This window comes from Amblyraja radiata, chromosome 1 (assembly GCF_010909765.2).
Source record: "Amblyraja radiata isolate CabotCenter1 chromosome 1, sAmbRad1.1.pri, whole genome shotgun sequence".
Lineage (NCBI taxonomy): Eukaryota > Metazoa > Chordata > Chondrichthyes > Rajiformes > Rajidae > Amblyraja > Amblyraja radiata.
The window spans coordinates 101,549,493-102,126,208 of record NC_045956.1 but is presented as its reverse complement, the minus strand read 5'-3'; the positions used below and the strand labels follow the sequence as shown (position 1 = coordinate 102,126,208).

At 42.1% G+C, this 576,716-nt stretch overlaps 3 protein-coding genes and 1 non-coding gene across 18 annotated transcripts in view; 2 read left to right on the top strand and 2 right to left on the bottom strand.

Annotated features, from left to right (window-relative positions):
* Positions 1–7,132, bottom strand: part of uchl1 (ubiquitin C-terminal hydrolase L1) — a 20,201-nt gene extending 13,069 nt beyond the window's left edge. Inside the window, exons 1-3 of the mRNA XM_033027721.1 lie at positions 6,923–7,132; positions 6,803–6,814; positions 6,332–6,460 (exon numbers count right to left, since the gene is read on the bottom strand). Of these exons, the coding sequence (XP_032883612.1) occupies positions 6,332–6,460; positions 6,803–6,814; positions 6,923–6,955 (174 nt within the window). The 5' untranslated portion in view covers positions 6,956–7,132. The remainder of the gene's footprint in view (positions 1–6,331; positions 6,461–6,802; positions 6,815–6,922) is intronic.
* Positions 7,133–30,373: 23,241 nt separating this feature from the next.
* Positions 30,374–30,533, top strand: LOC116983703. The gene has a single exon (XR_004414789.1). It is a non-coding gene; the product is annotated as a U1 spliceosomal RNA (small nuclear RNA).
* Positions 30,534–107,345: 76,812 nt separating this feature from the next.
* apbb2 (amyloid beta precursor protein binding family B member 2) lies at positions 107,346–408,251 on the top strand. Of its 13 annotated transcripts, none has more exons than XM_033027647.1 (16): positions 107,346–107,529; positions 197,871–197,973; positions 224,032–224,826; positions 285,729–285,931; positions 289,049–289,108; positions 291,101–291,186; positions 291,300–291,360; positions 313,732–313,878; positions 318,552–318,679; positions 387,688–387,693; positions 394,889–395,003; positions 395,501–395,588; positions 397,371–397,451; positions 399,266–399,381; positions 400,194–400,376; positions 405,748–408,251. In XM_033027647.1, the coding sequence occupies exons 2-16, from the start codon at positions 197,928–197,930 to the stop codon at positions 405,913–405,915; spliced, it is 2,283 nt and encodes a 760-aa protein (XP_032883538.1). In that variant the 5' UTR covers positions 107,346–107,529; positions 197,871–197,927; the 3' UTR covers positions 405,916–408,251. The 13 variants fall into 13 exon arrangements, with proteins under 13 accessions (XP_032883538.1, XP_032883475.1, XP_032883464.1 ...); XM_033027584.1 differs by having other exon boundaries at positions 107,347–107,521; positions 397,368–397,451; XM_033027573.1 differs by having other exon boundaries at positions 107,347–107,529; positions 397,368–397,451.
* A 7,666-nt stretch (positions 408,252–415,917) lies between these two features.
* On the bottom strand, positions 415,918–512,428 carry nsun7 (NOP2/Sun RNA methyltransferase family member 7). 3 transcript variants are annotated; one of them, XM_033027692.1, is made up of 14 exons: positions 512,267–512,412; positions 505,276–505,467; positions 497,913–498,255; positions 484,313–484,371; positions 468,918–469,048; positions 466,177–466,329; positions 465,084–465,267; positions 464,726–464,936; positions 458,422–458,565; positions 452,278–452,379; positions 444,182–444,299; positions 442,637–442,760; positions 419,979–420,573; positions 415,918–416,232 (listed from the first exon to the last, which is right to left on the bottom strand). In XM_033027692.1, exons 3-14 carry the CDS (start codon positions 498,196–498,198, stop codon positions 416,153–416,155), a joined length of 2,187 nt encoding a protein of 728 aa, XP_032883583.1. In that variant the 5' UTR covers positions 498,199–498,255; positions 505,276–505,467; positions 512,267–512,412; the 3' UTR covers positions 415,918–416,152. The 3 variants fall into 3 exon arrangements, with proteins under 3 accessions (XP_032883583.1, XP_032883592.1, XP_032883599.1); XM_033027701.1 differs by lacking the exons at positions 505,276–505,467; positions 512,267–512,412 and adding an exon at positions 505,064–505,094; XM_033027708.1 differs by lacking the exon at positions 415,918–416,232 and having other exon boundaries at positions 416,360–420,573; positions 512,267–512,428.
* Between the last annotated feature and the right edge of the window lie 64,288 nt (positions 512,429–576,716).

Genomic DNA, 576,716 nt, shown 5'->3' with positions numbered 1-576,716 from the left:
TAGACTAACTGGTCTGTAATTCCCCGTTTTCTCTCTCCCCCCTTTTTAAAAAGTGGGGTTACATTAGCTACCCTCCAATCCTCAGGAACTATTCCAGAATCTAAAGAACTTTGAAAAATTATGACTTATGCATCCACTATTTCTGAGACTACTTCTTTAAGCACTCTGGAATGCAGTCTATCTGGCCCTGGGGATTTATCGGCCATTAATCCATTCAATTTACCTAACACCACTTCCCGACTAACCTGGATTTCACTCAGTTCCTACATCTCATTTGACCCCCGGTCCCCTGCTATTTCCGGCAGATTATTTATGTCTTCCTTAGTGAAGACAGAACCAAAGTAGTTATTCAATTGGTCTGCCATGTCCTTGTTCCCCATGATCAATTCACCTGTTTCTGACTGCAAGGGACCTACATTTGTTTTAACTAATCTTTTTCTCTTCACATATCTAGAAAAGCTTTTGCAGTCAGTTTTTATGTTCCCTGCCAGTTTTCTTTCATAATCTGTTTTCCCTTTCCTAATTAAGCCCTTTGTCCTCCTCTGCTGGGCTCTGAATTTCTCCCAGTCCTCTGGTAGGCTGCTTTTTCTGGCTAATTTGTACGCTTCATCTTTTGTTTTGATACTATCCCTGATTTCCCTTGTTATCCACGGATGCACTACGTTCCCTGATTTATTCTTTTGCCAAACTGGGATGAACAATTGTTGTAGTTCATCCATGCAGTCTTTAAATGTCCATTGCATATCCACCGTCAACCCTTTAAGAATCAATTGCCAGTCTATCTTGGCCAATTCACGTCTCATACCCTCAAAGTTACCTTTTTTTAAGTTCAGAACCCTTGTTTCTGAATTAACTATGTCACTCTCCATCCTAATGAAGAACTCAACCATATTATGGTCACTCTTGCCCAAGGGGCCATGCACAACAAGACTGCTAACTAACCCTTGCTCATTACTCAGTATCCAGTCTAGAATAGCCTGCTCTCTCGTTGGTTCCTCTACATGTTGGTTTAGAAAACTATCCTGCATACATTCCAAGAAATCCTCTTCCTCAGTACCCCTGCCAATTTGATTCACCCAATCAATATATAGATTGAAGTCACCCATTATAACTGTTTTACCTTTGTTGCACGCATTTCTAATTTCCCGTTTGATGCCATCCCCAACTCCACTACTACTGTTAGGTGGCCTATACACAACTCCACTAGCGTTTTCTGCCCCTTTGTGTTTCGCAGCTCTACCCATATCGATTCCACATCCTCCAAGCTAATGTCCTTCCTTTCTATTGCGTTAATCTCCTCTCTAACAAGCAACGCTACCCCACCTCCTTTTCCTTTCTGTCTATCCCTCCTGAATATTGAATATCCCTGGATGTTCAGCTCCCAGCCTTGATCACCCTGGAGCCATGTCTCCGTGATCCCAACTATATCATAGTCATTTTAATAGCTATCTGCACATTCAACTCATCCACCTTATTACGAATGCTCCCTGCATTGAGACAAAGCGTTCAGGCTTGTTTTTACAACACTTATCAATTATACAATTATGTTGAAAAGTGGCCCTTTTTGATTTTTGCCCTGGATTTGTCTGCCTGCCACTTTTACTTTTCACCTTGCTACCTATTGCTTCTACCCTCATTTTACACCCCCGTCTCAAGTTTAAGCGAATTTATTGTCATGTGTCCCTGATAGGACAATGAAATTCGTGCTTTGCTTCAGCACAACAGAACATAGTAGGTATTGACTACAAAACAGATCAGTGTGCCCATATACCATTATATAAATATATACACACATGAATAAATAAACTGATAAAGTGCAAATAACAGATAATGGGCTATTAATGTTGAGTTTTGTCCGAGCCAAGTTTAATAGCCTGATGGCTGTGGGGAAGTAGCTATTCCTGAACCTGGTCGTTGCAGTCTTCAGGCTCCTGTACTTTCTACCTGAAGGTAGTAGGGAGAGGAGTGTGTGGCCAGGATGGGTCCATTATGTGGGGTCCTTGATGATACTGCCAGCCTTTGAGGCAGCGACTGCGATAGATCTCTGCTCATGCTCCCATCCCCCTGCCACATTAGTTTAAATCCTCCCCGACAGTACTAAAACACTCCCCCAAGGACATTGGTTCCATTCCAGCCCAGGTGCAGTCCTGTTTGTACTGGTCCCACCTTCCGCTGAACTGGTTCCAATGCCCTAGAAATTTGAATCCCTCCCCCTTGCACCATTTTTCAAGCCATGTATTCATCTGAAATATCTTCCTATTTCTACTCTGACTAGCACGTGGCATTGGTAGTAATCCAGAGATTATTACCTTTGAGGTCCTACTTTTAAGTTTATCTCCTAGCTCCCTAAATTCACCTTGTAGGACCTCATCCTGTTTATTACCTATATCGTTGGTGCCAATGTGCACGACAACTGGCTGTTCACCCTCCCCCTCCAGAATGTTCTGCAGCCGTACAGACATCCCTGACCCTTGCACCAGGGAGGCAACATACCATCCTGGAGTCTCGTTTGTGGCCGCAGAAACGCCCATCTATTCCCCTTACAATTGAATCCCCTATTACTATAGCCCTTCCACTCTTTTTCCTCCCCTCCTGTGCCGCAGAGCCACCCACGATGCCATGAACCAGGCTGCTGCTGCCTTCCACTGTTGAGCCACCTCCCCCAACAGTATCCAAAATGGTATATCTGTTTAGGAGGGAGATGACCACAGGGGACTCCTGCACTACCTGCCTACTGCTGCGCTGGCTAGTGGCCACCCGTTACCTTTCTGTCCGCTTAACTTTTACCTGCGGTGTGGCCAACTCACTGCACGTGCTATTCACGACTTTCTCAGCATCGTGGATGCTCCAGTATGAACACAACTGCAGCTCCAACCACTCAATGCGGTCTGTCAGGAGCTGCAGCTGGACAGACGTCCTGCAAACGTAGTCACCAGGGACACCAACCATATCCCTGATCTCCCACATATTGCAGGATGAGCAATGAGCAGGATGCAGGATGAGCAATCCACGGGGCCGATCTCAACTGACATGGCTTACTCCCAAATTAAATCAACTCACTCCCACTATAAAAATCTTAATCCTTTAAACTGTACCTTTACTAAAAAGCACTGCACCCTTAAATAAAAGTACGAACAGAAAGCAGAAATACAAACCAGGGGTTATTCCCAATCAGCTGCTTCTTCTAGTCCGCTTCCACCAATCAGCAGCTTCCTCCAGACCACTTCTTTTGAAGTGTGATGGAACGTTGCAGAGTGGGCACCAACCGCTCCTGGGCCTCTGTGAGAACAAAGCCCCGCGCTCGGTTTTTAAACCTACCGCCCGGATTCTGCAGCAGCTGCTCCAACCGCTTCTGGGCCTCTGTGAGAACAAAGCCCCACGCTCGAATTATAAACCTTCCCCCTGGAGGCTGCACCAGCCGCTCCAGGGCCTCTGTGAGAACAAAGCCCCACGCTCGGTTTTTAAACCTACCGCCCGGACACTGCACCAGCCACTCCAGGGCCTATGTGAGAACAAAGCCCCAGCTCGAATTATAAACCTTCCGCCCGGACACTGCACCAGCCACTCCAGGGCCTATGTGAGAACAAAGCCCCACGCTCGGTTTTTAAACCTTCCGCCCGCATGCTGCACCAGCCGCTCCAAGGCCTCTTTAGACATACCTAGAGTGATCTGTTCAGTGTCGGAGTCCAATTTTATTTTAAGTGCTTTAGAAATTTTTCTTTTTTAATTCCTCTCCAGAAATTACGTGACTTTATACAAGAGGCAAAATAATGTGTTATAGTTGCTTCCTGCAGGAGGCATTTATCGCAAATAGGAGAAACCTTTGGGAAGATCTTATTCAGTTTTAACTTTGAATAATTGAGTCTGTGCAGCATTTTAAATTGTATTAGCGAATGCCTAACGTTAAGAGAACAGTTGTGTATGTATAGAAGGCTTTCCTCCCATCTGTCTTTTAAAATTGTTAGGCCGAGTTCATCTTCCCAAGCTCTTCTAATAACTTCTGACGATGGGGTTTGTATATTTAAAAGGGTATTATAAAGATATGATATTAACTTGTTTGGATCCTAGTGTGTCTGGAACCATATATTGATAGTCTTGGGTATATGATTTCAGATAGTCTCGTATTTGAAGATATCTAAAGTATTGGCTACCTTTCAGATGATATTTCAATTGTAATTCTTGAAATGAGAGAAGAGTTCCCATCTCATAAAGATCTCCCAGTTTTTTAAATTCCAAGTGCTTCCCAGTGTGTGACCGTCTTGTCTAAGATAGACGGCTTGAACGAGGGGTTATTGGCAATTGGTGAGAGAAGAGATAAATTTCTCAGTTTAAGGGTTGACTTCACTTGTTTCCAGATTCGTAGGGTACCATGGATAATCGGATTTTTCTCATAGTGTTTTCTTCAAATTTATTGGAGAGAGAAGAATTGTGCCTATATTAAAATGAGAACAATCTTCTCTCTCCATTATTAACCATTTTACCTGTTGGCATGTGTTGTCCATCCAATAGATTACGGTTTCGATATTCGTTGCCCAGTAATAGTATAAAAAATTGGGGAGAGCCAATCCGCCAATTTCTTTGGGTTCGCATAGATGTCGTTTATGGATTCTGTGTGTTTTATAATCCCAAATAAAGTTTGTGATCAGAGAATCGAGTTTTTTTTTGTTTTGTTTTTTTAATATATAATCGGTATTGATTGAAATAAGTACAGGATTTGTGGAAGGAAGATCATCTTTTATGGCATTTATTCTGCCTATGAGAGACATCGGAAGCGTTTTCCAAAATTGAATAAGGGCATTTAGTTTGGTAATTAATGGAAGAAAGTTTACTTGAAATAGAGAAGTGTATTTTCTAGTTACATGAACTCCAAGATATTTAAATTTTTCTGTAGCAATTCTAAAAGGGAATTTTAGAAGGTGTGTCGGATCTTGAGGCTTTATTGACATAATTTCACTTTTGTTCCAGTTTATTCTATATCCTGAAAAGGAACCGAATTCCTCTATAAGATTTAGTATGTGTCTATACAGAGATTCCCCGGAGTGTCAGCACCATGAATAGATTAAATCTTGCAAATTACAATGACAGGTTCATTGTACATCGCTCATCATTGGCTTCAACCTTTTAAACGTATATTTGCCTATTTAGTTTTTGTAATGAAAACAACAAAATACATAGTTTATAATCAAATATTACATAATCAATGAAAAACAAAATTGTTGCTCATCTTAGGGAAGATTAGAAGGCAAAGTTAAAACTATTGAAGATCACTAATTGCTCGCGCAACATGACTTGAAACTTTGCTATCCACAAAATCAAGTCAAGATAATAAAATACAAATTCTTGTTACATATTCCTACTTGCAGCAAATCTGATTAGGCCACAAATAATATTGCTCCGTCAGCAACCTTTACCCAGTTCACTCACAAGTTCATCAGAGGATGGAGGATAAAGCAGATTTTTGTTATTACCTCCCTGGTTCCAAGTCTAGTTTATTTTTTAATTTGTTAAGACAATTATTCCAATAGATTGATTAGTAATCAGGAGTTTTACATTGTGGGCATATTAGACAGCCTCCTGGTCAGACCATTACACACAAAAAAATCACTTAATTTATTGTTTAGTCATTGCTCAAGAGGCAAGTCAACAAATGAAAATTAAAATGATCAATTGTTTGCACAAGGTCAGAAAGGATCATCATTGTTGCTGTGACATGGGCACCATCTGAAGATACACTGACAAGTGTGGATAGGATCAAGTATTTGTACCATCTGTGTTATAAGAAGTCAATAATGTGAAGGCAGTTAGGATTGGATTTCATTGTAACAGAAAAAATCTCTACTTCAGAGAGACATTTTAATATTCTAGGAGCTTCACAACTTCCCACCAATAAAGCCTATATTAAAATACAAAAAACAGTTTGCCATCTACACCAGCATTTAGTCTAGAAATGTGGATACTAGTGTCAAGAATATTTGTCATAGGTATGGATATAAAATAATAAAATTCTTATTTGCAACAGGAATAAAATTCTTAATTGTAGCAGCCCCCAAAACAGACCTATAAACGCAATGCATACAAATATATAAAGTTCAATTAATAACCACAACTCTAGTGCAATAAAAACGACGCCAGATTAAAACAAAGGATATTTTGCTTTGATAATCAACAGTTTAGAAAATTCAAGAATTATGCAGTGTTAATTTATACACTCAATTTAACGGAGACAAAGCAAAAAATCTGCTTTAGTCAGTATTGTTAAATGCACGAATGATTTAATACAATACCCGGGATGAACGCGATTGCAGACGGAGCTGTCTGGAAAACACCATACCTGTTGACTCAAGGGAAACAGCAACATCAGCGCACACACTGGCGATGGTACCATGGATAGGGATTCGTTTTCTAGACCCAAAACATCTACGAACTTCCAGCTCGAAGCCACACCCAGACGAGAGAGGCACTATGCAGAAGGCAAGATTATTTTAAAACAAAGCTCTTAAAATGTTTTGTGGCATAGATCAAAATGGATGTTTTATTTAAACTAGATCAACAATTCTCAAGTTATGGAGCGTTATGGTGATGCATTAATAATAATCCGTAATTTACTCCTTATGACCACACCCCACGTCCATTTAATATTTAATTTAGATAAACGCTCGTAAGTGAACAGTGAAAGAAAATAAGTGAACTAATTTGGTTTTAGAGACAAACTCAAAATAAGCTTTAATTTGCTTGTTAAAGAGACCAGCTGAAGACATTTGTAGATCAAGTGAGGGCGTTGAGTAAGGTGTTGCGCACTTACTTTGTTCAAGGTCTGGAAAGAAAGAGGGGGTAAAAAAGAAAAAGTCACGATGGTTATAATTTCTGCAGCAACAAAGCAGTAAAACTGTGTTCTGTTGCACGTCTGGCGATAATTGCTCACCTCAGGGTTGATTTCCATTGCTTTCCACTCCATTGTTGTAGGGGGTCGGGACAGACGCTCACCAGACGCAGCTCACAGTAGGTATATGTAGAGGAACTGTGTGCCCAGACAGCACACTGGGCGGGGCTTTAATACCCACCCTGCTGGAGTCAACCCACTGCGGAATAGGGGCGTGCAGGAGGGAGAGAATGGGACATCAGATCAGATCACATCATTTGTGTTCATCAAGGTACCGCTAGGCACCTGCGCTCACTTCGAGAGCACGGGTGAACGATCACCATCGGCGGAAAGTTTCCACTCGCTTTTCCGCTCCCTCATTGCCCACCCGGCCCAGTCCGGCCCGGCCCGGCGCGCCGTTATAGCACAGTCCAAGTCTCCTGATCTGCCTGGACCAGACAGTCAATCAGCCCACAAAACAGAAGGGTTTCCGTCTATCGCCCAGAAGTTTCCGACAAGTGAAGCCGCGGTGACCTGCATCGGCTAAGTGTACTGACACGACGCAATGCGCATTTTACTGTACGGATGCAACTGATAACTGTGCGCTGCTGACCACGGGGTGTGTAAATCAGTGGCACCCACTGTCTTGTTAAAACCATCGAAAGAGTGGTCGGATCCAAAATGCCCCAGTCACCGAAGTGTTGTTCAAATGATTAGAACCATGCTGATGTTTTTAATTCCAATAACTGAATGCCTTTAATACGCGATGTACATGTTTTATAAGTGACATTAAATCACGAAATATGAGGGCAACATGAAATTACCAACCATCAGTTTAGCAAAATCATAGATGCAGTTTGGAAACGATTAAGGAAAAATTAGGGGACATTTAAAGATTGTGATGTATCTGTGTGAGCCTGGGAATTGTATATGAAATCAAGTGTGATCATATGCACAGAAAAATCCTTGGCTCCTATCTTTTGACTGCATTTACTGTTATGAGTTCTCAGAGTGGACATTTACATCTGTTCATAGCTATTGGGCAGCAGTATATTTAATGTAGTTACACCAGATCCATAACTATGTCTTCTTACACATAAAACAAATTCATATCCCATTGTGGACACACAATGCTGGAGTAACTCAGCAAGACAGGCAGCATCTCTGGAGAGAAGGAATGGGCGACGTGTAGGGACAGGTTTTGGTGGAAAACACAAATGTAAAAGCTACAATTCAATCGTATAAAAATGTCTTAATCTTAATCACAATTTAATCTTGATTTTTAGCATTAGAACTTTCCACCAATTTTTGAAATACAGCAAATCTATCTTTAAATATTATTGGCATTTCTTGGCACGCACTTATTTCCAAGAAAAGTTACTGACCTTGACTTTGCTGTTATTTTGTAGTGATGGAGAAGAATTTGATCCATAGATTATTCAATGGTGCATGAATAATTACATGCTCTTTGGAAAAATGATCAAAAAATGCTCAGATTTCAAAGTATTACATTTAGTGCCATAGATCTGATACTTGAATATTCATCTCCAGTACAATGTAAACATTAGATACACAAGGAAATGCAGATGTTGGAATCTTGACCAAAACTTTCATAGATAGGATAGACAGTCATAACAGGATGGAAATATCAAAGACTAGAAGGTATAGCTTTAAGATGCGAGAGGCAAAGTTTAAAGGTGATGTACAGGACAACAATTTTTTTTTTACACAGAGAGTGGTAAGTACCAGGAATGGAGGTGGAGGCAGATACAATATTGGCATTTAAGAGACTTTTAGATGGGCTCATGGATATGTAAAAACAGAGGAATATGGATTATGCGCAGCAGGCATTTAAGAGTTGTCGTTGGCATCAGGTTCAACACTGACATTTTTTTGTCCGTTTTTGTGCTGCACTGTTCTCGTCCTGTGCTGGAGGAGCTTGGCAAATCAGGGAGCATCTGTGGAGGGAATGAATGGACAACATTTTGGGTCAGGACCATTCTTCAGCTAAATACAAAGTGTTAGAGGAACCCAGCAGATCAGGTAGCATCTGTGGAGAGGATAGACAGACTTTTCGGGTCAGGCTCCTTCTTCAGACTGCGTCCCAACCCAAAATGCTGCCTGGCCATTTTCCTCCACAGATGTTGCCTGATCTGAATTCCTCTAGTTTTTTGTGTTCTGCTGAATGTAAACATGACATCAGAACAAATTACTAGATGGGCCAAATGCAGGCAAATTGGACTAGCTTAAATGGGGCATCTTGATCGACATGGACAAGTTGAGCCAAAGGGCCTTTTTCATAGAAACAGAAAATAGGTGCAGGAGTAGGCCATTCGGCCCTTCGAGCCTGCACCGCCATTCAATATGATCATGGCTGATCATCCAACTCAGTATCCTGTACCTGCCTTCTCTCCATATCCCCTGATCCCTTTAGCCACAAGGGCCACATCTAACTCCCTCTTAAATATAGCCAATGAACTGGCCTCAACTACCTTCTGCGGGAGAGAATTCCAGAGATTCACCACTCTCTGTGTGAAAAATGTTTTCCTCATCTCGGTCCTAAAAGATTTCCCCTTTATCCTTAAACTGTGACCCCTTGTTCTGGACTTCCCCAACATCGGGAACAATCTTCCTGCATCTAGCCTGTCCAACCCCTTAAGAATTTTGTAAGTTTCTATAAGATCCCCCCTCAATCTTCTAAATTCTAGCGAGTACAAACCGAGTCTATCCAGTCTTTCATCATATGAAAGTCCTGACATCCCAGGAATCAGTCTGGTGAACCTTCTCTGTACTCCCTCTATGGCAAGAATGTCTTTCCTCAGATTAGGAGACCAAAACTGTACGCAATACTCCAGGTGTGGTCTCACCAAGACCCTGTACAACTGCCGTAGAACCTCCCTGCTCCTATACTCAAATCCTTTTGTTATGAATGCTAACATACCATTCGCCTTCTTCACTGCCTGCTGCACCTGCATGCCTACTTTTAATGACTGGTGTACCATGACACCCAGGTCTCGTTGCATCTCCCCCTTTCCTAATCGGCCACCATTCAGATAATCTACTTTCCTGTTTTTGCCACCAAAGTGGATAACCTCACATTTATCCACATTATACTGCATCTGCCATGCATTTGCCCACTCACCCAGCCTATCCAAGTCACCTTGCAGCCTCCTAGCATCCTCCTCACAGCTAACACTGCCCCCCAGCTTCGTGTCATCCGCAAACTTGGAGATGTTGCATTCAATTCCCTCATCCAAATCATTAATATATATCGTAAATAGCTGGGGTCCCAGAACTGAGCCTTGCGGTACCCCACTAGTCACTGCCTGCCATTGTGAAAAGGACCCGTTTACTCCTACTCTTTGCTTCCTGTCTGCCAGCCAGTTTTCTATCCACATCAATACTGAACCCCCAATACCATGTGCTTTAAGTTTGTATACTAATCTCTTATGTGGGACCTTGTCGAAAGCCTTCTGAAAGTCCAGATATAACACATCCACTGGTTCTCCCTTATCCACTCTACTAGTTTTCATTACTGTATGACTCTATGACTAACTACTGAATGCCAGATAACACTATCATCCATTTTAACAATTATCAGAACTGATATGGATCACAATTAACAACAATTAAATGTGAAATTTAATAACAGAGGGAAAATAAAGATTACATTTGGTGTAATGATGGATTCTGCTCCAACTTTGTTTCTGTAAGGATATTCCATGCTCTTCCTAATAGAAAGGCGAGGGGGGAAACCAAGGAATTATACACCACTTAGCTTAATGTCTATTTTAGGAAAATTTCAAAGTTTAAAATAAATAAAGTAGAGGAACTGAACAAACAAAAAACATTCATTTAATCTTCCCCTTTGTACTTCAGTTTGACCTGGTTGTATTTGTACGGTGTATCTGATCTTTTCTTCTTGGTTTCTTGGTTTTTTGGTCCTCCAAAATATTCCAAATGGAATTTAAACTGGAGGTGGTGAAGGGAGGGCTTAAGCCAGATGACCAAATGATCAAATTATGATTTTAATGGAATGGAAAGGGAGGGCTTAAGCCAGATGACCAAATGATGACCAAATGAATGAAAAATCCCACTACTCACTCTCATCATGGGGCAAAGATTCTCAATGATGGTACTACAGTGGTGTTAATCATTGCAGTAGGACAGAACTGAGCAAAAGGTGGACCAAACATAAAAACACAGCATGCCAGTGAGGGGAATCTGGTCCAAAATGAAATTTCATTGTCTATTCTCATTCACTCAAAGGGAACTTTTAGCTAAAATCTCAATTTGTCCAATAGTGTAAACTAAATAAAACTGCACAGCCTGCATTAAAAAAAAAGCTTTTTGGATCTGTTTGGATCGCATGCAAAACAAAGCTTTTCATTTTATCTTGGTGCTCTTGACAATAATAAACCTAACCCGAAGAAGACTCACATGTATTTGTGAAGGGTGAAATATGCTTGGTAAACATTCTTGAATATCTTGAAAAGTTAACTTTAATGTGGTTTATCCATACATTTATATGGATTTGAAAAACTCTCCCATAAGTGACCTATCTAAGTTGACTTTTTTTTAAACTGAAGGCAAATTATCATACTAGCTAGAAAATTACATAAGCCGCAGAGAGCCCATAGTTGATACAGTAGGTAGATTCTTTAAAATGACAGACAAGCTGTGTCTGCAAAAAATATGAGTATGTTTGCAGCTACTCACTGCATTTTGCATTTATGGAATTGATGGAATGTAAACTTGCATATCCATATTTGACAATGATACACAGATAGGTAGGCAGTGCAAACAGTGTCTGTGCAGGCCATAAGACATAGGAGCAGAGTTAGGCCATTTGGCTGATCTATTTTTCCCTTTCAACCCTATTCTCCTGCCTTCTCCCGTAACTTTTGACACCAATCAAGTACTGAATTTCCAATGGATATTAATATGGGGAATTCAGAGGTCAAGCATTTTGGACTTGTAAAGGATAGGATAGATAGAGTTTTAAATGATGGAAATAAGAGGGGTGCAGAAAGCCATGGCTGGTTCACATGCACATTATTGAAATGATAAGACAGGTACTAAAAATTGAAAAGCAAAATCTGCAGATGCTAGGAAAGTGACATTAAAACATAAATGGCTGGAAGTATCTACAATCTAATGAGAGTGAAAGAAAGAAAATGTTCCAGGTGAATAAACTTCAAAAAGGACAATCTTTGTTTCTCTCTTCATTGATGCTGTCAGACCTGTTAAGCATTTCCAGCATTCTGTTTGTACTTCAGGTACAGAAAATCATCAAACTGTTAATGAAGTGCTGGCCCTTACATCCGGCCAGCAAGGGAAGAAAAGTTACACTGCAGATATGCAAGATGCTAGTTAGATCTGGAGTGCACAGTTCAGACTAAACATTTTTGTAGACAATGCAGCATAGATACCTTTATGCTTAAGGCTTGGATAATGCTTAAGGTTATAATACTTGGCATTTAGGATAAGGGATGATTTGATTGTAGTTTTGAAAATACGATAAAAAAATCTTCAATCCAAATACCTGATATTAAAAACCATCTACACTCAGAATGTTCCTGGGAATCCCGACAAAATGAACTCTCTTTTGGTCAGCATTTTGAAGATATGGCAATTGTGTTTCTGCTTTATGGTGCACAGGAAACATCCCAATAATGTGAAAAGTGTGGCACATTTACAATAATGCATTGTTGAAATTCCACAGCTAAGGAGAGTCAGTGTAAAACCAGAGCAAACATTTTGGTGTTAATACATCAACAAAGTGTAATATCAAGAGGCAACTAGAAAAGTGGTTAATGTTCTATACCAAGAATGATTAAAGTGGGGTTATAAGCATACTCAATGTTAAAACAGTTGGCTTTTATACTTTATGAGTTGTGAAAATAATGTATAATATTTCTGGACCACATGTGTGTGAAAATGTCAAACAGATCCATCAAGAAATTCAAATTAGTAGGCCGTGTGAGTTTACAACTAGATTGATGCAAGAGTTTCTCTTATTACCATATCATATTTACTTAAGAGATGGAAGGAGGCTACTTAGGCCATTGAGTCTACCAGGCCACAGAGCAATTCCATTCCCTCTTTTCACCTTTTCTTTCCACATTTCAGCAATTCCACTGGCCAACTACACTTAAGGCAATTTACAATGACCAATTAATTTAACAACCTGAATGTCCTAGGATAGACACAAAATGCTGGAGTAACTCAGCGGGCCAGGCAGCATCTCTGGAGAGAAGGAATGGGTGACGATTTGGGTCGAAAATCATCGGGACTTCTCTTTCTTCAATCCGGGACATTGCGTGCAAACATTGCCCTTCCAAGGCCAACAGCATTATAAAATACCCCACACATCTCCATCATGGACTGTTCACTCTGCTACCCTCGGGCAAAAGGTATCGCAGTATAAGGAGCAGAACGGCTAGGTTTTGCAACAGCATCTTCCCCCGAGCCATCAGACTCGTGAATTCCATATAATGTGCCGCCACTATTACCTATTTTATCTATTTTTATCTTTTTATCTATTTTATCTTTTTATCCATTTTATCCTTTTGTTGTTTTATGTTGCACGGTGAGCCAGATGCAACGAAATTTCGTTCAGACTTGCATTTGTTGGTGTATTTTTGAATGACAACAAAGTCTTTGATTGATTGATTGATTGAGACTCTTCTTCAGACTGATGGAGAGGGAATACATAGATAAGGAAGTGTAAGGTGTGAAAATAGGACAAAGGGAATGTAGATCAAGGAAAATGTAGAATAGATCATTGTTAGCTGGGAGAAGATAACAAGCAGTCTGAGACAGTAAGATTGGTCGTAGAACTGGGAAGGATGGCAAGAGAGAGAAAACAAGGGTTACTTGAAGTTAGAGAAGTCAATGTTCATACCACTGTGGTGTAAGCTGCCCAAGCGAAATATGAACCTACCTGATCTCTCGGTTGCTGAACACTTTAACTCCCCCTCCCATTCACACACTAGCCTTTCTGTCCTGGGCCTCCTCTATTGTCAGAGTGAGGCCCAGTGCAAATTGGAGAAACAGCACCTCATATTTCACTTGGCCAGCTTACACCCCTAACATCAGTCTGAAGAAGGGTCTCGACCCGAAACACACCCAATCCTTCTCTCCAGAGATGCTGTCTGTCCCGCTGTGTTACTCCAGCATTTTGTGTCTATCCGATTTAAATCAGCATCTGTAGTTCCTTCCTACACATGTCCTTGGGATATGGGAGGAAACCAAAACATCTTAAGGCAATCAACATGATCACATTGAGAACGTACAAAATCTATACAGACAACAGGAAGCAGGGGAAATGGCTGCTTAGGGCATCAGGATTGATTGAGGTCCTTTGGAGTTTTGATGCATCTGCTCTGCTACAGTAGCTGCACCATTGTTCTATTCCTTAAATCAATGGAGTGAGATTATCTGCAATGAGGTCAATATGAACTATGGTGATTTGTTTATACATTTGTGAGAGATGAAAGCCTACCTCTTGAGCAAATTGCCTACCTCTCATCCACTGTTGCTATCTCAGGTATCTGCTTGTTGAAAGAGAAGAACAGGCAATGTCTAGCTTAAGGAGAGCTAAGGATGATGCGACTGCCCATATGTGTGCATACACGGAAGGCACAAACAGATATAAATTGATGACATTGGCCCTTCACCAACCTACCTTGCTGCACAACGACCCAACCATCAAGCTCAACAACATTACCCATGTCAATATGGATCACTTCCCAAATAGTGTCGTAGAGTTGTACAGTAGAAAAAGGCCCTTTGACCCACCACATGTGTCCTAATCTCACTTGCCTGCATTAATTTCATATCTCTCCATATATCACTCATTTAAGTACCTGTCAAGATGATTCTTAAATGTTGTTCATGCACCTGCCTCCACCACCTCCTCTAACTGCTCATTCCAGATAGCAACTACTCTTTGTGTGAATGATTTACCCCTCAACTCCCATTTAAACATTTTCCCGCTCACCTTAAACCTGGTTGTAGATACTATGAGAAACAGGTTCTGGATCCATGAGAAATCAGACTCTGCCTATCTACCCTATCAATGCCCATCATAATTTTATATACCTCTATCATGTTATATCTCAGTCTCCTTCACCAGGGAAAACAGAGCTAGCATATTCAAACTCTCTTGATAACTGAAGCTATCCAATCTATCTAGGTAGCATCCAAATTAATATTTCATGGACCCTTTCTATCTTAAACATATTCTTCTTGTAGTGTGTTGATCAGAAGTGCGTACAATAGTCCAAGTGTAACATGTTGTCACAACTTTTATAATCAATGGACCGATGCATGTGAACATGCCTTACACCTTCCACACTGTCCTATCTAAGTGTGTTCCCATACTCCAAAGTGTCTCTCTTCAACAACACTCTATGGACTCTGCCATTCACTGTGTGTGACTTACCCGTCTTTATCTTCTCAAAATGCATCAGAGCACTTATCCGAGTTAAATTCCATCTGCCCAATTTCCTCGTTCATCTATATCCTGTGTAACCTTGGTCAACCTTAATTCCTGTCCATTATACCATCAATTTTGATGTTGGCTACGGACCGATTACTGATGCCACCTATATTCTAATCCAAATCATGAATAAATATGACAACCAACACCAATCCCTGCAGCACACCACTGCTTCTGGAACCTGTCAATGAGAGGTGACATTGATGATCAAACTCATTACAGCTCCCCTTTCTCCCTGCCCCACTACACAGCAGGCCAGCCTTAGACCAACAGTAGAAAAAATATATGTAGATTAAGATCTCAAATCGAACATCAAGTCCACGGTGCATTGAGCAGCCACCTTTCATGACTCATCTAGTCATCAAAGACATGTATGATTTACAGCAGGAATCTTGAAATGGAGCGGCTGGTTATACAAGTTCCTTTAAACTCGTTGGTCAATATCCCCAGCATTGAGGTACCCATTGTGCTCAACTAACATCAGGGGAGTGGGAGGAGGGGGGTAGGTCACACTGTCCACAAATAAGGGTCCAAAATCAAGCATCCTGCTGTAAGCTTCATAATTTAAGGCAATTTTCAGGAAGCCACAAACACACTTCACAAATGTTTTCAAACCCTCTTTGCAAAAATGTAACTTGTCAACTGATGGAAAGCTCAAGAAGTAGTGACGTATTTAAAGGGACTCTGAGCAGTTACAGTTTTTTCACTCAACACTGTATGGAGACCAAACACATATAGCCACAGGGACATCCAATCAACCCATCCAGCCATTGAGCTCCAGCTATCTCATCTGTGAAAAAGCCTTAAAATCTCACTTTGGTTCATTAATTGCTTCAGAACCTAAAAGATGGAAGCAAGTCATTTTTCACCCTGAGGGACTAATTGCGAACAAGAAGCAGAAGAAGAAAGGAGCAGGAAGAAGGGTCTCGACCTGAAATGTCAACCATTCTTTCCATTGTAGAATTTCCAAACAGTCAATGTCTTAGGGTCACCAAAATGTAACTGACCTGCAAAATAAATACTGTGGCTACCAGAGCAGAACAGATAATTGGTATTCTGCACAGCAAGCTTTCCTCCTGACTTCACAAACAAAGCCCTTATCACTTTCAGAAAATCATGAGTCAGGAGAATGATGACATATTCTCTCACTTGACTGGAAAAATGCAGCATCCACAACTCAAAATTATTCAATGTTGTCCAGGATAAATTAACTCCCATCCTGCAGTTTCATAATAAATAAAAATGAGAAATACATATATTAATTGGTTGGCTGCTGGCATGGTAACTCAGCATGCCAAAAATTAGCTAAAAACATCCATGTCTAACAGCGTTTTTATTTAAATGAATCATTGGGTTTTCAATTGCTCAACATAATTTTCCCATTAATATAAACAAAACAAAAAGATTCTTACATTTTTCCATCCTGTTGTGGGGATAAGCTTTAGGATATAAAGGCCAGTTTATCTCAATGTGATTTTTGTGATATTCAAAATTTCAGAAAATTAACACGTCGTGCATTGCTTTTTGTAGGAGAGTCATAAATTTAATTACAATTGTTGGCCAGTATGATTATTAGTGAAGAACAGAATATCCAACATGGGGTTTGTCAGCTTCCTCCCTTAGTACAACAACCACAATGTATTCTGCTCAGCTCAACCTTGATGATGCTGTCTCTTAGACAGCACTGGTCTCATCAGGCTGTGCGGGAAGTCACATGACCTGCCAGCATTGCTTGCTTACCCGATATGTTCCCAAAAACATCTGATTTGTTCATTTCAGAGGCAATGACTGACACCCAAATTCCTTTCATTACCAAGGAATATGGGAATAAAAATGTACCAGGACAAAGGAAGATGCCAATTCATATAATAAATTTGAGATCCTTGAAACAATATTGCAAAACAGATTCAGGAATTTTATTAGTCTAATTATCAAAAGCTAATACAGGCTGGTAGATCCAATGAATATGGACTGCCTATATCAAGTATGTAGAGAATCTGTCAGAATGGTATTTAAGTATAATATCTGGAGATTAAAATCCTAATAGGCATCACTGCACAATCAATCCAAGAAACAAAAATCACATGGCCACGTTAATCAGATAACATCTTCGAGGGCATTAGAACCACTTTTGATATTTTAAGCTTTGGGGCTAAATAGTTACATTAACTATGTGTTTTTTCTTCCCTTCCCGATTTTAGCAAGTTTATAAATTTGCTATAAGAAAGCTTACCATTATTAAGGGTGTGAGCAATACTAAAAATAATGCTATTTTCACAAAAAATAATCTTAATTCTTTAAGAACACAAACTTGTAGAATTGATGTTACAGGACATTATTATTGATTTATGTAAGAACGATTAGCTTACATTCCACCGTTCATCATTTATTATCCAAGGAAACCATTAGAGACCTTAGCACTCACAGTGTGTTACAAAATGGCTGTGTACTGCAGTGACTCAGCGAAGATTTTAGTTCAATTAAAATCTTTATCTCTGCACAGCTCTGAACAAAGATAAGTAAGATAATGGCTTATGGTACAATTGTTAACCCTATGATCACTGATGTAGCATTTAATTAATATAAGTAAATTAAAATAAGGTTCATTTTGTTCATTTTCCTGAAATATGTTGTGATTAAAGAAACATTATATTGTAACTGTGCAGTATTAAAAATTATGCACTTGCAAGATATTCCCCTCTTAGATATATCAACATGCAGGAAATTGAATAATATATCTGATTAATTGATTGAAGATATGTGTAGAGATCTAATTTGCTTAATCTTGTCTTCACCAACCTACCTGTTGCAAATGCTCTGTCCACGACAGCACTGTGATCAGATAACTGTCGTGTGGGAACAACGTCCACCTTTCACATGGCAATATTTCTGAATCTGAAGGACACAGAACAGAATGTGAACAAAACTGCTCAAAATTGGCCATAGTGGATCAGCAGCAGCAATGCACATCACCACCATCTGTAACCTGATGGTCTGACATACCCTGCACTCCATCATCCCAGGGAACCAAACCTGGTTTAAAGGGTTAATTAGGAATCATCAAGGCTGCACAATGCTTAACTGAAGATAATGTGCCACTCTAGGGAACTGCAACTACATCAAGGCTAAACAGCAAAAAAATATAAAAAATGGCACAACCTGCTAAGACAGTGATCCCGCAATAAACATCAAATCAAACTACAAATCAGAAAAAAGCTGCAGATGTTGGAAATCTAAAATGTGGTTGTAATGTATTCATGCATATTCATGAATATGTTAATGCATTGGTGTTGTATATAAGCAGGGAATGTTGGGTAATAAAACTCTCTCGTGATCCAGGCAACCTGTGTGTAAGTTGTTATTCATTCTGCCGTCCGGAATATAACAAAATTGGCGACGAGGATGGGATACAGTTTGTGAACTTATCCTTTAAATACATTGCATGACTGTTTTTGCAACATGCACTATTGTTTAACAGTTAAAACAGTAAATTACGCAGTTGTTTGCGAGCTGGGCACGATAGGCCGCAGATCCTTCTATGCAGGGGACTGTAGTTTAAAACAGCAGCTGTACAAATCGGCGAGAGTTTGTCAGGCTATCTCTATGTTGTGTCTACGTGGCAAGATGTCGTCCTTGGGATTGTGTAACATTTTGGACTGAATTTTTTTTGTCAAGTTCCTTAAGCTGTATAGCCTTTGTACAGCTTGTTTTAGGTGAATTGTTACACCAGAACAGACAGGAAATCGGGGTTTTTGAACGGACTTAAAACAAAAGAGAACAACACGATGGCAATGTCCATGGGCTACATCAGAAACCTTGGCACTTTTGACAAGAGTAGAGTTCAGCTCCTATATGGAGAGAGCAAACATGTTTCTCACGGCAAACAATATATTGGAGATTAGTGGTGAAGGAGAGATAGTGACTGAAACAAATAAAGCGGTTTGTGAACGCATGAAAGCAATTCAGCTCATGGAGATCGGCCCTGAAGGGTACTGCACACTCGTGAATCTCCTTGCGCCCATAAAGGCAAAAGACGTGCCATTCAATGACATTATGAAGAAGTTGGAGGAGCACTTCAACCCAAAGCCTCTGGAAATTGCAGAAAGCTATAAATTTGGCACTAGAAACCAGAAGCAGAATGAGACAATCAATGAGTACATTGTTGCCTTGAAAAACTTAAGTTTGCGCTGTAACTTTGGAACCTTTCTCGGAGCACTCTAAGCGACAGATTTGTTTGTGGTCCAGTGGATGAACGATTTCAGTCCAAACTCATGAACACTCCAGATCTTGCATTCGAGAAAGCATGCAAGATTGCTACCACAATGGAGATGGCATCAAAGAATGCTCGTGAGTTTCATCCACCACGGCCGTTTACAGTCACAAGTCAGTGCCTATGGCCAAACCAAGAGGCGCTAAACCAAAACCAAAAGTATGGCGGGGAGCCGAGTTCAGCCAGTTGTTATCGTTGCAATGGTAATCACTCATCCCAATTTTGTCAGTTCAAAATGGCCAAGTGCTATAACTGCCAGAAGAAAGGCCACATCGCCTCAGCATGTCGGGCCAAGCTTAAAACAGGAAACCAACAATCTGCGGAAATTTAGCAACAACACCAGAGAGGAGTTCACAACTAGAAGATGAACCCAAATGGAAATGAACTTGGGTTGTACACCATTTATACAACCAACATCGATAAGCCTACAACCAGTCAAGGCAAGAACTTTCAAACGAAACTATTGATTAATGAACAGATAATCGATATGTGTTTTGACACGGCAGCAGATTGTTCGGTCATGAGTAAAGACCTGTACGAAACAAAGTTCCCACAGATACCATTGTTTGAGAGTAAGGTCAAGCTGAGACCCTACTCGGACGAAGTTTTGGAGACATGTGGACAAATGAACAGTAAAGTTCAGCATAATGATCAGTCAGTAACACTGCCCATCATAGTGGCCAGCTACAGATATAAACCAACCCTCCTTGGAAAGGATTGGCTGAGTAGAATAGAGTTAGACTGGAAGAACATTTGCAGCGTCAATTTGTCCAAATCATGTCTTGAAAACGTCATAAGTAAACATGCAAACATTTTTGCTGACAGATACACGGGAATAACAGGGTACTCTGCACACATTCGACTTAAGCAAGATGTGAGACCTGTGTATTGTCGACCAAGACCTGTACCATATGCACTAAAGCAACAAGTGGAGGTAGAACTCGACAGGTTAGAGCGTAATGGAGTACTCGTGAAGACAGGCCAGAGTAACTGGGCAACGCCAATTGTGGCCGTACCCAAGGCTGACAAAACTGTTCGACTATGTGGTGACTACAAAGTCACAATCAACCAAGCCGTTGATGACGAACAATATCCGTTACCAACCTCGCAAGATCTGTACGCAGAACTTAGCGGTGCAAGGGTCTTCACTAAACTGGATTATCTCACGCTTACGCCCAACTCAATGTCGACAAGGAAAGTCAGCAGTGCTTAAAGCACACGGCATTGGGGGTTCAGTATTGATGTGGATAGAGAACTGGCTGGCAAACAGGAAGCAAAGAGTAGGAGTAAACGGGTCCTTTTCACAATGGCAGGCAGTGACTAGTGGGGTACCGCAAGGCTCAGTGCTGGGACCCCAGCTATTTACAATATATATTAATGATCTGGATGAGGGAATTGAAGGCAATATCTCCAAGTTTGCGGATGACACTAAGCTGGGGGGCAGTGTTAGCTGTGAGGAGGATGCTAGGAGACTGCAAGGTGACTTGGATAGGCTGGGTGAGTGGGCAAATGTTTGGCAGATGCAGTATAATGTGGATAAATGTGAGGTTATCCATTTTGGTGGCAAAAACAGGAAAGCAGACTATTATCTAAATGGTGGCTGACTAGGAAAAGGGGAGATGCAGCGAGACCTGGGTGTCATGGTACACCGGTCATTGAAAGTGGGCATGCAGGTGCAGCAGGCAGTGAAGAAAGCGAATGGTATGTTAGCTTTCATAGCAAAAGGATTTGAGTATAGGAGCAGGGAGGTTCTACTGCAGTTGTACAGGGTCTTGGTGAGACCACACCTGGAGTATTGCGTACAGTTTTGGTCTCCAAATCTGAGGAAGGACATTATTGCCATAGAGGGAGTGCAGAGAAGGTTCACCAGACTGATTCCTGGGATGTCAGGACTGTCTTATGAAGAAAGACTGGATAGACTTGGTTTATACTCTCTAGAATTTAGGAGATTGAGAGGGGATCTTATAGAAACTTACAAAATTCTTAAGGGGTTGGACAGGCTAGATGCAGGAAGATTGCTCCCGATGTTGGGGAATTCCAGGACAAGGGGTCACAGCTTAAGGATAAGGGGGAAATCCTTTAAAACCGAGACGAGAAGAACTTTTTTCACACAGAGAGTGGTGAATCTCTGGAACTCTCTGCCACAGAGGGTAGTCGAGGCCAGTTAATTGGCTAAATTTAAGAGGGAGTTAGATGTGGCCCTTGTGGCTAAGGGGATCAGAGGGTATGGAGAGAAGGCAGGTACGGGATACTGAGTTGGATGATCAGCCATGATCATATTGAATGGCGGTGCAGGCTCGAAGGGCCGAATGGCCTACTCCTGCACCTAATTTCTATGTTTCTATGTTTCTATGTTGACTATCAACACACATAAGGGCTTGTATTCATATACAAAGCTGCCCATTGTGTGAAATCCTCTCCAAAGATTTTCCAGTCTGTCATGGACTAAATGTTACAAGGCATTCCACACTGTGTGTGCAACCAGGATGACCTACTGATATTCACAGAGGGCATGATAGAACATCTGGAAATCCTCGAGCAAGTTCTCACACGACTGAACTGCCACAATGTCAAACTGCGACAAAGTAAATGTGCATTTGCGCAGTCAGAGGTGGTCTACCATGGACTCAAAGTAGATGACAACGGACTTCGCCCTGTGAAGGTGAAAGTTGAAGCAATAGTGAATGCTCCAAAACCCAACAATATGTCAGAGCTGCGAGCATTCCTTGGGATGGTGCAGTTCTCTGCACGATTCCTTCCAGACTAAGCAACTGTGCTAAGGCCACTACATCATCTGCTACAAAAAGATGTGGAATGGACGTGGGGAAAGGAACGGCAACGTGCATATGACATCTGCAAGGAAAACTTGACAAGTGACAAATTCCTTGTTCACTACGATACGACACACGAGATGAAACTTGCTTGTGATGTTTCAAGTTATGGTGTAGGTGCAGTGATCTCCCACATAATGAATGGCAGACAGGAATAACCTATTGCTTTTGCATCCCGCACCCTATCACAGAGTGAACGTAATTATGCGCAGATAGAAAAGGAAGCACTCAGCATCGTGTTCGGAATCAAGAAATTCAATCAGTTTCTTCTCGGCAGACCATTCACCCTAGTGACTGATCACAAGCCACTACTAGTGATACTTGGTCCCAAGTCAGCTATACCTTCCATGGCGGCACCAAGGATGCAGCGCTGGGCAATTCTGCTGTCCCAGTATGACTACAAGGTGGAGTACAGAAGCTCCAAGTGCAACGCAGTTGCAGATGCGTAATCCTGGTTGCCCCATGAGAACTCTGACGTGGGAAGTGAGAACTCAATCTACACACTGCAAGTTGTAGATGAAGACTTTTCAGTGACTGCCACAGATAATGCAGCAGAAACAGAGAAAGACATTGTGCTGAAGCGGGTCTATGAACATACATTGAATGGTTGGACTGAAATCTATAATGGATTGAACACAGTTCTGAACTCAGAGCTGAAGCCTTTCCATAATCGACGCCATGAATTATCATGTGAGCAGGGATGCATTGTGGGGTTACAGAGTGATTGTCTTTGAGAAACAAAATTATGAATGAATTTCATGCCGAACATCCTGGCATAGTAAGCATGAAGTCAATTGCCAGATGTTTTGTGTATTGTCCTGGTATTGACAGTAATATCGAATCACTGGTGAGCAAATGTAGTGTCTGCCAAAATTGCTGGAGTAAACCACCAATAACACCACTGCAACCCTGGTCATGGCCAAGTAGACCTTTTCAGAGAGTTCATGTAGAATTTTGTGAAAAGGGTAATGATCACTTTCTGGTGCTGGTAGATAGTCATTCCAAATGGATTGAGGTTAAACATATGGGGTCAAGCACTACTACTGAGGGTACCATAGATGAGTTGAGATCAATTTTTGCATGCCATGGTTTACCGGAAGAACTTGTTTCTGATAACGGGCCTCAGTTTCGTTCAGAACGGTTCAAAGAGTTCATGCAGCAGAATGGTGTAAAACACACACTTGTTCCCCCATACCATCCAGCCTCCAACGGGATGGCGGAAAGGTCTGTTAGAATTGTCAAAGATGCTCTCAAGAAACAGGTTTTGCAGGGTAGTTCAAAGCTAAGCATGAAACATCGTTTGGCTAGTTTCTTGTTGAAGTACAGAACCACACAGCACACAACACGGGTTACTCACCTGCAGAACTGTTGATGAAGAGAAGGCTAAGAATACGCCTAAGTCTAGTTCAACCCAACCCAATTTGGCCTTGAGAGTTGAGCAAAAACAGTTGTCAAAAACGCTATTTTGACTCCCACAAAAAAGGAGAGGTACTTCAAGCCAGTTGAGCAGGTTCGTGTTCTCAGTCCTCCCAACAAGTCCAGCCGAGACAAATGGGATGTTGGGAAAATAGTGGAAGTGTGTGGAACAAAAAGATACATAGTTGAAGTTGGAGATAGGATCAAAAGTGTTCATGTTGATTCCAGCCAAAGTAGAACCAAAAACTGAGCATGAAGTCCTAATCCCTGAGTTTTCACCTGAAAGTGAGTTGGAAGAGACCACTGTGATTGAAACACAAAGTTCAGTTAGTACAGACAAAGAAACAGATTCCTCTGGTCAAAGTCAGGGTACTAAAACAGAGCCAAACAAGCCAACAGTTGAGTCAACACCCAAACCTGTTACACCTATTACTGTTTGATGATCAGGTAGGATCCGTAAACCAGTAGTCAGATTAGATTTGTAAGATAAGTAACTCACTGTATAGGTAAAATGAAAATGTGTAGAAATGTAAAATAAATATAGTACTTTTATCATTTCAGATTTCATGAATACTGGTTTAAATCAAGTATTTCAACAACAAAATTGTAACTACTTAGATTTAATACTTAAAAAAAGGAGAGCAGTGTGTATTCATGCATATTAATGTATATGTTAATGAGGGTGTTGTATATAAGCAGGGAATGTTGGGTAATAAAACTCTCTCGTGATCTAGGCAACCTGCGTGTAAGTTGCTATTCATTCTGCCATCCGGAATATAACAGTGGTTTCTCTACCCACAGAGTAGTCGAACCTGGTGAATAATACCAGCATTTCTTTTTTTTCATATTAGACAAAAATTCTTCCATATCATGAATGGCTGGATGATGGAATTGATGGCTTTTTGGCCAAGTTTGTGCATGATACAAAGTTAAGTGGAGAGGCAGGTTGTGCGGATGAAGCAGGGAGTTTGCAGACGGACTTGGTTGGGAGAGTGGGCAAACAAGTGGTAAATGGAATACAGAGTAGCAAAGTGTATGGTCATGCATTGTAATTATCATTGCCACACAGAATGGCAAGTGGGAACATGGACCTGCTGCCTTTGCATTTCTTGTGATGGAGGTCATAGTTTCAGGACGAGTTGTCGGTGTTGAACTCTCATGCATTTTGCAGATGACAGGCACTGCCGTAATGGGGTGCCAATGGAGATGTGAATTAATTTTTGGTTAAGTTCATGTTCATGCTATATAGAAGCAGAATCAGGTCATTTGACTGATCGAGTCTGCTCCATCATTGGCTGATCTAATTTTCCCTCTCCACCCCATTCTTCTGCCTTCTACCTGTAATCTTTGATGCCCTCACTAATCAATAACCTATTAATTTTTTCAAAACCTATTGACTTTTAGAACATTTTCTATTTATATTACAGATATCCAGCTGCCATATTATTTGGCTTTTGCAATATTTAATCTGTTTTACATTGAAAATCTCAATGTCTCCATTTTTATGTGGAGACAGTATGTGGACAAATGTTGTCCTACTTCCAATGTAATAATTGTGTCCTCTATTCTGCTTTCCTCCACCAAAGGAAATAGTTTCTGTGCAACTGTCATATTTATTTAACTTAGATTAACTTAGATTTTAAATGTAGTATCCAGCTGGGGAATGAACCAGTATTCTGCATTTATCACTTGAGCGTTTGATGGCACTGGGCCTATACTCGCTGGAGTTTAGAAGGATGAGGGGGTACCTCATTGAAACTTATCAAATAGTGAAAGGCTTGGATAGGGTGGATGTGGAGTGGATGTTTCCACTAGTGGGAGAGTCTAGGACCAGAGGTCATAGCCTCAGAATTAAAGGTCATTCCTTGAGGAAGATGAGAATTAATTTCTTTAGTCAGAGGGTGGAGAATCTGTGGAATTCTTTGCCACAGAAAGCTGTGGTGGGCGTAATGGATATTTTTAAGGTAAAGATGGATAGATTCTTGATTAATATGGGTGTCAGGTGTTATGGGGGAGAATGCATGGATAAGATAGGATGGAGAGTTTGTTTTTTATGTGTACGTATGTGTGCATGAGTGAGTAAACATAGAAACAAAGAAACATAGACAATAGGTGCAGGAATAGACCATTCGGCCCTTCGAGCCAGCACCGCCATTCAATATGATCATGGCTGATCATCCAAAATCAGATACAAAATCATATATATATATATAATGTGTATGTGTGAGTATGTGTATATACATTCTGTTGTGCTGCTGCAAATGAGAATTTAATTGTTCTATCTGGGCACATAAAAATAAAACACTCTTGACTTGACTCTTGACTCCAGATCAGCCATGATTGGCGGAGTAGACTTGATGGGCTGAATGGCCTAATTCTGCTCCGATTACTTATGACAGATGGGGAGTTTGGTGTGGGCAAAATGAATGATGACGGAGAGCGACTGCTTGAGCTGTGTACTTACCATGACCTGTGCATCGACAACTCGTACTTCAAGACAAAGCCCCAACACAAGGTTTCATGGAGCCACCCACGCTCAAAGCATTGGCATCAACTAGATCTGATCCGAGTCAGACGTGCCGCCATCAAGAACGTTCTCCACACACGCTCCTACCACAGTGCGGACTGTGACACAGACAACTCCTTGGTGTGTTACAAGATCAGGCTGCAACCAAAGAGGTTTTACCGTACCAAGGGGCTGGGGAACCCCCGCATCATGCAACAGTTTGCAGAGGCTTTTGAGAGAGAACTTGGCACCTCGTGTCCTGGAGACTCTGCAACTGAGAGCTAGCTTTGGGAAGAAGACCTCGAAGGCACATGACTGGTTTGAGGACAAGTCGACTGAGATGACTCCCATCATCAAAGCCAAGCGTGCTGCCCTAGCCGAGTATAAGCGGTCAGCTAACGAGAAGAACCTGCAGATCCTCAGGGCTGCCAGGTGCATGGTTCAGCAGACTGCCAGGCATTGTGCCAATGACTACTGGGCACAGCTTAGTTAGGACATCCAGACGGCCGCCATAACAGAGAACATCAGGGGAATGTACAATGGCATTAAGAAGGCACTAGGACCAGTCCAGAGCAAGACAGCTCCCCTCAAATCCTCCACTGGGGAAGTAATCACAGACGAATGCCAGCAGATGGAGAGATGGGTGGAACACTACTCCGACCTCTACTCGAGAGAGAACATTGTGTCCCCCTCAACCCTTAATGCCATCGAGTGCCTGCCGACCATGGATGAGTTAGACAGGGAGCCGACGGTAGAATAATTCAGCAAGGCCATTGACAGCCTGGCCTCAGGCAAGGCCCCGGGCAGCGACGGGATTCACCCTGACCTGATCAAGCATTGCAAGCCAACCTTACTGCTTCCTTTGTATGGTCCTCTGCCAGTGCTGGCAAGAAGGAGCTGTACCGCAGGATATGAGGGATGCCACGATTATTACCCTCTACAAGAACAAGGGCGAGAGAAGCGACTGCAACAACTACAGAGGCATCTCCCTCCTCAAGGTCTTTGCTCGAGTCATCTCGATCCGCCTGCAGAAGCTGGCGGAACTTGTCTACCCAGAGTCACAGTGCGGTTTCCGAGCTGGAAGGTCAACAGTGGACATGGTCTTCTCCCTTTGCCAGCTCCAGGAGAAGTGCAGAGAACAACGGATGCCCCTTTATGTTGCTTTCATTGACCTCACCAAGGCGTTCGACCTCGTCAGCAGACTTGGCCTATTTCAGGCTCTGCCAAAGATCGGCTGCCCACCAAAACTGCAGAGCATGATAGAATCCTTCCACATCAACACGAAGGGGACAGCGCAGTTCAATGGCCGCTTCTCTGAGCCTTTTGACATCCACAGTGGCGTCAAACAAGGCTGTGCCCTCGCTCCCACACTCTTTGGGATTTTCTTCGCTCTGCTCCTGAAACATGCCTTCGTCACTGCAACAGAGGGGATCTACCTGCGTACTAGATCAGATGGCAGGCTCTTCAACCTCACCCGCCTCAGAGCAAAGACAAATGTACGTGAAGCTCTCATCAGAGACATGTTGTTTGCCGACGACGCAGCAGTTGTGCCCCACACCCAGCAGGAACTACAGTCACTGATGGACCACTTCTATCGGGCATGCAAGGACTTCGAGCTGACCATCAGCCTGAAGAAGATGAATGTCTTGGGGCAGGATACAGAGGCGCCGCCTGTCATCACCGTTGATGACTACAAACTCGATGCCGTCCATCAGTTCACGTACCTCGGCTCCACCATCACCAACAATCTCTCCTTGGACACAGAGATTGATAAGAGGATCAGGAAGGCAGCTACAACTCTCGCTCGCCTCACAACTCAAGTGTGGACCAACCCAAAGCTGATGGTGAAGACAAAGATAGCAGTCCACAACACTTGTGTCATCAGCACACTGCTGTATGGCAGTGAGACATGGACTACATATGCCAGACAGGAGAAAAGACTCAACACCTTCCACCTTAGAAGCATCCGCCGTATCTTGGGCATATCCTGGCAAGACAGAGTGTCCAACGCCGAGATCCTGTCTCCCTCTGCCCTTCCCAGTATGTACACTCTACCCAGGCAGCACAGACTGCGGTGGCTGGGCCATGTCCACTGCATGGAGGATGGCCGTATTCCAAAAGACATCCTCTATGGAGAGCTGACATCTGGGAGGAGAACCATCGGCCGCCCCCAGCTCAGCTACGTTACAAGGATGTTTGCAAGAGAGATATGAAGGCGCTCGACATCGATGTGGAGTCCTGGGAGAGCCTTGCAGCTGACCGCACGAGGTGGAGAGGTACCCTGAACCAACATCTCAAAACGGGGAAGAGAAACTGTTGAACGCAACGGCAGACAAGCGGGCACGCAGACAGGAGCGCTGGAACTTCAACAAACCACAGACCACACACAAATGTGACCTTTGCGACAGAGACTGGTCTCTTCAGCCACAAGCTACACTGCTCCAGCCGAGGCGTGTAGCAAGTGGCCAATAACAAGGATGCATCATCCATGGTCACTCATGACTGAGGGGGGCCTACGACTTATGACCTTATGTCCTTATGATCTTATGACTTCCTTTTTGTGCTCCATTTTACAATAAAGGTTAGTATTTAATTTCCTTTTTTAATTACTTCCCATACATTTGTGCCAGCATCAGCTTCAATGGATAAATTAATTTCCTTTCATATAAAATTTGCTTCAGCTCCCCTGCTTCCGCAATTAGTGCTTAACATGAGTTTCCCCAAATATTAATTAATCTTGGAAATCTGACAGCCGATTTTTTTACAAAGGATACTCAGTTCAGATTTGGTTTAGCTAGAATCATAGTCATAGAGTGATACAGTGTGGAAACAGGCCCTTCGGCCCAACTTGCCCATACTGGCCAACATGTCCCAATGATACTAGTCCCTCCTGCCTACGCTTGATCCATATCCCTCCAAATCTGGCCTATCCATATATCTGTGTAAGAAAGAACTGCAGATGCTGGTTTAAATCGAAGGTAGATGCAAAGTGCTGGAGTAACTCAGCGGGACAGACAGCATTTCTGGAAAAAAGGAATGGGTGACGTTTCGGATCTGAAGAAGGGTTTCGAACCGAAACGTCACCCATTCCTCCCGCCAGAGATGCTGCCTGTCTCGCTGAGTTACTCCAGCATTTTGTGCCTACCTATCCATATATCTGGCTAACTGTTTCTTAAACATTGGGATAGTCCCAGCCTCAACTACCTCCTCTGGCAGCTTGTTCCATACACCCACCAACCTTTGTGGGAAGAAGTTACCCCTCAGATTCCTATTAAATCTTTTCCCCTTCACCTTGAACCTACGTCCTCTGGTCCTCGATTCCCCGACTCTGGGCAAGAGATTCTGTGCATCTACCTCTCATGATTTTATACACCTCTATAAGATCACCCCTCATCCTCCTGCACTCCAAGGAATAGAAACCAAGCCTACTCAAACCTCTCCGGTTTGCTCAGACCCTCTAGTCTTGGCAACATCCTCATAAAGATATTTTATTGTTCTGCTGAATTTTGACTAAATGTTGAAAATATGATTTTAAACTCATGCAGCTATCTTTATGGTTCACTAGAAAAGTGGGACCCAACGGGAGGGCTTCACACGGGAGGGCTGGTCCCCCAACGCAATATTCCACCTCTCCACCAATTCCATTATTGTTGGCCAGTGGGGCGGAGGCTTTCTGGAGCGCTAGCATGGGTGTTGTGCGCCGAAAGGACTGGTTTCCAGAAGGCTAGTATGGACATTGTGGACACACACATACACACACACACGCACGCACACACACACACACACACACACACACACACACACACACACACACACACACACACACACACACACTTGTCCACATTTGGCCCATATCTCTCTAAACATTTTCTATCCATGTAACTTTCCAAATGTCTTTCAAATGTTGTTATAGTTTCTGCTTTATCTGCATTCTTTGGCAGGTCTTTCTATACACCCACCATGATGTGTGAGATAAAGTTGCCCCTTACTTACCTGGCAGGGTAGAATTGGTGGTCACGCTGGCCGCTCTCCCAGGATGAGACTATCCCATTGCACTTCAGCTGTGCTGATGCCTGTGATGTCCTCAAATGCAAGCTACTCGACTGCAGAATTTGTGGTAGTGGAGGACTGCGTTCGCACTTGAGGATGGCACAGTGGCACAGTAGTTGCTGCCTCATAGAGCCAGAGACCTCGGTTCGATCCTGACTATGGGTGCTGCCTGTATGGAGTTTGTACGCCTCCATGTGTCTGTGTGGGTTTTCTCCGGGTGCTCTGGTTTCCTGTCACAGTCCAAAGACATACAGGTTTATAGATTGTTCAAGAAGGAACTGCAGATGCTGGAAAATCGAAGGTACACAAAAATGCTGGAGAAACTCAGCGGGTGCAGCAGCATCTATGGAGCGAAGGAGATAGGTAACGTTTCGGCCCGAAACTTTACCTATCTCCTTCGCTCCATAGATGCTGCTACACCCGCTGAGTTTCTCCAGCATTTTTGTGTACCTTCAGGTTTATAGATTAATTGGCTTCAGTAAAAATTGTAAATTGTCCCTGGTGTGTAGGATAGAACTAGTGTACGGGGTGATCGCCGGTCAGCGTGGACTTGGTGGACTGAAGCCTGTTTCCGCACTGTATCTCTGAAATCTAAAGTCTCAGATTCCCATTAAATCTTTCCCCTCTCACCTTAAAATGGAACTGGAAGTTAAAAGACATTGCCCCTAAAGTCTGGCTTAAGGTAATAATGCCCCCGTCCCACTTAGGAAACCTGAACGGAAACCTCTGGAGACTCTGCGCCCCACCCAAGGTTTCCGTGCAGTTCCCGGAGGTTGCAGGTGGTTGCCAGAGATTGCAGGTAGTGGAAGCAGGTAGGGAGACTGACAAAAACCTCCGGGAACCGCACGGAAACCTTGGGTGGGGCGCAAAGTCTCCAAAGGTTTCCGTTCAGGTTTCCTAAGTGGGACAGGGGCACAAGGGTAATCTGCAGTCATACTTTTTTCTCAGCTTTAAATTCACTGTTTGATCCAAATTTTTACATGTAGAATATGTGTTGCAATGTATCATGGATGGCATCAAGTGCACATTTATGCTGACTGTACATGAGTTCTTGGATTTGATCCAGCTCTGCAGAACCAAGCGACTGATTAGAAAATATAGACACTGACAAGCTGGAAACTGGAAGCTATCCTTTTATACCAGTTCTGCAGAATGTTGCTTCCAGTCAGCTTGCAGAGGGAACAAATAATGGTTTAATTATGACTCTGGCAGCTAGTCTGCTTCACAGAGCCTCCCCTTGCATGCTAATGAATATATTATTGATCACATCACTGTAACATGATTTTGCATGAAAATATTAAGGCGAACAATAATATAGTTCTAGTACGCTATGTTAAAAAAGACTGAAAAATAAACTGGATCAAGTCACAGGGAAATTTAATGGATAAATTTCAATTATCGCAAGTAGGAAAAGTGGTTTCATGATAAACACAAAATGCTGGAGTTTCATGGATACATGTAATTTCATGTATTGTAGTAAAAATGTGTTGCGTGATTTTTTAATTCCCACAATATAAATTAGTTTAATTTTTCATGATTATAATTCATCTTCAGTTGGATATCAGACACTGTGGGATACTGGTGACAACAGTTGGAGGACATAAGAGTTTTAAGCAAGGATATTTATTCTAACTTCAAAAATAAAGAACTCCCTATATGCAATATTTATTTCATAAAATATATGCATGCCCAGGCATCGCAGTGTATACACCACATATACCTGTGTATATACTGCTGTGTATATACCACACACAAAGTACACAAGAGCGCAGCTAGTAAGCTGCTGTCTCATCACACTAAAAACCCAGGTTCAATCCTGACCTAAGATCTGTCTGTATGGAGTTTGCATGTTTCCCATGACCCTATAGATTCCCCCAATTCTCTAATCTCACAGATTGGTGTCAATTTGCCACTGTAAACTTCCCTTGATGTGTTAATATAGAACTTAGAACATAGGTTTAGATTTAGCTTAATTATTGTCAGATGCACCGTGTAGACACTTTCCGACTTATGTAATAGGCACCTTACATAAACTCATTCCTATATAAACAATTCACAATAGATGGTTCCGTTTCCTGAATGACCTGGGTTATTGCAACCGGAGGATGGCATGGGCTTCCCATCACCCAGGCACGCTGCTCTTCCAGTTTCAGCCACTGTTGGTGCGACACCGGGAAAGCGAACAAGAATGAGGGAGGAGGTGGAGAACATCCACCTTTCTTCACCAGCTGGATCATGCTCGGGTTGATGCGGCTGTTGTTGCGGCTCACTTTGGGGCCCTGGTTCCCAGTGCTTTCTTCAGGCCGCCCCCACTGACAGGGCATGCCCGGCCACCATGGGACTCCCTCCCCTCTCACCAACGGCCGCTTCTTCCTGTTGGCCGTCGTTGTGTTCACTCTGCACTCCACCTTCCATTGCTGCCTCCTCCTCCTCCTTCTCCTACCTGGAGTCGCCGAACTGTTCCAAGGTGGAAGGAGGAGGAGGTAGCAGTGAAGGGGGGAGTGGACAAGGCGACGGCCAACAGGAAGAATTGGAAGCTGGTGAGAGGGGAGGGAGCCCCATGGTGACCATGTCCTGTCAGGGGCTGTGGCCTGAATACAGTGCTGCCGGCTGGGGGCTATCTTGTGAGCCACAACAACGCTGCATCAACCGGCAGCTGGTGAAGATGGGCTCGCTGGGGCAGACCAGTGTCATCGGCACCCTGTTTTAAGGTGAAACAACACAAAGTGCCGGAGTAACTCAGCGGGTTAGGCAGAATCTCTGGAGAACATGGATAAGTGTCATTTCAGGTCGGGACACTTCTTCAGACAGATTCAGTCTGAAGAAGGGGGTTGACCCGAAACATCACCTATCCATTCTCCATAGAGCGGTCACAGTGGCACAGCGGTAGAGTTGCTGCCTTACAGCGAATGCAGCGTCGGAGACCCGGCTTCAATCCCAAGCATGGGTGCTGTCTGTACGGAGTTTGTGCATTCTCCCCGTGACCTGCATGGGTTTTTCGGTTTCCTCCCACACTCCAAAGACGCACGGGTTTGTTGGTTAATTGGCTTGGTAAATGTAAAAATTGTCCCTAGTGGGTGTAGGATAGTGTTAATATGCGGGGATCGCTGGTCGACACGGGCCCGGTGGGCAAAAGGGCCTGTTTCCGCGCTGTATCTCTCAACGAAACTAAAATCTAAACTAAGATGCTACCTACCTGCTAAGTTACTCCAGCACTTTGTGTCACCTTGTTCATTACCCAGCATCTACAGATATTTGTTTCCGTGATTCCGACTTGCGTAAAATCTGAATTGCATAAAGTGTTTGCAGAATGTAACCCTCATGTACATTGAGGAGTGTCTGAACAGTGAAAAGCTTTATTTTGCATGTTATCCAAGCAGTTCTTCAGAAAGGTTGCCTGACCTATTGGGTTACTCCAGCACATTGTGTCTTCTTTTGTAAACCAGCATCTGCATTTCCTAATTTCTACCATATGCTTTCCATGGCGCATCAGTAGAGGTTTGTAAGAGTTATTGGAGAAATGCCTAATTTCCACAATCTGATTAGGAAGTAGACATTGGTGTGACATTCCCCCTCAGGAATGTTGGCCTTCCTGGCTGTTGTATCAATGTGGTTGGTCCACGACAGATCATTGGTAATATTTTTGCCTTAGAACTTGAAGCTCCCATGTATTTCCAGTGTAGTTTATTTAGTTTAGAGATACAGCGCGAAACAGGCCCTTCGGCTCATCGGGTCTGCGCCGACCAGCAATCTCCACACATTAACACTATCCTACACCCATTAGGGACAATTTTTATATTTACCAAACCAATTAACCTACAAACCTGTACGTCTTCGGAGTGTGGGATGAAACCGAAGATCTCGGAGCAAACCCACGCAGATCACAGGAAAGAACGTACAAACTCTGTACAGACAGTACCCGTAGTCAGGATCGAACCTGGGTCTCCGGCGCTGCATTCGCTGTAAGGCAGCAACTCTACCGCTGCTCCACCATGACCGTTCTGCACCATTGATGCTGATTGGGGCATGTATTCCACCATGCTTCCTGAGGTGAATAATTAGCTCCTTCGTCTTGCTGACACTGAGGGAGAGATTGTTGTCCTAACACAATGTTACAATGTTCTCTATCTCCTTCCCAAACTCTGTCTCGTCATTGTTCGAGATCCGGCCCACCACAGTGGTGTCATCTGAAAACGTGTATCAGAAAACTTGTAGATGGAGTTAAGCCAAATTTGAGAATAGTGCAACTCCAGAATAGGCCCTTCGCACAACAGCATCTGTGCTGAACATGATGTCAATACCAACTCTTATCTGACTGCACATAATCCATATCTTTAATTCCCTGTATATCCATGTGCCTATCCTAAAGTCTCTTAAATGCCACCTTCTTATCAGCTTCCACCACCACCACTGGAAGCACATTCCAGGTACTCACCACTCTTTGTGTAAAAAAACTTGCACTGCACATCTCCTTCAAATCTTGCTCCTCACACATTAAAGCAATGGCCTCTGGTATTTGAAATTTCCATCCTGGGAAAAGGGATCTAACTGTAGCTGTAACTGTAGCTACTCTAGCTGTGTCTCTCGTAACGTATACTTCTATCAGGTCTACCCTAAATCTTCAGCATTCCAGCAAAAACTATCCAAGTCTGTTCAATCTCACCTTATAACTCATGCCTACTAATCTAAGCATCATTCTGGTAAACATGCTCTGCACCCTTTCCAAACCTTCCACATCCTTCTGCATTGGGGCAACCTGAACTGCAAACAATACTTCAAATGCAGCCTAACCAAAGCCCTATAAAGCTGCATCATGAATACCTGACCAGTCAATGCCCCAATAAATGAAGGCAAGCATACCATATGGCTTCTTCGCTGCTCTATCTACTTGTGTTTAACTTTCAGGGAGTTATGGACTTGGACCCTAAAATCCCTCTCTATACATCAATGCTGTTCAGGGTCTTGCCATTATTTGAGGATTTTTCCTTTACATTTGACCTCCCATATAACCATATAACAATTACTCCCAAAGTGCATCACCTCACAATTGATCAGGTTGAACTCCAACTGCCATTTCAGTACCTTTATCCACTTAATGCACTCCAAAAGCCCCAACACCTCCAATTTCTTAATCTCAAACTGCCCTTGCATATTAGTATTCTCCACACCGATCTCACTGTCCCCCATATCCTTCTCCTTGTTGAAAACAGATGCAAAGTACTCTTTTAGTTCATCACCTACATCCCCTTACTCAAATTAACAAATTAACTCTTTTATCCTTGAGTGGTCTGACCTTGTTACCTTCTCGTTTTTAATATGTATAAAAATCCTTGGGATTTTCTTTAATCCGACTCACCTCGACCCGAAACGTCACCCATTCCTTCTCTCCAGAGATGCTGCCTGCCCCACTGAGTTATTCCAGCATTTTATGTCTACCTTCGATCACCAAAGCTAATCCTGGCCCCTTTTGGCCCGTCTATTGCTTGCTTAAGTTATTTTCTCTTTGCTTTTATATTCGTTAAAGACCCTGTCTGATTTCATCATCTTAATCCTTGCATATGCTTCCGTTTTCTTCTTGACCAAATTCACAACCTCTCTGGCCATCCAAGGTTCCGTTATTTTGCCATCATTATCCTTCCTTGTTACTGGAATATGCCGGTCCAGAATGTTGTTGGCGACTGGTAGAATCTGGGGAGTTGATGGGAAAGAGGGGAGATTAGTTTATTAGGGAATTTTGTGGTGAATGGTGTTGCTCTGCAGACTGAGTGGGCCAAAATGCTTTTCCGTTATATAGGAAGGAACTATGGGAACAAAACACTGCATTCCCTTATTTGGAGTCTGTTGACCGACATCCTTAGTTGGTTTCCTCTCTTCAATTGTGTAATTGTCTCTGATGTTGTACTGGTACTGGAACTGAGGAATTCACAGCCTCTTGACTTGCCTCATCTCTATTCTGAGATTCTGTGGTTATATCTTCATTGACTTCAGACACAGATTTGACATCTCACATTGCTTATGCATCAACAGGTCTATCCCATTGAACGAGAAGTTCTCGATGTACTTCAATGAAAAACTGGAAACAATCCTTAATACAGGCATGACGCATCAGTGAACAAATCATGATATTTCTCACAAACTCCAATGTGTAAGTTGATCATTTATATCAATAAGCTAAATATTGTTGTAATATTGAGATCTCTTGCTCCTAAAATCTTGGGCTCTTTCTCACCCCCAAATTAAATCACTCCACTATTGGTAGCCTGATATAGGAGTAGATAGGATATATTGCCCTGAGAGACCATTTGCCTCAAAGTGTCTCTGCAGGTGTTCATTGCTCCACGTGAAACTCATTCCATCGTTTCTTATCTAATCAGTGTTACCCTTTATCCCAGTCTCTCTCAGCTTCATGCATTTCCTTCTCCTGCAAATGCCAAGTGTCTTATTTCGGGAATTTCCTCCCCAAACTTCTCCATTTCTTTACCCTTCAAAACATCCTCTTTGAACAAGCTTTTGGTCACCTGTGCAAATATCCCCGAGCCCTTTGGCTCAAAGATACATTTTGTGAACCCAACCGTTCATATTTTTGAATCTATTTCCTCTTCATATTAGTCAGAACAGATACCAAGGTTTTATGGGAAAATGCTGGCAGATTTTATAGAATTCCCCGCTTATACAGTGCTAAACTTGGGATTCCTATGCAAAACTGTTGATGCCTTGATATTGCTGGTTGCTCAGTCATAAAGACAAACAGCACAAAATTAGACCCATCAAGACCCCACCAACCTTCAAATACCATACTTTACACTAATCCTACTTTATTCTTTCTCCCTGCAGTCTCATCAATCCCTTCCCAGACTCTATCTCTTACCCACACACTAGTTACAATTAACCTAACAACTTGTGCATTTTGGGGGGATTTGGAAGGAAAACAGGAGTTTGATTCGGAATTGCGGTGCTGTCTGTGTGGAGTTCACACATTCTCGCTATACCTGTCACAGGGAGAATGTGTAAATCCACAGAGACAGCGCTGCATTTCAGGTTGGAATTCCTGTCATTGGAGCTGTGAGGATGCAGTTCTACCACTGGAGCCATCATCGAGCATTATCTGGCTGCACCCTGATGTTGGACTGATGGAATCCACTGAACTGGCACAAGGATTTTGAAATCCTTAGCATTTACATTGGGGAATCAACCTGAAGAATCTTTGGTAGTTTGGACCCAACATATTCATTTGAATGAAAGTCTATGGGGGCAAAAGTTGCAAATAATTGTGATAATTTTCACTTTGTGGAGACAGTGCATGGCATGAGTCACTTGATGCGTTAGTGATTTTTGTGTTACTGTGGCTCTCTGCTGGGGAGCTGCAGGATTAGCAGAGAACAGTCATAAATTGAGAGATGACTCGGTGTCAGCCCGTTATGCAAGTTCAGCTTTATCGGGCTCTCATCTAACAGATAACCATATAACCATATAACCATATAACAATTACAGCACGGAAACAGGCCATCTCGGCCCTACAAGTCCGTGCCGAACAATTATTTTCCCTTACTAGCACACATATCTGGTGACTCAATACTTAAGCAAAATGATAAACTAAAAGTTAATGCAGGTGACGTTAGAGTGGAGTTCTTAACATGCCACATCTGATTCTTCTCCTTACAATTGGAATGGAATGACTAATCTTTTTATATTAAACAAGTTAATAGCAAAAGCAAATAAAGATGTTCCCAAACCGGAAACCCTGGATGAACAAGGAGGTTCAGGATCTGCTAAGGGCACGCAACAATGCCTTTAAATCCAGGAACACTTCTGCCTACAGTGCGGCCAGGTCGAACCTGAACAAAGGCATAAAAAAGGCCAAAGACATCCACAGGCAAACGGTGAAGACCACTTCAATACCGCGGACACCAGAAGCATGTGGCAGGGTGTCAGGGACATCACTGACTACAAGAGCAGCCCCGCCTGCCCCCACGGTGATATCACACTGGCCAACGAGCTAAACACCTTCTTTGCCCGCTTCGAAACTGGCAACACCACCAGGAGTGGAATAACCCCGGCCATGGCGGAGGGACAGGCCTTAACACTGAGCACTCAGGAGGTACAGTGCGCTCTGCGTAGGATCAATCCATGCAAGGCTGCAGGCCCGGATGGAGTCCAGGGAAGGGTACTAAAGGACTGTGCTGTACAGCTGGCGGAGGTATTCACGAGAATCTTCAATCTGTCTCTATCTCTGGCAATGGTCCCCAAGTGCCTGAAAACAGCCACCATAGTGCCGGTGCCGAAAAAGTCTAAAGTCACCAACCTGAACGACTACCGCCCGGTTGCCTTAACTCCAATACTAATGAAGTGCTTCGAAAGGCTGGTCCTCTCCCACATCAAATCCAGCATCCCTGCCTCATTGGACTCTCATCAATTTGCATACAGGGCAAATAGATCAACAGAGGATGCCATCTCTCTGGCTCTTCACACTGTCCTGACTCACCTGGATAGACAGGGCACGTACGTGAGGATGCTCTTCATTGACTATAGCTCTGCATTCAATACGGTCATCCCCACCAAGCTCACCACCAAACTCCACCAGCTAGGCCTCAGCTCACCGATATGCGATTGAATCCTGAACTTTCTGACGAAGCGACCGCAGGCAGTGAGACTGGGCCCGCACCTGTCCTCCACTATCACCCTGAGCACCGGCACACCACAGGGCTGTGTACTAAGCCCCATGCTCTACTCCCTCTTCACTCACGACTGTGTTCCTGCATTCGACACCAACACCATCGTGAAGTTTGCAGACGACACAACAGTGATTGGGCTGATCACCAACGGTGATGAAACAAAATACAGAGCGGAGGTGCAGAACCTGGCGGACTGGTGCGCACGTAACAACTTGTCACTAAACACCTCCAAGACCAAGGAGCTGATTATTGACTTCAGGAGGTCCCATAATGGAGAATACGCCCCAATCTCCATTTACGGGGAAAGTGTGGAGAGAGTGTCCAGCTTTAAGTTTCTGGGCACTCACATTTCTGAGGACCTCACATGGTCCACCAACACCGCTGCGCTGGTCAAGAAGGCACAGCAACGACTGTTCTTCCTGAGGACATTAAAAAAGACTGGTCTGCCCCAACAGCTGCTGACAACATTCTACCACTGAACCACAGAGAGCATATTAACGTATGGCATCTCTGTGTGGTATCTCAGCTGCACGGAGGCGGAGAGGAGAGCTCTTCAGCGCGTCGTCCACAGAGCGCAGAGGATCATTGGGACACAGCTACCAGCCTTGGAGGGCATCTACCACACACGGTGCTTCAGGAAGGCCATCAGCATCCATAAAGACTCCTCACACCCTTGTAACGGACTGTTCGAACTACTTCCCTCCGGCAGACGTTACAAGGCCTTCTACGCCCGAACCTCCAGACTCAGAAACAGCTTTATTCCCAGAGCTATAGCGGCTCTGAACCGGCCCTGCTGAGTGCCCCCCATCCCCCCTGGACTGTCTCCCTCGGATGGTCACGTCACACAGCTTATTTATTTATTTTACTCTTCTTTTACATCGGTTGGAAGCTGCATACTAAATCTCGTTGCACTGAAGTGCAATGACAATAAAATATATTATTATTATTATTATTAAAATCTGGTAAAATAGAGAACATGTTAAAAATTAATAGAACAAGATCACCAACAATCATTTCCATTTTACATATTACTCTCACAAGACTCCCAGAATCCCATGGAAAGACAGCAGTAGTGTGTGAGCCTGTGTGAGCATGCTATAGCCATACCAGCCAACACGTACATCTGCACCTCGGCCTGCACTTTGCTGACATTCGTACTTCCAGCAGGGGTCACCAAAGAACAAATTAAAACTTCATCTGCACAATCCAGGAAACAGCAAAGACAAAGAGCTGGAAACATTTGCTGGCAATTAACATCGTTAATTTTGCATATTAACCTGCTTATTGTATGTGGGGATGCTGCTTGTCTGCACCTTCTTTCTGCATGTTCTACTTACATTTGAATGGAATGGTAAATCTGACTTTAATTGTAAAACCTATTAATTTGAAAGTAAATTAGTGGGCATTTAGTTTAAAGATACAGGGTGGAAGCAGGCCTTTCAGCCCACCGAGTCCGCACCGACCAGCGATCGCCGTACACCTGCACTATCCTACACACACTAGGGACAATTTACATTTACCAAGCCAATTAATTTACAATTAATTTTAAATTAATGTAAAATCAATTTAATATTCTGCTTGGGGAGCCTGCATCCTGGGGGCATGAACATTGAATTCTCCCAATTTTGTTAGCCCTTGCTGTCTCCTCCCCTTCCTCAGCCCTCGGGCTGTCTCCTCCCATCACTCAGCCGTCGGGCTCCTCCTCCTCCTCCTCCTTTTTCCTTTCTTCTCCCCTCCCCCACCCCCCATTAGTCTGAAGAAGGGTTTCGGCCCGAAACGTTGCCTAATTCCTGCTGCACCCGCTGAGTTTCTCCAGCATTTTTGTGTACCTTCAATTAATTTACAAACCTGTTTATCTTTGGAGTGTGGGAGGAAACCAAAGATCTTGGAGAAAACCTCGTGGTCACTGGGAGACCGTACAAAATCTGTACAGACAGCACCCATAGACGGGATCGAACCCGGGTCTCTGGCGCTGTAAGTGCTGTAACCTGTAAGGCAGCAACTCTACTGCTGCGCCACCATACCGCCCTAGTTGAGTTGAGTTTATTGTCATATGTACAAGTATGGTGAGGTACAGGTACAATTTAAATCATGCTTGCAAAAGCATCACGGGTACATAGACTCATAACACATAGAAACATAAATTGTATATTGATTTTAAATGAATTCACATAAAATCTGCAAGTCATTAAAAGAGAAAGACATTAGTGTAAAACACAACAAGAAAAACAAATCCATCGTAGTGCAAGACAACAAATCCACAAATCTAAACAAATCCATCGTAGTGCAAGAGGAGGGTGCCCCTCCCATTGGTACGGAACATTTGCATTTTGCAGCTTGAAATTGTGCAATATGGTGCATACTGTAGCGAGTCTTATAACTTACACTTGAATGCAATATATATGTTTTAAATTGGATTGGAGCGTTTTTGAAAGGGGGGAGGCTGTGCGATCACTGATCACTGGCCTTTCTTAGTTTTGCAATAGAGAGTGGTGATTGCCTGGAACACGCTGCCAGGAGGCAGGTGTGATGGCAGCATTTGAGGCTTTTAGATAGGCACATGGATATGTAGGAAATGGAGAGATGTGGATCAATGGCAAGCAGGTGAGTTGAGGTGAGATTAGTTTATCTTGGCATCATGTTTGGCACAGATATTGTGTTCCTGTGCTGCATTTTTCTATGTTCGATATCTGGATGTTGGGAGATCAGTCGGTGGAAGTGGCATCTGCAGTTCAGTGGGTGTCAGATGTCATTATCTGGAGGAGGGATTGGGAGAATCGGTGAAGGAAGATGTTTTAATTAAGGTAAGTAGAAGGACCTACCTGAGCCAAGTTCCCATCTTCAGGGAAGAAGGACCTGCTAAATCGTGCTTTTGCTATTGAGAACTGATTATTCTGAAGATGCTCAATATCAGGCGCATCTCAAAAATCGAGTTAAATAATTTCTACGACAATGCTCTAGAGGAGATGCTCCAGAGCCAATGCTCTAGAGGAGGAGCATTGTGCAGGGGAACGGTGTTACGGTGTCCAATTTGTGGCTAGACATGCCCAGTCGTATTTGTGGAATGGAGTGCTTCAATCCCAAGATCATTATAAATGCTCTCCCCTCTGGAAAAAATACATTTTTTATATGCATAGTGTTGGGAAACACAGTCCTGCCCAAACCTGAGAACTGTTTCTTCAAATAAACTGGATAGTTAGGGCAAAGGACCCCACTTACTTTTTGGGGGGGAAATAGCATTTGTATCTGTGCCAAGACTGGGATGAAATACGTGTTTCATATAAGGACCTAGTTCATTCTATTTTTTTCAATTCACTTCATGCAGCTTTTCTTAACCATTATTCTGCATTCATGTGGTTATTTGTCAGTTTGATTAGCTAAATAACTTCTTAAAAAGTTATTGGGAAAAGAGTAGGAATGAACTGCAGATACTGGTTTAAACCGAAGATAGACACAAAATGCTGGAGTAACTCAGCAGGACAGGCGGCATCTCTGAAGAGGAGGAATGGGTGACGTTTCCGGTCGAGACCCTTCTTCAGACTGATATCAGGAGAGAGGGAGGTTTATTAGGAAAAGGGATTTAACTTTGGATAAAAAAGGTTTTATTGGATTTTGGCCAAAAGTAGCAAATGGGATTAGATCATGTAGGCAACTTCGTTGGCATGGACAATTGGGCAGATGGGCCTGTTTCTATGCTGTATAACTATCGTGATGGTTTTCCTGAATTTCACTGGTGCCACACAGAGAAAATTATGTCCCATAATCATAAACTGTTGCCCTATTTTTTATAGTGACAACGTTTTGAAGGGAGAGGTCCTGACCAGTAACCCAGAAATGCAGGTTGGCCCTAATACCACAGTGTTGTTAATGATAGGCCATGTCTGATGTTATTCATACATGGATCTCCTGTCAAACTAATAGTTTAGTTTAATTTATTATTGTCATGTGCACTGAGGTACAGTGAAATGTTTATTTGTTGCTTTTTGCAAATATTGACTCCTTGGAACATGAAGCTTTCAACCATCTCTTCAACACTATCAATGTATACTGGGGTATGTATACCACTTGCTTCCTGAAGTTGATCACAATCTCCATTATCTTGATGACATTGGGAGAAAGGTTGTTGTCTTGGCACCAGGTTACGAGGTTCTCAATCTCCTTCCTGTACTCCGTCTCGTCATTATTTGATATCCGTCCCAAAGTCGAGGGTCCAGTTGCAGAGGTGAGGGCTGACTCTTAAGTTCCATGAGTTTGGAGATGAGCTTGGATGGAATAATAGAAGCATGGAGAAACTCCAGTATATTCTTAACTTCAGTGTTGTAAAGTGCAGACATTCAAAGTCCTCTATTCTCTCACTGGAATAGTAGCCCAGCTAGCAGGCTTGGCTGCTTATCCAGCAACCAAGAAGCAGGTGGGTCGATGGGATCGTATCTGCCAAGGGGACTTCCTTTTACCAATCATTGCTCATACCTGCAGGAGAAGCCAAGAGATTCCATGGAATATCAGAGATTGGGAGGGAGCAGGGTGGTCAAGGTTGGTAAAATCTATGGGATGGGACAAGGTCAGATAAATTATGGAAGTGTGCAGGTTGGTTAATAGCTGAGCTTCTTACTGGCAATGTTTACTTCTCAGCAATTTTTGAGGTTTCAATCAATCAATCAATCAGTTTTATTCGTCACATTACACATAAAATGCAAGTGAAATTAATTTGCCAGCAACGGTACAATGAAAAAGAACACACATAAAACACAACAACAAAAAAATTTAACACAAACATCCACCACAGCATTCATCACTGTGGTGGAAGGCACAAAATGTGGCCAGTCCTCCTCCATTTTCCCCCGTGGTCGGGACCTCAACCCTCCGCAGCCGCCGCTGCGGGCGTCCAGATGAGTAGACGGAAGTGGCGGTGGCGGCGATACAGCTGCGGCTCGCCTGCAGTCTGTCTGTTTTTATGTCGTTTTTTTTTGTCTAGTTTAGTAATTTTTTTGGTTATTAGGTGGTGTTATGTGTGTGGGGGGAGGGTGAAACTGAGCTTTCTGTCTCTCGGGGGAATGCGACTTTTTGTCGTATCCCCCTTCTCTTCCCCCGTCTGCGCTGAGGCCTAATGGCGGAGCTGGCGGCCTCCAACCTGCGACCGACCTCGAGGGTCCGGAGGTAGAGCCAGCCAGGACTCACCAACGCGAGGCTGGCCGTCTTCGAGCTGTGGCGACGTCCGGGTAGCAGCACGACTCGGCGCTCCGGTGAGGGCGAACGGTGCGGGGCTGAGACACTCCTGTGCGGCCGGCACGGCTACCGGCTGGAAGGCGCTCCCGTGTGAGCAGCCCGGTGCGGGGCTGAGACGCTGCCGTGAGGGCGGACCGGCTACCGGCTGGAAGGTGCTTCCGTGGGGGCAGCCCGGTGCGGGGCTGAGACGCTGCCTTGTGGGCGGCCCGGTGCGGAGCGGAGACGGTGCTACGGCGGCTGAGGCGGCGGCGACCTGGATCCTGGGCTCGGCCGCGGGCCGGTGGAGGACAATGTCGGGAGCTCGCAGGTCACAGGCTGGTGCCTGTTTTCCGGAGCACCCGTTGCAACAGCTGCGGGCAGCTTCGACAACCCCCCGGGCCGCCATCGCCCGGTGGGGTATCGCCTCGGCGCAGAGGGAGAAGAGGAGGGAAGAGACAGTAACTCTAAGACTTTTGCCTCCATCACAGTGAGGAGGTGTTTGGTGAACTCACTGTGGTGGATGTTAATTTGTGTTTATTGTGTTTTGTTATTATTACATGTATGGCTGCAGGCAACAGCATTTCGTTCAGACCGAAAGGTCTGAATGACAAATAAAGGATTCAATAGACAAGGTAAAAAGTCCAGGTAAGTCTGGAATCGGTGCCTCCCCACTGGAGACCGCGGCTTCAGGTTGGTGTAGGCCACAGGCTGGTGGTCAAAGATTTAAAGTTCCCGCCGCGCCACAGCCAGAAGCACCACAGAGCCGGCGGTCGAAGCTCCCCTCCAGGGATCCCCGGCGAGGAACCCCGCTCCTGATGGAAGTCCACTCTGCGCCCCCGGTAGAAGTAGGCCGCAGGCCGGCGGTCAGAGCTCTTCTCCTCCTGGGTCTCTAACAAGGGATCCCATGCCCAGGACGCCGCGCCGGCTGGAGCTATGCAGACCCCGACTTCAGGCTGCCGCGGGCCAGCGAACGGAGCGCTCTCCTCCGGCGAGCCCCGGCGAGGGCTCGCCCGCTCCGCGACCAGAGTCCACGCTGCGCCCGCAGCTGAAGCCCCGGGCACGTCTCTGGGAAAGGCCGCACCGATCCTCGATGTTAGGCCACGGGGGAGGCGACCTGGAAAAAGTTGCCTCTCCGTGGAGGAGGCGACCGAAGCGGTTTCCCCCTTACCCCCCCACACCACCCCCCACATAAGACACACAAAGAAACATCAAAAACAAACATTTAAACACACTAAAAAAAAAAAAGTTGAAAAAACTAACGTGCTGCGGGCAGGGCTGACGGCTTGCAGTGCCCCCCACCGACCAATTTAAAATTACACTTGCAAGTTCATAGCCCCCATAACTACTAGCTACATTGCATCGATGAGTACATTCCTATCTTCTGCATGCTACAACACTGAACACTGGGTGGCACGGTCTAGTTGCTGCCTTACAGCACTTACAGCACCAGAGACCCGGGTTTGATCCATGTACGGAGTTTGTACGTTCGCCCCGTGACCGCATGGGTTTTCTCAGAAATCTTCAGTGCTCCCATGCTCCAAAGACGTACTGGTTTGTAGGTTAATTGGCTTGGTGTAAATGTAAATTGTCCCTAGTATGTGTAGGCTAGTGTTAATGTGCGGTGATCACTGGTTGGTTTGGACTCGGTGGGCCAAAGGGTCGACTTCCACGCTGTATCTCTAAACTAAACCTAACTTAAGAATGCACTGAAGCTCCTCCATTCTATCGCTGGACTCAGCAGTGAGTACAGTTGTGCAGTGGAGCAGAGCTGAGGAATTGGATTCCTTCATATCGAACCTCCAAACCTGCACCAGTCACAGTTAGCATGTGCAGTATGGCCATGTTCAACAGAATGGGATTTCTAAATGCAGGTTTGTGGTTTGTTTTTCTTTTATCTAATTCATCTTATTGTCTTTAATTTCCATAACCTAAGCATGTTACTTTTTTAAATATTGCAGATTAATATTAACCTTGTTAACTTTCTTAAGTCTATTTCAATTGCCTATAAATATCAATTATCAACGATAGAAGTAGCTCAAAAGACATCACAATTTGTCAAAAGACAATTAGGTTGGTTGTGGTGCAGAGGCTCAGGAGCTGCTGTCTGAGGTCGAGTCACCGCTAATGGACGGCAGCACTTTGCAGGTCAGTTGCAGCAGCAAGTCCATGAGATTGATTGGACTTGTAAAAATGTAAAATATTAGTGTAGCTGTGGGAATAGCACAGGGAAAAAGTGCAAGAGGTGTATTGGTTCCAACAGGATCTGGCTGCCTGTGACCTACTGTGACCTTCAGTGTCAGGTTTGGTTTTCATTAAGCTTCTACTCTCTCCCACAAGATATTTTACTTTGCTAAATATTCTTCCATAAGGTTGAAGTTGTTTTTGTCGGTGAATATATTTTTGCGGCTGCATAAATCATACAGCTTAGAAGTGCTGCCTGCATTTGTGGTCGGGATGCACGGATTTTTCACGAGATTTAATTTACAGATGTTTCTACTATTTTCTATAATGTTAATGCTAAAGAAGAAAATCAACAACATTGCCTACCACTCCTTCTTTCCCATTGTTTACAATTTGTCTTCACATTTTTGAAATGACTATGATTGGGATTCATTGCATGTACATGTGCCTCTGCTTCAACTATGCTATTTAAAATAATTTCCAGATGTTACATGGATCCATTTCTTCATTGTAATGTAATAAATACAGACTTCCTAGTGCTTTCAAGGAACAGTACTTCCACCAATCTACTCCCAATAGGAAGCTGTGGGTAAAGAATATTTAGGTAAAACCTAATGAGCAGATGAGCAGTTCTTTAACACCCATTCCCATTCATTGCAAATTTATGCTGGGACCACAAGACTATTGAATTTATCCCTTGCTATAATAAGGGCAAGCAAAAAATCTCAGGATGTAATAATAATAATAATAATAATAATAATAATAAATACTTTATTGATCCCCTCAGGGAAATTCAGATGTCCAGAAGCTCCCAACCAACAAACCCACAGATTCAAAACGAACGCAGACAGAAAATACATAGAATACAATGTGGACACTACCTGAGAGCAATAAATACTTAAAAAGACCAATAATTAACAGTTAAAAATTAGTAATTGCAAAATGCATCCCCCTACAGCCTAGCGGTCCGAATTATAAAATCTAATGGCTGCAGGGGTGAAGGATCTCCTGAACCGCTCCGTTCTACAGGGCAGGGAGAGGAGCCGGTTGTTGTTCCGAGTGCTCTTTTGACTCTCCAGAATTATATGGAGGGGATGCCCGGGGTTTTTCAGGATGACCTGCACCTTGTGCCTCATACGCCTCTCAAGCACCTCCATCCCAGAGTCTACTCTCCCCTCCAGCACTGAGCTAGCTCGATTAACCAGTTTGACCAGCTTCCTATTGTTTTTTGCACTAATGCTGTTGCCCCAGCAGACAACAGCGTAGAAAATAACGCTTGCAACCACTGTGTTGTAAAACATGTGCAGCATATCCTTACACACATTGAAGGATTTGAGCCTTCTGAGGAAAAAGAGTCTGCTCTGGCCTTTTTTGTAGAGGGAGTCAGAGTTGACAGACCAGTCCAGTTTGTTGTCAAGGTGCACTCCAAGGTATTTATATGTCTGCACCACCTCAATGTCAGCCCCTGCAGCGTTGACCGGCTGAAGGGGGAGCTTGGACCTGCCAAAGTTAACCACCATCTCTTTAGTCTTTGTTGTGTTCAGGGTGAGACAGTTCTCTTCACTCCAGGCACAAAAGGCACTGGTCAAGTTCCTGTATTCCTCCTCCTGCCCGTTCCTTACACATGCCACAATCGCTGTATCATCTGAGTATTTCTGTACGTGGCATGTGTCAGACTTATAGTTAAAGTCTGCTGTATACAGGGTGAAGAGGAACGGGGCCAGAACCGTTCCCTGTGGGGCTCCAACATTGCACACCACTGTGCCAGACACACTGTCCCCCAGCTTGACAAACTGTGGTCGACCCGTCAGGTAGTCGTGTATCCAGGAGATAAATGTGGAATCCACCCCCATCTTCTTAAGCTTGTCATTCAGAATCAGGGGTTGGATGGTGTTGAACGCACTTGAAAATCTTTCAGCTTTCAGCTGACATTTGTAAACTAATATGTGGAATTATTAGGATAGGAACTGATTTGTAATTTGAGTGGCCTTGTAACTAAATACCTAGGGAATAATAACATTTGGAACCGTTATGAATATGAAACCGTGATCAGGACTAGTCCTCTCTCAAATTCATCTATATAATTTTAAAATTTTGGCAAAAAAGTTGACCATTTTAGTCTGGATTCCAGGATGGTTTCTTTTTTTGTAATGTGTGTTTGAGCTGTTCCGTACTATTCCATTATTTCCAAAATATTGTAATTTTTAAAAAAACAGCTTGGTACTTAGATAAAATAAAATTGCTGTATGGCTGGATTGTACAATGACAAAACAGAAAAAAGTTATACATGAAGGGGGTAAACTGGTGGGAGAAAGGAGTCTGGGGAGATGGTGTTGAAGATGTTTTTGGTTGCAGTGAAGGTACAGGGAAGGTTAGATTAATCTGGGAGATATTGCATGAGAGCTACATTTATTACAATACAATACAATCAGTTATATTCGTCACATTGCACATAAAGTGCAAGTGAAATGAATTTGCCAGCAGCGGTACAATGATAAAGAACACACAATACACAATAAAAAATTAACACTAACATCCGCCACAGCATTCATCACTGTGGTGGAAGGCACAAAATGTGGCCAGTCCTCCTCCATTTCCCCCCGTGGTCGGGAACTCAACCCTCCGCAGCCGGCGCTGTGGGCGTCCAGATGTACAGACAAGGTAAGTCCAGATAAGTCCTGAATCGGTGCTTCCCCACCGGAGACTGCGGCTTCAGGATGGTGTAGGCCGCAGGCCGGCGGTCGAAGATTTAAAGTCCCCGCCGCACCGCAGCCAGAAGCACCGCGGACCGCACAGCCGGCGGTCAGAGCTCCCCTCCAGGGGTGATGGTAAGTCCACGCCGGGCCCGCAGTAGAAGTTGGCTGCGGGCCGGCGGTGGTGGCTTCTTCTTCTCCCCGGGTCCCCCACGAGGGATCCCGGGCTGCAGACGCCGCGCCAGCTGGAGCTTCAGGCTGCCGGCTGTCGGCTGTGTGCAATCATAAAGATGCAAATAGAGTGGAAAGGCTAGGGTAGCAGGAAACTGCGGTGAGGATTATGGAGAATGAGGGGTCCAATGTATAATAAATGTGACAGGCAGTAAAATTCCTATACGCGTTTTGGGAGGAGTCCAAGGTTAAGGAAGAGCAAAATTGAGAGTTTAGAAGACTGGGAGAAGAGGTAGGAAAAGCCAGCCAAAAAAAATGAAGCAGAGGCCAATACTGAGCCCATGATATCATCTGTGCCCAAGATGAGGTGCTCCATACCACCGATGTCCTAATTCATTAGGTAATGGTGGTTCCCCTCTTCCTTGGGTCTCCTTGATATCCCATAGCTCCGCTATTGCTCTCCCTCCCCCAAGACGTTGCAGGGACAGAGTCCCCCTAGTCCTCACCTTCCACTCCATCAGCCTTCGCATACAGCACATAATCCTCCAACATTTTCGCCACCTCCAACGCGATCCCACCACTAGCCACATCTTCCCATCCTCATCCCTTTCCACTTTCCGCAGAGACCGTTCGCTCCGCAATTCCCTGGTCAGCTTGTCCCTTCCCACCCAAACCACCCCCTCCCCAGGTATTTTCACCTGCAACCACAGGAGATGCAACACCTGTCCCTATACCTCCCACCTCGACTGTCCAAGGACCCCGACAGTCTTTTCAGGTGAGGCAAAGGACTACTGTATATCGGCGAGACCAAGCACAAGCTCAGCGATCGTTTCGCTGAACACCTCCGCTCAGTCCGCATAAACTTATCCGATCTCCTGGTTGCTAAACACATTAACTCCCCCTCCCATTCCCACACTGACCTTTCTGTCCTGGGCCTCCTCCATTGTCAGAGTGTGGCCCAGTACAAATTGGAGGAGCAGCATCTCATATTTCGCTTGGGCAGCTTACACCCCAGCGGTATGAACATTGACTTCTCTAACTTCAATTAACGCTTGCTTTCCCTCTCCATCCTTCGTCCTTCCCAATCCTCTGACCAGTCTTGCCGTCTCCAACTACATTTTATCTCTGTTTGCTTTGTTGTTACCTCCTCCCAGCCAACAATGATCTATTCTATATTTTTCCTTGATCTCCATTCGATTGTACTATTTTCACACCTAACACTTCCTTATCTATGTATCTCCCTCTTCCTTGACATCAGTCTGAAGAAGGGTTCCGACCCGAAACGTCACCCATTCCTTCTCTCCAGAGATGCTGCCTGGCCCGCTGAGTTACTCCAGCATTTTGTGTCTATCCTGATATTCAACCTGTTTTTCTTTCACTTTGATTCAGCTGGAGACCTTTGTGAATGGGAGGGAGGAGGTGAATTGCCTGAAATGAAGGATGCTTTTTTTAAATTCGGTATTGGCCTGGGAAAAAATGTAAACAGTTAATTTATACCACTGCGAAAAGGTATGATGGTGACAGGAGGGTGATAACTAAGTAAGCAATTTTTTGCAACTTTACATAGGTCTATTGAAGGGGAGTATTATAGACATGCGGATATAATGAAAAGTTTGACCAAAGGATTGTGACCAAGAATCATGGTCACAAAGAATAAAGTTTGTTCGAAGCTTCGGTAATCATCCTATGTTGCTATCCTGGGTTGTTGACTTCATTGGAGAACCTAGTGTCAAGATGAGGTCATATTATTGAAATAATTCAGCTGTGTGGTCACTGGAAATGAGTGCGAGTTACACTCCTGGCAGGCATTGCAGAGGAACCCAGTGTGGTCAGCTGAGATATTTTGGAAAGAGATGGTTTACTGTTGCTGCCGGAAGCCTTCAGAAGTATTCCAGGTTGAGACTCAGATCCGGAGATTCACTTGAGCATCAGAATCCAGGCCATCGGACACTCCAAAGTTAGTAAGATGCCATGTGATACTACCCTACTGATCCTTTCAACTTTTATGGTACCTACAAAACCACTCATGTTCAAATTTTCAATCAATACAGCTTGGAGTCAGCTGGTTTTGTACCACATGTGTTCTGGCCCTGCTAGCAAAGATCCTATAGCGGAGCTTGCTAGTCCAAGTGTCACTTTTTTTGTTTAGTTTTATTATTGTTACGTGTACAGTGAAAAGCTTTTACTTGCATGCTATCCAGCCAAAGAAAATAGACAATAGGTGCAGGAGTAGGCCATTCGGTCCTTTGAGCCAGCACCGCCAATCACTGTGATCATGGCTGATCATCCACAATCAGTACCCCGTTCCTGCCTTCTCCCCATATCCCTTGACTCCGCTATCTTTAAGAGCTCTGCTAACTCTCTCTTGAAAGCATCCAGAGAATTGGCCTCCGCTGCCTTCTTGCGAAGAGAATTCCACAGATTCACAACTCTCTAGGTGAAAAAGTTTATCCTCATCTCCGTTCTAAATGGCCTACCCCTAATTCTTAAATTGTGGCCCCTGGTTCTGGACTTCCCCAACATCGGAAACATGTTTCCTGCCTCCAACGTGTCCAATCCCTTAATAATCTGATATGTTTCAATAAGATCCCCTCTCATCCTAAATTCCAGTGTATACAAGCCCAATCGCTCCATTCTTTCAACATATGACAGTCCCGCCATCCCGGGAATTAACCTCATGAACATACGCTGCATTCCTCAATCGCAAGAATGTCCTTCCTCAAATTTGGAGACCAAAACTGCACACAATACTCCAGGTGTGGTCTCACTAGGGTCCTGTACAACTGTAGAAGGACCTTTTTGCTCCTATACTCAACTCCTCTTGTTATGAAGGCCAACATGCCTTTAGCTTTCTTCACTGCCTGCTGTACCTTCATGCTAACTTTCAGTCACTGATGAACAAGGACATCCAGATCCCGTTGTACTTCCCCTTTTCCTAGAATGGCACCATTCAGATAATAATCTGCCTTCCTGGATAACCTCACATTTATCCACATTAAACTGCATCTGTCATGCATCTGTCCACTCACCCAACCTGTCCAAGTCACCCTGCATCCTCATAGCATCCTCCTCACAGTTCACACTGCCACCCAGCTTTGTGTCATCTGCAAATTTGCTAATGTTACTCTTAATCCCTTCATCTAAATCATTAATGTATATTGTAAATAGCTGCGGTCCCAGCACCGAGCCTTGCGGTACCCCACTAGTCACTGCCTGCCATTCTGAAAGGGACCCGTTAATCCCTACTCTTTGTTTCCTGTCTGCTAACCAATTTTCTATCCATGTCAATACCTTACCCCCAATACCATGTGCTCTAATTTTGCCCACTAATCTCCTATGTGGGACCTCATCAAAGGCTTTCTGAAAGTCCAGGTACACTACATCCATTGGCTCTCCCTTGTCCATTTTCCTAGTTACATCCTCAAAAAATTCCAGAAGATTAGTCAAGCATGATTTCCCCTTCGTAAATCCATGCTGACTCGGACCGATCCTGTTACTGCTATCCAAATATGCCGCAATTTCATCTTTTATAATTGACTCCAGCATCGCCCCACCACTGATATGAGGCTAACTGGTCTATAATTCCCTGTTTTCTCTCTCTCTCTTTCTTAAAAAGTGGGATAACATTACCTACCCTCCAATCCACAGGAACTGATCCTGAATCTATAGAACATTGAAAAATGCGTCCATGATTTCTAAAGCCACTTCCTTCAGTACCCTGGGATGCAGACCATTAGGCCCTTGGGATTTATTAGCCTTCAGTCCCATCAGTCTGCCCAACACTATTTCCTGCCTAATGTGAATTTCCTTCACTTTCTCCATCACCCGAGGTCCTCTGGCCACTGGCACATCTAGGAGATTGTTTGTGTGTTCCTTAGTGAAGACAGATCCAAAGCACCTGTTCAACTCGTCTGCCAATTCCTTGTTCCCCATAATAAATTCACCTGTTTCTGTGTGCTGTGTATGTGCCATCATCCATAAACAGCACCATGGCAATATATTTGTATGGAGGAGTTACAAAGGACAAAGGACAAAGGACATTTATTGTCACTTACACCAATTGGTGCAGTGAAATTTGAGTCACAATGCAACACACAAATAAGATAAACACAACACTATAGAATTTAACATTAAACATAAAAAAAACATCCCCCACAGCGGAATCAACGTTTCCCACTGTAAGGGAAGGCGACAAAGTTCAGTCCTCTTCCTCTTGTTCACCCGTGATCGGGGCCTATTGAAGCCTCCGCAGTCGCCACTACAGCGGCCCGATGTTTCAGGCCCTCTCGCCGGGATGATGGAACTCCGGCATCGGAAGAACACTCTCAGCGGCTTGGAGTTCCGAATCGGCCGCTTCCTACCGGAGACCGCGGCTCCCGAAGTCCACAGGCTGAGCTGGGCGGAGCTCCAACACTGGCGACCTCGGCAAAAGATCCCAGGGCTCCGCGATGTTAAAGTCAGCGCCGCCCGCGGCTGGAAGCTCCGCAGACCACACCTCCACGATGTTAGAGTCGGCATTCCCAGCACTCCGGAGCTCCAACATGGCGACCCCGGTAAGGTATCGCCTGCTCCGCAATGGTACTTCAGTGCTGTGCCGCTGCTGAAGCTGAAGCTCTGGCCGGTCTCCGGCAGGAAAGGCCGCGCCAATCCAGATGGTAGGCTGCGAGGAGGGGGCGAAGATGCGGCTCAGAGGAAAGACGCATCCTCGACCAGGTAGCCACCGTGAAAAACAGTTTCCCCCTTCCCCCCCATCCCCCACATAAAAAGACCAAAAGACCTCCAAACACAAAACGTTTTGACAAACTAGGAATAAAAAAGGATGAAAGGACGAACAGCTGCAGGCGAGGCTGCCACACTCGATGGCGCCATCAATCGAGTGACGCCACCAATCTAATGACTTCCAGAGTGATTGATAATCACACAAGGTGATAAGTTCCTCACTTTTTGTTGAAGCCAGAACATACACCTCCTGTAGCTGAAGCACCAGCAATGGCTTTGCAACAAAGGAAATGGCAAAGATTGTTGCTTGGGCCCCAACTATTCATGTTTATTTGAGGTCCCCACTCACTAGTCTGCTACAGCAGGGAAGAAACTGTACGTGAATCTTGTGGTATGTGCTTTCAAGCTTTTCTATCTTGTGCCCAATTGGAGAGGGAATCTGGTCCATAAAAATGTTGGCTGCATTCCCAAAGCTGCAAGTGTAGATGGAGTTGATATGGTGGGGCAAGGGGGGGGGGGGGGGGGGGAGAGGGTGCTCTGTGTGATAGCCTGGGCTACAGTATATCCACAATGGTTGGGGCATAGAACATAAAAGTTGGGATGTCATGTTGCAACTTTACAAAACTCTGGTTCGATTGCTTTTAGATAACTGTGCGTAGTTCCAATCACCACATGATGGAAAAGATGTGATTAAATTGGAGAGAGGGCAGAGGAGATTTGCCACGTTGATGGCTGGTGGGTTTTAGTTCAGTGGAGAGATTTGATAGGCAGGCCACGTTATCCCTAGAACAGGAGAGAGTGGGTTTAAGACACGAGGGAGAGGTTTTAAAGGGGATCAGTGAGGAACGTTTTTCACAGAGAGAGATTGATATTTTGTGCATGCTGCCAGATAAGGTGCAAGCGGCAGATACCTCCCTACATTTAACAGGCATTTGGACAGGTTCTTAATAGGAGGGTATGGAGAGATGTGTTCCTGATGAAGGCAATTGGGTTTTGTGTAGATGGGCGAGAACCAGGAGTTGCCATCTCACAGAAGGACTGAGATGAGGAGTAATTTTTTTAACTCATATAACCATATAACAATTACAGCACGGAAACAGGCCATCTCGGCCCTTCTAGTCCGTGCCGAACACTTACTCTCCCCTAGTCCCATCTACCTGCACTCAGACCATAACCCTCCATTCCTTTCCCGTCCATATACCTATCCAATTTATTTTTAAATGATAAAATCGAACCTGCCTCCACCACTTCCACTGGAAGCTCATTCCACACAGCTACCACTCTCTGAGTAAAGAAGTTCCCCCTCATGTTACCCCTAAACTTCTGTCCCTTAATTCTCAAGTCATGTCCTCTTGTTTGAATCTTCCCTACTCTCAATGGGAAAAGCTTATCCACGTCAACTCTGTCTATCCCTCTCATCATTTTAAAGACCTCTATCAAGTCCCCCCTTAACCTTCTGCGCTCCAAAGAATAAAGACCTAATTTGTTCAACCTTTCATGCTGACATTAGTAAAACTTTGGAATCATCTACACTGGACGTTCGTGTTGGCTCAACCTTTCAGTTCATTAAAAACAGAGATTTAAAAATATCTGAGTATTAAGGGAATCGGGGATATGGGATAGTATCAAAAAATGCCATTAATAGAAGAAATAGGAACACGAGCAGGTCATTTGGCCGTCGAGCTTGCTCCGCATTCCCTGGTGGACTGCAATAACTCTGGGAAGTAGTGAGTGAGACCCACTGGATCACCCTCGTGTCCACGTGGAGTCCAGTAACAGAGTGTGATTGGGTTGGTATTCCCTCGCACAGTGCTGAGGTGATCTATATCTCTTAAGGCCCCACACAGAAGATTAGTGGGCAAAATTAAAGTACATGGTATTGGGGGTAGAGTGCTGACATGGATAGAAAATTGGTTGGCATGCAGGAAACAAAGAGTAGGAATTAACGTGTCCCTTTCAGAATGGTAAACAGCAATTAGTGGGGTGCTGCAAGGACCGTAGCTATTTACAAGATATATCAATGATTTAGATGAAGGACATTAGATGAAGGAAGATTGCAACCTTCACGTGGTCCGCCCTGTTTCGACGAATGCAATCAACCCGGCGTGCACAATCAAATAAGATCAAATAGAACAAGTTGTCCTACAACTTTAGGCTGTGCACGCCATACGCAAGAAGAAGAAGTTTAGCAAATTTGCAGATGACACAAAGCTGGGTGGCAGCGTGAACTGCAAAGAGGACGCTTGGAGGTTGCAGGGTGACTTGGGCAGGTTGAGTGAGTGGGCACCACTCAATCTGGTGTTCTATCCCTCCTTTACGCTGACTCGTCTCCCCCAGTGATTCAACCAACCACAGCGCTGTCATTGTTGAATTTATAGATGGTATTGAAGCTGTGCTTAGCCACAGAGTCATGGTTGTAGAGAGAGTAGAGCAGGGAGCTGGGCACACATCCTGGAAGTGTTTCCGATCAATGAGGAGGAACTGGTGTTACCAATTTGCACTGACTGAGGTTGCCAATGAGGAAGCCAAAGTACCAGTTGAAAAGGGAGAAATTAATGGGCTAATTAGAGACAGCCAGCAAATCAAAGTTAACAAATTGATCGCTGTTTATGTTGATATATAACGGAAGTGGAGTTGTTGTAAAGTATGTGACATATAGATTGCCTTCATTTGGGCATTACACAAAAATATTTCTGGCAGACAATGTAAGAGAAAATATATTGTGACTTGGGCAGGTTGAGTGAGTGGGTCAGTGGAGGGAAAATAAAAGTTTCAAACATAGAAAATAGGTGCAGGAGCAGGCCATTCAGCCCTTCGAGCCAGCACCGCCATGCAATATGATCATGGCTGATCATCCAAAATCAATACCCCTTTTCGTTTTTTTCCCCATATCCCTCGATTCCCTTAGCCCTAAGAGCTAAATCTAACTCTCTCTTGAAAACATCCAATGAATTGGCCTCCACTTACCTGTGTGGCAGAGAATTCCACAGATTCACAACACTCTGGGTGAAAACGATTTTCCCCCATCTCAGTCGTAAATGGCCCACCACTTATTCTTAAACTGTGACCCCTGTTCTGGACTCGCCCAACATCGGGAATTTTTTTCCTGCATCTATCCTGTCCAATCCTCTAAGAATGTTATATGTTTCTATAAGATCCCCTCTCATCTTTCTAAATTCCAGCGAATACAAGCCCAGTCAACCCATTTTTATGGTGGGAAAGATGCTGGAGTCAATTATTAAAGAGGTAATAACTGCGCATTTCGATAGCAGTAAAAGGATTAGTCCAAGTCAGCATGGATTTATGAAGGGGAAATCCTGTTTGACTAATCTTCTGGAATTTTTTGAGGATGTGACAAGTAAAATGGATGAAGGAGAGCCAGTGGATGTAGTGTATCTGGACTTTCAGAAAGCCTTTGATAAGGTCCCACACTGGAGATTAGTGGGCATAATTAGAGCACATGGGGGTAGGTTATTTACATGGATTTATGAATTGGTTGGTAGACAGGAAACAAAGAGTAGGATTAAACGGGTCCCTGTCAGAATGGCAGGCAGTGGCGAGTGCATTGCCGCAAGGCACGGTGCTGGGGCCGCAACTATTTACAATATATAGTAATGATTTTGATGATGGGATTAAAAGTAACACTACCAAATTTGCAGATGACACAAAGCTGGGTGACAGTGTGAACTGCGAAGAGAATGCTATGAGGATGCAGGGTGCCTTGGATAGGTTAAGTGAATGGGCAGATGCATGGCAGATGCAGTGTAATGTAGATAAATGTGAGTTATTCCACTTTGGTGACAAGAACAAGAAGGCAGATTATTATCCGAATGGTGTCAGATTAAGAAAAGGTGAAGTGCAACAAGACCTGGGTGTCCTTGTGTAAATACGCAGTTCTAAAATTTACCCCCCTAATCTAGTTCAGTAAAGAGTACTCAAGCACTGGACCAACTAAATTTTACTTTTAGAATAAACAGCATATTCCCCTATACGATACCTAAACCACCGTGAGTTCGATCCTTGTCTCTGCCTGGCCAAGCCCTTCAGCCTCGTGCAAGCAGACACACCCCAAAAGGTCATGCAGTCCCAAGCGTCCCTCCAGAAGATCGACATCGATCTAAGATGCGGCGACCTTTTATAGGTCCACGAACCTTGAAGGGCCGAACTACATAGGGGTGGTCTCTTTACAGCCCTATCAAACATTTTAATTACATCAATAAATTGTTGACAGTTCCCCAAACCAATTACAGAGTCTCCCATACAATGTTTCTTGGAGAAGCCTCTGGAAAGAAGCTAACTAACTGAATAATGCAACATTTACCCTGGAACTCAAAACAATCCTGCCAGGGCTTAACACTTTGGCCAATCAACAATCAGCAGGGTACCTGTCTTGCAACATTATTTACATTATTTACAATTATTTTGCAGCAATTCAATCAAACTCATGCATTTACAATACTTTGTAGGTTTTCTGCAAGAATCTCATTCATACTGACAATTGAAGAGATGCTTATACATTTCTTATCTGAAACACTGATCTGGGACCTGGACTTCCTGGCACCAGCTAGTAGCTTTTGGCTTCTTCTGCAGAATTGACCATCAGGCCTTGTGAATGCATGGATTCTGTACTTTATTTTGGCCCTCTTTTGGCTCTATTTTGGCCCGGATTTACACTTGTACACCCGTCACTGAAAGTAAGCATGCAGGTACCACTGAAAGTAAGCATGCAGGTACAGCAGGCAGTGAAGAAAGCTAATGGCATGTTGGCCTTCATAACGAGAGGATTTGAGTATAGGAGCAAAGAGCTCGTTCTACAGTTGTACATGGCCCTGGTGAGACCACACCTGGAGTATTATCTTGAGTTTTGGTGTCCTAATTTGAGGAAGGACATTCTTGCAATTGAGGGAGTGCAGCGTAGGTTGACGAGCAGTGATCGAAATGGGGGGTACGCAGGGGGACAGCGTTCCCCTAGTTTTCAGTTTCCATCCTGTGCGTGAATTTGCAGCTTTATCCTGCACTACTTAATCCAAGGGCGAGCAGACGAGCGGACAGACGGACGATAGCAATGATCATAGAGCGGAATAGATGACATTTCGGGTCGAGACCCTTCTTCAGACTGAGTCAGGGGAAAGAGGAACAAGAGATATAGACGGTACTAAGGACAAGCCAATATGCCGAGTGGCGGCGCTGCCCTAGCAGCTGCGGCTCGCCTGCAGTCCGTTTGTCTTTTCGTTTTTGGTTTTCTTTTTGTCCCGTGTTATTGTTTATTTTGGTTTATTTTAGTTGTGTATGTATCGGGGGGGGGGGGGGGGGGGGGGGAGAAGAAACGTGTTTTAGTCTCTTCCTTTGGGGGGATGCGACCTTTTCTTGTCGTATCCCCCGTCTCCGTCTCCATCTGCGCTGAGGCCTAATGGCGGAGCTGGCGGCCTCCAACTGGGACCGACCTCGAGGCTCTGGAGGCAGAGCCAGCCAGGACTTACCAACGTGAGGCTGGCCAACTTCGGGGCTGTGATGGTGTTGCGGCGGCGGCGACCCAACTTCGGAGCCTCGGCCGAGGGCCCAGTGGACGACATCATCGGTAGCTCGCAGGTCCCAGGTTGGTGACCTGTTTTTCTGGAGCTCCCGCAACAACAGCTTCGTCCGCTGGACTGGAGGGTGGCAGCTTCGGCAGCTTCGACCGCCCCGGGCCACGGAGTTTGTGCCGGCCCGTTTGCGGAGCTTGGATTCAGCCGCAGGACTTGCTTATCATCACCCGGCGGGGTCACAACATCGGAAGCCTGGAACGCCTCAACGCAGAGGGAGAACAAGGAAGGAAGAGACAAGGACTTTAAGATTTTTGCCTCAGTGAGGAGGTGCCTGGAGGAGGTGCCTGGTGTTTATTGTGTGTTTTGGTATTTTATTCTATGTTATGACTGCAAGGCACAAAATTTCATTCAGACTGAAAAGTCTGAATGACAATAAAGGAAACTTGATACTTGATACCACCCGTTTCCCTTTCCCTGTCAGTCTCGGCTCAGGTAGATATACCCTGGGTGGAGGGGGGAGAGAGGGGTGGAGGGGGAAGAAAGGGATCGACGGGAAGGGGGTGTGAGGGGGAATGGAGAAGGGGAAGGTGGGTTTGTGCGTTCTCCCAGTGACCTGGGTGGGTTTTCTTTGAGATGTTTTGTTTCCTCGCACACTCCAAGGACGTACAGGTTTGTAGGTTAATTGGCTTGGCATAAATGTAAATTGTCCCTAGTGTATGTAGGATAGTGTTAGTGTTAGTGTGTGGCGATCGTTGGTTGGTGTGGACTCGGTGGGCCGAAGGGCCTGTTTCCATGCTGTGTCTCTGAACTAGACAATGCCTTTCACACAGGTGGAACCAACCCGTCACTGTCATGCATTACTTGTCTCAAACAATTCAGAGCTATACCACATGAGATGTGCCCATACCAAAGAACACCAGAAACATCTGCACTTCCTTGAATTCCATGTAATTTGTGGTTAGCAGTAATTATGGAGAATGAGTTTGGTCAGTAAAAAATGATATTTTTAAGACAGAGATAGATACTGTAGATCCTTGATTAGTATGGATGTCAGGGGTTATGGGGAGAAGGCAGGAGAATGGGGCTAGGAGAGAGAGAGATAGATCAGCCATGATTGAATGATGTAGACTTGATGGGCGAATGGCCTGATACTACTATGATCACTTATGTCCTTATAATAAACCTCTAAATGTGCCAACTCTAACCTGTGTTATTGCACCTTCTCTATGTTGGATAGAATTCCTCATTCTCATTTTTAAGCTCTCGATGTTGTTCAGGGGAAATCTTTACAACAAATGACAGAACAATTTTTAAATACCAGTTAATATCAACACTGGTAAACATCTGTTTTTTCAGAGACTTTCAACTTTTAGTGGTTTTAGCAGTCTTGGCAATTACAGTTTCGCTGAACACATTCGCTCAGTCCACCTTGGCCTACGTGATCTCTTGTTTGCCAAACACATTAACTCACCTTCCCATTCCAACACTGACCTTTCTGTCCTAGGCCTCCTCCATTGTCAAAGTGAGGCCAAACTCAAATTGGAGGAACAACACCTCACAGTTTGTTTGGGCAGCTTACAACCCAATGGTATGAATATTGATTTCTCTAACTTCAAGTAACCCTTGCATCCCCTCTCCACTCCTCCCCCACCCTAGTCGGCGTACTAGTTTCACTGTCGTCCTGTTGTTTCACTGTCTGTATAATTTGTTATCAACTAGCCGAGAACCAACAATTGTGGGCTCCACCTTCCCTTGATCATCGTTACTTTTTGAATATCTTTCATTCATTCATATATAATCTCTATATATCACCACCTATATCTCTCGTTTCCTTTTCCCTTGACTCAGTATGAAGAAGGGTCTCGACCCAAAACGTCACCTATTCCTTTTCTCCAGAGATGCTGCCTGACCCGCTGAGTCACTCCACCTTTTTGTGTCTATCTTTGGTTTAAACCAGCAACTGCAGTTCCTTCCTACACAACTACTGTATATTATGCACTGTTTCTTTTCACTCAGCCTTGTTTTACTTGTGTTTGCTTGATTGTAACTAGGTACAACATATCCTATGTGAGTGGGCACGCAAACATAAGCTGTTCACTGTACCTCAGTACACATGACAATAATAAACCTAAACTTGAGAAATAAATGTGGTTGGGCAAGAGCAGGCTGAAACAATGGTGGCTGTGCTTGGGGATTTTGGGCTGGGAATGGAAGCGAACTGTATCGAGCTGTGACAACAAAAGGTTGGAAGCTGTGGAGTTAAGTGTTTTAATGTCATCTGTACCAAAGTGGAACAATGAAATTCTTAGTTTCAGCAGAACAATAAGTTTGTAAACACAGTATTCAATATATAATATAACCAAACAAAAGAAGTTCAATACATTTAAAAAAAAACAATATATGCAGTCATGACCCATGGTCATGATAATGGAGGTGAATTCTCTCGAGAGGTAAAAGGGACGGCATTTCACCGTCAGGTCGGTTCCAGGTGCGGAGAGCAGGAGTTGGACAGGAATGCTATCATAAAGAGTATACCATGAGGCAGGTGCCACCGTCTCTCTCTTTCCCTAATGCCTCCATTCGGTCCATGCAATGAATGGAGAAACCTTCTTACTGGAGAGCCGAGTTTGGGGAGCTGGGGGTGTGGGAAGATCTCTTGAGGAAATTAGATTCAGGACTATCTGGGATACCATGGCCTGGGGTTTGGTGGTGGAGTCATGATCCAAAGGGAGGTATGAAGAGGAAAATGTGAACTAATGTCTATAAAATAGAATTTGGTTCACCAGACCACAACAGCGCCGCTGGTGTCAGCAGGTTTGACGATGATATCGATTGTTGTTCTGAATGAACAGTGTGTTGCAAGTTCAGATTGGTTCAGATTTGAGCACAAGAGGGGAGTGAAAAAGTCAAGACAGTCAATGTCACATCAGCAGTTAACAATGAGTGGATCAAGAATACTGAAGATAGATGAAAGATTCACATATTAGTACATGCCACTATAAAATCTGAAAATATACAAATGGTAACCCCTCAACTAACACACTGATAAAATAGAAAAATAAGCAAATTTGTGTGAATTATAAATAATTCCAAAAGGACAGAATATTAAAGATAAAGAGAAAAACATAAAACTTGATAGCACCAAGAGCAAACACTTCTGGAGAAACTTTGAAAGTCAATAGTGTTTTATTGTCATATGTCCCAGACAGAACAATGGAATTCTTACTTTGAAAGCTAAGCGTAGATTTATTCCCTGACAATTTACAGTTAGCCTACATTGGCTCTAGGAACAGAAATACCACACTTCATGCTCTCTAATCATGACCAATGACTTCCTCTGCCACAATTGTCATTTTGTTGTTATTCCAGTGTTAATTCTAAGCACAGGCCTAAAGGCCTTCACTACAAGAAAGGTTTGTAATGCTCCACCAGTTCATTTACAAATTATCCATGAATCATTATTTTCTGCAAAAGATAGCATCAAAACATATTGCAATCAAATTATATTTTACAAATATCCTGCTTTCAACAACCTGCTTTCACACTCCAGGAATTCTCAACAAAAGATTACAAATTCTTTCTCTGGCACATTTCCCAACATGCCTCCATGATATCAGCTAGAATCATTTAAAGAATCCATGACTTTAAAATGCTTTGCAGTTGCTGTTTTTCCACAATGGATGAGCTTTGAATTGACATGGGAATTCATTACTGGTTCCCTGTTAAAATTAGTCCCAATTAGCTGCCTGTGGAAAGTAATATATTTAGATACAAAACAGAGGCAGAGAGGAATATAGAGGGATATAGAGATAAATGACTAAAAGTCAATTGAAATGAAGCAACAGTAAAGGCATCATGATGAAAGGCACCCTGACAGAAACAGAGCCTAAAATGCAAATCCAGATGGAGAAACGGAGACTGAGCTGAGAAAGGAGAATTACAGGATAAACGGCGAAATATTAACTTTGCAATAGACTTTACACTTATCTCCTGTGATTAGCATTTCCACATGCATCTGTTTTAATATTTTATTTTATTTTATTCTGTTCAAGAGGCTTTGTTTCAACTGAGGCGGGACATTTGACAAACAGGTATTTCATTGTCTGAGGACCAGATGGAGTAGAGAAGGTACAGAACTGTCTTCAAAAGTCAAGGTGAGAGTTGGTGAGCAGCCATCTTAAGAGAGAAGATATTTTGAAAAATGGCGTGAGAGAGGAGAGAAAGCTGTTAAAATAGAAAATAGGCTTTGTTTCAAGTGAAGGAGGGACATTCAGAAAGCAGGCATTTGATTGGCTACTGATGAGACGGCAGCCAATAAAAGTCTGAAGAAGGGTCTTGACCCGAAACATCACCTGTTCCTTCTCTCCAGAGATGCTGCCTGTCCTGCTGAAGTACTCCAGCATTTTGTGTCTATCTTTGATTTAAACCAGCATCCGCAGTTCTTTCTCACTCAAAAGGAAGGGAGTGTTTAATGGCGCAGCCCATTGGGGAGGACTGTGTTGGGGAAAGTGCAGCACTGAGGCTTTGACTCCAGAGCCTTAGGTGAGAGAGCTGAAAAAATGGTAATAGCCGGTTAAAGTATGGTCTGGTATTCTGGGCAATTCTTCCTAGGTTTCTGGTGTTGTAGAGATGGTAGGTGGGATAGTGGAATGCAGGATGTTGGAAGCCAGGGAGATTTTTGATGCCCTGACAACGACACCTACAGTACGTTTGTTCAGCTGCAGCTCCTTAAGGACCGTGTTAAGGAACATGAGCTGGGTCCGCGGTGTTAGGCCTGGCTCTGAGGGACAGTGGGGGAAGCAAATTGTGTGACAGGCATAGCGATTGGAGACTCATTAGTTGAGGGCACAGACAGGAGATTCTGTGACACCAAACCAGACTCCAGGATGGTGTTTTGTCTCCCTAGTGGCAGGTTCAGGATGTCTCCAAGCAGTTGCACAGGGGAGGATGAGCAGCCAGTTGCACAGGGGAGGATGAGCAGCCAATGACATAGGTAGGAAAATGGATGAGGTGCAGTGAGGTGAATATAGAGAGTTTAGCAGAAGAATAAAAAGCAGGATCACTAGGGTAGTAATCTTTGGATTATGCCCGGTGCCACATACTGGTGAGGGTAGGATATTGTAAATTCAGTCATAAAGTAAAGGGAAGGGCATGCAAGGAAACGGAATCTTTGGGGAAAAAACTCAGCCGTTAAGGAAAATAAAGAAGGGAGGAAAGAACTTTAGAAGGGCCAAAAGGGATTTGGCGAGTTGGATTAAAGAAAATCCCAAAGCTTGTTATATCTATTGTGACATTGGGGATGACGTTGTGTTGACAATGACTACACCAACACTTGCAATAGAGTGAATTCACATGATATGTTTACTTATAGTGAAGGACAAGAGTCTCTGCCCCCACTCCCCTCTCTGCCCCCCCCTCTCTGCCTCTCCCTTTCCTGCCCCCCCCCCCCCCTCCCTGTCCTGCCCCCTCTCCCCCCCTCTCCAGAATTGTGCAGACAGGGAGGGTGGTTGAGGCAGATATGATAGTGGCATTTAAAAGACTTTTGGATTGGCATATGGATATGGAGGGATATGGGTTATGTGCAAGTTGATAAGTGATGGTTTTGGCATCATGTTCGTCACAGACATTGTGCGTAAAAGGACTATTCGTTCACTTTACTGATCTATGTTCTATTGATGTAGTGAAACAAGAGCTTCTAAAGAGGTGCTGAATGTAGAACACTCAACAGTACAGCACAGGAACAGACACTTTGACGGACAATGTCCCTGCTCAACATGATGTCAGGCTAAACTAATCTCCTCTGTCTTCACGGAATCCTTCATGCTATGCACATTCATGTGCCTACCTAAAATCCTCTTAAATGCTACTATCTTAAGGGCCTGTCCCACTGTACAAGGTCATTCACGAGTTCTGTGGAATTCTCTGCCTCAGAGGGCAGTGGAGGCAGGTTCTCTGGATGCTTTCAAGAGAGAGCTAGATAGGGCTCTTTAAAAATAGCGGAGTCAGGGGATATGGGGAGAAGGCAGGAACGGGGTACTGATTGGGGATGATCAGCCATGATCACATTAAATGGCAGTGCTGGCTCGAAGGGTCGAGTGGCCTACTCCTGCACCTATTGTCTATTCTCCCGAGTTTCCCCTGATTCGAACTCGCAGAATTACGGTAGTAGCCGCTTGTAGGTACTAGGGGCTCTTGAATTACCTCGTACAGTGGGACAGGCCCTTTATCTGTCACCACCCGCATTCGCAGCATTATGTTCCAGGCACTCACCACGTCTGTGGAAAATAAAAATCAGCCGTGCACATATTCTTTAATTTTTTCTTTTCTCAGAAATTATGTCTTCTGACCTTTGACATTTCCCCCTGGCAAAAAGGTCCTGGCTGCCTATTCTATCTATGCCTCTCATACTTTTATATACTTCTATCAGGTAACCTCCCATCGTCCAGTGCTCCAGAGAAAACAATCCAAGTTTTTTTAACCTCTTCTTAAAGCTATTACCCTCTAATCCAGGCAGAGTTCTGGTAAACCTCTTCTACACCCTCTCCAAAGCCACCACATCATTCCTGTTGGTACACAAAAATGCTGGAGAAACTCAGCGGGTGCAGCACCATCTATGGAGCGAAGGAAATAGGCCTTCCCTTCGCTCCATAGATGGTGCTGCACCCGCTGAGTTTCTCCAGCATTTTTGTGTACCTTTGATTTTCCAGCATCTGCAGTTCCTTCTTAAACACATCCTTCCTGTTGATGGGGCAATTAGAACTGTACATGATACTCCAAATATATTTACTTCTTTGATACCCACTGATGTTACAATTGCTAAACGATTGTACATTGAAAATAAACACAAACTCTCAAACAACTATTCTCTTAATTAAAATATTCACTCCACCTTAACAGGGTTGTGTACGTATTTGCAGAGTATGATGTTTCTGTAAAATCCTTGAAATATACAAATAAAGCATTTTCTCTGTTAAAAGTAGAAACTGCGTAAACGGCAAATCTTTAATATCTATGCTTCAGTGATGAGGATAACCTTTTAGGGCAACAGTTGTCAGTGTGATGTGCGGAGGATCCACTATGAAGCATTAATAGCTCTGAGACAACTCTTATAGTCAGCACACTTCAATTTACAGATTGACTTGATAGTTCTCACTCACAATGATAGAGGAATGTTTTACCTCTGGGACAACAGAATGCTATCTTATTAAAATGTGCATAATGCAGTGCGTTTTCTTGGATTTTTTTTAGGCCTTGACCATTCACAGATCTTCTTGCATCACGCATGATATCAAGGTAGGAGGACACTGGACAGACTTTTAACAGGCTTTAAAATATATATGGCTGATATAATATCAGATATGTCATTCTTTGAGAATTGTTCTGCGTATAATCATGCTTAAGGTACAATGTCAGGGAGCGTCTGCCTCTGGGGCGAGACTGCCTGACTCTGCAAGCAGGCACAGAGTAGAAAAAGCTGCCTGGCTCTCTGGAACTACTTCTGTTTAATAAGGCTATATGTTCATTTAAATAGCCAGTTGTCCTTCAGTATCTTAGTGAATGAATGGGAGAAAGATACTGGGAGTCAGAAGTTAATGAATCTATGAAATTTGGACAATGTATCTGAATAAGAACATGAGTCGTCAGGTTTGATCCCTCCCACTAAGGATAACATGTGGACACATGCCAAGAGACAAAAAGCTGCACGATTCAATTGAGATAACGCACCTGAGCTGTCAGATTTCAAGGCAGGTATGCTGAACAACGATGGAGTCAATCAAGGCAAGTGTTCTATGAAGGAGACACCCAAAACATTGTCTGTCTATTCCCTCCACAGATGCTGCCTGACCTGCTGAGTTCCTCCAGCACTTTGCTTTTTTTACTCATGAGCTTTCTATGCTTTAAACTAAGGTGACATTGGCAGATAATTCAGAGCAGATTAAAATTAAGAAGTCATTGTGTCTATTTGGAGGCAATTTGAAAGAAAGCCACACATTATTAGGCCTTCTAAAGATGCTGGAGAATACACTAGATTTGTTATAAGAACATTGTAAACCACGTAGAAATGTCACGGTTATCTATAAGTTGGCCACACGGAAAAATGAACAGGGAGAATCATTTGATACTTTATTAATGCAGCTAGGCTTGGTAGCAGATAATTGCAGTTTTGTACATTTGAAGGTCTCATTTGTCAGAAATTAGATTACATATAAATCTAGGAGTTCAAACTGGGGGACCAGCTACTATATGTGACAGTTAACAGTAGAAAAATGCACATGGGAAGCTGTGGAGCCATCCAAATACAGGCTAGGAACATACAGTGGACAATGGATTGACACAAGTGACTACAAAGGCTGGAATCAGGAGCAACAAATGACCTGCTGGATGAACTCAGCGGGTCAAGCAACATCTGTGGATGAGAAAGAAATTGTCGATGTTTCGGGTTGAAACCTGCATCAGGATATTGACAGAAGTTATAAGTTCCAGGAGCAGAACAAGTCTATTCGGCCCATCAAGTCTACTCCACCATTCAATCATGGCTGATCTATCTTTCTCTCTCAACCCCATTTTCCTGCCTTTGCCTCATAACCCCTGACACCCTTACTAATCAACCATATGTCAATCTCCGCCATAAAAATATCCAATGACTTGGCCTCCACAGTCGTCTGTGGCAATAAATTCCACAGATTCACCACCCTCTGACTAAAAAAATTCCATGTAGCAAACCACCAACAAAAGACAAAAGGGGGAATGTTGACCAAAGTAGACTTGGGCATTTAAGCCTTATGGATGGCAACATGAGTAGCTGAAAAAGAAATATTCTAAATGTGCGAAAAGATGTGGACTGGGTGAAATGGAAAATTATTTCTGTCAATGGAGCATAATGAAAAGGACATTGAAATGTAGTAGATAAGATGAACTGGTTGGTAGGTAGACAAGATGGTTAGTAAGTATGCGATTGACACCAAGATTGCTGTGGTTTCAGATTGTGAGAAAGGCTGTCAAAGTATACAGCGGGATAGAGATCAGCTACAGAAATGGGTGGAGAAATGGCAGGTCAGAGCTTAGTCAGAGCAAGTGTGAGGCGTTGCACTTTGTGTGGTCAAATGTAAGGGGAAAACATAGAGTTAAGGGCATGACCCTTACCAGCATAGATGTACAGAGAGGTCTCGGGGTCCAAGACCATAACTCCCTAAAAGTTGCAACACAAGTAGATAGAATGGTAAAGTAAGCATATGGTATGCTTGATCTCATAAGTTGTGGCATTCAATATAAGAATCACATTTTCTTGATACAGTTTTATAAGACTTTGGCTAGGTCACATTTGTAGTATTGTGTGCAGTTTTGTTCACGCAATTACAAGGATGTGAAGGCTTTGGAAAGGGTGTGGGGGGGGTGGGGGGGGGGTGGTCTACAATGCCTGGATTAAGAGGTTTTAGCTACAGGGAGTCATTGGGCAAACTTGGATTTCTTTCCTTGGAACACCAGAGGCTGTGGGAAGGCCTGATAGAAGTATATACAATCATGAGAGGCATAGATAGGGTGGACACAGAACCTTTTTCCGAGGATAGAAATATGAAATACTCTGACTTCCGGTGGCGCTATGGAGTGCTAAGAGGCGCGCCATTTAGCTCCGCTCCAAAAAACGCATAAAAACATCCGAAAATAAAAAATGGACTGAAGAAAAACACTTACCGGCAGATGCCCGTCGCCGCGTAAGTGACGTCATCAGAAATCGACTCGATGGCGACTTGATACCGGTATTTTAGATGAAAAAACGAGTCCACAAAAGGGACCTTCCCACTCCAACTCCGAGAAGACCTAGAACTCGTGGGCAAACTCCACAAGAGGAAGGTGAGGAAATGTTACAAGAATCTGAGGAAGAAAGACTTATTTCTACCATGGAACAAGAGCTAGAGCAAGAGCAAGCTCTAAGAAAGGCTATGGTAAAAGACATTAAAGACAGACACAAAACTTGATGAGCAACTTAATGCTGTGAAAACAGAAATATGTGGAAAAATTGATACTCTACAAGTTCGAATCGAGGAGGTGAATTCCTCCTTTAAAGGAGAAATTAAAAGGGGTGAAGCAGATATCAGCAGCAAGCTAGAACCCATCATTCTCACTTCAAGAAAACAAAACAACGCCATCAGAGAACTGGAAGCTGCAACTACTGACATCTCTCAGACAACTCAAAGACTGAAGAAGGAACTCGACCGTGTCTCTGCACAATTGGCCAAAATGACCGAAAAATGTCTAGATCTCGAAGGCCGTTCTAAACGCCAAAATCTAAGGATTGTTGGGGTGAAGGAGTGAAAGGAAGATGGAAAAGACACTCGGGACTGCTGCTGACTTACTCCAACAGGTACTTAATCTGGCTGAGAGACCCAAACTCAACCGGACACATCGAGCCCAGAGAGTCCGACCGAGACCTGGAGCTCCACCAAGCCAATTTATCTTGAAGCTACACCACGCCTCAGTTCTTGAAGACATCATGAAGAAAGTTGCAAGCACAAGATATCTGATTTTTGAAGGAGACAACATAAGAATTTCCAGAGATTATCCAGCAGAGGTCGTCAAGAAAAGAGCACTCTTTACCAAGTCGAGAGTTATCCTCAGAGACATACTAAATTTAAGATATGGACTAATGTAACCAGCCAAACTAAGGGTCACATACAGAGAGTTCGAACGTTTCTTCACCGACCCAGAAGAAGCATTTAAGTATGTTCAAGATATAGCAAAGGACAAGTAGATAAGTAACACTTTGCATAGCTCTGGTATGAAAATACATTGAGCTGACTTTACCATATTACAAGCAGGGCTATGCTTTATTTACCCTGAACTTACACTGCTTGTTATATTGTGTGTTTAAATCACTCCTATATGCATTTATAACTGGGACATAAAAGTGATAGTGGTTTTTTAAAGGGTTTATAAGTTTACTAGACTAAGTGGGACCCGTTGGGTCCCAGCATCACACAGGAGGGCTGGGCATCCAACGCAATATTCCACCTCTCCACCAATTCTGATATTGGTGGCCAGTTGGGGGGAGGCTGGCTTTCTGGAGCGCTAGTATGGGTGTTGTGGGCTGAAGGGACTGGTTTCCAGAGGACTAGTATGCAAATTGTGCGCCAAATGGATTCTTGGGCTGGCTTCTCAGTCAATCAAGCATGTTGGGCTGGCAACTCACTCACGGCTGGTGGGCTGGTAGTTGACTCACGGCTAATCCTTGAAATTCTATTTCAAGCAGGGTATAAGGCCACCAAATTCAAGTGCAGTTTCTTACCACTTCTAGCAGGGTGCAAGGCCACCAAATTCAAGTGCAGTTTCATACCATTTGAAGTAGGGTGCAAAGCCACTAAAGACAGCGAGTCGTGACCTCTCCCTCCTCCATCTTGCAGAGACTGAGCCACACCCACATTTCCGGGTTTTATAACCCCCCCCCCCCCCCCCCCCCCCCCCCCCCACTGGAAAAGGTGTGGCTTTCATGGAGTGATTGACAGGAGAGAGATTCTCAACATTTAAAAAATAACATAACACTTTTATTTTTCATTCATGGGAAGAATTCTCTGCATCTGCTCAGCGGAGGGGGACTGAGTAAGATAGCCAAAAATCACAGCCGTAAGTGGTAGCGTTTTATCTAAAATCAATATACAGTGCAAACAGGAAGTAAGTGCATTTACAGTAGTGCCTTTTACCTTCAAGCCAAAGCACCCAAGCCACCATTTGCAGTAAGTAGTGTATTTCAACTCGATGCCACCATTTGCAGTAAGTGGTGCCTTTCAACTTCAAATCACACCCGCCACACCCAAGCCACGATTAGCAGTAAGAGGTGCCTTACAACTTCAAGTCAAAGCTCCCAAGCCAACATTTGCAGTAAGTAGTGCCTTTCAACTTCAAGCCAAAGCAACCAAGCCACCATTTGCAGTAATAGTGCCTTTCAACTTCAAACCAAAGCTCCCAAGCCACCACTTGCAGTAAGTAGTGCCTTTCAACTTCATGCCAAAGCACCCCAGCCACCATTTGCAGTAAGTAGTGCCTTTCAACTTCAAGCTACAATTTGCAGTAAGTAGTGCCTTTCAACTTCAAGCCAATGCACCCACGCCCCCATTTGCAGTAAGTAATGCATTTTAACTTCAAGCCATTGCACCCAAGCCACCATCTGCAGTAAGTAGTGCCTTTCAACTTCAAGCCACACCCAAGCCATACCCAAGCCACCATTTGCAGTAAGTAGTGCCTTTCAACTTCAAGCCACACCCAAGCCACCATTTGCAGTAAGTAGTGCCTTTCAACTTCAAGCCAAAGCAACCAAGCCATCATTCGCAGTAATAGTGCCTTTCAACTTCAAGCCAAAGCTCCCAAGCCTCCATTTGCAGTAAGTAGTGCCTTTCAACTTCATGCCACCATTAGCAATAAGTGGTGTCTTTCAACTTCAAGCCACACCCAAGCCATAATTTGCAGGAAGTAGTGCCTTTCAACTTCAAAGCTCCCAAGCCATAATTTGCAGGAAGTAGTGCCTTTCAACTTCAAAGCTCCCAAGCTACCATTTGCAGTAAGTAGTGCCTTTCAACTTCATGCCACCATTTGCAGTAAGTAATGCCTTTCAACTTCAAGCCATTGCACCCAAGCCACCATTTGCAGTAAGTACTGCCTTTCAACTGCAAGCCAAAGCACCCAAGCCACCATTTGCAGTAAGTAGTGCCTTTCAACTTCAAGTCAAAGCTCCTAAGGCACCATTTGCAGTAATAGTGCCTTTCAACTTCAAGTCAAAGCTCCCAAGCCACCATTTGCAGTAAGTAGTGCCTTTCAACTTCAAGCCAATGCACCCACGCCCCCTATTTGCAGTAAGTAGTGCCTTTCAACTTCAAGCCACACCCAAGCCATCATTTGCAGTAAGTAGTGCCTTTCAACTTCAAGCCACACCCAAGCCATCATTTGCAGTAAGTAGTGCCTTTCAACTTCAAGCTCCTAAGGCACCATTTGCATGGAAGTTTTTTTGGCCTTCCATCACAGCAATGTGATGGATGTTTATGTAAATTATGTTGTGTCTTGGGTCTATTTGTTTGTAATGTATGGCTGCAGAAACGACATTTCGTTTGGACCTCAAGGGGTCCAAATGACAATAAATTGAATTGTATTGTATTGTATTGTATTGTATTGTAATAGAGCCTTTCAACTTCAAGCCAAAGCAACCAATCCACCATTTGCAGTAAGTAGTGCCTTTAAACTTCATGCCACCATTTGCAGTAAGTGGTGTCTTTCAACTTCAAGCCACACCGAAGCCACCATTTGCAGTAGGTAGTGCCTTTCAACTTCAAGCCAAAGCAACCAAGCCACCATTTGCAGTAAGTAGTGCCTTTCAACTTCAAGCCAAAGCAACCAAGCCACCATTTGCAGTAAGTAGTGCCTTTCAACTTCATGCCACCATTTGCAGTAAGTAATGCCTTTCAACTTCATGCCACCATTTGCAGTAAGTAGTGCCTTTCAATTTCAAGACACGCCCAAGCCAAGCCAACCAGGGGAGGGGGGGGGGGGGGGGAGGGGGAGGGGGGGGGGGGCGCTTTCTGGAGCGCTAGTATGAACCATTTTGGAACCAATAGAGACACGTTTTGCAAGCTTTGGAACCAATAGACATTTTTTTGCAAGCTTTAGAACCAATAGACATTTTTTTGCAAGCTTTAGAACCAATAGACATTTTTTTGCAAGCTTTAGAACCAATAGACATATTTTTGCAAGCTTTAGAACCAATAGACATATTTTTGCAAGCTTTAGAACCAATAGACATGTTTATGCGTTCAAGAAGGAACTGCAGATGCTGGAAGATCGAAGGTACACAAAAATGCTGGAGTAACTGAGCGGGTGCAGCAGCATCTATGGAGCGAAGGAAATAGGCGACGTTTCGGGCCGAAACCCTTCTTCAGACTGATGGGGGGTGGGGGGGAGAAGGAAGGAAAAAGGGAGGACGAGGAGCCCGAGGGCGGGGGGATCGGTGGAGACAGCTCGAGGGTTAAGGAAGGGGAGGAGACAGCAAGGGCTAGCAAAACTATGAGAATTCAACGTTCATGCCATCCGGACGCAAGCAACCCAGGCGGAATATGAGGTGCTGTTCCTCCAATTTCCGGTGTTGCTCACTCTGGCAATGGAGGAGACCCAGGACAGAGAGGTCGGATTGGGAATGGGAGGGGGAGTATAAGTGCTGAGCCACCGGGAGTTCAGGTAGGTTATTGCGGACTGAGCGGAGGTGTTCGGCAAAACGATCGCCCAACCTCCGCTTAGTCTCCCCGATGTAAATCAGCTGACATCTAGAGCAGCGGATGCAGTAGATGAGGTTGGAGGAGATACAGGTGAACCTTTGTCGCACCTGGAACGACTGCTTGGATCCTTGAATGGAGTCGAGGGGGGAGGTGAAGGGACAGGTGTTGCATTTCTTGCGATTGCAACGGAAAGTGCCCGTGGAGGGGGTGGTACGGGAGGGAAGGGAAGAATTGACAAGGGAGTTGCGGAGGGAGCGGTCTTTGCGGAAGGCAGACATAGGGGGAGATGGGAAGATGTGGCGAGTGGTGGGGTCACGTTAGAGGTGGCGGAAATGGCGGAGGATTATTTGTTGTATTTGCCGGCTGGTGGGGTGAAAGGTGAGGACTCGGGGGACTCTGCCTTGTTGCGAGTGTGGGGATGGGGAGAGAGAGCAGTGTTGCGGGGTATGGATGAGACCCTGGTGCGAGCCTCATCTATGGTGGCGGAGGGGAATCCCCGTTCCCTGAAGAACAAGGACATTTCCGATGCCCTGGTGTGGAACGTCTCATCCTGGGAGCAGATGCGGCGTATGCGGAGGAATTGGGAGTAGGGGATGGAGTCTTTACAGGGGGCAGGGTGGGAAGACGTGTAGTCCAGATAGCCATGTGAGTCAGTTGGTTTGTAGTGTATGTCTGTCAGAAGTCTGTCCCCTGCGATGTAGATGGTGAGGTCAAGGAATGGTAGGGAAGTGTCGGAAATGGTCCAGGTGTATTGGAGTGCCAGATGGAAGTTGGTGGTGAAGTGGATGAAGTCAGTCAGTTGTGTGTGGGTGCAGGAGGTGGCCCCAAAGCAGTCGTCAATGTCATATTTATGCAAGCTTTAGAACCAATATGGACATTTTTTGCAAGCTTTCGAACCAATAGACATTTTATTTGCAAGCTTTAGAACCAATAGATTTTTTTGGCAAGTTTTAGAACCAATAGACATTTTTTGCAAGCTTTAGAACCAATAGACATTTTTTGCAAGCTTTAGAACCAATAGACATTTTTTGCAAGCTTTAGAACCAATAGAGACACCTTTTGCAAGCTTTAGAACCAATAGACATTTTTTGCAAGCTTTAGAACCAATAGACTTTTTTTGCAAGCTTTAGAACCAATAGACATTTATTTGCAAGCTTTAGAACCAATAGACATTTTTTGCAAGCTTTAGAACCAATAGACATTTTTTGCAAGCTATAGAACCAATAGAGACACTTTTTACAAGCTTTAGAACCAATAGACATTTTTTTGCAAGCTTTAGAACCAATAGACATTTTTTGCAAGCTTTAGAACCAATAGAGACGTTTTTGCAAGCTTTAGAACCAATAGACACATTCTGCAAGCATTTTAAAACCACTAAGGGCACTTACATTTGAGTAGACATGTGTTCAGTGTTATTCACAGCTCAGAGAAACGTGACCCTCTGCCTTCCTCCATCTTGAAGAGACTGTGTGGCACACCACTTCCTGGTTTTATAGTCCCTACCCCCTGCCGCCAGCGGGGGCAGCAGAGAGAAGGAGGAATTTTGTAAAAACATTAATATCTCTGTCATTTTTAATCGACGGGAAAAATCCTCGGCACACATGTGGTGGAGGGGGGCTCTGAGCAAGGTGGCCAAAAATGACGGCCGTAGGTGGCGGCGTTCTCTCGGAAATCGCAGCACAGATGGCCAAAACCGGTCAAGAACAGACTTTTAGTAATATATACGAGACTAAATGGGACCCGTTGGGTCCCAGCATCACACAGGAGGGTTGGTCATCCAACGCAATATTCCACCTCTCCACCAATTCTAATATTGGTGGCCAGTTGGGGGGGGCTTTCTGGAGCGCTAGTATGGGTGTTGTGGGCTGAAGGGACTGGTTTCCAGAGGGCTAGTATGCAAATTGCGCGCCAAATGGATTCTTGGGCTGGCGTCTCAGACAATCAAGCCTGTTGTGCTGGCAGCTCACTCACAGCTGGTGGGCTGGTAGTTGACTCACGGCTAATCCTTGAAATTCTATTTCATGCAGGGTATAAGGCCACCAAATTCAAGTGCAGTTTCTTACCACTTCTAGCAGGGTGCAAGGCCACCAAATTCAACTGCAGTTTCATACCATTTGAAGTAGGGTGCAAAGCCACTAAAGACAGCGAGTCGTGACCTCTCCCTCCTCCATCTTGCAGCGACTGAGCCACACCCACATTTCCGGGTTTTATACCCCCCCCTCGGAAAAGGTGTGGCTTTCATAGAGTGATTGACAGGAGAGAGATTCTAAACATTTAAAAAAAAACTAATAACACTTTTATTTTTCATTGATGGGAAGAATTCTCTGCACCTGCTCAGCGGAGGGGGACTGAGTAAGATGGCCAAAAATCACAGCCATAAGTGGTAGCGTTTTATCTAAAATCAATATACAGTGCAAACAGGAAGTAAGTGCATTTACAGTAGTGCCTTTCAACTTCAAGCCAAAGCAACCAAGCCACCATTTGCAGTAAGTAGTGCCTTTCAACTTCAAGCCAAAGCAACCAAGCCACCATTTGCAGTAAGTAGTGCCTTTCAACTTCATGCCACCATTTGCAGTAAGTGGTGTCTTTCAACTTCAAGCCACACCCAAGCTACCATTTGCAGTAAGTAGTGCCTTTCAACTTCAAGCCAAAGCTCCCAAGCCACCATTTGCAGTACGTAGTGCCTTTCAACTTCAAGCCAAAGCAACCAAGCCACCATTCGCAGTAAGTAGTGCCTTTCAACTTCATGCCACCATTTGCAGTAAGTGGTGTCTTTCAACTTCAAGCCAAAGCACCCACAGCACACCCAAGCCATCATTTGCAGTAAGTGGTCTTTCAACTTCAAGCCACACCCAAGCCACCATTTGCAGTACGCAGTGCCTTTCAACTTCAAGCCAAAGCAACCAAGCCACCATTTGCAGTAATAGTGCCTTTCAACTTCAAGCCAAAGCAACCAAGCCACCATTTGCAATAATAGTGCCTTTCAACTTCAAGCCAAAGCAACCAAGCCACCATTCGCAGTAAGTAGTGCCTTTCAACTTCAAGTCAAAGCTCCCAAGCCACCATTTGCAGTAAGTAGTGCCTTTCAACTTCATGCCACCATTTGCAGTAAGTGGTGTCTTTCAACTTCAAGCCAAAGCACCCACAGCACACCCAAGCCATCATTTGCAGTAAGTGGTCTTTCAACTTCAAGCCACACCCAAGCCACACCCAAGCCACCATTTGCAGTACGTAGTGCCTTTCAACTTCAAGCCAAAGCAACCAAGCCACCATTTGCAGTAATAGTGCCTTTCAACTTCAAGCCAAAGCAACCAAGCCACCATTTGCAATAATAGTGCCTTTCAACTTCAAACCAAAGCTCCCAAGCCACCATTTGCAGTAAGTAGCGCTTTCAACTTAAAGCCAAAGCACCCAAGCCACCATTTGCAGTAAGTAGTGCCTTTCAACTTCAAGCCACAATTTGCAGTAAGTAGTGCCTTTCAACTTCAAGCCAATGCACCCAAGCCCCCATTTGCAGTAAGTAATGCATTTTAACTTCAAGCCATTGCACCCGCCACCATCTGCAGTAAGTAGTGCCTTTCAACTTCAAGCCACACGCAAGCCATCATTTTCAGTAAGTAGTGCCTTTCAGCTTCAAGCCAAAGCAACCAATCCACCATTTGCAGTAAGTAGTGCCTTTCAACTTCATGCCACCATTTGCAGTAAGTGGCGTCTTTCAACTTCAAGCCACACCCAAGCCATCATTTGCAGTGTGGTGCCTTTCAACTTCAAAGCTCCCAAGCCACCATTTGCAGTAAGTGGTGTCTTTCAACTTCAAGCCACACCCAAGCCACACCCAAGCCACCATTTGCAGTAAGTAGTGTCTTCAAACTTCATGCCACCATTTGCAGTAAGTGGTGTCTTTCAACTTCAAGCCACACCCATGCCACACCCAAGCCACCATTTGCAGTAAGTAGTGCCTTTCAACTTCATGCCAAAGCAACCAAGCCACCATTTGCAGTAATAGTGCCTTTCAACTTCAAGCCGAAGCAACCAAGCCACCATTTGCAGTAATAGTGCCTTTCAACTTCAAACCAAAGCTCCCAAGCCACCATTTGCAGTAAGTAGTGCCTTTCAACTTCAAGCCAAAGCAACCAAGCCACCATTTGCAGTAATAGTGCCTTTCAACTTCAAACCAAAGCTCCCAAGCCACCACTTGCAGTAAGTAGTGCCTTTCAACTTCATGCCAAAGCACTCCAGCCACCATTTGCAGTAAGTAGTGCCTTTCAACTTCAAGCCACAATTTGCAGTAAGTAGTGCCTTTCAACTTCAAGCCAATGCACCCACGCCCCCCATTTGCAGCAAGTAGTGCCTTTCAACTTCAAGCTACACCAAGCCATCATTTGCAGGAAGTAGTGTCCTTCAACTTCATGTCAAAGCTCCCAAGCCACCATTTGCAGTAAGTAGTGCCTTTCAACTTCAAGCCAAAGCAACCAATCCACCATTTGCAGTAAGTAGTGCCTTTCAACTTCAAGCCAAAGCAACCAAGCCACCATTTGCAGTAATAGTGCTTTTCAACTTCAAGCCACCATTTGACATTTTTTTTGCAAGCTTTAGAACCAATAGTCATTTTTTTGCAAGCTTTAGAACCAATAGTCATTTTTTCAAGCTTTAGAACCAATAGAGACACTTTTTGCAAGCTTTAGAACCAATAGACATATTTTTGCAAGCTTAGAACCAATAGAGACATTTTTTCTGCAAGCTTTAGAACCAATAGAGACATTTTTTGCAAGCTTTAGAACCAATAAACATTTTTTTTGCAAGCTTTAGAACCAATAGACATTTTTTTGCAAGCTTTAGAATCAATAGACATTTTTTTTGCAAGCTTTTGAACCAATAGACATTTTTTTACAAGCTTTAGAACCAATAGAGACACATTTTGCAAGCTTTAGAACCAATAGACATTTTTTGCAAGCTTTAGAACCAATAGACATTTTTTTGAAAGCTTTAGAACCAATAGACATTTTTTGCAAGCTTTAGAACCAATAAACATTTTTTGCAAGCTTTAGAACCAATAGACATTTTTTTGCAAGCTTTAGAACAAATAGACATCTTTATTGCAAGCTTTAGAACCAATAGACATTTTTTTGCAAGCTTTAGAACCAATAGAGACACATTTTGCAAGCTTTAGAACCAATAGACATTTTTTTGCAAGCTTTAGAACCAACAGACATTTTTTTGCAAGCTTTAGAACCAATAGAGAAACTTTTTGCAAGCTTTAGAACCAATAGAGAAACTTTTTGCAAGCTTTAGAACCAATAGACATTTTTGAAAGCTTTAGAACCAATAGACACATTCTGCAAGCATTTTAGAACCACTAAGGGCAATTACATTTGAGTAGACATGTGTTCAGTGTTATTCACAGCTCAGAGAAACGTGACCCTCTGTCTTCCTCCATCTTGAAGAGACTGTGTGGCACACCACTTCCTGGTTTTATAGTCCCTCCCCCCTGCCGCCAGCGGAGGCAGCAGAGAGAATGGGGAATTTTGTAAAAACATTAATATCTCTGTCATTTTTAATCGACTGGAAAAATCCTCGGCACACATGCGGCGGAGGGGGGGTTCTGAGCAAGTTGGCCAAAAATGACGGCCGTAGGTGGCGGCGCTCTCTCGGAAATCGCAGCACAGATGGCCAAAACCGGTCAAGAACAGACTTTTAGTAATATTGATAGATAGAAGATAATGGGTTGTAAAAAATGTTTAAAAATGTTCGTATAAGATGCAGGGCTGCCAACATTGGGTGAGAGTTGGGAGTGAGAATTTGCGAGAGTCCAAGCCCGAGGGAGCATAGCGATTGGGGGGGGGGGGTTATCCCGCCGCTGGTACTGCTCCAATCCCTCCCGCAGCCCCTGCTCTCCAACACCCACAGACCATGCAGTTTATCCGAGTTTTTAAATTTTCGTTGATCACAGAGTGTGAGAAATTTCTGATCAGCGTGAGGGCGTGAGAGTTTGCTTGAGGGCGTGATTCTCACACTCAAAGCGTGAGAGTTGGTAGCCCTGAAGATGGCCGACAATGTATGGGAATAACGAAGGAGGGAAGGGAGGATACGGGGGAGAGACCCAGAGAGAGAGATTAATCTCTCTCTGTACAACCCAGCTGCGAAAACAACTTGAAATTCATAATAATTTATTTAACATACTAAAACATTAATAGAAAAAATCAGATGTATTAAGCCGTCTCTTTTAATTTAACACTTAATATCTAACCACGAGACTTACTAAATCTAGGTTACGGTTAAAGAGTCTGTTTATATCCAGAAGGTGGTTTAAAATTATCCGATAGAAAGGTCTAGACTTCCTGACAGTCGGCAGGACAGAGCGAGAGGGAATATGCTAGATAAGTGGGGGAGGAGGGCTGAGGTAATAAAGATTTAGGGGGTAGAGGATGGAAGAGCGAGATGGGGAGAATTCCAGAATGTTATTGGAAGGGGGATTAGTGTGAATTAGTCAGGAAACCAGGGAAAGCTAGGTAGTCAAGTAGAGAAGAGAGAAAGTGGGATGCCCAGGGAGAGGGCGGGGGTCAATCGAGAAAGAGAGGTTACGCAAGTGTAGACAGGCATTGGGTATGTTGTAGCAAGATTAGATTAGGTTAGATTAAATTAGAATAGAATCCTTTATTGTCATTCAGACCTTTCGGTCTGAACGAAATTATGTTGCCTGCAGTCATACACAGAACCAATAAAAACAAAACATACAATAAACACAAATTAAACATCCACCACAGTGAGTTCACCAAGCACATCCTCACTGTGATGGAGGCAAAGTTAGTCTCCGTCTCTTCCCTCCTTGTTCTCCCTCTGCGCTGAGGCGATCGATCCAGGCCGGAGATGCCGCCCTCCAGTCCAGCGGACCTCCGTGGTGATGTCGCCGCCGCCGAAAGCCAGAACGCCGTCTCCGCTCCGAGACGGCCCGCCACAGCATCAGCTCCGAGGAAGATGCGAGGAAGGTTAGAAATGGTATTAGAATGATTGGGGAAGTCGCTGGGGTGTTGATGGGTGTTAGAGAAGGAAGGAGAGAGAGATCTCGCTCTGTCTGCTGAACTGCTCGAGGTACTAATAAACTCCTTTAAGTTTACCGATTTTTAACCGCCTATGTATTTAACATATTAATCTCAGTAAGCAAGTTAATATGTTTTATATACCAATCTAACCATTAAATATCCACTTAGTATGTATTGTATAAAAAGGTATCTAATTCTCTCAGATGAAATTATTTACTGATCGTCCTCGCTTTTTTCTTTGCTTTACTATATGTCGCTCAGTCCCTTTTTTTTAGTATTACTCTGCAAGAGGCGGAGCTAACTGAAACTAACATCTACGGAAGTTTACAAGAAATATCCCACCAGGGGGTGGGTCACACGCACAGTATTCCTATATGCTGTGATTTCTGATGGCTGTTTTTTATTATTTAGCTTATTTGTCACACTCTCTATCTATTCTTTTTAAGGCACTTTTTCTTGGGAGATACCTGCAGGGCTTTGGAATTGGCCACCCACCCAGCAACCAAAAGTCTTATTTTAAATATTGTGTTACTCCATCTGAAACAAGGGAATCCATGTAAGCTTTAATGCAAATTGATCCTTTGAAGAAAATTAGAGGAATTACATTTTGTAGTTGGAACATTAGGGGCGTGAATGAGCCAATTAAAAGGGGTAGGTTTTAGCCCATTTAAAATCAATTAATGCTGATATAATATTTTTACAGGAAACGCATCTTAAGGATGGAGCTCATAACAGGCTGAAGGATAACTGGATTGGCCAAATATATAATTCTACTTTTCTTTCTAAAGCTAGAGGTACTGCAATCATAATTCGTAAAGGCATACCATTCAAACACTAAGCTACTATAGCCGATAAGGAGAGTAGGTACATCATAGTATCTGGGGAGTTATACTCAACACCACTTACTATGGTGAATATTTACGCCCCCAACTTTGACAACCCAAAATTTTTAAATAAAATAATTAATATAATCTCAGATTCCACCGAGCAAAATCTGATAATTGGAGGAGACTTCAATTGTGTTCTGGACCAATATCTGGATAAATCCTCACAACAAAGGAGATATAATACAAAATCAAAATCTAGCGAACTCCTAAACACATATATAAAAAATACAAATATAACCGATGTATGGAGGATTGTGAATCCATCCGGAAGAGAATATTCTTTTTATTCAGCCGTGCACAAAACGTATACATGTATTGATTACTTTCTGGTGGACACAAAACTAATACCTTTTACAACAAATCCCAAATATCATAATAATATTATTTCCGATCATTGCCCTCTAACTTTCTCCTTAACAATTAGAAGGAATGCACAATAAAAAAATGTTCTGGAGATTTAATCCTCAAATATTAACTGACCCAGCTTGCTGTGAATATCTGAAGCAACAGATGGAATTGTTTTATGAGATAAATGACACACCAGGTATTTCGGCCTCGTTATTAAGGGAATCTTTTAAGGCCTTTATTAGAAGTTCTATTATCTCATATCAAGCATATCAAAATAAAAAGAACAGGACGGAACAATTGGAATTAGAAGAACAGATTAGACAGCTTGATTCAGAAAATGCTATTGATCCTTCTATTGACAAACACCATAAGATAGCAGTATTAAAATTCAAGTTAACTCTTGCAGAGAGAATTTGATTTATCAGGTTATTTCAAATTACTAAGCAAAAAAACGTTGGATTTGGTGACAAACCGCACAAACATCTGGCACGCCAGTAGAGAAAAATGGAAAAATATCATACTATTCAAAAAATTAGATCAGAAAAAGGTGAGCTGCTTACACTCCCTAAAGATATTAATGAAAGATTTTTACAATTCTATCAACATTTATACACATATAAAACTTCAGTAGAAACGATAAAAATTAAAAACTTCCTTGACAATTGCAATCTTCTGTCACTCAACACGGTGGAACGTGAAGAATTAGGAGCGTAGATCACAATAAAAGACATTGAAGAGAATATTAAATCACTGAATAATGGTAAAACGCCAGGCCCAGATGGGTTTAGTAATGAATTATATAAAAACCTTCATGAATTAATCTTTCCTCGCTTACAAGCCCTTTATATACACGCATTTAAAGAACAGACGTTGCCACAAACTTTAGCCGAATCAACTGATACCCAAAAAATATAAAGATCCCGCTGAGCCAGGATCATATAGAGCAATAGCTCTGCTAAATACAGACCAGAAAATATTAGCTAAAACCCTGGCAAGAAGACTAAGTAAATATGTTAATAAATTAATACACCCTGATCAAACTGGGTTTATACCCAGTTCAATAAATGTACTCACGTAGAATGATAAAAGAAGACTTATCAATCATTTCATTAAACACAGAAAAAGCATTTGACTAAGTAGAATGGAAATATCTTTTTACAGTATTGCAAAAATTTCAACTAGGAGAAAATTTTATTTCATGGATAAAGTTGTTATATAACAAGCCAACTGCCAGAATACTGACTAATCAAACACTCTCACCTAAATTTTAATTATCCAGGGGCAATAGACAAGGGTGTGCATTATCACCTCTGTTATTTGCCCTTGCGATCAAACCCTTAGCTGAAAGTATAAGAGTACATCGGAACATTCATGGTTATAATACTAAATATTCTAATAATAAGGTATCGCTGTATGCAGATAACATACTATTATTTTTTTTTTAAATATTTTATTTTATTGGAAGTAAGTACAATCATATGGCACCAAAGTGCCTAATATATATTTTCATAATACATTTTATGTACAGCTTCTTATTTTTTTTTGTTATAATAAAGAAGAATAAGAATAAGAAAAAGAAATTAGATAGTAAAGGATAGAAAGACATGAGATATATAGTGTGTGAAGAAGAAGAAAAAAGAAGAATGAATGAAGAAAGTTGAAGAAAAGAAAATAGGAAAAAGAGAATAAGACATAAAGAAAAGAAGTAAGGAGATCATTCTTTATAATCTTGACCATCCCTCATCCAGTCCTGAAACAGTTAGCTTTTACAATTGTGTTGCACCATATGATTCCAAAAAGACGACAAATGGAGACCAACTCGTTATGAATTGGTCTGATTTATCCATTAGGAGGAATCGCATTTCCTCAAGATGTGCGGTGTCCAACATGCTTGCGATCCACATTTTAAGCGTTGGTATTGATGTATTTTTCCAAAATTTAAGTATTAATTTTTTTGCTATTATTAAACCATAATTAAAAAATATATGTTGAGATGTGTTCAATTTATTCCCATCTTCCATTACTCCAAATATAATCATTTCAGTATTAGATTCCATTCTTATCTTAAATAATTTTGTAAATATTTCAAAAATATCACTCCAAAATTTATAAAGTTTTATGCAAGAAACAAAAGAGTGTGTTATAGTTGCGTTTTGGGATAAACATTTATCACAAATGGGGGATATATTTGGATAGAATTTGTTCAATCTTGTTTTTGAATAATATAATCTATGTAAAATTTTAACTTGAATTAGATTATGTCTTACATTAATCGAACATTTGTGAATATATATCAAGTACTTTTCCCATGTAACCTTCGTAATTTTTATCATTAATTCCCGTTCCCACTCTTCTCTAAGTACCTCTGTCGATGGTAGGTCTATATTTAAAATACTATTATATAAATATGATATTAATTTTTGTGAGTCAGCTTTAATATTAATTGCTTCTTCCAATAAGTCAGTTATTTTTTGATATCCTTGTATGTATTTTTTCATGAAATCGCAAATCTGAAGATATTTAAAATATTGGTTGTTTTTCAATTTAAATTTTAATTGTAATTGTTGGAATGATAGTAGGTTTCCCATTTCATACATATCCCCGATCCTTTTAATTCCGAAACTTTCCCTTTGGTTATATGTTTTATCAATAAGAGATGGTTTAAATAAAGGGTTATTCGCTATTGGCATTAACAATGATAAATTTCTTAATTTTAAAGATAATTTTATTTGTTTCCAAATTCTTATTGTATCATGTATAATTGGGTTCTTCTTATATACTATTACATATTACCAACTCCCAATTTAGTATTTCAAACATACTAAATTTTATAGAAGAATTCGGTTCCTTTTCAGGGTATAGAATAAACTGGAACAAGAGTGAAATTATGTCGATAAAACCTCAAGACCCAACACATATTCTAAAATTTCCCTTTAGAATTGCTACGGAAAAATTTAAATATCTTGGAGTTTACACAACTAGAAAATACCCTTCTTTATTTCAATCAAATTTTCCACCATTAATCACCAAATTAAATGCCCTTATTCAATTTTGGAAAATACTTCTGATCTCCCCTATAGGTAGAATAAATGCCATAAAGATGATCTTCCTTCCACAAATCCTGTACCTATTTCAATCAATACCGATTTTTCTCCCTAAAAACTTTTAAAAAAAATAGATTCTGCGAATACAAACTTTATCTAGGATTACAACACTCACAGAATTTATAAATGACATTTATGTAAACCTAAAGAAATTGGTGGACTGGCTTTCCCTAATTTTGTTTAGTATTACTGGGCAATGAACATTAAAAATTTAATCTATTGGATGGACGATACATGCCAACAGGTAAACTGGCTAATAATGGCGAGGGATGATATAGACACGATTCTTCTCTCTCCAATAAATCTGAAGAAATCAGCATATGAGAAAAATCCGATAATCCTTAGCACCTTACGAATCTGGAAACAGGTGAAATGAACCCTTAAATTGAGAAATTTATCTCTCCTCTTACCAATCGCCAATAATCCCTCGTTTAAACCGTCTACTTTAGACATGGCATTTATACAATGGGAAAGCTTAGGAATTAAAAAGCTGGGAGACCTTTATGAGATGGGGACTCTCCTCTCATTTCAAGAATTACTGTCGAAATATCATTTGAAAGGTAGCCAATATTTTAGATATCTTCAAATACGAGACTAGGTGAAATCACACACACAAGACTGTCAATATATGGTTCCAGACATACTAGACAAATGCATGAATAGAAAGTCGGATTCAAATAAGTTAATATCGTACCTTTATAACACCCTTTTAAATATACAAACTCCATCGTCGGAAATAATTAGGCGAGTTTGGGAAGATGAACTGGGTCTAACAATTTTAAAAGATAGTTGGGAGGAAAGCCTATATATACACACAACTGTTCTCTTAATGTTAGACACTCGCTAATACAATTTAAAATACTGCATAGAGTTTATTACTCAAAGTCTAAATTGAATAAGTTCTTCCCAAATGTCTCCCCTATTTGTGATAAATGTCTCCTCCAAGAAGCAACCACGACTGATTGGCTCTAGCCCAAGTGGGAGGAGAGAAGTGAAAACAGTTAAAGTAAAGCCCAAGGACAGGCAGACTTGACTCAGAACTGCTGTAGCTTTTGGGAGCAACAACAGCAGCAGGAGTTTAGCAAGAGATACGACTGATTGGCTCTAGCCCAAGTGGGAGGAGAGAAGTGAGTCAGTGCTGGGAAAACAGTTGAAAACTGAGGAATTTGGTTTGTAAATTGGTAAATCAGGCAATTTATCAGTCAATTTAAGCAAGACTGCTCTTAGCGAGCGGCAGTGAGTGAGCGGCCTTGTGAGGGAAGTGCCCTGTGAGAAAAGTGTGAGTCTTTGGCTCGAGAGTCTTTGGCGAGGAGACGAAAGAAGGAAATGTCAGGCAAGCTGATTCAGTGCGATGCTTGCAGTATGTGGGAGGTCAAGGACACCGCTGGTGCCTCTGGCTGCTACAAATGCGAGAAGTGCATCCAGGTAGAGCTCCTGAAGGGCCATGTTGGGGAACTGGAGAAGCAAGTGGATGACCTCCGGTTCGTCCGAGAAACGGAGTCGTTCCTCGACAAGTCCTACAGTACGATTGTTACACCAAAGGTACTGGAAGAGAGAAGGTGGGAGACAGTGAGAACGGGAGGGAAGCATGGAATGCCAACGTCCCCGGGTGTTGTACCGCTTGTGAACAGGTTCACCCACTTAGAAGCTGTCGGGACAGAAGAGGTGTTTACACTGGGCGGCGGACTGGCTTGTGATGCGAATAGGGCTGTTGAGCCAAAACCAAAAAGGCCTAAGGCAGGCAACGCCATTGTAGTGGGAGACTCCATTGTGAGAGGTACGGACAGGGGTTTCTGCGGCAACAGACGGGATGCGAGGATGGTGTGCTGCCTTCCTGGTGCCAGGATCCAGGATGTCACGGACAGAGTGCAGAAAATCCTCAAGGGCGAAGGTGAACATCCGGAAGTGGTAGTGCATGTCGGCACCAACGATGTCGGAAAGAAGGGGATGAATATTCTGCAGCGTGACTTTAGAGAGCTCGGAAAAAAGCTGAAAAGCAGGACCTCCAGGGTTGTTACCTCCGGTTTGCTTCCAGTTCCTCGTGCTGGCGAGAGCAGGAACAGGGAGATACGTGTCCTGAACGTGTGGCTGAGGAACTGGTGCACGGGGCAGGGATTTAGATTCTTAGATCACTGGGATCTGTTTTGGGGTAAGGGGGAACTGTACAAAAGGGACGGATTGCATCTTAACAGGTGTGGGACCAGCATTCTGGCAGGCAGGTTTGCCACTGCTACACGGGTGGTTTTAAACTGAATAAGGGGGGTGGGGTGTCGAATGGGATAGTGGAGGATGGAGTTAAAGGGAAAGGGTTTCTTAAATGTGTGAGCGTAGAGACAGAGGGGTGTAAAATGAGGGTAGAAGCAATAGGTAGCAAGGTGAAAAGTAAAAGTGGCAGGACGGAAAATCCAGGGCAAAAATCAAAAAGGGCCACTTTACAACATAATTGTATAAGGGGTAAGAGTGTTGTAAAAACAAGCCTGAAGGCTTTGTGTCTCAATGCAAGGAGCATTCGTAATAAGGTGGATGAGTTGAATGTGCAATTATAGTTGGGATCACGGAGACATGGCTCCAGGGTGACCAAGGCTGGGAGCTGAACATCCAGGGATATTCAATATTCAGGAGGGATAGAGAGAAAGGAAAAGGAGGTGGGGTAGCATTGCTGATTAGAGAGGAGATTAACGCAGTGGAAAGGAAGGACATTAGTTTGGAGGATGTGGAATCGATATGGGTAGAGCTGCGAAACACTAAGGGGCAGAAAACGCTGGTGGGTGTTGTGTACAGGCCACCTAACAGTAGTAGTGAAGTTGGAGATGGTATCAAACAGGAAATTAGAAATGCGTGCGACAAAGGCAAAACAGTTATAATGGGTGACTTCAATCTACATATAGATTGGGTGAATCAAATTGGCAGGGGTGCTGAGGAAGAGGATTTTTTGGAATGTATGCGGGATAGTTATCTAAATCAACATGTAGAGGAACCAACGAGAGAGCAGGCTATTTTAGACTGGGTATTGAGTAATGAGGAAGGGTTAGTTAGCAGTCTTGTTGTACGTGCCCCCTTGGGCAAGAGTGACCATAATATGGTTGAGTTCTTCATTAGGACGGAGAGTGACATTGTTAATTCAGAAACAATGGTTCTGAACTTAAAGAAAGGTAACTTTGAGGGTATGAGACGTGAATTGGCCAAGATTGACTGGCAATTAATTCTAAAAGGGTTGACGGTGGATATGCAATGGAAGACATTTAAAGACTGCATGGATGAACTACAAAAATTGTTCGTCCCAGTTTGGCAAAAGAATAAATCAGGGAAGGTAGTGCATCCGTGGATAACAAGGGAAATCAGGGATAGTATCAAAGCGAAGGATGATGCGTACAAATTAGCCAGAAAAAGCAGCATACCGGAGGACTGGGAGAAATTCAGAGACCAGCAGAGGAGGACAAAGGGCTTAATTAGGAAAGGAAAAATAGATTATGAAAGAAAACTGGCAGGGAACATAAAAACTGACTGCAAAAGTTTTTATAGATATGTGAAAAGAAAGAGATTAGTTAAAACAAATGTAGGTCCCTTGCAGTCAGAAACAGGTGAGTTGATCATGGGGAACAAGGATATGGCGGACCAATTGAATAACTACTTTGGTTCCGTCTTCATTAAGGAAGACATAAATAATCTGCCGGAAATAGCAGGGGACCGTGGGTCAAAGCAGTTGGAGGAATTGAGCGAAATCCAGGTTAGCCGGGAAGTGGTGTTGGGTAAATTGAATGGATTAAAGGCCGATAAATCCCCAGGGCCAGATAGGCTGCATCCCAGAGTACTTAAGGAAGTAGCTCCAGAAATATTGGATGCATTAGTAATAATCTTTCAAAACTCTTTAGATTCTGGAGTAGTTCCTGAGGATTGGCGGGTAGCAAACGTAACCCCACTTTTTAAGAAGGGAGGGAGAGAGAAAACGGGGAATTACAGACCAGTTAGTCTAACATTGGTAGTGGGGAAACTGCTAGAGTCAGTTATTAAAGATGGGATAGCAGCACATTTGGAAAGTGGTGAAATCATTGGACAAAGTCAGCATGGATTTACAAAAGGTAAATCATGTCTGACGAATCTTATAGAATTTTTCAAGGATGTAACTAGTAGCATGGATAGGGGAGAACCAGTGGATGTGGTGTATCTGGACTTCCAGAAGGCTTTCGACAAGGTCCCACATAAGAGATTAGTATACAAACTTAAAGCACATGGCATTGGGGGTTCAGTATTGATGTGGATAGAGAACTGGCTGGCAAACAGGAAGCAAAGAGTAGGAGTAAACGGGTCCTTTTCACAATGGCAGGCAATGACTAGTGGGGTACCGCAAGGCTCAGTGCTGGGACCCCAGCTATTTACAATATATATTAATGATCTGGATGAGGGAATTGAAGGCAATATCTCCAAGTTTGCGGATGACACTAAGCTGGGGGGCAGTGTTAGCTGTGGGGAGGATGCTAGGAGACTGCAAGGTGACTTGGATAGGCTGGGTGAGTGGGCAAATGTTTGGCAGATGCAGTATAATGTGGATAAATGTGAGGTTATCCATTTTGGTGGTAAAAACAGGAAAGCAGACTATTATCTAAATGGTGGCCGACTAGGAAAAGGGGAGATGCAGCGAGACCTGGGTGTCATGGTACACCAGTCATTGAAAGTGGGCATGCAGGTGCAGCAGGCAGTGAAGAAAGCGAATGGTATGTTAGCTTTCATAGCAAAAGGATTTGAGTATAGGAGCAGGGAGGTTCTACTGCAGTTGTACAGGGTCTTGGTGAGACCACACCTGGAGTATTGCGTACAGTTTTGGTCTCCAAATCTGAGGAAGGACATTATTGCCATAGAGGGAGTGCAGAGAAGGTTCACCAGACTGATTCCTGGGATGTCAGGACTGTCTTATGAAGAAAGACTGGATAGACTTGGTTTATACTCTCTAGAATTTAGGAGATTGAGAGGGGATCTTATAGAAACTTACAAAATTCTTAAGGGGTTGGACAGGCTAGATGCAGGAAGATTGCTCCCGATGTTGGGGAAGTCCAGGACAAGGGGTCACAGCTTAAGGATAAGGGGGAAATCCTTTAAAACCGAGATGAGAAGAACTTTTTTCACACAGAGAGTGGTGAATCTCAGGAACTCTCTGCCACAGAGGGTAGTCGAGGCCAGTTCATTGGCTATATTTAAGAGGGAGTTAGATGTGGCCCTTGTGGCTAAGGGGATCAGAGGGTATGGAGAGAAGGCAGGTACGGGATACTGAGTTGGATGATCAGCCATGATCATATTGAATGGCGGTGCAGGCTCGAAGGGCCGAATGGCCTACTCCTGCACCTAATTTCTATGTTTCTATGTTTCTATAAACCATTCCTTTGTTTCATGTACAAAATTACACAACTTCAGGAGGAGAATTTTTGATATTTTTTCTAAAATACTTCAATTAAAATTGGACCCCGACATAGAATTGATCACACTAGGTACGTCAGAAGCCTGTTCTGAGCTAACATTATTTCAAAGACGTTTCCTTAACTATGGCCTGATAACGGTGAAAAAATTAATATTTAAATTTTGGAAACAGACAACAGTCCCTACAGTGAAGATGTGGATTACAAACATGTCCGAGACACTACATTTGGAAAATATTAGGCTTGTCTTGGCAGAAAAACCAGATCAATTTTTCAAGACATGGACACCCTTTACCGAATTCTTACAAGGATAGTATGGCGCAACACAAATTTGTATTTAAATCCGATTCTGGGCTGGGTGAGGTGGGCGGGGGGAGGACAAGGGGCAGGTATATCTTCACTTTCCTTTTTTCTTTTTTTTCTTTTTTTTCTTTTATCTCTACTTACTTTTCGGCCACACAACTTTGGTAGTCTAGGGGTCTTTTCTATCTGCTTTTTCGAGCTATCTTTTACTTCTCACTTTCTCCCTCTCTTGTTCTCTCTTTCTTCTCTTCTTTCATTTTCAGGTTACAAGGTTAAAAATGAAGCTGTACAATAATTGTATAATTTTAGATGCCGAATGTTTTATCTTTGTGCAATTGCTTCTAATAAAAAATTTTTTTGTCTTTAAATAAATAAATAAATAAAAAATACTCGAGGGCATAACTCTGAGGTGAGGGCGGCAAGATTTGAAGGAAATGTGGGGGTATGTTTTTTACACAGTGTGGTGAGTGCCTGGAATGCGCTGCTGATTGAGATGGCTGAGGCAGACACAATAGTGACATTTAAGAGACTTTTGGATAGACATATGATATGCAGGGAAGGGAGGGATGTCTATTACGTGCAGGCAGACATTGTCTTGGCATCATGTTCGGCACAGCCATTGTGGGCCGAAGGGCCTTTTCTTGTGCTGTACTGTTCAATGTTCTAACTGGTTAGGAATGGGCAGCAATCATTTCAGCAGTGTAAAATTTAAAAAATGATGGAAGAATCCAGTTGTCTAAAAGAAGACAGCCATACTAGTGCCACACCTGCTAAATACCGACCTTCACAAATGGTTAGAAGCACTGTGAGCATGAAGCCTCCAACAGAGGCTTTTTTTACGGAGCTCCCGCGGCAACAGCTGCGTCCGCTGGACTGGAGGGCAGCATCTTCGGCAGCTTCGACCACCCCGGGCCGCGGAGCTTGAACCGGCCCGTTCGCGGAGCTCGGTTGAGCCACGGGACTGACTTACCATCGCCTGCCGGGGTAACAACATCGGAGGCCTGGATCGCCTCAGCGCAGAGGGAGAATAAGGAGGGAAGAGACAGAGACTTTAAGACTTTTGCCTCCATCACAGTGAGGAGGTGTCTGGTGAACTCACTGTGGTGGATGTTAATTTGCGTTTATTGTGTGTTTTGTTGTTTATTATTATATGTATGACTGCAGGCAACGAAATTTCGTTCAGACCGAAAGATCTGAATGACAAATAAAGGAATCTAATCTAATCTAATCTAACCAATACTGAATACAACAAAAAGCATAGGTTACTCATTATTGTTTAGTTTATTGTCATGTGTACTGAGGTAGAGTGAAAACCTTTTGTTGTGTGCTAATCAGTCAAGGATACTACACCCCAAATGATACATAGCAAAAGGGGATAACCCATACCAAAGGTCAAGGAGCCATCTTAGGGAGACTTTGAAGATGTGACGGTGTTGGCGAATGCACCACAAAACCAACAGAAAGAGAACACCAGCTCAGCGGCAAGCCCAATGTGAACAGAAACCATGTAAATTTTATAACATGTAATATTGAATGTGTATCCTGTAAAGAATTTCACCACTGTTCAGGAATGTCTCTAGATGGTAGGCACGTAGCAGATAATGTGTATCTATCTCTCTGTAAACTCTCTTGCTTAATACAAATATATAGTTACTTTGAAATAACCAGGGATCCTCCAGTACCTTGGTGAATGAATAAAAGAAAGATACAGAGTGGTCTCATGGTATCTTTGGATGTTAGCATCTAAATTATGAATGTCTTTTTTTTGCTTCATGTTGTGGAACTGTTTTGCAAATGTTCATACCATTTTATTTATTAATAAACTTTTCTGCAGCACTGAGAAAGAAAATGACCTCTTCAACACAAATTAAATGTTCTACTACATTTGTAAATATTACCTTCTAGATCGCTATTCATGCACCTTGCAGTCATGTCTGGAACACTCGTGTTTAGTAAAGATGAATGAAATAAAAATCAATGGGCTCAGCAAGTAAATTCTATTTAATATCCTCATTCATGGGATCAACATGTATATTTTTGTCCACAAAATGTGTCAGTGTAAATGTTTGAGTAACATGTCTGAATCTTTATTTAGATTCAGTAAGGAAGAGGAAGCAACTGTATTAGTTTTCAGGGGCAACCAAGGCATTCATTTCCGTCAGCAAAATAAGGTAGGAAAATATAGTGCTGCCAGAATAAATAGCTTAACTTAAAAGCTAACTTCAGCAAATGACTTAATTAAAGTGTGCAACAAAATCTGCAGCAATGCAGATATAGGTACAAGTATGATACTCAATTGGTGTACTTTTTGAATATATGTTCACAAAATCTTTAGTGATAGGCTCCCAATAGTCTCTTCATACTTATTGATGTAAAACCAATAATTGCAGAATCTATGAAGATTAAAATGAGAAGCAGCAGCAGGTCACCCTGCCCTCTGAGTACTTGCCTCAGGGCAAGAACATCTAATCACTTGAGTATGCTTTCCCGTCTGAGTCCCTATCACATCTAAAAATCTATCCGTCTCAGTTCGTAGTATAATCAAATAATTGAGTAATATCTTCTGAGAAAGAATACCAAAACATTTACTATATTCTGTAAAGATATTTGCCTTGTCTTTTCTTAATGACTATTGAAGGATTTTAGATTTCCCCTCCTCTATCACTCTGTGTCCTGTGTCTCAATGCGATCTTCAAAGCTCAACGAATGTAGACCAGTCACATCAATCTCTCCTCCTGGAGCTTCATTCCAGAGATGTTCCAACTACGCTCCGTTGTTTCCAAGCCAAGTATATTGTTTCTTAGGTACAGAAACCAAAATGCACACAAATGAATATTCCATGTGTATTCTCACCAGAACACTTGTACAAGAGGTCTTCGCCTCCTCTAATCTCATCTCCTGCAATTGGTGCTCCCAATGTGACCTCCTTTACATCTATGTGACCAAATGTAGACTAGGTGACCATTTCGCTGAACACTTGCACTCGGTCCGCTAAGGCCTGCTGAATCACCTGGTTTCTAACCATTTCTACTCCCCTTCCCCCACCCCACTTTCCCCCACCCTCTCTTCCTTGTGCCCTACCTGGATGCACATTTATTTATATGTATTTATTTATACCTAAATGGATGCACATTTATTTATTAATGATCCTACACAGCCTCTCCCCATGTCCCTTTTCACCCATATCCCTTCCTCTGGTTTCATGCTTCACACCACTTCTCTCCTTATCTTCCTGTCATCTCTTCCCTTAGTCTGCCCATCTGCCAAGTGGTTCAGTAGATTGAATCGGTGGGAGATTCATCTACATTCACTGAAGGGTATTTTTCACATTTTATTACAGATTCTCTAGATATTAGGAGTAAATGGAAACGTTTTTTAAATGAACTTCATACCGATCTGTTCCTTTAATATTATTATAGTATAATTTCCATCAATGATGGCTGTACCTTGAGTTGCTGAGGTCTAATTCTGAAATTCCCTTCCTGTATTTCTGCCTTATACCCTCTGTGGCATCAGTCATGATGCCAGATCAGCAATGACTACACTGGCACTTATAGTCGGGTAAACCCACACAATAGGCTTTATTTCCAATGACAAACAAAAGTGTCAGGAAGATCCCAGTTAGCACAAGGGCACAGTCCCTTGTCATCAGTGGGAGGCACAGGTAAACTTGGATTCATCCCGGGGAGCTTCCTCTCTCTTCCTGGCTGGAACTCCTGGGTTTATTAAGGGTAGGACTAACAAGGATCAGATTAATTGGTCCAATAACCATTAATTGGACCCAGCTTTAGCTTGTTTGCCTGTGGCATCAGCTTACTCCAGAGAGCTGGTATTTTCCAGCAGCCAGTCCTTGTTTGTGATGCTGACCATAGGCTTCCTCCGACCTGCCTGTCGCTGATGGGGGATCAGAGCGGCCCGAAGGGAGAACATGTCATCACATCTCATTTGTTGAATCATAGAGCACAGAAACAACCTCTTCGGCCAAACAGGTTTATGCTGACCATTGAATACAAATTCACACCAATCCTATTTTTTAACACTTGCCTCATGACCTTCTATGCCTTGGTGATTGAAGTGCTCATCGACATACTTGCTAAATGTCATGAGAGTCCCTGCCCCCACCACCTCCTCAAGCAGTGTATTCCAGATTCCAACTACCTCTTCCATAACCTTCCTACTCATATATTCTATCCCCCCCATTAGTGAAAGCAAATATTCCGTTGGCCTTATTAACCACCTGCAGTGCTGCCTTCATGCATCCACAGATATGTGTACCACAATCTTCTTTTTCTTCAGTATTCCCAAGGGTACCACCATTCATTGTGTATGTCCTAGATTTGCTAGTCCTCACAATATGTATTATCTCATGCTTATCAGGATTAAATTCCATGTGGTATTGCCCTTACAATTTTACCAATTCATCAATGTCATTCGAAGTACAAAGACTATCCACCGCTTTCTTCCTTTAAACCTACTTTAGACTTCACATTAGACATTAGAGATACAGCGTGGAAACACGCCGCGTCTGTGCCAACCAGCGATCACCCCGTACATTAACACTATCCTACACTCTTAGGACAATTTAGCAACTTACCGAAGCCAATTAACTGACAAACCTGTACTATTTGGAGTGTTGGAGGAAACCGGAGAACCCGGAGAAAACCAATGCAGTCACTGGAAGAACATACAAACTCCATGCAGACAGCACCCGTAGTCATGACCGAACACGGTTCTCTGGCACTGTAAGGCAGCAACTCTACTGCTGTGCCACTGTTCCGCACTACTCATGTAACCATCAATTGCCAAATTATTCCTTTAACTTGTAGCAATTTCTGTATAATATCAGTACGGTGAAGAATTTTAGCATGTTTCACTACATTAAAACAATTGAAGAAATGCATGTTGTTGGAACAAACATGGATCTAATCAACTGCTCAACAATTTCTTCATTTCTGTGAACACCTGAATGTAAATAGACATGTGTTGCCAGGGTAGGGAAGACAGTCTGTGGCATCACCAATTTTAAATAACAAAATCTAAAAAATGAATTGTGCATTGGTTTCCTAATACAGCTCATTGTAGTTGCCTTTAATGTCCTGCTTGCAGAGCACAGATTATCAAAGGTAGATAAAAATGCTGGAGAAACTCAGCGGGTGAGGCAGCATCTATGGAGTAAAGGAATAGGTGACGTTTCGGGTCGAGACCCTTCTTCAGACTGATGTGGGGGTGGGGGAGGAAAAAAGGAAGAGGCGGAGACAGTAGCCTGTGGGAGAGCTGGGATGGGGACGGGAAAGAGGGAGAAAGCAAGAACAACCTGAAATTGGAGAAGTCAATGTTCATACCGCTGGGGTGTAAACTGCCCAAGCGAAATATGAGGTGTTGCTCTTCCAATTTACGTTGGGACTCACTGGCCATGGAGGAGGCCCAGGACAGAGAGGTCGGATTCGGAATGGGAGGGGGAGTTGAAGTGCTGAGCCATCGGGAGATCAGCTTGGTTATTGCGAACTGAGCAAAGGTGTTGGGCGAAGCGATCGCCAAGCCTACGCTTGGTCTCACCGATGTAGAGCAGCTGACACCTAGAGCAGCGGATGCAATAGATGAGGTTGGAGGAGGTGCAGGTGAACCTCTGCCACACCTGGAAAGACTGCTTAGGTCCTTGGATGGAGTCAAGGGATGAGGTAAAGCGACAAGTGTAGCATTTCCTGCGGTTGCAAGGGAAAGTACCAGGAGAGAGGGTGGTTTGGGTGGGAAGGGACGAATTGACGAGGGTGTTGTGGAGGGAGCAGTCTCTGCGTAAAGCCGAAAGGGGAGGAGATGGGAAGATGTGGCCAGTGGTGGGATCCCGTTGAAGGTGGCGAAAATGTCGGAGGATTATCTGTTGTATGTGGTGGCTGGTAGGGTGGAAGGTGAGGACAAGGGGGACTCTGCACTTGTTGCGAGTCAGGGAATGGGGAGTGAGAGCAGAGTTACAGGGTATAGAAGAGACCCTGGTGAGAGCCTCATCTATAGTCGAAAAGGGGAACCCCGTTCCCTAAAGAATGAGGACATCTCCGATGGCCTGGTTTGGAACACCTCATCCTGGGTGCAGATGCGGCGTAGACAGAGGAATTGGGAGTAGGGGATGGAGTCCTTACAGGAAGCAGGGTGTGAAGAAGTGTAGTCCAGAGAGCCATGGGAGTCAGTGGGTTTATAGTAGATGTCGATCAGTAGTCTGTTACCTGCGATGGAGATAGTGAGGTCCAGAAACGGTAGGGAAATGTCGGAAATGGTCCAGGTAAATTTGAGTGCCGGATGGAAGTTAGTGGTGAAATGGATGATGTCAGTGAGTTCTGTATGGGTGCAGGAGGTAGCACCAATGCAGTCGTCGATGTAGCGGAGGTAGAGTTTGGGGATAGGGCCACGGTACGACTTGAACAAGGATTGTTCAACGTACCCTACAAAGAGGCAGGCATAGCTGGGGCCCATGCGCGTGCCCATAGCTACGCCTTGGATTTGGAGGAAATGGGAGGGGTCAAACAAAAGGTTGTTGACGGTAAGGACCAACTCGACTAGGCAGATTATGAATATGAATGCGCAAAGTATAAGGAATCAAGTGGACGAGCTTGAGGCTCAGTTAGAAACTGGCAAGTATGATGTTGTGGGAATTACTGAGGCATGGCTGCAAGAGGGTCAGAGCTGGGAACTGAATATTCAAGGGTATACCTCCTATCGAAAAGACAGACAGGTGGGCAGAGGGGGTGGGGTTGCCCTGTTGGTGAGGAATTAAATTCAGTCCCTTGCAAGGGGTGACATTGAAACAGGAGATGTTGAGTCAGTATGGATAGAACCAAGGAATTGGAAGGGTAAAAAGACCCTAATGGGACTAATCTACAGGCCCCCAAACAGTAGCCTGGACATAGGGCGCAAGTTGAATCAGGAGTTAAAATTAGCATATAGTAAAAGTAATGCTGTGGTTGTTATGGGAGATTTCAACATGCAGGTAGACTGGGAAAATCAGGTTGGTACTGGACCCCAAGAAAGGGAGTTTGTGGTGTGCCTTTGTGATGCTTGTATTGGAGCCTACCAGGGAGAAGGCAATTTTGGATTTAGTGTTATGTAGTGAACCGGATTTGATAAAGGACCTCGAGGTTAATAAGCCATTAGGAGGCAGTGACCATAACATGGTCAGGTTTAATCTACAATTGGAGAGGGAGAAGGGTAGATCGGAGGTGTCAGTGTTACAGTTGAACAAAGGGGACTATGGGACCATGAGGGAGGAGCTGGCCAAAGTTGACTGGAAAGATACACTAGCAGGGATGACAGTGGAACAAAAATGGCAGGTGTTTCTAGGAATAATACATAAGGTGCAGGATAAAGGGACGACCATGGCTGGCAAGGGGCGTCAGGGACAGTATAAAAATTAAAGCGAATTAGTACAACGTGGCAAAGATGAGCGGGAAGCAAGAGGATTGGGTAATGTTTAAAGAACAACAGAAGATAACCAAAAAGACAATACGAGGAGAAAAGGTGAGGTACGAAGGTAAGCTAGCCAAGAATATAAAGCAGGATAGTAAAAGCATATATAGGTATGTAAAGAGGAAAAAATTAGTTAAGACCAAAGTTGGACCCTTGAAGACCGAAAAAGGTGAATTTATTATGGGAAACATGGAAATGGCAGATGAGTTGAACAGGTACTGTATTCTGTATTCACTAAGGAAGACACAAACAATCTTCCTGATATAGTAGTGGCCAGAGGATCTGGGGTGACAGAGGAACTGAAGGAAATCCACATTAGGCAGGAAATTATGTTGGATAGACTGATGGAACTGAAGGCTGATAAATCCCCAGAGCCTGCATCGCAGGGTACTTAAGAAAGTGGCTCTAGGAATCGTGGATGCATTGGTGATAATTTCCCAATGTTCTTTAGACTCAGGATCAGTTCCTGGGGATTGAAGGGTAGCTAATGTTATCCCATTTTTTAAGAAAGGCGGGGAGAGAGAAAACTGGGAATTATAGACCAGTGAGCCTGACATCGGTTGTGGGGAAGATGCTGGAGTCAATTATAAAAGTGAGATAGCCGAACATTTGGATCGGTCAGAGTCAGCATGGATTTACGAAGGGGAAATCATGCTTGACTAATCTTTTTTGAAGATGTAACTAGGAAAATGGACAAGGGAGAGCCAGTGGATGTAGTGTACCTGGACTTTCAGAAAGCATTTGATCAGCTCCCACATAGTCATTTAGTGGGCAAAATTAGGGCACATGGTATTGGGGGTAGAGTGCTGACATGGATAGAAAAGTGGTTGGCAGACAGGAAACAAAGAGTAGGGATTTACGGGTCCCTTTCAGAATGGCAGGCAGTGCTAGTGGGGTACCGCAAGGCTCGATGCTGGGACCGCAGCTACTTACAATATACATCAATGATTTGGATGAAGGGATTCGAAGTAACATTAGCAAATTTGCAGATGATACAGAGCTGGGTTGCAGTGTGAACTGTGTGGAGGATGCTATGAGAGTGCAGGGTGACGGGCAGGTTGGGGGAGTGGGCAGATGCATGGCAGATTAAGTTTAATGCGGATAAATGTGACTTTATCGACTTTGGTAGCAAAAACAGGAAGGCAGATTACTATCTAAATGGCGTCATTTTGGGAAAAGGGTAAGTACAACGGTATCTGGGGGTCCTTGTACATTAGTCTATGAAAGTAAGCATGCAGGTACACCAAGCAGTGTAGAAAGCGAATGGCATGTTGGCCTTTATAACAAGAGGAATCGAATATAGGAGCAAATAGGTCCTTCTGCAGTTGTACAGAGCCCTAGTGAGACCACACCTAGAGTATTGTGTGCAGTTTTGGTCCCCTAATTTGAGGAAGGACATTCTTGCTATTGAGTGAGTGCAGCGTAGATTTACAAGGTTGTACACTCTGAAGTTTAGAAGGATGAGAGGGGATCTCATTGAAACATATGATTGTTAAGGGCTTGGACCCGCTAGTGGCAGGAAACACGTTCCCGATGTTGGGGGAGTCCAGAACCAGGGGCCACAGTTTAAGAATAGGAGTAAGCCATTTAGAACGGAGATGAGGAAACACTTTTTCTCAGAGAGTGGTGAGTCTGTGGAAGAGAGCTAGATAGGGCTGTTAAAAATAGCGGAGTCAGGGGATATGGGGAGAAGGCAGGAACGGGGTACTGATTGGGGATGATCAGCCATGATCACATTGAATGGCGTGCTGTCTCGAAGGGCCGAATGGCCTACTCCTGCACCTATTGTCTATTATCAGGATCAGCAAACAAGCCAGAAGGAATGGTTTTATTTGCCAGTTTTAAATTTTGTTGATTTCTCAACTGTGATTTTCTGCTGTTTTATGAATAAAATTTTATCAGGCATATTTATAGCACAGCTGCAACATAGCTATTTTAGTTTAGATCTTGTGAATAGCTGCTGAACTTATTAGATCCACCTGGTGAAAAACAACACTGTATTCTGGTGACTGGTGCAGCATTACAATGAGGGAGAGGGAAGGCAAGAAGAGGCAAGTCCTTTCTACAGACTCTTGCCTCAAGATTGTTCCAATTTAAGTGATGGGTCTGAGTGATGCAGCTTGTAGGTTATAGCATCACAACATTCTGTATGGTTCAATGATTCTATATTGTCACGTATGCACAGCAATGATATTCTTTTGCACAACCCACAAATGCACAGTTGCCATTTATGAGGCAGTTTACAAAAAAAGTCCACAGTCCGGTGCACATGCTGGAAGTACTGGAGCACCCCCGATCCAGGCAAGCCCCAGGCTGCTGCAGGCCCACGACCCAATGTCCCTCTCCTCGCCCAACCTCCTCTGTGTCCTGGGGGCGCCTCCTGCTGCTGACCTTGAAGGCGCTGGAGGTATTTCCCCGGTCCCTCTCCTACTGGCCGACTCCACATGTCTGTCGTCGTCCTCCTCGACTCTCTGGGGCTTCCGAGCTTCCCCCTGTGGGCAGCAGCCCGCCAGGCCCTTCTTCGCAGTGGTGAACCAGGCCTGCCATCGCACATGGCCGAGGGCAGCCCTCCGGGACTTCATTCTCATCCGCCGGGTCTACCCTCGTTCTCAGTGGGCCACTACTTGTTCGTGGCGACTGCCGGGTCCGTTCTCAGCAGTGAACCTAAATTTGCTTGGACCTACTCACCACCAGCCTTTACATTTTGAAGATACATTTGTTAACAACTGACATAAATTACTCTGCCATTCATAAATCTGCAAATGAGACAATTAAAATCCCTTCTAGTCCCTGCATGACAGCTATTAGGTTATTCCAACAATCACACTTCTCTGATTAGATTGGTTCTGTTCCTTTTCAAGATACTTTACTTATTTTAAAACTTCGCTCCAGAGACCGAGGAAGTTTAAGATAGCCTCAATTTCATAGACAAAGAATTTGGCCATATAATGAAGGTCATCTTTAGAACAAATATTTGTCCTAGCATCAATTCCTGTCGGATGTGAATCATTCATAAGTAGTGTTCAAAGGGCAGGAGAATCTCCTTGTATCCTGACCTTATGAGACTGCAATAACAAATTAATGACATTGATGTTTGTGAATGCTTGCTATGTACAAATTGGCTGCTGCAATTTCCAACATGGTGAGAAAATGACTAAACTCAGAAATAAATATCTAGCTTGCTGGATGAAGAATTACAGTCAGTGAAAAAAGAACTCAATTATATTTTAATTGGCCAGTGCAAAGCTAAGCCAATTTGCAACAAACTGTTTGAACTCTTGGAAATCGTGCAAGTAGTGAAAATGTGGATACTCGGAATTCCATTGAATCTTATTGTGCAAACTCTTTTCAAAAATGATTTGGTTTTTCATTTCTTATAATATTTTAACACAGTAAATTCACCTACTTCATTGCAAAGACGTGCACAATTGAAAGATTTAGAAATTAAAATATATTTTTAAGATTAAACCATTATTTATGTCATAGAGCAAACCACATAGGTTGATGATGCTTAAATTAAGGTAAATAAAAATAGCAAGTCAGAAATGCAACATTATACATTTAATGCATTTGATACATTTATCTGCATTTGAAAATGTGGGGTGGGGATTAAAGGTTTGGTTGTAAACCGCCCCAGTGCAGACAAACAATGCTGTCGCCCACTATAGCCATTGACTGTTACACGTGCTTCTGTCTGCATTATATATTACTGGAAAGATTCTCGAACCTTTGTAATATTTGTCTTAATAAAACCTGTCAGAAGCAATGAAAATTTAATGAAAAGATTGAAGAAATCCTTTATACCTCCTAATTAAAACATTAATGGAAATACTAAGGCATGACCATCAATATTACCAGTGGGACTATGAATCTAGTGAAGAATTAGATTGTGCAATATGTCCCAAGTTAAGAAGGGAAAAATATGTTACTATCAGCATTAACGTTCTCAGCATCCAGTGGAAAAGCCTAGTCCCTGGTGTAATTTTCTATATAATTATACTCCAGCGACAATATATAATGAAGACAGAAGTACATGTAATAGTTATTTAGTGGCCATTGTAGATAACTGCGGTATTTGCCTGTGAAGGGAAAGATTATAACTAAAGCTCCACCCTCCCCATAGACATGTGTGGAGAGGGGGCAGGGAAGACATCATATAATGCAGGATTTCATCTTCTGAATTTACGCATGCTAAGGTTACCCACCCAAAGCAGTGGAGCCCTATTATATGAAATCAGTACCACTATATTATTTTCAGGGTTGGACACTGTACCCATTGGAAAGTTTTCTATAAATACTGGCATTTCTCTCATTAGAGCAATTGCCACATATGTACAGTATTAATTTATAAATGATTACATTGGAGTTATTTCTCTGCAATGAAGTAGGTAATTACATTATATAAAAATATTACCATTTTAAGGAATGAACATAGAATATATATCATTTGTAAGTAAACGTATAAATATAAGATTTGAGAGCAAGAATAGGCCTCTCGGCCCCTAGAGGCTGCTCTGTCATTCAATAATATTATTGCTGGTCTGATTTTAGCCTCAGCTCTGTATTTCTACCTACCCCAATAATTTTCCATGTCTTGACTTTTCAAGAATCTATCCACCTCAACCTTAAAAATACTCAAAGACTCTCTCCCACCACCCTTTGAGGAAGAGGAATCCAAAGACACGCAATCCTCAGAGAGTAGGTTATGCTTATTTTTAAACAGCAAACCTCGTCTTGATTCTTGCCCAGAAGCAAACATCTTCTGCACATTCATCACATCAAAGTCTCCCAGAATCTGGTATGTTACAATCAGTTTGACACAGGAGCAAAACATCTCACATGTTATAGCCTATACCTCGCACAAGAATAATGGTTGGAAATTATTATTGGTTTGGAGGTGATAGGAAATGTTGTCAGTTATCAGTAGCTCTGGATTATGTAAATATGATAAATATGGGAAAATCAGACAGATGAGAATACCCATTTCAATTATTAGAAGATATTTTATATGAATTCCTTTAAATTCATTCACTTTATCCTGCTTTATTTTCTGGAACGATATACTGCATATTAGATGACATTTCGGGTTGAGACCCTTTTTCGAGACCCAAAACGTCACCATAGATGCTGCTTCGCCCGCTGAGTTTCCCCAGCATTTTTATCTACCTTTGATTTTTCCAGCATCTGCAGTTCTTTCTTAAACCTACTGCATATTAGCTATCTCTCAGTGTTTTTTCATTATTGCTCTTCTAAAAATAAGTACACTTTTAACTGTCAATGCAAACAATCATCTCCGATTCTAAAATGTTTGGTCTGCAATGTCATTCAGTGGTTTTTCCTTGAACAGATACAAATCTATTCGCAACCAGGAAGATCTCAAGACCCTCAGGTTCTTCCATGAACATAGACCCAATCAGATATCCCCCACCAACACTCTCCTCTGCCTGACAAAACTTATCAAGTTCAAGTTCAAGTGAGTTTATTCTCATGTGTCCCTGATAGGACAATGACATTTTTGCTTTGCTTCAGCACACAGAACATAGTAGGCATTTACTACAAAACAGATCAGTGTGTCCATATACCATAATATATATATATACACACATGAATAAATAAACTGATAAAGTGCAAATATTGGGACGACAGATGGCACAATGGGCTAAGTGTTCGGCTGGCAACCGGAAGGTAGCCGGTTCGAATCCCGCTTGGAGTGCATACTGTCGTTGTGTCCTTGGGCAAGACACTTCACCCACCTTTGCCTGTGTGTGAATGTGTGTGAGTGATTGGTGGTGGTCGGAGGGGCCGTAGGCGCAGAATGGCAGCCACGCTTCCGTCAGTCTGCCCCAGGGCAGCTGTGGCTACAGAAGTAGCTTACCACCACCGAGTGTGACTGAGGAGTGAATGAATAATGCGATGTAAAGCATCTTGAGTATTAGAAAGGCGCTATATAAATCCCATCCATTATTATTATTATTATTATTAAATAACAGATAATGGGTTATTAATAATCAGAGTTTTGGCCGAGCCAGGTTTAATAGCCTGATGGCTGTGGGGAAGTAGCTATTCCTGAACCTGGTTGTTGCAGTCTTCAGGCTCCTGTACATTCTGCCTGAAGGTAGCAGGGAGATGAGTGTGTGGCCAGGATGGTGTGGGTCTTTGATGATACTGCCAGCCTTTTTGAGGCAGCGACTGCAATAAATCCCCTCGATGGAAGGAAGGTCAGAGCCGATGATGGACTGGGCAGTGTTTACTACTTTTTGTAGTCTTTTTCTCTCCAGCGTGCTCAAGTTGCAACCGGTCAGCATGCTCTCTACTGTGCACCTGTAGAAGTTAGAGAGAGTCCTCCTTGACAAACCGACTCTCCGTAATCTTCTCAGGAAGTAGAGGCGCTGATGAGCTTTCTTGATAATTGCATTAGTGTTCTCGGACCAGGAAAGATCTTCAGAGATGTGCACGCCCAGGATTTTGAAGCTCTTGACCCTTTCAACCATCGACCCGTTGATATAAATGGGGCTGTGGGTCCCCCTCATACTCCTTCCAAAGTCCACAATCAGTTCCTTGATTTTGCTGGTGTTGAGGGCCAGGTTATTGCGCTGGCACCATATGGACAGTTGCTCGGTCTCGCTTCTATACTCTGACTCATCCCCATCAGTGATACGTCCCACAACAGTGGTGTCGTCAGCGAACTTGATGATGGAGTTCGCACTGTGACTTGCTACGCAGTCATGAGTATAGAGTGAGTACAGCAGGGGGCTGAGCACGCAGCCTTGAGGTGCTCCCGTGCTGATTGTTATCGAGGCTGACACATTTCCACCAATACGAACAGACTGTGGTCTGTGAATGAGGAAGTCGAGAATCCAATTGCAGAGGGATGCGCAGAGACCCAGTTCTGCGAGTTTGGTAACCAGCTTGGAGGGGATGATTGTGTTAAATGCCGAGCTGTAATCGATGAATAACAGCCTGACATATGAGTTTTTGTTGTCCAAGTGGTCCAGAGCAGAGTGGAGGGCCAGCGAGAGGGGGGTAGAGAGGGGGAGGAGAGGGGGGGGGGGGGGGGGGGGGGAGAGGAGAGAGGGCCGGGGGAGGGGAGAGGGGGGAGAGGAGGGGCACAGAGGAAAGGGGGTAGAGGAAGGGGGTGTAGAGGGAGGGGGGAGGAAGAGGAGATTGGGGGAGGAGGGGGGGAAGAGGAGGGGGGGAAGAGGACGGTGGGGGAAGAGGAGGGGGGGGGGGGGTGTGGAAGGGGGGCGGGGGGGGTTAGAGGACGGGGAGGAGGGGTGCGGGAACACAACGCACAGATCCATTGTGACGACATCAGAGAAAGACTGGGTTTTTATAACCATATAACCCAGAAAGACTGGGTTTTTTTCAAAGTTATTTCAGATTTGTGAACATTTTCATTAATAACTCGAGAAATAAAGCATAAATTTTTCAGATAAGGCGATTTCGGACTCCACGGGATAAATCTCTAATATGTAATATTAGTTATGTAATATGTAAAAATTTTACCGTTGGCCCGTCGTTTTTTCGAGAAGATGCGATTATACACAAACAAATAAATACAAACACACACATCCAAGATCAGAGTTTTAAAATTATAGAGATGCAAAACTGTCCTTGTTCCAAACGTACACAGGCACCATCCCCAACTCCTTCTCTGGTACATCAAATCACTAATATAATTTATGCCTCTATCCTGGTACTAGTGCAGCTCCAATCAAATGTTATGTTATCTTCTTTGTTACTGTCACAAGGATCACCAGATCTCTTCATCCATCTTGACTTGTTGCAGCCTTTGACACCTTCTCTCAACTACTCTCTCATCCACTGTTCGCCATCTTTTGCAGTCAAACATCGTTGAATTTTATTTATTTAATTGTAGTCAGATAATCAAGGGCTTCTCTTCCTATCCCTGCCCTGTCACCTCCAGTTTCCAACCCAAACCACAACTTTCCCCAAACAAGACTATCTATAGCTTCCTCCCCTTAATCATCTGCATTTATCGCTTTGCAGCAGGATCCAAAAACACAACATACTAGTTTCACTTTGGCTTCAACTCTTTCAGTTTGCTTCACTATCTTTATTTGTAAAATTGCTTGTCTGACATTGTCAGTGGGTGCGCAGTGGTTCAGGTAGGAGCCTAGCCAATCCATTGCAGACAGTTTGGAAGTCTGCTGTCATAATTGATCCTGAGATGAACGTTTGGCTATTAATAATTTCACATGATGAAATTGTATTTCATTTCTTCCATTATATTAGTCCCGCATATCCATCTTCCTCATATAATTTAATTCGGTTTGATCTTCTGTTATACTCTGCACATGCATTCACATTATTACAAGTCTGCTCTGGTAGCTAATCAGTTATGGGATCACACAACACGAATACTGTACATCTATTTTCAAAATTATAATTAGTCTGCTAATAGTTAATAAGTAATGGTTATATGATTTCACAAGATGAATAAGGCCCTAATGTAACCATGCTCCCGTTCCAAATGAACATTCTGCTCCAATTCTGTCTATCATCTTTTTTGCCATTCCAATGTTTAATTATGTCTCCAACTCTCTTGTCTTTTAATGCAATACTGCTTCTAGTCAGGCACTGCGTTTTCCAATTCAAAAAGAAAATTGCTAACTTCCCCATCATTCACACACTCTAAGAAAGGTCTTAATTTAAAAACAAGTATGTTCATGATAAGACGTATTATGTAGAAATACAACTCGAATAAGAAATAAGAAAAGTAAAATTAATTTTGTGTAAGGGGCGAGGTTACAAATCGCCGCACCACTGCACAGTTGCGAATGTTTCAATGGAAGTACACGCCGGTAACTTCCATTTGGAACAAACTCTCCGCCGGCTCAGAACTGAACTCCCGCGGGCATCTATTTCCCACAAGCTTCTCGCTGTTATTCCCCAAGGAATTCTTTCCCACTGTTTACGCATTCCCTGGGAAGAGGGTCACTTCCGCCGGATTGCGCATTGCTTTGGGAGAAGAGGGGCGGGGAATCTCTTCCGGGATTGCGGTGCTTTTTGGAACCTGGAGCCGGGACGCAGAGCGCGGAATGTGAAGAATCTTGTGCTGGCAGCGGCTGAAGGTTCGGCGCCCGGACGGTGCAGGCGGTGAGTGAGTGAGTGAGTGGGTGAGTGGGAGCCGGGCGCTGCTCGGGCAGTGGGGGCAGGGGGAAGGTGCAGAGAGAGAGGGAGAGGGTCGCCGTCTCTCTGTCACCATCAAGGGGGCAACGGGGACGGGGATTGCGGCAGCTAACCTGAGGCAAACTGTAATTGCAGTGCCTTGTCGACAGATTGCTTTCGAGGTGACAGAAGCGGATTCTGAGTGAGTGGGTGAGAAATAACCGCGACGGGTTTTATTTGTCTCTTGTAAACCAGAAGCTCTGAAGATGCGGCGAGTAGCGGTCGCGGAGACATTCTTGAGTCAATGCTGCTTTAAAAAAGAAACAAATGTAATGTTAGGGTTATTGCTGGTTACGGTGTAATGGTGTCGATTGCCATTCAGCAGCGCTGCACTGCTTCAACAAAAAAACAATTTATTTCCCCAAGCACTGCTATGATTAGACGCGCTTTAAGATGAAAATCGATACCGGACGGTTGAGAGGTGGATGGGGTACTGGAGGAACAGTTATGGTGAAGCCGGGGACAAGGGGAGCGTGGCGGGCGGGTACAGAGAGTCTGTCACAGGGAGATGGATGAATAGCGGGACTGATGAAAACACAAGCAGAGCTGGGTAAAGGCGACGCGGCGCCTTTACCACTGAGAATTACAACACGTCCGTGAAATGTGGCTGTAAACTGGCGTCTGGTGCCTTGCAGAGGTCGTAATGTTACAGACGGGGCAAATTTCATTAAAGCTAATCGTTGCTGGAGCCTGGGGCAGCCGCAGGATCAGCGGGAAATTGCCAGCTCCATTTCCAGGCGAGGGCGAGGTAGTCTGCAGTTGTGTTTCACGCGTAGTCGACTAAGGATAGTGGTAGGTGTTGTTACATCGGTGCTTTTTTTGATGTGGGCAAATCGTGATGGGTTCATATTGATACGTAGTTGTGGAAAAGAAGGATCGGAGCAGATTCAATGCATTAATCGTTTTGGAGCAATGTTTTCAGAAATGATGGGAAGCCAATAGCCTGAATGTTTACATTTCTGCCGTGTGCAGTGACCGCCGCAGGAGAGCCGAGCCACCAGCTCTTGCCTGTTTTTCTGGGTTCCATCTCACTGTTTTCTTGCAATCTGTTCTGTTCCCCATCTGCTGCAACCTGATGATTTATGTCTGCACCTTTTTGGTGCATCGTCCTACGGGATCGATGGTCTTAAATTACATTCCAAATAACGGATCATCTGCCTCCAGGTCTGTTAATTGGCTATCCCATCCCACCCCGAGAAAGCAGGTAGTGATTGCCGCTATTCAATTTCACGTTTGCCTGGTGGTGTCGTACATTTCTGTTTAGTAACAGTGCTTTTGATCTGAATCAGTTGAATTTGTACTTGATATATCCACAGTGAAGCCACATATATCCATTCTCCCCTTTGCAAACCCTGTTTTTACAGGTTTATTGATTTGGTAGATAAATGGTTAAAATGAAATATTGGTGTTAGCTTATAATGGAAACAGCACCGAGCGCTTAAAAAAACATTTTTCCTCATTCTCTTACAGCAGGCCTTTTAACGTAGGCTGTTTTAAGATGACGCGAGAATACTCTCCATCATTTTTAACTGGAGTGGGTTAATTTTCATATTATTGTAGATGGTAGTAGCGTGAGTGTACTTTGTGGTATAGGTGTACTAAAAAACAAGTATAAGAAATGTTTCTAGAGGATTTTAACTTCAACAAATCAAATCCGAACAGATTTAATTTCATTCAACAGAAGGTGATTTAAAAAAAATGTAAAAATATAAATTCTACAGCAAGTAATTGGAGAAAATTCTAATTTTCTAATTTTGACTACTGTGTTTTTAGAATCCAGGTGTAATGAATCTGCATATAATTACATTAATGTTTGAAACAATTCTTGTAGTTTATTTTTGGCGAAGATTCTGACAAAGGCAACGTGGGACTAATTTGCTTCTACAGCATTTTGTATAATTTCCCTAACAACAAAGGTTTATTGCTTTTGTTTGTTCCTACCAGAGAACACCAGACTCCGGTAGCTGACTTACTCAGAACTGTCAGTGCAAAAATATTCAAACATTTAAGTCACAAATCATATGTGCATGTCAGAAATCAAGATCTCCTTACTGTGATCTGCCCTGATTGTGAAATACTGTAACTGTTTTGCTGTTTCTCTGGGTTACACATCTATATCTTTCATGTATCCCCTTCTTGCAGGGTTTGGAATTGCAAGTTAAAGAACACAGTCATTATCTGGATGTGTATTTAAGTGTCTCCTGCAATATAAATTGAACTAATTTGATCATAATTTGCTTCTGTTTCCCTTCTTCTGTAATTGGTGGGTGGTTGGAGGTTTGACACACCCTCCTGATCTTTGTAAATCCTTTGTGCTTTAAAAATGGCAGTACTGTTTGTTTATTGTCACATCCACCATTTCATAAAAGGAAATAATTTTTTTAATGTACATCTGTAAATGCTATGGTATCAGCTTCAGAGGGAATAAAGACATTTTGATAGCATTTCAACATCAATTTTATTGTTTTGTTAATGAAGATTACATCTGTTTTTGACTGCAGAGTGTAAATTGTAATTGCAGTAATGATGTGGAAATTGGCAAAACAAAGAAGTGTTTGTGGCCATGCCAGTAAAATAAACAATGTGGCCTGCTTTGAAATTGCAGTAATATCAGAAGGCTGAATCACAAGCACTTTTAATCATACCCATTTTCCCCTTTATTTCTTTCTTATGAGTCATTAAGAACATTTATCGTAGCATGTTACAAATTTAATTACGAATTACATTTTGAGAATTGAAATTCTATTGTATTTGGCAAAGATTATCAGAATGTATATTTGAAGCCTCTTTTTTCCTTTTTTTGCATCAATCCTCATCACAGCAAAATGAATGGAATGTAGCATTGGCTAAACAGACTTGTTCATTTGCTGATATTTGGGGAACCAAAATTAGAAACCTTATACATTGACTTTTTATTTTGTATAGTTTTAGTTTTAACCACCATAAATGATTGAATATACTGTATCAGTTAAGAGGTTGGGCATCGGGTACAACTAACATTTGCATATGTAGATCAGTAAATCACAGGCATAGACACTAGATTGTGTTTTTGCAGGTAGGCACAAAATGCTGGTATAACTCAGCAGGAAAGGCAGCATCTCTGGAGAGAAGGAATGGGTGACGTTTCGGGTCGAGACCCTTCTTAGAGACTGATGTCAGGGGAGTGACATCTCTGCCTCAGAGGACGGTGGAGGCAGGTTCTCTGGATGCTTTCAAGAGAGAGCCAGATAGGGCTCTTAAAAATCGCAGAGTCGGGATATGGGGAGAAGGCAGGAACGGGGTACTGATTGGGGATGATCAGCCATGATCACATTGAATGGCGGTGCTGGCTCGAAGGGCCGAATGGCCAACTCCTGCACCTATTGTCTATTGAGTGGGTGGGACCAGGATAGAATGTAGTCAGAGACAGTAAGATGTGGGAGAACTGGGAGAGGGAGGGGATGGAGAGAGAGGGAAAGCTGCTTTCCCTCTCTCTCCATCTCCTCCCCTTCCCAGTTAGCTTTCCCCCTCTCTCTCCATCCCCTTCCCCATCCCAGTTCCCCCACCAGTCTTACTGTCTCCGACTACATTCTATCTCTGTTCCGCCCACTCCCCTGTCATCAATCTGAAGAAGGGTCTCGACCCGAAACTTCACGCATTCTTTCTCCCCAGTGATGCTGCTTGTCCCGCTGAGTTACTCCAGCATTTTGTGTCCACCTTCGATTTAAACCAGGGTTGTTGATTTTGCAACCCAGTCGATTCTAATTGTTCTTGAGAGTCAGGTTTGTGGGATACTGCTGCTAAAATTGGTAATGAGACATTGGCAATAAATCTCCTAATTTATATTACATCAATGTAAGAATTGAAATGTGGGATATTTAGTCAGATATTGGCTAACTAATACACATTTTCACTGTGTGTGTGTGTCCATTCCAGATTATCAAAACTTTAGGGATTTTCTAATAGCACTTTAGAATGCAAGGCACAACTACTGTGTTTCTTTACCTCAGGATAACAATATATTCTGTTATCTATTTCACACCAAGTACTGTAGCTTCAAGAGGAGCCATCTTGGGGAACGGCTGCTAACCAGCAGCCTTCGTTTAATTCATTTTTTTTCCAGTTTTTAGTTAGTTTTGTTCGTCGTTTTTTCGGAGAAATGGACTTCTTATTGTGGGGGGAAGGAGGTAAACTTACTTCTAGGTCCCTACCTGGTCGGTGAGGCAGCTTTTTCTCTGGGCTGCCTGTCGACCCGTCCTCGTGGCCTACCAGCGGGCTTGGAGCGCCGTTTCCTGGTGGGACCGCCCAGCACCTCAGCTTCGGTGGCGGCACAGCGCTGGAGCGCCATCGCGGAGCGGAGCGGGCGATGCCTTGCCTGGGTCGCCGCGCTGGATCGACGCGCTGGAGCTCCGGTGAGCTGGACCGCCGAGAGCAACACCTCCGGGCTGCGGGTCTGCGGAGCGGAGCGGGCGGCGCCGACATTAACATCGGGAGCCTGGGAGCTCCAACTCGGTGCGTCCTTGTCGGCTTCGGAAGCCGACAATCCCCTGCTAGGAAGCGGCCGTTCCAGGTGGCCCAGCCGCTGTGAGGAATCTCCCGACGCCGGGGCAAGACTACCCGGCTAGAACGGCCAGGAACATCGGGCCTCTGTTGAGGCAACAGCGGTGGCCTTAATAGGCCTGACTTTTGGGAGAACTGGGGTTGGGGACTGGACTTTTGTGCCTTCCCCCACAGTGGTAACCACTGTGGGGGGATGATTTTTCTGTGTGTAAGGTACTTTGTTAGTCTGTGTCCAAGATGGCTGTCGGAAGAGAGAGTGGACGCTGGCGCGCTTTAGCTGCCGCTGCTCTCTCTTCACATTGTGTTTTTTTTGATTTTTTGATTTTGTGTCTTTGGAGCGATTTCTATCTTTAATTTGTGTATTGATGATGTCCTTATTATTTATTTTTCTCCGACTATATGTTTTTTTCTCTCTTCTGTTTAATCTTTGTAAGGTGACCTTGAGATTTGAAAGGCGCCTGAAAATAAAATTTATTATTATTATTATTTAAAATTTGCTAAGGTAGAAGGTGAATCTTCATATTGGTAGTCCTCACCATTGTTTCATTTGAAGAGTGCAGTGGTTTCTTTGTTTAAAACGCTATTTTAAGATCATGATTCAGTTCAATTTAAAATTTATTGAACACTGTGTACAGGGCACTGTTTGCTGGTGAATCTGATTTATCAAAGATTATTTTGACCTTTTTGCAAACATAGGAATAACTGCCCGATCCATTACCTATTTTATATGTTGGATTCTTCTCTATTAGTGTGAGATTTAACACTTTGAATCCTTCACGTGTCTTGAACATATTTGATATTTTTCAACTGATTTGCATCAAAATACCCAAAGATTGGGATCTGGCCTGTAAAGGATTTTGTATATTTTCATTCACGGACACATTGCCAACAACATTGAGGATTCGTGACTAGTAATTCCAGATGAAAATGATTTGTGAGTATATTAAACTGTGGAAGGGGGTAATGAAATCTGAGACTGCTGCTAGTAAAGGTCTCGGCTTCATTATGGCAGGATGACCTCCCTTGTCTGATGCCTTTAGCGATAGTGATTGAAAGCTATGCAGACAGAAGGTGCCTCAAGGATTTGCCGTAACATGCTCCAACTTACATTGTTATGCAGGGTTCTGGGCAAAATTGTTAACTGCTGGCAATTCGATGGTGGCTACAGTATCTATGGCTGTGAGATGCAAGTCATGCAAAACATTCAGTATTTGTGCCTCTTCAGACCAAAGATTGATAGTTCACTTGAAGTTTATTTGTTGATTTCAATGCAGAGCATAATATAAATTTGTGGCTATATGAAGCCATTTTCCCCTTAAAGTATGGGATAATGCCACACAGTTAAACAGAATGTTCTAGAACGCATTCTTATGTACATTCTTTCTACCAGCAGTTGCAGTTTGAGATTTAGATTCCATTCAATGGTGGGAAGGTGGTTACCCAAAGAATCACAAATACTTTGGTATATGCTAAACTTTTACATACGAAGAAGGATTAGGTTGCGCTCTAGTTTCATGGCTTTTACTTAAAATAAATCCCAGCTCACCCATGCTTTTATCATCTTCAGACATGACGACCCTGGAAAACCCTTCACCCTCTGTGAACCAAATCATCCAGGATTCACTTTACCTAGATTCTATTCCACAATCAATCTTGCACACCCAATAGCCTTCAACATTGCTTTCAATAGTTCCCTTGGCCAAAATGTAAAACTTTCATCCTATGCTAAAATCACTTTATGACCTTATCCATATTCATATCTGTAACCTCAACCTGCTTAAAAACCCATCCCTATCTCTCCAAACTCTGTTCCTCTGGTTCACTGTTTTGATTGCACATTGCTGTGTGCAGTGACGTCATGAATTTAAAAGGTAGACAAAAATGCTGGAGAAACTCAGCGGGTGAGGCAGCATCTATGGAGTGAAGGAAATAAGCAACATTTCGGGTCTAGACCCTTCTTCAGACTCATGAATTTAAAAAGTATCTTACCAGGGTCGGGTAAGATAACCAGTTGATAACCAGATAACCAAATTCTGATTGTCAAATGACGCCTGGCAGGGACTGGACACAGATAAAGCACACTATAACAGCTGTACTGGCCAGCCTGATAGATTACTGTGGTGCTAATCAACTTAACCAACACAGATGACACTCTACCTCCAATGCAATCATAATGCAAATAAAAGCACAATGTCAACTTATGAGCACCCAGCTCATTCATTGCAAAAGAAGTTTACCTCAGAGGTAGCAGACTGAATGTTGGGCTATCAGTAGTGCAGTACTCCATACCGACTGTCAAAATTGTTTCAACCGAGAATATGGTGCTCGAGTTTTGGACTTGAATTTGTCCCCTAACTCAGTGCTGCCATCTGAAGTCCAACTGGCAAAGGCATGGAATATGGGTTTAGAAACAGATGCATTGAAATCAGGGTAGCACTGGGTAATGTTTTATGGGGGTGCAAATAGGTAGTCTGTGCTAAATATAAGTGGAAGCTCAGGGTCAGTAAGTTATTATGGTTTAGAAAGCAATATTTCAGACAGTGGGCAGCATTCATGGGAGGAATGGTATTGAACTTGTTGTCCTCTGATTCAGAGACTAGACTACTGTAAACTGAGCTATACAGCTGCCAAATACATGGAAGATGGTTTCAGAAGCAGACGGATTGAAAACAGGGTTTCAGGGTTTCATCAAGCTTTGAACTTGGCTCTCAAATAGCCTTCCAGCTCTTTTTCTCCAGACAGATGTGGAGGCCAAGTCATTGGATATTTTTAAGGCGGAGATTGACAGATTCTTGATTAGTGCGGGTGTCAGCGGTTATGGGGAGAAGGCAGGAGAATTGGGTTGTGAGGGAAGATAGATCAGTCATGATTGAATGGTGGAGTAGACTTTTTTTATTTTTTTATTTATTTAAAAAAAATTTTTTATTAGAAGTACAGTAAATTACAGTAATACACATCACATATTTCTTATTACATTTGTTGTACCACTTCGTTTTTCGAGGTTTAAAAAAGGTAGAAATAAAAGAAGTAAGGAAAGTGAGCAAGAATCGTGAAGGTGCAGGAAAGTGTTGGGAAAAGAAAGCCCCTTAGGGAAGAAGTTAGAGAAGGAAGTAAAGAAAGGAAATAAGACCCTAGAAAGAAAAGAAAAAAAAGGAAAAACAATCGCTCTATTGTAACACAAAACTCCGCAAAAAAGGATATACCAACCGTGTTTTAAATTTTTTTATTTTATACCCCCCGTTACCAGATCCTGGTACCATTTGTATTTTAAATTACTATTGCACCTTATGCTTGTAATAGTTCCATAAATGCAGACCACGTCTTTTGGAAGTGGTCTGCTTTGCCTGCTAGGAGGAGTTTCATCTCTTCCAAGTGTAGTGTTTCGAACATGTTTGAAATCCACATTTTTATTGTTGGTATTGGAGCATTTTTCCAAAATTTGAGTATAAGCTTTTTCCCCATTATTAGCCCGTAATTAAGTAAGTTCTTTTGAAACACGTTTAATTCAGGGTTACCTTCCGATATTCCAAAAATGATCCATTCTGCTTTTGGTACAAGTTTTGTTTTAAATAATTTTGTGAAGATTTCAAATATTTCGTTCCAGAATTTTTGGATTTTTATACAAAATACAAAAGAGTGCGCTATGGTAGCTTCTTGTGACTGACATTTATCACAAATGGATGAGACAGTGGGGAAAAGTTTATTTATTTTAGTTTTTGAATAATATAGTCTATGTAATGTTTTATATTGAATTAGAGTATGTCGTACGTTGATCGAGCATTTATGCACATATAGTAAGTGTTTATCCCAGCTCTCTTTTGAAATTTTTATAGCTAGTTCTTGTTCCCAGTCTCTTCTAATACCACCGGTTGTAGGTATTTCTATATTTAAAATAATGTTGTATAAGTATGATATTAGATTTGCCGATTCAGCCTTTGTCTTCATGGCTTCATCCAGTAAGTCTGGGGGCATGTTATGATAGTCTTTTGTGTATTTTTTCAGATAGTCACGGATTTGAAGATATTTAAAATATTGATTATTTTTCAAATTATATTTGTTGTAATTGTTGAAATGATAATAATTTTCCTAATTCATACAAGTCTCCGAGCGTTTTGATTCCCATTCTTTCCCATTGTGTAAATGATTTATCTATAATTGAAGGTTTAAACGACGGGTTATTGACTATTGGCATTAAAAGAGATAGATTTCTTAATTTAGATTCTGTTTTATTTGTTTCCAAGTTCTAATTGTGCTATGTATCATTGGATTTTTATTATAATTTTTGTTATTCAGATTCATTGGTGTGAGGAGAGTCGCTCCTGTATTACATGGAGAGCAGTCCTCTCTCTCCATTACAATCCAGTCCACCTGCTGGGCAGAGTTGTCCAGCAAGTGAATCATATTTTTAATATTTACTGTTCAATTATAGTACATAAAGTTAGGGAGCGCTAGACCACCCATCTCTTTTGGTTTACTAAGGTGTGCTCTTTGTATTCTGTGGGATTTATAATCCCATATAAAATTTGTAATGTCTGAGTCTAGTTTTTTGAAAAACTTTTTTGGAAGATATATTGGAATTGATTGAAATAAATATAGGATTTGTGGTAAAAAGATCATTTTTATAGCATTTATTCGACCTATTAAAGACATCGGGAGCGTTAGTCCATTATGTTAAGCAGACGTCTCAGGTTATTAAATGAATGTCTCTTAGGTATAAATCCCGTTTGATCCTCATTTATTAATTTACTAACATATTGACTTAGTCTTCTAGCTAGTGTTTTCGCTAATATTTTTTGATCCGTATTTAACAAAGCAATAGCTCTATATGAGCCTGGTTCTTCTATATATTTATCTTTTTTAAGTATTAATGTGATCGTTGATTCTGCTAGTGTTTCAGGTAAGATTTGTTCTTTAAAATTAATTATTTAAGATTAGTGCGGGTGTCAGGGGTTATGGGGAGAAGGCAGGAGAATTGGGTTGTGAGGGAAGATAGATCAGTCATGATTGAATGGTGGAGTAGACTTGATGGGCCAAATTACCTAATTCTGCTCCTAGAATTTATAAACTATGAACTCCCAGAAGGCTCTTTTTAAAACCCTCTTCTTTGAATTATCATTTAAACAAATGTGTTATCTTACTTCTATTGATACGACGTGCCTCACTCAAGAAGTGATAAAGTTGATTGAGACTAGGGCAATGGATGTGGCCCTGCACTTTGGTAAAGCATTTGATAATGCCCCTTGTGGTAGTTTCCAAGATTAAGTTGCATGCGACTCATGGTGAATTGATAAATTGGATGCAAAATTGGCTTGGTCATAGAAGACTGGGTAGAAGTGGAGTGGTATTTCTTTCACAAAACAGTGAACCAGAGGAACAGAGTTTGGAGAGTGCCAGTGATGTTTCTCAAGGATCGGTGCTGGAACCTTTTTTGTGATATGTTGAAATGATCTGGATTAAAATGTCTGATTATGTTTACAGACAACATGAAAATTGGTTAATGAAGAAGTTTGGAGTATTGGTTAATGAAGAAGTTTGTCAAATGATGCAGCCGGATATAAATTGGTTGTAAATTTGGATGGAAAAATGGTAGATGACTTTTAATCTGGACAAATGTCACGTGTTATATTTTGGGAGATCAAATGCAAGAGGAAAGTATAAAGTACAGTAAATGGTGGGATCCTTAGCAGCTTTGATGTACAGAAAGATGTATGGATGCAAGTCTATTGTTCCCTGAAAGTGGCACTACAAGAGTAGTGGGATTTTTTAAAAAGCCATCGGCATGGTTGTCTTCATCAGGCAGGCCATTGAGATTAAAATGTTGTGAACTCATGTTGTAGCCTTATAAACTTTGGCTTGGCTACATTTGGACTTCTGGTCACCACACTGCATGAATCATGTAGGACCCTTGTAGAAGAGTTTCACAAGGATGTTGCCTGGATTTGGAGAGTATGAGCTATAACAAGAGGTTGGATTTCTTTTCTCTGGAGCTTTGGAGGCATGACCTCCTGGGTGTGTATAAAATTATGGGATATGTTGGTAGAATCTTTTATTGAAAGGTGGAAATGTCTGGGCATAGGTTCAAAGTGAGAAGGGGAAAGTTTATAGAAGATATGTGAGACACATTTATTTTCGCGCAGAGGCTGGTAGGTATCTGGCAGTGAGGGAACAGAGGCATACAGACAATGGGATTCATTAGATTGGATCATTTTTGAATGTTAGCTTCTCAAGCTTCTGTAAAGACTTTGGAATGTTTTGCCATGTTAAAGGTGTTGTATAAATACAGCTTTTGTTCATGTGCTGTTCATTGTGATCCCAAGGGCAGCCTTTGATAAAGTGCATCCAATATCAAACCAAGTGATAGTCAAACCAAGTTGAACTACGATCTTAAAATTGTTAATGAGTTTAAAGGCAAAAAGCCATTTGCTTGTCATGGTCTCTCCACTGTTCTTTCACTATAGTGATATCATTAACTCCAGGGTAATTGGAAATGTTGGTTTGGGTTTCATTGGAATTGCATCATGTTTTTTGACATTGCTATAGTTAACTAAATATTTGGTCTGTTGGGTTGACCCTGCAGAAGAAATAGCTTTTTGTTTAAATCCCTTTCTTTCTCACGCATTTACTTTTCTCATTTTCTTCGCACAGAGCTCGACGCTCTCTCAAGAGTCAACTTGGTAATTAGTTTCTAATGGTGGTTCTTCTGTCCCTCAGGATCAAAGATGTCTTGCTTCCACCCTGGTTTTGCAGATTTCTGAAAGCTAACAAGGTCAATCTGGGAACTGTGGACTCTTCCACAGGTGAGGCACAGGGTGGTTGAAGGGTGGGCATGAACGAACTACAGATGCTGGTTTACACCAAGATAGACACAAAATGCTGTAGTAACTCAGCAGGACAGGCATCATCTCTGGAGAGAAGGAATAGGTGACATTTCGGGTTGAGATCCTTCATCAGGTTGAAGGGTGGGTTGTTTCTGAGATGGTGCAAAACAGCGTGTAAATATAGGAGGCAATTTGTGTATACATCCTTGCAAATAAGAATAGGGACAAATAACCTGTTAATAACAGAAGGTAGATACAATTGCTGGAGAAACTCAGCGGGAGAGGCAGCATCTATGGAGGGAAGGAAATAGGTGACGTTTCGGGTAGAGACCCTTCTTCAGACTGATGTGAGGGTGGGTGGGGGGCAGGAAGAAGAAAGGAAGAGGCAGAGACAGTGGGCTGAGGGAGAGCTGGGAAGGGGAGGAGAAAGCAGGGACTACCTGAAATTGGACGTCAATGTTCATATTGGGTGTGTAAACTGCCCAAGCGATATATGAGGTGCTGCTCCTCCAATTTACAGTGGGCCCCACTCTGGCCATTGAGGAGGCCCATGACAGATAGGTCGGATTCGGAATGGGAGGGGGAGTTGAAGTGCTGAGCCACCGGGAGATCAGTTGGTTATTGCGAACTGTGCGGAGGTGTTGGGCGAAGTGATTGCCAAGCCTGTGCTTGGTCTCACCGATGTAGAGCAGCTGACACCTAGAGCAGTGGATGCAATAGATGAGGTTGGAGGAGGTGCAGGTGAACCTCTGCCTCACCTGGAAAGACTACTTGTGTCCTTGGATGGAGTCAAGGGGGGAGGTAAAGTGACAACTGTAGCATTTCCTGCAGTTGCAAGGGGAAGTACCAGTAGAGGGGGTGGTTTGGGTGGGAAGGGACAAATTGACCAGGGAGTTATGGAGGGAGTGGTCTCTGCGGAAAGCAGATAGGGAAGGAGATGGGAAGATGTGGCCAGTGGTGGGATCTCGTTGGAGGTGGCGAAAATGTCGGAGGATTATTTGTCGTATGTGACTGCTGGCAGGGTGGAAGGTGAGGACAAGGGGGACTCTGCCCTTACGAATGGGGGGATGGGGAGTGAGAGCAAAGTCACGGAGTATAGAGGAGACCCTGATGAGAGCCTCATCTACAGTAGAAGAGGGGAACCTCTGTTCCCTGAAGAATGAGGACATCTCCAATGCACTGGTTTGGAACACCTCATCCTGGGTGCAGATGCGGCGTAGATGGAGGAATTAGGAGTAGGGGATGGAGTCCTTACAGGAAGCAGGATGGGAAGGAATATAGTCCAGACAGCCATGGGAGTCAGTGGGTTTATAGTAGATGTCGGTCAGTAGTATCACCTGCGATGGAGATAGTGAGGTCTAGAAATGGTAGGGAAATGTCGGAAATGGTCCAGGTGTATTTGAGTGCCGGATGGAAGTTAGTGGTGAAATGGATGAAGTCAGTGAGTTGTGTATAGGTGCAGGAGGTAGCACCAATGCAGTCGTCGATGTAGCGGAGGTAGAGTTTGGGGATAGGGCCATGGTACACCTATGATAGAAGGTGATTCATGTTTGAGGAAAAGGGAAAGCACGTTACAGGCACAGCTATGAATAGCGGATCATTGAAACAGATGTATTGCGAGCCTTTAATAGGAAGCTCAGAGGAAGGAAGTGTAATCAGGTGATAAAATAGGATACAATGGAAAACAAATATAAAAGGTCATCTGGTCTTGCACTCTGATTAGAGTTGCTGTGATTCATTATTAATTGTATTGAAGAGTGATTGGGAATAGTGTGTGATTTGGGGAATCAAACTGCAGAACACAAAACAACCTGTCGACAATTTATTTATCCAATGATTTACTTTTGTTTTAACCAATCACACTGCCTATATTTAATCCACTAGTTATAAATGTTGACATTAATTTACTTGTGTGTATTCTTGATGGAAGATGCTGCCACCTTGAGACAGTGGTTCATGTGGATGCTTTCAATGGAGGGGAGGGCTGTATCCATGATGGACCAGGCTGAGTCCACACTCTGTGTAGCCTCTTGTGCTTTACAATTGTCATACCTGGCCATGATGTAACCAGTCAGATACTTCTACAGTATATCTGCAAAGTTGTTTAAAGTATTTGAAGACTACTCATTAAACCTGTAGGAAAGTTATGGGGCTCGTACTGCCTTTGTGATTGTATTTATATGCTACACTTAGAAAAGGTCATCTGCAATGATAATGCCCAGGAGTTTGAAGCTGATAACATTTTCCTCCACCGACACCAATAAAAATAGGCGCGTGGTCCTACGACTTCCCCTTTCTGAAGATTATGGTCCGATATTTTGTTGTTGAGAGGTCGTCTATCTCTCTCATTTACATTAACTTATCACCACTGGTGGTTTAGCAAACCGCAGTAGTGTCACAGGTGAATTTATAGATGGTGTTGGAGCTGTGCTTAGCGACACTATTGCAGGTGTACTGAGAGTAGAGCAGGGGGCCAAGCATGAGAGTAGAGCAGGGGGCTAAGCATGAGAGTAGAGCAGGGGGCTAAGCATGAGAGTAGAGCAGGGGGCTAAGCATGAGAGTAGAGTAGGGGGCCAAGCATGAGAGTAGAGCAGGGGGCCAAGCATGAGAGTAGAGCAGGGGGCCAAGCATGAGAGTAGAGCAGGGGGCCAAGCATGAGAGTAGAGTAGGGGGCTAAGCATGCAGCCTGAGGTGCACCTGTGATAGACAATAGGCGCAGGAGTAGGCCATTCGGCCCTTCGAGCCAGCACCACCATTCAATGTGATCATGGCTGATCATCTCCAATCAGTACTCCGTTCCTGCCTTCTCCCCATATCCCCTGACTCTGCTATTTTTAAGAGCCCTATCTAGCCCTCTCTTGAAAGCATCCAGAGAACCTGCCTCCACCGCCCTCTGAGGCAGAGAATTCCACAGACTCACCACTCTCTGTGAGGAAAAAGTGTTTCCTCGTCTCCGTTCTAAATGACTTACTCCTTATTCTTAAACTTTGGCCCCTGGTTCTGCACTCCCCCAACATCGGGAACATGTTTCCTGCCTCTAGCGTGTCCAAACCCTTAACAATCTTGTTGATTGATGTCTGCTGATGAGGATGTCAAGAATCCATTTGCAAAGGGGACCACAGAGGCCTAGGTCTTGGAGCTTGGTGATGAATTTGGAGGGGATAGTGTTGAATGTTGCGATGTAGTCGATGAAAAGCAGCCTGATATGTGTGTTTTATCCGTCTTGTTTTTTTTATTTGACATATCTCGATTAAAGATGCATAGTTTACCCGAACTAACATTTTTTGCTCCAACATCCAAAAGGATGGCTAAAATCCAATAGAGTAGCTGCAATTTTAATTTAATCATAACCTGCTGAACTCTGATTGTGGACTGCCATGCAAATTTCTTTCAAAACCTTGCACATCTAAGGTGCTTATATCACACAGAATCCAAGACTAAGAAATTCTGTCTGCCAGACTGAAAGAATTATACTCTGATGAAATTTGCAAGTTTTCTTTTGCCCAGATATTTTGCAGTAATGCTGCGTATTAGAGACCAACTATGATATTCATATCAGTCTGAAGAAGAGTCTCGACCTGAAACGTCACCTGTTCCTTCGCTCCATAGATGCTGCCTCACCCGCTGAGTTTCTCCAGCATTTTTGTCTACCTTTGTTTTTTCCAGTATCTGTAGTTCTTTCTTAAAAAACTGTGATATTATGTGCTTTCAGCATCTTAAAACAGCAGCTTTTATTTCCATACACGTCAAAATCCCAGTTATCCTCACAATATAGTCATTTAGGTTTTTTTCTACAAATTGTCATTTGACAATGTCATCAAGAGACCAAACTTCCATCTTTGCATCTATCCTGCCTCATTACCTCCTCTCTATTTGTTGGATTTGCTTTATTTCTTGGATAACTCAATCTCCAGCTAAACATTGAGAAGGCTAAAGTTAAGAGCTTTTGTCCCTGACGCTTCTTGTTTTGACTAACACTTTCACCCTTCTGGTCAAGAACCTAGGCTGAACCAAACTGTCCGTTCATCAGTCTGATATTTGACCTTTTTTTCCCCCTTATAAATGCCTATGTTTGGCATCCCTACCTCAGGTCACCTCGTGTTGAATCCCTTCATGTCTTTGACTTGTCCAAAGCCAAACCCTTCAATACATTCCTGGCTGACTGTCAATTTAAGTTTCTTCAGGAAAGATAGAAACATAGAAAATAGGTGCAGGAGTAGACCACTCGCCCCTTTGAGCCAACACCACCATTCAATATGATCATGGCTGATCATCCCAAATCAGTACCTCATTCCTGCTTTTCCCCCATATCCCTTGATTCCATTAGCCCTAAGAGCTAAATCTAACTCTTGAAAACAATCAGTGAAAACATCCAGTGATTGAACTTTTATGGCCCACTGTTTTATATCCATGACACTACTCTTCCTGACTTGGTGTCTCAAATGTTAAGTTGTAGATTTTTATTTAGTCCGTATATGGTTTCATCACTTCTCAACTCTGGCACTAGAAAAGCCATCTACCTTGAGCAAACTACTTTCTTTTATTCTTATTGCTTGTATATTCTTCCATTATTGACAGAACTTTCAGCTGCCTAAAACACACTCTGTCTGGACCTTCCTCTTTTAATCCAATTTCTATTAAACTCCAATTTCCTATCTATTTATGACTTCCATTTAAATCTGATTTTTGACCAATCTGTTAGCCGACCCACTTAGTAGTTATTTATTTTGGATTTATGCCCACCATTTCTTATTTGTGTGATGAACTTTAATGTTTTTCTCCATATTAAGGTGTTGTAGACATTGTTCTTTATTCCAGTGTATTGTTTGCTTGATTCTTTTTTAGAAGTCCCATGGGTTCAAGGATTATTCCTTTCCACAAAATGAAAGCAGTACATGTGGGATTTATTTTGTGGCTGTAGCTTATGAACTACTACACAGACGTGACAGAGTACAGTCTTGGTGGCATGACAAGGTGGTCCAAGTCAGCTGGAGACGAGACTGCTCATACTAACATTACTGTTACATGAGTATATTAATCTCACTTATGCTTGTCATTACACAGGTTACCCACTTGCCCAGGAATTAGCTGATCAAGATGCTTGATGCAAGCTGAGGCAGCCTTGTTGTGTCTTTAGAGATTTTGCACAGGAAGGAACCTGGAATGGACTTTCCGTTCTGAATAGATTGTGTTGTTAAAATGGTTTTGCCAATTGTTTTGAATCAAGGAGCTAACATTTTTAAATCTTTAATCTACTGAGAAGTATTGTGATCCTGTTGTTTTTTTTAATCTCTCACTTTCCCCCTCGCTACTGCTGCCAATGGAAAACTAATTTTGCAATCACCTCATGCTCAGCAAGGCAGCTTTTCCCAGGAGGAGGAATTATGAAGACGAGCACATCTGAGAACAGATCAGGCTTTTTCTTTGCATGCAAGCTAAATTTGTGCTGAAATCTGTGACTACAGTGATGAGCAAAAGCTTGCACTGCAACATCAGGCTTTTTAAACAATCTCTATATAATTAGGGTTACTGGGTTGTTCCTGTATTGAAATTAAGGTCCACTGTTCTGCTGTATTTTGCTATTGTCTTTTATTTCTAATACCACTGTTTTTGTTCCTCCATACCAAAATAGCCAACAACTATATTTTGCATTTGTTCCTGATTTTCTCCCATATAATTAACTTATGGTGAAATATATTCAACTTAAATATTTGTTGTGTATGTATGCATTTTTTAGTATTGCAGTTTTGATGTGTAATATCAAGTATTGTGATTACACTAATATGGGCAGTACAAAAAATAAAGATGAAAAAAAAGATAAAGTACCAGTGTAACTGAATGGGATCTCCGGAGAACATGGATAGATGGTGTTTCACGTTTGGACCCTTCAGACCGACTGACTGATGAAGAGCAGTGGACTGGTGGGAAGAAAGTTGGAAGAGAAGAGGGGGCAGGGCAGAGCAGAGCCTGGTGAGTGATAGATGGATGCAGGTAAGCAGGGGTTTTCATAGGCAGTTGATTGGACATAGGCCGGAAATGAAAAGAGAAACAAGTGTGAGATAAGGAAAGAAGAGATGCGAATTATGAAGCCAGAGGTAGGAATACAGGTGTAAGGGAAAAATGGGTGCAAATCCAGGTGGGGCACAGGGAAGAGAGGAGGAAGGGAAAATAAATGGTGGGTTGTTTGCAGGTTAGTTACCTAAAATTGTAGAATTCAAAGTTCATACCATTAGGTTGAAAGCTACCCAATATGAGCTGCTGTTTCTCTAGTTTGTGTGTGGCCACCCCCATCTGTATCCACCTATCACATACCTTGCTCTGTCCTGCCACCACCTCTCTTCCAACTTTCTCCCCTATGCAATTGGTCGGAAGAAGGGTCCTGACCCAAAACGTGGTTTATTCATGTTCTCCAGAGATGCTGCCTGACCCGCTGAGTTATTCCAGCACTTTAGTGCTTTTTGCTAATCTTAAGAGCTAATGGGAAGCTATTCAACATATGGTGACCACATTCCAGGCTAAGGTCACCTGACTCTCCATATGGGAGCTGCATTATGTAGGCAACACTGCTTGCAGAATTGCACATTACAATAATGGCTGAAACCTGTTGTCTAATTCCCTTATTTAGTTCCATTGATTTCAATGGAGCAGAATTTTCTGATGCAGAGTACAAAATAAAGCCAGTTCTATCTACTGACTGTAGATTTCTATGTTCAGCTCCTCAATCACCATTTTATGTAAGGCTTTCACTTCCAGTAGCATTCCAATGATGGAAGAATGTATTATTGGAAAATGAAATGAAAAATGATACATGAGAGATATTACCCAGAAGATTGAAAATGTTGGAAATGGAATACTTAAAGTGATGTGACCTATTTCTCTCCGTAATGCAAGGGAATGTTAATACTAACGTACAAGACAGATTGTGACTAAATATTTTTTTTCAAAATCTAACTTGCCTCCACAAAGCAGATTATCCTTGTGCTGATAATTTCCGGGAGAACAAACATTTATTGTGTAGTGAATCATGTTTGTCTTTTGTTGGAATGAGTCAGTGCTGTCGCTTTTTGTTGTAAATATTTTAATTAGTATTTGATGCTTGCTTTTTCCCTGTCTACACTGTGTCATGGAAGTAATCCAATATCTTGGTTTTTATTTGTCATTGAAAAGTCAAAAGTGTTTGTCATCTGGACTGGGATCAGACCAGTAAAATTCTTACTCGCTGCAGCTATATGCCCCTGTCCCACTTAGGAAACCTGAACGGAAACCTCTGGAGACTTTGCGCCCCACCCAAGGTTTCCGTGCGGTTCCCGGAGGTTGCCGGAGGTTGCAGATAGTGGAAGCAGGTAGGGAGACTGACAAAAACCTCCGGGAACGGCACGGAAACCTTGGGTGGGGCGCAAAGTCTCCAGATGTTTCCGTTCAGGTTTCTTAAGAGGGACGGGGCATAACGGTCACATTAAATGCGACAACACAACAAATACATATACAAAAAAATACCAGTTTTTCCAGGTAAACCAGACCAGGACAGGGCAAGTCAAAGTATGTAGTGCAACCTCAGTAGAGCGAGATCCATAGTAGATCTGTGTTGAGGTTTGGTTATGGCTCGATTGTAGATAGAGTTGTGCAGGATAGTTCAAGAGTCTGATGGGAAGATGCTGTTCTTGAACCTAGAAGGAATGGTTTCTGTACCACCTTCCTAATGGCTGCAGCAAAATGACAGCATGCTAGGGTGGTGTAGGTCTTTGATATTCGATCCCGTCAATGGTACGGCAGTCACTCCTTGTGCTGGATTGGGCAACATTCACCAATGTCTGCAGCCTCCGTTGTTCTTGAGTGTTGGAATTACTGCAACCAGTGGGTTTGCTCTCACATACATCTATAGAAGTTCGCTAGTGTATTTGGTGGCTGCGAAATCTCTTCAAAGTTTTATGAAAGTAGATGCGTGGTGAGCTTTCTTGAAATTCTGCATCAAAGTGTTGGGCCCTTGACTGATCTTTCAGAGATATGTAGGCCGAGGATCTTGATGCTATTGGCTGTCTCCACTGCTGTCCTGCCATGTCATCCATTGGTACCCTAGATACCCTAACACCTCACCCCACTTCCCATGGGCCAACTTTTCTTCCCTAACTTGGTTGCACTCAACCTTTCTTAACAGATAACATAATTTGCAGATTTTTGTATCCACTTATCCCCTCCCTCCCAATTCACTCTACCTCCCTGCTGCCCAATTCTCCTCCCACTGGGTCGCCTCCCACCACTGTTCCTCCTGCCCTCCCGACCTCCTTATTTTGGTTCCCTGACTCACCTTCCTTTTCTATCAGGTTTCATCTTCTGCAGCCCTTTGTTGATTCCACCTATCACCTGCAGCTCTCCATGCAGAGTCCTCCACCCTTTCTTCCCCCACCTGACTCCATCGGCCAATAAACCCCTCCTCAGCTGGATCCTATTATCACTTGCCAGCTCTTGCCACACCCTTCACTGTCATCTCTTTAAACTGGCTATTTCCCCCCTGCTCTCTCAGTCCAGATAACGAATCTCAACCATGAAACGTTTCCCTGCATAGATAGTCTGCTGAGTTCCTGCAGCAGTTTGTTTTGTTGATGTAATTTTATGCTTGATTATTGGAACCAGATTTTTGTAAAATTGGTCCTCTAAATAATTTTTGTTACAACAAAACTGTAGAACATGGAAATAATTGAGCTACAGAACATCTAATGTATGTATCTGTCACATTACTTGTCGAAAAATTATCTCTATGAATTATGACTGGGCCAGTGGATGTTTGAATTTATTTAAAAATGTCTGATTGGAAGATTTCAGTCACTGCAATGTTGTGCAATTTGCATAATATCAAGATACAACTGCATGTAATTTGGATATAATTACTAGAGGAGTATATTGCAGACATTTGGTAGATATAATCAAGGTTTTAAGTTTCCTTTCATTACTTTGGGTTTTTTTGCAGCGTTGATGATGCAGAATTGCTGAGAAACTAAGAAATGACTTCTGCTTTCCTTAGCCAATGTACAACCCAAAATATCACAAACAGGTTGCTCTATCTTTGGAGAATTAATGAAATTAGTTGTTGTTTTTCTAACTAGAGAACAAAGCATACCTCCTTGGTTGTAAGGTATTTAGAATGACTGAAGGCTCTGAAAGATGCTATGTAATTTTAATTTAGAGATAGAGTGCGGAAACAGGCCTTTCGGCACCCGAGTCCACACCACCCAGCGATTCCCCCACTAATACTATCCTACACACACTAGGGACAATTACAATAACCTACATACCTGTACGTCTTTGGAGTATGGGAGGAAACCGAAGATCTCGGAGAATACCCACGCGGTCACGGGGAGAACATACACACTCTGTACAGACAACACCCATAGTCGGGATCGAACCCGAGTCTCCGACGCTGTAAGGCAGCAACTCTACCGTGCTGCCCTTGCAAGTCATTTTCCTTTTCAGATATGTCAGAAACTAATGTTAAAATATCTGTCCATAATGTTAAAGTTGCTTTAATTTTGATTCTGATGGGGCAGTCACTGAAGCACGGTTTCCTTGTTTTTGTGCCTTATTGTATCTTGTGGAAGGATCACAACACCAGCAGCATGTTAACATTTGTCTTGCTGCTTGGCTAGTTAAATAATTTCCTTGCTCGCGCCACCACCCCTCCCCACCAATCCTTAGAATATTTTCACTGGAAGCCTCTTGCATAATGTGCTGGATTCCTGTGAAGAAGTATGAAGGTAATCCAAGGCGTTAATTCCTGCCCAAATGTCTACAATGATACAAACATTTATATGTTTAAGAAAGAATTGCAGCTGCTGGAAAAATTGACAGTAGACAAAAATGCTGGAGAAACTCAGTGGGTGAGGCAGCATCTATGGAGAGAAGGAACAGGCGACATTTTGGGTCGAGACCCTTCTCTCGACCTTCTACCTAAAATTTATATGTAGTATTTTTAATAATAAAAAGCGCCAGTTTGGCTATAACATTAAATTTTATTCATTGAGTCCGGGATTCGCACTAGGAATTTCTTCATCCCTCCCCCTCCCAAATGTTAAACAGTTTTCTTCAATTGAGTCCTTTTTCAGTGATTAAAGTGAAAGTTGATCTACTTCTTGCTTAACGAGAACCATATGTGTGTTGTCGGGCTGTATTCTCTGCACAGAGAAGTGTACAATCTTTTGCTTTTCCTTTTGTTCGAAGAGCCTCCTAAGGTCTGTAGGTAAGTACATAATGATCGCGGGGGGGGGTGAAAAAAAGGTATATTTGGACTCCATTTATTTAATGTTCATAGAGTGAGCAGACAACATAAGATTGTTAAAGGCTTGGACACGCTAGAGGCAGGAAACCTGTTCCCGATGTTGGGGGAGTCCAGAACCAGGGGCCACAGTTTAAGAATAAGGAGTAAGCCATTTAGAATGGAGACGAGGAAACACCTTTTCTCACAGAGAGTGGTGAGTCTGTGGAATTCTCTGCCTCAGAGGGCGATGGAGGCAGGTTCTCTGGATGCTTTCAAGAGTTAGATAGGGCTCTTAAAAATAGCGGAGTCAGGGATATGGGGAGAAGGCAGGAACGGGGTACATTGGGGATGATCAGCCATGATCACATTGAATAGCGGTGCTGGCTCGAAGGGCCAAACGGCCTACTCCTGCACCTATTGTCTATTGTCATAAGAAGGTCCAGTATCACAGAACGTTTGTGAAAACTACATTGCCTTTTGTGGAAACAAGTTAGTGCTAATTTCATGAAAATGTTGATTAAAATCTATTGTAGACAAAAATGCTGGAAAAACTCAGCGGGTGAAGAAGGGTTTCGACCCAAAACGTTGCCTATTTCCTTCGCTCCATAGTTGCAGCCTCACCCGCTGAGTTTCTCCAGTAGTTTTGTCTCCTTAAAATCTATTGACTGCGTTCTAAAAGTATTGCGCACCCATTGCACAACAGCAGTGGTAGTGAAAAGACAAGTAGGCTGGCTGGAAAAATTGCCAGAATAATTCCTGACAGAAATAGAAAACTGTAGCAGTTCAATCAACTTTGTTTTGCTCATGATTCTAGCATCATAACAAAGCTCATGATTCTAGCATCTGCAGTTTCATGTGTTTCCGTTTACTGCACCACTGTTAAATCATTCAAAGTAAGTCTACTTTGAAGAAGTTCTATTCCTCTCACTGACAGGAGTTCTGTGAGACCCTCTCTCACTACTCCTCTGTGATTCCTGCTCTCCATTTGTGTTTTAATCCCTTCTCACCTGTATCCACCAATCACTTGCCAGGCTTTACTTTGCCCCCAGCTCTTTTTCAGCTTTCCCCCTGCACTACAATCAGTCTGAATAAGAGGCTGACCTGAAAATCCGCACATGCCTATCCTCCAGAGATGATGCCTGACCTGCTGAGTTACATCAGCACTTTGTGCTTTGCTCAAGGATCAAGGTGATTGACTTGAACCTCTAATTTCTTAATCCACAATTATTTGCAATCAGTTAATATGTCTACAAGTTGAGCTGACATAGGAATTGAATATCGAAGCTGAAGTTTGAAACAAAGCCTATAGATAAGAATTGAAATGAATGTCTTTTTTGTTTGATATATATCTGATAACAATAGAATTTGTTACCATTTCTGACAGAATTGGTTTAAAATTGTAACTTGAAGCATCTGTCACTTCTTGGATCTTTGTACATTACCCATCTGGACAGTGTTTTGTTGAATTCCATGTTATTAGCATTCTCCTTGCCCACTTTTCTGGTTCAGTGGCTACTTTGATCCCTTTGTGAAGTGCCTGTTTATATTGTTGCTCCTTCGCGATGGCAAGGTAATAATTTCCATGACAAAACAGACCTTTTTCTGAAAAGAAAAGAATGAATGATGATCATGGTAATGTTGGTAGCTATACTTATGTGATCTAGTTGCTAATTTACAACCATTTATATTTTGGCAGTCGCAAGAACGACAACTAAGTTTTGTAACTTATTTTATTCTGAAAATTGCTTCTTAGCTCACAGGTTCTTACAACACGTCTGGCCACAACGGTGGTCAACACTCAACTGCCGCGCGAAAGTGAAACCGCGTGAAAAAACAGCACCCCCTCCCGAGTCGCGTGACCGTGGCTTCCGAATGCCGGGTTCGATACCTGAGTGAAAGATAGTTTTGCCGAACACCTCCGCTCGGTCCGCATTAACCAACCTGACCTCCCGGTGGCTCAGCACTTCAACTCCCCCTCCCATTCTGTATCCGACCTCTCTGTCCTGGGCCTCCTCCATGGCCAGAGTGAGCAACACCGGAAATTGGAGGAACAGCACCTCATATTCCGCTTGGGGAGTCTGCACCCTGGTGGCATGAACATTGAATTCTCACAATTCTGTTAGCCCTTGCTGTCTCCTCCCCTTCCTAGCTCTCCCTCAGCCCTCGGGCTCCTCCTCCTCCTTTTTCCTTTCTTCTCCCTGCCTCCCCCCACCCCCCATCAGTCTGAAGAAGGGTTTTGGCCCGAAACGTTGCCTATTTCCTTCGCTCCATAGATGCTGCTGCACCCGCTGAGTTTCTCCAGCATTTTTGTGTACCTTCGATTTTCCAGCATCTGCAGTTCCTTCTTAAAAACTGTGCCTCAACGTGGGCGAACCACACCTGAAGTTGATCCGGCCAAAACTAGAGTAGTTTGACACCCAGTGAGCCCTGCCTCGTGTTGGCCGATTCTGCGGGAATGTAGTCTTCCTGCATGATCTTGCTTGTCTAACAACGGCTAGACAGGTCGGGGTCACCAATTTGGCAGTCGCAAGAACGACAACTAAGTTTGGTAACTTATTTTATTCTGAAAATAGCTTCTTAGCTCACAGGTTTTTACAACACGTCTGGCCACAACGGTGGTCAGCACTCAACTGCCGCGCGAAAGCGAAACCGCGCGAAAAAATAGCACCCCCTCCCGAGTCACGTGACCCCGGCTTCCGAACGCCGGGTTCGATACCTGCGTGTGCCAGCAGGCGCCGCTACAATGTATCCATTGTTTGAGATCTAATTTGCCATGAAATATATCTGATTCAACTCACTAATACTGACCTCCTTAATGAATATCCTTTTCCAAACAAACAAGATTCCACTTCAGTCAGATTGGAAACGTTTATTTTATGTGAAGAATTTGCTTGGTTGTTAATATGGAAATGTTGTGGAATGTGTAAAGTAATCTAAATTGCCTGCAGAATATTATTCAACAATTAATACATGTTTTCTCATTGTAGAACAATGCCAAAGCTTGACTCTGTATTGAGGATATTGTCAAACCTTGTCAAAAGAAATTTTAGAACTATTACCGCCTTGTGGATTTCAAAACAAGCCATGGCTAACCATAGAGTTACATCTGTTACTCTTTTTACAGCAACGTGTATTAAAGTAAAATACTATGGAGAAATAAGGGAAATAATTGTCTCAATTTCTTGACCAACTAAGTCTGCAGTAGATGACGGAGATTTACCTCCTTGGTTTTTTTTCCAACGAAGATCATCCAAAGCATTTCCGTTTTCATGTGTAAGCCAATAACACTCAGTCGAATGAAGACATGATTTCTAGTGAACCCTCAACCACCTCAATGATCAGATTGCCTGTATCTATATCATCTATATCATTTGTCACCCATGCCAATAATTTGGATGAGAATGTACAAGGCACGATGAGCAAGTTTGCAGATGTCACTAAAGTGGGTGGTATTGTAGATAGTGAAGATGGTTGTCAAAAATTGCATGGTCTTGATGGGTTGGGCAGGTGGGCTGAGGAATGGTTGATGGAATTTACTGCAGAGAAATGTGAGGTGTTTCATTTTGGGAAGTCTTAACAAGGGCAGGATCTACACAGTGAATAGTAGGGCTCTGGAGAGTGTTGTGGAGCAGAGGGATCTTGAAGTGCCAGTACATAGTTCCTTGAAAGTGGCATCACAGGTAGATAGGGAGGTCAAAAAGGCTTTAGTCTTCATCAGTCAGAATGGTCTTCATCAGTCAGAATATTGAGTACAGAAGTTGGGAGGCCATGTTACAGTTATATAAGACATTGGTGAGGTCACATTTAGAATATTCTGGGCACCATGTTGTAGGAAAGATATTGTCAAGCTGGAAAAGGTGCAGAGAAGATTTATGAGGATGTTGCCAGGGCTCAAAGTCCTGAGCTATAGGGAAAGGTTGAGCAGGCTAGGACTTTATTCCTTGCAGTGCAGGAGGATGAGGGGTGATAATAGAGATGTACAAAATCATGAGAGGAATGGATAAGGTAAATGCACAGAGTCTTTTGCCCATAGTTGGTGAATTAACAACTAGAGAATATTGGTTTAAAGTGAGGGAAGAAAGATTTAACAGGAAACTGAGGGGTAACTTTTTTACACTAAGGGTGGTGGGTGTATGGAATTTGCCGGAGGAGGTAGTTGAAGCAGGTACTATGCAATGTTTAAGAAACATTTAAACAGGTAGATTGATAGGATAGTGTTAGAGGGATATCGGCCAAACGCGGGCAGATGAGACGAGTGTAGATGGGGAATGTTGGTCGGCGTGGCCAAGTTGGGCTGAAGGGCCTGTTTCCACGCTGAATGACTCTGTAATCCAGTACCAGATGGGTAAATTTATCTCCCAAATGTTTGGAAGACTGAAGCCATTGTCTACGACCTGCACCACAAGCTGCTCCCTGGACACTGACTGTCTCAATGATTTTGGCAACAATCTGAAACTGAAGTGAATTGATCAAACTTAGGTGTCAAAATTGACCCAGTGATGAGCTTTGAATCATATCTGCTGCACCACAAAGGGAATATATTTTTGCCCTTGTTTTTGCTATTGTCTCATCACATCTGAAGTCCTCATCTGTGCCATATTTCTTTGTGTCTACAACTGTAAACATTCATTCCCTCATAGATGCCGTATGTATCATCTATAAAATGAACTGCAGCTACTTGGAAACTCTGGTTTCCTCCAAGCTCCACCATCAAGAAGGCTGAAGGCAGTGGGTGAATGGGACACAGCAATCTGCAGAGTTACTACAGGGTTGCACTTTCTTTGCAAATTTGCGTCTACCACAGCAAAAATAATGTTATCCAAATACATTTGGAGTTCCTTGACGGGCTGTTGAACATTAGCTGTTAATCATTTCAAGGAAGGAAAAGGCATTCGGCAAATAGAATTTCAGAAAGCCATTTAATGCTGCAAAGCCAAGAAAATTCATTGTTGAACTGAGTGATGTCAAAGCAAATGTATTACAATCACATCTTAGCGTATACAATTTTTGGAGAGTAATGGCTATAGTTGATTGCCAGATTTTGTTACAGGCAGGTTTTTTGTTTTCGTTTCTGCTGATATGTTAGATCTGAACAATTATGATGAAAAGTGACTAAATATAGGTCTTTTGTAAACCGTATTCAGTACATTTTGCAATGATTCGTCCTTTTAAGGAAATGGCTTGCGTCTTCTGTGCTGATTTGCTCCATGACAAGGAATTGTGATTGTATAACTAAGGGAATGAAAACTTGGAGCTAAAACAATAATCTGCTGGTGAAACTGAGCGGGTCAGGCAGCATCTGTGGAGAGAGATGGACAGTTGATGTTTCAGGTCTGGATCCATCATCCGTTCACTTCTCTCCACAGATGCTGCTGGGGCCACCGAGTTCCTCCAACATATCATTTGTTGCTCCAGATTCCAGCCTCTGACATCTTGTCCCTTCACTTTCAGCTAGAAATTAATTTACTCTTCTCGTCAAGTGTTACATGACGTCTTTTCCAGAATGAAAAACAATAAGGACTATTTTCGTTCCTGGTAATTAGACTAAGCATTACCTGGCATGAGCCACCCTTGGACTTCTGCATCAGGGTCTCATGGTAAGAATTTGTTCAATTTAGAGACATAGGCTGAATACAGGCCTTTGGCCCAGCAGGCCCAGGTGGACCATTGATCACCCATTTACACTAATTCTGTGTTATCCCACTTTCGCATCCTCGCCCTACATGTTAGGGGCAATTTGCAGATGCCAGTTAACGTACAAACTCACATGAAAGAAAACTGGGGGCACCCGGATGAAACCCATAGAAGAACATCCAAACTCCACACAGACAACTCCCAGCCAGGATTGAACCTGGACCTCTGGGGTTGTGGGGCAACAGCTCCACTAGCTGTGCCACTGGGCTGTATAATTTATTTCTCATGTTTCCCATGCAATTATGTTTGGAGCAGTGATGGGGAACTTGGATTGTAATGGCCTGGCTTTGGGCGCTCCCAAGACATTCCGTCAAACTGAAATCGAACTGTTGAACTTCAACTTATGGTGCAGCCTAATTGAAATTGTCCACACTAGATGTCTGTGACCTTTCAATTTACCCTCTTCCTCCACCCCCACTTTGAACTCCAGCAAGCACCTGACCTACCAACCCCAAACTCAGCACATATTTTACTACACGCAGGCACTTGTGGAGAGAAGGTTGGGTCCCCCCGGACGAGACCTGTTTTCAGCAGAGTCAAAATTGCAATGGTGATCAGTGCCTTGCTGTTGCTCACACAGGGCTCGAAATTAACGGTTGCCCGGGTGCCAATGTCCACTCAAAGTGCCGCCGGGCAACCTAAACGGCGAGTCATTTTGCCCGGCTTGGCAACTTGGTTTATACCGAAGATAGACACAAAAAACTGGAGTAACTCCGCGGGTCCGGCAGCATCTCTGGAGAAAAGGAACGTGACGTTTTATGTCGGCGACGGTTGTGGGAAAGATGCTAAGTGTGGCTTGACGGAGGGTCGGAGCTAAAGACGGGCAGCAGCGGCGACGACAGCGGCGACTCCATCTCCTCCTCCCGCACCCCGCCCCGCCCGGCCTGTTAGCGGCAGCTGCTGCCACTCCGCCAACGGCGCTTTCAAAACAGACCCTTGGAGGAGGGAGGTGTCGGTCAGAGGCGGAAGTAGAGTGGGGGGGGGGGGGGGGTGATTGGAGGAGGGAGACGAGCCAAAACACTCTCGACAGACCTGCACCACAGCCAGGATCGATCCCGGTCTCCGGCGCTGCAATCGCTGCCGAACCGCCACTGGACCATCCCCGTCCCCGCCCGAGAGCCCCCTCACCCCCCGGGAGTGGCCAGAGGCGTCGGGAGTCAGACGGGCGCGGCGCCCCCAGGCCCACAGCCAGCGCAAAACCCAGCTCCCTCTGCCTGTCCCGCCAGGTTAACCAGCAGCCATGTGTGGATTGAGACAGGGCTGTAGGTGAGACAGGAAGAGTTGGTCTTCATTTAGCGCTGGATTGAGCTGAAATTACCGTTCACAGAAGCCTCGCGCGTGTATGTGAGTGTGCGCATACGTGCACGGCCGCCAAGATATTCTGTCCGCGGTCCCCTCCATATTTTGGTTGCGATTTATGTGCCTGACATGTGTTGTCCGAGGAGCGCTGGCCTTCCTTCCCACCTCCTCTGCCCCTTCCTCTCCCTCTCTCTCTCTCCCCCATACGCCCCCCCCCCCCACTCCCCTTATTATTATTATTGCTTTATTTATATAGCACATTTTAAGTCAACTTGCATTGACACCAAAGTGCTTTACATAAATTAAATAATAAATATAGAAAGGTTAAAAATAAATAAAGAAAGAAAATGGACACAACACATTATAGAATTCAACACAAGCATCCCCCCACAACAGAATCAAAAATTTCCACTGTGCGGAAAGGCAACAGAAAGTTAAGTCCTCTTCCTCTGAAACACCCGAGGTCGGGGCCCATTTGTGGCCTTGCAGCCAGTCCGATGATTTTCAGGGCCCTCTTGCCGTGAAGATGGAACTCTGGCGTCGGGTGAAACAATTCCTCAAGCGGCTTGGAAAGTCTGGAGCGGCTGCCTCCTCCCCGGAGACCGGAGACCGGGGCACTCGTAGACTTCAGGCCGCGCCGGTTGGAGCTCCAACCCCGGCGAACTCGATCCCTGGCTCCGCGGCGCTCCAAATCCAGCGTGCCCGCGGCCGGACGCCCGCAGCCCCAGCTCCGCGATGTTTGGATCGACGGCCACAGCGCTCCGGAGCTTACCGCACGGCGACCCGGCAAGGCATCGCCCGCTCCGTGGCTCTGCTCCGTGAAGGTGTCCTTGCGCTGCGCCGCTGCCGAAGCTGTAGTCCCGACCGGTCCCGACAGGAAACGCCGCTCCATTCTCGATGGTAGGCCGTGAGGACGGGGCGAAGAGGCAGCTCGGTGGGATGCTGTCTCTCCGACCAGGTAGGGGACTAAGAATTAAAGTTCCCCCTTCCCCACCCCCACCCACCACATAAAAGACCTCCACTAACATTTTGGACAGGACTTAAAATAAAAAAAAGTGAAGAGACGGACTGCGGGCAGGCTGCCATACACAGACGGCGCCCACTCCCGCACATCCGCCCTAATATTATCCTGAGACCCCTCCTCTCCATCCAGCACTGATCCTCATTCCTGTCTCTATTCAGTCCTCACTGACATCCCCTGTGCTCCCCACTCCCCCCCCCCCATCTATTCATCCTGCACTGATCTCCCTAGCCACCTCGCATTGATTCTCCTGCCACTCCCCATCAATCCTACACTGGTCCCCCAATTCATCCTGTACTGACCCCCTTCCCATCCATCCTGCACTGCTCCCCCATCCATCCTGCACAGATCCCCCCCATTCAACCCCACTGACATCCCCTGCACTCTCCCCTCATAATTTTACCTACTCCAACCAACACTCACTAATTCCCCTGCCTCAATCCATCCAATCCACACCGATTCGTACACCCCTCCCCCCCCCCCCCCCCCCCCCCCCCCCTCCCGACCCTATTGTGCTGGAAATGTCTTCAGAGCTAACATTGACTATGTTTGATAACGGAATGCAATCAAATATGTTTTAATTCCCAATGTTATTATTTGTTTTAATCCATAAAGATGGATTAATTAAATTTTGAACACATGAAACATTAAAACCGCAGTGTTCGATTGTCACTGACATGTTATATTACAGAATTCATTTTAATGGCAAATCACTGCTGTTAATATGGAGTATCAGTACTGTAGTCATTTAATGAGCAACATTCACAACTATACGTTAGATTTATCCAGGATTTACTTCTTCAGTCAGTCATATACATCACAAATTTGGTCAGGAGATATTTCAGTTGAAATTTTAACGTTAATTCTGAAGTGGGAATGATGGAAAAAGCATTTATCAACAATTTTTATTTAAAATGGCGCTTATAAACTGGGTATCTTCATTGCCACATACATCTAATCTGAATGTCTGGTAATGTGGCGTCTTGACACCTTTAAATATATTACCAAACATTTGCTGCATTTATGTCCTTTGGCCATCTCTTGTTAATTAGTGTAATGTTTAACCTGGCAAATGGGCATAATCAGTTTTGTCAGCTATTATCATAAAATGCCTTTAGAAAATTCCTTGCAACCTGTATATTTTGTTGTGGATAAATTATGTGGGAAGCGAGAGTGTTTCTGTACCAATAGCAATAACGACCCATGCTATGGCCATGTCATGATAATGTTCGGTCCTTCAAAGAAAACATGCTTGTAGTGTGCATGGTTAAGCATATATGTTATCAAGGTCCAGGATTTATTGACACAGGTTGATCATACGCTGAATAATCCAACCACATTTTTGTTTGGAAGTGGAAAGAAATAATAAAAATTGCATTAATTGCAATGTGTAAAAAGAGTTGAGATACCGTATTATAATGTTGCTGCATGTCATTGTGGTATATATCATGTCTGGATTGGTGAATATGTTAGTTTGTGACTTTATTTGAAGCAGAAATAATATGTGAATGCATAATTCCGACTGGTAACTACGCACTTCGTCCGAGCACGCGTTATGCGAGCCATCTTAAATGAACACCTAAAATGTCATTTGGCAACTTAAAAACCTGCCAAGGTTGCCCGGCTGGCAACGGGGGGAAAAAGTTAAGCGAGAGCCCTGTCACATCTAGTCACTCTTAAGTTGAACTGAAATTTCTTCCTTGTACGGCTTTAAAATGTTACCTTTGGCCCAAATTTGCAAGGAGGACTTTCGGATGAAGACTTTCAGCCTTCTCATGTTTCACTAGCTTATTACTTTTTTCCTTCCCAATCCAGTCCCTTCCCACTTAAACCTGACACACTTTGGATATCCTTTGCCACTTCAACAGATTGTAATCTCCCGACCCAGAGAAAAAGTCCAACGTCCACAATGAGATAGGTTGGAAGGTCGGGACTCCATCCTAGTTTATGGGAGGGCCATTGAGTAATCTGATAACTGTAGGGAAGAAGCAGTTCCTGAATCTGGTGGTACTTGCCTTCAAACTTTTGTATCTTCTGCCGAATGGGAGCGGGTAAGAGAGAATGACCAGTGCATGAAAGGTCCTGAGCTGCATTCCTGAGGCAGCATGAGATGTAGATGGAATCTGTGGTTGGGAGGCTGGTCCATGTGATGGACTAGGCTGCATCCACAACTCTGTGCTATCTTGCTGTCGTGGGGAGAGCTATTTCCAAACCGAGCTGTGATGCAATCTGACGTATGCTTTCTATGGCGCATCTGTGGAAGCTGGTAAAAGTTATTGGGAACATGCCAAGCTTCCTTTCTCTCCTGACTAACTGTATATTTGTATAAACTATATAATCAAATTGTATATTTTGAGGGGGTTTTCATTTTGCAAACATTTTGTAATGGCTTCTTCTGGGGAAGGGGGCATGTGGTAATTCTATCAAATATTTGGCAAAGTCTTTGGCCATTTACAAAATCAGATAGTGACAGGGACTTCAAGATTTTCTTTTAAACCATGTTGCCTGCTGTGAGCTTCCAATGATAAAAATAAAGTGTTGTTTTTACACATCAACAATGAACTTTAAGCATATTTAGCCCAACGGAAACAAGCAGAAGACTATCATTGGGCCCTTTGAGAATCTCCTGTCTGCCACCCTTTCGAATGAGTCTCCTATCACCACAGGCTGCACTACCGTGATGGGGCTCAGAGTCTAGTCCCACAGGCTGCTTCTGCTGCTCCCCCGAGGGATTACTTCCTCCACCCCCCTCCCCACCCACAAAAAAACTATCCAAAAGGATGTTTGGAGGGAAATGGTTACAGGGGGTTCCTGCACTCTCTGCCTCATTCCTTTGTTGGTGGTCACCTGTCTACCTTGGATGTGACTACCTCAATGTAACTCCTATCTGGAACACTCTTATTCTCCGGAAAAATTGTGGTCGTCCAGCTGCAGATTCACTTCCCTCAGTCAGTCAGGAGCTGCAGCTGGACATACTTCTATAGCAGTAGTCCTCAAGGGCAATGGACATTTCCCTGATTTCCCACATCCTACAGGTGTTTTTGCCAGTGCCCTACCTTCTATCATTACTGCACTATGACCAAGAAAGAGATAAACAATAGACAATAGGTGCAGGAGTAGGCCATTCGGCTCTTTGAGCCAGCACCACCATTCAATGTGATCATGGCTGATCATCCCCAATCAGTACCTTGTTCCTGCCTTCTCCCCATATCCCCTGACCATGTTATATTTAAGAGCCCTATCTGATTCTCTCTTTAAAGCATCCAGAGAACTGGCCTCCACCGCCCTCTGAGGCAGAGAATTCCATAGACTCTCAACTCTCTGTGCGAAAGAGTGTTTCCTCATCTCCGTTCTAAATGGCTTACCCCTTACTCTTTAAACTGTGACCCCTGGTTCTGGACTCCCCCAACATCGGGAGCATGTTTCCTTTTTTTATGTTTTTTATTTTTATTTATTGGAAGCAGTGTACAAAAGTATAAGCCACAGCATATGACATAATACAGTTATTGTACAGCTTCAATTTTATTTTTTAGCTAAAGATGAGAAGAGAGAAAAAGCAAGAGAGAAAGTGAATGTGCAAGAATAGAACCCCTGGACTACCAAATTGGTGAAGCCGAAGAGTGAGTAAGTAAAAGAAATAAGAAAAGCGTAGAGAAATAAAAAGACAAAAACAGAAAGAAAAACAAAAAGTGATGATATACCTGCTTCGTATCTCTCCCCACCCATCACCCAACCCGTAATTCGATTTAATTCCAAAATTGTGTTGCACCATACTATCCTTGTAACGAATCAATGAATGGTGCCCATGTCTTCGAAAATTGCTCTGGTTTTTCTGCTAAGACAAGTCTCATATTTTCAAGATGTAGCATCTCAGACATGTTTGTTATCCCCATTTTAAGAGTAGGGGCAGATGTATTTTTCCAGAATTTAAGTATTAGTTTTTTCGCCATTATCAGGCCATAATTGAGGAAACGTTTTTGAAATATTGATAGCTCAGAGCAGGCTTCTGACGTTCCTAGAATAATCAGTTCCGTGTCGGGGTCCAGTTTTGTTTTTAATGTTTTTGAGAAAATTTCAAAAATTCCTTTCCAAAAGTTATGTAATTTTATGCAAGAGGCGAAGGAATGTGTTATAGTTGCTTCTTGAAGGAGATATTTGTCATAAATAGGAGATACATTTGGAAAGATCTTATTCAGTTTAATCTTTGAATAGTAGATTCTGTGCAGTATTTTAAATTGAATTAAAGTATGTCTAACATTAATCGAATAACTGTGTATATATAAAAGATTTTCTTCCCGTCTGTCTTTTGGAATTTTTAGGCCTATTTCCTCTTCCCAGTTACTTCTAATTGCTTCTGACGATGGGATTTCTATATTTAGCAGGGTGTTATACAAATATGATGTTAAGTTGTTCTATTCACACATTCGTCTAGTATATCTGGCAGCAGAGTTTGGTAGTCATGGGTTTTCAAATAATCTCGAATTTGAAGATATCTGAAATATTGATTACCTTCCAGGTGGTATTTTGACTAATTCCTGAAATGAGAGAAAGGTTCCCATCTCGTAGAGATCTCCACGTTTTTTAATTCCTAGTCTTTCCCAATAAATAAACGTTTTATCTATAACAGATGGCTTGAACAAAGGGTTATTAGCTATTGGTGAGAGAAGAGATAAATTTCTTAGTTTAAAAGTGGATTTTACTTGTCTCCAGATTCGTAGAGTGCTGTGAATAATCGGATTTTATCATATAGTGTGTTCTTCAACTTTGTTGGGGAGAGAAGAATCGCGTCTATATTAAAAGGCGAGCAATCCTCTCTCTCCATTATTAACCAATCTACCTGTTGGCATGCGTTATCCAGCCAGTAAATTAAATTTTTAATATTCGTTGCCCAATAATAGTATAAGAAATTGGGGAGAGCCAATCCGCCTGTTTCTTTGGGTTTATATAGATGTCGTTTATGAATTCTATGTGTTTTATAATCCCAGATAAAGTTTGTAATCAGAGCATCAAGATTTTTGAAAACAATTTTAGGTAGGTATATTGATTGAAATAAATAGACAATTGGTGGGAGGAAGATCATCTTTAAAGCATTTATTCTGCCTATTAGGGACATTGGAAGTGTTTTCCAAAATTGAATAAGGGCATTTAGTTTGGTAATTAAGGGAGGAAAGTTTGCTTGAAATAGAGAAGTGTATTTTCTAGTTACATGAACTCCAAGATATTTAAATTTTTCCGTAGAAATTCTAAAAGGAAATTTTAGGGGGTGTGTCGGATCTTGAGGCTTTATTGACATAATTTCACTTTTGTTCCAGTTTATTCTATATCCTGAAAAGGAACCGAATTCCTCTATAAGATTTAATATACTTGGAATGCTAACTTGGGAATTGGTGATATATAATAATACATCATCTGCATATAATGATATTTTATTATTGGAGTATTTAGTATTATAGCCGTGAATGTTCGGATGTACTCTTATACTTTCCGCTAGAGGTTCAATCGCAAGGGCAAATAACGGGTGATAATGCACATCCCTGACTATTGCCCCTGGATAACTGAAATTTAGGAGAGAGTATATGGTTAGTCAGTACTCTGGCAGTCGGCTTATCATATAACAATTTTATCCATGAAATAAAATTTTCTCCCATCTGAAATTTTTGCAGTACAGGTACACAACCTTTTATCCGAAAGCCTTGGGACCAGACACTTCTCGGATTTCGGAATTTTTTGGATTTCGGAATGGAAGATTTTTAGCATAGATTAGGTAGGTAGCGCGGGCGGCTTGAAAAGTCTGGAGCGGCTGTATTCCTCCCCGGAGACTGGGGAATCATTGTAAATCATTGCTTAAATGTTAGTCAGTTAGTTTGGAGGTATTTTATGTGGTGGGGGGGGGGGGTGAAGGGGGAAACTTTAATTCTTAGTCCCCTACCTGGTCGGAAAGGCGGGGAGCGGGCAATGCCTTACCAGGTCGCCGTGCAGTAAGCTCCAGAGCGCTGTGGCCGCCGACTCCCAACATCACGGAGCTGGGGCTGTGGGCGTCCGGTCGCGGGCGGCGCTGGATTTGGAGCGCCGCGCAGCCAGGGGTAGAGTTGCCAGGGTCGGAGCGCCAACCGGCGCTGCCCGCGGCCGGACGCCCGCAGCCCCAGCTCCGCGATGTTGGAAGTCGGCTGCCACAGCGCTGGGATACCAGCGGGGAGCGGGCAATGCCTTTGCCGGTCGCCGTGCGGTAATTTATTTCTTTAATTGAAATCTGTGCTCCTAATCCCTCTTGTTCCAGCGGATTAACTGTTGGAAGTTTACAGTTATCAAGAACGTTTGTAATTTTTCTGCTTTCGGTTGATGTTTTGGATGTGTATAAGTTTTGATAAAATTGGGCAAATCTTTTGGAAGCGTTAACAATTCACCTTTATCTGATTTGATTTTTAGGATAGTATGGTCCTTTTCAACTTTTCTCAACTTGCGTGCTAAACGTTTGTGTGGTTTGTTGCCGAATTCAAAATTTTCCTGTTTTGTATATTGAAATAATCCAATAACTCTTGCAGATAGAATTTTGTTTAGCTTAAATTTTAATAATGCTATCTTGTTGTTTATCTATAGTCAGATCTATCGCGTTTTCTAAATCAAGTTGTCTGATCTGTTCTTCTAATTGCAATTGTACCGTCCTATTCTTTTTATTTTGATATGCTTGATATGAAATGATAGAACCTCCAATAAAAGCCTTAAAAGATTCCCATAATCGTGAGGGCGAGATACCTGGGGTATCATTGGTCACAAAAAAGAATTCCATCCGTTGTTTTAAGTATTTACAACAAACCTCCAGAACGATTTTTTATTAAACTTTCCTTCTAGTTTTAAGGAGAAGGTTAGCGGCGAATGATCAGAAATAGTACTATTATGGTATTTAGGATTAATTGTGAAGGGTATTAATTTAATGTCCACTAGAAAGTAGTCAATATGATGTAGGGAACATGTTTCCTGCCTCTAGCGTGTCCAAACCCTTAATAATCTTATATGTTTCAATAAGATTCCCTCTCATCCTTCTAAATTCCAAAGTATACAAGCCCAGCCGCTCCATTCTCTCTGCATGACAGTCCCGCCATCCCGGGAATTAACCTTGTGAAACTACTCTGCACTCTCTCAATAGCAAGAATGTCCTTCCTCAAATATAGAGACCAAAACTGCACACAATACTCTGGTGTGGTCTCACTCGGGCCCTGTACAACTGCAGAAGGACCTCTTTGGTCCTATACTCAACTCCTCTTGTTATGAAGGGCAACATGCCATTCGTTTTCTTTACTACCTGTTGTGCCTGCATGCTTACTTTAATTGACTGATGAACAAGGACCCCCAGATCCCATTGTACTTCCTCTTTTCTCAGCTTGACAGCATTTAGATAATAATCTTCCTGTTTTTGCTACCAAAGTGGATAACCTCACATTTATCCACATTAAACTGCATTTGCCATGCATCTGCCCACTCACCCAACCTGTCCAAGTCAACCTGCATTCTCATAGCATCCTTCTCACAGTTCACACTGCCACTCAACTTTGTGTCATCTGCAAATTTGCTAATGTTACTTTGAATCCCTTCATCTAAATCATTAATATATATTGTAAATAGCTGCGGTCCCAGCACCGAGCCTTGCGGTACCCCACTAGTCACTGCCTGCCATTCTGAAAGGGACCCGTTAATCCCTACTCTTTGTTTCCTGTCTGTCAACCACTTCTCTATCCATGTCAGCACTCTACCCCCCCCCCCCCCCCCCCCCCCCCCCCCCCAATACCATGTGCCCTAATTTTGCCCACTAATCTCTTACATGGTACTGATTTTGGATGATGAGCCATGATCATATTGAATGGCGGTGCTGGCTCGGGGCCAAATGGCCTACTCCTGCACCTATTTTCTATGTTGACAGGCGTGTCATGAAAGAAAACATGTAAATATGCTGGCTTAGTATGTGAGTTAACCCAATGGATAATATAAAGCAGATTGGAACACAATACAGTACAGGAACAGGCTCTTTGGCTCTAAATATCTGTGCCAAGCGTGAAGTGAAATTAAACTAACCTTCTCTGCCTGCTCGATATCCAGATTCCCCCCCACCCCATTCCCTGCATATCCATGTGCTTATTTAAAAGTCTCTTAAATGCCCCTATCGTAATCTGAATCTTGCTCAAATGTTCAACGCTAACATTTTTTATAAGATAGTGGATTCAAATTATCAACTTCAAATTATTGCCATTAATTAACATAAAGCTGTTCATCAGGTGAACATTTCATGTTGAGCAGATTTCAAACAGAATATCTGTTTTCACCTGAGATCTTTGTGCAAATGGTCTATAAAAGGATGTTGAGAATAGGGTGAGCGCAAGATTGCTCTGGTTTTTCCTGTTTGAAGAAGTAAAAGAAAACGTTAGCTAACTTTCAAGTCAAATGAAGAAAAAGTTCAAGCACGTCTGTCATTTATCCTGATGACATGGTATTTTCTTGAAAATTTACACCATTTATCCTTTTTTGGTTTTTTCCCCAGACAAAATTCATAGGAAAGAAAAGCATGCTTTAAATGTGATGTAGGGGTGACCTTGCAGGGCCTCATTCCCATGAGAGAATAGTATGATTGGTTGCTGATGTGGGAGAATTGTCTAATCTCAAAATTATGTCCATTCTATACTCTTTGGCATCGTTCCACAGCAACTAATCTTTCATCTGTTAGAAACTTTCAGCGGCTAGAATTCTCCATCAATCAAGCTAGGTTTGATTAGATTTTATTTCACAGTTAAGGTTTCAATAGAAGATAAAAAAATATAGGTCTTACCCCCCCCACCACATCTTACAAGCACCCGACTTGCACACAACCCGTACATACACCAAGCATTTGGGAGATCGGCAGTATGGTTTTGCCGGCTGCTGCTTTTTGGATGGGGTAATAATAGGAATCCACACCCCCGCCCCCCCCCCCCCCCAATACTTGCTTAATAGCAAATTTGAACTCTTTCTTAAGCTGAAGTTTCTATCTCATAAGTTGCTTTCACTCCACCTTCTGAGCAATCACCTTCAAAAATCAAAGGAAATAAATCTGTACTGAACTATCTTTGAAACCAATATATCAATCAGTATTGTAGGAAATTAAAAAAAATTTTTACTTGAAAACTTGATGGCTGGTGCCCTGTGCCCAACAGAAAAACATCAAGATCAATTTGAAACACTCTTCAAAAGGAACCATTGATAGAAATGTATGCTCTTTGATATGAGAGTGGTTTAATGGGCGAAGGCAGTTTCCAGTGCAATCCTTTTAAAGCAGCTTTGAAGATTATGAAAACTTGGTGCAAGTTGAATCAGGAGTTAAAATTGGCATGTCGCAAAGGTAATGCTACGGTTGTTATGGGAGATTTGAACATGCAGGTAGACTGGGAAAATCAGATTGGTACTGGACCCCAAGAAAGGGAGTTTGTAGAATGCCTCTGAGGTGGATTCTTAGAGCAGCTTGTAATGGAGCCGACCAGGGAGAAGGCAATTCTGGATTTAGTGTTGTCCAATGAACCAGATTTGATAAAGAGAACTAGAGGTAAAGGAACCGCTTGGAGGTAATGAACTGGATTTGTAATGAACTGGATTTGATAAGGGAACACGAGGTAAAGCAACCATGAGGAGGTAATGACCATAATATGATAAGTTTTAAACTACAGTTTCAGAGGGAGAAGGGGAAATGGGAAGAGTCAGTATTACTGTTGAGCAAAGGGGACGATGTTGGCATGAGGGAGGAGCTGGCCAAAGTTGACTGGAAAGATAACCTAGCAGGGATGACAGTGGAACAACAATGGCAGGTATTTCTGGGAATAATGCAGAAGGTGCAGGATCAGCAAAGAGGAAGAAAGATTCTAAGAGGAGTAAGAGGCGACTGGCTGATAAGGGAAGTCAAGGACAGTTTAAAAGAGAAGAAGTATAACATAGCAAAGATGAGTGGGAAGCCAGAGGTTTGGGAAGCTTTCAACAGAAGATAACTAAAAAGGGAATACTGGGAGAAAACATGAGGTACAAAAGTAAGCTAGCCAAGAATATAAAGGAGGATAGTAAAAGCTTCTTTAGGTATGTGAAGAGGACAAAAATAGTTAAGACCAAAGTTGGACCCTTGAAGACCGAAACAGGTGAATTTATTATGGGGAACAAGAAAATGGCAGACTGATTGAACCGGTACATTGGATCTGTCTTCACTAACAATCTCCCAATGTACAAGAGGCCAGAGGACCTAGATGATGGAGCAACTGAAGGAAATTCACATTAGGCAGGAAATGGTGTTGGGTAGACTGATGGGACTGAAGACTGATAAATCCCCAGAGCTTGATGGGCTGCATCCCAAGGTACTTAAGGAAGTAGCTCTAGAAATCATGGACGCATTGGTGATCATTTTCCAATGTTCTATAGGTTCAGAATCAAAGTTGAGGAAGGTACCATAGTCCAGCCAGCCTCCCCGCCGATCTTCCCAGATGTTCACCCGCGGTCGAGGTCTCCCGAGCACCCGCTGTCGCCGCCACGGGCGGCCCGATGCTCAGGCCCTCACGCCGGGATGATGGAACACCGACGCCGAACCCTGACGGAAAGCATGGGATTATAGACCAGTTAGCCTGGTGGGGAAGATGCTGGAGTCAATCATAAAAGATGAAATAGCCGCACATTTGGATAGCAGTAACAGGATCGGTCCGAGTCAGCATGGATTTACGAAGGGGAAACCATGCTTGACAAGGGAGAGCCAATGGATGCAGTGTACCTGGACTTTCAGAAAGCCTTTGATAAGATCCCACAGGAGATTAGTGGGCAAAATTGGAGCACATGGTATTGGTGGTAGGGTACTGACATGGATAGAAAATTAGCAGACATGAAACAAAGAGTAGGGATTTACGGGTTCCTTTCAGAATGACAGGCAGTAACTAGTGGGGTACCGCAAGGCTTGGTTCTGCGACTGCAGCTATTTACAATATACAATAATGATTTAGATGAAGGGATTATAAGTAACATTAGCAAATTTGCACAAACAGGAAGGCAGATTATTATCTGAATAATGTCAAGTTAGGAAAAGGGGGGTACAACGAGATCTGGGTGTCCTTGTTCATCAGTCACTGAAAGTAAAGCAGGCAGTGCAAAAAGCTAATGACATGTTGGCTTTCATAACAAGAGGAGTTGAGTATAGGAGCAAAGAGGTCCTTTTGCAGTTGTACAGGGCCCTAGTGAGACCACACCTGGAGTATTGTGTGCAGTTTTGATCTCCAAATTTGAGGAAGGACATTCTTGCTATTGAGGGAGTGCAGAGTAGGTTCACCAGGTTAATTCCCGGGATGGAGGGACTGTCATATGTTGATTGAATGGAGCAACTGGGCTTGTATACACTGGAATTTAGAAGGATGAGAGGGTATCTTATTGAAACATTTAAGAGGATTGGACACGGTATTATTGAAACATTAAGGGATTGGACACGGTAGAGGCAGGAAACATTTCCCCCATGTTGGGGGAATCCAGAACAGAGGCCACAGTTTAAGAATAAGAGATGGGCCATTTAGAACGAAGACGAGGAAAAACGTTTTCACCAAGATTTGTGTATCTGTGGAATTCTCTGCCTCAGAAGGAGACCAATTCTCTGGATTTCAAGAGAGAGTTAGATAGGGCTCTTAAAGATTGCAGAGTCAATGGATATGGGGAGAAGGCAGGAACAGGGTACTGATTGTGGATGTTCAGCCATGATCACAGTGAATGCTGGCTTGCAGGGCCGAATGGCCTCCTGCATCTATTGTCTATATATAGACTTGGAATATTAAAAACATATTATTCTTTTCAAAGGTTTTGATTTATGCTTGCAAATTATGTTTCATGCAAAGTGGTCAGTAAATCTACAATTGACCATCTCACTGCACGGGTGGTGGTGTCTGGAGCATCAATTATAATACAGTGAATTGAAAGAAATACAACTAAATGAATGTTTCATTTGGAGTATTCAGGATTTTGAATGGTGGGAAGAAAGTATGGTTGTATGGGAAGCTGCTGAGGGATTGTCATTTAATAATTCCTAAACTGTTGTTTCTTAACTTCCCTCTGATATATCTCAGTAAACCACTTAATTTTGAAGAAATTATGGAGTGACAAAAGCAAGCCATGCCAGTGACTTCTAATGCTTGTGAAATAATAAAATGTGTTGGGGTGATGAAAGGGTGCTATCAATAACATTTGAAGATTTGAACCCAGGTGTTATGGAGGGAGTGATCTCTTTAGAAAGATGGAAGGGGAGAGGAGAAGAGTTGGCACATTGTGGTGGCATCACGCTGGATACGATGGATCTATTGACTGCAAGTTAATGGATAGAAGGGGAACAAATTGATATTGTGGAAAAGAGCAGGTGGGAAGAAAGCATTCCCTACAGACGGGGCATATATAATGCAATGTTTGTCAGGCTGCTAGTCATCTTCAAAATCCTTATAGCACTTGCATCTATCATAAACTGTACTGTCAGCACTTATTGATTTGATACCTTAAGGTAAAATAATGGGATTGATTCCCGTGGTAATTCGTATGTCACTGCAGCTTAATTGGTACACGTGACAATAAAAGACCTTTGAAACCTTCGAAGTAAACATGAGACTTCAGTGTGGGAATACTTCATAAATTGCAAGCAGTATGGATTCCCAAATGACATCCTTGTCAAGTTATGGTAGTACTGGTTCATGATGTGATCTAATGGAATACCAAATAACAGGAGTTTAAGAAGGAACTGCAGATGCTGGAAAATTGAAGGTACACAAAAATGCTGGAGAAACTCAGCGGGTGCAGCAGCAGCTATGGAGCGAAGGAAATAGGCAACGTTTCGGGCCGAAACCCTTCTTCAGACGGATCAGTCTTACCAACTAACAGGAAATTAATTAAGGTTTAATCAAAAAGCAGGTTTTTTTCAGAAAGGGGTGAAGAAGGGGAACGGTGCCCCAGTTTTAAATAGGTGGGTGTTTTGGACAATAGAATTTGGGTGCAGGAAGGACGAGACTGGATTAGTCTATTAATCGGGTGTCAGTATGCTTGAAACATGGCAGTGTCATCCTGCGCAAGAGACCTGGGCTCGATTCTGACTACAGTTGTAGTCTGTATGGAGATTTTTCTGGGTGCTGCAGTTTCCTCCCACATTTCAAAGACATGCAGGTTTGTAGGTTAATTGGTTTCTGTCAATTATCTCTAGTGTCATAGAGTGACACAGTGTGGAAACAGGCCCTTTGGCCCAACTTGCCCACATTGGCCAAAAATGTTCCAGCTACACTAGTCCCACTTGCCTGCGCTTGGTCCATATCCCTCTAAACCTGTCCCATCCATCTACCTGTCTAACTGTCCCTTAAACGATGGAATAGTCCCAGCCTCAACTACCTCCTCTGGCAGCTTGTTCCATACACACACCACCCTTTGTGTGAAAAACTTACTCCCTGGATTCCTATTAAATCTTTTCCTCTTCACCTTGAACCTATGTCCTCTGGTCCTCGATTCTCCTACTCTGGGCAAGAGACTCTGCATCTACCCGATCTATTCCTCTCATGATTTTGTACACTTCTAAGATCTCCCCTCATCCTCCTGCGCTCCATAGAATAGAGACGCAGCCTACTCAACATCTTCTTATAGCTCACACCCTCTAGTCCTGGCAACATCCTCGTAAATCTTTTTTGAACCGTTTCAAGCTTCACAATATCTTTCCTATATCACGGTGCCCAGAACTGAAAACAATATTCTAAATGCGGTCTCACCAACGACTTATACAACTTATGACCTCCCAACTTCTATACTCAATACTCTGACTGATGAAGGCCAAAATGCCAAAAGCCTTTTTGACCACCTTATCTATCTGCGACTCGACCTTCAAGGAACCATGCACCTGTACTCCTAGATCCCTCTGCTCCACAACACCACCCAGAGGCCTACCATTTACTGTGTAGGTCCTGCCCTTGTTCAACGTCCCAAAATGCAGCACCTCGCGCTTCTCTGTATTAAATTCCATTAACCATTCCTCCGCCCACCTGGCCAATCGATCCAGATCCTACTGCAATCTTTCACAACTATCTTCACTATCTGCAAAACCACTCACTTTTATATCATCAGCAATTGCTAATCTTGCCCTGTATGTTTTCATCCAAATCATTGATGTAAATGACAAACATTAATGGGCCCAGCACTGAACCCTGAGACACACCACTTGTCACAGGCCTCCAGTCTGAGAAGCAACCTTCCACCATCACCCTCTGCTTCCTTCCATGGATCCAATTTGTTATCTATTCAGCTATCTCTCCTTGAAACCCATGCCATCTTATCTTCCAGAGCAGCCTACCTGGCGGAACCGTCAAATGTCTTACTGAAATCCATGTACACATCTACAGCTCTGCCCTCATCGATCTTTTTGGTCACATCTTCAAAACAATCAATCAGATTTGTGAGAAGCGAGTGTATAGCATTTGAAACTGGGATAATATAGAACTAGTATACGGGAGATCAATGCTCAGGGTGGACTCGGTGGGCCGATGAGTCTCTTTCCATGCTGTAACTATAAACTAAACTAAATTTCAAGTTTAGAGATCACAAGGACACGTGCCAACAATTTCAAAATTGCAAGAGCTGAATTGGAGTGACTAAGGGCACTGTCGCTGAAGTAAAAACAAATAATCCTGGTATTGGTGTCTTGGAGTAAAGCATATTGGTATTTTTTCAGAAGTCAAGTCAAGTCATTTTTATTTCTATAACACATTTAAAACAACTCTCGTTGACCAAAATGCTTTACATCATTGCAGGTACTAACGTGCTACATACAATGGTACATAGATCTAACCAGACATACATAAATACATACATACAGCGCTCTCTCAGAGGACCAGAAGACCTAACAGTCTAATTTCACCATTGGGGAAAAATAAAAGCAGGTAGAATTTAACGTTGGGTTGCTGTAGATTGGAAAGGAATTATTACTCGTCAAAGACGACACTGAGGATGTGAATGATTCACACGCTCAATGTGGTTGGAAGCTTTTACTCTGCTTGTGGTACACCCTGATTGCTTTGGTTTAGTTTGCTCAGAAAGCTTGAAACATGGTATGATTTATTGACCTTTGCATGCTGGTGTTTCTATAGTGTTGATCTGGATTTTCATCTGCCTTGCACATATTTGGCATTTGATTAATGAGCATTAATCAAGGTTGTAAAACCCATTGTCACTTTAATAACAGTCTCCTCAGCTTTTCAAATTGCAATTTCCCAACAAAGGGTGAAATATCCATCTGGCTGCCTGGTAAATATCGAGCTGACATGATCAATAACATTTATTATTAAGTGTAATCCAATTGACCAATTACTAGTTTGCAATTAGCAATAATGGTAAATGTATTGGACAACGCTATGGTAATATATGCATGATTTGACAGCTACAGTGCCCTCCATAATGTTTGGGACAAAGACCCATCATTTATTTATTTGCCTCTGTACACCACAATTTGAGATTTGTCATAGAAAAAAATCACATGTGGTTAAAGTGCACATTGTCAGATTTTATTAAAGGGTATTTTTATACATTTTGGTTTCACCATGTAGAAATTACAGCTGTGTTTATACATAGTACCCCCCCATTTCTGAGCACCATAATGTTTGGGACACATGGCTTCACAGACGTTTGTAATTGCTCAGGTGTGTTTAAATGCTGCCTTAATGCAGGTTTAAGAGAGCTCTCAGTACATTGTCTTTCTTCCAGTCTTTCCATCACCTTTGGAAAATGTTATTGCTGATTATCAACATGAGGACATCAACATGAGGACCAAAGTTGTGCCAATGAAAGTCAAAGAAGCCATTATGATTCTGAGAAACAAGATAAAACTGTTAGAGACATCAGCCAACCCTTAGGCTCAACGAAATCAACTGTTTGGAACATCATTAAGAAGAAAGAGAGCACTGGTGAGCTTACTAATCGCAAAGGGACTGGCAGGCCAAGGAAGACCTCCACAGCTGATGACAGAAGAATTCTCTTTATAATAAAGAAAAATCCCCAAACACATGTCCGACAGATCAGAAACATTCTTCAGGAGTCAGGTGTGGATTTGTCAATGACCACTGTCCACAGAAAAGTATAAAGTTTCCTTTATTGTCATTCAACTTGTTAGTTTGAACGAAATTACATACCTTGCAGTCATGACAGAGAATAAAATAACAGAACACACAATGAACACAGTTTAACATCCACCACAGTAAGTCTGCCAGGCACTTCCTCACTGTGATGGAAGGCAAAAGTCTTAAAGTCCTTGTCTCTTCCTTCCTTTTTCTCCCTCTGCGTTGAGGCGATCCAGGCTTTCGATGTTGTGCCCCCCGCTGGGTGATGGTAAGTCCCGCGGCCAAATCCGAGCTCCGCGAATGGGCCGATTCAAACTCCGCGGCCCGGGGCGGCCAAAGCTGCCACCCTCCGGTCCAGCGGACGACGCTGTTGTTGCGGGAGCTTCGGAGAATCGGTCACCAACCTAGGACCTGCGAGCTCCCGATGTTGTCATCCACTGGGCCTGCGGCCGAAGCCTTCGAGGCTCCGAAGTCGGGCCGCCGTTGCAGCGCCACAATAGCTCCGAAGTCGGCCAGCTTCGCGAAGGTGAGTCCTGGCTCCGCCTTCGGAGCCCGAGGTCGGCCCCAGTTGGAGGCCGCCAGCTTCGAGATTAGGCCTCAGCGCAGACTGAGACGGAGATGAGGATACGACAAAGAAAAGGTTGCATCCCCCGAAGGAAGAGACTAAAACAAGTTTCCCCCACCCCGCACACATACACAACTAAAAATAAACTAAAACATACGTCCAACAAGCCAAAAGAAAACAAAAAAGAGAAAAAAGACAGACAGACTGCAAGATGCAAACCACTGATTAGCTGCAAAAATAGGATGGCCAGGTTACAGTTTGCCAAGAAGTACTTAAATGAGCAACCACAGTTCTGGAGAAAGGTCTTGTGGACAGATGAGAAGAAGATGAACTTATATCAGAGTGATGGCAAGAGCAAAGTATGAAGGAGAGAAGGAACTGCCCAAGATCCAAAGCATACCACCTCATCTGAGAAACACAGTGGTGGGGGTATTATGGACTGGGCATGTATGGCTGCTGAAGGTACTGGCTCACTTATCTTCTTTGATGAAACAATTGTTGATGGTAGTAGCATAATGAATTCTGAAGTGTATAGACAAATCCTATCTGCTCAAGTTCAAACAAATGTCTCAAATCATTGGCCGGTGGTTCATTCTACAGCAAGATAATGATCCCAAACATAATGCTAAAGCAATAAAGGAGTTTTTCAAAGCTTAAAAAATGGTTAATTCTTGAGGGGCCAAGTCAATCACCCGATCTGAACCCAATTGAGCATGCCTTTTATATGCTGAAGAGAAAACTGAAGGGGACTAGCCCCCAAAACAAGCATAAGCTAAAGATGGCTGCAATACAGGCCTGGCTGAGCATCACCAGAGAAGACACCCAGCAACTGGTGATGTCCACGAATCGCAGACTTCAAGCAGTCATTGCATGCAAATGATATGCAACAAAATACTAAACATGACTACTTTCATTTACATGACATTGCCGTGTCCCAAACATCATGGTGCCCTGAAATGGGGGGACTATGTATAAATACTGCTGTAATTTCTACATGGTGAAACCAAAATGTATAAAAATACCCTTTATTAAAATCTGCGAATGTGCACTCTATCCACATGTTTCTTTCTATTACAAATCTCAAATTGTGGAGTACAGGGGCAAATAAATAAATGATGGGTCTTTGTCCCACACATTATGGAGGGCACTGTACTATGTGGTAACTACTTGGGCATGTATTTTGCAGCTCTTTTGTTTAGAATCTGTCCAACGTCCATTCATTACCTTCTTCAAAAATCAATGTTGCGTTTATATGAATGTAACAACTCCAACTCTACCATGATATTGGAAAATCATTTTTTTTTGGATTGGTATAGAAAATGCCTATGTTTTTAAATTCGTTCATTCTCAGCAAAGAGCTGCTTTTTTTCAGGATTATTTTACACATTCTTCACTTTACAGGAATGCAGACTTTTTTACAATAGAATTTGCATTCCTCTCCTTGACCGTGCAATTTACCTTCTGCTTCAGGGTGTTATTTAATGGCTGTAGGTCCATTCCAAAAATACTTGCCATTCCAAGTGGCACAGGATGAAGCCTGCCCAGAATTGTTTAGGAAAGGCCCTTAATATCACTAACTCTTTGGAATGATGATGGAAGTATTCACAGCGCCCTGGTGTAGAACCAATCATTGTCTTTGGAAATAAGTTACTTCAATTAGATTAAAATTCCAATTGGATTGTGTTGCCCAATTGTGAACAAATTATAATCTTAAGCAATATTATTTTGTCAACTTTCTTTCTATCATTTCATCAATCAGAGTGTTGCTGTAATTGGATTTATGTAATCTAATACCATCACTGTAATCATGGTATTTCAATGTTTGCCATTGAATTTCAAAATCACATATTAGGAACATGCTGTGAGTTAAACAGTGAATTAAATCTTTTGATGTGGAAATAAGGCCTTTTTTATTTGAGTGGGTAGAAAATGTGTTTACCTTTTCAACAAATTACTGTTTTTATCGATTTACCTAATAGGCTGACATCGCCATTTCTATTTTAGTAGTACAGTTTTACTATTCTTTGCGGAGACTTTAGTTGAGGGAGAAGAGTTAGGGAGATTACCTCCATTATTTGGCCGTTCTTTGTGAATTTGCAGGTTAAAATGGAAACATTGCATCAATGTGGGAGCTAAAGTATTTCTCTTTTGCTATCTGCATAAGTCGCTGGATATTGTTTGGGGAAAGGAAACCCTATTGAATTTTTTTTCCCTGTAGGCCAACCCCAATTTATATTCTCCCTTCTCTGGTTTTTAACTTCTGATTGGAACTTAAAGTTGTAATTATGGTGAAAGATTATTTAAATCCAAGTTTCATTAAATACTCTTGCTACTTGCTAGAGAGGGACTTGATTACAAAAAGCAATATATCTATTTCACTGATATCACATTTCCTTCCTATTCTCCTGAAATATGCAAATATTTCTTGGCCTACACTAATTTGGCACTGCTCAAAAACAAAAACAAAAACTGTAAAGGCTGGAAATCTAAAATGAAGCCAGAACCTATCAGCTCAACAGGTCTGGCAGCATCTATGAGAACTTTCTGTCCACATCTACTCCCTGAGCTGCGAAGAACCACTTAGAAACATAGAAACATAGAAATTAGGTGCAGCAGTAGGCCATTCGGCCCTTCGAGCCTGCACCGCCATTCAATATGATCATGTCTGATCATCCAACTCAGTATCCCGTACCTGCCTTCTCTCCATACCCTCTGATCCCCTTAGCCACAAGGGCCACATCTAACTCCCTCTTAAATATAGCCAATGAACTGGCCTCGACCACCCTCTGTGGCAGAGAGTTCCAGAGATTCACCACTCTCTGTGTGAAAAAAGTTCTTCTCATCTCGGTTTTAAAGGATTTCCCCCTTATCCTTAAGCTGTGACCCCTTGTCCTGGACTTCCCCAACATCGGGAGCAATCTTCCTGAATCTAGCCTGTCCAACCCCTTAAGAATTTTGTAAGTTTCTATAAGATCCCCTCTCAATCTCCTAAATTCTAGAGAGTATAAACCAAGTCTATCCAGTCTTTCTTCATAAGACAGTCCTGACATCCCAGGAATCAGTCTGGTGAACCTTCTCTGCACTCCCTCTATGGCAATAATGTCCTTCCTCAGATTTGGAGACCAAAACTGTACGCAATACTCCAGGTGTGGTCTCACCAAGACCCTGTACAACTGCAGTAGAACCTCCCTGCTCCTATACTCAAATCCTTTTGCTATGAAAGCTAACATACCATTCGCTTTCTTCACTGCCTGCTGCACCTGCATGCCCACTTTCAATGACTGGTGTACCATGACACCCAGGTCTCGCTGCATCTCCCCTTTTCCTAGTCGGCCACCATTTAGATAATAGTCTGCTTTCCTGTTTTGCCACCAAAATGGATAACCTCACATTTATCCACATTAAACTGCATCTGCCAAACATTTGCCCACTCACCCAGCCTATCCAAGTCACCTTGCAGTCTCCTAGCATCCTCCTCACAGCTAACACTGCCCCCCAGCTTAGTGTCATCCGCAAACTTGGAGTTATTGCCTTCAATTCCCTCATCCAGATCATTAATATATATTGTAAATAGCTGGAGTCCCAGCACTGAGCCTTGCGGTACCCCACTAGTCACTGCCTGCCATTGTGAAAAGGACCCGTTTACTCCTACTCTTTGCTTCCTGTTTGCCAGCCAGTTCTCTATCCACATCAATACTGAACCCCCAATGCCGTGTGCTTTAAGTTTGTATACTAATCTCTTATGTGGGACCTTGTCGAAAGCCTTCTGGAAGTCCAGATACACCACATCCACTGGTTCTCCCCTATCCACGCTACTAGTTACATCCTCGAAAAATTCTATAAGATTCGTCAGACATGATTTACCTTTTGTAAATCCATGCTGACTTTGTCCAATGATTTCACCACTTGTCTTAACTAGTTATATTTCTAATCTGGCAGAATTTGACACATTAAGTTTGTATGACATTCTGAATTGAAATAACCTTTGGTTATTCAATGACATGTTTTTTTCTTGATTATTTATTAAAATAATTAATTTGTGCATTTTTCATTACTTTTATCCATTTATTACTAAAGTGAAAATATCCCTCACTATTACACAAAGATAACACAGTGACCTTTAGTCATGTTGACTTCGGCAATTATCAGTAGGATTATATGGTCCTTGCGTGACTTATTTGGAGGTAAGTGAATTATAGAGACGTTTTTGGAGTCATCTATTGTTTTAAAAGTTTTTGAATCATAATCGAGGATGGTACCAAACATATGGTTTGTACTTGTAGTTAATTAACAGTTCAGTTCATTGGTGTGAATCAGACCTAGAAGCCCAATTCATTTTGTTATTAATGGCACTGGAGCTTTGTAAGATTCTCCATTTGTACCGTTTGAACATGGAAATTGGCTTTTAACAGATTTCTGAAATGGCTGTGGGTTGACAATTACTGCTGACCTTGATCAAACATTTCCTGAGTCAAAGGTTTGTGGATTCAAGCTGCCTTCCAAGATTTAGCTCCTCATTCAATACATTACTGAGGAATAGCCACACAATCAAAGGTGCCTTTTTTCTACATTAGGCAAAGGTCATTTTGAAAAAGTTACTTTTATACCAATCAAACGGGTTCGCTTCTTAATAAACAGACAACTCACAATACGGTTGGTAGACCGGTTCAAAACTTTACTTATTATTGGCCGATGGAAGTGGCAAGGAAACCCCAGTCAAGTGAGCAATACAGACACTTGGCTGTCCTCAGTCCACTTCCCTGAACAACAGAATTACATGGTATTATATAGTGTTTTTTTGTCACCTTAGTACATTCCACAAACATTAGTCATGGTCAGAGGTACAGAGAATACACGTTACTACAGGATGCGTCACATCAAGGGCATCTTGTCATATGGTACAAGGACTTTACATATCAAAGGCATCGGACATTTGGTACAAGATACTTGCATATCAAAGTCATCAGTCACTGCATCCGTCAAAGGCATCGGACATTATCTCAATACCCCTTACTGGGATTAATCTGGGCTTCCTCTTTCGTCAAATGGTAGACAAATTTTATAGTCATCCATTATCTCAATACACAGCAACCTGAGGCAAACCTAGACTTGCTTTTCTGTATTAATCTACTGGAGAAAAGCCTGATTTGAGACTAAATATAAGTTGTAAGCTGGCCCAGGAATCCATTTAATATTTTCTTATATTTTTAACATAATTCAGCCTTATCAATTTAGTTTAGTTTTAGTTTAGAGATACAGCGTGGAAACAGGCCCTTCAGGCCACCATGTCCGCACCAACCAGTGATCACCACTCACTAACACTATTCTACACATACATTTTACCAAGCCAATTAACTTGTAAACCTGTACGTCTTTGGAGTGTGAAAGGAAACCAGAGCTTCCCGGAGAAAACCCACGCAGGTCACGGGAAGAACTTACAAACTCCATACAGACAGCAACTGTAGTAAGGATTGAACCAGGGTCTTTAGTTGATGCACTTAAGGACGCAATAGGAAGTCAATGTGTGTTGGATATCGAGGATATGGAATGTGCTATGAAAATGCACTATTCTGAGCATATATTTTACCACTCCTGATTTCAACTTCCAATAATGGGATTATAGTGAAAATTGAGTTTGAAAGCTGATGCAAACTTGCTTTTTATACCATAAAGGTGACTGAGTGGTGGCCTTTTGTGGTGTGTAGACCTGGATCTCACTTAATAACAGCTAATATGATTTTGGAGCACAGCACTCAGCAACTGCACCTTATTTATGAGCCACATGAATAACGGTGAAATGTTCCATTTAACTCCAGGCTAGCATTCATGTACTGAACCATGCAATTTTAGTGCTTTATTACTATATGGACTGATAACAATTGCTGGGCTTAACTGTATGCTCTCTGAAAATTTCAGATGCCTCATGTCAGAGAAAGAGTACAGAAAGTGCTGTAATTTTCCATTCAGAGATCGTCCTCATGTGTAATTTCAGCTAAGCATCATTACTGCTATGTACATTACTGCTATGTATATTTCCTGACCCCAATATTACTCTGCCATGAAATATTTGACAGTAAAAATGTTCCACTCTGTTGCAGCAACTCAGAATTATTCATTTCATTTTATTATCAAGTGTGGACACACAGTTGCGCTGTCGTGAATGAACACTCGTTCTATTTTGCTTTTGTAATAATTAGGGGTGAGTGTGTATTTGATAAACTTACCTACATTTTCTCCATATATAGTTTAGCATGTCAGTCTAAAGGATAGCTAAACCAAACAATGAGGTAGGCCTGGGTACACAAAATTGCTGGGGAAACTCAGCGGGTGCAGCAGCATCTATGGAGCGAAGGAAATAGGCGACGTTTCAGGCCGAAACGTCGCCTATTTCCTTCGCTCCATAGATGCTGCTGCACCCGCTGAGTTTCCCCAGCAATTTTGTGTACCTTCGATATTCCAGCATCTGCAGTTCCCTTTTGAACAATGAGGTAGGCCTAGTCTTTGACTGCACCCTGAAACCCAGACTGGGTTGAGTTGTATGACTGCCACATTGGCACCGTTTTTTCTGCTGCTGCTCAATGTGCTGCTCAGATGATTCTTGTTTTCTGTAGAATGAAGAACTTCCAGTCAGCAGTAAACAATGTTTATTTTTAGGCCCAAAGCTCTAGTGAATTGTGTTGCATGTCACATTGCCTCCAGAATATGGTAACTTGTTTTGTTCCTTGATTGCATAGTGTATTTATTTTGTTCATCTAATTACTTGGGAATCTTTTATTAGAGACCCAGTACACAATTCCTTATATCTGCTTGAGGTGCTTTTGATGTTAGAATGATGGAGTACAAGAATGTCGTTATATAGGTTGGGTTTCACTCCTGCATATATTAAAGCTGAAAAGAAGCTCTCTGTTAATGTAGCTCACTACAATTCAGACTTTTTGTAATCATTAAAGGAACATAATTTTAAATGGGCAATGAATTATTTTGCAACAAATCATACAGGAAGACCATTGCAGGCACTTGGGAATATAATTTAGTCGCTTCTGTGGAATGGCAAGAGGTTGCTAAGAGATTGAAGAGTAAATGTTATGTACTTAAAACATTTTTCATTAAGTTGTATTTTTCTAATAAGCTACTGGCAAAATGCTGAATAAATCAGCACCAGATATTTGAATGTGCAGGCCATCGCCACATTGAACATGCAATACAATTTAGTATGGCTGATGAGAGTAGGATTGGAAGCAGATAATTCAAAAGAATCATCTTTCTATCAGTAACGCAAATATAATGAGCTTGCTAAGTAAGAACTGGCACTTTATGTAGATAGATTTTCTTTTTCCTTCCTTCGCTCTCCGCTCACCAGTGAAGCTTTCGAGATCGAGGTAATATAAGCTGCCTCTTTGCTTTTGAGTAAACATTACCTTCTACTGACATTAGGAATAGAAAAAAAAAATTCTCATATCCTCTTATAACATAGGAGGTCATTCAGTTTATAAAGCTTATGTTGACTCTTGGAGCAATCCAATCAATTCCATTTATTCAAACCAGCATCTGCAGTTCTTTCCTACACAATCCATTTATTTCCTAAGTATTCCCTCTGCAATGCTCACTCTGATTCTCCTACCACCTTCACTCACACCAGTGATAATCAACCTATCAATCAGCAATAAATTGGGACGATCTCCAGGGAGTCATAGGATGAACCGACACACTTCACAAAGGCATCAGCAAAGGTCACGATGGAATCTAGATTGCAGAGGTTATGTTACGGCAGGACTACCTGCTGCATTACTGTGGCAACCTTTAAAAGGTTAGTTATAATATGCATTATTCATTGTTAAAATATTAAATGATTTGAAAAACTATCTTGTGTCTACAAATAATTTCTGGGAAGCATCAAGTTATTTAGTTGTCTCCTAGCTGTCGTAAAATATGAAAAATACAACAACATTGATTTTTTGATTGCATTTCAAATTCTTTCATACCATTCATAAATTATATTTTAGTCCTCGGCTTGCCAGGCTACACTAAGGCAATTAGACTTTTAAATAAATATTAACATGTGCAATGACTTAAATGGCTTCAACATAAATGTAGACATTGTTTAGTTAGTTTGTAGATGATAGGAAGATTGGGGGCCACAGACTGTGAGGAAGGCTGTCAAGGTATACAGCGGGATATAGATCGGCTACAGAAATAGGTGGAGAAATGGCATGGATTTTAATCCAAGCAAATGTGAAGGGTTGCTCTTTAAGAGACCTGACATAAGGGGAGAATATAGTATTAATGGCATGGCCCTTTACAGCATTGATGTACAGAGGGATCTTGCGGTCCAAGTCCATAACTTCCTGAACGTGGCAAGTGATAAAGAAGGCATATGGTGTGCCGTGGTAGGTCGCGGGAATTGAGTGCAGGGGTTATGACGCAGCTTTATAGGACTTTGGTTAGGCTGCATTTGGAGTACTGTGTCATGATCTAGTTGCCCCATTGTAGGAACAATTGGGAGGCTCTTGAAATGGTGCAGAGGAGTTTTACCAGAATAATGCCTGGATTAGAGGATATTAGCTACAAGGAGAGGTTGAACAGACTTGAAACATAGAAACAGAGAAAATAGGTGCAGGAGGAGGCCATTCATGTTGATCATGGCTGATCGTCCCCAATCAATAACCCGTGCCTGCCTGCTCCCCATATCCCTTGATTCCACTAGCCCCTAGAGCTCTATATAACTCTCTCTTAAATCCATCCAGTTATTTGGCCTCCACTGCCCTCTGTGGCAGGGAATTCCATAAATTCACAACTCTCTGGGTGAAAAAGTTTTTCCAGGTCAGTCTTAAATGGCCTCCCCTTTATTCTAACACTGTGGCCCCTGGTTCTGGACTCGCCCAACATTGGGAACATTTTTCCTGCATCTAGCTTGTCCAGTCCTTTTATAATTTTATATGTTTCTATAAGATCTCCCTCATCCTTCTAAACTCCAGTGAATACAAGCCTAATCTTTTCAATCTTTCCTCATATGACAGTCCCGCCATCCCAGGGATCAATCTTGTGCACCTATGCAGCACTGCCTCAATCACAGGATGTCCTTCCTCAAATTAGGAGACCAAAACTGTACGTAATACTCCAGATGTGGTCTTACCAGAGCCCTATACAACTGCAGAAGAATCTCTCTACTCCTATACTGAAATCCTCTTGTTATGAAGGCCAACATTCCATTAGCTTTCTTCACTGCCTGCTGTACCTGCACACCAACTGTCAATGACCGGTGTACAAGGACACCCAGGTCTCGCTGTACCTCCCCCTTACCTAACCTAACCCCATTGAGATAATAATCTACCCTCTTGTTTTTGCCACCAAAGTGGATAACCTCACATTTATCTATATTATATTGCATCTGCCATGCATCTGCCCACTCACTCAACCTGTCCAGGTCACCCTGCAACCTCCTAACATCCTCTTCACAGTTCACACTGCCACCCAGCTTTGTGTCATCCGCAAACTTGCTAGTGTTGCTCCTAATTCCCTCTTCCAAATAATGAAAACTTGGATTGGTTTCTCTGAAATGCTAGAGGTTGTGGGGAGACCTGATTAAATTATGAGAGGCATTGATAATGTAGACAGCCAAAGCCTTTTTCCCAGGATGGAAAATCAAATACTAGAAGGCATAGATTAAGGTAAGAGAGGCAAAGTTTAAAGGACATGTGTGCACCATTTTATACAGAGAGTGGCGAGTGCCTGGAATGCGTTTCTGGGGCATTGGTTGAGGCAGATACAATAATGTATTTTACCTATGCCAAAGAGACTTGGGATAGGCATATGGATATGCAGGGAATGGTGAGAAAAGTGCAGGTAGATAAGGGATCATGTTGAGCACAGACTTTACTGGCCAAAGGGTCTGTTCTCGTGCTGCACCATTCGATGTTTTAGGTGAAGTGCTAGAATTCTACAAAAGTAACAAACTATAACAGTTTTCTTCTACCCCTCTTGAAAATGTTGATGCTGGATTCTGATTCTTTAGAAATCGTTGGAGACCCCAAGCCATCAAGCTGCTGCCAAGTAACCTGCATTAACAGTGGGGACTCGGCAGAAATCTCTCACCATGAAAAGCATTAAGGGCCTGTCCCACTTACGCGATTTTGTTCGGCGACTTGCTGGCACCCGTCATAGTCACAGCAGGTCGCGGGGTGACACCTGTATGGTTGTGAGTAGTTGCCCAATGAGTCGTACCTTTTTCTGGTCGCCGCCGGATTTTCAACATGTTGAACATTTTCGGCAACCTGCTGCGACTGACGGAGGCCATCAAGTCGCCACAAAATTTGCGTACGTGGGACTGGCTCTTTACATTTTAACTTGATTCATAGAAACATAGAAAATAGGTGCAGGAGTAGGCCATTCAGCCCTTCGAGCCTGCACGGCCATTCAATATGATCATGGCTGATCATCCAACTCAATATACTGTACCTGCCTCCTCTCCATAACCCCTGATCCCTTTAGCCACAAAGGCCACATCTAACTCCCTCATATATATAGCTAATGAACTGGCCTCAACTACCTTCTGTGGCAGAGAATTCCAGAGATTCATCACTCTCTGTGTGAAAAATGTTTTTCTCATCTCGGTCCTAAAAGATTTCCCCCTTATCCTTAAACTGTGACCCCTTGTTCTGGACTTCCCCAACATCGAGAACAATCTTCCTGCATCTAGCCTGTCCAACCCCTTAAGAATTGTGTAAGTTTCTATAAGATCCCCCCTCAATCTTGATCAACATCCAGTCTTTCTTCATATGAAAGTCCTGACATCCCAGGAATCAGTCTGGTGAACCTTCTCTGTACTCCCTCTATGGCAAGAATGTCTTTCCTCAGATTAGGAGACCAAAACTGTATGCAATACTCCAGGTGTGGTCTCACCAAGACCCTGTACAACTGCAGTAGAATTTCCCTGCTCCTATACTCAAATCCTTGTGCTATGAATGCTAACATACCATTCGCTTTCTTCACTGCCTGCTGCACCTGCATGCCTACTTTCAATGACTGGTGTACCATGACACCCAGGTCTCGTTGCATCTCCCCTTTTCCTAATCGGCCACCATTCAGATAATAGTCTACTTTCCTGTTTTTGCCACCAAAGTGGATAACCTCACATTTATCCACATCATACTGCATCTGCCATGCATTTACCCACTCACCCAACCTATCCAAGTCACCTTGCAGCCTCCTAGCATCCTCCTCACAGCTAACACTGCCCCCCAGCTTCGTGTCATCCGCAAACTTGGAGATGTTGCATTCAATTCCCTCGTCCAAATCATTAATATATATTGTAAATAGCTGGGGTCCCAGCACTGAGCCTTGCGGTACCCCACTAGTCACTGCCTGCCATTGTGAAAAGGACCCGTTTACTCCTACTCTTTGCTTCCTGTCTGCCAGCCAGTTCTCTATCCACATCAATACTGAACCCCCAATACCATGTGCTTTAAGTTTGTATACTAATCTCTTATGTGGGACTTATGTGGATATTCATCTCTAATGTGCATGTTCTACCAGCAATCATTAACAATGATGTTTAAGATTATTAATTTTAATAATTAAAAATGTTCACCCTTCAGTATCTGTGTACATTCCAAGTAGCAAATTAATCTCCTGGTTTAGAGCCTATTTATAAACTGCTTTATATTCCCACATTTATAAATTAATTTGAAGCACTCTTGTGTTTAATCTCCTGTCCGTCAGTAATCTGATGACCAACTCGTAAATAATGGAGGTAAATTGAGATTCTTTGGAATTTAAGGTTGTCTCCAAGATGATGGAAATTCAGAAGCAATTCTACTTTCAGTGACAGATTTGGTGTTCCAATAGTAAATGAGGCTGATTTGCAGTGCTCAAGGGGATTGCTTGCATTTGATCTTTTAGCCCTATTGCAAATGAAACCTCCATTTTCAATAGGTAAATGGGTTAACTAACCCCAATTTGAAAATGCTATTTGTACATCTAGACTTCTTGTGAAGTAGATTTTGGGAACTTTTAAATGGGATTTACCTTTCTTGCATGTCTGATAGCCTATGGTAAAAATTAAATTGGGCTCAGTGTGAAGTATGATTGGATATTTGTTGTAGTCGAAAAATTGATGCTGGAACAGTGCAAAAAAAATGTATGGTGTTATTCACATTCGATCGATTCTTTTGATTTTTTTATTAAGGAGAAGTTAATCTGACACTCATTTCTGATTCAAATATTCAAAAGATAACATGACAAATCTCAAGTATGAAAGCCAGGAGGAAGAAATGGATTGTTAGCATGTTGTTTGTATTATGGATTGTTTTGTACCATGTGTCCTCTGAGAATCCAAATAAATGTGTTTCATTTTTGATGTTTTTTTGTATTACCTCAGTAAAGTTCTTCTGCAAGACTCTTTTGAAAGCCACACTCTTAACAATGATTTTGGGAGAGGGTGTGTGTTGGGTCGGGAGAATGGGGTGTGTGGGGGAGGAGGGGGCTGTGGGGGAGGTGTGGGGGAGGGGAGGGGTGGTGTGGGGGAGGGGGTGCTGAGGAAGGGGGGGGGGAATGGGGGGAGGGTAAGGGTGTTTGAGGGGGGGAGGGGCCGGGGGGGGGGGGGGTGTGTTTGGGGGGGGGTGGGTGTTTCTCCCCGTCTCGCTCCCCAGCGACCACCTCCCGTTCTCCACACACCAGCACCTCCCGCTCCAACAGCGGCTTTCCCAGCCCAACAGCAGTCTTCCCGACACTCATCTCAGCGGCTTCCCCAACTCCACTCTTGTGGGCTCACTCAGCACGCTTGTGAAACTCAATCACGCGCAGCTCACGGACTCGACCCCACCTCAAATTTAAAAACAATGCAAACCGGAAGAGGACAAGATGAGAGTTTTAGTAATAGTATAGATAGAAAATAACAGGATTAGTGTGTAGATTATTAAAGCAAATTAATCATACATGTTTTGGGGATAATTGTTATTAGGCGCAAGCTATTATACATGACAACAATCTCAATCTGTACGTTTTATTGTAGGTTGTGATTTCATGAAGTGGGAATATTTGATGTACTTACTTGATGCCGCACTTTTGGAAGAAGAAACACAACGTTGAATATGCACTTTAACCTTGTTCACTTGTCCCTCAATTTCCTTCTCTGTGTCAGAGTATCACCAAGCAGCTAGTTACTGAAAAATTCTGTCACCTTGGAGAAAATCACCAGCATACTTTTATGGCGGTTGGATGTACGTTTGGCATCCTTGAAAGGAGCAGAGGAACCAATCTCTCAATGGGCGAGAACCATGGAATCATACAGGCATTTTGGCCCACCTCGTCCATGCTGACTGAGACACTTTTCTATATGAATCCTATTTGTCTGCATTTACCCAAATCCCTCTCTTTCCTATCTAAGCACCTGTTCAAATGCTCTTTAGGCCGCCTCTCGCAGCTCATTCCAGTTATTCAATACCCTTTGTGTGGGAAAACATGCCTCTCAGTTTTCCTTTAGATTTCTCCCTCTCACCTTAAACCTGTGCCTTCTAATTCTAGAACCCTATGCCAGAGAAAAATATTTTGACTTTGTCCCTCTACCTATGTCCATCATAATTCTATAAACCTGTAGAAGGTCGTCCCTCGGCTTCCAAGCAGGAATAAAGCCAGCCCATCCAACCTCTTCTTATAAGTATAACCCTCCGTTCCAGACGACAACCTGGTGAATCTTTCTACACCTTCTCTATTGCTACGCTATGTAGTTACATTGGTACACAGTCAGCATTTCCATACTCGTTGGCTTGGTTTGATGACTTCAGAGTCTCAGTAGATATTACGCTGTGGACTCCTTTTGTTTTGAAGGTCGGTTCTGGTTTGAACTGAATGGTTGCTTCCTCTATTCCACGATTCCTGAAAGATATCTTGTGCCTGGTGATCTCTAAAAAATCATCATTCATCAATTAATCTTCATCAATTTCCTCAGAAAAAAAAATCATTAGATTATGAAGGCTCATCTCCCATGCACAAAACCATGCTGGCTCCTTCAAATCAATCCTTGTGAATCTAAGTGAGCATAAATCCTCATCCATTCTTCTTGAATCTTTCCCATTGACTTCCCGACCACTGTTGTCAGGCTCAACGGATTGTAGGACCCAGGCATTTTGAATAATAAGACAACATTAGCTAACCTCCAATCTTCAGGCACTTTGCCTGTGGCTATCGAAGATGCAAAAAATGTTTGTCAGAACCCGAGTAATCTTCTCCTTTGCTTCTTTTACCATCCTCATACAGACCTTGTCAGACCCTGAAGAATTATCCATTCCAATGTGTTCCAATTTTTCTAACACTTGTTTCTGATAAACGGACATGCTCCAGAATATCGGTATATCCCTGCCTTAACTCTCCAACCTCCAGGTCCATTATTCTCATGAAAACCAATGAGAATTAATCATTTAGGACCTTTTCATATCCCATCAAAATAAAAGCAAAAAATACTGTGCTGGAAATTTTCAGCCGATTGGCCCGCACATATAGAAAGAGAAACAGTAAATAGTTGGTTCCAAGACTATCAGAATGTTCTCTGCTTTATACTCATTTCTGTAATTTTGCTCATGTAACTGGGTAATTTAATTGACTGCACGTCTCGTTAACTTTGAAAATAATAATACATTTTTAATGGTAGCATTTCGATGTGGCATCTTGTGATATGATCTACTTTCCACTTTGTTATGATCGATTTGTTATGTAACAGGAGACTTGAACTTTATCTGACCATGTATCTGCTATTGATCTCGAATGTTATTGCATGATTGTTCACCGTCATTGGAATTTTACTTCTGACTGTGCGGGAGGAAAATTAAAGCTGTTCTCTGATTTATTTGTAGATAATGCCATGCATTAGAGCAGGGAATTTGCCAGAGAGTGCGCAAGTGCAATGCGTTTGGTTTAGTTCATCTGAAAGCCTGGATTACATCTTAAAAACGTTTGCAAAGAGGGCATCACGTACATTTGTGTAGTTTTCATCCAATTCCTGTTTTAGATAAACCACTTCAGTATGCAATGTGATCTTGTGATTTTTGGCTACCAGTCTATTAAATTGCAATGCTTGCAAATGCCTCACCACATGCAGCCTATAAATACGAATGAACGTTTAATTTGATTTATTATTATTGTCATGTACTGAGATACAATGAAAAGCTTTGTTTACGTCCAGTCCGATTGAACTGTACATGAGTACAATCAACCCATACATAGTACAACTGGTAGGGGAAAATAGAGTGTAGAATACAATATTAGCTTTACAGGTACAGCTAGAATGTAGATAACAAAATAGTGCAGGGACAACAATAAATTAGGCTGGGAGATCAGAACTACACCCTCAGTTTAGACACAAAATGCTGGAGTAACTCAGCAGGACAAGCAGCATCTCTGGAGAAGGGATAAAGGAGAATGGATAAGGAAAAGCCAGTAGATGTGGTGTATCTGGACTTTCAAAAACCCTTTGACAAGGTCCCACACAAGAGATTAGTGTGCAAAATTATAGCACTTGGTATTGGAGGTAGAGTATTGACATAGATAGAGAACTGGTTGGCAAACAGGAAGAAAAGAGTAGGAATTAACTGGTCCTTTTCAGTGAGGCAGTGTCGTGGGGTGCCGCAAGGCTTGGTGCTAGGACCCCAGTTATCTATCTATATTACTAAAAGTCTGTTCTTGACCGGTTTTGGCCATCTGTGCTGCGATTTCCGAGAGAACGCCGCCACCTACGGCCGTCATTTTTGGCCACCTCGCTCAGAGCCCCCCTCCGCCGGATGTGTGCCGAGGATTTTTCCAGCCAATGAAAAATGACAGAGATATTAATGCTTTTACAAAATTCCCCATTCTCTCTGCTGCCCCCGCTGGCGGCAGGGGGGATGGACTATAAAACCATGAAGTGGTGTGCCTTAATTAGTCTGCAAGCTGGAGGAAGGCAGAGGGTCACGTTTCTCTGAGCTGTGAATAACACTGAACACATGTCCACACAACTGTGAGTAAGTACCCTTAATGTGGTTTGAAAATGAAAATATGGTTAAAGTAAAAAAGCACTGCCTGCAAATGGTTGTTTGGGGGGTTTGGGTTGAAATAAAAAGGCACTCTCTCTCCCCCCCTCTCCTCTCCTCTCCTCTCCTCCCTCTCCTCTCCTCTCCCCCCCCTCTCCTCTCCCCCCCAACCCCTCTCCCCCCCCCTCTCCTCTCCCCCTCCCTCTCCTCTCCCCCCCCTCTCCTCTCCCCCCTCATCTCCCCTCCCCCCCTCCCCTCTCCTCTCCCCCTTCTCCTCTCCTCTCCCCACTCTCCTCTCCCCTCTTCCCCCCCTCCTCTCCTCTCCACTCCCCCCCTCTCTCTCTCCCCTCTTTTTCTCCCCCTCCTCCCCTCCACCCCCTCCCCACCATCCCTCCCCTAAACCCCCCTCCCCTCCACACACACCTACCCCCTTCCCTCCACCCCCCCTCCCGCTCCCTGCTACCCACCTCTCCCCCTCCCCTCACCTCACCCCCCTCTCAGCACACCCCTCACCCCCCCCTCCTCTCTCTCTCTCCTCTCCCTCTCCCCCTCTCCTCTCCCCCTCTCCTCTCCTCTTTCCCCCCCTTCCTCTTTCCCCCCTCTCCTCAACCCCCTGTCCTCTCCCCCCCCTCTCCTCCCCCCCTCTCCTCTCCCCGCCCTCTCTCTTTCTCCCCTCTTTTTCTCCCACTCCTCCCCTCCATCCCCTCCCCCACTGTCCCTCCCCTAAACCCCCCTCCCCTCCACACACCCCTACCCCCTTCCCTCCACCTCTCCCCCTCCCCTAAACCCCCCTCCCCTCACCTCTCCCCTCCTCTCTCCCCCTCACTCTCACCCTCTCACTCTCCTCCCCTCCACCCCCACCTTTCCCCTCTCACTCATCCTCCCTCTTCTCCTCCTCGCCACCCCCTTTCCCTCTTGCCCCTCTCTCTGTGTCTCTGCCCCTTCTCTCTCTGCCCACCTCTCTAGATGTGACTGCAAGTTGGGGGCTATGCGTCAGTAGATAGGGTGGTTATGGGGTAAAAGAAGCAAATTAATAATATTAATATAATATCAAGGGGGTAATTAGCGTGAGTGCGAGGGGGGGGATAGTTAGTGTGTGTGACGCTGCATGCCGCCTCCCCCCCCACAACCGCACGTTGGGGGAACAGACCCAACGGTTCTGCACTTGGTCCAGTTTATAATATATACTAGACTAAGTGGGACCCGTTGGGTCCCAGCATCACACAGGAGGGCTAGTCATCCAACGCAATATTCCACCTCTCCAGCAATTCTAATATTGGCGGCCAGTTGGGGGGGGGGGGCTTTCTGGAGCGCTAGTATGGGTGTTGTGGGCTGAAGGGACTGGTTTCCAGAGGGCTAGTATGCAAATTGTGCGCCAAATGGATTCTTGGGCTGGCTTCTCAGTCAATCAAGCCTGTTGCGCTGGCAACTCACTCACGGCTGGTGGGCTGATAGTTGACTCACGGCTAATCCTTGAAATTCTATTTCAAGCAGGGTATAAGGCCACCAAATACAAGTGCAGTTTCTTATCACTTCTAGCAGGGTGCAAGGCAAGTGCATTTACAGTAGTGCCTTTTAACTTCAAGCCAAAGCACCCAAGCCACCATTTGCAGTAAGTAGTGTATTTCAACTTCATGCCACCATTTGCAGTAAGTAGTGCCTTTCAATTTCAAGACACACCCAAGCCAAGCAGGGGAGGGGAGGGGGGCGCTTTCTGGAGCGCTAGTATGAACCATTTTAGAACCAATAGAGACACTTTTTGCAAGCTTTGGAACCAATAGACATTGTTTGCAAGCTTTAGAACCAAAATACATTTTTTTACAAGCTTTAGAACCAATAGTCATTTTTTTTGCAAGCTTTAGAACCAATAGACACTTTTTGCAAACTTTAGAACCAATGGACATTTTTTTGCAAGCTTTAGAACCAATAGACATTTTTTTGCAAGCTTTAGAACCAATAGACATTTTTTTGCAAGCTTTAGAACCAATAGACACTTTTTGCAAGCTTTAGAACCAATGGACATTTTTTTGCAAGCTTTAGAACCAATAGACATTTTTTTGCAAGCTTTAGAACCAATAGACATTTTTTTGCAAGCTTTAGAACCAATAGACATTTTTTTGCAAGCTTTAGAACCAATAGACATTTTTTTGCAAGCTTTAGAACCAATAGACATTTTTTTGCAAGCTTTAGAACCAATAGACATTTTTTGCAAGCTTTAGAACCAATAGACATTTTTTTGCAAGCTTTAGAACCAATAGACATTTTTTGCAAGCTATAGAACCAATAGAGACACTTTTTGCAAGCTTTAGAACCAATAGACATTTTTTGCAAGCTTTAGAACCAATAGACATTTTTTGCAAGCTATAGAACCAATAGAGACACTTTTTGCAAGCTTTAGAACCAATAGACATTTTTTTGCAAGCTTTAGAACCAATAGACATTTTTTTGCAAGCTTTAGAACCAATAGACATTTTTTGCAAGCTTTAGAACCAATAGACATTTTTTGCAAGCTTTAGAACCAATAGACATTTTTTGCAAGCTTTAGAACCAATAGACATTTTTTGCAAGCTATAGAACCAATAGAGACACTTTTTGCAAGCTTTAGAACCAATAGACATTTTTTGCAAGCTTTAGAACCAATAGACATTTTTTGCAAGCTATAGAACCAATAGAGACACTTTTTGCAAGCTTTAGAACCAATAGAGACTGTTTTTGCAAGCTTTAGAACCAATAGACATTTTTTTGCAAGCTTTAGAACCAATAGAGCCACTTTTTGCAAGCTTTAGAATCAATAGACACATTCTGCAAGCATTATAGAACCACTAAGGGCACTTACATTTGAGTAGACATGTGTTCAGTGTTATTCACAGCTCAGAGAAACGTGACCCTCTGCCTTCCTCCATCTTGAAGAGACTGTGTGGCACACCACTTCCTGGTTTTATAGTCCCTCCCCACTGCCGCCAGCGGGGGCAGCAGAGAGAAGGGGGAATTTTGTAAAAACATTAATATCTCTGTCTGAGGAAAAATCCTCAGCACACATGTGGTGGAGGGGGGCTCTGAGCAAGGTGGCCAAAAATGACGGCCGTAGGTGGCGGCGTTCTCTCGGAAATCGCAGCACAGATGGCCAAAACCGGTCAAGAACAGACTTTTAGTAATATAGATTAACAATTTAGACATCAGTCACTGAAAGTAAGGATGCAGGTACAGCAGGCAGTGAAGAAAGCTAATGGCATGTTGGCCTTCATTGCGAGTGGATTTGAGTTTGGAGCAAGGAGGTCCTACTGCAGTTGTACAGGGCCCTGGTGAGACCACACCTGGAGTTTTGTGTGCAATTTTGGTCTTCTAACTTGAGGAAGAACATTATTGTTATTAAGGGAGTGCAGCGTAGGTTCACCAGGTTAATTCCTGAGATGGCGGGACTGACATATGATGAAAGAATAGGTCGTCTGGGCTTGTATTCACTGGAATTTAGAAGGATGAGAGGAGATCTTATAGAAACACATAAAATTCTTAATGGATTGGACAGGCTACATGCAGGAAAATTGTTCCCAGTTCACCCAGAGAGTTGTGAATCTGAGGAGGCAATTCACTGGATATTTTCAAGAGAGAGTTAGATTTAGCTCTAAGGGCTAAAGGAATCTAGAGATATGGGGGGAAAAGCAGGAATGGGATATTGATTTTAGATGATCAGCCATGATCATATTGAATGGCAGTGCTGGATCTGAGGGCCAAATGGCCTACTCTTGCACCTATTTTTCTGTTTCTATGGATAGATAGAAGGAATGGGTGACATTTTGGGTCGAGACCATTCTTCAGACTGAGTCAGCGGAGAGGGAGAAACAGAGATAAGGAAGGGTAAGGTGTAAAAATGAGTCATCAAAAGCAAATAAAGATCAAGGTAAATGTAGAATAGATAATTGTTAGCTCGGGGAAGGTGACAATGAAGCATACAGAGATAAAATTTAATCGGGGGGGGGGGGGGGGGGGGGGGGGGGGGGGGGACCGTCAGCTTTTCAGGGTTCTGTTCTGTAGTCTTATACCAGCAGGGCTTATCCTGAATCTGGTGGTAGGTGCTTTCAAACTTTTGGATCTTCTGTGTGATGGAAGAGGGGAGAGGGGAGAGGAAGATATGACTGTGCCTTTGATTATGTCAGTTACTTTTCCGATGCAATGTGAAGTGTAAAAGGAGCCAAATGGAAGAGATAGTTGAGGCAGGTACTATAACAACATTTAAAAGCCATTTGGACAGTCACATAGATGGGAAAGGTTTAGAGGGATATGGGCAAAACGCGGGCAGGTGGGACTAGTGTAGATGAGGCATCTTCGTTGGCATGGGCAGGTTGCGGTGAAGGTTGTGTTTCCGTGCTGCATGACTCTGTTTATGAAGGGTGGGTGGGTGGAAAGGGGGCTGGTTTATGTGATGGCCTGGGCTGCATCTGCACAAAATAATTCCTTGTGGTCTTGAGCAGAGCTGTTGTAAACAAGGCTGGGCAACTGGGGAATTTGCGAGCTGCTGTGGGCTCCAGATATCTTCTGCCATGTGGGAGTCATAGAATGTTACAGTGTGGAAACAGGTCCTTCGGCCCAACTCGCCCACATCGGTCAACAATACCAAAATAATTATTTCTTGTATCCTTCTCAGTCTTATGATTGTACCTGCAGACTGCGAATTAGTTCAAAACTCGATATCAAGCGTTCAATGCTTGAGACTTATTCCCTGCTTTGCTCTTTATATTACATTGTTTTTTAAATGTTTTTTTTAGGGCAGTTTATAACTTGGTGTGATTGTGTTATCCACAAACTCAAGCTTCAGTGATGGCTTTCCCTCATCTTGCCAGTATAACATCCTGATGCTTCTAAAAAGAATAGGACCCTTGCTGTACACAGTCGTTCCTACTTTTGTATGAAATGTACTCGGATTGTTGTCCTAACTTGTTTTACTTGCCTGTCAATTCTTTTGTTTTTCTTGCATCATGTGATAAGTGTAGAGGGTGTGACAGAATTGTACCATTTCTGGAAACTTATTACTGTCTTAACACAGTGAACTTATGGATGTATTCACAATCAGACTGGAAGCATTGCGGGTAGGTGAGTGTTTAAAAAAAAAAAAAAAAAAATTCAAATGATTTTTGTTTTTAGTATTCTTCCATCTCTTTCTAAGTGGAGCTAATCTATGCCAGTACTTAATCGCAATCTTGAGCTTTTTTACTCCGAAAAGTAATGAATCCTTTTCAATATCATAATCTGTAATTGCACAATGCATCAGTTTGTAACCACAGTAAAAAAAATGAAAGTATAAAATAAGAGAGCAGCTGCTGACCCCTGGGAATTGACCTTTTTGGGCCTCGTTCAGCATGTCTGGCGCTCATTCATGGTCATACTTCATTGTGTATCCATGTTGAACATCTGCAAAGCTGCAAGATAAAATGTGGTGGTTGGATAATGCCTTTTGTTTATAGACAAATGTTAATCCAAACCTCTCTTCAAACTTCTTTATAGTCAGCCCAATTTAAGTGGGGGTTTTTTTAACCCAAAAAAAACTTCTGCGTACTGATGATGGCAGGGTCACTAGCATGGGAAAATGGAGCCGGTTATTAGGGAGCTGAAATAACATAGTTCTGTGATGGGGATCATTCAGCAATTTTATTAGTTTTGTTTAGTTTGGAGTTGCAACATGGAAACGGGCCCTTCGGCCCACTGAGTCCGCACCAACCACGATCACCCATGCACCTAATTAAGCATTTTAGCGGGATGCATCACAGCTTACTTTGCAAAGAGCCTCATCCATGACCACAAAAATTGCAGCGAATTGACTCCATCCATTGACGCCATCTATACCTCATGCTGCCTCGGCAAGGCCAGCAGCATAATCAAGGACGAGTCATGCCCTGGCCACTCCCTCTTCTCCCCTCTTCCATCGGACGAAAGGTAAAGAAATGTGAAAACGCACACCTACCTATTCAGGGACAGTTTCTTCCCAGCTGTCATCAGGCAATGGAACCATCCTACCGCAACTGGAGAGCAGTCCTGAACTGTTATCTACCTCATTGGTGACCCTTGAAGGACTATCTTTGATTGGACTATACTGTCTTTATCTTGCACCAAACGCTATTCCCTTATTTGCCTGTACCCTGTGAATGTCCCGCTTGTAATCATGTATTGTCTTTCCGCAGAATGGTTAGCATGCAACAAAAGCTTTTCACTGTACCTTGGTACATACACTAAAACCAAACTAGTTCTATCCTACGTACTTGTTCAATTTACAGAAGCCAATTAACCTACAAACCTGCACGTCTTTGGGGTGTGGGAGAAAACCAGAACACACGGAAAAAACCCACGCGGTCACAGGGAGAACGTACAAACTGCGTTCAGGCAGCACCCGTAGTCAGGATCGAACCCTGATCTCTGGCGCTGTAAGGCAGCAACTCTATCGCTGTGCCACCCCATTATTTTTTTATTTTTTTTTAACATTGCTGTAATCAACTATATTTTTTTCCTGCCCTAAATAAAATATAATGTATCTTCATACTGGAAAACAGTACATTAGCATTTTGGAGCACTTGGTCAAGTGGTCATTCCTACAGATTTTCCTTCTGCTAATTGTCCCATTTGCCCAATTGAATGGTTTAACTTCCTGGGGTATTAACAAGTATGAATCTAGGAAAGTTAGGCAGCATGTGCAGTGGAGATTGAGTTAACCTTTATGCATTGTGTGCCAGTGTGCAGAGTTTAGTAACAAAATTGTCATCTCAGTATCAGGAAGGCATGGGTTTAAATCCTCAAAAATGCAGATGTAACCCGGAGTGACAATTCAGTATAGTCCGGAAGGAATGCTGTGTTTGGGATGAGGCAAGGGTACACTTTATCCACATTTTCTAACGGAGCCAATAGTTAAGCTTAGCCAATATCAACTAGTATATATACACAGCTAAGACTGCCTAACGTTAGTCTCGTAATCAAGCCTATCATTTCCTAGTCTGTGACTCAATATCCACAGCAGGCAACATCTGCACGAGTCAGTATTGTTTTTGCATTCGATTGGAAAGTTTTGCAACATTGCTGATAAATGTACTTTAATAAGTAAAGTATGCATTCATAGGAACTTTAATAATTGATCAAACATTAGCTCTAAAGGCAAAATTTCTAATTGTACTCAGAAATTTGCAGAAATAAGAGATAATGGATTGTTCAGTCAATCATGCCAGCGCCTTTCCGTGGAGTCTACAAGACACTAGGAACTACTAACTTTGCATAAGACATTCCTGTGATGATATTAATTCTTTGCTATTGCCATTATTCTGTGTCCATTGAATTCATTAATTTCAGATTCATGAATCATCTTTTCTGGTATTTGCGTTTCATATCCCATTTTCCGGCAACAAAATATTTTTTCTGCTTCTATTTACACCTTCTCAAGACTTTGAGTATTCCTGAAATATAACGTGCTTTTCAAGTTACAGTAAGGATTTTATATATATTTGAAGACCCATTTGTGATCAGAATTTAATCCAGCATTTATTTTATCCTACTGATGAAGTAATTGGATTCAACTAGGATGCTTACTGCAATATCAATCAACCAGCCTTCTGTCATGATCCTACCACAAGACCAGTACTGGGAAATATAAATGGCTATAACTGCAATGGATGATGAAGTTGTTACCTTAAAGGCTATTCACTAAAGTAGTCAATCCATCTCTGGTTCATTCATGTCAAGAAGAATATCTGGGATAGCCATGAATTTCTTAAACAACTGTACAGGTTTGTTCAAGTAAGTGCCTGCATCTATTATTGATGTGGGCTTTAAAATCTATTACTTGACATAAATTCCATGCTATTGAGTGTGATGTATTTTCTGTCCACTCATATTTGAACTAAAAATGGCCTGTCTAGACTTGTCCTCTATATTTTGTGACATTTCTTGAAGCTGATTTGCTAAACTGATTTGCTCTCCTTAATTCCGTATAGCTACAATTTCTCTCTTAGCATGGCTGCTCTACATGTCCAATTAGCATACGTTCCCTTTTCAAGTGATACAAACTCGTATGGATTAGGTAGTCAACAGCTTTATCCATGCACTTTTGGACTTCCTGTGATCTTCCCAAATACGATCAGTGTGGCAAGACTGATCCTGGAGTGCAAGATGACTTGCCATATTTGCTCCATTGCAAATTGCCGTCTTAAACACTTTCCTTGTCTCCTCCATTGACTCATCGCTGACATCAAAAGAGAAGAGATTTGGGAATTTCTTTGCCATTGAAATTGTCAGCTATTCTTCCGATTCCATCTGTCCCAAGATAGGCACAAAAAGCTGGAGTTGCTCAGCGGGTCAGACAGCATCTCTGGAGAAAAGGAATAGGTTACGTTTCGGGTCGAGACACTTCTTCAGGAAAGGAATAAGGTCCTTCCTTCCTACTCCATTCTTTCCCATCTGTCCATTTGCATCTTTCTCTACTTTCAACCCTCTTGCCTTTCTTTGAATTCATCTTGATCATGTGGATTACTTGTTGCTCCTTTGACCTTATTCCCCAGAAATAACTACCCCATTCCCTGTCTCCCACATTTGCTGATATTGATTAATCTTGTGCAGAAACGAGGAACAGCAGATGCTAGTTTACAAAAAAAGGCACACAGTGCTGGTGGTAACTAACTCAGCAGGTAATCCACGGAGTCACTTCCAGCACTTTGTGTCATTCTTTTGTTCAATCTCCTGTCTGGGGGAATGTTCATCCTCCAAATTTGCATTATTTCCTGCCTCAAAAACAGATGCGATTCCTCAAGCCTGTGACCGCTTTTTCTCTACAATTTTGGATTGTAGCATCCCTTGCCAAGATCAATCTTTCCTGCAGCTACTTATTTGAATCAATCATGTGACAGTTTTAAAATATTATCATTATGGTCATTGCTGAACTCCAGTACGATTTATTCTATCCCTTCCTTACCCTCTTTGTCTTGTACACATCAACTGGTTAAGCAGTGAGTCCATTTTAAAATTCTCAATCTTGATTTAGTATCCATCCATGATTTCAGTGTTCTAGCCCTTGTAATATTCTGAGATATTTAGGTCTTTTTGTTTTGGATTCATGATCGTCCTGAATGTAATCATTATTAATAGATATTCCTCCAGCTGGGCCCAGCGATAGAGTTGTTGCCCTACAGCGCTTGCTGCGGCGGAGACCCGGGTTCGATCCCGACTACGGGTGCTGTCCGTACGGAGTTTGTACGTTCTCCCTGTGACCCCGGTTTTCTCCGAGATCTTCGGTTTCCTCTCATGCTCCAAAGACATATAGTAGGTTGGCTACGGTTTGTAGACTTGGTATAAGTGTAAATTGCCCCTAGTGTGTGTGTAGGCTTGCGTTAATGTGTGGGGATCGCTAGTCGGTGCGGACTCGGTGGGCCGAAGGACCAGTATTCCTAAACTAAACTAAACTGGAATTTCCTGCCTGCACATCCGTGTTGGATTCCCTTTCTTTTTTAGGCCGCCTTTTAAAACTCCTCTGACGAAGGTTTTGATCATTCACACTAATTTATTTTTTGGTGTAATTATAAATGTTGTTTTTGATAACACTGCAATTAAATTATTTCATATTTAAGTGTGCATAAATATAAATCACTGTTGGAGAAGGAGAACAAGGTTTAGATGAGTTTCAGTTTCAGTGATGGCCAACATTGATCTTTTGGGAATGTAGCTGATCTATACTTACCTGATCTCCTGGTTGCTAAACAGTTTAAACCCCCCTCCCATTTCTATACTGACCTTTCAGTCATGGGCCTCTTCCACTGTCAGAGTGAGACCTAGCGCAAATTGGAGGAACTGCACCTCATATTTCGCTTGGGCAGCTTAAACCCCAGCGGAGGTAGACAAAAGTACTGGAGAAACTCAGTCCTTCAGACTGAAGAAGGGTTTCGGCCCGAAACATTGCCTATTTCCTTCGCTCCATAGATGCTGCTGCACCCGCTGAGTTTCTCCAGCACTTTTGTCTACCTTTGATTTTCCAGCATCTGCAGTTCCTTCTTAAACCCCAGCGGTATGAATATTGACTTCTCTAACTTCAAGTAACCCTTGGTTTCTCTCTCTTTCTCCATCCTTCCTAGTTCTCAAACCAGTCTGACTCTCCCCCTGAATAAATAACAGACAATGATGCATTCCACATTTTCATTGTACTGCATCTCCTTTAATGCCTCGTTCTCACACCTTTCCCTTCCTTATCTCTGTGTCTGGATCTGGATGTATTACATTGAAAAGCTCTAGGTAGAGCATCACTCAGTACTGGATAATTTTATCCTGGATACATTTTTTAAACATTTTTATCAAGCCATTTAACCTACAAACCTGTACGCCTTTGGAGTATGGGAGGAAACCGAAGATCTTGGAGAAAACCCTCGCAGATCACGGAGAGAACGTACAAGCTCCATACAGACAGCACCCGTAGTCGAGATCGAACCCGGGTCTCTGCCGCTGCATTTTGCTGTAAGGCAGCAACTCTACCGCTGCGCCACCGTGACCGCACGGTCTCCCTCTCCCCTGACTCAGTCTGAAGAAGGGTCGACCCAAAATGTCACCCATTCCTTCTATCCAGAAATGCTGCCTGTCCCGCTGATTTACTCCAGCATTTTGTGTCTGTCATCAGTGTAAGCCAGCATCTGCAGATCCTTCCTACACACTTCTAAATTATTCTGTGGATTTGTTTTTCGTATTTTTTTTTTAATAATATTTTTATTAGAAGTAGACATATTATAAAGTATAGTTACATATTATAGTAAAAAGACTTTTCATATACATCAGTCATACATTATTAAAATTTTCAATTATCAATTACTTCTGCTTCTAGTGTTTTTATTTTTTATAGAAAGAGAGAGAAAGAGAGGGTAGAAAGTTACAAATTTAAAAAAACAGAAAAACAGAGGAGGTGGAATGGGTTACCTGTAATACGTCAATGGAGATAGGTTCGTAGATTATAAAGTATAGCTTTTCATCTGATCCTGAGTTCAAGTTTCAGCTGGGTCCTCGTGCTGTGCCAATCTATCCCTTCAGATAGTTAATGAATGGAGCCCAGATTTTATCGAAAATATCTTGTTTGTCCATTAAGACAAGTCTAATTCTTTCTAAGTATAGGGTCTCCGACATTTCCGTAATCCACATATTAATTGTGGGGGTTGTAGGGCCTTTCCAAAATTTTAATATTAATTTTTTCCCGATTAGTATACTGTAGTCGAGGAAATTTCTTTGGTTTGTTGTGAGTGTTAAACTTTGTTCTGATATTCCAAGTATTATTAATTTTGTGTTTGGGTCCAGTTTTGTATTAATAACTTCTGAAGTTATTTCAAAAATATCAGTCCAGAAATGTTTAAGTTTTATACAGTTTGCAAACGTATGTGTTAAATTAGCCTCTAGATGTAGACATTTATCACAAATAGGAGAGATTTGTGGGAAGATTCTATTTAGTTTTATTTTAGAGTAGTGTAGTCTATGTAAGACCTTGAATTGTATTAAAGTATGTCTGGCATTTAATGAACATTGATGTATTTGTTGTAAACTTTCGTCCCACATATCTTTCGTATTTTAGATGAAATACAAATCTGCCTCTGTTTTCAATTGGTTTATACAAAACCTAATAGCTGGCCCATGCCTGCTTAAAATGGAAAAGCATTGTGGTGGCTTTAAGATCATTGGCCATGTATTGGGAGCTCCCTGCCTGTCCTCTTTACTCACATGTGTCTCACATTGGCCTCATCAGCTACCTCGTAACCCATAGAATCAGACTAGAGGTGATTCATCCTTGAACCTGAGGGGCTGCCAAAGAAGAGAGGAAGTAGATTATGTGGGATTCTAACATCTGCTAAAAACACTCAACTCTGCCAATTTTGAGTTTCTACTCTACGAGAATACTGCTAATGTGCCAATCAGACTCACATCAAGAAACCCTTTTTGATTTTATGTGCTTCAATTTATATGAGGCATCAAAATGGATCAAGATTAATCCATAGATGTTTAAAAGTAGTATTTGGTCGAGTTCTGTAAAAGGCTTTTGGTCATTTTGCTATAATAAAAACATTAAATAGGTGTAAACTGTTAATGGATGCATGGGATGAGGAATACTCTGCTTTGATCCTACTGATGAATAATTTTGATTAGTTAATGGGATATGGTTTGGGTGGAAACTAAAATGAGGATTAATGTTTTAAATTATTTTCTTAACTGAATTTAAACATGGAGATGTATGGGCTTAACCAGTGAGAGAAGAGAAAGCAAGCTGAATGGGTATAAGGTCATAAATTGTAGGATAAGAATTAGGCCATTTGACCCATCGAGTCGACTCTGCCATTCAATTGTGGCTGATCTAACTTTCCCTCTCAACCTCATTCTCCTGCTTTTCCGCATAATGTCACCGTTACTAATCAAGAATCTGTCAATCTCCACTTTAAAAAATACTCAATTACTTGGCTTCCACAGAAGTTTCTGACCATTAGTTCAACAGATTATTCACCTTCTAGAAACATACAATCATAGAAAATAGGTGCATGCGGAGGTCATTCGGCCCTTCGAGCCAGCACCGCCATTCATTGTGATCATGACTGATCGTCCCCAATCAATAACCCATGCCTGCCTTCTCCCCATATCCATTGATTCCATTAGCCCCTAGAGCTCTATCTAACTCTCTCTTAAATCCATCCAGTGATTTGGCCTCCACTACCCTCTGTGGTAATGAATTCCACAAATTCACAACTCTCTGGGTGAAAACATTTTTTCTCACCTCAGTCTTAAATGGCCTCCCCTTTATTCTAAGACTATGGCCTCTGGTTCTGGACTCGCCCAACATTGGGAACATTTTTCCCCCCTCATGCTTCTAAACTCCAGTGAATACAAGCCTAGTCTTTTCAATCTTTCCCCATATGACAGTCCCGCCATCCCAGGGATCAATCTTGTGAACATACGCTGCACTGCCTCAATCACAAGGATGTCCTTCCTCAAATTAGGAGACCAAAACTGTACACAATACTCCAGATGCCCAATACAACTGCAGAAGCCAACTTTCAGTAACCGGTGTACAAGGACGCCCAGGTCTCGCTGTACCTCCCCCTTACCTAACATGACCCCATTGAGATAATAATCTGCCCCCTTGTTTTTGCCGCCAAAGTGTATAACCTCACATTTATCTATATTATATTGCATTCCCTCTTATAATAATACTATATTAATTCCCTCTTCCAAATCATTAATATATATGGTAAACCGTTGCGGCCCCAACACCGAGCCTTGCGGCACTCCACTCGCCACTGCCTGTCATTCGGAAAAGGACCCGTTCACTCCTACTCTTTGCTTCCTGTCTGCCAACCAATTTTCTATCCACGTCAACACCCTACCCCCAATACCATGTGCTCTAATTTTAGTCACCAGTCTCCCGTGCAGGACCTTATCAAAGGCTTTCTGAAAGTCTAGATACACTACATCCACTGGCTCCCCTTCATCCATTTTACTTGTCACATCCTCAAAAAATTCCAGAAGATTAGTCAAGCATGATTTTCCTTTCATAACTCCATGCTGACTTGGACTAATCCTTTTACTGCTATCCAAATGCCCCATTATTACCTCTTTAATAATTGACTCCAGCATCTTTCCCAGCACCGAAGTCAGGCTAACTGGCCTGTAATTCCTCGTTTTCTCTCTCGCTCCTTTCTTGAAAAGTGGGATAAAATTAGCTATCCTCCAATCCACAGGAACTGATCCTGAATCTATTGAACATTGGAAAATGATCACCAATGCGTCCACTATTTCTAGAGCCACCTCCTTGACGACCCCTGGGATGCAGACCATCAGGCCCAGGGGATTCATCATCCTTCAGTCCCATTAGCCTACCCAATACTATTTCTCGCCTAATGATAATTTCTTTCAGTTCCTCGACCCCCTTAGATCCTCTGTCCTCCAGTACTCTGGGAAATTGTTTGTGTCATCCTTAGTGAAGACAGATCCGAAGTACCTGTTCAACCTTTCTGTCATTTCCTTGTTCCCCATAATAATTTCACACTTGTCTGCCTTCAAGGGACCCACATTTGACTTTGCTGTTCTTTTTCCCTTAACATATCTAAAGAAGCTGTTACTGTTCTTCTTTATATTCCTGGCCAGCTTCCCTTCATACTTCATCTTTTCAGCCCGTATTGCCCGTTTTGTTTCCTTCTGTTGTCCAATGAAAGTTTCCCAATCCTCTGGCTTCCGGCTACTCTTTGCTGTGTTATACATATTTTCTTTTAGTTTTATTCTATCCCTATCTTTTCTTGTCAGCCACGGTTGCCTCCGACTCCCCTTAGAATCTTTGTTCCTTTTTGGAATGAAATGATCCTGCGTTTTCTGGATTATGCCCAGAAATTCCTGCCATTGCTGTTCCACCGTCATTCCTGCTAGGATCCCTTTCCAGTCTACCTTGGCCAGCTCCCCTCTCATGCCTTCATAGTCCCCTTTGTTCAACTGCATCACTGACACTTCGGATTTAACCTTCTCCTTCTCAAATTGCAGATTAAAACTAATCATATTATGATCACTACCTCCAAGCGGTTCCTTTACCTCGAGTTCTCTTATCAAATCTGGTTCATTGGATAACACTAAATCCAGAATTGCCTTTTCTCTGGTCGGCTCCATTACAAGCTGCTCTAAGAATCCATCTTGGAGGCATTCTACAAACTCTCTTTCTTGGGGTCCTGAACCTACTTGATTTTCCCAGTCTACCTGCATATTGAAATCCCTCATCACCACAGTGGCATTACTTTTGTTACATGCCAGTTTTAACTCCTGCTGCAACTTACACCCTACATCCGGGCTACTATTTGGGGGTCTGTAGATAACACCAATTAGTGTCTTCTTGCCTTTACAATTCCTCAACTCAATCCACAGTGACTCTACCTCATCAGTCCCTATGCCTTCCCTCGCAAGGGTCTGAACTCCATCCCGCACCAGCAGAGCTACCCCCCTCCTCTGCCTACCTGCCTGTCCTTTCTATAGGATGCATAACATTGAATATTGAGTTCCCAGGCCCGATCCTCCTGCAGCCACGTCTCAGTAATCCCCACAATGTCATATCTACCAACCTCTAACTGAGCCTCAAGCTCATCTATTTTACTTCTTATACTTTGCGCATTCATATACAATACTTTTAATTCTTTACGCATCTCACCTTTCAAATCGATCCCTATTACATTTGACCATACACACCTATCCCTTTGTGAGTTTTCTTTCCTGTTACTTCCTTTCCCTTTAACTCCGTCCTTGACTATCCCATTTGACACCCTTTCTTGTCTGAGACTCTCCCACTCGTGGAAACAACCTCTCCACATGCATTCCATCTAGGCCTTTCACTATTCGGTGTTTCAATGAGGTCCCCTTCATCTACATTTTCACCAAAGAGCACAAATTTGATTACAATCAAATATGGACATTACAAGTTCTGGATATTGTTGATTGGATGTTCTTTCTTAATTAGTAGAGACCTAATAAAAATAAGAGATTTGCTACAAATCCAAGTAAATTCTAACAAAAAATAGAAACAAGGAACTGCAGATGCTGCTTTACACAAAAGGACACAAATGCTGGAGTAACTCAGCAGGTCAGGCAACATCTCTGGTGAACATGAATCTGATAAAATTGGTGATTATAATAATAATAATAATAATAATAATAATAATAATAATAATGGATGGGATTTATATAGCGCCTTTCTAGAATACTCAAGGCGCTTTACATCGCATTATTCATACATTCCTCAGTCACACTCGGTGGTGGTAAGCTACTTCTGTAGCCACAGCTGCCCTGGGACAGACTGACGGAAGTGTGGCTGCTAATCTGCGCCTACGGCCCCTCCGACCACCACCAATCACTCACACACATTCATACACAGGCAAAGGTGGGTGAAGTGTCTTTCCCAAGGACACAACGACAGTATGCACTCCAAGCGGGATTCGAACCGGCTACCTTCCGGTCGCCAGCCGAACACTTAGCCCATTGTGCTATCTGCAATTTGAATCCTGCCACATCAACCGTGGAGAGCAAACTGCCTATGAGCTCCTTGCTTTTAGTTTGGAACACCAAGTGTAGATTGGTTTATGCATGAAAGCCAATCATAGTAGAATAGCATCACTAACCCCACCCTACTGTATGGTTCATACTAACACCCACTTCCTACACTAGTCAGTCTTGGAAGCGGTCATGATGTTCTAACAACCAACGACCTGCTGTACCGTTATAATATTACTGATTAAAGATGATCTTTAACTTCAGATTGTGGATTTTGCTTATTTACACCAAGTAAAAGGAAATCCTGAGGAAAACCAAGCCTTGCCTTCCTGTGTGAGTTTATCTGCCCTCGTGTTTCTGCTCCACTTCACATCAGAAAAACATTATAACTTTCATCATTATTTTCACCACACAATAATAGGTTGGTTGCCAATTCAACCCACTGAGAATCACATGTGTCTTCAGGAATGTAATTCTCTTTTGCTGAAGGATATACTATTTGCCAGCTGCTAGGGTCTTTTGTTTGCTTAGTAAATTTCTTGATTACATTGTTACAATGGCGATATGAAGTATTGGATGACAAAGACCAGAACAGGATGCACTTTGTAGTTCTAGATCAACATCAAGCAGAAAAGATGCTGTCTCTTCCAAATGTATCTCAGTGTCATTTTCTTCTCTCCATCTTTTATCCCTTGGCTCTCTGACTGGCACATGACAATATTTCCATTCCTTCTCTCCAGAGATGTTGCCTGACCCGCTGAGTTACTCCAGGATTTTGTGTCTGTCTAATATTCTGATGTTGCTAGGTTCAGTGCTTGGCTTCATCTATTCTTACAAATCATTGATATGGATGAGTCATTCAGTCCAGCTGAAGGTCTCGACCAGAAACATTGACTGCTCATTTCCCTCCACAGATGCTGCCTGACCTGCTGAATTTTTCCACCAGTTAGCTTTTTACTCCAAACTCCTTAGCTGCAGTCTCTTGTGTTGGCGGAATCCAGGCATAGTTTTTTGAATTGTGTGTTCTCTATAATACAAGTCGGTCTTGCATTTATCTGTATCCACCTCAGATGCAGTTGCAGAAGAGGTACACATGGGAAGAATCTGGCTTTAGGCGTTGCAGTTCAATCAGTCCTTTGTTCCAGTCCAAGCCTCTCAGCCCTGCAAATTCTTTCCTTTCGTATGTTTAACTAGCTTCCTTTTCACTGCAGACGGCTGCATGCCAACTTTCCAAGGCACGCCATGTGCGCCTCAAGTTGTCCATAGCCTTTAAAGATCATTTTACAGATTCAAAAACAAAATCGTAATGCAAAATATTGCTTTGCTCTGTGGTTAAGATTTCTGGTCTATTGTATATGAACATTGGGGAATGCTGACAGTTCTGATGTTCAGAGAGTTCAAGCATAATTGGATTATTTTTTGATTGTTTTTTTATTCCATTTTGAGGTGAAAGAATTATTAATTACAATATTTCCTTTATGGCCTCTAACATATGCAGGACTTTTAGTTTAGTTTAGAGATACAGCGCGGAAACGGGCCTTTCGGGCTCCCACCGAGCCCATGCCGACCAGCGATCCTTGCACATTAACACTATCCTACTCCCACTAGGAGTAAATTTTTACATTTACCAAGCCAAATAACCTACAAACCTGTATATCTTTTGGAGTATGGGAGAAAACCCATGCAGGTCACGGGGAGAACGTACAAACTCTGTACATACAGCACCCATAGCCGGGATCGAACCCGGGTCTCCGGCGCTACATTCGCTGTAAGGCAGCAACTTTACCGCTGCGCCACCGTGACTTGTCTATTTTATTGGAGATTTTTTCCCCAGTGGATATTCACTTTGACATTCTTCATGCGATTTTCACTCCATGCATCAATAAATGTCATTGGGGCATAAAAATCCAGAGTCAGCAGAGTGCACTAGGATTTCAACATTTCTTGCTCTGCCTGAAAGGCTGTTATGGCTTCCTAGTCTAATGCAAATTTTACTCAATTATCAAACACTTGTGTCCATTTTCCCCCCCATAGGCCAGATCCTGTGGATCACCTTTCTAACTGCTGTATAACAAACCCTGAAATTGTTACCTGGGGAAAATAACCATTTTGGTGGTTTTACCAATAACTTTAACATTTTTGCAGCTATCTACATCAATGTTTTCATAATGGGACTTTCCAAATCATCGTTACTTTGCATTCCATTTCAATCTTGTAACAAGGAAGAGCTGCCAAGAATTGCAACTGCCCATTTACTGCAACATTTATTGAAGTGTTGCCATTTTCAAAAAGATTCTGAGAATTAGAAATCGGAATATGTTTGAAACTTAAGCAAACAAGGGTCATTATTGGACAGCCTTTCACACCAAAAGGTGAATGTAACCGAGAAGAAGACATTTCTAAAGAGGTGTTTTATAATGTTCTGATCTGTCCGGACTATCATCACATTGTTTATGTGTCTTTCTCGCCTGGAGTGCTGTTACTGAGAATCATAATTGGTTTTGTGACAAGACTGTGAGTTATTGTGGATTTTATGTGGAAGGTAGGTGAAGGGGAGCTGTAATGCATAATATATTCTGAAATAGTCCCTCGGTGATATTTAGGTTGGTTGAAATTCTTAATTTATGATTATTTTTTGCTTACAATTTGCCTGGACGCTTGCATGCAAAATGTTTTGAGCACCTATGATTCAAAGTAGTAATGGTTGTATTTTGTTGAACTCCTGAATCCCAACTTTGCTCTTTATTTACTCTCACAAAAGGTTATCAGCTTTAAATGTTAGCTGTGTTCCTCTCTCTTTCTGCAGAAGCTACCTGACCTGCTAAGCATTGCCAACATTTGCTGCATTAGTTTATTTGCTCAGATATACAGTATTTATCTTGATCAAAATGTGGTTGCCTTTATTGTATTTGTTAATATAATGAATCACTTTATCTTAGATGCATATTTTTCGGCAGTGAATCTTAAAAAGGTCAACCAAACAATAATTACAAAAAGGGATACCTTGTTAAATTATAATATGCTCTATCTTGCATGGAAGTGAGTTACCAACAGGATTTATTTTGAAATTACATTTTTAATGAAATTTGGCTCATTTGAATTTAGATGTTAAACTCTTTGCAAATATGTTAATTTTAAGTTTGTGAAGTGAAATGTATGGGTCAGAGAGATGACGTGATTGCTAGTGACTTCATTTTGTGTTCATAGATTGATAGAATTGAATAGAACAGGTATCTCAGCCCACCACATCCATGTCTAATCCTTTTGCCCCTTGCATTAATCCTATTTCCACGCATAATAGAAACATAGAAACATAGAAACATAGAAATTAGGTGCAGGAGTAGGCCATTCGGCCCTTCGAGCCTGCACCGCCATTCAATATGATCATGGCTGATCATCCAACTCAGTATCCCGTACCTGCCTTCTCTCCATACCCTCTGATCCCCTTAGCCACAATACATGTATCCTTGCCTATGCCTAGCCTATTCAAGTGTTTGTCTAATTAAAATTTAAATGTAGTGATTGAATCCAATTCCTCCTCTACCACCAGCTGCAAATTCTAGATATCAAATATTCCTTGTGTTTCGAAAAACATTCAATAAAAGATTCCCTTTTAAATTTCCTTTAAAATGACTTCCACTCTCATTAAACCTCTGTCTTTTTGTTTTTAATGGGGGATAAATATTGCAATGGGGAAAAAAAGATTCTAGCCTACCTTTGCCTATTATAACTTTATATACCACTATCGGTCATGTCCCCCCAGCCTTCCTCATTATGGGGAAAACAAACCCAGCTTATCCAATCTCTCGCCAAAACTCGAGTCTTCCAATACAGGCAACATCTCATTCTTGCACCTTTTTTGCCCTTTTTCTTAAATTCTTCCCAAGCCCTCTATATTTATGAAAGACTCGTCTGATTCCAGTTGCGTGTACCTATACCTATTGTATGTGGTCTTTCTCTTCTTTTTCAAAGGTTCAATTTCCTTTATCATCCAGGTTCCCCAATCATGCCATCTTTGCCCTTTCACCTTTACCAGAATGTCTGGTTCCAAACCCTGACTACTCTACTTTTAAGACTCCCACTTATCAGATGTTGTTTTTACCTGTGAGCATCTTGCAATCTACTTTACCCATGTCTTCTCTTGTGCTATTGAAATCAGCCTTTCCCTAATTTAGTGACTAAAATTGAGGACAAACCATAACCCTTTCCATGAACTACCTTGAAGCTTTGACATAAACTCCTGTACGTGTTTCCTCACTGACATTTTCGCCATCTGCCCGATTTACAGTAATTTCCTAAGGCAAGGCTGAGTATTGTTCCATCTCTTGGCGCACTATCTACGTAATCTCAAAAACACCCACTTGGACGCAATTAAATTCATCCCCTTTTTAGTTTAGTTGAGAGATACAGCGCGGAAACAGGCCCTTCGGCCCAACAATTCTGCACAGATCAGCGATCTCCGCACTTTAACACTACCCCACACACTCCAGGGACAATTTTACATTTATACCAAACCAATTAACCTACAAACCTGTACGTCTTTGGAATGTGGGAGGAAACCGAAGATCTCTGAGAAAACCCACGCAGTTCACGGGGAGAATGTACAAACACCGTACAGACATGCACCCGTAGTCAGGATTGAACCCGGGTCTCTGGCACTGCGAGGCAGTAGCTCTATCTCTATGCCACCATACCGCCCCTTGCACTAAGGCAATCCCAATCTGTATCAAAGAAGTAAAAATCCCTCTCCCCACTAAAACCAATGCTGTTGCACCTCTGCAATTTGCTTACATATCTGTTCCTCCAATGTCTGCTGAACTATTGAGAGGTTTCTAGTATGACCCCAGCAAACTGTTGGCTCAACTTTTATTCCTATGTTCTTCACATATTTCATCATTGGGTGATTCCTCCAGGATATCCTCCTATGTACTGCTGTAATGCTTTCTCTAATCAGTAATGCTATTCCTGCTCCTTTTGCAATCCTCTCTGTCACGTGTACATTTTCACACCCTGGAACAATAAGCTGCCAGCCCTCTGCTCTATCATATTTCTTTGACCTTGTCCAAATAACTAAAAGTTTGTATTTATTTTAGATAATGTTCCATTTTGCTTGGCAATCATGGTGAGCTTGTAAACCTACTTTGAAATATCCACAGTGCGCATACTGCACTGAACGTGCCCAGAATATTCAGGTATCCAAAAGGATCAAGTCTTCTTGTGTAATGATCTCATCTGTCCAACCTGTTCAGCTTTGTGGAAGTAATGGACTTGTAAATTTTATAATTAACAGTGTTATGTTTAATTAGAATAGTCAGCAACGTTGTCATGCAAATTAAATTCTAATTAAAAAAAGAATTGAAGTAGTTATCATGAATATGTGCAAACAAAAATGCATCAATGAACATGGATTTCTTTGGGTGGTGGGACCCTTTTTTTAATCCCCCTTTTTCTTTTCCCTCTATCTAGTAATGTAGCACTACATTTTAACTGTTTTCTAGATAATAGAGTTCGAGGTCACTTTAGCAGCCTGCATGTGGCAAATAAATATTGTCTAATGTCTAATACCTAAGCAAAACCTTTCGATGCTGGAAGTCTGAATAAAGCCACAAAATGGTGGAAATACCAGCAGATCATATGCCAGCTGTATAGAGAGAAGAGCTTAAATTTTAGATAATTTACCTAAAATGTTAACTGTCTTTCCAGAGGTGATTTCCTTTTTATATTTCACCTTATACTCAGTGGTTTATCATGTTAAGATTGGTTTTGTGCAATATATTAACAATGTGAATTTTGATTCATGGTTTTTGATTTATTTGAGCATTGAGAGAAACGTTATTAATATTGCTGAACTTAGAAAATGGCTTACTGGAGATGGAATTAATGAGTTGGAATTTGGGTCAGATCATTTGATATTTAGGCAGGCCAGTACAGGTGTAAAAACCAAATTGTGGAAAAACTCAACAAAGCTGTGTGTTTGTTGTTTGAGTGGCAGGTAATGAGGCCCACTCCTGACCACATATAAAAGGGCATAACGATGAACTGTCTCCAAGGATTTCCCTGTCAATCATCCCAGAAGATTGAGGACTACCCAATCTCATCACACATGGCCACCTAAATGTACGAATGATCGAGTGTTTCAGAGTTCATCAGAGATATTGAATGTGTTTTGGTTGAGGACTCCTTCCATTTGGTATTGCTTTTCAAGTGGACATTGGGATGCAGGAGGAAACTGGACCGTCTGGAAGAAACCCATGCATTCACATTGGAGAACATGCAAACTCCACACAGAATGCAGCAGAGGTTAGAATCGAGCTTCCTGACCCATAGACTGCCATCAGGAAGGGTAGGTGACAAAACATCCTCCATGATCATTTTCAACATCAGTGTCCCACAGAGATACATCCCCACCCTCTAACAATGTTCATGACTGTGCAACCAAATTCTGCTCTGACTTCAATTTGCATCACTGTGTCAAACAATCTTCTTCTTGCATATGGCGTGCACAGCCTAAAGTTGTAGGTCAACTTGTTCTATTTGATCTTTTTGTTTGCGCATGTCAGGTTGATTGCATTAGTCGAAACAAGGTGGACCACATGAAGGCTGCAATCTCCCACCCCGGTGTCAAACAATGATGAGACTAGGTACATGAAGAAGATGGAGAGCTTAATGTCAAGACCACAACCTCTCCCTTAATATCAGCAAAGCCATTGACTTCAGGAAACGGGGTGGTGTACATGCACCAGTCACCATTGTTGGTGCTGAAATTGAGGTAGTCAAGAGTTTGAAGTTCCTGGCATAAAAATAACCACCAATTTACCCTGGTCCGACCACATTGCTGCTCCGGCCAAAAAGGCACACCACCACCTACTTCCTCAGAAGGCTAATGAATTTAGCACGTTTCCAATGACTCGTACCAATTTCTACAAATGAAAGCGTTCTAAATCAGGATGCATTACATGCTGGAGTAGCTCAGCAGGTCAGGCAGCATCTTTGGAGAACGTGGATAGAAGTCCAGCACAAGGGGTCACAGTTTAAGGATAAGGGGGAAACCTTTTAGGACCGAGATGAGAAAAACATTTTTCACACAGAGAGTGGTGAATCTCCGGAATTCTCTGCCACAGAAGGTAGTTGAGGCCAGTTCATTTGCTATATTTAAGAGGGAGTTAGATGTGGCCCTTGTGGCTAAAGGTATCAGGGGGTATGGTGAGAAGGCAGGTACAGGATACTGAGTTGGATGATCAGCCATGATCATATTGAATGGTGGTGCAGGCTCGAAGGGCCGAATGGCCTACTCCTGCACCTAATTTCTATGTTTCTATGTTTTGGGTGTGGATCCTTTTTCAAATATCAGAATCATCGGAGATTCAGCAAAAAAAAAAAACAGTGTCTCCAGAGTTTTCCAGAGATGCTGCCTGACCGACTGAGTTACTCCTGCAGTTTTTATTCTTTTATTTGTAAGGCGACGTATGCAGTTCCTTCTGTATATGGGATGCAGTGCAATGTGGTTTGGGACCAGCTCCACCCTAGACTGCAAGAAATTGCAGAGAGTTATGGATGCAGCCCAATTTATCTCTTAAATAAGTGTCCCCTGGTCGATACCGAAAAGCAGCCAACATAATCAAGGACCATTTACACCCCTGTCATGTTCTCTTCTCCCCTCTCCCATCTTGCACAAGATACAAAATCTTGAAAACACATACCAGCAGATTGAAGAATACGGTTTCCCTGATGTTATTAGACTTCTGAACGGTCCTCTCATCTGTGGGAGCAGTTCTGATCTCCAGCCTATCTCATTTTATTTTTTTATCTGCACTTTCTCTGTGGCTGTAACAATGTAATGTTGTAGCACTATTTTCTGACCTCTCGTTATTTTTCTCTTTGCACTAGTGAATGGTTTGATTGTACTCGTGTACAATATCAACAACGTGAAAGTCAGATAGAGAAGTAATTTTGATGAATTTCCAGCTGGTGATTTATGCTCTAGATGAAATGTATTGCAAAAATAATGCCTTGTCACTCCCAATTTTTTTTGAATGCATGTAATTTTAATTGACTGAAGCTAGCAGCTTTTGCGAAATGATTTTGTGCAGTGATGTTTGCTGATAATTGGACCATTAGTAATTAAATAACTTGCCAACAGAGTGTCGAATGACATCCTCTTCAGTGATTAACTGCTCAGCGAAAATGCTAAGAATTGTTAATTGATGACATTTCCAAGAAGCCCTGTTAGGGATGACAAGTGAAATGTAAGCAGAGTGCCAGTGCAGTACTGAATTTAGTGAGATATTTTTGCATGTTTCATACAATAGAATTAGAAGGAAATAGTTACCGGGTAATGATTAGAAAGTAGGAGGAGCACATGAAAGTAGAGAACTGTAATTAATTTGCAATGCAGTGTCTGTTGCTTTTACCGTGCTGGGTTACTTGGAGAATTAGAAGTCCTACAGTTGGTAATTTGATCTTAATGTAACTATTTTATTGACAGTTCCATTTCTCCAAATCTTTTTCTACTCATCTTTTAGCTGAATAATAGGCTGAATGTCTTCCTTCTGGGTTGTGCAATTTCACAATTTCATGAAATATTATTAATGCATAAATGAATGATTTTGTTATCTAACAATTCAGTTCTTAGCTGTAGATTCTTAACTATTTTTGTTGATCTTTAAAATCATTGGACAATTGCAGTCTTTTTAAATTTGGGAAATTAAGATTTGAGTTAAATCCTTACAGCCGACTCAAAACATTTCTTCTTCACTTTTCTTCTTTGAACTGACATGGTCAACTTCACATTTGGAAGAACAATCCAGCCATGTGGTTAATGTCCTTGGGAAGCCAAATTGGGAAATAAGATCTGGCTCTTTTGCTCTTCCAGCTGATCTTCATGTGCAGGTTGGCACAATATGCACCAAGTGGTGGGACTTGTGAGTGTAGCTGTACTTGGAGTGATCTGCTATCTTTCACTTGTGGAGCAGCTGGTATTGTCATCCATGGCATCTGTAGATTCTGTTGAGGGCTCTCCTTGTGTTTGATGAAGGTTGTAGTAAGGGACCCTTTACTGTGGAATTCAGTGAGGATGTATTTGTTCTCTATATTGCTTTGTGCCTTTGATACCATATAACCATATAACAATTACAGCACGGAAACAGGCCATCTTGGCCCTACAAGTCCGTGCCGAACAATTTTTTTCCCTTAGTCCCACCTGCCTGCACTCATACCATAACCCTCCATTCCCTTCTCATCCATATGCCTATCCAATTTATTTTTAAATGATACCAACGAACCTGCCTCCACCACTTCCACTGGAAGCTCATTCCACACCGCTACCACTCTCTGAGTAAAGAAGTTCCCCCTCATGTTACCCCTAAACTTCTGTCCCTTAATTCTGAAGTCATGTCCTCTTGTTTGAATCTTCCCTATTCTCAAAGGGAAAAGCTTGATCACATCAACTCTGTCTATCCCTCTCATCATTTTAAAGACCTCTATCAAGTCCCCCCTTAACCTTCTGCGCTCCAGAGAATAAAGACCTAACTTATTCAACCTATCTCTGTAACTTAGTTGTTGAAACCCAGGCAACATTCTAGTAAATCTCCTCTGCACTCTCTCTATTTTGTTGACATCCTTCCTATAATTGGGCGACCAAAATTGTACACCATACTCCAGATTTGGTCTCACCAATGCCTTGTACAATTTTAACATTACATCCCAGCTTCTATACTCAATGCTCTGATTTATAAAGGCTAGCATACCAAAAGCTTTCTTTACCACCCTATCTATATGAGATTCCACCTTCAAGGAACTATGCACGGTTATTCTCAGATCCCTCTGTTCAACTGTATTCTTCAATTCCCTACCATTTATCATGTACGTCCTATTTTGTTTTGTCCTGCCAAGGTGTAACACCTCACATTTATCAGCATTAAACTCCATCTGCCATCTTTCAGCCCATTTTTCCAAATGGCCTAAATCACTCTGTAGACTTTGGAAATCCTCTTCATTATCCACAACACCCCCTATCTTGGTATCATCTGCATACTTACTAATCCAATTTACCACCCCTTCATCCAGATCATTGATGTACATGACAAACAACAAAGGACCCAACACAGATCCCTGAGGCACCCCACTAGTCACCTGCCTCCAACCCGACAAACAGCCATCCACCATTACCCTCTGGCTTCTCCCATTCAGCCACTGCTGAATCCATCTTGCTATTCCTGCATTTATACCCAACAGTTTAACCTTCTTAACCAACCTTCCATGAGGAACCTTGTCAAAGGCCTTACTAAAGTCCATATAGACAACATCCACTGCTTTACCCTCGTCAATTTCCCTAGTAACCTCTTCAAAAAATTCAAGAAGATTAGTCAAACATGACCTTCCAGGCACAAATCCATGTTGACTGTTCCTAATCAGACCCTGTTTATCCAGATGCTTATATATATTATCTCTAAGTATCCTTTCCATTAATTTGCCCACCACTGAAGTCAAACTAACAGGTCTATAATTGCTAGGTTTACTCTTAGAACCCTTTTTAAACAATGGAACAACATGCGCAGTACGCCAATCCTCGGGGACTATTCCCGTTTCTAATGACATTTGAAATATTTTTGTCATAGCCCCGGCTATTTCTACACTAACTTCCCTCAATGTCCTAGGGAATATCCTGTCAGGACCTGGAGACTTATCCACTTTTATATTTTTCAAAAGTGTCAGTACTTCTTTTACTTTGAAACTCATAGTATCCATAACTACTCTACTCGTTTCCCTTACCTCACATAATTCAATATCCTTCTCGGTGAATACCGAAGAAAATAAATTGTTCAATATCTCCCCCATCTCTTTTGGCTCTGCAGATAGCTGCCCACTCTGTTTCTCCAATGGACCAATTTTATCCCTCGTTATCCTTTTGCTATTAATATTGCTGTAGAAACCCTTTGGATACTTGCATCAGGATTGTGGGGTTAGCCTCACAGTACATGTGTACTGTTGAAGTGCCTGATGTGTTTTTGATAGTTTTGACAGGGCCTTGTGCAGTGGTGGATTGATATTGCTCATTATGTTTTTCCATCTCTTAGAGGATGTTGGAATTGTGGTGAACGGCAAGTGGAGCATAGCAGTGAGGACGACCTTTAGGCACTCAGTTGGAGTGGAGCTTAAGGGTCACGGCCCATGGTGGCATTTAATTGTATGTTTATGATCTTTTTGTAGTGGCTGCAGAAACATGAGGCAGAGCAGTATTTCAGAATACTATGTATTTCAGAATACTTAGGAGACATTGTTTCACTGCAGTGTCTCCTGGTTGCCCTTTCCTTGAAGGTTGGCTAAGTTTCTTGACCAAATTTACTTTTGTTTTCACATTTTGGGCACTTTGTTTAGGACGAGGTCTGCATGTGAGGGACCATATCTAATATCTTTAATATGCAATGGTATTTCATATATTCTGAAAGACAATTAGTATGTCTACATTTAATTAACTGAATAGATGCTGGGATTTACATCACTGCTCTTTTGCCACGATATTGGCACAATATTTTTCTGTTTTTGTTTCAGGTTATCTACTATAATAAGCATGAAAAATGTACTTTTGTTTGCCCACAACAAAAAAGAAATGCATCGAATATAGCTCTTCTTGATCTGATACTTTTGTTATTGGTTGCTAGGGTATTATCATTTTATCTTGCTCATGGGTGTCTGCTTAAAATTACAAGTCTTGATGCCTTGATTCTACTGTTTAGGAGGCAAAGTTGAATTAGAAATTGAACTCAATGTGCAACCTATTGTTATCATGCTTATAGTTTGTGACGCTCATCATTTTCGCCCACCATCTGATGCATATAGTGCTTTGAGCATTAGGATTTGATGACTGCATCATTTAACATGTATAAGTGTGCATGGCTTTATTCACCCTTTAGGGTACAAAGATTGTTAATATTTTAATGGAAGATGTTTAATGATTTTTGGTGATAAATCATAAATTATTTATGTTTTTCAGGCATGAAATTCCCTTGAGCGGTGCTTATCTGATGCTATAATGTGCTGAGCAGTCACTATGGGCAGGCGATACCCAGGAGTTTATCATCGTCCAAATAGTGAATGTACGTAACGGTACAAAAGTTCATTTCCTTTTAGTTCTATAAGAAAAGAATTGCCACAACAAATATGGAGATAACTATTCTGACAATTCAACTATTGTTTCTTTGGAATTTTTTTCAATGGTATCCAGAGTTGGTTTCCATTGTGAATTATTTGTAGGTCAACTTGATCGTGCAATTGGAGGCAGATGGGAATAAAACCATTTTAATATACAGTACAAGAGAATATTGCAGAGAATTGCTCGCTTTCAGAGACGATTTACGAGGATGTTGCCAAGACTTGAGGACCTGACCTGAAGGGAGAGATTGAGCAACCTAAGACTTTATTTCTTGGAGTGCAGGAGGCTGAGCGGTGATCATATAGAGGAATTATAAAATTATGAGGGGGATTGATAGGGTGAATGCACAGATTATTTTTCCCAGAGTAGGGGAATCAAAAACCTGAGGACATCGGTTTACCGAGAAAGGTGAAAGAATTTTCACTCTGAGGGTGGTGGGTAATAGGGAATTCGTGGCCAGAGCAGATAGTTGAGGCAGGTACTAATACAGCATTTAAAAGACACTTGCACAGACGCATGACGAACGTTTGGAGGGATATGGACTAAATCCAGGCAAATATGACCAGCTCAGATGAGGCATTTGGTCTGCATGGACCATTTTCTTCCTTCTGGTACTGTCTTCTTTTGCACTGTCATGAAGGAAGTTGCAAGATATAGACACAGCATCAATGAATTGACTGCAATATATCTTCAAGTTGGGATCCTATGTGACTTGGAGGTGGTATTTTAATGCGCCTGCTGCGCTTTTCCACCTTGGCAGTACAGGTGCACAACCTTTTATCCGAAGATCCAAATAACGAAAACCTCCGAATAGCGGACATTTTTTCGGTCCTTGAAGAAAGGTCCTTGAAAACGTTCACCGAGGGCGGCCCGCAGAGGTGACAGCGGAACCTCCGGTCGGTCTTCGAAGAAAGGGGAACTAAATCCCCATTCATAAAAGAGAAGGTGAGGGTATATTGCGCGGGAGGGTTAATAATTGACAATATGCTGCTGCCTGCCCGCTGAGTTAAAAAGTTCCCACGGTAGACTCACGATACACAGTGTATCGTGAGTCTTGCGTGGGAACTTTTTAACTCAGCGGGCAGGCAGCAGCAGATTGTCGCTCCCTTCAAATTCATCCCACCTACACCCCTCTGCTTCCCGGCCATGTGTGTGACCCCTTCCCTCCCCTCTCCAGCTCCCCGCCCATTGCACCGGCGCGGGGGCTTTGCACTGTCTTCACGTCGGCGATGCCAGTCACTGGAGACGTCAGGACCAACAGGACACCGACCCCCAGGCCCACTGCAAGCACGGAGATCCCAGAGACCCACAGCCAGCAGCAGCCCAGCCCCGTTCCAACTCCAGAGGAAAACTGCAAACTGGCCGGAGACATCAGGACCACCAGAAACCGCTCCCCGATGGGCCGCTGCGGCGACAAGTGGCAGTTCGCCCACAGCCCCCTCATCGGGACACCGACCCCCAGGCCCATTGCAAGCACGGAGATCCCAGATCAGCAACTCCAGCCCAGCCCCGCTCCAACTCCAGAGGAACACGCTCCCCGTATGGTCAGAAGCTGATGGTGTGCAAGGTACGTCTTGTTCTTGGGGTCGCGCAGCTCGGGCTGTGGGCGAACTGCCACTTGTCGCCGTAGCGGCCCATCGGGGAGCGGATTCCTCTGGAGTTGGAGGGGGGTATTGTGCTGTTTGATCGCCCCCTACTATCCCAGGGACAGGGAGACAGGACGTTCACCGAGGGCGGCCCGCAGAGGTGACAGCGGAACCTCCGGTCGGTCCTGGATGAAAGGGGAACTAAATCCCCGTCATAAAAGAGAAGTGGAGGGTATATTGCCCGGGAGGGTATATCGCCTACCTGGAAGAAACCGGACATTTTTTCCAGGATGTCGTCTGCACACCAAAGCTCACCAAAGCTCACGTTTGGCGCCAAACGCACGTCGCCTCTGCTGCACACGGATATAAGAGTGTGAAAATGTCGCCTTAGGCCGCCTAAGGGCATGTAGCCCCGCTAGGGTGACATGAGTGCGAGAGGTGATTCAATGCTGCGGTCACATTTACAAATTCAGGAATTCATTCAACACACTGCATTTCATACAGACATTTATTCTGCAAGAAAAAACTACATTGAAGACTCAAACTCGCGACCGAGGAACTGCCGGGATCAAGGCGCAAACTCGCGACCTTGCGGATATGAGCCGAGCACTCTACCACTGAGCCAGCCATTAAAACCTACGCTAAAAAATTTCCATTCCGAAGGCCGACAAATTCCGAATTACGAAAAGTGTCTGGTCCCAAGGCTTTCGGATAAAAGGTTGTGCACCTGTAATAGATTTGGGATGTGCTGTTGGAGTGGTGTTGGCAAGTAACTGATGTGCATTTTGTAAATTATGCATACCCGTGGCCACTTCAGAAATGAAAGGGAATGACAGTTAATGTGCCTATTGGACAGCCAATCACTCCAACGTTGGCCATTTGCTTCTTCCCACTTTTAGTCTGTTACACCTTTGCTGAGAACGCATTGAGCTCCATACTTCTTTTTGTAGGTATTTCTGCTTTTTAAAAATGGAATCTCTAATCAAATTTATGTCCTCTGACCTGGGCGTCAGATGTTCCTGTAATGCCTTTGGTCTTCAACTTTCATGTTACTTTAACTTGTTGATGAGGTTGATGATGATACTGCTGGATTATTATACCACAAAGCAATGGCATCACTAATTTTGATGAGTACGGAAATAGATTAACCTAATTAACTTTGATTATTGGTATCAATAAGTTAAAATAATTAAACTTCAATTTAAATCCCTGATCCAGAAAGTGACAGTCATGTTAAAAATGCTAATTTGAAATCCTAAACATCGCCTTCAAATTATATCTATGCTGAACACTTCCATTGTCTTCAGCCATGACTCTTCAGGATATTAAAGCATTGTGAAGCAGTTGGTGCACAGCGATTTCTTCTACAGCTGTTGTTTTTGCCCAGGCTTCTTGGTCATATTTAATTTTGCACTGCTACCTACACATAGTGTTGCTTCTGGGAGCTTGCATTGTCAGGAACAGGGAATATAATTGCATGGAAACATGGAAACATTTCGATTTTCAGTTTCTATTCTTATCAGGGTGTAAGTGAATAAATGTATTGATTTTAAACTCCCATTTTGAAGATGTGCGAGTTGAATGTTTCTGCACCTTTTTATCAGTTGAATGCTTCTGTGGAAGCTGCAGTGTGACAAAGGGTAAGATACCTGCACAGCACAAGGTGGAAAATGAAAGCAAGTTGTCAGAGTCCAGTTAATCGGCAACAACACTTCCAATGCCGCTGTTAGAGCGTGAAAGGAAAGTATTTTTGAATCATAACAAATATCCTGTTGGTTAACTCACCATATGGGGCAAATGTTTACTGAAATGGCCAGTGGTCCAGACTGTCTATATGGATGATGAAGGTAAACGTGAGGAAAACTACCAAGATTAAATTGAATCAATAGACAAGCAAGTGACGAGTTTTGGAGGAAAAGAGCTTGGATGCTCTGTATTCTTTTGTTATTACTGAATAAAGTTTCAGAATGCTGAAGATGCCAATAGTCATAAAATCTTTGGCAGTGCATTAGTTGATAAAGCAGATGCTCCATTAGTTGGGCTGGAATGAGGCAGAATATTTGAGATGAAAATGGGGCTGTGATGGCGTTGACAATACTTTCTCTGTGTTGGCCGCATGCCTCCTTGATGCAGATAGCACAAGGCTGTAGCCACGTCATAGCAAAAGTTGTTGCAGGCGAGGTTATTGGCACAATAGCATGTGTGTTGAATTCTTCATAGATTCTTAGCCCCACTCAGGCTAGCCACTTTTGATACGTTTTTATCCCTTCAATGTAGGATATGAGGTGGGAAGTGTGGAAAACCAGCTCAGTTTTATTTCCATTAGAGTAACAGGGTTTAGAAAAATAGCCTGAGAGACAATAGACAATCGGTACAGGAGTAGGCCATTCGGCCCTTCGAGCCAGCATCGCCATTCAATGTCATCATGGCTGATCATCCCCAATCAGTACCCCATTCCTGCCTTCTCCCCATATCCCCTGACTCCGCTATCTTTAAGAGCCCTATCTAGCTCTCTCTTGAAAGCATCCAGAGAACCTGCCTCCACCGCCTTCTGAGGCAGAGAATTCCACAGACTCACAACACTCTGTGTGAAAAAGTGTTTCCTCATCTCCGTTCTAAATGGCTTACCCCTTATTCTTAAACAGTGGCCCCTGGTTCTGGACTCCCCCAACATCGGGAACATGTTTCCTGCCTCTAGCGATAATAATTTTATATGTTTCAATAAGATCTCTTCTCATCCTTCAAAACTCCAGAGTATGCAAGCCCAGCTGCTCCATTCTCTCAGCATATGACAGTCCCGCCATCCCGGGAATTAACCTTGTAAACCTACGCTGCACTCCCTCAATAGCAATAATATCCTTCCTCAAATTAGGGGATCAAAACTACACACAATACTCCAGGTGTGGTCTCATTAGGGGCCTATATATCTACAGAAGGACCTATTTGCTCCTATACTCAACTCCTCTTGTTATGAAGGCCAACATGCCATTCGGTTTCCTCACTGCCTGCTGTACCTGCATGCTTACTTTGATTGACTGATGAACAAGGACCCCAGATCCTGTTGTACTTCCCCTTTTCCCAACTTGACCCCATTTAGATAATAATCTGCCTTCCTGTTTTTGCTACCAGAGTGGATAACCTCACATTTATCCACTATAAACTGCATTGGCCATGCATCTGCCCACTCACCCAAACTGTCCAAGTCACCCTGCATTCTCATAGCATCCTCCTCACAGTTCACACTGCCACCCAGTGTCATCTGCAAAGTTGCTAATGTTACTTTGAATCCCTTCATCTAAATCATTGATGTATATTGTAAATAGCTGCTGTCCCAGCACCAAGCCTTGCAGTACCCCACAAGTCACTGCCTGCCATTCCGAAAGGGACCCGTTAATCCCTACTCTTTGTTTCCTGTCTGCCAACCAATTTGCTATCCATGTCAGCACTCTACCCCCAATTCCATGTGCCCTAATTTTGCCCACTAATCTCCTATGTGGGACCTTATCAAATGCTTTCTGAAAGTCCAGGTACACTACATCCACTGACTCTCCCTTGTCCATTTTCCTCGTTACATCCTCAAAAAAGTCCAGTACAATAGTCAAGCATGATTTCCCCTTTGTAAATCCATGCTGCCTCGGACCGATCCTGTTACTGCTATCCAAATGTGCCGCTAATTCATCGTTTATGACTGACCAGCATCTTCCCCACCACCCATATCAGGCTAACTGGTCTATAATTCCCTGTTTTCTCTCTCCCACCTTTCTTAAAAAGTGGGATAACATTAGCTACCCTCTAATCCACAGGAACTGATCCCGAATCTATAGAACATTGGAAAATTATCACCAATGCATCCACGATTTCTAGAGCCACTTCCTTAAGTACCCTGGGATGCAGACCATCAGGCCCTGGGGATTTATCAGCCTTCAGGCCCTTCAGACTACCCAACACTATTTCTTGCCTAATGTGGATTTCCTTCAGTTTCTCCGTCACCCCAGATCCTCTGGCCACTAGTACATCAGGAAGATTGTTTGTGTCCTCCTTAGTGAAGATGGATCCAAAGTACCTGTTCAACTCATCTGCCATTTCCTTGTTCCCCATAATAAATTCACCTCTTTCAATCTTCAAGGGTTCAACTTTGGTCTTAGCTATTTTTTTCCTCTTCACATACCCAAAGAAGCTTTTATTATCCCTTTATATTCTTGGCTAGCTTACCTTCGTACCTCATCTTTTCCCCCTGTATTGCCTTTTTGGTTATCTTCTGTTGCTCTTTAAACATTACTCAATCCTCTTGCTTCCCGCTCATCTTTGCTACGTTGTACTTTTTTTTAAATATACTGTCCCTGACGTCCCTGGTGAGCCATGGTCGCCCCTTACTCCCCTTGGAATCTTTCTTCCTCTTTGGAATGAACTGATCCTGCACCTTCTGTATTATTCCCAGAAATACCTGCCATTGTTGTTCCACTGTCATCCCTGCTATGGTATCTTTCCAGTCAACTTTGGCCAGCTCCTCCCTCATGGCCCCATAGTCCCCTTTATTTAACTGTAACACCGACACCTCCGATTTACCCTTCTCCATCTCAAATTGTACATTAAACATGACCATATTATGGTCACCACCTCCTAATGGCTCCTTAACCTCAAGTTCCTTTATCAAATCCAGTTCATTACATAACAATAAATCCAGAGTTGCCTTCTCCCTGGTAGGCTCTAATACAAACTGCTCTAAGAATCTATCACGTAGGCACTTGCTTAGTGTATTAACCTCCTGCATCATGGGGCAGGGTTCACAAAAAAATCACACAGTTCTGCACTGAAAGATAAATCGCAGAAGGAGTTGTCATATTCCTGTATCTATTGTGATAAAAATAATAAAATGCACATTATTTGTATCTTTGTACTCTGGTCTATCGAAAGTTAATTTGCTAAATAACAGAGCAGTTAGAAAACAGAATATCCAGCTTTAATTGACGTTTATACTGTCAGGCCCGGGGAGCCGTTGGTGAGAGGAGGACTTACCTGCAGCTGTAAGTATAAATACAGCGCGGGGTTTGCTTCTACAGAGGCCCGGGGAGCCGTTGGTGAGAGGAGGACTTACCTGCAGCTGTAAGTATAAATACAGCGCGGGGTTTGCTTCTACAGAGGCCCGGGGAGCCGTTGGTGAGAGGAGGACTTACCTGCAGCTGTAAGTATAAATACAGCGCGGGGTTTGCTTCTACAGAGGCCCGGGGAGCCGTTGGTGAGAGGAGGACTTACCTGCAGCTGTAAGTATAAATACAGCGCGGGGTTTGCTTCTACAGAGGCCCGGGGAGCCGTTGGCGAGAGGAGGACTTACCTGCAGCTGTAAGTATAAATACAGCGCGGGGTTTGCTTCTACAGAGGCCCGGGGAGCCGTTGGCGAGAGGAGGACTTACCTGCAGCTGTAAGTATAAATACAGCGCGGGGTTTGCTTCTACAGAGGCCCGGGGAGCCGTTGGCGAGAGGAGGACTTACCTGCAGCTGTAAGTATAAATACAGTGCGGGGTTTGCTTCTACAGAGGCCCGGGGAGCCGTTGGCGAGAGGAGGACTTACCTGCAGCTGTAAGTATAAATACAGCGCGGGGTTTGCTTCTACAGAGGCCCGGGGAGCCGTTGGCGAGAGGAGGACTTGCCTGCAGCTGTAAGTATAAATACAGCGCGGGGTTTGCTTCTACAGAGGCCCGGGGAGCCGTTGGCGAGAGGAGGACTTACCTGCAGCTGTAAGTATAAATACAGCGCGGGGTTTGCTTCTACAGAGGCCCGGGGAGCCGCTGGTGAGAGGAGGACTTACCTGCAGCTGTAAGTATAAATACAGCGCGGGGTTTGCTTCTACAGAGGCCCGGGGAGCCGCTGGTGAGAGGAGGAGTTACCTGGAGCTGTAAGTATAAATACAGCGCGGGGTTTGCTTCTACAGAGGCCCGGGGAGCCGTTGGTGAGAGGAGGAGTTACCTGGAGCTGTAAGTATAAATACAGCGCGGGGTTTGCTTCTACAGAGGCCTGGGGAGCCGTTGGTGAGAGGAGGAGTTACCTGGAGCTGTAAGTATACCCAAATCTGTAACGTTCCATCTCACTTCCAGAGAAGGATTCTGGTGGAAGCCTCTGATTGGTGGAAGCCTCTGATTGGTGGACGAGGATCAGAGGAAGCAGCTGATTGGCTTGTATTGTATTTGTATTGTAATTGTAAGGCTTTATTGTATTCGGATAAGGGGGAGAATGAGGCCCAGGGCAGTTTACTGTTCTGGATGTCAGATGTGGGAGGTCATGGAGTCTGAGTGCTCTCCAGACGTCCACATCTGCGCCAGGTGCGTCGAGATGGGGCTCCTAAGGGACCGCGTTAGGAACCTGGAGCAGCAACTCGATGACCTCTGTCTGCTCAGGGAGAGCGAGGAGGTCATAGAAAGGAGTTACAGGGAGGTGGTCACTCCAAGACCACGGGAGACAGAAAACTGGGTCACAGTTAGCAGAGGCAGGGACTGATGAGTACCCCGGTGGCTGTACACCTTGAAAATAAGTACTCATGTTTGAGTAAGGGAGGGGGAGACAGCCTACCTGGGGGCAGCGACAGCGGCCGGGCCTCTGGCACAAAGACCGGTCCGGTTGCTCAGAAGGGTAAGGAAAAGAAGGGGAGGGCAATTGTAATAGGGGACTCTATAGTCAGGGGGTCGGATAGGCGATTCTGTGGACGCAGACAGGAGTCCCGGATGGTAGTTTGCCTCCCTGGTGCCAGGGTCAGGGATGTGTCTGAACGTGTCCAAGAAATCCTGAAATGGGAGGGAGAGGAGCCTGAGGTTGTGGTGCATATAGGTACCAACGACATAGGTAAAAAAAGAGAAGAGGTCCTGAAAGAAGAATTTAGGGAGTTAGGTAGAGAGTTAAGGAGAAGGACTGGAAAGGTAACAATCTCAGGATTACTGCCTGTGCCACGCGACAGTGAGAGTAGGAATGGAGCGAGGTGGAGGATAAATGCGTGGATGAGGGACTGGTGCAGTGGGTATGGATTCAAGTTTCTGGATCATTGGGACCTCTTTTGGGGAAGGTGCGACCTGTACAGAAAGGACGGGCTGCACTTGAACTCAAGGGGGACCAATATCCTGGCGGGGAGATTTGCAAAGGCTACTGGGGAGACTTTAAACTAGTATGGTTGGGGGGAGGGACTCAAATTGGGAAAGCTAGCAGTCAGTGTGTGAAGCAGGGGGCAGAGAATGGTAGCACTCTGACCCAAAATGTAGGGGAGAGAGAAGAAAAAGAAAATAATCAGAGAATAAGAGAGGGTGGGTTTCTTAAATGTGTATATTTTAATGCTAGGAGCATTGTAAGAAAAGTGGATGAACTTAGAGCCTGGATTGACACCTGGAAGTATGATGTTGTGGCGATCAGTGAAACATGGTTGCAGGAGGGCTGTGATTGGAAACTAAATATTCCAGGATTTCGTTGCTTCAGGTGTGATAGAATTGGAGGGGCAAGAGGTGGAGGTGTTGCATTGCTTATCAGGGAAGATATTACAGCAGTGCTTTGGCAGGATAGATTAGAGGGCTCGTCTAGGGAGGCTATTTGGGTGGAACTGAGAAATGGGAAAGGGGTAGCAACACTTATAGGGGTGTATTATAGACCGCCAAATGGGGAGCGAGAATTGGAAGAGCAAATATGTAAGGAGATTGCAGATATTAGTAGTAAGCACAAGGTAGTGATTGTGGGAGATTTCAATTTTCCACACATAGACTGGGAAACACATTCTGTAAATGGGCTGGATGGGTTGGAGTTTGTAAAATGTGTGCAGGATAGTTTTTTGCAACAATACATAGAAGTACCTACTAGAGAAGGGGCGGTACTGGACCTCCTGTTAGGAAATGAGATGGGTCAGGTGGCAGAGGTATGCGTTGGGGAACAGTTCGGGTCCAGTGATCACAATACCATTAGTTTCAATATAATTATGGAGAGGGACAAAACTGGACCTAGGGTTGAGATTTTTGATTGGAGAAAGGCTAACTTTGAGGAGATGCGAAAGGATTTAAAAGGAGTAAATTGGGACAGTTTGTTTTATGGGAAAGATGTGGAAGAGAAATGGAGTACATTTAAAGGTGAAATTTTAAGAGTACAGGATCTTTATGTCCCTGTTCGGTTGAAAGGAAATCGTAAAAATTGTAAAGAGCCATGGTTTTCAAGGGAAATTGGACACTTGGTTCGGAAAAAGAGGGATATCTACAATAGTTATAGGCAGCATGGAGTAAATGAGGTGCTTGAGGAGTATAAAGAATGTAAAAAGAATCTTAAGAAAGAAATTAGAAAAGCTAAAAGAAGATATGAGGTTGCTTTGGCAAGTAAGGTAAAAGTAAATCCGAAGGGTTTCTACCGCTATATTAATAGCAAAAGGATAACGAGGGATAAAATTGGTCCATTAGAGAGTCAGAGTGGCCAACTATCTGCAGAGCCAAAAGAGATGGGGGAGATATTGAACAGTTTCTTTTCTTCGGTATTCACCAAGGAGAAGGATATTGAATTATGTGAGGTAAGGGAAACAAGTAGAGTAGCTATGGAAACTATGAGGATCAAAGAAGAGGAAGTACTGACACTTTTGAGAAATATAAAAGTGGATAAGTCTCCAGGTCCGGACAGGATATTCCCTAGGACATTGAGGGAAGTTAGTGTAGAAATAGCAGGGGCTATGGCAGAAATATTTCAAATGTCATTAGAAACGGGAATAGTGCCGGAGGATTGGCGTACTGCGCAAGTTGTTCCATTGTTTAAAAAGGGGTCTAAGAGTAAACCTAGCAATTATAGACCTATTAGTTTGACGTCAGTGGTGGGCAAATTAATGGAAAGAATACTTAGAGATAATATATATAAGCATCTGGATAAACAGGGTCTGATTAGGAATAGTCAACATGGATTTGTGCCTGGAAGGTCATGTTTAACTAATCTTCTTGAATTTTTTGAAGATGTTACTCGGGAAATTGATGAGGGTAAAGCAGTGGATGTTGTGTATATGGACTTCAGTAAGGCCTTTGACAAGGTTCCTCATGGAAGGTTGGTTAAGAAGGTTCAATGGTTGGGTATTAATGGTGGAGTAGCAAGATGGATTCAACAGTGGCTGAATGGGAGATGCCAGAGAGTAATGGTGGATGGTTGTTTGTCAGGTTGGAGGCCAGTGACGAGTGGGGTGCCACAGGGATCTGTGTTGGGTCCACTGTTGTTTGTCATGTACATCAATGATCTGGACGATGGTGTGGTAAATTGGATTAGTAAGTATGCAGATGATACTAAGATAGGTGGGGTTGCGGGTAATGAAGTAGAGTTTCAAAGTCTACAGAGAGATTTATGCCAGTTGGAAGAGTGGGCTGAAAGATGGCAGATGGAGTTTAATGCTGATAAGTGTGAGGTGCTACATCTTGGCAGGACAAATCAAAATAGGACGTACATGGTAAATGGTAGGGAATTGAAGAATGTAGGTGAACAGAGGGATCTGGGAATAACTGTGCACAGTTCCATGAAAGTGGAATCTCATGTAGATAGGGTGGTAAAGAAAGCTTTTGGTGTGCTGGCCTTTATAAATCAGAGCATTGAGTATAGAAGTTGGGATGTAATGTTAAAATTGTACAAGGCATTGGTGAGGCCAATTCTGGAGTATGGTGTACAATTTTGGTCGCCTAATTATAGGAAGGATGTCAACAAAATAGAGAGAGTACAGAGGAGATTTACTAGAATGTTGCCTGGGTTTCAGCAACTAAGTTACAGAGAAAGGTTGAACAAGTTAGGGCTTTATTCTTTGGAGCGCAGAAGGTTAAGGGGGGACTTGATAGAGGTTTTTAAAATGATGAGAGGGATAGACAGAGTTGACGTGGAAAAGCTTTTCCCACTGAGAGTAGGGAAGATTCAAACAAGGGGACATGACTTGAGAATTAAGGGACTGAAGTTTAGGGGTAACATGAGGGGGAACTTCTTTACTCAGAGAGTGGTAGCTGTGTGGAATGAGCTTCCAGTGAAGGTGGTGGAGGCAGGTTCGTTTTTATCATTTAAAAATAAATTGGATAGTTATATGGATGGGAAAGGAATGGAGGGTTATGGTCTGAGCGCAGGTATATGGGACTAGGGGAGATTATGTGTTCGGCACGGACTAGAGGGGTCGAGATGGCCTGTTTCCGTGCTGTAATTGTTATATGTTATATATGTTATATGTTATATGTTATATATGTTATACAAGTTCCAATTGTGCTTTCTTAATGCCACATGCACTGCTGTAAAGTTTCATCCTGGCTGTTTCCTTGAACACTTCTCTCTCTGCTTCCAAGAGGCATATCTCTCTGAGTAGTTGTGTTTTAATATTGTGGTTGAAAAGTGCCTAACACAAGGAGGTATTGAGGAGTTTACTATAAACTTAGAATTCACTTTAAAAAAAATCTGGTTGCCATGGAATCGTCTCGGCTTTTAATGCAACACTGTTAAGCCAAATAGAGTCATTAATAAAAACCTCTTCAATGCAGTGTTTGTTAAAAGTATGATATTTTTAGTCTTGTTTGGGCACTGGCAATTTTAGAGATTCTGCTGTAATAGGTTAAGTACCCTTTTGGAAAGACGTGTTACTGTTTTAGTGGTGAGTTTGACTCATTTAACAGAATGCAATGAGATACAAGGGAGGTTCTGTACTCTGCATTAAATGTAATTATTTTACATTGCTCTATTTGATTTGGCAGCATTAACGTATAAAATTGGAAGCAAAGAATAAATCTTTTATTTGGATCAGACCACCAGCTGCCTAAAAGAAGCATGGTGGTCTGATGGTTCTGCCTCAGCACAATATCAAGTTGTGCTTCTCAGGAGATGAAGGGCAATCCACCATGATAAATAAGTGCCTTTTAAATTTACATTCTTTACATGTGTGCTGCGTAAAGCAGAAAAAAAAAAGTTAATATTTTGTAAATGAAGCAAAGTGTAACTGAAAACTTTGAACTATTCCTTGATCACTCTTTTAAAAACATCAAGTCTCAAAGTGCCACCCTTATGGGGCTGCATTTATTTGTTCAGCACCTGGTGGAATGCCCTTTTCATATCTGCCCATGCAGAGATATGAATTATGAGGCAAAGCTGTGAACATGTGAAAAAGGAGCTGCCATTTTGAAGTTATCTCAACTCTACCCAAAGCTTTCAGGATTGCCGGAGCATTGTGCAGGTGCCAGCTCGTTAATAGTATGGGGTAATGGCTAGAATTGCAACAATGCAATTTGGGATATTTGGGATTTGGAGGATGCTGTACACAAATTACTAGGTTAAACTGTAGTTCACGGTCTCTCAGTGCACATCCACGCCATCTTAATTGGAAGGGATTCTTTATGGTGTTTAGATTCTGTCTCTTAGGTATAATGGTTGAAGGCAGACAAATGACATCTGAACCACTTCTACCGTCGCCTCCGCCTCCCAGTGTTCTTCCATGGGAAGGAATCCTCGCCCCCTATTGATGATCCCTTTTCCCGTCTCCAACAAACCCCCTCCTCGTGGACCCCCCCTCATAGCCTTCCGGCTTTAGAACTTTTTATCCAATCCCTGCTGTGCGTTCACCATCCCCCCTGAACTCGCCCTCTCCGACACCGAACAGTCGGTCCTCAGCAGAGATCTTACCTTTGCCCCCCTCCGTCCCCATCTCAATGAGTTCCGCGCCCACCACGACTTGGAGCTCTTCTACCGTCACCTTCGCCTCACTGCGCCTCATGGGAAGGAGTCCTTGCCCCCTATTAATGATCCCTTCCCCCCCACCCCCCCCCCACCTTCCATCAGTCTGAAGAAGGGTTTTGGCCCGAAACTTTGCCTATTTCCTGCGCTCGATAGATGCTGCTGCACCCGCTGTGTTTCTCCAGCACTTTTATCTACCTTCGATTTTCCAGCATCTGCAGTTCATTATTAAACATCTGAACCATTGTTGCTTGGTGACTGAATTCAAGGATTAAAAGATTAAATACGAATTGCTGCATTTGTATAGAGATTTGGTGAAACCACAGCTTAAAGGCGTAATAGTCCCAATAGAATGGTGTGGATATTAAAGCTATTGTGGACAGCAATATAAGCAGTTGAAAAATATGAGGAGGAAATGTGCACAGTGTAGAATGAGCTGGACATTGTAAGTCCAGAATATAGTAGAGTCATACAGGAACAGAACGTCGGCCAGGTTTAGACTGCTAGTTGAGCACAATATACCAACGCAGGTCAAGTCTGCGAAAGGAATGTCAGATGCATGTATACCCAGTTGTTGATAGCAAAGCAACACATTTCATTTTAATTTGACTTGGGATAAAATAATATCTTACAGAAGCATTGGTGTAATTGAAACCAATGAGTCATGTGCCTTTGGTGTACCACAAGGCTTCAAAGAAGTGGACAAGAAGAAGCTCAAAGTAATGAATCCAATGCATTGAGAGCTGGACTATGTGAATTTATTTATAGTAGAAGATAAATATATCACAAGTAGTTCTACCCAGCTGATGGGCTTGATATCTGAAAACCCCAAGGTAAAAGTCGAATCGGTAGTAAGGAAGGCAAATGCAATGCCAGCATTTATTTTGAGAGGGCTAGAATACAAAAACTGATTTAATGCTGAGGCCTTCTAAATCACTGGTCAGACCCCATTTTGATTATTGTGAACAGCTTTGGGCCCCATATCTAAGGAAGGATGTGTTGGCGTTGGAGAGGGTCCAGAAGAGGTTTATGAGAATGATCCCAGGAATGATTAAGTTAACATATGATAAGCGTTTGAAGGCGTCGGGCCTGCACTCGCTGGGGTTTAGAAGGATGAGGGGAGACCTCATTGAACCTTACTGAATAATGAAAGGCCTGGATAGAGTGAATGATGAGAGGATGTTTCCACTAGTGGGAGATTCTAGGACAAGAGGCCATAGACTCGGAATAAAAGGATGTACCTTTAGAAAGGAGATGAAGAGGAATTTCTGTAGTGAGAGGATGGTGAATCTGTGGAATTCATTGCCACAGATGGCTGTGGAGGCCAAGTCGATGGATATTTTTAAGGCAGAGACTGACAGATTCTTGATTAGTAAGGGTGTCAGGGGTTATGGTGGAAAGGCAGGAGAAGAGGGTTGAGAGGGAACGATAGATCAGCCATGATTGAATGGTGCAGTAGATTTGATGGGCCGAATAATCTAATTCTGCTCCTAGAACTTTTGGATTTATGTAAAGGACATTATAGTTCAGGGAAGATGATGGTAGAATTCTAGAATCAGGGACAGTTAAAAAGGAGGTATTTGATGGCTTAGTGAGCTTAAAGATGGGCCTTCTGAGATGTTTCCCAGACTGTTAAGAAAGTCAAGGCTCTGACAGAATTTTAAATCTTTGGCCAGGGATAAGGTTTGAGCAGATTGTGAATCTAAAGTCAGTGGTTGGGTTTTATTAAAAAACCTTCTGAGAGTTAGAATTAATCTACACTAAAGATTAGTGGTCAGTTTGTCTGACCAATTTGACTGCCTTATCAAAATAGCAGCAAAATTAGTTGGCGATGGGCATTGCAGTTAATGCAGTCTGCGGTTTTCAGTAATGTCCAATTCCAAAGGGCCATAGGGCACATTGACAAATTGGATCCAAAATTGGCTAGATTAAACGAGACAGGTGATGGTTGAGAGTTGCTTTCATGATTAGAAGCCTGTGGCCAGTGGTGTACCTGACCACAGAGATCAGTGTGAGGACCCTTGCCTTGTTATGTACATTAATAATTTTGTGAAAGTAGGAGGCATGATTACTGACTACGCAGATGGCGTGAATGTTTGTGGCATTGTTGATACTGAAATGGGTCATCCTAAGTTGCAGAAAAATATTGATCAATTTGTAAGATGGTGCAAAGGCAGATGGAATTTTTTCCGACTCCTTAAAAATGATTTTAATACAAGTGGCTTGTTCTTTGAGAAGGAATTTTGAAGAATGTGAGGAATTCTCACTGACATCCATAAAATGCATAGATGGCTTGACAAGATAGAAGCTGAGAGGTTGTTGAATTAAGATATTTATCATTTTGGATTCTAATAAGGTGAAACGTAATATCTCAGCAGATTGTGCAGAGTTTGAATTTTGCAGCCCAGAGAGCCGTGAATGCTTAATAACATTCTGAGGTGAATAGCTTTTGGAGAAATGAAGATTGTGGAAATGAGGTGGAAAAGTGGAATTAATTGTGAAGGGTGATCGTCCTGCATGATGGAACCAGCATGATGGATTATATAACCTAATTTTTTGCCTTTCATAGATTCATAAGAGTTATGTAGCACAGAAATGGGCCTATGAGCCCAATTCATCCATGCCAAACAAGATGCCTATCTACCCTAATCCCATTTGTCTTCATTTGCCCTTTGTCTCTCATGTTTTCCTATACATGTGTCTGTTTAAATGTTTTTTTAATGTTTTAATTGTACCTGTCTCTACCTTCTCCCCTGGATGTTCATTCCATATACCCATTACCCTTTGTGGAAAAACGTACCCCCAAATCGTTCACCTTTTTTCCACACTTCAACATATAACTCTAGTTTTAGTTACTATAACTTCATCCCCAGAGCCATAGCTGCTCTGAACCTGCTGAGTGCCCCCCACAACCCATGAACTGTCTCCCTCGGATGGTCACATCGCACATCGACCCGGCACAGACACATTTGCATTTTAGACTGTTTTACTGTTCTTTTTTATAAATCATGTTTCTCGGGGTATCTAAATTTTATCTAAATTTTATTAGTTGTTTAAGTTATGACATCGAATGGAAGCTGCATACCAAATCTCGTTGCACCTATGTGCAATGCCAATACAATATATTATTATTATTATAATTCTGGGGGAAAAACAATGGGACTAACTATCCTAAGTATGTCCCTCATCATTTTATAAACTCCGAAGGTCACCTCCTAACTCCTGGAAAGACAGTAAGTTCCAGCCTATCCAATCTATCCTCTTCACTCACAGGCAGCATTCCAATGAATCTTTTCTAACCCTCTCTTAGCTTAATCACCTCCTTATGGCATGGCAAGCAGAGCTGCCCACAATACTCCAAGTGAGGCCTAATCAACGATTTGTAAAGCGGTAACATGATGTCCCACCTCCAAGACTCCCTGGGGCACAAGGTGCTGGAGTAACTCGGCAAGTCAGGCAGCAACTCTGTATAACATGGATAGGTGACATTTCGGATTGAGATCCATCTTCAGACTGATGTGGGGGGGGGGGGAGGGGAGAAGAAAAGGGAACAGGCAGGACAAGGCGTGGCAGGTAATAAATAGATCGAGACAGGTGAGGGGGATTTTTTATCCAGGCCAGGGATAAGAAGAATGGTTTGAAAAAAATTCCAGCTTTCTTCTCTGTGAAGAAAATAAAGGCTGTGGTGTCATGTTATATTCGAGCCCTCACAATACTATGTACCATGAGCTGTATTTTATAATGCTTAGAAACAGAATGAGTATTTAATGCCTTTTGAATCTGAAATTATATTTGGGTGAGCTATAGGAGATAAAGTCGCTGGGGAGATAAAATAAAACAGATCTGTCCTAGATCTAACTAATAGTATTTGTGAATAAATAAATTTAAATAAATCACAGGTAAAAGGTAATACATTTAATGCCTTGTATTTACTACTTTGCATCTGAGCTGTGGAGAAAAATCAATTGTAATCAGACTTTAAAAGAACAATAACATGCTTAATGATCTTATCAATGCTTTTCTAATTTCATGGTTTTATCACAATGACAATATTTGTGCTTCAGTCATTACTTATGAGTACTAAATTCTGAAGCAAAATCAGCAGCTTGCATGTGATATGGTTTAATCTTGAAATAAAAGGTATCTTTATGTGACTGCAGTTGGAAATAGATGGCAATAATTTGTACTTGGCCTGTCCTGCATGCTGATGACTTAGTGTTGGCTGTATGTGGTATAACAACATCTTAGTTATTCCTTTACCTAACATTTTGAGCTTTTCTTTTTTAAAAAAAGGATTAGAAACAACCCCAAATAAAAAAACAGATGGCTGGAGAAACGCAGCGGGTCAGGTGATGGTTGGGACGGAATCATCTTTGGACAGAAGGAATGGAGTGGCAATGTTTCGGGTCGGGAACCTTCAGATCCGAAACACTGCCTCTCTATTCCCTCCATAGATGCTGCCTGATCCATTGTGTCCCTCCAGCATTTTGTTTTTTGCTCAAGCTTCCAGCATCTGCAGTCTCTTGTGTCTCCAGTCTAGAAATATTTTGCTGTATATTTCCAGTTCTGGAAAAATTGATTAACTTGGGGGCAAGTTTACCAATGATCTCCTATGCCAATCGTGCCCTTCTCCCCCTTGTAAATTGCAAAACAAAGAAGATTGTTTTTGACCTAACTGCCTGCACTCCTCTTTGTCAAGGCATGCAGAAGAAGAAATAAAATGCTGATGACTGTTTTAAATTTATTACTCTGACAGTCGTTGAGTGGATTGCTCCTACCATTTCCAATCAGTTTACAACCCAGCGGCATGAATATTGATTTATCTAACTTCAAGTGACCCTTGCATCCCCTCTCTCTCCGTCCCTCCCCCACCCAAGTCATTGTCCGTAACTAGATTTCACCCACAGCTAACAATGGCCTGTTTCCTTTATCATCATTACTTTTTTGTATATCTTTCATTTATTTGTTCTATATCTCTCTAGATCACTGTCTATATCTCTTGTTTCCCTTCCCCTGATTCTCAGTCTGAAGAAGGGTTTAGAACTTTCTGAAATGTCACCTATTGATTTTTTCCAGAGATGCTGTCTGACCCGCTGAGTTACTCCAGCTTTTTGTGTCTATCTCCATGAAAATAATTGTCTGGGGAATGAAAGAGTGTTATACTTCTTTCAAATAAAAATAGAATTTCAATGGGAATATCATTTTTGGCTATGGCTTTATTTCAGAGTAAAACTGGGCTTGATAGAAGCTGTTTTGGAGCAGGAAATTGTAATTTAGTTTAGTCCAGTCCAGAGTCACAGTACAGAAACTGGCCCTTTGGCCCAACATGTCCACCCCGACCATTAATTACCCATTCTCATCAGTTCTATGTTATCCCACTTTCTCATCCACTCCCTACACACAAGGGACAATTTTACAGAGGTCAAGTAACCTACAAACCCACACGTATTTGGGATGTGGGAGAAAACTGGAGCACCCGGAGAAAAGCAGCGCCATCACAGAGTGTGCAAACTCCACACAGAAAGCACCCGAGATCAGGATCTAACCCAGGTCTCCTTCACTGCACCACTGTACCACCCACATTGATAAATGATGAGGTTTTTTAAATGATTTAATGTTTGGTAGGATTTTTATCTACCATGGTGAATGATCTTAACATAAAAATTACCATTTTTCCCTGACCAAAAAAGCCATGAGCCCCTAAAACAAAGTTAATTTAAACAAACAGGGAAAATCTGTTTAAAATACTTCAATGATATCTGCAGTTAATTCTTGTCATAGAATGGACACTGCCAATAATGGCAACATTCAGCTATAATTGCAATCTGTCTTACAGCTGCAATACTGTGAATTTTACATCTCTTTACTGACCAGCAAATATGAATGCTGGGATGTTATTATTTACCTGCTGGGTTTATTCAATAATTTTTACCTTGGTTTTGCCTTCTCTTTAATTTTGGCTGATGCTCTTCTTCCCTTTGCCCATCAACCTTAGCAGCATCTGGCATCATCTCAGAGAATGTTTCCCAATAAAAGACAGCTTTTTTGTCTTCATATTCTGCCATTTCCCTCGTATCTCTACAGATTTCACCCAAGCACCTAATTTTTACTCAATTTAGCTCTTTTGTACATGTTCAAAACAGCATGTGAAGTTATAAATTGTTATGGTGATGATGAGAAAATATCAGAGGTAGAATAAAAATGCTGGAGAAACTAAGCAGGTGAGGCAGCATCTATGGAGCGAAGGAAATAGGAGACGTTTCGGGTCGAGACCCTTCTTCAGACTAATGTGGGGGTGGGGGGGGGGGGGAGAAGAAAGGAAGAGGCAGGAACAGTCGGCTGTGGGAGAGCTGGGAAGGGGAGGGGAAATAATATCATGTAGCTAGCAGTGTAGCTTTTGATTTTTACTGCATGACATGAAATATTGCCTGAATGCAGCTAAGAGGCTGGCGCACCATTGAGCACGTATCCAACATTTAGTCCCCAGAAATTATAGAAGGCCAATGGGGGAGAGTGGGAAGGAAACCCTGTGAGAATTATACAATCTCTTCTGCTCTATCTGGTCCACACCTATGCAGTGCGTACATTCCTGGAAGAATAACTGAGACCTTTATTAACAATATAAGTAGGATTTCAATTTTGGTGGTAACGGTGGAAATCAAATTTAGTCAATTGATGAACCTGGAATTAAAAGTGCTTGTTTCAGTAGCAAAGACCATGAAATGAGCAGATTGTCAGAAATAAAACTCTCATCTAGTGCTAGAAAGAAGGGAATCAGCTTTGCCTGGTTGGGTCAATACCTGTCTCCAATCTCGAGTCAGCCATGTTGCACTCTGAAATTAACTATTAGGCTACTTGCTTGTCAAAAGCAAAATAGACTGACATTAGTACTGAGTTTGATATTAATACTTTCATCTTATAACTGAATTTTTTTTTTAAACGGAGTTGTTACTTGCTAGAAACTCCAACCAAATATTCTCACTTAATTATACTTAAATTGGTTAAATAAAATTCTATTGCATGCAAACATGGTTTTCCTGTAGATTTTAATTTCCACGCACAAATCAAATGATATCTCACTTACTGCAGAAAGGCCTGATCAATTTTATAATCTAGGCATGGCGTTATTGGTTTAAAACAACCTTGGGGAACAAACCTTTTCAAAAGTTACTTGATTATTAAAAGCCTAGCTAATATGTTTTAGTTCTGTGTGATATGATATAAAATCTGAATCTTCTGTCCTCTTCTGTAAATAATTACCATTTTGCTCCGTGTTTTCTTACCATTTTAAATCGATTAGACATTGAAACTTTATCTGCACCCAAACGTGAACTGAGCTTTTTAACTGATGTTTTCTTTCGCACAGCTCACTAAACAATCAATAATTACAAATCTGTTAAATAGAAGGGAGATAACTATCTAACATTAAACCTCGATTTCTCTCATTCACTGAGAGTTCTTCTGTCTGCTTTATCTGAAAGGAATTGCATTCTGCTTGACACACAGATCCAGCCAGCAGTTTAATGAGTTGATCTGATCTCTCTTTCCAATGTTGTGAACCGCAATTTCGAGATTTTCTTCTTTTGAACAGTCTTGTATTCTTTTTTTGTATTTTTGATATTTGTGAGTGACAGCATTGTTAATGAGTACACATATATATTTGATAGTGCTGTAAGCCAAATAAAATGGGCTTAATGGTCTTTTCTTGTCCTGGTTAGCTTTACATTTTTGGAACCATACAAATCAAAAATTCTTTTGAGAAGAATTAAAATAATAAATCTCCTGTAAGTGCTGCCACGTGTGCTACAGTTGAAGTTTTCCTGATTTCCAGCAAATACTTTAATATTTTACTTTACACCTGCCTCTTGTTATCGGGTGTTGAGTGCTGCACTATACAGGCTTCATCTGTTCAAAATGATTATGCATATTTATATACCAAACTTATTTAATGCTCCTTCTGAAAATGAAGCTTCAAACACACAATGGAATTAATTGTTAATTTTATGCTGTTAAAGGATCATGATTACCCTCCCCGAGGTTTCATGGGTTAACCACTCCATGTTGTCACAGTAACAAAAAGTGTTTTGAAGATATAGAATTGAATATGATTCACTATTGTGAAAGTGTCACTAAATTTTACAGTGTTGAATACTTCAACAAATTGTCACGAGCACTGGGAACGAAGGTGCACTCAAGGCTTGCAACTTATAATAACCTATATTAAATTTGAATGTCAATTTATATTTGCATATTATGTTGCTATGCTAATTGTATATTATTTGCAAGTCCCATGTGGTAATTTGGGCATGGAAGTACTAAATCTTGGCAGTTTTAGTGTTGTCAGATACTTTTGGCATCTGCATGATAAATTTGAGTTACTGCCTGAGGCTGAAAAGCTTGTTTGATGCTTATTTTGTTTTTGGTAATTTTTTTGTTTAATTGAATGATCCCTTTTTTCAGATTACATTTAGCCTATACTCCAGTCTCCTCATTGTTGAAGCCCCGTGATCCCTATCAGAAGTGCTCCCAGGTCAAAGTAAGATTCTTTCTTTTACGATTTTGACTCAAATGTTCTAGATTATGAATTCTTAGATCAACTTCCGAAAAGCAGAGCATGATGTACACTGATTTCAGCTTGTAGGAAGGCTTTGGGAATACCTTTTTGCTAGTGCCTCTTTTAATGGTAATTCTTCATTTATTGCATCTATGATTGCTGCACATTGTACATTTCCTTCGCACCCATGACCAGCTTCCATCGAGTTTTTAAATTTTTATGTTGCACCTTTTTAATTTCATTTTGTTTGAAAGTACCATTTGGCTTCTTCCCAGGCTGTACACTTATGTTGTCTGAGAGCATGGATAGGTAATTTAATTCTGGATCTTGGCCAGCAATAAGTAGATAACTCAACCCTTCGGTGGGAACTGAGCACTTAGCACCTTCAATCATGCTTGAGAGTGATTGAGAGGGAATGGAACAACTGGAGAAGGGTGGGCCAAAGTCTGGTTTGAAAGCCCCATTTCATCAGAAACAGGCTCTTCCATTATGGTTGTATAACTCTTGAAATGTTCACTCGTTAAATACTCCATAGTTAAACGCGGTACTTTGAATTTTCAAACTGAAATGTGTGAATTTATGAGCCACATAGAATTTAAATGAATGTGGGAGAATTTTAGCATTTTAAATAAATCATATTTAATCAATTGAATAATCAAACCAAAATAATTATATTCTGAATTATTTATTCCACATAAGTGATGGCACAAGTAGAATAGCATGAGAATAAATGAAGTCACATACAACTTTGCTGCCAGGAGTTTCACAATTGGTCAATTTATATTTTTAAATTGTTATTATTTGTTTTTTTATTTATTCTTAGACTTTATTTTCAGACTCAAAGTCCAGATAAAAGACGACATTACATAGTATTAATACATTGCATATAAAAACACAATAAAATACATATAAAAGCTTAGTAAGTTACTTATAAGAGCATCATAAATTATATACAAAAACACAATACATGGTTTAAAATCCAGAATAAAAAAAGAGATCAGTGTCCCCTTATATTTGATAAGACCAAGATAATTTCATTTTCAGAGTCATTAATCCTGCAAACAAATTTATACATATGATTTCTTAGGATAGCTTGTAAAGAACTGACTCCAGCAGCCACAAACATTTCACTTGCACCACACCATCTAGGTTTCTTTAGTGGTATTCTCATGGCATCATTGTAAGCTACTTTAAGTCTCTGTAAACTTGTTTTTCTGTAGTTTGACCACAGATGTGCAGTATAGAGTGGTGTACAATATGCTCTGAACAGCGACATCTTCACTACATCTGTACACGCACCAAGCTTGCGTAAGAGAATATTTGCTTGCATATACAGTTTATGACGATGCCTATGAATATCCTCATCATCTGTCATTTGTTCTGTAACAAAATGTCCAAGATATGTTACCTTATTACAGACACTAAGATTATTGTCAGACAATTTCAAATCAGGAAATTTTAGACATTTATCCTCTTTGGTTCCACAGATCATGCACCCAGTATTACAGGCTTTCAATTGCTTGGACAGATCATCAATATAAAGATTAAAAAGGACTGGCGACAAAATTCTCCCTTGCCTAACACCATTGCTAACCCCAAATGGGGCTGAGACCCTATTGCCCTATTTTATTTTATTAGTCTGGTGGGCATACCAGTAAGCCAGAATTCTCACAATGTATATAGGCACCCCTCTTTGACTCAATTTAACAAACAGCTTTCTATGATTAACAGAATCAAAGACTGTGGAAGCATCAATAAAGCACATAAGAATTGATGAGTTTTTACCTCTATATTTGTTTACAATCTCCTAGAGGGCATATATACAGAAGTCGGTGCCATGTTTAGCTTTAAAACCAAACTGGTTATCTGTGGAGTTAACAAACTCATTTAATCTATCCAGCAGAATTCTTTCTAGCACTTTTGACAATGTACTGGCTAAAGCTATGGGCCTGTAGTTACTTGCCTACTTTACCACCTACAGCTGCCTACTTTACCAGCTTTGTCCTTCATGACTGGCACTGGCAGAACAGACAACATCGAGTCTGGTAACAAGCCATGAATCATAAAGCCAGTAAAACAAATAGCAAGGAGAGGAGCTATCCTCATACTTGCATACTTAAGATGTTCAGCAGAAATATGATCTAAGCCATTTGCTTTGTTGTTCGACAGCTTGTTCATGGCATGATACACCTCATGTGGCATAATCAACATTGAATCATTACTCTCAATATTGTCCACCCTATACAAATCACCTTGGACACAGTTGAATAAAGTACTATAATGCTGTCGCCATAACTCGGGTCGCCATATTAGCTGTTCCTGGAGATTCCAACTACAGCGCATGTAAGAGATGTTTTGCAGCTGTTAAGAGCTCTCACTTCTTTCCAAAAATCAGTAGCATTGTAACTTAACAGCTTCTTAGCCATGGAATCAGCCCTCATAGCTTGCTCATTTTTACAGATGAAGCGAACAGCATACTTACATCTTGCATTAGTGAGCTTCTAGTGCTCAAACACAGGCCCCTGTCTAGGTCTACCTGCCATAGCCCATGATTTGGTGGCTTCACGGGCTTCAGTATGATACTCAGCTACATACTTATTCCAGCCAGGTCTGATGTTATGTGTCTTATTTTTGTGCTTGCAGTAGGGCTTACTGCCTACATATAAAGCGCTTACTATATCATTATACATGGAGCAGAGATCTCTCCTATGCTTCACATCCGTACAATGAACATTATTACACATTATTGCATCTTTAGGTAGATGAATATTGCTTAAGGATTTTTCAGTATGAGCTTAATAGGCTAAGATGTCTTCCTTTGTGAGGGTTGTGCAGTCCAGTGTTTCTGTGTTAAAGCTATTTCCATCTCTGGATGCCACAGGTAGATGTTCAACATTTATTGACATAGCAACAGGTATATGATCAGGTATATATTTCCTGTGTTCATTCCAACTCCATTCATGACATATTGCTACAGTGATTCTGCTTCTGCTATTGGGACACCAGTATGTATTATGATCAGAGTAATTCCTTACACAAATTTTAAAAGGTGAAATAATAATAATTTCACTTCTGATTGTTTTCAACACAATTTTCCAGCTTTATTAATCACAGCGGAATTTAGTAATGAAATAGATTGCTTTAAAATAATGAGTGTATAAAGGCTTTCTTCTTAATTCAGTCAATGAATTTTTATTTCATTAATTTGATGTAATTGTACAATTTAAAAGGATGAGCGGGGATCTTATTGAAACATATAAGATTATTAAGGATTTGGACATGCTAGAGGCAGGAAACATGTTCCCGATGTTGGGGGAGTCCAGAACCAGGGGCCACATTTTAAGAATAAGGGGTAAGCCATTTAGAACAGAGATGAGGAAACACTTTGTACTCTGCCGCCTCACTCGCTGAGTTTCTCCAGCATTTCTGTCTACCTTCACACAGAGAGTTATGAGTCTGTGCCTGAGGGCAGTGGAGGCAGGTTCTCTGGATACTTTCAAGAGAGAGTTAGATAGAGCTCTTAAAGAGAGCGGTGTCAGGGGATATGGGAGAAGGCAGGAACGGGGTACTGATTGTGGATGATCAGCCATGATCACATTGAATGGCGATGCTGGCTCGAAGGGCCGAATGGCCTACTCCTGCACCTATTGTCTATTGTCTATTTTAACACTTGAATTTTATCATGGAATTAATATTCTTCATCTTTATTACACAAGGGTTTTTTCAATCGTCTAAAACAGGAGCCAGAGACAACCGGGTAAAAGCACTGTTTGCTTGAAAATTACTTATTAATGATCTTAGTTTAAAATCCACAATTTCCATAATTTAGTTTGCATTAATGTACAAGGCTGAAAGTAATTTAATCAATGTTGATATTCAGATGACACAGTCTACAAGAGTTTAACAAAGTCCATTTGGAGAAGTAACTCTTTTTTTTCTTTCAAACCCCATTCATCCCTAATTCCTTGATGCGAGTTTCTATAATTTTTGAGGATTAGCCTCCGTTTGTGCTGGTTGACTTCCAGCACGATGCAACTGTTAGGGCCTTGAAATGACCAAAGTACAACCTCAGCTGGGACCAGATGATTATGCAATCTTTATTTCATCATGCTATTGTCAGAGTTAACAATGAGGAACTATGCATTTTGGGATTGACTCAATTTTTGTTTCCTGTCCTCTTTTGCAGTTGAAGACTCTGTGGACACTATGTCAGTGTTCCTTGCCACCGCCAACAGTCAAACCGATATAGTGAATCGCAACAGTGCAGCTACTCCACCAAACACACTTAACCTTCGTTCTTCCCACAATAAATTAGTAAACTCGGGAATAAAGAGCACAGAAATCAAGAACAATACTCCTCCAAAATGCAGGAAGAAATACGCCTTGACTAATATTCAGGCAGCAATGGGCCTGGGAGACACAACAGCAGTACCAGTTACAGCAAACAATACCAATTCCAAACTGGCAAAGAACGGAGAAAACCAGCTGCGCAAGGCCGCAGAGCTAGGCCAGCAGGACATGAACAAAAACATCAATGCAAATGATGTCAAAAACATAATTTCAGAAAAATTGGAAGGCAAGGAGCCAAACTTGCAAGATCCATCTTCCACTGAGCCCTTGACAACGCAACCAAGGAAAAGCAAGAACTTTCTCAATTACTATGCAGACCTAGAATCATCCACCCGTGAATCAGAGCAAAATAATGGCGTTGGCTCGGGTGAGGAAAATGCTGAACTGTTTCATGATAAATCTACAGCGAGCAATGATGTGGTCAGTGATGAAAGTTCGTCTGCCAGTCCTGAAGATTGTCAAATGGCCACTATTTCCTCCAGTTCTGAAACAAAGAAGGCTCCATCCAGATTTGGAGGGAAAACTGACTGTGCATTAAATAAAATGCAGAACGTGGCTCCCAGTGATGAAGACTCAAGTTGGACCACCCTGTCACAGGACAGTGCTTCATTGAGCTCACCTGAAGAAACAGGTACAGAGATTCCTTTTGGTATATATATTAACACCTTGATTATATTGTGATTAACATTGGTACATACCACTTTTTATATACGAACAACCCAAAAGGAAAAGATTGCTTATGTTCAGTGTTGATGAATCTTGAAAATTTCTGAGCCACTGCATTGCGGTTAACTGCAAGCTGCCCTCTGAAATGGGCAAGTTAATTACTCATTTTAGGAGCAGCAAACTATGGGATCTGAATGTTGGTGCTGCCTGCATCTTATGAATAACTAAAATAAGAGACTTGTAAACCCAGAATTAAAGGGTAATTGATAGAGAACAACAGTTTGAATGTTGTGTTGTACTGTAATTTATGGTTCTGAAGATTCCTGGTCAATTGAATGGCAATGGGAAATTATCAAGATCATCAGTGCTGAGGATACAATTGTGTGGCATTGATTTTGCTCCCTGATGCTTGGAGCAAATCTGCAGTAAAGTATTTATAATGTGAGGATCATCATTCATTTGAATTCTGCTCTAATATAGAAAACAAATAAAAAAACCTAGCGAAGCCTGAAATATGAAATAAAAATAGAAAATGCTAGAAATATTCAACAGGTCAGGCTGCATTTGTGAAGTGAGGAACAGAATCAACAGTTTAGATTCTGTCCTTTCATCGGACCTGTAGAAGTGAAAAATCAAATGGTTTAAGTTGCAGGGCGGTGGAAAACCAAGTAAATGTCTGTGCTGGTGAAGATCAAAAGAGGCAAGTGGCACCTGTTGACTGAGGGAGGATGGTGAAGGTTCATTTATAAAACTCAAAAGTTGTGTAAAAGGGAGAATTAAAATGGAGACGAGAGGGGGAAAGGTTTTTTTTTAAACTACAGTTTGGCAGACAAATTGCTAGAAGAATACAAATCTGACTAATGAGGCATTGTATTCTGGTGTGACTCGGATTTCTATAAACTCTATGTAAGATCAAGCTACTCAAGTGTTCATGATGCAATGGAATACACGATTGAGAGGGTTTACAGAGACGATTGTTTCAATGCACTTCCGTATTTGTCTTGTCCTTGCATGTCTTGTTTCTCCTAAATCATTACAGCATGGTTACTTTATTGAACATAAAGATTTTATTTGTATTTTGTTTCCTTGACTGTAATTCTCATACATTTAGATTTAACAATTGTGACAATACAGGTAAAATAACGCACCATTTATGCAGGGGGAAATTAATTAGTGTCTTATTGCTTTGATTGATAAACTATGCTCGTTTGGGGGTTATGGCTTATTCTGTGTATGAAACAAAATGGCAATGTTTTTATGTAAGTTGAAGAAGGGGCATTAAAATCTGCAAAAATGTTTGTAGGATCTTTAATGAGGTTGGTCAAGGAATTGGGTCCATATTACAGTCTCGAGTTAGCTTAGGGTGATGATTCCTTGATGTATAATTGTTTGAAGGTTAAAAACATGAGTCAGACCCATAGAATAGGGTAATACCAATATGGGCAGTTGGACAACTGCTTGATTGATGATAGACACAAAATGCTGGAGTAACTCAGGGGGACAGGCAGCATCTCAAAGCCCAACTGCTCCATTTTTGACTCTTCATTGAACTGCCTCAATGTCAGCCACTTTCCAGGCTGAGGTGAATGAGCTTAACTCTGTGATTAGGTTGCATGATGCAAGAACTGAGTAAATGGCTTGAAATGATATATAAATGTCCATCATTGTTATACCAAGGATAGGATGTTCTGTAATTTTGTTGGCAGAAAGTTCACTGCCTTGCTTTAAATATGCTACACATATATGGCCAGAGCCTCAAGTTGGTAGCAGGGTTCTGTTTTAACCCACCATTTCACGGTCTCCTGAACCGGGAGCAATTTGCTCTAAATTCTGAGAAGGTGCAAGATCTAGCTAAGTGAAACCAACAGACTCCATATTCTCTGGTACCAACATTCTCTGGTACCACCCACCAATTCTTTCCCAGTTATATTGACCACAGAATCGATGCTGCTTCCTGCATTCCCATGTGGATCTTGTCAATTTTTATCACTTTTGGCATTAACCTGATATCAGTACAGATTTATTATTATCACATGTATTGAGTTACAGTAAAAAAAAATTGTAGAAAAGGCAAATCCATACCTGAAATTTCGATCATCAATGATTGCAGGTGGATTGCTGCTGGCCACATGTTCTGACCCAGTAAACATAGACATAGAAACATAGAAACATAGAAAATAGGTGCAGGAGTAGGCCATTCGGCCCTTCGAGCCTGCACCGCCATTCAATATGATCATGGCTGATCATCCAACTCAGTATCCTGTACCTGCCTTCTCTCCATACCCCCTGATCCCTTTAGCCACAAGGGCCACATCTAACTCCCTCTTAAATATAGCCATTGAACTGGCCTCAACTACCTTCTGTGGCAGAGAATTCCAGAGATTCACCACTCTGTGTGAAATTTTTTTCCTCATCTTGGTCCTAAAAGATTTCCCCCATATCCTTAAACTGTGACCCCTTGTTCTGGACTTCTCCAACATCGGGAACAATCTTCCTGCATCTAGCCTGTCCAACCCCTTAAGAATTTTGTATGTTTCTATAAGATCCCCCTTCAATCTCTTAAATTCTAGCGAGTATAAGCCAAGACTATCCAGTCTTTCTTCATATGAAAGTCCTGACATCCCAGGAATCAGTCTGGTGAACCTTCTCTGCACTCCCTCTATGGCAATAATGTCCTTCCTCAGATTTGGAGACCAAAACTGTACGCAATACTCCAGGTGTGGTCTCACCAAGACCCGGTACAACTGCAGTAGAACCTCCCTGCTCCTATACTCAAATCCTTTTGCTATGATTTCTGGAGTACCTTTCTGGAATCTTCATACGTCCCACAATGACATGGGAACAGCTGGCTGAGGAAATTTAGAGTCAACTAATCTTTTCCTTTGCTCCCAGGTTTCTCCATTTTTGATTAGCGAGAAGATTTGAGTATAGGAGCAAGGAGGTCCTATTGCAGTTGTAAGGGGCCCTGGTAAGACCGCACCTGGAGTATTCGCAGTTTTGGTCTCATAATTTGAGGAAGGACATTCTTGCTATTGAGGGAGTGCAGCGTAGGTTCACCAGGTTCATTTCCGAGAATGGCAGTACTGACATATGATGAAAGAATGGATCGTCTGGGCTTATATTCACTGGAAATAAGAAGGATGAGAGGATATATTTTAGAAACATATAAAATGCTTCAGGGATCGGACAGGCTAGATGCACAAAATATGTTCCCGATGTTGGGGGAGTCCAGAACCAATGGTCACAATTTAAAAATAAGGGGTGGGCCATTTAGGACTGAGATGAGGAAAAACCTTTTCAGCCAGAGAGTTGTGAATCTGTGGAAATCTCTGCCAGAGAAGCCAGTGGTGTCCAATTCACTGGATATATTCAAGAGAGAGTTAGAAATAGCACTTAGGGCTAACGGAATCAAGGTAAATGTGGGGGAAAGCAGGAACAGAGTACTAATTCTGGATGATCAACCATGATCATATTGAATGGCGGTGCTGGCTCGAAGGGCCAAACGGCTTACTACTGCACCTATTTTCTATGTTTCTATGATTAGGAACCCGTGGTGTGTACTTGTGGAAAAAATGTACTTCTTGTCAAACATCTCGTTATATGTACAAAATCTTACCCGTGGTATGCTTGTGTTTTTTTCCCTACTCTCTTTCTTTATAACTTTTTAATGTCATGTAATGAGAGATCTGGAGACTACAATGGCACCAAGTGCTGGAGTAACACAGCCCTGAATCGTTGCCTATCTATGTTCTCCAGAGATGCTGCCTGACATTGGCCTTCATCAGTCGGAGTATTGAGTATAGAAGTTGGGAGGTCACGTTGCAGTTGTATAAGACGTTGGTGAGACCGCATCTAGAGAATTGTATTCAGTTCTGGGCACCACGTTATAGGAAAGATATTGTCAAGGTTGAAAGGGTTCAGATAAGATTTACGGGGATGTTGCCAGGACTAGGGGGTCTGAGCTATAGGGAGAGGTTGAGTAGGTTGGGTCTCTATTCCTTGGAGTGCAGGAGGATGAGAGGTGATCTTATAGAGGTGTACAAAATCATGAGAGCAATAATGAGAGGTAGATGCACAGACTCTCTTGCCCAGAGTAGGGGAATCGAAGGCCAGAGGTTCAAAGTGAAGGGGAAAAGATTTAATGGGAAACTGGGGGGTAACTTTTTCACACAAAGGATGGTGGGTGTATGGAATAAGCTGCCAGATGAGGTAGTTGAGGCTGGGACTATCCCAACGTTTAAGAAGCAGTTGGACAGGTGCATAAATAGGACAAGTTTGGAGGGATATGGACCAAACACAGGCAGGTGGGACTAGTGTAGCTGGGACATGTTGGTCGATGTGGGCAAATTGGGCCGAAGGGCATGTTTCCACACTGTATCACTCTATGACTCTATGACCTGCTGAGTTACTCCAGCACTTTGTGTTCTTTTGTGTATTAAGGTAATTAGTGATAGGAACAGAATGAGGCCATTCGACCCACCTAGTCGACTCTGCCATTTAATCAAGGCTAATCTATCTCTCCCTCATAACCCCATTCTCCTGCCTTCTCCCCATAACCCTTGATGCCTGTACTAATCAAGAATCAATCTATCTTTCTCTGCCTTAAAAATATCAATTGACTTGGCCTCCACAGCTTTCTGTGGCAAATAATTCCACAGCTTCACCACCCTCTGACTAAAGAAATTCCCCCTCATCTCAGCATCTGCAGTTCCTTATTTCTAAAGCTGGAGAACTATGCCCATTATGTTGTTGCATGTGACCTCCACCATTAATCAGATTTTACTGAGTTGTGGGCTGCAGTCAGCATTGTGCTGTTCTTTCTTGCTGGCATGTTCATCTGAGAGATGCAAAATTTACCATCAGTTTGCTCTTAATGGCTTTTTATTATAAAACTTAAATTTGTAATTTAAATTCTCCTTGGAGCTTGCATCAATGTGTATATGAAACACGTGCCTGCTGACCTATCAGGTAAGTATACATCATATTTTATTTAAAGTCTTTTCACTTTTTTGTATAACCTTGCAATTAATCGTTGGAGGATAAAGCAAATGGGTGATTTGTTAGTCTGGTCTGATTGACATTTTTGTTGGGCTTGGTTTGAATTATTGATCATAAAGTGAGGCAGGTCTTCGTGTTGAGAGCAGCACTCTAGCTAATAGAAAGTCATCCACTAAATCAATATATACTATAGCTAAAGAGCAGCTACAGGAGCTGAAGGTTAGAAACCCAAACAAGATTTCTATTCTGCAAGATTAGTGGCTGGCATTCCCAAAGACGTTCAGCTGATTCATTGACTTTTACATTTGATTTAAGTGACTAAAAGCAGCAAGCATTCTTTATTTGCAGAGGGTACTCATTCCTGTTTAAAGCATTGCAGTGACTGATAAATGAATGCTGCTAGTCAAAATGTACCATTTCAAAATGTCAACTCTTAAACAAAATCAGCCAATAAATACATGACTTGCCAGTCAGAGGCTATATTGTAATGACTGCAGTATACAAATGTATTGCTATTATTTCCTCATGGCTGTGTTCTGTCATGTTTATTGAAATAGACTGGCACTAATGTTTGGAGTAATGCTTTGTTTTAGGATTCAAAGCAGAGAGAGATGGTAGAAAATGACCTTACGTCAGATGTTAATGTGTATGTACTGTGCAGTATGCGAGCCCTCATTGTGCTCAGCTTGCTACTGTGTATGTTGATGGGGCACTGATGCAGCTTGTGGAGTAATGGAGATAGTGGAGCATGCACACCCTTAAGTAAAATGTTGCTGGTTGTAGATCAGAAGCTAACCTGGAGAGAAGCCACTGAAAAAGGTACGTCAATTCTGTTCATGCTAGCGTCTGCAATTCTCTTCATGTCAAGGATCGTGCATTACGGCTGCTTAATTTGGGCTATAAAGGAGACTTTCATTTTGCCAGGTTGCCATTTTGTTAATTTTGCTAAAATGTTGCGATTTTTAATTTTACCAATTCTTTATTCAAGATAAAAACACATCAAATATTTTGCCAGGGTCTCACATTGAGATTAAGGAGCACGTAGAACTAAATGTGAATTGTATTGAGAAACTAAGAGTCTGTCACAACTTCGATCTAGCCATACAGTTTAAAATAGAATGATCAAATCAAAAAAAGAAAACTGCAAAATAGAAAAGGTTAAACAAGTGATTACAATTATTTCCACCTGATAAGTAGTTGGATTTTTTTTTACAGACTCATGACTATAATTAATAATATTCTTCAGGAAACAAATTTGGATCCAAAGGTTTCCTTCCTGAATTTCTTTAGTTGTAGTATATTCTTACTGTAGAGACCATATTATTGTATGGGTGTGAGGCATGGACTTTCACTCGAGCACTGTCCAAGTCTCTCGATGGTACCTACAACAGAATGCTCAGAAAAGTTCAAAATGTCAGTTGGAGGGACCACATCATCAACGCCCAGCTCTATGGGGAGATTCCACCTCTGACCGAGAAGATCAGGTGGAGAAGGATGAGGCTCGCTGGTCACTGCCACCGTCACCCAGAAATGCCAGCAAACAAGGTTGTGCTGTGGGAACCCACCCATGGATGACGTGATCTGGGACGGCCAATCAACATGATGCTGAATACGTTGATGGAAGACGCATGTGCAGAGACAAAAGAGGAGCTGGCCAGCTGTATGGAGGACAGAGATGTGTGGTGCGTCCGTCACCGTGCCTGTCGGAAACCAGCACCACCGCGTCGCTAATGTTTTCAACGATTTAATAATAATAATAAATAATAATAGTAGTAACACGTTGCCATGGTTTGATGGGCTGAGCTAAAGGGAGGGGTTGGGACTCGGATTCCTTGGAGCGCAGGAGGCAGAGGAGGACCATATGGAGGTGTATAAATAGAGGGGATAGGGTGAATACCGTCTTTGCTCAGGGTAGGGGAATCAAAAACCTGAGAACAAAGGTTTAAGGTGAGAGGCTCGAGATTGGAAAAGAACCTGAGGAGCAATCTTATCACCTAGAAAGTGGTAGATATATGGAATGAGCTGCAGAGGGGATAGCTGAGGCAGAAGCTACAATATGCTTTAAAAAAAACTTTGGACAGGTACATGGATAATAAAAGCTTCGAGGGATATGGACCAAATGCAGGCAAATGGGACCAGCTTAGGTGGGGCATCTTGGTTGGTGTGGATCAGTTTGGTTGGAGGGCCTATTTTCGTGCTATATGACTCTGACTCTATTACTAAATTGTGTCTGCTCTCCCAATTATTCTAAAGGAGAACTAGTATCACTGGAGAGTGGGCAACTAAGAGGAGGAGCAGCGCAGGTGATTTAAATTGTAACCATTAGCATCCTGCAGTGACTGTCCTTGTGGTGTATAAAAGGAAGCCAAGCACAAGCGGAGTGGCCTTTGAGGAGCTGCCTTAGGCTGTGTGGTGTGGTGAGGTGAAGTGAAGTGCTTTGTTGAGGTTAAGTGACTCGTGGGGCTTCAGTGAGGAGGCTAGGGGAGGATGATGGCAAGGTAAGAACTTTTTTTTGTGTGACTCTTCCTTGGTCTTCGTGCAATAGAGATGGCAGATTAAGGCACTGGTATGCTCCTCAACCAGGATGTGGGAATACAGGGAAACTTCGAGTGTCCCTGAGAACTATACCTATGGAAGGCCATCCAGCTACAGTTTCTGACTGACTATGAAGGAACTGTAGCTACACAAATACAATCATGGTATCATCCAGGGGAATGAGAGCATTCTAGGTAGGAGATATAGTGAGGTGGTCACACCAAAGGTACATCCAAAAGTAGATGAGTGAAGGGAATGGAAGTTGGCAGAGCGCAGGCATTCCCAGTGGCCATTCCCCTTTTGGATACTGTTGAGGGTGGGGGTTATGACCTTTCAGAGATGAACAACAGCAGCAATCAGAGTCTATGGCAACAGGCTTCGGCTCTGAGGCACAGTGGGGCTGGATAACGTCAAGCCGGGCTATAGTGACAGGATATTGCTATTGAGGGAATGCAGCGTAGGCTCACCAAGTTAATTACTGGGATGGCGGGACTGTCATATGCTGAGAGAATGGAGCGGCTGAGCTTGTATACTCTGGAATTTAGACGGATGAGAGGGAATCTTATTGAAACATATAAGATTAATAAGTGTTTGGACACGCTAGAGGCAGGAAACGTGTTCCTGATGTTGGGGGAGTCCAGAACGAGGGGCCACAGTTTAAGAATAAGGGGTAAGGCATTTAGAACGGAGACGAGGAAACACTTTTTCTCACAGAGAGTTGTGAGTCTGTGGAATTCTCTGCCTCAGAGGGCGGTGGAGGCTGGGTCTCTGGATACTTTCAAGAGAGAGCTCTGGTGTCGGGGTCCAGTATGTCTTGGAGCAGTTGCTGAACGTTCGTAATGTGGGGGGGGGGGGGGGGGGGGGGGGGGGGGGGAGTGGCCAGAATTAAATGTGCATATTAACACACTGACATAAGTAGGAAATTGGATGAGGTAGTGTACAGTGATTATAGGGAGTCGGGTAAAAAGTTAACAAACAGGACTTCAAAGGTAGTAAAGGGCCTGTCCCACTTGGCAACTGCCGGCATCATTAACTGACGTATCAGCTCACCGCTGGATTTTGAAATGTTCAAAATCTTTTGGAGATCTTATGAAAAAAATCAGCAGGTGGGACAAGCCCTTAACTCAATGCAAGGAAATGGCTGCAAGGGATGAAGATAAGTCTTTGTTAGTTGAGATTTTTTACAAAATTCTTCGAGCATATGAATGTAATTAATCTTAAATGCTTTAATTTTCACTTTTTTAAACGTTAAAATTTTTTTAATAGATTCAAAAAGTTTCCTGCCTTTTAAAAGTTTCATAAAGTTTTAGAGTGACTTCAGCAGTCAGAGTATTGAGTATAGGAGTCGGGAGGTCATGTTGCAGTTGTATAAGACATTGGTGAGACCGCATGTAGAATATTGTGTTCAGTCTGGGCACCATGTTATACGAAAGATATTGTCAAGTTTGAAAGGGTTCAAAGAAGATTTACGAGGATGTTGCCAGGACTAGAGAGTGTGAGCTATAGGGAGAGGTTGAGTAGGCAGGGTCTCTATTCCATGGAGCGCAGGAGGATGAGGGGTAATCTTATAGAGGTGTACAAAATCATGAGAGGAATAGATCGGTTAGATGCACAGAGTCTCTTGACCAGTGTAGGGGAATTGAGGACCAGAGGGCATAGGTTCAAGATGAAGGGAAACAAATTTAATAGGAATCTGAGGGGTAACTTTTTCACTCAAAGGGTGGTGGGTGTATGGAACAAGCTGCCAGTTGAGGTAGTTGAGGCTGGGACTGTCCCAATGTTTAAGAAACAGTTGGACAGGTACAAGGATAGGACAGGTTTGAAGGGATATGGACCAAGCGCAGGCAGGTGAGACTAGTGTAGTTGGGACATGTTGGCCGGTGTGGGCAAGTTGGGCCGAAGGGCCTGTTTCCACACTATCACTCTATGTGTCTATGACAGAACATTTAGATCATTTAAGAGCTATAGCGATCAGCCAAATAAGAAGGCTTTATCTTGATTCTCATGGTCAGAGAGTCCTTTAGGTGCCATTTGGCAAACTCCATGCGGGCTGTCATGTGCCTTTTACTGAGGAGTTGCTTCCGTCTGGCCACTCGACCATAAAGGCCTGATTAGTGCAGTGTTGCAGATATAGTTGCCCTTCTGGAAGGTTCTCCCATCTCCACAGAGGAACACTGGAGCTCTGTCAAGAGTGACCATCAGGTTCTTGGTCACATCCTTGACCATGGCCTGTCTCCCCCGATCGCTCAGTTTGGCCGGGCGGCCAGCTCTATGAAGAGTCCTGGTGGTTCCAAAATTCTTTGATTTAAGAATGACGGAGGTCACTGTGCTCTTCGGGACCTGCAATGCTGCAGAAATTGTTTTATACCCTTCCCCAGATCTGTGTCTCGACATAATCCTGTCTCAGAGGTCTACGGCCGATTTCTTCATGGCTTGGTTTTTGCTCTGCCATGCACTGTCAACTGTGGGACCGTATATAGACAGGTGTGTGCCTTTCCAAATCCTGTGCAATCAATTTAATTTACCACTGGTGGACTCCAATCAAGTTGTTTTTTCAAGGATAATCAACGGAAGCAGGATGCACCTAAGCTCAATTTGGGTGTCATAGCCAAGGGTCTGATTACATGTAAATGTGATATTTCAGTTTTTATTTAATTACTTTGCAAAAATTTCTCTACACCTGTTTTCACTTCTTCATTCTGAGGTATTGTGTGTAGATTGATGATAAAAAAAAGAATTTGATCCATTTTAAAATAAGGCTGTTACGTAACAAAATGTGGAAAAAGTGAATGGGTCTGAGTACTTTCTGAATGCACTGTATTCAAAAAAGCACCATCAAAATAGTGGAACATGTTCTCCCACACGCAAAACCATTTGACTATCTCTCATTAACCCGTCCTTCCAAATGCTATCTCCTGGCATATTTGTTCTTCTCTTCCTGTTAACTACTTGCAGACCAGTAGTACAATCCCAACAAAATGAACATCCCCTTTTATTTCACAGCTCCACGCACATTGAAAAAAATGCAGGAAATGTGAAATTAAAACAAAAAAATGATGTAAATACATCTTCTGTGGAAAGAGAAACATAATTCAAGCATTGAACTAATTGACTGAAAGGCTGCAATGTTCTCTCCCTCTTCTACGCAAAGCATAAACTTTCCCCATGTGTTGCCTGGCATGTTGAGTATTTAGTATTTTCAGTTTATTCACTGTTAAGATACTCATTAAGCAATATTTTTAGTCAGAACCCGTCCATAAATCCGCACAGAGGTATTTCACACAGAGGATGGTAGATATATGGAACAAGCTGTCAGAAGAAATGGTGGCGAGGCACTATAACACCTTTCAAAATACATTTGGATAGAAGCATGAATCAAAATGGTTTAGATGAATATGGGCCTAACGCTGGCAGGTGGGACTAATGTAGATGGGGCATCTTGGTTGGCATGGGCAAGTTGAGCCAAAGGGTCAGTTCTGTGCTGTATGATTTTATGCTCTGACTCTATCCTCAAAAAAATTTCTCTTAGCAACCAAGTATGCATCTTTTGTGAATGTGATGACTCTGCTGCTCCAGCATAGTGATCCTTTTATTTACACACTGGATCTACTTTGATTCTATTCCATATCCTCATCTTCCTAAAGCCAGTGAAAAAGACTACAAATCCCCCTTCAATGTAGTCGCATGCAAAATGGTCATTTGATTCCACGCACCCTGCACCTCAAAATATCAAGATTCTGGTTTTGGTCACTAGTTGGCCCACACTTTCTTTGAATAGGTTTATTCATTACTATTTTTCCATTTTGCCCTCAAAATGACTCATCCCAAAGTTTACTAAATATTCTGTCATGGAAACACACTATGAGAATCACATATGGCACTTGTTTCTTATTCATTGGGTTAAAAATATGCTGATCACGAACACTTATTTTTATGATCTACTAGACCAAGTGCAGACCCGTTGGGTCTGTTCCCCCAATGTGCGGTTGTGGGGGGGGGGGAGGCGGCATGCAGCGTCACACACATTATCCCACCCCCCCCCCCCCCACTCACGCTTATTACCCCCCTTGATATTATATTAATATTATTAATTTGCTCCTTTTACCCCATAACTACCCTATCTACTGACGCATAGAGGAGGGGGGGGGGGGTGAGAGGAGAGGGGGGGAGAACCTAAAAAACATTTTAGAACCAAAAGAGACACATTCTGCAAGCATTGTAGAACCAAAAGAGACACTTTTTACAAACATTTTAGAACCAATAGACACATTCTGCAAGCGTTTTAGAACCACTAAAGGCACTTACATTTCAGTAGACATGTGTTCAGTGTTAATCACAGCTCAGAGAAACGTGACCCTCTGCCTTCCTCCATCTTGAAGAGACTGATTGGGGCACACCACTTCCTGGTTTTATAGTCCCTCCCCCTTGCAGCCAGCGGGGGCAGCAGAGAGAATGGGGAATTTTGTAAAATCATTAATATCTCTGTCATTTTTCATCGATGGGAAAAATCCTCGGCACACATATGGCGGAGGGGGGCTCTGAGCAAGGTGGCCAAAAATGACGACCGTAGGTGGCGGCGTTCTCTCAGAAATCGCAGCACAGAATGCCAAAACCGGTCAAGAACAGACTTTTAGTAATATAGATATAAAAAAAGTTATCATATGACTTTGCAGTACTTGCATCTTGCCAATGTTTTCTACTAAATTTCCACCAATTTATTTCACATTTGGAGACCTCCAACGTATTTGCAGCAACATACCCATTTTCTATCGTCCAGTAATGCAAACCAAAGAAACTATTTAAAATTATGTGTACATCATCCCATTTCATTCATCTAACTTTATTTATCAATATCACAGACATCGCACCCTTTTTTCCCCCCCATCCTTTCCTGAATACATTGTGCATTTAATATTTCTGGCTTCTTTCTTTTCATTACTGGAACTATTGGCCTATGAATACCATAATATCCTAATCCAAGAGACATTAGGAACTGCAGATACTGCAATCTTGAGCAAAAAACAAAGTGTTGGAAGTTCGGCCCGAAACGTCGCCTATTTCCTTCGCTCCATAGATGCTGCTGCACCCGCTGAGTTTCCCCAGCAATTTTGTGTACCTTCGATATTCCAGCATCTGCAGTTCCCTTTTGAACAAAGTGTTGGAAGAACTCAGTGGGTCAGGCAGCATCTGTGGAGGGAATGGACAGATGATGTTTTGGGTCAGGACCTTTTAGATTGATTATGGTTGGGGAAGAAAGCTGGAAAAAAGTAGTGGAGGTGGGGCAAAATTTGGTACGGGATGGGTGCATGCTCGTAAGGGGAGGTGATTAGCAGATGGATGGAATAAATGACAAAGGCCAGAGGTGAAAAGAATATGTCAGATAAGGAAAGAGGTAGAAGTGCAAAATGTAAAGCCAGAGAGAGGGATTTGGGGGAAGGGAAAGAGGGGGATTAAGGATCTGAAGAAGGGTCCCAACCCAAAACTTCTCCTATTCCTTCTCTCCAGAGATGCTGCCTGACCCGTTGAGTTACTCCAGCTTTTTGTGCCTATCTTCAGATAAAAGGGAAGTATGGGAATTTGTAAAAGGAGGATGGTAGATGAGCGTATGCAAGAGCAGAAAGGAGCATATTCACCAGGGTTGTGGGAGACATGGGTGAAGGGGTCACGGGAAAGAGTGGGGTTGTAGGGGAGTATTACTTGAAATTGGAGAATTCAATATTCATACCATTAGGTTGTGAGCTGCCTAAGCGGAATAAGATATCCTGTTCTTCCAGTTTGCGTGTGGACACACTTGGCAATGGAGGAGGCCAAGGACAGAAAGGTCAGTGTGGGAATGAAATGTTAGTGTGGCAGTTAAAATGATTAGCAATGGGGAGCTCCAGCGGGCTTTGGTGGACAGAGTGCAAGTGTGCAATGAAATGGTTGCCTGGTCTATGCATGGTCTTGTTGATGTAAAGAAGGCCTCAACGGAAGCACCGAATGGAATAGATGAGGATGGAAGAGGAACATGTGAGCCCTTATCTCTTCTGGAAGGGCTGCTCAGGTCCCTGGTTGGAAATGAGAGAAGAGATGTAGGGGCATCTCTTGCATCACCAGTTACATCTACAGTGGTTGCAGAGAAAGGTGCTTGGGAAGAGACTAGGTTGGGTGAGAAGGGATGAGCGAACCATTGGGTTGTGGAGAGAGAGGTCTCTATGGAAAGAGATGGAGGTAAGAACGGAGATATGTAACTTGCGGTGAGACCACATTGAAGGTGGCGGAAATGTCAGGGAATTACATGCTGATTGTGAAGATTTTGGAAAGGGATCCTTGCAGGAATGGCGGTGGAGCAGCAATGGCAGGAATTTCTGGGAGTAATTCGGAAGAGACAGGATCTTTTCATCCCAAAGAGGAAGAAAGATTCTAAGGGGAGAATGAGGTGACGGTGACTGACAAAAAAAGTCAAATACAGCATAAAACATAAAGATAAAGCATATAATATTGCAAAGCTCAGTGGGAAACTAGATTGGGAAGCTTTTAAAAACCAACAGAAGGTAATTTAAAAGGCAATAAGGGGGGAATAAAATGAAATATGAAATGTAAGCTAGCCCATAATATAAAAGTGGATAGCAAGATTCTTCAGATATATAAATAGTAAAAGAGAGTGAGCATTGGACCACCGGAAAATGGTGGTGGAGTGGTTGTAATGGGGGATAAAAAAATAGCAGATAAATTAGATACGCTTTTTGCATCAGTCTTCACAGTTAATGGAGTTGCTGTTACTCAGGAGAAGGTGCTTGGGATGCTGAAAGGTCAGAAGGTGGATAAGTCACCCAGATCAGATGTACTACACCCCAAGGTTCTGAAAGAGGTAGCTTTAGACATTGTGGAGGCATTAGTACCTGTAGTGATCTTTCAAGAATCAGTAGTGTCAGGAGGACTGGAAAATTGCAAATATTACTGCGCTGTTCAAGAAGAAAGCGAGGCAAAAGAGTGGAAATTATAGGCTGGTTAGCCTGACTTTAGTGATTGGTATGATTTTAGACTCCATTATTAAGGATGAGGTTTCTGAGTACTTAGAGGCACATGATAAAATAGGCAAAGTCAGCATGGTTTTGTGCAGGGGAAATCTTGCCTGATAAATCTGTTGGAATTCTTTGAGGAAGTAAATAGCAGGACAGACAAGGGAGAGTCAGTGGATGGTGTTTACCTGGACTTTCAGAAGGCCTTTGATAAGATGCTGCACATAAGGCTACTAATGAGATGAGAGGCCATGGTATTAGAGGGAAAATACTAGCATGATTAGAAGGTTGACTGAATGGCAAAAGGTAAAGAGTGGGAATAAAGGGGGCTTTTTCTGCTTTGCTTCCACAAGGCTCGGTGCTGGGGCTGCTACTCTTCGTGTATTATATTAATGATTTGGATGAGTGAATTGAAGGCTTTGTGGCCAAGTTTGTAGATGATACGAAAGATAGATGGAGAGGCAGGTAGTGTACAGGAAGCAGGGGGTCAGTGGTAGGACTTGGACAGGTTGGGAGAGTGGATAAAGAGGTGGCAGATGGAATACAGCATAGCAAAGTGTATGGTCATGGTAGGAATTTGCACTTTGATGGTAGGAATAAAGGCATAGACTATTTTCTAAATGGGGAGAGGATTGAGAAACAAATAGAAGAAGAGGATGAGACAGATTATTGGTGAAGCTGCCATCGTATGGCGCCACCCGGTTAATCCAATTATTATTTATTTATCCAATTATATCTTCTCCCACATTTCCACCATCCTATCCAATAAAGTTGATGATAAGTTGAAACAAGGAACTGCAGATGCTGGTTTATACCGAAGGTAGACACAAAATGCTGGATAATGGTGGGGGAGGGGAGGGGGGGAGAAAAAGAGGGGAGAGAGAGGGGGAGAGGAGAGGGGGGAGAGGAGAGGAGGGGAAAGGGGGGGGAGAGGAGAGGAGAGGGGAGAGGAGAGGGGGGGGAGAGGGGGCGGGAGAGGAGAGGGGGGAGTGGAGAGGGGGAGAGAGGAGAGGAGGGGGAGAGAGGAGAGGAGGGGAGGAGGGGGGGAGAGGAGAGGAGGGGGAGGAGAGGGGGGGGAGGAGAGGAGAGGGGAGGAGAGGAGACGGGGGGGGGGGGGGGGGAGAACCTAAAAAACATTTTAGAACCAAAAGAGACACATTCTGCAAGCATTGTAGAACCAAAAGAACCAATAGACACATTCTGCAAGCGTTTTAGAACCACTAAGGGCACTTACATTTCAGTAGGCATGTGTTCAGTGTTAATCACAGCTCAGAGAAACGTGACCCTCTGCCTTCCTCCATCTTGAAGAGACTGATTGGGGCACACCACTTCCTGGTTTTATAGTCCCTCCCCCTTGTCGCCAGCGGGGGCATGCAGAGAGAATGGGGAATTTTGTAAAATCATTAATATCTCTGTCATTTTTCATCGATGGGAAAAATCCTCGGCACACATACGGCGGAGGGGGGCTCTGAGCAAGGTGGCCAAAAATGACGGCCGTAGGTGGCGGTGTTCTCTCGGAAATCGCAGCACAGAATGCCAAAACCGGTCAAGAACAGACTTTTAGTAATATAGATATAAAAAAAGTTATCATATGACTTTGCAGTACTTGCATCTTGCCAATGTTTTCTACTAAATTTCCACCAATTTATTTCACATTTGGAGTCCTCTAAATGGGGAGAGGATTGAGAAACAAATAGAAGAAGAGGATGAGACAGATTATTGGTGAAGCTGCCATCGTATGGCGCCACCCGGTTAATCCAATTATTATTTATTTATCCAATTATATCTTCTCCCACATTTCCACCATCCTATCCAATAAAGTTGATGACAAGTTGAAACAAGGAACTGCAGATGCTGGTTTATACCGAAGGTAGACACAAAATGCTGGATAACTCAGTGGGTCAGACAGCATCTCTGGGGGGGAAAAGAGGACGGGTGATGTTTCGGGTTGGATCCCTTTTTCAGACTGAAGAATAGACCAGAGATGCTGACTGAAGATGGGTCCCGACCCGAAACGTCACCCATCCTTTATCTCCAGAGTTGCTGCCTGTCCCGCTGAGTTAGTCCAGCACTTGGTGTCTGTCTGAAGTTGAAGATAAGTTTAGTTACGGATGATGCTTTCGCCTCCTTTGTCCATCTATGGTCTCATCACAAGCTTCTAATGGCATCTCCTGCAGTTTTTGAAACTGTACTAATTGTAATCAGTTCAGACATTTCTGTGGTTGCAGACATGATTTCAGAGGGGTAGAGTACACCCTGGTGCAAAGATGAAGGATATCACTTTACATGTATGAAACATTCTAGAGAGGAAGAGTGAACTTCCAAAGCACATGATAAATTTCAGAACCAACTACTTCACTAGGAAGAGGGATAAAGTGCAGCGGATAATGTTAAGGAAAATAAACTAAATATAAAGCAGATCCTCAAAGATAAATTCCTTGATTGCTCCCAATCTCCGTGAGTATACAGATACTGCAGGAGTATTGTGGCTGAAGAGTTGGTGCAAGAAGGAGGACTAATGATTCTTGGGTATTGCAGCAGTTCAAGGATAGTTGGGGATACATACAGGCTGGGCAGATTGCACTGTAACAGAGTTGGGACCAGGGTTCTCAAGGGTATGCCATGGGAAGGTTCAAACTAATTTAGCTGTGGAGGGCATTGGGACCCAAAGCTAACATTGAAGAGAGAAGACTTTTTTTAGAAGAAAAGGCTTAAGGGAGATGATTGGAAACCGCGAGGGAAATTAATCTGAACTAGCATCCTAATAAAAGCAAAGGGGTGAAGTATAACATGGGTAGAATGGAATGCAGAGTTAAAGTTACAGTCAGATCAGCTATGATCTTAGTAAATGGCAAAGAATGCTTGTGGGGATAAATAATCATTCCTGTCCACAATTCATACGTTTAAAATGTGACTGGATTAAGAGAGAGAGCAAGAAGAACTGTTAGATTTACATTGCCTGTACGTAAATGCAAGAAATGTATTAAACAAGATAGAGTTCCCCTAGTCCAAGGGTTCCCAACCTGGGGTCAATTTGTTGATTCTGGATTTGTGCATATTTTTTTCTCATTGGCTGACTGTGTTTGGTTCTGGTATACCAGTATCTGTTCATCATCAGTTGTTCATAAATAAGTGAAATGACATTGTTATGTGCTGTTATATGCCAGGGGAAAACGGGACGAAAAAGGTTGTGAACCCCTGCCCTAGTCCTTGTCTTTCACTCCACTTACCTCTGCATCCAGCACATTAGCATTTTTCATTTCTGCCAGCTGCCACTACATCCCACCACATCATCTCCTCACCAGCTCATGCAAACCTCCACAGGGACCACTCCCTCTGTGATTCCTGAACTGCTCATCCCCCCCCCCCCCCACACACATCCACCCTTCCCTGACCACTGACTCTTTCCCATGAAGCCACAGGAGGTATAACACTTGTTCTTGCCCAGCCTCCTTCTTCACCATCCAGGGACCCAAACAGCCTTACTACCAGTTCCAAGTGCACCTTCTCCAACCTCGTCTACAGCTTTTGGTAATCGCAATGTGGCTCCCTCTCTACTACAGCGACCACCATTCCTATTTGTCTTGGTTATTAGTTAAATTTTTAAGATTTATAATCGCTGCCACTGTAATCTTGCAGTTCAGTTTATTGCAACAAAAAAAAAAGAGTTCTTTGGATTTAATTGGCAATGGCTTCTCTAGGTCATTAAATAATTTATTTAATCGGGTACTCGTCAGTAATCTTGGTGATCTTCTTGGACAGATCTAGACCTTGTGAATAGAAACATAGAAACATAGAAACATAGAAATTAGGTGCAGGAGTAGGCCATTCGGCCCTTCGAGCCTGCACCGCCATTCAATATGATCATGGCTGATCATCCAACTCAGTATCCCGTACCTGCCTTCTCTCCATACCCTCTGATCCCCTTAGCCACAAGGGCCACATCTAACTCCCTCTTAAATATAGCCAATGAACTGGCCTCGACTACCCTCTGTGGCAGGGAGTTCCAGAGATTCACCACTCTCTGTGTGAAAAAAGTTCTTCTCATCTCGGTTTTAAAGGATTTCCCCCTTATCCTTAAGCTGTGACCCCTTGTCCTGGACTTCCCCAACATCGGGAGCAATCTTCCTGCATCTAGCCTGTCCAACCCCTTAAGAATTTTGTAAGTTTCTATAAGATCCCCTCTCAATCTCCTAAATTCTAGAGAGTATAAACCAAGTCTATCCAGTCTTTCTTCATAAGACAGTCCTGACATCCCAGGAATCAGTCTGGTGAACCTTCTCTGCACTCCCTCTATGGCAATAATGTCCTTCCTCAGATTTGGAGACCAAAACTGTACGCAATACTCCAGGTGTGGTCTCACCAAGACCCTGTACAACTGCAGTAGAACCTCCCTGCTCCTATACTCAAATCCTTTTGCTATGAAAGCTAACATACCATTCGCTTTCTTCACTGCCTGCTGCACCTGCATGCCCACTTTCAATGACTGGTGTACCATGACACCCAGGTCTCGCTGCATCTCCCCTTTTCCTAGTCGGCCACCATTTAGATAATAGTCTGCTTTCCTGTTTTTGCCACCAAAATGGATAACCTCACATTTATCCACATTATACTGCATCTGCCAAACATTTGCCCACCCAGCCTATCCAAGTCACCTTGCAGTCTCCTAGCATCCTCCTCACAGCTAACACTGCCCCCCAGCTTAGTGTCATCCGCAAACTTGGAGATATTGCCTTCAATTCCCTCATCCAGATCATTAATATATATTGTAAATAGCTGGGGTCCCAGCACTGAGCCTTGCGGTACCCACTAGTCACTGCCTGCCATTGTGAAAAGGATCCGTTTACTCCTACTCTTTGCTTCCTGTTTGCCAGCCAGTTCTCTATCCACATCAATACTGAACCCCCAATGCCGTGTGCTTTAAGTTTGTATACTAATCTCTTATGTGGGACCTTGTCGAAAGCCTTCTGGAAGTCCAGATATAACACATCCACTGGTTCTCCCCTATCCACGCTACTAGTTACATCCTCGAAGAATTCTATAAGATTCGTCAGACATGATTTACCTTTTGTAAATCCATGCTGACTTTGTCCAATGATTTCACCACTTTCCAAGTGTGCTGCTATCCCATCTTTAATAACTGACTCTAGCAGTTTCCCCACTACCGATGTTAGACTAACTGGTCTGTAATTCCCCGTTTTCTCTCTCCCTCCCTTCTTAAAAAGTGGGGTTACGTTTGCTACCCGCCAATCCTCAGGAACTACTCCAGAATCTAAAGAGTTTTGAAAGATTATTACTAATGCATCCACTATTTCTGGAGCTACTTCCTTAAGTACTCTGGGATGCAGCCTATCTGGCCCTGGGGATTTATCGGCCTTTAATCCATTTAATTTACCCAACACCCCTTCCCGGCTAACCTGGATTTCACTCAATTCCTCCAACTCCTTTGACCCGCGGTCCCCTGCTATTTCCGGCAGATTATTTATGTCTTCCTTAGTGAAGACGGAACCAAAGTAGTTATTCAATTGGTCCGCCATATCCTTGTTCCCCATGATCAACTCACCTGTTTCTGACTGCAAGGGACCTACATTTGTTTTAACTAATCTCTTTCTTTTCACATATCTATAAAAACTTTTGCAGTCAGTTTTTATGTTCCCTGCCAGTTTTCTTTCATAATCTATTTTTCCTTTCCTAATTAAGCCCTTTGTCCTCCTCTGCTGGTCTCTGAATTTCTCTCAGTCCTCCGGTATGCTGCTTTTTCTGGCTAATTTGTACGCATCATCCTTCGCTTTGATACTATTCCTGATTTCCCTTGTTATCCACGGATGCACTACCTTCCCTGATTTATTCTTTTGCCAAACTGGGATGAACAATTTTTGTAGTTCATCCATGCAGTCTTTAAATGTCTTCCATTGCATATCCACCGTCAACCCTTTTAGAATTAATTGCCAGTCAATCTTGGCCAATTCACGTCTCATACCCTCAAAGTTACCTTTCTTTAAGTTCAGAACCATTGTTTCTGAATTAACAATGTCACTCTCCATCCTAATGAAGAACTCAACCATATTATGGTCACTCTTGCCCAAGGGGGCACGTACAACAAGACTGCTAACTAACCCTTCCTCATTACTCAATACCCAGTCTAAAATAGCTTGCTCTCTCGTTGGTTCCTCTACATGTTGATTTAGATAACTATCCCGCATACATTCCAAAAAAACCTCTTCCTCAGCACCCCTGCCAATTTGATTCACCCAATCTATATGTAGATTGAAGTCACCCATTGTAACGGCTTTGCCTTTGTCGCACGCATTTCTAATTTCCTGTTTGATACCATCTCCAACTTCACTACTACTGTTAGGTGGCCTGTACACAACACCCACCAGCGTTTTCTGCCCCTTAGTGTTTCGCAGCTCTACCCATAACGATTCCACATCCTGCAAACTAATGTCCTTCCTTTCCATTGCGTTATGTTGCCCTATGTCATCTTAAACAGGGTGGTATCGGTAATCAAATGAAACCCTTAATCCCACTCTTGGGAAAACATAAATGTTCTTTCATAATTACTGGAAGAATGTTTTCAGATTTATGTGACCAGCAAAAGATTAAAGCAAAAGTAAAGTTGTCAATGCTGATAGATACAAAGCGTACATTATTTAGAATGACATTAACTGAAAGTTTTGGAGAACTATGCTGCAAATAAGCTTGTTTGATCCTCGCTCTCTCCAGACCCTTAGAAACATAGAAAATAGGTGCAGGAGTGTGCCATTCTGAACTTCGAGCCAGCACCGCCATTCAATATGATCATGGCGTATCACCCAGAATCAGTACCCCGTTCTGGCTTTTTCCCCAATATCCCTTGATTCCCTTAGCTCTAAGAACTAAATCAAACTCTCTCTTGAAAACATCCAGTGAATTGGCCTCCACTGCCTTCTGTGGCAGAGAATTCCACAGATTCACAGCTCTCTGGGTGAAAAACTTTTTCCTCATCTCAGTCCAAAACGACCTAGCCTTATTCTTAAACTGTGAGCCCTGGTTCTAGACTCCCCCCACATCGGGAACATCTTTCCTGCATCTACTCAGCTCCTTAGCTTTTTTTTGACATTCAAGAGGAGGCTGTTGTCCTGACAACAGAGTGCCAGATCAGTCACCTCCTCCCTGTAGGCCTCTTCGTTTTCGGAGATCAGGCCCACCACCACAGTGTCATCAGCAAACTTGATTATAGAGTTGGAGCTGAACCTGACCACACAGTCATGTGTGTACAGGGAGTACAGTAGGGGGCTGAGGATGCAACCCTAGGGCGATCCTGTGCTCAGGGTTAGGGATTTCAATGTATTTCCTCCCATCTTGACTACCTGGGGCCTAGCGGTGAGAAAGTCCAGGACCCAGGCACACAGGGGGGTGTTGAGCCCCAATTCCAGCAGCTTCTCAGCAAGTCTGGTGGGGACTATCATGTTGAAGGCTGAACTGAAGTCTATGAACAGCATCCTCACATAGCCCCCCTTCTGGCTGTCAAGATGAGAGAGAGCGGTGTGCAGAACCTGGGCGACCACATCGTCCGTGGATCTGTTCGGACGGTATGCGAATTGTAGCGGGTGCATGTTACGAGGGAGGAAGGCGCAGATGTGTTTCTTGACCAGCCTCTCAAAGCATTTCATGACTACCGAGGTGAGGGCCACCAGACGGTAGTCATTCAGACAGGCTGGGGAGACATTTTTTGGTACCAGTACAATGATGGATCTTTTGAAGCAGGCAGGGACCACGGACTTGGCAAGTGAGAGGTTGAATATTGTAGTGAGCACTGGAGCTAGCTGCGTAGCACAAGACTTAAGTACTCGCCCCGAGATGCCATCTGGGCCTACAGCTTTCCTTGTGTTCACACGTGTCAGAGCCCTCCTCACGTCGTGCTCGGACAACGAGGATGTGCGCACATCCCCAGCGATTGACCTCCCTCCAGCTTCGTTAGCCAGCACGCTGGCGGTGTTGTCATAAGCCGACAAGCCTGGGGTGATGTTGTCCATCTCGAAACGAGTGTAGAAAGAGCAGCAGTATGAACATTGATTCTCTAACTTCAGATAGCCCTTGCTTTCTCTCTCCATCCCCTTCCCCCTCCCAGTTCTCCCACTAGTCTTACTGTCTCCGACTACATTCTACCTTTGTCCCGCCCCCTCCCCTGACATCAGTCTGAAGAAGGGTCGCGACTCGAAACATCGTCCATTCCTTCTCTCCAGAGATGCTGCCTCACCTGCTGAGTTACTCCAGATTTTGTGTCTACCTGTACAGCTCTATGTTGACTTTGAGCGCTTCTTGTTTTCAAAGGATGCCTGGAGATGTCTACCTGCATATAAAGGATTTATTTTGCTCTAGAAATGTTGTTCTGGTAGTCTAATGCAGCTGTACAATGCAAAAGCCTTAATCCCTGATCTCCCTTTAATATTTTCCTACATATATATTAGACAAGAACCTTTTGTCCCCTGAGCTTTAATATTTGCAATTTGTGAAGAAACTATTTAGTTGATCAATAAAATGAAGTCTCCTTGCAAAGCTGTAGCTCATCAGTCATGTGATTTTTTGCTGAAAGACTGCAGGGAGACTTTCCTTTTGGTTGCTATAGTAACACAATGTGCTGAGCAGGGGAAGGCGGAATGCACCAAACCATCATTCTGTGTATAATCTTATTAGTAATGAATGCGTTTCACCAGACGCAACCTGGAAGTTTTGTTTCGGAATATTTTTGTCTTAGCACTAACCATTTCATGGGAATTTCTTTTATTAGTTAAATTACGTGAGGAAATTGATTAGTGTGCTCGTAATGATGCTGGGGAAAGATTATATGCTGGCTATCATTATCGTGAATTATGAGGGTAGGTAAAAACTTCGGACATCTTGTTCTGCCTGTGAAATGATTTGCAGTTTAATTATTTAAAAGCCACGCCTTGTCTATGGCAACACAACAATGATGTGAAGTAGAGATTTTGCAATTTTACCAATCATCCATGACTGGGATTGCAAGAACTCAAATTGTAAACTGCCTTATGCAAGCAGCCGTACAGTTTTCAAATTTTAATTGAATGTATGGAATATAGTGCAAACCAACTAATTATCTAATGGACAATAATTATCTGGTTGGAATGTAAGCAGGTAAGGTGTAAAGTGATTACGTTATCATCACTAACTCAATATTTTTACAAAATGTTTTATATAAAATTAAGATATGGTCATTGATTAAATATTTCAATAAAACTTGACACTTGAAGGTTTCATTGGTACCTTGAATATTCCTTTATTCACAAGTAAATGTAACCATATCAAAGCTGTTTCTTAACTACTAAGTGTTGTGTTATGTATCCTAAGAGTGAACAAGAGTATTTTGATTTTTAAATAGATAATTCAAGGGGATTTAATTTTGCATTTCATGTTTTATTCATGAAGAATTTAATAGCGAGGCTGAACTTGCTCTGGTTTAGAATGAATAAATTGACCTTGAATATGCCAAAAACTGTCATGTCCTTGTGTCGTAATATCCTATATTTCTGTGGATTACGTGCACCTTATTGTCCAGAAATGGGCCATTTTGTCCATCACCTCGACTGAATGGGACAAATGGTCCATGTTTTGACAAGAGCTTCTGGGTAAAATGCCTACATCAACAGCAGTATCTTTCTTGGCGCCTCTGCTTCTTGTTCAGTTTTATTTCTGGAGGTTGCTTGAGGCTGTTTATTTTCCAATGATGACGGACAGAACCAGACATGCAAAGTATTGACTTTGGTCTGGAAATACGTAATGGAATATTTATGTGCAGAATGAAAACTGAGCACTGAAACAAATACTGCAAAGTTGCTTCTGAGTCTTTGAAGCCTTTGACACACAGTGGCACATGAATATGTGGTGATGTCTAGTAGCTCACTTCAAATGCTTAAATAGCGCCTCATGAAGACTCCGTCACATATACATCCAACAGTAAGCATGGGCCACTTGTTGAGCATTAGGCCTCAGAAATCTCGTCTTTGGCGAGCTAGGATACAATGATTATAATGGTCTCCAATATCACCACCTTCTTGATCTCAAAATGCCCTGGCATATGAGTATACACCACACTGATCTCACTATACTTGAAGTCCTTCTCCTTGATGAATACTAATGCAAAGTACGTACAGTACCTTGCCTACATTCTTTGACTCCATACATAATTTCCTTTTCCTTTTCTCATCATTCAAGCTTCCCTTGTCGTCTTTATTGGAACATGCTGGTCTTGAACTGTAATCAGCTGATCTTTAGTATCACCCGTCAGGTGTCGACTAGCCCATTTAATGTATAGCTGCTCCCCAACAATGTTGTAATTTGGTCTCCTCCAATTTGCTCTCCCCCCCACCCATGTCCAGATTTATTCATGACAACCTTAAAACCTTTGCAGCTGTGATCACTGGTCTCCCATTAAAATATCCAGCAGGACAATTAGATAGATTCTTGTAGCTTTCTGGTGAAGCTTAATTTGATCCAGAAGGATTATTGCACAAAATTTAAAGAGACTTGTGTCACTCACACATAGGTGGTGCATCTGACCTCTTGGAGAATGCGAAGGCTCGGTCCCAACGGAATGCCAGGGTGTTTCCGAATACCGTGCAGTACGGCATTGGTGATCACTTTCCAAATTTTTTTCGACTGGATCAGTTCCTGTGAATTGAAGGGTAGCCAATGTAACCCCCACTTTTTAAGAACGGAGGGGGAGGAACGGGGAATTATAGACCAGTTAGCCTTACATCGGTAGTTGGATGTTCGAGTCATTTATTAAAGATGTAATAGCAGCACATTTGGAAAGCATTGACAGGACCGGTCAAAGTCAGTATGGATTTATGAAAGGGAAATCATGCTTGACTAATCTTCTGGGATTTTTGAGGCTGTAACAAGTAGAATGAATAAGGGAGTGGATGTGGTGTATCTGGACTTGCAAAAAGCCTTTGACAAGGTATCACACGAGATTAGTGTGCAAAATTAGAGCACATGGTATTGGGGGTAAAGTATTGACATAGATAGAGAGCTGGTTGGCAGACCGGAAGCAAAGAGTAGGAATTTACGGGTCCTTTTCAGAATGGCAGGTAGTGACTAGTGGGGTGTCGCAAGGCTCAGTGCTGGGACCCCAGTTATTTACAATATATATTAACGACTCAGACGAGGGAATTAAAAAATAACATCTAAATTTGCGGATGACACAAAGCTGGGTAGCAGTGTGAGCTGCGAGGAAGATGCTATGAGGCTGCAGGGTGACTTGGATGGATTGGGTGACATGGCAGATTCAGTATAATGTGGATAAATGTGAGGTTATCCACTTTGGTAGCAAGAACAAGAAGGCAGATTATTATGTGAAAAGTGTCAGATTAGGAAAAGGGGAGGGACAACGTGACCTGGGTGTCCTTGTACATCTGTCACTGAAAGTAAGCAAACAGGTACAACAGGTCATGAAGAAATGTAATGGCCTTCTTTGCGAGAGGATTTGAGTTTTGGAGCAAAGAGGTCCTGCAATTGTACAGACCCTGGTGAGACCATAACTGGAGTATTGAGTGCAGTTTTGGTCTCCTAACTTGAGGAAGGACATTCTTGCTATTGAGGGAGTGCAGGTTAATTCCCGGGATGGCAGGACTGACATCTGAGGAAAGAATGGGTCGACTGGGCTTGTATTCACTGGAATTTAGAAGGATGAAAGGGTATCTTATAGAAACATATACATTTCTTAAAGGATTGGACAGGGTAGATGCAGGAAAAATGTTCCCGATGTTGGGCAAGTCCAGAACCAGGGGTCACAGTTTAAGAATAAGGAGGAAGGCCATTTAGGACTGAGATGAGGAAAAATATTTTCACCCAGAGACTTGTAAATTTGAGGAATTCTCTGCCACAGAAGGCAGTGGAGGCCAATTCACTGGATGTTTTCAAGAGAGAGTTTGATTTCCTGGAGATCTTTCCTGGACCCAGCACACCGATGCAATTGTAAAGAAGGCATATCAGCAATTCTACTTCCTGAGAAGATTACGGAGATTCGGCATGTCGAAGAGGATTCTCCTAACCTTCTGCAGGTGCATGGTAGAGAGTATTCTGACTGGTTGCATCCTGGCCTGGTTCGGCAACTTGAACATCCAGGAGCGAAAAAGACTACAAAAAGTTGTGTCCACTGCCCAGTCCATCACCGGCTTTGACCTCCCCACCGTCGAAGGGATCTATCGGAGTCGCCGCGTCAAAAAGGCAGCCAAAATCATCAAGGACCCACATCATCCTGGCCACACACTTATCTCACCACTGCCATCAGGAAGAAGGTACAGGAGCCTGAAGACTGTAACATCCAGGTTCAGAGACAGCTTCTTCCCCACAGCCATCAGGCTATTAAACACAACGAATAAGCTATGAGCTCTGAACTGCAATAGACTATTATTATATTGTAGCGGCACCAAACGTGGTGAATAAGGCCAGACGTCAGGCAGGTTCAAACTGTAGTTTATTCAGGTGCTACACGTTAAGTTGGTCCGCTAACTATATTATCATTGCTGCTGTAGCTGAGCGAGGTTGTTCTCTCGGGCTCAGCTACCTGTGGACTCTTTAGGTCTCGAGGTGAGATAACCTTAAGTAGCAGGACACTCCCCCCCAGCCCATGACATCACGTGCCAGCCCTCGTACCTACTGACAAGGGTTCGACCATAAGTGACCCGTGTATTAGCTGACGCCACAATATGTTATTTGCACTATATTTGTTATTTATTGAACTTTTTTCTTTTTTTCCCCGTTATATACAATGTTTACATATTCACATATTCTGTTGTGCTGCAGCAAGTAAGAATTTCATTGTCCGTCCGGGACATATGACAATAAAACACTCTTGACTTGATTTAGCTCTTAGTGCTAACAGAATCAAGGGATATGGGGAAAAAGCAGGAACGGGGTACAGATTTTGGATAATCAACCATGATCATATTGAATGGCGGTGCTGGCTTGATGGGCCGAATGGCCTACTCCTGCACCTATTTTCTGTTTCTATTTTTCTTTTTCTTTTTTCTTTTATTTATTAGAAGTGAGTACAATGCATTGGTACAAAAACGATGTTAACATATTACATTCTCTGTACAACTTCCCTTTTTTTTTAAGGAGAGAAGTGAGAAAGGAGAGAAGAAAAAGAGGTTATGAAAAGTGAAGAATAGATTAGTGAGTGTGGGTGAAAAACCAATAAAGAAAAAGTGAAAGAGAAGGAATAAGTGAAGAAGGAAAGCAGGAGGGAGATTATTCCATTGCCACAGTGAGATATTTTTCTATCCCTCCTCTGAACTATTTTTGGAAACCATTTTGGAAACAATACAAAAATTTGCCCCATCTCTTTTTTGTTTTGTTTAGTTCGCGTGTACCGAGGTGCAGTGAAAAGCTTTTAGTTGCGTCCCTGTCAGCCTCTTGCACTAAGGAAGTTACAGTCAATATTAGGGAAGTTAAAAGTTCCCCTCTACACCAACACTGTTACTTTCATGGCCTATTTTCCACTGGTTATTGGAGGCCTATCGTGTAATTGGTTTAGTGCCATGAATGAGCGCACCTTTCTTATTTTTTAACTTCAGACATATTACCTCAGTGGGTGAACCCTCCCGTATGTCCTCTCTGTGTGCAGCTGTGACATTCTTCCTGGTAGGTAATGCGACTCCTCCACCTCTTCTGCCTCCATCTCTATCACATCGAAACCCTGGGATGTTGTGCTGCCAGTCCTGTCTCTCTCGCCACTAAGTCTACAGAATGGCCATCATTTCAAGTAATTTGTTGTCGTTTGATCATGGGCATTACTGGTAGATTTTTCCATCAAATACCTTTGAGCGGTGGTTTGAAAATAAAATATTAATAATGAGTCCGCTGCTAAGAATGCAATCTCACTAAAACATTGGCTGTATGGCGAAAATAGACACAAAATGCTGGAGTAACTCAGCAGGTCAGACAGCATCTCTGGAGAAAAGGAATATGAGACATTTCAGGTCGGAACCTGTCTGAAGAAGGGTTCCAACCCAAAACCTTGCCAATTCTTTTTCTCCATAAATGCTGCTTAGCCTGCTGAGTTACTCCAGCATTTTGTGTCCATCTTCAGTATACACCAACCAGCATCTGCAATTCCTTCTTACACATTGACTGCATTCCATTTTGCGAGAGCATCCATTGCTTTAATTGCTGTGAACACGTTTGATTTGACTCTTGTGCTTTAATTTGTGCATGCACTGTAATTGAACATTTCAGTGGATAAACAAGATATTTGCATAACATGTCATTCTTCACTGCATTCCCACCCACTTTGTTAGTCTTAACTCGGTTCGTTCACCCGATCCATCTGATACTAATTAGAATCTCTGCAGATGACTGCCAGGCAAAGAATACATTAATTTGTATGTTTAGGAAGGAACTGCAGATGGCGGTTTAAACCAAAGATAGACACAAAATGCTGTAGTAACTCAGCAGGACAGGCTGCATCTCTGGAGAGAAGGAATGGGTGACGTTTGGGGTCGAGACCCTTCTTCAGACTTCAGATATTTATTTGTATGTTAGGAGTAGAGAAATAATCAATTGCAAACTCATCTTCTTTCATTATTTTGTGACTTGGTACCTTATTTTAGAAAATGATACCTTTTAATTCAAAGGGCTGTAATATAAATCTGCTTTAAAATTCATATTCAATTCTCCTGTAAACTATGTGAAGTGGAAATTTAGCTTGTAGCATGCGTTGGGAGAAGAATGCGCCATATTGATGTGACCGATCTGAGAGGCCAAATAATTTCAACTGGATGGGTGGGGTCAATTATACAGACAGCAGAAAAATACGAATAGATGTATAATTTGCACGCCTTAACTTAGCACAGGCTACTAGTTGCTCCCACCTGGTTTCATCTCCTCATTATCTCTACCTTATCTGGTTCCACTTATTGCCTTCCAGTCTGTCTCTATCTGTTACCCTCTCCATTCAGTCCGAATGACCCAAAGCATCATAGAAACATAGAAATTAGGTGCAGGAGTAGGCCATTCGGCCCTTCAAGCCTGCACCGCCATTCAATATGATCATGGCTGATCATCCAACTCAGTATCCTGTACCTGCCTTCTCTCCATACCCTCTGATCCCTTTAGCCACAAGGGCCACATCTAACTCCCTCTTAAATATAGCCAATGAACTGGCCTCAACTACCTTCTGTGGCAGAGAATTCCACAGATTCACCACTCTCTGCGTGAAAAATGTTTTTCTCATCTCGGTCCTAAAAGATTTCTCCTTTATCCTTAAAATTTCCCCTTTATCCTTAAATTTATGGCATCTTTGCCTCATTATTATCTTTGTTTACTTAGCTTCTCCTTTTATGGGATCCTTACATTAATTGACCTGCATTCTGTCACAAATGTCCTATAAGTCAATGATGTGGTTCTTTGAATGTTTAATTTCCTCAAGTTTTTTTTTCAGTGGTGTTTTGTATCCTAATTCTATATGTGTTTGATTCCCACATAACACTGTGTGTAATCTAATATAGTGCGTTGACCATCACAGTCGGCCAATTTTAAACACAGTTCTATTTTAGATTGTTTTTCCTTGTCCTTACTCAATCTGGTTTTGTGTGTGACAAGATGGCTGATGTGGCCAATATGTGGCTACACTCTTCCATAGTTGGAGCAGTTGATTCCAACAGTTTATACAGATGTGTCGTTTGTGAGATGATCTGTTCCCACCACTGTTTATAAAGAGCTCCTGATCAATTGCCTCAAGCTTCTCCATATTAGCTTGAATGCTCCTACCAATTCTGGGAGAAATATTGTTTGAACCAGTATATATTTTATAACTAAGTATATCATTTACCTCGGGTTAAAAGTGGTTACCATTAAATGATTGAAGATTATTGTCCTGAAATTGTTGAATATCCTTGGTCTCTGTATAATGCCCTTTGGATGGAACAGAGCTTTTCATGACTTCTTACCCTCTTGGGTGCCCTGTTGACTGCTAGTTCTCTCATCCCTCTCTCAGACCTCATACACTGCCCCCCTCACCCCACCCCCAAACTTGATTTTGTGTTTTAACATTGCAGTCCCCTGTTATCTTGTCCTGGAAAATATAATTTTTTTTTAAACAAGATTCTCAAAATTCTTTGACTGATGTGTTTGATTACAGTTCTGTGAAAATGACCTCACATTTGTACTTGGTCTTTTTAAGTGCTTTGCAATGACTGTGCATGCAAGCTTCGTTCTTTGTGTCTTATCAGCTAAGACCTTTGCTTGCGGAAGTGTATTGAATATGTTGTCTGTTCAGTTGATTGCCATCTCGGAGTTTATAAGCAATTTAATGCCGAGCATTTGCAAGGCTGGGCAAATGCACGGAATTGAATGCATAATTCATGACAGGGCAGGGGAAATACGTGGATAATATGGTCAACAACTAAAAACAAATTTTTAAAAAACTGCAGAGATGAGAATCTGAAAATGTTGGAAGAACTCGGCCAGTCAAGCAGCATCTGTTGAATGAGAAAGCACTTAACACTTTTTGATGGAAGATGGTTAGGAAGTGAGAAAGAGAAATCAAGTTAGTCAAAATAACAGAAGGCAATGGGTAGAACAAAGGCTATGTCTGTATATTGTAGAAATTGTTTAATCCATTCTACTTTCTATTGCTGACTCTGCAGCCCTAGCTATGCTCTCATTATTCCAGTCTGCAGTAAATTACAATTACTGGACACCAATCCAATTGTTTACAACGTAGAAGCTATTCACCCCATCGGAATCCATACTGGCAGCCATGAGTGCAATTCAATAATCCCATTTTCCTTCCCCTTCTTTGATTCTGTCCTTATTCTTTCTCATATATCTCCATGTACATCTTTTTGATCCTTTTGCCACAATTCTCCAAGGGGGTTATTTACAACACCCAGTTAACCTATTACCATGCTTGTGGGATATGGGAGGAAACCAGGATACCTGTAGAAACTCACCGGTCACCATGATAACATGCAAACTGGCCACAGACAACACCCAACACATGGAATCCATAATATGAATTTAATGAATGTATAATAACAAAGTTCATAAACATTTTGTGCTAGTTTAAGGTTTCAAAGGTCTTTTATTGTCACATGTGCCAATTAAGGTACAGTGATATGCGAATTACCATACAGCCATACGAAAAAAAAGCAACAAGCCACACAACTAGATAAAAGTCAACATAAACATCCACCACAGCGGATTCCCCACATTCCTCACTGTGATGGAAGGCAAAAAAGCCCAATCTTCTTTCCACTTTATTCTCCCGCTGTCGGGGCCGTTGAACCATCTGTCGGGGCGATCGAAGCTCGCGCATCGGAGCGATCAAACCTCCCGCGTTGGGGCAGTCTAAGCACCTGTGGATTTGAGTTCAGAAAGACGGTTTCTGACCAGAGACATCGAGCTCCGTGATGGTAAGTCTGCAAGAACCCACAGTTGGAGCTCCGAGGTCGATCCTTGGCAAAGGGATCGTGGGCTCCACGATGATAAGTCCCGTAGGCACCCACGGTGGAGCTCTCAAAAATCAGTCTCCAGCAAAGGCCACCAACTCCTCGATGTTAGGCCGCAGACGGAGATACGATACGGAAAAAAATCGCATCTCCGTCGAGGCAAGATTTCCCCCAACCCCACCCCCAACATAAAACAAGCTAAAGAACATACATTTAACATACTATTAAAACACAAAGAAGGAAGGGATAAACAGACTGTTGACGAGGCAACCATTACTGACGCCATCCGGTTTAATGTTTATTTATGGTGATTTGAAACCAGTCTTCAGTTTCTTGAACAATTTGTCTACCTTAGGCATTGGCCATAAGGCATAGGAGCAGAATTGGGCCTTTTGGCCCATCATGTCTGCTCCATCATTTGATCACGGCTGATCTATTTTTCCCTCTGCTTTCTCCCCATACCGTTTGAATCCCTTACTTATCAGGAACCTATCAATCTCCAGTTTTAAAAATAACCCAACTATTTGATCTCCACAGCCATCTGTGGCAATGAATTCCACAGATTCACCATCCTCTGACTAAAGAAATTCCTCCTCATTTCAATTCCAAAGATATGTCCTTTTACTCTGATGCTCTGCTCTCTGGTTCTAGACTCTTCCACAACTGGAAACATCCTATCCACATCCACTCTATCTAGGCCTATTATTATTCAGTAGCTTTGAATGAGATCACCCCTCATTCTTCTGAACTCCATGAGTACAGGTCCAGAGCCATCAAACACTCTTTATGCGTTTAACCAATCACCCCCTGGATCATTCTCGTACACCACCTCTATCCACTCTCCAATGCCAGCACATCCTTCCACAGAAATAGGTCCCAAAACTGCTCACAATATTCCAAATGTGGCCTGCCCAGTGCCTTGTATAGCCTTTATATTCTAGTCCTCTCAAAATGAATGTTAACATTACATTTGCCTTCCTTACCACCAACTCAACCTGCAAATTAACCCTTTAGGAATCTTGCACCAGCACTCCCAAGTCCCTTTGCACCGAGTTAACCAATTGCAAGAATGCTGCAATGATTTTGTGACATGTATAATTGACTAAATATGGACTTAAATAGAATTCATAGTCTGCAGTTTCATGTAGTTAACGGTTAGAAGTCGGAGCTATCTTGCATTAATTCTTAATTGTATTCAGATGAGAATTGGCCCCAGGTTAACCTATGTTAGAAATGAAATTGGTGGGTAAAAGCAATAATAAATACTTGGGTGCTCAGAGCTAAGTGTTTTCTGATATACCTGGATAATACTCTATTCACTTGGGTAATCAATGCACATATTAAATATATCTTTTTTGTATGCGTCCATTCCTTTAAGATTTGGTGGTGCTATTTAGTGTACAAATGAATCTTAAAGACTTTCTTTAGATAAGAAGCTAGGGGAAAATATCCTTTATATAAAAAAAAGAACGAGAGTTCGTGACTTTATTTTTTAATCAGCAGTAGATTGTGATAGTTTTACAAATTTAAATAACCTTGAGATTCAACAATATTATGCAGGAAATAGAGATACAGTGCATTCAGAAAGTATTCAGACCACTTCACTTTTTCCACATTTTGTTACGTTACAGCCTTATTTTAAAAGGGATTAAATTCTTTTTTTTTTAATCACCAATCTACACACAATATCCCAGAATGAAGAAGCAAAAACAGGTGTTTAGAAATCTTTGCAAAGTAATTAAAAAGAAATAACTGAAATATCACATTTACATAAGTATTTAGACTTTGCTATGACCCTCAAAATTGAGCTTGGGTTCATCCTGTTTCCATTGATTATCCTTGAGATGTTTCTACAACTTGATTGGAGTCCACCAGTGGTAAATTAAATTGATTGGACATGATTTGGAAAGACACACACCTGTCTATATAAGGTCCCACAGTTGACAGTGCATGGCAGAGCAAAAACCAAGCCATGAAGATAAAGGAATTGGCTGTAGACATCCGAGACAGGATTGTGTCGAGGCACAGATCTGGGGAAGGGTATAAAACAATTTCTGCAGCATTGCAGGTCCCGAAGAGCACAGTGGCCTCGTCATTCTTAAATTGAAGTACTTTGGAACCATCAGAACTCTTCATAGAGCTGGCTGCCCGGCCAAACTGAGTAATCGGGGGAGAAGGGCCTTGGTCAGGGAGGTGACCAAGAACCCGATGGTCACTCTGACAGAGCTCCAGAGTTCCCTTGTGGAGATGGGAGAACCTTCCAGAAGGACAACTATATCTGCAGCACTGCACCAATCAGGCCTTAATGGTGGAGTGGCCAGACGGAAGCCACTCCTCAGTAAAAGGCACACGACAGCCCGCTTGGAGTTTGCCAAAAGTCACCTAAAGGACTCTGAGAACCATGAGAAACAAGATTCTCTGGTCTGATGAAACCAAGATTGAACTGTTTGGCCTGAATGCCAAGCGTCACGTCTGGAGGAAACCAGGCACCGCTCATCACCTGGCCAATACCATACTGACGGTGAAGCATGGTGGTGGCAGCATCATGCTGTGGGGATGTTTTTCAATGACAGGAACTGGAGACTAGTCGGGATCGAGGGAAAGATGAACGAGCGAAGTACAGAGAGATCCTTGATGAAAACCTGCTCCAGAGCGTTCTAGACCTCAGACTGGGACGGAGGTTCACCTTCCAACAGGATAACGACCCTAAGCACGTACCCAAGACAATGCAGGAGTGGCTTTGTGACAAGTCTGTGAATGTCCTTGAGTGGCCCAGCCAGAGCCCGGACTTGAACCCAATCGAACATCTAGGGAGGGACCTGAAAATAGCTGTGCATCAACGCTCCCCATCCAACCTGACAGGGCTTGAGAGGATCTGCAGAGAAGAATGGGAGAAATGACTCAGATACAGGTGTGCCAAGCTTGTAGCGTCATACCCAAGAAGATTTGAGGCTGAAATCGTTGCCAAAGGTGCCTCAACAAAATACTGAGTACAGGGTCTGAATACTTATGGAAATGTGATATTTCAGTTATTTCTTTTTAATTACTTTGCAAAAATTTCTAAACACCTGTTTTTGCTTTTTTATTATGGGGTATTGAGTGTAGATTGATGAAAAAAAAAGAATTCAATCCATTTTAGAATAAGCAATGTTACAAAATTTGAGATTAAAAAAATCAAGTCTGCAATTTATCTCATCAGATAAAGCATAAAAAGAAGTTTAATTTGATACCTAATTCACTTTCATATCTTCAGTATTAAAAAAGTTATGGCAATTTTCATACTCTGAAATTAGCATCTTGTTCCCTATTGCTTTTCCATTGACTTAACTCAAAAACTGTGATCGAGGGCAGTCAAAAGCCCATAACTTTCTTAAAAATTAAGAGAACTGAATGAAATTTTCAGTTATTATCGATTGAAGCATTCTGAAACAAATATGAAACAATCTTACTTGGATGACCTGAAATTAAAGCATATAATTAGTTAGTTACCTAATTGTAGCTAATTACAAAATTCAATTACTAGATCTAAACATCTATCCATTTCTTAAGAAAAGGTTAACATTTTTAAATAGCCTAATGGCCGGTTCTCACGGTGCGACCTGACGCAAGATGTCACTAGAGTGAAGTGGTCGTGGTCCAGCACGAGTTCCGCACGATATAACGGGGGGTAGATAAAGAGTTCCCACGGTACTCGGCAATTCTGTCATTTGTGCGAGTGACTTGCCCGTCTCCCGATCTTTCCCGTTAATCGTGAATGAACATCGTGGACTGTAGTGTAGTTAATCACGTGGCACAAATGATGTCACTTTTTTTCACACACTATATAAATATCCTCCGTTCGTAGAATTGGCTCATTTGCAGACATGCCTATACAAAGTTGGTTCGAGTACAGGCTAGTTGTTATTTTCATTGACGCGCTGTATGCATTAGCGCAACATGTGCATCGAAAACGCTTGTGTGAAGGCAGAAGGGTGAGATTAATTAAAAAGAGAATTAAGAGGAAGTCTCACTGGGTTAAGCCCATGTTTCAACGGAGACCTCAATTTGGACAATATGAGCAACTGCTTAATGTGCTGTGCGAAGAGGATAAAAGTGCATTCAAAAACGTTGTCAGAATTTCACCCGAGCTCTTTAATGAGTTAAAGAATAATTTGGGACCTCTGCTGAAGAAGATTGACACTGTAATGAGAAAGGCACTGGAACCAGGGTTGCGCATAGCAATCACCCTCCACTACTTGGCCTCAGGCGATTCTTATAAAAGTCTATCTTACAATTTTCTTGTCGCCACCAACAGCATCTGTGGTATTGTCCGAGAAACCTGTGAGGCGATCATCCAATTTTATTCAGCTGAAGTGATGGAATGCCCCAGTACACCAGATGCAGTGGAAGAGAGTTGCACTGGGGTTTGAAAACAGGTGGAACTTTGCTCACACATGTGGGGCTTTGGATGGCAAGCATGTGGCAATTCGTAAACCACCCGGAGGTGGCTCAAATTATTTCAATTACAAGAAATTCCACTCAATTGTACTCATGGCGGTGGTTGATTATAACTACAACTTCCTGTATGTGGATGTGGGCACACCTGGAAGTGTTGGTGATGGCCGGATTTGGAAAGAAACCTGGCTTGGAAAGAAAATGGAAGGTGGAACAGCAGGCATGCCTGATCCAGAACCTCTGTCAGGAGAAGACAGCCCGGACATCCCATATGCGATGGTTGCTGATGAAGCCTTTGCACTACGGCCCTGGATTATGAAGCCATATCCACAGAGGAATCTAACTAGGGAACAGAGGATCTTCAATTACAGGCTGTCAAGGGCCAGGAGGGTAGTAGAAAATTATTTTGGCATCTTGGCAAACAGATTTAGATGCTTGCTCAAGACAATGGAGCAGAGGCCCATGAATGTGGAGAGTATAGTATATGCAGCATGTGTTCTGCACAACCTGATCCGAATGAGAGGTGCAGCTGCTGGATCAGCAACGTCCATCCAGGACGGTGACATAGTGGACAGTGACACAGGGGAAGTAACACTAGGTGCTTGGAGAAGTGGTGCGAACAAGTTGAAAATGGTCTCACTGCAGCGTTTGAAAGGTAACTCGGGCACATCCAGTGTGAAAGAGCAAAGAGACCATCTCTGCGCTTACTACAATTCACAATTGGGGAGTGTGCCGTGGCAGGACAGCTATATTGATGGGTAGCCGACCACAGGAACACTACTGCATGTTATAAGCTGACTTCCTAGTGTTGTCCTCTGAAAAGTGCTTCCAATAAGATGTTCGTCCGCAAAACCTGCCGTTTAGAACATTGCATTGTCCCTTTAAATGCCTGAGTTCACGCTTGTAGCGGAGGTTGATGGATATAATGTGTTTTAAATAATCTCGCATGCCTCATTTGTTGTATTTCGTGTTTGCGACGCCCTTTTACAGACAAATGTTTTGTGTGATGCATCTCCTCTCAATATGTGACAGAATTCGTCTTCTTATATTGTCAAATAGGAATAAAGACTTTGTATCACATTTACCGTGCTGATTGTCTTATTTCATTTTCTACCAAGAGGTGAAGAACACGTTTAAATAGCTGAACATTTCAGGGTCCTGCACACTCAAAAATGTAAATGAGTGAAAATGTGATTATATCACCTCCATTAAGGTATTTTGTGTTTCAGCATGAGAGGGATTATAACATTAGAGACATTCATCTTGTAGTGATGTATTAATGACGATTTGCAGACATCAAGCTGATAGTAAAAATAAATGTATTTAGCAGTGAGGTAAACAAGCAATGACAATCAAAATGCTGAGGTAAAAGCTTTATCACACTTCAGGATATAATAAAATGTGGAGCCACCAACAGAAAAAAAAAATGCACAAGAGTAAAGGATCACCCTCTCCCTGCTCCAAGGAGCCCACAGGCAGTGGTATCTCTGGCATCTCCTCTTGCCTCTCCACCTGTCTCTCTTGCTGAGTCTCCTCCTCATTTACCTGCACGGCTAAAAACCTTCTGACTTTCTTTGACCCCTTTCTTTGCGCTTTTCTGAGAGGCATCTCTGCAAGTCTTACTGTGAAAAAGATTCTCAAACAATGACAATTAGGTGGGACGTCCTCGATGGACACATGGTCCATTGGCGATATTGAGACCACCTTTTTTACTCACCTTATGTCCCCTCTGTCAAGCTTCCGGGTTTACCGTTCGCAGGAGTTCCCACGGTACCCGCAAGAGTCATTACGGATATCGCACGGATATCGCACTGGCATCTGCATTCATACAATGTTGCAACGCTCACCAAAAAGTGCTCAAGTCACTCTTGGAGAAATTCAAAAATGTTTGAATTTTCTCCCGACCGTACAAAGTTACATGACTACCTGCCGTTAGCGCCACGGTGGCCCTCGGTGGTCCACGAATGCCGTACTGTTATCGCAGGAGGTTCCCACGATGTTAAACTCTTGTTAAGTCCTGCGTCAGGTCGCACCGTGAGAAAGCCCTTTAAGTGTCCAAATAACATTCACACAATAATTCACAACATAACATGATTTTTAAATCTCATTGTCATGAATTTAGAGGCCAAATGGAAGGAATTTAATGTTTAACTCCCGTACATTAATGGGCATTTTAATCATTGGCGAGTGGGTTTTTCTCGGGAAAACTCTTGGAATTAACTCGTACCGTGGGACAGGGCTTTTACATTTAGGACTTGGTTACTGTTGTCTGCTGACTAGATAAAATAGCTTTGTCAGTGTTCATTCTGAGCCTGTGCCCTCATTGCAGGTTCTATTTCCACACTGAACATGTCTGCAGCTTCTTGCATAGGAATCACAAATTGTAATTTTGTGAAATACTGTGAGTATTGGGCATTTAGTTAAAGATAATCGGGCAAAACTTCGACCAAGATTTCTCTGGCTCCACTGGCAGGTTAGCCTTTAACTGGACTTTGCATTCAAAGGCATTCTACCCAGCAGAGCAGCAGCTTGGGACATCTCTGCCATGCTGGTTGATTCCTTATGGTGTTTAGCAGGAAAGTGACACTTCCCTCTTCTGCAGAGTTCCCTCTTCTTTAGCAATGCAATTTGTCGTGGAGCCTGTGCTGGGTTAGAAGCAATACAAGTGCAGCAGTCTTGTGACAAGGAGTGGGCAAAATCAGCCACGGGAGAAAGGAGGAGTCAAGTTTTTTTCATGGATATAATTGATCTGATTGCTTTCAATTGTCCACGTTTTTTACTCTTTAATTTTCCTTTAACATTTTCTTGTAGTGATTTTGAATGATTGCTTAGTTGGCTGGTAGGGCTGGGAGTGGTGGCTTGTCCGACATCAAGGCCATTCTGTGAAACAGCCCCTACATTTCATCCAATGTTGATCTGCTGGTGCCAAGTTCCTGGCTAAGAACAATTTTAAAATAAAACTTACTCACTGCTTTTCTTTCCTCCAGCTCTATAATTCTCATAGAATTGAACAGATGGCTGATCCTGTGTCGGGTCCAACCTGGTGCAGGATACTAAAGTGGATTTTGTGCCCTGTGTTAATGCTGGGGATTCTCTGTCTCATGAAGATCTACCAGAAATTCAATGCAAAGTTTGATAATGAGCTAATTGGAGCATACCAGGGCTCAAAATTAGCGGTTGCCCGGGTGCCATTGACCACGCAAAGTGCCGCCGGGCAACCTAAACGCCGACTCATTTTGCCCGGCTGGGCACTGCAGATACTGGTATATACCGAAGATAGACACAAAAAAACTGGAGTAACTCCGCGGGTCAGGCAGCATCTCTGGAGAAAAGGAACGTGACGTTTCGTGTCGGCGACGGCTGTGCGGGGCAAAGATACCAGGTGCAGGGTCGGAGCAAATGATGGGCCCCGCATAGCTGCAGCAGCAGCCGCGACAGCGGCTCCATCTCCTCCTCCTCCCGCACCCCGCCCGCCCTGATAAGGGCTGCTGCTTGCAAATCCGCTAATGGCGCTTTCAAAACAACCCCTCCCGCACGCCGAGGGAGGGAGGGGGAGGCCTCGGCGTGCGGGAGGGGTTGTTTTAAAAGTGCCGTCAGCGGATTTGCCAGCCGCGGCCGCTATCAGGGCGGGCAGAGTGGCGGGAGGAAGAGGTGATGGAGCCGCTGTCGCGGCTGCTGCTGTTTCAGTTGAAATGTTAACATTAATTCTGAAGTGGGAATGATGGAAACAGCATTTATCAATTATTTTTTTTTAATCTGGTGTGTACAAACAGGGTATCTTCATTGCTGTTCACAACACGTACATCTAATCTGAATGTCTGGTAATGTGGTGTTTTGACACCTTTAAACATATTACCAAAAGAACATTTGCTGCAGTTATTTCCTTTGGTCATCTCTTGTCAGTTAGTGTAATGTTTAACCTGTTTTAACAGCTATTGTCATAAAATGCCTATAGAAATTTCCTTGCAACCTGCCAATTTTGTTGTGGATAAATTATGTGGGAAGCGAGAGTGTTTCTGTACCAATAGCAATAATGACCCATGCTATGGCCATGTCATGGTAATTTTCGGTCCTTCACAGAAAACATGCTTGCATCAATCTGTAGTGTGCATGGTTAAGCATATATGTTACCATGGTCCAGGATTTATTGACACATGTTGATCATACGCTGAATAAACATAGACATAAGAACATAGAAAATAGGTGCAGGAGGAGGCCATTTGGCCCTTCGAGCCAGCACCGCCATTCATTGTGATCGTGGCTGATCATCCCCTATCAATAACCCGTGCTTGCCTTCTCCCCATATCCCTTGATTCCACTAGCCCCTAGAACTCTATCTAACTCTCTCTTAAATCCATCCAGTGACTTGGCCTCCACTGCCCTCTGTGGCAGGGAATTCCATAAATTCACAACTCTCAGGGTGAAAAAGTTTTTTCTCAGTCTTAAATGACCTCCCCTTTATTCTAGACTGTGGCCCCTGGTTCTGGACTCGCCCAACATTGGGAACATTTTTCCTGCATCTAGCTTGTCCAGTCCTTTTATAATTTTATATGTTTCTCTAAGGTATCCCCTCATCCTTCTAAACTCCAGTGAATACAAGCCTAGTCTTTTCAATCTTTCCACATATGACAGTCCCACCATCCCAGGGATCAATCTCATGAACCTACGCTGCACTGCCTCAATCACAAGGATGTCCTTCCTCAAATTAGGTGACCAAAACCGTACACAATACTCCAGATGTGGTCACACCAGAGCCCTATACAATTGCAGAAGAACCTCTTTACTCCTATACTGAAATCCTCTTGTTATGAAGGCTAACATTCCATTAGCTTTGTTCACTGCCTGCTGTACCTGTAAGCCAACTTTCAGTGACCAGTGTACAAAGATGCCCAGGTCTCGTTGCACCTCCCCCTTACCTAATCCCATTGAGATAATCTGCCCCCTTGTTTTTGCCGCCAAAGTGGATAACCTCACATTTATCTATATTATACTGCATCTGCCACGCATCTGTCCACTCACTCAACCTGTCCAGGTCACCCTGCAACCTCCTAACATCCTCTTCACAGCTCACACTGCCACCCAGCTTTGGGGCATCCGCAAACTTGCTATTGTTGCTCCTAATTCCCTCTTCCAAATCATTAATATATATGGTAAACAGTTGCGGCCCCAACACTGAGCCTTGCGGCACTCCACTCGCCACTGCCTGCCATTCTGAAAAGGACCCGTTCACTCCTACTCTTTGCTTCCGGTCTGCCAACCAATTTTCTATCCCCAATACCATGTGCTCTAATTTTAGTCACCAGTCTCCCGTGCGGGATCTTATCAAAGGCTTTCTGAAAGTCTAGATTACATCCACTGGCACCCCTTCATCCATTTTACTTGTCACATCCTCAAAATATTCCAGAAGATTAGTCAAGCATGATTTCCCTTTCATAAATCCATGTTGACTTGGACTAATCCTTTTACTGCTATCCAAATGCCCCATTATTACCTCTTTAATAATTGACTCCAGCATCTTTCCCACCACCGAAGTCAGGCTAACTGGTCTGTAATTCCCCGTTTTCTCTTCTCGCTCCTTTCTTGAAAAGTGGGATAACATTAGCTATCCTCCAATCCCCAGGAACTGATCCTGAATCTATTGAACATTGGAAAATGATCACCAATGCGTCCACTATTTCTCGAGCCACCTCCATGAGGACCCTGGGATGCAGACCATCAGGCCCAGGGGATTTATCATCCTTCAGTCCCATTAACCTACCCAATACTATTTCTCACCTAATGAAAATTTCTTTAAGTTCCTCTACCCCCTTAGATCCTCTGTCCTCCAGTACATCTGGGAGATTGTTTGTGTCTCCCTTAGTGAAGACAGATCCGAAGTACCTATTCAACTCTTCTGTCATTTCCTTGTTCCCCATAATAATTTCACCCGTGTCTGCCTTCAAGGGACCCACATTTGACTTTGCTACTCTTTTTCCCTTAACATATCTAAAGAAGCTTTTACTGTCCTTCTTTATATTCCTGGCCAGCTTCCCTGCGTACTTCATCTTTTCAGCCCATATTGCCCGTTTTGTTTCCTTCTGTTGTCCTATGAAAGTTTCCCAATCCTCTGTCTTCCGGCTACTCTTTGCTGTGTTATACATCTTTTCTTTTAGTTTTATTCTATCCCTAACTTCTCTTGTCAGCCACGGTTGCCTCCTACTCCCCTTAGAATCTTTCTTCTAAGGGTTGTAGGAGGCAACCGTGGCTGACAAGACAAGACAAGATAATCCAACCGCATTTTAGTTTGGAAGTGGAAAGAACTAATAGAAATTGCATTAATTGCAATGTGTAAAAAGAGTAGAGATACTGTCTTATAATTTTGCTGCATGTCATTGTGGGATATATCATGTCTTGATTGGTGAATATGTTTAGTTTGTGACTTTATTTGAAGCAGAAATAATATGTGAATGCTTCATTGAGCATAATTCTGACTGGTATCTACGCACTTCGTCCGAGCACATTACCGCATGCGTCATGCAAACCATCTTAAATGACCACCTAAACTGTCATTTGTCAACCTAAAAAGCTGCCAAGGTTGCCCGGCTGGCAACAGGGAAAAAAAGTTAAGTGAGAGCCTTGCATACGTGCCAACAGACGGTGAAGAGTTTCGGGGCTTCCACATTTGAGTGCAAATGCACGGAGGTCCTGGCCTTTCTGGGATTTGCCAGCATAGCCCAGTCCAGCAGAATATCTGGAGTCAACTAACAAGGGTTTTTCAGGTGGATAATTTATGATGGTGTCAATGACAGGCAGTTTTTTAGAGGTGGGAAATATGTTGCCTTGGGTATTGTTAGGATGCCATCTTTGCAGTTTGACTCTGGTGCCATGATTCAATTTCATTTTTGGATTTAAAAGGTGGGGTGTACCCAGCAACAAGAAGTTTTACTTTTGAAGTTTGAGGGTTGGATATGTTTGAAGAGAGCTCTGATATGAAGCTATTGTGGGTTTGGGAGAAATGGAGAATGTAAGATTTTCATGTGGATAGTTGTGCATCAGGGGATCATGTGGTCAAAAAAAGATTGGGCTGCCAAGGTATGATCCTTATATTTGTGAATCTCTTGGGGAACGGAGAAACGCTAATTTATAAAAGGAAAACCATTTTTGCATATTTGCATATAACTGCAAATTGAAAGACAACTGATGAAGTTGGAAGTAAATATTTCAGTGAGGAAAAGGATGGGTGTGCATACTAATGCCACAATATATGTCACTGTTGAACAAGAATGACATTTTCTTTGGATTGTTCCTTCCATCTATACATAACTAAAACTCTGATCTTGTGCTCTTCCAGTTTGCGCAAAAACGGTACGTGATAGCGCAACAAATTTTTGTCAGCACACACACCGTTCTCCTGTGCTGTGAGTGCAACAAGTTTTGTTCCGATCGGTAGTAAAAGTTAGCGAGGTTTAAAAATGGTAAAACCCGCCCGTGCGCAGATCGATCTCCTCTGCTGCCAGTCAGCGCCGCGTGGATTGGTCTCTTCTCCTGTCACGCCCCTTCCTGCGCCATCGCGTCTTTACTGGAGCTGAGGGACGCTGCGGGTGACCAGCGGAGGTATCCAACCGGACACAATTTTGGGAGGGACCGGCAGCAGCCCGGCGCGGCGTCAGAGATGTCACCAAACGGAAAGCGGTGAATCTGATCCCCGCGGAGGAGAGCGTCCAGCGCCCACTGTGATTCCCAAATGCACTGCCATCGCAACACCCCGCAGCTCCAGCCCCTTCCCCTCTGGTCCCCCTCGCTGGCTCCAGGATAGATTTTCTTAAACAAATATTTTGCATGCATTCCTTTCTAAAGGAAATACAACACAATCACAAAGGGGAATGGAAAAAAAATCATTACAACATAAAGATAAAGAAAGATAATGAGGTCTGCACTGTCTGCTGATGGCAGATTAATAATTCAGAAACCTTCACTCGTCCTTTAGGGATGAAATACAAAACATAGAGCAAAGCGTTTGTATTATTTATACCTGCCTCCTCCTTGCAACTTGGACCCTGGCATTTTTTAGGACAGTTTTAAGGATTAGAGTGACAAACTCAAAAATCCAAATCAGACAGGGTTAACCTACATGAGCCTCCTGATTTGGCAGCCAGTCGTGTGGAATATGATTAGACAATAGACAATAGGTGCAGGAGTAGGCCATTCGGCCCTTCAAGCCAGCACCACCATTCAATGTGATCATGGCTGATCATCCACAATCAGTACCCCGTTCCTGCCTTCTCTTCATATCCCTTAACTCTGCTATCCCTAAGAGCTCTATCTAACTCCCTCTTGAGAGCATCCAGAGAACCAACCTCCACCACCCTCTGAGGCAGAGAATTCCACACTCACAACTCTCTGTGAAAAGTTTTTTCCTCGTCTCCGTTCTAAATGGCTTACCCCTTATTCTTAAACTATGGCCCCTGGTTCTGGACTCCACCAACATTGGGAACATGGTTCCTGCCTCTAGCGTGTCCAAGCCCATAATAATCTTATATGTTTCAATAAGATCCCCTCTTATCCTTCTAAACTCCAGAGTGTACAAGCCCAGCCGCTCCATTCTCTCAGCATATGACAGTCCCGCCATCCCGGGAATTTACCTTGTAAACTACGCTGCACTCCCCTAATAGCAAGAATGTCCTTCCTCAAATTAGGGGACCAAAACTGCACACAATACTCCAGGTGTGGTCTCACTAGGGCCCTATACAACTGCAGAAGGACCCATTTGCTCCTATGCTCAACTCCTCTTGTTATGAAGGCCAACATGCCATTCGCTTTCTTCACTTGTTGCTTTAATCACTGCAAATCCAAGCCACATATTAGAAGTTTTCTTATTTCCTTCATGATAAAGAAGGCAGCTATTTGACCCATCAAGTCAATGACAATTTTCAGAGCAATCCCATCCATTTCATTCCCACTTATTTTCTCTGTTACCTGTTCTCTCTCATATACCTACCAACTCTATCCAGACTCTCCTGCTAGCCACAAACACACGCTTGGGGGTAACAGACATTGTGGGCTGAAGGGACATGTTCCTGTGCTGTACTATTCTATGTAACTTATAGTAGCCAACTACAAGCATGAATATGATAAGAAACTAAAGTACCAAGATGTATGAGGGGTGGGTGGTTGAGCTGTATCCCATGTGATTACAAGGAAAATATGCAAATGTTTGAGGCACAAAAATGCACCCACACAAAATAATCAGTTTTACACAACATATTTCCCCTCAGTTAAGCTATTAGAACCTGGATGGCAAAGATACCTTTGGATTTTTGGTTTCCAGTATTGCTATGGCTTAGGATGAACTACGGAACTGATTCACAGATTGTTGAGATATCAACAAATTGAGATGAGAAATTGAATGACATTTTCAAAGCCTCTGGGAACTGCAACATCTCCAGAAATGGATATTCCACTTCCCCCACTGCCACATCAGGAGGCCCAAGCAGACGGGCGTGCCAAATGTCTCCTTCACCACACTGTCCACCTGACTCGTCACTTTCAGCGAATCATGCACCAGTACTCCCAGTTCTCTCTGTTCTATAACACTTTTCAGAGCTCTACCATTTTATGTACAAATCCTGTCTTGGTTTTGTAAGTCATAGGAGCTGAAACAACAGAAGCTTTTCACTGTACATCGGTACATGTGATAATAGACCAAAGTGAAACCGAAACTTTTATTCTGAGGGTGTGCCTTCTGGTCCTAGACTCTCCCACTCCTCTCCATATCCATTCTATCCAGGCCATTCACCATTTGTTAGGTTTCAATGAGGTCCCCCCCCTAATTTCTTCTAAACTCCACCAAGTACAGGCCCAGTGTCGTTAAATGCTCAACATATGTTAACTCGATCATCCCAGGGATCATTCTCATAAACCTCCTCTGGACCCTCTCCAACGCCAGCACATCCCTCCCTGGATATGTGGCTCAAGGCTGCTCACAATATTCCATATGCAGTCTGACCAGTGCCATATAAAGCCTTGGCATTACATCCCTGTTTTTATATTCTAGACTTCTCTGAATAAATACTAACATTGCATTTGCCTTCCTTACTCCTGATTTAACTTGCAAATTAACTTTTGGGACCCTTGCATCAGCACTCCCAAGTAGCTTGGCACCTCCGATTTCTGAATTTGTTAATTCTGGCCAAATTGGAGAGGCCAGAACACTAAAATTGATTAAAGGCTTCTGGGCTGCTAGGCTATTTGGTCAATTTAAATGTGCCTTCTGCAGAAATAGGACAAGCTGCACAATGGTGCCAGTTTGTCTAGACCCTAGATAAGAGTTGCAGGAAGAGAATGGAACATCTGCAGATCCTGACAATTAGGTGCAAATTGAATGGAATGGATTGGATGAATGCAAACCAGACAGACACATTGAACATATTGTTGCAAAGCTTTACTTTGCTAGATGTTGATTGGATTAAGTATTGAGCCTTGTCTGGGTTTCTTGAATACCTGGGCAAATGTTGCTATGTTTGCTTCCTTTCAGAAGCACCGTTTGAATACATTGTATGTTACTCCATTATTGGGTTAGGGAAATGTCTATCATAGAAACATAGAAATTAGGTGCAGGAGTAGGCCATTCGGCCCTTCGAGCCGCCACCGCCATTCAATATGATCATGGCTGATCATCCAACTCCTCCCCCCTCTCCCCTCAGAGTCTCCCTCCCTCACACACACACAGTCTCCCCTCCTTCCTCGCTCCTCCACAGTCTTGTCCCCCCCTCTCCCCTCACAGAGAGTCTACCCCCCTCAGTCACTCAGTGTCTCCCCCTCCTCAGTCTCACTCCCTCTCTCCCCCTCACAGAGAGTCTTTCCCTCCCTCCTCATAGTCTCCCCCCCCCCTCCTTCCTCCCTCTCTCCTCACAGTCTCCCCCCCCCCTTCCCCTCACAGTCGCCCCTCAGAGTCTACCCCCCCTCCTCACTCAGAGAGTCTCCCCCCCTCACTCACAGAGAGTCTCCCCTCCCTCACTCAGTCTCCCCTCACAGTCTCTCCCCTCCTTCCTCCACAGTCTCCTCCCCTCTCTCCCTCAGTCACTCCCCTTCCCTCTCTCCCCTCAGTGTCACTCCTCCTTCCTCCCTCCTCCACAATCTCCTCCCCTCTCCCTCCATCTCTCCCCTCAGTCTCTCCCCTCCTTCCTCCCTACACACTCCTCTCCCTCACAGTCTCCCCTCAGAGTCTCCCCCCTCAGTGTCTCTCCCCTCCCTCCTCACTATCCCTCACACACACACACACACACACACACACACACACACACACACACACACACACACACACACACACACACACACACACACACAGTCTCCCCTCCTTCCTCCCTCCTCCAGTCTCCTCCCCCCTCTCCCCTCAGAGAGAGTCTCCCTCCCTCACACACACACACACACACACAGTCTACCCCCTCCTCACAGACTCTACCCCCCCCTCCTCTCACCCCCCTCAGTGTCTCTCCCCTCTCCTCAGTCTCTCCCCTCCTTCCTCCCTACACACACACACCCCTCTCCCTCACAGTCTCCCCTCAGTGTCTCTCCCCTCCCTCCTCACTATCCCTCACACACACACAGTCTCCCCTCCTTCCTCCCTCTTCCACAGTCTCCTCCCCCTCTCCCCTCACAGAGAGTCTACCTCCCTCAGTCACTCAGTGTCTCCCCCTCCTCAGTCTCACTCCCTCTCTCCCCCCCACAGACTCCCCCTCCCTCCTCACAGTCTCCCCCCCCCCTCCTTCCTCATGTATTGGGTTAATTGATATCTGTTATTGGACTGTAAAGAGACCACCCTCATGTGGTTCAGCCCCTCAAGGTTCGGGGACCTATAAAAGGCTGCTCCCACGATGTCGTATGTTGATCTTCTGGGAGAACGCTTGGGACTGCGTGACCTTCTGGAGTGTTTCTGCTTGAACAAGGCTAAAGAGGGCTTGGCCAGGCAGATACGAGGATTGAACCCACGGTGGTTAGGCTTAGTAGTGGGAACTGTAATTGTATTTTGTCAAAATAAAGATTAGTTGCGCAAGTGCTTGACAGTGATTTTTGACTGAAACTAGACTGGGGGGAAGCTTAGAACGAGCTATTTACAATTTCTCTCCCCATTCAGAAAATAGCGTACGCTTTTATTTCTACTACCAAAGGGCATGACTCCACACTTAGTTACACAGTATTTCCATCTGCCACTTCTCTGCCAACCTGTCCAAGTCTTTCTGCAGAGACCCTGTTTCCTCTATACTACCTGCCCCTCCACATATCTTCGAATCATTCGCAAACTTGGCCACAAATCCTTCAATTCCCTCATCCAAATCTCGAATATACAACGTGAAGAATAGCGGACCCAACAGATTTCCCCTTCACAAAACCATACCAATTGCAACAGCTCACTTATCAGAGAAAAATTCTGTTTGCCATTCCTTGGCCCACCTTCCCAATTGATCTTAATCCTTTTATAAACTTAACATCCTTGCTCACTGTCCCCGATTCAACAATTTGATGTTATTCTCAAATTTACTAACAGTGTTACCGCCATTGTGATTCGATTCGTAAATGTAGATTACAAACAACAGTGGACCTAGCATCTACCTCTGCCACACTCCATTGGTCACAGGCCTCCAACCAGAGAAACTGCCCTGCACCCTTTGACTCCCTCTTCCATGCTAATTTTTGAAATCGGTTGACAAGCACACTTTAGATTCCATCCAGTTTCACATTACAGACTAGCCTATCATGCAGGAGATTGTCAAAGGTCATATTGAAGTCCATTTAGATAACATCCGTTGCCCTGCCCAATCCTCTTGGTGACTTCTCAAAAAAAAACTTGTTCAGATTTGAGAAACCCGATTTTTCACACACAAAGCAATGCTGACTATCCCTAATCTGTCTGTGCAAATCTAAATACTGGTAGATCCTGTCTCTAAGAATCCCCTATAACAACGTTCCCACCAGTGACAGCAGGCTGACTGACCTGTAGATCTCTGGCTTATTTTTGCTGCCCTTCTTCAAAAACAGTGCAACAAATTACCCCCCCCCCCCCCCCCCCCCCCCCCCCACCACCACCACCCAGTCTTCCGGAATGTCAATGATATTCTATTAATTTAACAATAAACCTTTAGTATTTTAGCAGTGAGAGAATTAAACAGGGCTATTAAAATACATTTATTTTTGAGGATCCTACAATGAAAAATAACATTGTGTCTGATACTTTGCCTCTAACCCCTTATTCTCCTTTGTCATCATTGTTTTATAAAATGATTTTCTATAACATAAAGTTTCTTAAGAATGCACCTATCACAATCCAGAAGAACTTCTTGTACTTTGAAAAATTCCTGCTTTAAAGCACCCTAAAAATTCTGCACTTAGCTGCATGGTCTAAGTAAGTTTTTAATAGAGGACTAAACTATAATGACTACTTAGCAAAATATCTGACCCTAAAAGGCTCACTTTAAAATATAATGAACTTTATAATTTAGAACATTTGTAACGTTTCATAATCTGTTATCATATATGTTGATCCAATCTCCATTTATCATTCTTCCACATTTTAAAAGTGAGCAATTGCCTTATGGTTTCTTGTCTTTGAAACCTTTCATGTGGTTGGTTGCTCAGCCACTTTGAAGGCATCACATTTGTTAAACGCCAGGGAATCTTTTGATCTGATGCTTCGCAGCAAAAAAGAGAAAGCTTTGCTTCAGTGATCTACAGATCTTTTCAGGGAAAGGGCCTGTGTTTTTACAGTTCAGAGACCAGAATGTTATTTGTCATTGACTGTAATATTTTGAGCTGATTCTTTATACTTTAAAGGATGGATATAGATGGGTAGTTTCTGAGTCAAAATGCCTTTGGCATTATGTAGGTCTTCAGGAGCAACACTTATACCCATGTAGTAAGTTAGTCTTATCTATTGTAGATAAGTTAAATTCCTTCATGCTGATGGTTGAGCTCAATTTTATTGCACTCTTGCCTTTGCAGAGGATGCTGAGGAATGTCAAAAATTGTGCCTTCCTTGAAGCTCAGTCATACAGCATGAAGATCTCAAAAATAAGGGTTAGGTTCTACACTACTACATTCCAATTGACAACTTACAAGGACGATCCTGGGCCTGTACTCACTAGAGTTTAGAAGGATGAGAGGGGACCGAATAGTGAAAGGCCTGGATATAGTGGATGTGGAGAGGCTATTTCCACAAGCCAATGGCCATTCAATTCAATTCAATTCAATTCAATTCAATTTATTGTCATTTGGACCCCTTGAGGTCCAAACGAAATGTCGTTTCTGCAGCCATACATTACAAACAAATAGACCCAAGACACAACATAATTTACATAAACATCCATCACATTGCTGTGATGGAAGGCCAAAAAAACTTCTCTCTCCACTGCACTCCCCCCCCCCCCCCGATGTCAAAGTCAAAGTCAAAGCCCCCGGCGGGCGATGGCGATTGTCCCGTGGCCATTAAAGCCACGCCGGGTGATGCAAGGTCGCACACCGGGTCTTGGTGTTAGAGCCCCCGGCGTGCGCTCGCAATCCCGCGGCCATTCCAAGCCGCGCGGGGCGATGGTGTAGGCCCCGCTCCAGGAGCTCTTCAACCCCGCAACTCGGGCGGGAGAAGTCGCCGTTGCGGAAGCCCCGAAAAGCGGACTCCCCCCAGGGACCCGAGGGCTCCCGGTGTCACTGTCCGCCAAACCCGCAGTTGCAGCCACCGAATCTCCGGGGGTCGGGTCGCAGCAGCGTCCACCACAGCTCCACCCGCTCTGGACTCGGCCAGCTCCGCGACGGTGAGGTGAGTAGTCGGCACCACAGCCCCCGGTCTTCCTGTTGGAGGCCGCTCCTCGTTGCAGCCCCAACGACAACGTAGACCCGACAAAGAAAAGGTCGGGTCTCCCGTGCAGGGAGAGATTTAAAAGTTACCCCCTCCCCCCCACACCACCCCCACCCCCCCACACACATACCCCAACAAAAAATAACAAAAACTACATAAAAACATAGACATAAAATAATAAAAACGCAGACGGACTGCAGAGGCCGCTGCTGACGAGAGTCGCGCCGCCCACCGAAGCCATAGCCTCAGAATAAAAAGACGTATCATTAGAAAGGAGATGAGGAGGAATTAATTTTGTCAGTGGTGAATCTGTGGAATTCATTGCCACAGAAGGCTGTGGAGGCCGTCAATTAATATTTTAATGGTGGAGATTGATAGGTTCTTGATTAGTACGGGTGTCAAGGGTTATGGGGAGAAGGCAGGAGAGTGGGATTGAGAGGGAAAGACAGATAAGTCATGCAGGGCCAGCCTTAGGTGGTGCGGGGCCCAATTGGGAAAAATTTTCCTAGAGATATAAATAAATAATTATAAATGAGTCACGTGTCGTGAGTAATATGACAATTCAGGGGAGAGTTCCTTTCACAGCGTGTGGGGAGTCTAGCCAGGGGTAAAGTTGCGGGGAGGGCAGGAGCGTTGGGAAGGAGGGGGTTGGGTTCATGCCAGTAACTCACTCACTCACTGCTGCCGCGGCACTCCAGGCACGGAGCCACCACATTGTGGCCGGGGAGGGAAGCAGCTCGCCTACGAGCGGCCTCCATCACCGGACAGCGGAACCGACTGCCATCTCATCGCCTTCTGCCGGCCCGCTCACCTCTGGCAGTGCTCTCCGTCTGAACAGTGAGGGGACCAGCTCAAGAGCAAAGATCATAGAGCGGAGCGGGTCAGCGGGTGATGGTTAACATCAAAGCGGGCGGTGGAGTTTACTCCTGTGTCAGCGCAAACAAGGGATCAATTGAGGTTACTCGCACTGACATATGGAGTAAGCTCCACCGCCCGCTTGCCTGTTATCCATCGTCCTCTGACCCACTATTGAGCTGGATGATCCCCGGCCGACCCCCTCCTTCTCAACGCTCCTGCCCTCCCCGCAACTTTACCCCTGGACAGACTACCCACACGCTCTGAAAGTAACTTCCCCACCCCCCACAGCAGCGCTGTCCTTTTACAGCTGCTTTCCACTTTACAGCCACTTCCCATCAGCTGTTAGCATTGAGGGATAGACTTGGCTATCCCTCAGTACAGCAACATCGTTCTTGATGTTGCTGTACTGAGGGATAACGAAGTATATCTTGCTTGGCTAACAACCTAACCTTCGGCCTCCAAGATGCAGGTACATTTTCTAGCAATGTTACAAAATTTTGAGATTTTAAAAACCAAGTCTGCAATTTATCCCATCAGATAAAGCTTAAAAAGAAGTTTAATTTGACTCCGAATTCACTTTCATATCTTCAGTATTAAAAAAAGTTATGGCCATTTTCATACTCAGAAATTAGCATCTTGTTCCCTATTGCTTTTCCATTGACTTAACACAAAAGCTGTGATCGAGGACAGTCAAAAGCCCACAACTTTCTTAAAAATTAAGAGAACTGAATGAAATTTTCAGTTATTATAGATTGAAGCATTCTGAAACAAATATAGAACATCTTACTTGAATGACCTGAAATTAAAGCATATAATTAGTTAATTACCTAATTGTAGCGAATTAGAAAATTGACCGTTGTGACGGAAATAGTAATAAACACCCAGACTGCCTTGAAAATTCAAAAATGTGATATTTTCAAGATCAGAATTTTAATATTATTGTATTATATGCTGTGTCCGTAACAAATAGGTAAAAAAATAGGTTGAAAAAATCTAGTAATAGACCAGGTCTTTATGGAGAAGATCAGTTTCTAGCTGGTACATTGGCGTACCATAACCAGTAGCATCATCATACTCCTCAGATTGTAACCAATAAGCAACTCTGTACACCTTGTTTTTCCTCAACTTTTCAATGTTGGCATTGTAAACTACAAGTTTTTGCTCTTCAAACCACACATGACATGCCTTTCTGCCCACTGCTTTCCCATTAACAATGTTCTGTAGATTTCATTTCTTAAGAAAAAGATAATTTTTAAAAATAGCCTAAGTATCCAAATAACAAACTAATCCCATTCACACATGAATTCACAATATAACATGATTTATAAATCTCACTGTCATGAATTTATATGCCAGATGGAAAGAATTTAATGTTTAATTCCCACAAATTAATCTAGAAAAATCCACTCAAGATAATCAAAACTGTTGTGTATATTTAGTATAAAAACATTGACTATGGATAGACAATAACACAAAATATAGATGATTTAGATGCTCTTATGACATGATTGTCCAACAAAAATGAGCATTTAAATCATCTTGCGAGTGGGTGTTTCTGGAATGCAATAGATTGGAAAGTTGCCACTGCAGTGAGTTTTAACCCCATTTCGGCAGGAAAGACACTGCTGGTTCGTATGGGGCCCAAATAACATTTTCGCAACGTAAAATTAGATTATTAGAACACTGTGCGAGTTCACCCAAGAGCTCTCCTGAGTTTAAAAAATATCAAAACTCGTGGTAAGCACGTAGAATAAACGTAGTGGGTACGTCGGAACTCGGGACGTTTCAATAGACAATAGGATCAGGAGCAGGTCATTTGGCCCTACGAGCCAGCACCACCATTCAATGTGATCATGGCTGATCATCCACAATCAGTACCCCGTTCCTGCCTTCTCCCCATATCCCCTGACTCTGCTATTTTTAACAACCCTATCTAGCTCTCTCTTGAAAGCATCCAGAGAACCTGCCTCCACCGCCTTCTGAGGCAGAGAATTCCACAGACTCACCACTCTCTGTGAGAAAAAGTGTTTCCTCGTCTCTGTTCTAAATGGCTTACTCCTTATTCTTAAACTGTGGCCCCTGGTTCTGGACTCCCCCAACATCGGGAACATGTTTCCTGCCTCTAGCGTGTCCAAGCCCTTAACAATCTTATATGGTTCAATGAGATTCCCTCTCATCTTTCTAAACTCCAGAGTGTACAAGCCCAGCTGCTCCATTCTCTCAGCATATGACAGTCCCTCCCTCAATAGCAAGAATGTCCTTCCTCAAATTAGGGGACCAAAACTGCACACAATACTCCAGGTGCAGTCTCACTAGAACTTTGTACAACTACTCTTTGCTCCAATATTCGATTCCTCTTGTTACAAAGGCCAACATGCCATTTCTTAGCGCTAACAATACAATACAATAATACAATACGGTTTTATTTGTTACATTGCACATAAAGTGCAAGTGAAATGAATTTGCCAGCAGCGGTACAATGATAAAGAACACACAAACACACTAAAAATTTAACGCAAACATCCACCACAGCATTCATCACTGTGGTGGAAAGCACAAAATTTGGCCAGTCCTCCTCCATTTTCCCCCGTGGTCGGGACCTCAACCTTCCGCAGCCGTCGCTGCGGGTGTCCAGATGTGCAGAAAAGGTAAAAAGTCCAGGTAAGTCCAGAATCGGCTCTTCCCCACCAGAGACCGCGGCTTCAGGCTGGTGTAGGCCGCAGGCCGGCGGTCGGAGATTTAAAGTTCGCGCCAGAAGCACCGCAGTCTGCAGGGCCGGCAGTCGAAGCTCCCCTCCAGGGGTCCCCCGCTCCTGATTCCCCGCCGCGCCCGCGGTAGAAGTTGGCCGCGGGCCGGTAGTTGGAGCTCTTCTTCCCCCGGATCCTCCACGAGGGACCCCAGGCTGCAGACGCTACACCAGCTGGAGCTCTGCAGACCGCAGCTGCAGGGTGCCGGCTGCCGCAGGCCAGCAAAACTGAGCGCTCCCCTCCAGCGAGCCCCGGCGAAGGTACTCGGTGAAACGTGGTAACTCGTGAAGATTTTTCAACATGTTGAAAAATGTCCATGAGTAAAATATACTCAGGATGTAAAAATTTGATACTTTTTAACACGTAGTCATACCGTAGTAGCTCGTGAGTTTACCGCAGTAAGACCTGGTGTCCTATATCACTATTGTACGTTCATGATGGAAATAAGTATACTCTGTATATTCATCACCTTTGAATCGTATGTTTATGTAATCCTCCCATAATTTCTGAGTTCCATTTCACAATTTCTATCAGACATACAGAATGTTGCAAGGTAATATCTTGCCCAAACTCAGTTGTATCTTTCTATCTCAATAAATATCACAAAATATGCCATTGTTTCAGTCACATTATGACAAAATATAGAATGTAGGTTATTTGTCATCAGTTGTATTTAATTTCAAAGTGGGAATTTGAAGATAGGGACCGAGATGCTTCACAGAGATTTTAAGCTCTTGGGTGAACTCGCACAGTGGGACAGGGCTTGAGGCAGCATCTATGGAGCGAAGGAAATAGCCGGGTCTGAAGAAGGGTTTCGACCTGAAACGTTGCATATTTCCTTCGCTCCATAGATGCTGCCTCACCTGCTAACTTTCTCCAGCATTTTTATCTACCGCAAAACGTCAATGATTCCGGGAATGCCGAGAGAGCTAGAGAGAGACGAGATTGGGAACGGAGAGAGAGCGCGAGAGAGAGGGAGGGAGGGAGAGAGCGAAAGACAGAGAGACACAACGTGGGTCGGTAGGTAAATTGAATGACTAACCTGCTGCAGACCAAGAATCTCACCAAGAAGAAGTCCTCAATCATGATGGTGAGTTTTAAGAAATTCTCAATGTGTTATCATTGCATCGATCTACATTCCTCAGTAAATGTAATTCTGTTTTGAAGAAGTGTTAATGACGCCGCGTGAATTGTATTCAAAGGAACGCAGCGTCATTAATACTTCTTCAAAAACACAATTACATTTACTGAGGAAATGTGGATGATGCATTGATGACCCATTGTATAACTACTTGTTAACTACTGGCTGTTAACAAGTGCTACAGTAGTAGTTAACACATCTTTTGTGTCTGATGGCCGTGCAGCGCTTGTTATCCATGTAAGTTTTGTAAAAAAAATCCGTATGGCGAATGTTTAAAAAAAAATCTTTATTTAACAAAGCAAATTTGTATTTCCATTTGAAATACGGAAAATTAACGCGGGGCCCCCCTTGGGCGCAAGGCCCAATTTGGAAAAATCGGTCCAATCGGCTTAAGGCCGGCCCTGCAGCCATGATTGGATGGTGGAGTAGACTTGATAGGCCGAATGGCATGCTTCTGCTTCTGCAACTTATGAATTTTCACAGGTAAAGTTTGCTGACCAGAGGCCAAAATATATACAATTTCAAGTAGCTATACTTTGTCCTCTGTTTGGCAAATTGTACCTGCTGTAGTCCCCATATGTTGTATCCGTGACCTGGATGACAAAACGGAACATGGTGGAAATACAAAGCACATCAGGTCACATGCAGAGAGTGAAACTGTTTCAAGTCCAAGATCTTATGGAAAAAACGATCAGAACACAATGGTCCATTTAACTTTATTGCCCAAATAATGGGACTCGGCTGCCTTATTCAAAACATAGCTGTTCAAATGTGTATTAACTGATCAAGCAGAAATGAAGAATATCTGGGTACTAGGTAGTTCACTATCGTCTGCTGTGATTACTTTTTAATACTACAAGCAAATAAATGTTGCATGAATGTAAAAAAGTACAATACAAGCATGGAATAAAATGTCATTTTATCCAAATTATATTGTGTTTAGAGTAGGTTTAGAGTAGGTTTTCCGAAAGGTAGCCCTGTTTCTCTTACGTTTACACTCCCCTACATATTTTTACAATCTCTGAACTTCTCTGAAGTTTGACAGTGCCTGGTATGTTCCACTTCCTCGACCTTCCAGTGGCTTCCTTGTGGGTATTCGAAAGATGAAAGTCCTTTGGTAATTTTGGTCATGAGTTGTCACAAGTTAGCATGAAGTTAAAAATAGAATTTGCTTGAAATGCTCAGCATCTCTGGAAAGTGAAACTTGGCTAATATTTCAAGTCAATGACATTTTATCAGAATGAGAATAAGTTAGAAATCAAGCATGGTGCAGAGAAGAGGGGAGAACAAAGGGAATATCTGCAAATGGTGGGGACTAAGAGTAGCTGACTGACATTCATCATGGTGCAACTGAGATGACAAAGGCTTGGTAATCTTATGAAGTGGAAATAGGAGACGAATGAGAACCGAGAGGGGAAAAAAGTTGCTGGGACTGAGAGACAAAACAATGCAGCTGCTCAAATACAAAATAAACGAGCGTGCCGTACATACTCAGAAAGCCAGGCAGATTGCGGTGGGGAAAAAAAATTTAATGTTCAAATTCAATAAGATTTCATGCAAAATGGCCAGTTAGTTTATTGTCATGTGTACCGAGGTACAGTGAAAAGCTTTTGTTGCGTGCTAACCAGTCAGCAGAAAGAGAATACATGATTACAATCAATCAATTTACAGTATATAGATACCTGATAAGGGAAAGGGATCAGGTACAAACTGAGAGACTGGTTGTTTGCAATTGGGGCATTAAATGTTGATTACTGAGGGCTGTGGTGTGCCTTGTAGAACAAACAGTGTTGTTCTTTGAGCTTCCTCTGATCTGTCCCATTTTGCACACACCTACTCTCACCCTCTCTTACCACCCAGAGCAATGTCTTTGCCTTCCATCCCGACCCCCTTCCTCTCCAGCCCCATCCCATCAAACTTCCAAATTCACGGGATGATAGTCTGTGAATTCCATCGTGTTCAATGTGCTGTTATTTTCTTCTCTACTTTCAGCTTTCTGTACTGATTGTTCCTGTCTGTGGCTCTCTAGGTTGTTCTTTCATCTCCTCCAATCTTTCCCTTGTCGTTTGGTAATGGATGCAACACCTGCTTGTCCTTTCCCATCATTTAATATCCAAATATCTTTATATCTTTTCCGGATATAGCAACAATTCCAATTCATTGTACTGCAATTGGAGCTCACAATGTAATTATCCAGTGTTGTGGAGAAACCAAATGTAGATTTGCACAACCCTGTTGTTTATGACTTGCCTGACACTTCAATTCTCCATCCCACTCCCACTAACTTCTCTATCTCTTTTTCTTCCAATTTTCCAGCAAAATCCAATGTAAGCCTGGCATTCTGACGAGGCATGCTATGGCTCCCAGGTCTTAGCGGATTCAGCAAATTCATATTATCAGCTTTTCTAGTTTGTAGCCATAAATTTTATTAGTCTGAAGAAGAGTCCAGACCTCAAACGTCACATTCCATTACCTGCCCAGATATTGCCTGACCTGCTGAGCTCCTCCAGCACGTTGTATTTAGATTAACCCTATGTCATGCTCGACACAATTACTGCCAGAACTGATGAATCATTTTAACACTTTTTGATTTACTACAGCAACAGCATTTTGTATCTTTCAGTTGTAGTACGTATTTATTCTCTCCTCATTCACCACATTCTATCTCATTCAGACAGAACGGCAGCAATTTAAAACATTTTGATCAATCTGTCAGCTAACGCCAGCACCATTTGTGAAATCGGCCTCCCCTGCTCCACAGTCAATTGAGATATTCCCGTTAAACCTTTCACCCCATCTTTCTTGTAACTTGATATGTTTAATATCTGATTTGAAGATCATCAACCTGAAGCATTAAAGGGCCTGTCCCACTTATGTGACCTTGGGACGCAAATTACGCGACCTCATGGTCGCGTTGAGCCGCAATGGTCCCGCAAAGGTCGCGCTCGATTTCATGCGTTCGCACAGCCATCTGGAGCGCTTGACGTCATTTGAAGATGGACACAAAGCTGGAGTAACTCAGCGGGACTGGCAGCATCTCTGGAGAGAAGGAATGGATGATGTTTTGGGTCGAGACTCTTCTTCAGTCTGAAAAGAAGGGTCTTGAACAGAAATGTCACCCATTCCTTCTCTCCAGAGAAGCTGCCGGTCCCGCTGAGTTACACCTGCATTTTGTGTCGATCTACAATCGTCTTGGCCCCGCTCTGGGAATAGAAATGGGGGCGGATACGGATCTGCAACGGCCGTGATCCCCAGGCCGAGTTCGGCGATTGTTTGCCTGCTTCTGCTGCTGTTGGAGGTGAGACGTTGTGTCGCGCCAGGGTCTTGGGCCTGTCCCACTTTGGCCATCAGTTCCACGACAGGCCGTTGGCGCGCAAAGATTTTGTTCACTACAAAAATTTCAGAGCCCCGCGCGATGTCGCGCACAACTACATATCCCTCCGCGCTTCTCAGTGGGACCGGCCCCGCGAGGCCATACGATGCCCGTGCGCTTCAACGCGACCACGAGGTCGCGTAATTTGCATGCCAAGGACACGTAAGTGGGACAGGCCCTTAACTCTCATGATCAAGTTCACATTTATTGTCACATGCATCAATTATGGTACAGTGAAATTTGAGTTACCATGCAGCCATACAATCAAAAAGAACGCAATACACAATAGAATTTAACATAAACATCCACCACAGTGGAATCAACATTCTTCACTGTGATGGAAGGCAATAACGTTCAGTCAATCTTCCTCCTTTGTTCACCCGTGGTCGGGGTCATATACCCTCCATAGTCGCTGCCCACGGAAGGCTCGCTGTACAAGCCCTCTCGTCGGGATGCACGAAACTCCAACGTCGGGACACACACCGTTGTTGGAGTTCCCAAATCGGCCACTTTCTTACCCGGAGACCGTGGCTTCACGATGTTATAGGCGGCAGGCCGGTGGTCGGAGCCCTTCTTCTGGCAATCCCCGGCAAGGGATCGCCCCGCTCCACGATGGAAAGTCCACGCCGCTCCCGCGGCTAGAAGCTCCGCAGACCACAGCTTCATGATGTTATAGTCCGCAGGCCGTGGTCGGAACACTTCTTCTGGCGATCCCCGGCAAAGGATCGACCCGCTCCGCGATGTTAAAGTCCCACCGTGCCAGGTGCTGAAGCTCTGGGCCGGTCTCCGAGAAAGGCCGCACCAAACCAGTTGTTAGGCCGCAAGTGAGGCGAAGATGTGACAAAGAAAAAGGTTGCATCTTCATCGAGGTAAGAGACCGAAAACGGTTTCCCCCTGTTCCCCTCCATCACCCCCCACACTAAAACATTCACTTAGACAAACTAAAAACACCAAAAAAGTCGAATGGCCGAACACGCTGCTGGCGAAGCTGCTGCTCCCGTCGCCACCCGATGGATGTTTCTCTTTTCATAAGTGCTGTCTGACCTGCTGTGGAATTAGAGCAGTTTCAGTTTTTAGTTCAGATTTCTAGCATCTGGGTGTTGTTTTTGCTTTTCATTTACAGATGAGTTTGATCGTGACTCCTATACATGAACTTTCTTTTTTTTTTAAAGAAATACCAATTGAGCAAAAAGATCCATATTGTTTATAGTATGTTCATCTGTGCGATGATAAAATGCTATCTCTGTTAAAAAAACGTTATCTCTGTTGTGAGTTATTATGTCTTTGGATTTGCACGCATATTGGACCTTCCTGGATTCACAGGAACCTCAACATCTTTTTAAGGAGAGGGTTTTAAAATTATCTCCAGGCACCAAAAGACTTGTTAGCTGTACCTTGTATTTGTATTTTAATTTAACTGCAAAGCTACTGTGATTCTCAGTTGTTTAAATTAGATTTTCAATTTGGTTAATGTTTCTCAACTCCACTTTCCAACAGACATTTGGAGCGATCAGTCCTTTCAGACTGACCCTGATCTTCCACCAGGATGGAAGAAGATCAACGATGTTGCTGGCATCTATTATTGGCATATACCTACAGGCACTACCCAGTGGGAGAGACCAGTGACATCAGCAGAGGTCCCAGACATACGAAAAGGGTCATTGTGTTCAATAACACCCTCCCCCACTCCGGAAAGCGAGGTAAAATAAAAATATTTGGTGCTTTGAGATGTTGGGAAAGATTTTATATTCAAATTTTCACATTTTTGGCATTTTTTCCTAAATCCACCTTGGTGAACAATTTGAAATGGCTTTTGTTTTCACTTCTCTGCTCTCTTGCATTCTTTCCCTTTGTATCCCCCTCCCCTGAGAGCACCACCTCTACATCTGCCTGAAGTGCAGTAAACAGGTGAATGGGTTCACCTGCTTCTTGACATTTACCACTGCAGGTGTAGAAGTGAGTGTAAGCTGAAGTAGATTTAATAGATGCTTCTGGTTTCTTGTTGTTATAGCCATGGCATCTATTTTCAAGTTTTATTCTATTTTTTAAAGATAAAACATTGTTGCCTTATCTGTATTATTTTAACATTACATCTTATGTGATGCCAGTTTTCAAGTTTTGGTATCCTGCAGCATCTGCTGAATATAAATAGGAATGTCCCTCTGATATTCCTTCACTCGCCATCCACGTGATGCATTTCAGATTCAAAACTCATTATAGAAGATCATCAAGTCTGCTCAAACTTGTGGTAAAGCATTGTGGCACTTTATTATAAAAACTACTACAGCACAGCAGTGGAACGGACCTTCGGCCAATGATATTCATGCCATACCTGATGCCAAGTTAAACTGATCTCATCTGCCTGTACAGGATCAATATCCCTCTATTCCCTGAATTTCCATGTGCCTGTCTAAAATCCTATAAAATGCCACTTTTGTATCTGTCTCCACCACCACTCTTAGCAATGCATTCCAGGCATAACCAATGTTCTATAGAGCTGCATCATGACTTCCTTACACTTATATTCAATGGCACTAGCAATGAGGGCAAGCATGCCTTATGCCTTCTTAACCATCCTATCTACTGTTGCTGCCACCTTTGGTGAGCTATGAACTCGGATCCCTCTGCGCATCAACGCTGTTGAGGATCTTGCCATTAACAGTATATTTTCCCCTTACATTCAACCTCCCAACTCACACTTGCTCAGGCTAAACTTTGTCTGACATTTCTCTGCCCATTTCTGCAGCTGATCTATATCCTGCTGTACCTTCTGACAGCATCCCTCGCTCTCTGCAACTCCTCAAATATTGATTTCATCAACAAACGTACTCACCAACCCTTTTACATTCATATAGCAAACAAGTCATTTTTTAACTATACAAACAGCAGAGGTCCCAGTACAGATCCCTGTGGAACTCCACTGGTCACTGACCTCCATCCAGAATATCTATCTTCCAGCACAATCCTCTGTCTTCTATGAATGAACTAGTTCTGAATCCATATGATCAGGTCATCATGAACCTTGTACATTTTAATCTTCTGGATCAGCCTCCCATGATGGACCTTATCAAAAAGCTTGTTAAAAACCCATGTATACACATCCACCACCCTACCCTCATCAATCTCCTTCATTACCTCCTCAAAAAAATCCAATCAAATTAGTAAAACAGTCGGATTGGGGTTTGTTTTATTTTCAACAGCTAAGTGTAAAATTGTGGACCCCAGCCAATTGTGTTTGCCAGACTCCTTCCCCGAGACACTAATTTACCCTCCTGCCACTTTATGCTGGTGACCTTTCTGAGGTTCTGCTAGTCTAACCAAGCCCCAGGCCAAACAGCTACCCTTGAAGCCAAAGTGTCCGCTGTCCCTCAGTAGTTGATCCCGAGGCCTTGCCCTCCTCGACCATCGCAGACCATCCTGATGGTCATCATCTGTCTTGTCTGCTATTTCTAAATGTTTCTATATACGCTGAAATAGATTTGTCATTTAAATATGAATTACTTTAAAAATTAACTTGTATAAATCAATTGTACGCATTTAATATAGTTGAGCACAGACTAATCCATAGATGGGACCTTGCTGATATTTATCTTCCAAGCTGACAAGTGTAAGGAAAGTACCTTTCAGGTATTTTCGCCTATTATTTAACCAGTAGATGTATATTGCAAAGACTGCCCTGAATTAACAAAATCTATTCCTGTTCTAATCACTGTGTGTTTACTTTTCAGTGAACCAGTTTTCTTCTGCAGTTTGAACATTATTTTGCATTTGTCGATTAACATTTTACCATCCAGGACCCAGATTTTTTTTTTCTGCAATTATTTGTGGGGTTTTGTACACAGTTTTAATGTCATAAAAATGTTGTTTGAAAGAACTTTGGAAACTTGTTCACAGTTAATTTGTTTGTTGGTAGTATCTTACTACCATGTCCTAATTGACCCCACTACAAGCTAAAGTTTTAAATCTCATTTACTTACACACTTCCCAAACATCTGCATATTCTATTCTTCAAAATTAATTTTTTGTCTTAATCCCTCACAAAACCCACAATATGAAAGCATTTCTGCCTCCCTCTACACGAAGCCATTTACGTTTAATCTTATGACATGGTTAATTTTGATGCTGAAGATTGAGACCCTGCCTTCAGTATAGAACAAAACATTTGATAGACTAAAACGTTTTGTAAATTTGCTTTCTGTTGAACTGAAATGACATTGAGACTCATTTGCTTTTCAAAACGGAGTGAAATAATCTCTTGAACACTTCCAAACCTCTATTTTGCTCCCTGGTATATATTTGCAAATATTTAGCTTTTAAAACAATTTCAATTTTGTCTAATCGGTAAATTTGAGACTGGTAAAAATGCACAGGAGAGAGTCCAAACCATTTTTTGCTGTAAAATATTTGAAGGTTCATCATCTGTTTATAATTTCTCCCTATTCAAACCCTTGCACCTTTTTTTTCCATTTGTTTATCCGGAAAGCAATAATGGAATCTTATATGTTTAGTCTCTAAGGAAAAATGATTACAGGCACGTACATTCCATTGTGTGCGATACTAAAGTGTTCAAATTTTTCATAAATCCAAGTTAAGTCGATTTTCCTTTTCATTTGTTGTAGTAATTGTCTTTGTTGTACATATATGTTGCTAGAATTGGTTCAACGTAGTAAATCACAAACCATTTTAAAAATCCAGTAGTTTTATTTGAAACAGTACTGCAGCTTTTGTTCACTAACTGCTTTAGTGTACTAACCGTGCCTGTCTTCTGTTTTCATGACAATGTGTGGCTCTTCCTCTGTGATTAATTGTCTGTCTAGAAACCATGGGCTGACTTTGCTGTACTGAATGGTGGAAAGATTAATAGTGATGTTTGGAAGGCAAGTATTTTATGAAATATTACAAACTTTTTAACAAAGAAAAGTGAATTACTTTAACTGTTTCCATTAAAATCAGAATTCATTTAAATGTGTTTAATAAAGCAAAAGTAGGCATCATTTCACACAGGAGTGAAGTGTTGATTCAATCAAAATATTTCTTAGATGAAACTTGAACGTTTTTGAATGTTTAATATACTTGAGTGCAGCAGTGAAATAATTTGTAGTGCAGAACTATCCATTTCAAATAATGTCCCTGGAGTTAATATACTCAGTAAAAAGATGATTTGAAGGTAACTCTCACTTTGCAGTTCTGTTAATGGGCAAACGTATGATTATAAGTAACTTGTGACATTCCCAAATCTTGTGCAAATTAGAGTTGCAGCCATGTTGAATCTAGAGAAGTTTGAGTGTTTCTATCATGTGGATCTGCAGTGGCAAATGTTATAAATCTAATTATTGGATACCCCAGCATTGTTCCCTGGCAGAGTTGTGGAAAGGTTACATGTTTATGTGTGTGAGCCTCACTCTAGAGCCTCTTTAAAATCAACTCCCAATATTAAATCCCATTGACTGAATGAAAATGTCCGTCCATGAGACAGAACCTCTTAATGATAATAGCAAATCTATGGATAACCAGCTTGCAAATAAGTTGCAAACTATCATTTTAGGTTTTGATATTTTAACTTCCAGTTCCCTGCAACATCGTCTTGTTCAAATTGTTGTGCTATTTCTTGCGATGAGACCAAACACATTTTAATGTTTCTCTTCATAAAAAAAAACTTTTGTTTGGTATTGTTCAGATGGAAGTAAGCAGTTTTATTTAGTTCAATTCACGCAAAATAAGATTTGTTGTGCTTTTGAATTTTAATGAATTCATGAATAGTGGGCAGGGGCAAGCTTGATTATTGCTCTTATTTTTCCCCTGAGGTGAATGTGAGCTGCCATCTTGAATTGTAGCTCCCAATATCTGGTGAAAGTGAATCAAATGATTTTGACACTGAAAATCAAGAAATCATGAAATATTTTCCAGACAGTTGTGTGTGACTTGGACCTGCATGTGATGGCATTACAATGCATCTGCTGTTGTCTCTCTTTTAGGCTTTTGGGCAGAAGAGGTTCCTTCTTCTTCTTATCGAGTCCACACACAAGATTAGAAGTTGTTCAGCCAGAGCTGAACACACTTCTCGGCATCTGCACAATGGTGTCTGTCTTGCGCTTCTTGTGCTTCTTGTGCGTGGTGGTGGAAAGATTGGTTGAAACAGGGCCGCGACGTGAACGCTCTTTCCTTGGCCCCAGAAGAGGTTCCAAGACTCATAGTTGCTAATGAAAGACACCTTGTTTGCTGCAAAGCATACTTCAGATGACATTGCAGTTGGTGGAGGGTATGAATGCTCAATAGGTATCAATTAAGTAGGCTAATTCATTTTAAATAATGTGTAGCTTCTGGTGTATTGGTGGAGGAGTACTTACCTAAGCAAGTGCATATCACAACCTTGATCATGGTGACAAGGCTTGTCAGTGTCAGGTGAGTCTTTCGTCACAGGATGCTTAAATTCTGTCCTGCTCTTCAAACAAGTGTAGTGTTTGGTCTTGTTACATTTTTGAGTGGCGGCAATCTCCAGCACTGCCTTGTTTTCTGAGATGCAAGTTAAATTGAACACTGTGCAGACATTAGCATACTCCTTCTCTTTTGTCCTCACAAGTGAGTGATGAAGCAGCTGGGGATAGTTGGTCCAATCGTAATACCTGTAGAAGCTGCTGCAGCTAATTCTTGCAATCCCCAATATATCAATAATTTTGAATATAACATCTTTGATTCTAAATACAGGCAAGCACCATCCCTAATGTAAGTACTTAACACTAGTTCCGAATAACACAAGTGTTTCAATATCTCTAATTTTAAATCTCAATAATCTTATCTTTGGGTAAGTAATTAACCTCATGAAGTTGTTCATTTTTCCTTTGAAATTAAACGATAATCTCCCGTCATAGGATCTCCATGCTGCCACTGTAAACCCAGATCCAAGCCTGAAAGAGTTTGAAGGAGCAACATTGCGCTATGCTTCCCTGAAACTGAGGTGAAATATGATTATTTTTTAACAAATCTATTAATCTGGATTTTCTGAACAGTAATATCGATCTTCTACCTCATTTTCTGTTTACTTACTGTTATTTCCAATCGTTTCTACAGAACAATACCACAGTCTGAGGAGGATGGTTCGTGCACTATCAACAGTGACCCAGAAGCGAAGGTCAGTGTTGGTTCAGTGCTATTTCTATGCTTCAAACTCTGTGCCCATAAATCATATTATGTGGCATTGCAGTATTAAAAATAAATGTTGGCAGGTCAATTGCTACTCTTTGCTTTATTTATTGGTTTTCCATTAGAGAAAAGGCGATTGTGTATTTCAATTCTATTACATGTTCTGGGGGTCACTAATGGGTTAGCTCGCTGTTAAACAGGTCTGTACCTTGTGATCGCCTCTTGGTAGGTGCCTAAGATGGTGATTTTTGCTGCCAGGAGAACACTTGGGGTGGCCTCGCTGTTGTAGTTTTTGCACAAGGCATATATCCCCGACATGATTAGGCTACTGGAGACTAAAACCTTGTCTGGAGACAAACCTGATGGTCTCAGTTTAGTTTAATTCAGAGATGCAGCACGGAAACAGGCCCTTCGGCCCAGCGAGTCCATGCCAACCATCGATCACCCATTTACACTAGTTCTGTTATCCCACTCTCTCATGGACTCCCGACACACTAACGTACAAACTCGCACATCATTGAGATGTGGGAGGAAACCGGAGCACGCGGAAGAAACCCACGGGAGAATATCTCGGGGAGAACGTGCAAACTCCACACAGACAACACCCAAGGTCAGGATCAAGCCTGGAACTGGCGCTGTGGGGCAGCAGATCTACCAACTGCTGCTTCACTGTCTCCAGTCAGCTGTGCTACCATAATGTGATGTCTACTGTTTCGAAATGTATTAATTGCCCAAGACATTTAGGATCAGTTAACAAATTATTTAAATAGTTAAAAATAGCATTAAAAAAACCTAACTTTGCTTAATTGTTTTTTATTGAAGCTCAGCAATTGTGGTCCAATGAATGGGAATGAGTCTGGGGTGAGAGATCAGACTTGCTGCTACCTGCAGTGAGTGCACAGATGCAGTGGGCCAGAATGCACTGGTGCAATGCTGCCCGCTGGTAGTTTTCTGTGGAAATACAGACATTTGGTAATTGGTCCTTGACTTTCCACTGATGTGAGCTACCCGCTGAAGATTATTCTGTATTCAGTCACGTGCAGGAATAATTCATGTGCTGTGACATGAGGTGGCCATCAGATTGCTTCTTATAGGTCAGTGATCTGGAGCTACACGTTTAGAAGGGGCCCATGCTTTAATTTAAAAAACTTGGAACAATTCAATTCCATATTGACAAATGCTCTTTTAATTTCCTTTGACAAAAGATATCTAAAAGTTAATGGGCATCATTTGGAACCTGCATACTAACATGTGACTGGTCCTTCTTTGCCGGTGGATTGCTAATGAAGCTTTGCTTTTGAGCAAGAATTGTTACTGTGGCCTTCAATCTCTGTGAGATTGAGCCGTGCTGTTCGCATCCATCCATCTGCGAGAGATGATGGTGCGGATTTGATGTTATCCTGCTTGGAGAGGGAAATATTTTGTCTATGGTTGCATTTCCTGCTGTGGCTGACGAGGCCTATCCTTGGCAGTCAGACCGACCCACAACATCCATATGTGAAGTTGTCTCTGGCTGTTAGATTGAAGAGAGTGTTGCTTTTGCTTATTTTGTAGTGTTGGTGCCTGGCCTCAAGGGTCCTGAACTATCTGCTGTTGTGGTGCTTCACACACAACTGGAGGACCATACTTGGTCCTCAGCAGCCACATCCCAATTGTCAGTGTCGATGTTATCATTTTTCATATTTCTTTTAATTGTGTCTTTGTAGCGAAGCTTTGGTCTTTCTCTTGACCTCCATGCATTGGTGACCTCCCTGTATTGCACATCTTTAGGATGCGTCCATTCTCCATCCTTTATACATGATAAAGCAGCGGGGATGATTCTGCTTGAGGATTGCAGGGGAATTAGCATGTTGTTCAGGGGGAGGACAGATTCATTGGTGATTTTGTCCTGCCACAAACTCCCAGCATGGGGGCGAATACAGCGGAAATGAAAATTATTCAACTTCCGTTCTTGATGTAGGTAACATAGAAACACAGAAAATAGGTGCAGGAGTAGGCCATTTGGCCCTTCGAGCCTGCACCGCCATTCAATATGATCATGGCTGATCATCCAACTCAGTATCCTGTACCTGCCTTCTCTCCATACCCCCTGATCCCTTTAGCCACAAGGGCCACATCTAACTCCCTCTTAAATATAGCCAATGAACTGGCCTCAACTACATTCTGTGGCAGAGAATTCCAGAGATTAACCATTCTCTGTGTAAAAATTGTTTTTCTCATCTCAGTCCTAAAAGATTTCCCCTTTATCCTTAAACTGTGACCCCTTGTTCTGGACTTCCCCAACATCGGGAACAATCTTCCTGCATCTAGCCTGTCCAACCCCTTAAGAATTTTGTACGTTTCTACAAGATCCCCCCTCAATCTTCTAAATTCTAGTGAGTACAAGCCGAGTCTATCCAGTCTTTCTTCATATGAAAGTCCTGACATCCCAGGAATCTGTCTGGTGAACCTTCTATGTACTCCCTCTATGGCAAGAATGTCCTTCCTCAGCTTATGGGTCCAAGTCGTCCAAGCTTCCCTGCATGCTTTGTAGACAGTTATCTTGGTCTTGATTGTGAGTTTCCTGTTCATCCATGCCCACTTGGTTAGCCTCCCAAAGGTGGTTGCTGCCTTTCCGACACTTGAGTTGATTTCTTCATCTAGAGACGCTATCAGTCAGATTCCAGTTGAAATATGACCATCCTCTATCACTGTAGATCCTAGGTAGTTGAATTTGTTTTCAGCGGAGTGGTATTTAGTGTGACTTCAGGGGGGGGGGTGGTGTGGCTTGACCCGTGACTTCAGTCATTTTCACGCTGATTGTTAGTCGGTATTAGTGAGCCGTATCACTATGGATTTAAGATATTCCATTACGGTCTGGTAAATTACTGACTTCATGGATATGTTTTGTTAAAATATTCAGCTGAATGTCTATGGACCAAATGGTTTATGAGAAGATTGATTTTTTTTTGCCAAGTGCCAAAGGATTATTGAAGAATTTCATGGTAAATGTATATGTGTAACATTCTATAATTGCACATTGAAATTGCAAGTAAATTGTTGAGTTCTAATATGGAACAATTGATTATCTTTAAAAACATTCTACCACAACATTTTCTATCCATTACCTCCTATTTCCATAATGATTTCCATGTGTTTGATTAGGCAAATGTGCCCTTCACAAATCCATACGTAATAATTGTCATTGGCTGATTTTCTATATATTTTTTAAAATCCTGCATTATGCTATCCAAGCCTCAGTTGTGCATTCAAGCCTCCATATCCTCAGCCTTTCACAAGCACTATTCTGTTGCCACCAAGTTTGCTTCTTTCCCTGGCAATTGTCTTAAGGTTGACCCAGATCCTAGAGACCAGGGATGAGCTGGTGAATATGAATATAAACTATCACTAATACTGCTGTCTTCCACTCCCATAACATTGCCTGACCCCTGTCAAGGCCTTGACCATGCTTTTTATTTCTAAGCTCTTTCCGATGCTCTGCTGTCTGACCTCCAGTGTCCAATAAACCTAAGCTGAACACCAGAATTATCTACATACTCTTGGATGGGCATATTTCATCTGGAATCTGGTTGACCTAAACAAAGTATTTGCAGCTGTTGTTCTCATGAGAACTCCTGATTCAGGGTTTTGACCCGAAACATCAGCCATATCTTTCCCCTCCAGATGCTGTCTGGCCTGATAAATTTTTCCAGTCATTTGCTTTTTGCTTCAGCTGAGGTTTATTGGGCACTGGAGCCAGCCTTGTATCACAGCACAAGAACAGAAATTGCTGAAAATGCTTGGTAAATTAGACATGATTTGTAACAAACAAACATGGCAAAGATTGAAGTTAGAGGCAAACGTTTTCATTAGAACTGGAAGATACTACAAAGAAATAGCTAGTGTTGGTGGGGGAAAGTGTTGGTGGGGGAAAGAATCGGAAAACTATGAGTTGTTAAGTTGATTGGACATCAACAATGAGTTGATGAAAAAACAGCACACAATACTGTAAACTAAAGCATGCAAAAATAAAATACCACAGATGTTGGGAATTTGAAATCAAAATTAAAAATGCAAAATATACTCAGCATGTCAGGTATCATCTGAGGAGAGAGATCGAGATTACATCTCAGGTTGTTCGCATTCTAGTTGAGAAAGGTCTGACATGTTTTGGTAAAATATTATTAACCTTCAATGTTAACTTTGTTTCCCATTCTTCTGATATTGCCTGTTCTGCAGAACATTTTTAGCAATTTTGTTTTATATTTTGATAGCTGTGCCACCTTATAAAAATGAGGCATACTGATCATAGTTGTGGAAATCAAATGCCATGCTGCAAATTGTGTTTTTAACTTACTTAAAGAAACAACACTGTTTGCAGAATCAGAAAAGACTGAATAATAAAAATTAAGTTTCAAGCAGAATGCAAAAATCTGGCCAATGGCCCAAGTAGAAAGAGAACAGTTAGATGTGGCCCTTGTGGCTAAGGGGATCAGAGGGTATGGAGAGAAGGCAGGTACGGGATACTGAGTTGGATGATCAGCCATGATCATATTGAATGGCGGTGCAGGCTCGAAGGGCCGAATGGCCTACTCCTGCACATAATTTCTATGTTTCTATGTAACACTGGTTATAGGAATGGATCTGTGAAAGAGCTCCGATCATTAAAAAATTTTAATGTCCTAAATCATAATTTAAAAAATTATTTGAAAATCTTTGAAGGCAGATAAAAAAAGCTGGAGAAACTCAGCGGGTGAGGCAGCATCTATGGAGCGAAGAAATAGGAGACGTTTCCGGTCAAGACCCTTCTTCAGACTGATTTCGGGGGGCGGGGGGGTGGCGGGAAAAAGAAAGGAAGAGAGGTAGGCTATGGGAGAGCTGGGACGGGGAGGGGAAGGAGGGAGAAAGCAAGTATACCTGAGGTCAATGTTCATACCGCTGGGGTGCAAACTACCAAAGCAAAATATGAGGTGCTTGAAAATCTTTGATGTTTAATTATTAGTTTGACAGCCAGTTCAGTGGTATTCAGCTGTCGGTTACAAAAGGGAATACATTGGGAGTAGCTTTGGAGATTTAGGTGCGTGAGAGTTACTCTTTGTCTGTTGTAAAGATCACAAACAGCTACAGAGGGAACCCACCTGTCCAAAAGGCTTGTGGTTACGGATGCAACAAGTGTGGAAGACTTTGTGCTTGGCAGGGTGGACCAGCCAGAGGAATGTAACTGCATATTGTGCAGCATGGCTCTGGAGTGTCTAGTGGGAAACTTGATGGTCACAAAGTAGAGTAAGAGCTAACTTGAACGTGAAGCCTCACAGCCTACCTTAGCTCAAATAAGGAGAAAGGCTACTCAAACAAATTATTGTAGGGCAGCCGGCATGTATTGGTATTGGTTTATTATAGTCACGTGTACCGAGATACAGTGAAACGTTTTTGTTTGCCTGATATCGGATCAAATTAGATAATACTATATATGAGCAAGTAGAGCAGAGAGAAAAATATGAGAATGCAGAATATAGTCTTTCAACATTACAGCATAACTGTTCCAGAGAAAAAGTCCAATGTCTGCAATGAGGCAGGTTGGAAAATTGGGACCGTATGTTTGCAGTTCCTAGAAACTTCATAAATATTACTGCATAAAATAAAATGCCTGAATTTTCTGAGGGTCCCTGGATTGTTTATGATGAAAGACAGATGTGTACAGCAATTCGTTCTTCCCCCGCATAATTAAAGCATGGAATAATCTCCACCCTACTATAGTTACCCAAACAGATGCAACTAAATTTAAAGTAGCTCTTTCTTCCCAATAACCCTTTCTGGCTTAAGTCCTCCCTCCACCACCTCCAGTTTAAATTACATTTGGAATATTTTGGAGGACCAAGAAACCAAGAACAAGAACCAAGAAAATGAAAAACATGGCCATTTACACCATTTCACCAGGGATTATCTTAGCCTTTTGTGAATATCCAGGAGAACATAGTACAAATATTCGTCCGGTGTGACTGAATGTACAGCCTGCAAACTCAAGAATTTGGCTCCATCTGCTGGAATTTTTAACTGTGCACTATCATGTTTTCTCTATATAATTCGGGAAGCAACTGTCCGGTGTTTAATAGACATGCATCTATAAGTTTTTCAGTTAATTTGGCTAGTCTTTACATGTTTACTTTGCAGAATGTGTATGCTGAGAAATGTGTGGCACAGAAAATTGTGTATTAATTGTGTATTCAGGGCATGATTAAAGTTAATACCAACAGTGTCTCCATATCAATCTGAGCAATGAATTAAGGTTGTGCCATTTGGTGTTTATTTTACAAGTGTAAAGCGGGGAATTCAATGTCAGCTAAGACCTATCTGTGAAGGAAGAGAGGATTTAGATCAAGGGATAGAGGCAGGGAATTTTTTTATTGTTTTTATTTTAATGCTGGAGGGAATGTGGCTCCACATTAATTTTAATACCAAAATTGATAGTAATTAATGTGTTACACTATACTTTGAAATATCAACGTATTACTATGTTTGTTTCATACATAGCATGCGAGTACAGCAACTTCATCCCATCCAATAAATTTCAATGGTGACCAATTAATATAATGTCACTTTAACAAAGGTAACAGAGAGAGCAGAGTTCAACTTCTTCAAAGATTGTCACAGAGCCTCCTCTTCACCTTTGAAGTTCCCTGCTCCCCGGCAGCTATTCCACCAGTCCTTTTCACCTTACTCACCCTCGGAGATTTCACTCTCCCTTCTCGTGTAATTTAAAGTATTGACTATGACCCGCTTCCACGTCACATCTCTATCATCGTAGAGTCGTACAGTGTGGAAATAGACCCTTCGGCCGAACTTGCCCACACCAAGCAACATGCCCTATCTATACTGTCCCATCTACCTGCGTTTGGCTCATATCCCTATAAACCTAACCTATCCACGTGCCTGCCTAAACGTTTCTTAAATTATGCCATAGTACCTGCCTCAATGACCTCCTCTGGCAGATTGTTTCACACACCCACCTCCATTTGTGTAAAAAAAAAGTTACTCCTTGGGTCCCTATTAAATCTTTAACCCCTCACCTTAAACCTATGTCCTCTGGTTCTCGATTCCCCTAATCTGGGCAAGAGACTGTGCATTTACTCAATCTATTCCTCTCATGATTTTGTCCACCTCTATAAGATCACCCCTCATCCTCCCGCATGCCAAGGAAAAAAGTGCTAGCCTGCTCAACTTCTCCCCATAGCTCAGGCCCTCGAGTTCTGGCAACATCCCTGTAAATTTTCTCTCTACCCTTTCCAGCTTGACAACATAATTTCTACAACATGGTGACCAAAACTGAACACAATGTGGCCTCACCACCACTCATTACTAGTAAATGTCTCAGACTATAATTATTACATTATTGCATTATTGTTATTACATAATCGCATTATTGTAATGTGTCCTAATACAAGCTTATTGGACCGCATCTCATCTTCCCTCTGGGCATGTTGCAGCCTTCTGGGCTTAAGGGGCTGTCCCACTGCGGCGACCTAATTGGCGAGTTTAGGAGAGTTTGAAAAATGTCATGTTGAAGACCTCCTTCAACTATGTAGAAGACCTCCTTCGACTATGTTGAAGACTAGCCTCGATTAGCTTCGGGAAAATTGGACACCGAATAATGGAGAGTGAAGACGACCTCCTTCGATCTCCTACGACCTCCATTCAACCTCCCTTCGACTATGTTGAAGACAATCTACGACTACCTTCGATTACTTTCGACTACCCACGATTACCTACGAATAACATTCCGACCTTCTACGACCTACTTCGACTAAACCTACGAGTAAAAAAAGTATAGATTTTTTCCATGGCGACCATGTTGACAAATACGCCGCAACCTAGCTGAGGCCTCGAGTATGCGAGGACTACTCTCGAGCATGAAGGAGAGTTACAAAGACCTCCTAGGACCTCGTGTCAACCATGCTGCGAGTATGAGTCGAGGGCAAACTCGCCCGAACGCCGCAGTAAGAAAGCCCCTTTAATATTAAATTATCTACAGGGCTCTCACTTAACTTTTTTTCCTTGTTGCCAGCTGGGCAACCTTGGTAGCTGTTTAGGTTGCCAAATGACAGTTTAGGTGGTCATTTAAGATGGTTTGCATGACGCGTGCGACAATGTGTTCGGACAAAGTGCATAGTTACCAGTCAGAATTATGCTCAATGAAGCATTCACATATTATTTCTGCTTCAAATAAAGTCACAAACTGAAAAGGCAATTGGTGCGGAATGGATGGATTGAGGCAGGTGAATTAGTACATGTTGGTTGGAGTATGTAAAATTGTGAGGGGAGAGCACGGGGGATGTCAGTGGTGTTGAATGGGGGGGGTCAGTATGGGATGGATGGGGGGGATCAGTACAGGATGAATGGGGGGCTCAATACAGGATGAAGGGGTGTAAGCAAATATGCTGGAGAAACTCAGCGGGTGAGGTAGCACCTATGGAGCAAAGGAAATAGGCAACGTTTCGGGTCGAGATCTTTCTTCAGACTGTCCCCCCCCCCCATTCTTCTTGAATGGGGGGATCAGTAGAGGATGGGGGGGGGGAGAGGGATCAGCGCAGGATGAATGGGAGGATCAGTACAGGATGAATGGGAGGGGGGGGTCAGTACAGCTTGGATCAGAGGGTCTGTGCAGGATGAATGGGCGATCACTACAGGGTGAATGAGGGGATCAGTACAGGATGAATGAGGGGGTCAGTATAGGATGAATGGGGATCAGTATAGGATGAATGGGGGATCAGTATAGGATGAATGGGGGATCAGTACAGGATGAATGGTGAGTTCAGTAAACGAATGGGGGGATTGGTGCAGGGTAAATGGAGGGTGGGTCAGTACGGGATGAATGGGGGGGGATTAATGGGGGTAGCAGTGCAGGATGGATGGGAAGGGGGGTCAGTACAGGATGAATTGTGGGCCCAGTGTTGGATGGATGGGGGGGTGGCAGGAGAATCAATGGGAGGTGGATAGGGTGATCAGCGCAGGATGAATAGATGGGGGGGGGGGGGGGGGGGTAGATGGGGAGGGGAGCACAGGGGATGTCAGTGAGGACTGAATAGAGGCCGTCCCTGTCCACCGCCGTGCCGCCTCCAAAGGGGGAGGTGGTTGGGATCTCCTCGCCACCGCCTCCCCTCCTCCGCCAGCCAACAGCAAGGTGCGGGGCCGAGCGGTGCAGCTCAAAGATCCTATAGCTATAGGATCTATGGTTCAGCTGCTTCAGACGGCGGAAGGAGGCCTCCCCCTCCCTCACTCCACCAGGCCTCGGCGTGTGAGAGGGTTTGTTTTGAAAGAGCCGTTGGCAAGCAGCGGTCGCTATCAGGGTGGGCGGGGTGCGGGAGGGGGAGGAAATGGAGCCGCTGTCGCGGCTGCTGCTGCAGCTATGCAGGGCCCGTCATTCACTCCGACCCACCGTCACCATGCACCTAATATCTTTGCCCCGCACAGCCGTCGCTGACACGAAACGTCACGTTCCTTTTCTCCAGAGATGCTGCCTGACTCGCTGAGTTACTCCAGTTTTTTGTGTCTATCTTCGGTATAAACCAGTATCTGCAGTGCCAAGCCGGGCAAAATGAGTCGGCGTTTAGGTTGCCCGGCGGCACTTTGGGTGATCATTGGCACCCGGGCAACCGTTAATTTCGAGCCCTGACCTAACGTTTGCATAACATGCTTTCTTTCTGTCCATATAAGAAGCATTTCTGCCTGCATCCTTTTTTCTTTTGCCATCTGTGTATAAGTTGACCTGCCTCAACATGTCCCATTATACCATAAGTGACACAGCAATATCCCAACTGCCACACATCTTCACAATAACAGAGAAATTCACCAACATTTCACTGTTACATAGACTAACAATTGTTCCTCTCTACCCTGATGTCATCTGGAATGTTAACTGCTTCTTTTCCACAGATACAGCCTGATCTGCTGAGTTTAACCAGCATTTTCTATTTTCTGTTTGCATTTAATGTTGGCTTTGTTTTTCTTATTCATTTAACTCTAGCCTACCAGACATGTCCCACGATGTCACCATAATTCTTTTCACAGACCAAGAAGCTTAATATGCTGGGAACCACTGCCGTAAAGCCATTTTGACCCATCCAGTCATATTCCTCTTTCTTCTATATATCCCTTCCCTACTATCTAACCAACTGAAAACTGATGTGTCTCTCTCTTTCCCAATTTTGATGAAAGTTCAAAGACCTGCGAGGTTGACAGGTTCTATTTCCACAGATGCTGTCTAACCTCCTGAGCTTTTCCAACACTTGGTATTTTTATTTCAGTATATGCTATTAGGCACATTATTATTTTGCCACTATTATTCTAATAATTAGTGTCTATGCAAATTATATCAGTAATATTTTAAATGTAGTGTAGATTAAAAAAATTGCAACATTCATTTTCATATTCTACAAAATATTTATTTTGTGCTAATGAGAGAACTTTAAGAGGAAACTGGATTGAAAATCTTCATTATATTTAGCATTAATGATTTCTAAACATATTTACAATTGGGCATTCAGTGACTTTATGGAATCGAAGAAGTTACAGCACAGAATCATGAACCAAAATGGTCGGTGAATATGGATTTCACACAGCAAGGTGATGCTTTATTTTACAAAACATAAATTTAACCAACTTTTTGTTTAGGTACAGTGCGGAAATAGGCCCTTCGACCCACCAAGTCCAGGCTGACCAGCAATCCCTGGCACTAGCACTATGCGACACATTCTGGATAATTTACATTCTACCAAAGCCAATTAACCTACAAACCTGTACGTCTTTGGAGTGTTGGAGGAATCCGGAGAAAACCCATACGGTCACAGGGAGAACGTATACACTCCATACAGATAGCACAAGTAGTCGGGATCGAACCTGGGTCTCTGGCACTGTAAGGCAGCGACTCTACCGCTACACCACCATGCCAATTTAAGAGTCAATAGTGTTTTATTGTCATGTGCCCCAGATAGCACAATAAAATTCTTACTTGCAACAACGCAACAGAATATGTAAACATAGTGCACTGTAAACACTATAATAAATGTGAAAAAAGTGTCAGTGTGTGTATACACAGACGCACACACACACATGCGCACTTACGTACACATGAAAAACAAGTAAACACCAATAGTGCAATAATAGTCTATGTAGTTCAGACCTTATTGGAGATTGCAGTATTTAATAACCTGATGGCTATAGGGAAAAAGCTGTTCCTTAACCTGGATGTTACATTTTTCAGGCTCCTGTACCTTCTTCCCAACGGCAGGGGTGAAATGAGTGTGTGGCCAGGGTGGTGTGGGTCTCTCTTGAAGCTGGCTCGCTTTTTGAGGCTTCGACACCTGTATATCCCTTTGATGATGGGGAGATCAGAACCCACGATGGACTGGGCAGTGTGACCTTTGACAAATGATCATTTATCCAATTAAGACAATACTAAATGTATATATCATAATGCTGATGAAAACTGCTTATATAAAAATAAACTGCTCAACTCCTATATTTAATTCAAGGAATCTGATTCCATTGTCCTTCTCGGACATGAGGTAAAATATTTTGGGAATAATTAAAGGATTTACTAAGATAAAGAATATGTCGACCCAGGTCACCAATATAGATATCCTTGGAGGAAGGCTACTGGGGGAGGGGAAAAAGGTAAATATGGAGAGCAGGGCTTTTGCATGAGCCTTAAGGTCACATAGTGCCCTCCATAATGTGTGGGACAAAAAATCATCATTTATTTATTTGCCCCTGTACTCCACAATTTGAGATTTGTAATAGAAAAAATCACATGTGGTAAAAGTGCACATTGTCAGATTTTCTTAAAGGCCATTTTTATACATTTAGGTTTCACCATGTAGAAATTACAGCTGTGTTTATACATAGTCCCCCCCATTTCAGGGCACCCTAATGTTCAGGACACAGCAATGTCATTGTAAATGAAAGTAGTCATGTTTAGTATTTTATTGCATATCCTTTGCATGCAATGACTGCTTGAAGTCTGTGATTCATGGACATCACCAGCTGCTAGGTGTCTTCTCTGGTGATGCTCTGCCAGGCCTGTATTGCAGCCATCTTTAGCTTATGCTTGTTTTAGGGGCAAATCCCTTTCAGTTTTCTCTTTAGCATATTAAAGGCATGCTCAATTGGGTTCAGATCAGGTGATTGACTTGGCCCCTCAAAAATTGACCAATTTTTAGCTTTGAAAAATTCCTTTGTTGCTTTAGCATTATGTTTGGGATCATTGTCTTGCTATAGAATGAACCGCCGGCCAATGAGTTTTGAGGCATTTGTTTGAACTTGAGCAGATAGGATATGTCTATACACTTCAGAATTCATTATGCTACTACCATCAGCAGTTGTATCATCAATTAAGATAAGTGAGCCAGTACCTTCAGCAGCCATACATGCCCAGGCCATAACAACCCCACCACCGTGTTTCACAGATGTGATGGTATGCTTTGGATCTTGGGCAGTTCCTTCTCTCCCCCATACTTTGCTCTTGCCATCACTCCCATATGTTAATCTTCGTCTCATCTGTCGACAAGACCGTTTACCAGAACTGTGGTTGCTCTTTTAAGTACTTCTGGGCAAACTGTAACCATTATATAAATATATACATCATGGCCGTCCGAAGGGGGAGTGCGCTGGGTGCGACCGCACCCCCCTTATTTTCCCTTAAGAAAAAAGTCACCCAAAAAAATAAAAAATCGTGGAAAAAAAAATAAAAATCAATGTTTCCACTTTGGAAACGGCCAGTTCTCTGTTCTCTCGTCCCCGGGCGGGAGTGGCTGAATCTGAATCCAACGGCTGTAACTCCAACACCAGTCCACCGCATATTGGAGGAGCAGCACCTCATATTTGCTTGGGTAGTTTACACCCCAGCGGTATGAACATTGGCTTCCCTAATTTCAGGTAGTCCTTGCTTTCTCCCTCCTTCCCCTCCCATTCCCAGCTCTCCCACAGCCTACTGGCTCCGCCTCTTCCTTTCTTTTTCGTTTCCCCCCCCCACCTCCCCCCGCCCGCCGATATCAATCTGAAGAAGGGTCTCGACGCGAAACGTTGCCTATTTCCTTCGCTCCATAGATGCTGCCTCACCGCTGAGTTTCTCCAGCATTTTCGTCGACCCATTCACACAAGTTCTGTTATCCCACTTTCCTCGCCCACTCCCTACACATTAGGGGTAATTTTACAGACAAGTTAACCTACAAAGTCAATGCGTCTTTGTGATATGGGAGGAAACCCACACGCTTGCAGGGAGAATGTGCAAATTCAACACAGACAGTGCCCAAGAACAGGATCGAACACAGATTTCTGGTTTGTGAGGCAGGAAGTCTACCAGCTGTGCCACTATATTTTGTTTTCCAACACAAAAAAAATTATAAGTTGATAACTTTGGTTACTAAAAAAATGAAAATATCAATTTTCAGTTTTAAATCTCCAAGTGACGCTATGTCCCCCATTACAGCTACTGTATGTTTTAATTAAGTTCACGACTATGGGGCAGTACATTGGCCATAAAGTTGCTGCCTAAAAGTGCCAGAGACCCGGAATTGATCCTGAATATGGGTGCTGTCTGTATAGAGTTTTCAACTTTTCCCTTTGATCGCATGGGTTTTCTCCACGTGCTCTTGTTTCCTTCCACATTCCAAAGGTGTGCAGGAACCTATTTCAGACCCAACCCAAAACGTAATATTTTCCTTTTGTTCAGAGATTCTGTCTGATCTGTTGAGTTACTCCAGCTTTTTGCTTAAGTCCAAGTCAAGAGTCAAGAGAGTTTTATTGTCATGTGTCCCAGATAGTTCAATGAAATTCTTGCTTGCTGCACTACAACAAAATATGTAAACATAATACAGAACAGGAGATAAAAGTTCAGTGTGTTTATATACCATAGACCATATATATATATACACAATAAATAAACAGATAAAATGCAATAGGCTGTTGTTGTTAAGCCCTTCACCACCTCCAGTTTAAATTCTATTTAGAATATTTATGGAGAACCAGGAAACCAGAAGCAAGAGTTACTCCAGATCCAGGGTCAGGGAGTGATTCTGCGTTGGTTTTCAGCGGTCGTGGCGAGGCGGCGACCAGACAGCAATGGCCGCCAGATCTCCCACAATTCAAAGCGATGGAGAAATTGCCCAGCGCCGACCAGTTGCCGTGGCAGTGCGCATGAGCAGGGCTGCCGATGATGTGCGGGCCGTTGATTGCGCATGTGCAGTGGGAGGATGTGCTGGCCATATCAGTGTGCATGTGCAAGGCGGCCTGCTGTGCTGGTGGATGAGGAGCGAGCGGAGACCCGTACATGGATACGGATGGAGGGTGGAGACGGAGATTGACAGACAGAGAGAGAGAGAGAGATAGAGAGGGGGGCCCACCCAGAGTTGAACGGCAGGTGTCCTGCCTTGGCCAGAGGCCCCCTAGATTTTGAGTCCCTAGGCTTCAACCTATGAAGCCTAGTGGTAAATCTGGCTCTGCGAGGCCCCCCTAGATCTCGAGGCCTTAAGCTTAAGCTTTTCAAGCTTATGCGTAGATCCGGCCTTGCGGACTACACAGACATTTTCATCCAGTCCCTGCAAACCTGCACTGTCCCTGCCTGCTTCAAAGTCTCCACTATTGTCCCTGTTCCCAAAAAGGCAAGGATTACTAGTCTTAATGACTACAGGCCTGTCGCTCTGACCTCTGAAGTCATGAAGACCCTTGAAAGACCTGTGCTGGCCCAGCTGAAAAATATCTCAAACCCTCTGCTGGACTCTCTGCAGTTTGCATACCAGGCCAATAGATCAGTAGATGACGCAATCAACCTAGGCCTGCACATCATCCTCCAGCACCTAGACCGCCAGGGGACCTATGCGAGGATTTTGTTTGTGGATTTTAGCTCTGCATTCAACACCATTTTGCCACAGCTATTACACTCTAAACTCTCCCAGTTGACTGTGCCTGAACCCCTCTGTCAGTGGAACAACAACTTCCAGACAGACAGGAAGCAGCATGTGAGGCTGGGAAAGCACATCTTGGACCCGCAGACCCTCAGCATAGGAGCACCGGAAGGCTGCATACTCTCTCCTCTCCTCTACTCTCTCTTCACCAACGACTGCATCTCCACTCACTCCTCTGTCAAGCTTCTCAAATTTGCGGATGACACAACCCTGATTGGACTGATCCAGGATGGGGAGGAATCTGCCTACAGACAGGAAGTGTCACAGCTGACGTCCTGTTGCCATCACAACAACCTGGAGCTCAATGCTCTTAAGATTGTGGAATTGATTGTAGACTTTAGGAGAGCTCCCCTCCCCTCACCCCACTCACCATCAACACACCACAGTCACATCTGTGGAGTATTTTAAGTTCCTTGGAACCATCATCTCCAAGGACCTTATATGGGGGGCCACCATCAATTCCACAGTCAAAAAGGCCCAACAGAGGATGTACTTCTTGCGGCAGCTGAGGAAACACAATCTGCCACAGGCAATGATGGTCCAGTTTTATTCTGCCACCGTAGAGTCTGTTCTCACCTTCGCCATCATGGTCTGGTTTGGCTCAACCACCAAGCATGACATCTGTAGGCTGCAGCGAAACGTTCGTTCAGCTGAGAAGGTTTTGTTGGCTGCAGCAATTGATGAACTGTACACTGCAAGGGCCAGGAAGCGGGCGGGTAAGATCATATCTGAGCCCTCTCACCCTGGGCACAAACTCTTTGAAGCACTTCCCTGGAAGGCAACTCTGGACAGTCAAAGCCACCACAGCCAGACATAAAAACAGCTTTTTTCCTCGAGCAGTAGCTCTACTCAATAACCAAAAGTCTGTAGCATCATTTTGCTCTGGTATTTTATTTTATTCACATGTTTAAACTATAATCTTTTATTATTAACTGTTTTAATGTTTTATGTTTTATTCTTAACGGTTTCCTGTTTGTCGTGTTGTTACTTGCGAGCGAGCACCAAGGCAAAATACTTGTGTGTGTGTGTGTACATACGTGGCCAATAAACTTATTCATTCGTTAAGGAGGCAATTAAACACACCTGAGCAATTACAAACACATGTGAAGCCACGTGTCCCAAGCATTATGGTGCCCTGGAATGGGGGGGCTATGTATAAACACTGCTATAATTTCTGCATGGTCAAACCAAAATGTATAAAAATACCCTTTATGCCCCATTTCAGCTGGTTCATCAGGGATATACATACACAGAAGATGTGAATATTTAGATCACAAGAAGGGGCGGCACGGTGGCGTAGCGGTAGAGGTACTGCCTTACAGCGCCGGAGACCCTTGTTCGATTCTGACTACGGGTGCTGTCTGTACGGAGTTTGTACGTTTTCCCCGTGACCTATGTTGGTTTTATATGGGATCTTCGGTTTCCTCCCACACTCCAAAGACGTACAGTTTTGTAGGTTAATTGGCTTGGTATAATTGTATAAATATAAAAATGTATAATAGTCCCTAGTGTGTGTAGGGCAGCGTTAATGTGCGGGGATCACTGACTCGGTGGGCCGTAGGGCCTGTTTCCGCACTGTATCTCTAAAAAAAATAATTAAAAAACTATTATTACAATTCAATATTCTCTTATTGAACACATAAACATTGAGTCACAAAGTTAAACCTAGGTGATTTGAGCCATAAATGTAATATTGAGTGAGAATGAAGGTACTGGATCCAAGTGGCTATTTATGACATTACTGAGCTATAGAGCTGCAAGTATAAATATAGAAGGATTAGTGTTAACTTTTTAATGCAAGTAAAAGTATTGAGAGACATGGGTCGTTCGTTATTGTTTATTTCTCTTGCTGCCCAGAGTTAAGTAATGGTAGCTATGAGATTAGGACAAAAGTGAGACTAAAAATTTGAATCATTTTTGAACATCACAGATTGTTGAGGGTAGGTGCTAGCTCTTGGTCGAATGGGCCAAAGTGCTAGCTGTCGAGGCCCACAGTGAGTTGCTAAAATAGCTGCAATGATATTTGACTGAGTGCCGAACATCTAAAATGCATTTGCTGCATTGGAAAGGTATTACAGCTAAATAATGCAACACATTTATCAATTCAGCTTGAGTGCCTTTTACTTTAAAAGAAAATGCCAGAAGTGATTTCTTCCAATGTGCACAAGGCTGTTAATGTTTCATGTGTGTATATTTTATATATTATATTTATGATTTCAACTGCATTTTACAAAATAACAACTATATTTTAATTATTTTTAATGTTACACTGCAATAAATCTAATTTTAAGTTATTTTGAAGATATGTAATGACCACAGATGTAACAAATTATTTTGTAATTTAAGACTGGTGATTGCTGAGATACATTCAGTGACAAAAATAGGTGCATCTTTATACTAAATCTGACAAAGATTCTGAGGAAAATTTAGGTATCTGGAATATGATTCTGATCACTGCAAAATGTTCCCCCTTTTACTAAGGTTGTGTCTATGAATTTAGATCTGATGGAAAGATTCAATTCTTATTCTCCCCACTAGATACAAAAAACCCATCTTACTTTGGAAAAGAAGTCAATGGAAATGTCCATGAAAAACATTGTCAGGTTTAATGGCCAAGTATTTATTGGCCCAAATCGTCCATGACTTTTGCCCACTCCCAAGCATGGTGTGAAGTTAAGCTTTGTTGCTGTGTTGCTCATTCAGCAAAAGCAGCTTCTAACCCCAGATCTTCTGGTTCAAAAGAGAGTTGTCAGATGAATTCTTTGGAGGAGAGGGTTGCCCTATCAAATTGGGGTAAACAATCTATCCCCGTGCGTCTTGGAGCATCGAAGATCGAGAGTAGATGCTATTCAAAGGTATATAATATTGCTGAGTTTTGACTGGGTTTATGTTGAGACGTTTCACTGGTGGCCGAGCCTACATCAAGGGGACATTAAATTACTAGCACCTCATCTTATTTCTAAAAATGCCTTGGAAGGTAGTACATCTCTGGATTTCTGTGCATCTGAGGGTGATGGAGGCCAAATTATTAGAAGTATTCAAGGTGTTGATTGATAAATATTTGAAAGATCGAGGGATTGAAGCCAATGAGGTGTGGACAAGTTGGGCCGGAGGGCCTGTTCCCACAATGCATGACTCGATGACCTGGAAACTATTGTCACTGACACAAAAATGCCCATAATTCTGGCCACACAAAAAAACTGAACACAAAAAAACATCTAACTAATCATGGCATATGACTTATTTAGTCGGGTGTCTGAAAGAATATTTGTAGCTTTTTTCTTGGAAATTAATTATTACCTTTAGAAACACAATGGCTACCAAATGCTTTGTTAAAAAGAAGCTTTGAAATCATTTTAAAAAGTAGCATTGTGTGTGGGAGATGTATTACCATCTCAATGAATACAAATTCTCGGGCAAAATTTGACTTTTAATAAATAATACATTATTTTGCTTAAGTGCTATTGTGCTAAAGAAAATCTTTTATTGCAGAGACTAGCACCGTGATGCTTAGTTTAAATAATAGATTTACAGCACAATGTCAGCCCTAACATCTTGTAAAGTTAATGTATCAAAAACATGTTGCATTATCAAGTCACTCTGTCAGCTTATTATCTTTAGTTTTCTCTCATAGGCATTCCTTCTCTGCATGAGCTAGTTCTTTAGTTTTAAATAAGTTTCATTTTCTTCTGGCTCACAGGCTCAAAATATGTTGGGGCTTTTTAATTCTTATTCAAGAATCTTCACATAGATGATGAACAAACTTTGAATTTAAACTGCAGAGATGAACAAGTGAGACTCTGCTCTAAAATTTCAAGCAGACTTAAGTGAAAAGAATTTGTACCATATTATTATACCTGTTATTCAGTGCCATTGTATGGTGCAAGATTTAGCATTAAATTGTGTGCACAAAGCATGGAGCGTCTTTTGTAAGAAAAATTGTTCCATGACTGAATTTTAATCACTTAGAGTGAAACCTGGGGCATCCATCCAACTGTTTACTCCAACATTGAGTTTGAATGTGATCGTTGGTAATATACTTCAAAACCTGAGTAGATAATCAAATTTAAGCCTTGGATTATGGTAGTTCATGTATGCCACTGAACATCTGATTTATTCAAAGTCAGCTGGTCCCAAATCTTTATTTATCCTGGCAGGGTTTAACAGTACCCACACATTATTGAGAAAGTAGCTATTCATCCAACATTATTATTATCTTCCCTATTTTGTGGAGGTCAGCAGTCTACTAAATAAAACTAACTGACTGTGCTGTCTCAGTGAATGTATTGAGAGAGTTGGGTTAGACTGGAGTTCAGGAGCTTGAGAGTAGCTTCATCTTGCATAATTCTGCTGCGGCTGGAGAAGAATTTAACCAGTAAATTAAGGTTTTTTTCCCTGTGTACCGTGTGTGTGTTTTAAATGACGTTGACTTTGAATTCTGAACCTCAAACATACGAATGAGTCGTAACTTAAAGAATCATTCAATGTGGTAATTTTGCTTGAGATTGAAATAAAATTAAAATAGAGTCATTTGTGGACTGATATATTTTCAAACTTGTTAAGTTTTGGGCCTCAATTTGGTTTTAATATCATGGTGAGGCTAATCAGGCCCGGTGTTGTTTCACTGTAATCGCACGCTACAAATACTGATAAACAGATACACACTATACACAGGAAAAGCTTAATTTACTGGTTAGATTCTTCTGCAACCACTGCAGAATTATGTAAGATGAGGTCACTCTCAAGCTCTTGAACTACAGCCTGACCCAATTATCTCAATGCTTTTGCTGAATGACCTTGGTGGTTGGGACAGAAAGCTATGTAGCCAAATTTGACAAAAAAGGTAGCACTTTAATGGAAGCATTACATTTCACATGTATCATTAGTTCAAGTAGGTAGATAAAAATGTGGCGTTCAGAAATTCAACTTATATTAATAAATTAAGATATTATTATTTCATAGCTGTATGGATCTAAGTCACAAATGACCCATGATCCCATTGAAGGGCAGAAAAGGTGTGAAAATTTACAAGACCTTCTCCTGTTACTGTTCATATGTGTCAGTTAATTGAAGCAAGAAGCAGTCCGTAGTTAAATGGCAATATTCAAGAGTTGCTGCAATGCCACTGACGTTAGAAAATGACAATTCTCTGCCTGCCTCTCATTGTTATGTGTACAATATTGTGGTTGCTTAATTAACGGGTCAGATCCAAACTTAAACACACCATTTATATTTGGACATTAGGTTATTAGGGCAATTAACTTTACAGTAGTAGTTAGTTGTGCTAATCAGCATCTGGTTCTGTAAAGAAATACAAATATTGTCTTGTTCCTTCACAGAGTTTAATTTTTTTCAGTTTTCCCTTCTGACTTCATTAAATCCAGTCTTCATTATTTCTCAATGCTTCTAGTTTTACAATGAAATCATCCTCTTTATTTCAAACCCTTGTGTGTGTACTTCCCAATCTTGAAATCATTTTAGTTAATGAGATAACGCTATAATTAACCTGCGCATTAGATCCCAGGCACTATGAATCCCTTGCGGGGCTATTATCAGCTTGCACTATGACTATTTTTGTGGGCAAATATTGTTTTAAATATGCTAAGTACCAGGACAAGTGTAACAAAATCTTTGTGCTTTGAAGTCCTGCTGTAGCAAAATCTAGCCATGTGATGGCAGTATCATATAATCCCAGAGTGTGCTTGTATACAGGTTTACAAGAAACAAGATACATACAAGATACATTTATTTGTCACATGTACCAATTGGTACAGTGAAATGTGTGGTCACCATACAGCCATACGAATAATAAAGAGCACAGAACACGATAGTCTTTAACACAGACATCCCGCACAGCGGGATCAAAGTTTACCACTGTGAGGGAAGGCTCCAAAATTCAGTCATCCTCCTCTGTTGTCCTCCCGTGGTCGGGGGGGGGGGGGCCTCCCGAACCCCCCGCTGTCGCCGCTTTGGGGGGCCCGATGTTCAGGCCCGCTCGCCGGGGTGATGGAAATCCGACGTCGGGACTTGAGGACATCCTCAACGGCTTGGACATCCGAATCGGCCACCTTCTACCGGAGTCCGCGGCTCCCAAAGTCCACAGGCCGCGCTGGTCGGAGATTCAACGCTGGCGGCCCTCGGCAAAGGGCCCCAGATCTCCGCGACGTTGAAGTCAGCGCCGCCCGCGCTGGAAGCTCTACGAACCACAGCTCCGATGTTGAAGCAGTTTATATCATAGTTTGGATTCATCTTTAAAGTGACAATAAGTGCATTTTGTTTCAGTAGTTCTTTGAAATTAGGATGCATTCACCTTTAGAATTTTGTTTAGCAGATTTGTGGTCTCTGCAATAACGTGACACTAAAACTGGATTATAAATGTGAAATCAGATGGTTGACGACCCTTATAGAGTCATTGAGAGATACAGTGTGGAAACAGGCCCTTCGGCCCAACTTCCCCCACACTGGCCAACATGTCCCAGCTACACTAGTCCCACCTGTCGGCATTTGGTCAATATCCCTCCAAACCTGTCCTGCCCATTTACCTGCCTAACTGTTTTCTAAATGTTGGGATAGTCCCTTCCTCAACTACCTCCTCTGGCACCTTGTTCCATGCACCCACCACCCTTTGTATGAAAAGGGTGGTGGGTGCATTTCTATTCAATCTTTTCCCCTTCACCTTAAACCTATGTCCTCTGGTCCTCGATTCACCTACTGTGTGCAATTTTCAGCTGGTGAGTAATTCTGGGCTGATGTTTTCAATCAGGGGTTGTAGTGAAAACTGGTGAAGAAAAGTCTGCTCTTTACAAATCCTAATTTTAGAGGGACAAATGTGCCCATATACCTGCCCAGCCTTCAGCTGTATCCAACCAAGGAAATGAAATTGAGCAAACGATTACTAAGCTTCAGAAAATACTGTCCGCAGTCCTATTTTAAATAGAGAAATGGAGATTACATTAAACTCTCCTGTATAATTGTTGTTGTATTTGTTGGGTAGTGTGATAGTTTATTGATTTCAATAATAGAAGGTTTCACATGCAGTACTAAGAAATATTCTTTCTCAAATTGATTGCTAAATATTTATTTTCAACTGTAAAATGTTATATTTCCTCAGTCAGTTGCCATCTACAAATGTACCCTTCATGATTGTGCTTTATTCGGGATTGTTAACTCTGTGAGAGCTTAAGTATTTGGTTTATTTACAGATGTCAGATGGCCTTCAATGATGGTTAGTTTTCCCAGTTTGAGCCTGTACCAACTCTTTGTCGAACCTGACGAAAGGAACTCTTTAAATACAAACTAGTTGATTAAAAATAAAAGAATTTTGTTCTAAAAAGCAGATGGTGCTGAGACCAAGTCAATTTTAATTGTGTTGCTGGAAGATTACAATGTTATATTAATTGTTTCCCAATTGTTTTAAATGGCAGTGTTTTGCTGTGCGTTCCCTGGGATGGGTGGAAATGGCAGAGGAAGACCTGGCACCTGGAAAGAGCAGCGTCGCTGTGAACAACTGCATTCGACAGCTCTCCTACTGCAAAAATGACATCAGGGATACCGTTGGGATTTGGGGAGAGGTAAGGGAGAGTTACTATCATTCCTGATTACTGTGGGTTTAAGCAGTGCACATTGGTTAGGCCACATTTTGAGTACTGTGTGCAGTTCTGGTCGTCACATTACAGGAAGTATGTGGAGGATTTAGAGAGGGCGCAGAAGAGATTCACCAGGATGCTGCTGAGATTAGAGAGTATTAGCTAAAGGGAGAGGTTGGACAAACTTGGATTGCTTTGCCTGGAACATCTGAGGCTGAGGGGAGACCTGATGGAAGTGTATAAAACGTGAGCTGAGATAGGGTGGACACACAGTCAGATCCTTTCTCCCAAGGTAGAAATGTCAAATGTGAATGGGGGAAGAAAGGACGTGGAAATGCCCCATTCCCAACCAGCAGAGAAGATGACTGCAGCAGCCAGCAAATCCAACCCACTGGTTTCCTCAATACTCTTTTGTATCTGTATCAGCTGGCCTTAAGCTGGATGTTAATAACCCTGGGAGGATGTGTATGCTGAGCCAGAAATAAGTAATTTAATGATGCAAAACCTAATTGTGGAGTTGTCATTTTGGGACTATCAAAAAGGAAGAAGGAGAATAGGAGGGCTGGATTGGTTTATTGAGCAGTGAAACGCCTTCTTTAAATAAATGAGTCTGGGGAAAACCTAACCCATACTCAGGGACTGTAGCAGTTCAAGAAGACGGTTCACTGCTACCTTCTCAAGGCAATATGGGATGGGCAATTAAATGCTGGCTCGGCCTTCAAAACCTACAAACTTTGAATGAATAACAAAAAAAACTAATTTGACAAGATCAATATGGATAAATGGCCCCATAAAATGTGCAGGTGGAGTTTGAATGTCATTCATCACTAATTTGTCAGCCCTTATCTCATTATTTCTCATTTCAATTGTTCAAATTTATTTTACTTTTCTATTTCAGGATTTTTTAAAGCATATTTCCCTGCCATAGAGTCATAGAGATAGTCATAGAATGATACCGTGTGGAAACATAGAAAACATAGGAATTAGGAGCAGGAGTAGGCCTGTCGGCCCTTCGAGCCTGCACCGCCATTCAATATGATCATGGCTGATCATCCAACTCAGTATCCTGTACCTGCCTTCTCTCCATACCCCCTGATCCCTTTAGCCACAAGGGCCACAACTAATTCCCTCTTAAATATAGCCAATGAACTGGCCTCAACTACCTTCTGTGGCAGAGAATTCCAGAGATTCACCACTCTCTGTGTGAAAAATGTTTTCCTCATCTCGGTCCTAAAAGATTTCCCCCTTATCCTTAAACTGTGACCCCTTGTTCTGGACTTCCCCAACATCGGGAACAATCTTCCTGCATCTAGCCTGTCTAACCCCTTAAGAATTTTGTAAGTTTCTATAAGGTCCCCTCTCAATCTTCTAAATTTTAGCGAGTACAAGCCGAGTCTCTCCAGTCTTTCTTCATATGAAAGTCCTGACATCCCAGAAATCAGTCTGGTGAACCTTCTCTGTACTCCCTCTATGGCAAGAATGTCTTTCCTCAGATTAGGAGACCAAAACTGTATGCAATACTCCAGGTGTGGCCTCACCTTTATTATTTACTATTTATATTAATATAGATCATAAAGCAGCGAACGCAAATTTTCACTTTTATGCTGACGACACAGTGATATATTGTTCTGCGTCTACCCCAAATCAGGCTCTCTGTCAGCTCCAAACTGCTTTTAACACTGTGCAACGTAACCTGTGTTATTTAAAACTTGTTTTAATAGCTGACAAGACAAAGCTCATGCTGTTCACTAAAGCTAAATCAAAGCCCTCGGACCTCCCTCCTATCACCACTTTGCAGGGCTCTGTGGTTGAATCTGTGTCTCAATATAAATATCTGGGAATTATAATTGACGATTCTCTCTCTTTTAAACCTCATATCCAGCAACTTGTGAAAAAACTAAAGATAAAATTAGGTTTTTACTTTAGAAACAAATCTTGTTTTTCTTTTGATGCCAAAAAAAGACTTGTTGCTGCAACGTTTATGTCTGTGTTGGACTATGGTGATGTTTTATATATGAATGCATCTTCAAAATGCCTACAGTCTTTGGACACGGTCTACCATGGAGCACTGAGATTTGTTACTAATTTTAAAACCCTCATGCACCACTGCACTTTGTATGCTCAAGTTGGATGGTTTGCCCTGTCCACCCGCAGACTCCATCATTGGCATATCCTTATTTATAAGACTATCCTCAGTGTTCTTCCTTCATACCTGCAGAAGTATGTAATTCGAAAAAGCACAGGAACTTATCAGCTCCGCTCTGAGGACTTGTTCTTACTAACTGTACCTAAAGTCCGTACTGAACTGGGGAAAAGGGCATTTAGTTATGCTGCTCCCTTCGCATGGAACCAGCTGCAGAATGAACTGAAACTTAAGGAGCTGGTTTCTATAAACAGATTTAAATCCCTTCTTAATGATGTTGAAGCGGGCTCTTCTGTCTGTACATGCTTTGTTTGATGATGTTATGACTGTGACTCTATTTATATGTTCTCTGTTGTTAATAAATTATTGTCTGTAACTGTGGAACTGTGCTGCTGCCTGTCTTGGCCAGGACTCTCTTGTAAAAGAGATTTTTAATCTCAATGAGATTTCTCCTGGTTAAATAAAGGTTAAATTTAAAAAATAAAATAAAACCAAGACCCTGTACAACTGCAGTAGAACCTCCCTGCTCCTATACTCAAATCCTTTTGCTATGAAACAGGCCCTTCAGCCCAACTCACCCACACAGGCCACCAATGTCCGAGCTTCACTAGTCCCACTTGCCTGTGCTTGGGCCATATCCCTCCAAGCCTGTCCTATACATGTAACTGTCTAACTGTTTCTTAAACAATGGGATAGTCCCAGCCTCAACTACCTCATCTGGCAGCTTGTTCTATACATCCACCATGCTTTGTGTGAAAAGGTTACCCTTCGGATTCCTATTAACTCTTTTCCCCTTCACCTTGAACCTATGTCCTCTGGTCCTCGATTCCCCTACTCTGGGCAAAGGACTCTGTGCATCTACCTGATCTATTCCTCTCATGATTTTGTTTACCTCTATAAGATCTCCCCTCATCCTCCTGCGCTCCATGGAAAAGAGACCCAGCCTTCTCAACCTCTCCCGATAGCTCACACCCTCTAATCCTGGCATCACCCTCATAAATATTTTCTGAACCCTTTCAAGCTTGACAATATCTTTCCTATAACATGGTGCCCAGAACTGAATATTCTAAATATGGTCTCATCAACATCTTATACAACTGCAACATGAACTCCTAACTTCTATATTCAATACTCTGACTGATGAAGGCTAGTGCCAAAAGCCTTTTTGACCACCTTATCTACCTTAGTTTAGAGATACAGCATGGAATAGGGCTTTCTGCCTAATAGGTCCACACCAAGCAGTGATCCATGCCCACTAACACTATCCTACACCCACTTGGGGGCAATTTAACAATATAGCAAGCCAATTCGTGTACAAAGCTGCACATCTTTGGAGTGTGGGAGAAAACCAGTGTTTCCGGAAAAAACCCACGGGGAGAACGTACAAACTATGTACAGACAGCACCCGTAGTCGGGATTGAACCTGGGTCTCTGGCGCTGTAAGGTGGAAACTCTACCGCTGTGCCACCGTACCACCTTTAGTTCACTTGGTTTTTAGTAGAGATTTTTATTTGACCATAAAAACTTCATAGTTGCAGTTCACAGACATTCCCTCCCTTTCTAGCATTCACTGGGAGTAAATAGTTGTCAAGATGTATCAGCTCACAGAATACAGATAGTAGATTGCAATCCAAAAAAACATAGTATAGCATGGGAGCAAGACCCATGGCCCACAATGTCTGCGTCAATCACAAAACCAATTTAAACTGCACATCTGACTGTAGGTGGTCTATGTCCCTCAATTTGTGTCTACCAAAATGCCTCTTAAAATCCATTATCATATCTGTTTTCACCGTGTGTGTGTGTGTGTGTGTGTGTGTGTGTGTGTGTGTGTGTGTGTGTGTGTGTGTGTGTGTGTCTGTGTGTGTCTGTGTGTGTGTGTGTGTGTGTGTTTAAAAAAAAAAAGCTTATCTTGTAAATCTCCGTTAACCTACCAAACCCTCCCCCACCCACCTCATCTTAAAGCTATGCTCTAGTATTTGACATTTCCATTCCGGGGAAATTTTTAGTGGTGCCTGCAAGAAGTGAACCGGGCTTGAGAGTCGAAAATCAGAAAAGAAACTGCAGATGCTGGAAATCAGAAGTAAAAACAGGCAACAGGTCAGGCAGGGTTTGTGATAAGAGTTTAAGAAGGAACTGCAGATGCTGGAAAATCGAAGGTAGTCAAAAATGCTGGAGAAGCTCAGCGGGTGAGGCAGCATCTATGGAGCGACGGCCCGAAACGTCGCCTATTTCCTTCGCTCCATAGATGCTGCCTCACCCGCTGAGTTTCTTCAGCATTTTTGTCTCCCTTTATGATAAGAATTGAGTTTTTAGTTGAAACACAACTTCTCTTTCCACATGTGCCCCCTGACCTGCTGAATGCTCCGAGGTTTGGGGGAGTTGGTTGACTGATTTTCCAACAGCTTCTTTAGTTTGTAATTTCAAATCAACTAGTACGTTAGTAGGAATTTGAAGCTAAAGCATCTTCGTATTAAGGTAGATGCTTACAATTCATCTTTTTGTTGAATTTCAGGGTAAGGATATGTACCTCATCCTGGAAAATAACATGCTGGATCTAATTGACCCCATGGATCGCACTGTCCTGCATTCTCAGCCAATTGTGAGCATTCGGGTGTGGGGTGTTGGCCGTGACAATGGGCGGTGAGTGATCAGTTTTAAAGAGTTTTGTGTTGTCGAAGTAAATTGTGCTTTCTCATCTCTTAAACGAACCAAAAGGGAAAGGATCTGCGTGGTGTTCTAGCTCAGAGAGTTGGATCAAAAGAATTTTATGTACTTCGAATGTTAAACGTTTCATTTGAGATTGGATGGCTGGGTGGTTTTGTCCAGAAAACTGCATCAGCAGGAAAGGTGATTTTGTAGTTGTTGCGAAAGTGTACACAACTGCCTCTTTTTTTCCAGGCTTTGTTGCTCATGTTGTTTGTTTAAAACATAAAGAATAAACTGCAAATTATGCACATGTTTTGTTATCCCATGAATGTAAATTGGTTACATAATGATATGAATGAGGAATGGGATTAGACTGTGAGAATTCTTAAATCTGCTTCACCATTGCATGAGATCAGAGCTGATTTGACTGTCTCTTTAACTCCACTATCTTGTGTTTCTACGATATACAATCATCTCCTCGCCTATCAAATTTCAAGCTTCCTCTGCCTTCAACGTATTCAAAGACTTGCTTCCTCAAAGAATACTGGAAGCAGCTTCTAAAGACAGATGACTCTGAAAGAACGGCATAGTGGTGGAGCTGGTGGAGCTGCCGCCTCACAGCTCCAGGGACCCAGGTTCCATCTGGCCCTCGGGAGCTAACTGTGTGGGTTTGCACGTTCTCCCTATGACCACCTATGTTTCTTCCGGGTACTGATTTCCTCTCACATCCCAAAGATGTGTGGGTTTGTAGGTTAATTGACCATTGTAAATTACCCCTAATGTGCAGAGAGTGGATGAGAAAGTGGAATAACATAGAACTTGTGAACGGGTGATTGATGGTTGGTGTGGACTCTGTGGGCCAACGGGCCTGTTTCCATGCTGTATAACTAAATTAAACAAAAGCTAAAAAAATGGTCTCATATCTGCCTCAAATGGGCAAACACGTATTGTTAAAGTGTCGCCAAGATTTTTCCAAAGGTGGAAGCATTCCCTCTATATCCACCCTGCCAAGATCCCTTGGGATCTTTGATACTTCAGTCAAGTTGCCCTCACTCTTCTAAATTTCCCGTGAAAATGATTCTAACCTTATATGCAAATCTTATACTCACACACAAGTCTCGCACTCACCAAACAATATGATTACCATTATCTACTTTTATGATTTTCCTGGATAAATAATAATTTCATGTGTACCTTCATTACCTAGTTTTTTCCCAATCTTTTAACAATCTGTATCCCTTTGCATCTGCTATTTTCTGCCTGCAATATTGTTGGCCAGTTATCTTAATGTCATCTGCAAATTTAGTATCCTGTCCTTTGGTGCCATCTTGCCGATCAGAAAAGGATGGATTTATGCTTACCATATCCTGATAGCCAACCAATAATCTACCCATACCAATGATTTGCCTTTTAGGCCATGTTTTTTTTCCCTGCAATAACCTTTGAATGACACCGTATTAAATGCCTCTTTTAAATCTAGTTTTTGTATATTAACTGGTTCATTTTTATCCATTGCATATGTTACTTCAAAAAACTCCAATAAATTGGTCAAACAGTTTCCCTTTCACAAAACCATGTTGACTGACTGGCTGTTGTAATCTCCTGCTCAACATCTTTCATAAGAACAACATTTTCCCCATGATGTTCAGTTCTCTGGTCTGCTTTCTATCTCTCTTTTGAACCAGAAATATTTTGGAACTCATCAGTTAACATTCTGTAGCTGAGGAAAAACCCCATCAGTTCCTATGGTGGCCATGGTGTACACATTGATATTTTATCTTTTTCCTCTCCTGAGGAAAGTCATGCAGATTTGGTGCCTTATATTATCTATTTTAATTACATTGAAAAGAAGTGGAGCTGATTCTTTTTTCCCTTGAACTTTTCCATTCTTTCTCGGGGTGAAATGTATGGTAGGGATGTCCAGAATTCTCTGCCAGAGAGAATGTTGAAGGCAGATTGGTGCCAGCCAGTTTTTTCTTTGTGTTGCTTCTTTGATTTTGTTTTTCCTTCTTGAAGTACATTCATGGGTGCTATCAAGAGAAACCTGGTGAGTTGTGCAGTATATTTATTCAACTTTCTATATTTTAGCCTCAATGTGCTATTAGTGGCCACTAAATCAAGTGACTGCACCCAGCAGTCAAACTGTTTTAACCAGTTTGATATTAAGCCACTTGAATGTATTTGCAGCTGCATCAACCTAGCCAACTGGTTATTATTTTATCTTTGTCTCTATTTGAGTCTTGTGGATGATGAAGAGTTTGGTGAGCAATTTGTCACAATTATTTAATAACATCAAACTGGCACTGAGAGTATGAACACCAGTTTTGCGATATGTGAAACAACGATGATTAGCTTTGAACAATTATACCCATCTACCATTGTAGAGGGTGCATCTTCAGCTAAATATATCTTTCAAATTTTAATCACATCTGCCCCTCCCCCACAGTCTACATATTTAATTTAGAATGATAGCTTGACGTCAAACACAATTGCTCGCTCTTCTGTTCACATTCAGCTCTAATCTGGATCAAAGGCTGTGCTGAGGCCTGCAGTTAGAAGCAGACCTAGTCTCCGGTGAATTAAACTTGTATGTGCCATGTATAGTTAATGAAGTGCCCAAGTATGTTGTGTTGTCAATGAAGGTCGTATTTGCGCACCATGATCTCTTGACATTCCTTAAGGTCACTGATTTGAGAATGATGGATACAACAGCAGTGATAGCACAGACTCTAAAAACCATGTATCCTTCACTTGGTATTTGTCATGCTCTGAAATTATGATGTTACTTTACTTCAGAAATACAGCGTGGAAACAGGCCCTTCGGCCCACCGAGTCCGCAGTGACCAATGATCCCTGCACATTAACCCTATCCTACACACACTCGGGACAATCTACACCTATACTAAGCCAATTAACCTACATACCTGTACGTCTCTGGAGTGTGGGAGGAAAGAGGCTATAACTCTACCGCTGCGCCACCACGTTGAAAATACACCATATGTTGGAAATACCATCTGCAATCTTAAACTTGGATCAGTGCGACAGGGAATAATGTTCTATTAATAACCTATTTCTAAGAATTTTGATGAAGAACAGGACATTAATAAATTGGTAATAATTTTGTCTTCGTAAATGATGCATGTAGATAAAATTGTCGTTTTTTTCAAGTGTGGATGTTTATTGGAACTAAAGACAAGAATAGAATATTGCAACATCAGTGATGTTGAAGCTAGAGGTGGCATTTACCCATGATTAACTTGTCTAATGAGTTATCATGTTTGTACATGGATGTCTCCATATCATCTGAAGTCCACCTGCTTTTGGATGCCTTAATTAGTGGTAATTCAAGATAGACAAAAAACATAATCCATGAAACATGATAACCTTTAACTTCCAGTAAGTTGGTCAAATCTTTGACATACTTTCTTTTAACTGGTTTCAAACTTTGTAAAGCTAGAGAGCTTCTTTCTATCAGAACTGTGCAAAATAAAAGTGTAATTACTACTACATTTGATATAAAGTACAGAATATATTAAATGAAGAAAGAAATAAGAATGGTCTGGTGAAGTATGATAATTCATTGACCAATTTAAATAGGTTATCCAGAGATTTTTGAGCGGCTCACTGCGTTGACACAAGAAGGTTTGTGGCGAAGTCAGAAGGTGTAGCAGCTAAGTACTTTGCATTGCTATTTAGTTCATAAAAGGACTTAAAAAAGAAAAGGTTAAACATAGATGCTACTATGTGGAACTGTGTATTTGGTATTGAAAGTGGATAATTCACCCTATCTAAATGGGATATATTCAAAGCTACTGATGGATGTGGCATTGGAATTGCAAAGTTCTGTCTACAATTGTTGAGATCTTTGAAAAATATATGCGTGGTGCCAAAGGAAAGGAGGATGACAAATATTGTGCCCATGTTTTCTTTTTTTTTTTTAAGTTTTAAACTTTGCTATTATAAACAAGTTAATGTTATTAGTGGGAGAAAGCTGACAGCGGCTCTGAAACAAACTCGATAAAAGGGTCTGTTGCTAAGTGCTATCGTTCTTCCAGTATTTAATATGAGAACATTTCTGCAGGTGTATCCAAACGCAAATGGGTTTAGAGTCATAGAGCCGTTTAGAGTCATAGTCATACATCATAGAAACAGTCCGTTCGGCCCAACCCGAGCATGGTGCCCCTTCTAAGCTTGTTCCACTTGCCTGAGTTTGGCTCTGATCCCTCTAAACCTTTCCTATCTATGTCTTTTAAATGTTGTTACAGTACCTGCTTCAAATACCTCCTCTGGCAGCTGGTTCCACATAGCCACCACCCATTTTCTTTCTCTCGTTTCCGAAAGACATATTATTCAATGTATGTTTTTGTTCCCATGAAAACACAGGCCAATATGACACATTGAAGTGCGACACACAGAGCGTGCAATACATTGTGTTTCTGCCTCGTGAATGCATTAAAAAGAACAAAAAGCTTGTACCCGTTCTCATCGTGGGGGGCATAGTTTCAGGATAATGGTTGGCCATTTCAGATTTATATGACAATTTTCTTTATGCTGTGGATGGGAATTTCTGGATTTTCTTTACACCAGGGCTGTTAACAACATTGGTTAACAACATTTAAGGATTATATTTTTAGATACTCTGGGAATTGTTCAGAATAGACTGCTCTGGAAGGTCATATCTCATGGGATCGAGGCAGAGCTAGCCAACTGGATACAGAATTAGCGTCATGGTAGGAAGCTGAGGTTGGTGCTGGAAGGTTGTTTTTCAGACTGGAGACGTGTAACTAGTGATGTGCCTCAGGTATTGGTGCTGGACCCATTACCCATCAATAATGTGGATGAGAATGTTTGGTGAGGGCAGTAAAATCGGTTGTATCATCATAGGTAGTGAAAATGGTTATCAAGAAGTGGGACCTTGATCAGCTGGACAAGTGGTCTGAGGAATAGCAGAATTAGTTTAATTCGAATAAGTGTGAGATTTTGCATTTTGGGTAGTCAAACCAGGCGAGGACCTATTCAGTGAACAGCAGGGGTTTGGAGAGTGTTGTTTGCAATTCCTTGGTGCAGGTTTGCAAGGTGGTGAAGAAGGCTTTTGGCATGCTGGTATTCATCAGTCAGAGAACTGAGTATAGAAGTTGGGTTGACATGTTCCAGTTGTGCAAGGCATTGGTGGGGCTGCATTTGGAGTATTATGTTCAATTTAGGTCAACCTGCTGTAGGAAAGAAGCCATTAAGCTGGAAAGAGTGCAGAGGATGTATGAAGATGTTGCCAGAACTTGTGGGCCAAACCTATAAGGAGAGGTTGGCAAGCTAAGACTTTATTCCCTGGAGTGCAGAAGACTGAGTGGTCATCTTACAGAGGTGTATAAAATCACGAGAGGAATAGATAGGATGAATGCCTAGTCTTTTTATCTAGGGAAGGAGAATCAAGAACAGGAGGACAAGGTGAGAAGGGAAAGACTTAATGGGAATCTGAGGGTTAACTTTTTCCACACTGAGGGTAAAAGGTATATGGAACAAGCTACTAGAGGAAATAGCTGAGGCTATTATAGCTTGGACATATAAATAGATTGGAAAGGTCTGGAGGGATATTGGGACAAACATGAGCAAATTAGTGTCTTAGATGGGGTATCTTGGCATGGATAGGTTGGGCCAAAGAGACTGTTCCCATGCTGTATGATTCTGATTCTGGAAGATCCACCATTAACTTTTTTAATATAGGATCATATTTGAAGGCTGATATGACATATTCTTGCCTTTTATACTTTTTGGTATTGTGGCATTCAATATTTTCCCAAATGATACAAGGTTACAGTTGATCGAAGCAGCTGACTATTCAAGCTTGCAAATCATATTTTGTCTCATTGATAATCTATCATTGCATATTTAGCTTGCCCTTGGGCTATTGATGCTTAAAATAACATGTGACTCAATTTTCCCCAAATGATTTACACAGTGCATTATATCACCTCAGGATCAATGGATGTGTGCAGGTGTTGAACATTAATTTGGGTTTGGGTGAATCCAAGAATATGAAAATCACACAAAATAAGACGTTATTACTGGTTTATTGTCATGTAATGCCTGCTAATGGTTACAAAGTGAGGAGCATAATGACAATTAAAATACTCTAATGATGCTGTAAATTTGCTGAAGCTTGCTTTGAAGTTTTATTTGTTATAAATGGCCCAATGTCTAATAGCTTTAAAAAAAAAAAGATTTTTAGATCATAAATTTTTAAGCATTATCTTCTTGCAATTCATGCCTCTGAACACAGAGTGAGTCCCTGATTGGATTATTCAGCCTTGTAATATACTTTAAATAGATAAAAGTATGGATAAAAATTGTCAAATAGCCTCAAGGAAGCCCCTGGGCTGCTGAAGAAGATCAATTTAAGGTTGAAATCTCAGAAGAAATGCTTCAGTATTATTATATCTAGAAACAAAGATAAAACTTTGTAAAACTTGGCACTGTGATTGAAGAAGTTTACATGGACTTCAGTAAAACCTTTGACAATATCAAAAGGTTGAACCTATGGGATGCATGCAAGTTGGGAAAATTGGTGGCAAAATTGATTTTGTAATTGGAGACAAGACCATGATGATGAATTGTTATTGTAAACCTCTGACCAGTAATGTAAATTTGTTATGTGCATTATTACAGTCTATCTTTGTTATTACGGAGCTCTTTATAATGAATTGCAGTTATAGTGGACAAAATCTGTTGTAACCAAGGCGTCCGTTCAGATTGGGTTAGGGTCAGAATTTTACAATCTCTTTCAGAAACCATTGCCATTTTATAAGTGTTATATTTCGTACGGCAGAATTAATAACAACTTACACCCAGGTTGCCTGGATCACGAGAGAGAAATTTATTACCTAACATTCCCTGCTTATATTGAATAGTAACATGAATATGCATGAATACATTACACTGCTCTCCTTTTTTTAAATATTAAATATAAGCACAATTTTGTTGTGATACTTGATTTAAAACAGTATTTATGAAATCTTAAATGATAAACATAATATATTTATTTTACATATCTACACATTTTTGTTTTACTTATACAGTGAGTTACTTAACTTACAAACCTAATCTGACTACTGGTTTACGGATCCTGCCTGATCATCTCACAGTAACAGGTGTTACAGGTTTAGGTGTTGACTCAACTGTTGGCTTGTTTGGCTCTGTTTTAGTACCCTGACTTTGACCAGAGGAATCTGTTTCTTTGTCTGTACTAACTGAACTTTGTGTTTCAATCACAGTGGTCTCTTCCAACTCACTTTCAGATAAAAACTCAGGGATTAGGACTTCATGCCCAGTTTATGATTCATCTTTGGCTGGAATCATTTGATCGACATGAACACTTTTGATCCTATCTCCAACTTCAACTATGTATCTTTTTGTTCCACACACTTCCACTATTTTCCCAACATCCCATTTGTCTCGAGTAGATTGTTGGGAGGACTGAGGACATGAACCTGCTCATCTGGCTTGAAGTACCTCTCCTTTTTGTGGGAGACAAATTGGCGTTTTTGACTTGACTGTTTTTGCTCAACTCTCAAGGCCAAATTGGGTTGAACTAGACTCAAGCGTATTCTTAGTCTTCTCTTCATCAACAGTTCTGCAGGTGAGTAACCCGTGTTGTGTGTTGTGTGGTTCTGTACTTCAACAAGAAACTAGCCAAACGATGTTTCATGCTGCGCTTTGAACTACCCTGCAAAACCTGTTCTTGAGAGCATCTTTGACAATTCTAACAGACCTTTCCGCAGCCCCGTTGGAGGCTGGATGGTATGGGGGAACAAGTGTGTGTTTTACACCATTCCGCTGCATGAACTCTTTGAACCGTTCTGAACGAAACTGAGGCCCGTTATCAGAAACAAGTTCTTCCGGTAAACCATGGCATGCAGAAATGGATCTCAACTCATCTATGGTACACTCAGTAGTAGTGCTTGACCCCATATGCTTAACCTCAATCCATTTGGAATGACTATCTACCAGCACCAGAAAGTGATCATTACCCTTTTCACAAACATCTACATGAATTTTCTGAAAAGGTCTACTTGGCCATGGCCAGGGTTGCAGTGGTGTTTTTGGTGGTTTACTCCGGCAATATTGGCAGACACTACATTTGCTCACCAGTGACTCGATGTCACTGTCAATACCAGGCCAATACACAAAACTTCTGGCAATTGACTTCAAGCTTACTATGCCAGGATGTTCGGCATGAAGTTCATTCTTAATTTTGTTTCTCAAAGACTCTGGTACAATCACTCTGTAACCCCACAATGCATCCCTGCTCACATGATAATTCATGGCGTCGATTATGGAAAGGCTTCAGCTCTGAGTTCAGAACTGTGTTCAATCCACTATCGATTTCAGTCCAACTGTTCAATGTCTGTTCATAGACCCGATTCAGCACAATGTCTTTCTCTGTTTCTGCTGCAATGTTTGTGGCAGTCACTAGAAAGTCTTCAACTACAATTTGCAGTGTGTAGATTGAGTTCTCACTTCCCACGTCAGAGTTCTCATGGGGCAACCGGGACAACGCATCTGCAACTGCGTTGCACTTGGAGCTTCTGTACTCAACCTTGTAGTCATACTGGGACAGCAAAATTGCCCAGCGCTGCATCCTTGATGCCGCCATGGAAGGTATAGCTGACTTGGGACCAAGTATCACTAGTAGTGGCTTGTGATCAGTCACCAGGGTGAATGGTCTGCCGAGAAGATACTGATGGAATTTCTTGATTCCGAACATGATGCTCAGTGCTTCCTTTTCTATCGGTGCATGATTACGCTCACTCGGTGATAGGGTGCGGGATGCAAAAGCAATAGGCTTTTCCTGTCCGTCATTCATTACGTGGGAGATCACTGCACCGACACCATAACTTGAAGCATCACAAGCAAGTTTCATCTTGCATGCCGTATCGTAGTGAACAAGGAGTTTGGTACTTGTCAAGTTTTCCTTGCAGATGTCGTATGCACGTTGCCGTTCCTTTCCCCAAGTCCATTTCACATCTTTTTATAGCAGATGATGTAGTGGCTTTAGCACAGTTGCTAAATCTGGAAGGAATCGTGCATAGAACTGCACCATCGCAAGGAATGCTCGCAGCTCTGACACATTGTTGGGTTTTGGAGCATTCACTATCGTTTCAACTTTCGCCTTCAAAGTCCATTGGCATCTACATTGAGTCCAAGGTAGACCACCTCCGACTGCGCAAATGCACATTTACTTTGTCGCAGTTTGACATTGTGGCAGTTCAGTCATGTGAGAACTTGCTCAAGGATTTCCAGATGTTCTATCATGCCCTCTGTGAATATCAGTAGGTCATCCTGGTTGCACACACAGTGCGGAATGCCTTGTAACATTTAGTCCATGACAGACTGGAAAATCTTTGGAGAGGATTTCACACAATGGGCAGCTTTGTATATGAATACAAGCCCTTATGTGTGTTGATAGTCAAGTACTGCTGACTTTCCTTGTCGACATTGAGTTGGGCGTAAGCGTGAGACAAAACCAGTTTAGTGAAGACTCTTGCACCGCTAAGTTCTGCGTACAGATCTTGCGAGGTTGGTAACGGATATTGTTCGTCATCAACGGCTTGGTTGATTGTGACTTTGTAGTCACCACATAGTCGAACAGTTTTGTCAGCCTTGGGTACGGCCACAATTGGCGTTGCCCAGTTACTCTGGTCTGTCTTCACGAGTACTCCATTACGCTCTAACCTGTCGAGTTCTACCTCCACTTTTTGCTTTAGTGCATATGGTACAGGTCTTGGTCGACAATACACAGGTCTCACATCTTGCTTAAGTCGAATGTGTGCAGAGTACCCTGTTATTCCCGTGTATCTGTCAGCAAAAATGTTTGCATGTTTCCTTATGACGTTTTCAAGATGTGATTTGGACAAATCGACACTGAAAATGTTCTTCCAGTCTAATTCTATTCTACTCAGCCAATCCTTTCCAAGGAGGGTTGGTTTATATCTGTAGCTGGCCACTCTGATGGGCAGTGTTACTGACTGACCATTATGCTGAACTTCATTTGTCCACATGTCTCCAAAACTTCGCCCGAGTAAGTTCTCAGCTTGACCTTACTCTCAAACAATGGTATCTGTGGGAACTTTGTTTCGTACAGGTCTTTGCTCATGACCGAACAATCTGCTGCCATGTCAATACACATATCGATTAACTGTTCATTAATCAATAGTTTAGTTTGAAAGTCCTTGCCTTGACTGGTTGTAGGCTTATCGATGTTGGTTGCATAAATGGTGTACAACCCAAGTTCACATCTGCGTTCATCTCCAAGGTGTGAAGTCCTCTCTGGTGTTGTCGCTTGATTCCCGCAGATTGTTGGTTTCCTGTTTTATGCTTGGCCTGACATGCTGAGGCGATGTGGCCTTTCTTCTGACAGTTATAGCACTTGGCCATTTTGAACTGACAAAATTGGGATGAGTGATTACCGTTGTAACGATTACAACTGGCTGAACTCGGCTCCCCGCCATACTTTGGTTTTGGTTTAGCGCCTCTTGGTTTGGCCATAGGCACTGACTTGTGACTGTAAACGGTCACTGCAGTCAGTGGTGGACGAAACTCACGAGCATTCTTTGATGCCATCTCCATTGTGGTAGCAATCTTGCATGCTTTCTCGAATGTAAGATCTGGAGTGTTCATGAGTTTGGACTGAAATCGTTCATCCACTGGACCACAAACAAATCTGTCGCTTAGAGCGCTCCGAGAAAGGTTCCAAAGTTACAGCGCAAACTTAAGTTTTTCAAGGCAACAATGTACTCATTGATTGTCTCATTCTGCTTCTGGTTTCTAGTGCCAAATTTATAGCTTTCTGCAATTTCCAGAGGCTTTGGGTTGAAGTGCTCCTCTAACTTCTTCATAATGTCATTGAATGGCACGTCTTTTGCCTTTATGGGCGCAAGGAGATTCACGAGTGTGCAGTACCCTTCAGGACCGATCTCCATGAGCTGAATTGCTTTCATGCGTTCACAAACGGCTTTATTTGTTTCAGTCACTATCTCTCCTTCACCACTAATCTCCAATATATTGTTTGCTGTGAAAAACATGTTTGCTCTCTCCATATAGGAGCTGAATGGCTCGCTACTCTTGTCAAAAGTGCCAAGGTTTCCGATGTAGCCCATGGACATTGCCATCGTGTTGTTCTCTTTTTTTTAAAGTCCGTTCAAAATCCCGATTTCCTGTCTGTTCTGGTGTAACAATTCACCTAAAACTTAGCTGTACAAAGGCTATTCAGCTTGAGGAACTCGACAAAAAAAATCTTATACAATCCCAAGGACGGCCTCTTGCCACGTAGGCACAACATAAAAATAGCCTGACAAACTCTCGACGATTTGTCCAGCTGCTGTTTTAAACTACAGTCCACTGCATAGAAGGATCTGCGGCCACTCGTGTCCAGCTTGCAAACAACTGCGACACAACTCTGTATTTACTGTTTAAAATGTTAAACAATACTGCATGTTGCAAAACAGTCCTGCACTGTATTTAAAGGATGAGTTCACAAACTCTATCCCATCCTCGTCGCCAATTTTGTTATATTCCGGACGGCAGAATGAATAACAACTTACACGCAGGTTGCCTGGATCATGAGAGAGAGATTTATTACCCAACATTCCCTGCTTATATTGAACACCAACTCATTAACATATACATGAATATGCATGAATACATTTGAAATAAGGTTCTGTAAAACTCCAGGATTGAAAATAATGTGAGGAGTTTAATGTTTGGGCACATTAAGATATTGATGATATGGTGGACAGAATAATGACAGGTGGATTTTAATCTTGAAAAGTGTGAGGTGATGCATTTTGATAAGCCTGTGATGGACACCTTAAAAGGTTGGACCTGACAGAGCATTGAGGAGCAGTGAGACTTAGTACAAGTCCAGGAATCTCTGAAAGTGGTAGCACACATAAATAAGATGTTTAAGAAGGGATAGAAATTCCATGCCTTAGCTAATGAAGCAAAGTAGAGCACCCAAGGTAGAGTTGAATATGAAATATGTGTTCGGCCACAATTAGAATGCTCTGTGCAGTTCTGCATGTCCACTGTGGAAAGTAATTGCACTAGAGAGGATACAGAGGAATGGCACTCGTATGTTGTCTGGGATAGAGCCTTACAATTGTGAGAGACGGGAGAGGAGAGATTTGTTTTCCCTGGAATGCACAAGGCTGAATGGGAACTTGATTGAAGCATACAAAATGATTACAGTCGCGATTAAGAATTGTTACCCATAGCAGAGGTGTATAAAACCAAAGGGGAAAGGTTTAAGCCTTGATGCAAGAAGTTTAGGAACAAAAATATTTTTACCCAGAGGATGATTGGAATCTGGTACACACTTCCTCAAGAGGCAGAGACTCACATCATTTAACAAATATTTGGATGAGTACTTAAATGACCGTAGTGTAGCGGTACCAAACGTGGTGAATAAACAGATGCTTTATTCAGACATAATAGGTTTGAAATACATACACGTTTGGTCTTTTAATATATTGTCATTGCTGCTGCAGCTGAGCGAGGGTGTTGTCTCGAGCTCAGCTACCTGTCGACTCATGATCGCCAGGTGAGATCTGCTTGTGTAGCAGGACACTCCCCTTAACCCATGACGTCACGTGACAGCCCTCGTAACCACTGACGAGGGTTCGACCGTAAGTGGTCTGACTATCAGCTGACGCACAGTAGCTTGAAGGCTACGGACCAAATGTTGGGATTAAAATGAGATTGGCACATGTGACTCTTGTTCACTGGCATTGATGTGGTGAGATGCATTCTGTTTTCAGTGCTCTATTGTTCCAGGAGTGACTATGATAAATAAATCAGGCTGAATAAAATCCATTTTAAAATAGTTAAGCATGTTCAATTCTTTGCTGAATCACCTTCTCTTTTGTTCTATGCATTCTTGTGTTATGGTGTTAGTCTAGCTGATGGCTAACAACGTTTTTCGGTGCTGTGCGTACTTGTGACAAATGCTTAATTGCTAGACAAATACTGTCATAATGACAGCACAATAAACTGGACCAGTACTAGTCTCAGCAGGTTCCAAACCTTTTGTGAGTTCATGGTCTTGGCTTTCTTCCAGCTAGTTCTCATTCCAAATGCTGTATCCTTTATCCACTGCCCTGCAATGTGGCACGTTGGAATGATCAATCCTGCTTGAGAACACAAGTGCCAGACTGTAATCAAACCAAATGTGTTAACTGCAAATACATTATCCACATGCAAGGCAAACATTTCCTGTTACATAAAGTACACGGAAATTAATTTTCTATGGCACTGCGATTATATCATCAAGACCAAAGATAGTCTGAATGGCAAAGTGGTTTTATATAAGGAACATGCAATTGAACTAAAATATAAAGTTGACAGTTTTTATAGCAAATAAAAGAGCAAGACTATTAGAGAAATAAAACAATTTGGAACATTGGCAGGCAAAGACTTGTACGGCACAGAAACAGGCCCATTGGCCCAACTTGCCGATGACCCATCAACGCTAGTCCCTTCTGCCTGTGTTTGGTCCTTATCCCTCTAAATGTTTCCTACCCATATATCTGTCCAATTGCCTTTTTAAATGTTATTACATTACCTTCCTGAAGTACCTCTTCTGGCTGCTCGTTCCATGTACACACCACCCTCTGTGTGAAAAAGTTGCCGTTTAACTTTATATATATATATACAGGCAATATTAAAAAATATTTTTTATAAATTAAAATCTATTTAATTTACTGATTAAATCTTTCCCCTTCGCACCTTAAACCTATGTCCTCCGGTTCTTAATTCCCACTCTGGGTAGAATACTCTGTGTATTCACAAGAATCTATCCCCCTCATGATTTTATTATACACTTTACCCAGGCATGTTGAGCAAAGATGAAGGTTTATCTTAGCACTTCCGATCGGGCCATATAATTACAGCATGATCAGTTATTGTGCCAGTTTTGGTATTGGAGATAATAATTTAAATGAGACAAAGAGACAAATTAAGCAATGAATATCAATCATTCTTGAGATAATTAATTGAAATAAAATGAACAAAATTAACAAATAAAATGATTTGTAATTGTAAGTATAGAGGCAGATTATCATATATTTCAGGTAATGAGCACCCTAGCTGCTATTTGGATGAGAATGGTTGAAGGGGGTGTCTTCTAAACACACGCGAGCTCACTCACAGAGACCTTCAGAGCTTCTTCTCAGATATGACTTCAAAACACAGTCTTTTGATGAATAAATGCTTTATTGTTGCTAGAAAACAGTAAGATACATCCAAGTTTCTTCCGACTCGTTACTACAATCTTCTTCGAACTCCAGCTTATTACTTTAGACATTAGAAAACTCCCCGTGTCTCCGTAACACTGGCAAGATCTGGCATGATCTCCTTTAGATCTCCCATGGAACCCGCATGGCTCGCATGATCTTACATGATCTTACATGGTAGAAGGGTTAACCTTCCCCATGGTCTCTCCAAACTAATCTAAAAAACTAAACTACTGCGCAAGCATCTAAGCTCCAAACATGCCCAAAAACACGTCATAAATCCCACCCACAATATAACGGGCCGTCTAAAATTTAAAGGCACATGCCATCCTCAATGACATGCAAAACAGGCCAAATGGCCACTACAGTAAGAACTTGGAATTCTGTGGAAAAGAAGAGAGTGAGAAGTATAAATGTGGGTTATGCAAGGATTGCAATGTAATGTATGGGGAAGGGAGAAAATCCAAAAATATTGAGCAAATATCTTGTACCCGTCTTCACTGCTGTAGATACAGTAAATGTAACAGAATTTGACCAGAACCAAGGGTCTATCGACTATAAGGATCTTGTAGTCATTAATATCATGAATGCGAAAGTATGGAAATGTTAAAGGACTTGATCCAGACAAGTGTGTAAGAAGGAACTGCAGGTGCTTGTTTAAACTGAAGATAGACACAAAAAGCTGGAGTAACTCAGCGGGACAGGCAGCATCTCTGGAGAGAAGGAATGGGTGACATTTCAGGTCGAGACCCTTCTTCAGACCTGAGAGGCAGCATCCCAGGTCTAAAGTGGCTGCAGAAAGGGGTAGATTAGTGATGCTTTCCAACAGATTCAGATACAGTCCCAGCAGACTGGAAGCTAGTAAAGGCAGCGCTGTTGTTTAAGAAAGAAGGGAGACAAAATAGTCAATTAGCCTGATATTTATTATTGGCAAAATTCTTAAATCCATAATTAAGGACATGGTGATTTTCTGCATGCCCTTCTATAGTGTGATTGGGAAGAACAAATATGCCTGTAAGGAAGACAAATCCTCTTTTTTGGAGGATTTTGGATTTTCAAGTCCCATGCATAAAAAAAGGGGCTTGAGTATAAAATTAAAATGTGGTCAATGCAAACATGACTCGAGTATAAGTATTTATTTTTCTAGAACAAGGCGATGACATAAATATAACTGTCTTAAGCATTCTGGCATCTGGCTAGCAAATCATGTTGACCTTATCCTGCATAGCCCTATCAGGCCCAAAGGTAAATTATTGATAATCATACATATCCGTCCAGACCAGTGCCCAACACATGTAATCGTGTCCTGTCTGGGTTGGATAAACTGGAGTAAATCTTAATGCACATACAGAAAATAAATTGGAAGCCAAATGGTACTTTTGCCTTTATTTGAAATATAGTTGGTTACAAATGTAAGAAAGTCTGGCTAAGGTTCAAGTTCAAGTTCAAGTGAGTTCAAGTGAGTTTATTGTCATGTGTCCCTGGATAGGACAATGAAATTCTTGCTTTGCTTAAGCACACAGAAAATAGTAGGCATTTACTACAAAACAGATAAATGTGTCCATATACCATGATATAAATATATACACACATAAATAAATAAACTGATAGTGCAAATAACAGAAAGTGGTTGGTAATAATCAGAGTTTTGTCCGAGCCAGGTTTAATAGCCTGATGGCTGAGGGGAAGTAACTATTCCTGAACCTGGTTGTTGCAGTCTTCAGGCTCCTGTACCTTCTACCTGAAGGTAGCAGGGAGATGAGTGTGTGGCCAGGATGGTGTGGGTCTTTGATGATACTGCCAGCCTTTTTGAGGCAGCGACTGCGATAAATCCCCTCGATGGAAGGAAGGTCAGAGCCAATGATGGACTGGGCAGTGTTTACTACTTTTTGTAGTCTTTTCCTCTCCAGGGCGCTCAAATTGCCGAACCAAGCCACGATGCAACCGGTCAGTATGCTCTCGACTGTGCACCTGTAGAAGTTAGAGAGAGTCTTCCTTGACAATCCGACTCTCCGTAATCTTCTCAGAAAGTAGAGGCGCTGATGTGCTTTTTTGATGATTGCATTAGTGTTCTCGGACCAGGAAAGATCTTCAGAGATGTGCACGCCCAGGAATTTGAAGCTCTTGACCCTTTCAACCATCGACCCGTTGATATAAATGGGGCTGTGGGTCCCCCTCCTACTCCTTCCAAAGTCCACAATCAGTTCCTTGGTTTTGCTGGTGTTGAGGGCCAGGTTATTGCGCTGGCACCATATGGACAGTTGCTCGATCTCTCTTCTGTACTCTGACTCATCCCCATCAGTGATACGCCCCACAATAGTGGTGTCGTCAGCGAACTTGGTGATGGAGTTCGCACTGTGGTTCGCTACGCAGTCATGGGTATAGAGTGAGTACAGCAGGGGGCTGAGCACGCAGCCTTGAGGTGCTCCCGTGCTGATTGTTATTGAGGCTGACACATTTCCACCAATACGAACAGACTGTGGTCTGTGGACGAGGAAGTCAAGGATCCAGTTGCAGAGGGATGCGCAGAGACCCAGTTCTGCGAGTTTGGTAACCAGTTTGGAGGGGATGATTGTGTTAAATGCCGAGCTGTAATCAATGAATAACAGCCTGACATATGAGTTTTTGTTGTCCAAGTGGTCCAGTGCGGAGTGGAGGGCCAGCGAGATCGCATCCACCGTTGATCTGTTGTGGCGGTACGCGAACTGCAGTGGGTCCAGGTTTTTGTCGATGTAGGAGTTGATTTGCTCCATGATCAACCTCTCAAAGCACTTCATCACCACCGGCGTTAGTGCCACTGGTCGATAGTCATTGAGGCATGTCACCTTACTCTTCTTGGGCACCGGTATAATTGATGCCCTTTTAAAGCAGGTGGGGACCTCAGACCTCAGAAGTGAGAGGTTGAAAATGTCCGTAAAAACTCCCGCCAGTTGGTCCGCACAGGTTTTTAGAACACGACCGGGTATACCATCAGGACCAGGTGCTTTTCGGGGGTTCACCCTCCTGAAGGATTTCCTGACATCGGCCTCTGTGACTGAGACTGAAATGCCATCGCAGCGAATGGGGGATCGGGAAGGCACATCAGTATTTTCCCTGTCAAAGCGTGCGTAAAACGCATTGAGCTCGTCAGGGAGTGATGTTACACCGGCATTCGAGCTGCCTCCTGGTTTTGCCTTGTAGGAGGTGATTGCATTCAGACCCTGCCACAGCTGCCGAACATCTGTCTCTTCCTCCAGTTTGGAGCAGAAGTCCCTTTTGGCCTTTTTGATGGCCTTACCAAGGTCGTATCTGGTCTTCATGTAGGCCACTGTATCGTTGGATGTGAATGCCCTGTGTCTGGACTTCAGGAGAGTGCGGATCTCAAAGTTCATCCAAGGTTTCTGATTGGGAAACACTCGGAAGGTTTTTGTAGGGATGCAGTCCTCCACACATTTCTTTATGAAGTCTGTAACGACTGTGGCATATTCGTTCAAGTCCGTTGCCAAGTCCTTGAACATTGCCCAGTCTACAGACTCCAAACAGTCCTGGAGTTGTTCTTCTGCCCCATCCGACCAGCTCTGTGCTGTCCTCACTTCTGGGGGTGCGCTCTTTAATTGCTGCTTGTAGGCAGGAAGAAGCAGCACCGCGGTATGGTCGGACTTACCGAAGTGAGGGCGAGGGATAGAACGATAGGCATTCTTGATGGTGGTGTAGCAGTGGTCGAGGGTGTTAGGCCCTCTGGTGCAGCAGGAGACATGTTGGTGGAAGTTGGGGAGTGATTTCTTGAGGTTCGCCTTATTGAAGTCCCCAGCAATGGTGGTAAATGCCTCGGGGTAAGACGTCTGGTGTTTGTTGACCACGGCCTGCAGCTCCTCCAGTGCCAGACGGACGTCTGCCTGGGGTGGGATGTAGACCGCGGTCAGGATAACGGAGGTGAATTCTCTCGGGAGGTAGAAGGGACGGCACTTCACCGCCAGATGTTCCAGGTGTGGAGAGCAGGAGTTGGACAGGACTGCCACGTCGGAACACCACGCAGAGTTGACCATGAGGCAGACGCCCCCTCCTCTCCCTTTCCCAGATGCCAGGGTACGGTCCATGCGGTGGATGGAGAACCCTTCAGGCTGGACCGCTGAGTCTGGGGAGCTGGGGGTGAGCCATGTCTCTGTGAAACAGAACACAGAGCATTCCCTCAGCTCCCTTTGATAAAGCAGCCTTGCCCTTAAGTCCTCCACTTTGTTTTCAAGGGACTGTACATTAGCCAATAGGATGGTAGGGAGAGGGGGCCGAAGGCCCCTGTGCTTCATTCTGACCTGAAGTCCTGCCCGACGGCCACGTTTCCGGACACAATGGAGGCTTCCCCTTTGTTTCCAGGTACTGTACTTGCTGTACCTGCTGTTTCTGCGGACCTGCGCTGGAACGGGGATTCCCTCACAGACGGCAGCTCCAGCTCCTTAACGAACGGGGATTCCCTCAAAGTCGGCAGCTGCAGCTCCAGCTCCGTTGTTGCTGGGAGATCCAGCCCGTCGGCTCTGGGGGTCATCCCGGGGTTTCAAGGTACAGTACCTGGGATCCTCAGTCGGGTCGGGAGTTCCACAGCCAGCGTGGGAAAGTTTAAAGTCCAGGGCTCCCACAGCTGCGGGAGATCGCGAAATTGCGAGAGCCTTGAGGTGCTCCAGCAGGTTGTCCGAAACGGCACCGATTTCTGCCGTTTTTCTGATCCAGGTAAGTTGTTGGAAGTTGTAGTTGAGCCTTTTATTTTCCGGAGCTCCGCAAAAGTCGCCGCAGGCAGGCGCCATCTTGGAATTTCATAGTTATCAATGAGATTGAACTTTGAATATTGTGTGAGGTTTTGGTCTTCATAAAGAAGCATTTACTTGGACTCAGGGTGCTGATGCACTTAATTGATTCATCAGTTGAAGGTTTGTCCAAAAAGAAAAGATATGTGCAATCGGCCTGTACACTTTGGAGTTTAGAAGAATGTGGTTTATCCCAGTGAATCCAACACAATATTGAGGGGGATTGATAGGGTAGATGCTAAGAAGTTATTTGCTTTGCTTGGAGAGTCTAAAATTAGGATTTCCAGTCTCAACTTAAGCTGTCTGATGTTGACAGGACATTTAATTACAGATGGGTTTGTATGTTTGGAATGTTCTACCTCATGGCTGCGGATGTTCAGCTATTGAGTATATATTCAAGGCAGAGGTTGACACATTTGGATACTAAATGAGTTGAAAGATATGAAGATCGTTGATTGGCCAAAACAAATCAAAGCTCAGGAGCACGATCAAGCGTGAGTTCTAGTTGTGTGGAAGAGCTGCTATGTAGCCTTTATAAGTTTGTATTGCCACGTGCTTAATTATGACGAAAGCAATGGTTTTGTAAACTGAAAGATACATGTAGATAAAAGCCAAATGAGTAAAGTGAATGCCAGACAAATTTTGCATCACCAGTGTGATGGTGCTTTTTTAAGTGGATTATATTGTTTAACCAATTATCCATGTCAGTTGTTCTAATCATCTGAGTTAATTCAAACTTTCAGCAAAGTGCTTATTGATAAAATAATTAATTGGCGAAATCGATCACAGGATATGATACTCTGCTGTGAAGTCTGTACTGTGCTGTCAGGTTAGTAGCTCAATTTAGGTACATTTGGTACCATTCCCAAAAGGTTCTTTAGTGCTGTTGAACCAGAGTTGGCACAAGGCTCCAGCATCTTCTAGATTAATCAAATCCTTTTGCACATTTATGTTCTGAATTCCAACCTTATGTCTTCCCCAGCTGCAATGTTGTAATCTACTTAATCTTCGGCAACTTAGTCAGCAGAAAAGTGTTTTTTTTTTTTTTGCTTATGCATCAGGAAACAATTCTGTTGAAGAAGAGAAGAAACTACTGTGTCGGATTGTTTATGCATTTTCACTTCAGGGTGACAACTGATAAATACCTTTGCATGACAGCCAGTGTTTACAATCTATTTCAGGAGTTTCATAAACGTTTAGATTTAAGTTTATTAGTGTCATGTGCACCAAGGTACTGTGATAAGGTTTGTTTTACATGCTATCCAAACAGCTCAGATATAACATCCATAAATACAATCAAGTCAAACTCAAGTACAATAGGTAGAGCAAAGGGGAAGATATAGAATACATTGTGGCACATCAATACCATAGACAAAAGCCGACAATCCCCTGCTAGGAAGCGGCCGTTCCAGGTGGCCCAGCCACTGTGAGGACTCTCCCGACGCCAGGGCAACTCCACCCGGCCAGAACGGCCAGGAACATCGGGCCTCCGTAGAGGCAATAGCGATGGCCTCAATAGGCCTGACTTTTGGGAAAACTGGGGTTGGGGACTGGACTCTGTGCCTTCCCCCTCAGTGGTAACCACTGTGGGGGGGTGATTTTTTTGTATGTAGTTACTATGTTAGTCTGTGTCCAAGATGGCTGTCGGAAGGGAGAGTGGACGCTGGCGCGCTTTAGCTGCCGCTGCTCTCTCTTCACATTTTTTGTGTCTTTGGAGCGATTTCTATCTTTAATTTGTATATTGATGATGTCCTTATTATTTATTTTTCTCCGACTATATGTTTTTTTTCTCTTCTGTTAATCTTTGTAAGGTGCCCTTGAGATTTGAAAGGCGCCCGAAAATAAAATTTATTATTATTATTATTAAAATACAATGTCCACAATGGGTCACTACCACTGTGAATTGAATAGTATTTTAGCTTATGGAAGGACCATTCAGAAGCCTGATAACAGAGGGCAAGATGCTGTTCCTGAGACAGAGGTGCATGCTTGCAAGCTTCTGTACCTTCTGCTGGATGGGAGCAGGGAGAAGAAGGAATGACGGGGGTGGGGCAAGTCTTTGATTTATGTTGGCTGCTTTTCTGACGGAGTGTGAGGTGCAGATGGAATCAATGATGGGAAGTCTTGTCTGTGTAATAGACTGGACTACATCTACAAGTCTGCAATTTCTTGGACAGAGATCGGGCATGGTCTTGCCTGCCAAAGCTTGGGAGGTGATAGGTGGACACGGGTGGGTAGAAGGGGGGAGGGGGAAGGTTGTTGACAGATGGATGGAGTCAGTGACAAAGGCGAGAAGTGAAAAGGAGACAAACGTGTGTCAGAGAAGGAAAGAAGAGATGGGGTGAAATGTAAAGCTGGAGGGAGGGATAAGAAGGAAATACGGGAGATGAGCATGAAGAAGGGGAATGAGCAGAGTGACTAGGGTGGTCTAAGTTAGCTGGGGAAATGTGTGCTCATTGGGCTGGGGGTACAGGGAAGAGAGGGGGTATTAAGAAGTTAATTGTTGGGTTTTAAGCTATCCTAGTGGAATGAGGTGCTTGTTCCAGTTTCTATGTGGCCACACACTGGCAATGCAGGAGGCCAAAGACAGAAAAGTCAATATAGGAATGTCATGGTAAGTTAAAATGCTTAGAAGATCCAACAGGCCTTGGTGGACTGAGTGCAGGTATTTGGTAAAACAGTCGGTCTAGTCTACGTTTCCTCTCTGCATTGTAATGAAGGCCACGTTGGGAGCATTGAATGCAGCAGTCAGGATTGAAGCGGTGCAGGTGAACCTCTGTCTCAGTTGGAAGGGCTGCAAGAGTCCCTGGATGGAAGTGACAGAGGAGGATTAGGGACAAGCGTCCTATCTCATGCAATTGCAGTGCCTGGGGATGGGGCGGATTTGGTGGGAGGGGATGAGTGAATGGAGGCGATGCTGAGAAAGTGGTCTTTGCTTAAATTGGAAATGGGTGCGAACTAGAAGATTGACATTTGGTGGGATGAGGTTGAAGGTGATGGAAATGTTAGAGAATAATGTGTTGAATGCGGAAGCTGTTGGGATGGAAGGTGAGGACTAGAGAAACTTAGATTCTTGTTCCATTTGGGATGGGGGGAGCAAGAGTAGAACTGCTGGACATAGGTCATGGAACCTCCACAAAAACAGGGCAGATGCCATGTTTACTGAAGCAGGAGTTCATCTTGGATATGCTAGTGAAACGCCTCATCTTGGCAGCAGAAAGTGTGAGTAAAGGATGGTGTTTCTGCAAGAGGTACGGAGCGAGAAGGTGTAGTAAGGGTAGTCCTGTTAAACTGAGTTATTTTGTTAATCTAAAGTCAACTTGACTCAAATGCTTGTCTGTGTAATCGACTCTTTATTCAGCTGAGACCAGTCTCTGAACCTTCCAACACAGAGCTGAAAGCTCTGGGGAGGGTCCAGAGAGCTAGTAACTTTGATACAAACTCATGGCATTTATATAGGCATTAGACATTTCAGATACAGAGGGTATGACAAACTAGTAACCAATCATCGGAGTCCTTCTGGTGATTTACAACAGCAGTCACATGATCCCCCCCTTCTCTGGCCTCATTTACAACCTTCATTTGCCTGTGGTTTATCTTTGTTTAGAATTCTTTTATTTCAACACAGCAAAACCCCAGTAGGCTCACCTCAATTATCAAAGACCACTCCTCAAAATATAAGATACATATGTAATACAATGATCACACAAGTTATACAACAAAACATACTTTCCATACCAAGAAGAAAGATATTTCTATAAATCTAAACAAAGTATAATGTTCAAGGTCCTGCTAAGACATAATACATTTCTAAAATGGTTTCACTACAATTTTACACAGTTTAAAATACTATTACCTATGTATTAAAAACATTAATTATATGAGTTTGCTGAATTACACAGCTTCTAAGTTAAATTCAAAACCCACACACCCCTCCCAACTCCAAGCATACGTGGGTTGTAAATCTGTCAACTTAATTAATAAGTGTTTGGTGCCAGGATAGAGCTTCATTCTACATTACAGCCTCCCTTTCCCTCTATCTCTGGGAGATGGATTTTCAATCTCTGCAAGGCCTTCTACAAATATTACAGAACACAGGGTAAATTTACAACTTCAGACCATTACCTCAAAAGTACAGCTTCTCGATCCCTTATCTCAACCTCATTATAATTTAACATAGCCAAAGCTAACCACAGAGTCTATTATTCCTCAGCCTTGAATTCTGTCTCAAACTCAGCATAAACAGCCATAACTCTCCATCTTTATGCCACATTCAGAGCTCAGGAATGTGCCATAGAGAAAGAGCAGATGACCTCCGGCCTAAGAAGAGGCCCTATTCAGCTATCCATTCTTCAACACAAAATCATATCAAATACAATTTCTTCCAGCGTTATAATTGCCTCAAAGCAATAAACTAAGCTATGCATGTTCAGATTAGCGTTTCTATGTTTTGATTCATCTGTTCCCTGTATGTGTTTCTTTGTACATTATTTCTTTATGATATATGTGTTTCAGAAAACCTTAAGCTTTTCTTACAACTTAACATAGGATCCTCACATGAAAGTTACTGTCCAAGCAATTCTATTATATAATATTTCCTCAGTCCGTGGGTATATAGTAGATGTCAATCAATACTCTGTCCTATGTGATGGAGACAGGGAGATAAAGAAAGGGAAGAAAGGTGTCAGAGATGAGTGAGGTGTAGGGAAGGATGCAAGTACCCTTGTCAAGGTTCAACCTGAGCAGCTACAAAACAGGGCGGCACAGTAGTGGAGCAGTAGAGTTGCTGCCTTACAGCGCCAGTGACCCGGTTTTGATCCTGACTATGGGTGCTGTCTGTGCGGAGTTTGTACGTTCTCCTTGTGACCACATCGGTTTTCTCTGGTGCTCCAGTTTCCTTCCACGTTCAAAGACGTGCAGGTTTGTAGGTTAATTGGCTTCTGTAAATTGTTCCTATTGTGTAGGATAGAATTAGTGTACAGATGATTGCTGGTCAGCAGGGACTCGGTGGGCTGAAGGGCCTGTTCCCACACTGTATCTCTAAACTAAACTAAACTAAACTCTGATGACAGGGCTGCTCCCAGGAATGCACACAGGGATGCCAGCATCATGTGCTACAGGAGGTAAATCATCAACCCGGAGAAAGATGCTCTTTAGTATTCCAGCATAGTGAGATGTCTTTATGGATGCTGCTGACTGGCACATTCCAGACTGCAGGAGTACGTGGTAAGGGATGCATTAAAGTTTGATGCAAAGACTCTGGGAGAAAGGCAGGAGAGGACCACAGCGTCGTGTCCTTCTGCTACTAGAAGTGTGTTGCTTAATTCAGTGCAAATTCCCCTCAAACAACAAAAGGGGTATTAACTAGGGGGGGGGGGGGGAGGGTCATGTGAATGGCAATAGTGCTATATGAATAATAATACTTGCTATAACATTACTATGAATAGAACTAAGAACACTGATGGTATAGACTGGTTAACGTTGAAAACGTAGAGATTTGCACTGTGTTCTTTTGCAGATTTTTTATTTTTCATCTCATTTTTGAAATAAAACAACTTTCCCTGTCCAGTCGAACGTTGATTATAGTCTTTTTGCCATTTATATACATTTCTCTTCCATCCCTCACCGCTATTTTCTTTCAATTGAAGATATTGCATTTATTTTCTGCTGTTTTTGTTTGGTAGTTTGTATAGCTAAGGCACCATTAGAAAGAAACTTTGTTAGTGGCAGATAATCAGCTTGAATGGTATTTTGCTCATAAAGATAATCAAATCATAAGTAATGGTTGGCTAAGTTGAGCTGTAGATGTATTTTCCTATAATGTAGATGTATTTATTTCCCATAAGCTACTCAAATAATCTATTACTGAACAACCATTGTCAGAAGCCAATAATAAGATGTGTAAACTCACCTGCACTATTTGGGTTACTTTAGTACCATTAAATAGTCAAGTTGGTCATTAGATTTTGAAAACTAACAGCTGTCTACTTTTTTTTATCTTGGTTAGACTGTTAATAAATTAGCAGATTTTCTGTTTTAAAATGACCATAAATGTTAAATTTTATTTTTATTGTACAGAATTCAGTGGATTCTATGAATATGTGGGGAATCGCATGCCGTGAATCTATCAACTTATAATTGTGTTCACTAACTTCCTGAATAATTATTCAATTTTCTTATGTGGGTATAATGATTTTCAATTATTTGGCATCTTTTAATGTAGTAAAAACATCCCAAGCCACTTCATAGAGGTGCTATCAAGCTGAAATCTTGACTGTAACAGAGACTTTGGAGCAAATGGTCAAAAGCTTGGGTAAAAGGTTGGAGAGCTGGGTGAAAAAATGTAGGAAGGGAGTTCCGAAGCTTAGAGCTGAATGTATTTGTAGTATTCATTCATTGCTGTGTTTATAATTACTGTATACATACTCTTTACTCTGTGAGCTGTTCATTTTGCCCTAGTGTAAATGGCAATAAACTAATCGAGTCTCCAAGGGTAAAACATTTTTTGATGGGATTAAAACAGCACAGCACAGGAACAGGCGCCTTGGTCCTTGATATCTGTGCTAAACGTGATGCCAAATTAAACTAATCCTTTAATTTGGCATCTGCCTGCACATAATCTATAACCCTCCATACCTGCATATCCAAGTGCCTATGTAAAAGCGTCTTAAACACCAGCTTTCACCACCTCCCCTGGCAGCTTATTCCAGACACCCAGCACTCTATGTGTAAACAAACACCTTGCCCCGCTCAAGTAAAGGAATAAGCAGAAACTGGAATTAAAGGAATTTAAATGCATTGGCCACTATCCCATCATCGGATGACTGGGATGGTGCTAATTAGGATGTTGGAGTTCATCTTAATGGTTCAGTGGTTGGAAAAAGAGAGGAGGCGGGGATGTGTTAGAAAAGCTAGACTTTAAGGTAAAGAAAATTTCACCAACAAAAGAGATGGGATTGGCCAATATTCAGTGGGGTTTTGGATTTGAAGAAGGACACTCAGCTGGGGGTGAATAAAATGCCGACAGTCATGTATATTTTTAAAAGTGTTCATTATTGACAACTCCCAGGGAAGAAAATCTCATCCCCCCCTTTACTTGCATTTCTTGAATGATTTATTGAAGTTAGATTTTGAATTGCAAGGTAAAGCCCAGATCTTGAACCTAAAAGGCTAAGAAATGGATCGGAGCACACAATTCTCCTTGCCAAACCAAAATAATCAATTAAAAGTCTTGTTAATTTTAATTTGTTAACATTACATGATCTGCCCTACCTTCCTCATATGCATAAGAATGCAAATTAACTGCTGTCACTTTAGCAGCTGCTTACCGTAGCGCATCCTTTCTGCTGGCAACTATCCAGTTGCTGGAAGATTTGATGACTCAGTGAGCTCAATTAATTCCTATATATTGTTTTTAAGGTCAAGAATCTCCTGTCAGGTTGAAAGAAATATTTCCAGAAAATTGCAGAATATCTTTTCAAGGTCTGGCCCATGTTGCTTTGACAGATCTCTTGACTGCAACGCTAATCTGACATCAGTAGTGGAGAGAATGTGAAGGCTACTGTCAAGGGAATGCTAACAGGCTACTTAAAAAACGTCAGCTATGCCCAAAGCTGTTGATGTTTTCAAGAAAGTGAAATCTTGTTTAACCTTGCATCTTGTAACAACACAGAGGACATTTAACCTGTCAGGTCCTTGCCGGCTCCCAGGGAGAAATTCTATTTATTCAAGCCTGCCTCTCCTTGTACCTGCACTCCTGTAAATTATTCTCTTTCACACACACTCGCCAACTCCCTGTTTCACTTTTTTTGGCATTAATTAAGGGGCATGTATTAAGGGGTAACTGGCAATAGCCAATCATGTTTGACAAATTGTTAAGCATTTTTCAGGTTGTATTTACATAATAGATTAGGGCGAGCCAGTGGATGGTATATTTTTGGTCCTTAAGAAGGCCTTCAGTGGTTTGCCACACAATTGGAACATTCAGGATTGAGAGTAATATGTTGCTGTGAATAGAAGACTGGAGAATGAAAAGAATACCAAGTAGGAATAAATTAGTGATTTTCATGTTGAGGTTATATCCAGTGAGAGCTGCAATTATCATTGCTTGGGCCCAGCTCTTCACAGTATACATCAATGTTGATTGAAGGGACCAAGTGGGATATAGCCAGGCTTCCTAATGATACAGTGGTATCATTATGGCTTGTGAATAGGATGTTTTATTGTAATCTCATAGGGAGCTGGTGATACTGCATCTGGAATATTCAGTACAGGTCTCGGCTCCCAACTTAGGGAAGAACATATTTGCAATTGCGGAAGTGTAGTGAAGGATCACTGGAGTTTTGTTTTCCAGAGATTGATGGGCAGGATGGGGGGTGTTGAATTGGTTCATGAGTAAAGGCAAAGCAAACTGGGCCTAAAATCTGTTGAGTTAAAAAAAAAAGAAAAATGAAATAATTGAAACATATTGCATTCTTACAGGCCTTGCGATTGTGGATGCAGGGATGATGTTTACCCTGACTAGAGTGTCTGGAACCAATCGTACCATATCACATGGAAACTTAGGCCCACTGAGTCCACATTACCATTTATACAAATCCTACCGCAACCTATGTTTATTCACTTCAAATTCCCATCAATTGCCCCCAGATTCTGCCACTCACATACATACTAAGATTTATTTATAACAGCAAAGTAACCTACCAATCTACGTTACGTGGGGGGAAATTAGACACCCAGAGAAAACCCACAAAGGCAGCCCCCGGGTTTAAACTTGGGGTATCTGGAGCAGTGAAGGAGCAGCTTTACCATGTGGGCCACTGTGCCATCCAGTGGTCAGTCTCATAAAAGGGGTTTCATTTGGGATAAAAATTAAAATAAATTTCTTCTCATGGGGAGTTGTAAATTAATGAAATTCCCTACCCAAGAGTGTTTTAAAGATTTAGTTGTTGAATATACTTAAAAACAGACCAAGTAGGTTTAATGATGGATAGTGGATTGACAGGTACAGAGCTAGTGCAGGAAAGTGAGGCAGAGGTGAAAGATTGGCCATAATTCCATGAAGTGGTGGAGCAGGTCCATAGGGCTGCTGCTTTTGTTCCAATGTTTCAGCCTAGGTGACGGAGCAGGATAGTTTAGAGAAGTAGTTGCAATAATTCAATATGGGGGAAGGGGGGGGGGTTATTGTGAAAGTGATTGATCATGTTTAATAAATTGGCCCATTGGAAGATATATAGATACATAGACAATAGGTGCAGGAGTAGGCCATTCGGCCCTTCGAGCCTGCACCGCCATTCAATGTGATCATGGCTGATCATCCACAATCAGAACCCCGTTCCTGCCTTCTACCCATACCCCTCGCTAGCCCTAAGAGCTCTATCTAGCTCTCTTTTGAATGCATTCAGTGAATCGGCCTCCACTGCCTTCTGAGGCAGAAAATTCCACAAATTCACAACTCTGGGTGAAAAAGTGTTTCCTCTTCTCAGTTTTAAATGGCCTACTCCTTATTCTTAAACTGTGGTCCCTGGTTCTGGACTCCCCCAACATCGAGAACATGTTTCCTGCATCTAGCGTGTCCAATCCCTTAATAAGTTTAATATTTCTATAAGATATCCTCTCATCCTTCTAAATTGCTTCTAAATTCCAGTGAATACAAGCCCAGGTACTCCATTCTTTCATCATATGACAATCCTGCCATCCCGGGAATTAATCTCGTGAACCTACGCTGCACTCTCTCAATAGGGAGAATGTCCTTCCTCAAATTAGGCTGTATTAGTTCATAATTAGTCACATTCATAATTAAAATTCTAATTCAGTTGCATTTTAAACCATAGCAGTACTCCTGTGATCTTAATTATTGTATTTGAAATCCAATAGCTATTAAATAATAGATGCAATTGAATGTGGAGGTGTAAAAAAATGTAAATGCTAACATGGTATTCTGGGATGATGATGAGACATGCTGATGAGGATAAAAGATCTGGGGCCAAGTTGAACAAAGATGGATGCATCAACACAGTGTGTAGCTGTTGTGTCTATATTGTGAAACTCCCTCCCAACAAGACTGTGGGCGTACCTTCACAAGCAGGAGAGTAGCAACTCATTACTGTGACATAGTGTCATCAACTTCTCAGGCAATTAGTGATGTGGAATAATTGATGGCTATGTTGGCAGTCCTTGTCCTGTAAAGTACATTTAAAAAAAAGATAAAGGCAGTGTTGGGTTACAATAGCAGAAAAAATGTCATTTCATGGGTAAAGCTGTTATATAACAACCCGACAGCCAGAATATTGACTAATCAAATTCTGTCACCTAAATTTCAATTATCCAGGGGTAATAGACAAGGATGTGCCCTTTCACCAATGTTATTTGCCTAAGCCATAGAACCCTTAGCAGAAACATTAGAGTACATTCGGGTATTCATGGATACAATACTAAACATACCAATAACAAGATTTCGCTATATGCAGACGATGTACTTTTATACATCACCAATTCCCAAGTTAGTATCCCAAATATATTAAACCTTATAGAACAATTTGGTTCCTTTTCAGGGTGTAGAATAAACTGGAATAAAAGTGAAATTATGCCAATAAAAGCTCAAGACCCTTCACATCCAAACATTTCCTTTTAAAATTGTTACTGAAAAATTTAGATACCTTGGAGTCTACGTGACTAGAAAATACACCTCTATTTCAAACAAATTTCCCACCATTAATTAATAAATTAAATGCCCTCATTCAATTCTGGAAAACACTCACTATTTCCCTTATAGGTAGAGTAAATACCATAAAGATGATTTTCCTTCCACAACTCCTATACCTATTTCAATCAATACCGATATATCTCCCCAAAAGTTTTTTAAAGAAAATTGATTCTGTTATCAGAAATTTAATTTGGGACTATAAAACCCATAGAATACATAAAAGACATTTGTGTAAATCTAAAGAAAATGGAGGATCAGCACTCCCTAATTTCCTTTTCTACTACTGGGCGACTAATATTAAAGACTTAATCTACTGGATGGATGATACATGTCAACAGGTAAATTGGTTAAAAATGGAGAGGGAAGATTGTTTGCCTTTTAATATAGGCGCGATTCTTCTTTCTCAACACATCAGAATAAATCAACGTATGAGCAAAATCTGATAATACACAGTACCTTACGCATTTGGAAACAGTTGAAATTAAGTCTCAAACTGAGAAATTTCTCTCTCCTTTTACCAATTGCTAACAATCTCTTGTTTAAACAGTATACTTTAGATAAGGCGTTTGCACAATGGAAAAACTCAGGAATTAAAACGGTGGGAGATCTCTACGAGAAGGGGATTTTCCTCTCGTTTCAAGAACTACAGGAGAAATATCATTTGAAAGCAAGCAATCTTATTAGATATCTTCAAATCCGAGATTATGTGAAAACATATACACAAGACAGTAATTTTATGGGTCCAGATATATTAGACGAATGTATGAGTAGACATGTCGATACAAGCAAGACAATATCCTACATTTACAACACTCTTTTAATTGCACATACCCCATCTTTGGAGATGCATAGGCGAGCATGGAAAGACGAATTAGGATCATTAATTTCAAAGGATATCTAGGAGGAAAGCCTACTACACTACTGCTCTCTCAATGTCAGGTACTCCTTGATACAATTTAAAATGCTCCATAGACTATTCAAAGACCAAATTGAACAAGATCTTCCCAAACGTCTCTCCTATTTGTGATAAATGCCACCTCCAAGAAGCGACTATAACCCATTCTTTTGTTTCCTGTATAAAGTTACAAAACTTCTGGAGGGGAATATTTGATATCTTCTCTAAAATACTTTAAATTAAATTGGAACCAGATATAAAACTGATCACATTAGGTATGTCAGAGGCCTGTTCTAAGCTAACGATATTTCAAAGACGTTTCCTCAATTACGGCCTAATATCGGCGAAAAAACTAATACTCAAATTTTGGAAAAAGACAACAGTTCCCACAGTGAAGATGTGGATTACTGATATGTCCGAGACACTACATTTAGAAAACATCAGGCTTGTCTTGGCTGAAAAAGCCTAATCATCAGGATTTCCAAATAACCAGATAATGGATTATGGGGGTATTACTGTCTGTGTGCGATATTGGTCACCTGCTCACAGGAAAACTGGAATTGCCCCAGAGATGGATGAGTAATGAGCAATGACTAAATTCAGCGATAAATAATTTTAGTCATGAGGAGAACTCGACCATTTTTAGAAAGGAGAATAACAAGTTAAAATTATCGGACTAAAAAATAATGAGGTAAATTGATACCATGAGCATTGATATGGAAATGTTAGAGCCCAGCACAACTTTTATTAGCAACAAGTGCAGACCCGTTGGGTCTGTTTCCCCAACGGCGTTTGCGGGGGGGGGGGGGGGGGGGGGGGGGGGGGGAGGGCTGCGGCATCACACTCACATTAACCACCCCCCAAACACACAGGTGGGGGGAGGGGGGGTGAGAAGAGGGGAGGGAGGGGAGAGGAGGTGGAGGAAACGGGACAGATTTGGGAGGGAAAGGAGAGCGGGGTAGGGGGTGAGAGATGGGGAGAGAGATGTGGGGGAGGGGGGGATGGGGAGGGAGGGGAGGGAGGGGGGGAGAGGGGTGAGGGGGAGAGAGGGGAACGAGTAGGGAGGGAGAGTGGAGGAGAAGGGGGGAGAGAAGTGGAAGAGTGGGGAGGAAGGAGGAGAGGGGTAGGGGGAGTGATGGAAGAGGGACAGAGGGGTAGGGGGCGGGGGGAGAGAGGGAAGGGGTGGGGTAGAGAGGGAAGGGGGCTGGGGGAGAGAGGGATGGGAGAGGGAGAGGGGTGAGGAGAGGGAGAGGGGGAGGAGAGAAGGGGGAGAGAGAATCCATTCCGATTGGACATATGTGAACATTGGGCATTGTGACATCACATGATGGAACGTTCACCAGGGGCTGGGGCTGCTTCTATGGGTGAGAAGCCAGTTTTTTTTTTGAAATATTGGGGGGGGGGGGGGGGGGGGGGGAGAAGGATTTGATTAAAAATGTGTACATAAACACGACGAAATGTAATCAGGTGCGGATACTTAGAAAGAAAAGTGAAATCTCTACCGAAATGGAAAAGATCTCGGCGATTCTGCGTCTGGTATCGGCGTAGCAAGGAATCAAAGGAAGAAAGGCGGCCGGCAGCCGGACGGGCGGACGCCGGACGCCGGCAGGCACACAGTTTTATATAATAATAGATAGATAGATAGATGTTACAACATTTTGAGATTTTAAAAATCAAGTCTGCAATTTATCCCAGCAGATAAAGCACAAAAATAAGTTTAATTTGACACCTAATTCACATTCATATCTTCAGTATTAAATAAGTTATGGCCATTTTCATACTTGGAAATTAGCATCTTGTTCCCTATTGCTTTTCCATTGGCTTAACACAAAAGCTGTGATCGAGGACAGTCAAAAGCCCATAACTTTCTTAAAAATCAAGAGAACTGAATGAAATTTTCAGTTATTATAGATTGAAGCATTCTGAAACAAATATAAAAGATCTTACTTGGATGACCTGAAATTAAAGCATATAATTAGTTAATTACCTAATTGTAGTTAATTACAAAATTGACCGTTGTGACGGAAATAGTAATAAATACCCAGACTGCCTTGAAAATTCAAAAATGTGATATTCTCAAGATCAGAACTTTAATATTATTGTATTATATGCTGTGTCCGTAACAGATAGGTAAATAAATGACAATTTCTAGCAATAGACCAAGTCTTTATGGAGAAGATCAGTTGCTAGCTGGTACATTGGCGTACCATAACCAGTAGCATCATCATACTCCTCAGATTGTAACCAATAAGCAACTCTGTACACCTTGTTTTTCCTCAACTTTTCAATTTTGGCATTGTAAACTACAAGTTTTTGCTCTTCAAACCACACATGACATGCCTTTCTGCCCACTACTTTCCCATTAACAATGTCCTGTAGATTTCATTTCTTAAGAAAAGGATAATTTGTTTAAATAGCCTAAGTATCCAAACAACAAACTAATCCCATTCACACAAGAATTCACAATATAACATGATTTTTAAATCTCACTCTCATGAATTTATATCCCAGATGGAAGGAATTTAATATTTAATTCCCATAAATTAATCTAGAAACATCCACTCAATATAATTAAAATTATTTTTTTTTTGCACAATACACGGGACTAAAACTGATATTTAGTCTAAAAATATTGACTATGAGTCGACAATAACACAAAATATAGACGATTTAGATGCTCTTATAACATTTGTCCAAAAAAAAAGCATTAAAATCATCTTGTGAGTGGGCTTTTCTGGAACGCGATTGATTGGAACGTTGTATTTGCGGTGAATTTGAACCCCATATCGGCAGGAAAATCACTGCCGGTTCGCATGGGGCCCAAATCACATTTTCGCAAATGAAAATCAGATTAAAGCCATCCCGAGAAACAAGTTTATATGTAAAATAGACGACTTACATTATGTTTTGTCCCCTTCATGCGATCTGTCCCATTGTAGGCATTGAGGGCGTTAGAAGTCGCTTTTTATTTTAATGTAATTATTGAATTGTCTTGCGATTAAATAAATTTTAAAATCGGGAACGGTAGTCCGAGCGATTGTTCTTCAGCGGCTTAGCAGCCCAAGGAAAGCCGTCTCCGATAAGCAGCAGAAAACGGCATTTTAATCCCGCCCCCCCCCCCCCCCCCCCTCAAAGGCGCCAAAGTTGAGCACACGGCCAGTAGCAGAACTGCAGCGCCGCTGAAGGTAAGTTTTGTAACATCGCTACTTTTATGTGTACTTGCCGTTCTTACGAAGTGATCTGCCATTTCTCTTCTGGGTCCTGCATATATAAATTATTACTACTGTGTGGGCACCTGGCCTTAGGTACAAAGCATCCAGTGGTGTGCAACCCATGGCTGGGTGCCACTCCATTATATTCATTGCCTTTTATGGCCTGCTGTTAACATGGGCTTATTCTGCAAAAGCAGCCTATTATAAGGTACGCGATCATAACATAAAGGCCTGCAAAATCCAATGCTCTGGTCCAGCATCCAAGCATTAAAATATATTTTGTTGGGGCTATCTAGTGGGAAGCCAAGCAGCCCATGCCAGAGCATGAGGCCCAAGATCCACTCCAGCTTCCTTAAGGCTTGTGCGCAATCCAATACTGTAGTAGTGGGCCCTTTGAAAAAGTATGTACTGGCTTGCTGTTTACAGAGAGTTGAGGTGCCATTCCTTTCCCAGTCACTGCTATCTCTTGTGTGGGAAGGAAATGCAAATGCTGGTTTAACCGGAAGATAGACACAAAAAGCTGGAGTAAGACAGCATCTCTGGAGAAAAGGAATAGGTGACGTTTCGAGTCGGAACTCTTATTCAGTCTGAATTAGGGTCTCGGCCTGAAACCATCTATACCTTTTCCCCAGAGATGCTGAGTGAGCTGCTGAGTTACTCCAGCTTTTTGTGTCTATCTTCACTGCTATCTCTTCCTACCTTAAACCTCTGGAATTTGGAGGTTGTTGTTCTGGTAACAAATATCAATTCACTTTTAAAGAACTAGGAAATACCTGACAAAAGGAAGATTAACACTGAAATAACAACACATTCACAATCTCAAGAGATGTCAAAGCACTCAAAGATGTCAAATGACTAATTTTGAAACATCACCGCTTTGGTATCGGAATAAGGCAGCCAACACTTCGGCAGTTTCCCAGAAATATCAATTAAATAAATTGTCATGAATTGTCATAAATTATCTTGAGAGAGAATTGTTCTCTGTGTCACAGAGGGAACTCCCTTACTTTTGATTATTATCGCTGGATAATAGTCACCGTTGTAAGATAGACAATCCTTAAGGCCCTGTTCCACTTACATGTCCTTGGCATGCAAATTACGCAACCTCGTCGTCGCGTTGAGGTGCACGTGCATCGTGTGGCTGCGCGGGGCCGGTCCCACTGAGAAGCACGGAGGGGTATGGAGTTGTATCGCGCGGCGCTCCGGGATTTTGTACCGAACAAAATCTTTGCGCGCCACCGGCCTGTCGCGTAACTGACGGCCAAAGTGGGACAGGCCTAAGACCCTAGCGCGACGCAACGTCTCACCTCCAACAGCAACAGAAGCAGGCAAACAATCGCCGAGCTCGGCCTGGGACTCACGGACGTTGCGGATCCGGCCCGCCCCCACTTCTACTCCCAGAGCGGGGCCAAGAAAATTGAAGTTAGACACAAAATGCAGGAGTAACTCAGCGGGACCAGCAGCATCTCTGGAGAGAAGGAATGGATGACGTTTCGGGTCAAGACTTGTTTCAGACTGAAGAAGGGTCTCGACCCGAAACATCACCCATTGCTTCTCTCCAGAGATGTTGCCGGTCCCGCTGAGTCACTCCAGCATTTTGTGTCCATCTTCAAATGACGTCACGTGCTCCAGACGGCTGTGCGGGCGCATGAAGATGCGTGCGACCTTCGCGGGACTGTCACGCCTCAACGCGACGATGAGGTTGCGTAATTAGCGAGCCAAGGCCATGTAAATGGGACAGGGCTTAAGTTTAACATTTTATTTTATCCTCCAGCTCTCTACAACTGCACTGCTGCCCCCTCTGTTGTCTTTGCACTCGTCTTCCTACGATTAGAAAACTACATGGTACTTCAAAGACTGTGTGACCAGCAACTTGCTCTGCAACAATAAACCCTCTGATTAGCTAAAGGAAATTATTTGCTTGTGTCACCCAGTGCCACCTTTTTCCTTCCAATCGTTTTTTTCTCCCTCAGCAGTATACAGAAGTACTGACCTGAATTATTTAAGTATCCGAAATGAGGCTTGAAATTACACGATTCCATGTTAATTACATACCTTAGCCAAGACTGAAAGAGAGGTGGTGCAGAATTTTTCTGCACTTAATGTAGAAAAAGGGAAGAGGGGTGCTGTTCCACAGTCTAGGAGCTGCAACTGCAAAGGTACGGTCGCCCCTGAGCCTATGCCTAGACCACGGGATGTTCAGTAACCCCAAGTCGGCCGATCTGAGGGACCTGGAGATGGTGTGGTGGGTAAGCAGACTTTTGATGTAGGTGGGGGCAAGCCCTTTAAGGGCTTTGTAAACATAAAGAAGGATCTTGAAATTTATTCGGAACCACACAGGGAGCCAGTAGAGAGAGGCCAGGATCGGGATGATGTGGTCCCTTTTTCGGGTGCCCATCAGGAGTCTCGCTGCGGCGTTTTGGACCAGTTGCAGGCGGGACAGGGAAGATTGGCTGATGCCAGTGTAATGGGAGTTGCAGTAATCGAGGCAGGAGGAGATAAATGTGTGGATGATCGTTTCGAGGTCGTCAAACTGAGGAATTGTTTTATTTTGGCTATCTGGGACATATGACAATAAAACACTTTTGACTCTTGACACCCTTGTCCCTCATTCCAGCTTCACTTTCACTCCTTTTTTCCACAACATCCACTCATCTGCTAATCACACCTCTCCTTTCCAGCTTTTCTCCCCGACTCCATCAGTCTGAAGAAGGGCCAGACCCAAAATGTTACCTGTCCATTCCCTCCACAAATGCCGCCTGGCCCGCTGAGTTCCTCCAACACTTTGTGTTTTGTACAAATCAGTTCACATTTATATAAAATTCACATTCACTGCAGTCCAATTCTAACTTGTTCAGCGAATTCTTGCTCTTTGCCTCATCAAAAAGCAACTAGAAATAGAAAAGGAATACGAGAAATGCCTGTGAGTTTCCCCATCATGTTAATGTCCTTTAAAACTACAAGTATTTAGCTGTTCCATTGCTGATACTTCTGATAATTAAACACTCTTGAGTTGACACTCAAGAATAAGCTTAGGAAACTTGGAAACATTATGTGAAAATAGAGGAAGGCATGAACACATCTGTTGCAACATTCTGAGTTAAAAGCCAATTTTTTAGAAATGTATGCAAAAAAAATTCTTAATATTTATATATCCATTACAGCTAAAATACACTGATAAATTGTCAACACTGACATTCTGCAGTTAATGGATAGGTAAGTGTCTTCAAAATGTATGAAAATGTAATCCTCTGGGCATACAGGAACTCACATAGAAGGTGTAATTTAAGCCACTGGCAGTCCAAATGATTCATTACTTATGGTGCAGCTTTGCTGCATGAGTCAAGGCCGCTCATAAATATAACTATCCCAGCCCTTGCCAGTAGCTGCTCAAACCTAGCAGATAACTACCAAGCTGATCTACATTAAATCCTGAATAAACTCCATTCTCTCGTTTGTGTTGACTCTGAAATGTTTGTCCAAGAAGATCAGCTATTGAAGAGATTTTAAAAGCACAGATATTGTTGTGTTATTTTCCAAAGTCTTTTATATCCTGTTGGGCAAGAAAATTACACTTTGTAGATTTCCTCCTAAACAATCAGCTAGACCACACCACATATTTATTTGAGGAATTTTAATGCAATATCAAAAGGGTGTTTAGTCAGGTTGGCAGTGTGTTGTGCATTTGCATGAATTTCTTCAATTCAGTATGTGTTCCAAACTGGACAATGAGCTTGTGAAATTTTTCAGTTGTATGTCACTGGATAGATAATGTGGAGTTCCTTTGCAGAAAAACATATCAGCCCATATCAGTCGTCAATTCTTTCAGTTTCGACAGTTCTTTCAATTTCAACAGTTTGAGTTCTCTGTGCATTCAATATGCAAAATTATTCCCCTTCCTCCTTTGAGGGAAGAGTCTGGTCGTTGTGATATGGCTGCAAGCCATCTCTTACATGTGGATGTTAGCTTCATAATCGATTAAAACGGATTTTAACATGTTCGGATATGTGCTTCCACTGTAATGGCACTTTCCCTTTTAGGGAAAGGAGAATGAGGTGGGAAAAGACTGATGTGGCTGGTCGGTTTGTTCCCTTGAAGAGTTGTGCAGACATGTTTTCTATTGCTGAATGAAGGATTGTGACCAACGATTTGGCACCAATTATTTGATTGAATCGTGTCAGTGTGCTTACAAAGATTGATGAATTATTATCTGTCATGATCTTGGTTATTGAGGTTTAAGCAGATCATCTTAATTCCCCTTCTCCCTTTGTCACCCATCCATTCACCCCATTCCAACAAAAGTATTTAATTCCTGTATACTTTATAGGAACTTTTGTCTCCTGTTATTTGTCAACGCATTGGTGGTATAATATCTGAAACAGTGTCATGTTCGTCGTAAGATTAAAGAGAATTCCACTACTTTTTAATTGAATTATTTAATCTGCTTCTTCCATCAATTCTGTCCTGGGTGACTTTAATAGTCATTACTGAATGGTAATTATTGGAAGAAGTCAGGGGCTCATCCAGTAAATCAGCCAAATTATGCTATTATGCGCACCTAGAGGTTGTGAGATCATTTTCTCCAGTGTTCAGCGACAGGCCTGTGGGGCTGTACACACAGATATATGGTTGTTGGTGCTCTAGAGGTAGTAATGGTCTCCAATTGGATTCAGACACTGAAGCTAAAATAAAAACCTTCAAAATGATTGCCAGCAGCTAGACAAACTAGGTTCTATTAGAATGCGGAACATTTCCCTGTCTGGCTTTGTCATTTAATGGGCGGTTTGATGCATAAAGCAATGGAACGATACAAAGTTATTAGAGTGGTTGAAAAATTGATTATATAAGAATGCTATGGACCATTTGAGTCATGTTTCTTGTTACTGCAATATAGATTCCATGTAATCCAGTTTATAGTGTAATTATCAATGAGCCATGGCCCTCCCAAATAAGCTAATGAATCTTGAAATTCAATCTATTAAATCTACAAAACTGAACCCACCCTCACCACCCCCTGCTTCATCTGTATTTTGTGTTCGGTTTTTCTTCAAGCACACAAGCAGACCTCTCCCACCCACCACCACCCCCAATTCTCATCCCACCTGTTAAAGCCATGGTCACCTTTGTTTCCATTTCTTTGCTATCCCTGCCCTAAACTCAATTAAACCTGGATCTGGAAATTTAAGATTTCCACCTTTACAGTGTTCCCAGTTTACATTCTGCAAAAAATGCCTTTTGTAAATAAGTTAAAAAGGAACAGATCAACAGGGAGTTACGATCCAAATTACTGCCTACATGGCTGGGCAGTGCGAGTGTAATTACCTTGGGAGAGCCTGAAGGATGAAGAGTTGGTATGGGATATGGTTTGGTCCAAGTCAGTGCTGGACAATGAAAATATGGTTGTCCAGGAAGTACCCAACAGTAGCTCTCCCCATTTGGACTAATAATATAGTTTGATGAAGACGAGGCACAGTGATCAACTAACAGAGAGAATGCTTGTTCAATGACTAGTGGGGTACCGCAAGGTTCGGTACTGGGACTGCAGCTATTTACAATATACAGTAATGATTTAGATGAAGGGATTAAAAGTAACATGAGCAAATTTGCAGATGACACAAAGCTGGGTGGCAATGTGAACTGTGAGGAGGATGCTATGAGGATGCAGGGTGACTTGGACAGGTTGGGTGAGTGGTCAGGTGCATGGCAGATGCAGTTTAATGTGGATAAATGTGAGGTTATCCACTTTGGTGGCAAAAACAAGAAGGCAGATTATTATCTAAATTGATTCAAATTGGGGAAAAGGGGAAGTACAACGTGATCTGGGGGTCCTTGTTCATCAGTCAATGAAACTGAGCATGCAGGTACAACAGGCAGTGAAGGAAGCAAATGGCATGTTGGCCTTCGTAACAAGAGGAGTTGAGTATAGGAGCAAAGAGGTCCTTCTGCAGTTGTACAGGGCCCTAGTGAGACCACACCTGGAGTATTGTGTGCAGTTTTGGTCTCCAATTTGAGGAAGGACATTCTTGCTATTGAGGGAGTACAGCGTAGGTTCACCAGGTTAATTCCCGGGATGGCGGGACTGTCATATGTTGATAGAATGGAGCAGCAGGGCTTGTATACTCTGGATTTTAGAAGGATGAGAAGGGATCTTATTGAAACACTGGGACCCCGTCACACGGGAGGCCTGGTCCCCCCAACACAACCATTCCCCAATGCAATATTCCACCACTCACCTATTCCCCCAACGCAACCCGTTCCCCCAAAGCAATATTCTACCACTCAGGGAGGTGGATGTATGGGAGGGGGTGTGTGTGTGGGGGAGGGGGCGATGTGAGGGAGGGGGGGGGGTATGGGGGAGGGAGAGTGTGTCGTGGAGGGGGGGGGGTGTCGTGGAGGGGGGTGTGTGGGGGAGGAGGGTTGGGGGAGGGGGGTGGGGGGAGGGCGTGTGAGCGAGGGGGGAAGGGGTTGTTGGGGAAGGGGGGGTGGGGAGAGGGGGTTGTGGGGGAGAGGGACAGAGGTGTGGGGGAGGGAGGGTGTGGGGGAGGCGGGTGTGGGAGAGGGGAGTGGGGGGAGGGGTAGTGTAGGGGAGGGGGGTGTGGTTGAGTGGGGTGTGGGGTAGGGGGCTGTGGGGAGGGGGGTGGGGGAGGTGATGTGGGGAGGGGGGACATGGGGTGTGTGGGGAAGGGGGGTGTGGGGAAAGGGGGGGGAAGAGGGTGTCTGGAGGGTAGGGGGGTGGGGGAAGGGGTGTGTGGGGAGGGGAGGCGGTCGCAGCAGACACAGCTCGCACTCTGCTCACCCCGCACCTTCAGCTTTCGGCCTCATGCAGCAGATCCCGGACCCACTCCTGCTTCACTCAGGGGGGGGGGGGGGGGGGGTGAGAGAGATCATTGATGTGTATGACAAACAACAGTGGATATACATAATATTTGAGTTTCTGACCACACATCCTCACCAGCAGTAGTACCACCCGTTCCACCTTTATAACCTCAATTTACCTGTCACTGAAAGTTTGAAGAGGTGTCCTGACCTGAAACATCATCTATCCATGTTCTCCAGAGATGCTCCTGAGCTGCTGAATTGCTCCATCACTTTGCGTCCTTTTGTGAAAACTAGCATCTACAGTCCTTTGCTTCTACTTCCTTAAACACTTGGCCTCTTTACTTCGCTTTCATCCTTTTAAGAACCTTTTATAGGTTACTAGACCAAGTGGGACCCCGTTCCCCCAACGCAATATTCCACCACTTACCCCCTCCCCCAATGTAAACCGTTCCCCCAACGCAATATTCCACCACTCACCCAAATGCGTAGGCGCAGCTGATGGGTTCCGTTCACTCACCCGTTTCCCCAATGCAACCCATTCCCCCAACACACTATTCCACCACTCACCCGTAGCCCCCAACTGCGCAGGCACGGCTCATTTCCCCCTCATCCCCCAGCACTTTCTCCCCCTCTTCTTCACCCTCCCTCTTCTTTCCCCTTTCCTCCTCCCCTACCCCACTCCCTCCATCACCTCTCCATCTCTCTCCTTTCCCCTACCCTCAGTCGCTCTCTCCATAACCCCTCCCTACCCCCTTGACGTCATTGTGAGTTGGAAACTCCTGTGTATTTTATTTTATGTTAATGAGATCCCATGGTGATGTCATGGTGGAGTGGAACACTGCTAACGGGCAGTTTATGTAAATGAGATCACATTGTGATGTCATACCCTGCTTTTTCTCAAACTGGATTTTATAAAGTTTAAAATGTGAATAACATAAAATATACCATCAATCTGAACGAAACTTGATGAAAACACACCACAGGACAATGGTGATTAAGATGGTCCAATAATTGTAGCGCTATCATATACCGTTTTGGCGTAGTTCATGGAGCACATGAACAGACAAACTCACAGAATCACAGACATAATAACAAACATGATGAGAGTTTTAGTAATACATAGATGTCCTTGACCAAGCTTTTGGTCATGTGCCTTAATATATGGCTCAGTGTTCGCAGTTGTGTACCTTGGGATGTTTTACTTCATTAAAAGTGTTGCATCGATGCCATTTTTTTTTGTTGTTGCTGTAATCATAAAGAATTCCCTGTGCAGACTTTTTATTGTTGCTGAAAGCTTCATCACAAAATCATTGCTGCTGAGACTGTCTTATTAAAATGTGTAATGTTCTTAGTGATTTATATTTCAAAACCATTTCTGCACTCGATGAAAATATTGCTAACATTTTCTGACCAAAATTTTATTTAAAGAGAATGTAATGAAAGTTTGATGAATTATAGTTAGATGCTGATAAAAATTTAATCCTGCTGAATGTTTGCTACCTCGCCTCTGACAGAAATGTTTTAAGTCATAATATTTGTACCACTTTCATTCTTCCTGAGTCTTTTTTGATTTGGAATTGTGAAATCTGATGTCAGTAACAGTAACAAAATTTACTTGGAGTTTTTCTGAAATTCACTCTTTAATCATTTCATCAAAGTCTTCAGGCCATTTGAATGAATTACATATTGTCATCATAAATCTACTTGAACATTAAATGCAGTGACTAGTGGGGCACCGCAAGTCTCAGTGCTGCCAGTTATTTACAATATATATTAACGATTTAGATGAAGGAATTAAATGTAACATCTCCAAATTTGCGGATGACACAAAGCTTGGTGGCAGTGTGAGCTGCGAGGAGGATGCTATGAGGCTGCAGAGTAACTTGGATAGGTTGGGTGAGTGGGCAGATGCATGGCAGCGGCAGTATTATGTGGATAAACGTGAGGTTATCCACTTTGGTGGCAAGAACAAGAAGGCAGATTATCATCTGAATGGTGTAATATTAGGAAAAGGGGAGGTGCAACGAGACCTGGGTGTCCTTATACATCAGTCACTGAAAGCAAACATGCAAGTACAGCAGACAGTGAAGAAAGCAAATGGCATGTTGGCCTTCATGGTGAGAGGGTTTGAGTATAGGAGCAAGGAGGTCCTACCGCAGTTGTACAGGGCCCTGGTGAGACTGCACTTGGCCTATTGTGTGCAGTTGTGGTCTTCTCATTTGAGGAAGGACGTTCTTGCTATTGAGGGGGTACAACGTAGATTCACCAGGTTAATTCCCGGGATGGCGGGACTGACATATGATGAAAGAATGGAAAGAATGGGCATATATTCACTGGAATTTAGAAGGATGAGAGGGAATTTTATAGAAACATATACATTTTTTAAAGGATTGGGCAGGCAAGATGCAGGAAAAATATTTCTGATGTTGGGGGAGTCCAGAACCAGGGGTCACAGTTTATGAATAAGGGGTAGGCCATTTAGGACTGAGATGAGGAAAGAAAAGTTCAGCCAGAGAGTTGTGAATCTGTGGAATTCTCTGCCACAGAAGGCAGTGGAGGCCAATTCACTGTCCATTTTCAAGAGAGAGTTAGATATAGCTCTTATGGCTAACAGAATCAAGGGATATGGGGAGAAAGCAGGAACAGGGTACGGATTTTGGATGATCGGCCATGATCATATTGAATGGCTCGAAGGGCCGAATGGCCTACTCCTGCACCTATTTTCTATGTTTCGTATTTCAGGTAATCCCTGCTTCCTGCCTTTCTTCTTTGTTCTCCACCCTCTCTTCCAATCCACCTGTGGTCCTCCCAAGTTCCCTTTCCCACACTTGCCCCCAGAGCTACCGCATTGTGGCCGGGGAAGGAAGCACCTCGCCTACGAGTTGCCTCCATCACCGGACAGCGGAACCAACTGCCATCTCAGCGCCTTTTGCCGGCCCGCTCACCTCTGGCAGTGCTCTCCGTCTGAACAGTGAGGGAACCAGCTCAAGAGCAAAGATCATAGAGCGGAGAGGGTCAGCGGGTGATGGATAACATCGCAGCTGGCGGTGGAGTTTACTCCTGTGTCCAGCGCGAACAAGGGATCAATTGAGGTTACTCGCACTGACATATGGAGTAAGCTCCACCGCCCGCTGTCCTGTTATCCATCGCCCGCTGACCCGCTCTTGAGCTGGATGATCCCCGGCCGACCCCCTCCTTCTTAACGCTCCTGCCCTCCCCGCAACTTTACCCCTGGACAGACTACCCACACGCTCTGAAAGGAACTGCCCCCCCCCCCCCCCCCCCCCCCCCCCCCAGCAGCGCTGTCCTTTTACAGCCGCTTCCCACTTTACAGCCACTTCCCATCAGCTGCTAGCATTGAGGGATAGACTTGGCTATACCTCAGTACAGCAATATCATTCTTGATGTTGCTGTACTGAGGGATAACGAAGTCTATCTTTCTTGGCTAACAACCTAACCTTCGGCCTCCAAGATGCAGGTACATTTTCTAGCAATGTTACAAAATTTTGAGATTTAAAAAATCAAGTCTGCAATTTATCCCATCAGATAAAGCATAAAAAGAAGTTTAATTTGACACCTAATTCACTTTCATATCACATTCATTCAATGTGATCATGGCTGATCATCCACAATCAGTACCCCGTTCCTGCCTTCTCCCCACATCCCCTGACTCCACTATTTTTAAGAGCCCTATCCAGCTCTCTCTTGAAAGCATCCTGAGAACTTGCCTCCACCGCCCTCTGAGGCAGAGAATTCCACACTCACAACTCTCTGTGAGGAAAAAGTGTTTCCTCGTCTCCGTTCGAAATGGCTTACTCCTTATTCTTAAACTGTGGCCCCTGGTTCTGGACTCCCACAACATCGGGAACATGTTTCCTGCCTCTAGCGTGTCCAAGCCCTTAACAATCTTATATGTTTCAATGAGATATCCTCTCATCCTTCTAAACTCCAGAGTGTACAAGCCCAGCTGCTCCATTCCCTCAACATATGACAGTCCCACCATCCCGGGAATTAACCTACGCTGCATTCCCGCAATAGCAAGAATGTCCTTCCTCAAATTAGGGGACCAAAACTGCACACAATACTCCAGGTGCGGTCTCACTAGAACTCTGTACAACTGCAGAAGGACCTCTTTGCTCCTATATTCGATTCCTCTTGTTATAAAGGCCAACATGCCATTTCTTAGCGCTAACGGCAGGTACTCGGGAAATGTGGTAACTCGTGAAGATTTTTCAACATGTTAAAAATGTCCACGAGTAAAATATACTCAGGATGTAAAAATGTGATACTTTTTAACACATAGTCATACCGTAGTAGCTCGTGAGTTTACCGTAGTAGGACCTGGTGTCCTATTGTATGTTCATGATGGAAATAATAATACCCTGTATATTCATTACCTTTAAATTGTAGTTTTATGTAATCCTCCCATAATTTCTGAGTTCCATTTCACAATATCTATCAGACATACAGAATGTTGCAAGGTAATATCTTGCCCAAACTCAGTTGTATCTTTCTATCTCAATAAATATCACAAAATATACCATTGTTTCAGCCACATTATGACAAAATATAGAATGTAGGTTAGTTGTTATCAGTGTGAACTGTGAAGAGGATGTTAGGAGGTTGCAGGGTGACCTGGACAGGTTGAGTGAGTGGGCAGAGGCGTGGCAAATGCAGTATAATATAGATAAATGTGAGGTTATCCACTTTGGCGGCAAAAACAAGGGGGCAGATTATTATCTCAATGAGGTTAGGTTAGGTAAGGGGGAGGTACAGCGAGACCTGGGTGTCCTTGTACACAGGTCACTGAAAGTTGGCGTGTAGGTACAGCAGGCAGTGAAGAAAGCTAATGGAATGTTGGCCTTCATAACAGGAGGATTTCAGTATAGGAGTAAAGAGGTTCTTCTACAGTTGTATAGGGCTCTGGTGAGACAACATCTGGAGTATTGTGTACAGTTTTGGTCTCCTAATTTGAGGAAGGACATCCTTGTGATTGAAGCAGTGCAGCGTAGGTTCACGAGATTGATCCCTGGGATGGTGGGACTGTCATATGAGGAAAGATTGAAAAGACTAGGCTTGTATTCAGTGGAGTTTAGAAGGATGAGGGGATATCTTAGAGAAACATATAAAATTATAAAAGGACTGGACAAGCTAGATCCAGGAAAAATGTTCCCAATGTTGGGCGAGTCCAGAACCAGGGGCCACAGTCTTAGAATAAAGGGGAGGTCATTTAAGATTGAGGTGAGAAAAAACTTTTTTACCCAGAGAGTTGTGAATTTACGGAATTCCCTGCCACAGAGGGCAGTGGAGGCCAAGTCACTAGATGGATTTAAGAGAGAGTTAGATAGAGCTCTAGGGGCTCGTGGAGTCAAGGGATATGGGGAAAAGGCAGGCAAGGGTTATTGATAGGGGATGATCAGCGATGATCACAATGAATGGCGGTGCTGGCTCGAAGGGCCGAATGGCCTCCTCCTGCACCTATTTTCTATGTTTCTATGTTAACTTACCAACTGCTTTGGAATGTAGGTGGGAGAAAACTGGAATACCTGGAGGAAACCCACATGGTCAGGAAGAAGGTGCAAACTCCACAAACCCTGCACTGGAGATTAGGATCAAACCTAGGTTGCTGGAGCTATGAGGTAGCTGCTGTTCCAGGAGCACCATTGTGTCACCTAAACATTCCTTTTGTATTTATCCCATTATTTATTTTGGCATCGTAATCCATGTATTTTTTCTCTTCTTTTTTTGAATGAAACAGGTCATTAAACTGCATAAATTAGAGAGGAATTTATAAATGAGAAAAGGGAAAGTCATAGTACTTTGCAAATGTGACGAAACATTTTTTCTCTCTCATTGAACCTGTTAATTACAGGAATGTCTCTGGCAAGTTTGAAAGCAACAATTCTGTGTGTAGTAACAGATTGGTGGAAACTGATTGTAGGGTGTGCACCGCATTGAAAAGAGGTTTCTCTCCGTTCACAGCACCTGTTTGTAATCGGTGAGACACATCAGAGGATGTAACCAGGCTACTGTCTGATAGGGGAGTGCAGAGAGACTGAAAGAAATTGGATCAGCATATTAATAAATTAATAAGCTGTCATTCTCAGGAGGTTCTCCACAGTTCATTGAAGTACATGGGTATATCAGGAGCACTCAACATCACCTGATGCATACCAAAGCCTGTGGGAATAATTCTAGTCAGCGTGTTGTCTGTAGTGTGAAGGCATCTGACGTGCTCGGCAATTTAATTCCTTTCCGCTGCAGTAATTGAAGCGGGTAAGAGAGGAAAATTAATAGCAGCACGCTACATAGAGCAGTTTATTTTCTCTTTAGACCTTCGGCACCACACCATGTGCTAGGCTGAAATGAAGATTGCAATTTCGAGCATGATAAAGAAATACATTTGCAATCTCCCGGCCTGGCAGTTTTCTAACGTGGAGAGATATATCTGCAATACTGTAAGTACTTGGAACATGTTATTTTTCCACACTGTCTGGTACTGGTGATTACAATAGTGCATGATGTAACTTGTACATAGTACAACCGTTTTAAATAATAGCTAACTTTCTGGCTTTAACCATTCTATTGTGGTGAGCATGCACAAAGGATGTGTCCGTTGAGAGCTGTTTTGGACGAGAATGCACTGGTAAAAATGTCCATGGTTGAGTCAGAGGTTATATTGAACTATTGCAATAAACCATCTAAAACTCAATTAAGGTAGCTGCTGGCAGTGTGTGCAGCTGTGTTGCGGTCGTTTGAGCGATCGGTGCCAAGATTGAGGTTTGAAAGCTTTAAGTAAAATGGATTTGTGAGGCTGGGATTATTGTGTGCGAAATGTGAGGTTCCAGGATCTAGTGCACTGGACCAGACTGTTACAAAAACAAAAGGTCACTCCTTTGTGAAATGGAAAATAAAATACCTGCCAGTAATTGTAGCCACTTCATTACTAATCCAGCATTAGATGTCACTAAATATTGAGTTTCAGCATTTTTGTCTGAAAACCATTTAATTTCTTCTTGGATGCTGCACTATTAAAGCCCACTCAATATTGACCTAATCTAATTTAAATTTCTATCAGGGCACATGTTCTGAAGGGTTTGCAGTTAAAATGAAGAAAACTTTGCAAAACGATTGTGTTTGGTTAAACGTAAGCTTTATGGTGTTGACAAAATAATGTATTTTGAATGTTTGTGCCATGCTTTTATCAGAAACAGGCTCTTTGATTCTGATTAATTACAGCTGGCAATCAGTCTGAGCATGATATTTCAGATTGATGAAATTGAAAACTACTGCAAGCACTTCCTTCCCCTTTGTCTGCTGCCTACGCCTGGATAATTATTTTTTCTGGGACCTTTTTTTAATGCTTTGTATTCACCTTTTATAGAAATGTGCAGATAGGTACTTTCTGTGGGTTGGTGGATAGGTAATTAGAAACTCTACCCAGTATTATCAAATTAAAGCATTTTAACGAATATTGACTTTCTTAGTCGGTTCTTATTCAGGGTGTAATTTAGAAATGCTTTGTTGTAAAGCTGCTTTATAAGTACATAGCAAAGCTTTAATTTTCCCACAATTTATATACGTGCCTTTTTTGTCTATACAATCCTCATAAATTCTCTCGATCTCCCTGGTGATTTCAGAATCCCCGCCCCGCCCCTTCCTTGGCATCACATGCAGATGATATGTTGATGTGTTAGGAGTACTATTGCCCATTTTGGTCACAACATTTCTTTGAGCATTTGTTGAATGTTGTTCTGACCATCTGACGTGGAATTATGTGCCATTGGTTCATATCACTTTCATTGATGTTATTGGATTTATCTTCCAATCTCTAGTTCCCCTGTAGTTGAGACTTGGTGGTTTTGTGGAAGCAGCTATTAGAGCACGGAGGCACTGGTGGGGGGAGGTGAAGAAATCACATCATAGGAGGAAGCCATTTGAGTGTTGATCCTGCCAGCCTAAGATGTACTTGTATTCCTTTTTAAATATTTTCTAAGTACTTATCAATTATTAGACAGGTCATGACCTTTTCTGCTGTCAGTTATATTCCTCATTAAAGGAAATGTGATATCTGAGGAGATATGGAAGCATTAGGTCATATGTAAAAATTACTTTTGCAATGATAAATGCCATTGAGGAATCAATCTGAAGGCTGGTTGTTATTTGTAATTAACTGAGTTTAATGACAGGCAACACCCACCAGATAAATCTCCTACTAGAATAACGGTCGAATTGGTCAAAAACCGCTAATCATTTTGCATTTTAGTCAATCACAACAATGCTGCATTACATAATCTTCAGATAAATGCAGCATTGAGGCTGAGTAAAGATATAAGTGACAGATTTCCTTTCTCTGCTCATGGTCCTCAGACTAGTTAGTGGGTGATAAAGTATCAAGTGTTCATTTCGATAGTTTGCAAATGAGATATTCTTGGTCTCAAACATGTGGTGACATTTTGTTACATCTGTAGATGTGTTAATCATGCTATTCCATTTAAATCTTAAAGAACATGTGTGTCCAGCTACTTTCACCACATTTTAAACAAAGGGAAATATTTGAGTTCAGTGTAAAGTGCTGATCCAGTTTTTATTTGTTTGTCTTGTTTCTCCTGTGCAGAATTAAAATTTTACTTGAAATTGTGATTGTTTCAAAATTACTGCAGATCACATTTTCAGTTTGTTCCAAAGTCAATAATATTGCTTTGGAAAGTAGGTTCGAGGGAACAATAACGTGTGGCTATGTAGGAACACTGAAATGTATTAATAAAAGAGGATCTCTTTTTTTTCAACAATAACATATTTAACCTTTCTCCCCAAGTGTGAACGAGCTGGTGTATCTATTGTTCAGATATTCGAGTCAATCCCAGCCCACGCACTAAACAGCTAAATGATACCAAGGAGGATTACAAAAGAGAGAGAGAGAGAGTGCGCTTAGTCCGTGCTGTGTGCTCCAGCCAGTGCAGACAGGAGACTCAAATACGCAGAGGGGCGTAAGAGTTATTTTGCATTGTTTCTTTATTGATAGTTGATAGATTTTCTGTGTTTGCTTTAATAAATAGTCATTTGTGCTCTTCACCATGTGCCTCCTCCATTTTTTTATCCAATTTTTTGAATCCTGCATATATTTCATTACAACCTGTATCATAAGAGCATTCAAGTAATGCTTGAACACTGGCTGTTCGGATCTTGTTGTGTTCTGAACATTCACTTTGGAAAGTTTTAGTTTTCTGCTCCACCTGACCTGAAGAAAGAAGGGTGGAATTAGCCTACATTTATGTTGCACTTTCATAACCTCAGAACATTATTGAATGTAAAATCTCTTAAGGACTGCATTAAAGTGTCAGCCTTGATTTTCTGTTTAAATCTCTGGAGTGAGTTGAACTGCAATCTGTATTTATAAATTCATTCCTCTAAGCATGCTGATTCACTCTGGGGATACAAGTCCCTGGTACCTTCTCCATATGATCATTCCTCGTGTGTGAGCCTAGACTGTGAATCCAAAAGGGCCTATTGCCATCTTGTTTTAATCAAAGAAGCAGCAGGATCAGGTTTGTTACAGGATAATGATCAAATTGGTTGATGATTATTTTGTTCGAGCCCCAATATCACAAATCATCAAAGCAATTATCCCCAAAAGAGCGGTATCATAATGGCGTGAGTTATGTGTCCTATCAGACACCGCGAGCTAGTCTCGGATATCTTTGGGAAAGCAAAGCTTATCTCAGTGATCTCGCAGGTGTTTTCTTGATCTACTGGTCCCTTTGAATTAGCCCAAGCTTTCTTCAAAAACATCTACCTGTTTTCCTAAACAGGGTTCGAAATGTGGTTCTGCTAATTTAGCTGACAACTCCATTTCAGCTCACAGTCTGATTAACCCTTACATTACACACGCTACATCTTAAATGTTCAAGATAAATTTGCTCACACTCATGAAGATAATTTATTGGAGGTTACTATTGCCTTTAAAGTAAAGATTTGAGTTGGTGCAAATATTTACTAATAAATAGTTGTAAACTTTGAAACGTGTTGCAATTATGAAATTCCATTGACCAAGGCTTGAGATATAATGCAACAAAGACTTCACATCGATCCTTCCAATCTTAGGTGGGCCTGGGAGAGCTGCCATTGTATCCAGCATTATTCAGAACTTCTATAATCAATAGCTCCACACCCGCTGAACGCACACACAGCTGAGCAAAGCCTAATGATTTTGTAGCCTCCTGTGTGGACTTTCCACTGCTGCCCTGTCTTCGTCAGCTGATGTGTTCAATTATGTCAAGAGCTGAAAACCCAACCGCCTTGCCAAACTCCCCATAAATGTGAATAATTATTAGGCTGGTACTGGTGGAGCCTCAGAAGCGATTCAACTCCTCTGAGAAGGAATCACTGTCATTGGTTAGCTGCATTTCCAGAGGAATAGGTCAGAGCCCTGTGGAAGATGCAGAAAAATAAAATGCCATGGTATAAGTATGTGCAGATAATGACCTTCAAATATTCATTATTTTACTTGTTGTTGACATCAAGTCTGCATGGCTGTTAAATATAATGTCGTTGTCCAATATTGAATTCTATCTTCGGGTAGCTATGAGACTGACCTGTCGCTAGCGGACATGTAGTCGCGGTTCCTTGTTATTTCAAGGACACTCTGCATATGTAAGTATGGAGATGTATGGAGCAACCACTGCAATTTTGAGTCATCTTGATATTCTGTCCTCTCTTCCACTGGAAGAGACTGAAGCTTGTGACCAAGAGCACTGGGTGATGGATGTAGAATGTTTATTAGGTGACTGAGGGAAAGCGTGACGTTGCATAAATCTGAGGTTGAATGTTAGTGGTGGCTGGGCAGGTGGGGTAGAGAGAGTGGGTGATATTAGCAGGTCGATATTTCAGTCCCCAAAGGACTAAAGTTAATGAAATATTTGAGTAGACACAAGAAGGGAGGTCGAGGGGATTAGTGATATGTATTTTGGGATGTTGAAGAACGTGTAATCTAATTTTCTTTCATGATCTGATGCGGTAATTTAACTTGCCATTGACATTGAATTAGAATAAGGGATCTACATTCCTGATTGTCTAATCTGTGGTTTCTTCCTCCTGTTATCAGGAAGACAATATCCCTGCTACCCCTAAACAGCCATTGGCATAATAATTTGTAAGACTCTGACAGCTTTGGATCCATCACATTCCATTTTCATCATGCCTCTCCGGGCATCCCTTAAATTCAGCAAACGCCTTGTTTATAATCTCCCTTTAATTAAGTGCGACTGAAATTGAATCATCTTTGTTATCATCATGACTGCTCAATATTGGTCAGCAAACACAGAAATAATGTTTATGGCATGGCTGGGTTAAAAATGAACTGAAAAAAGCATAGTAAATGTTTGCAAATGTGTACAAAATGAACTGCAATGTGCCCCACCTCTGTGCATTAACTCTCAATGTATTGGTAGTTATTTCCACTAAGGTACAGTGAGCACAATGTCTTCAATGGTCTCTCATAATTTAAATGCTCTCTAGGCATATGATCATTGTATTTTAAAAGAGATGCCTTTTTTTCTAAATCCATTCCAAAAAAGATGATTCAAATATATTTCTCATCGAACTGAAGAAATGCCTTGGGGATAGTTCTGTTAATCGCATTAGGTACTGAATAAAGCTCGGCTATATTAGCCTTAAGCTCTATTGTGCATGGAAATTGAATCAATTGCAGTCGTGTGGATTATCCATGAATTGCTACTTTAAAAATACTTGAACAAAATACAGTGCTGGTGGAACTCAGCAAGTCAGGTAGTACCTGTGGAGGAATTGGACAGGTTACATTTCAGGTCAGGACCCTCCTTCAAATAAACACATTTTGTTTGACATTTACAATGCTTTTTTTTTCAGTTCCCTTTTAACCCAGCCATTCTATAAACATTGTTGCCGACCAACTATGTTGAGCGGCAATGATGATTAAAAAAAAGATGATTCCATTTTACTTACACTAATTAAAGGGAGATTATAAATAAGGCATTTGCTGAATATCTTTGAGATATTTTCCACTCCAGTTCTGGTCAAGAGTGTTTTATTGTCATATGTCCCGGATGGGACAATGAAATTCTTACTTGCTGCAGCACAACAGAATATATGAATATGTAAACATTGTATATAATGTGGGGAAAAAGAAAAAGTTCAATAAATAACAAATATAGTGCAAATAATAAATAATAATATAGTCTTTTGCAGTTCAGAGCTCATAGCTTATTCGTTGTGTTTAATAGCCTGATGGCTGTGGGGAAGAAGCTGTTCCTGAACCTGGACGTTACAGTCTTCAGGCTCCTGAACCTTCTTCCTGATGGCAGTGGTGAGATGATAAGTGTGTGGCCAGGATGATGTGGGTCCTTGATGATGTTGGCTGCCTTTTTGAGGCAGCGACTACGATAGATCCCTTTGACGGAGGTCAAAGCCGGTGATGGACTGGGCAGTGGTTACAACTTTTTGTAGTCTTTTTCGCTCCTGGACATTCAAGTTGCCGAACCAGGCTACGATACAACCAGTCAGAATGCTCTCTACCGTGCACCTGTAAAAGTTTAGGAGAATCCTCTTCGACATGCTGAATCTCCGTAATCTTCTCAAGAAGTAGAGTCGTTGATGTGTCTTCTTTACAATTGCATCGGTGTGCTGGGTCCAGGAAAGATCTTCTGATATATGCACGCCCAGGAATTTGAAGTTATTGACCCTCTCCACCATTGATATAAACAGGATTGTGGGTCCTCATCCTTCCCCTACTAAAGTCCACAATTAGTTCCTTGGTCTTACTGATGTTGAGAGCCAGGTTGTTGTGCTGGCACCATTTGGTCAGTCGGTCAATCTCATTTCTATACTCTGACTCGTCCCCATGTGTGATTCGTCCAACAACATATCTTCCCCCTCCTCCCCCCTCTCCCGACCAGCTCTGGACAGTCCTCGCCTCTGGTGGTGCTTTCTTCAGTTGCTGCCTGTATGCAGGAAGAAGCAGCACCACTGAATGGTCAGATTTTCCGAAGTGAGGGCGAGCGATAGGCATCTTTGATGATTGTGTAGCGGTGGTTGAGGGTGTCTGATCCTCTGGTGCTGCAGGAGACATGTTAGTGGAAGTTATGGAGCGATTTCCTAAGGTTGGCTTTGTTGAAGTCCCCGGCTACGGTGGTAAATGCCTCGGGGTAAGACGTCTGGTGCTTGTTGACCACGGCATGCAGCATCTCCAGTGCCAGACTGATGTCTGCCTGGGGTGGGATGTAGACTGCGATCAGGATGATGGAGGAGAATTCCCTCGGTAGGTAGAAGGGACGGCACTTCACCGCCAGATGTTCGAGGTGTGGAGAGCAGGAGTTGGATAGGACTGCCATGTCTGAGCACCACGCAGAGTTGACCATGAGGCAGACGCCCCCTCCTCTCCCTTTCCCAGATGCCAGTGTACGGTCCATACGGTGGATGGAGAACCCTTCAGGCTGGACCGCTGAGTCTGGGGAGCTGGGGGTGAGCCATGTCTCTGTGAAACAGAACACAGAGCATTCCCTCAGCTCCCTTTGGTCAAGCAGCCTTGACCTTAAGTCCTCCACTTTGTTTTCTAGTGACTGTACATTGGCCAGTAGGATGGTAGGGAGAGGGGGCCGAAGTTCCCTATGCTTCAGTCTTACTTGTAATCCTGCCCGATGACCACGTTTCCGTACTCCATGAAGCCGTCCATCGTGTTTAAAGGTACAGTACTTGCGAGTCTCCATGAGGTCGGGGATTCCCCTGAGATCGGGGATTCCCTTACAGTCGGCACCTCCAACTCCCTTACTGCTGGGAGATCCTGCACGACACAGTCATGCAGTGGGGAAACAGGCCCTTTGGCCCAACTTACGCATGCCGGCCAACCTGTCCCAGCTACACTAGTCCCACCTGCCCGCGTTAGGTCCACATCCCTCTAAATCTGTCCTATCCATGTACCTCACTAATTGTTTCTTAAACAATGGGATTGTCTCTGCCTCAACTATGCCCCCTGGCAGCTTGTTCCATACACACACCACCCTTTGTATGAAAAAGCTACCCCTCAGATTCCTGTTAAATCTTTTCCCCTTCACCTTAAACCTATGTCCTCTGGTCCTTGATTCACCTACCCTGGGCAAAAGACTCTGTGCATCTACCTGATCTATTCCTCACATGCTTCTAATACACTTCTATAAGATCACCCCTCATCCTCCTGGGCTCCAAGGAAGCCAATCTCAGCCTACTCAACCTCTCCCTATAGCTCAGACCCTCTCGTCCTGGCAACATCCTTGTAAATCTCCTCTGTACCCTTTCCAGCTTGACAACATCTTTCTTATTTCTCGCTTCCAGTTCCCCACCCCCTCCTCTCACCTCTATCTTTAAGTCTGAGGAAGGGTTCCGACCCAAAACATCACCTGTTTCTTTTTTCCAGAGATGCTGTTGACCAGCATTATGTATCTATCTTCTGAGTTAAATGGTTTCAGGCAGGGGGACAATTGGTCATTGCAATTGGCCTCTGTGTTGAGTACAATGGTGTTTAATACTTGAAGAAGTAGATGGTTATGTATGAAACCTTCCTAAAAGTGTAAGCATGTGAACACTGAGCAAGAATTAGGTGTGTTTTTTGCCCGTGAAATCCCAAGCAATCTGTCAGCCTCTGACGGGCCTCATGATCACTTGGTGACCAGACAGCAAGACATTGGGAGTCCAGACTCTTTTTTAAAAAAAGACGAGAGAAGAGAAATGCCTCCAAAACAAAAAAATATGCATTTTCATTGAATGATGGCCTACATTGTCATTTTATGATGTAATTACCATTCAACTATAATAATACAGATGTTGTTATACAGTACTTGCCTTGTTTTATGGCTAGATCTATAGCTATTGATATGTCATTTCAAAAATATTCATCTGGTTGTCTTTGGTAATCATGTAACGACACTGTACCTATGTTATTTAAAATAACATAATAAATTACCTGTTGATCGTTCAACTCTTCCTGTTTATCCATGCATCCAGTGTTACTTTCTTAGATCAGTGTAGAGTTAAATTAAACATAACAATAAAGTATTATTCATTTACTTTAAAGAAGTAACAGCTTTGTGGCTGATAACCTTTTAGTTTTGTTTAGAGATACAGCATGGAAACAGGCCTTTTGGCCCACCAAGTCCGTGTTGACCAACGATCCCAGCACACTAACACCATGCTACGCACACAATGGGACAATTTACCATTTTTACCAAGTCAATTAGGGTTCCTTGTGTGGCAGGAAACTGGAGCAACTGGAGAAAATCCCACGCAAGTCACAGGAAGAACATACAAACTCCAGCACCCATAGTCAGGTTTGAACCCAGATCTCTGACGTTGTAAGGCAGGAACTCTACCACTGCGTCATCATGCCGCCCCAAAGTTAATAAAGATCTTTATGAGTTAATAAAGATTGTTCTCAACTCTGGAACAGAGAGCCATGTAAAAATACATTTGTTACTTAGAAATATATATTCAACTTAATCATCTTGCAATGACCATCAGACTGAATTCTGACATTTCAGCAATGTTTTGTTGAAAGCCTATTATACATGACAAAGTATTGCATTCTGCATAATTGCGTTTCAGAATAAGGTGCAGAAATTTGCTGCTGAGCGAATCTTTGTCATGATAATTGCACTTAACATGCAGAGCTGTCTGCTTTGCAGGTGTGATGTGGAAAGAACACAAGATTATACTGATACGGTATAGTAGCAATTTTCATCAGTGCTCCATTGGACTGGGTTTGGAGGTTCGACTTTTAATATTGGAGTTTCAGAGCACAATGAATATAGAATTTTATCACAAAAAAAAACTTCAGAAAAAGATGGCAAGCGCACTCAAAACAATGACCATAATTTAAAAAAAAAAGCAATTTGGTATGTTATTTTGATCAAATAACATGTTTAACTGAATTTAACTTAACTCCGTATGTTAGACTTAAAGTCCACTTTACGATGTGAGACCATATTAATGATTAATTTCTGGCTTCATCTTACGATTTAAGCAACGTACAGGCATTAAAAAAATGTAAGCAACTTACAGGCTTAAAAAATAATTAAATGTAGAGTGGGTCCAGAGGAAACATTTCTTCCAAAAGTACAGTGCCCTCCATAATGTTTGGGACAAAGACCCATCATTTATTTATTTGCCTCTGTACTCCACAATTTGAGAGTTGTAATTTAAAAAAATCACGTGGTTAAAGTGCACATTGTCAGATTTTAATAAAGGCCATTTTTATATATTTTGGTTTCACCATGTAGAAATTACAGCAGAGTTTATACATAGTCCCCCCATTTCAGGGCACCATAATGTTTGGGGCACAGCAATGTCATGTAAATGAAAGTAGTAATTTTGTTGCATATCCTTTGCATACAATGACTGCTTGAAGTCTGCGATTCAAGGGCATCACCAGTTGCTGGGTGTCTTCTCTGGTGATGCTCTGCCAGGCCTGTATAGCAGCCATCTTTAGCTTTTGCTTGTTTTGGGCGCTAGTTTTCTCTTCAGCATATAAAAGGCATGCTCAATTGGGTTCAGATCAGGTGATTGACTTGGCCACTCAAGAATTTACAATATTTTAGCTTAGCAAAACTCCTTTGTTGCTTTAGCAGTATGTTTAGGATCATTGTCTTGCTGTATGAATGAACCACCGGCCAATGAGTTTTGAGGCATTTGTTTGAACATGAGCAGATAGGATGTGTCTATACACTTCAGAATTCATTATGCTACTACCATCAGCAGTTGTATCATCAATGAAGATAAGTGAGCCAGTACCCTCAGCAGCCATACATGCCCAGGCTATAACACCCACACCACCGTGTTTCACAGATAAGGTGGTATGCTTTGGATCTTGGGCAGTTCCTTCTCTCCTTCATACTTTGCTCTTGCCATCACACTGATATAAGTTAATCTTCATCTCAAATGTCCACCAGACCTTTTTCCAGAACTGGTTGGTCTTTTATGTACTTGGCAAACTGTAACCTGGCCATTCAATTTTTGTGGCTAACCAGTGGTTTGCATCTGTATTTCTGTTCATGAGGTCTTCTGCAGACAGTGGTCATTGATAAATCTATACCTGACACCTGAAAATAAGTTTCTGTTCTGTTGGGGATTTTTCTTTATTATAGATAGAATTCCTCTGTCATCAGCTGTGGAGGTCTTCCTTGGCCTGCCAGTCCCTTTGTGATTAGTAAGCTCACCAGTGCTCTCTTTCTTCTTAATGATGTTCCAAACAGTTGATTTTGGTAAGTCTAAGGTTTGGCTGATGAGCCTAACAATTTTATTCTTGTTTCTCAGTCTCATAATGGCTTCTTTGACTTTCATTGGCACAACTTTGATCCTCATGTTGATAAACAGCAATAAAAGTTTCCAAAGGTGATGGAAAGACTGCAGGAAAGACTAGGTGCTGAGAGCTCTCTTATACCTGCATTAAGGAGGCAATTAAACACACCTGAGCAATTACAAACACCTGTGAAGCCATGTGTCCCAAACATCATGGTGCCCTGAAATGGGGGAACTATGTATAAACACAGCTGTAATTTCTACATGGTGAAACCAAAATGTATAAAATGTCCTTTAATAAAACCTGACAATGTGCACTTTAACCACATGTGATTTTTTTTCTATCACAAATCTCAAATTGTGGAGTACAGAGGCAAATAAATAAATAGAAAATAGACAATAGGTGCGGGAGTAGGCCATTCGGCCCTTCGAGCCAGCACCGCCATTCAATGTGATCATGGCTGATCATCCCCAATCAGTGCCCCGTTCCTGCTTTCTCCACATATCTCCTGGATCTGCTATTTTTAAGAGCCCCATCTAGCTCTCTCTTGAAAGCATCCAGAGAACCTGCCTCCACCGCCCTCTGAGGCAGAGAATTCCACAGACTCACCACTCTGTGTGAAAAAGTGTTTCCTCGTCTCCGTTCTAAATGGCCTACTCCTTATTCTTACACTGTGGCCCCTAGTTCTGGACTCCCCCAGCATCGGGAACATGTTTCCTGCCTCTAGCGTGTCCAAACCCTTAACAATCTTATATGTTTCAATGAGATGCCCTCTCATCCTTCTAAACTCCAGAGTATACAAGCCCAGCTGCTCCATTCTCTCAGCATATGACAGTCCCGCCATCCTGGGAATTAACCTTGTAAACCTACGCTGCACCCCCTCAATAGCAAGAATGTCCTTCCTCAAATTAGGGGACAAAAATTGCACACAATATTCCAGGTGTGGTCTCACTAGGGCTCTGTACAACTGCAGAAGGACCTCTTTGCTCCTATATTCGATTCCTCTTGTTATAAAGGCCAACATGCCATTCGCTTTCTTCACTGCCTCCTGTACCTGCATGCTTACTTTCATAGACTGATGTACAAGGACCCCCAGATCCCGTTGTGCTTCCCTTTTTCCCAACTTGACGCCATTTAGATAGTAATCTGCCTTCCTGTTTTTGCTACCAAAGTGAATAACCTCACATTTATCCGCATTAAACTGCATCTGCCATGCATCTGCCCACTCACCCAACCTGTCCAAGTCACCCTGCATTCTCATAGCAATGATGGGTCTTTGTCCCAAACATTATGGAGGGCACTGTATGTCAAGCATTGTAAATGCATTGTTTGATAGTGGGTGGGTGATCATGTATGGCAATAACATGAAGCTTTGCATGAACAAAGTGAGGTTAGTGCACTCCCATTGACTGGTGAATCATGATTACCTCTGACATATATTGAACAAATATCATATGGCAGAAGTAAATGTTACCCGGTTCTCATGCCATTTGTGTAGCTTTATGATGCCCATGTGGCATTTTGTGATGGAGAAATACACAGGAAAATTAAGTGAACAGGAGTGGAAAATCAATGCTGAACGATCATATTCCACAGTTAAATATAGAATACATTTAATATTAATTTGCCTAATTCCCATAATCACTGTGGAATATTCATTCATATATAGTCCACAGTACATTTATTACTCCACATTCCTTTGAAACATTTCTGTTGCATAAAAAATATATAATTAATGAAGGCTGTAAAGAAATCCCCAGGCCACTATTAAGTAGGTAATTATTAACGGTTTGTGACCCAGAAATAGATTTATCCTTACAGCCATCAGATTGATGAATTGAGTACATTTCAGTCCCACCTGCAGCTGCCTTCCTCGTTCTTTTAAACATTGTTCCAGACAAATCTATATAGTATTGTTTATTTAACAATGTAAAAATGAGCAAGCTATGAGGGCTGATTACCATGGCTAAGAAGCTGCTAAGTAACAATGCTACAGATTTTTGGAAGGAAGTGAGAGCTCTTAGCAGTTGCAAAACATCTCTACCATGTACTGTAGTTGGAATCTCCGGAACAGCTAATATCGCGGAGTTATGGCGACAACATTATAGCACTTTATTCAACTGTGTCCAAGGTGACTTGTATAGGGTGGACAATATTGAGAGTAATGACTCGATGGTGATTATGTCACATGAGGTGTATCATGCCATGAACAAACTGTCCAACAACAAAGCAAGTGGCTTGGATCATATCTCTGCTGAACATCTGAAGTATGCGAATATGAGGATAGCTCCTCTCCTTGCTATTTGTTTCACTGGCTTTATGATTCATGGCTTGTTACCAGACTCAATGTTGTCTGTCCTGTTAGTGCCGGTCATTAAGGACAAAGCTGGTAAAGTAGGCAGCCTAAATAATTACAGGCCCATAGCTTTAGCCAGCATATTGTCAATAGTCTTAGAAAGAGTTCTGCTGGATATAATAAATGAGTTTGTTAACTCCACAGATAACCAGTTTGGCTTTAAAGCTAAACATGGCACTGACTTATGCATATATGCCCTAAAGGAGATTGTAAACAAATATAGAGGCAAAAACTCTTCAATCCTTATGTGCTTTATTGATGCTTCCAAAGCCTTTGACCGTGTTAATCACAGAAAGCTGTTTGGTAAAATGAGTCAAAGAGGGGTGCCTGAATACATTGTTAGAATTCTGGCCTACTGGTATGGCCACCAGACTATGCAAATAAAATGGGGCAATAGGGTCTCAGCCCCATTTGGGGTTAGCAATGGTGTTAGACAAGGGGAAATTTTGTCCCCAGTCCTTTTTAATCTATATATTGATGATCTGTCTAAACAATTGAAACCCTGTAACACTGGGTGCGTGATTGGTAATATTTTAGTGAACCATATTATGTATGCAGATGATCTTGTGGTCTTTAGTCCATCTAGCGCTGGTCTCCAGCAGCTCCTTACTATATGTTCCGTGTATGGTGTGGAACATTACATTAAATATAATGCTAGTAAGAGTGCTGTTATGGTCTGTAGAACCAAAGAGGATAAATGCCTAAAATATCCTGTTTTTAAATTGTCTGACAACAATCTTAGTGTCTGTAATAAGATAAAATATCTAGGGCATATTATTACAGAACAAATGACAGATGATGAGGATATTTATAGGCAACGACGCATGCTGTATGTACAGGCAAATATCCTCTTGCGTAAATTTGGTGCGTGTGCAGATGTGGTGAAGATGTCGCTATTTAGAGCATACTGCACACCACTCTACACTGCGCACCTGTGGTCGAACTATTTAAAGACAAGTATGCAGAGACTAAAGGTGGCATATAACGATGCCATGAGAACACTGCTAAGGCAACCTAGATGGTGTAGTGCCAGTAATATGTTTGTGGCTGCAGGAGTCAGTACTTTAGAAGCTATCCTAAGACACCACACGTATAAATTCATTTGCAGGATAAATGACTCTAAAAATGTAATTATTGTGGCCTTGACAAACATAAGGGTTAGCACTACACGCTACGAATCCCAGTTGTGGAGACACAGGTATCGTTGTCTCATTGTAGGACATTGATCATCTTTTAATCTTGATTTTTAACTTAATTATTGTGGGTTTTTGTTAAATATAAATTATGATGTTTTTATGTGATATACCATGATTTTATATATATTTATGATATTTGATATGCAATGCATTTTTAATGTAATGTTGCCCCTTGTCTGGACCTTGAGTCCGTAATAAAGTTTATTATTATTATTATTATTATTATTATTATTATTATTATTAACAACAACATACTTATTATTTGGGTTGAACCCAATTTGAAGTTTTGCATTTTAAAGAAGACAAGAATACTTGTGATCTTGATAATTCCATTAGCTGTCTTCTCTGAATTGGCAAGTGTGAAGTTGTTAACCTGAGTGGAATCTTGCCCATTGTTCCTGCCTCTATATTTGCACATTGCCTCTTTTCCATCATCTGGGAAATGGGACAAATGTGGCCTAGTTTAATTCAAGTCCATCCACCAGGGGCCAAGGTATCTACTGCAGTGGCTTTTATCCTCCCTTCTGTACAATTACATGTCTAGCAGCATCCATTGGACATTGAAGCCTTGTATTATTACCAGTTCCCTCCTGTAACCCATTTGTGTGCTGGCCCGCCCTGTGTGCCCTTGTCCATTGGGTTCCATGTGTATGCTGGTAATACTCAGCTATACTTCAATACCCACCACAAAGCAATCCAGCATTACATCAGCAGAATTGCTTTATTATAGTTTAGAGATACAGCATGAAAACAGGATCTCTGGCCCACTGAGTCCATGCTGACCATTGACACCCATTCGCACCAGTTCAATGTTATCCCACTTTCTCATCCACACCTTACACTTTACAATTTTACAGAGGTCAATTATTCTACAAACCACACTTTGTTGGGATGTTGGAGGCAACTGGAGCACCTGGAGGAGCCTATGTGATCATGGGGAGAACATGCAACTCCACACAGACAGCACCCAAAATCAGGATCAAGCCCAGGTCTCTGGGGCTGTACCACAGAGACTGTCTTCAATCTTTATATCAATTGTCTCCGGACTTTGCATCAAATCTCCATTCCACACCTAATAACCAGCCCTTTTCCTGCCAAATTTTCACTGCAGAATCAGACTATTTGTTTGCCCCCTCGATACTGTATTTGCTCATTAGGTGAGTTTTAAGCACGTCTGTTTCAACATCAGCAGACCCCACCTGACTGCATTCTTAGAGCAGCTCTCTAGCTCATCACAAGAGTCAAGTCAAGAGTGTATTATTGTCATATGTCCCAGACGGGACAATGAAATTCTTACTTGCTGCAGCACAACAGAATATGTGAATATGTAAACCTTGTATATAATGGGGAAAAAAAGAAAAAGTTCAATAAATAACAAATATGGTGAAAATATCAAATAATAATATAGTCTTTTGCAGTTCAGAGCTCATAGCTTATTCGTTGTGTTTAATAGCCTGATGGCTGTGGGGAAGAAGTAGTTCCTCAAATTCAAACAGACTGTGGTCTGTGGATGAGGAACTCGAGGATCCAATTGCAGAGGGATGCGCAGAGGCCCAGTTTCGTGGTAACCAGCTTGGAAGGGATGATGGTATTAAAAGCCGAGCTGTACTCTATAAACGACAGCCAGGAAGAAGCAGCCGGATTTTCAGAAGTGAGGGCGAGGGATAGTGCGATGGTGGTGTAGCAGTGGTCAAGGGTGTTGATCCTCAGGCGCTGCAGGAGACAAGTTAGGGAGCGATTTCTTCAGGTTGGCTTTGGTAAGTGCCTCGGGTTAAGCCGTCTGGTGCTAGTTGACCACGGCGTGCAGCTCCCCCAGTACCAGATGGACATCAGCCTGGGGTGGGACGTAGACCACGGTCAGGATGATGGAGGTGAATTCCCTCGGTAGGTAGAAGGGGCGGCACTTCACCGCCAGATGTTCGAGGTGCGGAGAGCAGGAGTTGGATAGGACTGCCACGTCTAAGCACCATGAAGAGTTGACCATGAGGCAGACGTCCCCTCCTCTCCCTTTCCCAGATGCCAGTGTACGGTCCATACGGTGGATGGAGAACCCTTCAGGCTGGACTGCTGAGTCTGGGTGAGCCATGTCTCTGTGAAACAGAACACAGAGCATTCCCTCAGCTCCCTTTGGTAAAGCAGCCTTGCCCTTAAGTCCTCCACTTTGTTTTCTAGTGACTGTACATTGGCCAGTAGGATGGTAGGGAGAGGGGGCCGAAGTCCCTTATGCTTCAGTCTTGCTTGTAATCCTGCCCGATGACCACGTTTCCGTACTCCATGAAGCCCTCCTCGGTGTTTACAGGTACAGTACTTGTGAGTCTCCACGAGGTCGGGGATTCCTCTGAGATCGGGGATTCCCCTACAGTCGGCACCTCCAGTTCCGTTGCTGCTGGGAGATCTTGCCCGACAGCCTCGATTCCGTGCTCCATGAAGGCCTCCCCGGTGTTTACAGGTACAGTACTTACTATCACTCCAATCGGGGATTCCCTTACAGTCGATATCTTCGGGATTTCGCAGTAGCACTAATGCATTTAAATGCGTTAGCAGCTCGCTACTTACATCGTTGATTTCTGCAGATTTCTTGTTACAGGTGAGCTCAGAAATACTTTATTTGCTGATTTTCTGTTGTGCCGCTGGCAAAATGTCGCTGCAGTTAGGCGCCATCTTCCCTTTCACATACACAACTCTTAAAGGGGCTGTCCTACTTGGGCGACCTAAGCTGCGAGTTTAGAAGAGTTTGCCCTGGACTCAAACTAGCAGCATGGTCGACACAAGGTCCTAGGAGGTCGTATGAGGTGGCTGGATCTCTCCTTCATGCTCGAGGGAGGTTCCCGCCTACTGCGGCCTCAGCTAGGTCGCGGAAAATATTGAAAGATTTTCCGCAAGCAAAATTTGGTCGCATGGGTCTTTTTCACCCGTAGTGCAGTGAAGTGGGGTCACTATTTACTTACAGGCACTCGAGGGCAGCCGTAGGCCATCTCCTTCGCTGACCGGCCATTTTGATTGGCTCATTGGAGTTTCACTACCTAAGTAGGTAAAATGCCCGCTAACTTTATTAAACTCCTTAAAAGTGTCTCCACTCCTTCTACCCCCCCCCCCCACTTCTCTCCCCTTCTGTCTCCTTTCTATCTCCCTTCTGTCTCCCTTCTGTCTACTTCTCTCTTCTCTCCCTTCTCTCCCCCCCCCCCCGCCCTCCCCCCGCGCTCTCTAAAAGACTTACCGTGCTCTGTGACAGCCGTTTACCTTCCTCTTCATCGCGCAGACAGTGCTCCTCCGCTGTCCCTGGCCCCTACCTTCGCTGTGTGTGTGTGTGTGTGTGTGTGTGTGTGTGTGTGTGTGTGTGTGTGTGTGTGTGTGTGTGTGTGTGTGTGTGTGTGTGTGTGTGTGTGTGTGTGCGCGCGCGCTTGGTAGATGCAGCTCGCGGTTCGGTCGATCCAGCTCACGGTTTCAACGCGGCCGGTCGATCCAGCTCGAGCCTTTCCAGGCGAGTACCCTCGAGCTTGAAGGTCGAAAGCACTCTTCTGGACTCACGGATTAGGTCGCCTAAGTGGGATAGGCCCTTAACTGGGCATGTGTTATCTCTAAACTTAACTACTCTAACCTATGCTAGTTAGCATCCAAATACTACCTACTCTATTCAACCTGGTCACTGGTATCCAACCGAGCCATGCCTCCTCCGTTTGCTCTTTAACATTGCTACCCAGTCCAGTAATATTTTCATTATAAAATTCACATCCTAGTTTTCAAGTCTCACTTAGCCCATGCTGATTTGTGTAAACTCCTTCAGCCCTATTAATCCTCACATCACCACACTCTGTTACAGGGTTCATTATTAGTTAATTTTGTGTAAGTTTGCTTTTTTCAATCATGCCTTTTGCATACCTTTGATGTAAATTCCTTCACCTTTACCGTCCCTGGCTGCAACTACCCAGGCTACAAACCCTGGAGTTCCCTCCAATCCTGCCGTCTCCCCATCTCTTTTATCCTTCTTTAAAATGTTCTTTTAAGTCTACAAATTTGAACAGAATTTTTTGGTCATATTTTACCTGTCAATTTTCCTGTGTTAAGAGTTATATATAAAGGCAATTAAATGCCAATTAAATACATGAGCCGAAAAAAAGACACAAACTGCTGGAGTAACTCAGTGAGTCAGGCAGCATCTCTGGAAAACATGGACAGACAATATTTTGCAGAAGATGTAACAACATGTCCATCCCTCAAATACATGAATCAGTTTTATTTAAAGTTGTGTTGTTGGGTTAGCTTTTCAATATCACATCGTGTAGTGCAGTGGCTTCCTTATTGTGCGCGAGACCTAGGTTTGATCCTGATTCTGGGTGCTGTCTGTACGGAGTTTGTACATTCTCCCTGTGACTGCATGGGCTTTCTCCGGGTGCTCTGGTTTCCTCCCACATTCCAAAGATGTGCAGGTTTGTAGGTTAATTGGCTTCTGTAAATTGTCCCTTGTGTATAGAATAGAACAAGTGAATGGGTGTGATGGCTAGTCAGCATGCACTCAGTGGGCCGAATGGCCTGTTTCCACATTGTATCTCTTAACTAAACTAAACAGAGAATGGCATCAAAGAAATTTGAGTATTTCTTTCTACTATATGTTACATTGAAATTCTGGCTAATCAAATATGCTTTTATTTTCACCAACTCATTATTCTACAATAGAAATGTCTGGCTTTGTCTTGGAGAAAAAAGTGTCAGTCATTTCCATGTCTTTGCATTTGAATCTCGTTCACCCTTTTCACGCCCCACACCCACCCCCCACCACCCACGCAACTGACATCTGTTCATTCTAACAGTCAGGGTTTGATCTTTTATCTTTAACATTGTAGCTCCAGTATCGTTTGCAACATATATTGTCATAATGCATGTTGCCAGGCAAACTTTGGAAGATTATTTGTGTATAAGTAAAATTTGTGAATTCAAGAGAACGTTTAAAAAAAAGTAAATGCTGGACATTTAAAAATAGATGTTGGAATTGCACTGCTGATCGATCATAGTTTGAAAGATAAGATAAGCAGTTAACAGTGCCGGCAGAGTCCATTTGTCATAGCTTCTCTTGTATGTGCTGAGCAGTCCCCAAGGTTATACTGTATCTCAGTGTACAAGCATTTTAACTTTCTGTGCTTGTTCAGGCAATTCATTGTAATTGGGTGAAATGATCCAACAATGTCTGATCCCCAATTTGAGACAGTTCTATAGTCGGGCATTGTAAGTCACTAATGCAGCTCCACGCATTTGCTTGCAAACTGGGAGGAGGAAAAATTCAAATGAAGTAATAATTACAGTTAATTTAAATAAGCATTAGGCAATTGTACAAAAGAAAGAAGCTTTTTTTTCTGTCTCCAGTTTGCATTTTTTAACCTATTTATAGGTAGTAGAGTTACCATTTCAGGTACTTTGGCAATCCAGCAAAGCAGCCCACTTGATTAACAATTCATACCCTCCATCATTGGCATACAATGGACATTGGTTGTACCATCTTAAAAATGTAATACGGCTGCTCTTCTAGACTACTACCAACTTGGAAGGCAGTAATCTATGCAGGATTCAAAATGACCAGGGCAGCAGATGCATGGAAACACCATTAACTGAAGGCTCCCCTTGCAAATGGCACACTATCTTGATTTCGAAATAAATCAATATTTCTTCATCACTAGGTCAGAATCACAGTACTCTCTAGCCAACATTGTTGTGAGAGTATCTTTACCAGAATTACAGCAGTAATTCAATTTGCATTGCCTCCTTCATCTGAAGGGTGATAAATCTTGACCAAAAAACAAAACTGCTGGATGAACTCAGCAGGTCAGGCACATCTGTAGAGGGAATGGACAGATGACATTTCAGGTCGTAACCCTTCTTCAGTCTAGAGAAGAGGGAAGAAAGCTGGTAGTAGAGAGAGATGAGGGAAGAAGTGGCAATTGATAGCTGAAGAGTTGATTTGCAGATGTGTCAGATGGTGGAGAGATGGTGGCGATAGTAACCAAGGGTGGAGATAGTAACCAAAGCTGAAGGTGAAGTGGCAGAGACTAGGAGCAATCTGATAAGACAAAAGGGTGCAGTGCAGCAATGTTTACATCTAACAAAAATGAATAAATAAAAATGAGCCAAGATTTTGCTGGTTTTGGTATGTATTTTTTCCCTTCATTTCCAACTCATTTGCAATGACTGAACTTATCATCTGCCATAAACCACCCAAATCACATGGTGGTGCTAAACACAGCTCTTCAGAATTGTTCATTTTACAAAGTGTTCTTTTTAATGTGTGTGGGTGCCTTAGTAGTTGTGGTTTGAGTAAGAGAGCTGAATGGCAATTTATTACATTGTCGTATTTAATCAAAATATTGAATTAATCATCTGTTGGTAATCGAAATAAATGAAAACAATTTCAATGAAAAAACATTTAGAAACATTTCTGAAAGTAAAATATTTTGGCGGTCTGAAGACCGACAACTGGGGTTTCCAACAGACCTTTATTCAAAAGTTCGATTTCCAGTATACAGGTTCTTTAGACACGTCTGCCCACAACAGTGGTCAGCACTGAACTAACGCGCGCAAGCAAAAACCGCGCAAAACAAGCGGCCCCTCCCGAGTCACGTGACCGCGGCTTCCGAAAGCCGGGTTCGATCTCTACGTACGCCAGCAGGCGCCGCTACAATATGTTCAAATACTTTAAAGACACATTTCTTAATATCTTTCTGGTGAAAATAAAAAATTGGAAGTTTAAGGAAGTAAGTTTATTGGCCAAGTATTCACATACAAGGAATTAGCCTTGGTGCTCCACCCACATAACAACATGACATACAGTGACAGTTAAGAATTAAAAGAGAAATAAACAAATGTACATGTCATTTTAAAAGTTGTGTTAAAACCCCGTAAATGAGGTGAATAAGTGAAGCCTTGCAACTTGAAATTAATTCAGTCTCGGGTTAAGCCATTTTGTTGGCAGGGCTAACAATAGCTTTTTATCCAACTTGTATGAAAGATCGTGTGCATTTAATTCATGTGGGATGCATAACATGCTTTGGTTTGGGGCAAAATGTGCTGAAAGAAACGCCGAACGTGGTGTTAATCCAGGCACAAAGATTATGCAGCCCACAAGTGACTGAGTAATGAGGTGGATTTAGAATTGTTTAAGTGAAATTTCCTGAGCATTCTCATATTGTGCATTCTATATATAATACTGATAAAATTGTGAACTCCAAATTATATGCAAGATTTATTGTCACATTCTGTTCTAATGCGACAATGTGAAAAATAGAACTGGCTTTATTCATTAGTTTGTATTGTGTACTGGTATTATATCTTAACATCCAATTTTGGGATCTTAATTGGAGGAAATCATTAATGAATGATTTTTTGATTTGCTGTAAACATCTAGGTTTACAAATTTTCCTGATGTTCATTGCATTCTTTCTTATTTCTTTCCTATGCTTTCCTGGATTCAGAGAGAGGTAATTTTTCCATTTTTGATATTTATTCATATTCTCAAAGGGATGAGTTTTATAGCTCGTTCTGCAAATGTGCACAGATGAGTTTTTAAACTTGAATTTGAATGGGAGAATTGCAATTTCAGTTTGTTATAATTCAGCACTTTGTCCTTTTTCCTACATGACTAGGAAGTTTTATGGTACCAAAGAGGTGATCAGACTTACTGATTGTTATAGAGTTAGTTCAAGCCAGATGTGTTGTAACCTTCTTTCAAATCCCAATATATTTTACCATGAGCAAGGAACACCACTGAATAGTTTATTGGAAAAATATCTAAGTTTGAACTTTAAAGATGTGTCTTGTTTGATCAGAGCATTACTATCATTAGCCCAAAAACAGTCAAAGACTTTAAAGTTGACTTTGAGAAAAGTATTTAAAACAATTCATCTGAACATAAAACTTTGAACATTTTATTCGCTTTTTGTTCATTTGCCTGACGTCATTAATTCCATCCTGAGACATAGTTCCCAGATTACTTGTCTCTTCATAAACCACAGCTGAGGTCTTTCTTGCCAATGTCTGTACTTTACAACATAAATCACTGAATAATATAGCTTGATCTAGAAAAAAATATCACTTTTGCTTGTCTTAAAAACACATTCAATTGATTTGAGGCAGTTTTAAAGCAATGTGCCTATGTTTTTTTTTGCATGGGAAGGATTGCAGATGCAAGTTTACGCTGAAGATAGACACAAAATGCTGGAGTAATTCAGCGGGACAGGCAACATCTCTGGATCTAACTTACTCCAGCATTTTGTGTCTATTTTTTTAAAATGTTTGACTCATAATGTTAATGTACAAAATAACATTCAAATGGTAATAATTACAAATGTAAACTTATTGCATTATGTATGAGAGAGGAGTTGGGGGGAAAGGTTATAATTTATTCTAATTAAATAACTGATAGCTAGAAATTAGCAACAAATGAATTTAAGAATTAGGAATTGTCTTAACATGTCTGAAAATGTTCTAATTGTTAAGCATGTTATATAGATTCAGTGATTGAGTGAAAAGGAGGAAAGAAGATAAGACTTTCCTCCTTCGTCCAACGTCCACACTGACTAACAAGCCCCATCTACACTAGTCCCACCTGCCTGCATTTGGCCCATATCCATCTAAATCTATCCAATCCATGACCCTGTCTAAATCAATTCAATTCAATTTCAATTAAAAAACTTTATTGGCATGATAAAAAAAAACATTGTTATATTGTCAAAGTATAAAACATGACATACATGTTTAAAATGCATAAGTATAAATACAAGTATACAGTGCATGGATAGATATGTCCCTGTACATAAACTCGCAATAGGCCTATAGCCCTTTATTGATTGCTACACGTTCTTGCAGCTGTAAGCAGTACAACACAATAGCAAGTTTAGCAATTCAATATTAATTTCTTAGTGTTAGTTAATGTCAATTAGTGTGTGCGTACATATGTGCATGTTTAAATCTTTCTTAAACATTGTGACAGTACCTGCCTCAACTACCTCCTCCAGCAGCTCGTTCCATACACCTACCACCCTATGAGTGTAAGAAACAGTTACCCTTTGAGTTCCTATTAAATCTTCCCCCCTCCCCCACCTTAAATCTGTGTCCTCTGCTTCTCGTTTCCTCTACTCTGGATAAAAGATTCTCTGCATATACCCTATCTATTCCTCTCATGATTTTATATACCTTTATAAGATCACCCCTCATCCTCCTGCACTCCAAGGAATAATGTCCTAGCCTGCTCAACCTCTCCCTGTAGCTCAGGCCCCTAGCTCCTCCCCTAACATTTGTGACTTTCAATCAAAAGATGTGATTTGAGGTTGTTGCAGTAGAATTTGAGAGAAAATCCTAAAATATAAGATTAGGAAGATCTCTTTCTTGAAATAGAATTAGAAACATGTAAGTTTTTTTTAAATTCCACAGGGGCCAGAGTGTGTGAACTAATTAATGTGTCCATTGGAGCAGCACTCAACTATTTTTTCCCACTTCCATGCAACTGCTCTCAAACATAGTTCCACAATTCTGAACTCATCAGTTGTGTCACATAAGATCTTGGGTAATATAAGTTGACTGTGAAACCCCTTGAGTCTGCTTCATTGCTTAATGAGCTCCACCATTTGATCGTGGCTGATTCATTTTGCCCACTCAATCCCATTTCCCTGCCTTCTCCCCATAACCTCTGACACCCTTAGAACTAGTCCATTGAATTTCCCCTCGTATGATTAAGCCCTTCTTTTCAGAAGGCAGTATAGAACACGCACTACATTCCTGCCAAGATGTGGGTTTGCCTTGAAATCTTAATCACCTTTCTGATTGAGACACAATGACACTGGTGCAATGGGCCAATAACTGTTCTGGTTGTAGAACGATTGCATGAAGCTTCTATTGTGCCTGAATCCTTGAGTAAATATCACGTATACCCATAACGGAAAAGTGGCATTCAGTAAATCCTTCCCTCAGGCAAAGCTTCAAAGGTCATCAGCCATACAAATCATCATGGCAGTGTACCAGACAAAGAGAGCACAACATTGAAAGATGTGTCACAAGTAGCACGTTAAAGATATCTGGAAAGCAGCAATGACAACTTGCATTTATATAGCACCTGTACTATTTAAAGAGATTCCAATGTACTTCATAAATAGATGGTGCCAATCACACTTGTAACCTGACCCAAGAAATACCAGATGTAATGTTATCACTTGGATAAGAAAATATTCCAGTATACTCAGAAGTAATGTTAGTTGTAAAGTGGTTTCAAGTAACCGCGGTGTCCCTGAAGTGGAAAATTATTTTAAGCTGCTCTATTTGGCATAAAATAAAAAGTTGTCAAAATTATAGCTTATAATACTTATAATACTTGAAACGTTTAAAAAATGCAGGTGTTTCTATCTTTTTAATCATATTTGGTGCAGGTGTGAGAGGTTATGGGGAGAAGGCAGGAGAATGGGGTTAAGAGCTTAGAGATAGATCAAATGTAGAACATAGAAACATAGAAAATAGGTGCAGGAGGAGGCCATTTGGCCCTTCAAGCCTGCACCGCCATTCATTGTAATCATGGCTGATCATCCATAAAAACAGTAACCCGTGGCTGCCTTCTCCCCATATCCATTGATTCTGCTACCCCCTAGAGCTCTATTTAACTCTCTTTTAAATTCATCCAGTGAATTGGCCTCTACTACTTCTGTGGCAGAGAATTCCACAAATTCACAACGCTCTGGGTAAAAAAGTTTTTTCTCATCTCAGTGTTAAATGGCCTCCCCTTTATTCTTAGAGTTGTGGCCCCTGGTTCTGGATTGCCCCAACATTGGGAACGTATTTCCTGCATCTAGCTTGTCCAGTCCTTTTATAATGTCATACATTTCTGTAAGATCGCCTCTCATCCTTCTAAATTCCAGTGAATACAAGCCCAGTCTTTCTAATCTGTCCAAATACGACAGTCCCGCCATCCCGGGGTTTAACCTCATGAACCTAGGCTGCACTGCCTCAATAGCAAGGATGTCCTTCCTCGAATTAGGAGACCAAAACTGCACACAATACTGCAGATGTGGTCTCACCAGGGCCCCGTACAACTGCAGAAGGACCTCTTTACTCCTATACTCAAATCCTCTTGCTATGAAGACCAACATGCCATTAGCTTTCTTTACTGCCTGCTGTACCTGCATGTTTACTTTCAGTAACTGGTGTAAATAGATACCCAGGTCTCGTTGCACTTTTCTTTTTTCTAATCTGACACCATTGAGATAATAATCTGTCTCCTTGTTCATGCCGCCAAAGTAGATAACCTCACATTTAACTAAATTATACTGCATCTGCCACGCATCTGCCCACTCACTCAACCTGTCCAAGTCACCCTGCAACCTCCTAACATCCTCTTCGCTGTTCACACTGCCACCCAGCTTTGTGTCATCTGCAAATTTGCTAGTGTTACTTTTAATTCCATCATCTAAATCATTAATATATATTGTAAATAGTTGCAGCCCCAGCGCCGAGCCTTGCGGCAGTGCACTCGCCACTGCCTGCCATTCTGACAGGGACCCGTTTATTCCTACTCTTTGTTTCCTGTCTACCAACCAATTCTCTATCCATGTCAATACCCTACCCCCGATACCATGTGCTCTAATTTTGCCCACCATCAGCCATGAATGAATGGCGGAGTAGACTTGTTGGGCCGAATGGCCTAATTCTGCTCCTATCACTTATGACCTTTTGACCAATAACAGCTATGTTCAGGAATATCAAATAATTATCAATAGGCCTGCACCATTATATATACACCTTTTTTTGGACTGCTCTTTTCTTATCTTTGATATCAGTCATTAGAATATTCAAGCAACTGGAACTGGTAGCATTGAATAATAGCCCCAGTGGCTTTTAACTGAAGTTGGGAGATTCTTCAAAATCTAGGAGTGATAAAAGAACTGGAGCAGAATTATCTGAATGCATTCATGATAATGTTAACATTGGATAACTGCGTGGACTGTTTAACTGTATATTTTGTTTTGCTGTGTCATATTTACAGTTTTTGACCAATCAAGGATTCCACAATCAATTCTTCTTTTCATTTCAACTGCAACTAAATTATTGGCCCTGCTCTGATTTTTTTTAAGGCCTGGATGCCAAAGTGAGACGGATTTAGAAGCACCATTAGATAATGCATTGTTACCTCTTGACAGCTGCACACGGTGATCAGCATCACATTACTTAACAAGTGCCATTTTAACTCAGCATGAACTATTTTGGTAGAAATATTTGGAAATAGGCGTGTTCATTTTAGTTTTCATCATGTGAAAGCGTTCATTTTCTGCCCAGTAATACATTGATAATCTAGATCTATAATTTAATTAATGTCCTGAAATATTAGAAAATTAGCCTTTTCCAATAAATTGATGACCCTCAGTCCTGAGGTATTTGGATGGTGTTTTATGAATGGGTTTTGTGTACAAAATGTATCCTTGAAATCAAGGCAAATGTTGAGCTATTTTAAAATGAATGCCTTTTAATCCAGAGCTTTCAATATATCAGGAACGTGCTAAGACATTCAATTTGGACCTTGCTTTCTTTTTCTCATTTAAATTGTATAAAGTGTCCTTTGCCATTGTGGCAGCTCATGCATATTTCCACTGTTGTTCAGTTAATGGGTTAAAGAGTCTAAATGAAGCTTCACCCTGTACCCTCCAACAAGTAGCCTCTTATTGTAATTTTATTTGAGAATAGAAAAGTGGACTTGTGTAGGAAGGAACTGCAGATTCCGGTTAAACCGAAGCTAGACACAAAAAGCTGGAGTAACTCAGCGGGTCACACGGCATCTCTGGAGAAAAGAAATAGGTGACGTTTCGGATCAAGACCCTTCTTCAGACTTTACAGACCTGTTACTTGCAGTCATACAGCTCAGAAATAGGTCACCTCATCGATGCTGACAAAGATGCCCCATCTAAGCTTGTCCCATTTGTCTGCATTTGACCCATATCCCTCCAAACCTTTCCTATCCATATACCTGTCCATAGGACTATTAAATATTGTTATTGTGCCTTTCAAATACTTTCTACTTTTTGGGAACCATGTCTCTTTTTGTTTATTATGTAGAATAGAGGATTGTAAAGTCTCCAGGGAACTTTGGATGCAGTAGATGAGGTTAGAAGAATTGTTCGTGAGGTCCAGGTGTGAAAGAGGTTCACGTGATCCTCCTCTAACCTCATTTACTGCATCCGGTGTTTCCAAAGTGACTTCCTGTACATTGGCGAGACCAAGCGTAGACTCAGCGACCGTTTTGCTGAACACTTGCCCTCGGTCTGCCAAAGCCTTGTTGCATCTCCTTGTTGCTAACTATTTTAACTACTTTTCCTATTCCTGGCCTTTTTATCCTGGGCCGCCTCCATTACTGGAATACACAAACTAGAGGAAATAATGTCTTATATGCTGCTTGGGTAACTTGCAACGCAACAGCATGAACATTGAATTCTCCAATTTAACGTAATTACAATTTTTTTTTTTAAATTTTAGTGTAGCTTAGAGATCCAGCATGGAAACTGGCCCATCGGACTATCAGGTCCACGTCGACTAGCAACTAGTTCTATGTCATCCCAGTTTTGCATCCTACACACTCCTACACACTCGGGGCAATTTAAAGAAGCCAATTAACCTACAAACCTGCATGTCTTTGGAATATGGGAGGAAAAGCAGAGCAGCCGGTCTTTTTATCTCTGTCCTTTGACCATTAATCTGCATATCAAAAAAAAACTCTCACCTGTATCTAGCTATCACTTGCCAGGTTTTGTCCTGCCCCTCATCTCTTCCACCCCCTTCCCCAGCTCCCACAAGTGGTCTGAAGAAGTGTTCTCACCCGAAACATCACCTTTCCATGTTCTTCAGAAATGCTGCCTGAGCCACTGAGTTGCAGCACTTTCTGTATTTGTCTGGGTTAAAGTTTATTGCTTGTGGGTGTTAAATTACCAGCGGCGCTGTCAGCAGAGGAATAGCAAATGCATTCTGATAATACTTCTCTACTGCTTCAGCATTTTGATGCTTGTCCCGAAACAGTGCAGGAACATAAACACGTTCAAGCACTGCCCACTGATATTGTTACTGCCTGCTTCTTGGCTTATGATTCACCTGAAAACTATTTCATTAATTGTATGTTTACAAAATTCACTGAACAATTATTTTCAGGAAGATGTGTTGTTATGCATAGGTGACCATGTCCCAGCATTGGGATAATGATAGCATTTTCCCCCTTGTTAAATCAAAAGCTCTATGCAATACTTAATATGCGCTTAATGGGATAAAAGCTGTTGAAATTGTAGATTTCCTGCGGCACACTGCTAGTCACTGTCCTTATAATTACTGCCCTTCATCCCAGCAAGTCTCTTCTGCACCCTCTCTATTGCTACCACAGCACTCTGGTACAGAGTGGAATCAGACAGATAATTGAGGAGTTAGTCCAGTAATTGGAGCATTGGTCCAGCAGATGATGGTGGAAGCTAAGAATATGATTATTGTAGGAAAGAGGGTGTGCATTTTGCAATGACAGAATATTAAGGACACTCGCCTGGGAAAGGCAACAACAAGCTGAATGTGGCACTCAAAGCTTGGGTAAACCTTATCCTTTCATGAGTTCGAATATTTGCATCAAATAATTGCAGCTAATGGTTCATACTTTTATTTGTGCAGGGATTTTGCCTATGTAGCAAGAGATAAAGATACACGGATTCTAAAATGCCATGTGTTCAGATGTGATACACCAGCAAAAGCCATCGCAACCAGTCTTCACGAAATCTGCTCAAAGGTGAGAGAATTCCATTTCATTCAAAAGGAAATGATAATCGCATGTTGTTCCCTTACCTTGAGAGCTATTTGCATCATTAAGATACCTGAGTTTTCATGATGTTGTAAATAACCATAAAGGTAAAAATTAACTGAAAATGGAAATGGGAATTAATCTTCTATTTTCTCACGGGTAGAAGGGAAAGCTATCATCTTTGTATTTGTCATCTGCATCACTCAATTTAATTGAGGTAAACAGTGAGAATAGGGTGAAACATAATGGTTGCAATTTTGCATGAATGACATACAGATGTAGACTGCAACTGTACTGGACGAGTAGATTGCTACACCAGAGAGTGATGGCAGCTCCGCTTGTCATTAGAATTATCTCTAGTGTATTTATTTTCCCCGTATTTACAAATGTGAAATGAGCAATCTTGACTTCAGACTGATTGAAGAAGAAAGGGTAAGGATTTAAATAACCAATAACTGTCCTCTGTGCCTTTCTTCATGTTGCAGATTATGGCAGAACGGAGAAACGCCAAAGCTGTGGCTTGCAGCGTCTCTCAGGAAAGAGTCAACGTGAACCTTGATGTTCCTCTGCAAGGTAATATTTTTTTCAGAGAAAGTAAATTTCGGTAATAAAATGTTATAGTTGGGGATAGCTGTTGCTCAGTGATGGATGTCTTGCCTTTGAACTATAAGGTTGTGACCAAGTCCCTCTAGAGACATAAACATATGATCTGAACTTTTTTCAAGATTAAAAATATTTGGTGGATAAATCTCCTTCTTTACTGCCCCATCTACAGTGCTGCCACCCTCATGCCATTAATTCTATATTTTCCCTTTACATTCAACCTCCCAAATTGCAGCACCTCCATTTATCATTTCTTTAGCTGATCTATATCTTTTTAGTTTGGTTTAGAGATACAGCGCGGAAACTGGCCCTTTGGCGAGTCCGCACCGACCAACGATTCCCGTACACTAGCACTGTCTGACACACTGGGACAATTTACAATTCTTACTGAAGCCAATTAAACTACAATCTTGTATGTTTTTGGAGTGTGGGAGGAAACCGGAGCACCCGGAGAAGATCCACATAGACACAGGGAGAACATGCAAACTCCATGCAGACAGCTCCAATAGTCAAGATTGAACTTGGGTCTGTCTCTGGGGCTGTAAGGCAGCAACCCTACCGCTGTGCCATTGTGCCACCCACTGTGTACCAGTGCCGCTCTCTCTGTATACATTGGCAGCCAGCCTCACAGTCTGTCAACCCAGCAATCTAGGGGCCATCCACAAACTTACCAACCAATCTATATTTATGTCCAAGTATATATATATATATATATGTATAACATAAATGTAAAAGAGAAAACAGCGTTAATTTTGAAATACACACAGGGAATACTTCTGGTAGTAAATATTTATCTTTGAGAGAAAAGCAAGGAACTGCAGGTGCTATTTTACAAAAAGAACAAAGTGCTGGAGTAATGGCAGATCAGGCACCATCTCTGAAGGATATGGTTAGGTGACATTTCGGGTCAGTAACTTTCTGTAGTGATTGTAGTGGTGGGGGGGAGCTGGAAAATCGTGGGGGCGGAACAAAGTCTGGCAAGTAATAGGTGGATGCAGGTGAGGGGGTTTGATTGGCAGATGGTGAACAAGGATGGGAGATCAAAGGAAGACAAAAGGATGTAAAATAAGCAGAGAAGTGGAGTGAAATGTGAAGCCAGCGGAAGGGAAGCCAGAAGAATGTTCTTCAAAGTCACAAAAAATCTGATTAACTGGTTATTTTGAAATTGCAATTTAATGGAACTTGATGCACATGCAAATTTCCAACAATGCTTCAAAGATACTTTGTTGGAGTGAAATGTTGCAGGCTGACCTGAGCTCTAGGAAGGCAAAGTACAAAATCAAAATCTTTGTATAATACCTGTACTTAATTGCTTTGGTTGCAAAAACAAAAGTCATCACTGACTCTAAAAATGAGTATAATAAAAGAAAATTTAAAACATTTTGACAGAATGTGGTTCAGACCTGTCTATTTAAAAAATAAAATTTTACATTGTAACCATGTTTCTTTTTAACAAAAATTGAATTGAATTTAACATGCATGTTTCATTTAATTTCCTATTGTGGAGGGAATTCTATTAATGACCTTTTAATGCGTCGTTGCATTTTTATTTTTTTCAACCAGGCAGTAAAATTAAACTGGGATTTGAATGATCCCATGGCGTTTTGCATATTGAATATATTTTCATGTATTTAACAGATGAGTTTTCTATTTGTACGTGTCTGACTGGCATTTGTACATTGACATTGCTGAATAATGTAACAGAAGAACATTTTGTTTGATGTGCCTAAATTTGTTTATGTTCTATAGTAGATTTCCCAACACCAAAGACGGAGCTGGTACAGAAATTTCACGTTCAGTATGTCGGTGTCTTACCTGTGGCCAAACCATTAGGTAAATTTTGGATTTAAATGCAATGGGCAGAAATTGCATAGTTACTGGCATTGTTCACGAATCCGGTCCATGGAGAAGTCCCGTGGGCTCATTGTCACCATGCACTAATATAATCAATATGCCTGCAATTGTTTCCTGAATCTACCAACAACAGTCAACTACGTTTTAAAACTAGCTATCCCTTCTCGTTCAGAAAGCAAGGCCATAGGTTTAAGATGTTATTTATTACATCAGGCACCAAACTACCCTTGGCTGTCTCTGGGGAGTAGAAGTTTATCTTACCTTACTGTGATATATTCTCACAGTTCCCAAGTGAGCCTGGTTGCCTAACATGGGGACAGTTAGCAAACAGCTCCAGTTTAGCTGAAACGCCAGTTTTAACCCTTACATTACACATCAGGGTCCACCTCACAAGTCGGTGTGTTCCTGAAATCTGTGGCCTCGACAAAGCACTAAATCCAGAAACTCAGTTAAGGTCAGATGCCAGGGCAGCAGGTTATGGGGCAGAGCTCCCATTAGTCCCACCAGCTCATATCTTTCCAAACCTTTCCTATCCATGTACCATTAGGAGCAGTTTGAAAAAAGCTGTTAACTGCATGAACTTCCAAACGGCCATCAGAAGATGGACCTGAGGCATAGTCGTCGCTTGAGGACAATTCACTTGGACAGCTGCACTAGTCAAGCTTGGGACTGGAATAGCCCCACAAGAATAGGTCACAAATGGTTAGCACAACCATGGGTTTCATACAGGGAACACATACCCAGGAAATATTGGGCAAAAGCTGGACCATTATGACTTGCATTAGTTCTGAATAATATAATGCTCATGTTTTCTATTCAGATATCATTTTTAATTGCATCTGCTATAATTTGCTTCACTATTTTGAGATCAAGAAATAATTTATATTTATTCTTTTGTCTATGGTAGTTCTAATTTGACGGACCAAACAACTGAAACATTTGTTCCTAAAATTAAAACGAAGCATTAAGAATGCAATAAACCATTTTCATGAATTTTGACTCCCAAGGACAAGTATGTGGGGTGGGGGTGGGGGGGTAAACACAATCTCAATATTCCTAGTTCTACCTTCCAAGACGAAGGTGAGCGACCAATCCGATCTTGTGAATTTTATCAAAGAGGCTGCAAGCCATCCATTTTAATTTAAGCCTTTAACAATTGGAGAAGATTTCCCATAGTATCATACCCTGTCCCATAAATCAAATAGCCTTTCTCTCACCTCCTTCAATCTTCTCACCATCACAATAAACGTAACCAACATCATTACCCACTGGCCTTCCAGCCAGATGGCCATTAAGTGGAGCATAGGAGGCTGAGGGGGTACAAAATCATCTCGTCTTTTTTCCCCGCGGAAGAGGATAGAACTAATGGCGATAGGTGTAAGGTGAAAGGGGAAAAGATTTAAGAGATCTGAGGGGCAATTTCTTTATGCAAAAGGTGGTGCATAAATGAAATGAACTGCCAGAGGGAAAAAAAACATTTAGTCAGGTAACGTGGATAGGAAACTTTTGAAGAAATAGGCCAAATGTAGGTAAATGGATTGTATTCAACTATAAACACTTAGTCGACAAGATCGTGGTGGGCCAAAGGACTTGTTTCCATGCTCTGACTAAATCTGATCATTGGGTGTAAAACAAGTGGAAAAAGTATAAGATAATTTGGTGGGATTTATAGTTAGCCACCAGCTTTCTGGTCCCAAAATTCTCTGTCTTAGCCTTTGTTTCTAAGTTAATATTGAGCCCATTGTGTTGAAAGAATGAAAATCAATAATTTTTTGCATTTTGTTCTTGATAAGGAATCGAAATATTGAATGGAGCTATTGAGAGCTTAATGACCACAACTAACAAGGAAGACTGGATTTCTGTGATTATGAATGTTGCTGATGCCACTGTTACTGTGATAAGGCAGAAGGTAAGAACTGGGAACATCGTTAATGGCTACAAATTCATACAATGCTATCAAACTATATCCTTTGAATATTTTTTGTTTCTCTAGTTGAAGTTTGTGTTAAATAATATTTAAAAGGAGTATACCAATAGAGCAAAGCTTTCATACTTACATCAATGTTCCCGATGTTGGGGGAGTCCAGAACCAGGGGTCACAGTTTAAGAATAAGTGGTAGGCTATTTAGAACTGAGACGAGGAAAAACGTTTTCTCACAGAGAGTCGTGAATCTGTGGAATTCTCTGCCTCAGAAGGCAGTGGAGGTCGATTTATTGGATGCATTCAAAAGAGAGTTAGATAGAGCTCTAAGGGCTAGAGGTATGGGGAGAAGGCAGGGACGGGGTACTGATTGTGGATGATCAGCCATGATCACATTGAATGGCGGTGCTGGCTCGAAGGGCTGAATGGCCTGCTCCTGCACCTATTGTCTATGTATTTATGTATAAGATGTTTATTTAAAGTTTGAAACCCGATTGTTTCACCTAGCTTCAGATATCAGAATGCTTCAGAACGATCCGTTTAACTCGTGCTTTAGTAAAACACAAAAGTGCTGGTGTAACTCAGCAGGTCAGGCAGTACCTCTGGAGGAGGGAATGGATAAATGACATTTTGGGTCGGGACACTTCTTCAGACACTTGCTCTGTTTTGTTATGAAGCATTTCAGGGGCATTGTCCAAATTTTAATTTAATGCATTGCTAGAATGTTTAATTGAATAAAGGGAAAAATCTCAAGATGGTTCTTTTTATATAACAACCAATTTTTCTCCTAACATCTGGAGCAGGATGAAGATGAGGTTTTGTTGGAGTGCCGTGTTCGTTTCCTGTCATTTATTGGAGTGGGGAAGGATATCCATACGTTTGCCTTTATTATGGACGCAGGAAATCAGCGCTTTGAATGTCACGTCTTCTGGTGTGATCCGAATGCAGGAAATGTTTCTGAGGCCGTGCAAGCTGCATGTATGGTGTGTACCCTTTGAATAAAGTTATTATTTTCTTGAGAGCCACTCCAGTAAATTAATTCTACAATGTTCCTTAAGTCAACTGATATTGCCATGGCAATTGAAAACAATTGCAAGGTTAAGTCCCATCAAAGATAGTCCGAGGGTCTCCAATGTGGTAAGATAGTAGCTCAGGAATGCTCTCTAGTTATTGTGTTTAAAATAAAATAACTGAAAATAAAGCAATAAAACTGAAAACACTGAAAATAAAGCAGTTGTGTAAAAATCTTTTTGCTTCCTGTCAGAATTCCACAATCGACAGAATACTTTCTAAAGAAAGTGAAATTTCCCCATCTTGTTAGTGTCCTGATGATATCTTCCAAACATATGGATGCAATTAGTTTGTTTATTACTGGCAATGAATCAAATGATCACATCCTATGACCTTATTCTACTGAAAATTTAAACGCGTGTATCACACTGAAAGTGGTAAATCATGTAAAGCTTCCATATCTTATAGAATCCCTTCCGGGCACCCAGCCCCTCATTTTAATGTATGAAGAACATCACTACCAGAAGCCTTGACACAGATTAAAGCATCAATCCACTGATATATTCAGTTGACTGATATCTCCATCTGTGGCCCAGAGCCTGAGGGAACTCGCTCTCACTATGAACATCTCTTTTGATTCCTCTCACTATCTGAAAATCAAATGTATAGCCATGAGCACTTGCATGGCTCCAGCTACACCTGCCTTTCATCGATTACATGAAGCCGCCTTTGTTCCAAACCAACCTTGACGCTACTCCCCAACTCCTCCTCGCTGAGTTGACGGCTGTACTAGTGCTGCCTCCTGTACTCATCAATTTTGTAAACTTCACCAACTTCCATCCTGCTGCAAATTCACTTGGACAACTTCCAATATCTTTAAAATGTCTTCCATTTTCAGAAGACATGGCTCCTCCTCCCCCTGCTGTGGTTAATGGATCCCTCACGCACATTTCCTGCATTTTTGCTCTCACCGCATCTCTCCACAGACAGCACACTGATAGAGCTCTCTTGGCCGTCACCTTTCACCCCAGTAGTCCACAACCCTGCCACATGAACATTGGCTTCTTTAATTTGGGGTAACCCACATCCCCTGTGTTCCTCACTCTTCCTGATCCATCCAGGTCCTCTCCCATACTCCCTTCTTTCCACCAAAGATCCTATAGCAAGCAAGATAGCCCACTCGACGATAAAGATATAGGAGGCCCATGGGCAGATTCATGGGTAATCTTCGGCCCCATTTCCGTAACCGGCTTCCGTTTCTGCACTCCTATCCAAAGCAAAGATCCTTTAGCAAGATACTATAGCAATCTTTGATCCAAACATCAACTCAAACACAGCACATGAGCCATTTGAAAATATTATTTTTTTTAAACTTAAAAAAAAGAAGAAAAAAACATTAAAAAAAAGAAAAGTAACAGAATTATAATTTATTGTCAGATTAATCATTAACAAAAAATAGCAGAATTATGAATTAACAGAATTATGAATAATGGGTCTAACACTATATCACACACACAAACTGTTCCCCCGCAACGCTGATTACACTGCGAGAAGGATTTACAAAGTCAGGTCGGGTTGGGTCTGGTTACTGAAATGGCCGACGAAAAGCCTGACGTTCCGCTCCGTTGCGTATTACACGTCAGCCCAATGGTTTTAACAGGAGTGCACTATCTTGCTTGCTATAGGATCTTTGCTTTCCACCATTCATATCATTTTGTTTCTTTCCCCACCACCACCACCAGCCATGTCTGTCTACCACTCACTCACTCAACCTACTGGGTCTCCCATCCTCTCTACCCACCGTTCCCATCTGCCCACTATTCATCCCTTAACTGATTCCACTTAATACCTTCCTGTCTTATCAGATTCCATAATCTGCAGTGTCTTGTGTCACCATGTCACCTCCCTGCCTGTGTCATTATATGTACCCTCCTTCCCCACCTCACTGCATCTGTCCATCAATCCTCCTCACCTGGATCCACCTATCATTTGCTAGCCCCTGACTCGCCCCCCCCCCCCCTCATCCGTTTATATTGGCAGGGGTCTTAATAGCCCTTTTCAGTCAAGTTGACCTGATGCAGGGTCTTGACCCGATACATTTCCATCCCTTTTACGTCCACAGACACTGCCTAACCCTCTTGACTTATTCCAGCAGCTTGTTTTTGCTCCAGATTCCAGCATCTGCACATGCAAACTATGCTCGTGTCTATGGTTCCACCTGCTCCAACTATCAACTTCACATTACCACTGTCTACCCCCCCATCATTTTCCGCTCTACTCCAGCACCATTATTCCTTATCTCCATGGCAGCTGTAGACTTGCATCCCATTGATCAGTGCACAAACACAATAGCTGCCTGTTTTATTGTAGTTTTGACTTTAACCTTTCTCACCAGGACACAATTTTTGTAGTGATTCCTTACAGCAAGTTTGCCCTAATGTCTTCTTTTTTAATGTGTTTTGGTTTGAAGGCAAAATATTGCATCCACGTAACAAATTGAAACGGATGAAATCCAATTTGTAGACTGTAGTGTTTGTTACACTATATGGTTAATATATCTTTCATTGCTCTTACTGAAAAATTTCCGCACAAAATGAAGAAGTTTGTGAAGTGTTACGCTCATGATGTGCTCAGAATGAGTAGGTTTATGAACATGGTGTTCTGGTATCGCAAATGAATACCAACATAATTTTCTAACACAGCAACCTCCTCTGATATTCACAACTATGCTGTAATTATGTTGCTTATTCTATCTTTTTAAATGTTTTTATTTTGTATCACTTTCTGGCTTTATTAAAATCTAACCTGTTTTATTCACTACAACCAAGAGTGAAGGAATCATGCATGGAATTAGTTCCTCAAGTCTATAATGGTAACAACGTTGGCCATCAAGTGACCATCTATATTAATCCCATTTACTGGCACTTGTTCCATTGCCCTCCATATGCTGATGATTCAGGTGCTCACCTACACATTTAAATGTCGTGTGACTACCTGCATCCATCATCCACTCAGCCAGTGCATCCAGACAGCACCCAGTTGCAGTTGTGACCAAACCAATATTTTATGAGTTGTGCCATATTCTATACCCAAGTAATGAAGGGAAGTATCCCAAATGCTGCCTTCACCACCATATCTAACAGTGCTGCCAACTTCAGGTAACCTTTGATTTGTACAGGAGGGTCCCCGTGTTCATGAGTATTCCCCAAGGCCCTACCATTCTTTGTGTACATCCCACCCTCACTAGCCATCATAATGTGTATCACCTCGCCACATATCATATTAAATTCCACCTACCACTGCACTGCTCATCTTACCAACTGGTGAAGATAGACACATACTGCTGGAGTAAGCTAGGGGGTCAGGCAACATCTCTGGAGAAAAGGAATAGATGACGTTTCTGGTTGAACCACTTCTTTAGGCTGAGGGTCAGGGGGGAGGGAAACTAGAGGTATGAAAAGGTTCAGAACAAATCAGAGCCGGCATCAATGACCAAGGAAAGGTAAAGCCCACAATGGTCCATTGTTGGCTGTGGAAGAGGTGATCACGAAGGGATATTTGGATACAAACAGGCAGAGTGACCAGGGTGGGAGAAGGGCGGAGAGAGAGGGAATACAGGGGTTACTTGAAACCAACTGGTTAATATTTTCCTATAATTTATGATTGTCTTCATCACTATCAAGCACACCAATTTTCTTACCGTCTGCAGACTTGCTACTCATATCTCCTGCAATCATATCCAAATCTTTGATGTGTATGACAAACGTTAAGGTCTTGACATTGTTTCTTGTGGTACACCACTGGTCACAGGCTTTCAGTCACATAAATAACCCATCACATTCATGCTTTGCTTCCTATTACCATGCTAATATTGCATCCAATTTGCCAAGATGCCCTGGATCCATGGGCTACAGCCTATTATATGGAAATAGGTGGAGGGGCAGGTATTGTAGAGAAAGCAGAGATTCTGCAGAAGGACTTAGACAGGTTGGGAGAGTGGACGGAGAAGTGGCAGATAGAATATTGTGTAACAAAGAGTGGAATCATGCATTTTGGTAGTAGGAATAAAGGCATAGACTATTTTCTAAATGGGAAGAGAATCCAGAAATCGGAGGTGCACCAGGGATATAATGCTAAGACTCTATAAGGTGCTAGTCAGGCCGCATTTGGAATATTGTGTGTAATTTTGGGCACCATATCTGAGGAAGGATGTGCTGGCTCTGGAGAGGATCCATAGGAGATTTACGAGGATGATCCCAGAAATTAGTGTGTGAACATATGATGAGCGTTTGACGGCCCTGGGCCTGTACTTGCTGGAGTTTAGGAGGGGGAGGGGGGGTCTCATTGAAACCTACCTAATAGTGAAAGGCTTGGATAGAGTGAATGTGGAGAGGATGTTTCCACTAGTGAGAGAGTCTAGAATCAAAGGTCAGAGCCTCAGAAGTAAAGGATGTTTCTTTAGGAAGGAGATGAGGGATTACTTTAGTCAGAGTGTGGTGAATCTGTGGAATTTGCCACAGAAGGCTGTGGAGGCCAAGTCAATGGATATTTTTACGGCAGAGATAGATATTCTTGATTTGTACGGGTGTCAGAGGTTATGGGGAGAAGGCAGGAGAATAGGGTTTGGAGGGAGAGATAGATCAGCCATGATTGAATGGCGGAGTAGATTTGATGGGCTGAATGGACTAATTCTGCTTCTATCTCATGATCTTATGATTATATCAGACAGCCATGAGCAGGACTTCATCAAATGCCTCACTAAAGTCCATGTAATCTACACCAAACACACTGCCCACATCAATTATTTTTGTTACCTCTTCTAAAAATTCAAATTGGGTCGACATGATCTCCCCCTAACCAAATCTCTGTAACTATCTTTGACTTGAGTTTCTGCAATTATCTTGCTTATTCCTGTTGCCATTCTTGAATAAGAGTATCCTATTTGTCGTCCTTGAGTTAATCTGCTACCTGTGACCAGTGAACATATTTGAAAGATCTCTCTCTGGGCTCCAGCAATCTCCTCTCTTGCCTCCCAGAGCAGACTGGAATACACTTCATCCAGTCATGAACATTTATCCACCTTTAATCCTGCAAAGCCACCTAATACTTTAATATTTTAATATATGCACAATTGCATACAAAAAATTGAATATGTGGTAAGTTTCTTGAAGCCTTTGTATTAAAACTTAGACTTTCAATTGAAAAATACTATAAGGACAAATAAATATTTTTTTCAAAAATGATTTCATGGTTGTAAAACACCAATGATCTTTATTTCATGTGATTAATTATCTTAAAAGGTTAACTGCAACTAATTGGATTTCATGTCTGTCTGACTTGCAGCTTCGGTACCAGAAATGCTTAGTAGCCAGACCACCTCCTCCAAGGATGTGCCCTCCAGGTCCTCCAACAGACTCTATGACAAGGCGTGTCACAACCAGTGTAAAACGTGGAGTTTTATCCCTCATTGACACTTTGAAACAAAAGCGGCCAGTATCTGAATCACCATGAAGAGAATCTAGATAGATGCTTTTAGACACCAGAGTCTAGTAATGACTGACATAACACATGATCCATGCAGATGTTGGGCCTTCGAGTTATATATGCTGATCCTCTTCAACATATATTATTTATTGTCAGATTTAATGTAAGCATGTTATTTCATTCCTTATCATGGCATCGTATTGAGAGGCGCATGAATAACTTTCTGCTAACAGCATTTGAGTTCATTAATTGATGGAAGGTGTCTGGAATTTCTTTAAGCCCTGGACTAAGTGGCTCCCAGTTTGTCTCACTGACTACAAAAGCTGGAATTCTCACAACCAACATTACACCAAAAGTATTTACTAGTGCACTTTTTCTGTCACTGTCACTGGTGTAACATTGTGGTGTATGGTCTGTAATAGAACTCTTTCTTTTCAGTCTGTAGAAACCTGTTGGCCCATGCAATTGTGTTACCGCGTGTACCTAATAAGGTGATCCACGGTGATCCCCTGTGATTTTTCTGTTTGTGGAGGAAGTACCAACTAAATCAAATTAGACCAGTGTTGAAACAGGGATCTGTAGTTTACCTGTTTAGTCAGCATTAATAAGCTCATTTCATAATCATTGTCCTTGCCGTGATATAGATTTTCCCTGTAAACTAGAGGAAAAATTAGCCATAAACTTATATTGTTAAGTATTTTTATTTTCCTAATGGTTTATTTTTATTCAGTATCACCTTTATTTAAAATGTTACATTTTTGATAATTGGAAACAATGAGTTGAACAATTTAGTTGGTGGTTGGGCCATTCATTGATGAATTCCGCATTATTGCCTTATGTCATATCATTTGGAAATATGCCAAGAATACCTGGGAGTATTCCAGCCCAGCATGGAACGGAGTTTTGTCTGTTTATTAAATACCACATTTATCTATCCCAGCTGGACTGTATAGTCTCGATGCCAGTAGTAGCAGCGGGATGTCCAGAATAGGGGAGGTTATAGGGAAGGAATGAAGTGAAGAGACTCAATTGAAGGTGCTTGAATAATGAATTACTCACCATGTTTCACAGATCACAGAACAGGGAAACTTCAAATCATCACATTTTATTTGTACTGAACGGCCAGACTGACCTGAACTGCTAAACGCTTTAAACAAAATCAATATAAACATTTGTGGAGTTTTATTTTGTCATCGTATGAATTGAGTTGAATTCCTTGCAAAGGTTTCAGTTGTAAACCAACTGTTGTTACAAAAATGCAATTCAATTGTTTCACTTCATGTTTTACTTCACCAATGGAATTCGGACGTGAATTAAAGACTGAATGAATAATAGAATTACAAAGTACAACGAAAAGTAACATATTTATGTCATTCTCCTAAGGAATAGAAGGTACATGAGTCAGATCAGGGGGCAAATAGGTTTCACCTGAGATGAAAATCGCTAACAATGCAACATCCAATTCAATGTGAGTGGTGCTAATGTAGAAATTAATAGCAGTAGTAACTGTAGGGAAGAAGATTTCTTCTTTGTGACTGTGAGCACATGCACAATTCGTGAGTGACAAGTAAATGCAAAGAGCTACTAAACAGATTTCACTTTCACAGAATGGAGGTGGATGTTAGTAGTGTATTATCTGTAGCTAATGCTTTTCAAGAAATCCCAGTCTTACTTCCTATTTTAACTGTATCAAAAAGTTTTGCTAGCTTCAAAATGAGTTAACACTGATGTATAACTTTTCTTATTTCACGCTAAATTGGACAAAATGTAAATGTTTTTGCTCGTCTCCAGTTATTCGGAAAAACAAATTCAAATTGTAAGCTCTCTTTTGAAATCCAGTTTGCATTGTTGTCCTTGGGAGGAAGGAGATACTGCAAGTGCAGTTGTAATTGCTTAAATCAAAATGTCTGCAAGCTGCCAGTTCATAAATAGAAGCTGCAGATTGTAGAAGGATGTTGTATGTAACACTGGCGATCAGAAACAAAATGTAGGTAGAGCTTTTATATTTAAAATAGATATTGCAGAAAACACATCTGTGTAAAAATGCAGATTGCATTTGACCAAATGTTCTGTACTTGGAAGTAATCTTTCTGTCAATTTGGTAAAATGACCGTAACAAAGCCATTGGTTTTATTGTTTCTTCTGTTGCTATATAAGGTAAAACTTGTAGAGGAATATTAGTACTTATTTTTTATTTTTTTAACAAGTAGACTAGCTGTTGTATCTAGATTATAGACATTATCTATGCATCCATTATAAGCAGTGACTTTCTAGAAAAATCGCTGCGTTACTGCTTTGCATGCTATATAGCCATTGTAAGCAAGACAGCAAGTGAACTTTCAAAAAATATATTACTGAAAATATTTTTATTTTATTTATTGTATTTTATATTGAACTTTGCTAATTATGTTGTATTATGTTCTATTATAGGTTTTCACAGTGTAGCTAGCACTTAATTAATCTCTAAATACTGTAGACTGACACAAAGGTAATTAAACATTAGTTTTTGTATTCATCCATCACAGTGAGCCAAAGTACTGTTGTGATACAGGAACAAAGCCAGCTTGAAGATGATTTGGTTTATAACAATTGTGGATCTTGAAGTAAACGCTGGGAGATGATCAGATAGGTTGCCACTGATATTACCCGTTGTGGTTCTCGATCCTCCTACCCGTTTTAATTATGTGTTAACTGGTATTTTGTTTCAGTGTCATAATATAGGCACTTAGCAGCTTCAGAAATTATTTTGGTTATCCCAGTGTATATTATCTGATAATCATTATTTGGTATTTGTGCCTGTTTCACCACACATAAGCTTTGCTGTTGATACCAGGTGAATGTGGAATGTAATCATGGATTCTGTGTATGGCTGTTCAGTTTTAATAACTCGCGCAGAATGGCTGGGGAGTCGCTAATTATGTAACTTGCCCATTGACTTCCAACATTTTATTCAGGAAAGTAGCAAATTAAATAAACCCTGAAAAGGCAATTCTATTATCTAGTTCTTATAACCAGGAATACCTGCAGAATACTGATCAGAGAATCAAGTTTGTACAGTTGGATTTTTGTGACCTGTTTTCACTCCCTAAAAGCATTTATTGCGAGGTTATAAATGTGCAGGACGATTGTGTTCCAAAGATATGATTGCTAAATATTGTAATTCTTTCTTAAAATTGCATTGGAGGAATTTGCAATATGCATATGGTACTATCGTAGACAACAAATGCTGCAAACATTCAGTTGGTCAGACAGCATCAGTGGAAAGAGAAACAGAGTTGATGTTTCAGTTTGAAAGTATCAGAGTTCCAGCTTCTGCAGTTATTTGATTATACCTATGGTACTATTTTATTTTAATTAATGTGTGTAGTGCCAGTTACCAGCGTGCTGTGCTGGCAGTCAGCCTTGGACAAGAGTTCACGTTCTTCACAAATTTACAACGTGCTCAGTGGCAGCAACAAATGCTACTTGATTCTGTTTGTATGTACAGAGAATAACTGAGTCTTTGAACCATGACCAGTTGGTCTTATATGTCAGCCAGAAGATGGGCTGCCCTGCGGTGAGGAGCTGGCTCACGACCATGGTTCCCAAACCCACTTTATGATACAATGTTGGTGCTCAGTGCAGAGCAAGTATGGTTGTCTTTCTCCCCATTTTGAAATGCTTGTTGGAGTGACTTGTGTTCTACAGTGCCCTCCATAATGTTTGGGACAAAGACCTATAATTTATTTATTTGCCTCTGTACTCCACAATTTGAGATTTGTAATAGAAAAAAATCACATGTAGTTAAAGTGCACATTGTCAGATTTTAATAAAATTTGATCCATTTTGGTTTCACCGTGTAGAAATTACAAGTGTTTATACATAATCCCCCCCATTTCAGGGCACCATAATGTTTTGGGACACGGCAATGTATTTTGTTGCATATCCTTTGCATGCAATGACTGCTTGAAGTCTGCGATTCACTGCTGTAATTTCGACAAATCTCAAATTGTGGAGTACAGAGGCAAATAAATAAATGATGGGTCTTTGTCCCAAACATTATGCAGGGCACTGTACATTCCAACCGCTGCTGAAATTGTGGATTCAGCTTTGATATCAGCAGCCCTCCATACCGTTTGACTATATTAAATATAACATTGTTATAAGCCTGAGTGCGCAGCTCAGAAGCCACTGAAGCCTGATGTTTTATCTTTTATTTTACTCCTCATAACTATGTACATTTATTGTTATGGAAGACATAGAGCTGTATATTTGGCTTTTAAGCAGCTGATTTACAGTATAATAGCTGTTCTATTCTGCTTCCCACCGATTTTACATCTGTAAATGTAATCCATTGTGAGAATAAACTACATATACAAAATATATAACCTCTGCCTCTGATTTTGCAACTAATCACATTACAAAGAAGACATTCCTCATGTTAACAGATTTTGTTCTTAGCTCAGATGTCTTGTATTCCTGCACCTACTTTTATATTGAAGCAAAATCATTTCTGGAAAAATAGAAAAAACAATGTAAGTACTATTCACGTTAAGGACCATGTCATTTTACATAGTAACGTGTGATTTTTCTTTGCAGTAACAAGCTAGAAATTTTCAAAGTCTAGTTCATACCAAAATTAAAAATCTGAAAGGGTGCTGAACATTTCAGCAACAAAACCATTCAAATATTTTAATGGCTGTGAATTAACTTGATCAAAATCTAGGGGGTAATGCACTGAATAGCCTAGAATGAAGGACTTGAATAACAGAGGACCATTTCCGACCTGTCATTGAAAATGTGTATTTTTCACATGCCCTGAAGGTAACTAACTTTCACATGCATCCTTTTAGTTGGGTTTATGCATTGAGTATCAGAGCTTATCAGTTCAGTTGGGACAACTGCAAGACAGATTTTGTTTCCACATGGCCATTTATGAAGTTGAACTGAGCATTTTAAATAAACTTGGTGAATGTAAATGAAACTCCAATAATGGTTTGGCATCTGGCTGACCAGGTGATGCTTTCTGTGTTTCCTTTAAAGGGACTATGGTTCCCAAGTACCAAATCATAGGAACATTTATTCTAAGGCTGTAATCTAAGTATAACTGCCTATAGTCTGGAAAATCTACCAATCTGGCAGCACCAAAGTCACAAGCGTGTGGATTATTGAGTTTTACTGTACCATCCGTGAGATGAGAACATAAAGTGCAGCGAGAGCCTTTACCAAGACAGTAATTAATACAAATGATGGAAATACTTAACATAAGGTGATATCTGTGAAGAGGCAAACTTAGTAAATGCTTCAATGTGGAACTTTTGTCAGAATCGATTCTATCTTGGCTGCTGTGTATTTACAATACCTTCTGATCAGACTTTTGCAGTTGTAGTGTTTTGTTTTTCAATAACTGAGGAGTGCCACCAAATCATATCAAAATCAACTTTAAAATGAGAGCGCTTTTGTGAGCCTTGCTTATAAGTGCAACATTTTCATAGAGTAATGGGCATTTGATTTGTTATGACAGTATAGAGTATAAATAGATCTTTAATTACTCTGGGGATCTCGATGATGGTACCAAGACCAACGATTATTGACTGCCATTGAGCCACCTTGAACTGTTGCAGTCCACCTGTGATGATCCTGAGAGAGTGTTCAAGGATTTAAACGGCACCTATGAAGAACAGCGATATTTCCAAGTTGGACAGTGATGGTGCTCTCGTGCACCTGCTGCCTTGTTCTTGGAGATAGCGCTCATGGATATGGAAAGTGCTGTTGGAGTAGGCTGGGTGAGTAACAGTAGTGCATTTTGTTTTGATATGGTACAGCACTGGGCAATGTTTAGTTTTGATATACAGCATGGAAACAGCCAACAGGCTATGTTATCCCGCTTTCTCAGGGGCTCTACCAGCAGTGTCATTGTGCCACCCTCAAGGTAATGGAGACAATAAATGTTGAGGGAAATTAATGAGGTTTCAGTCAAATGGGGGGCTTTGTCCCAAATAGAAAATGTTAGCCTCAGACAAGACTAAAAAGGATCAGGCAGCATCTTTGGAAAACAAAAGTTAATGTTTCAGATCTGGGACTCGTAATCAGATTTTCTTTGTCTTAGTAGGTGTTAAGCTTGTTGAGTTGTTGGCATTGCACTCATCCAAACAATCTGTGTTCCATCACAGGTGGAAAGTTGTTGGAGGTGCCCAGGGTCGAGTAACTCACTGCCAGAAACCTAGCCTCTGCCCTGGTCTTTTAGTCACACAGTATTTATGTTTGGTTCAGTTGAGATGACTTGCATGGTATTGAAGATGGGGCATTCAGCGATGATGATGCCATTAAGTTTAAAGAGTAGATGGCTACATTCTCTGTTGTTAGAGATGCCTGGCACTTTTTGTGGTGCAAATGTTACTTGCCACTTTTTAGCCCAGGCCTGTATGTTGCTCACAAAATGCTGGAGTAACTCAGCAGAACAGGCAGCAAGTCTGGATAGAAGGAATCGGTGACTTTTCAGGTCGAGCCCCTTCTTCAGTCTGAAGAAGGGTCTTGACCCAAAACATCAGCCATTCCTTCTATCCAGAGATACTCTAGCATTTGTGTCTATCTTCAGTTGTAAACCAGCATCTGCAGTTCCTGCCTACACTGTGTTGCTCAGGTGTTTAACTTGGAATTGAACATTGTGCAATCATTAGTGAACATCTCGTGAGCTTCTAATAGATGGAACGTCATTAATGAAGCTGCTGAAGCTAGTTGGGCCCTCTGAGGAGCTCCTAGCATGATTTCCCTCCAATCACCACTGCTACCTTCCTTTGTGCAAGGTATGACTCCAATCATTGCAGTTTTCTAAGTCACATTGTTTTTCTCCCCACTGTCCAGGAACATTTACTGAGCATTGCCTAATTTCTCTTTTATCAGGTTACTAATGAATGTGCTTTTACTAGTCTTTAAGACATTGCTTTCCAGATCATAATGCTCTTCAAACACAAACATTTTTAACCTGGCAAAAATAGGGAATTGCAGATGCTGATTTTACAATAAAAGACACAAAGTGCTGGAGTAACTCAGTGGGTCAGGCAGCATCTCTGGAGAACATGGGTAACATAACGGTTTGGGTTGGGACCCTTTTTTAGACAGCTGGAGGAGTGGAGGGGCAGGACAACGCCTGGCAAGTAACAGGTTGATACAGGTGGGGGTTTGATAGGCAAATGTCAAATATGAAAAGGTAAGGTGTGAGACAAAAGGATTTAGGAATTGGGAAGCTGGAAGGTGAGGGGGATGGGAAAAATCAGTGCGTCTAGATGGGTATGAAGATGAAGTGTGGGGGGGGGGGGGGGGGCCTTGTAGTTGCCTAATATTGGATAATTCAATATTCACACCGTTGTGTTGTAAGTTGCCTAAGCAGAATATAAGGTGCCGTTCCTCCAGTTTACGTGCAGCCTCATTCTGACAATGGAGGCGGTGAAGGGCAAGTAGGTCAGTGTGGGAAGTGGAGTTACAATGGTTAACAACCGGGAGATCCAGTAGGCTTTGGCGGGTAGAGCACATGTTCTTCGTAACAGTTGCCAAATCTGGTCTGGTCTCGCCGATGTACAGGGGGCCACACTAGGATCAACGATTGCAGTAGATTAAGTTAGAGGAGGTGAACGTGAACCTCTGTCTCACCGAGAAGTACTGCTGAGGGCCTTAGAATTGAAGTGAGGAAGGCGGTATACGGGCAGGTGTTACATCTGTGATTTCAGGGGAAAGTAACCTTGTCACTCACTGATTCTCTTGGCAATCACTTTAATTCCAAGTCTTCTGGTTACTGACCTTATTGGAACATAGGTAGAATTACAGATGGATGATGTTACGGAATAAGAAGCAGATGACCTTTCTGATGGAAGGTATCCAAGGTAAGAAATGGAATGAATAGCCAGTATTATGTGAGATAGAATTATTGCTCTTTCTCCTTGATGGGGATTTGCTGAGATCCTCAACAGTCCACCAACAAGAGGCATTCTACAGTCTGCAATGACATCCGATTTGCACTGGCTGGTCATCAGGCTTCCCTGTTGGGCCAGTGCATGTCCAGATACTTATCACTATTATTCAAAAAATCCACCCTTTGGGCTGAGGACATGATCAGAAGCAGAGCACAGCAGTGGATGATACTTTTTTATTTTACCCTATTACTTTCATTTGGAGTAACTTAAGAATCAAAATATTTTTAATCTTTCCTATAAAACCAAAAGGATAGTCACTCATACTTAAAAGTTGTTTAAGATGTTCAGAAATCCAATTTTCATCGCATTGGAATATTAACTTTCTGTTGGCAGTAAACTTACATACAGAAAAAAAACATTGCCTAACAGTAAAACTGGGCTTTTGGATTAGAGCTTGAGCACTGTATGCACTTTGCAGGCTGAAGAGCTTGCCATGAATTTATTGTAAATAAGGATTGAGATAGTCCTTATTTAAGCAATTAGCAGTAGAAAATCATGGGGTATAAATGTCCATATTTTGTTCTGCATTAGAACTGCAAGTGCATGAAACTGACTTCAGGAAAGTTTCCATTCCAAGAACTAGTTTCTAGTTTGAACCAGTTATCCAACCATTTCCTACATACAGGGCCCTCCATAATGTTTGGGACAAAGACCCATCATTTATTTATTTGCCTCTACTCCACAATTTGAGATTTGTGATAGAAAAAAAAAAAATCACATGTTGTTAAAGTGCACATTGTCAGATTTTAATAAAGGCCATTTTTATACATTTTAGTTTCACCATGTAGAAATTACAGCTGTATTTATACATTTCAGGGCACCATAATGTTTGGGACACAGCAATGTCATGTAAATGAAAGTAGTCATGTTTAGTATTTTGTTGAATATCCTTTGCATGCAATGACTGCTTGAAGTCTGTGATTCATGGACATCACCAGTTGCTGGGTGTCTTCTCTGATGATGCTCTGAAAAACTCCTTTGTTGCTTTAGCAGTATGTTTGGGATCATTGTCTTGCTATTGAGTGAACTGCCGGCCAATGAGTTTTGAGGCATTTGTTTGAACTTGAGCAGATAGGATGTGTCTATACACTTCAGAATTCATTATGCTACTACCATCAGTAGTTGTATCATCAATGAAGATAAGTGAGCCAGTACCTTCAGCTGCAATACATGCCCAGGCTATAACACCCCCCATGTTTCACAGATGAGGTGGTAAGCATTGGATCTTGGACAGTTCCTTCTCTCCTCCATACTTTGCTCATGCCATCACTCTGATATGTTAATCTTCGTCTCATCTGTCCACAAGACCTTTTTCCAGAATTGTGGTTGCTCTTTTAAGTACTTCTTGGCAAACTGTAAGCTGGCCACCTATTTTTTGTGGCTAACCAGTGGTTTCTTGCAGTGTAGCCTCTGTATTTCTGCTCATGAAGTCTTCTGCAGTCAGTGGTCATTGATAAATCCATACCCGACTCCTGAAGAGTGTTTCTCATCTGCCAGACATGTGTTTGTGGATTTTTTATTTATTATAGAGAGAATTCTTCTGTCATCAGCTGTGGAGGTCTTCCTTGGCCTGCCAGTCCCTTTGTGATTAGTAAGCTCACCAGTGCTCTCTTTCTTCTTAATGATGTTCTAAACAGTTGAATTTGGTAAGCCTAAGGTTTGGCTGATGTCTCTAACAGTTTTATTCTTGTTTCTCAGTCTCATAATGGCTTCTTTGACTTTCATTGGCGCAACTTTGGTCCTCATGTTGATAAACAACACTAAACGTTTCCAAAGGTGAAGAAAAGACTGGAGGAAAGACTAGGTGCTGAGAGCTCTCTTATACCTGCATTAAGCAGGCAATTAAACACACCTAAGCCATTACAGACACCTGTGAAGCCATATGTCCCAAACATTATGGCGCCTTGAAATGGAGGGACTATGTATAAACACAGCTGTAATTTCAACATGGTGAAACCAAAATGTATAAAAATGACCTTTAATAAAATCTGACAATGTGCACTTTAACCACATGTGATTTTTTTTCTTTTACAAATCTCAAATTGTGGCGTGCAGAGGCCAAAAAAATAAATGATGGGTCTTTGTCCAAAACATTATGGAGGCCATTGTATACAATTGGACAATCATGGGGAAATAGACATCTCGTAATTTTCCATTAATTTCAACATGAAAATCGATGAAAAACAAATTTGCCTCTAGTTCTTTCTCTATTGACATATTCTATATTGTACAGGCTCAGTGCTTGAAAATATGTGGTGATCATACAGAAAGTTCTGCAGCCAAATTTTTTAATTTGCACGGAGAACATCCAGCCTTCAAGTCATTCTCTGTAAACACATAGAACATTCTTCTTTAAAGCCATGCCACTTCATGCTTCCACGAGTGCTTCTGATACCTAAAAGTCATAAATTTCACTTTCAATTAAATATAAAAATATACCACAAAATATTGAATAAATGTTAGACGATTCATTTGTCAAAGTAAAATAGTTTAAAACTTATGTAGAAATTAGTACAAAAGTGTGCGTTTGTTACAACTTTAATTGAAAATGTAATACTGCATACAAAGAAAACAAGTTCAAACCTATTAAAATCACAATACAATAAAACAATTTAACAATCAAAATGTATTGAAGAGAATATAGGCAGAATTCTATTTATTGTGTGCACTCTCGATGGCACGTGACTAGTTTTCTTTGCAGAGAAAAGAGTGGTTTTATTTCTCAGATCTTTGGCAAAAGCTTAATTTTCAGCATTAAAATTATTACAATTGATAGCCAATTGGGCTTGTCTTGGAAAAGATAGCATTAAAAGATAATCCTCCCTCTCAATGTTCTTTTAAGAATTTACCGTGAAAGAACATTTACTGCCATAGAACATAAGGTTATATCTGAAGAGTAATCAAATTCATGTATTAAATGTCGGGTAAAAATGGCTTGGCAGACCTGGGGCAACATTTTAAATAGTAAAATTAAAATGTATAGTCCTCCTGTCAGAAGTACACAAATGCCGATTCTAGATGCAGTTCTTTCAAACTAGAGCTGCTGTTTAATACTATAATCAAATCAAAATTAACTGAAGCCCTAATAATACAACAGTATATTAAAAAATAGAATTCTGCTTTACACGTCTGGTACAATTGTTCTGCTATGGTACATACTATTTTCAGTGTACAGAAATCTTCAAGTCTTTAAATAAGAACACGTGAATAATAGATATTCAACCACTTAAAAACCTTTCAGTGGCTCTCTAAGAATTTCTTCTCATTATTCCTATGACAGTTTTATAACTGCATGTACAAAATCAGTTGGCTAGAACATTTTTATTTCTCCAGCTATCTTTGATATTGTAATTTGAAGATAGAAATTTGTAATAGAATTTCAATTTAATGACATTACAGGCATTTGGATAGGAAAGGAATATGTTAAGAAGAAAGTGGCATTTCATCTGCAATTTTGAAATATTATTGCATATGAACAGGATTGTCTCCTGCCTCGATCTGTTTTATTGTACCCTCTTCAAGCTCCTCGGTTATCTTGTTGTTCAGGACTAACCTAATTATATTTTTATCTTTATTGTAATTTGATTATCTTTTCAAGTTAAATACTTACCATTATCAGAACAACAGAAATATTTATAAGTATGTTTACATGTTGAACCTACTTGCAAATAGCTATGAGAATTTAACAAACATTACAATATTCTTGATTGGGTTTATTCCACATAGGTGCATCTCAGGTGCTCAAACATCCCAGCTAATGAATCAGCTGCAGGATACATATTTTCTCCTAACAATATATTTGATTAACTAAACATTCTTTCGAAAACAGCTTTTACTTTGAAAGGTTTAATTTCTTTCAAAAGGAACAGTTTTTTTTTAAAGCTTGGGTTACAAACATTAAATACTCGTATGGTTTCATTACGTAATATTTTTTACATATTTTTTTTCTGTTGTAGGAGAAGTTTATGAACATTTAAAACACAACAGGGGAAGTAACAAGAAGGGATACAAATGCATTGTCATTAAAAGACCAGCAAGCCTGTAGGGTAATGGTTAGTCCCAAACAAAATGAAAAATGTATCATAAATTCAAATACAAGCAGACATTAAAAAATTGAAGGTTTCTTGTTGTAGAACCAAACACATTATTGGTCTACTGCTTACCTAAGGAACCAAACAGACCTTATAAACCTCAAACTTTAGCTTTTAGTTAGCCATTACCTAATTGATGACCAGCCCAGCAAACCGATCACATAGTGATCCTGGAAATGAATGTATAAGGGAAATAGCTACTTTTATTCTTTAAGGTTATGGCAGTGAGAATTATTTACCCCAACTAAAGATGATTTACATTTTAATAAGGAAGGGTCATTGATATTATTTAATTTAGCGAAAGAACCTCTCTTCAGATGTGCAAGCTTCAAGCTATGAATCTGACATTAATTCACTTGAGTGTTTAAATATTATTCAGCAAAGATGCCGTGCTGGGGTTTGGATATTAAATATATTGGGGTAAGAATAAAAGCAGAAAAGGGGAAATACTCAGATCAGAGCATCTTTAATAGAGAAACAAAAGTCTCAAGCTTGCTTCTCTATTGCCAAAGATGCTACATGACCTGCCGAATACTCCAATTTTCTTCATTCCCGATAGCCAGCATTTGCAGTGTTTTGATTTAGTAATATGGAAAGGGAAGGCAAATTTTATGTAATTATATTGTAACACTGGTTTGGAAGGGAATATTTGATATTAATCACAGTGCAACTTATTTGAGATATAATTCTATGGTATCCAAGATAATACCAAGTATTAAATTTGGCGTTAATACTATGGAGCTATTGCCAGCAGTTGTATTGAGGGGGTCTCATGATGTCCGCCTCATGGTATGGCCACAGCAGACTGAACTGCAGTTCAATTAATCCTGTCACGCCACACGGTGTGGACATACAAGCAGCACAGGCATTAGGCTGTATTGCACACAGCCCTCTCTCTGCCGGCACCAGCCCCCATGTGCTTTCTACACATCTGCACTTAGAATTGATATATTAAGCCAATGGGTGACTTTCAGTCATTGCTTTAAGACTATTTATCACTTTGATAGCTGCTGTTGAGCAATGATTACATTTCTCCCTACCATCCTTTCCCAGACATCAATTTGAAAATGGGATATAACAGCAAAACTGATCTGTTAAAACATGTTGTGGAACTCAACTATACTGCGCCCAGTCTTACCCAAGAAGTAAACTGAAGAAAGATCAAGCTACTCCTGACGTGGCATGCACAAACTACACATTCCTCTTTATTTAGAAAGAACATGATTCTTTCAAATATGTTTGGTCAACTCCATAACTGATGTTATGTAGGTTCTGCAGATAGCAGGTGATACAATACCAATCAGTGCCACTCAGGTCATACATTTAAAATTATCAATCTCCTTCTAATATGGTAATTATTTGAGGGGGACGGTTAAGGAAACCTCTTCCAAACAATATTTTGCTTTTACACATATTTTTATTTCAGGTATATTTATTTCTCCCTGCCATGTCTGTCAAGGAGTGGTAAAGCTATATATTCATCCATGTTTGGATGATCAGTTGTTAAAACTTTATCTTCAAATGACAGAAGAGATAGTGAGATTTTGACTTGAATGGATCTTACAGAGAAAAGTCACTATGATTTTACTAACTGGTTTGCTCAACCATGATATTTACATTCCTGACATTAAGTTATATTTAAAACTAGAATGAGAACATGTGCCTATTTAAGAACATTTTCAAATAGTTAATGCTGGGTTTTGTAAAATACATTTTAGCTAGTGATTTAACTGATGTTATTGTTCATGAGTATTTTATCTTGGGAAATTTCAACAGAAATGCAAAGGTTAATGGTGTATTCTTTAATTTTGTATGATTATTCACTACTATGATTTTTTTAAACCATCAATGAACCCATAGATTGCTATTGCCCAGTATTGTAATTAAAGTCAGTACAATGTTTAAATATGTTTCACCAACATAACATGTTAAAATCATGTATATTATACATCCAAACCAGTATGCATTAAAGATGCAAATCAAATTTTACCTACAGTTCATCTTTTACCTTAGAGCCAAGGGCGTGGCTGCCTGCGAGGGATGAACATACCTTGATCTCGTTGCTTTTTCATACCAAGTGAAGTTACAAATGTGTTGCGTGAATAGGGAAATGGTGGATGACTAGATAGTCCATGGTATTGGAAGAGATAAGGCTGATTGTAACCATTACTTGGGACCTGCGGTGTACTGAGATATCGTATGGTGACTGGAGGAAGCAACATCTCAATAGGCTTTAACACCAACTTCAACTCTTGTTTTGATCCAGATGTGCTCGATTTTCTACTTGATAACTTTCCTATTGAAGATACATTACTAATATTTCTTTTTACTTTATTAGGTAATGCAGGAATGGATATTCTCTGGGGTAACTTGGTATTCGATCCAGTTCTACTGGCCGTAGTTCCGGTTAATGTCTGGATCCCTGGGGAATTTGTATTCAATGTAACAGGTTTCTGTTCATTTAAGAATTCAGTGATCTTTGACTGGGTTCCACTGAAAGACCCAAGTTTTGGTGTGGAGATTTTGCTTTTCTTTTGCTTTTCTTGCTTTTTTCGAGTTTTGACTGTTTCAACTCCATCCAGTAATCCCTTTGCTGCTGCTCGAGCCAAAACATCCTTTACAGACACTGCACCTGATGGGTCTCGCTTTGAATTAAGAAAATGACATACATTAGAACTATTGATCAAATTAGTTTCTGGCAAACTTTCTTTCACACTGGGAGCAAAGGACATGGAAAACACTGTCATCAACATAAATTACACACAAATGTAGTCTTGTTCATTTGTTATCTCTGAGATCAAAACCTGGAATTTTGAAACCAAACATCTTTGTAGAAACACATTAGGGATTGGATTAGGGACATTGCAATGGAGAAAAGCAGCAGACCCACCATTACCCTACCAGAGTGATTAAAAGAAACAAGAACATATTTACTGATGTGTTATGAATGAATGTTTAAAAAATGTGAATGCACCAAACGTTTCAAAGCATTAGTTGCCTCCATTTGTTGTGTGCTATCCAGTCAGCAGAAAGACTGCATGATTACAACCAAGTCGCCCACAGTGTACAGATACAGGATAAAGGGAGTCACATTTAGTGCAAGATAAAATAAAAGATGCTGCTGTTGGAGTAGAGGTTTAAAAGAGTGGAGCGATTGTAATGAATGATTGCAGATCTGCATCTGGGACTAGTACTCAGTGTGTCGCTTAGGCACCGTCGGGCAGCAGATAGGAGAGTATATGGAATGTCTGTGACAGAGCAAATGCCACAGTTGTCGAGCTGAAAATTATTTTTCTGCTGTTTAAGAGGGGGAAATGAATACTAATTCATTATAGCTGATCTCAGAGGATGAATGAAACTAGTTAAAAAAAAATACCCGGTGAAGTTCCTTACTCTCACCATGTTAAAGTTCGTTTTACCTTCCACAGACAACCAGACACAAAGTAAAGCAAGATTCTTTTATTATACACCAGGCGTCTACAGCATTAAAGCATTGCTTTAGAGTTTTATGCTGAGTTGGATGATCAGCCATGATCATATTGAATGGTGGTGCAGGCTCGAAGGGCCGAAGGGCCTACTCCTGCACCTATTTTCTATGTTTCTATGTATCTGGAATGGAATTAAACCAGCAATCACCTGACATATACCATAATTCTATAGTAAAAATATCCAACTCCAATAAAAAACAGAAAATGTTGTATATCCTCAGAAGATCAGGCAACATCTGTTAAGAGGGAAATATAGTTTCCATTTCAGGCAGATAACCTTTCATCTGAAGAAACGTTAACTCAGTTTATCTCTAATTGCTGCCAGATCTGCTGTTTTTCCACTATTTTCTTTCACCGACTACAGAATGCCGACAATAAAGTCTGTTGCTCTCTGCCTGTGCTAATGATTTGGACGTGTATATTCGTCACAATATATCATCCCATCTATTAAGCTGATTTTTAAACTATGCATTGGCTGGACAAAATGGGCACAGAAATGACCGTCCCTCAGCTAAGTCCAACGGAGCCACAACAATAAAATATTTATAATTACACTAGACCAGGTGGGATCCGTTGGATCCTTGTCACACGGGAGGTCTGGTCCTCCAACAGAACCCGTTCCCCCAATGCAATATTTCACCACTCACTCATAGCCCTAATTGGATGCCTGGCCCCCAACGCAACCCGTTCCCCAAGGCAATATTCCACCACCCATCCATAGCTCCCACGGAAAGCCTGGTTCCCCAATGCAACCCATTCACCAAGGCAATATTCCACCACTCACCCATGTCCCCAAACTCAACCCGTTCCCCCAACGCAATATTCCATCATTCACCCATAGCCCCCAACTGTGCAGGGGCTGCTCATTTTGCCTTATTCACCCTCCCTCAATTTTAAACTTTAAAAAAAATTACAGTTGGACTTGCTAACTAGCAGAACTCAGTGTACTGTGACTTAAAACAAATATTTGCACTTGCTGGATCTTGCAGGTCTCAGTGTACTTGGATAGCAACAATGTTGCGAGCAAGGCTATAATCCCATTGTGATGTCATAGCTGTAAACACAGGGAAGACATTTCTCTAAAGTTGGGGTTTTGTAAATCTAAAAATGTTAATAACTTGTAAAATATGACATCAATCTGAACAAAATTTGACACAAACCACCACAGGACAATTGTAAGGTAGTGCAAAAAATGTTAGCGCTATCGTGTACTGTTTTGCCCTAGTTCCTGGATGACTGACAGAAACAGACAGACAGAAACAAACAAACAACATGAGAGTCTTAGTAATATACTTGACTAAGTGGGACCCGTTGGGTCCCAATCACACGGGAGGCCTGGTTCCCCAACACAACCCATTCCCCAATGCAATATTCCACCACTCACCTGTTCCTCCAATGCAACGGCAGGAGCGTTCTGTAGACGGAGTAAGGGGACGGCTTCAGGCGAGATGCGTCCTGCAGCCAGGGGAGGGGAACAGCTTCAGGCGGGGGTGTGTGTGGGGGAGGGGGAGGGGGGTGTGTGGGGAGGGAGGGGGGGTGGGGAGTGTGTGTGTGGGGGGGGTGAGTGGGGGAGGGGGAGTGTGTGTGTGGGGGGGGATGAGTGGGGGAGGGGGGGTGGGGGAGGGAAGGGGTGTGTGTGGGAGGGGGGTGTGGGGACTCACCAGTTCCCGTCCCCGGCTCTGACCGCACTACTGGATCCAGGACCTGGCTTCGGACTCACTCAGCTGCTCCCGTCCCCAGTGCCTGTCCCGCTCACAACCCCCGCCCGCGAACACAGCCCACCCCCGCCCGCGAACACAGCCCACCCCCGACCGTGAACACAGCTGCTTCAGATTTATTCTCGGTGGCTTCTGGACGGACTCAGCCCCTCCTCCGGGACTTAATTCTACAGTGGATGCCGGAAGGGGCGTTACCTTCATGGTGACTGACAGTCGAGAAGACCAATCTGCTGATCTCATGATTTTTAAACCTTCATAACTTTTGTAATCGTCCACCGATCGGAACAAAACATAGTGTGCTTGGAGCAGAAGAGAACGGCGAGTAAGGTAAGAGGTAGGGGGGAGAGAGTGAGGGAGGGGGGAGAGAGAGAGGGAGGGGGAGAGAGAGAGGGAGGGGGGAGAGAGAGAAGGAGGGCGTCGGAGATCATATCAGACTCACTCACCATTGCCGCAGCGCTCCGGGCACAGACAGCACTTCAGCGCCTTCTGCCGGCCCGCTAACCTCTGGCAGTGCTCTCCGTCTGAACACCTCTCACCTGCCGCTCGCTGGCTTCGCTCATATGAGGTTATCCATTTTGGTGGCAAAAACAGGAAAGCAGACTATTATCTAAATGGTGGCCGACTAGGAAAAGGGTAGATGCAGCGAGACCTGGGTGTCATGGTACACCAGTCATTGAAAGTAGGCATGCAGGTGCAGCAGGCAGTGAAGAAAGTGAATGGTATGTTAGCTTTCATAGCAAAAAGATTTGAGTATAGGAGCAGGGAGGTTCTACTGCAGTTGTACAGGGTCTTGGTGAGACCACACCTGGAGTATTGCGTACAGTTTTGGTCACCAAATCTGAGGAAGGACATTATTGCCATAGAGGGAGTGCAGAGAAGGTTCATCAGACTGATTCCTGGGATGTCAGGACTGTCTTATGAAGAAAGACTGGATAGACTTGGTTTATACTCTCTAGAATTTAGGAGATTGAGAGGGGATCTTATAGAAACTTACAAAATTCTTAAGGGGTTGGACAGGCTAGATGCAGGAAGATTGCTCCCGATGTTGGGGAAGTCCAGGACAAGGGGTCACAGCTTAAGGATAAGGGGGAAATCCTTTAAAACCGAGATGAGAAGAACTTTTTTCACACAGAGAGTGGTGAATCTCTGGAACTCTCTGCCACAGAGGGTAGTCGAGGCCATTTCATTGGCTATATTTAAGAGGGAGTTAGATGTGGCCCTTGTGGCTAAGGGGATCAGAGGGTATGGAGAGAAGGCAGGTACGGGATACTGAGTTGGATGATCAGCCATGATCATATTGAATGGCGGTGCAGGCTCGAAGGGCCGAATGGCTTACTCCTGCACCTAATTTCTATGTTTCTATGTCAGCCGGGTCCCGCAAATCTTTAAATTCCTACAGCCAAGTAACCTTAACTGGTCCCGTGAATGCGCTGTCGGAATTTAAAGATTTGCGGGATGCCGGCGAGCGGCAGGAGAGAAGCTTACAGATGGAGAGCACTGCCAGAGGTGAGCGGGGACCGGCAGAAGGGGTTGTCCGGTCCCGGCGGCCACTCGCAGCCACCCGAGCTAATTCACTCCCCAGCCACAATGCGGTGGCTCCGTGCCCAGAGCGTCGCAAGTGGGTTACTGACCCCGATCCCCTCCTTCACAACGCTCCTGCCCTCCCCGCAACTTTACCCCGGGCCAGACTCCCCAAACACTGTGAAAGGAGCTCTCCCCCCACCCCAGGAAATACAGTATTTAAAAATATAAAGCACCAAGAAATGTACTTACCACGTTATTGGTACATGAAGTCCATTCTTTATTCTTTGTTTCCTAACATACTCTTAAAATAATGGCAATCCATATTTGAAAATCCCACCAAGAAACTCGCGCCGCGCATGCGCAGAAGGCTGCTGCGCATGCGCAGTACTGCAAAGGCTGAATTTCTGTTGCCTTCAGCCCCGCTTGAAATTGACGGCTTCAGGCAGCGCTGACGGCACGTGGGCTGCACAGAGCTTTCTGTGTTACAAGTGCTGCGGTTGAAAGGCACGGAGAATTATGCCTACCTAAGAGATCGAGAGAGAGAGGGGGGGGAAGAGAGAGAGAGAGGGGGGGGAGAGAGAGGGGGGGAGAGGGAGGGGGGTAGAGAGAGGGGGGGGGGGAGAGAGGGGGGGGGGAGAGAGGGGGGGGGGAGAGAGAGAGGGGGGAGAGAGAGAGGGGGGGGGAGAGAGAGAGAGAGGGGGGGGGAGAGAGAGAGGGGGGGGGGGGGGAGAGAGAGTGCAGCGTGGCGGCAGGTCGCGGGGGCCCAAGCGGGCCCGGAGCGATCCGAGGACCAAAGATAATCACCACTGATTGGTGATGATCAGCATGATCACATTGAATGGCGGTGCTGGCACGAAGGGCCGAATGGACTACTCCTGCACTTATTGTCTATTGTCACACACACACACAGAGTTTTAAAAGTATATAGATATGATAGATGTCTATTTATATATTAATATATACTCCCCTTGAAGCTGCTGATACCATTGTCTCTCTGTCACATCTTCCCTCTCCTTTTCCCTACTCTCAGTCACCCGCTCCCTCACCTCTCCCCTTTTGCACTTCCCCACTAAAGGCAATGTTTAAATAATATTTCTTCTCCTCCCATCCCCATTCCGTCACCTCTCATAGCTTGTGCATTGGCAGCAGAGATCACAATGTGATGTCATTTTCGGTTGTTGGAATGTTCACGGCAGCTTGTGTAAATGAGATCCCATTGTGATTGGAGGAGTGTGAGATGTCATTGTGACATCATCACTGGAATCTTCCTGAAACGTCTCTCTCTCACAGTCAGTTATTATTCTCAAAGTTGGTTTTTTTAAACCTTTAAATATCAATAACTTGAAATATAGCATCAAATCTGAAGGAAACGTGACAAGATCGATGACGGGGAAAAGGCTGAGTAAGGCTCTGCAAAAATTGTAGCGCTACCGTGTACCGTTTTGGCGTAGATACAATTTCAAACGCACGCACGCACATAGAAACAAGACGAGACTTTTAATAGTATATAGATAGCTCTGACTCCTGAAATCTCTGTCTTAAAAATATCTAATTTACTGAATACAGTACTGACTGTGTTGTGTGTCCTGACAAGATAATTAAATGCCAAGGAACAGAGGCTCAGACCAGAATGCCAGCCTGGTTACACAGTATGATGTATTGGTTGTGTCTGCACATAAAATCAACTGTTGCTATAGTGGGATGCTGCAGGTTAATTAAGGAAAATTAATTATGTGCCAGTAGAATCATTATTAGATCATGAGGGGCATAGATAAGAAAACAGCCTTTTCCACGGGGTACGAGAGTCTAAAACTAGAGCGGGTAAATTTCAGGCAGGTGGGGCAAGATTTAAAGGGGATCTGAAAGGCAACTTATTCATAGTAATTGGTGGGTATGTGCAAGAATCTGCTGGAGAAAGTGGTAGATGAGGGGACTTGGAGGGATATGGGCCAGGCCAGATACAGGCAAAGGGGAATAGTTCATATAGGCAACTTGGTTGCCACAAGCAAATTGGGCTGAATGGTTTGTTTCCTTGCTGTATTACTATGACTAATATAATGATGGCATTATGAAAGGTGCTCAAAAAATCATGAGTGAAACAATAATTTGAATTTACAATGAATGTTTGCATAACCTTCCAAGAAATAAAAGAATAGGTGTAATGGCAATTCAGATTTGTTCCAACATTCAATAAGATTGTCGCTGACATTACTTTTCTGCATTAACCTAATATCCCTTAATTCAATATCCAAAATGTCATTAGTCTCAGTCTTCAATAGACAGGGAGTCTTCATAAATGACGATGTCAGGTGAAGAAATAAAGTGCCCTCCATAATGATTGGGACAAAAACCCATCATTTATTTATTTGCCTCTGTATTCAACAATTTGAGATTTGTAATAGAAAAGAATCACATGTGGCTAAAGTGCACACTGTCAGATTCTAATTAAGGTCATTTTTATACATTTTGGTTTCACGATGTAGAAATTACAGCAGTGTTTATACATAGTCCCCCCCATTTCAGGGCACCATAATGTTTGGGACACAGCAATGTCATGTAAATGTAAGTAGTCAAGTTTAGTATTTTGTTGCATATATTTTGCATGCAATGACTGCTTGAAGTCTGCGATTCATGGACATCACCAGTTGCTGGGTGTCTTCTCTGGTGATGCTCTGCCAGGCCTCTATTGCTGGACAGTGGTCATTGACAAATCCACACCTGACTCCTGAAGAGTGTTTCTGATCTGTCGGAGAGGTGTTTGGGGATTTTTCTTCATTATAGAGAGACACAAAGCTTATGCTTGCTTTGGGGGCTAGTCCCCTTCAGTTTTCTCTTTAGCATATAAAAGCCATGCTCAATTGGGTTCAGATCGGGTGATTGACTTGGCCACTCAAGAATTGACCATTTTTTAGCCTTGAGAAACTCCTTTGGTGCTTTAGCAGTATGTTTGGGATCATTGTCTTGCTGTAGAATGAACTGCCGGCCAATGAATTTTGAGGCATTTGTTTGAACTTGAGCAGATAGGATGTGTCTATACATTTCAGAATTCATTATGCTCCTACCATCAGCAGTTGTATCATCAATGAAGATAAGTAAGCCAGTACCTTCAGCAGCCATACACGCCTAGGCCATATCAACCCCACCACCGTGTTTCACAGATGAGGTGGTATGCTTTGGATCTTGGGCAGTTCCTTCTCTCCTCCCTACATTGCTCTTGCCATAACTCTGATATAAGTTAATCTTCATCTCATCTGTCCACAAGACCTTTTTCCAGAACTGTGGTTGCTCTTTTAAGTACTTCTTGGCAAACTGTAACCTGGCCATCCTATTTTTGTGGCTAACCAGTGGTTTGCATCCAGTGGAGTCGCTGTATTTGTGTTCATGAAGTCTTCTATGGACAGTGGTCATTGACAAATCCACACCTGACTCCTGAAGAGTGTTTCTGATCTGTCGGAGAGGTGTTTGGGGATTTTTCTTCATTATAGAGAGAATTATTTTATCATCAGCTGTGGAGGTCTTCCTTGGCCTGCCAGTCCCTTTGCGATTAGTAAGTTCACCAGTGCTCTCTTTCTTCTTAACAATGTTCCAAATGATTCCAGACTAAACACCATCCTGAATGGCAGCATAAGATAACAGCTCCCCCGAAAAATACTTATTTAGCCATGTTAGTTTGTGAAATATAACATTTATAACATTGAACAACCCGAAAACGAGGAAAATACAGACAGCTCACCTACAAAGGTACAAGAGGGCGAAGCTAGTAACAACCCGCACCAGAAAGATGTAGAGCAAATTTTAGCCAGTTTTGGAGGAGATACAGGACTTTCGCAAAGACACAAAACAACAGCTAATTGATATCAAGGGCGAACTCACCAATAACCATATAACAATTACAGCACGGAAACAGGCCATCTCGGCCCTTCAAGTCCATGCCAAACACTTTTTTTTTCCCCCCTAGTCCCATCTATCTGCACTCAGACCATAACCCTCCATTCCTTTCCCGTCCATATACCTATCCAATTTATTTTTACATGATAAAATCGAACCTGCCTCCACCACTTCCAATGGAAGCTCATTCCACACAGCTACCACTCTCTGAGTAAAGAAGTTCCCCCTAATGTTACCCCTAAACTTCTGTCCCTTAATTCTCAAGTCATGTCCCCTTGTTTGAATCTTCCCTACTCTCAGTGGGAAACGCTTATCCACGTCAACTGTCTATCCCTCTCATCATTTTAAAGACCTCTATCAAGTCCCCCCTTAACCTTCTGCGCTCCAAAGAATAAAGCCCTAACTTGTTCAACCTTTCTCTGTAACTTAGTTGCTGAAACCCAGGCAACATTCTAGTAAATCTCCTCTGTACTCTCTCTATTTTGTTGACATCCTTCCTATAATTAGGCAACCAAAATTGTGCACCATACTCCAGAATTGACCTCACCAACACCTTGTACAATTTTAACATTACATCCCAAATTCTATACTCAATGATTTATAAAGGCCAGCACACCAAAAGCTTTCTTTACCACCCTATCTACATGAGATTCCACCTTCAGGGAACTATGCACAGTTATTCCTAGATCCCTCTGTTCAACTGCATTCCTCAATTCCCTACCATTTACCATGTACGCCCTATTTTGATTTGTCCTGCCAAGATGTAGCACCGCACACTTATCAGCATTAAACTCCATCTGCCATCTTTCAGCCCACTTTTCCAAATGGCCTAAATCTCTCTGTAGACTTTGAAAATCTACTTCATTATCCACAACACCACCTATCTTAGTATCATCTGCACTCCATCATCCAGATCATTGATGTACATGACAAAGAACAGTGGACCCAACACAGATCCCCGAGGCACCCCACTAGTCACCGGCCTCCAACCTGACAAACAGCCATCCACCATTACTCTCTGGTATCTCCCATTCAGCCACTGTTGAATCTATCTTGCTACTCCACCATTAATACCCAACAATTGAACCTTTTTAATCAACCTTCCATGAGGAACCTTGTCAAAGGCCTTACTGAAGTCCATATACACAACATCCACTGCTTTACCCTCATCAATTTCCCGAGTAACCTCTTCAAAAAATTCAAGAAGATTAGTCAAACATGACCTTCCAGGCACAAATCCATGTTGACTGTTCCTAATCAGACCCTGTTTATCCAGATGCTTATCTATATTATCTCTAAGTATCCTTTCCATTAATTTGCCCACCACTGACGTCAAACTAACAGGTCTATAATTGCTAGGTTTACTCTTAGAACCCTTTTTAAACAATGGAACAACATGTGCAATACGCCAATCCTCCGGCACTTTTCCAGTTTCTAATGACATTTGAAAGATTTCTGTCATAGCCCCTGCAATTTCTACACTAACTTCCCTCAATGTCCCAGGGCATATCCTGTCAGGACCTGGAGACTTATCCGTTTACATATTTTTCAAAAGTGTCCGTACTTCATCTTCTTTGAATCTCATAGTTTCCATTGCTACCCTACTTGTTTCCCTTACCTCACATAATTCAATATCCTTCTCCTTAGTGAATACCGAAGAAAATAAATTGTTCAATATCTCCCCCATCTCTTTTGGCTCTGCAGATAGCTGTCCACTCTGACTCTCTAATGGACCAATTTTATCCCTCGTTATACTTTTGCTATTAAAGCCGTTGGATTTACTTTCACCTTACTTGCTAAAGCAACCTCATATCTTCTTTTAGCTTTTCTAATTTATTTCTTAAGATTCTTTTTACATTCTTTATACTCCTCAAGCACCTCATTTACTCCATGATGCCTATAATTATTGTAGATCTCTCTCTTTTTCCGAACCAAGTGTCCAATTTCCCTTGAAAACCATAGCTTCCTTTCAACCGAACAGGGACATAAAGATTCTGTACTCTTAAAATTTCACCTTTAAATGTCTTCCATTTCTCTTCTACATCCTTCCCATAAAACAAAATGTCCCAATTCACTCCTTTTAAATCCTTTCGCATCTCCTCAAAGTTAGCCTTTCTCCAATCAAAAATCTCAACCCTAGGTCCAGTTCTGACCCTCTCCATAATTATATAGAAACTAATGGTATTGTGATCACTGGACCCAAAGTGCTCCCCAACGCATACCTCCACCACCTGACCCGTCTCATTTCATAGAAACATAGAAAATAGGTGCAGGAGTAGGCCATTCGGCCCTTCAAGCCTGTACCACCATTCGATATGATCATGGCTGATCATCTAACTCAGTATCCCATCCCTGCCTTCTCTCCTTACCCCCTGATCACTTTAGCCACAAGGGCCACATCTAACTCCCTCTTAAATATAGCCAATAAACTGGCCTCAACTACCTTCTGTGACAGAGAATTCAACAGAAAATGATTTTCTCATCTCGGTCCTAAAAGACTTCCCTCTTATCCTTAAACTGTGACCCCTAGTTCTGGACTTTCCCAACATCGGGAATAATCTTCCTGCATCTAGCCTGTCCAACCCCTTAAGAACTTTGTAAGTTTCTATAAGATCCCCCTCAATCTTCTAAATTCTAGCGTGTACAAGCCGAGTCTATCCAGTCTTTCTTCATATGAAAGTCCTGCCATCCCAGGAATCAGTCTGGTGAACCTTCTTTGTATTCCCTCTATGGCAAGAATGTCTTTCCTCAGATTAGGAGACCAAAACTGTACGCAATACTCCAGGTGTGGGCTCACCAAGACCCTATAGAACTGCAGTAGAACCTCCCTGCTCTTATACTCAAATCCTTTTGCTATGAATGCTAACATACCATTTGCTTTCTTCACTGCCTGCTGCACCTGCATTCCTACTTTCAATGACTGGTGTACCATGACACCCAGGTCTCGTTGCATTTCCCCTTTTCCTAATCGGCCACCATTCAGATAAAAGTCTACTTTCCTGTTTTTACTACCAAAGTGGATAACCTCACATTTATCCACATTATACTGCATCTGCCATGCATTTGCCCAGTCATCCAACCCTATCCAAGTAACCTTGCAGCCTCCTAGCATCCTCCTCACAGCTAACACTGCCCCCCAGCTTTGTGTCATCTGCAAACTTGGAGATGTTGCATTCAATTCCCTCATCCAGATCATTAATATATATTATAAATAGCTGGGGTCCCAGCACTGAGCCTTGCGGTACCCCACTAGTCACTGCCTGCCATTCTGAAAAGGACCCGTTTTCTCCTACTCTTTGCTTCCTGTCTGCCAAACAGTTCTCTATCCACATCAATACTGAACCCCCAATACCGTGTGCTTTAAGTTTGCATACTAATCTCTTATGTGGGACCTTGTCGAAAGCCTTCTGAAAGTCCAGATATAGCACATCCATTGGTTCTCCCTTATCCACTCTACTAGTTACATCCTCGAAAAATTCTATAAGATTTGTCAGACATGATTTACCTTTCACTGCCCCTTCTCTAGTAGGTACCTCTATGTATTGCTGCAAAAAACTATCGCACACATTTTACAAACTCCAAACCATCCAGCCCTTTTACAGAATGTGTTTCCCAGTCCCAGTGTGGAAAATTGAAATCTCCCCCAATCACTACTCTATAATTAAGAAACCCCCCACCTCTTATTCTCCGTTTATTATCTTTTTCTTCTTTCTCCCCTACATTTTGGGTCCGAGTGCTTCCCTTCTCTGCCTCCTGCCTCCCACATTGTCTACTAGCTCAATGTTAATCAAAAAATAGTGGTGGAGGAGACACGGCTCAAAAGGGTGGAAGACTGTGCTGAACGTGGAGCAGGTGCTAGCTAAGATGATAAAAGTGATACCAGCAAGAGAACAAGGTACATGACGTAGAAGGACAATCCAGACGGGAGAATATACGGATATATAATGTTCCCGAAGGAGCTGAGGGGTCATCTATGATGGACTTTGTAAATAAGCTACTGCGGGACACACTTGAACTTCCACCTACCATGGAGTTTCACATCGAGAGAGCGCACCGATTGCTCGCCCCGAAACCCCCTGGAGACCCAAGAAATAAACGTGCCGTGAGTAATTACTCAAGGTAGTCAGTCAGTCGGCTTTTAAAAAAAATATTAAACCACGCATGCGCAGATTGTTCTCTCCGTAAAAATAAAAAATAAAAAATAATTAACAATTCAATTTGCCCAAGGCTTCTAAATCTCCTTCATTTTTTAATTACTGAATGGGTGGGGGACGGAGGATGAAGGCAGGTGGAGAGATGGTGGTAAAAACTGGAGCACGCTAAAACAAGTTGAATCAGTTGTCATCTTATTGAATGACAATACTAAATCAAGGAACCAATTGGAGGGAGAGGTCCTTTCTCAGCGTGTGGAGAGACTGTGCCAGGGGTTAAATATGCGGGGAGGGCAGGAGTGTTGGGAAGGATGGAGTCGGAGATCATATCAGTAACTCACTCACCGCTGCCGCAACTCTCCGGGCATGGACAGCAGAACTGGCCGCCACTTCCGGGGAGGGAAGCAGCTCGGGTGACTGCGAGCGGCCGTCGGGACCCAACAGCAGAACCGGCTGCCACTTCAGTGCCTTCTGCCGGCCCGCTCACCTCTGGCAGTGCTCTGTTCTGAACACCTCTCACCTGCCGCTCGTCGGTTTCACTCATGTTAGCCGCTTCCCGCAAATCCTTAAATTCCGACAGCCAAGTAACCTCAACTGGTCCCTTGCGCGCGCTGTCGGAATTTAAGGATTTGCGGGGGCCGGCAGAAGGGGCTGTCCGGTCCCGGCAGCCACTCGAGCTAATTCACTCCTCGGCCACAATACGGTGGCTCCGAGCCCTGAGCGTCGCAAGTGGGTTACTGGCCCCGATCCCCTCCTTCACAACGCTCCTGCCCTCCCCGCAACTTTACCCCGGGCCAGACTCCCCAAACACTGTTAAAGGAGCTCTCCCCCCACCCCGGGAAATACGGTATTTAAAAACATACAGCACCAGGAAATGTATTTACCACATTATCGGCACACGAACTCCATTCTTCTCTCTTTGTTTCCTAAGATACTCTTAAAATAATGACAATCCATATTTGAAAAACCCGCCAAGAAACTAGCGCTGCGCACGTGCAGTAGGCTGCTGCGCCTGCGCAGTACTGCAAAGGCAGAATTTCAGCTGCCTTCAGCCCCGCTTGTCATTCACGTCTTGAAGCAGCGCTGACGGCACGTGGGCTGCACAGACCTTCAAGGGTTACAAGTTCTGCGGTTGAAAGGCACGGAGAATTATGCCTACCTAAGAGATCGATCTCTTAGATAGGCATAATTCTCCCATGCCTTTACTATTTATATTTAATAATTACCATTTCATACTTTTAGTCAGGGTAGGCAGTGCCTACCCTGACAGCATGTGCCTGACCACGATCCACAATAATCAGATTTCTCCTCTACAAAACAAAAGAGTAGATTTTGCGCAAGGCCTGGAGTAAGAAACAAGTGTTTTTGAACGGGAGACTAATATACTTCGATCAAGACTATGCCCCAGCAGTGTTACCGAAGCAAAAATAATATTATTTTCCCACATAGGAGATTAGTGGGCAAAATTAGGGCACATGGTATTGGGGGTAGAGTGCTGACATGGATAGAGAATTGGTTGGCAGACAGGAAACAAAGAGTAGGGATTAACGGGTCCCTTTCAGAATGGCAGGCAGTGACTAGTGGGGTACCGCAAGGCTCGGTGCTGGGATCGCAGCTATTTACAATTATACATCAATGATTTGGATAAAGGGATTCAAAGTAACATTGGCAAATTTGCAGATGACACAAAGCTGGGTGGCAGTGTGATATGTGAGGAGGATGTTATGAGAATGCAGGGTGACTTGGACAGGTTGGGGGAGTGGGCAGATGCATGGCAGATGAAGTTTAATGCGGATAAATGTGAGGTTATCCACTTTGGTAGCAAAAACAGGAAGGCAGATTACTATCTAAATGGCGTCAAGTTGGGAAAAGGGGAAGTACAACGGGATCTGGGGGTCCTTCTTCATCAGTCTATGAAAGTAAGCATGCAGGTACAGCAGGCAGTGAAGAAAGCAAATGGCATGTTGGCCTTTATAACAAAAGGAATCAAATTTATGAGCAAAGAGGTCCTTCTGCAGTTGTACCGAATCCGAGTGAGACCACACCTGGAGTATTGTGTGCAGTTTGATCATCTAATTTGAGGAAGGACATTCTTGCTATTGAGGGAGTGCAGCGTAGGTTTACAAGGTTAATTCCCGAGATGGTGGGACTGTCATATTCTGAGAGAATGGAGCAGCTGGGCTTGTACACTCTGGAGTTTAGAAGGATGAGAAGAAATCTCATTGATATAAAATTGTTAAGGGTTTGGACATGCTAGAGGCAGGAAACATGTTCCCGTTGTTAGGGGAGTCCAGAACCAGGGGCCACAGTTTAAGAATAAGGAGTAAGCCATTTAGAACGGAGATGAGGAAACACTTTTTCTCACAGAGAGTTTTGAGTCTGTGGAATTCTCTGCCTCAGGTGGAGGCAGGTTCTCTGGATGCTTTCAAGAGAGAGTTAGATAGGGCTCTTAAAAATAGCAGTCAGGAGATATGGGGAGAAGGCAGGAACGGGGTACTGATTGGGGATGATCAGCCATGATCACATTGAATGGCGGTGCTGGCTCGGAGGGCCGAATGGCCTGCACCTATTGTCTATTGTCTATTTTGAGGTGAAACGGGTGTTAAAGCAGAACAAGATCCGCCTCCAAACTCCGTTCCCCGCCAAGTTACGAGTATTTTACGATGATGAGACACGGCTGTACCAGACGGATGATGAGGCGACCACTGACATGAGGAACAGAGGACTTCCCCTCAGAGTGACCACACCAAAAGAGAGCCTGGCTGAGCAACTGTCCCGCACTGCGTGGGAGATGGTGGGAAGATCAAGACCGCAGGGGACGGCCGTGGAGCGGGAGAAGGGCATCGTGGAGAGACTACGGGCCTTCAGAAGACAGCCCTCATCTTCAGAAGAGCTTTAAGTTATGGATAATTTTTTTAATGTAGGTGAACTGAATAGAACTTAAAAATCGATGGCGCTTTATTTCATTTGTTACGTTCAACTGTTTTCCCCTATTTAAATGAAGATAAATACAGGGGAGGAATGCACAGGGAAGTGTGTTCTGCATTATGGACGGAGTTTTTTCTTTTTGGATGCTGCAGTGGGGGCCCTCAGCTCACCGATGAGAGAGGCTCTCCCCCACAACTAGGCTTTTCCACAAGCCTAGCCCAGGGTTATCCACAGGAGACCCCTACCTTGGAATTGCGCCTTTGTTTTTTCATATGTTCTTTTGTTTTTGTCTGTTCAGGGAGTAGATTTGTTATGCCTAATTTCACCATGTTACTGATACATAGAAAGTTAAATACAAATGACTAATGGCAAGGTAAAATTCATTTATTTTAATGTGAATGAATTGTTAAACTCAATTAAACGCAGCAAAATTCTAACTAAAATGAGGAAAGAACAAGCCCATATAGTATACTTACAGGAAACCCATCTAAATGACAAAGAACACGAAAAACCTAAAAGAATGGGTTTCACTAGCCTCTTTTTCTCCTCATATATATCGGGACGTGGGAGGAGTTGCTACTCACATCTCAAGCAAGTTAGATTTTGAGAAAGTATTTGAAATGGGTGATGAGGGTAGATTTATTTTAGTACGGGAGAATATCGATGGGAATTAAGTTACGTTGCTGAATGTATATGCACCTCCTGGAAGTGATTTTAATTTCTTCCAGAGAATTATTAATATCATGATAATGGAAACGAAAGGCCTTCTTATTTGTGGGGGAGACCAAAATATACATTTACAACCAGAGCGAGACTCGTCCAGTAGAAAAATTCATGATACAAAGTCTTTACAGAAGTCAAAATTATTTTTAAAGAAGTTGGGTTAATTGATATATGCGGGACCTTTTCCCTAATAGAAGGGATTACACACATTACTCGGCCCCACACTCTCTATACACAAGAATAGACTATTTCATAACATTTGGAAAGGATAAAGATAAAATACACACCTGTGGAATTGGAACAATAGATTTGTGACCATGCACCTATTTACCTTTCTGTTGATTTAGACCTACGTCCAAAAAATGCTACATGGAAACTGAACTTGAGCCTACTCAATGATCTTAATTTTAAGGAACAGATTAAAAAGGAGATAAGTCTCTATTTAGAACTCAATGATAACGGAGAGGTCCCTCCCCCCATTTTGTGGGATGCTTTGAAGGCTGTTTTAAGAGGAAAAATTATAGCAATATCTTCATATAAGAAAAAAATCAGGAATAAAACATTTGAGGACTTACAAAATAAGATGAAGGAACTAGAAAGAAAACACAAATTGACGCCTGTGCGGAATACATTGGAGGAAATTAGAAATACTAGAAATGAAATCAACAATCTGGCTGCACAAGAAATAAGTAAGTAAGTAAGTTTATTGGCCAAGTATTCACATACAAGGAATTTGCTTTGCTGCTCCGCCCACAAGTAACAACATGACATACAGTGACAGTTGCGAATGACTCATAAAACACTAAACATTAATAATAATAAAACATTAATGATAAAACACCATTGATCAAGCATGTGAACCAACAAAATACCAGATCAAAGGGAGGCTACAGATTTTTGTCTGTTGAGTAGAGCAACTACTCGTGGATAAAAACTGTTTTTATGTCTGGCTGTGGCAGCTTTGACAATCCGGAGTCGCCTTCCAGAGGGAGGTGATTCAAAGAGTCAGCCTCAGGGTGAGAGGGGTCAGAGATAATCTTGCCTGCTCGCTTCCTGTCCCTTGTAGTGTACAGTTCACCAATGGAGGGAAGGTTGCAGCCAATAATCTTCTCTGCTGATCGGACGATTCGCTGCAGCCTCCAGGTGTCGTGCTTGGTGGCTGAGCCAAACCAGACCATGATAGAGAAGGTGAGAACAGACTCTACGATGGCCGTGTAGAATTGGACCATCATTGCCAGTGGCAGATTGTGCTTCCTCAGCTGCCGCAGGAAGTACATCCTCTGTTGTACCTTTTTGACTGTGGAGTCGATGGTAGCCCCCCACTTAAGGTCCTTGGAGATGATGGTTCCCTGGAACTTAAAAGACTCCACAGATGTGACTGTGGTGTTGTTGATGGTGAGTCGGGTGAGGGGAGGGGGAGCTCTCCTAAAGTCCACAATCAATTCCACTGTCTTAAGAGCATTAAGCTCTAGGTTGTTGCTATGGCACCAGGATGCCAGCTGTGACACTTCCTGTCTGTAGGCAGATTCCTCCCCATCCTGGATCAGTCCAATCAGGGTTGTGTCGTCCGCAAACTTGAGAAGCTTGACAGAGGTGTCTGTGGAGGTGCAGTCATTGGTGTAGAGAGAGTAGAGAAGGAGAGGAGAGAGTACACAGCCTTGCAGTGCTCCTATGCTGAGCGTTTGTGGGTCCAAAATGTGCTTTCCCAGCCTCACATGCTGCTTCCTGTCTGTCAGGAAGTTGGTGATCCACTGACAGAAGGGTTCAGGCACAGTCAACTCGGAAAGTTTGGAATGTAGTAGCTCTGGCACAACGGTGTTGAATGCAGAGCTAAAATCAACAAACAGGATCCTCGCATTGGTCCCCTGGCGGTCTAGGTGCTGTAGGATGAAGTGCTGGCCCAGGTTGACTGCATCATCCACAGATCTATTGGCCCGATATGCAAACTGCAGAGGGTCCAGCAGGGAGTTTGTGATATTTTTCAGCTTGGCCAGCACAAGCCTTTCGAGTGTCTTCATGACTATAGAGGTCAGTGCGACAGGCCTGTAGTCATTAAGACAAGTAATCCTTGCCTTTCTGGGTACAGGGACAATAGTGGAGACTTTGAAGCAGGCAGGGACAGTACATGTTTGCAGGGACGGGTTAAAAATGTCTGTATAGACCGGTGCCAGCTGTTTGGCACAGAGCTTAAGAGTAGAGGCGGAAACATTGTCAGGTCCTGGAGATTTCCGGCTCTTTTGTCCTCTGAAAAGCCTCTCCACCTCCTCGATTTTTATTGTTGAATAAGTTATGTTGTGTAGCACAGAGGGTGTGGGTGATTGGGTGTGAAGTGTTGATTGGAGGGGGGTGGGTGTAGAAAGGCCCAGTCTTTGCAGACTGAGGTCAGGCTGTGAGTGGGTGTGAAGTGTTGATTGGGGTGGGAAATGGTCCAGTCGTTAAAGAGGAATTAACATCTATTATACTCCGTACATTAAACTGGGTTATAAAAAAGGCACAAACACCACCGAGCTGGAGGGAGGCAATTATCTCTGCTATACCAAAAGAAGGTAAAGATAAAACAGAGTGTGGGTCATTTAGACGATATCAGTTCTTAATGTAGATTATAAATTATTCACTTCTATTATGGCCAAAGAGTTAGAACAGTTCTTGCCTAAATTAATATACAATGACCAGACAAGGTTTATTCGGCAATGTCAAACACAGGACAATATACGATGGACACTACATATTGTGGACTACATTCAAATAAATAAAATTGAAGCAATAGTGATCAGTGTGGATGCTGAAAAGACATTCGACTCTGTGAACTGGAACTTTCTCTATCGAGTTCTACATAGATTTGGCCTGCATGACACAATTATTAAAACCATACAGGCACTATATAATAAGCCCACAGCTAGAATTAAAGTTAATGGATATTTATCAAAGAGTTTTTCTCTAGAAAGGGGTTCAAGACAGGGATGTACGTGGTCATCATTACTTTTTGCATTATATTTGGAACCACTAGCTCAATATATATGACAAAATTAAGAAATAAAAGGTATTACTATTCAAGGGACTGAACATAAATTGGCCTGTTATGCGGATGACATTTTGATTTATTTGGGACAACCAACAAACTCTCTACCTAAATTGATGCAATCACTCGAACAATACGGTCAACTATCAGGATACAAGATTAATATAGGTAAAACACAACTGCTTACATACAACTACAGCCCATCAGGAGAAGTCAGAAGTCGGTACCCTCTGGCATGGCAAGCAGAACATCTCAAATATTTGGGCATCATCATATCAGAATCTTACAGAATTATCAGAATGCAACTATTCACCTATACACCAAAAAATTAAGCAGGATATAGCTAGATGGAACCTAATTCCTTTCTTAAGTCTCAGCTCGAGCATTGAATCTATTCAAATGAACATATTGCCAAGACTGTTATATTTATTTCAGACCCTACCAATAGAGATTAATCAAAAACAATTTAATGAATGGGACAAAATATTGTTAAGATATATATGGCAAGGTAAAATACGTAGGATCCGTCTCAAAACTTTACAGCTAACAGAAGAAAAGGGGGGATAGGGTCTACCCTCTCTCAAAGACTATTATCAGGCAGCGCAGTTAAGACCTATGATATGCTGGTGCAACCCATCATATGATGCCCAATGGAAAAATATTGAAGAGAGAACACTCGCCATTCCTGTACAAGTGATCATAGCTGACAGCAACCTACAAGACTATATAAATGCTATTGAAAATCCTTGGGTAAAATTGACTTAAAATATGGAAAACAGTTATAACAGAGTATAATTTAGAGGAAGACATTACAATTCTTAAATGGTGCGCATATGACACAGACTTTACTCCTAATAAATTAGATAGTAGGTTTAAAGAGTGGACAGTTAAAGGCATAACTGCTCTTTGTAACATAATGAAAGAAGGAACACTGTATATTTTGAAATGCTTAAAGAAAAATTCCTGTTAGAAAAACAAGACTTCTATCGATACTTACAGATGCGGAACTATGTTAATAAAAATGTTAAAAATAAAATGGTGTAGAGTATAGGTTTGATGGGATTATTTAGGAAAGCGTATAACTCAAATACTGGTAGTAAAATTATTTCATGTATGTATAAAGGGTTACTGAATCTTAAATCACACTCAACCTTATATATTAAAATGAAATGGGAGAAGGAAGGAGGGATAATCATATCCGAGGAAGAATGGACAACAATATGGAGGTATCAATGGAAGTGTACCAGTTCACAAAACTGGAGGGAGTTTAGTTGGAAAAGCCTGATACAGTATTTTATTACGCCTTCTCAGAAATCCCATTACGGTGGGAACGCTCCAGTTTGTTGGAGAAAATGTGGAAATTTAAAGGCAGATCATTACCATGTTCTCTGGGATTGCCCTGTTATTAAAGATTTTTGGAGAGAGTTACATGATGCTTTACATGACATTTTTAGATGTCATGTGCCCCTGGAGAGTAAGACAATGTTTTTTGGACTCGTACCTGAAGACTGGCGGAAAAAAGACAAATACTTACTGAATATATTGATGGTAGCTGGTAAAAAAGCTCTCACAAAGAAATGGTCATCACAGGAGAGTCCAACTCTGAATACATGGATGGACATCACAATTGACATTTATAAAATGGAGAAAATAACAGCATATGTTAACTTTAAATTGGATTTATTTGTGTCACGCTGGGAAAATTGGTTTAACTATGTAACGCCTCACAGGCCAGACTTTATTTTTACAAATTTTTGATTACATGGTAAAGATAGGAGCACTCCCTAAGTGTTTGTAGTTTTTACTGTGTTCTTGTTTCTATATTTGTTTTGTACAAATCTCAAAAAGAGGTAATTCAAGACAAACATAAGTGGATGATGTATAAATATAGCATTATACCTGAAACCCGTTTTATGGAAATGTGTTTGTTGTGGAATGCCAATAAAAGAGTATATTTTTAAAAAAAATTCCAAACAGTTGATTTTGGTAAGCGTAAGGTTTGGCTGATGTCTCTAACGGTTTTATTCTTGTTTCTTAGTCTCATAATGGCTTCTTTGACTTTCAATTGCACAACTTTGGTTCTCATGTTGATAAACAGTGATAAAAGTTTCCAAAGGTGATGGAAAGACTGGAGGAAAGACTAGGTGCTGAGATACCTGCATGAAGGAGGCAATTAAATACACCTGAGCAATTACAAACACCTGTGAAGCCACGTGTCCCAAACATTATGGTGCCCTGAAATGGGGGATTATGTATAAACACTGCTGTAATTTCTACATAGTGAAACCAAAATGTATTGAAATGGCCTTTATTAAAATCTGACAATGTGCACTTTAACCACATTTTGATATTTTCTAATGCAAATCTCAAATTGTGGAGTACAGTGGCAAATAAATAAATGATGGGTCTTTGTCCCAAACAATAGACAATAGGTACAGGAGTAGGCCATTCGGCCCTTCGAACCAGCACCGTCATTCACTGTGATCATGGCTGATCATCCACAATCAGTAACCCTATTCCTGCCTTCTCCCCATATTCCTTGACTCTACTATCTTTAAGAACTCTATCTTACTCTCTCTTGAAAGCATCCAGAGAATTGGCCTCCATTCCCTTCTGAGGCAGAGAATTCTACAGATTCACAACTCTGGGTGAAAAAGTTTTTCTTCATTTCCTTTCTAAATGGCCTACCCCTTATTCTTAGTTGAAACATTATGGAGGGCACTGTCACTCCTTTGCCTGAATGTCTGCCCCCTTATTTTGAGACCTCTCTGTTCAAAGGGATTGGAAAATGTATGGCTACCACTACTACAATATCCAATTGTAAAAACCACTACGACAATATCCAATTGTAAAAACTATAATGCCTCCCATTGAGGCCAGGTGCCACATTTACTAAACAAATGGACACAAAATGCTGGAGTAAGTCAGCAGGTCAGTCAGCATCTCTGAAGGACATGGATAAGTGACGTTTCGGGTTGAGACCCTTATCAACTTCTACTTTCTCTGTAAGCCTCTGTAATTCGTGCAACATCCATTATCCATCGTAACCCCACACCCACCAACACTCTACTGCGACTTAACTAGTGATCTATGAAGGATCACCATGACGTTCTTGTTGTTGCATGAATGTTGTACTCACAAAGCTGCTTGAATCCTAAACTCAACAATTCCCATTCTTGCCAATATTTAACTGGTGTACTGTCTTTGAACTGGAATTTCAGTTTAGATAAATGGACACAAAGAGATTTAACAAAATACATGTCACCCACCTCTCGAGTTAAGACAGCAATAAAACAGCCATTGACTTGTTCTGATGGTTCAATCTTCAGGAATTTATCTGAAGCACAAGTTATTTCTGCTGGACAACACAACGGGATAACAGGAGCACTCAGCCTGCAAGGAGTAAAAATAAGTAAAGTTGAAACCTGTGTTATGACAGCACACACATACTGAATCTTTGCTTGAAACACAAAAAAATGGTAATTAATATGAACCTAACAGATCAACTTCAAATGAAACCAGTAAGAACTCGTGAAGTGGATGTTATGTAAATTTTATTCACAATGTCAGTGTCATCTACAAGTTCAAGTTCAAGTTCAAGTTCAAGTGAGTTTATTGTCATGTGTCCCTGTATAGGACAATGAAATTCTTGCTTTGCTTAAGCACACAGAAAATAGTAGGCATTTACTACAAAACAGATGAATGTTATCAAGTTTCACACAGTGATAGTGCAACCCCCCCTCCCATTGACTCCATCCGTACTTCATGCTGCCTCAGGAAAGCAGCCAACATAACTAAGGACTTCACACTAATTCTCTCTTCTCCCCACTCACATCAGACAGAAGTTACAAAAACTTGAAAGCAAAACCACCAGATTCAAGAACAGCTTTATCATAACTTTTACCAGACTCTTGAATGGACCTCTCATATGCTGGGGATGTATTCCCGATCTTCCAATCCACTTTGCTGTAACCCTGCACTGATTTTTAATTTGCACTTTTCTCTGTAACGATAATGCGATATTCTGCACTGTGTTCTTCTTTGCACTACCTAAAATACCTTTTTCTTTTTTTTTCCTTCTTTTTTTCTTTTTTGTATGGCTTTGTAAATATTTGATTAGTGTTTAAATGTAAATAATTTGGTGTACATATAGTGGCTGGTGTACATATGGTGTACATATAGCTGCTAAATTTGTATAAGATAATTACAAGCAGTTGAATAAGGGGTGGGAATTAATAAGCTTTGGCTTCTTCCTGCTCCCTTTCGGACACATATGATTTCATTTATTTATAGATATTGTTTATGACACTTTATAAATATTTTTGTTTTGTTTTTTTGTATGCTGTTTCACACTTGCTTTTTATTCTTTTATTCTGTTCGAAATAAATAATAAAATAAATAAATAAATAAATAGATACTCATCCATGGTATGATTGCGTTTCACTTTATTTTGGTACAGATGATAATTATAAACCAATATCAATGTCTGATTGGCCATATGTCTGCAAATATTAAGGCCCGTTTATATGTTAAGAAGCATGCGGTGGACAGACTTGCCTGAAAGCACTAGAATTGCAAAGGGACTCATTTCAAATATTTCTCAGAATTGTTTGAAAATGTGCTAAATACCTTATGAAACAGAATGCCAAGAAAGTCTCTCAAATCTTAATAAACTATTGAGAAACTGTAAACGCCATGTGGAATCTAATAATCAAATTAAGCCACTGAGAAACAGATTGTTTTGGTAACAGCATAATACTTAATCTTGTGCTATTATTTATAAATATGCAAGTGGTATTTCAAGTTTAATGTACCTGTATGGCTGCACTTTGCTTCCTTCTAGTTTTCTACCCAATACTGGTTTCACTACTTCTTCATTTTCCTCAGGGTAAATTGAGCATGTAGAATACACAATGGCCTGGACCTTGGGAACTATTGAAAGATGCACATGTTTAGTTTCACAAAATAAAAACAGTCATTAACCAAAATCATAACTAATTTTAACCTATGTTTTTTTTAAATGTCTTGCATGACAGTGTCAAGTCATTACATGTTTGTATATTGTAATTTATTCTAAGTTCATTGCAACGTCATCCATATTTCCTGTTAAAATGGAGAAAAGATAACCAACAGCCAAATCAAAGAGTCATCGTCATACGTCATGGAAACAGGACGCTCGGCCCAACTTGCGCACGCTGACCAATATGCCCCATCTACACTGGTCCCACATGCCTGTATTTGGCCCATATCCCTCTAAACCTAAATACCGATCGAAATGTTTCTTAAATGTTGCGATAGTACTTGCTTCAACTACCTCCTCTGGCAGCTCGTTCCATACACCCACAACCTTTTGTGTAAAAAAAGTTATCCCACAGGTTCCTATTAAATCTTTCCTCCCTCACCTTAAAGCTATGCCCTCTGGTTCTCGATTCCCTTACTCTGGGGCAAGAGCCCCTGTGCATCTACCCAACCTATTCCTCTCATGATTTTGTACACCTCTATAAGATCACCCCTCATCTTCCTGCGCTCCAAGGAATAAAGACTTATTCTACTCAACTTCTCCCTATAGCTCTGGCTCTCGAGTTCTGGCAATATCCTCGTAAATCTTGTCTGCACCCTTTCTAGCTTGACAACATCTTTCTTATAACATGGTGACCAAAAACTGAACACAGTACTATAAATGTGGCCTTCCCAGCATCTTATAACTACAACATGACCTCTCAACTTCTTTACTCAATACTCTGACTGATGAAGGCCAATGTGCCAAAAGACTTTATGACCAATCTATTTATCTGTGACACCACTTTCAAGAAACTATGAACCTGCACGGTGCAAGGGATAAGGGGGAAAAGCCGGAACGGGGTAATTCGAATTTCACTCTACCTTAATTAGTACATGTGACAATAAAGTGACCTTGAAACCTTGATTTTGGATGATCATATTGAATGGTGGTGCTGGCTCGAAGGGCCAAATGGCCTACTTCTACACCTATTTTCTATGTTACTATGCACTCCTAGATCCCTCGGCTCTACAACACTCCCTGGAGCCCCACCTTTGTTAAACCTCCCAAAATTCAACACCTCATATTTCTCTGTTTTAAATTCCATCAACCATTCCTCAGCCCACCCTCCCAGCCGATCAAGATACTGCTGCAATTTGTGTCATCTGAGATTAGCTAATTATGCCATGTATGTTCTCATCCAAATCATTGATAGAGGTGACAAATGGCAATGGGCCCAACACTGAACCCTGAGGCACACCACTGGTCGCAGGCATCCAGTCTGAAAAACAACCTTCCAACATCACCGCTTCCTTCCATGAAGTCAATTTTCTATTCATTCAGTTATTCTCCCCATGCCTAATGTCTTACTCACCTGGTAAAAATATTCCCAAAGAAACCAATTATCTTTAAGACTATATTTAGAAACGATCAATTAAATTGATCAATGGCAAAGAATACATAGTGAAGATAGACACAAAATGCTGCCATAACTCAGCGGATCAGGCAGCAGTACTGGAGAAAAGGAATAGGTGATTTTTCGGGTTGAAGTCCTTCTTCAGACTGAGAACCAGGGAAAAGGTTAAGAAGTTAAGCTGCACTTGGTGCAATTTTGTCAAGTTGTCAATCTGTTTCCTGAATGCAAGAGCCATTGCTGTTGTATTCACATCCTTATGCCTTAAATTCATTACATGGAAGGTTACAGTATCTCTGTCCAAATAGCAATTATTTGCCAATATTTTTTACAACAACTACATAAAGGAACATCAGTGAAAGATCTAAAAGTCACATGCAGGGCAAATGTAAATGTCACACATGAAACATCCAGAATTCAAAGGCATGGATAAAAGGTGGAATATAAAAGGTAGAATTGAGGTAGTCAAGGTACAACCAATGACAAAATTTAGTACTGTGACGATACTTATCAAGTAAAAGTAACAGAATGTTTTCTTTTTGCTTGGGGTCCTTTGTGTTATTCATGCTTATAACAAGGATGTTAAATGCATGACATTAATGTTTCCTTTACAAAGCAAAAAACTAATTTCTGTTTTCTTCCTGCAGACAATACAAACGGCAATAACTGTTGTCCATCAAGAACTGAAACAAAATAAAATGGAACAGCTTACACATACAAAACACAAGCATAGAATCTGATTCCAAACACCATGATTAACGACCTAGAGTCTGCAGTTTGACGCTTATATTACCTCTGTGTGCCTTATCAGAAATTCCAGTCACAAAACATGGGCACATTCAAAATGGTGTACAATTAAAAAAATTACAATGCCTCAAAAGTATTAATTATAACAGCTATAAGAAATTAACTCTACTAAATAAATGTTTTGGGTACTTGGACAAATTCAGTTTTTAATATTAGTGTAGTAATCCAATTTTTCTCAAACAGGTATAAAGCAAATTTAAATTCTTGGTCATAAAGAGAAAAAATAATGAATGCTCAGAAAAATTGTTACTTTCTATTACAATATCAAACTAATATATAAAAATTAAAATGCACCAAAGTAACTTTTAATGTTTAATTTCTAATTAATATTTTTAAAAACCAACATTAATAGATTTGTTTTTAAATTGTTATAGCAAGTAATCTGTATCCAGATCCACTATCAAAATATGTACCGGTAATCTATTAGTTTAGTTTAGAGATACAGCGCGGAAATAAGCCCTTCACCCCATCAAGTCAGCGACCCTCGTTCACTAGCACTATCCTACATACCAAGGACAATTTACAATTTTTTTAACAAAGCCAATTATCTTTGGTGATTGGGAGGAAACCAGAGCACCCGGGTAAAATCCACGCAGTCACAGGAGAATGTACAAACTTCATACAGACAGCATCCATAGTCAGGATCGAACCGGGGTCTCTACCACTGCGCCACCGAGCCGCCCCCTATTCATCACTGTAAAGGGCCAGCAACTGAAGGCTTGTCAGTTTAAATCCCTAAACTGTGAAATTAAATACAAATAATATGATGATATGACCTGGTTCTGCATTGGATTTTTTAAAGTTCACAAATTTCCTTTGTGTAAGCCATCCACTGTTATTCAAATACAGTTAATTAAGAACAGAATGAATATAAATATAGAAGCAAAAGTAGGCCATTTGACCCTTTGAGTGTGCGTTGCCATTCAAGATTATGGCTGACCTTCTGCCTGAATCCCCTTCCCTGCCCTTAATTATCCAAAAATCTATCAATCTCAGTCTTGAATGACCTTAGTGACTGAGCCTCCACAACATTCCAATGTAGAGAATTCCAAACATTCATGGCCCACTGCATAGAAATCTGTTTCTTTGTCTCGGTCCTAATTGTTTTACCCCATACTCTGAGATTGTGACTGCTGGTTCTTGAATCCCCAGCCATGGGAAACATCTTTACTGCATCCAACATGTTGACCCTTGTAAGAAACTTTCAAATTTCAATGAGCTCCCCTTTGATTCTTGTGAACCCAAGAGAATGCAGATCTAGTTTACTTGCTCTCCAAGCAAATTGAATTTAATCTAGTTCAAAACTATCCACAATACTCCACAGTGCTGTTTTACCAAGACTCCATATAATTGCAGTAAAACAATTCTACTTCAGCATTTAAATCTTCTGGAACTGAAAACCAACATTACATTTGCCTTCCGAATAGCTTGGTGCAATTTTGTTTTGCTGTCAGTGATGTATGTGCAAGAACAACTAGGTTCCATTGAACATCAAAGTTACCCAATTTGCCACCATGTTTAAAAACATTGTATTTCTATATTGAGCACAAGTGGACACATCATTTTTCCACATAATATTGCCACACTATCCCCACAAACCTTCATTGCATCCTTTTCTATAATCATAATGCAATGCTAGCATTTATTTCAAGAGTGCTTGTATACAAAAACAAGGGTGTAATGCTGAGGCTCTATAAGGCGCTGGTTAGGCCGCATTTGAAATATTGTGAGCAATTTTGGGCACCATATCTGAGGAGGGATGTGCTGGCTATGGAGAGGGTCCAGAGGAGGTTTACAAGAATGATCCCAGGAATGAGTAGGTTAACATATGATAAGCATTTTACAGCACTGGGCCTGTACTCGCTGGAGTTTAGAAGAATGAGGGTGGACATACAGAATAGTGAAAGGCTTGGATAGAGTGGATGTGGAGAGGATGTTTGCACTAGTAGGAGAGTCCAGAACTAGAGCCTCAGAATTAAGCGACATTCTTTTAGGAAGGAGATGAGGAGGAATTTCTTTAGTCAGAGGGTGGTGAAACTGTGGAATTCTTCGCCACAGAAGGCCGTGGAGGCCAAGTCAGTGGATACATTTAAGGCAGAGATAGGAAGATTCTTGATTAGTACAGGTGTCACAGGTTATGGGGCGAAGACAGGAGAATGTGGTTAAGAGAGATAGCTCATCCATGATTAGACCTGATGACCCAACGGCCTAATTCTGCTCCTATCACATGATTTTATGATAATCCCACCTAGTTTTGCATTCCAGGCAAATTATTGACACAGATTACAAGCAACTGGGACCAATCTTCATGATATTTAATTGGAGATAATTTCTTCTGTCAGCCACAGATGGGTCACTAACATTGGCAGCACGTTCCAGGTACTCACCACCCTCTGTAAAATATTTGCCCCACACATTTCCTTTAAACTTTGTCTCTCTCACCTGCCCTCTAGTATTTGATGTTTCCATCTTGGGAAAAAAGTTCTGACCGTCTACGCTATATGTTTATGCGTCTCATATTTTAATAGTCTTCTATTAAGTCTCACTGAAACCTCCAGTGTTCCAGAGAAAATAATCCAAGTCTGTCCAATCACTCCATGTAGCTAATACCCCCAAAATTCATGGATCATTTTTGGTAAGCCTCCACATCCTTCCTGTAATGGAGCAACTAGAACTGTGTGCAATACTCAAAATGCAGCCTAACCAAAGTCCTGTAAAGCTGCATCATGACTTCCTGACCCTTATACTCAATGCCCCGACCTATGAAAGCAAGTATACCATATGCCTTCTTTACCGCTCTATCTACTTGTATTGCCACTTCCAGGGAGTTATGGACTTGGACTCCAAGATCCCTCTGTAAATCAATGCTCTTAAGGGACATACCATTAATTGTATATTTTCCCCTAATATTTGACCTCCAATGGTGCAACCCCCCACACTTGCTCGAATTAAATTCTACCTACCATTTCTCCACCCATTTCTGCAGCTGATCAATATCCTTCTGTACACCTTGACAGCCTTTTTCACAGTCCACAACCCCAGCAATCTTGATGTAATCTGCAAACTTACTAACTAACCCATTTACATTTACATCCAAGTCATTTATATATATATATATATATATATATCACAAACATAAAGGTCCCTGCCGAACATCACTATTCACAGCCCCCCAGCATGAATATTGCCCTTCCACACAACCACCTGTCTTTTATCAATGAGCCAGTTCTGAATTTATACGACTAATTAACTTTAAATTCCGTGCATCTTAATCTTCTGGATCTGTCTATCATGGGGACTTTATAAAATGCTTAATTAAAATCCATGTAAAACCATCCATTGCCCTACACTCATCAATCACCTTCGTCACCTCCTAATAAAATTTAATTTAGTTAGTAAGACACAACCTGACATGCACAAAACCATGCTGACTGTCACCAATTAATCCATTTGCTTCCAAGTGGGATAAATCCTATCCCCAAAAAATCCTCTCCAATTCCTTCCCTACCACTGACTATAAGTCCCTGAATTTTCTCTACATCGCTTCTTAAATAAAGGAACCACATTAGCCAATCTCCAATCCTCTGGGTCCTTTCTATGTGGCCAGAGAAGAGGCAAAGGTCTTCGTTAAGGCTCCTGCAATGTCCTCTCTTGCCTCTCTCAATAACCTGGGATACATCCCATCAGGTTCTGGAAATGTATCCACCTTAATGTTCTTCATGAGCCCTAATATCTTGTCCATCTTAATCTCAAACTGCCCTTGCATTTCAGTAATCTCCACATTGATGTCACAGCCCTTAACTAATGGGTCGCCTATCACAATGGCTGTGTCCGACATTTCCCTTCCCAGCTTTACGTCAGAGCCAAATTTGAAACTGCAGATCGGACTGCTGCAGCTCTTCCCTGATCGGTGCTCCCCCAAAACAGTATCCAAAGGAGCATGGAGGGGAATGGCCCCGGGGGATTCCTGCATTCTCTGCCCACTCCTTTTCCTGGTGGTCACCCATACTCCTTTTCCTAGTGGTCACCCACACACCCATGCCTGTACCTTAGGCACTGTGACTCCTATCTATGACACTCACACGCCTAGATAATCCTGAGCTCATCCTACTACAGCTCCAGTTCCCTAAGGCAGTCTGTAAGGAGCTGCAGCTGAATGCACTTACTGCAGGTGTAGTCCTCAGGCAAACTGGAAATCCCTTGACTTTCTATGCTACCTGCCATCTCACAGATATGAAAGAATCCAGTAAGAATTACACGGAAAAACAGACTATACGGAAAAACAGACCATTATCCTTTTCTCAGCTCTCTAGCCGAAACTTCAAGTCAAAGCCTCAGTGTGCGAATTTGCAAATTTGTAGCTGGAGGAATAGGCACGGGTGAACCAGCATGTGCACTATGAAGCCCCTTGATGAATTGCCATTCAAGTTCTTGAACAAAATTATAGCACACGGAATTGGGATTGAGGATGCGGATTGATGATTAGTTAATGGACAGAATACAATAAAAATGCACAAATTATTTCCATGATGGGAAGTTGTGATGATGCCATGGCACAACTTATTTTGTGCTTTGGATGAGGGGACAAGTTTTCTGATGATAAAAAGCGGGGTTATTTGGGGTTATGATGCAGATGCAGATGCAGAGAGACTTTGTTAAAATGGATAGGCTGTGAATAATTGTGAAAATAAACAAAGGGACATAATGACTGGAATATAATGTGGAAAAATACAAGTTGATCCAGAAAAAAAAAATAGAAAGTCTCATTATTTTTGTGCAAATGATGAGTGCTTGGAAAACAATGGTATTCAGGGAGACGTGGGTGCTCTTGTACACTGATCACCCAGTTAACCTGCAGGTAGAGCCAACAATTGGGGTGGTCAAATAGGTTACCTTCATTGCAACCAAGTTTGAGACCCTCATGGAGATTATCAGATTTACTGTAAGTGTGTGCAGATCTAGTCTCCCTACCCAAGCAAATATATACTTGCAGAAGATAGGTGCAACAACTGTCTACAAGATTCATTACTGCCATTCAGAGTGGGATTGTTAATGAGGGGAGGTTATGCAACTGAGCCGATATTCTCAAGTATAGAAAAATGAGAGCATCTCTATAAACTGCTATGAACATTACAGATCCAGGGACAATGCTTCCACTGACAGAGGTATAAAACTGGGGACTGCAGTCTCAGACCACGAGGTTGGTCATTCAGCACTGAGATGAGGTGCAATTTCTTCCCTTAGAAGGTAGTGAATCTTTGCAATGCTCCACCGAATAGTGGTATAGAAGCTCAGTTGCCAAGTATAGTCAAGACATTTATAGTCCAGTGGACATTTGGATATTAAATCAGCCATTATCTAATTGTACAGTGAACGTTAACCTGGCACAATGGGTTTTTATTTGATTTCATCATTTAGTTTAAATGTTTAGATTGGTTTAAAGCATCTGCATTAACATTTTAAAAAGTAACTATTTTTGAAATCTGGTTTTATAATGTTGTTAGTCCTAAGTGATTCTCAGTGTTGGTCAAAGTCAAACTCCCAATTCAGCATAAGATGTCACCTAGGCACTGCTAGAAGATAATGGTCCAGAGCAGAGGCCACCAGTGAAATATGCCCCATTATAAACAAATATTACTCACAGAAGGATTAATACTAATTTCACTTTCTAAATGCTTCTTTCAGCTTACATCTAACAGCATGCATCAGTTCCGCAGCTTGTTTTTGAGACAGTGATTTGAGTTTCTGTTCAGATACTTTTCCCTGAGAAAGTTCTTGTAGTAGAGTTGTATCTAGAAAAAAAAAGGACATGGAAGATGCTTTAATAAAACTTTGTAAAACTGGTAATAAACATGAAAAAAAAGACTAAATTCTGTTCTCTCTGCCTGTCTTTGCAACATTGGTAAGACTTAAGGTGTGCAATGACATATTGGAGTCCAAGTTCATAGCTTACTGAAGGTGGCAGCACAAGTAGATAGGGTAGTAAAGAAGTACTTGCCTTCATTGCTAGGGGCATGGAACATAAAAGTCAGGAAGTCACGATGCAGCCCTGTAGGACTTCGGTTAAGCCACATCTGGAGTGATGCATGCAGTTCTGGTCACCCCATTACAGGAAAAAATGAGGAGGCTTTGGAGAGGGTGCAGAGGAGGTTCACCAGAATGCTGCCTGGATTAGATGGTTCAGATACAAGGAGAGGCTGGATAGACTTGGATTGTTTTCTCTGGAACATCGGAGGGACTTGATGGAAGTATATAAAATTATGAGAGGCGTAGATTGGGTAGATAGACTTTTTACCTCAGGGTACAAATGTCCAATACTACAGTGCATAGCTATGGAGGCAAGTTTAAGAGAGATGTGCAGGGCAAGTTTTTTTTTTTACACGGTGAGTGGTGCGAGCCTGGAACACACTGCCAGGGGTGGTGGTGGAGGCAGAAACGATAGTGGCATTCAACAGCCTTTTAGATAGGCACATGGAAGTGCAGGGAATAGAGGGATAGGGATCATGTGCATGCAGATGAGATCAGTTTAACTTGGCACCGTGGTCGGCACAAACATTTTGGGCCAAAAGGCACATTCCTGTGCTGTACTGTTCTATGTCTCTTGTTTAGATGTCTTGTACCTACAATCTGAAACAAGTCTAGAAAGCAGTCATTGTGCCTACATTCTAAAATATCTGCCAGCAGCATCAAAACCACTAATCCCTCCGTGGTCATGTTGCTACTGAACAAATCCAGATCCTCAATGGTAAAGCCTGCATGGCTGCTAAACCTCATGTAATATAATGGCATCACATGACAGTCCAGAAGCCTGTCCACAGAATGACCAAGAAAACCTTTGGCCCAGGATTTGCTAGTGGTCAAAGGCTTTGATTACTTCCAAATGTTCTACCTGTAATTTTAACTCAAATTTTAAAACACTGAGGCCTGCAATAAAATTAGGCACCGTAGGCAAGTCTGTTTTTGATTAAAAAAGACAATTCAAATATGCCACAGAAGTGAAAGAATTGTTCCAGATCTAATGGATCGATTGTTGCAATTACTCAACATTAACTAAATTGTAATGAGGTGGTTCTATCAAGACAATCTGTGAGGGCGTTTTTCTGCATCCTATGATTCATGCTTTTTTTCATTTTCTCTCCAGTCCAATAGATTGCCTTTGTAACTGGAGGTAGATTTTAAACCATCACTGTGGGCAATTCTTCAAGCCCATTCAATAGCATTGTCACCTATTTTTTTCCAAATATTTTTGTTGTATAGTAGTTCTAGTTGACTGTGTAAGAAGTATAATAAAGGACAAAATACTTTTTCACAAAGAAGCAACTGAGTTGTCGGCACCAGTCATCAGATTCATCTACATACTGGTCACTTTCACCAGGTACTTTCTTCCTGATTTCAAGGGACGCTATGCCAAATGGTGCATACAGTCAGGGAACAGGATGGCTTCAAGACCGGCTGCTACGTTTCGGAAAGTACCATTAAGATTATTCCAATTTGTTTTTTATGACCTAGGCACCCTTAGCTAGTGAAGTATACTCAGCTGCAGAGTGCTAATGCAGCAGTGGGAAAGGGGGGGTTGTGCTCCCTGCTTAGAAATTACAACCCTGCATAGAATGGCATTCAGTATTTCCATTATCCTCTTGTTTTGAGCACACAGCCTGCACTGACCTCATGTCCCCGATTCCCTTGACTTCAACATGTCGCTTTCCTACTGGAGTACGCTCAATGACTGAACTTTCACAGCCCTCCCGGATAAAGAATTCCAAAGATTCACCACGTTCTGAATAAATTTTTTTTTTCTCATCTCAGTGCTGCATGGCCAACTCGTTATTTTGAGACTGAGCACCCTATAGTCGTGGAGACCCCAGGCTAGGAAAACTCTCCTATAGTGGACCCATGCTGACTAATAGTGTTTCATAATCAATAGCCAATTAAGGACAAAAGGACAAAGGACATTTATTGTCATGTGCACCAATTGGTGTAGTGAAATTTGAGTTGCCATTCAAGTAAAATGCATGTCAGATAGCACAAGAGCAGCAATATGGTGGTTTTGTGTTTCTTTTATGCAAGCCTTTGTAGTTATTGCAAATTTGATCGGTGGTTACATTTGATGGGACATCGAGTTTTATTACAGTCACGCAGCCTCTCAGTTATCTCTTTCCAAATATGTTCATCTTCTTTACTCCTATTTTATCCTCTAAGGTTTCTCCTAGAGTAAACCATGATTCAGCAAGGGGTCAAGTTGGGTATTCCTTTTTCATTTCGTGTATGGTTGTTAAATATGACATGCATCGACAGACACTTCACAGTTCTCAGAGTTTGGCAATTCTTTGCACAGGTAGGTAGGTGTGATGTTCCCAGATAATATCAACATTGTCCCAGAAGCTACCTTGTTACTTTCTTCAAGTTTATGCAATTGTGGAGAGTTATGAGAACACTTATAGGATAAATTGGATTTGGGCAATTGGTTCTCACATTTCTTTCTTGCGCCTTAATCTGACCTCTAGGTTAAATCCTCTTCAGCATTTGCTGTTAATTGACATGTTTGACAGTATGTGCAAAACCAGAATCAGTTTACTGGTTTGAGCCCAATGTTCTGCAATCGCTAATGCTTTTATTATTATAAGCCTATGGTGCATTGCAAAAATTGCATTTGCTGTTCCCAGGGCATCACCAAAGTTCTACATTTAAGGCTAAATTAGTCTACTTCAATGTTATTTTCACCTGGTCCAATACACATTTCAATTTACTTATCATTGCCTGTAAAAATTGCAGAACCATACTATCGTTATTTCTGCAACAACCTGTATCCCTTCAATGGTCAAGCTTGAATTATCAGGTCCTGTTTTTCTCCTGTAGGCACTTAATATTGTATTTCACAGATAATACTACCAGGATATTAGTTTTAGTCTTAGAGCATCGTTCAAGGTTAATAGAAAGGACTGACAGCGATGATGCTGATAAGAGCCCTTATTTATATGCTGATTGCGTTTTTGTTTGGACAGCGATATTTGAGAGTGTTTGGCATTTGGAGTGGTTGATAGATTTGGCCTTCCAGGAGGTGACCTCCCAGGAGTTGCCCAGGATGCACCGCGGGGAGGTATCTATCATGCATCCCAGATTCATACTAAAATGCTGAATCAAATCTCTTCCCTGGGGCAACTAAAATAATTTAGGATTTGGTTAGAACACAAGTACAAGGCTATACTTTGTTTGTTTCTGATCAACATGTTTAGAAATGTCCTCAAAGCTACTATCTTTCTGCTTCAATAAATTCATTGGAAAGCAACCCATAATTTATACACCTAAAAAGGGGAGGAAGGTTGTTACCCAAAAAGGGGAGGAAGGTTAAATTATAGAGACTGAGAGGAAACTGTTGGCCATTATAATACTATAATTGCTGGCATGCAGCCATTTCAGCCCTCCGTGATATCCTCTCTCTGCCCAGGTTTGTAGTTAGTACTGCTGCTGCTCAGCTGGCTGTATGTTTCCACGCAAGAATGCTAAGGGGAATATTTCATCCCTCTTCCTTCTGCGTACCTATTCACCAAGATCGCAAGAGGGAATTCAGTTTAATGAGGACTCGTTAAATGAGGACTCCTACTTACTTCCTTGAAATTGGTAATTCAGTTAAAACATATATATTGGTTAACTTTACCTCCACCCTTATTGTTCGCATTGGTGATAGAACCATTGGCGGAAAAAATTAGATCTGAACCTGAAATATATGGCTATAATACTGATACAACAATTAATAAAATTTCTTTATATGCAGATGATGTTTTGATTTATATTACAAAACCGGAAATTAGTATTCCCAACCTGCTAAACATTATAACTAAGTTTGGTGCATTTTCTGGGTATAGGATTAATTGGGATAAAAGCGAGATTATGCCAATAACAGGAATAAATCTAAATACATTACAACAATACCCATTAAAAGTAGTTACAGACAAACTTAAATATTTAGGGATTAACGTAACTAAAACTCATAACTCATTAATAAAATCCAACTATCCTCAACTATTAGATAAACTTAGAAAAAATATTTTATATTGGAAAACACTTCCTATATCCATGATTGGTAGAATAAGTGCCATAAAGATGGTATTTCTACCGCAGTTGTTATATTTGTTTCAGGCTATTCCTTTTTTTCTTCCGAAAACTTTTTTTAAAAAAATTGATAATATTGTCAATAGTTTTATTTGGGATTATAAAAATCACAGAATAAATAAAAAACATCTATGCAAAGCTAAGATAAATGGAGGATTAGCACTTCCAAACTTTTTATATTATTTTTGGGCTGTTCAGATTAAGAATATGAATTTCTGGTGGGTAAATATGGATCATGAACCGACATGGTTAAATATAGAAAAGGAGGACTGTCTACCTTTCAATGTAGGTTCGATAATTTTTGCACCAACGGAAGTACAAAAAAAATATTATAAAGACAACCTAATAATATATAATAATAGACGTATTTGGAAACAAATAGTTAAGACTCTACACTTGGATAATCTCTCATTTAGATTACCAATTATGAATAATCCATCGTTTAAACCTGCTATATTAGATGGGGGGTTTAAACAATGGGATGATTTAGGAATTACAAGGATAGAACACCTGTATAGAAAAGGAAAATTTCTTTTATTCCAGGAGTTACAAGATATTTATGGATTGTCTCCACAACATTTGTTTAGGTATTTACAAATTAGAGATTATATTAAATCCAATACACAAGATTATAAAAATAAAGAAGCAGGATTGTTAGACGAACTGTTTAATTTATATCCAAATATAGAAAAATTAATAGCCTATATATATAACATCATTTTGGATAAGGAGAATCCAATAACGGAAGTATATCGTCAAGCATGGGAAAATGAAATGGGATTGGCTATAACAAAAGAAAACTGGGAAGAAAGTCTACAACGAATACACCGGTGTTCATTAAACGCCAGACATATACTGATACAATTTAAAGTATTATATAGGTTACATTATTCGAAAACTAAATTAAATAGTATTTTTCCGAATCTCTCCGCTATTTGTGATAAGTGCAAGAAAGCAGAGGCAAATTTAATACATAGTTTCGTTACATGTCCTAAATTGAATTATTACTGGACAGAAATTTTTAAAGTTATTTCTGAAGTCATCAAAGTTAAATTGGACCCTAACCCAAAGCTAATAATATTTGGAATTCCGGATTTACATCTATCACTTACAGTAAATCAAAGAAATTTCTTTGATTACTGTTTGATAATTGGAAAAAAAATCATATTGAAATTTTGGAAGGGAACATTATCCCCCACAACCAAAATGTGGGCAACAGAGATGATGGAGACGTTACATCTGGAAAGAATTAGATTTGTCCTATTGGACAAGTATAATTCTTTTGAACAGATATGGTCTCCATATATACAGTATTTAGAGAAGTAGCTGTTCTTGGCAACACAGCTCGGCGTGCACCCTGCGGGATTTGGTGAGAATAATTCATTTTTATATTGGAATTAACATATATGTCTTTATTGATACTATCACTTGTAGTAGTGTTATTAATAATACATATTGTGGTTACTAAAAATTTTTTTTTTTTTTTTCGTTTCTCTTTTCTTTCTTATATATAATCAAATTATTATTTAATCACTCTCTTAATGATTTATAACTGTTCTATTCTTTCTCTATCATTATTTCTAAAAAAATAGTAGATAAGTATTACTAGTGTTTTACTTAATGCAAATTGAATTAATTTGATATAAAGTTGTTTGAAGCATTGTAATTGATTACCTTTAATAAAAAAATATATTAAAAATAAAAAAAGAAATAAAAAACTTTACCTCCACGTTCATTTAAGATAAATTCCACTGGATTGCTGACGCCCGATGCTGAACACTGAGGCACAAGCAGAATAACTTTAACCTTTTGTAAACGTGGATCTATAGGTTCAATGTCAGTGAATCTCTGGGGTATCAGCTTTATGTCTGTAAAATAATCAGAGAAGATATCGCTGAGGTGACTTTCACATGACCAAAGAGGTTACATTTTCTTTCTTTCATGTAATATCCTGTACCGTGCAATAGAAATTGAACGTTTATCCAGTTTTAACATTTTCTCTCAAGAAAGAATACCAAAGCCGAGAACTAGAATGCTTCCTTTTACAGTAGCCCAGCCATCAAATCCTCCCAAGAATAACATTATTTTACTTTCTCTACATTGTTCATCTGTGTCTCAAACTTAATTCCAATTATAGCAGTTCAATTCAGTTTTACCACCTCCACATAACTTTTGCAAAAGTTTTGACTATAGGTTCCACTCTAAACATGAATTTATTGTACGAGACTAATTATTTCAAATACAGTTTTTACAGCAGCACATTTCCTGCTTAAAACATTGACTTGAACATAGCCAGAGATTCAGCTTGTACCCAACTGACTAAACAGCCCCAGAATTGTATGTTCAACATACTTCATTTTGACTGCAAACATTTCAATCATGTTCTGCATATTTTCTCAATTGGAAAAGTGGTTAACATGAAATAAGTATTGCCAAAAAGGGCAGCACAGTGGTGCAGCGGTAGAGTTGCTGCCTTACATCGCAAGAGACCCAGGTTCGATCCCGAATAAGTGTGCTGTCTGTACAGAGTTTGTACGTTCTCCCCATGGGTTTTCTCCGAGGTCTTTGGTTTCCTCCCACACTCCAAAGACGTATAGGTTTGTAGGTTAATTGGCTTGGTATAAATGTAAATCGTCCCTAGTGTGTGTAGGATAGTGTTAATGTGCAGGTCTGGTCGGGCCAAAGGCCTGTTTCTGCACTGTAATTCTAAACTAAAAATAATTTATATATTTTTACATTTTACTGTGCAGGCCCACAGTATTACTAGAAAATTGGTGAAAAGACAAAAAGGAAGAGGAACATTACATATATCATTTTCAGATAGGCCGTTACTAGGTGCTAGAAGGATCAGTTATTTTATGCACCATATTAATAACCTAATGAGATGAAAGGACCGAGTGTGACCTATCCAACTTTGCTGACTAGTTAAAGCCAGTTGGGAGAATAAGTTGTGTGAAGGACACAAAGAATATAGGATGATAAATAAGTTAAATGAGTGGACAGGAAAGGAGCAGATGGAGAATAATATGGAAAATGCAATATTATTCTATTTGGTTAGATGAATGAAAATAAATATTTGTTTTAATTAGAAAATGTTGGTATACGAGGACTTGGGTGAGCTGGTTAACAAATTGCAGAAAATAACATTCAGGTACAGCAAACCATTATGAAGGCAAATTGTTTGACCATTACAAAAGGTGGAACACAATCTTAAGTCTTGATGCAGTTAATGCAGTTATTCGGGGTTTTGGAGAAACCTAGAGTTCAATAGGCATTTTTTATCTGCATCCACGCAAAGATATTCTTGCCTTGGAGAAAATACCACATGGGTATAGACTAGTTGGGGAAGATGCTTGAATCAATTATTAAAGATGTTATAGCAGCGCATTTGGAAAGCAGTGACAGGATCAGTCAAAGTCAGCATGGATTTATGATGGGGAAATCATGTTTAACTAATCTACAGGAATTTGAGAATGTAACAAGTAGAATGGATAAGGGAGAACCAGTGGATGTGGTGTATCTGGACTTTCAAAAAGCCTTTGACAAGGTCCCACGCAAGAGATTAGTGTGCAAAATTAGAGCACATGGTATTAGGGGTAGCGTATTGACATGGATAGAGAACTGGTTGGCAGACAGGAAACAAAGAGTAAGAATTAACGGATCCTTTTCAGAATGGCAGGCAATGACTGGTGGGTGCCGCAAAGCTCGGTGCTGGGAGCCAAGTTATTTACAATATATATTAACGATTTAGACGAGGGAAATAAATGTGACATCTCCAAGTTTGCGGATGACACAAAGCTGGGAGGCAGTGTGAGCTGCGATGAGGATGCTATGAGGCTGCAGGGTGACTTGGATAGGTTGGGTGAGTGGGCAGATGCAGTATAATGTGGATGAATGTGAGATTATCCACATTGGTGGCAAGAACTGGAAGTCAGATTATTATCTGAATGGTGTCAGATTAGGAAAAGGGGAGGTGCAAAAAGACCTGGGACTGCTTGTACATCAGTCACTGAAAGTAAGCATGCAGGTACAGCAGGCAGTGAAGAAAGCTAATGGCATGTTGGCCTTCATTGTGAGAGGATGAGAGTTTAGGAGCAAGGAGGTCCCACTGCAGATATACAGGGTCCTGCTGAGACCGCACCTGGAGTATTATGTGCAACTTTAGTCTCCTAATTTGAGGAAGAAAATTATTGCTATTGAGAGAGTGCAGCGTAGGTTCACCAGGTTAATTCCCGGGATGATGGGACTGACATATGATGAAAGAATGGATCGACTGAGCTTGTATTCACTGGAATTTAGAAGAATGAGAGGCGATCTTATAGAAACATAAAATTCTTAAAGGATTGGACAGGCTAAAACCAGGGTTCACAATTTAAGAATATGGGGTAGACCATTTAGGACTGAGATGAGGAAAAATGTATTCACCCAGAGAGTCGTGAATCTGGAGAATTCTCTGCCACAGAAGGCAATGGAGGCTAATTCTCTGGATGTTTTCAAGAGAGTTAGATTTAGCTCTTAGGACTTAAGAAATCAAGAGATATGGGGAAAAAGCATGAACGGGGTACTGATTTAAGATGATCAGCTATGATCATATTGAATGGCGGTGTTGGCTTGAAGGGCCGAATAGCCTACCCCTGCATCTATTTTTCAATGCTTCTATGGTACGTTACATTTGATACCTGGAAAGAGGTTGTCGTCTTGTGTGCCGAGAATGAATAAAACCATCTACAATTCTTGGAATTTCACTATATTATATCAGATTTGGCAGGGGAGGTGAAAGTAGTTACTTTTTATGTGGAGCAAATAAAAAACAGGACATGAATTTAGGTTAAAAAAAGAAGAAATAAGCGCAGGAATAAGCCACATGGTCCCTTGAATCTGCTCCTCCAGTCAATAAGATCTAGGCCTCAGTTCTACCTTGCTGCCTTGATCCATGTCTCACTTCTCGTGTGGTAAGTGAGGTCAGAAATCTCAGACCAAAAATGAAGGACTGCACAATCTATTCCTGCTTCCATTTTAAATCATTCAACTGAAAAGCAATAATTAATCTTTGCTTTACTTAATGCTCTTCAACTTATTGAAATTTCAAATATTTTTGTTGTTCAACTTGTATGCCATCATTAGACAATCAATAGATGCCATTTTCATTAAAATATTTATTTCAAGTCTTTAAATATTTTTCAATTGAAGCCAAAATATCTGCTACAATTGAAATGGATGCATATCCAGTGCCCTCCATAATGTTTGGGACAGACCCATCCTTATTTATTTGCCTCTGTACTCCACAATTTGAGATTTGTAATAGAAAAAAAATCACATGTGGTTAAAGTACACACTGTCAGATTTTAATAAAGGCCATTTTTATACATTTTGGTTTCACCATGTAGAAATTACAGCAGTATTTATACATAATCCCCCCATTTCAGGGCACCATAAAGTTTGGGACACAGCAATGTCATGTAAATGAAAGTAGTCCTGTTTAGTATTTTGTTGCATATCCTTTGCATGCAATGACTGCTTGAAGTCTGTGATTCATGGACATCACCACCAGTTGCTGGGTGTCTTCTCTGGTGATGCTCTGCCAGGCCAGTATAGCAGCCATCTTATAGGCCAGTATAGTAGGCAGGCCAGTATAATAGCCCCCAAAGCAAGCGTATGCTTGCTTTGGGGGCTAGTCCCCTTCAGTTTTCTCTTCAGCATATAAAAGGCATGCTCAATTGGGTTCAGATCGGCCACTCAAGAATTTACCATTTTTAGCTTTGAGAAACTCCTTTGGTGCTTTAGCACTATGTTTGGGATCATTGTTATTCTGTAGAGTAAACAGTTGGCCAGTGAGTTTTGAGGCATTTGTTTGAACTTGATCAGATAGGATGTAAGTAAGTAAGTACATTTTATTTATATAGCACTCGCGTTGAAATAAATCAAAATAAATCAAAATGAAAGCTGGGGTTCCGTCCGGTCCCGACAGGAAACGCCGCTCCAGTCCGATGGAAGGCCACGAGGAAGGGGCGAAGAAGCAGCTCGGAGGGAAGCCGCCACTCTGACCAGGTAGGGACTAGGAAATAAAGTTTCCATCTTCCCCTCCCCCCACATAAAAGAAGACCTCCAACAAACATTTTGTTTTTAACAGGACTAAAAATAAAAATAAAAGGGTGAAAGGATGGACTGCAGGCAGAGCAGCCATACACAACGGTGCCCCACTCCTGCAGTCCGCCATCTTTTCTATGTCTATATACTTCAGAACTCATTATTACTACCATCGGCAGTTGCATGATCTATGAAGTGATAAACTTCGTGTTAACCTTCAGCAGCCAGACATGCACAGGCCATAACACCCCCACCATCGTATTTCACAGATGAGGTGGTATGCTTTGGATCTTAGGCAGTTCCTTCTCTGCTCCATACTTTGCTCTTGCCATCACTCTGATATGTTAATCTTCGTGTCATCTGTCCACAAGACCTTTTTACAGAACTGTAGGAGCTCTTTTAAGTACTTCTTGGCAAACTGTAACCTGGCCATCCTATTTTTGCGGCTAACCAGTGGTTTGCATCTTGCAATGTAGCCTCTGTATTTCTGTTCATGAAGTCTTCTGCAGGCAGTGGTCATTGACAAATCCACACCTGACCCCTGAAGAGTGTTTGTGATCTGTCGGGCAGGTGTTTGGGGATTTTTCTTTATTATAGAGAGAATTCTTCTGTCATCAGCTGTGGAGGTCTTCCTTGGCCTGCCAGTCCCTTTGTGATTAGTAAACTCACCAGTGCTATCTTTCTTCTTAATGATGTTCCAAACAGTTGATTTTGGTAAGCCTAAGGTTTGGCTGATGTCTCTAACAGTTTTATTCTTGGTTCTCAGTCTCATAATGGCTTCTTTGATTTTCATTGCCACAACTTTTGTCCTCATGTTGATAAACCGTAATAAAAGTTTCCAAAGGTGATGGAAAGACGAGGAAAGACTAGGTGCTGAGAGCTCTCTTATACCTGCAATAAGGAGGCATTTAAACACACCCGAGCAATTACAAACACGTGTGAAGCCATGTGTTCAAAACATTATGGTGCCCTGAAATGGGGGGACTATGTATAAACACTGCTGTAATTTCTAAATGGTGAAACCAAAATGTATAAAAATGGCCTTTAATAAAATCTGACAATGTGCACTTTAACCACATGTGATTTTTTCTATTACAAACCTCAAATTGTGGAGTACAGAGGCAAATAAATAAATGATGGGTCTTTGTCCCAAATATTATGGAGGGCACTGTACTAGAAGTAAATGTAGGTCTGTAATTGTACTTGAATTTAACATCCACTTTGTTATTCATCATGCAAACATTTGAAATCAACTTTTGACATGTGATTATTGGTAAAATATATTGTTTGATGCAGAGAAGCACAGGATACTCTGTGCTGTGTCTTGGCTTATTGAAGGAAAGGTTATAGTTATCTACTGTGCCCGAAGCCCAAAGGCTCCATGCATTTAGAAAAGGTCTATTTGCGATTTCCCACCATTGTTAAGAAAATAAATTGGAATGGGATAATTGTGTCAGTGAGAGATTTCAATTGAAAAGGGTGGGGGGGGGGGGGGGGGTGCAGATGATTTCAGAGGGAGAATTTGAAAAAATGAGGGTATTGATATCAATTAAAGATGATCAATATCAATGAAGAGCTGAAGACATTAGTCAGAAGTCAGCAATCCAGGTCATTTGAAGTCCTTTAATCAACAGCAAAGCAAGCCTCAGCTCTCATGTTAAGGTCTACATCACTGTCCTCTTGGGTCTTGGAAGTACTGTTGTAGTTTACAAAAGAGCATCAAATGAGCATTCCACAAGTTTGACATCCCAGTATATTCCCAACTGCATCCATAGACTTGCTACAATTTCAACTCAGTGTGCTGCAAGTGCTGAACAAGGTCTCTGTGTGCAAAGTTCAGGCACCCCTCTTCGGTGATTTACAATTACATTTTCATGGTTACATATGACCTCTGATCTGTAAACTAAAGAGAATGCAAATAATGAAGAGTTAAACACGTACTTTTACAGCCCATTTTTTCAAACAGGTTCCTTAGGTCATTTTGTTCTATTTCTGACTTCACCCCACAAACATAGAGTTTTGACAAGTTCTGATTAATTAGAGTAGACATGTGGGCAATAGTGAGCCGTGAGCCTGCATTTGTAATAACAATATCGTCATCCATGTTCATTAAGACCTTTACAGAATGTGGGGCGAGACTTCGACCTTTATCCTAGAGAATAAAAATGGAAATAGACCATTACTGTGATTTATATCAAAATAACAGGATAAAAATAAACATTTTCCAGTTCAAATATAGATTTAAAAATTAAGCAAATATTAAATTACTTTTTGATGTATCTTCAATTCTTCATCCTACCTGGATGATCATCTTGTGACTTGTAACAAGTTCCATGTCATTAAGCTTAGATGTTAGCTGAGTTGGAAAAAGTAACACATCTTGACAATGTCGATCCTCGCAAAATGACAGACCCTCAAGTTCACCAGCACATTTCACCTTTGTAAAGCCTTTGCTCTCCAATAAACTAGTAACATCTTCAACGCTGTCCAATCACAATACAAAATAGTCAGAATCAAAAGTTTATAAAGTCGAATGCACACCTATCTCTCAAGATATGGTTTAGTTTAGTTTATTGTCATGTGTGCCAAGGTACTGTGAAAAGCTTTCTTGTGCATGCTATCTAGCCAGCAGAATGACTAAACATGATTACAATCAAACAGTCCACAGTGTACAGAAACAGACTAAAGGGAATAATGTTTAGTGCAAGATAAAGTCCAGAAACGTCCGATTGAAGATCGTCCAACCGTCTCCAGTGAGATAGATGGTAGCTCAGAACCGCTCTCTAGTTGGTGATAGGACAGTTCAGTTGCCTGATAACAGCTGGGAAGAAACTGTCCCTGAATCCGCAGGTATGTGTTTTCACACATGTTTTCAGTACCTATTGCCTGATGGAGAAGGGAGAAGAGGGAGTGCCCATGGACTCGTCCTTGATTATTCTGGTGGCCTAGCAGAGGCAGTGTGAAGTGTAGATGGAGTCAATGAAGGGAGGTTGGTTTGCGTGATGGTCTGAGCTGCGTCCATGATTCTCTGCAATTTCTTGGGTTCTTGGATGGAGCCATTCACAAACCATGCTGTCATGCATGTGATGCTTTCTATATGGGAGGCTAGAGATATGATTTTATATTTGGGCATATCCAAGGTGGTCTTACCACAAGGTGTATAATAACTATAACCTTATTGCATGTCCGACAAATCTTGGCACTCAGGGTGCCTCTGGAAAATTACCATTCAGTAGTCATCTAATGACCATCAACTATCAGCACTTATTGCTAACATCAACACATTTTGATGGATAGTAGGGCAGCATGTATAGTCTCCTATTAATTTACCATCAGTAAAACAAATATCTTCACAAGTATAATAATATGTAAATAACGTTATTATTAATTACCTGGTCTTTAATACATTTACCCAGGCATATAGTGGCAAAGAACAAGCTCTTTTTTCTTGATTTCTCACAGATTCAGGAAGAATTAAGTGAAGGGATACGGCATCATTTTTAATTCGACACCGAGCAAGTGCAGCGGCAAGTTTTGTTTTACAACTATAAAAGGAAAGCATCAATATGTTTATTTTTAAATAAATAAGAGAACTAGTTTTTCTCAAACGGATTACAATGTATTAATTTACAGACATATGCAGCTCCTCCAGGTGCACATTAAGAGTTACTCACCTGCATGCTTATTAAATTTAAATTTAATAACCACAAATTCCATTCAATTTTTTATTTCAAAATGAAAACTTACAGGTCACTGTGCGGTTGGTAAGTTCCACATCCCAATGCTTCTACTGTATTTTCTTCACTTGTACCTTTTGAGCCTCTCCTACAATACTCCATATCTTCACATGTATAATTTATGGGCAATTTATGTTTTTATGTTTGTGTGAGTTATGTGCCTGCGATTCTGCTGCACTAGACAATCATTGTACCTACATCTACCCATACCTGTGCAAAGGACAATAAATTCAATTTGACCAGATTTTTTTCAACTTTAGAAAAGTGTTCCATGGAAAGTAGAGCCCCGCTTCCTTCATTTTGTAGGGTCAATTTCTTCCATAACATTTCTGGTTCACCAGTAAATCATCTCCAATGCTCTCCATCTCCATCTCCAATGCTCATCCTTTCAATGTCCCTCTGAAAATCAGAAATTGCAGTATCTCTCTTTCGACTCTCCCATCTTAACCATTAGGAGCTTCAAACATATTTTCCAAGGAAAACTAAAACTTTTTTACATTTTCTACATTTCTTGTTTACAAGGCAGGCTCCCCTTTAACGGGGAGACTTAAAGAAAATTGGTCATATATTTATGAACCAGTCCAGTCATGCTACCCAATTTTCAGTTACCCTATATACAAATATAATCTCTGTCCCTTTATCACATTGAAGACTTTGATCTCCCACACTTTCCAATACAAGTAGAAGAAACACCACTTCAATGTTTCAAATAGGCATGTTTAAGCCTTCAGGGCTCAAGAGTTCAACAACTTTAGATAAAATTCTGCCATTCACAAATACCCACCTAATTGCCCAGTTTTTTTTTGTTTCTTTGCTTTTCCCCAATATCATTCCCCTTTGCACTGTACTGTCATCTTTATACCATACAATCTCTTCTGCACTTTGACCTATCTCAGATCATACCTATTTTTATTTTCTTCCCCTCTCTCTTTGTATTTGTAAATGTCAGTACTCCCCAGTAAACAATCTCTCTACTCTCCAGTTCTCACATAACATTATTGACTAAATGTTCCTGGTGCATTGTATTATTTATTTCCCTCAAGTTCTTCCACTTCCCTGCCTGCCCCACCTTGGTAATTTATTCAAATCCGTTTCTTCATTTGTCTTAATCTGACCTACTGTGCTCGCGAGCTGATACATCGTTCATGGTATAACCTTCCTCTCCCTCCTGGCTCTTCCCCTTTCGAATATCTCCATATACCTCTCATGCCACCTTTCTCTTTTAAAAGTCCAGAATTTTTCCACACATTAAATGGTCAAAGGCGCACGAATAATGTTTGGCCCTTTAAGTTACAATTTTGTTAGCTTAATATAAAGCAATGTTATTTTACCGAATTAAAAATAAACCATGTCACATAAAATATTACACCTTATAAACATTACAAACAGTTCACATTATCAACTCAATCAAGATCATCAATGATCTTAGTCTATATGGTTAACTGCAAATAAAGTGGTTTCTAATTGACATTTTCACAAACAATATAGCAATATTCAAAAGTTACATATTTTATACATTACAAAACCAGTTTTTTGAAATCTCCCAGCAGAATTTTGGCCCCAATTTCATAACATACAGTTCAAAATTAATTAATTTCTATGGACAGCTCATCTGTAGATTGTGGTTTTAGGGTTTTATATTAAAAAAACAAAGTTGCATTTAACACAGCTAGAACTCTGCTCCATAAGCTGGCCATCTCCCCGAGTACTTTAGACATAGGTTCTTTGTTTGTAGCAACCGGATGCCCTTTGTTGTCTAAAACAAGTTAATAATACACAAAGTTGAAAGAATATTTGTGGTTCCAACTTTTTTCAGCAATAAAGTGGTACAGCTGGTGGAGATGCTTCCTCACAGCTCCAGCAACCACAGTTCAATTCGGACTTCCGGTGCTATCTGCTTACACATTTACTATGGGACTACGTGGAGTTTTTTTTCTGCATCCTCCATGGAAAGGTTGCTTTTGTGTGCTGGCGAGTGACAGAATCAGAGGAGAGTTGATTACAATATGGAGTGAATAAAATAGTTTAATGTAGTATTGGTGTAAATGAATGCTTGGTGGTGGGCATGGAACTGGTCGGCAAAATGGTCCGTTTCCATGCTATATCATTAAATGACACACTAAAAATCCACGCTATACTGTAGAATATTAAAGTCTACAATACTGGTTTAGGAAATCTTCAGGGAAGATATTTTTGAAATATCCTTTTTGTGTAATTTAAAGAATAATGGGTACATATTCATAAGTGGCAACACAGCTCCTGCAGTGATAGAATCCCACACTATCCATTGTTTCAACCACACAGCAAGTCTCCTTACAATAAGCGTAAAATGTAATATATAATCCTGATTACTAATTCTGCGAAATAAAAACATTACCAATGTTCAGTTTACATACTTCCAAAGGCACTTCTCTACTTCTCTAACTTCAGGTATTACAGCCTCTATGTCAGAGATGTTTCGCGGCAGGAATTTACGATTTTGGTAATCATACAGCATAACAAGCACCAGACTCGTTGAATCAACAGACTGGGGGAAGAGGGGAAAGAAAAAGACCAAAACTTAATAGCAATTCATACTAAACAGAAATTAAACCAGTATTTCATATGATTGTCTTCTAGTTAGTTAAATTCAAAAGATATAATATTCAGCTATTGGGATGTTCATACGCCACAAAAATACACAAATTATATATACATTTAAACGTTACAACCTTTGAAGCAATGATTGCTTTCCATACCCCTTGCAAAAAAACGGACACATTGGCAACCAAGTAACTAATTAGTGGATATATCTTTCTGTTACGACTGTCATCATAAATACTGTACTTGAGATGCTATGGGTCGGTATGACTATCATCGTGAAATCAATAACAAAGCTTGAAGTAAAATGAAAATAAGATGGCTGTGCTAAAATATCAATGACAAAAGTGGCAAACTTACTTCAATATATAATAAAAAGGAACTGCAGATGTTCAAGTTCAAGTTCAAGTGAGTTTATTGTCATGTGTCCCTGTATAGGACAATGAAATTCTTGCTTTGCTTAAGCACACAGAAAATAGTAGGCATTTACTACAAAACAGATAAATGTGTCCATATACCATGATATAAATATATACACACATGAATAAATAAACTGGTAGTGCAAATAACAGAAAGTGGTTGCTAATAATCAGAGTTTTGTCCGAGCCAGGTTTAATAGCCTGATGGCTGTGGGGAAGTAGCTATTCCTGAACCTGGTTGTTGCAGTCTTCAGGCTCCTGTACCTTCTACCTGAAGGTAGCAGGGAGATGAGTGTGTGGCCAGGATGGTGTGGGTCTTTGATGATACTGCCAGCCTTTTTGAGGCAGCGACTGCGATAAATCCCCTCGATGGAAGGAAGGTCAGAGCCGATGATGGACTGGGCAGTGTTTACTACTTTTTGTAGTCTTTTCCTCTCCAGGGCGCTCAAATTGCCGAACCAAGTCACGATGCAACCGGTCAGCATGCTCTCGACTGTGCACCTGTAGAAGTTAGAGAGAGTCTTCCTTGACAATCCGACTCTCCGTAATCTTCTCAGGAAGTAGAGGCGCTGATGAGCTTTTTTGATAATTGCGTTAGTGTTCTCGGACCAGGAAAGATCTTCAGAGATGTGCACGCCCAGGAATTTGAAGTTCTTGACCCTTTCAACCATCGACCCGTTGATATAAATGGGGCTGTGGGTCCCCCTCCTACTCCTTCCAAAGTCCACAATCAGTTCCTTGGTTTTGCTGGTGTTGAGGGCCAGGTTATTGCGCTGGCACCATATGGACAGTTGCTCGATCTCTCTTCTGTACTCTGACTCATCCCCATCAGTGATACGCCCCACAATAGTGGTGTCGTCAGCGAACTTGATGATGGAGTTCGCACTGTGGTTCGCTACGCAGTCATGGGTATAGAGTGAGTACAGCAGGGGGCTGAGCATGCAGCCTTGAGGTGCTCCCGTGCTGATTGTTATTGAGGCTGACACATTTCCACCAATACGAACAGACTGTGGTCTGTGGACGAGGAAGTCGAGGATCCAGTTGCAGAGGGATGCGCAGAGACCCAGTTCTGCGAGTTTGGTAACCAGTTTAGAGGGGATGATTGTGTTAAATGCCGAGCTGTAATCAATGAATAACAGCCTGACATATGAGTTTTTGTTGTCCAAGTGGTCCAGTGCGGAGTGGAGGGCCAGCGAGATCGCATCCACCGTTGATCTGTTGTGGCGGTACGCGAACTGCAGTGGGTCCAGGTTTTTGTCGATGTAGGAGTTGATTTGCTCCATGATCAACCTCTCAAAGCACTTCATCACCACCGGCGTTAGTGCCACTGGTCGATAGTCATTGAGGCATGTCACCTTACTCTTCTTGGGCACCGGTATAATTGATGCCCTTTTAAAGCAGGTGGGGACCTCAGACCTCAGAAGTGAGAGGTTGAAAATGTCCGTAAAAACTCCCGCCAGTTGGTCCGCACAGGTTTTTAGAACACGACCGGGTATACCATCAGGACCAGGTGCTTTTCGAGGGTTCACCCTCTGAAGGATTTCCTGACATCGGCCTCTGTGACTGAGACTGAAATGCCATCACAGCGAATGGGGGATCGGGAAGGCACATCAGTATTCTCCCTGTCAAAGCGTGCGTAAAACGCATTGAGCTCGTCAGGGAGTGATGTTACACCGGCATTCGAGCTGCCTCCTGGTTTTGCTTTGTAGGAGGTGATTGCATTCAGACCCTGCCACAGCTGCCGAACATCTGTCTCGTCCTCCAGTTTGGAGCAGAAGTCCCTTTTGGCCTTTTTGATGGCCTTACCAAGGTCATATCTGGTCTTCATGTAGGCCACTGTATCATTGGAGGTGAATGCCCTGTGTCTGGACTTCAGAAGAGTGCGGATCTCAAAGTTCATCCAAGGTTTCTGATTGGGAAACACTCGGAAGGTTTTTGTAGGGATGCAGTCCTCCACACATTTGGTTTATACCTAAGATAGACACAAAATGCTGTAGAACTCAGTGGATCAGGTAGCATCACTGGAGAAAATGGATAGGTGACGTTCCTCCAGAGATGCTACTTGACCCGCTGAGTCACTCAAACATTGTGTAAAACTTATTCCCATGTTTGTCACATGTCGTCAGAGATATTAATGCAGCTGTGTAAAAATTTAGCTGGGCTACATTTGGAATATTTATTGTGTGCAGTTCTGATTAAAACGGAGAGGATGCAGAAGAGGGTTACGACTTAGTTGCCTAGTTTAGAGAGTATTGACTATAAGGAATGGTTGGATAAACTTGGATTATTTTTTCTGGAGTGTCACATCTTCCGCAACCAACAAGGACCATGGTGGGCTTCACCTTTCCTTGGTCCCAGTTCTGATTTGTTCTGAAACTGAGTTACAGATTGCTGAGTTACCAGCAAGATCAAAGTAGGTAGTCATTCAATTCAATGCGTCAATCAACTAGCTGTAATATTACACCATGCATAAAGTTTGCCTGATCCTTTCTGTATGTGACAGAAATGGCAAGGTCTCACACAAATTATTCTGCAGAGTGCTCAGATGAGCACTTCAACAGGATAGAAAAGGCTGATGGGTATGCACAATGAAACACATGGTGCAACAGCAGGCAACCAATAATTCAAGGTAATGTTAAGGAGCATGGAAGAGAGCACCAAACAGCACAGGAATTTGTATTAAAGTAGTGAGAAATTCCATTAACATACTTGCAGACCCAACCAGTGTGCAGCATCTGATGGCTGATGACTCATCTCCTATTGTAGCACCACCTACCTTGTGTCTAGGTACTACAGTGGAAGCTTAAACTGCTGCTAGGGTTGAAAGGGCTCATAGGATGTCACAGGATTTTAGTTAATCAAGAGATTACAAGGATTGCTGGGATTCTGCCAAGAGCAGTAGCCAGGACCAGATTTAGATGAAGAGAGGATCTAAGTTGTTCTATTTGTGAACCCCTCCCAATCCCCCACCCCCACGACTAGAGGAAGATGGTCCACCAGGTTGACACCGATTTGCAGCCGAGCGTGGCCAATGAGATAAGGAGCTGGAAAGCTGCGCTTATTCATTTATTTATTGCCAGTGCTAGTGTTGAGTTATTGGCTTAAAACACTATTATTCTGAAATGGAGGGCAAGGAAAATTACTGAAGGGTTGTTTAGAGACTACAGTGCGTTGTGACAGCATATGTAAGAAAGGCCTATGACATTGTCAAAAATATTATACACCTTGCAGGGCTCTCACTTAATTTCTTTTCTCTGTTGTCAGCCGGGCAACTTTGGCAGCTTTTTAAGTTGCCAAATGACAGTTTAGGTGGTCATTTAAGAAGGTTTGCATGACGCGTGCGATAATGTGCTCGGACGAAGTGTGTAGTTACCAGTCGGAATTATGCTCAATGAAGCATCCACATATTATTTCTGCTTGAAATAAAGTCACAAACTAAACATATTCACCAATCAAGACATGATATATACCACAAAGACATGCAGCAAAATTATAATACATTATCTCAACTCTTTTTACACATTGCAATTAATGCAATTTCCATTATTTCTTTCCACTTCCAAACAAAATTTGGTTGGATTATTCAGCGTATGATCAGCCTCGGTGAGACCAAGCGCAGGCTTGGCGATCGCTTCGCAAAACTCCTCCACTCAGTTCGCAATAACCAACCTGATCTCCCGGTGGCTCAACACTTCAACTCCCCTTCCCATTCCGAATCCGACCTTTCTGTCCAGGGCCTCCTCCATGGCCAGAGTGAGGCCCACTGCATATTGGAGGAGCAGCACCTCATATTCGCTTGGGTAGTTTACACCCCAGCGGTATGAACATTGGCTTCTCTAATTTCAGGTAGTCATTGCCTTCTCCCTCTTTCCCCTTCCATTCCCAGCTCTCCCACAGCCTACTGTCTCCGCCTCTTCCTTTCTTTTTTTGTGTTGTCAGCTGCTCTACAACGGTGAGACCAAGCGTAGGCTTGGCGATTGCTTCGCCCAACACCTCCGCTCGGTCCGCCAGCGGTATGAACATTGACTTCTTCAATTTCAGGTAATCCCTGCTTTCTCCTCCCCTTCCCAGCTCTCCCTCAGCCCACGGTCTATGCCTCTTCCTTTCTTCTTCCCCCCCCCCCCCCCCAACCCTCACATCAGTCTGAAGAAGGGTCTCGACCCGAAACGTCGCCCATTTCCTTCGCTCCATAGATGCTGCCTCACCCGCTGAGTTTCTCCAGCATTTTTGTCGACCCATTCACACATATTCTGTTATCCCACTTTCCTCACCCACTCCCTACACATTAGGGGCAATTTTACAGAAACAAGTTAACCTACAAAGCCAATGTGTCTTTGGGATGGGGGAGGAAACCCACACGCTTGCAGGGAGAATGTGCAAATTCAACAGACAGTGCCCGAGGACAGGATCGAACACAGATCTCTGGCGTGTGAGGCAGCAAGTCTACCAGCTGTACCACTATATTTTGTTTTCCAACACAAAAAATTATACGTTGATAACTTTGGTTATTAAAAAAATGAAAATATCCATTTTCAGTTTTAAATCTCCAATTTCTAAACACCTGTTTTCATTTTTTTATTATGGGGTATTGTGTGTAGATTGATGATAAAAAAATAAATTTAAACCATTTTAGAATAAGGCTGTAACGTAACAAAATGTGGAAAAGGTGAAGGGGTCTGAATACTTTCTGAACGCACTGTACCTTCAGTGACTAATGTACAAGAACACACAGGTCTCGTTGCACTTCCCTTTTCCTAATCTGACACCATTCAGATAATCTCGTTTCTTGTTCTTGCCGACAAAGTGGATAACCTCACATTTATCCACATTATACCGCATTTGCCCACTCACCCAACCTATCCTAGTCACCCCTGCATCCTCATAGCATCCTCTTCACAGTTCACACTGCCACCCAGCTTTGTGTCACCAGCAAATTTGCTAATAACCATATAACAATTACAGCACGGAAACAGGCCATCTCGACCCCTCTAGTCCGTGCCGAACACATAATCTCCCCTAGTCCCATATACCTGCGCTCAGACCATAACCCTCCATTCCTTTCCCATCCATATAACTATCCATGTCTAGGTACTAATGTTACTTTTAATTCCTTCATCTAAATCATGAATATTTGTAAATAGCTCTGGTCTCAGCACCGAGCCTTGCGGCACCCCACTAGTCACTGCCTGCCATTCTGAAAGGGACCCATTAATTCCTACTCTTTGTTTCGTCTGCCAACCAATTTTCTATCAATGTCAATACCCTACCCCCAAATACCATGTGCCCTAATTTTGCCCACTAATCTCCTGTGTGAGACCTTATCAAAGGCTTTCTGAAAGTCCAGATACACTACATCCACTGGCTCTCCCTCATCCATTTTACTTGTTACATCCTCAAAAAATTCCAGAAGATTAATCAAGCAAGATTTCCCCTTCATAAATCCATGAAGACTTTGACCGATCCTGTTACTGCTGTCCAAATACGCAACAATTACATCTTTAATAATTGACTCCAGCATCTTCCCCACCACCAATGTCAGGTTAACTGGTCTACAATTCCCTTCGCTCTCTCCCTCCCTTCTTAAAAAGTGGGATAACATTAGCTACCGTCTAATCCACAAGAAATGATCCAGTATCTATGGAATATTGGAAAATGATCAGCAATGCATGCACAATTTCTAGAGCCACCTTCTTGAGTACCCTGGGATGCATAATCACATTTTTTTTTTTAAACATTCCTTAATCCCTTTGGTCATCCTCCAAGGCTTTTTGATGAGTTCCCCATTGAAAGCCCACTCCACTGGAGTGCTTGCTCAAAATTAAGAGGGGCAAAAAGGAAAATGCACCAGGTATATGAAATAATAATTGGTGTTTGTTGTTGGTACATTGACATGTATTGAGATAGTGAAAAATGTTGTTTTCTGTGCTACCCAGGCAGATCAATCCATACACAATTACAACCGGTAGTGCAAAAGAGAGAATCAACATAATGCAGAATATAGAGTTACAGAGAAAGTCCAGATAAATAAAAGTGCCAGAATGAGATAGGTTGGAAGATCAAAAACAAGTACTTCACAAATGAGAGGTACGTCCTTCAAGAATCTAATAACCGCAGAGAAACAGCTGTCCTTGAATCTGGTGGTACGGGCTTTTAAGCTTTTGAATCTTCTGCTCAAAGGGTAAGAGGAAATGGCAAAATCACCAGCATGTGAGTGGTCCTTGATAATGTGGGCTGCTTTCTAGGGCAGCATTGCAGAGTTAATGTGGAGCGGGGTGGTAAGAGGGTAGCTTGCTGGTGGACTGGGTATTTTGCAGCCTAGGACAGAGCAGTTGCCACACTAAGCTGTGATGCTTCCCGAAAAATACCTTTTTTGGTGCATCTGCACAAATTGAAAAGAATTGTTGGAGACATGCCAAACTTCCTTAGTTTTCTAAGCAAATAGAGGCATTGCTGTACTTAGTCACATCAATGGGGAACCAAGCCAAATCATTGGAAATTGTGTTACCAATTGCCAAATTGTTCATCATTGCACTCCATCTGCTTCCTCAAGTTGATGGCCAGCTCCTTCGTTTTTCTGGCATGGAGGGAAATGTTGTTGCTTTGACACAATGCTTCTACACTCTTTATCTCATTTCTGTACTCTCTATCTTCTGTACATTTACTGCATTCAGTGCCCTCAATGTGGCCTCATTTACATCGGAGACACCAAGCGTAGACTCGGCGACCGTTTCACTGAACACCTGCACTCGGTCCATCGATGACTGCTGGATCTCCCGGTTGCAACCATTTTGACTCTGCTTTCCCTTCCCATACTGACCATCCAGTCTCCTGCATCGCCAGAGATAGGCCACACAAACCTGGAGGAACAGTACCTTATATTCTGCTTGGGTAGTTAACAAGCTAATGGAAAGAACGTCGATCTCACCAGTTTTAGGTAACTAACCTACAAACACCCCCCCTCTTCCCTGTGCCCCACCTGGACTCAGAATTATTTAGCCCTTCCCTCTCCAGCTATATTGCTTCCTATGGCTCCATAATTTGCACTCCCTCTGTCCTTTTGTCTTCTAATCTCCAGCTACCTGCCTATCAAATGCCCCCTTCACCTGTAAAAACCTATCACTCACCAGGCTTTGTCCTGCCCCTTCTTCCTTCCAGCTTTATCCCACCACAATCAGTCTGTAGGAGGGTCTCAACCCAAATCGTCATCTATCCAGAGATGCTGCATGAATTTGCTGGCTTTACCTTGCACTAAATGTTATTCCCATATCACGTATCTATACACTGTAATGGCTCGATTGTAATCGTGTATTGTCTTTCTGCTAACTGGATAGCACACAACAAAAGCTTTTCACTGCACCTCAGTAATTGTGACAATAAACTAAACTGAACCCTCTGCCTCCAGACCCATTTCTCTGGCAAGGAGTCCTCGCACCCCCCCAAGTGACAACTCCTCCTCCTAGACTCCCTCTTCCAGCCTTCTACTTTCTATTTTCTTTGACCTGTTCATCTCCAACTGCTACCACAACATAAACTCTCTCGACTTCTCCACACCCCTAACCCACTCCAATTTCACCCTCTCTGAACAAACAGCCCTCCACTCACTTAGTAATAATCAAAATGAGTCTGAGGAAAGTACTCGGCCAAAACCATTGTCTGTCCATTTCCCCCCACAGATGCTGCCCAACACAGAGTTCATGCAGCAATTTTATTTGTTCAAGACTATAGGATCTGCAGTTCTTGTACCTCCATTTGGCTATATCTGTTTGCTCCCTGCTGCTTTGGCAAGGTATAAACATGGAAGTTCAGACCATGATTTGTGTTCACTGCAGCTAGTCGGTTGTTCTCCAGGAGAGGAAGAAGATTGAACTTTAACTGGGACAAGTGACAATAAACTGACATTGAAACCTTGAACTGCCGGCATGTTTTGGCCTGTTGACTTAAGGGGCTGTCCCACTGCAGCGAGTTTAGAAGAGTTTGCCCTCGATTCAAACTCGCAGCATGGTCGACACGTGGTCCTAGGAGGTCCTAGGAGGTCCTCTGAGGTCACTGGAACTCTCCTTCATGCTCGAGGAAAGTTCCCGCATACTCGCAGCCTCAGCTAGGTCACGTAAAATATTTCAGCATGTTAAAAAATTTACGCGAGTAAAAATTGGTTGGCATGGTTCTTTTGAACTGAAAGTGCAGTGGAGTGGGGTCGCTATGTAGTTACAGGTAGTCGAGGGCAGCCGTCGGCAATCTCCTTCGCTGGCCGGGCATTTTAATTGGCTCAATGGATTTTTCAGGACCAAGGAAAACCGACCGATAGGTTAAATGCCCGCTAAACTTTATTCTACATCTTAAAATTGTCTCCACTCCTCTCCCCTCCCCTTCTATCCCCCCCCCCCCCCCCGTAAAGGACTTACCGTTATTGTGCAGCCGTCTTTTACCTTCCTCTTCATAGCGGGTGTGAATTTCAGACAGCACTCCCCCGCTTTCCCTGGCCCCCTTTTGGGGTGTGTGTGTGTGTGTGTGTGTGTGTGTGTGTGTGTGTGTGTGTGTGTGTGTGTGTGTGTGTGTGTGTGTGTGTGTGTGTGTGTGTGTGTGCGTGTGTGTGTTCGCGTGTGTGCCTGCATTCGTGCGTGCGTGATCGGGTTCGTGGTCGATCCAGATCCAGCTTGAGGTTTTTCAGGTGAGTGCCCTCGAGCTTGAAGGTCGAAGACACTCTTCTGAACTCACGGATTAGGTCGCCGCAGTAGGACAGCCCCGTTAGTTTCCCTCTCAGGTGTATCTGACTGGGCACTTACAGATTTTCAGAATTTGCTGTGTGTTAATCGACATGTACCTCAAGTGACTATTTATTTCTTGGCAAATTGTAGTCCTCTTCTTTTCTGGTATAGTACCGATTGTGTTAAAGTCAAATTTATTTAAAGAAAAGATTTGAAGAGATGTGCATTTAAACAAATGTCAAATGAACTGGAATGGGCATTGAGGTTAATACTTGTTCACTGTAAGAAGGTCAGGGTATTTCAGCCCTGTTGGCACAGAAGCTGAATTGATAGTTTGAAACTGTTGCTAAAGATTTCCAATAACATTTCACTGTATGGGAGATGAAAATGGCCAACTGACAATAATAAACCTTAGGTCTAATTCCATCATAAAGATTCTAGGTTGGAGAAAGAAAATTTGATCAATAACATTCATTATCTTAGGAATTATACTTGGCAGTCTGCAAAATTGCTGCTGCATTTTTATATTACTTCTGTGATTAAATTCCATATGAAAATAATTGTAATAAAACCTGCTGCCATCTTGAAGGATTGGCACCCTTGGAGGCACTCTTGGGGTTCCAGGGCCAACTGCTAGAGGCACCCCATCACCCAGAGGCAGAAAGATGGCTGCGGGAGACAGGCGTCAGCGGAGGGTTTAGGCGTCAGCGGAGGGGGCTGCTGGAAGCCCTGCAGCAGCCCAGGGATCACATGGACCAGGGGAAGCTAGAGGCCTCCCAAGGTCGAGCTTGCAGATCGGACACGGCATGCAGTAGTGGAGGACATCAACAGCATCGCCAAGCTACCTGCAACACCACCGCCAAGCTACCTGCAACACCACCGCCAGGACAACAGGCTTTTGAGGCCAAGATAAGAATCTATACTTTTAAGAATTTGAAACTTAAGGTACGTTGGTGCCAGAAATATGACAACTCTTTGTGTACTACCTCAGCGAAGTCTGCAATTCTTACACTACAATTGTTGTACTTGTGTAGTTATGCATGATTGCCCTTATGTACAGTATGATTCTACAGATTTGTATGGGAAATAAATTCACCGTTTCTAGGTACATGTGATAATAAAGTGCCATTGACTATTGGATAAAACAACTCAATGTCTAATTTATTGTTTGGAATTTACCTGATAGTCCATATTTTAAAAAAAACAATTTTGCAGATCAGTGAACATTTTTACCAAATATCAGCATTGTAAAATTTAAAAAAATGTTTTCTTATTAGCTTTGGACTCTTATTTGCAATCTACATGCATGAATATTCCATTGGTAATTTATCAAAATATTTGTATGCTTAAAACATTTTTTAACAGGTGTATATGGTGACAGTAAGAAATGTATGAAAGAAACCTTTGTGTTTAAGTTTAAAAACCCTGTATCCATCTATCTCCGCAACAAAGTTCACTTCTCTTTGCCACACCTACAACATGCCCAAACTTGTTCTGTTTACGTCCATGAACAAAATAGTTTTCTGCATTGGTTAAAATAGAACATTTAGAATTTTCCAGTTCTAAACCCTTCCGTACGATATTGATATAACTAACATATCATGCATGAAATTGCGATCAGCCCGTCTAGAACCTAGATTAGAATCCTAATGGATTTTTCTAAATCATCAGTAGTTCTGGATTAGGGATGGGGAGGGAGGAGAGTTAAATTGTTGTAAAATTGAACATTAACCCAAAATGATGTTTTTGGGCAATTCATTAAAAATCTTACAAGGAAAAATACATCTATCCATGTTCTACAGAGATGCTGCCTGACCCGCTGAGTTACTTTCCCATTTTGTCTTTTTTTTTTTAATAAAACGGTATCTGCAGTTCCTTGTTTCTATAAAATACATAAATTTGATTAATGATTGGTCAGAAGCAAGAGAGTTAAGGAATGAATGAATATAATGTGATTTTAAAATGGAGACAGAAAAAATTCTGCCAGGAAAACCAAAGCTTTCAGCGATGATAGAGGGATAGGTCTAAATAATTTGTGCTAAGACGAATCACTGCGTGACATTGTTAATTCAGCACAATTGAATTAAAAATGGACATTTTCAAGTCATTTTACATTATTCTGAAAATTCAAAAAGACATGTCCTCTGCTGGAACATTGTTAATATTAGAACATATTGATCCATCATTATGCACTTTGCCAAAATAATTACATTTTAATGGAACTGCCTCGAGCTGGGACTGCTTCGGGCTGGGACCCACGTTAAGCAAGCCCCATCACTATCTTCAGGCCACCTCCTCCTTCTGCACACACTCCAAATCCCTCTGTACAACTCGCATATCATACTACTTATTTGGTGCTTCCTTGCCTTATTTGCCCCTCTGAAATGCATTTGCCTTGTATTTCAATTGAATTCTATTTTCCATTCTTTTGCCCACCCACTGGGCAAATCCACTGATATCTTCCTACACCTTACAACCTTTCTTTCTCCCTCACTATCTGTCAAGTCTTCTAATGTTTTTGCAGATTCCCCGCTTGAAAGGGATTTGATTTATCTACCCCGAAATGATGAACTGGATTCACTCAGACCAAACACTTCTTTTCCACCTTTTTTATTTTCTCCTCCTTTTATTTTGGCAGATTAGTCTTTAGCAGTTTTTAGCAGTTTTAGTCTTTACCAGGTGAAAAACCGGCTGCCAATCGGGTCTGTAGAAAATCAGTCCTGCTTGCCTTTTCTGGCTATCGCGACAGTCTTTTCAGACAGTCCTTTTGATTTACTGTTCAAGTTTTGCCGCCCTAAAGTCTCTTCTGTCTTCTTCACTGGCTTCTGGTGCTGTGTGCCCTTTTGACCCCCGGGCAGAACTCAGCAGGCTGGGGTTCCGCCCACTTTAATCACTGTCTCGTGATTTCAATATAGCATTTCTCTGCACCTGTTCTTTCATTTTAGTTTGACGACACTATCTATTTTAGTATAATCTACAAACGTTATTAAGCCATAAAAAGCAACAGAACCTAGTATAGAGCCCTAAAGAGTCACTCAGCGACACTGTAACTCAAAACATTAACCATTGCTCTCTGCTGCTCACCTAATTGTGGACTTACTTCCCCTTGGATCCCTTTGGCTTTTCAGATCTGTCTGCCATTTAGGACTTTGACATCTAACCTTACATCACGTCAACCTCACTGCATAATATGGCATGTTATTCAAATCCAATATTTGGTATTATGTTGAATTTTAAAAGGTAGTGAATGAAGTAGGTAAAAGGTGCAGGAAAAAATGCTAAAGCAAAAAAGGTTACAACCAATTTTGACAAAACCCAGAAGATCAATCATGGCCCTGCATACTGCCTGCATTGAGTCATTTATCACATGCAGATCTCAAGTGTGTTTGGGTTCAAGCATGGGATTGCATGCAATTTAAGTTCCTTTTGGCACCTACACCACTCTCCTCCACTCACCTGTAGTACTCAACTATACAAGAGCAAGTAAAAATCACAGGTATGGTGTATAGGAAGAAAAATCAGTGGGTGTGATGGGGAGCAGGATGGGTGGTTGTTGGGAAAAGATGAATGCCAACACCACAGGATGCACACAAACCCAAACTAAAATATCGAGGGGAATGTGGAATGCGTGAAGATTTAAATTGTTGGGGATACCACAATTTTCAGGCGTTTATGCCGTTATCGGCCCAAGGCATTTGAGTTACAGGAAGCATCTGCTCCTCCATGGAGATGAGGTGATGCAAGTTAATTTATCAAAACTAACTACCCTATGATGTAGGTATGTTGCAAAGCCTACCTGAAGCGTCGTTGAAAATCTGCCGCTGCGGGTGTGCGCGATTTTGGCGCCGTTTAGAGGGGGGCGGGTTTAAAACGCGATTTTCTCTAGGCTGTTCAAATCGAAGATGTTCAGCCTAGTTAATTATTAACGAAAAATCGCTGGAAGACCCCGTCGCAAAAGCTATTATTAGTTTTAAAGGCCTCGTATAATAGTTATAGTAGTTTAAAAATCAATCTCTAAACCCGCGACCGCCAGCAACCGCAGGGTCCCATAGAGCAAACCACAGAAGGTATGTAGCTTATTTTTACATTAAAAAGGGCTTCTAAAGATCCCTTTATACAAAGTTTAATATTGCGAGCAGCTCATTTTGGGCCCATTATATCCTGCAGTATTTTTCTGGGCATTTGGGGCACAAATCTACCGCAATGTGAACGTTCTAAACCAGCGCGTTCCACAGGGACCCACTGGAAAGCTGATTTAAATGGGCATTTATTTACAGCAATTGAGCACTATATTCCTTCCATTTGGTCTATAAATTAATGTAAATGAGATTTAAAAATCATGTTTTATTGTGAATTATTTGTGAATATTATTTGGACATTTAGGCTATTTAAAAATGTTAATCATTTATTAAGAAATGGATAGATGTTTAGATCTAGTAATTGAAGTCTGAAATTAGCTACAATTAGGTAACTAACTAATTATATGCTTTAATTTCAGGTCATCCAAGTAAGATTATTTTATATTTGTTTCAGAATGCTTCACTCTATGATAACTGAAAATTTCATTCAGTTCTCTTAATTTTTAAGAAAGTTATGGACTTTTGACTGTTCACGATCACAGCTTTTTTGTTATGTCCATAGAAAATCAATAGGGAACAAGATGCTCATTTCCGAGTATGAAAATGGCCATAACTTTTTAAATACTTGAGATATGAAAGTGAATTAGGTGTCAAATTAAACTTATTTTTATGCTTTATCTGATGGGATAAATTACAGACTTGATTTTTAAAATCTCAAAATTTTGTAACATTGCTATATGATGCTTGGAGTTATTGGTTACTTATTTCTTGGAAAATACTTAGTCTAGGTGGGGTAGGGAAATAAAGATCACAAAGTACAAATACACCAATCACCAAGAATTATGCCACAAATTAACAAGGCCATAAAGAAAGCAAATCAAACACTAGAGTTTATGTCTAGAGCAATAGAATTCATAAGGAGGGAAAGTATGCTAAACCTGCTTCAAACCATTATGTCATAATTAATGATGGTGCTCTGCATTAACATTATTTTCTTGATCATTTTCTAACTTACTTTTGGGCCCCAATATGTTTCTGCAGATATCAGAACAAAATATTTAGTTAGGATAGGTATGTTTACATTATTAATAAAATGTGTAAATTGAAGCCATTAACTACTTCCATTGAAAATTAAAAGCATTGCAGATATTAAAAATCTAAAATGAATCCAGAAAGTGCTAAAAATGCTCAGCATACCATGCAGCTCATCTAGGGAAAACATTTCAGATCAATCACCTTCTTAAGAACCAGAAAAGTGAGAATAAATTGATAAATTGATTCTTAAAGCATTTTAGACTATTACTATGTTACTGGGAGAACATAACCGCACAGTTGAAAGTAGATACAATAAATCAAAATTATCTTACATTTTTGAAAAATACGACGTCTGCTTATCCTTTTTCCCTTCTCACCAGTAAGAATGGCTCATTTTCCAATGATATCTAGTTCAAGCTGGCTTTAATTCTAAACTGTGATCTTTATATTTGATTGGCCAACAACATGCTGAGCTAAAACCGATATCTTGTAGCGGCGCCTGCTGGCGCACGCAGGTATCGAACCCGGCGTTCGGAAGCCGCGGTCACGTGACTCGGGAAGGGCTGCTAGTTTTCGCGCGGTTTTGCTTTCGCGCGGCAGTTGAGTGCTGACCACTGTTGTGGCCAGACGTGTTGTAAGAACCTGTGAGCTAAGAAGCTATTTTGAGAATAAAATAAGTTACTAAACTTAGTTGTCGTTCTTGTGACCGCCAAAATCTAATCAAAGCTCATGCAACTACCCACCATCCGTCTCAGTTAATTGGAGTAGCAAAGCTGTTGCCTCACCAATTCAACACTGACCATAAATTATTTTGACGTGTATGGCCCTAAATATCCTGTACCAACTAGGCCATCTGAAAATGGAGAGATATTTTAACAAGTGACCAGAAAAAACACCGAACTTGAATAGGCCTCAAACATTCATATTAATAGTTAGGAAACATGTCTTCATTTTGAATTAAATGTTTACTTACAACTGATTCAGATGGATAAAAAGAACTGTTTATCAATATTTCTTCTAAGATTTCTTGATCTGTTGAAAGGGAAACATTGACAAACAAATTTATTATAAACACAAAAAGCTGGAGTAACTCAGCAGTCCTCCAACAAATTTATTACGATGTATTGGCACTTTCCAAGTTAACTCACCACAATTCTGAAAAATATTTAAATTATAACTTAGTATTTCTTTAGGAAGTTAAATCTTGGAGTTATATTTGGGGGGGGGGGGGGGGGGGGGGGGGGGGATCACAAAACTTACATTTTAGTTTTTTTCTTCACAAGTAAATATCTTATTGAATGCGTAAACCTCCATCTTCACATATAGAAACATAGATCTAATTTAAATTATATACAGTGGCTAGTTCCAATTACTATTGTAGATTGAATATAGTAGAGATCTGTATATAATAGGCTTTGGTTGAAGACTGTGCTAATTACAAATCATTTTTTAAGTATCATAATAAAAGATAAATTAATAAATATATCTATATTAATCAGCTCACTGCCTAAATTGTTGTCTACAATATCGCTGACAGTCTATTTTTTATTACCTCATTTAGACATCCATAAAACTATTCTCACTGTCTGGCATTATTGTTAATGCATCAGGAAAACGTCCAAGCATCTGATAAAATTTTAATCTTGTTAGCATGTTTGACATTTAATTCATAGGTAAGGAGTGTTTCAAAAGACAAGCTCCTTTCATCACTTTCCACACTACCAACCAATCAATATTTACTGTAGGTATGCTGAACAAGAACAATAATCCACAAGTTCAAAAGAGTTCAAAATGTGGTATGATGTAGACATGTCAAATTTAGATAGGTTATCGACACAGTAGAGCTATTCAATGTTGATTTATGCCTTTATCAACGAGAAAGACAAGCATTTGCAAATATCTCTCAAGAAACTTCAATACAGAATTGGATCTCGAGGACAATCTGATCAGGATTTTCTCCAATATTTTCGCACTCAGGTCGAAGATATCTTATTCTAAATGTTCAAGACTTACCTAAATGGTCAAGACTTGTGAATAACATCAATGGCAATAGATTGATAGAGTAAGGGAGAATAATGAAATTATTCTCAATTGTGTTAGGAGAGAAGAGGGAGGGGAAATATTCAATTGATCTGCTAGTTTGGATCTGAGAGGTGTAGATTTTAATTCTGATTTGCCTCATGTCTGAAGTAGCACACACACAAAACTTTACACAAAGATGTACACATTGGATATTTACTGATACTGGATCTTCATGTGTCCAATAACAATGAACTGAACAAAGGACAAAGTGCTGGAGTAACGCATTAGGTCAGTCATGCTCTTTTTTATGATTCCTGAGAATGAATTGAATCAGGTGCTTTTTCCATTGTAAGAATACCAAGTATCAGTCTCCCATAGCCTATATACTAAACCAACTACTATGCAGTCTGTAAATATCTTCACATATGTAGTCCAAAGAGAGAACGAAGTATGAAACTAGTGTCTTGAACTTAAAAGCAATTACAAAGGTGTAAAGGCAGAATTTGAAGCGGCTTGGGAAATAGGTTGAAAACCAAGACCAGATAAGCAGACATTTTAGGATATTTCATAAATTTCAAATAAGGTTTATTTTCAATGAAGGTGTATTTGGATTTCTGAGATGTTCAAAAGATGCCACATAAAAAGTTAGTGCGCAAGAACATTTGACTGCAATTTATTTGCATAGATAGAACATTAGCTCATTTAGAGTTGCAGTAAGGGGTCAGTTTTGAATTCGACAAACTAGAACCAGTAGAATCTCAAAAGGATCAGAGCTAGGCTCTCAACTACGTATATTTTACTCCACGTTGGATGAAAGGATAAAGTGTTCTTAGCCAAATTCTCTGGGGAAAAAAACCCAGAAAGGAAAGGTTTTCAAGATGAAGAGATTACAAAGAAACATAGATATGTTAAATATGAGCAAAACCATGAGCACTTAGGGACACTGAAAGAAAACAACACTGAATTTAAAGATTAGCCATGATAATAATGAAGGCAGAGCATTCACATAGGGTTGAAGGCCTACTCCCATTTCAATTTCTAATGGCAGATGTAGTAAATGTGAGGCTATCCATATTGGTTGGAAGAATAGATAAGCAGTATGCGGTTTAAATGAAGAGGCATTACAGAGGGAACAAGGTGTGACAGAAAGTTAGCATGTAGTACAGCAAGTTCAAATAACATGTTGATGGATTAATTGTAGATTGTTCTTACTGTGGCTGGGTGGCAGAGGAACAGGGGCAGGAGGGGTGGGGGGAGAGTAGATTGGACATTGAAAGAGAATGGATGCAAATGGCAGAATGGTACTGACGGGAGACAACATAGAATGGATAGGCCAAATGTCTTCCTACTACACTAAACAATGTAAATTAAAAAAATTGAGAGTTAGGAGAGCGAACAGAAGTATTGTCCGTCGTTGCAAGGCAGAGTTGAAAAGCATGAAGGTTTTGCTTCAACATCGCAGAGTATTGGTAAGACAATCCACGAGAGCAAAACATATTTCTGATCTCCTTATCCTCGAGACTGTTTTGAACAGATTCAATGGATTGATTCCTGCAAAGAATGTGGTGTATGAGGAGCAACAAATGAGAAGTTTAGGCATTTAGAATATTTAGTTTGATTTATTCTCACGTGCCCTGGAGTACAGTGAAAAACTTGAAAAGTGGGAGGTTGGAGTCGATTGAACAAAATCCAAAAATTGCAAAGGGTTTTGACAGGGCAGATACAGGGATTGACAACAGGGATTGACAACAAGGAGATTCACCTACTGAGCTTAATTTCAGACTAACCAATTGGCAACTTAAACCAAAGATGAATAGGAATTTCATCTGCTGGGTTATAAATCTATAATAATATTCTCCATTTTGGAATAATAATGGAGACTGAGTGATTAAACATATTCAAGGATGATTTTGTATATAATTTGGACTACAAGGGAATTATGGGGATCAAGTAGGAAAGTAGAGTTCAAGATTAGATCAGATCAGCAATGATCTGATTGAACAATAATGCCTTCTCCAATTTCTTGCGTTACAAAATACATACCTAACAGGTTATGCCTGCATCAACTATTTGTCATTGCAAGTATGAAATTCCTCAGACAGGAAAGAAAGTTTAAAGAACACGATCTAAGCATTCCACAAGTAATGGACAAGGAATACCTACATATAATGAATCGATTTTTTTTGGGTGGAATGGAAGGTCAATGTAACCAATTATAGTGGAGCAGCAAAAAACAATTAAAATGTTAAAATTTCCAGTGAATTTCTACTACTTGCATTCTATTATGATTAAATGAACAGAGCTTTAGTGGTCACATTCTGTGTGATGCAGTTGGTAGCTGGTTGCTGAGAAACAAGAAAAACATTCAAAATGTCAAACAAAATACAAAGAAGACCAACAAAACTGACTCACAGTATTGGATCACAGGATAATCAGGAGAATCCTTTGAGCTTTTCTACCTTCACAAGGTGGCCTTACAGATACACAATACAGTACATAGCATGGAAAAGATAAATCCAAGACATCATAAGTCATAAGAGCAGAATTAGGCCATTCAGCCCATCGAGTCTACTCCGCCATTCTCTCATGGCTGATCTATCTTTCCTTCTCAAACCCATTCTCGTCCTTTCCCCATAATCGCATCATGAATCTGCCAATTTCCAACTTAAAATACCCAATGACTTGGCCTTCACAGCCATCCGTGGCAATGAATTCCACAGATTCATCACCTTCTGACTAAATAAATTCCTCCTCATCTCAATAGACAATAGGTGTAGGAGTAGGCTATTCGGCCCTTCAAGCCAGACTGCCATTCAATGTGATCATGACTGATCATCCACAATTAGTACCCCGTTCCTGCCTTTTCCCCATATCCCCTGACTCCACTATCTTCAAGAGCCCTTCAAGAGTCTTGAAAGTATCCAGAGACCCACCCTCCACCGCCCTCTGAGGCAGAGGATTCCACAGACTCACAGCTGTGTGAAAAAGTGTTTCCTCATCTCTATTCTAAATGGCTTGCCCCTTATTCATAAACTGTGGCCCCTGGTTCTGGACTCCCCCTAACATCGGGAACATGTTTCCTGCCTCTAGCGTATCCAAACCTTTAATAATCTTATATGTTTTATTTGTCTACCTGAATAATCTTATATGTTTCAATAAGAATCCCTCTCATCCTTCTAAATTCCAGTATACAAGCCCAGCCGCTCCATTCGCTCAGCATATGACAGTCCCGCCATCCCGGGAATTAAACTTGTGAACCTACGGTGCACTCCCTCAATAGCAAGAATGTCCTTCCTCAAATTTGGAGACCAAAACTGCACACAATACTCCAGGTGTGGTCTCACTAGGGCCCTGTACAACTGCAGAAGGACCTCTTTGCTCCTATACTCAACTCCTCTTGTTATGAAGGCCAACATGCCATTCGCTTTCTTCACTGCCTGATGTACCTGCATGCTTACTTTCATTGACTGATGAACAAGGACCCCCAGATCCCTTTGTAGTTTTTGCCCACTAATCTCATATGTGGGACCTTATCAAATGCTTTCTGAAAGTCCAGGTACACTACATCCACTGGCTCTCCCTTGTCCATTTTCCTACTTACATCCTCAAATTCCAGAATATTAGTCAAGCACGATTTCCCCTTCGTAAATCCATGCCGACTCAGACCAATCCTATTACAGCTATCCAAATGTGCCACTGTTTCATCTTTTATGATTGACTCCAGCATCTTCCCCACCACCGATGTCAGGCTAACTGGTCTATAATTCCATTTTTTCTCTCCCGCCTTTCTTTAAAAAGTGGGATAACATTAGCTACCCTCCAATCCACAGAAACTGATCCTGAATCTATAGAACATTGGAAAATTATCACCAATGCATCCACTTCTAGAACCACTTCCTCTAGTACCCTGGGATGCAGACCATCAGACCCTGGGGATTTATCAGCCTTCAGTCTCATCAGTCTACCCAACACCATTTCCTGACTAGTGTGGATTTCCTTCAGTTCCTCCGTCACCCCAGATCCTCTGGCTAGTACATCAGGAAGATTGTTTGTGTCCTCCTTAGTAAAGACGGATCCAAAATACCTGTTCAACTCATCTGCCATTTCCTTGGTTCCCCATAATAAATTCACCCTTTTCAGTCTTCAAGGGTCCAACTTTGGTCTTAACTATTTTTTTTCCTCTTCACATACCTAAAGATGCTTTTACTATCCTTTATATTCTTGGCTAGCTTACCTCATCTTTTCTCCCCGTATTGCCTTTAGTTATCTTCTGTTGCTCTTTAAACGTTACCCCATCTGGCTTCCCGCTCATCTTTGCTGTTGTACTTCTCTTTTATTTTTATACTGTCCCTGACTTCCCTTTTAAGCCATGGTCGCCCCTTACTCCCCTTGGAATCTTTCTTCCTCTTCGGAATGAACTGATCCTGCACCTTCTGTATTGTTCCCAGAAATACCTTCCATTGGTCTGATACTGTCATCCCTGCTAAGGTATCTTTCCAGTCAACTTTGGCCAGCTCCTCCCTCATGGCTCCATAGACCCCTTTGTTCAACGGTAATACTGACATCTCCGATTTTCCCTTCTCCCTCTCAAATTGTAGATTAAACCTGATCATATTACGGTCAGTACCTCCTAATGGCTCCTTAACCTCAAGTTCCTTTATCAAATCTGGTTCATTACAGAACACTAAATCCAGAATTGCCTTCTCCCTGGTAGGCTCCAATACAAGCTGCTCTAAGAATCTATCACGGAGGCACTCCACAAACTCCCTTTCTTGGGGTCCAATACCAAACTGATTTTCCCAGTCTACCTGCATGTTGAAATCTCCCACAACAACCGTAGCATTACCTTTATGACATGCCAATTTTAACTTGATTCAACTTGCACCTTATATTCAGGCTACTGTTTGGGGGCCTGTAGATAAGTCCCTTTAGGGTCTCTTACCCTTACAATTCCTTAGTTCTATCCATACTGACTCCACATCTCCTGTTTCAATGTCACCCCTTGCAAGGGACTGAGTTTCATTCTTCACCAACAGAGCTACCCCACCCCCTCTGCCCACCTGTCTGTCTTTTCGATAGGATGTATACCCTTGAATATTCAGTTCCCAGCCCTGGCCCTCTTGTAGCCATGTCTCTGTAATTCCCACAACATCATACTTGCCAATTTCTAACTGAGCCTCAAGCTCATCCACTTTATTTCTTATACTTTGCGCATTCAAATACAATACTTTGACTTCGGTATTCAACTCCCCTCTCACTCCGGTCCCTATTGGCCCTGACCTTACTCTCTTATCCCTTCTGTCCTTCCCATTAATTCGGGAGTCTTTCGTAACTTTTCCTGTACTCACTTCCCCTTTAATTCCATCTTTATACTCCCAATTTGTCAATCCCTCCCCTCCGCTATTTAGTTTAAACACATATGTGTAGCCCTAGCAAACCTGCCTGCCAGATCATCAGTCCCCCTCCAGTTAAGGTGTAACCATTCCCTTTTGTACAGGTCACCCCTACCCCAGAAGAGACCCCAGTGGTCTATAAATCTAAATCCTTACTCCCTGCACCAGCCCCCCCAGCCAGATCCCATATCTCCCTGTTCCTGCCCTCACAAGCACGAGTAACTGGAAGCAATCCAGAGATAACCACCCTAGAAGTCCTGCTTTTCAGTCTTCTTCCTAACTCTCTAAACTCGCGTTGCAGAATCTCCTTTCTAAAGATATGTCCTTTGAGGCTATGCTACCTAGTCTTAGACTCTTTCACTAGTAGAAACATCCTCTCCACTTCCACTCTAACCAGGCCTTTCTGAGCGTTTTAATGAGGTCCCCGTCATCTTTCTAAACTCCAAGAGTACAGGCCCAATGCTATTCAACGCTCATCATACAATACAATAACAATAATACTTTATTAGCCAAGTACGTTTTGCAGCATACGAGGAGTTGCATTTGCCAAGTCAGTCATACAATAAAAAGCAACGGAACACACAAAACACATTTTAACATAGACATCCATCACCATGATGGAAGGCGAAAAATAGTTCAATCTCATCACTTTGCTCTCCCGCAGTCGGGGTCCTCGAGTCCTCCGTTTATGGGATGATCTCGACTCCAGTAGCCGGCGACGGGTCCTCCGCGTCGAGGTGATCTGCTCCTGCATTGGGGGGATGTCAGCTACCCCGCGCTGGATGATCGAACTCCGCGTCGGGGCTGGTCGAACCTTCCGCGACTTTGGAGCTCCCGACATCTACGGCCTCTCCCGAGACTGCGAACTCCCGATGTAAAGTCTGCAGGCCGCGGTTGGAGCGATCCCAGGCAAAGGATCGACTCCGATGTAAGTCCACGCCCCGCGGTGAGGCCCAGGGATAGTCCGAGGAGGCCTCCAGCTCCATCGATGGTAGGCCGCAGAGCGACCGGAGAATGCGATCCGAAAATTAATCGCATCTCCAGCAAGGTACGAAACTGAAAAAAAGTCTCCCCCGATCCCTCCTTCTACATAAAACAAACCTGAGAAAATGTACACAAACTTAACACTAAAATTTAAAAAAGACAAAAAAAGACTGTTGGCGGGGCTGCCAATTGTGCAGCGCCCCAGGTGGTCAGTTAACCCAACAAACCCCATGATCATCCTCGTAAACCTCTTCTGGACCCTCTCCTGCGCCAGCACATCCTTCCTCAGATATGGGGCCAAAAACTGCTCAAAATACTCGAAATGACCAGTGCCTTATAAAGCCTCAGCATTATATCTTTGCTTTTATATTCTCGTCCTCTTGAAATAAATGCTAAAATTGCATTTGCCTTCCTTACTAATGCATTTTGGTAGTTACCAGCACACCCAAGTCCCTTTGCACCTCCGATTTCTGAATCCTCTCTCCATTTTGAAAATAGTCTACACCTTTATTCCAACTACCAAAATGCCGTGACTACTCACTTTAGTCCATCTGCCACTTCATTGCTCACTCTCCCAACCTGTTCAAGTCCTTCTGCAAAATGCCAGCTTTCTCTACACTACCTGCCCCTCACCTATCATCGTATCATCCGCAAACTTTGCTACAAAGCCTTCAATTCCCACATCTAAATCATTGATATACAACTTGAAGAGTACCGGGTCCAGTACCCACCCCTGCGGAACACCGTTAGTCACCAGCAGCTAACTAGAAAAGGCCCCCTTTATTCCCACTCCTTGGCTTCTGCCATTCAGCCAACTTCCTATCCACGCTAGTATCTTTCCTCTAATACCATGGGCTCTCATCGTCTTTAGCAACCTCACGTGTGGCACCATAAAGGCCTTCTGAAAATAACATCCACGGACTCTCCTTTGTCTATCCTGCTATGTACTTTCTCAAAGAATTCCAACAGGTTTGTCAGGCAAGATCTCCCCTTAACAAACCTATGCTGACTTTGGGCTATTTTATCAGGTGCTTCTAAGTACTTGGAAACTTCATCCTTTATAATGGACTCTAAAATGTTATCAATTAATGAAGTCAGGCTAATCGGCCTATAGTTTCCCTTATTTCGCTTCGCTCCATTTTTGAACAGTGGAGTAATATTTGCAATTTTCCATTCTCTGGAACCTCAGGGCAGCACTGTGGCGCAGAAGTAGAGTTGTTGCCTTACAGAGCCAGAGACCCGGGTTTGTTCCTGACTATGAATGTTGTCTGTACGGAGTTTGTTCATTGTACCTGGGAACTGCGTAGTTTTTCTCCGGGTACTCCGGTTTCCTCCCACTCAGGTTTGTGGGTTAATTGACATCAGTAAAATTGTAAACTGTCCCTAGTACGTGTAGGATTGGGTTAGTGTGTGGAGATCGCTGGTTGGCGCAGACGCGGTGTGCCAAAGCGCCTATTTCCACGCTGTATTTCTAAAACGAAAAACTCCTGACTCTAGTGATTCTTGTCTCCAATCTCTGACTCCACCTCTTTCAGAACCCTGGGGTGATGTACATCTTGTTCAGGGGACATCCACCTTCAGACCTTTCAGCTTCCAAAGCATCTTTTCCTTGGTAATATAGCCACTCCACTAAACTTTGCCGTGCCCCCCGACTCTTTTGAATTTCACGCACGTTGCTAATGTCTTCTGTGAAGCTAATGTCTGTGAAGCTAATGTCTTCTGTGAAGACTGAAAAATAATTATTCAATTCATCTGCCATTTCTTCATTTCCCATTATCACTTCTTGAGCATCATTTTCCAGCGGTCCAACTCTTACCTCTCTTGTACTATTTATATACCTGAAGATATTTTTGCTATCTTCTTTTGTCTTTTGGCCAGCTTACCTTCAAATTTCATCTTTTCTCCCCGTGTTGCCTTTTTAGTTTATTTCTGTTTGTTTTGCAAAAGTTTCCCAACCTTCCAGCTTCCCACTAATCTATGCAAATATCTAAGGCTTTCTTTTTAGCTTTACGCTGTCTTTGACTTCCCACATCAGCCACGGTCTCCTCATTCTCCCCTTAGAATCTTTCTTCCTTTTTGGGATGAAAAGATCCTGCATCTTCTGAATTATTTCCAAAAACTTCTGCCATTGCTGCTCCATCGTCATTCTGGTTAGAGTCCCTTTCAAATCAGCTTTAGCCAGCTCCTCCCTCGTGTCCCTAAAGTCACATATACTCAATAGTAATATTGAGAGATCTGCTGCTTCCTCTTCCTCTCAAACTGCAGGTTGAATTTTATATCATAGTCACTTCCTCCTAAGGGATCCTTTACCTTATGCTCTATAATCACATCTGGTTCATTACATAATATCAATTCCACAATTGCTTTCCCCCCCCCCAGTAGGTTTGATAAGCTGCTCTAAGTAGCCATCTCATTGTCATTCTACAAATTATTCTCTTGGGATCCAGAAAATCCAACCTGATTTTCCCAGTCTACCTGCATATTGAAATCCTCCATGACTAATGTAATAAAGCCTTTCTTACATGCCAATTGTATCTCCTGGTGTAATTTATACCCTACCTCCTGCCTCAGAGGGCGGTGGAGGCCAGTTCTCTGGATACTTTCAAGAGAGAGCTAGTTAGGGCTCTTAAAGATAGCGGAGTCTGGGGGATATGGGGAGAAGGCAGGAATGGGGTACTGATTGTGGATGATCAGCCATGATCACATTGATTGGCGGTGCTGGCTCGAAGGGCCGAATGGCCTACTCCTGCACCTAATGTCTGTTGTCTGGTGTCTGTTATTGTCTAATGTTCGGAGGCCTGCAAATAACTCCCACCAGGGTATTTTTAACCTTGCCGTTTCTTAGCTCTACCCACAATGATTCTACATCTTCTGATCCTATGTCATCCCTTGCTAAGGACTGAATTTCATTCCTTACCAGCAGAGCTACCCCAACCCTTCCGCCGACCTGTCTGCCTTTTCGATAGGACGTGTAACCTTGGATATTAGACTCCCAGCTCCGATCATCTTTCAACCATGTCTCCGCAATGCCCACAACATTGTACCTACCAATTTCTAACTGCATTCAGCTCATCCTCTTTGTTCCGTATACTGCGTGCATTCAAAGATAACAAACACCTTTATATCAGTATTCACCACCCCTCTTCTCACATTGGTTCCAATTTTGCCTGACCTTAAACTCTTATCCCTTCTTAAACTTTCTGTCCTATTACCTCTGGAGAATTCAGTAAGTTCCCCTGCACTCTTTCCCTTTAAGTTTATCCATACATTTCCAATTTGTTGACCCCATTCCTCCACTATTTTGTTTAAAGCCCTATCTTCGGCCCTGGTATCAGACTATCAGACTAATAGAACAGGCAAACATTAATTTAAATTACTCATGGGTAAATTAAAAATGATATCAGAAAGAAAATATGTTTCAAAAAGATAGTGGAAAGCTCTCAAATTGTTTATTAAAATAGCAGAATACTACAATTGCAGGATGATGGCTCAAAGGTGAAAAGGTTATGGAAAATCACCATGCTATCTGCAGTAACCTTCAATTCTATCTCCTCAAAAAAAATGCATTCACTGTAAAAAACCATGAAGAAACCAAAGCATGATCTACACCCATTTTCTATTGTGCAGGAGAAAGTCGGTGAGAAGAAAAAAAATCTAATTCAAACAGATGAATGTATGGTCAGGATTTGGTTCAAGGGCAGGGATTCAGATTTTTAGACCACCGGGATCTCTTCTGGGGCAGAGGTAGCCTATACAAGAGGGTTGCATCTGAATGGAGGGGGACCAATATCTCTGCAAGGAGGCTTGCTAATGCTACGTGGGAGGGTTTAAACTAGAGAGGCAATGGGGTGGGAACCAGAGTAGTAGGTCAGAAATTGGAACGAGTGAGGACTAGGTCGGGGTTAGGACCAGCAAGTCTCAAAGGAATGACAGGCAGGGAGAGATAAAGATTATGGCGATGCTGATGGGCTGGTGTGTTTATTACAATGCAAGGAGTATTGTGGTGAAAGCAGATGAACGTAGAGCCTTGATCGGTACTTGGGACTATGATGTTGTGGCCATTGGGGAAATGTGGTTGCGAGGGACATGCCTGGCAGCTCATCGTTCTGGGGATTCAATGTTCAGACTAGATTGGGAACAAGACAAATATACAGGGTCTGTCAGACAGGACAAAATAAATTCTTAAACCTTTCATTAATCACAAATTCACACATTGAACAAGTTGTTTAGTATAGAAGTTGGGAAGTCTTGTTGCAGTTGTATAAGACGTTGGTGAGACCACATTTAGATGATTGTGTTCAGTTCTGGGCACCATGTTATAGGAAAGATTTTCTATGTTTCTATGATATTGTCAAGCTTGAAAGGGTTCAGAGAAGATTTACGAGGATGTTGCCAGGACTAGAGGGTCTGAGCTATAGGGAAAGGCTGGGTCTCTATTCCTTGGATTGTAGGAGGATGAGGAGAGATATTATAGTGGTGCATAAAATCATGAGCGGAATAGATCAGGTAGATGCACAGAGTCTCTTGCCCAGAGTAGGGGAATCGAGGACCAGAGGACAAAGGTTCAAAGCGAAGGGGAAAAGATTAAATAGGAATCTGAGGGGTAACTTTATCAAACAAAGGGTGGTGTGTGTACGGAACGTGCTGCCAGAGGGGGTAGTTGAGGCTGGGACTATCCCAACATTTAAGGAAGGGATATGGACCAAGCGCAGGCAGGTGGGACTAGTATAGCTGGGACATGTTGGCCGGTGTGGGCAAGCTGGGCCGAAGGGCCTGTTTCCACACTGTATCACTTTGTGACTCTACGTTTGAAATGCATTAGGAAATTTAATTGTAGTGTAATCCTATGCACAGAAAAGTGTTGCGCTATTACTTATTGCAAAAAATAGCTTTTGAAACATTTGTAAATCAAGGGTTCACAGTATATGCATAAATCCATGACAGTATATTGAGAGCATGGTTAGAAAACCACATGGGATGCGAGTTTGAGAAGCAATGTTGAACATTTATAGAATATTGGTTACATCACAAACATGTATCACACCTTATTTCTGTCACTTTAAGAATGATGTGAAGCTCCGAGAGAGTGCTAAAAAAATTATTAGAATGATTCAAGTCATAATGGTTCAACGTTACACTGGAGATGGTATTGTTCTCCTCCGAGCAAGAAAGCAGAGTAGATTTGTTATAGATTTACAAGGTCAAGCAGACAGATACCAGTCCCAATAGCAAATGAAGTGATTCATGGGCTACATGTGGCAAGATTCAGAAAACATTTGGGCAAATGAGATTAATGGCTTTTGTGCAACAAAAATATCAATGGCTATTTCCAGCAAAGATATTTAACTACCATTGATATTCAATGTCGTTAGCATTAATGGGTCCCCCACCACTGTCTGGAGCAGTTATTTTGACCAGAAGCTCGATTGGTTCAGCCAATTATGATTTCAATAAATTTCCTCTCAATTTTCATGACTTATCAACCATTAACTTCCAGCTATGGCTAAGCTTTCTATTTGATAAATCTCCATGAGAAAAATAATCCCCTGGTGCTTCCGGTGCTATTATGGTGGATGTCATTTTGTTACAGGTTTCCTAGCTTGATTCTGTATTTTGAATACCTTGATATTCTCTAGACTTTTGCTTATTCAAGAATCAAGCTATACATTTCTCCAAGATCAAAAGAAGAAACACAATATTAACATTGCTTAATCTTGTCCATTAATGCTACAATTTGACCACATTACTCATATTATGGAGGCTCCTAAAACTGTCGTCTATTTGTAGTTAAATCCACAGTCTCCACAGATGTAGGGTGTTGCACCTTGACTGGATTTATTCTCCATCCTCCTGTTTGTAACATTTCCCTTAATTATTATTTCCAACCAACATCTTTTCTGATGGTTACCTGTCCCACTTAGGAAACCTGAACGGAAACCTCTGGAAACTTTGCGCCCCACCCAAGGTTTCCGTGCGGTTCCCGGAGGTTGCAGGTGGTTGCCGGAGGTTGCAGGTAGTGGAAGCAGGTAGGGAGACTGACAAAAACCTCCGGGAACCACAAAGTCTCCAGAGGTTTCCGTTCAGGTTTCCCAAGTGGGACAGGGGCATTATTACTTTTTTTCATAAATTAATCAATTGCTTTTAAACAAAAATCAACCTATTTGTTTTACTTACACTTCAGAGCACTGAAGGCCAGGTCGTACACGGAACGTTGCAGTTTGTCATCTTTCATTTGTGGAATAGATGGCTTGAGATCATTGTTATAGTGTACAAGCCTCCTAGAAAGAGGTTTCTCATTATGTATGTTCTGAAATATGCTAGCCGAAATCATGTAAATAGCATCAGGGTAGCCATCATTTTCACCAAGATGTCTCCTATGCGAGATGGTCAATTCATCAAGATATGAAATCTCTGATGATATTTCAGATGAATAATCTGCTTCACCTTTTGAACGTGGCATTTCTGAACACTTATATTTGTATGACAGACTGAAATATTCAAAGTAGTTCCAGTTTTCCTGCAAAGATCAGAAAGTAAATTCACTCCAACTAATAAATTATCTTAAATGAACAAAACTTAAATTATACTAAACAGAATCATTCACAAATGAAAACATAATTCAGCAATACAGTGCAGTAACGTTTCACTTTCATATTTGTTTTAATTTAAAATGTCCATCCTTTCAAATTTTATCTACTAGACTTTGTTTCTGCCATTTCTGCAAAGAGAACATAAAACATTGAACAGTACAGAACAGGAACTAGCCCTTCGGTCTCAATCTTTGTGCCGAACATGATGCCCAATTAAATGAATCTCATCCGACTGCGCATGATCCATATCCATTCACTCTCTGCATCAGCATGCACCCATCTAAAAACCTCAAAGCCACTATCATATCTGCTTCAACCGCCCTAGCTACACAATCCAGGCACCTACCAATCTCTGGATTTAAAAAAATAAATAAAAATAAAATTTTAAAAAATTGCCCCACACAGCTTTAAATTATCCCTCCCTCACCTTAAAGCCATACCCTCTAGTCAGTGACAGGTAAACCCAGGACAAAAAAGATTCTGACTGCCTGACTCTCTGTGCCTCTTATAATTTTCTACAATTCTATCAGGTATTCCCCACAACCTCTGATACTAGAGACAATAATTCAAGTTTTGTCAAACCACTCCTTAAAGCAAATACCCTCTAATCCATGCAGCACACTGGTAACCATTTTCCGTGCCCTCTCCAAAGCCACCACATCCTTCCAGTACTGCACACAATATTCCACATGAAGCCTTACTGCTATTGCTCGACCCTTCCTAACTTGTACTTAATGCCATGACCAATAAAGGCAAGCATACCACATACCTTCTTTACAATAGGCAATAGACAATCGGTGCAGGAGTAGGCCATTCAGCCATTCGAGCCAGCACCGCCATTCAATGTGATCATAGCTGATCATCCACAATCAGTACTCCGTACCTGCCTTCTCTACATATAATAATAATAATAATAATAAATTTTATTTTTATAGCGCTTTTCTAAGACTCAAAGTCGCTTTACAATAGTAACAGACAATAGCAAACGGAGAAGCGGCGAACAAACAGCGCCAGCGTCCTCTCCGTGCAGGACATAAAGAAAGAATACAGACATAACAATAATAGACATTTAATCGGAATAACATATAATCGGAATATAACAAATAATAAAGACATCACAGAGACACAAATTAAAAACAGAATTCAATCCAAAAACAGAAAATCAAAAACACAGTGTGAAGAGAGAGCAGCGGCAACCAATTCGTGCCAGCGCCCACTCTCCCTTCACGGCAGCCATCTTGGACACAGACCTACAAGACTACAGTTAGACAAAAAAAATCATCCCCCCACAGTGGATAGCACTGTGGAGGAAGGCACAATGTCCAGTCCCCACCCCATGTTCACCCCAAAGTCAGGCCTATTGAGGCCACCGCAATTGCCTCTACGGAGGCCCGATGTCCCTGGCCATTCTCACCGGGTGGTCTTGCCCCGGCGTCGGGAGAGTCCTTTCAGCGGCTAGGCCACTTGGAACGGCCGCTTCCTGGTTGGAGCCCGCAGCTGCTGAAGCCGACAAGGCCGCGCCGGTTTGGAGCTCCCAGGCTCCAGATGACAAAGTCGGCGCCGCCTCTCCGCAGCCCGCAGCCCGGAGTTGTTGCTCTCGGCGGTCCAGCTCGCCAGAGCTCCAGCGCGTCGCTCCAGCGCGGCGACCCAGGCAAGGCATCGCCCGCTCCACTCCGCTCCGCTCCAGCGCTCCAATGCCGTGCCGCCGCCAAGGCCGAGGTGCTGGGCGTTTCCCGCCAGGAAACGGCGCTCCAAGCCCGCAGGTAGGCCACGAGGACGGATCGACGGGCAGCCCGGAGAAGAAGCTGCCACACCGACCAGGTAGGGACCTAGAAATTAGGTTTACACCTACCCCCCACATTAAAAAGACCATATCCCCTACAAACAAAAAACAGAACTCAGTAAAAACTATTAAAAAAAACGGATTTAAAACGGACGGCTGCTGGCTCCGCTATCCCTAAGAGCTCTATCTAACTCACTCTTGAAAGCATCCAGAGAACCAGCTTCCACTGCCCTCTGAGGCAGAGAATTCCACACACTCACAACTCTGTGTGAAAAAGTTTTTCCTCATCTCCGTTCTAAATGGCTTACCACTTCTTAAACTATGGCCTGGACTCCCCCAACATTGGGAACATACTTCCTGCCTCTAGTGTGTCCAAACGCTTAATAATCTTATATGTTTCAATAAGATCCCCTTTTACCTCTCTATTTACACGTGCTGCCATTTTTAGTGGGCTGTGCACGTGGATCCCCCAGACCACATGGTACATCAATGCTGTTAAGGATCTTGCCATTAAATCGGGTAGATGCACAGTCTCTTGCCCAGAGTAGGGTAATCGAGGACCAGAGAACATAGGTTCAAGGTGAAGCGGAAACAATTTAATAGGAATCCGAGGGGTCATTTTTTTCGCACAAAGGGTGGTGTGTGTATGGAACAAGCTGCCAGAGGAGGTAGTTGAGGCTGGGACTATCCCATTGTTTAAGAAACAGTTAGACTGGTACATGGATAGGACAGGTTTGGAGGGATATGGGCCAAGCACAGGCAGGTGGGACTAGTGTAGTTGGAACATTGTTGGCCGGTGTGCACAAGTTGTGCCAAAGGGCCCGTTTCCACACTGTCACTGACTCTAAATATATGCTTTCAACCTCCCAAAATGCAGCACATAGAAACATAGAAAATAGGTGCAGGAGTAGGCCATTCGGCCCTTCGAGCCTGCACCGCCATTCAATATGATCATGGCTGATCATCCAACTCAGTATCCTGTACCTGCCTTCTCTCCATACCCCCTGCTCCCTTTAGCCACAAGGGCCACATCTAACTCCCTCTTAAATATAGCTATAGCTCTTAACTCCCTCTTAAATATAGCACCTATCACTTCGAGTCACAGAGCAAAGAAACAGGCTATTTGGCACAACATGCTATGACCAAGATGTGCTATCTAGGCTAGTCCCACTACCCATATCCCTCTGAACCTTTCCTATCCATAGTCCAACTGACTTTTAAATACTGTTATTACACCTGCCTCACCTCCTTCCTCTGGCAGTGCATTCCATATACCCACCAATGTATGAACAAGTGACCCTCAGGTTTATATTAAATCTTTCCCCTCATCTTAAACCTACATCCGTTGGTTTTTGATTCTCCAGTCTGGGTAAAATACTGTGCATTCACCATGTCTATTCCCCTCATTATTTTATAAATCTCTATGATTACCCCTCGACCCCCTGTGCTCCAAGCAATATAGTCCTAACCTGCTCAAAATCTCCCTATAGCTCAGGCTCTCAACTTCTAGCAACGTTATAATTTTGTCTGAACTATTTCCAACTTAACACCATTCTTCCTATAGCAGAGTAAGGTCATAAGTGATAGGAGTAGAATTAGGCCATTTGGCCCATCAAGTCTACTCTGCCATTCAGTCATGGCTGATCTATCTCACCCTCCTAACCCCATTCTCCTGCCTTCTCCCCATAACCTCTGACACCTGTACTAATCAAAAATCTATCCATCCACTGACTTGGCCTCCACGGCCTTCTGTGGCAAAGAGTTCCACAGATCCACCACCCTCTGACTAAAGACATTTCTTCTCTTTTCCTTCCTAAAAGAACATCCTTTAATTCTAAGGCCATGACCTCTAGTCCTAGACTCTCCCGCTAGTGGAAACATCCTCTCCACATCCACTCTATCCAAGCCTTTCACTCGTCTGTATGTTTCAATGAGGTCCCCCCTCATTCTTCTAAACTCCACCGAGTACAGGCCCAGTGCCGACAAACGCTCATCATAGGTTAACCTACTCATTCCTGGAATCATTCTTGTAAACCTCCTCTGGACCCTAACTAAAACTGAACACAATACTTCAAATACTACTCACCAACACGTTGTACAACCGTAACATAACATCCCAACTTCGATACCCATGAAGGTCAATGTACCCTAAAGACTTCTTGACCACCCTACCTACCTGTGACGTCACTTTCAGGGAATGATGTAACTGCATTCCTAGATCGCTCTGTTGAAGAACACTACCCAGGTCCCTGCCATTCACTGTGACGGTCCTGCCCTGGTTTTAAATTCCCAAAATGCAAAACCTGACACTTATTTGCATTAAACTCCACTAAACATTTCCCAGCTCACTATCCCCAACTAATTAAGATGTCATTTTTGATAACCATCTTTACTATCCGCAATACCATCCACTTTAATGTCACCTACAAACTTCAGATAGTTCTTGCTTTCTCCCTCCATCCCCTTCCCAGTTCTCCCAATAGTCTTACTGTCTCCGCCTACCATCCCCTCCCCTGACATCAGTCTGAAGAAGGGTCTGAAGATAGAGCTCTTAAAGAGTCAGAGGATATGGGGAGAAGGCAGGAACAGGGTACTGATTATGGATGATCAGCTATGATCACATTGAATGGTGGTGCTGGCTCGAAGGGCCAAATGGCCTACTCCTGCACCTATTGTCTATTGACCCAAAACGTCGCCCATTCCTTCTCTCCAGAGATGCTGCCTCACCTGCTGAGTTAAAGCCCTGTCTCACAGTACGAGTTCATTCTCTCCCGAGTTTGCCCTGATTCGAACTCAGAGATTTACGGTAATGGCCACTCGTCGGTACTCGGGGCTCTCGTGGACATTTTTCAACATGTTGAAAAATCCTCACGAGTCTTCCCGTGCTTACCCGTCATTAGCGAGTCTTCCCGAGTACCTGCCGTTAGCGTTACGAGCCACTAAGAGACGTCCCCGAGCTCCGACGTACCCGCTACGTTCATTCTCCGTGCTTGCCCAGAGTTAGATTTTTTTTAAACTCGGGAGAGCTCTTGGAATGAACTCGTACCGTGGGACAGGGCTATTACTCCAGCATTTTGTGTCTACCTACTAATCATGCCATCTACATTCTCATCCAAATTGCTGCTATAAACCACAAACAACAACAGCCCAGCACCGGTCACTGAGGCACACCACTAGTCACCAGTCTCCAGTCCAAAAGGTAAACCTTCCACCATCACCCTCTGCTTCCTTTCACAAATTCATTTCTCACTCCAGTCAGTTGGCTCTCCCTGGATCGCATGCAATCTAACCTTCCAGTGAGGAAATATTATACAATAAAATTGCTCAAATGATAGGTTCTTAAGAACCTATCATTTGAGCAATTTTATTGTATAATATTTCCTCACTGGAAGGTTAGACTGCATGCGATCCAGGGAGAGCCAACTGACTGGAGTGAGAAATGAGTTAAGTTGCAAGAGAAGGGCTTGGAGTTGGGGCTTTCAGAAATTCATGTCTCCACAAAGAAATAACGAACAAAGAACACACAGGAGAACAGATGGCTTATCATAACATGGAAATGTTGATCTGAATAGGCATATCTTTATTTATTGCTTTGAAGCAATAATCATGCTGTCAGAGGTTGTATTTGGTTTAGGTTGGTGTTTACATGGGCACCATTCTTCTTCTTTTGTGACACATCTTCCGAGCTCGGCTGTGTCATGAGGGGATTTATGGTAGTGGGTTGTAGGCACCAATGGTAGATACTAGTCTGTGAGATGGTTTGTGCTGTTTAAATGTATTTATGTTGGGATAAGAGATAGGTGATGGTTGTGTGAGCTTTGCAAAAGGTTGTCTTATGTTCATAGAAGACTGAGAAAGTAACTCTGTTTTGATCTAAGCCAAACGATTGGGGTTTGCATATAGTAATCTTCAAATTGCTGTGTGGAATGCTATTGGTAAGAAGTTGTAAAGAGGCCTTACATTCTTTTCCTCCAGAGATAGAAGTGGGAGGTTGTAATACACAATGAAATTAGACCCGAGCTTGGGAAGAAGCAATCAAGCGTGACAAGTATATTTGTGTGCTTGGAGTTGGGAATTGTGTGATTAGAAATAACTTAAGTCTTTACCACTGTAAGAATGGGACAAAATCTTTGTAATCCATAAGTAACTGTATTTTAACTATGTGGTTGTAAGGAAATTAATTGTGAAGTGTATTGTGTTTTAATTACGATTGTAAGTATTAGGCTTTGTTTAAATCTGAAGTTTTAGAAATAACTTACTTTCTAAAAGTGAAAATATGTTTTGTGTGTGTTGTGTGATTGCTGTATTATGTGTATATTCTGAGAAGTGTTCTCTGAGAATTAGTTTTATATCTGTGGTTTTACTTTAATGAAATAAAATGATTTTGAGCAAAGAGGTTGAAGAAACCACAGAGGAGAAGAAGGTTGTAAATGGGCCGGAAAAGGGAAAATCATGTGACTATACGTGTTGTCAATCAATGGAAAGGATTTAGTTGATTGGTTAATGCAAATAAGTTAAATGTATGGTAAACCATAATGATTGGTTAATAGTTTGCCACTCCTTTTGTACCATCCTTGTCTTTTACCTATATAATGTGTTACATTTATGCCAAAGTCAGTAGTTCTTTCGACCTGCTCCAGAGTTTCTAACTCTGTGTTGAAAGGTTTAAAGAATTATCCAGCGCTGTCAGAATAAAGAATTGATTTTAGCAGCAATGGTTTGAATCAAGTTTTCTTGAATAGGACTGACAAAAATAACTTATTTTAACACCAGAGCAGTCTATCATGCAGAATCTTTTCAAATGTCTTGCTGAAGTCCATGTAGACAACGTCTACGGATTTGCCCTCATTAATCTTATTGGTTACTTTTTCAAAAAACTATCAGATTCGTAAGACACAATCTCTCATGTAAAACCACCCTTAATCAGCCCGACTATCCAAATGCATACATACCTTATCCAGTAACTTGCCTACCAATGTTAGGCTTAGTTCCCAGGCTTTTCCTTGCAGCCCTTAAATAGAGGCACAACATTAAATAGAGACACAACATTAGCCACCCTCCATTTTTCTGGCACGTCACCTATCTCCAAGGATGATTAATATATCTGAGCCTTCCTCAGATTATTTATAATTAAGGTATAGTTCGACTCATGTTGACCACTCACCTCAATCACGTAAATATTATTCACATAAGCATCTTGGAAGTACCAACAATTTTTTCACTGCAAAGACAGCAAATTTTCCACGGTTAAGGACACTTCAGACAACACCCGATTGTCTTTTCCCAACATCCATCCAGATCTATTTACGGCAGTGTCGAAGGATGACAATCATAAGAGGATGGATGACGTCTGAAACTGGAACAATAGCCAATTTCTCCAACATTAATTGCAACAAAAAACACTGAGCAATAGGCACAACATCTGAGATCATTTACATAGCACTGATCTTGGACCTGGTACCTTAGTTAGAAGTGGGATCGGCATAATCGTGCATGCACGCTCAAATTTCATAGTCAGAGTCAGAGTGATACAGTGTAGAAACAGGCCTTCAGCCAAACTTGCCCACACTGGCCAACATGTCCCAGCTAAACTTGTCCCATGTGCCCGTGTATGGTCCATATCCCTCCAAACCTGTCCTTTTCATGTACCTGTATAACTGTTTCTTAAATATTGGGATAGTCCCTGCCTCAATTACCTCCTCTGGCAGCTTGGTCCATATACCCACCACCCTTTGTGTGAAAAGTTACCCCTCAGATTCCAATTAAATCTTTTCCCCTTCACCTTAATACCATGTCCTCTGATCCCAGTCTACTCAACCATTCCCTATAGCTCAGAACCTCAGATTCTGGCAACATCCTTGTAAATCTTCTCTGTCCCCTTTTCAGCTTGACAACATCTTTCCTATAACATGGTGCCCAGAACTGAACACAATACTCTAAATACAGCCTCACCAATGTCTCATACAACTGCAACATGACGTCTCAGCTTCTATGCTCAATATTCTGACTGATGAAGGCCAATGTGCCAAATACCTTTTTGACCACCCTATCTACCTGGGACTCCACCTTTAAGGAACCATGCACCTGTGCTCCGATATCCCTCTGCTCTACAACACTACCCATAACCCTACCATTCACTGTGTAGGTCCTGCCCACGTTAGACATCCCAAAATGCAACACTTCACATTTCTCTGTATTACATTTCATCAACCATTCCTCAACCCACCTGGCCAATCAATCAAGATCCTGCTGCAATTTTTCACAACCATCTTCACTATCTGCAAAACCAACTACTTTTGTATCATCTGCAAACTTGCTATTCTTGCCCTGTATGTTCTCATCCAAATCATTGATGTAGATGACAAACAGTAACAGGCCCAGCACTGAACCCTGAGGCACACCGCTAGTCACAGGCCTCCAGTCCGCCTTCCACCATCACCCTCTACTTCCTTCCATGAAGCCAATTTTCTATCCATTCAGCTATCTCTCCTTGGATCCCATGTGATCTAACCTTCCAGAGCAGCCTACCATATCGAACCTTGTCGAACCTTTCACTCAAAAGACTGATCATATATTGCAGATTAACAGCTTAATATAGGATCATGTGGATGCATTGGGTCAAAGATGATGTGAAGCAGGCAAACCTATACATTGTGCTTCACTCTTCCCAAAAAAATGAGCAAAAGATCTGAAGGCACTACTCTGGGTGACCTTTCCAACATTTGTTTCTCAACTATGCATTTCCTGTTTGTGGCGTATTGCTGTAAAAATTTACTCTTGCATTTCTTACACCAAAGACTAAAGAGTGTTTTAGTACTTCATCTTGTGAAAGGTTCCACATTAATGAAAACTATTTTTTTCCCCTCCCAAAGGTGTTATTCAAAGATGTTCATCCAGCAAAATATTCTATCATCTCAATGCATATCTAAATGTGTTAATTTATACCAATGTTCAAGTTACATTACGTCACACATCTTTTGTCAAACCTATTGAAACTAAAAAATACATTTGCCTTAAACATCTTTCATTAAATCCTCTGCACCCTACCTCATTCTGTTTACATTTTCATTAGCATGCTACATTCAATTCATGCAAGCTATTGATTTTGTAAAATAGCTACATTAAAAGTAATTTCCCATGAAACACCACTTTGTCTATGATCTCACAATATATACACCTGAAATAATGTTTGCATTACATCACCAACCAATTACTTACAAGCACATTACTGTTTTTAGATATCAGGAAGTTAGATTAACAAGATTTAAGAAAGATTATAGCACTGAGCATGTCAGAGATAGCAAAGAAGAAGCGTATGGAGGAACTTAAAATGATAAAGATTTCAGGTACCCTCAGTAAGCATATGAAATACTTTGGGAGATTGTAGTTCAGAGGTCAGTAATGAAAAGGGTGATTTTTTTTTTTTAAAGCAATACAGTACAAGATATATTGTAGAAAGTGGAATATGAAATATGAACATTTAGAGATTGTGGGATTGGAAGGTGGCAATAGAACATTTTTATATGGTAGGTGTAAATGAATTCAGAGGGTGGTTGGCACCATGCAGATTGCAATCGGGGGTAGGGAAGGACAATGTTACGGAAGGACTAGAAGGTAAACTTTAGAGTATGTTAAAAATTTGGGGTAGGCGTTACTGAACATTCAGATTAAGTTTTCGTAAATTGTCACAAACGATTTGGTCCATTATTCAGTTTAGTTTATTGCCACGTGTACCGAGGTACAGTGAAAAGCTTTTGTTGTGTGCTATTCAGTCAGCAGAAAGACAATACATGTTTACAACCGGGTCACTTATAGTGTACAGATACATAAGGGAATAGTGGAAAGAAAAGCCAGCAAAGTCCAATCAAGGTTAGTCCGAGAGTCACCAAAGAGGTAGATAGTAGTTCAGCACTGCTCTCTGGTTTGGTAGGATGATTCAGTTGCATGATAATAGGTGGGAAGAAACATTCTAAGGCAGTGGTTGTGAATAGAGGGAAATGGAACAAAATAGGTGGCAAATTTGTGTTCCATCTATGAGTGGATATCAAACAGGCAGTCTGACAGCAAAAAAGTGAAGTGATCGATAGCACCTCCTTGATTTGCCTTACCATTCATAAACAAGGGTACCAAGTGAACAAAAATACCACCAGTCACATGTTCAAGTCACATGCCAATTTGATAACACAGCAAAATATTGTGGATACTGGAATTCCAAGAAAGTGAAACGGCTCAAATTACTCAAAATGTTGAGCAACATCTGAGATGAAGTGATATCATTTTAGATCAACGATCTTTCTTTCAGAGAGCTAGCTCTGTTTACCTATCCACAGATGCTGACCAATTTGCAGAATATTTTCAGCACTTTCTCTGTTTACAAGCTACCCCAACGTATGTTGTCACATCTCCATCATCTTTGAATCAAAATCCATAAACTTCATCACAGATAGCACTGGATCAAGACATTTGAAATGGATATTAACTGGCCAGATCAATGGAAACCATTTGCATTGAATAAAAATGAAGGTAGAGTTGAGTTGGATCCCATTGGCATGTTTGTGCAACATAACCATCACCTGAAAATGATGCAATCTTTAGATAAGAGGAAAAGGTCATGGTGACAATTTAATGTGGTAAGATAAGTCTTCATTGGAGATCTTAACTATCAAAAAGTAAGCCACACAAAGAGAATCACTTTAGGCAACAAGGGAATTAATTTGAGTAAAATGGTGAAATTAATGTCGAAGGCCACATCATACACAAGAGTGTTTGTGACAAAGATCGATCATTTATTTATTTGCCTCTGTACTCCACAATTTGAGATTTGTAATAGGAAAAAAATCACATGTGGTTAAAGTGCAGAGTCAGATTTTATTAATAAAGGCCATTTTTATACATTTTGGTTTCAACATGTAGAAATTACAGCCGTGTTTATACATAGTCCCCCCCCATTTCAGGGAACCATAAAGTTTGGGACACATGGCTTCACAGGTGTTTGTTGTTGCTCAAGTGTGTTTAATTGCCTCCTCAATGTAGGTATAAGAGAATTTTCAGCATCTAGTCTTTCCTCTAGAAAATCACCTTTGGAAACTTTTAATGCTGTTTATCAACATGAGGATCAAAGTTGTGCAAATGAAAGTCAAAGAAGCCATTATGAGACTGAGAAACAAGAATAAAACTGTTAAGGGCCTGTCCCACTTGGGCAACCTAAGCTGCGAGTTTAGAAGAGTTTGCCCTGGACTCAAACTCGCAGCATGGTCGACACAAGGTCCTAGGAGGTCTACGAGGTGGCTGGATCTCTCCTTCTTGATCGAGGGAGGTTCCCGCCTACTCGCGCGGCCTCAGCTAGATTGCAGAAATTTTTTCAGGATATTGAAAAAAAAATTCTGCGAGTAAAATTTGGTCGGCATGGTTCTTTTTCACTCGTAGTGCAGTGGAGTGGGGTCACTGTTTACATACAGGCAGTCTAGGGCAGCCGTAGGCCATCTCCTTCGCTGACCGGCCATTTTGATTGGCTCATTGGAGTTTAACTACCTAGGAAGACCTACCGGTAGGTAAAATGCCCGCTAAATTTTTATACTTCTTAAAAGTGTCTCCACTCCCCCTCCCCCCCGGTACTCTGAGGCAGCCGTTTACCTTCCTCTCCATCGCGCAGACAGCATTCCTCCGCTTTCTGTGTGTGTGCGCGCGTGTGGTCGGTCGATGCAGCTCGCAGTTCGGTCGATGCAGCTCGCGGTTTCAACGCGGCCGGTCGATCCAGCTCGAGGATTTCCAGGAGAGTGCCCTCGAGCTTAAAGGTCGCAGACACTCTTCTGGACTCACGGATTAAGCCGCCCAAGTGGGACAGGCTCTGTAGAGACATTAGCCAAACCTTAGGCTAATGTTTGGACTGTTTGGAACATCATTAACTGTTTGGAACATCATTAAGAAGAAAGACAGCACTAGTGAGCTTACTAATCGCAAAGGGATTGGCAGGCCAAGGAAGGCCTCCACAGCTGATGACAGAAGAATTCGCTATTATAAAGAAAAATCCACAAAGGCCTGTCTGACAGATCAGAAACACTCCTCAGGAGTCGATTTGTCAATGACCATTATCCACAGAAGACTTCAACAGAAATAGAGGCTACACTGCAAGATGCAAACCACTGGCTAGCCGCAAAAATAGGATGGCCAGGTTACAGTTTGCCAATAAGTACTTAAAACAGCAACCACAGTTCTGGAAGAAGGTGTTGTGGACAGATGAGGCGAAGATTAACTTGTATCAGAGTTGATGGCAAGAGCAAAGTATGGAGGAGAGAAGGAACTGCCCAAGATCCAAAGCATACCACCTCATCTGTGAAACACGGTGGTGGGGTTGTTATGGTCTGGGCATGTATGGCTGCTGAAGGTACTGGCTCACTTATCTTCATTGATGATACAACTGCTGATGGTAGTAGCATAATGAATTCTGAAGTGTCCTGGCACATCCTATCTGCTCAAGTTCAAACAAATGCCTCAAAACTCATTGGCCAGCGGTTCATTTGACAGCAAGACAATGACCCCAAACATACTGCTAAAGCAACAAAGAAGTTTTTCAAAGCTAAAAAATGGTAAATTCTTGAGTGGCCAAGCCAATCACCCAATCTGAACAAAATTGAGCATGCCTCTTATACGTTGAAGAGAAAACTGAAGGCTGGTCCCCCAAACAAGCAGAAGCTAAAGATGGCTGCAATACAGGCCTGGCAGAGCGTCATCAGAGAAGACACCCCCCAGCAACTGGTGATGTCCATAAATTGCAGACTTAAAGCAGTCATTGCATGCAAAGGATATGCAACAAAATACTAAACATGACTCCTTTCATTTACATGACATTGCTGTGTCCCAAACATTATGGTGCTCTGAAATAGGGGGGGGACGGGGGACTGTGTATAAACCAAAGATATTCGAGCTAGTTTTTTCTAGTTTTTTTGGTATAAACACTGCTGTAATTTCTACATGGTGAAACCAAAATGTATAAAAATGGTCTTTATTAAAATCTGAAAATGTGCACTCTAACCACATGTGATTTTTTTCTATTACAAATCTCAAATTGTGGAGTACAGGGGCAAATAAATAAATGATTGGTGTTTGTCCCAAAAATTATGGAGGGCACTAACAAACATTTGATAATCTGACAAATTAAAGCAAGGCAATAGTGAGCAAAAAAAGGGTTAACAAGGCTGAGAATTGTTATTTTGCTGACAGTGAGGCAGAAACAAAATTCAGCAAACATGCCACAAGAGAAAACTAAAATCCCAGCAAATAATAGTTCCCTGAAAGGTAATTATCCCGAAATATTTCTCTCCCCACAGATTACGTTTCCTCCGAGCACTTCCAGCACTTTTAGTTTTTTCCCCTCAGACTTTAGCTCTGTATTTAGCTCTGTATTCCCTTGCTTGTATCCTCATCTCATAGATTTTAAGGTCCTTTGGCCATATTATCCTTAACTGCCTTCATTAATCCATCAACTAGGTTACTTCATCGACAATTTATCTCCAAGGCAACCCTTTCAGAAAGATTGCCTTTGTCCTTTCCATCTTCCCCAACTTTCTCTACAAGTTAAAACTAACTTTGTCTCTTTGAGACATAAGGAACTGCAGATGCTGGAATCTTGGGCAAAACACAAAATGCTGGCAGAACTCGGCAGGTCAGGCAGCATTTGGGAAGCGCATAGACAGGTTTGATAAAGGATCGCATCCCCGAAACGTCGTCTGTCGATTTTCTTTTACAGATACTGCCTAATCCGCTGAGTTTCTCCAGCACTTGTGGAAAGAGAAATAAAAGTACTGGGAAAGAGACAAAATGAAGCAGTTATTTTCAACTTTTTTTCAGTCTTATTTTTATTACATTTTCATTGTTTGTACCTTAGTCAATTTGTAAGCTATCAGCACGCCGACCTTTCATATCGTTATTCTATTTTGCACTATAATTTTGTCGTTTTTAAATAGAAATGAAAGGTAAATACTACTCTCGCCCATTCCCCAGTTACAACCCCCTCCTCTCTCTGTTGTAGTAATAACACATGGACACCCCCGAAATACCTAATCAAGCAGCCGAAATCCTTATTTCCTTCGCTCCATAGATGCTGCTGCACCCGCTGAGTTCCTCCAGCAATTTTGTGTACCAGCCGAAATCCTTACCGTGGTTTGGATTCCGCCGAGTGCCCGAAAGATTTCCGAACTGCGGTTGAATGAATTGGATGAGACGGAGCAATCAGTGCCCTTCACTGTGGTGTGGTGCTGTGCTGAGCAGCGATGCTCCAGCCCCACACTTGCCGCTCCTCCCCTTCGGGGCGGCGCAATGACCTCAGCTCTCGGGGCGGCGTCATTCAAATATGGATCACTCTACTGCACTGATGGAAAAGGGGGGGAGTATAAACTACAATTATATATCGTGGTAATGACATTATCTAATTTTATCTTCTAGTTAAAAGGCACATTAGTAATTATTAATATGTTTGCATAATTTCCTTGGGTGTATTTGTTCTATGTGGCAGCAAGCGAGACAAGTTTTGCAGAGGTCTAACAAGCGGCCCTGAGCTTGTGTGGCAGCGTCGGTGAGTGGCTGCCATGGTAACGCGGCCTGCGGGTGGGTCTGTGGTCTCAGGCCAGCACCAAAGACCAGCGCTGGTGAGCAAATGTCTTATAGCTCTAGGATCTTTGCTGGTGAGCAAGTGTCCCTATGTTAGCGGGCGCGTCTATTTATTTTAGGTGTAGAAATTTGGCCGCAGTGAGCAGGGTAAATGTGTAATTATTACAATGAAAGTGGCTTTACTCCGTTTAACGAGGAGCTGCATTACTTCGGCAGTCGCGTCTTCCTGGCTGCAGTCATAGCTGCAAGTTTTGTTTTGGTTTTATATTTCATATATATTTCATCATTGGTCCGAAACTGAGATTAATTTAAATGAGAATCCTATGAACCCTTTAGGATTTCGTGGCGTTTGCAACTGAACAAACAAGTTCTCGGGGCTCTCCTTGGCGTTGACTACGTTCTAGGTCTCTTCGGTGAAATTTGATTTATTTTCCTCTGGGTCTTTCTCTTGAAACAAACTTATCCTGAAAACGTTGCACCCCATTATATCTTTATTACAACCAAATCTTTAAATGTATCAATGAAAAGTCGAACTGTCGGGGGTTATACACAAGAAATAAAGCTTGTACCTTTCCCTCCCACAACACAACCACTCGCCCCGGAGAGTCCAGCACTCCAAACTTTTGAATGTTTTCAACTGTTCGCAATTAGTAGGAATGTTTCAAAATTTTGAGATTTTAAAAATCAAGCCTATAATTTATCCCATCAGATAAAGCATAAAAATAACTTTAATTTGATACCTAATTCACTTTCCTATCTTCAGTATTAAAAAAAATTATGTTCATTTTCATACTCGGAAATTAGCATCATGTTCCCTATTGCTTTTCCATTAACTTAATACAAAAGCTGTGATCGAGGACAGTCAATTGACATAAAAGCCCATAACTTAAAAATTAAGAGGACTGAATGAAATTTTCAGTTACTATAGATTGAAGTATTCTGAAACAAATATGATACATCTTACTTGGATGACCTGATATTAAAGTATATAATTCGTTAATTACCTAATTGTAGCTAATTACAAAATTGACCGTTGTGATGGAAATAGTCATAAACACCCAGACTGCCTTGAAAATTCAAAAATGTTATATTCTCAAGATCAGAACTTTAATATTATTGTATTATATGCTGTAAGTCCGTAACAGACAGGTAAAGAAATTACAATTTCTAGCAAAAGACTAAGTCTTCATGGAGAAGATCAGCTGCTAGCTGGTACATTGGCATATCATAATAAGTAGTATTATCATAATCCTCAGACTGCAAAGAGACAGTCAATTGTACAAGCTTGGAGGAAGGACTTCTGAGATTGGGTAGCCATCTAAATTGATGCCTGAAGAGGCTAAACATCCTATTATTCTTTCGAAGGACTTTCATATATCAACATTATTGTTGCGGCATATCCATGAAGTGATCGGACATGCAGGAAGAAGTTTTATGCTGTCAAAACTTTGGACTTTTGAGTTTTGGACTATATACTGGATATCATGCCTGACGTTAAGGGTTTGGTGCATACAGTACGACTTTAAACTAAGAACAATGTTTTAATAAGGCCAATAATCAAGTTGTGCTTGCTTCTAGAAGGCGAAGGTGAAGATGGAAGAATCGCTAAAGAAGTTTGAATGCTGATATATAATGCATGTTATTTTTAGTTTTTTGATATATGTTAAGCTTTTATAGCTCCTTTTTTTTAATGTCTATTACTAATTGCCTTGAATATATACTCAGAACAATCAGGGGCCGGTATGTAGTAGCAATTTAGCTTAACTCAGTATGTTATAACTATAACCAGGTATCTTTAAATTTTATCTGCCTGTAATTATGTGGGTGGGATTTATACCTAGTCTGAGGCGTGTTTGCGGCTGGGATTCTCGCGCAGACTCCCGAGTAGTTAGTTTAGTTTGAAGAAGCATGGGGGAGAGGTTACAGCTTTCGACCATGCACGAGTATGACCACGAGTAAGATTAAAATGTACTTATACAAGAAGAAGCTTGGATGAATACCTTACTGTTTTTACTACTACAATAAAGAAACTATTAATCAAGAGACTGTGCTTGGAAGATTTATCTTCAACGGCTTTGAATGTCTCGTGGAGAGCTCGTGGGTGCGTATCGATTATCTTCTGATCCCCTGTATTAAATTAGTGACTAAAGGACTAAATCCTTGAAACGATATAAAAATGTGTCACTACAGCAAACATAAATAGAGAATCTTAGTAAATAGTTATTGCAATTAATAGGAGAGATATTAATGGCAACCACCAGCAAGCTATCAATGTTGCATGCACATTACTTTTTATTCTTCTCTAATGATGCAAACACTGTTCACAAGATTACAGTTATTAAATCTTTAGTTGTAATGTGAACTTTAATGGAGTGAAATTAGTCATCAATAGCAAATGGAAAAGAAAATAAGATGAGGTTTAAAATGAGCAGTGTATTGTCCATTCTGTAATATTACTCATGATAAATTTTCTCCCCTTAGAGTCAGTTACCAAGTCTAGAATTTGAGCTATATATACCTTTGATCCCAGTCTGATTAAGGTCAAGGTCATAAGTAATTGGAGCAGAATTAGGCCAATCGGTCCATCAAGTCTACTCGACATTCAATCATGGCTGATCTATCTCCCTCAAAACCCCATTCTCCTGCCTTCTCCCCATAACCCTTGACACCCATACTAATCAAGAATCTGTCTATCTCTGCCTTAAAAATATCAATTGACAGCCTCCACATTCTTCTGTGGCAAAGAATTCCACAGATTCACCAATCCCTGACAAGAAATTCCTCCTCATCTCCTTCCTAAAGGACCGTCCTTTAATTCTGAGGCTATGACCTCTAATCCTAGACTCTCCTATTAGTGGAAACATCCTCTCCACATCCACTCTATCCAAGCCTTTCACTATTCAGTATGTTTCAATGAGGTCCTCCCTTTTTCTTCTAAATTCCAGTGAGTACAGGCCCTGTGTTATCAAACGCCCATCATATGTTAACCCACTTATTCCTGGGATAATTCATGTAAACCTCCCCTGGATCCTCTCCAGAGCTAGCATATTCTTCCTTAGATGTGGTGCCTAAAATTGCTCACAATACTCCAAATGCGGCTTGACTAGCACCTTATAATAAGCACTATGTAATAAGCGCGTTATTACAAATCCATGCCATCTAACTGAAGTTGCTTGAACATTTCATCAGTAATAGTAAGATTAAACGAGAACTTACCAGTTTGAAGTTTGATCTTTATTTTATGAGGAGTTACGATGAGGGATTACGTGAAGAGCCCGCCAGCACGCATGCGCGTCAATCTTCAAAGCAGCGGTGTGAAGTCACAGACAGGAAACATTGACCTGAGAATAGAAAGATTCGAGAAACTAGAACTACCAGCTGAGTTTTATGAGGAGGGGTTGGGAGCGGAGGGCACGTAATCCCTCATCGTAAACTCCTCATAAAATAAAGATCAAACTTCAAACTGGTAAGTTCTCGTTTAATCGTACTATTTTACTTCGGAGTCACGTGAGTGACTACGTGAAGATTTTAAAGCTCTGTGACTTCATGCCGTGGAACGAGTCCATGCGTCACACACTACATCAATTGACCAAGGATGAGTAAACATAATCATGCATTCAGACATGTCATAGATGTAGACATGCTGATGCTCTTCTCTGAACCAATAATCACAATAGTAACCCCTGTATCCAGGAGGAACTATAGACAGAACTAAATGAGTTGGCAAATACCCCCGGACTGGCAATGGGTTTGTACAATGTACTGAAAGATCGTTCGTTTGGCCACCCTGGAGACACTAGGATGTGGTACCGTAGAACGTCCATACCCCTACCGCTGAACTGTTACAGCCGTGGTGGAGTGAGATTCTAAAGTCAGTCACTCCTGCACAAGCCAGAACCCGTTTAACCTGGAGATGGTCTATACTGATACCTTCTATGAGGTTTATGTAACTGACATTGCTAGATCCGTGCCCCTAAGGCTCTAAGTGACCTAACGTATAGTAGTAGATGACCACACAACCGAAGGTCCATGGGGTATGCCCAAACTGTAGTTACAGACCTGATGCGCCTGGTCTACTCTGCTTGACTAAGCCACAACATAAATAGTTATTTGTCTGCAGCTGTAACTATGCTGACCAGTCATGCTATGCAATGACTGGACCCTATGCGCTGAACCAGTGCCATGAGCCTAACCACTGTAAGTGAGTTAGGCCAAGGACAGGGATGAACCCGGGGCCCACTGGCAAGCGGCGTCAGCACAATGTGAACATTCCATATCCCTGAGTGCCTAAGCCTGGGAAGTTTGAGTTGAAGATACCCTTCATGAATCTGGATATCAGAGGGTGAGACCCAACAGGGTGTGTCCTGCTTCTAGCAGAATATGATGAGAAGGCACATTTGGCACAGATAATGGTACGAAAATGAACTCCCAATCATCAGTATCCGTGCCGTATATATGTCTCCGAATTAATTATCATGCATAGGACGGTTTCCCCAGTCACGGCTGAGCCAGCAACTCTATGTTAGAATTAACCATATAAGGTTCTTATATGATTCCCAACATTAGCGGGAACCATGCCTGCATATATCTATAAAATATATATCTACTGGTGATAGAGCCTGGATGCAACATCTCGATCTAGTGTTCCATAAGTCATCAAGTCATTAAATACTAGTGATCTTTCATCTATTCTGATTTTGACATTGATTTAACATGATGCTACACTCGTGTCAAAAGAGGTTAGATAAAACATTCCTGGCTACCTAGACTTGATTGCACCCAAGTGATTAACCTATGATACCACCAAAGCGTACGAGTTTGGACTTGAACATGCTGATTATGCATATACGCACAACCCTTAACCCATAGCATGCACCTAGTGTCTAAAGGTAGCCGATACCATAGAACTGAAGAATAGGTATTTCATGCAAATCCCATCACCTCCGTGAGAAGAGATGGTATTAGTAATTTCACATCTAAGCCTGGGAAGCCCTCGCATCTGTTTGTAATATAACTGAAGATTAGCTGACGAAAATTTAAGTGGAGCAATGCTGAATACTGTTCATCCACCATAGTGACTTTCATGGAGGTAAATAACGAGACCTACTTACCAGCGTCTCTAACTCCAGGTCCCTTACCTTACTGGAGTTCTAGCGAAATTTCATTCGCAGACTCTGTTCATGTTGTCATTCCCATTAGATCACTGATGCTGCTGGCCAAATTCTCTTCTAGTGGCTAGTCCGTCACCGACGGAGCAGCATTGTAGAGGCAAAGCACCATTTTCTCTCATGCTACCATCGTGCATTATGCATTAAGAATGGGACCCCGGCACAGTCATATTCCGTTCCTGTTTGGAGTCAATCCATACTAACCTTAGGCACTCTTTTAGAGTGGAAGTAATTTCACCTGAATCCGTTGTCACCATCCGCCTCCTCAACTAGCCTGTGCATGCCTCTGTACGCACCATGTTTTGCGACTCCATCTCCCATGGTCTTATAATATATATGGCTCCATCTTCATCCTTTATACATCCGATTAGGAGGACTTATGCAGTGAACCAGGTGTGCCTCAGGCATATGTGCATGTATTTTAGCACCATCTCCTCACTGCGCTCAACCCAGTGGGAGGAATGGCAACCCTGAACCAGGCGTTGCTTCAGGCACATGTGCATACTCCTGTAGCACTCTCTCTACCACTCCGTCCTTTGAGTGGGAGGAACTTGCAACCCTGAACCGCTAAAAGAACCCCGCGGCCCGAAATTAAAACGCCTCGGAAGTTGCTCCCGCGGCCCGAAATTAAAACACCTCGGGAGTCGCTCCCGCGGCCCGAAATTAAAACACCTCGGGAGTCCCTCCCGCGGCCCGAAATTAAAATTTCTCGGGTGTCGCTGACCGCACTGTCAGTGACTCGAGCAGTAAACCCGACGGCCACCCGCTACCCGCATACCGCAGTCCGTAGCCAGCATTCCCACGGTGCAATTGGTTACCCCGCGGTCCGACCGGGTTACCGTTGTAATATCCCACAGGAAACTCTGCGAGAAGAGTTTTTTGGAACAAGGACAACCTAAGAAGTAAGTTTAAACTTACCTGTAGGATTTTAAACTTACCGGTGCAGGAGCTGCGCGCCTGTCCAATCGGTCGCCGCGCCATGCGTTAGACGTAATGACGCGCATGCGTGCTGGCGGGCTCTTCACGTAGTCACTCACGTGACTCCGAAGTAAAATTTCAGTCATCTATTGCATATGTACAAGGCTTGGTATTAGTCTTGTATTAGCATCTTGGCTATATCACTAACTCAGAATTGGCAATTGATTTTAAAGTACGTGGATTATGTAGAAATGTATAGCACAGAAATGCACTTTTCAACTCGCTTTAATGCTGGTGTAAATGCGTCACATGAGCCTCCTCTCACATTTCTACATCTAATCTTATTAGTATATCCTTTCATTATTTTCTCCATGGTGAACTTATTTAGCCAGCCCTGTGATCTAAACATAGTTCCCTGATCCATCTAGGAGTAAGTGTCACTGGCTCATCACTCTCTGGGTAAAGAAATTTTTCCATTTTCCTTATTAGTAATCAGCACATGTAGATCCTTAGTTTTGGACTTGGGCTCAAGTGCAAACTTGTCTACATATACCTTTTTCAAAACTAATCACCAAGCTAAATTCATGTGATTTGAATCTAAGCAGCACAGTCAGACCAAAGACTTGCTAAAACTAATAATAATTGTAATCTGCAAGCAAATGGAGTTTGATTTGTTAATACAAAACACTTAAAATTAGCATGGCTGCCAATAAAGGCAGCAAAGGTTATAACTGGCTACAAATAAAAAAAGTAACTTATTTAATGTAAAGAAAAATGATTGAAATTAACTTGAATTATAATATTTATTCCCTCCAAGTATGGGCGGAAATTGCTTTTAAAACATGGGAGGGACACAATTTCCTGGCAGCCCGATGACAAGTGTGCATAATAACTAACAATTTTATCCCCTCCCACTCATCCCACCTTGAGGGCTCCGGTCGCAGAGCCTGTGGACTTATCATCACGGAGCTGGCTGACTGAAATAAAACTGAAGCAAATAAAGGCAAACAGAAGAACTAACCTTGGAAGAAAGAGATAGAGAGAGAAAACCACACACACTTTTCACAAACTAACAAACACATACATAAAGAAACTTGATAAGCTAACAAAAATAAACATACTTAAATATTTTTAATTCATATAACATCCCTAAATGATGGGTAAAAATTACTGAATAACGGGACTATACCTGCACGCCAGGAAGCCCGTGGTCACGGTTCAGCGCCCTTAATGACCGTCTGATACTCGTTTAAATCTTTCCCATGACATTCACCAATACATCCAAAGTTCAAATGGTAATTGTACCCACATCAGTCAGTAATACTTGATGGTCAAAACACAATTATATTTACTGCATATCAATGTATTGGTGACACATTCTATAACAGTGTTAATATGATGTTAACTATTGGCAGTTAACAAGCGCTAACAGTGGCATTTAACAAATCATTTTGTCTCAGAGGATTCAAGTGATAAACGACTCCAATCGTTCTGCTGTACGCAATAAACCCGAGCTATTTTTTAAAATGTAAAATTTCAAGGCGGTTTTGCTGCAACATGTTTCACATAACATGGGGAGGGGGATTGTCCCCAACCTCTTAAAACGTCGGGGGGGGGGGGGGGGGGGTGGGTGGGGGGGGGGGGTGGGGGGGACAGGTCCCCACCAGGATTTCCACCCATGAGAGCATTGGTTAAATGCAAATGATTGGAGGAGATTAGAGCTACTGTCTTCATATTTTCCTCGCGTAACAGATGCAACTCAAATCCAAAGGAAGGTTGAGAGCTACAGTGCGGAAACAGGCCCTTTGGCCCACCATGTCCGTGTCGACCAGCGATCCCAACATACTAGCATTATTCTATATACTAGGGAAAATTTACAATCTTTACCAAAGCCAATTAACCTACAAACCTGAACTACTTTGGAGTGTGGGAGGGAACACACACGTTAACGAATCTGCTCGAATTCTTTGAGGAAGTAACAACTCGGGTGGATAAAGGGGAACCGGTGGATGTGGTATACTTGGACTTCCAAAAGGCTTTTGACAAGGTGCCACATAAGAGACTATTGCTAAAAATAAAAAATTATGGGATTGGGGGTAATATATTAGCATGGGTAGAGGATTGGCTAACGAATAGGAAGCAGAGAGTGGGGATAAATGGTTCATACTCGGGATGGCAACCGGTAACTAGCGGGGTTCCGCAAGGGTCGGTGCTGGGACCCCAGTTGTTCACAATTTATATAAATGATTTGGAGGAGGGAACCAAGTGTAATATATCAAAATTTGCGGACGATACGAAAATGGGAGGGAAAGTAGGGGATGAGGAGGATAGGAAGAGTCTGCAAAAGGATATAGATAAGCTAGGTGAGTGGGCAACAACTTGGCAGATGAAATTTAATACTAATAAATGTGAAGTCATTCACTTTGGGGAAAAAAATGATAGGGCAAGTTATTTTCTAAATGAGGAGGAGCTGCGTTGTAATGCAACGCAAAGGGATCTAGGGGTATTAGTACATGAATCACTAAAAGTCAGTATGCAGGTGCAGCAAGCAATCAGGAAGGCCAATGGAGTTTTGGCCTTTATTGCTAGGGGGATTGAGTATAAAAACACGGAGGTCTTGCTGCAGCTGTACACGGTATTAGTGAGACCACATTTGGAATACTGTGTACAGTTCTGGGGTCCATACTTAAGAAAGGATGTACTAGCCCTGGAGGCAGTGCAGCGAAGGTTTACAAGATTAATTCCTGCAATGAGGGGATTGACATATGAGGAAAGGTTAAGTAAGCTGGGACTCTACTCTTTGGAGTTTAGAAGAATGAGAGGCGATCTCATTGAAACGTATAAGATCGTGAGGGGCCTTGATCGGGTGGATGCACCGAGGATGTTCCCAATGATCGGGGAGGCTAGAACTAGGGGACATAGTTGCAGAGTGAGGGGGGACTCTTTTAAAACTGAGATGAGGAAGAACTTCTTCACCCAGAGGGTGGTTAGTTTGTGGAATTCACTGCCCCAGGGAGCAGTGGAAGCAGAAACGTTAAATATATTTAAGTCAAAAATAGATGGTTTTTTAGCTGCCAAGGGGATAAGGGGCTACGGGGAGAGGGCAGGGATATGGACCTAGGTATGGTTAGTATAGTAGACCTGAGTGATCTCCTGGACAAGTGTCGATCGCCTGGATTGGGGTCGGAGAGGAATTTCCCGGATTTTTTTTCCCGAATTGGACCTGGGTTTTTATCCGTTTTTTTGCCTCCCCCAGGAGATCACGCGGTTCTTGGGGTGGAGAGGGGTGATAACGGTATAAAGGGGAGGGTAGTGTCTTGTGTTCTGTGTCTTGTGTCTACTGTTTGTGGGTAAGTGTGTCTGTTTGGTGTTCAGCCATGAGTGAATGGCGGTGCGGGCTCGACGGACCTGGTGGTCTACTCTCGCACCTACTTTCTATGATTCTATGATTCTATGATTGTGTGGGAGCACCTGACGAAAGTACATGCCATCACATTTGAATAGCTGCATTGAACTGGTGTTGTGGTGGCTGTTACTAATGATGTAAACTCATCTCATTTGCTGACTGGTTTCCGTATTGACGATGTATAGATTTAGGGTATCAGTACTAGAAAAATATAAGCAAAATCAGGATTTGGGAATCATTTTATAAACAGATTAGCCACTTGCGGTATACACATCAATGACTATTCTACAAAAGCAAAAACTTGTAGTGCATCTTTAGATGCATAACCACTGATGAAAATTAACAGTCAAACCCTAACAATCCACAATGCAACTGCTTAATGTGCCTTTACAGGCATCAATAAACTCGCAAGCCAGTGTATTTAAAAAAAAATAATGTACACAAAATTGTTACCAAAGATTTTAGCAGCAGAAATCCACAAATATTAGTACGGTAGAAAAAAAAATTCATGCACAAAGCCATCATAGTTCAATCTCTGTTCAGAGAGGCCTTGAAGGCCAGACACACCATTTGTCCAGACACACGTTCTTGTTCAGTCCTGCTTCGCAATGAAATTGCCAAGAAGCTCATCTAAGTTTTGAATTATCAACTCTGAATCTGCATGAGCCAAGCCTCCTATTTCAACATCTAATTCACAAATTAAAAATTGAAAATTTGTTTTCCTCTGGAATGCTAATTAGAAATACTTTATTCAATGGTCAAATTGTTTTATTTGTACACCGACAGCCTGATACTTTATTTGCACATTTAATTTATTTAAATGTTTACAAAATCCAGATCATTGGAGTCTCTTTCCATGGTGAGCTTCAAAGATAAATCAAAAGATGAATCGACATTCAGAATATCTTTTAAACAATGTATTTTCAATTAATTAATTTGTCATCAACCTAGCATTTAAATTGCTAGTGATGACATGAGCAATTAAATTTTTTGAAAGGTACATAACAGTATTTCCAAAAATTGTTAATCACTATTGTAAATGTCATATAGTTCCCAGGGTAAGCACAAGTGTGTTGTGAATTTCCATGATTCTTTATGAAATAGGAGTCCATTTGACACATCAAATCCCGACTCACTCATAGATCAATCTCATTGCTTCGCCAATTTTCCCCACGGTCTACCCACTTTCCCATCAACTACCTCTAGATTCTGACACCGTACGATTTAATCTACCAATCTGCACATTTTTTTTATGTGGGAGGTAACCAGAAGAAGCCTCTGCGATTAGAGGGGCTGCAAAGAATGTTGCCTGCTTTTTTCCCCTTTTGGAGCTTTACACCTTGCTTGCTTTTTTTTCCGTTTAATTTGAGCTCTTGTATTTGTTTTTGTGTGTGTAAATATATATATATATATATATTGTGTGTAAATATATATATATATATATATATATATATACACGCATACATACATGCATACACACACACACACATTATATATATATAAAAATAAAGTGTGTGTGTGTGTGTGTGTGTATGTATGTATGTATGTGTGTACTAGATTAAGTGGGACCCGTTGGGTCCCATGTTCACACGAGAGGGCTGGTCCCCCGACGCAATATTCCATCTCTCCACCAATTCCAATATTGGTGGCTAGTGGGGGGGCTTTCTGGAGCGCTGGTATGGGTTCTTGGGGTGGCAGCTCAGTCCCTCAAGCCTGATGTGCTGGCAGCTCACTCACGGCTGGTGGGCTGGCAGTTAACTCATGGTTATTCCTTGAAATTCCATTTCAAGCAGGGTGCAAGGCCACCAAATTCAAATCCATTTTCCTACCATTTCAAGCAGGGTGCAAGGCCACCAAATTCAAGCAGTTTGTTACCACTTCAAGCAGGGTACAAGGCCACCGAATTCAAGTGCAATTTTCAACCACTTCAAGCAGGGTGCAAGGCCACCGAATTCAAGTGCAATTTCATACCACTTCGAGCAGGGTACAAGGCCACCAAAATCAAGTGCAGTTTCATACCACTTCAAGCTGGATCCAAGGCCACCAAATTCAAGTGCAGTTTCATACCACTTTCAGCAGGGTGCAAGGCCGCCAAATTCATTTGCAGTTTCATTCCACTTCAAGCAGGGTGCAAGGCCACCAAATTCAAATGCAGCTTCATACCATTTCATGCAGGGTGAAACCACCATAAAACCACACAAAACACCAAACTCACAGTTCAGTAGACATTCAGTGTGTTCAGTTGATTCACAGCTCAGACAGAGTTGTGACCTCTCCCTCCCCCATCATGCAGAGACTGAGCCACACCCACACTTCTGGGTTTTATAACCCCTCCTCCTCCCACCGGAAAAGGTGTGGCCTTCATGGCGTGATTGACAGGAGAGAGATTTTTAACATTTTTTAAACACTAATAACACTTTTCTTTTTCATTGATGGGCGGAGGGGGACTGAGTATGATGGCCAAAAATCACAGCCGTAAGTGGTAGCGTTTTATCTAAAATCAATATACAGTGCAAACAGGAAGTTACCCAAAGAACCCAAACCACCATTTGCAGTAGTGCCTTTTAACTTCAAGCCAAAGCACCCAAAGCACCATTTGCAGTAGTGCCTTTTAACTTCAAGCCAAAGCTCCCAAACCACAATTTGCAGTAGAGCCTTTTAACTTCAAGCCAAAGCACCCAAACCACATTTGCAATAGTGCCCTTTAACTTCAAGCCAAAGCACCCAAACCACCATTTGCAGTAGTGCCTTTTAACTTCAAGCCAAAGCACCCAAACCACCATTTGCAGTAGTGCCCTTTAGCTTCAAGCCAAAGCACCCAAACCACCATTTGCAGTAGTGCCTTTTAACTTCAACCCAAAGCACCCAAACAACCATTTGCAGGCAGTGCCTTTTTACTTCAAACCAACCATATTTTCATTTTCAAACCACATTAAGGGGACTCACAGTTGAGTAGACATGTGTTCAGTGTTATTCAGAGCTCAGAGAGACGTGACCCCCTGGCTTCCTCCATCTTGCAGAGACTGAGTGAGGCACACCACTTCCGGGTTTAAAAGTCCCTCCCCCTCCCACCAGCAGGGGCAGCAGAGAGAATGGCAGTTAAAAAAAACCCATTAATATCTCTGATTTTTCATCGATGGGAAAAATCCTCTGGTCCCGGAAGGCGGAGGGGGGCTCTGAGCGAGGTGGCCAAAAATGACGGCCGTAGGTGGCGGCGTTCTCTCGGAAATCACAGCACAGCGAACCAAAAGCGGTCAAGATCAGACTTTTAGTAATGTAGATAGATACACAATGTTCAAGCAGGAACTGCAGATGCTGGAAAATCGATGGTAGACAAAAGTGCTGGAGAAACTCAGCGGGTGAGGCAGCAGACAAAAGTGCTGGAGAAATTCAGCGGGTGAGGCAGTCTGAAACGTTGCCTATTTCCTTCACTCCATAGATGCTGCCTCATCTGCTGAGTTTCTCCAGCACTTTTGTCTACCGTATATATACACACACACATTGAACTTCCTTGTTTATTATATATTTTGTGCTGCTGCAAGTAAGCATTTCATAGTTTTATCTGGGATGTATGACAACAAAACACTCTTTGACTCCTGACTCTTCCATAGTAACTGGTTACCTAGCTTACAATTTGCTCCCAATAACCTTCAAAGATGATATAATTTTTTCCCTTATTCTAATTAAAATGTGGAAATAAAGTAGATTACATGCATAAAGCATCAATTGGTTAAAACTATAGACTTTTATGTAGAAATATTGCCTGTCCTGAAATGTGAAGTGATGCAAAGCAAATGTAGCTTTTGTTAAATTCTATTTGCATGTTCATGACCTCCTTGATGTATTGGCAGTAATAATGCTGGCAATTTACCTATTGCTGGGTAACAAATCATTTCTTTAGTGTTGCAAATATTTCATGCAGTGTTTTCGGTTGAATGACACATTAACTCTAGGCTAAGAACAATTGTCAACCTGTTCAATATTCTTAGAACACCCAAATCAGACCAGGAGTGGGCCTTTTCAAGCCTGATCCACCATTCAATAATTCTAAGCTGTTAACTGAAAATTGAATTCAATTTCGACACAAAATGCTGAAGTAACTCAGTGGGACAGGCAGCATCTCTGGAAATGGGTGAGAAGGAAAGGGTGACGTTTTGGGTCGAGACCCTTCTTCAGACTGAAAGTCAGGGGAGAGGGAGTCTTGATATATGGAAGGGGGGGGGGGGGGGGCGAGGAGGAGTGAGAGGGAAAGCAAGGGTTACTTGAAGTTAGAAAAATCAATATTCATACTGCTGGGTTGTCAGCTGCCAAAGCAAAATATGAGGCGCTGTTCCTCCAATATGCATTGGGCCTCACTCTGACAGTGGAGGAGGCCCAGGACACAAAGGTCCATCCCTCCCCCACCCTAGTTCTCTGACTAGTTTCACTGTCATGTTATCTTACTCTTTAAAAAAGCCACTTCCATTATCCCCACTGCTAAAGTTAGACTAACCAGTTATAGTTTACGGTTTACTCTCGTCACCTTTTTTCAAAGTAGGTTTGTATCTGCCCATCTGCAGCAACTATACCTATAGAATTCTGGAAAATGATAAACTATTGATAAACTATTGACCAACAAAATCAAGATGACTACCTTCTGCAATGCAGCTACAGTGAAATGCTTACGATGAGACCACTGTAACCAGTGTTAAAAGTTGACAGCTGCTTTTTAAGTAGCCTCCATCTATTGATCCATGTTGTCAAAATACTTTAATTTTATCCAATAATCAGGCATGTGAATTTACAATATAAGTAAACTGACTTTTTGATGCCAGAAGTATAAGTGGGCTCTAGAGCAGAAATGTTAACTGGGTTTGTTGATGACCCAGGGGGATCTTAGTAGTTCAATGAAAAGAGCAAGACAGATCGAAATGCAGTATGTGTATAAAACCCCCCAATAATACTGGAGATACCTAGCAGGTCAGTAGATCTGTGGACAGAAAAACAGAGGTGATTTTTCAGGTTGCTAATTCTGCATCAGAACTGGGAAAAGTTAGAAGTAAAACAAGTTTTAATTCCAGTGAAAGTGCAGAGGAACAGAGAGAAAAAAAGGGACGGTCATCAGTGGGGTGTGACACATTTGCTTTTACTGTTCAGAATAAAGAACCATATATTCTAAAATATAGAGCTTGATGTTCTCATTTCTTTATCTCATATCTGAAAAATAGAATTTTGTTTACTGTATGTTACCATGTCACAAACACAATATAAGAAACATGACATACAACACAAACGATGAGTAATTCAAGATTTAAATAATCTTAAACTACCAAACATTCCAGAGGTCAGCATGACCAGTTCTGAGCCTGTTGTTCAAGTTGCTCTGCTGTGAAATTAGTTTGTAGGTTTGGTCAACTCATAGTTCAATGGTTCAATGGACACACTTACTTATATTAAGCACAGTTTGTCATCTGAAAACATTATTTGATTTCAGCTAGGCCATTCCTGAAACAATGAAATTAAAGCAGCATTAAAGAAAATGAATGAAATCAATCAATCTGTATGGTGCTAGAAACTGGTGAAAGTCACAATTTATTATTAGAGTCTTCTGCAATGCATTATGGCTGGTATGGAAAAAAGTAATGGGCTGTTTTGTGCAGGGTGGTATAGTTTTTTTGGAGGTGCTGTGATCCAGACAAATGGAGAGTATTCCATCATGTTCTTGATATGTGTCTTTTAAACCACGTAGTTTTTTTGGCAGTTATTTTGATGAAGATACACTCAAATTATTGGGTGTTGAGTGCCAGAAATGAAGGAATACTGTTACATTTCGAGGGGAATGTGCAGCTCGTAATGTTCCAATGTTCCTAAGATCCTTGTCATCCCTTGTGTTAGAGATTAGGATTTTAAGGCACTATTGTATCTCCAGTATATTTTGTAAAACAATACTGCCACAGTGCATTGACGATAGAGGTTAAGATGGTGGATGAGATACTGATGAAGTAGACTGCTTTTTCCTGAATCATGTGGAGCTTTGAGTGTTGGAGCAGCTTTGTTTTAACAAAACCAAAATAGCATATGAGAATAAAATCTATTTTTAAAAGCAGGGCTGTGGAGTCAATACCCAAAACACCCGACTCCGACTCCTATATTTCTTGTGTATCCGACTCCGACCCTGACCCCTAGGTATAATAATTCTAAATCTGCTATGATGACATTACACAAGATGGCATTTCATGAGAACCACATGAATCATCAGACTACCTTTTAAACCCATGTCCTTAAAGTTTTGTCTAATGGTTGTAGCTATGCTACTGTAGCTTTTATTTTATTGTTTATTCTTGAAATAAAAACATTATTCATTATGCTCAAAGAAAAAAAAATTACAGAAAGGACTATGACAAAATTAAAATTCCATTGAATTAAATAATAATTATAAAAGCATTACTCCAAAATTTATTAAACTAATGCCACAGGTATGAGCTAAATGGTTAAATTATGACAAAAAAAATTCTTAAGTGAAATTAAAAGTAAATGCATAGGTATTTAAGTTTGCTACAAAAGTACAAACTTAAAATGTATTAATAACGTCCTTTAGAACAGAATTGCTTCAGCCAGATCCTCTTTCATTGAAGACCTTAAATCTGATTTAATTATTTTCAGTGCAGAGAACAGTCTCTCCACGCTGACATGAGTGGATGGTATGGCTGTTACTTTCATTGCCGCAAATGTTACTATTTCTGGATAAGCAGGGATGACGGGGAATAATAGACCAGTTAGCCTGATATCGGTGGTGGGGAAGATGCTGGAGTCAATTATTAAAGAAGTAATAATGGTGCATTTGGTTCGCAGTAAAAGGATTGGTCCAAGTCAGCATGGATTTATGAAGGGGAAATCCTGCTTGACTAATCTTCTGGAATTTTTTTAAGGATGTGACAAGTAAAATGGATGAAGGCGAGCCAGTGGATGTAGTGTCTCTGGACTTCAGAAAGCCTTTGATAAGGCCCCACACAGGAGATTCGTGGGCAAAATTAGAACACATGATGGTATTGGGGGTAGGGTATTGACATGGATAGAGAATTAGTTGGCAGACAGGAAACAAAGAGTAGGAATAAACGGGTCTGTCAGAATCGCAGGCAGTGGCGAGTGGAGTGCCACAAGGCTCGGTGCTGGGGCCGCAACTATTTACAATATATATTAATGATTTAGATGATGGAATTAAAAGTAACACTAGCAAATTTGCAGATGACACAAAGCTGGGTGGCAGTGTGAACTGCAAAGAGGATGCTAGGAGGTTGCAGGGTGACTTGGATAGGTTGAGTGAGTGGGAAGATGCATTGCAGATGCAGTATAATGTAGATAAATGTGAGGTTATCCACTTTGGCGGCAAGAACAAGGAGGCAGATTATTATCTCAATGGTGTCAGATTAGGAATGAAGGAATTGCAACGAGATCTGGGTGTCCTTGTACACCAATCACTGAAAATAAGCATGCAGGTACAGCGGGCAGTGAAGAAAGCTAATGGCATTTTGGCCTTCATAACGAGAGTATTTGAGTATAGGAGCAAAGAGGCCCTTCTGCAGTTGTACAGGGCCCTGATGAGACCACATATGGAGTGTTGTGTGAAGTTTTGGTCTCCTAATTTGAGGAAGGAGATCCTTGCTATTGAGGCAGTGCAGCATAGGTTAATCCCCGGGACTGTCATATGAAGAAAGATTGGAAAGACTGGGCTTGTATTCACTGGAATTTAGAAGGATGGGATCTTACAGAAACATATAAAATTATAAAAGGACTGGACAAGCTAGTTGCAAGAAAAATGTTCCCAATGTTGGGGGATTCCAGAACCAGGGGCCACAGTCTAAGAATAAAGGGGAGGCCATTTAAAACTGAGATGAGAAAAAACTTTTTCACCCAGAGAGTTGTGAATTTGTGGAATTCTCTGCCACAGAAGCAGTAAAGGCCAATTCGCTTGATTAATTTAAAAGAGAGTTAGATAGAGCTCTAGGGGTTAGCGGAATCAAGGGATATGGGGAGAAGGCAGGCAAGGGTTACTGATTGTGGATGATCAGCCATGAACACAATGAATGGCGGTGCTGGCTAGATGGGCCAAATGGCCTACTTTTGCACCTATTTTCTATGTTTCTATGCCCCATCTATACTATTTACTCTATCTCCCTCAACATTTTATGCACTTGTAGGGCTTTTATGCAATAGTATTGGTGTTATTAATTTATTGATTTTTTGTTTATTGCATGGTGTCTATGTATATTGAGTTAGTAGGCCTGTAAATCTGCACTGTAGAAATGTAATTGTTCCACTGTCGGTACATATGACATCCAAGGAAAGATAACTGAATGGATAGAAAATTGGCTTCAAGGAACGAAGCAGAGGGTGATGGTGGAAGGTTGCTTCTCGGACTGGAGGCCTGTTACTAGTGGTGTGCCACAAGGCTCGGTGCTGGGGCCGCAACTATTTACAATATATATTAATGATTTAGATGATGGAATTAAAAGTAACACTAGCAAATTTGCAGATGACACAAAGCTGGGTGGCAGTGTGAACTGCGAAGAGGATGCTAGGAGGTTGCAGGGTGACCTGGACAGGTTGAGTGAGTGGGCAGATGCATGGCAGATGCAGTATAATATAGATAAATGTGAGGTTATCCACTTTGGCGGCAGAAACAACGGGGCAGATTATTATCTCAATGGGGTTAGGTTAGGTAAGGGGGAGGTACAGCGAGACCTGGGTGTCCTTGTACACCGGTCACTGAAAGTTGGCATGCATGTACAGCAGGCAGTGAAGAAAGCTAATGAAATGTTGGCCTTCATAACAAGAGGATTTCAGTATAGGAGTAGAGAGGTTCTTCTGCAGTTGTATAGGGCTCTGGTTAGACCACATCTGGAGTATTGCATACAGTTTTGGTCTCCTAATTTGAGGAAGGACATCCTTGTGATTGAGGCAGTGCAGCATAGGTTCACGAGATTGATCCCTGGGATGGCGGGACTGTGTTATGAGGAAAGATTAAAAAGACTAGGCTTGTATTCACTGGAGTTTACAAGGATGAGGGGATATCTTATAGAAACATATAAAATTATTAAAAGGACTGGACAAGCTAGATGCAGGAAAAATGTTCCCAATGTTGGGCGAGTCCAGAACCAGGGGCCATAGTCTTAGAATAAAGGGGAGGCCATTTAAGACTGAGGTGAGAAAAAGCATTTTCACCCAGAGAGTTGTGAATTTGTGGAATTCCCTACCACAGAGGGCAGTGGAGGCCAAATCACTGGATGGATTTAAGAGAGAGTTGGATAGAGCTCTAGGGGCTAGTGGAATCAAGGGATATGGGGAGAAGGCAGGCACGGGTTATTGATTGGGGACGATCAGCCATGATCACAATGAATGGCGGTGCTGGCTCGAAGGGTCAAATGGCCTCCTCCTGCACCTATTTTCTATGTTTCTATGTTTAAGTTACAGACAAAAAACACTGTGTCCATACAGATTTTCATACGTTGCATATAATCTTGTTTTGCCTGTAATGTTTTTTCAAGTTATGGGGGACCTCTAGTGCTCTCTCTTAAGCATTGCAAACCTGACATATCAATGAGTGTTTTGATTAATTAAGTTTCCCATTCGTATCAACCCAGAGACCCTGCAGAGGTAATGAAAGACTCCTAAAAATCCTCACAATTTAAAAAACACCTATAAATGTAAGAAAGACTGACATTGCAACTTTTGGAAGTGGATGTTGATGGAATGTGATTTTGTCCAATGCTTTGAATGTCAAAGTAAAGAAATTCAGTGAAGCCTGAGTAAATAGCAGGATTGACCATGTGTGTTTCAGAGAGGGGTGGTGTCTCTGCCTAAGCGCATGAGAAGCCTTGATGTGGTCTGGTGATATAGCTTTGGACTTCTTGCTGGCTTTTGTCCTTCCCAGAGTCAGACTTCGACATCAGCTGTGGACGTACAATAGCAACTGCTCTCATTTTGCATTCCATAGCTCCTGCCTAATAATGCTGTAATCTGCCTTACCCCATTTGGACCCCTCCGCCAAGGTCCAATCTTATCTTTATTCATAACTATCTTAAGCGTTTTAAGGAGAAATAAGGAAGAGCAGATGCTGGGTTAACCAAAGAAAGTCAAAATGCTGGTATCTCTTCAGGTCAGTGGGCATCCTTGGAGAACATGGATAAGTGATCTTCTGGGTCGAGACCTTTCTACAGACTGATTGCAGGGTTAGGAGGACGGAGAGCTAGAAGATGTTGTGATTAAATATACTGGAGATACAACAGTGCCTCAAAATCCTAATCTCTAACACAAAGGATGACAAGGATCTTAGGAACATTATAACATTACCAGCTGCACATTCCCCTTGAAGTGTAACAGTATTCCTTCATTCCTGGCACACAACACCCAACACTTTCAGAGTATCTTACCCGATCAGCCGTCGCATACAGCACATAATCCTTCGACGTTTTTGCCACCTAAACGGGATCCCACCACTAGCCATATCTTCCCATCTCCACTGTTCCCTCCACAAGTCCCTGATTAACTCATCCTTTCCCACCCAAACCACCCCATCCCCATGAACTTTTCCATGCAACCGTAGGAGATGCAATACCTCCTCTCTCGACTCCATCCAGTCCTTTTTGGTGAGACAGATGTTCACTTGCACCTCCACCAACCTCAACTACTGTATCCACTGTTCCAGGGGTGGACTTTGGTAAGACAAAGCACAGGCTTGGCGATTGTTTCGCTGAACACCTCCGCCTAGGCCTACGTGATCTCCCGGTTGCGAAACACTTTACCTCCCCCTTCCCATTTCCTTACTGACCTTTCTGTCCTCGGCCTTTTCCACTGTCAGAGTGAGGCCCAACGCAAATCAGAGGAACAGCACCTTATATTTTGCTTGGGCATCTTACAACCCAGCAGTATGAATAGTGAAGGTAGACAAAAGTGCTGGAGAAACTCAGTGGGTGCAGCAGCATCTATGGAGCGAAGGAAATAGGCAACGTTTCGGGCCGAAACCCTTCTTCAGACCCTCTAATATTGACTTCTCTAACTTTAATAACCTTTACTTTCCCTCTTTCTCCGTCCCTCCCCCATCTTAGTTCTCCGACTAGTTTCACTGTCCTCCTGATTACATTCCTCCGGGTTGCGCCGGCAATGGCTGCATCGCTAACAGTCTGTCTGTCCCTTCCTTCTTTGTGTCTGTTTTGTATGTGTTAAATGTATGTTTTTTAGTGCTCTTTAGCTTGTTTTATGTGGGGGGAGCGGGGGCTTTGGGGGAAACCTTTTCTAATCTCTTACCTCGACAGTGATGTGATTTTTATTCCATATCGTATCTCCTTCCGCACTCTGGCCTAACATCGAGGAGTTGGTGGCCTTTGCTGGAGATCGACCAGGAGCCTGCGGACTTAACATCGTGGAGCTCGCGATCCCTGTCGGGGATTGTCTTTGGGGCTCTGGTAGAGACCAACTTCGGGGAACTCCAAGCCGCAGGAGCTTTCGACCGCCCGAGGCGGGAGTTTCAATCGCCCCAACGCGGGGGCTTTGACCACCGGCTGCGGGAGCTTTGATCACCCCGACTGCGGATGGTTTGACTGCCCCGACCACGAGAGAATAAAGAGGGAGATTGGACTTTATTGCCTTCCATCACAGTGAGGAACGTGAGGAATTCACTGTGGTGGATGTTTATGTTAACTTTTATGTAGTTGTGTGTCTTGTTGCTTTGTTTTTAGTATGGCTGTATGGTAATTTGAATTTCACTGTACCTTAATTGGTACATGTGACAATAAACTGATCTTGACATGACATAGTTGTGCCTTCCCCGCAGATAACAATGCACTATTCTACATTTTCCTTTTTTCATCGTCTCCTTTGATCTGTAATTTTCACACCTTCCCTTCCATATCTCTACGTCTCCCTCTCGTCTGACTCTCAGTCTGAGGAAGGATCTCAATCCGAAACATCACCCATTCCTTCTCTCCAGAGATGGTGCCTGTCCCGCAGAGTTACTCGAGCATTTTGTGTATACAGTGCCCTCCATAATGTTTGGGACAAAGACCCATCATTTATTTATTTGCCTCTGTACTCCACAATTTGAGATTTGTAATAGAAAAAAATCACATGTGGTTAAAGTGCACATTGTCAGATTTTAATAAAGGCCATTTTTATACATGTAAATGAAATGTCATGTAAACGAGGAGAAAATTAGTTACGACCAAAGTTGAACCCTTGAAGACTGAAACAGGTAAATTTATTATGGGGAACAAGGAAAGCACAGACGAGTTGAACAAGTACTTTGGATCCGTATTCACTAAGGCAAACACAACAATATCCCTGATTACTAGTGGCCAGAGAATCTAGGGTGACGGAGAAACTGAAGGAAATTCACATTAGGCAGGAAATGGTGTTGGGTAGACTGATGGGACTGAAGGCTTCTAATTCCCCAGGGCCTGATGGGCTGCATCCCAGGGTACTTAAGGAGGTGGCTCTAGAAATCGTGGACGCATTGGTGATCATTTTCTAATGTTCTATAGGTTCAGGATCAGTTCCTGTGGATTGGAGGGTAGCTAATGTTATCCCACTTTTTAAGAAAGGTGGGAGAGAGAAAACAGGGAATTATAGACCAGTTAGCCTGACATCGGTGGTGGGAAGATGCTGGTCATTTATTAAAGAATAAAAAGAGGCACATTTGGATAGCAGTAACAGGATCGGTCCGCGTCAGCATGGATTTACGAAGGGGAAATCATGCTTGACTAATCTTCTGGAATTTTCTGAGGATGAAACTAGGAAAGTGGACAAGGGAGAACCAGTGGATGTAGTGTACCTGGATTTTCAGAAAGCATTTGAAAAGGCCCCACAGAGGAGATTAGTGGGCAAAATTAGAGCACATGGAATTGGGGGTAGGGAACTGACATGGATAGAAAATTGGTTGGCAGACAGGAAACAAAGAGTAGGGATTAACGGGTCCCTTTCAGAATGGCAGTGAGTGACTAGTGGGGTACCGCAAGGCTCGGTGCTGGGACCGCAGCTATTTACAATATACATTAATGATTTAGATGACAAGATTAAAAGTAACATTAGCAAATTTGCAGATGACACAAAGCTGGGTGGCAGTGTGAACTGTGAGGAGGGTGCTATGAGAATGCAGGGTGACTTGGACAGGTTGGGTGAGTGGGCAGATGCATGGCAGATGCAGTTTAATGTGGATAAATGTGAGGTTGTCCACTTTGGTGGCAAAAACAGGAAGGTAGATTATTATCTGAATGGTGTCAAATTGGGAAAAGGGGTAAAAACCCCATAGAAACATAGAAAATAGGTGCAGGAAGAGGCCATTTGGCCCTTCGAGCCAGCACCGCCATTCATTGTGATCATGGCTGATCATCCCCTGTATCTTCGGTGTAAACCAGCATCTGCAGTTCCTTCCTACGCAAAGTAGACTTTTCATTTCCTTGAAACATTTTATTGCCTTGATGAGGAATCAATTGTAGTGAAATAGTTCTAAATGTCAAAAAGGACTAGTCAGCCTTTAATCTGATGTTCGTTTTTGCAAACATACACCATTTCTTACCTTTTCAAATGTTTGGCTTTGGTTCTTGCTGCTCATCTGGCCTTCAATGCTAACTCTTCATGTAAATATAATTTACTTTAACTTTCCAGAGAAACCTCATTTTTCGTTCAGATGAAGACCATACAGCATATATTTGGAAACCTCCACAGGCACTCCACCTGCACCTCTGTGAAATCCTGCTGCTCAAATATTAATGAATATATATTTAAACAACTTCAAGCAGTAATGCATGGGAAACTTGCTAACTACATATATTAGCTAATCAAATATTTGTCTTCATTTCATGAGAGCCTTCCAAATCAGCCTGCTGACAGCATTGCTCTCATTGGTGGCTGCACCATACAAACACAACCATCACCTACAAGCACATATACAGTATTCTCCCATAGCTGCAACCAAGGATTCATCTATTAAACTGGTAATTACAATGGCCTGATACTCCACTAATGCTTTAATATTTTGTATAGCTGCACCTTCATGGATATGAATCCTGCTCCATGAGTCATTGCTTCATGGGACTTTTCATTCGAGCTGGCATGGATAAGATTATTAGTTCCAGATTGGAACTCAGTATGCTCCTGGCTCATGATGTCTGGAGATTTACTCCATGCACCCTGAAATATTTTTCATTTTGTCAGCTGAGGCTGAAGAATGCATCAAGTGTTTAGACATACATCAGTGTCAGCCTCTCGATGTATTCTCTCTTCATGTATTCTTCATCTAAGTCCTTGGGGGCTTTATTGATGTGTGATTTATGCCTCCGGAATCCGTATCTTCCCTCTACATCTGACCTAATTGCAGTCCAGTTAGTCCCAGGTGTCCATCCACATAAACCGCAAACAATTAATCCCTTTAACTAATACTGCTGCCGAATGTTGGTGCCTGAACAGTTCTGTAGCCTTTAGCATGCTGCACTCCATAACACTGAAAACAAAAAGTTTTTTCTCTTCCAAGAGTATGAACTCCATAACCTTGTCAAACTATTCCAAGAAGCTGATGCATGAACATGAAGCAGTCAAAGCAGCAGCCATGACACATCACTATCCAGGCTGCTTGGAATCTTCTTGTTACAATGTTTATTTAGTTTCCACACATTTGATATTGACACCCACATTTCCACCACCCCTATTCCTATCCTGCCTTGTCACAGTATGGAATCCTACAGATATCCATTTGTAGCACTTTTCCTCCCACCCGCAGAGACAGGGCAGCGAAGCTGCTGCACATGGACAGTGTCGGCGACCGGCGGCCATCCACCATCATAGCAGAGATGTTAGCAGAGATGTTAGCCCTGATGGATGGGCACCGCCCAAGCCTGCTCTTTGAACAGGCGTTCCTGGAGCAGATGCCTGACGAACTGATGCTCGCCGGAGCTGATTTCAGCGACCACCAGCAACTCGCGCAGAGAGCTGACGAATTGTGGGCACACAGACGGTGGGACGTGTGTGCTTCTCACCCGCCCCCTGGTCATGGCGCGGGTGCAGCCGAGACGACATCGGGAGGAAGAAGAAGCCAACCCAGCGCGGAGCCCTGCTCGTATCAGGGAAACACCGATTCGTCCCGTCAGCAGCCGCCATCATGCAGCCATTGTTCCAATGCCTGGCCGGTAAGCCTAAGGACCTGGTCTGGTCCAAGGAGGCGCAGAAGGCGTTCGAGGGGGCTAAGACTGCATTGGCCAATGCCACTATGCTAGAAAACCCTAGGGTGTCAGCCCAAACGACACTCACCGTGGACGCTTCCAACGTCGCGGTAGGCTCCGTCCTCGAGCGACGTGTAGGTAGTTCCATACGGTGGGCGGCGCGACTCTCGTCAGCAGCGGCCTCTGCAATCCGTCTGCGTTTTTATTATTTTATGTCTATGTTTTTATGTAGTTTTTGTTATTTTTTGTTGGGGTATGTGTGTGGGGGGGGGGGGGTGGGGGTGGGGTGGGAGGGAGGGGGTAACTTTTAAATCTCTCCCTGCACGGGAGACCCGACCTTTTCTTTGTCGGGTCTCCGTTGTCGTTGGGGCTGCAACGAGGAGCGGCCTCCAACAGGAAGACCGGGGGCTCTGGTGCCGACTACTCACCTCACCGTCGCGGAGCTGGCCGAGTCCAGAGCGGGTGGAGCGGTGGTGGAGCGCTGCTGCGGCCCGACCTCCGGAGCTTCGGAGGCTGCAACTGCGGGTCTGGCGGACGGCGGCACCGGGAGCCCGCGGGTCCCTGGAGGGAGACCGCTTTTCAGGGCTCCCGCAACGGCGATTTTTTTTCCCGCCCGAGTTGCGGGGTTGAAGAGCTCCTGGAGCGGGGCCTGACAGCACCGCCCCGCGCGGCCTTACAGCACCGCCCCGCGCGGCTTGGAATGGCCGCGGGACTCTGCGAGCGCACGCCGGGGGCTCTAACATCAAGAACCCGGTGTGCGACCTTGCATCACCCGGCGTGGCTTTAATGGCCGCGGGACAATTCGCCATCGCCCGCCGGGGGCTTTGACTTTGACTCTGACATCGGGGGGGAGAGTGCAGTGGAGAGATAAGTTTTTTTGGCCTTCCATCACAGCAATGTGATGGATGTTTATGTAAATTATGTTGTGTCTTGGGTCTATTTGTTTGTAATGTATGGCTGCAGAAACGTCATTTCGTTTGGACCTCAAGGGGTCCAAATGACAAATAAATTGTATCGTATCGTATCGTATCGTATCGTAGTTGCTGGGTGCCGCTGGCATTTTTCAGCAGGCAGCTGCGAGCCCCTGAAGTTAAGTATAGTGCTTTCGACCGGGAGCTCCCTGCACTCTACCTAGCGATCCGCCATTTTAGTTATTTCCTGGAGGGGCGCTCGTTCACCACATTCACAGACCACAAGCTACTAACGTTCGCGTTAACCAAGGTATCCGACCCCTGGTCTGCCAGACAGCAATGGCACCTCTGCTTCAAAAAGGCTGCCAACATCATCAAAGACCCATACCATCCTGTTCACACACTCATCTCTCCGTTGCCATCGGGAAGAAGGTACAGGAGCCTGAAATCTAACATCCAGGTTCAGGAACACCCACTTCCCCACAGCCATCAGGCACCAATAAGCTCTGAACAATAACAGTCTATTATTACTATTGCACTTTATCTGTTATGTATTGTGTATATGTGGTCTATGATCTTTAGACACACTGAACTTTTATCTCCCGTTCTGTGTGTTTACATATTCCGTTGTGCTGCAGCAAGTAAGAATTTTATTGTCCTATCTGGGACACATGACAATAAAACTCTCTTGTCTCTTGGATAGACTTGAATTGTTTTCTCTGCAAAGTCAGAGGTTGAGGGGATATGATAAAAATACATACAATTATGAGAGGCTTAGATAGGGTAGACAGTCAGAACCTTTTTCCCAGAATGTTAATGTCCAACATTAGAGGGTATAGCTATATGGTGAAAGGGGACATTTTTAATGGAGTTGTGTGGGGGGGCAAGTTTTTTTTCTGCAGAGAGCAGTGGGGGCTTGGAGTGCATTGCCAGGAGTGGTGTAGAAGCATATAGAGAGTGGCGTTCAAGAGGCTTTTAGATGGGCATATGGAAGTGCAAGAAATAAGTGGATTTGGATTATGTACAGGCAGATGAGATCAGTTTAACTGTTTCATGTTCGGTAGAAACATTTGTGCCAAAGGGCCCATTTCTGTTCTTTACTGTTCTATGTTTTATGTTATCGTTTAGTGTCGGGTACTACATTAAGTATAATTCCTTAACTGCCACTCCTAAAACAAACACAAACCATGGACTGTCTAGTAACAAAGAGGCATCCCTAATGGCTCGCAACAATCCCAAGAGTCATATGTACATAGCTGTGGACAAGTTGCACAGAGTTCTTTTCAAGGAGCTACAGTATAATACTAGACTAAGTGGGACCCGTTGGGTCCCAGCATCACCCGGGAGGGCTGGTCCCCCAACGCAATATTCCACCTCTCCACCAATTACAATATTGGTGGCCAGTGGGGGGGGGGGGGGGGGGGTTTGGAGCGCTAGTATGGGTGTTGTTGGCTGTAGGGACTGGTCTCCAGAGGGCTAGTATGTACATTGTGGGCCGAATGGATTCTTGGGCTGGTGGCTCAGTCACTCAAGCCTGTTGTGCTGGCAGCTCACTCACTCACGGCTGGTGAGCTGGCAGTTGACTCATGGCTATTCGGTGCAAGGCCACCAAATTCAAGTGCAGTTTCTTACAACTTCAAGCAGGGTGCAAAGCCACCAAATTCAAGTGCAGTTTCATACCATTTCAAGCAGGATGCATGGCCACTAAAGACAGCGAGTCGTGACCTCTCCCTCCTCCATCTTGCAGAGACAGAGCCACGCCCCCACTTCTGGATTTTATAGTCCCTCCCCCCTCCCAGCAGAAGGGGCGTGGCCTTCATGGCATGATTGACAGGAGAGAGAATCTCGACATTTTTTTAGACACCAATAACTTTTATTTTTCATTAGGCACCTGATGAGCGGAGGGGGACTCTGAGTAAGATGGCCAAAAATGACAGCCGTACGTGGTAGAGTTTTTTCTAAAATCAATATAAAGCGCAAACAGGAAGTGGTCAAGATTAGACTTTTAATTATATTGAAGGCAAGGCAACTTTAATTAGGCAAGGCAACTTTAATTAGGCAAGGCAAATTTAATTAGGCAAGGCAACTTTAATTAGGCAAGGCACCTTTAATTAGGCAACACAGCTTTAGCATTTCCAAACCAAAGGCAACACAGCTTTAGCATTTCCAAACCAAAGGCAATACAGCTTTAGCATTTCCAAACCAAAGGCAACACAGCTTTAGCATTTCCAAACTATATTTTCAAACCACATTAAGGGCACTGACAGGTCAGTAAAACCACTCACCGTTTAGTAGACCTGTGTTCAGTGTTATCCACAGCTCAGATTGAGAGGTGTGGCCCTCTCGCTCCCCCATCTTGCAGAGACTGACTGAGGCACTCAACACTTCCGGATTTTATAGTCCCTCCGGAAGGGGAGGTGCCTTCAGGAGAGAGAATCTCGACATTTTTTAAACATTAATAACACTTTTATTTTTCATCGATGGGAAAAATCCTCATGTACTGCGCAGCGGAGGGGGACTCTGAGTAAGATGGCCAAAAATCACAGCCGTAAGTGGCAACGTTTTTTCTAAAATCAATATACAGAACAACAGGAAGTGGTCAAGATCAGACTTTTAGTAATGTAGATACCTTGTCATTTTGTAACTTACTTTTGCTCTACATTCGAGGAGAATATTGGCATTGTTAGTAATGCATTGATTTGTGATCTGCAGCTCACTTCAAGTTACAAATTCATACTTGCTATTTCTCCTCAACTCTTTCAGTAAGGATAATGGATCTCAATCCATAGCCTTGACTGTCCACTTCCCTCCGCAGATGCTGCCTGACCTGCTGAGCCCCTCCAGTAGCTCTTTTTTTTGCAGGTTGTCAGTCTATTTTCAAACAATCACCAACAATCTGTCCGTTTTTTCCCCTCTTTTTTAATTTTAATTTGTCTAAACAGTTTTGTTTTGGGGATACTTTAGTTTTTCTATGTGGGGGAGGGGGTAGGGTAAGGGGAAAACCGCTTCCCAGTCGCTTCTCCAAGTCGCGTCCTCGCCCCCCGCCTCGCGGCCTATCACTGGATCGGAGCGGCCTTTCCTACTGAAGACCGGGGACCGGACCAGAGCTTCGGCAGTGGCGGCGCGGCACTAGACTCACCACGGAGCGGGCGATACCTACCTGATCGCCTTTTGGAGCTCCAGAGCGTTGGGCCTGCAGCATCGACATCGCGGAGCTGTGGTTCGCGGAGCTCCCAGCGCAGGCGGGTCTGACCGACATCGCGGAGTCCCTGGGCCCTTTGTCGAGGGCCGCCAGCGTGAATCTCCGCCCGGCGCGGCCTGGGGATGTCGTGAGCCGCGGACTCCGGTAGGAAGCGGCCGTTTTAGAGGTCCAAGCCGCTGAGGTTGACCTCCCATTCCGACGTTGGAGTGTCAACATCCCGGCGAGCGGGCCTGAGCGGCGGGCTGCCCGTAGCGGCGACTGCGGAGGGCTCCGGAGGCCCTGAACACGGGTGAACATCAGACGAAGATGACTGACTTTGGTGCCTTCCCTTACAGTGGGAAACTTTTGATTCTGCTGTGTGGGGATGTTTTATGTTGAACACTATCGTGTGTTGTGTTCTTTATTTTATTGTATGGCTGTATGGTGATCACATTTCACTGTGCCAACTGGCACATGTGACAAATAAATGTATCTTGTATCTTGTTTCTGGTAGAAGATGGATAGTATGAAAATAGAATTTGCAGTAGAAAGCAAACATGATGGCTTTGGCTTTCCCAAACTGTGGTTGGAAGAAATTCCAGTGCTTGATTTCCAACAGTCTGACATTTCAGAAAAAGTGGAAGAATACAAAATGTATTCCTCGTGGAATCTAAGTGGAGTTATTGATGTAAATCCCACCCTCTTGAGGAACTTGAGACATTAATTTTGTACTATTTCTGTAATTATTAAAGATAATCACACATGAAGTAGATCTTTCTGAATTACCTTCCTGAATTTTGCTTTGTGTCCTTCCCCTCATTTACAACGTGTGTATATTTTTCTTCTAATTTCAGCATTTCAATTTGTTTGCGATCAAACCAGATTATTCCAGATCTATTGGTTAACTATTCTTCAAAGGTAATAATTTAAAATTGTTCCTCATTTGTAGTTTTGGCATCTTTAAACCAGTTAGCAGAGGATGGGTTAAATCTGCTGGTAGAATGACGTGTTAATTCCAAACAAGTTTGCTGAGTCATTTAACTAACTATTTGCATGCTATATGCAGGGAAATGCTGGCATACTACTTTTAAATTACAAATGCGTGTCTAGTACAGTTCTTCTGTGTGGTTCTCCTCGCACATCAAATAGGTTTCATATCCTCTGTGCTCATGATGCACTTAAAAAACAGTATCCAGTTATGCCCACTCAAGTGACCCCTCCAGATACTGTGTGCTTCAATCAAATGACCTCTCATTCTGACCAGTAACTTGATACTTAACCTATTTTCTCCACTAACTCTAATCTTTCAGCGTGTTTTGTTGTGCAAGATCTGTGCTATTCTGCATGAAGTCTTTGGCAATAGAATAAATTGGCTGAGGGCGACACTTAAAATTTGTACTGGTCTCCTGGTTTTGCAGATTTTGAAACTCCTTTTCCAGGGCAGAACTATTTCCAAACATTAAGGCATTGGTCAAAAAAGTGGATTTAATAGTCAGGAAGGTTAAAAAGACATAGTGCAATGGGACAGCACATTAGATCAGGAATAACTGTGAGGTAATAGATTTTGACAGAAAGAACAAAGCCAAGCATTACATGCAAAATCAAGACCAACATTATAAAAAATGGTGCAATTTGTTTCTATCTATTTGTTGGTTAAAGAAAAAACCTTTTATCATGATTTTGCACTGTGACATGTTCACAGAAAAAATAGCTCAAATAAAGATATAAAGATAGAGGTTTCTGATTCTAACTATGAGCAAGGAGGAAAAGATGGCAAAATCTATATATTTTCCCAAAAGCCTATTTCCACAACTATACTATATCCTTTCACCACTATCCCAGAGTATTCCACCTTCCATTCTGAAAGTGAATAAGATCCTTTTGCAATAACTGAATTGAAGTCTGCAGCTGCTAGTCAACTTTAAGGGTGTTCATTAATCGAGAAGAATCTTCTTGGATCCCAAAATGTGATATACAGTTATTATTTTCCTGCTATGTTGCTGACCTCAGAACCACTTAGAAGAGGTACTGGACTAATTAGCAATGTTCACTCAGAAACAGAAAACACAGTGAAAGAGTTAAGGTACAGAGACAAACTTTGTGCAAAGTTATATAACTCGACGGAGATTGGGGGATCAAGTAAATGCAATAAAACCAACAGGAATTACAGATGCACGTTAGGTTGGCCTCAGCCTATTGATGAAGCCAATCAAGAATTGGAGATGGAAGGTTAGTCTGAAGAAGGCTCCTGACCCAAAACGCCACCTATCCATTTTCTTCAGAGATGCTGCCTGACCTGCTGTGTTATACCACCACTTTGTGTCTATCTATGGAATGTTGATTCTTGAATGGCCAGGATAATATTTCCATCTTAAAGTTCCACTAGATGTTTCTCTTTGGCTATAAGTCTAATTTATATCCTTAATCCACCTATATTTCCAAATGGACCTCTCTATCAATAGCTAGTATGGTCTTCTTCTTGTTGAGTCCACACACAAGATTAGAAGCTGTTCAGCCAGAGCTGAACACACTTCTCGGCATCTGCATACAATGGTGTCTCTCTTGTCGCTTCTTGGGCTTCTTGTGGTGGTGGTGGAAAGATTGGTGGAAACTGGGCTGCGACGTGAACGGCCTTTCCTTGACCCCAGTTGGTATGGTGAAGCACACAGCAGGTCATGATAATTCTGGACATCTTTTCTGAATTGGACTTTCCTTCAACTCAAGAATGCATATAATAGACAGTGATTTTATAATGTGCCACGCGTTAAAGTCTGAATTTAATTTGCAAAGGGAATGACACCATTTGGTAGGAATTGTAAAAAAAAACACAGCTCGTACGGCTCATAAATATGGAGTATGGAATTTCACTCTAAAAAACAGATGGAATAGATGTGAAACCGCATAATAATGAAACATAAAGATGAAGCAAATGAAAATGTTCCAAATTAGTAGAGCCTGTTTTGTTACTCAAAATTCTCTCATTTTTTGTTATGACCATTCTGTGTATTAGAAGTGGCCTCCTAACAGAAACATTTTAGCATTCCTGTTTCTTACCTAAAGACCTTTGAAGGATGCCTACACCATGAGTATCACTACAGTGAAGCTGCTACCCAATTATGTCAGATGGCTGAAATTAAAATTGATCGATGAGGTAATATAACACCAGGGCAAATCTTCAAATTAACTCAATAAATCTGGTTAACCACAGATTGCACATGTTCCCAGTCAGTGTGCAATGAATTTCAGGGTGGAATCAACAGTGAGTTTTTAATTAGTAGTACCCTGAAGGATTCAGCAGGGCATGCTATACATGACATATGTGATGAACACAAACAACTATACCATAAAGTTAGATAAAATAGAAGAGCAGAATGGTTTTTTTAAACATTGAGGAAGCAACATTTATTTGCATATGAATCACTGGAAGTTAACACACAGCAAACAATTAGGAAGGAAATAGTACATTAGCCCTCAATGCAAGAGGAACATAGAACAGTACAGCACAAGAACAGGTCCTTCAGCCCATTATGTCCGGGCTGTATGTGATGCGAGGATCATCTCTTATTAACCTGCACATAATCCATATCCTTCCCTCTCTGCATGTCGATATGCCTATCTAAAAGCCTAAATGGCACTATCGTATCTGCCTCAACCACCAACCCTGGCAATGTGTTACAGGCACTCACATCCCTCTGTAAAAAAAAAAGTTGCCCCACATCTGCTTTAAACTTTGCTCCTCTTACCTTAGAGCTATTATGCCCTCTAGTATTTGTTTTTTCCATCTGGGAAAAAGGTTCTGACTGTGTGCCCTATCTATGCCTCTCATAATGCTATATATTTCTATCAGGTCTCCCTGCAACCACTGGTGTCCCAGATAAAACAATCTAAATCTGTCCAAGCTCTCCCTCTACCTAATACCTAATCCAGGCAACATTCTGGTAAACCTCCTCTGCACCCTCTCCAAAGCCTCTACATCTGCCCTGTAATGGGGTGAACAGAAACAGACACAAATGTGGCCTAACCAAAGTCCTATAAAGCTGCATCATATGTCATGACTCATACTCAATGCCTCGACTATGAAGGCAAGCATACCATATCAGGGCTCTTTTTTCCCTGTTGCCAGCCGGGCAACCTAGGCAGCTTTTTAGGTTGCCAAATGACAGTTTAGGTGGTCATTTAAGACGGCTTTTGACGCGTGCGATAATGTGCTCGGACGAAGTGCGTAGTTACCAGTCGGAATTATGCTCAATAAAGCATTCACATATTATTTCTGCTTCAAATAAAGTCATAAACTAAACATATTCACCAATCAAGACATGATATATACCACAATGACATGCAGCAAAATTATAAGACAGTATCTTAACTCTTTTTACACATTACAATTAATGCAATTTCTATTATTTCTTTCCACTTCCAAACAAAAATGTGGTTGAGCATATGATCAACCTGTGTCAATAAATCCTGGACCATGGTACCATATATGCTTAACCATGCACACTACAAATTAATGCAAGCATGTTTTCTGTGAAGGACCGAAAATTATAATTTATCATGGCCATAGCATGGGTCGTTATTGCTATTGGTACAGAAACACTCTCGCATCCCACATAATTTATCCACAACAAAATATACAGGTTGCAAGGAAATTTCTAAATGCATTTTATGATAATAGCTGTTAAAACCGACTATACCCATCTGACAGGTTAAACATTACACTAACTGACAAGAGATGGCCAAAGGACATAACTGCAGCAAATGTTCCTTTGGTAATATGTTTAAAGTTGTCGAAACGCCACATTACCGGACATTCAGATTAGATGTATGTGTTGTGAACAGCAATGAAGATACCCAGTTTGTAAGCACCAGATTAAAAAAAATTATTGATAAGCGCTGTTTCCATCATTCCCACTTCAGAATTAACGTTAAAATTTGAACTGAAATATCTCTTGATCAAATTTGTGATGTATATGACCGACTGTAGAAGTAAAACCTGGATAAATCCAACGTATAGTTGTGAATGTTGCTCATTAAATAACTACAGTACTGATACTCCATATTAACAGCATTGGTTTGCCGTTAAAATTAATTATGTAATAAGGTGTCAATGGTAGCTGTGACAATCGAACACTGTGGTTTTAATGTTTCACATGTTCATAATTTAATTAATGGATTAAAACAAATCCATTGGGAATTAAAACACATTTGACTGCATTCCGTTATCAAACATAGTCAATGTTCGCTCTGAAGATAATTCCAGCACAATAGTGTCAGGGAAGGGGGTGTGTGAATCAGTGCGGGGTGGATAAATGGTGGGGGGGGGGGTGGTTTGAGAAGGCAATCGGTGCGGAATGGATGGATCGAGGCAGGGGAATTAGTGCGTGTTTGTTGGTGTATGTAAAATTGTGAGGGGAGAGCGCGGGGGATGTCAGTGTGGTTGAATGGGGGGATCAGTACGGGATGGATGGGGGAGATCTGTGCAGGATGAATGGGCTGAACAGTACAGGATGGATGGGGGGTTCAGTACAGGATGAATGGGGGTAGACAAAAGTGTTGGAGAAAATCAGCGGGTGAGGCAGCATCTATGGAGCGAAGGAAATAGGCAATGTTTCGGGTCGAGACCCTTCTTCAGACTGTTCCCCCCATTCTTCTTGAATGGGGGAACAGTACAGGATAGATGTGGGGGGATCAGTGCAGGATGAATGGAAGGTGCAGTACAGGATGAATGGGCTGATCAATACAGTGTGGATCGGAGGGTCTGTGCAGGATGAATGGGGGGTTCACTACAGGATGACTGGGGGATCACTACAGGATGGATGGGGATCAGTGCAGGATGAGTGGGTGGCTTCAGTACAGGATGAATGAGGGGATCAGTAGAGGATGAATGGGGGGATCAGTAAAAGATGAATTGGGGGATCAGTATAGCATGAATGGGGGGGATCAGTACAGGATGAATGAGGGGATCTGTACAGGATGAATGAGGGGATCAGTACAGGATGAATGGGTGGATCAGTAAAAGATGAATGGGAGGATCACTACAGAATGGATGGAGGGGTCGTGCAGGATAAATGGAGGGGGGGTCATTACGGGATGAATGGAGGGATCAGTACAGGATGGATGGGGGGGCTCAATGCAGGATGAATGGGGAAGGGGGTCAGTACAGGATGAATTGGGGGATCAGTGTAGGATGGATGGGGAGTGGCAGGAGAATCAATGCGAGGTGGATAGAGTGATCAGTGCTGGATGAATAGATGGGGAGGGGAGCACGGGGGATGTCAGTGAGGACTGAATAGAGGCGGGAATGAGGATCAGTATGGAATGGAGAGGAGGGGTCCCAGGATAAGGGAGGTGGAGGGGGGCGTACAAGAGAGAGAGAGAGAGAGAGGGGGGAGGTGGGGAGGAAGGCAGGTCAGCGCTCCTCGGACAACACCGGTATCATCGCCCCCGCTGCCTTGGCCGTCCCTGTCCACCGCCAAGTGCCGCCACCAAAGGGGGAGGCAGTTGGGATCTCCTCGTCACCACCTCCCCTCCTCCGCAAGCCAACTAAGAAGGTGCGGGGCCGAGCGGTGCAGGTGCTTCAGACGGCAGAAGGGGGCCTCCCCCTTCCTCCCTCTCTCCCTCCCTCCTCCCGGCCTCGGCCTGTGGGAGGGTTTGTTTTGAAAGTGGTTATCGCCATTGGCGGAGTGGCAAACAGCGGCCGCTATCAGGGCAGGGTGCGGGAGGAGGTGGAGCTGCCATCGCCGCTGCTGCTGCTGTGAGGGGCCCATCATTCGCTCCGACCCTCATCACCCCGCACCTAGTACCTTTGCCCCACACTACAGCCGTCGCCGCCGCCTACACGAAACGTCACGTTCGTTTCCTCTAGAGATGTTACGTGACCCGCTGAGTTACTCCAGTTTTTTGTGTCTATCTTCAGTATAAACCAGTATCTGCAGTGCCAAGCCGGGCAAAATGATTCGACATTTAGGTTGCCCAGCGCCACTTTAGGTGGTCATTGGCACCCAGGCAACTGCTAATTTCGAGCCCTGCATGTGCCGTCTTTACCACCCTATCTACTTGTGTTGCCACTTTCAGTGAGCTAAGGACTTTCTCCCCAAGATCCCTCTGTACATCAATGTTGTTGAGGGTCATGACATTCATTGTATTTTTTCCCCTTACATTTGACCTCCAAAGAGCAGCACCTTACACTTGCTTGGATTAAACTCCATCTGCCATTTCTCAGCCCATTTGTGTAGCTGATCTATATCCCACTGTGTGCCTTGATAACCTTCCTCACAGTTCACGACCCCAGCAATCTTGGTGTCATCTGCAAACATACTACCCAACATATCTACATTTACATCGAAGTTGATTATATGCATCGCAAAATAGCAGGGTTCCCAGCACAGATTCCTGCGGCACTCCACCCTCAAGCCTGAATATTGGCCTTCACCTCCACCCTCTGTCTAGATTTGAGTATAAGGCTAAAGATGTATCACTGAAAATATATTGAAACGATGCTGATATATTGTATGTAAACCTGGTCTCCGTGCCTGGATGGCAGAAGACAGAGAGTGGCAATAAAGGGGGCTTTTGCTAGTTGGCTGCCAGTGACTAGTGGAGTTTCACAGGGGTCGATGCTGGGGCCACTATTCTTCACGGTGTATATAAATGATTTGGATGAAGGAATTGAATGGCTTTGTGGCCAAGTTTGCAGATGATACGAAGAAAGGAGGAAGGGCAGGTAGTGTCGAAAAAGCAGGGACTCTGCAGAAAGACCTGGACAGGTTGGGAGAGTGGACTGAGAAGTTGCAGATGGAATACAGCATAGCAGTGTGGAATCATGCATTTTGGTAGTAGGAAGAAAGGCATAGACTATTTTGTAATTGGGAGAGAATTCAGAAATTGGATGTGCAAAGGGACTAGGGAGTACTGGTGCAGGATCTCGACCCGAAACATTACCCATTCCTTCTCTCCAGAGATGCTGCCTGTTCCGCTGAGTTACTCCAGTTTTTTGTGTCTAAAGTTAATTTGATAGTTGAAAGTAAGGAAGACGAATGCTATGCTAGCATATATTTCGAGAGGGCTACAATACAAAAACAGGGATGTAATGCTGAGGCTTTATAAGGCACTGGTCAGATCGCATTTGGAGTATTATGAGCAGTTTTGGGCTCCATATCTAAGGAAGGATGTGCTGGCATTGGAGTGGGGCCAGAGGAGCTTTACGAGAATGATCTCGGGAATGATTGAGTTAATATATGATGAGCGTTTGAAGTTACTCACTGGAGTTTAGAAGGATAAGGGGTGGAACCTCATTGATCCTTACCGAATAGTGAAAGGCATGTATAGGGTGAATGTGGAGAGGATTTATCCACCAATGGAAGAGTCTAGTACCAGAGGCCATAGCCTTAGTTAAAAGGACGAACCTTTAGAAAGGAGTGTGTACTATGAGGAAGATGCTATGAGAATGCAGGGTGACTTGGACAGGTTGGGGGAGTGGGTAGATGCATGGCAGATGAAGTTTAATGCGGATAAATGTGAGGTTATCCACTTTGGTAGCAAAAACAGGAAGGCAGATTACTATCTAAATGGCGTCAAGTTGGGAAAAGGGGAAGTACAACGGGATCTGGGGGTCCTTGTACATCAGTCTATGAAAGTAAGCATGCAGGTACAGCAGGTGGTGAAGAAAGCAAATGGCATGTTGGCCTTTATAACAAGAGGAATCGAATATAGGAGCAAAGAGGTCCTTCTGCAGTTGTACAGAGCCCTAGTGAGACCACACCTGGAGTATTGTGTGCAGTTTTGGTCCCCTAATTTGAGGAAGGATATTCTTGCTATTGAGGGAGTGCAGCGTATGTTTACAAGGTTAATTCCCGGGATGGCGGGACTGTCATATGCTGAGAGAATGGAGCAGCTGGGCTCGTACACTTTGGAGTTTAGAAGGATGAGAGGATCTCATTGAAACATATAAGATTGTTAAGGGCTTGGGCACAATAGAGGCAGCAAACATGTTCCCGATTTTGGGAGAGTCCAGAACCAGGGGCCACAGCTTAAGAATAAGGAGTAAGCCATTTAGAACGGAGACGAGGAAACACTTTTTCTCACAGAGAGTGGTGAGTCTGTGGAATTCTCTGCCTCAGAGGGTGGTGAAGGCAGGTTCTCTGGATGCTTTCAAGAGAGAGCTAGATAAGGGCTCTTAAAAATAGTGGAGTCAGGGGATATGGGGAGAAGGCAGGAATGGGGTACTGATTGGGGATGATCAGCCATGATCACATTGAATGGCGGTGTTGGCTTGAAGGGCCAAATGGCCTACTCCTGCACCTATTGTCTATTGTCTATTGTCTATTGAGATGAGAAGGAATATCATTAGTCAGTAGGTGGTGAATCTGTGGAATTCATTGTCACAGACGGTTGGGGAGGCCAAGTCCATGGATATATTTAATGCAGAGATTGACAGATTCTTGATTAGTAAGGGGGTCAGAGGTTATGGGGAGAATAGGGTTGAGAGGAAACGATAGATCAGCCATGATTGAATGGCGGAGTAGATTTGATTACCTAAAATGTATAATTCTGCTCCTAGAACCTATGAACTTATGAAAACTTTTTCCAGTCATAGAAGGGTCAATGATAAAAGCTCAGCAATTTTCTCTCACTGTTGCTGCTGACTGATATATTGACTATTTCTAACAATTTTAACTATGACTTCATCCTATACTCTGTTTTACTTTTAGTCATGTTCTTGAAAATCAGACGACCCAAATGTATGGCCTTCTGGCACTTGCCCGCTGTCAGTCTGGCACTGTTGGCCTCTCCTAGCAATTTATATATGTGAAGCACGATCTCCCACTCAATGGTAGATGTTGGACGCTGAGAAATGGAGGTGAGGATAAAGCCCCTGTCCCACTTTCCCGAGTCACTCACGAATTCTCCCGAGTTTTCTCCTTGATTCAAACTCAGAGAATGTCCGTAGCGAGTCCGTAGCGAGTCCGTATGAGGCCGTAGGAGTCCGTAAATATATCGTAGCGGCTCGTAATTCCAGCCGTAGGTACTCGGGGCATCAGGTAAGTCGGGACTTTTTTTAGCATGTTGAAAAATGTCCACGAGTAAAAGAAATATCCCCGAGTACCTACGACTGGCATCTCCGAGTTTGAATCAAGGGGAAAACTCGGGAGAAATCGTGAGTAACTCGGGAAAGTGGGACAGGGGCTTAACTTTCACAATAGGGATTTCTTTTTCTGGTCCAGAAATCCTCTGTGAGAGGATACATATTGGCCTGTCAGCAAGCATAGATTAAACTTGCTGTCATGTTCAATCCTGAGGTCTATCCTAAGCACTAAAAATATCCTTTAAATCTTTTAGTTTTATGTCTGCATTATCGCTAAATATTGAAATTCATATGTAAAACTCCGATACCTGTATCTCCATTTCAATTTCTCCAATTCCACCTTCTTTTCTTACTAGAAGCTGGGGCTTCTAAACGACATCTGTCTTCCAGAAACATGGTTTTGCCTCTGCCATAATTGATGGAATTCTTTCACGCTTTTCCTACATATCTGCTCTGAATCCTCTCTCCCCAGACAGAATAGCAATAGACTTCCCTCTGTCCTTATCTTTATTCTATCAGTCTCTGCATCCAACACACCATCATTTCTCCATTTCCACCAGATCCAATATGATCCCACAACCAATCACATTTTCCCCTTTCCCCTAATTCCTTTTCTGCAGGAACCACACCCTTATGCCCCTGTCCCACTTAAGAAACCTGAACAGAAACCTCTGGAGACTTTGCGCCCCACCCAAGGTTTCCGTGCGGTTCCCGGAGGTTCCCGGAGGTTTTTGTCAGTCTCCCTACCTGCTCCCTACCTGCTTCACTACCTGCAACCTCCGGCAACCACCTTGCAACCTCCGGGAACCGCACTATCAAAGGGTGCTTTACAATGGATAGTAACTGCCTTGCTACATTTGCTAAGCAATCCTCTACTCTTAGCTGTTAATAGATTCAATCATTGAATGGTCTTGATAGTGCTGAAGAAACTTTGTAATACCATGGTTATCATTCTCTGTAATCACCATATATTCTTTAGGTCACAGCTTTTCTATTGGATCTGAATTTCAGTTGGCCAGCCTGGAGCTATGGTGGTTCCCTGTCCATTGACACATTATGTTTATGTCAACCTAATTCTTAGATCACCAAACTAGTCCTAATATTTTCTGGTCAGAAGCTAAATGTCTCTTGGGTGGTGCTAATTATGATAGGAATTATCTTAAATACAACTCAAAAGTGAAGGAATAAAATCCATTCTTTCAGTTTTCTGTTGCCTCGGTAGCTGTTTAGTCTGATTATCAATAACATTCACCATACTTTACCATATTAACTAAAAGAAAACATGGATATCCACCCAGTCTGACTGCATTTGTTTTAAATTGAAGCTTAGCACATAAGAAACCAAATGGTTTGTTCCCACACAAAAGTTTTGCTCACTGATTTCTTCCAATCAATGCAGGTGAGAGAGTATGAAATCAGTTGGTGAGACATTGCAGAATTTCTACTTTATTGCAAACCTCGTTGTTGAATTTGTATCTTTTCAATCATTAGAAATTTGGCATTCTGATTTGAATGCTTCTATTATCACCTAAATGCAATTATTTATTTTTTTAATGCCTCATTTAATGCCAAAATAGTGTAATTGAATCATACGGTTAATGATGAGATTGATCAAATAACCAATTCACCAATAATGTGGTGACAGAAAGCAAAGAAGGTGACAGACAGAATCATTGATTCTGAAGGTTATCTTCTTGTAAATAATCATTTAATAACGCATTGTCTTTGGGGAAATGTTCATACCCATTAACACAAGCTCCTTCAAAAAGTTTGTGTTAAATTTTTATTGTGCATTGTGTGTTCTTTATCATTGTACCGCTGCTGACAAATTCATTTCACTTGCACTTTATGTGCAATGTGATGAATAAAACTGATTGTATTGATTGTATTGTATTGTAAAGTAGCTTAACACATTGTTTAATGGCATTGATCTCAAGTTGAAATCTTGTGTCACTGCATGGTTCCAATTTGTGTAGAAGGGGTGATATTTATAGTTCAGACGTACTGGACACCTTAATTCAGTTCTGCAAATGACTGTTGCTCTTTGAGATCTAGCCCAAATAATATTTATTCATCTGCATTGTGCACCAGATATATAATTAATTGCTGACCATACATAGAACATACAGCAGAGGTCACTGTTTCATCATCTGTGGCAGGAATCCTGCCATATTATTCCCTTCCATAAACTGTAACACTATAGGTGAATTGCACTACCATTATGGGTGTCCCAGCTAATAAGGTGGCAAACTCTGTCCAATAGGGAATTGGATTGCACCTTGGTGGCCAGGTCCATGTTGGACAATATGGTTGGACCTTAGATCCTTTGTTGTATTGATACGCGGAGCAAGACTCCAGTGGACAAACCTGGATAGAACTTATTGAAACCTGGGCTATCCACACGTTAGGTCTTTGCCCCTGATTGGGGTAACACAGTAGCACAGCAAGAAGTGTTACTGCCTCATTGCTCCAGCAATCCAGATTCAATACAGACTTCTGCTGTCTTTACAAGTCTGCATATTCTCCTGTCAACTACGTGTGTTTCCTCAGGTGCTCAGGAGGGGGGATCTTATAGAAAATTACAAAATTCTTAATGGGTTGGACAGGCTAGATGCAGGAATATTGTTCCCGATGTTGGGGAAGTCCAGAACAAGGGGTCATAGTTTAAGGATAAGGGGGAAATCTTTTAGGACCGAGGTGAGGAAAACATTTTTCACACAGAGAGTGGTGAATCTGTGGAATTCTCTGCCACAGAAGGTAGTTGAGGCCGGTTCATTGGCTATATTTAAGAGGGAGTTAGATGTGGCCCTTGTGGCTAATGGGATCAGGGGGTATAGAGAGAAGGCAGGTACAGGATACTGAGTTGGATGATCAGCCATGATCATATTGAATGGCGGTGCAGGCTCGAAGGGCCGAATGGCCTACTCCTGCACCTATTTTCTATGTTTCTATGTTTCTATGCTCTGCTTTCCTCCCACATGCCAAAGTCCTGCTGATTAGTTAATTTGCTAGTATAAATTGCCTTGAGGGAAAAGGGATTCAGGAAGAAGAGAGAAAAGGTTATAGGCAAATATGTAGAATGATAGGATTGATAGCGTTATTCTAAGAGCAGGAATAGACTTGATGGACTGAAAGTCTTACAGAGAAAAAAGTCACCCTCAGATCCCTCTAAAGCAGCCTTTTCACGGGGCGACTTGACGCAAGAGTTAACCGGAGTTTAACATCGTGGGAACCTCGTGCGATAACAGTGCGGCATTCGTGGACCACCGTGGACCACCGTAGCGCTAACGGCAGGTCATCGTGTAACTTGGTCACTCGGGAGAAAATTCAAGAAACTTTGAATTTCTCCAAGAGTGACTTGTACACTTGTGGTTGAGTATTGCAACATTATATGAACGTAGTGGCCAGTGCGATATCCGTAATAACTCTTGCGGGTACCGTGGGAACTCCTGCGAACGGTGAACCCGGAAGCTGGACAGAGGGGACAGAAGGTGAGTAAAAATTATCTTCTGTGGGATTGAATTTAAAAAATAAATAAAAATAAAGATTTGCATCCGCATATGGACATCAACTTATTCATGAGTTATGTTAATGAGATTCAAGAAAATAACTATATACTTTAAAAGGGACTTTAAAAGGGACTTTACTGAAAGGTTACGCATTTTTATGGTCCGTGAGAAATTTTTCACATGTACTTCTTTGAGAGATACAGGTTGGAGTCCTCGGGTCCAGGGGTCCGGAACGCTACCAATCAATGTTGTACAGAGACCCGTGTAAGGAGTGAACTGCACATGCTGGTTTAAATCGAAGACACACACAAAAAGCTGGAGTAACTCAGCGAGTCAAGCAGCATCTCTGGAGAAAAATAGCTGATGTTTCGGGACGAGACACATCTTCAGACTCAATTCCGATTAGGCTGTCTGAAGAAGGGTTCCGATTCGAATCGTCACCTATTCTTTTTCTCCAGAGATGCTGCCTGACCCGCTGACTTACTCCAGCTTTTTATGTTTTTCTTCCCAGATCGGACTTACCTGCTGAGTTACACCAACATTTTGTGTCCTTCTGTGCGTATTAACCAGCATTAACCAGCGTCTGCAGTTCCTTTAGACATTACCTAACTTCAGATTTTAGAGATATAGCGCGTGGGAACTCCTGCGAACGGTAAACCCGGAAGCTGGACAGAGGGGACAGAAGGTGAGTAAAACAGGTGGTCTCAATATCGACAAGGGAACATGTGTCCTTCGAGGACGTCCCACCTAATTGTCATTGTTGGATAATCTTTTTAACAGGAACACTTGCAGAGATGGCTCCCAGAAAATCTCAAAGAAAGGGGGTAAAGCGTGTCAGAGATGTTTTTGCCATGTTGCGCTATTCAGTTTCTATATTGTTTCAGTTTCTATATCTATATTGTTGCTCTATTCAGTTTCCCAGGGGGTCGGGACGGGACTGGAGTTGGGAGGGAAAGGTGGGGGAGTCGATGGAGAGGAGGGGGAGACAGATGGGGGTGTCTTCATTTACTGGCGGCGGGTGTCTGTCACTGAAACAGGCAGGTGAGATTTCACATCCACCTTGTGTGTGCCTCTCTCTCTCTCTCCCTCCCTCTTACACAGGCTGAGAGACTCTGCCTCTGTGAGTGTACGTCTCTTTCTCCCCCTCTCCCACACACAGTAAGACCGAGGTAATGTGCTCAGTCCATCTGTGTCTCCCACATACACAGTAAAATATGTCTCCAAATGAGCCAATTCAACCAAGGGAGGATATATATAGTGTGTGAAAAAAAAAGTTACATCATTTGTGTCACGTGTAGTTCACGATGTTCATTCAAGATTTAACGCGAAAGCTCGGGAAACGGACAAGTCACTCGCACAAATAACAGAAATGCCGAGTACCGTGGGAACTCTTTATCTACCCCCGTTATATCGTGCGAGACTCGTGCTGGACCACGACCTCTTCACTCTGGTGACATCTTGCGTCAACTCGCCCCGTGAAAAGGCCCCATCAGTCTTTTAGCCTTTGATTCTAAATAACATAGAACAGTACAGAACAGGAACAAATCTTTAAGCTCTGTCTACGACTAAATCTATATCTACCAGTTTTAGCTACCTTTGAAATTGGAATAGTTTTCTGTAGTCTATCAAATCTATACACCTCACCTCAGTGCATATTAATGAACATTTTGCATGTAAATATGCGAGATTGTAGCCAATCAGTAGCTAATTTCTGTCTCTAGTCCCAGGCAAAGGTAGGTGAAGTGTCTTGCCCAAGGACATGATTTTATATTCAATTGTTTCCCCACTTAACCTCCTCCACGTCCAGTCTCTTATCATATCTGATATGCTCCTCCCCAGACAGCATCTTGGCCAAAGATAGACACAAAAAACTGGAGTAACTCAGTGGGACAGGCAGCATCTCTGGGGAGAAGGAATGGGTGACGTTTCAGGTCGAGAGCATCTTGGCCAATCTCTTCTGCACCTTCTCCAGCGCTATGGTGTGGTAACCAGCAATGCATGCAGTATTCCAGCTGAGGTCTGACCAATGTATTCAATTACCCAAATTGGCCCACATGTAATCTAATTGTTCTCTGTTTCTCAGTACTCCCCAAGATCCTTTCATTCAAGGCGTATGCCCTAGCTTCATTGACACTGCCAAAATGCATCACCTCATATCTATCTGGAATAAACTTCATCTGCCTTTTGTCAGCCCATTTCGTCAATAAATCAATATCACACTGTAGCCTAAGATTATCATTAACATTACCAACCAATTTCACTTGTTTTCATATCATCTTCATACTTGCTGATCATGCCCCCACATCCAAATCCATTTTTTACTGTAAATTACAAAAGGCAAGGATCCCAGTACTGATCTTTTTGGAACACAGGCATCGAATCATAAAAATAATCCTATATCATCTTTTGTCTCCTACCGCAAAGCCTACTTTGGATCCAATTTACAAACTTGCCCTGGGTCTCATCGGCTCTAACCATGAGGAACAGTCTCCCATGCAGGATCTTGTCAAAGGCTTTACTGAAGTCCATGTAACTGTAATTGTAATTAATTTATTAGCCAAGTATGTCTCTTCTTCTTGCGTATGGCGTGCACAGCCTAAAGTTGTAGGACAACTTGTTCTATTTGATCTTATTTGATTGTGCACGCCGGGTTGATTGCATTCTTCGTAACAGGGCGGACCACATGAAGGTTGCAATCTCCCATCCCAACCAAGTATGTAAAAAGATACAAAGAATTTGACTTGATATACAGTCATACCAAAAAAGCAACAAGACAAACAACTACTTAAAAATTAACATAAACATCCACCACAGCGCACTGTGATGGAAGGCAATAACGCATTATCTTCTTCCCTCCTTTTCTCCCATGGTCAGGGCAGTTGAACCATCTGCAGTCGGGGCGATTGAAGCTACCGCGGCTGGCGATCGAAGCTCCCGCAATCAGGGCGGTAGAAGCTCCTGTGGTTGGAGCTCCCGAAGTCAGTCCCCAGCAATGGGACCGCCAGCTCTATAATGTTTGGCCGCCGTGCGGACGGAGATACAATACGGAAAAAATCGCATCTCCGTCGAGGAAAGAGATAAAAAAAGTTTCCCCCAGTATAATCCAAAACTAAAGATACACTAAAACATACATTTAACAACAGACTAAAAACAATGAAAGTAAAGGACGAGACAGACTGCTGATGACGTTGCCCTCTACTGCACTGCCCTTGTCATACACTTTGCTACCTCTTTAAAAAGTGCTCTTGAGTAAACTATGCTGGCTATCTCTGAGTAGTTTTTGGTTTTTGAGATACAGCATGGAAACAGGTCCTTCGGTGCACTCTAGTTCCAATATACTTACTAGGGACAATTTACAGAAGCCAATTAATCTACAGTTAACCTACAGAGGTGACAAAGGAGATTGATAAAGATAGAGCGGTTCATGTTCTCCATGGATTGTCACCAATGTCATGGTGGACAAGCTTGTGTGGTCCTGAGAGTGATGCCGTCTGGAGCTATGCTCCCAGTAGGGCCACTCATGGCGGTAAGGTCGAGGGGGAGGTCCCTGACAAAGAGCAATCCAACCAAGACCTCAACGGTGGATGGCTGACTTTAGTGGAGCGTCACAACGGCTGGGAAGGCGGATGAAGGCTGCAGCAGAAAAGGGTCTCCGGTCGTCCTGGACTCCATGCCATTGGATCCTGACCCAGATCTGTCAAGAACCGTGTAGTTGCTGTCTGTGCACCAGTGTCCCCACGTTAAACAAAGTCACACACAGGCGTCCTCCCAAAAGAGGACAGTCATACTCGTTTCGACTAACTGCTGTTGTTGATGTATACATGGATTTTAGTAAAGATTTTGATAAGCACCTTCATGGTAGACTGATCCAGAAGATGAAGATGACTTGGTCGTATGGATTTGGAAGTGGCTTAATCATAGAAGACAGAGGGTTCTGGTGGAAGGTATTTATTCTGGCTGGAGATTTGTGACCCGTACTGTGACTGCTGCTGTTTGTGATATATATAAATGAACTAGATATGAATATAGATGGGTTGTTGAGTAAATTTGTTGACGACACCTAAACTGGAGGATTTGCAGACAGTGAGGAAGGCTGTCAACGGATACAGTGGGATATAGATCAGCTGCTGAAATGGGCGGAGAAATGGCAGATTAGGTTTAAGACAAGCAAGCGCAAGGTGTTACACTTTGGGAGGTTGAATGTAAGGAAAGAGTATACAGTTAATGGCATGACCCTTAGCAGCATTGATGTGCAGAGGGATCTTGAATCCCAAGTTCATATTTTACTAAAGGTGGCAACACAAGTAGATAGGGTGGTAAAGAGTAGCAATGTTACAAAATTTTGAGATTTTAAAAATCAAGTTTTTAATTTATCCCATCAGATAAAGCATAAGAAGAAGTTTAATTTGACACCTAATTCACTTTCATATCTTCAGTATTAAAGAAGTTATGGCCATTTTCATACTCGGAAATTGCCATCTTGTTCCCTATTGCTTTTTCATTGACTTAACACAAAAGCTGTGATTGAGAACATTTAAAGGCCGATAACTTTCTTAAAATTTAAGAGAACTGAAAGAAATCTTCAGTTATTATAGATTGAAGCATTCTGAAACAAATATGAAACAATCTTACTTAGATGACTTGAAATTAAAGCATATAATTAGTTAGCTACCTAATTGTAGTTAATTAGAAAATTCAATTACTAGATCTAAACATCTATCCATTTCTTAAGAATAGATTAACATTTTTAAATAGCCTAAGTGTCCAAATAACATTCACACAAGAATTCAGAATATAACATAATTTTTAAATCTCATTAAATCTCATCTCTACGTCATGGGTGATTTTAATGCTGACATGTCAGATAGCAAATCTTTATTTGCAGCACACCTGCAGCAGTTTTGTAATGAGCCTAAATTAATTATATCGAGTAAAGCTCTGTTGCCTGACACAAGTTTTACCTATGTTAGTGAAGCGTGGCACACAACATCTTGGTTAGACCATATTGTGACCACTAATGTGGAGATTTGTTATGAACTTGCCACCTCTGATCACATACCTATTGCTGCACGGTTAAATGTTGAGAATGTCCCCCTGCTGTCCAGTAATAATAATGCTGCTTCCTCAAGTAAACTGGACTGGTCAAAACTGAGCAGAGAGGTTATGGCTGGATACTCACTGCGAACGGACAGTTTTTTAAATAATATTGCATTGCCTCAAGAGGCCCTAATGTGCTCAGATATGAATTATAAGGACGTGCAACATGCTGAAAAACTCTGTGCCATGTATGATGTTATTGTGAAATGTCTCAATGCTTCCAGTGAACCCTTTTGTAAAAGTAAATGTAAGGTACCCAACATCAGACCTGGGTGGAATGAGTTTGTGGCTGAGCAGTACGCTGAGGCAAGAGAGGCCTTTAGACTCTGGTCAGAGGCAGGTAGGCCTAGACAGGGGGTATTGCTAGATATGAAAAAACGCACAAATGCTAGAGTTAAGTATGCACTTCGTTTTATTAAGAAAAATGAAAACACAATGAGAGCAGACTCGCTTGCCAGAAAGTTACAGAACAACAACCTTACTAACTTCTGGAAAGAGGTCAAAGTAATGAATAACAATAAAACACCCCTACCGTCTGACATTGAAGGTGTTAGTAGCCCAGAAAAAATAGCTGAGATTTGGCGTGAGCACTACCGTAACCTTTTTAATTGTGTTAAAAGTAACCCAGTTAGAATTAATCATGAACATATTGATCTCTCTGCAGATATGATAGTTAGGGCAGCAGATGTCTATGATGCCATTAACATGTTGGATAACAACAAAGCCTGCGGTATGGACTGCATTACTGCAGAACATCTAAAATATGCCAGCTATAAGCTCTGCCCTTTGCTTTCCATGTGCTTTAATGGTTGTCTGGTTCATGGTGTCCTGCCAAATGCTATTATGTCTGTAATGTTAGTGCCTGTGCTTAAAGACAAGGCTGGTAAGCTCAACAGTATTGACAATTATCGACCTATTGCATTAGCCAGTATCTTGTCTAAAGTACTGGAGAGAATACTGTTAACAAAGCTAGAAATGTATGTCCTTACTACTGACAATCAGTTTGGGTTCAAAAGAAAACATGGCACTGACCTGTGTATCTATGCTCTTAAAGAGATTGTGTTCAGGTACACAAGCCTGAATTCATCTGTATTCCTATGTTTTATTGATGCGTCCAAGGCATTTGATAGAATTAATCATGAACAATTGTTTGTAAAATTGCTAGATAGAGGTGCCCCTAAATTTTTTGTGAGAATTTTAGTGTTTTGGTATGCCCATCAAACGTTTCAGGTTAAATGGGACAATGTTGTATCTGCTCCATTCTGTGTTAGTAACGGAGTGCGGCAAGGAGGAATTTTGTCTCCTATTTTATTTAATGTTTATATGGATGAATTATCAAATCAGTTAAATAGGTTAAAAACTGGCTGTCTTGTGGGCAACACTATTGTTAATCATCTTATGTATGCAGACGACCTGGTCCTGCTCTGTCCATATAGTGCTGGGCTGCAGCAGATGTTGAAGGTGTGCTCTCAGTATGGCCTTGATTATGACATAAAGTATAACGCTAAGAAAAGCCGCATGATTGAGGTACCAAGGTCTAAGCGGAAGCTCAGAGGGGATAGAGCCTTTTCTGTTGCTGCTCCGGCACTCTGGAACACCTTGCCGTTGCACATCAGACAGGCCCCCTCACTGTCCATCTTCAAATCCTCCCTAAAAACATATTTTTATTCTTTGGCTTTCGACACTGGCTGAGGCATTGGTCCTGTTTTTAGTGCTTTTAATGTCTTTTAATTTTTAGTGTGTTTTTTATAGTCCTTCGTTGTACGGTTTTTAATGGTTTTTAATTGTTTGTAATAGCTTTTTGTTCATGATTTCTCATGTACAGCACTTTGTGGCAACTGTAGTTGTTTAAAGTGCTTTATAAATAAAGTTATTATTATTATTATTATTATTATAATGATAGTTAGAAGTGCTGAGGACAGGAAATCAACTTTTCCGACCTTTTATTTGTCAGACAGTCCTCTTGCTGTGTGTGAGGAAATTAAATACCTAGGTCATGTCATATCCGATGACTGGACGGATGACAAAGACCTCTACCGACAGCGCTGTAAAATTTATTTTCAAGCTAACATGCTTATAAGGAAGTTTTCTATGTGCTCTGACTCTGTGAAGTGGTCCTTGTTCAGAACCTACATCACACCGTTATATACTGCTCAATTGTGGTCTAACTATAAGAAAAAGAGTATGCAGAGGCTCAAGGTAGCATACAATGATGCAATGAGGTTGCTGCTTCGTGTCCCTAGGTGGCATAGTGCCAGTCAATTGTTTGTGTCCACTAGAGTGCCAACCTGTGAGGCACTCTTAAGACAGCTGATGTTTAGTTTTATGTCGCCTGGACAAGTCAGAGAATCACATAATTGAAGCCCTAGTCAGCCCTCTGAAAAGCTGCTATAGATTCACTTCTAGGCTAAGATGGCATTGGTGCAATAGCTTGTATATTTTATAGGCTAATATGCAATTTTTAATGTATTTTTGTATCTCGTTATACTGTATGATGTGTTATATGGACCTGTGTCTGAAATAAAGCTTTATTATTGTCATGGGTTTATAGGCCAAATGGAAGGAATTTAATGTTTAATACCTGTAAATTAATGGCCATTTAAATCAGCTTATGAGTGGAATTTTCTGGAATGGGACCATTTAGAATGTTCAGATGCAGTGAATTTATACCCCCATATCTGCAGCAAATACACTGCCGGTTCTTCAGGTGGAAAAATCACTGTTTCGTAACTTAAAATGTGAATTAAATACATCTTAAGAAACACTTTTATACATAAAAATAAACTACTTTCTTTTACCTGGTCCTCCATAAAATCCGTCCCAGTTGTCGGCATTGACGGCTTCAGAAGCTGCTTTTAAAATCATTCCAGCGATTAACTTGTTGGGTGAATTTTTTTTTTTAAACACGCAGAACGGCCGTAGGAACGATTCTTTAGCAAAATCTTGCACTCCAACAAATATAATTCAGGCCCAGGTCGGGAAAAAAACCCGTTTTAACCCCGACCCCCCCTTCAAATGCGCCAAAATCGCGCACACGACCAGTGGCAGAATTACAGCGCCGCTGAAGGTAAGTTTTGTAACATACCTATAAAGAGTGAGGTTGATAAACTTGGATTGTTTTCTCTGGAATGGCAGTACGTTCGTCAAACAAGGCCATTTGGTTTATTGGTTTATCATTCTGATATGTACAAGGGGAGACTTGACAGAAGTATATAAAATTATGAGAGGCATGGATAGGGTAGACAGTCAGAATCTTTTTCTCAGAGTGGAAATGTCCAACACGAGAGAGCATAGCTACAAGATGAGAAGGGGACATTTTAATGGAGATGTACAGGGTAAGTTTTTATTAGAGGGTGGTGCAGGACTGGAGTGCGTTGCCTGGGGTGGTGGTGGATGTAGATATGATAGTGACGTTTAAGAGGCTTTTGGATCGGCACATGGAAGTGCAGGATATATTTTTAAATTGGATCATGTGAATGCAGATGAGATCATGTTTGGCACGAACATTGTGGGCCGAAAGCCCTGGTCCTGTGCTGTACTGTTCTATGATCTACATATAAACGTGCATGTCTTTGAAATGTGGGAGAAAACTGGAGCACCCACAGAAAACCCATGTGCTCACAGGGAGAACGTACAAATCCTGTATAGATAGCACCTGTAGTCAGGATCGAACTAAGGTCTGTGGCACTGTAGGGCAGCAACTCCACTGCTATACCACTGTGCCGCCATATGAGTAGTTCCAAATGATCATTAATTCTGTCCCTCAGAATTTTTCCAATAACTTCCCTTCTACTGATGTTAGGTTCATGGGTTTGTAATCTCAGCTGGAGCCCCAGAAATCTCTTGCTTATCATAGCAGCCTGCATTAAATATCAATTGATCTAGGGGAGTTATCCACCTTTAAGCCCATCTTTAAAAACGTAACCTTCCTCTTCACTGCAACTTCAAAATCAATTTCCTTTGCGAAGACTGATAAAAACAATTAACTTAGTTGTTCAATTTTACCTTCCGTTTCCACACAGATTGCCCCTGTTGTCCTTAATGCACTCTACTCTTTTCTGGTTATTCTTTTGCCCATAATATGCTAATGAATCACCTGTGCATTTACCTTACATGTCTGCTAGTGATATTATGCAACCCCTCATTGCCTTCTCAATTTCATCTTAAGCACCTCCCCACAGTTTTCTTATAATTATTACTCTTAGTTTTCACCCTTACAAGAAAATGGTGGCCCTGGCCACTCACTATTTTTCCTTTGAATGCTTCCATTGTGCATATGTACTCATCAGACTCTTGAATGGACCTCTCATACATTAGGGATGAATTTCCTGATCATCCAATCTACCTCATTGTGGCCCTTACACATTTTCTTGTCTGCATTCCTCTGTAGCTTTAACACCATGTTCTGCACTACACTTTCTCTTTTGCACCACCTGATGTACTCACGTATAGTGTGATTTGACTGGATCACATGCAAAACAAAGTTTTCATTGTATCTCGGTGCATATCACAATGATAAACCGATAGACCATAAGGCCTTGTTTGACGAACGTACTAGGATATCCTCTCTCAAAACTGAAGCATTCCTTGTCTAATAATGCGATACCGCCTGCTTTTTACATCCTTTCATTATACTAAATTGCTGGTTCTGCCTGAGTTTTAAGTATGTCTCAGTCTTGGCAACGATATCATTGTGTTAATTAAAGTTTTGAGTTGATTGAACTTATTTAATACCTTGCAATAAAATGGATGTAATTTACCTTTGTTTTCCTTAATGCGTATTTGCCCACCTGCTCTGTTGACTGAGCTTACTCACTTTTTCTCATCCAAGTGACTGTACCGTCCCATCTGAACCCTATTCCTTTGCCAACTGTTTCAACCTGCCCCAGCAGCACCAGCAAACATCCTTGCAAGGATTTTGGTCTTGTAGATTAGGCATAACCTGTCCCAATTGTACAGGGCCCACCTTCTCAACAAATGACCCTATTGATCCAGGAATCCAAAGCCCATCTTCGTGCACCATCCCTTTAGCCATGCATTCATGTGACCTATCCTTCTATTCATATTCTCACTAGCTCATGGCACCAGAAGCAATCCAGAGATTACAACTGTTGAATCATATAATGAGGAAACATTTGCAAAGCTATAGAAAAGGGGGAGGGGTTGGAACTAGTGTATGGCTATGTTGGGGACCCAGGGAGATGGAATACACTGAATGGCCTCCTTCACTGATACCGTCTGTTTTTATGATTTCAATGGCATGAAAATGAAAAATCCCGGATGACATAGGTTTGAGGTGCAGGAGCAAAGATTTAATAGGAACCTGAGGAGTAACTTTTTCACGCAAAGGGTGGCAGGTGGATGGAACGAGCTGCCGAAGGAGGTAGTTAAGGCAGGTAAACATCGCAAAGTTTAAGAAACATTTAGACAGGCACATGGACAGGACAGGACAGTTTAGAGGGATATGGGCCAAATACAGGCAAATACTAGTGTAGATGGGACGCTGGCCGGTGTGGGCAAGTTGGCCCAAAGGGCCTCTTTCCATGCCCTATGATGTTATCGTGTAACTGGGCATTGGTCACAATCAGCTAGCATCAGAATAGCTGTGGCAGGACGGGGTTACAATTTTAATTGAAAGCCCCACAAAATAAGGATCAGCTTTAGAAATCTTTTAATGTCTGTGATTCTTTATCACGGTATATGAATTCACTCATAACAAGTGACAGTAATACAGATCTTTTATCTCAATTTTCAATAATTAATTATATTTTTATCTGCCAGCCACATTTTTTTTTTTTAAAGAATCCATCATACAAATAAAAGAACCTTGTAAGATAAATATTTTATTTTCAGAGGTAATACTCTCAGAATTCATTGCAATGCATTTCATGTGTTCCAGCGGCTTATGCTGTTTTTCAATGATTAATCCCGCAACAGAATGCTAACCCATCTGAACTGCTTTATCTTTGCTCCTCTCTAAATGAATGTTAACAACTTAACTAAGGTCGAACCATTGAGTTAGGCAATAAAAAAGATGCAGTGTAAGTGAATTTTTTGATCTTTTGTTATCGCAATAACTTGCCACATATTAACTTTTGTAGTTTAATTGCTCAGTACATTGTCCCGTGAGAGAAATAGATATTTAACCCTTAGAATTACATCTGTATTTTAATGGGAAATGGTAGGAAACTCCTTTTTTGATAGTCAAGATGACGATGACAGTATTTCTGCAGTTCACATCTGTCACTCTGCAAATTACTCAAAAGTCCAAATCTTGATGCACGGCCAACTACACTGATTGCATGGAGAATCTATACCCACACAGTATGATGTTGCAGCTCTGAGGATTTTTAGGCAATCAAAAAAAGATTTCCTCATGCTTGTTCTAAACCTTTGCAGGGTTATCTTGTCAAGTTCTGTGGTGAGTCGTGAAGTGAAGCATATACGTAAAGTCCTTGGGATTAATACCAGCCATGGTATATTGTGGTTAAGGTTACATTTAAAGTTATTGTTCCTTCATTCTTCTATCTTGCTTCAGATCCCCATGCAAGATTTGTTATGAGAGGCAAAAGTCTTCCAATCTGATGACATGTCCAATCCACTCAGAAAGGAACTCTTTTCAATAAGAGTTTTTTTGTGTTTTGCTCTTTTGAAGACACCAAAGTTTTGTAATCTTTCCTTCTGCAGATTTTAGTTTACCAGCAGGGTGCATGGGACACTGCACAAACATTTTAATGTAGCATTTACAAAGGATCCATGAATTAGAACCGCTAAAGAATAAATGTTAGGACCACTGCATTGCAGAACTGCATGTTGTTCGAGGGACAGATGTTGTGTCCACCTTTATTTAAAGGCAGACAATGTCCTGGCTGCCTTTACTGATTCTATTGGCACTGTCCTCACCCAGGCAATCATTATTGGAGCTCATGCTATCCAGATACTTAAATACACGCACAGCATACTGACTGGTTGCATCGTGGCCTGGTCCATGAGCGGAAAAAACGCAAATGGTTGTAAACACTGCCCAGTCCATCACCGGCTCTGACCTCCCCACCATCGAAGGGATCTATTGTAGTCGCTATTGTAGTTGCTGCCTCAAAAAGGCAGCCAACATCATCAAAGACTCACACCATCCTGGCTACACACTCATCTCACCACTGCCATTGGGAAGAAGGTACATGAGCCTGAGATCTGTAACGTCCGGGTTCAGGAACAGCTTCTTCCCTACAGCCATCAGGCTATTAAACACTACAGCCTTAGAAGCTATGAACTACAATAGACTATTATCTATATAACTAAAAGTCTCATCTTGACCACTTCCTGTCTGCACTGTATATTGATTTTAGAAAAAACGCTACCATATATCGCTATGATTTTTGGTCATCACACACACAATCCTCCTCTGCTGAGGCAGCCCTGAGGATTTTTCCAATCGATGAAAAACAAAAGTTGTGAGTGTTTAAAAAATCTTGAGATCAGCTGATTGTTCCTCTCGCCTGTCAGTCACCATGATGAAGGTAACGCCCCTTCTGGGGGGGGGGGGGGGGGGGCCAGGAGTATAAAACCCAAATGGTATGAAATTGCATTTGAATTTGGTGGCCTGCACTCTGCTTGATACGGTATGAAATTGCATTCGAATTTGGTGGCCTGCGCTCTGCTTCAAATGGTATGAAATTGCATTTGAATTTGGTGGCCTGCACTCTGCTCGTAATGGAATTAAATTACATTTCAATTTGGTGGCCTGCACTCTACTTGTAATGGTAAGAAATTGCATTTCAGTTTGGTGGCCTGCACTCTGCTTGAAATGGTATGAAATTGCATTTCAATTCGGTGGCCTGCACGCTGCTTGAAATGGTATGAAATTGCATTTGAATTCGGTGGCCTGCACTCTGCGTGAAATGGTATGAAATTGCATTTCAATTTGGTGGCCTGCACTCTGCTTGAAATGGTATGACATTGCATTTGAATTTGGTGGCCTGCACTCTGCTTGAAAAGGTATGAAATTGCATTTGAATTCGGTGGCCTGCACTCTGCTTGAAATGATACGAAATTGCATTTGAATTCGGTGGCCTGCACTCTGCTTGAAATGGTATTTCAAGGAATAGCCGTGAGTGAACTGCCAGCCCACCAGCCCACCAGCCCTGAGGGACTGAACTGCCAGCCCACCAGGCCTCAGTGACTTAACTGCCAGCCCACCAGGCCTGAGTAACTTAGCTGCCAACCTACCAGGCCTGAGTGACCGAGCTGCCAGCCCACCAGGCCTGAGCGACTGAGCTGCCAGCCCAATAATCCATTCGGCCCACAATGTCCATACTAGTCCTGTGGAAACCAGTCCCTTTGGCCCACAGCTCCCATACTAGCACTCCAGAAAGCCCCCCCCACTGGCCACCAATATTGGAATTGGTGGAGAGGTAGAATATTGCATTGGGGACCAGCCCTCCCATGTGAACATGGGACCCAATGGGTCCCACTTAGTCTAGTTATTATTATTATTGCACTGTTATTGTTATCTCACCACTGCCATTGGGAAGAAGGTACATGAGCCTGAGATCTGTAACGTCCGGGTTCAGGAACAGCTTCTTCCCTACAGCCATCAGGCTATTAAACACTACAGCCTTAGAAGCTATGAACTACAATAGACTATTATCTATATAACTAAAAGTCTCATCTTGACCACTTCCTGTCTGCACTGTATATTGATTTTAGAAAAAACGCTACCATATATCGCTATGATTTTTGGTCATCACACACACAATCCTCCTCTGCTGAGGCAGCCCTGAGGATTTTTCCAATCGATGAAAAACAAAAGTTGTGAGTGTTTAAAAAATCTTGAGATCAGCTGATTGTTCCTCTCGCCTGTCAGTCACCATGATGAAGGTAACGCCCCTTCTGGGGGGGGGGCAGGAGTATAAAACCCAAATGGTATGAAATTGCATTTGAATTTGGTGGCCTGCACTCTGCTTGATACGGTATGAAATTGCATTCGAATTTGGTGGCCTGCGCTCTGCTTCAAATGGTATGAAATTGCATTTGAATTTGGTGGCCTGCACTCTGCTCGTAATGGAATTAAATTACATTTCAATTTGGTGGCCTGCACTCTACTTGTAATGGTATGAAATTGCATTTCAGTTTGGTGGCCTGCACTCTGCTTGAAATGGTATGTAATTGCATTTCAATTCGGTGGCCTGCACGCTGCTTGAAATGGTATGAAATTGCATTTGAATTCGGTGGCCTGCACTCTGCGTGAAATGGTATGAAATTGCATTTCAATTTGGTGGCCTGCACTCTGCTTGAAATGGTATGACATTGCATTTGAATTTGGTGGCCTGCACTCTGCTTGAAAAGGTATGAAATTGCATTTGAATTCGGTGGCCTGCACTCTGCTTGAAATGATACGAAATTGCATTTGAATTCGGTGGCCTGCACTCTGCTTGAAATGGTATTTCAAGGAATAGCCGTGAGTGAACTGCCAGCCCACCAGCCCACCAGCCCTGAGGGACTGAACTGCCAGCCCACCAGGCCTCAGTGACTTAACTGCCAGCCCACCAGGCCTGAGTAACTTAGCTGCCAACCTACCAGGCCTGAGTGACCGAGCTGCCAGCCCACCAGGCCTGAGCGACTGAGCTGCCAGCCCAATAATCCATTCGGCCCACAATGTCCATACTAGTCCTGTGGAAACCAGTCCCTTTGGCCCACAGCTCCCATACTAGCACTCCAGAAAGCCCCCCCCACTGGCCACCAATTTTGGAATTGGTGGAGAGGTAGAATATTGCATTGGGGACCAGCCCTCCCATGTGAACATGGGACCCAATGGGTCCCACTTAGTCTAGTTATTATTATTATTGCACTGTTATTGTTTGTTCTTTTTTTTCTGAGTTTTTGTTATATTATTTATTACGATTACATATTCTGTTGTGCTGCAGCAAGTAAGAATTTTGTTGTTCTATCTGGGACATATGACAATAAAACACTCTTGACTCTTGTTTCTAATGCGTGGCAAGAAATGATGGTTGTGGCGAACATTGTAATGAGATACAGAATGGACCAAGATCTTCGCCTTAAGAGGTATGATGAGTCATAGAGTCAGACTGCATGAAACAGGCCCTTTGGCACAACTTGGCCTCCATGTAAGCTCCTCCCTTTTACCCTCCTTTGGTCCATATCCCTCTAAACATTTCCTATTTTTTAAATGCTGTTGTGGTACTTGATTCAACTACCTCCTCTGGCAGCTTGTTCCATATACCCTCTACCCTCTGAGTGAAAAGGTTGTCCCTTGGGTTCCTATTGAATCTTATCCCTCTCACCCTAAACCTATTTCATCTGGTTCTCAATTCCCTTATCCCTATCTGGGTGAGGACAGTGCCTGTAGAATCGGTAAAGGCAGACAGGCCATTGCCTGCCTTTAAATAATGGTTGACACAACATCTATGTTTCCATCAACATGCAGTTGTGCATTGCAGTGGTCCTAACATTTCTTCTGTGCATTCACCATATCTATTCCCCCCGATGATTTTATACACCTTTGTAAGATCACCCCACAGCCTTTGTGTGATGTATAAAATTCTAGGAATAAAGGAAATCCAAGGAATAAGATCCCAGCCTACTCAACCTTTCCCTGTAGCTCAGGCCTTTTGGTCCTTGTAAATCCTCTCTGTACTTCAGCTTACTAGCATCCAAGACCAAGATGACTAAAACCAAACACAATACTCCAAATGTGACCTCACCAACATCTTGTTCAACTGTAAAACAACGACCCACTTTCTACACTCAATACCCTAAATGAAGGAGGTCAATGTGCCAAATGCCTTCTTTACAACCTTCAGTGATGCCACTTTCTGGGAAGTATTTACCTGTACCCCTATAGCCCTCTGCTCTGCAACACCTCCCAGGGATCTGCCATTCACTGTGAAGATCCTGTTCTGGTTCGACTTCTCAAATTACAACATCTTGCACTTATCTGTATTAAACTCCATTAATCATTCCTCAGTCAATGTGATCTGGAAGCTTCTGTAATTTTTGATAACCATTTTAACTCTCCAAGATACACCTACTTTAGTGTTATCTGCAAATCATGCCAATCTGAAGATGGTTATTAATGTGAGAATATGAAGATGGTTCTGTCTGTGGCTTGCCAGGGTATAATCAAGTGCAAAGAACACACAATGGGTGATGGGTGTATGGAAGAAGCTGTCAGAGGAGGTAGTGTTGGAAAGAACTGCAGATGCTGGTTTAAATTGAAGGTAGACACAAAATGCTGGAGTAACTCAGCGGAGACAAGTCAAGTCAAGTTTATTCGTCACATACACATACGAGATGTGCAGTGAAATGAAAAGTGGCAATGCTCGCGGACTTTGTGCAAAAAGACAAACAAACAAACAACCAAACAAACTACAAACAGAATCACATATTCCTTTACATATTAAATATTGTGGGCAGAAGGAAAAAGGTTCAGTAAAGTTAGTCCCCGGTGAGATAGGAGTCAGCATCTCTGGAGAGAAGAAATGTCAGAAGAAGGGTCTCGACCCAAAACGTCACCCTTTCCTTCTCTCGAGAGATGCGGCCTGCCCGCTGAGGTACTCCAGCATTTTGTGTCTACCTGTCAGAGGAGGTAGTTGAGGCAGGGCCTCTACCAACATTTAAGAAGCAGTTAGGCAGGTACATGGATATGGCAGGTTTGGAGGGATATGGAAGGCCGAAGAGCCTGTTCCCGCACTGTACCACTCTATGACTGAGAAATAAATTAAGCAGTGTTACATTGTCTTGCTCTTAGGTGTGACTTTACCAAAATCAAAATAACATTCCCAGATCCAGATCCCTCCTGGTATGATTAAGGACACAGGCAAAGAAAAGGCTGATCTGGGGCACTCTGCAACCTTGCTTTACTCAATTTGGAATTTTGACTGCTTCAGAAGAGTCGCCATTGGAGAGCTCTGCTTCATTTCTGTGTTCATGAAACAAAGGGATCATTTGCATTGAATTTCACAGCCAGCCTAACTGATGCAAATCAACCCGTAGAATTTCTCCTAGACCGAAACATCGCCCATCCATTTTCTCCAGAGATGCTGCCTGACCTGCTGAGTTACTCCAGCACACAATAGAATTTCTGATGACTTTTTCAAAGGTGTTAATCAAGTTCATGTCTGCTTTAATCAATTCCTGGAACCTCCCTTGTGTAAAAAAAAGTACATGGGCCTACAGCCTGGGTAAAGGACACTTTATTTTCTAAAGATTCTCCTCAGATGTTTGAAACCTATTAAATAAAATGTCAAAGGTAAACAAAAATGCTGGAGAAACTCAGCAGGTGAGGCAGCATCTATGGAGCGAAGGAAATAGGCAAAGTTTCGGGTCGGGACCCTTCTTCAGACCCAACCCGAAACGTTGCCTATTTCCTTCGCTCCATAGATGCTGCCTCACCCGCTGAGTTGCTCCAGCATTTTTGTCTACCTTCGATTTTCCAGTATCTGCAGTTCCTTCTTAAATAAAATGTCAACTAATGTTTCCATGCTATACAGAGAAAGAAAATACTTTTTTTTTTTTGCAATCAGCTCAGCTCTCTTTACTTTTGGACAGCAAAACAATTATGGCATCTCTAAAGATATGTGGTATTTCCTCTAGCATTCAAATTCTATTAAAAGTCTTGTGAAATACCTCAATGCCCTGTGACTCCATTCTTAGCTCAGTTCGACTGCAATTCAGTCTTTTCAGGGTTGGATTGTTCGATGAGATTTTTGACTTCCAAATGAAGGATGAAAGTTAAGATGTTCCTTGGTTTTCTTACATGGTTGATCAGCTGAACATTGGTTTACTGTCGAACTGTTCAATCGAACGGTTTAGCCTATCTCTGCATTATCACTTCCTTTTCCCATTTATTGCCCTCAATGGAGCCATGCCAAATGTGAATGATTCAATTGTTTTCAGAGTGGAGTTACTCACATAGTCCCTATCAAACATGCTGAACCACTGCAGTTTTCCTGTCCCCTACCTGTCCTAACTTTATTTTTCCAAATCAGATTGAACCTTGCTCTGTAGTTTTATCACATTTCTTTGAGGCAGAGATGAGTGCTCAACCGTCCCAACAAAATCTTTCTGCCTGTTGCTTAGGGGTTTTGAGATGCTCTAATTATTTTAATCAACCAATCCTTTTCTTTGATCATATCTCTGATCAGCCATTCAAACGCTACCTCTGTAGTTTCAAATACATGAGTAGCTTGTTGTCCAGTAACCACTGAAACCGCCTCCAGTAGCCAATGTGGTACTGTTGTAATGTTGTAATGTTGAAGGCTCTTCTGCTATGCTTGGGACACTTGTATAATAAAAACTGTTTTATACCAGCTTTTTAGTTTAGTTTATTATTGTCCCATGTACAATACAATACAATACAATACAATTCAATTTATTGTCATTTGGACCCCTTGAGGTCCAAACGAAATGTCGTTTCTGCAGCCATACATTACAAAACAAAAAGACCCGAGACACAACACAGTTTACACAAACATCCATCACATCGTTGTGACGGAAGGCAAAAAAAACTTACTGAGGCACAGTGAAAAGCTTTTGTTTACGTGCTATCCAGTCAAAGAAAAGACTATACATCAGGGGTCGGCAACCTACGGTCCATGGGCCGGATCTGGCCCGTAACCTGAAATCATCCGGCCCGGCGAAGGTTTTTTTTTAGAACTTCTGTTTTCCATATGCGACACAGCGGCTGACGACACCACGGCTCGTGTTGCATCAGCCGCTCAAAATATTATATAAGAGTGGTGCGTTTTCTCAATAATTCACAACCTGCGGCTGGCGCTATTGTACGTTATCCTCATCCACTGGTGCTCTTGCCATTTTTTGCTTCTGCAGATTTGGGTGAATGTTGAGTGATAAGCATGTATAGTGCCTCATAGTGTTTCTTGTCTGTGTGTGTGTGTGTGTGTGTGTGTGTGTGTGTGTGTGTGTGTGTGTGTGTGTGTGTGTGTGTGTGTGTGTGTGTGTGTGTGTGTGTGTGTGTGTGTGTGTGTGTGTGTGTGTGTGTGTGTGTGTCATTGACACCGTCTCTCGTCCCACAGTCCATCAAATGCATCAAATATCTGCGACAGAGAGTGACCACCTCCTTCTCCTTCAACCAACACCTCCATGTCCGTCCTCATCACCAAAGGCAATACCACTAAATGACTAAATCTTCATCTTTCTTCCTTCTCCACTTCTTCCTCTTCCAGAGAGAGATTCTTATATTTATTTTTAATACTGTTCTTCTGAGAGGAGTGAGGGTAATTTCAATACCAGTGTCAAACTAACTGATTTGTTCAGTAGACATAATATTGCTTAAATATATAAATATAAGTCAAAGTTTAGTTAGTATGTATTATTATTACCGTCATTTATTAACTATGGCGATATATGTGGCCCGCCATCCGCTCACAGACATGGGTCCTGCCCCTATGCAGAACAAGGTTGCCGACCCCTGCTATACATGATTATAATCAAGCCGATCACAACGCACAAAGAATACAACATTTAGTGCAAGATAAATTCTGGTAAAGCTGGCACCATTATCATAGTATATAATCTCAAAATGCTTCAGAGGACTGTTACTAAACAAATATTGACACCTAATGGATATTAGAGTGATGACCAAAAATATTTTGTGATAGGTAGGTTTCAAGGTGTATTTAAAGTCTCTTAAAAAGTAAGAGAAGCAGAGTAAGAAGCAGTAATTGGAAAATTTAGGACAGAGGTTAAAAGGACTTACGGAAAATATGCTAGACTGCTCCATTACAATCATTGGGTACAGCCTTTCCACCAACAGGACAGACCTACTGCCAGCACAATGGGTTACAAGCAGGAAACAATACTCCTTGCATTCCTGAGCATTCACTCCTGATTCCCAAGAGGTTGGATAAAACATCAAATAAAACATAGGTAAGGAAACCTCCTCTAGATTACCACTCAACTGGTGAATAAGTTATTCAACATGTTGAACAACACTTGGGAAAAGCACTGAGAGCAGCAAGTGCACAGAATGTTAGCTGGGTGCAGGACTACATCATCAGGAGTAGGTTGGTAGAACAAACACAAGCTGAAGGGCAAAGCTGCCAGACTGAGTCTGCAGTAGGTAATGAGTACACAAATATGAGGGATAAACCTACTTGATCTTATCCGCCCTAATCTACCTGTTGCAGGTTGTTCTGTCCTAGAGAGCATTGGTAGTAGCCCCAATGGAGCCAAACATTGACATATTGAAGTCACCCTGCATTGGATTGTGCGGCAATACAAATGTACGGAATAGCATAGATTCTCTGCAGGACATCCAGCAGATCACATGTTTCAACTGCAGGTGCAGAAATGTACACTACCACAATCTGGCACAGCAATATTTCACATTATTATCATTAAGCCAGTGGGTCCAGAGAACAGTGCACAAATCATGCTGGAGTAGCACAAAGAATTCCCTTCAACGCCGAGGTTTTAGCCTTGTGAAGCTGAGATAAAGGATTATGTGTAGGCTAAACAACATGCAATCTACAGACGGGGAGGCCCTGACCACGGGGAACAATGGAGGAAGAGACTGACTTTGGTGCCTTCCCACACAGTGGGAAACTCTGATTCTGCTGTGTGGGGATGTTTTATGTCAAACCCTATAGTGTGTTGTGTCCCTTTTTTTATTGTATGGCTGTATGGGAATTTCATTTCACTGTGCCATTTGGCACATGTGATGAATAAATCTATCTTGTATCTTGTATCTTGTAAGAGACCTCACACCAAATGGATCAGACTGAAGTTCTGCACTCTGACCTCATTGCCTATGGAAGAAGGATAGAGGGGTATTTCAACGAGAGGGACCCTCGGCGTGTCTGGCAGGGCATTCAGCAACTCACGAACTATAAGGGCAAGGGGGGGCCGATCATCTGCAGCAGTAACAACTCGCTGGCTGAGGAGCTCAACCATTTTTTCGCCCGGTTTGAGCTGAATGAGGCGGAGCCTGCGCCTGCAGCTGCACCCAGCACTGACAACCCGCCACTCGCTGTGAGTACGGAGGACGTCAGAGGAGCACTCCGCAGGGTCAACCCCAGGAAGGCTGCTGGACCAGATGGCATCCCAGGGAGAGTATTGCGGGACTGTGCAGACCAGTTAGCGGAGGTTTTCAGCAAAATCTTTAACCTCTCTCTGTTAACGTGCACTGTCCCTAAATGCTTTAAGACTGCTACCATCGTGCCTGTACCCAAAACAACATTCATTAAGAGCTTGAATGACTATAGACCTGTTGCTCTCACTTCGACCGTGATGAAATGTTTTGAACGGCTGGTCCTGGCCCACATTAAGTCCTCACTCCCACCCACCCTGGATCGGCATCAATTTGCGTATAGAGCAAATCGATCAACGGAAGATGCCATCAACACAGCTCTACATTCTGCACTGACACATCTGGAGCGTCCTGGCTCATATGTGAGGATGTTATTTGTAGACTTTAGTTCTGCATTTAATACGATCATCCCCAGCAGAATGGTGGACAAACTGTCTGATCTGGGTATTAATGCAATAACATGCG

Bases quoted from the DNA above. Each gene is read 5' to 3' on its own strand.
- apbb2 (XM_033027584.1), top strand. From the start codon at position 197,928: ATGGGCAGGCGATACCCAGGAGTTTATCATCGTCCAAATAGTGAAT. The intron at 285,932-289,048 runs GTAAAATAAAAA...TTGTCTGTCTAG, and splicing joins CCCCCACTCCGGAAAGCGAG to AAACCATGGGCTGACTTTGC. The intron at 400,377-405,747 runs GTGTGTACCCTT...TCTGACTTGCAG, and splicing joins CCGTGCAAGCTGCATGTATG to CTTCGGTACCAGAAATGCTT.
- nsun7 (XM_033027692.1), bottom strand. From the start codon at position 498,198: ATGCCACGTTCAAAAGGTGAAGCAGATTATTCATCTGAAATATCATCA. The intron at 466,330-468,917 runs GTATGTAAACTG...TTCCTTTTATAG, and splicing joins GTAGAGAAGTGCCTTTGGAA to TTGTAAAACAAAACTTGCCG. The intron at 416,233-419,978 runs GTATGTTCATCC...TATGACTTTTAG, and splicing joins GAAAAAGCAACGAGATCAAG to GTATCAGAAGCACTCGTGGA.